General features: G+C 47.9%; 4 protein-coding genes across 9 annotated transcripts; 2 read left to right on the top strand and 2 right to left on the bottom strand.

Moving 5' to 3' along the window:
• The first annotated feature begins 176,795 nt into the window (after nt 1-176,795).
• Nucleotides 176,796-342,647, top strand: LOC119955839 (prostaglandin G/H synthase 1-like). The gene is made up of 12 exons (XM_038782441.1): nt 176,796-177,069; nt 177,201-177,263; nt 191,341-191,457; nt 194,375-194,518; nt 269,938-270,081; nt 290,135-290,316; nt 296,952-297,035; nt 302,604-302,850; nt 304,303-304,589; nt 311,627-311,774; nt 321,783-322,094; nt 342,539-342,647. Exons 1-12 carry the CDS (start codon nt 177,063-177,065, stop codon nt 342,592-342,594), a joined length of 1,791 nt encoding a protein of 596 aa, XP_038638369.1. The 5' UTR covers nt 176,796-177,062; the 3' UTR covers nt 342,595-342,647.
• LOC119955840 lies at nt 334,778-376,888 on the bottom strand. Its single transcript, XM_038782442.1, has 5 exons — nt 376,304-376,888; nt 344,823-344,980; nt 342,992-343,058; nt 340,179-340,392; nt 334,778-336,980 (listed from the first exon to the last, which is right to left on the bottom strand). Exons 1-5 carry the CDS (start codon nt 376,828-376,830, stop codon nt 336,366-336,368), a joined length of 1,581 nt encoding a protein of 526 aa, XP_038638370.1. The 5' UTR covers nt 376,831-376,888; the 3' UTR covers nt 334,778-336,365.
• Nucleotides 376,889-377,026: 138 nt separating this feature from the next.
• Nucleotides 377,027-444,005, bottom strand: LOC119955524. The gene is made up of 14 exons (XM_038781795.1): nt 443,891-444,005; nt 436,211-436,290; nt 431,826-431,979; nt 420,876-421,065; nt 417,218-417,312; nt 413,214-413,406; nt 411,933-412,030; nt 410,772-410,925; nt 409,211-409,329; nt 400,128-400,241; nt 399,567-399,770; nt 398,236-398,304; nt 378,050-379,223; nt 377,027-377,822 (listed from the first exon to the last, which is right to left on the bottom strand). The coding sequence occupies exons 1-14, from the start codon at nt 444,003-444,005 to the stop codon at nt 377,027-377,029; spliced, it is 3,555 nt and encodes a 1,184-aa protein (XP_038637723.1).
• Nucleotides 444,006-525,991: 81,986 nt separating this feature from the next.
• On the top strand, nt 525,992-545,884 carry pdcl (phosducin-like). Of its 6 annotated transcripts, none has more exons than XM_038782443.1 (4): nt 525,992-526,125; nt 538,303-538,504; nt 543,028-543,209; nt 543,779-545,884. In XM_038782443.1, the coding sequence occupies exons 2-4, from the start codon at nt 538,342-538,344 to the stop codon at nt 544,325-544,327; spliced, it is 894 nt and encodes a 297-aa protein (XP_038638371.1). In that variant the 5' UTR covers nt 525,992-526,125; nt 538,303-538,341; the 3' UTR covers nt 544,328-545,884. The 6 variants fall into 6 exon arrangements, with proteins under 6 accessions (XP_038638371.1, XP_038638376.1, XP_038638372.1 ...); XM_038782448.1 differs by having other exon boundaries at nt 526,058-526,078; XM_038782444.1 differs by lacking the exon at nt 525,992-526,125 and adding an exon at nt 526,126-526,260.
• The last annotated feature ends 30,832 nt before the right edge of the window (nt 545,885-576,716 follow it).

Below are 576,716 nucleotides of genomic sequence, written 5' to 3'. Positions count from 1 at the left end.
TCCAGCATTTGTTATTCATCCCTAATTGTCCTTGGCCTGGACATTTTCCCGGGTTATTTCAGAGAGCAACCACGTTATTATAGACCTGGGGCGGGATTCTCCAACCCCCCCCCCCCCCCCCCCTCCCCCGCAGGGTCGGAGAATCGCCGGGGCGCGGTGTGAATCCCGCCCCCGCCGGCTGCCGAATTCCCCGTTTTGGCGGGGGTGGAAATCGCGCCGCGCTGGCCGGGGAGCGTTGACAGTGCCCCCACCACCCCCCCGGCGCTACTTCGGCCCGTGATGGGCTGAGTGGCCACCCGTTTTCGGCCGGTCCCGCCGGCGTAAATCACAACAGGTCCTTACCGGCGGGACCTGGCTGCACGGGCGACCTGCAGTCCTCGGGGGGGGGGGGTGGGGGGGGGGGGGGGGGATCTGGCCATGGGGGGGTGCCCACACGGTTTCCTGGTCCGCGATCAGGGCCCACCAATCCACGGGCGGGCCTGTGCCGTCGGGACACTCTTTCCCTCTGCAACGACCGCTATCAACCTCCGCCATGGCCGATGCGGTGAAGAACCCTCCTGCGCATGCGCTGGGATGACGCCAGCACAGGCTGGTGCTCCTGCACATGCGCCAACTCGGAAGGGTGGAAGCCCTTCGGTGCAGGTTGGCATGGCGCCAAGCCCTTCCGCGCCAGCTGGCACGGCGCCAACACTCCGGCGCTGGCCTAGCCCCTGAAGGTGTGGACGATTCTGCACCCTTGGGGTGGAAGACGGCCGAGTGGTTCATGCCATCCCTCGGCGCCGGAGTGGCCCACCCCACCGGTTCGAGGAGAGTCCCGTCCCTGGAGTCACATTGAGGTTAGATCAGATAAGGATGGCAGATTTCCTTCCCTGAAGGATATTAGTGAACCAGACAGGTTTTTACGATAATTAATTATAGTTTCATGGTCACCATTGCTGAGACTATCTTTCAATTCCAGGTTTTATTAATGAAATTTAGGTTTTACCAGCTGCTGTGGTGGGACTTGAACTAGTGCCACCCCCCCCCCCCCCCCAAACCCCCCCGGGCCTCTCCCCCCCCCTCCCAAGCATTGGCGTGGGCATTTAAATGACCAGTGCAGTAATAATACCACTACGGCATCACGGTAGCACAGTGCTTAGCAGAGTTGCTTCAAAGCTTCAGCGTCCCAGGTTCGATTGCCGGCTTGGATCCCTGTCTGTGTGGAGTCTGCACGTCCTCCTCGTGTCTGCGTGGGTTTTATCCGGGTGCTCCGGTTTCATCTCACGTCCAAAGATGTGCAGGTTAAGTGATTTGGACATGCTAAATTGCCCTTGGTGTCCAAAATGGTTAGGTGGGGTTACTGGGTTATGGGGATGGGATGGAGGCGTGGGCTTGGATGGGGTGCTATTTCCAAGGGCCGGTACAGACTCGATGGGCTGAATGGCCTCCTTCTGCACTGTAAAATCTATCACACCCTCTCCCCCCTATACTGAGCATTGTTCTTTGAGCATTTGACATCGGAAAATATTTGAATCAGAGTGTCACATTTCTTGATAATTATTTAAGGATTGTATTATAAGTCCAGGGGTTGAAGAGAAAACTGACTGGTTATATCTCCCACTGTCAATATCCTGGGGGTTACCAGTGACCAAAACTGAACTGGACTAGCCACAGAAATACTGTGGCTACTAGAACAGGCCAGAGGCTTGGAATCCTATGGTGAGTAACTCACCTCCTGACTCCTCAAAGTCTGTCCATCTTCTACAAGACACAAGTTAGGAGTGTAATCGAATACTCCCCAATTGCTAGGATGAGGGCAGCTCCAACAACACTCAAGAAGCTCAACACCATCCAAGACAAAGCAGCCTTCTTGATTGGTAGCCTTCCACAAACATACACTCGCTCCACTACCACTGCTTACTGGCAGTATGCCCCACCTACAAGATGCACTGCAGGAACTCACCAAGGCTCCATAGGCAGCACCTTCCAAACCCACAACTGCTACCATCTAGAAGGACAAAGTCAGTAGATACTGGGGAACACCACCACCTGGAAGCCACTCAGCATCCTGACTTGGAAATATATCACCGTTCCTTCACTGTCGCTGGGTCAAAATGCTGGAACCACCTCCCTAAATGCACTGTAGGTGTACCTATACCACACAGATTACAGAGGTTCAAGAAGGGAGGTCACTACCACCATCTCAAGTGCAATTTGGGGAGGGGCAATAAATGCTGGCCCAGCCAGCGATGCCCACATCCTGTAAATTAATTTTTAAAAATGCCATCAAGAGATCTTCAGTTTAGGGAGAGGTCAATTAATAAACCTGTCTGACAGTTCATCAACAGTAGGCATATTATTAAGCAGTAGTAATGGCATCCTGTAGATTTACTGCAGCGACAGATTTAATGGTCCTTCTTGGGAAGATTGAAGATAGCAGGCATGACTGTTGTGCTAAGCTTCAGTGTTGTCACCAGACCAGTGGTATCCATATACTCACAGGCCTCATGATGTGCTGAACTGCACAACATGATGCTCAGTAGTTCTAGGTAACTGTTGTTTGCTCTCGAGCTCAAATCCTTACTTGTTGGTTGCCAAGTGACTAATTAGTATCTATCCTGCTTGGCTGGGTGATGAGTGGGTTTCAAGGTGGCACGCCTGTTAAATAGGAGATTGGAAGCAAGTCTTGCCCGTGGCAAACTTGGTGACCTGACACTGAAGGATAGGTAGACGTGCAGTCATCCAAGACACTGTTAATGCCAGGCAGGTGGCTGGAACCCAAGATGCTGGTAATCTTCTCAATCTATCACAAAGTGGAGTGCCTTGTGTCGGGAAGCTGTCGCGTTTCAGCCCATTAAACTGGGTTTGGAGGCGAGAAAGACCAGGCTCTTTTCATGAATGTCAAACATTTTGCCCGATGTAAAATAAATCATGTTCATATAGCCTTTCTTTCCACTCTATACTTTTTCAGAGGGCTTAACGCAAAGAATTACTTTTGAAAGTAAATGTATTTAAGAGGGACCACAAGTCAGGCTTGGAAAAATTACCGTCTTATTGGTACGACACGTGAAACTGATGAGCTGAACACCCCGGGGACAGTAAGTATGACTCATATTTGAGTGCACAACATGGCCAGATATTGACTGAAGCAAAAAGTTCTGAGGAAGTTCTGCCTGAAGTCAGACAAATAACCTGTATGAGATGCAAGTCCCCTCCTAGGTTATTCCATGCTACAGGTTGTGAAGCTGAATTCAGAGGGGTTAAAGAGCACTGATTCAACTCAAAGGATGTTGGGAGCCTAATTTAAAATAGCAGGGGACTGAAATCAGAAAATAAGGTTGAACGTAGGTAAGTGACCAATAATTTCCATCATAACAGCATTCCCCCCCCCCCCCCCCCCCCCCACCTTCCCCAACCCAGCCCCTCGATGGAGACCTCAGAGTGCCAGGTCTTTTCTGCAGAGTCTGAAATTTCTTTTGTGAGGGGAAAAAAGGAAACATTAATAGATTTTTCTAAATGGAGCCCTGCATAACTGTCCACTAAAAGCAATATTCTGACTGCTGTGCTCCTATTTTCTCCCTCTCCCTCGTCTGTATTACTTCCAGCCAGCATATTTTAAGAGATTTTCTTCAGAATCTATTCCTGGGCTCCAAGGTGCAAAGCACTTTCCGCACTTCCAGGAGAATACAATTTTTCCACAAAATTGTTTGACATTAGCATACCAGTGTTCTTGTAAAGCTGCATGCTTGAGTGACAGTAAGTTCGAAATGAATCAGTCTGTTATTAACTTCCTTCTGCAAGCACTGATGAGATGCAATTTGCAGTTGGATGCAGAGATAGTTATACAAAACTGAAGAGCTTTATTAATCACTTCAGTTGGCTGTAATTGGCTGTCAACGACTCTTATCTCCATCTGCTCTGTACATTACATTGTAATCTTCACCGAGATGAATAAAAAAGTGATTTCAGTACAAACTGATGCAATCAGTGGCTCTGTTTTGCATGGGCTCTGTCCTTTTATATCTGTAAGACTTAATCTGACCTGGGCACCTGGTTCTTTCAGTGGCGCAGTCATCAAAAAACAAATGTAATTTAGACCGACTCGCTATCAAACATACAGCGTGTTATGACTGTTTTAATGCAGCATTTAAAAGTATGAATTGAAACGACATCAATTAACGTATTTGAGGTCCACAGGATTTTTCAGACAAAAGAAAAGCAAAAGAAAAATAAGAGCAAGATCGAAGGGGGGGGGGGGGGGGGGGGGGGGGGGGTTGTTTTTTGACCATTTAAGAATTAAAATCACTTTTTTAAAAAATCAAAACGGGACATCTAGCAGGTCTGTAATTTTGTTTGCTTTATCCTGACATGCCAGCTGATGAGGGCTAGAACGAGAAATATGATCTACATTGTTTTCTTCATTACAGACAGCAGAATGACAGGTTTTATTAAATGTGCAAGGGTACAGGGTATTTGTGCCAGTGGAAAAGGAGCTTGCAGTCCGAGGGAAGCATTCAAGCTGAGGCAAGTGTTTTTCCAGTGCTTCCCCACAGGCGTCACAGCAGGCACCGGTGGCCACGTCTGATCGATACAGCTTCAACTCACACATTTAAACACTCCATTAAAGAAACCATAACGTAATGCATGCACGATGGCAAATCCTTCTGAAGACTCTTGCTTCGGAAGGGTGCAGTCGCCACACAAGTGTCACTCTGTTTGGGTTGCATTGAAATATAAATGGCTTGGGCTACAGAGAGCCAACAAAGTCATAGGTCTCTGAAGGTCAAGGTCTACGAATCTGCTATCTGCATCAAACTTGGCATATGGTCATACACCACTCCCCTCTCTCTCTCTCTCTGACATATTGGAATTCAGCAGGCCTACTAATAAAAATGGGGGAATAGTACCCACAGAACTCAAGACAGGAACAAAAAAAAGTGTTAAAGATGCATTAAAATGTACCTCAGTAAATGGTCAGTCTTACCAAAAGCTTTGTCAATAAGATATGTTTGAACCCTCATGGTATTTATATTTTTGACATGTTTGGATGCAGATTTCTATCAATTGTGTTCACACAAAAGACCAATATAACACGTTCATGATCTGCCCTATATTTTCCTTCTGTAGCTTTTTTAAAAATATACATATTTATTGAATTTCAAAAATGAACAACAATGACAAGAACAGAAAATATACTGAATCAGTAAAGTGGTATAAGTTGGTCTTTATAATTATAACAATCAAACTATCCCCATTATAAACTAACCCCCTTAACAGTCGACTGTGTCCAGTTCTTTAAAGAATGAGATAAATAGCCGCCACCTCTAGTAGAACCTCCCCACCGAACCCCGAATGTCATAGTTAATTTTCTCCAGATGTAGGAATGACAGCAAGTTATCCAACCAAGAGGATGCTTCAGGCGATGTGGGAGATGGCCGACTGAGCAATATTCGCCTCCTGAGACAAAGGTAAGAATGTCTGACCTCACCCCGTCCCCCCGGAGTGGAATGCCGCTGAGTCAGAAACTCCAAATATTGCTACCAGTGGGCAAGGTTCTAGGCTCACCCGTACAAATCTTAGATAGCGTATTAAAAATGGAAACCCAGTAGTTAGCAATCTAGGACAAGACCAAGATGTGTGAGCATGACTAGTTGGTGTAAGTGAACAGAGGTCACATTTTGAAAGAACCCACTCATTTTTGCCTCAGTCCAATGTGTTCTATCTCATACTTTGAACTGAATCAAATTCGGTCTGGCGCAAGGTGAAATGGAATTCACCCTGTAGGGGTTTCCCTCCAAACCTCATCAGTAAGTACAGAGCCTAGCTCCTTTACCCACTTCTCCTTTACTACCTGTAAAAGGGCAGGATCCGAAGAAAGAATAAGACCATACAAGTTTGGTCAGGCCACACCTGGAGCATTGTGTGCAGTTTTGGTGTCCTTATCTGAGGAAGGATATTCTTGCTATGGAGGGAGTGCAGCGAAGGTTTCCCAGACTGATTCCTGGGATGGCGGGACTGTCATATGAGGAGAGACTAAGTTGGTTAGGATTATATTCATTGGAGTTTAGAAAAGCGAGAGGGGATCTCATGGAAACTTACAAAATTCTAGCAGGATTAGACAGGGTAGGTTTAGAAAGAATGTTCCCGATGGTGGGGGAATCCAGAAATAGGGGGTCATAGTTTGAGAGGTCAGGAGAAATTTCTTCAAACAGAGAGTGGTGAATCTGTGGATTTCGCTGCCACAGAAAGTAGTTGAGGCCAAAAAGTTGTAAAATTTCACAAAGGCATTAGAGATAGCTCTTGGGGCTAAAGGGATCAAGAGATATAGGGGGAAAGCGGGATCAGGGTATTGAACTTGAGCATAATGAACAGCAGAGCAGGATTGATGGGCCAAATGGCCTCCTCCTGCTTCTATTTTCTATGTTTCTTTGAAATAGATACTCTGACTTGTTGCACCAAAGACAGGAGCCTCTCCAACGAAGAGGAGGATCGGGTCAGGGGAATGAAGAAAATAACTTACGTGGGAAATCTCGAATTTGAACAAAATGAAAAAATGTCGAGCCAGGCAAACAAAATGTGTCCGTGAGCTTCTCAAGGCTGGTTAATCTCTCTTCTAAAAACAAGTCCCCGAAAACCACAAGACCCCTGTCCTCCAAGACTTGAACGATGGGTCCAAGCCTGAAGGCAAAAAAAGGTGATTATCGCAAATCGGGGCCAATAAAGACAGAGAGAGGAAGGTTGAAATGCTGCCAAAACTGCAGGAGAAAAGGGCAGCGGTGAAGTACTTACGGCGCAAAGCGAGGAGGTGTGGTGCAAGACCATTTTGTCCCAAATCGAGCTAGGGTCACCAAGCGTTTGCAGGATTTTCTGTATGTTGGGAGCCCAATAATAAAGCAGAAGATTCGGGATGGTCAAACCCCCGATCCTCGGTCTCTCTGAAGCAGAGCGCTGCGGACTCTGGGACACTTACCTACTCAGATCAGAACTGAAATCAATTTGTTAGCCATAATAAAAATGATTTGGGTAAAACAATGGTGATACTTTGAAATAAAAATAGAAATCTTGGAAGCACACCCGACTTAATAGTTTGGATCCTACCTGCAAGAGATAAGGAGGATTGCTCCACCTCTGCAAGTCTGCTTTAACATTACAAACGAAGCTTGAATAGTTCAGTTTGTGAAGCAATGCCTAGTTATGGGCTACATGGATCCCCAGGTATCGGAAATTAGAGGGTGAGAGACGGACCGGCAATGAAAGAAAGAAAAAGGCCATACACGTCAAATGAGGAGAGACTAAGTAGGTTGAGTCTCTCTGGCAGGTGAATTCACTGGAAAACATTCACTTTTACTCACATTTGATTTGTAACCTGAGAAGATATCAAATATTGTGAGTATTCTCATTACGTTGTCTACTGAGGGGGCCGGGACTGTAATATACCGAAGTAGATCATCGGCGTAGAGTGATACTCAGTGGTCCATTCCACTCTGGCAGATATTCTTCCACCCAACAGGTGAACTCAATGCTATCGAGAGGACTCAGTAGCCAATGGAAAGAGTAATGGGGAAAGAGGACAGACCTGTCTCGTGCCTTTGCCTAATGGAAAAAATTCTGAAGATACCGTACTGGCCCGGATGTTGGCTTTAGGGGCATTGTACATCAGAGGAATCCAAGAGGTAAATCAAGGGCCAAAAACAAATCTCCCAAAATCTCAAAGAGTTAGTTCCATTCTACCCTGTCCAAAGATACTATGGCTACAAGTTCCAGAGCAATGGAGGGGGAGAGGACAATGTTTAGGAGGGGTCGAACGTTGGCTGATACCTATTGGCCCTTAACAAAACCTGTCTGATCCTCAGATACTATAACTGGAAAACAGGGCTCCAGGCGGGAAGCCTGGATCTTGGCCAATAGTTTAAGATCTGTGTCATGAAGTAAAATGAGGCAGCATGGTGGCGCAGTGGTTATCACTGCTGCCTCACAGCGACGAGGACCCGGGTTCGATCCCAGCTCCGGGTCACTGCCCGTGTGGAGTTTGCACACTCTCCCCTTGTCTGTGTGGGTCTCACCCCCACAACCCAAAGTGCAGGGTAGGTGAATTGGCCATGCTAAATTGCCCCTTAATTGGAAAAATAAAAATAATTGGGTACTCTAAATTTATATTAAAAAAAAGAATTGAAAGTTCCCTTCTTTGTTCCAAACCAAAGGGATTTCTCGAGAGGCAGTTTGCTTCTTGAGTTGATGTGGAAGAAGACGACCGCTTCTCCCTATGTTCATAGAAGGTTCCCCCAGAACGTCATAACTGATGCACAGCCTTATCCGTAGATATCAATTCAAATTGAAGCTGTACTTTTTTTCTGTTTCTTTCTGTAGTTTTAATCAAATATTATGAGCAACTCATTTGTTATATTAGGGTAGGATATTGCCGTTCTGGCCAAACCAATGACAAATAAACATTTTTGGAAGATCAAGATGTTTAATAGATTAGCTATTTAGCCTCCTGGACAACGATAGTCCCTCTAATTATTATTTACCAGGTGCAGCCCAAGATAACTCTCATGTTCTGAACAGGCTTGAGCGGCCGAGTGGCATACTCCTGCTCCTAATTTGCATGATCGTGTGTTTGTTTGATGAATAGTGTGGGGGCAACATCAGAATGTTCACCATCTGCGTTATCAAAAGCCCAGCAGAAGACATTTTTAATGAGCCTATACAATATGCGCAATAACAAGCTTCTCTGTGTTGTTCATTACAAAGTAACCACGTGCAGGTAATAACACTGAACAGTTTTTATTACAATAAAGTTACTTTTGACAGTTTAGTCACTGAAAGTGTGAATATAACTGCCGCAACTTCGCTGGTGATTGATGTCAGATGCAATATCATCTTGAAGCCTCATAATGCTTTGATTTCAACCATTGAGAAGCCATTTTAAGATCAAAGGTAGGGAGAAAAAGAACTTATGGCGCATTTTCACATCCTCAGAAAGTCCCAAAGCCATTTACAATCAAGGGATGTCTTTTGAAATGTAGTCACTGTGGTTGTGTAGGAAAAGATTAAAGATTAAAACTTGAAAAGTGCCTAGGTGGTTCAAATCTTAGCGTTAGTAAAAGGTCAAGAAGTGACTCGCCATTTGATTAAGTTAAGAAAAGCGTCAGCAGCATATCAGTGTTATCCAGGTTTTGCTAGGCATTAATAGTTGTACAGGAAGATCTATCTGCCTTCATCACAGAAAGACAGTTTGTGGTAGGGATTGGTTCAAGCTTGTATACACACGCGGAATGTGGCAATTCTAATCACATGAACGCAGCTAAGACCCTAAATTGGCCTCATCAATTAAAATAAAATAGGTAGGTTGCCATTGCTACTGGCATTGTCCATTGGCAGCTCACCTAGTGAGCATTTCATTGAATCATAGAATTTACAGTGCAGAAGGATGCCATTCAGCCCATCAAGTCTGCACCGGCCCTTGGAAAGAGCACCCCCCTTAAGCCCATGCCTCCACACAATCCCCATAAAGCAGTAACTCCACCCAACCTTTTTTGGACACTGAGGGCAATTTATCATGGCCAATCCACCTAAGCTGCACCTCTTTGGACTGTGGGAGGAAACCGGAGCACCCGGAGGAAGCCCACGCAGACACGAGAACATGCAGTCTCCGCACAGACAGTGCCCAATTTGTTGTTTGTACCTAACTGGTGGAGATAAGTTACTATATTTGGCGAGGAGGTGAAATGAAAAAGCAGCAAGCATGCTTGCAAGATCAGCAGCTCAGAACCTGGTCCATTCAAAGTCAAGCTTGCGAAGTAGAGGAGAACTGCAGAGATGCCTGTATTTGGTAGAGTAGATCCCTCCAAGTCTCTGCTTAAGACTGTGTGCTGTATGTTGAGTAATTCAAATTTTTCTTCAGAGCAAATGGAGTTGAGGAGGAAGCGAAGAAAAAGGTGATATTGTGACGCGCGTTTGGGACTCAAATCTATAATTTAATCCATATTTTTGCATCCCCAAACGCGCCCGATGCCAACTCCTTTATAGAGATCATGGATCAAGTACAAGGGCACTGCCACCCAAAGCCCTCTGTAATTTTGCCGTGATTTAAATTCAATTCCATGGGGAGAGCCCCAGGGGAGGCTGCTGCAACCTACATGGCAAAACCTGGGAAAATTGCAGAACACTGTGACTTTGGGACAACATTGAATGAGATGCTGAGAGATTGCTTGATCTATGGAGTCAGTGGGACCATACAGAGGACGTTGGTGGCAGAAACTGAGATTTATTTTTAAAAAGCTTTGGATATAGCAGTCCACATCTGCGGAGACTATAAATTATCAGGAAACCAAGCCGCAAAGCTGGACAGATATCCTATCCGAAAGATGATATTCATGTACGAAATTGGGTAGGAGACATGCATATCAACAATTGGAGTGGGTGATGCTTCCAGAGGATATGAGACGATTCAAACCCAGGCAGGATTATATCAGTATACACGCTTGCTTTCCGACATTGCATCAGCTTGTGCCATATTTCAAAGCACCATGAAATGCTTTCACAGGGCTTTCCGCGTGTCGTTATATATTTGGATGACGTACTGATGACAGGTAAAGCATTGAGAAGATTTCAGGAGGTGAGAGTTCGCTTAAAAAGCGGAAAATGTGCTTTCCAGGCCAGTGAAGCAGGTTACCTTGGTTACCATGCGGACGCCCAGGGACTGCTTCCTACGGAGGACAGAATAAGGACAAAAAAAGGAATGGCCCCGAGGAAAGCCTTGCAGTTTAATTCATTCTGGGGATGATTAATTATTACGGGCATTTCCTTCCAAATCTGTCAACACTATTAACCCCTTTACACATGTTACTGAAGAAAAACAAGAGATGGTTCTGGAAAGTACCACAGAGAGAAGCAACTATTGCATTCACCTTGCCTACTGGTATATAGAGACCTGTCCAAAAAGTTAATGCTAACTGGGAAGCTTCGCCAATATGGTGTTGGGGCATTTTTATCTCACAGAATGGACGATGGGTCTGAGAGGTTGACTGAATATGTGTCAAGAGCCCTTCCAGAAGGTGAGAAAGGTTATTTACAGATGGTAAATGAAGGACCATCTGTTGTGAATGGAGTGAGAAAATTCCACCAGTATGTCTATGGAAGGCAGCTGTAATAGACTACCAGCCAGACCACTAGCTACTGTTGAGTCTTTTCAAGGAGGAAAAGGCTATTCTGCCGAATGCATCGACCAGGATTCAGAACTGGGCGTTGATCTTATCAGCCTATGAATATACATTTGAACACCGCCCAGGGACACCGATAGCCAACACTGATGCCCTTAGTCACTGTCTACTGCCAGAGAGTACACCACCATCCCAGTACCACAAGAAATTATGATGTACTGAAATTTCTAGACACTTTGCCAGTGTCAGCACAGCAAGTTACACTGTGAACCAGCAGAGACCGGTTGTTACTAAAGATCTGGGGCGGAATTCTCCGACACCCCCACAGGGTTGGAGAATCGCCCGGGACCGGCGTAAATGCCGCCCCGCCATGGCTGGAATTCTCCGCCACTCCGCGGGGGCGGGAATCGCGCCGCGCCGATCGGCGAGGCCCCTGCGGCGATTCTCCGGCCCGCGATGGGCCAATCCCGCCGTGTGGTTTCAACCACCTCTGGTGGCGGTGGGATTGGCGGCGCGGGTGGGCCCCCAGGGTCCTGGGGGGGACGCAGGGCAATCGGACCCTGGGGGGTGCCCCCACGGTGGACTAGCCCACGATCGGGGCCCACCGATCGGCGGGCGGGCCAGTGCCGTGGGGCACTCTTTTTCTTCCGCCGCCGCCACGGCCTCCACCATGGCGGAGGCGGAAGAGAACCCCCATACCGCGCATGCGCCGGTGGTGACGTCAGCGGCAGCTGACGCACCGGCGCATGCGTGAACCGGTGAAGGTCTTTCGGCCAGCCCCGACGTGGGCCGGCAGGCGGCAAAGGCCATTGGCGCCGGTTTGGGCGCCAGTCGGCGTGGCGCCAACCACTCCAGCGTGGGTCTAGCCCCCAAAGGTGCGGAGAATTCTCAACCTTTGGGGAGGCCCGACGCCAGAGTGGTTGGCGCCACTCCGCTACGCCGGGACCCTCCGCCCCGCCGGGTAGGGGAGAATCCCGGCCCAGATGTAAAATATTATTAGGTAGGCAGAATGAGAGGATTTCTGAAGACATGAAGCAATACCACATTAGGAAAGATGGGCTAAGCTGTGAGGGCGGCACCATCCTATGGGGAGCGAGAGTAATTGTTTCTGTGCCAGGGAGGGGATTGCTCCTTGCAGAGGTGCATAGTGCCCAAACGGGCATGTCGGAAATGAAGATGCTTGCCTGAAGCTATGTTTGGTGGCTAGCAATCGAGAGATGAGTAAAGCACTGCGATCCGTGCCAGTTACAGCAAAAGCTACCCGATTCAGCCCCTTGCACCCTTGAGAATGGCCAGGTCGGCCAAGTCCACATAGATTGTGTAGGACCACTATTTGGCAAGATGTTTCTACTATTGGTTGACACCCACTGGAAATAGCTAGAGGTATTTGAGATGAGTTCCACAACTGCATATGCCACAATCGAGAAGCTTCCTGTAGCACTCGTATCAGACAACAGAATGGATTTTACAAGCGCCACCTTTCAAAGTTTCATGACTTCCAATGGGATAGTATGTCAGACCTGCACCCTATCATCCCTCATCCAAATGGACTGGCTAAGCGGGAGGTCCAAACTTTCAAGCATAAAGAAACAACCAGTTACATCTTTGGAAACAGAAATAACTTGGTTTTGGTTCCTCTTAATGTACAGGACTCCCCCCCCCCCCCCCCCCCCCCCCCCCCCCCACCCGCCTCCCCCAGCCCCGGTATTTGACCGCAGGTTTATCTCCAGCAGAACTATTGATGGGTTGATGTTTAAGGGCCCGGCTAAGCCTGCTTTTCCCAAATTTAGGGGGGAGGGTAAGCGGCAAGACAGTGCAACCAAAATAGGAACTATGATTGAACAAAAGATGAAAGATCATTCAAAATGGATAGCCCAATTTATATAAGAAATTTCAGGAGTGCCCAGGTGGGTCGCGGGAATTATTGTTGCCAAAACAGGACCTTTACCTCACCAAGTGAGTGTACAAGACAGGATTTTGAGGAAACACATGGACCATCTGCGTCGTCAAGAGTCATCCCAGGAGCCAGTGTTACAGCCCGATTTGTTGTTGCCAGCCGGAACCTGACCGAGAAGTTAACTTTCCAATCGGTCTGTGACAGCTGAGAGCATTGTTCCGACTGAAACCCAGGAGGTTGAAGCCTCAGTTCCAGAAGAGAGACCTAGCGTGACGGTGTCTACAGAAAGTACCGCAGTCAGTTCCTGTGAAAGAGGTCAGATGCAAGCGGGAGGAAGAGCTGGGGGCAGAATTCGGAGCCAGGGTGCGGAGGGAGGCCCTGCAGAGGGTGAATGCTTTCTCATCCAGTGTGAGGTCAAGCCTCATCCAATTTAACATGCTAAGGGGAGGACAAGGCATCCATGGCTGACAAGGGATGTCAAGGACAGCATAAAGGCTAAGGGTAAAGCATACAAAGTGGAGAGGTTAGTGGGAAACCAGAGGATTGGGAAGCCTTTAAAAGCGAGCAGAGGATAACTAAAAAAGTAATAAGGAGGAGAAGATGAAGTACGAGTGCAAGCTAGCTAGTAATATAGAGGAAGATAGGAAGAGATTTTTTCAATATATAAAAGGTAAGAGAGAGGCAAAAATAGACATGGGACCACTGGAAAATGTGGCTGGAGAAATAATAATAGGAAAAAAGAAATGGCAGATGAACTGAATAGTTACTTTGCATCAGTCTGCATGGTGGAAGACACCAGTGGGATGCCAGAGCTCCAGGAGAACCAGGGGGCAGAGGTGAGTGTAGTGACCATTACTAAGGAGAAGGTTCTGGGGAAACTGAAAGGTCTGAAGGTGGATAAGTCACCTGGACTGGATGGACTACACCCCAGGGTTCTAAATGAGATAGCTCAGGAGATTATGGAGGCATTGGTGATGATCTTTTAGGAATCACTGGAGGCAGGAGGTGTCCCAGAGGACTGGAAGGTGGCTAATGTAACACCATGGTTTAAGAAGGGAGGGAGGCAGAAGACGGGATATTATAGGCCGGTTAGCCTGACTTCAGTCATTGGTAAGATTTTAGAGTCTGTTATTAAAGATGAGATAGCGAAGCACTTGGAAGTGCATGGTAAAATAGGACTGAGTCAGCACGACTTTGTCAAAGGGGGGTTGTGTCTGACAAATTGTTAGAGTTTTTTGAGGAGGTAACAAGCAAGTTAGACAAAGGAGAATCAGTGGGCGTGATTTATTTAGATTTCTAGAAGGCCTTTGACAAAGTGCCGCATAGGAGACTGTTAAATAAGTTAAAAGCCCATGGTGTTAAGGGTAAGATCCTGGCATTGATAGAGGATTGGCTGACTGGCAGAAGGCAAAGAGTGGGGATAAAGGGGTCTTTTTCAGGATGGCAGCCGGTGACTAGTGGTGTGCCTCAGGGGTCTGTGCATGGACCACAAATTTTTACAATATACATTAATGATCTGGAAGAAGGTACTGAAGGCACCGTTGCTAAGTTTGCAGATGGTACAAAGATCTGTAGAGGGACAGGTAGCATTGAGGAAGCAAGGGGGCTGCAGAAGGACTTGGACAAGCTAGGAGAGTGGGTAATGAAGTGGCAACTGAAATACAATGATGAAAAGTGTGAGGTTATGCACTTTGGAAGAAGGAATCTAGGTATAGACTATTTTCTAAATGGGGAAATAAATCGGAATGCAGAAGCACAAAGGGACTTGGGAGACCTTGTTCACGATTCACTTAGGTTAATGTGCAGGTTCAGTCGGCAGTTAAGAAGGCTAATGCAATGTTAGCATTCATGTCAAAAGGGCTAGAATACAAGACCAGGGATGCACTTCTGAGGCTGTATAAGGCTCTGGTCAGACCCCATTTGGAGTATTGTGAGCAGTTTTGGGCCCCATATCTAAGGAAGGATGTGCTGGCCTTGGAAAGGGTCCAGAGGAGGTTCACAAGAATGATCCCTGGAATGAAGAACTTGTCGTATGAGGAACGTTTGAGGACTCCGGGTCTGTACTCGTTGGAGTTTAGAAGGATGAGAGGGGATCTTATGGAAAAGTACAAGATACTGCGAGGCCTGGATAGAGTGGACGTGGAGAGGATGTTTCCACTTGTAGGAAAAACTAGAACCAGAGGACACCATCTCAGATTAAAGGGACTATCCTTTAAAACAAAGATGAGGAGGATTTTTTTCAGCCAGAGGGTAGTGAATCTGGAACTCTTTGCCGCAGAAGGCTATGGAGGCGAATTCACTGAGTGTCTTTAAGACAGAGATAGATAGGTTTTTAATCAATAAGGGGACCAGGGGTTATGGGGAAAAGGCAGGAGAATGAGAATGAGAAAATATCATCTATGATTGAATGGCGGAGCAGACTCGATGGGCCAAGTGGCCTAATTCTGATCCTATGTCTTATGGTCTAATTTAAGGCGGTGCACAGAGCCCACATGACTCGAGGATGAGCCATTTTTTTGGGGGGTGGAGGATTGCTATGCGGGGGCGGGGTCCAGCGAACCATGTGTATATGTTCTGGGTGTGTCCGAGGCTGAGGCCGCTTTGGAAGGGGTTTTTGGATGTAATGTCCGAAATTGTGGGCGTAGAGGTGGCTCCAAGTCTGGAGGTGGCGATATTCGGAGTGTCAGAAGATTTGGGAGTTATAATAATAATCTTTATTACTGTCACAAATAGGCTTACATTAACACTGCAATGAAGTTACTGTGAAAAGTCACACTCTGGTGCCTGATTGGGTACCATTGTGATGGGGAGAGAGAGGCCAATGTCTTGGCCTTTGCCTCCCTGATAGCCTGGAGACGGATTTTGTTGAGTTGGCGGGACTCACATGAGGGTATGGGTGAGTGACCTGGCAGAATTTGTGCACCCAGAAAAAGTTAAGTTCACCAAATGTGGAGTGGAGGAGGGCTTTGATGTGTTGGGTACTCTGGATCTGTGGAGACTGCGTTTACCTTAGCAGTAGCACAGACAGCCTACCAACACTTGTAACAGTACACTATTTTATTAAGCTAAGAACTGTTGAACATACTTGCACTGTGGGTCGACACTATGAGAGATTAACTGAGGACCTATGCCTATCCTGACCAGTCTAAACTTTTAGCACATGGTGAAGGTTTGTGCTACTAGCTGCGAGCTCTGTCCTTCTCAGAGGCTGCATCCCGAATGAGCGAGAAAACTAGTGCCCTCTGGCTTTATAGTGAGCGTGCTCTAACTGGTGATTGGCTGCTGTGTTGTTTGTGTTGATTGGTCTTGCAGTGTGTCAGTCAGTGTGTGTCTCTGCACCATCATATACTGATGTGTATATTATGACAGGGTTCACCCTGAGGTGGAATCTGTTCATCAACTTCTTTAAAGTGAATTGAGGTGGGGGAAAGTTATGGATGTTTTGTTTTGTTTGGGGGTATGAGGGGAAGAGGAAAAAAGGACGTGTGCTTGTGGTGACAATGGGGTGGAGGGTTGGAGAGTGTGAGGGGGGAGATGGGAAGGATGGAGTGTGTAGTAATCCACGGGAGGCAGGAGTTCCGTCACCACACCAATATTTATTTACAATAACGATATTACAGGAGCAGCTACAAACAGTGCTGCTAGCAGCCCAGTCAACTTAAGACTGGCTGACAGAGCCTACACAGGTGATTATATGGGCCCCCTCAATGAGCTATCATTGAGGGAGCTCATACTCCAATTGGCCAACCAATAAAGCCAATTGGAGTTCATTACACCCCTCCCTCCCCCCCAAGGTCCAAGGAATTCCTGCCAGCTGGCATTCCTCTGAGCTTCTTCCTGCTCCTCATGTCTGGGTCTGTCACCTCTGTGTCGTCCGCCGGGTCGTTCTCCGAAGTGGGCGGGGTGTACCTTATAGGTGCCCGTCTTTTCCTTGACGACCTCCTTGGAAGCTGTTCTTCCTGCTCCTCGGGGAGAGGTGTCGCGGCGGCCTCGTCGAGTTTGTCCATCTCCGACTCTGATGACTGGATGACGGGGTCTGGAGAAATTGCTCGGGGCTGGGGTGTGGGTATCCTTTCCGTCCGGGCTATCCCAGCTTTAGGCGGTCCTGCTTCGCCTGCCTCCAGGTGTGGTTCCGCTGCCCTTATTTGGTCTAGGTGTTTCTTCAGCACCTTACCTCCTATTGAAACAGGATATGGGCCTGTTTGGGACTCTACCGTGCCTTTGACCCACGTTGGTCCATTCCCATAATTCTTGACCCAAACCGGTGCCCCCACCTGGAAATGTCTCTGCTGCCGACTATTATCATGCCCCCTGCGTTGGGCCTCCTGATGTTTCTCCACTTTCCCCGTTAAATTTGGGAAAAGGAGACTCAGCCTCGTTCGCAGTCGCCTTCCCATTAAGAGTTCAGCTGGCGGTATGCCCGTTATTGAATGCGGTGTGGTCCTGTAATCAAACAGCCAGCGGGAGAGCTTTGTGTCTATTGACGCTGCCAGCTGCTTCTTGAGTCCTGCTTTAAGTGTCTGGACCACTCTCTCTGCCAGGCCGTTGGTCGCTGGATGGTAAGGGGCCGTTTTGATGTGACGGACTTCGTTTTCCTTCAGGAATTTTCCAAATTCCCCACTTGTGAATGCCGTTCCGTTGTCCGACACCAATACCTCCGGAAGTACATGTGTTGCAAACGAGGCCCTGAGCTTTTCAATTGTCGATGCTGTGCTTGCCGTGTTTACCCGGTGAACATCCAACCATTTGGAGTGGGCGTCCACTATCACCAAAAACATTGAGCCCATGAAAGGGCCGGCGTGGTCAATATGCAGGCGGGTCCACGGTCTGCCTGGCCATTCCCACGGGTGCAATGGCGCCGCTGGTGGCACTCTTTGCCCCTGTTGGTACTGCTGGCACCGACGTACCAAGGCTGCTATGTCTGTGTCCAAACCTGGCCACCACTTTGTAGCTTCGAGTTAGCATCTTCATTTTAGACACCCCTGGGTGTCCGTGAAGTAACTCAGTTAAAATTGCCTGACGGCCCTGAGCTGGGACGATTACCCGGGCTCCCCATAATAGGATACCGTCTTCTACGGTTATTTGGTCCCTTCTGCTCCAGTTTGGGTGCATCTGGGGCTCCACGGGTCTTTCCAGTTCCCCTGTTAGCAGTAAATGCTTCATCTTGGCTAAAACTGGGTCTTTTTGCGTCCACAACCGGATATGTTGTGCGTCTACTGGTAGGGTGTCCAAAAAATTTAGAGTCATTACTGTCTCCTCTACTTTTGGTATTTGCGGCGGAGTGTCCGGGAGGGGAAGTCTGCTCGAAGCATCTGCATGTGCTACTCGCGTTCCTGGTCTGTGCTCCAGAACGTATCTATGCCAGTAGCAACGCCCAGCGTTGGATTCTAGTTGATGCAATCGGGGTTATTGACTTGTCTTCTTTTAATAACCCTAATAACGGCTTATGGTCCGTCACCATGGTGAATTTCCGCCCGTACAGATACTGGTGAAATTTTTTTACTGCGATCACCACCAGTCCTTCCTTCTCGATTTGGGCATACTTCCTCTCAGCCATCGCCAAGGTCCTCGAAGCATAGGCTATTGGCCGTTCTTCCCCATTCCTTCCTCTATGGGCTAAGACGGCTCCTACCCCGTAGGGGGATGCATCACAAGTGACCACCAACTCCTTCCTTGGGTCATAATGCTCTAGGACATTTTCGGATGACAGCTGTTCTTTAATGTCCCTAAATGCTCGGTTTTGGCGGGTGGACCATTTCCATTCTTGCCCCTTTTTTAGTAGCTAGTGGAGGGGTTCTAGGATGGACGCCCTATTTTCAATAAATTTTCCATAATAGGTTACCAACCCTAGAAATGATGGTAACTCCTGGACCGTGGTGGGAGCTGGGGCTTCTTTTATTGCCCTTACTCTGTCTTCTAATGGATGTAAGCCTGACTCGTCTACTTTATATCCCAGGTACGTCACTTGTGGGGCCAGAAAAACACATTTTTCCCTTTTTAGCCGTACGCCTGCCTTTGCGAAACGCCTGAGCACTTCCTCCAGGTTCCTTAAGTGTTCCCTGTTTGTCCTACCCGTGATTAAGACATCGTCCAAATAAATCGCCACCTGCGGTAGTCCCTGCAGAATATTTTTCATCGTACGCTGGAATATAGCGCAGGCTGATGACACTCCAAAAGGTAGCCTAGTATAACAAAAAGGTCCTTCAGGGTGTTGATCGTAGCGAACTTCTTGGAGCCCTTGTCCAGTTTTAACTGCAGGTAGGCGTGGCTCATGTCTAGTTTCGTGAACAAAAGCCCACCTGCCAATTTAGCATATAGGTCGTCTATTTTCGGGATTGGGTATTTGTCCAGCAGTGCGTATTTGTTTACTGTCTGTTTGAAATCTCAACAGAGACGTATCGAGCCGTCTGGCTTCAAAATTGGTACCACCGGCGCTGCCCATTCCGAGAATTGTACTGGTCTGATAATGCCGTTGCGCCGTAGCCTTTCTATTTCGTCATCTACGTTCTTCCTTCATGCAAAAGGTACCGGCCTGGCCTTACAAAATTTCGGAAGGGCTTCTGGGTCCACGTGCAAAGTTGCTTTGGCGCCTATGATTTCCCTCAAACCTTCCTGGAAGACCTCCGGGTATTTTTGGAGTACTCCACTCAACTGCCCGCTTCCACTCCGATGTTTTTGTTAGGGTTAGTGGCTGGAGTCCATCTTTGATTTTTCTAAATGCTGCCACTCCCATTACTGATACGGCCGCACCCGTGTCTATTTCCATTATTGTTGGCCGTCCGTTCACCCGTGGGGTAATCCTAATGGGTTCTGCTTTCTTCGTTGTAATATTATATAATTGTTCCCCTTCGGAGGAGGATGGGGCGTCTAGGTTGTGTACTTCCCTGCGTCCCCACCTGCTATTCCTCTTTTGCCACCTCCTTCTAAGGTTTCTGTCGTTGTTACCCCACTCTGTCTGGTGCCAGAAACGGTCCTTCTCTGTTGGGGGAGCCACAGCCGGTACTTCCCTCTGTCTCCAGTTAGTCCTGGCAGACTTGGGGGCAGTTCTGGGGTTTTCCTTTTTCCCTCTATTCCTCAGGTTTAGAGCAGCTATCTGGTAGCAGGACCCGTTGTGGTATTCCCTCTCACAGGTGTCTACCTCCATCGGCATGCCCTGTAATTCCTGCGCCCCACTTGCTGCCTTTTCTAGGGACAGTGCGAGCTGTAACGCCTGCCTGCAGTCTAGCTCCGTTTCCGCCAACAGGCGTTTCTGTATTGTGAGGTTGTTTATACCACACACTAACCGGTCCCGAAGCATTTCATTTAGCGTCGGGCCGAGCTCACATTTTTCCGCCAGCCTTCTCAGTCGGGTCAAGAAATTCGTGACTGACTCCCTGTCTTCCCGCTTCGCTGTGTAGAATCTTTACCTACGCAAAATGAGTGGTGGTTTTGGGTCGTAGTGCTCTTTAACCAATTCCGTTACTTCTTGGAAAGTTTTCGTGTCCAGCGCATCGGGATAAGTCAGACTACGTATAATGGCGAAAGCGGAGGGTCCGCATGCCGACAGCAGGATAAGCCGTCTCTTTTCGTCCGTCAGTATATCATTTGCCCGGAAGAAATAACACATTCTCTCCACATACTGGGACCAGTCCTCAATAGCCGGGTCGAATGCCTCTAACCGCCCAAAAAACGGCATTTTTAAAATGGCAAGGCTTACCCTCCGAGTGCGGCAGCTGGTCTCCGCAAAATTCGTAGTTTACCTCGTCACCACTGTAGTAATCCACGGGAGGCAGGAGTTCCGTCACCACACCAATATTTATTTACAATAACGATATTACAGGAGCAGCTACAAACAGTGCTGCTAGCAGTCCAAGACTGGCTGACAAAGCCTACACAGGTGATTATATGGGCCCCCTCAATGAGCTATCATTGAGGGAGCTCATACTCCAATTGGCCAACCAATAAAGCCAATTGGAGTTCATGACAGAGTGTTAGTTTTGTTACCTGTTGCCAAGGTTTGGCTTGTGTAGTTTTGTATTTTTATATATGTGAAAAATACCTTCGATAAAAATATTTCTAAAAAAAAAGTACCCCAGTCGGGGTACCCCAGTACGAAAAAGGGGAAGCCACCAGAAGGATTGAGTTTTTGATGGACTGATGAAAAATATTCATTGTTGTAAGTTATGGGGAACTGTATAAATTAACTATCATTCTGGGAATTAAGGATCTTAGAGGGGGAGGGATGCAGTAGCTGGTTCCTTTTAGGGGCGTTCTTTTGAAGGCTCACGTGACCTATTCACCCAATCAGTACCTAGTGTGTGGAATTGCCAAGCAGAGTGCATGCTTTTGGCAGTTCGATTCAGGAGGCATACTGGCAGCAACGAGGCCACACTCCTCTGTGAAATAGCACATTGTATAAATAAATGGTCATTGTTTGTACCTAACTGATGGAGTCAATTTGCTGCACTGGACAGGCACAGGAGAAGCTGCAAGGGCCCCTGCTACTCAAATGCTGTGTTGTAAACTCTCGACAGCAAGAAGTCAAGGCAGCTCCACGGCATGAATGTGAATAATGGGTTAATGTCGGCGGGATGGGTTCAATACAGGAAATAGTTCAATAACCTCACAGACTAGTTAAAGTGAGCCTCCTAACATATCTTTCATTACTCTCTACTTAGCTTTGCTGTATCTGTTACCCCTATATTGTCAAGCCTACCCTCCTCCCAGTATCACCACACTTCTTGATTCACTGCACACCTTTCACTCCACCTGCTCCTAATACCACACTCTGCATGTATTACACTCCTCATTATTATCTCCTTCACCCATCCACACACAAGTCACCTTTCACACACCTTCAGCATTATTCTACCTTAACACAAGTGTCCTCAAAATTTCTTGTTTCTCTTCCACCGATGTGCTCTCTTGCAGGGCGAATGTGCACTTAACAAAAGGGAACACCCCGTCATGTTTCAGCCCTGTGCCATTCCCACAGGTCATAGACATTGTGGGCAGGGGGCATGGCAGGGGCACAGCATCTAGCCGGGTTAGAGGACAATCCCTGCAAGGTTTTTAAACCATCCTCCCTCTTGTGCCCTTCTCATGTAAATTTCACCCTCACCATGTCTGACAAATTGCTACTGCTTTCAGAAGCTGCTCATCTGTCTCTGCTTAACCATGACACCGAATGCTAACCCTTGTCCCTTTCTTTGATTTTTAGGTCAAGAACGTCCAGTCAGCTCTCAGAGGAAAGAAGAGAGAAAAAAAGAGGGCGGCACTGGAGAACAGGAAGTGTCATGTGACCTTAGATTTACAGACACTGTCTCAGAGCCTGGCACCCTGTGTGAGCAAGTGGGATCTGTGCGTGCAGCTGTACCCAACACTAGTGCAGAGAAACGTGAGGCAGGGAGATGAGATGGCCGAGGGGCATGAGAGAGACAGGCAACATCCTGTCCCTGTTGCAAAGCATAAAGGTGAAGACATTGAGGGATACAATGCACATGAAGACTGATGGGAAATCCACTCCAATCTTCTCAACGCTCTGGCTGGCCTCTAAACGAGCTTGACCACAATGGCAGAGATTCAGTTCCAACTCTTCGTGGAGACTCGAGCCTTCCAAAATACTCTTGTGGCAAATGTGATTCTGAATCATCCTCACAGTGCAGAAGGAGGCCATTCAGCCCTTCGAATCGGCATAGACCTTCTGGAGGAGCACCCCACCTAGGCCCATCGCCCACCCAACCTGGACTGTCACTCGAGGCCGGAGTTGAACCCATGTCCCTGGCAGCAGTGCTAACCACTGTGCCACAATGCTGCCCTGTAAAAAAAAATCTTTACTAGTGTGATAAGTAGGCTTACATTAACACTGCAATGAAGTTACTGTGAAAATCCCCTAGTCGTCACACTCCGGCACCTGTTCGGGTACACAGAGGGAGAATTCAGAATGTCCAATTCACCTAACAATCTTTCGGGACTTAGAACATAGAACATAGAACAGTACAGCGCAGAACAGGCCCTTCGGCCCTCGATGTTGTGCCGAGCATTGTCCGAAACCAAGATCAAGCTATCCCACTCCCTGTCATTCTGGTGTGCTCCATGTGCCTATCAATAACCGCTTGAAAGTTCCTAAAGTGTCTGAGTCCACTATCACAGCAGGCAGTCCATTCCACACTAACCACTCTCTGAGTAAAGAACCTACCTCGGATATCCCTCCTATATCTCCCAACCTGAATCGTATAGCTATGCCCCCTTGTAACAGCTACATCCACCCGAGGAAATAGTCTCTGAACGTCCACTCTATCTATCCCCCTCATCATCTTATAAACCTCTATTAAGTTGCCTCTCATCCTCCTCCGCTCCAAAGAGAAAAGCCCTAGCTCCCTCAACCTTTCCTCATAAGGCCTACCCTCCAATCCAGGCAGCATCCTGGTAAATCTCCTTTGCACCCTTTCCAATGCTTCCACGTCCTTCCTATAATGAGGTGACCAGAACTGCACACAAAACTCCAAATGTGATCTCACCAGGGTCATGTATAGTTGTAGCATAACCCCACGGCTATTAAACTCAAGCCCCCTGTTAATAAATGCTAACACAATAAGCCTTCTTCATGGCTCTATCCACTTGAGTGGCAACCTTCAGAGATCTGTGGACATGAACCCCAAGATCTCTCTGTTCCTCCACATTCCTCAGAACCCTGCCCTTGACCCTGTAATCCGCATTCAAATTTTTTCTACCAAAATGAATCACCGCGCACTTATCAGGGTTAAACTCCATCTGCCATTTTTCAACCCAGCTCTGCATCCTATCAATGTCTCTTTGCAGCCTACAACAGCCCTCCACCTCATCCACTACTCCACCAATCTTGGTGTAATCAGCAAATTTACTGACCCACCCTTCAGCCCCCTCCTCCAAGTCATTGATGAAAATCACAAATAGCAGAGGACCCAGCACTGATTCTTGTGGTACACCGCTGGTAACTGGTCTCCAGTCTGAAAATTTTTCATCCACCACCATCCTCTGTCTTCTATGTGATAGCCAGTTACTTATCCAATTGGCCAAATTTCCCTCTATCCCACACCTCCTTACTTTCTTCATGAGCCGACCATGGGGAACCTTGTCAAACGCCTTACTAAACTCAACTGCTCTACCTTCATCTACACACTTAGTTACCTCCTCAAAGAATTCAATCAAATTTGTGAGACAAGATTTACCCTTCACGAATCTGTGTTGACTACCCCGGATTAAGCTGCATCTTTCCAAATGGTCATAAATCCTATCTTTCAGGACCTTTTCCTTTAACTTACCAACCACCAAAGTAAGACTAACTGGCCTATAATTACCAGGGTTATTTCTATTCCCTTTCTTAAACAGAGGAACAACATTCGCCACTCTCCAGTCCTCTGGCACTATCCTCGTGTAAAGTGAGGACCCAAAGATCAAAGTCAAAGGCTCTGCAATCCCATCCCTTGCCTCCCAAAGAATCCTTGGATATATCCCATCTGGCCCAGGGGACTTGTCAACCCTCAGGTTTTTCAAAATTGCTAATACATCCTTTCTCAGAACATCTACCTCCTCCAGCCTACCCACCAGTATCGCACTCTCGTCCTCAAAAACATGGCCCCTCTCCTTGATGAACACCGAAGAAAAGAATTCATTCAACGCCTCTCCTATTTCTTCTGACTCCATGCACAAGTTCCCACTATTGTCCTTGACCGGCCCTACCCTCACCCTAGTCATTCTTTTATTTCTCACATAAGAGTAGGGGCAGCAGGGTAGCAGGGGCAGCAGGGTAGCATGGTGGTTAGCATAAATGCTTCACAGCTCCAGGGTCCCAGGTTCGATTCCCGGCTGGGTCACTGTCTGTGTGGAGTCTGCACGTCCTCCCCCTGTGTGCGTGGGTTTCCTCCGGGTGCTCCGGTTTCCTCCCACAGTCCAAAGATGTGCGGGTTAGGTGGATTGGCCATGCTAAATTGCCCGTAGTGTCCTAATAAAAGTAAGGTTGGGGGGGGGGGGGTTGTTGGGTTGCGGGTGTGGGGTGGATACGTGGGTTTGAGTGGGGTGATCATGGCTCGGCACAACATTGAGGGCCGAAGGGCCTGTTCTGTACTGTACTGTTCTAAGTCTAAGTAAAAAGTCTTGGAGTTTTCCTTGATCTGACCCGCCAAGGACTTCTCATGGGGGGGAAACCAGAGCACCTGGAGGCAACTCACGCAGACACGGGGAGAACATGCAGACTCCGCACAGTGACCCCAGCCAGGAATTGAACCGGGGTCCCTGGCGCTGTGAAGCAACAGTGCTAACCACTGTGCTACCGTGCTTACCGCATTCAGAAAGTGACATTTGAGGTGAGACAATGTCACAAAACGATTGAAAATTCAGGCGCCGGCCTCTCATTAGCCTTTTGAAATAAAGTCTATATTTGTTCCATCACCCAATGAGTGACTGAAACAACACGTCGCTTTGTAGGAGTGCTGTCCGGGAGTGGGGGCACCACTGTGCTGCGGAATGCCACTTCATGTTCCTCCCCCCACCTATTGGGCCCGGAAGATGTTAATAACACACAGCAATTTGCATCTCTAAAATTGCATTTGCCACGCTCAAGATCACACCAGTGTACAACAAGTAGCGGTGCTCTAACTGCACAAAATACACATTTAGAGTCACGGGCCATTGAAGAAAAAGTACCCTTTGATTTACGTCATATCATTTTCACTTTCAAGGGCAGTGAAATCACACGCGTGAACCCCAATCGTTTAAAATAAATACACGCCTGCCAGTCATTTTGAGGCACAGTTGCAGCCTTTGGGGTTCAATTAGGAAATTTAACACATTCATCATTCTCAAAGAGTGCGATATTCATCAAGGCACTCAATTAAATTACTGGCTTATAATTCACCCGGACCCAGCTAATGACTATTATAACCCAAGGTTGTTTAGCCCAAAAGTAAAGGTCAAATTGACAATAAAAGCACAAGGTAGAGCTGATTATTTTAATCATTCTGAACCCCTGCCAGAACCCCTGGCATTGACATCAAAATCACTGCTTAGATAAATTCGGTCCGGGCTTTTTAAGAAATTACAGATTTTGCTATAGTCGTGCGATAAAGCCTGGCAATTGTACAGTATCAATTTCATTTCTCGTTCCTGGCACCTGGGCTGTATATCCTGGACCCGAGAGCGAATGTTTTGCCTGGAATCAATAAACTGTTAAAATGGGAAAGGATTTGGGGGGTGGCTTGGGCAAAGTTTCGTAGAAAAGACTGCAAAAAAAAAACCCTGAAAAATAATTAAGGTTTAAACAGACTTCGCCTAATCAAAAATTCAATAAACTATTAAATAAGCGTCGCAGCCAATTGCCTAGAAAGGACTGGCAGACTCATCATAATTAGGTTAACAAACTTTACACTTAATCTTATTTGATGGCGAATATGAACTATTTAATCCTGTCACACAAAAACATGGAAGTGAAGAGAAAGTGTTTAATTACTCGAAACAAAATTTGGACCCCCAAAAAAAAAATGTTGCATGTGTTTCCCTTCAGTCTACACATGGTTTAGTTTTGGAAACCAGATTTTTTTGTTGTGTGGCAGCTGTTAGCTCGCCGAACCATTCCGAAGCAATTTTTTATAAAGTAAACTCCTAAATCAGGTAACTGATCCCATAAGGTAAATTATTTCCTTCCATCAGTTTGTCTCTACAAACAACTGACCTAAAGAATTCAGCGTAGTTAGTCAAACATGCACCCAATTATAGGAAAACCCAACCCAAAATAGAGGGGGAGGGGGGGGGGGGGAAGCACGGGTTCTTCCATGGCACACACTGCGCTCCTTAGACAGAGCTTCTTTGAATTAAAGTGGTTAACATGTCATTTCAAATCTGCTGGAAATCGTGATTGCCTGATACAGGGAGATTGTATATTTAGCTTTGTGTCTGTGGTAATTTCCTGACCTACAGCCTTGATCCTTAGCGACTTAATGTTCAATATTGATAGTTCTATGAGTACAGTACCCACAACATGTTGCTCCAGGACTCTACGGAGCCTTAAACCATGCTATTGTTCAGGATTTTGATTTGCACATGCAATTAGGCTGAATTCTGAAAGTAAAAGCATATGCCTATCATGTTTTAGAATGGCATTACTGTGGAGGCATTGAGGCTGTAAATCAAACGCTCAAGAGGCTCTATGCGTGTTTTATTTATGTCTCAGAGACTGCATTATTTTCAGCATATTTACCGAATCAGTTTTGTACAGTTATTTTCTATTTTGGGTCTGCTCGATAGTCTGCCAATTCTTCAGAGCACCAATAATGCTCTGGCAATTATTTAGCGAGAGATATTCTTCCACAAGGCATGACAAAATTAAGATCGATCGCATCCTTGTAAGTCTATTTTTACTGGAACGAATAGCAGAAATGATAAATGTGACTATTCCTGTCTGCACAAGATGAAAGAGATAAAGCAACACAACAGAGCCATGGAAGAAGCACTGGCTGGTATTAAACTTCTGAGATAGAACACGTGGTCATTTGTTAAACTCTGTTACAAATGGTCATCTGCCCGCTATCAACTCTTGCTCCATCGACACATTGTGTCAGTCTTTTTAAGCTAGTCATCCCCAACAGAAAGAAATCAAATTGTAGCTATATTTGTTAATATTAATCCAAGTAATGCTTCATGGTAATGATTGACATTTCCATTTGTACATCTTTGGTTTTTTTTATTGGTTCATGGGATGGGATGTGGACGTCACAGGTTGGGCTAGCACTTATTGCCCATTCCTGAGGGCATTTAAAAATCAATCAAATTGGATCAGGAGTCACATGTTGGCAAGACCAGATAGGGTTGGCAGATTTCCTTCCCTAAAGGAATTAGTGAACCAGATGGGTTTATTTATGACAATTGTTTTATGGTCATTGACCTTTAATTCCAGATTTTTATTGAATTCAAATTTCACCATCTGCCCTGGTGGGATTCGAACCTGCATCCGCAGAGCATTCCCTTGGGTCACTGTATTATTAGTCCACTGACTACCACTGTGCCACTGCCTCCCCATGGTATGCCACTGTTAAAGAAGCCATGATGTGGAGATGCCGGCGTTGGACTGGGGTCTATATGCGCGATCTTCCTGGAGATCCTCTCCACTTTGAGCCGGCAGTTTGCGGTGTCAATGGTAGCCATGATGTGGAGATGCCGGCGTTGGACTGGGGTGCGCGATCTTCCTGGAGATCCTCTCCACTTTGAGCCGGCAGTTTGCGGTGTCAATGGTAGCCATGATGTGGAGATGCCGGCGTTGGACTGGGGTGCGCGATCTTCCTGGAGATCCTCTCCACTTTGAGCCGGCAGTTTGCGGTGTCAATGGTAGCCATGATGTGGAGATGCCGGCGTTGGACTGGGGTTTCACCTGAAGAAGGGGCCGTGCTCCGAAAGCTCGTGTTTGAAACAAACCTGTTGGACTTTAACCTGGTGTTGTAAGACTTCTTACTGTTAAAGAAGATTGTGGTATGAAGGAACAGCAAGGAGTGGGAGTTATGAGTGCACATCTGTAGTAGGTGGTAGGACAAGGATGTAGAATATGTGGAGCTGTTTAACAGAAGTTTATGCTCCTCAACCTTTATCTTTATTGTCAGAAGTAGGCATACATTAACACTGCATTGAAGTTACTGTGAAAAGCCCCGAGTCAACACATTCCGGCGCCTGTTCAGATACACAGAGGGAGAATTCAGAATGTCCAATTCACCTAACGCGCATGTCTTTCGGGACTTGTGGGAGGAAAGCGGAGCACCTGGAGGAAACCCACGCAGACACGGGGAGAACGTGCAGACTCCACACAGACAGTGACCCAAGCCAGGAATCAAACCTGGGACCCTGGAGCAGAGGAGCAACGGAGCTAACCACTGTGCTACCGTGCCGCCCGTATCCTCTATTATGGCAAATGGCACACACAGTAAAAGCAAACGGCTCTGAGGGTATTAGAAGCTTGCTGCCAATTGCTGAGAAAAGACTGGCACAGTCACCGTTATTAGGTTAACAAACTTTACACTTAATTTCATTTGACGGTGAATATGAACTATTTAATCCTGTCACAAAGAAGAATACAAAACAAGGCAGTAAACATCTTTTCTGGTCAGTAACATTCAGGTGTATCACTGTCTGATACTTGGGTCTTAACCTAATTGCTCTTCTGTCATTATTTTCATTTCAGCCATTTCTTGCAGCTGCAGCCTTCCGGTTCAAGCCTGTCAAGGACTAGGTTAGAAATCATTGCACAAAGGCAGTAGATTAACAGTGACTCCTAATCCCTGTGGGCAAAATAGATCAGGAACAAGATTGGTAGATTGTGGTGAGATTCACATATTTCATACGCGTCACTTAAATGCGAGTAGACAGCTCTATCCCTGATGTTTGTACCCCTTCCTCCCTCACAGCTGCAACTTGTAAAATTGGGAAGTTCAGTGAAGATTTTTTTAGAATGCTTGTGTGGTCCCAGAGCTGTGGGAGTAAAAATCGTGTTTCACACTGGCAATGGCAGTGACATCGCCACAGGAATGGCCTGGGCTTCCCGTGAGCTAGAACTGAGAGGGAAAACTGCACAGCAGCACAAATCCATGGAAAACTCAATTTGTACAAAGAGAGTTATTCGTGGGCAGCACGGTGGTGCAGTGGTTAGCACTGCTGTTTCACGCGCTGAGGACCCGGGTTTGATCCCGGCCCTGTGTCACTGTCCGTGTGGAGTTTGCACACTCCACACAACCCAAAAAAGATGTACAGGGGTAGGCGGATTCGCCACGTTAAATTGCCATTTAATTGGGGAAAGAAAAGAATTGGGTAGTCTAAATTTATTTTAAGAAACCCAGAATCATTCAGGCAATTTCATTTTTATGCACACTCATAAGCCTGCCCCTCAACGTATCAATTATGATTGAAGTGAGACGCATGACACGATGGGCCGAATGGCCTCACTCATCTCCTATGCCTTATGGTCTTCTGGTCTTAACCCGGAAGAGATCAATGGATGAGTGAGCTTTGGCTGCTGTGTAGGAAGAAAGGAGTCACTGAATCAAGCAGATTCCGTGGAGAGTGCGCACATTCACCTTTAAAGCCACTTGAGAATTCAGACTGTTTTCATTCAAAGCTGGAGACTGGATTTGTTTGATCACATCCAGAATGGATGCAAAACACAAACCTTTTCAGAATTGGAGGAGCAAGTCTTCTCCCATCAGCATTTTTATAATTAACAACTGTTCACTGGCATCAAATTCAAGCTACACCCATTAACACCTTCTTTCAATTTTGCAACATGGGCTTCCATTTATTGGAGAAAAAGTGGATGTTGTCAGAGGATAATCAATAGCCATCTGCATTTGTTGTCGAGCTTTCTTCATCAGATGATATGTTCTTGTATTTTCAGCATATTACTGTTAACATTCTTGCATTTGTGTCAGTACTGTATCATGAACTATAATATCCCATAGAGAGGCATTAGTTCTTATAAAAGCCGCACGTTTCTGTAAACTTCTACTTTATCCTCCCCAGGCATAGTTACTTCATACTAAATTGGCAGTGTGGTCTATTCTGACATACGCTGAATATTAGAAGTAAAACAGAGGGGGCCTGTCAGACACAGCAACATCAAACCAATGCCTTGTGCCCTCAGAGCACATCTTCTGAAGAGGCTCCAAAGTAATTTGTAGTACCGTAGAATAATAAATGTTTACCTCGGGCGTTTATCTGTTATTTAATCTAGTCATCAGTACATCATTTGCACACAGGCTCTTGCTACAGCTGTAAGCTGCAATGGTTTTAAACATTGGTTCAAATGTTACATATCTTTCAGTAGCTATATAAGATTGTGGACACATATTGGACTACAGGGAGGTAGACCTTTCTCTGCCTAATGGCCTCGCTGGGCTGGCTTCTGGGGCACAAGGCAGGAGGGAGATTTGAATGGATCCGTGTAGTGCTGGGCTGGGTATTTCCTGAAGCGTCCAGGAAACAGGTGGGAACACAAAAATTCAATGTAACCGACGTGGGGGTGAAGTCATAAGGGCCTCTGGCGCCGTTTTAGGCATTCAGCCTGGTGTCCGACAGAAAAGAAATCCACCCTTGGAAACTTGGCAAATGTTTGTTGGATAGTCCGCGTCACGCTGGAGATTCTGAGAAAGGATCTGCGAGCAGCCTTTTAGCACCTTGGATAAAATTTCTCCCTTGTGTTCAGCAGCGCTGCACCATAAGGCTGGAGGCCAATTGGCTATTGTAGCTGATGGAGCTGACTTTGGGACCTGGACTGGTGGAGGCCGTTTATTTAATGCAAATGAGCTGAACTAATCCGAAATTCAGTCAAATTATGCTTTGTGCAGTTTGGGCGAGTTTCAAACACACACCCTCCCAAAGCTGATTTTTGCTGGGGAGGGTGGGGGTTGCTGAATAATTGACCCCTACACATGCCACAGGCACAAAATATAGAAAAAAAAAAATCAATGTATAACTAACTATGCATCATGTATTTTTAACCACGTTAGGGCGAAAGGTTAGTTTTCTGTTATTCAATTTGTAAAAAAACAATTCATGGCAACTTTGTTAGAAGTAGTCAAAAAGATAATCGACAAATTGCTGCCTCTACAGGAAGGCAGATAATAGCAGCTCGACAAAGATGCAGAGAGACAATGTTAAATAATGGGGTATCAGCTTTCAGTTATTCCTAATTCATTCAAATTAATAAAGCTTAGAAAGAATATAAAGATCAAGATGAGTAACAAGTTGTCTCCTGGCTACGGCCAACCTCAAGTACAACATCCCTTCATGTGGAATTTATTCAAAGAATATTAAAAATGTGACACATTGTTACTGTTTATTGGACATGGCTGTTGTGTAAATTGGCTGACTTATTTCCCACTTTGCAACATTGATTACACATCAAAACAAAATATTTGGCTGTAAAGCAAACTGGAATCAAAAGAGAAAATGCTGGAAAATCTCAGCAGGTCTGGCAGCATCTGTAAGGAGAGACAAGAACAAAAGTTTTGAGTCCAGGTGGTCACACTCCCCCGCTATCCACCTTCACTGCTTTCCATTTCTCCCTTAGTGTTGGACAAGATATTTACCAAGACTCGCTTCCACAGCCATATTTCCTTCCTCAGTGACTGTCTTTGGCTCCAACTTACTCCACGGGGATTTCAACATTGAGTTCAACCGTTTCAGATCATAATCAATGCTTCCACCTCTTTGTAAGAAGTCTTACAACACCAGGTTAAAGTCCAACAGGTTTGTTTCAATGATTATTCTTTTATCATTATCTGCTACTCCAGGCAGATCTTTTGTTTCTTTAGTTGTTCTATTGCCACCCCTGCAGCCTTTGCCATTTAACCACCCCTGCATTCTAGCCTATCATAGACCTTCCCTTCCCTCCTCACATTCCCGACCCTGACATTTGCTTAAAACCCGTCGCATTGGCAACATCTGCCAGTTCTGATGAAAATTCATTGCCCTGAAACATTAACTCTGTTTCTCCCTTCGCAGATGCTGCTTGATCTCCTGAGCATGTTTCCGGCATTTTCTAAATGCTCCAGTATTTAACATTTCCACAGACACCCTTGCTTCCTCTTGTCACTTTGTCAAGCCAATATTTGCTTGACTTCCTGTGAAATAAGGTAGACTACAACAAAGTTGGCATAAATTGTTTTAAAAAAATATTCAACAACAAAAACACTAACTTTACAGCCTAACATGGATAATAAATACATGATCTATATTTAGTTATATATTGATTTATTTGCAGTTTTTATTAAGGGCACATATTATTTTGGCAATCACAGTAGTCTACTATGAAATGCTCCTGAATCTATAAAGAGAGATGAATGAATAAGGTTAGCTTATATTTCTATATGAATGAATTCTCGGGATAAACTTTCTTAGGGACTAAGATTGTACACTTTGGCCCATTGTTTGAGATCAGGCGGCATGGAGGCACAGCAGTTAGCCCGCTGCCTCACAGTTCAGGATCCTGGGTTCAATTCCGGCCTCGGGTGACTGTATGGAGTTTACACTTCCTCCCCGTGTCTGCGTGAGTTTCCTCTGGGTGCTTCGGTTTCCTTCCACAGTCCAAAGATGTGCACAAAAGCTGGCCGTTCAAAATTGCCCTTTCGTGTCCAAAAGATTAGGTGGGGTTACGGTGGAGGTGTAGGCTTAAAGGGTACCCTTTCCAAGGGCCGGTGCAGACTCAATGGGCCAAGTGGCCTCCCTCTGCACTATAAATTCTATGATCACAGTTGGGCCGTTTCCACAGTGCTCAGGCTTTTGCGCACAAATCTCTGCAGTCATTTTTAGAACAGAAACACTGCATGTCGATCCCATGGATTGAGGTAATTCAGTCCCAGTTCATTCCCCGAGATAGATCCAAAAATGTTATAGCTAACAAGATAGGATGGCACGGTGGCTCACAGCGCCAGAGACCTGGGTTCAATTCCGACCTTGGGTGACTGTGTGGAGTTTGCACGTTGTCCCCATGTCTGTGTGGGTTTCCTCCGGGTGCTCCGATTTCCTCCCACAGTCCAAGCATGTGCAGGTCAGCTGGATTGGCCTTGCTAAAACTTCCAAAGATGTGCAAGTTAGGTGGGGTTACAGGGATAGGGCTGGGGAGTGGGCCTAGGTAGGGTGCTCTTTCAGAGGGTCGGTGGCCTCCTTCTGCACTTAGGATTCTGTGGAATATTAGATACAATATATTTTCAAGGAAATACTTTGGGGTAGATTTTCCACTCCGGCCCACTGCATAAATTGTTTCGGTCGGGACTGAAAATTTGATGGGCCATTTCAAGCGGGTATTTCTGACCTCAGAGCTAGCACGACCAGAAAATCCCACTGTATGTTTTCACAGAAGAGGTTGCCTAGGCAATGCCCAGATTATCTTGCCAAAATTTTTTTTTTTAAAAAAGCATGCATTATTAAGATGATCCAAAATTGCAGAAGGAGACTCTTCCGAAATCTTACCAGTCCATCCTATTTTGTCCTGAGGTGCTATTCAGAGATTAATCAGTGCAAAGTATATACAGATTCTGCAGGGACAATGTTTACTTGTATTACGATGTGGACAATGCTCAATCAAGAATGGTTTCAGTGTGTCGCAGCCTCTCAGTCTATCTGCTGTGAATTGTATCATCACGCGCTGCCAGGTTTTCACCAGCAGTCCATGATGGTTTCTAAAAACAAATAATGGAAGGCCAAGAAGAACCATCAAATTGTTACAAAGAAGTATAGTTGACCCAAGTGCCAAGACTGTGAAGCAAATGCCAAACAAGAGGGGTATCCATGGCACGAACCCACACATCAGTGCCAGAAACTCCAAGGAGTGACTTGTTGAAGAGGCAATATCGTGCCAAGCATCCCGTGCACAAATTAATCCAAAAACAAACCCCCTCTGCCAGTCATCAAATCAGGCAACAGCTCCAGCTTCCAGAGTTTTAACTCGGCTTTGGAGGAACTTTTGTTTAATTGATGCCGTTTATTATTTTTAAAAAAAGGATAAACCAGGCCGTTAGGAAGACAGGGTGTTGTCATAATATCCACTCATGTATATAATGAGATGCAGACAGGCAGTGATTGACACATAGGATGACCAGTAAGCATACAACACAGTACAGCCAATCACCAGGCAGGACATACCACTATAAAGCCAGAGGGCACTAGGTTTCCCTGCTCTCTTGGGACCCAGCTACTGAGACAGTCAGAGTCCACGAGCTAGCAAGTACAAACACCATGCGGTACCTAGTAAGTCTGGTCAGGCTACTACAAGGTCACCAGTCAGTTCAGTATAGTGTCGACCCACAGCTGAATATGTACAGCAGTTCTATAGTTGAATAAAACAGTGTTGGATCTTCTCCAGTGTTAGACCTCTGTTTCTAACTTCCCGGCATCGAGTGCAGTCCACATTGAACTAACCTGCCTAGCACATCATGGTACCAGAGTGCTACTGATCTTGACGGACCCACTTTGAGTGAATCAGCATTGACCAGCAAGCAGCCATCCAGCGAAATGGAAAACATCCAGCCTCCTCCGCAACTCCGCATCCCCGGCAACCTCGGCGCCAACTGGAAAATCTTCAAGCAAAAGTTCCTCTTGTACATCGAGTCCTCCGACCTCGAGGCAGCATCGGATGCCAGGAAAATTGCGCTATTTCTCTCCACCGCGGGGGATCACGCCGCCCATATCTACAACTCCCTTACGTTCGCCAACGGTGAAGACAAAACAAAATTCAAAACAGTCCTCCTGAAGTTCGACAGCCACTGCGACATTGAGGTGAATGAAAGCTTTGAACGGTACATCTTCCAGCAGAGGCTTCAGGGTAAGGATGAACCTTTCCAGTCCTTCTTGACCCATCTCCGCATCCTAGCGCAGTCAAGTAACTGTGACTCAACAGCTGATTCCATGATCCGGGATCAGATCATTTTCGGGGTCCACTCCGACTCCCTGTGGCAGCAGCTCCTTAAAATCAAACAGTTGACCCTCTCTGTCGCTATTGAGACGTGCGTTGTCCATGAGCATGCGAAGAATCATTACTCCCACATCAGGGCAGCAGAAACTGCAAAGCTGGCCTCCCACGAGGCGGAAAGGGTGCAGGCTATGGCACAGATGCGGGGCCTGTGCAGCGAGGAGAGAGGCCGTTTCGCGCGCTTTTCCCGGATCCCTGCGCTTGCGCACCACGACTGAATGGAGAACAAGACCGATAACCTGACTGCGCAGGTGCGTTTGTCGACCGACCGCACTGTGCATGCGCGATGGCGCATGGAACGCGCTGACGTCAGCGTCATGATGTGTCCGAATTGTGGCTCCGCCCACTTAAAGCGGCAATGTCCGGCAAAAGGACGGCGATGTCTCCAGTGTGGCAAGCTTGGCCACTACGCAGTCCTTTGCAGATCTGCTCCACCGCTCAGCAGCCAGCGATCCCAGCTGCGGCGCAGAAGTGTCCGCTCAATACAGTAAGGCATGCCAGATTCCGATCCCGACAGCCCAATGGACCCTGATGCTGACTGGCTCAAGTCTCCATATCAGATGGGCATCATAGCCACACATGAGCTGGCTTCCACCACACCTGCGCTACGCCTCTCGATCCTCAGTGTGGATCCAGACGACGAGTGTGTGCTGTCCTCACAGTTAACAAGGCTCGCATCCGATTTAAACTGGACACCGGCGCCTCTGCAAACCTCATCTCACAATCCGACCTCGACACCATCCAGGCCTGACCAAGCATTCTTCCACAGGCCTGCCAGCTCCTTGACTACAATGGCAGTGCCATAGCTGCCAGTGGCTCGTGTCAACTTGGGGTATCCAACAAGGCGATCAAGGCAACATTATGGTTTGAAATCGTCAGGCCTGACAGGGCGTCACTGCTTGGTGCTCGCGCCTGCAAGCTCCTGAACCTGGTTCAGCGAGTCCACACCATGTCATCATCACCGGCGATGGCCTCGCCCAATGGAAATTTGCAAGCCGACATAGACGACATTATCACGCAGTACCTCAGCGTCTTCGATGGAATGGACACGCTCTCATACCGATATAAAATCCTGCTCAAGCCGAACGCCACCTCTGTAATTCATGCACCACGCCGGGTGCCGGCGCCCCTGAAGGATCATCTGAAAAAGCAACTACAGGACCTCCAAGACCAGGGCATCATCGCGAAGGTCACAGAACCAACAGACTGGGTCAGCTCCATGGTCTGCGTAAAGAAGCCATCAGGGGAGCTCCGCATTTGCATTGATTCGAAGGATCTAAACCGCATCATCATGCGGGAGCATTACCCAATCCCAAAACGTGAAGAGTTGACCAGTGAGATGGCTCATGCCAAATTCTTCACTAAGCTGGACGCCTCCCGGGCTTTTGGCAAATACAGCTGGATGCGTCCAGTCACAAGCTGTGCACGTTCAACATCCCATTCGGTCACTACTGCTACAGCCGCATGCCTTTCGGCATCATATCTGCCTCTGAAGTGTTTCACCGCATCATGGAGCAGATGATGGAGGGCATCGAGGGGGTGTGAGTATACGTGGATGACGTGATTATCTGGTCCACAGCGATCCAGGAACACATCGCTCGCCTCAAGCAGGTCTTCCAGCGAATTCATGAACATGGTCTCCAGCTCAACAGGGCCAAGTGCTCATTTGGTCAATCGGATATTAAGTTTCTAGATGACCACATTTCACAGCAGGGTATGCGGCCAGATGCCGACAAGGTCTTGGCGATCAACGCCATGAAGACCCCGGAGGACAAGAAGGCGATCCTCTGCTTCCTCGGGATAGTCAACTTTCTCGGGAAATTCATTCCCAATATGGCATTCCCCACCACAGCCCTCCGCCATCTCGTCAAGAAGTCAACGGAATTCCAGTGGCTGCCCACACATGAAGCGGAATGGCGTGAGCTGAAGCAAAGCTCACCACAGCCCCAGTTCTAGCGTTCTTTGACCCAACCAAGGAAACCAAGATATCAACTGATGCAAGCCAGGACGGCATTGGGGCCGTGCTCCTCCAGCGAGAAGACTCCTCGTCCTGGGCTCCAGTGGCATATGCCTCCAGGGCCATGACGCCCACTGAGCAACAGTATGCCCAGATCAAAAAGGAGTGTCTGGGTCTCCTGACAGGAATAGTCAAGTTTCATGACTACGTTTACGGCCTGCCAAAATTCACCGTGCAAACGGACCACAGGCCTCTAGTCCACATAATCCAGAAGGATTTAAATGACATGACACCTCGGTTACAGCGAATTCTTCTTCGACTCCACTGCTATGACTTCGAACTTGTCTACATGCCAGGCAAAGAGCTGATCATTGCAGATGCCCTTTCCTGGTCCACACCATGTGAACTAGGTGACTTCATCTGCCACATAGAAGCGCAAGTGCAATTGTGTGCCACCAACCTCCCAGTCTCTGACGAACGCATGGTCCAAATTTGTGAGGAAATGTCCAAGGATCCTCTACTGCAGCGTGTGATGCAGCACCTTACCCATGGCTGGCAGAAGGGACAATCTCCCCAATTATTTAACGTGAAAGACGACCTGACGGTTGTGGAGGGAATCCTTCTGAAACTCAACAGGATCGTTATTCCTCAGAGCATGCAGGCTATGATGCTGGGTCAACTCCATGAGGGTCACCTTGTTGTCGAGAAATGCCGATGCAGAGCTCGGGAGGCGGTTTATTGGCCGGGCATCAGCCAGGACATTGTCAACACGGTCCTCAACTGCGCCACCTGTCAGAAGTTTCAACCGGCTCAACCCAAGGAAACACTGCAACAGCACGATCTCGTGACCTCTCGGTGGTCCAAAGTAGGTGTAGACCTTTTCCACGCCAAGGGGTGTGACGTACTCCTGGTCGACTGCTCCTCCAGTTACCCAGAAGTGGTGAAACTGTCCGACCTCACCTCGAAGGTGGTCATCAAAGCCTGCAAAGAAACGTTCACCAGGCACGGGATATCGCTCACGGTAATGAGCGACAACGGTCCATGTTTTTACAGCCAGGAATGGTCTGATTTTGCACAGTGCTACAACTTCCGTCACATAACCTCCAGTCCCCACTACCCGCAGTCAAACGGGAAGGCCGAGAAAGGGTTCCATATTGCCAAGCGGTTGCTGTGCAAAGCTGCAGACTCAGGCTCCGACTTCAACCTGGCAATGCTGGCATACAGGGCAACCTCACTGTCCACTGGGTTGTCTCCAGCGTAGATGCTCATGAATCGCACTCTGAGGACCACAGTTCCAGCCATCCATGGTCCAGACCTTGACCACCTCACAGTTTTACAAAAAATGCAGCAGTCCCGGGCCCAACAGAAGGCCACATACGATGCTCATGCCACGGATCTACCCGAGCTGGCTCCAGCCAATTATGTTCGTGTCTAGTTAGAACATAGAACATAGAACAGTACAGCACAGAACAGGCCCTTCGGCCCTCGATGTTGTGCCGAGCAATGACCACCCTACTCAAATCCACGTATCCACCCTATACCCGTAACCCCCCCCCCCCCCCCCCCCCCCCCTCTCCCTTACTTTTAAGGACACTACGGGCAATTTAGCATGGCCAATCCACCTAACCTGCACATCTTTGGACTGTGGGAGGAAACCGGAGCACCCGGAGGAAACCCACGCACACACGGGGAGGACGTGCAGACTCCGCACAGACAGTGACCCAGCCGGGAACCAAACCTGGGACCCTGGAGCTGTGAAGCATTTATGCTAACCACCATGCTACCGTGCTGCCCCCTAAGGGCCTGAGGGCGGCTGGTCAGCCACAGCTGTTGTTGTCAAACAAGTTGCCCCAAGGTCTTTCCTTGTCCGCATGGCTAATGGCTCCCTGCTACGGCACAACAGACGGGCATTGTGAAGAGTTCCCTGCCCACCACCTGACCGCAGTGCTCTGTCGGCTATCATACTTCCTCTGGACGTACCCTGCCACGAGGCCACTGATCTGCCAGCGATCCTGCCGGCCCACGCGACCACGGCGATGGCAGCGATCCCACCTATCCACGTGCAGGCAGCTCCTGATCCACCTCTGCGGCAATCGACAAGAATCCGTCGCCCACCACAAAGACTGAATCTGTAGACTGAACTTTTCTAAATTTTGTGACTGAATTCATCGATTTAACCTTTGTAAATATTGCTTCGTTTGCCATGTATCTGCACTATCGACACCTTCCCATGTATATACGTTTGTTCAAGCACTGTTTGTATATAGTCAGGCATATTATATATATGTATACATACCCCAGCATTTATTTAACTAAAAAAAAAGGGGGAGATGTCATAATATCCACTCATGTATATAATGAGATGCAGACAGGCAGTGATTGACACATAGGATGACCAGGAATCATACAACACAGTACAGCCAATCACCAGACAGGACATACCACTATAAAGCCAGAGGGCACTAGGTTTCCCGCTCTCTCGGGATCCAGCTACTGAGACAGTCAGAGTCCACGAGCTAGCAAGTGCAAACACCATGCGGTAGCTAGTAAGTCTGGTCAGGCTAATCCAGGGTCACCAGTCAGATCAGTATAGTGTCGACCCACAGCTGAATATGTATAGCAGTTCTATAGTTGAATAAAACAGTGTTGGATCTTCTCCAGTGTTAGACCTCTGTTTCTAACTTCCCTGCATCGAGTGCAGTCCACATTGAACTAACCTGCCTAACACATCAGGTGTATCCTGGACGACGATGATCAGACACATGTGCAACTTCCTGTGATGCTGTCAAAAGATGCAATCGCTTGATCTGATAGAAAGTGATAGATTCACTAGTGATAGACAGCACAAGTGCCCTTCAGGTAACTTCCTCCCAAATACTGTGACAAGTGGCACAAAGGTGAATAAAAGAATTGCAACAGCACCCCACCACAGCCAACTTCAATCTAAGCATTTGTGATGAAGCCTTCGAGCAAATTGTCTGCCTGAATATTATAGAAACCAATTGAATTCTTTTTGAAATACGCCATTTGTATTAATGTCCATATCATAAAATCCTAGAATCACTACAGTGCAGAAGGAGGTCATTCGGCCGGTTGAGTCTGCACTGACCCTCTGAAAGAGCATTCCACCCAAGCCCACAGCATTGCTTTATCCCAATAACTCCTTAACCGCATTGTTGATTCACAGAGCCAGGGACCCCGGTTCGATTCCTGCTTGGGTCACTGTCTGTGCGGAGTCTGCACATTCTCCCCGTGTTTGCGTGGGTTTCCTCCAAGTGCTCCGGTTTCCTCCCACAAGTTCCGAAAGATGTTGGGTGAATTGGACATTCTGAATTCTCCCTCAGTGAACCCGACCAGGCACTGGAGTGTGGCGACTTGAAGATTTTCACAGTAACTTCATTGCAGTGTTGATGCAAGCCTACTTGTGTCACGAATAAAGATTATTTATAACCTATCCTACATTCATCTTTGGAAACTACAGGCAATTTAGCATGGCCAATCGACCTAACCTGCACATTTTTGGACTGTGGGAGGAAACAGGAGCAGCCGGAGGAAACCCACGGGGAGAACATGCAAACTCCACACAGACATTCACCCAAGGCCGGAATTGAACCCGGGGCCCTGGCTAACCACTGTGCCAGACCAAATGTTTATGTCCACCAACCCATCTGGAACGATGCTGCTGCATGGTGCCGAGGGAGAATGTGGCACAGTGCCTCTGGCTGCAGGGGATCCTATGGCATCAAGGGAGGGTCTTCAGGGCCCTTCTGTGGCCCAGAGGATGTTCCTTCTGAGGGAGGGGAAACATATGTAAGTCTCAAACCACATTACAAACTCAGGGTTTGTGCATTCCGGTTGCCTCCATGAATAGACATCTGGCTGAGCATAGACATCTGAACGGATGAGAAAGGGGATTTAAAAAAAAAAAGCATTTGTTGTTCATGGGTTGTGGGTTTCGATGGCTGGGCCAGCATTTATTGACCATGCCTGAGGGCATTTAAGAGTCAACCACATTGCTGTGGATCTGGAGTCACATGTGGGCCAGGTAAGAATGACAGATTTCCTTCCCTAGGCACATTAATGAACTAGAGTGTTTTTATGATGATGGTTTCAGAGTCATCAATAAGCTTTTAATTCTATATTTTTTTATTGAATTCAAATTTCAACATCTGCCATTGTAGGATTCAAACCCAGGTCCCAGAGTATTGCTCTGGCTCTCTGGGTTACTAGTCTGGTAACAATACCACTACACCACTGCCTCCCCTAGTTAGTGGACTCCACCCATCAATCTTACAAGCATAATCCGATACCTCTCACACCCTCCACCAGTCTCCTCCATGTGCATTGGATTCTTACCCTCCTCCGAGACCCATGCCTCTCCAAGACCAGTGGACCTGGATCCACGTTTTTTGGGAATCTCGAGGATCTGCTCCTCAGTTAGACAATATGAGCAGGTCGTAGACACCACCACCCGTCCATCCTCACTCTGGCACATTCTGATTCCTTTTCTCCTGTGACTACGATAGTGCTTTCATTAGTGCTTCATCCACATGCCAGAACATATCAACCTCCCTTCAAAAAGAGGCAGGTTCAGGTTCCCATCACACTGTGGCACACCAACCTTTACGTTCATGCCAGCCACCTGGTAAAGTCACACGCTATCTTTAAGGGGCACTGGAAGAGGTACAAATTTAAGCTTGGGATTTTATACCTGTGAGCACCGACAAGCGCTACCACCCACAAACACACCTCTCCACAGTTATATCTAGGTTCAGCAATCTCTCCGGCAAAGTGCAGAAGATTATTGAACCTTTTCCTGCACTGTAGCCAGGTCCTTTGTACAACATCATGGCTACTGGTCTGGCCTGCCACCTCCCTCCAGCCCTTCTTTGTGAATTGAGGTAACCTCCCCTTGCCAGGCTTGCAGTGGAAAATCTCCTGTCGGATCAGGCCTGGGGATGGCCAGCCTGTATGAGGTGGGGTGTGGGGGACTCCAGGACCCTATTTACGTGAGTTAGGGTATTGGAGGAGCTCGGGGGTCGCGTCAGGGTGGCGAGAGAGTAAGGCGATATTTAAAAATGGCACCCTGATCTCTTCCTGCACTGGCGAGCGGGAGCTCCTTAGTGCAATATACGCGACTGAGTGGGCCTCGGCCCCGCTGAGTCGCATTCGATGGCGGGGCCACTCCCAATGCTGAAATAGGACTCTTTTTATTCATTAGGTTGCGTCCAGAATCTTTGAATATTTTTAAGGCAGGAGTAGATAGATTATTCATAAGCAAGAGGCGATGGGTTATCGGGGTAGGCGGGAATTTGGAGTTGAAGTTACAATTGGATCAGCCATGATTTTATTAAATGACAGATCAGGCTCGAGGGGCCGAGTGGCCTCCTCCTGCTCCTAAATCATATGTTCGTATGCTGTACATACTGCAGGCTAACAGGCACACCTGCAGCTGAGTTAACACCAGCAGCAACAGGATGAAACCTATAATGGCCTCAATTAGCAGTGAGGCTCGGAGGGTGGATTACGAAAACTTATTTGGAACCCTGTGGGCATTTGGGTTTAGTACACTTGGATCCAGTTCTGTACGTTGTTGTATAGTGTTTCGGCATTAAGATTAGCGGGTCCCTGATGGGGCCCCTTCGTTTCGGGAGAGGAGTATATCAGGCTGCCCCTTTTCTGCCCAAATGTATTCCATCTGCATGGAGCCTTTTCTGCGCCTCTTTCAGAGGAGGTTGTCAGGATTGGTTCTGCGTGAGCCAGGAAATGGGGTGGTCCTTTCAGCCTATGGTGATGATGTTCACCTCATGTTCATGGACCCTGCTGACCTGTGGAGGATGTGCAAGTGCCAGGCTGTGTACTCTGCTGCGTCCTCTGCCAGTATCAACTGGGCCAAGTGTTCCAGAGTGGTCTGTACGTGATGATGGACGCCCTCCCAGGGGAGCTCAGCTGGAGCAGGACCAGTCTTCTCTACTTGGGAGCCCATCTTTGCCTGGCTGAGGAAACTTGGTTGGCAAATTGGCAGGGGATGGAGACTAAGATCACCGCTCACCTGAGGCGCCTGAACCGGGCTGTTCTGAGTGTTGTCTTGTAGGGGTCGAGTTCTGGTCATAAACCAGCTGATTGCCTCCATGTTTTGAAACTGGCTGGTCATTTTGAACCTCTCCCCCCCCTGGTTTTGTCACAAAAATCCACATAATGCTCATACAATTCTTCTGGCACAAAAGATTGCACTGGGCCGCTGCTCAGATTCTGAGTCTCCCGCTTAGGAAGGTCAGTCAGGCACTGGTATGCCATCATACCCAGATGGCGACCTTCCTCTTCAGACCCTGCAATGATACCACTACATCGAGCCCCCTCCTAGATGGTGTGCAGTGTATTTTTTCAGCCAGAAGCACAGACTGAACAATGATGTGCAGCTCCTCTTCATAGACCTGACAGGTCTTCATAACTCCTTACAGGCATTGCCCGCCTTTTACCAGGACCTACTCAAAGTCTGGAACATGGTCGTCTAGCACCGTAACTTTGCCCTATCTGGAGCAGTGGCTGTTGTCATGGGGCCGCTGCTCAGGAATCCACACCTCCACCAACACCATTTCAGGTGGCTGGCGGAGGGACAGGCTGTGGTAGCTACGGTGACTAGGGTTGGGGACATGCTGGTCGGCAGAGGAGTGGGCCGGATGACGCCCCATGAGTTTGCTCATCAAGTGGCAGTGGGTGCTCAGCTCACAGCCAATGCTATCCGTGACCTCAGAATGGTCTTGCTCGGACCTGATGGCAGTTGTGGTCTCGAGGCGGTGCAGGTGTGCAGTGAACTCCTGTTTGAGCGCACTCCTACTCGGACGGAGTTTCATATTGGCCCCAAGCCCTGAATCCTCCCCCCTCAGGAGCCAGAGTCCCAGAGCCCAAGCTGCCTTTCCAAAGTGCCCATCATGCCCTTTCGCACGGCATGGAGGGATTTCCTGTATGGGCTCCGGCTGCACATCCTTCACATAATTCGTGGCCGGGTGTTGCTGGCGAGGAAGCATGTGGTTTCCACTGTCACCATCGAGCCCTGCCATGCTCACTGAGCAACACAGGGACTGGGATGCTTTATCAACCCCTTTAATCACATTTTAGTTTGATGTTTTAATTTTCATTTGTGATTTGTTTTAGTTAAAGGCAGAATCCCTTTAAGGGGCTGTCCCTTTAACTTGTCTCTCAGTTTATTTGATTTAGTTTACTTGGTTTCAACGCAAAATAATTCGGCCTTCCCACCCAGAATTTAGTTCTGGTGGAGGTGGGAAAGGCATCAGGATTCAGAACCGGTCAGCTGAGGGCGGGCGGCCAGATCAGTAGCTGGCCCACGAGGAGAGACAGAGGGCAACCCGCCTGTGCATAATTAATGAGCTTCCAAATGCAGAATCTGACGCGGGATCCCACTGATGCACTATCTATTACGCAATTGTCCCAGAGCGGGGGTTGCGGTGGGGTGTGACAAAGTGTGGTTTACAGTCCGCGCAGACCTGGCAGTCTCTGGTGATCGCCCTGACTTCCTCGATGGAGTAGGGCAGGTTGCGGGCCTTGATGAAATGATAAAAACGTGTGACCCCTGGGTGACAGAGGTTGTCGTGCAGGGTCCGGAGTCGGTCCACTTGTGCGCTGGCACATGTATCTCGGGATAGGGCATCGGGGGGCTTGTTGAGCTTACCGGGGCGATACAAGATCTCGTAGTTATAGGTGGAGAGCTCAATCCTCCACCTCAAGATTTTATCGTTTTTGATCTTGCCCCGCTGTGTGTTATTAAATATGAAGGCAACCGACCGTTGGTCAGTGAGGAGAGTGAATCTCCTGCCAGCTAGGTAATGCCTCCAATGCCACACAGCTTCAATGTTGGCTTGAGCCTCTTTTTCGATGGAGGAGTGCCGAATTTCAGAGGCATGGGGGGTGTGGGAAAAGAATGCCACGGGCCTGCCTGCCTGGTTGAGGGTGGCAGCCAGAGTGACGTCTGATGCACCGCTCTCGACTTGGAATGGTAACGTCTCGTTGACCGCGTGCATCGCGGCCTTGGCGATGTCAGCCTTAATACGGTTGAAGGCCTGGTGAGCCTCGGCCGTCAGGGGAAAAACAGTGGATTGAATGAGCGGGCGGGCCTTGTCCGCATATTTTGGGACCCACTGGGCGTAACACGAAAAGAACCCCAGGCATCGTTTGAGGGCCTTGGAGCAGTGGGGGAGGGGGAGTTCCTTGAGGGGGCGCATGCAATTGGGGTCGGGCCCCAGAACTCCGTTCTGGACCACATGGCCGAGAATGGCTAAGTGGTTCGTGCTGAACCCGCACTTCTCCTTGTTATACATGAGGTTGAGGAGAGTGGCGGTGTGGAGAAATTTGGCAAGGTTGGCGTCATGGTCCTGCTGATCATGGCCGCAGATGGTGACATTGTCCAGGTACGGGAAAGTGGCCTTCAGACCGTACCGGTCAACCATTCGGTCCATCTCCCGTTGGAAGACCGAGACCCCGTTGGTGACGCCGAAGGGAACCCTAAGAAAGTGGTAAAGGCGGCCGTCTGCTTCGAACGCAGTGTATGGGCAGTCTGCCTTGCGAATGGGGAGCTGGTGGTAGGCAGATTTCAGGTCCACTGTCGAGACAACCCGGTACTGTGCAATCTGATTGACCATATCAGATATACGTGGGAGGGGGTACACGTCGAGCTGCATGTACCGATTGATGGTGTGACTGTGATCAACGACCATTCTGTTTTTCTCCCCTGTTTTGACCACTACCACTTGGGCTCTCCAGGGGCTGTTGCTGGCCTCGTGATACCTTCCCGAAGCAGCCACTGGACTTCAGACCTGATGAAGGTCCTGTCCTGGGCGCTGTACCGTCTGCTCCTGGTAGCGATGGGTTTACAATCCGGGGTAAGGTTTGCAAAAAGGGAAGGTGGGTCGACCTTAAGGGTCGCGAGGCCGCACATGGTAAGGGGTGGTAGGGGCCCGCCGAATTTTAGGGTTAGGCTCTGGAGGTTGCACTGGAAGGCCAGGCCGAGTAGCAAGACAGCGCAGTGGTGGGGAGGATGTTGGGGTGGAAGACGCTGAACTCCACACCCTGGGCAGTGAGAGTGGCGATGCAGTACCCCCGGATCGCCACGGAGTGGGATCCGGAGGCCAGGGAGATTCTCTTGTTAGCGGGGTGCAGTATTACCGTATCGGGGTGAATTAAGCTCTCAGTGCTCCTGGAGTCCAGTAGGCAGGAGATCTCGTGCCCGTTAACTTTCACTTTAGTTGAAGCAGTGCGCGAGGTTGTGTGGTCGATACTAGTCAATCGTGACCGAGGCGCGACGTGGCTGGTCGTTGGCGGTTGCAGGCGATGAGCGGCCGGATGAAGTGCACGACGGGCAAGGGTCCTGAGTCAGGTAAGATGGCGGCACCCACAGGCCGCACGTGTCGTGAGGAAGGCAAGATGGCGCCGCCCTGGGGCTGCATGTGTCGTGAGGAAGGCAAGACGGCGGCGCCCGTTGGTCCTGGGAGGAACAAGATGGCGGCGCCCACTGGCCACACGTGGGGGGTGCCGGGACAATAGCGGCGCTTGAGCGGGCCTGGCACACTGCAGCAAAATGTCCCTTCTTGCCACAGGTCTTGCAGAGTGCGCTCCGCGCCGGGCAGCGCTCTCGAGGGTGTTTTGACTGCCCACAGAAGTAGCATTTGGGCCCCCCGAGGTTGGTTGGCTGCCGCGTGGCACAGGCATGGGGTTGGCTGAGGGCGGTCGCTGATGGGGTCCCCGAGTGGCAACCGTCTGTGGAGTCTACGATGCACAGGGGGGATGGGCGGCCGGGGGCATAGGCCTGAATGTTGCATGGTGCGACCGTACGTGAGAGCGCTAGTTTTATAGCCGGCGCGAGGTCGAGTGGGGCCCCCTCTAAGAGGCGCTGGCGGATGTAGTCAGACCCTATGCCCGTAACAAATGTGTCTCTCATTAGCAAATTCGAGTGTTCCATGGCCGAAACAACCTGACAGTCACAGTCTCTAACTGGGCGAGCAGGGCGCGCCAGAAATCTTCCACCGACTCACCGGGAAGTTGGCGCCGTGTGGGGAGGAGGTGCCTGGCGTAGATTTTGTTAGTCCGCTCAGCGTAGTTTTCCTTCAGTAGCGCCATGGCCGCTGTGTAAGTCGGCGCATCCTGGACGAGGGGAAAGATGTTGGAGCTCAGCCGCGTGTAAAGGATCTGGAGCTTCTGTGCTTCTGGAATTGTGTCTGGCGCAGACCCGATGTACGCTTCAAAACAGGCTAGCCAATGTTAAAAGTCCTTTTTGCCGTTGTCTGCTTGAGGATGCAGCTACAGGCGATCCGGCTTGATGCGGAGGTCCATCTCTGAAAACTCAGTGTAATAAATTGATGCACTATCAATTACGACGAGACGAGAGTAGAATGTAATCGAGGCTTTATTACACTGAGATGTGTGGCCTCTTACAGCAGCTGACGAAATGGCTGCTGTGCGGGGAGCACACCTTTTTATACTCCGCCTACTGGGCGGAGCCAGCAGGCAGTGATCTACCCCCGTACCTGTAGTACAGGGTACTTACCATAAAGCACCTAGATCAACATCCTATATATACAATATATACATCAGTGGTGACTACCACGCCCACTGTTCTGGTTGTTTGAACAGGCCCAGCCGGAGCCATCCGCCATCGCATTTACGTCTCAAAATAGGAGAATTCCACCCATTGTTACTGCTCCCCAATCTCCATTCACGCTGATTTAAACTTCTTCAACCTCTTATTGAGAGATCCACACTCCCTTTCAATGCCATTCTTGTTAAGGCATTTTAAATTAGTATTTAGTTTGTTACCACCAGACGTTTAAAAAATATCTGACTCTTCCCTGAATTCTTTCATTTATTAATGTAATTCAAGTAGGAAATGCACGAATCAGTGTCATTATATATTCAAAATAAAATGTGGCACAAGATATCATTATTCTCCCCAAAAAGACGTGTGGCTTCACATTCCACACAATCTATCTGCTGAATTCTTCTACTTCATTCCTTTAGTGAATTGCATATTCCTTTTGACAGTCTAATGATATCCATCGAATCTACGTGGTACAGATTATCTCCATCAGTGATACCTGAGCTGTTATATTATATTTTGAATTGTTATGGCTAAATAAACAGATTGTTAATGCCTAATTAAGATTTGTTTGACAATTGGGAGTGTACATCAAGACCTTTTAAGACAGTAATAAATTGCAGACACATCCTTGTGGTATTTGACAAGAATGGCCTGTCTGTTTCTTAATTCCACAGAGGGGAAAGATTATAACAGATGTCAAGTATCTAAACTCAGTGCAGCTCATAAAAATACTTGGAGCCACAAAACAGCGCATTTTCCTATCATGTCTGATTAACAAAGCTCTGATTCGTTTTATGACAGGCAGATAGTATACAGATAATGTTGGTAAGTTGAATGGATTCAAGGTCTGTTACTGCACCAGCACTTCAGAGAATGTGAGTTGCAAACCCACCACAGCAGTTTGAGAAATTAAGTGCAGTTTAAACTGATAGGGGCTGGTTTCGCACACTGGGCTAAATCGCAGGCTTTTAAAGCAGACCAAGGCAGGCCAGTAGCACGGTTCAATTCCCGTACCAGCCTCCCCGAACAGGTGCCGGAATGTGGCGACTAGGGGCTTTTCACAGTAACTTCATTGAAGCCTACTCGTGACAATAAGCAATTTTCATTTCATTTAATTTCAAAATAAATAAATTGGAAGGAAAGAAAACGGCGGCAGTAAAACTGACCATGGAACTGTTGGATTGCCGTCTTCGACTAAAATGATGGGATGGGATTTTCCAGTCCCGCCTCATTCAGGCATTTCCCCAGGCTGGGCAGGACAATTTAGAGAGCCATTGGGTGGGATTTTCCACTCCAGCCTTCCCCGAGACTGGAAATTCCCCACCCCTCCCGAGGTAAATGGACCTTTCAATGGTCCGTCAGATTTTCCATTCCGCGCGCAACGATTCCCGCGATGGGCGGAACTGGACTTAACAGCCCTACCGATTTTCCCGTCTTGCCCACGACTATGGCTACCTTCCCATAGGAAACATAATCCACAATTAAGTAATGATAAAGGTAATAGAAGGGGAGTTGCTCGTCAATGAGGCAAGTATGAGACTACAAACGTTAAAGGAGAAATAGTAACAGGGATGGCAACCAAAAAAATAAGGCTGAGAAGTCAAGTCTTAAAGCTGGCTTTCAAATATTGGCTATTTGTGACTTAGGCAAATTGAAAATTTATGATCACCCACGAAATCTGAGCCGACAAGATAAATGAGGATAAATCAGCATTACTAGTAAAGTGATTATAAAATAATCCATCCTAATCATGCTTTTCCATTGAGTGAGTATCTAGGAATACTGGGCGGGATTCTCTGTTCCTGAGGCTAAGTCACGTTTCTCGACATCGTCAACTTGGTCTCAGGATCAGCAATTCTGGCCCCTACAGGGGGGCCAGCACGGCAGTGGAGCGACCCATGCGGGTCCAGCTGCTGATCCCGGCGTCAACTGGGCACCGCGGAGTCCGCGCAGTGGCACCGGCGCCAGCCCCGGCCCAACATGGCGCAGGGCTAAAGGAGCCGGTGCGGAAGAAATGAGGCCCCCCCTGCCCAAGAGGCCAACCCGCCGATCGGTGGAACCCCCCCCCCCCCCCCCCCCACGGGCCGAGGTCCTGCCGGGTAAGACCACAGGTGGACGGCGTCGGCAGGACTCGGGTTTTTTGCTACGGCTGCTCGGCCCATCACGGGCCGAAAGTCGCCAACTGGAGCTGCGCCGACCATGCTGGCGCCAATGCCGCCGATTCTCCGCAGAGCAGAGAATCATGTCCTGGCCCCGGGCTGAGAGAATCCCGCCAACTAATTCCCAATGAAAAGGAAAATATATTGCTTCAATTGTAAGGACCCTTCTTGTTGATTCCCTATTTTCCCATCTCTTTTACTTTGTGGTTATCATTTTGATCCATGGATGTTTAATGGATATTTACCTTTAAATCGAGCAGAGGTAGTGAGTAACGCAAAAGTTGCAAAATAGGACACTTTTGAACAGCAGAACTCAGACTTTTTGGCACTCGAGAGTTGGAAGGGATCTGGTTCGATTGGTTGGCTGGTAGGCAATGGATTGGCCAAAGGCCATATTCTGCCTTTTTCTGGCTGAAATTTCTCAGCCCTTCCTACTGGTGGAATCTTCTGGTCCTGCTGGAGACAACCTCCCCTCACCCTTCACCCCCCCCACCTCCCCCCCTCCCCCCCCCCCCCCCCCCCCACCTCCCCACCTCCCTCCATGGCGCATTCCCCAGCGGGCGACGGTGTGGGGCATGAAAAACCCCTTAGAAGGGACCAGAAGATTGTGGGGGAGGGGGATGGAGTCAAGTCCTCTGTCTACATGTTACCATTCTGAAGCTAGGTTGCCAATTTCTCCTCTGCCCACAGAATCTTGACTGATTGTAATTACACTGCCATTTCCTATTATGGTTTGTCGCTTTACACTTTGGCCTCAATCCCTCCAAATCTATGATAAATTAAATGCAACTTGCTGCAGGAAAACAGGTAGTTTTCACCCTGTAGTAATCCAAATACGGAATGAGATAGGAGAGCCAGAACCCGATTATCTGGATGTACTTAATAGATCAATACCTATTGGATGTTATTGAGGATGATTCGATGCATGTTTATTTATTGGGCACATTTATTGGGAGCTATGGTATGGGAAAATGTTTTTTTCAAATATTATCATTGCTGGATGCTCATCATTGCTATTAATTTAACCTTAGAACCCCCCACTGGTTTTTAAAACTTATTATGCATCTAAGCACTTTATCTAAAGAATCTAACATTACACAATGGGCCCAGAACATATTATCCATCAGTCATTTACAATTCCTCTTGTCTGAATCACAAGGGGTAAGTTTTATATTTTAAAATATCCTGAACATCCAACCTGTATTTATTTAATATGGAGTAAAATAGGATTTAAGATGTATTCTGACTAATACCTATTGTAGAATGGGTAATCATGTGCATATTGGCATGAGCTGTACACAGAAGGTGACATGTTGGTTTTGATGCATCACACTGAATCATCCTCACGACAATCGGCGCAACATCAATACGTTCCACCCCTCAATTATCCTGCTCCTGAAAGCAATAATGTTGCTGCCATTTAGTAAAAGAATTAGGAGTCACCAACAGAACTAGGCCCTTCCTCTTGACTTCCTCTCTGGGATTTTATAATTGTGTTGCTCGTTTTAGTGAAAATCAACCAGCAAGAGAGAAGAGTGTTGAGCATCTTCGAATTGCTTAAACGTCGCTCATAATTGGGATGAAAGTGACAGTGGCTGCACAGCCGTGTGGAACAAAGGCTACAGAATTAATAGCATTATGGGTGGATGTCAGTGGAGAAAAGCTCATTTGAATGACGCTGCTGTAGAAGGGGGAGGGCCTGAATATGAAGTCAGCGCTTCAATGCTGAATGGCTCTACGATGGAGGAGCCTTGTACATCCATATGAGTCATAATGACAGCTACTGTCCCTTTAACCGAGCAGTTCCTTTAGCTCCAGGAACACAAGCGCCTTACTTCCAGAACGAGAGTACTCCTTACTCAGTGATGATAGCACAATTAAAGGTCAGCAGTTCATCCAGGGGTGGTTTCAGTGGCTATGGTTGGAATTCCTGTCTTATCGGAGGACGGAGATTTCCAATGGAAAATGCTGAGCATATTGCAGTAGGCCCATGGAACAGAGTGACTGAGCACAGGTGGCAGCATGACCCCGAAGTCGAGAAATACAGACCAACTGGATAGAATATTGGAGGATGGGTTCTATCAGGTGTCCATTGCAGGGCCAATTTCTAAAAGCAGAGCACTAGCACAAAACTGCTCAGGTCTTCCACAAACAGCTGCTCTGGCTGTAGACTGTGAGTATGCAGGAACACGAGAATTAGAAGCAGGAGTCAGCCATTCGTCCCCTCGAGCCTGCCCTGCCATTCGCTAAGATCATGACTGATCTGACTGACCTCAACTCCACATTCCTATCTGTCCCACCCCCACCCCATAGCCCTTGACTCGTGTGTGTGATGTTCTCTGTTTTGTCTATCAGGATGTCTTGAGCACGTAGTTTTGAACAGAGAACATCAACACTAAGTAAATGAACAAAGCCGATTTATTTACACTTCAATAACATTCAAGCAAGTCCCAAGGTAAAAATTCTTAAATTAAACTGTACGATACCTCTAACTACAGAACTCTACACTATGCAACTAATCTCTCTCATGCCGAAATACCTTCTCCCAGAATCCCAGGAGTCACATGATATTTATATGACTGCTCCTCATCTCCATTTGGTGGTGAGAAGTATTAACGTCAAATTGTTAACCATTTGTATTCCTTACAATATACATATTGTTACACCGTGTTGATCAAAAAAATTGTCCAACTCAGCCTTGAACATATTCAATTGCCCAGCTCTCTGGGGAAGAGAATTCTGCAGATTAGTCATCCTCTGAGAGAAAATATTTCTCCGCATCTCAGTCTTAAATGGGAGTTCCTTCATTTCTAAACCGTATCCCCTACTTCCTACAAGGAGAAGCATCCTTTCAGTATCTACCCTGTCAAGGTCCCTCAGAATATGTGTCTCAGTAAGATCACCTCTCATTTTTCTAAATTCCAATGGATACAGTCCCAACCTGCTCAACATTTCCTCAGAAAACAATCCCTTCACCCCAGGAATCAGTCAAGTGGACATTCTCTGAACTGCGTCTAATGCAATGATATCCCTTCTAAAAAGCTCGAAAGGAGTTGGCTTTCACTCAGAGAGGGAGGAGTTACACCCTCAAACTGGATATGGTATTGGGAACGGATGGGTGTCTCCATAATTTGGGTACAGTTCTGTGGGTATCTGACCATGATGGACTCCCTTGCAGCTCTGGTGAAATGCCTGCACATCAATCATTATACTTTTCTTTGACTCAGAGCATTTTTCGAGAACACTTACTGCAGTATCATACGTGGACTTGACTCCTGTGAACTGATCAAATATTTGCTTGCTTTCTCCTCCAAGACAATGTACTAGTCTCCCCTTCTTGCAGATCGCTGCTCCCTCTAGATTGTCCATCCCCTTAGTGAGCAAGTAGCTGTTTTGTGCCTCAGAGATATGCAGAGATAATACACACACGCACACGCAAACACACACCAGGTTTGTGTGTGCAACAGGAGATTTATTTACAAGTGCTCTTCAAAATGTCCACTCTCATGCTTCCTGCTTCTTGCTTCAATTTATTTTCTCTTTCTCTGTAACCACACCCAGCTTTGACCAACAACACACAAAAACACGGAACAAGAGACGATGCGCAATCTTATTTGTTTTCACTACTTATCCAGAAATTGGAAAATTGGAATGCCTCAAAATAATAGTTTAATAGTTGGTATTTTTATCAGCAGGTTTTGCAGTATAATGATAAAGCACAATGCTGGGTGTGACTGTACCACTTGATTCATTCTTGGGATGTGAAAATGTTACTGGAAGGTCAACACTTATTGCCAATCCCTAACTGTCCAAGAACTGAGTGGCTTAGTAAACCATTTCAGTGGGACGTCCAGAGTCAGCCTCATTGCTGGACTCGAGGCCAGACTGGGTAAAGAGAGCTGATTTTCTCCCTTAAAGGAGATCTTTTCTTCAGATATTTTGCCGTTTAGAGTTTATTATTTAGGATAATTTTTAATCTTCATGATTCGTTGTTTGGCAGGATGCACTTTGGGTGGGTAAGCACTCAGACATCACATAGGGTGTAATTCTCCCAAAGGAAAACATTGTCCCCCAGTGAGCACGTTTAGCCACATGTTTCCCGGCACTTGCAGCTGACTCGCGTTGAATAAGGGACTGAATGAGGACATGCAGCCGAGGCTGCACATAGGCCTGTTTCTTACAGTGGGGATTTCCACTCACCGGAACTCCTCATTATATTAAGAGATCGGGACACCATTTCTAAATGGCACCCCGATCTCCAAGGCCCCCGAAAGAAACCCCGACCTCCCCCCATCCTGAACACAATATGAGAGGGACCCCAGCAATCCGCCCCAACACCCACACCAGACAGCCCTGGCAGTGCCATCCAGGCAGTGCCAGGCTGCCACCCAGGTGTTACTGCCAGGGAGCCCAGGTGGCACCTTAGCCGTGCCAGGACACCACACTGCCCAAAAGGCATGCAGCTGGGGGTCTCCGATCCCCTTAGAGACCCCAATAAATGCCATTCTGCCTGGTCCCTGTTTGTGGAGACCAGTACCAAATGGCACTCGGCTGATGTCCCCAAGGCAAAGGAGTTGAATCCCAAAGCCTCAGGTACCTCGGGAATCACACATTAGATAAGACTTATGGCCTCGCTCTAATATGCAGATTTGCTAAAAAGTGATTCCGCCCATTGGGGGTGGGATTCACATTGCAGCATCTCACGATATTGCATTGACTCTCACGAGGCGTTTCAAGCTGGGTAGATCCCGGAACGGGGTCTCCCGGCTTTCAACAGCTATGCTGTGCTGCAGCGAGTTGCTTTGTCGGTGCAGCGTGGCTGTAGGATCGCGCCCGTAATTTATAAAAGTTTGGAAGTTTATTGCAGAGTTACTTAAGATCAATACATTCAAAAATTTATTTTATGGAAAAGTTCAGAGTGCTGTTTTGAGGAATGCTGTTAAAGAACATTAAAGGACAGTAACGAACAAAGAACAGTACAGCACAGTAACAGGCCCTTCGGCCCTCCAAGCATGCACAGATCATGATGCCTGTCTGATCTTTATTATTACATTTTTCTTTTTGGAAATTTAGAGGTATTTGTCAAGATGCCTTCTTAAACGTCGCTATTGTATCTGCTTCCACCACATCCCTCGGCAACGCGTTCCAGGCACTCACCACCTGCTGTGTAAAAAAACCTATCTCACACATCTCCTCTAAACTTTCTACCTCTCACCTTAAACCTGTGTACCCCAGTAATTTATTTTTCCATCATGAGAAAAAGCATCCACCTATCCACTCTGCTTATGCCCCATAATTTTGGAATTACGTCATTACATTGAAAACCACCTGAGTTTATCCAACCTCTCCTCATAGCTAATACCCTCCAGACCAGGCAACATCCTCGGAAACCACTTCTGTGCCCTCTCCAAAGCCTCCACACCCTTTTGGTAGTGTGACGACCAGAATTGAACGCAATATTCTGAATGCAGCCTAACTAAGGTTCTGCACAGCTTCTGCATGACTTGCCAGATGGGTTTTTACAACAAACCAGGATGAGACTTGCATTTTATTCCAGATTTATTAATTAATTGAGTTTAAATTCCTCAGTTGCCATGGCAGCATTTGAGCTCATGTCTCCAGAGCATTCACACAAGTCTACAGATTACTGGCCCACTAACATTATCACTTTGCCAACACCCCCCACAATAAAGAACACAGATAACTGTGGGTTAAATCTAAACTTTCCTCCCAACATCAATTACATCGGAACTTATTTATTTTATGATAATGAATGCAGTTATTAGTCTCAACTTGTGATAACTTGATAAATACATTAATACATGGGCGAGATTCTCTGTTCCCCCAGTCGCGTGTATCTCAGCGGTCTGTCATTCACTGGTGGTGGGATTCTCTCTTCCTGCTGCTTGTCAATGGGATTTCCCATTGAAGCCGCCCACATCGTTGGGAAACCACGGGCGGGGGTGCGCTGCCAGCGGGAACAGAGAATCCCAATGGCCGGAGAATTCTAGCCCATTATTAATAGTTAAATACATTGAGATATTGCATGATCTTATTGCAGCAATGGAAGTCCTTGCTGACTGTATCCTGGTGTAGGTGCCAGGCAGTGGACACCTGAGGCCTTTGGGTATGACCCTGTCAATCTTTCATTTAAATATGAATGACTGGTACCCACATGGTTGTACATTGCAGCGCAGGACGATTAATTGCTGTAGGTTGTTGGCTATAAGTGTAATCCAGGTGGGATGAAGATGAAGATCCCCTTGTCTCCTTTTGAATGCACACTCCTTTCAAAATAAAAACTAAATTCTTCAACTAAATCCTCTGGAGTGTTGGCCACAATCTTCAGCCTGGACTCAAGAGGTGGAATCCTCACCTGTCATTTGATTCACAGGTACAAGGATTGCTTGCCTCCAAGAATCTGCCAGATCCGTACAAGGTTGGACATGGGAAGCACAATCCTCAGTCCCACTGCCTGCTGCAGCAGCAGCCTTGTGCGCGTCAGGCAGAAGGCCCGTCTCTTACACGGCATGATTGGTATTTTGGTACACTGGGCCTTCTACCAAACCCGTGCCATGGTGACGGTGGGAGTATGCTTGTAGGGTCATGGATTTTCAGTTCCTAGATGAGTTAATAATCCTTCTGAGTAAACTGGAACTCAGTTTATTAACAGAATGAAGGGTGCAATTAATGCATTGGGTAAATTGAAACGGTAATACAGTGAAAATGTTCAGAGTTAACAGCATTCCCCACATCGTTCCTCAAAGCAGAGAAATCTTATCTACACCGATAATAGTTAATTCATTTGATATTCCTCTGCTTCCTATTCTAAAATAGTGTTCATTTTAAATAGGTTAATAGCCGCATTAAAATGGCAAATCGAGGAATGTCATAAACTTATTGTGCATTTATTTGTTGCTATAGAAATGTCAAGCCTTAAAGTTCGAAAGCCAAAGAGTAGCTTTGAAACTTACACAGTATAAGTGCACCAATTCTTATTGAGTCCAAGGAGAAACGGTGGGACTGGGTAACAACTTGCATTCAACAAGCTTCTGTTCATGGAAGTTTGAGTCTATTTAAAAAGATATATACTTTAAAACAAAAATAAATTAGTTCTTGAAATACCATTTTGGTTTCTCACAGCACAGAGCCAAGTACACGTATCGGGTCTCCCCTCCGGGAGCATGGGATTAGCCAGTGACCTTAGCAGTGTTAGACATGTTCATTAAACCTCAAGGCTACTGTCTCCCCAGTGCATATGGTGAAAGAAACTGCCTCAAAACTAATCTGGATAAGTGCACGAGGGTTAGTAAATGTTAGGGTAGGAGAACCGTTCTTAGAAACTAGAATATTGTTTACTTTGAACTGACTCTACTGCATAGGAAATCCCTGTCACCCTTTTGAATAATAAACCTTGAGCTCTGAGCTAGACCAGACATGCGGCAGAAAGAACATCTTTCACTCTAAGCTCACTGGAGTAAGGAAGTGATGAAGGGGCAATGGGGAAATTAGGACAAATTACCCAAACAGCAGTATTTTGTCAAAAAAGAAAATGGTACTCCTGCAGGTCAAGAATGGTTGCATAATGTGAACAAAAAAACAATTCATTACTCAGATTGTTCTGCAATTTGAATGTTGCAGCTTCTCAATGAGTATTATCTATTAGAATTTATAATGCTGGATGTTATACAAAGTGCTTTGGACACTACAGAATACTCTTTGTTACTGTAGCACAGCAATTTATTTTTTTTGCTAAATAAAATGATTCAATTTCCACAACAATACTAAATTAATCTTGGACAATGATTTTCCAAAGATCTCCAAATAGCTTTTAATCTTGTACGATATCTGTCCAGCAATTCTGAGACAAGGGTTAACAATGTTTCCCAAATAGTGCCTCAAAGCAGCTTTCTGAATTTCCGTCAGAAAATACATTTTCAATTTAATACTTTAAGTCACTCACTGATAGACGCCAATATTGTAATAAACTATGGGTTGTGTGAGTGCTTACCCACCCTGGGTGGATCCTGCTGAGCTATGACTGCGCAAGTATATAGAAAAGGACTAAATAACAAATCCTAAATGGCAAAACAAAACCTGTGCAAGACTTTTAAATTTTAGCTTTTCACAAGATCAGGAGATAATTACAGATGAGGAAGGCCCATCTTAAGTCATACAGAGAAATCTTAAGGACTCCCATTATGGTATCTGATGGTAAACGATTCCCAGATTTTGGCCTCTGCTGCTCAATGTGGAAATTTATTCCGCACATTGATCATTTTTTTATGTGAAGAGGGTTTCCTGAAATCAATCTTGAAATTACCTTCTCGGGTTTAAAGTTGCCTCTCTTTGTACTTCTGTACGCTTTAAATATTTGGAAATTAACTTTCTGAATGTAACGTGATTTTACAAAGATCCCTCCGACGAGGCTGAAAAGGTCAAATTTCTCTCGCAGCCACATCGGAAAATATTTCAGAATTGCTCTGGATAAACAAACAAAGAAAACATGACCTTTAAGTCAATAGTGTGACCAATGATCAGGTGACCCAGGGAGCTTATCCTGCAAGTAACGGAGATCTGAATTGGCTTCATGACAATTAGCTTCAGAATCATTGGGGTAATGTGGGGCAAAATCACCCTGGATTGCTGCTCCTGACCATTGGTGAAAGTACCCTTTGGGAGTTAATATCAGATGATAAATAGGCCATGCTTTAATTATAATGTTTCCCGTGGAAAAATAACCTTTTAGCGCATGTGCTCAAGGTTCAGTATTAATGTGAAGCTGGTGAGGTGCTGATAGAGAAACTAGCACCTTCAAGGAAAGTTATTAGAGATGAAAAACGCTAAGGAGCCAAAAGCACTGACAGTATAATGCTGTGTGGGAGTGAAGAATGCACTGTGGGAGAGGGTACTCAGAGTGTAACATTGTGAGAGTATAGCGTTTACATTCAAATGAATAACACCTTGGTTCACTTAGCGGGATTCCTCTCAGTTCGAAGCAACCTCACCTCTGAGTCTGTAGGTTGTCATCTCAAGCCCCACTCCAGGACTTGATAATGTAGGCTCAGCTGTTGCTTCTGTGCTAATATATTGTATTGAAGGATGTCATCTTCTCAATGAAGCATTACATGCAAGTCCTTTTCTGCCATATGATGGACATAAATGCTCAATTGGTTCCATTTGAAATATATTGGTGCTTTTCTGCTGTTCAATTCAACCTTGCTGTCTCACTTAATGACACCGTTACTAGATTAAGTGATTATTCAATTGTGGGATCTTGCTACGTGAAAATTTCATTTCTCCAAACTATCATGACCGTCTTTCAAAAGTAGTTCATTACATGAAAGGAGACTTGGGACACCCTGAGGACAGGAGGACAAGGACAGCAGGCACATGGGAACGCCACCACCTGGAGGTTCCCCTCCAAGCCACGCACTACCCTGACTTGGAAATATCTCGTCGTTCTTTCACTGTCACTGGGTCAGAATCCTGGAACTCCCTCCCTAACGACACTGTGAGTGCACCTACAGCACAGGGACTGCAGCGGTTCGAGAAGGTGGCTCACCATCACCTTCTCAAGGGAAATTATCGATGGACAACAAATGCTGGCCTAGCCAGCGACACTCATATTACATGAAAGAATGATTTTTAAACAAAAAGATGCAAAGGTGCATACTTTTTCTACTAATAATCACTCTTATTAGTCAGTATCTTCATTGCAGTCAATATAAGCCTACTTGTGACACTAATAAAGATTATTATTATATAATGAGGGTGGCATGGTAGCATAGTGGTTAACACTGTTGCTTCACAGCTTCAGGGTCCCAGGTTCGATTCCCGGCTTGGGTTACTGGCTGTGCGGAATCTGCATGTTCTCTCCGTGTCTGCGTGGGTTTCCTCCGGGTGCTCCGGTTTCCTCCCACAGTCAAAAAGATGTGCAGGTTAGGTGGATTGGCCATGCTAAATTGCCCTTAGTGTCCAAAAAGGATAGGTGGTGTTATGGGGTTATGGGAACAGGGTGGAGGTGTGGGCTTAAGTAGGGTGCTCTTTCCAAGGGCCGGTGCAGACTCGATGGGCCGAATGGCCTTCTTCTGCACTGTAAATTCTGTGATTCTATGATAATACTTTATTCTGTAACACGGTAGTTAATTAAGTGTTTTCATTTTAGAAAGATAGTAAAAGATTATTGCTGCAATATGTTGATTATGTAAGACACAAGAAGTGAGGTCAGCAGGGTCCGTTCTTCCCATTCAATTGGGGAACATACTTTCTATCTACCATGTAAAAAAAGATACCTACAAGTCCAATAGCTGTGCACTGTAAGTAAGCGATCTTAGCTCGTTATTTTTTTAGCTAGATTGTTCATTTTTGAATTTATACTTTTGTTTTATGTTCCAGTTTTTCATAACTCATTAACTTAAGCTTGGCTTACTCGTATTATTTTTGTCTTGAACTTCATTCCATTTATTTCTCCTTTCAAAACTTATGCACATTTACATAAGGTTGTCTCCATAAACACCAGTGCATGCTTTATTCTCCATCTGTTGCCTGCACTCAATCTATCTCCTTCCTTCTTTGATTTTAAGGTTTTGCCTCGGTCTTTGACTTCTGTTTAGCCATTAACTTCCTGTTCGGATTTACCGAGAAACCGTGGGCTGGATTCTCCGATTTTGAGACTATGTCCGGAGGAAATGTCTAGTTTTACAATGGAAAAATCGGCAAGGCCCCAGCACCGATCCTCCGACCAGTGAGGGGCTAGCAGCTGCGCCACCTAAAATGCACGGCCTTCCCGATATAATTGCCGAGAGAATTGCCGGATCATGGCACATGTGCACGGCGACCGCTGTAGGTCGTCGCCGTGCACATGCGCGACCACAGACCCGGCAATTCCTTTTAATTGAAGGTGTATTTATTTGCTTTTCCCATCCTCAGGACTTTCCCAAAGTATTGCACGAACAACCAGCAAGTCCAACTGAAGTTACTGTTGGCCAAGTGGATGTGGCAGCCAATTTGTAGTTCCTCAAACAGCGATTAGATAGATGATCAGTCAGTAATGTTGACTACAAGGTAAAGCCTAGCTGGGACACTGGGGCAACCATTCTTCATCGAGTACACCCCGACAGACAGATAGGGCCTGAGTTTGCTGTCACCTCCAGTCCAGCATCCCTCAGTATTAAAGTAAATAGTCAGCTGTAACGTGTTCAAGTGTCCAGAGCAGGGCCCTGAACCTACACCAGTTATTCAGTGTCAAGAATATACCCTTGTCTTGTCAATAAGACTGTTTAAGGTCTACTCAGAAACTCCTACTGCATTAGTTACCTCATGTTCATGGCAATGTATGCTACTTGAGTATCTTCTCCATATTCATTCACTAGTCACATCAATGTTGTCAGTTATATTTGCCCTTTCATTGCTTAAGTCCGTAAAGTACATGATACCTATTGTACAAACATTTATGTCAAATTCTGTTCTTTTAATGGACACTTTAGCCACATTTAAAAATAGTAGACCAAGAAAAGGATTTGATAAAAATACATTAGAAACTCAAATGATAATATCATATGATGTTATTTCCAGGCTTATTGTTTTGAGAGGCCTTAGAGAATGCACAAGAAAACATCAGCACTCATGAACATTTTGCTGCCATCTCACATCCCTCTTGTCGTAAGTCTCTGTCCCATTTTTAACTGTAGAGTTGAGTTTTTCAATTTAAGCGTTCTCCTCCCTTTCTACAATGTTTTGTTTATTTGGTTCCAAATTAATCAAAATTCAGCCCATTACTTCTAACGGATAGGCCTCTCCATAAACATGACCCAAATACTAATAAAACCCATCCCTTCCTCTTCAACCTCTCATTATGGTTAATTTCCTGTTCAATCTCTCAACACTGAAAGGAGCACAGAACATTATATTTCCTTTGCCTCATCGTCTCGAAACATCTTTATCCTTTCTCTGTTCCTTCAGTTCCTCAGACTGCTTGTGGAAATACCGTTGATGCTCATATGTAACATGTCGACTGCTCCTTTTAACTTATTCGGCGATATTGGTTGTTGGGTTTATTGCCTTCTCTTGCACATTTATTTCTCCACTGGCGCCACAATCGAATTTCCCGCTGGAATCGTTTTTTGTGACTCCGTGAAATAACTCCTCTTGCCTGCAGCTTTACACAATTCTAACATCGTCCAGCCTCTTAGCTTTGTGGCCTCAGCACTTCCATAACAATTTGAAACACTTATCACGTTGCTCTTCATTCCTCACATCATAAAATTGACTTTACTCATGGCTTGCCGATTCTCTGACTATTTGGGCACATCGTCGCTGGACCCCATGATCCACGTCAAAGGACTGAGTTTCCCCTAGTTCATCAGTGAACGGGAGGCATATCTAGAAGTAAGTGGTCATTGTCTACCCCCCCTCCCCCCATGCCAGCCAATTAACGGCCACCCATCCTGGAGCCAGCCAACAGCTTCGGGAGATGGTGGGCAAGGCCGGATGTCCAGCAGTCGGGCACTGACCCGGAAGGAGGCCACTGCATTGGGACTGTGGCAGCTGCACCAGTTTCTAAGCATTCAATACTTTTGCCAGGGATTGGAACACAGCTGACCCAGTTCCCTGAGGAATATCCAGTGTTTTATTTTCTCAAGCCTGAGAAACCCCGCCATGTGATATCCAGTGTTTAGAGATAATGAAAACTAGGCCTTTCGGTCATAGTGTTTACAAACATTGTTGTTAGCATCAAAGCAGGGTCCTTGAGATGCATTCAAGCATGAAGGGAAAGATAGATCAACAATCCACCAAGCACCTGTCTTTGAAGTAATAACACTGTTAATCACTTGCTAATGTAATGTATTGCTCTGTGAAACTGGATGGGAGATTTGCACTTAAAATGCTGTCAAGGGATTTAATGATGTGGAGATGCCGGCGTTGGACTGGGGTGAGCACAGTAAGAAGTCTTACAACACCAGGTTAAAGTCCAACAGGTTTGTTTCAAACACGAGCTTTCGGAGCACGGCTCCTTCTTCAGGTGAGATGTGGAGATGCCGGCGTTGGACTGGGGTGAGCACAGTAAGAAGTCTTACAACACCAGGTTAAAGTCCAACAGGATGTGGAGATGCCGGCGTTGGACTGGGGTGAGCACAGTAAGAAGTCTTACAACACCAGTCACCTGAAGAAGGAGCCGTGCTCCGAAAGCTCGTGTTTGAAACAAACCTGTTGGACTTTAACCTGGTGTTGTAAGACTTCTTACTGTGCTCACCCCAGTCCAACGCCGGCATCTCCACATCTCACCTGAAGAAGGAGCCGTGCTCCGAAAGCTCGTGTTTGAAACAAACCTGTTGGACTTTAACCTGGTGTTGTAAGACTTCTTACTAAGGGATTTAATGGCCTTTGCAGTGGACTGGGCTTTCAAGGACGCCTCTTACACTTGTAACAGCTGCTGTGTTAAACACTTTTATCTGAGGCAGCAGCTGTTAGGGAAGGGTAAATGCAAATGGAGTGATTGTTCACTGTATTGCCTGGACTGCTGTTCAGCTATCAAGCAGGGGTCTCTGATGGAGGTCTCTGATGGGCAGATCTGATGGGACGCCTGCCCAATACCAGGATTCCAACGGAATCCGGCAAGCTCTCCTCCGTGTATAAATTAGCATGGTAAAGGAGACGGAATCGCATCTGGGCGCCACTCCTAACTCCAGTGGACACAACGAGCGAGCCCTCGCTAGCGAGAGCACCAAGTCTCAGGAATGGAGAATCCGGCCCCTGATATTTAATGGTGTGATAATTAGGAGGTTGGCAGCGTTACATTGACATTTTACAAAGCTTTAAGGCGTTTACTGCACGGATGGGGAGCTCCTGGCAACATTGCCCACTTCATAAGGGCCCACTTACTAGTTGCATGATTATTCATCTGGGGAAAGTTATGTTCTCTTTGGAGTAAAAGATCCACATTTCATCAGTCATTAAGTACCTGTCTCAGGTGACTAATTTAGCTCCAATCACTGTATTAATTAAATTAAAGTTGCTATAGTCCCGCATGACCATAGGCTGCTTTCCCCTTTGAGGGGGGGAAAGAGCTGACTGGTGGTGATCTAACCTGAGGATCACCACACCTCAGGCCAAGAGCAAGGTTGAGAAGGCAGGATCTACATGAATAACCTCAGCCAGTACGGGAATTGAACCCACGCTGTTAGCCTCGCTCTGCATCACTAACCAGCTGTCCAGCCAACTGAGCTAAACCAGCCACCCTGAATGAAATTAAGGCATCGCAATGAGAGATCGCATTCTCAACGCAATTCAGGACACCTGGCTCCCATTTTTCAAAGTTTTGTAAGACTGACACTCTTCCCCTCAGAAGATTTGTATAGCATTCCTCACATTAAACAAATGAATTCTCGCAGGTTGGGAAAGGTCCTGAAAGTTTGTGTATTCTTTTAAACAGCTCTCGCAAATAGAAACAGGTAAAGGATTCCATGGTCACACCTGGTGCAATTGTGAACTAAAAAGCCTGTCAAACGCTTGTGATATAATACCCATAACCGACTGTCACCAGTCAAGTAAATTGTACATCTATACTTTGAACCGTATTGGCACCAGGCAACACTTTTGTGTTTTAAAGTTTTCTTTAAATTGAAATCTTGAAAAATAATTTATAGTACTTTGAGCAAAATTATTGCAACACGATTGCATGAAGTATGGTTCCAGAATATTCTGAAGTATTAGATTTACCACAATGGGGATTATACCATGTTCTGTGGTGTAAAGCTTTTTTAACTCAGTGAAAATGAAAATACATATCAATAAATCTGTTCAGACTCCTGTCCCAACAACCCATACTGTATAACCAATTTATGATAGTTCAGGAGCTAATTTCCTGATATTTTCAGACAATGAAAGGAGTAATTCTCTCTCAATAGCCTAAAAATCTGAAGAGCGTTAAACTTTTCTCTATTCTTGACATCAAAAGTATTTACAACATCCATTGTGTGTGCTGGGGGATACTCCTATAATTTAAAAAATATATATATTTACAGAATGTGGACATCACTGGTTAGGCCATGTTTATTGCCCATCCCTAGTTGCCCTTCAGAAAGTGGCAGTGAGTTGCTTTCTTGAACCGCTGCAGTCCTTGAGGTGTACCCTCAGTGCTGTTAGGGAGGGAGTTCCAGGATTTTGACCCAGCGACAGTGAAGGAACGGTGATATATTTCCAAGTCAGGGTGGTGAGTGGCTTGGAGGGGAACCTCCTGGTGGTGGGTTTCCTGGGTATCTACTGCTCTTGTCCTTCTAGATGGACATGGTCGTGGGTTTGGAAGGTGTCGCCTAAGGAACCTTGGCGAGTTCCTGCAGCGAATCTTGTGGATGGCACACACGGCTACCGCTGTAATGCTCCCCTGCTAGGGGTCAAAGGTCTGCTCCCCCCTGATCAGCCCACTTTCTTTCTGAACCAGTGTCGGCTTCCATGGTCGGAATTTCCTGGCTGTGCATGTCAGTGGGATCTTCCGGCCTCGCCTACGGTGTACCTTCGCTGTGGGTTTCCCAACGGCGAGGGGTGCATTCGGTTGAGAAGGGTGGGACAAGAAGATCCTGCTGCTGGCCAATGGCGGGCCGCCTCCGCTGATGCGAAACACGTGGCGGAGGTAGCACGGAAAATCTTGCTTGTTAATCTTGATAATTAATCCGTTGATGAGCCCAGTCATTGTTTTGTTCTGTGTTCTTGTCTCTGCAATGAATTTACAGACCTGCTAGTGACTTAACTAGAATGATGATTTATTGACGTACACATGGTAAGGTAATGATCAGAATGCTGCACAGATTAAGTTATCATAGAGTTACATTCGACTCTCCTGGAACTACCCGTATGTGCGACTGTCCTCATATATGCCTCACAGCCTTTTGCTGGTAGCCGGATGTTGCCTGACTGATGTCTGACGCCACCTGCTGGTGGGAGGTCACACTACTGAGTCCATGTAATATTATCTACAGGCATATCACCACAGACATTGTAAAAGAAATCCAACTTGCCATCTGTTGCATCTTCTTGCTAGGCCTCTGAGGGGGTTAAGCCTCCTCCCTTCTCGGTCAGTTAATGTTTTGTTAGATTGAAAATGCTAGGTCAGTGATGTCAGTGTATCATTTAACCAAATGATCCAGCTTCGATGTGACTTTTTGTGACAAAGAGAGTCAAAATCTGAAGGAGGCTCGTTTAATGGGGAATGACTGCAACCAAGCGATAAGGAGGAGCCCGTTAACAAAACACATTTATTCAGAGGAAAAATGTTGGTCTGTGAACACACAAATATTACTAAGTAGAAGCTTCTTCAGTGTTGTACCTACAAGGAACACCTGGCAACTGAGAAAAAGAATATTTACACACACATATGATACAATTATTTTTTCTTGAGGGCTGGAGAGCCTAAACACTGGGTTACAGAACGGACAGAGATTGTGGTTTTGGTTTGAGACCTACTGCACATTGAATCACAATGACCTGCCAGATTGAAATTATGAGGTGCATCAAGTAGAAATTTGCAGTGGGTGTTATATTTAACCCACAGCTAAAACAAGTCTGTGGTACAGTAACTTATTTTTAGTTGACTGTTCCCTAGCCCAATGAAACTGTTGATAGCTACAAGGCTCCAGGTCAAGTACGATTCATTTTACAAACTTATGGAACCATTTTACCATTTGCAGTGTAAACAAACGATACCAACGGAGTTACCATCCTGAAACCAGTGAGTTATAGAAAATAATTCAAATAAAAAATTGGGGGGGAACCTAGTCATTTTGAGAATTATGCCTTTGCTGTTAGTGAAGCTAATTAATCAGTTGATTAATTAGTGCCACTGATTAATTACTTTCCATTACATACTGTTGATCATATTGAATGGCAGAGCAGGCTCGAAGGGCCAAATGGCCTATCCGTGCTCTATTCTCTATACTTCTCTGATGTCTGTTGGCAATTCTGTACAAACCAAATCACTTCACTCCTGTAATACTGGATAGGAACATAAGTAACAAACAGAAGACCTTCATCCATCTCTTAATGTCCTCTGGTTCTCTGCTGTTGCTTTATAAAATGCCTTACTACATAATTGTGATCATGTCCGGATGCCACTTTTGAAGACAGATTAACTGAGATATATGTATATCTTGGAAACTGTTTATTAATACCCAGGAACTGCATGAAACTGGTAAGATTAATTTCACTTGCAATCATTACGTCTTTGAGAAAGAGAGAGAACCTTCACAGAATAAACTTTCTTTTTTTTTAACAAACAATTTTATTGAGGTATTTTAGGTATATAGGAAAAGTGACATTGTACAGTACAAAAAAAAAGAAGTCAAGACACAAATTAAACATAGTGCAAACCACGGCTCTGTTAACGCATGGACCTGCCTCAATATCCCTGTACTCTACTCTACTCTACCCTAGCCCCCTCCCCTCCTGCTGATGCTTACTCCTCTGCGAAGAAGTCAATAAGTGGCTGCCAACTTCGGGCGAACCCTAGTAGGAAACCTCTCAAGGCAAACTTGACTTTCTCTACGCCAAGAAAGCTCGCCATGTCCGATAGCCTTACCGCAGCCCTCGGGGCTTTGAGGCCCTCCATGCTAACAATATTCGTCGCCGGGCTACCAGGGAAGCAAAGGCCAGAACGTCGGCCTCTCTCTCTTCCTGGACTCCCGGGTCCTCCGAAACCCCAAAGATTGCCACCTCCGGGATCATTACCACCCCAGTTTTCAATACCCGGGACATGACATCTACGAATCCCTGCCAATACCTCCTGAGTTTAGGGCACGACCAGAACATGTGTACATGGTTAGCCAGCCCTCTGGAGCATCCAGCACACTTGTCCTCCAGCCCGAAGAATTTGCTCATCCGGGCCACCGTCATGTGGGCCTGGTGCACGACCTTAAACTGGACCAGGCTGAGCCTGGCGCATGTTGCGGTCGTGTTTACTCTGCTCAGGGCTTCTGCACATACACCGTCCTCCATCTCCACCCCCCCCCCCCCCCCCCCCCCCCCCCCCGAGCTCCTCTTTCCACTTAAGCTTCAGGTCCTCGATCTGCGTATCCTCAGATCCAATTAGCTCCTTGTAGATGTATGAGACCCTCTCCCACATCTCCCCTAGAAACTACTCTGTCCTGCCTCCCCTTCGGCGTGAGATGTGGGAAGGACGACACCAGGTGCAAAATCCCGCACCTGTAAGTATCTAAAGTCATTCCCTCTCGCCAGCTCAAACTTCTCCTCCTCCAGCGCACTCATGCTCGGAAAGCTCCCTTCCAGGAACAGATCCGCCATCCTCGCAATTCCCGCCCACCTCCACAGTCGGTACCCCCCCCCCCCCCCCCCCCCCACCCACCCCACCCCGTCCATGTTCCCCGGGGCAAATCGGTGGTTGCCGCAGATTGGGGTCAACACCGATGCTCTTACCTCCCCTACATGCCTCCTCCACTGGCCCCAAATCCGAAGAGCCGCCGCCGCTATCAGGCTGGTGGAGTACCGTGCCGGCGGAAGCGGCAGAGGCCAGGGCTGCTAAGCTAGTGCCCCTGCATGAAGCAGTCTCCATCCGCTCCCAAACCGACCCCGCACCCTCCATCCATTTCCTTATCATTGCTATGTTGGCCGCCCAGTAATAGTTGCTGAAGTTCGGCAATGCCAGCCCCCTTCTCCTCTGTTCCTTTCAAGCATCACCCTCTTCACCCGCGGGGACTTCCCTGCCCATACAAATCACAGAATAATTTTATTCAGCCTCTTAAAGAAGGACCGCGGGATAAAGATGGGGAGACACTGAAAAACAAACAAGAACTGCGGGAGAATCGTCACCTTAACAGTCTGCACCCTCCCCGTCAATGACAGCGGGAGCGACAGAATAAACTTTCACTTAGTAATATTTGTGTGGTTGCAGTAACCGTTATTCTCCATTAAACAAGACCCCTTCAGATTTCGAATCACTTGTTGTCACAAAATATCACATTGAAACTGGATCACTTTGTTAAATGATGCACTGACATCATTGACTAGGCATTTTAAGTCTAGAAAAACATTAATTGACCAAGAAAGGAGAAAGTTTAAGCCCCTCTGCGGCCTAGTGAGGTGAACAAGATGGCAAGATGAATTGCTTTTACAATGTCTGGGCTCCTCACCTGACTAAATATCAGGCATACAGAAGGAGACACTGGTTCACGAAGAAAGTGGGGTACCCGGGGTGAGCAGCTCTATGACCCCTATCAGGAGAGCATTATAAGAGTAAACCCCCCCCCCCCCCCCCCCCCCCCCCCCCACCACCAAACCTATGGGCTAAATGCTGACAGGGTTGTCAATAAAGACTCTTCACTTCCAAAAATGTCAGCACAGGACAACAGCCAAACTTCACTCACTCCCCTGGACTCCTGCAGTCTTCGTCCGGAGCATGATTACGTGGAACTCTGTCCACAGGACAAAGGCATTACGTAAACACTTTTCAAATAGGCCTTTTGGGCCCCTCACTACCTCATGCGGAAGCTCAAATTCTTCAGCCTTTAATATGACCATCTGGACTAGTTTCATGAGAGGTTTGTTACTTCTGACTTTGGCTGCTCCGTGTCATACCTTGTGGAGCGCAGCAGCCCATCCTTAAACCTTCTGTTATTAGTGACTCGCCTAGTTCCTATCAATTGATTAGGAAGAATGTTTGGTTGGTCTTATTCTGGAATATAAGGTCCCAGGTGTAGAACAACTGGAAGAGCAGAGCAGATGATTTCTAAGTATTATCACAAAGCAGTAATCATTTTACACTGAGGTAATTCCCTCTGAGAGCAACACAGCTTTTGTTTGTTGTGTCTTTTGCCAAAAGGTGTAATAAAGCAGCGACTGTATGTTTTGGGAAAGTGAGGAGTGATTATAATAATCAATATGCTGCCATTAAAGTTGAGTAGCAACGGTTTGAGCAATAGCAATATTTCAACATTTGTTTTTTTTTGAAGAAAGCAATCATATGCTCTTCCTTCACATTGCAAATGCATTGTGCTGAGGCTCCGATTTAAATGCATTGGGATTAATTTTAACTTTGGGAAGCGATGTGAAATGGGTGACTGACGGTGAGCCAGCAGCCTGTAATACATCTCTCCTGATTTTTATTACTATTGAAGTCAAATGACTGACTTGTTCCCTGTCCTAGTCGGCCCAATATCAATAGCATCCTGCACAGTGAGCCTTGCTTGCATTTTCACCCAGAATTCTTATTTTCTTTTGAAAAACGTTTATGTCAAATATTGAATTAAAGATGCTGTCGTATTTAATTTTCGTATTCAGTTCATTTCGCAAATGTTTGATGGAATATCCATAGAGTTTCATGGTGTTTGGGAAGTGGGCAGGGGGTAGAAATGTGCATTCTCTTTTAATACCCGATTCTCCAGTGCAATTTTTATTGATTACATTTTTATGTGTTTTGATTGAACAACATTTTGATCTGTTTCTTAATTACAGAAGTGATTTAATAAAAGAAATGAAGGAAAATAAATATAAATTTTAAAGAATGCTGGACTTTCCTAAAAAAAAAGGCAATTTTTGGAGGGGGAGGACATCAGTGCGATTTCCGCCAGTCACGGTGGTGCGATGGGGATTGAAATCTTTAGGCACTTTGAAAAACACTTTTTCCCCACGAGAAAAACGCTGTTTCTGAGACGCAAAGCATCTGATTCGCCCGCCCCAGGGGTCACCTGAGCACTTCAATCAAGGGGACACTGAATTTAAATGGCTCCACAGCAGTTGCTCACAGTCAAGCCAAGAGGATGGAAGCCAAGAAGTCAGCTCCACGATTCACCGAGGGGCCCCTCCCAAGAATGTCGGATGTCATGAAGGAGAGAATGGCAATTATCTATCCTCAGACTGACAGGAAACTCTCCAGCTTGGTCACAAATCCGGCCTGGGAAGCGGTGGTCGGTGCCAGCAGCTTGACCAAGATAATGGGAGTGCAGTGTTGGAAGAAGATGAATGACCTACTACAATCAGCATGGGTAATGCCCTCTGTCTCCTCTTGACACTCCACCCTTCCGTCACCCCGGAATGTCACCTGGAACCCAAAATCCGTCATGTCGTAACTTCCCAGCACTCAACCTCCGGGAATCATCATCAACCCCCCGTCCGGCAGACCTCATCAGTCCACATCATATGTCCACACATACCAGTTGTCATCGACCTCTGACCTACCAGGTGTGTCTCCCCATTTGTGTCCCTGCAGGAGAAGATTGTCCACAACTGAAGAGAGAGAGAGAGAAAACGGGTGGTGGAATATTCAAGCTGACGTTGCAGAGGAGTTAGCATGATCTTAATGGGGGGGCTTCTTGAGCTGTTGGGCAACATGGTTTCCGACTGTGACACAGGAAGCGATGCGGGCAGCCCTGGTCCTCTGCCCATGCAAACCCTCATCCCCTCCTGTCCTGCATCCTCCGGCTCCTCTCTGGCCTCTCCCTCCACTCTCCCCTGGTCTTCCTCATGGGCAGGGTCAAGTGAATAGTTCTGTCCACCTTGAGGGCCAATGGGTCCTCAATGACAGTTGCTGAGGTCCCTCTCGGTCCTGTCCACAAAAGCCTTTTTCCTTGAACCAATTCTCACCCTTCTCCTTATAGAATCATATAACTCCTAAAGTGCAGAAGGAGGCCATTTGGCCCATTGAGTCTGCATGGACTGACTGAAAGAGTACCCTACCTAAGCCCACTCCCCTGCCCTATCCCTGTGACCCCACTAACCCCGCCTAACCTAACATGTATATCTTTGGACAATAAGGGGCAATTCTAGCATGGCCATTACACCTAACCTGCACATCCTTCATTCATTCAGGATTTCTGCAGCTTCAGAAATGCTGGGTGGCACGGTGGCACAGTGGTTAGCATTGCTGCTTCACAGCGCCAGAGACCCAGGTTCAATTCCAGCCTTGGGTGATTGCCTGTGCAGAGTTTACACTTTCTCCCCGTGTCTGTGAGGGTTTCCTCCGGATGCTCCGCTTTCCTCCCACAGTCCAAAGAAGTGCAGGCAAGGTGGCATTATGGGGATAGGACGAGGTGGGGTGCTCTTTCAGAGATACAATGCAGACCTGATGGGCCAAGTGGCTTTCTTCTGCACTGTAGGAATTCTATGGACTTCTTCTATGGAAATACAGCAGTTATACAGCTTTCCTGGAGAAAACATGAAGAGAGAACAAGTCCTTGTCTCTGTGTTTCTTGGACTCAACTGCTCTCTGAAGTCTCTAAGAACCATCCCACTGGGATACGGTCCCATCTCCACCTGTTACCAGGCAGAGTGCGACCTTTTGGCCAATTCATTGGCGACCAGACAATCAATTGAACCAAGTCCCACCTCATCTCTCTCTCTGATGTCATAAAGTCTTAGATCTCCTATTCAAAGTGGCAGAGTGGTTTCCCCTGTAACATCTGAATTCTTCACTCCTCGCTGCTACTTGACTTAAAGATACATGTTGATTAATCGTCCATGGATCAAACAGCAAAATAAAAGAAAGGGGAAATAAGGGAATAAACAGGAAGAACCCTGACAACACAATGCTCTCAAAAATGTTTAAACGACACAGGCAGCAGGCTTCAGTGTTACATGCACCAGCCCTCATCCGTAAGGCCCGGAATCCCGTCCTCCCCACGCCGAGCCCTCTGGGAACCATTGAACCTCATTCCCCCACCCCCCCCCCCCCCACCCCACCACTCTGGGGGCTCTGCCCCCTTGGACTCCCTAGTACTAGGTGGAGAACAATGCTCACCTCCTTCCTCCCTCTCAGAAGTCATGGTGCCTGATCCTCATTTTTAAAAAGCAGTAGTAATTCTCACCCATGTGACACCGCGCCTGTTGGGTGTGAAGAATCAATGAGGTCTGAAGATTCGACTTTAACCTCGCTAAGTATATTAGAATGCATTCAAATTGATCCAAATCAGGTTTGCGCCCTTCCTGGGCGTGAACCTGATCACATCACCGGGGAGGGTCCGGGAACATCACGATCGGAAATCTCACCGCTGCAAATCCCGCTTTTGGCCTCCCACGATATTTTGCGGCCATGGCAGGACTTGGACCCCGGCTAACGGGCCAGCTACATCCCGATCTAACACTATAAAACATAAAACTATCTGAAAATCTGCCACCATGGAAAACGGTGTGCAGTCTTCCCAAAGACTTAACAAATGTATTTATAGCAAGGAAATTAACAGATTCGCACATGGCACAGTTATAATCAACACAAATTACACATGTATGATTTCACTTTATGAATAAATCTGCTTCTCGCAGCAAGGACTCCTGCTTTAAGGAGGTGTGGGAAAGTGATAGGCCCAATCATTTTTGTACTGATTTAACAAGCTCTGCAAGCAATAAGTGCAATATTCTACCGGGTACTATCACTAAAAGGCAACAAATAAAAGCAAAATAATGTGGAAATTCGTCATCATCTCAAAGGGATAGGTTGATATATATTTGGGTTTACCGCACTCAAAACATAACCTATCTTTTCCCTTTTCATCCTAACGCTGCGCCCTTTCCAAGCTTGTTGGTTATTCCTTGCATTTTTACACTACTTCATCTGAGAAAATTGCCGCTGTTATTTTACTTTAAAAAAAATTAATTTAGAGTACCCAATTATTTTATTTTTTTCAATGAAGGGGCAATTTAGCGTGGCCAATCCACCTACCCGGCACATCTTCTTTGAGTTGTGGGGGTGAGACCCACGCAGGCATGGGGAGAATGTGAAAACTCCACACGGACAGTGACCCGGGGCTGGGATCGAACCTGGGACGTCGGCGCTGTGTGGCAGCAGTGCTAACCACTGCGCCTCCGTGCCGCGCTGCCATTGTTATTTTAGTGGCCAGGAGGAATGACATCATGCTATCGTTCCTCCCGGCCAGTAATTTCTTCAGCAATTTTTAAAAAACTAGTTCTATCAAGATTATCCTTTAAACTGCCTAACACGTGTAAGGCGACAGAATCAACTAAACTACAAAATTAAAGCCCGATCTTAACCGAACTGAAGTCAAATGCAGCGTAAAATGAGTCGGGGTGTTTCAAAGCAGCATCTGACCTGCTCCCAAGTCTGCTAGGTTATAATCCAGATTTAATACTGGCCACGTTTCAACGTCCCATTTCAAACCTTTGCTGAAAAAAATAATTCCTTTCAGCATTCACTTCACATTTTAACATTTTAATTCAATCTTCCGTTAGTTATGATTGTTTACAGTGTATTTTTTTGCCCCCAAGAAGTGATTGTTAGTGATACTGTAATCCACACTGATCAACAGCCAGCAGCATGGCTTTTTTTTTCTCCTTGGAAGGGCCCAGAACCACCCATGCTGACACCAAATTTGCTGTGCTTCATTTTCAAAGTTGAAATAAGAAACAAATATAGAGGTCGGTCAGGAAGTCTGTTAACCAGTAATCTAATACTAAGGAAGGAAGAACACAGGAAAAAGCTTTCAAAGCTTTCACCAGCCATATTCATCATACTTTACAGTCCAAACTCACTAGCAGCACGCTGCTTCACTCAACTAAACATCTTTCTTGAGAGAATAAATGCTTCCAGGTTCTTTCGAACAAGGGTCAAGGAAGCATCTGCTGCCAATTATCAGGGTGATGCTGTGCTGCTTCAGGCTGGTTACCACAGTGACCACAGTAACAAACAGGAAGTGCTCTGAAACCTAAAATGTATGATTGTGGTGATGTATTCCTTCAGACTGGGAGGGCACGTGAACTTGACTATGGAGCGCCACCAAAGAATGACTCATTAAGCAGGGCTTTATTCCTTCTAGAAGGAGCTGGATAATATTTTGCCAGCACAGCTATTTAGAAGCATAAAGAGAAAATCAAATAGTTACCTTTTTATTTGACTGCCAGCTGATGAGATAGTTCCCACACATCAAAGGTTAATAACGCAAGCCCGGGAAACTATTTGGCTTATGTCAACATACGTATGGAACAAGTCACAGCCTCCTCATGGCACCATCCCAGCTGAGGTATTCGATTCTGGGTTTCTCCCTTCATTGTCAAACCCTGAAGTCCATTGCACTATTTTGTTCACTCTCTGCACGCGCGAAAGGAGGAAGGTGACGGGACCAGGGCTGGGAAATGGTAGAGCGCGAGGAGGCTCACGCGGTTTATAAAAACCAGCCTTCGCCTATGGGGCCGAATGGCCTGGTTAGCTGCTCTAGATTCAGTGCAAAAATAGCCTCCTGGCCACATCAGGCATAAATTTGCCCCTGGTCAGTTTGAATCTTCGTCCCCCCCCCTTCCTCTAATCTTGCAGTTCAACTTGAATAACAATTGAATATACTACATGCGGGAGGTGGGGGGGGGGGGGGGGGAGCCAATCCCATCCCTTCAGTCTTTCCACGTGACTCAACCCCTGCCTTAGAGATTGGTTATGAGACTTTTTTCTGCATCATTTGGACGTTTCCAGTGTCTCTAAAACTGGACGCAGTCCTCAAACGGTGGTCAGTACTTCCAGCACCTTGAGCATCACATCTTCCACTGGCTGAGCAATATATTCCAGCACTGTCCTGTTGTCAGCTTCAAGAATTGCAGATATTCAGACCTCACATCGCTAATGAAATATGTAGTCATGTGCATTGACTGAGGGACAAATATTAGCCTCCCGAATACTAACTTAAGGGCAGACAGATAATATACGCACATGCCTAGTATAAACTCACAACTGCTTCCCTCCTCAGTACATGTGCTATGGATACACCTGATCCAACTCCATCTGCAAGTTTGCTGACGATACGTCCATAGTGGGCCGGATCTCGAATAACGACGAGTCAGAATGCAGGAGGGAGATTGAGAACCTAGTGGAGTGGTGCAGCGACAACAATCTCTCCCTCAATGCCAGCAAAACTAAAGAGCTGGTCATTGACTTCAGGAAGCAAAGTACTGTACACACCCCTGTCAGCATCAACGGGGCCGAGGTGGAGATGGTTAGCAGTTTCAAATTCCTCGGGGTGCACATCTCCAAAAATCTGTCCGCGTCCACCCACGTCGATGCTACCACCAAGAAAGCACAACAGCGCCTATACTTCCTCAGGACACTAAAGAAATTTGGCATGTCCACATTAACCCTTACCAACTTCGACAGATGCACCATAGAAAGCATCCTATCGGGCTGCATCACAGCCTGGTATGGCAACTGCCCGGCCCAGGACTGCAAGATACTTCAGAGAGTCATGAATACCGCCCAGTCTATCACACGAACCTGCCTCCCATCCATTGACTCCATCTACACCTCCCGTTGCCTGGGGAAAGCGGGCAGCATGATCAAACACCCCTCCCACCCGGCTCACTCACTCTTCCAACTTCTTCCATCGGGCAGGGGATACAGAAGTCTGAGAACAAGCACGAACAGACTCAAAAACAGCTTCTTCCCCGCTGTTACTAGACTCCTAAATGACCCTCTTATGGACTGACCTCATTAACAGTACACCCTGTATGCTTCATCCGATGCCAGTGCTTATGGAGTTACATTGTATACCTTGTGAATGAAATGAATGAAAATCGCTTATTGTCACGAGTAGACTTCAATGAAGTTACTGTGAAAAGCCCTTCGTCGCCACATTCCGGTGCCTGTTCGGGGAGGCTGGTATGGGAATTGAATTGAACCGTTCTGCTGGCCTGCCTTGGTCTGATTTAAAAGCCAGCGATTTAGCCCAGTGTGCTAAACCAGCCCCTGTGTTGCCCTATTATGTATTTTCCTTTATTCCCTTTTCTTCCCATGTACTTAATGATCTGTTGAGCTGCTTGCAGAAAAATACTTTTCACTGTACCTCGGTACACGTGACAATAAACAGATCCAATCGAATCCAATCCAATGCAGTGGACCAGATTTTGTGAAGGCTGATTGGGATGGTGGGTGTTGGCCGGCCTGCCAGTTTGTCACCTACACTCCCGAGCCATTTTCAGCGGCTCGAGGCAGAATGTCTCCTCACCACAAGTGCCCGGCAACCAATTGAGCATCCCACGCCAAGTGGACCTTTCCAATCGGCAGGCGGGTCCAACACAGCAGCCAAGAGACAGCCAGTGAATCAAGGCACAGCAGAAGAGGGGCAGATGCAGGGATGTGGCTCATCTCATGAGGAACCCTCCCCCTGAACTGTCATGGCTGCAATGCTATCCATTCAAGGCGTTGCCCCTCCACGATCACGGGCAGACAACTGTGATCATTCTTAAATTCAACTTGTTTGCCTTCCTTTCAGAGTGCGCTCCATTGTGAGGTGCCCTCTCTCTCTCTCTCTCTCCCTCTCTCCCTCTCTCCTCAGGCATCAGCAGCTTTCCCCTCCTGCCTGTGGGATTTCTGATGTGTAATCGTTGGAGTCTTTCTATTGAGGAGCCCACCCCACATCTTTAACTAGCTACTAATTATGCAATTCTGCAAAAGTCACCGTTGATATTGCTCCCTATACAACCTGAGTTTGCGATCTGCATTTAACTCAGATGATGAGCATCTGACCCATAACTGATAATCCTGTTGGGTATGGTTGCTCTCACACTATATATAAAATAAAGCTTTCCAAATCCCTGCTACATTTTCAGTTTGCAAGTATTTATTAGCCCTGTGCTTTGTCTGATCGGGAGACAATTGACAGGGCCTCAGCCTCTACTGTCCTCTAACTAATTCCACAATCCCTGCACTTGTATTCCAAGGTCCATTACAAGCATTGAAGCAGCCAGCTGTTTTCAGCACACACACCTGCCACCTAGCTTTTACTTCCCACGTTGCGACCTGTGGTCTGTCTCTTCCCTATTCGAGAGGAGAAACCACAAAACATTCATTTCTCCAACATGCGACGACTGTCACATGGACAACACACACATTTGGGCCTGGATTCTCTGGCCTCCCAGCCGCGAGTTTCTCGGCCGTGCGCTGTTCGCTGGCGGTGGGATTCTATCTTCCCGCCGCTTGTCAATGGGATTTCCCATTGAAACCACCCCACGGGACCCACGGGCGGGGATGTACTGCCAGCGGGGAAAGTGAATCCCGACGACCGGAAAAGTCCGGCCCCAATCTACCAAATGTCGCGCTTTGGAAAACAACTCGTTCCAATCAGAAGTAACCACCATGTTCCTGTGGTCTTGGAATATTTAAAGGAAATTTTATCTGCTGCTCAGAAGATAGTTGGTTCTGTTAAGTGGCAGGGATGTATCCAAATTTAAATTAAGCCTTAATTTATCGTACAAAAAATAAAGAGGCAGTACATGCCCCTACTTCATATGCTCGTATTGCTTTGGTTTGAAATGTCGGGAGCCTTTCATATTGAAATAAATGGAACCAACAAAAGTTAAGCTTTAAGATCACAAGTTCTGATAGGAAAATGTAGGCATTTTATCATGGATTTATAGGGGAAATGTGTCACTAGATACAGGAAAAACAAATGCAAGGTCCAGGAGAATGACCTTGTTCAACAGACCTTTAAAGAAGGTCTCCCTCGTTGTGATGCTCATTCAGCAGCAGGTAGAATAACCACTTGTTTGCGAACAGGGAGTATATTTTATGTAATCCTTGTGAACGGCAAAAAATGAATAGGAATGCTCTTTCACTCCAAAACTGGCAATCTGGGCAAATGTCTTTAACAGGGACATTGACCATTCGCTGATGGTGGAACAGAAGAACTCACAGGACTTAATGGGCGGGATTCTCCGCGAACCGGCGGGGCGAGCCACTCCGGCGCTGAGGAGTGGCGTGAACCACTCCGGCATCGGTCCGCCCCAAAGGTGCGGAATAGCCGGCGTGGAAGGGCTTGGCGCCACACCAACCGGCGCCGAATGGCCTCCGCCGGCCAGCGCGAGTTGGCGCATGCGCGGGAGCACCAGCATGTGCTGGTGTCATCCCAGCGCATGCGCAGGGGGCTCTTCTCCGCACCGGCTATGGCGGAGGTTGGCAGCGGCCGGTGCGGAGAGAAAGAGTGCCCTCACATCACAGGCCCGCCCGCGGATCGGTGGGCCCCGATCGCCGGCCAGGCCACTGTGGGGGCACCCCCCGGGGCCAGATCCCCCCTGCGCCCCTCCGAGGGCTCTGCAGGCCGCCCGTGGAGCCAGGTCCCGCTGGTAAGGACCTGTTGTGATTTACGCCGGCAGGACCCGCTGAAAACGGGCGGCCACTCAGCCCATCACGGGCCGAAGTAGCGCCGGGGGGGGCGCTGCCAACGGCCCCCGAACGGCGCGGCACGATTCCCGCCCCCGCCAAAACCCTGGCACCGGAGAATTCGGCCCCCGGCGATTCTCCGACCGGGCGGGGGGGGTCAGAGAATCCCGCCCAATATGTTCACTAATTTCAAAAAGAAACAAAACATAATAATAATCTTTATTATTGTCACAAGTAGGCTTTCGTTAACACTGCAACGAAGTTACTGTGAAAAGCCCCGAGTCGCCACATTCCAGCACCTGTTCGGGTACACTGCGGGAGAATTCAGAATGTCCAATTCACCTAACAACCACGTCTTTCGGGACTTGTGGGAGGAAACCGGAGCACCCGGAGGAAACCCATACAGACACGGGGCGCAGACAATTCTGTGCACTCAGCCAGCAATGCTGTTCAGAGCACCGAGCACTTGCAATCCAATCACACAGCCAACGAAGAAAGTTAGTTCAGTATGACCCAGTTAAAATCAGCATCACTATTTACAACTGTGATCACCTTTTACAGTATTTCCCCCTTAAAATCTGAATGATGTTGCATTCTACAAATTTAGCCTTAACTGTCATGCTTCTATCCTGGAAATTTGAACTTTGACTGTATCTTCTCTTGTGTACTTCATCAACCTAAAAACTTACTCAATGCTTTATACATCTCTCTTTCTAATCTCTTTGGACCAAGCAATTGAAAGATGCTGTCTTATGTGTGGTTTCAGTTTAATAGAATTAGGAGCCTCATGTTAGGACTCAAACCAATAATCTCTAACGATGTAAGGTTTTGAGTGAATACAATGATCTAATTTCCATTTTCACACTGGGGATATTGAGTAAATGTAACTCGAAAGTTTATACGGGATTCATTAGATATAAGTGAGTTCTTGGTGTTTTTCTGACATTGTTTCTGGTTGATTTTTTTGAAATTCTTCATGGGATGTGGGCGTTCGTGGCAAGTCGACTATTTGTTGCCCGTCTTTTGTAAGGGACTCGAAGAGTTCACCCTGGGTTTGTTGAAATGAAAACTTACTTTGTTTTACAACAACTATTATGTACAGGCCCAGTCGTTCCATAGAATCGTATAATTTACAATGCAGAAGGAGGTCATTCGGCCCATCGAGTCTGCACTGGCCACTGAAAAGAGCACCCCACCCAAGCCCACACCTCCACCCTATCCCCGTAACCCAGCAACCCAAGCTAACCTTTTTGGACACTATGGGCCATTTAGCATGGCCAAGCCACCTAACCTGCACATCTTTGGAGTGTTGGAGGAAACCAGAGCAACCGGAGGAAAGCCACACAGACACGGGGAGAACGTGCAGACTCCCACACAGACAGTGACCCGAGCTGCGAATCGAATCTGGGACCCTGGAGCTGTGAGGCAACTGTGCTAGCCGCTGTGCTAGTGCCATTCCCGACTGGGTTTTCTCTAGTCGATTCCTTTCTGGCTGCATCTATTCATACAAAGCCAGCAGTGTAACGGTCCCCCACCCCCTTATCGGGGGGAGCTGTTCTGCAAGATCCACAGGGTAATTAATCCGCCCTCGCCCATGAGACCCACACGGGTTATAACTCCATCCCTAATTGCCCTTGTATGCAGATCTGGATCTTACGATTGGCCCAGCGTCCGGCACGGAATCCGATTTGGGGCTCTCGCGGGATTCACCCATTGCACCCGAATCTGTGCCAGCTGCAACAAAGTCGCTGAATCATGCTCCACAAAGGGAAACATTTTCCCAGTATCCACCCTGTCATTGTTCCTCAGAATCTTTTACGTTTCAATAAGATCCTTCTAATTCCCAATGGATGCAGGTCCAATGTTTCCTCATTTCCAACATTTTCAAATTTTCAATCCAAAGTAGTGAGCAAACAACTTGCTCATCTTCACTGAACAACTGATCCAAATGGGATACAAAAATTATTGTCAGAACATCCCCTTCCCCTTCACTTTGGAAGCCTCCATCATCTAACCTGGGCCTTCAGGTTCTCAATTATAGTCAGCCTGCACAGCAATGAACAAACCACAATGTTGCAGCCAATGATGCAGCTTTGTTTTGATAAGTGTTATAGCTGATAAATGTTTTGCTGACTGTAAAGATCTGAGGGCAAAGGCTATAAAACAGATGGCCGCAGCAGTGTGTGCAGTGAGAAAGAATGAGCGAGAGAGAGAGAGTGGCAGAATGAGTGAGCGAATGAGAGCGAGAGAGAGAAAAAGCAGCACTAGACTGTAATTATCTTAAGCAGGTCATACAACATGTGTTGTAAAGGAGAATGTCAATGCATGTCACTATAATAAAGAGTGCTCTTCAGTTTGTGACTGTCAAATCCATAAGATTTAGATATTGATTGAAACTTAGGAACTGTTAAATATGATTTTTTACTTTTGGTATGTCTAATAATCGGAATCTATTTTATTCCTAATAAGAGTCTAAGAGTGCTTTTTGAGGACAGAAAATTATAGTTACATAGATGGAGACTTAAATATGAATGAAAAAGCAAAAGAGTGGATGCTGAAAATCAAAAATTAAAAGCAATGTTACCCTTCAGTTTCGAAGCAACGTCAGCTCTAAGCACAGTACCAAGAAGTACTATATCTGTTTGAATTTGTTGCAATTGGATTACACATTTTAAAAAGATTGTTTGGGACTTGGTTAAGGCCTAGCTCGAATGCAGAATTTGCGTCCATGAAATGTCGCTTTTGCTTTGCATCAAATAAAAATAAACCTGCAGCATAGCTAGAACATGTAGCAGCGTATCTTGGAGCAGATCAAATCCTGCAGATTAAACAGGGTCATTAAGGAACCAGCGAGCCCGCACAGCGAGATAAACATCAAATGAAGACACAGTTATTTCTCTCAGTAAGGTGCAGGTCACAAAAAGCCACATGTTTCGCATTGTTATGTATCATCCAGTAGGGAGACCCACACAGCGCCCTTACATTGCGGGACAATTCTACTCTATTGGTAAATGATGTGGGGGACCAGTTTTGCTGCACTCAAAGGAGGGAGACGCCTGTTTTGTTATGTCTACTGTAGAATAAGTGGCGATACAAATGGAGTCAAAAGGCTTCCAAAAATATTTTAGTGATAAGCCACGTATTTCTTGCAGATTCCCAAGCAAAACACTCTGAAACTCTTTTCAAATTGAGCAGTTGTATTCACGACCCGTTTCTCTTGCCATTTTGTTACATCCAGAGAAATATGATAGCTTATCAGATCAATTTTAGCAATGCTTCATTTCTATGGTCATGAGATTTGTGTTTATCGGTCACCATCGACATGACTTGGCCTCTCCCACATTAACTGGATCATTTAAAGATAACAGGAAAATAAATGACCTGTATCTTATCAGTTTCCCTGTAAATGTGGAACGATGGCAAAGAAATTGAATTTCTAGATAAACTACAAAAGGTTTTGCCATTAGTTAGTGTTATACCCAACAGTACTTTTAAGAAAACGAGATGGCTGAATAATCAGAGAGTCTACATAATAAGTCTTGGCGTAATGTTTCATTTAATGATTGGCTTGTATGTTAATTAAAGTTGAGTGATGACAGGATCAGTTGCGTTGCAGCTTGCACCAATCAGACATGCCCATTTTAAAGCCACAGGACAGGGATTGCTACAGCAATGAGCTGTCTAGAAATAATGGGCTGAATGGCCACCTCCTGAGTTGTAAATTTCTATGAGAGTAAAGAAGTCCAGTTGCAATTTTAGACTGTATGGTGAATTTGGGAATAATGAGCCATCCTCTAATGAGGAGGAGTGCGTGGAAATAATAATCTTTATTGTTAGTGTCACAAGGAGGCTTACATTACACTGCAATTTCCTGTGAAAATCCACGAGTCGCAACACTCCGGCGCCTCTTCGGGTACACTGAAGGAGATTTCAGAATATCCAGTTCGCCTAACAAGCACGTCTTTCTGGACACGTGGGAGGAAACCGGAGCACGCGGAGGAAACCCATGCAGACACAGGGAAAAAGTGCAGACTCGGCACAGACAGTGACCCTAGCCAGGAATCAAACCCGGGTCCCTGGTGCTGTAAAGCAACAGTGCTAACCACTGTGAATCAGAAGATGGGTGAGGATTTCTGGAGCTGAGTTGTGTACCCCTGAAACACGCAGCTATCAAAATGAGGAGGAACCACCATGTTAAAAAATGGTGCTGGAATGGATGTACAGCATGTTGTACTGCTGAAGCAAAGCAATGTGTAGCCCCTACAGCGTTAAGTGCTGGTAGCCCAACAATCCAGACACACCTTTACAATAAGATTTCACCACTGTCTGACTCATGTTACCGATCAGCATTCTTAACCTAATTGTAAAACAGCAGGAAATCCTTCTGCTGATTCAATACTCCAACACGAGCATGTGGACAAGCCCTTTATTTTTGTGCAGCTGCTAGTCTCTCACAGTCATGTAGCATTCGATGAACAGAAACAGATATAGGTCAAGAAAAGATAAAACATTTGTAGCACTCTGGAAGGGTCTCCAGAGTATTAGCATTCGCAGAACGCTAACTAACTCACAGCACATATGAACAACCAACATTCTGTGGAGGTTCAATAATTTTGCTCATGATTTGATAATAAGAATAATAATCTTTATTATTGTCGCATGTAGGTTTACATTAACACTGCAATGTAGTTACTGTGAAAAGCCCCTAGTCTCCACATTCCGGCGCCTGTTCGGGTATACAGAGGGAGAATTCAGAATGTCCAAATTACCTAACAGCATGTCTTTCGGGACTTGTGGAAGGAAACTGGAGCACCCGGAGGAAACCCACGCAGACACGGGGAGAATGTGCAGACTCCGCACAGACAGTGACCCAAGCCAGGATTCGAATCTGGGACTCTGGCGCTGTGAAACAACAGTGCTAACCATTGTGCTACTGTGCCACCTAATGATAATCAGACAATGCTTCATTCTCTGGATAAAAGCAAATTACTGCGGATGCTGGAATCTTTTCCCTTTCGTTAATGCTTCATTCTCGTTGAATAGTGAAGCCAGAGTGAAACTCAAATATCTATGGAGGAATTGCAGAAATACATATATTTTACTCAACAATACAATCGTACTGAATCTCTCATTGCCTTTAACAATTATTCTGAGCGTGCTTTCCTCCTCGACTCTTACATTGAAATTGGTTTGTCAGTGAGACTCTAAATCCACAGTGTTTGACGCAGCACTGGCTGGTGAAAGGGTGAGGTGTTAAAAGAAGGATCTTTCCTCTCTCCCAGGACAATGGAGCAGCAGTAGAGGGGAAGGAAGGGAGACAGGGAATGGGTGAATTCCAGAGAGTGTTGAACTCTCTACAGTAACCACTCACTAAGTGTAACAAAAGCAAACCTGCATAGTCGTACAGGCTTATGCACTGCCAGAGATATATGGGAAGACAAAACAATCACAGTTTCATTGTCGAATGTTACAGAATCATTAATAAGTAAGCAGCTCTCCTGGTGCTGCTACTTTTGGATTATGTCGTAGGCACTATGTAAGGATGAAAGAATCAATTAGAAAGTTGAGCGTTTTCTTTAGGTTCGATATCAGATGTTGAATCACATTCCGGGCCCATTCCGGCCTTTCTGGTCAAATTGATTGGGTAGGATTTTCCACCCGCCCCTGGGGGCGTGTTTCACGATGACATGCCATTGGCTGGCGCCAGGATCAATGGGGGTTTCTGTTCTGGACCCCCACCCCCACTCCCGTTGTTGCGACTGGATGATCACGCCAGTGACAATAGTCGGAAGATTCTGGCCATTGTTTCAACTCAAATGTGACCACTCAAAGGTGATTTAGCAACAATAAAACTGTGCACAAAATGAAAATAAAATACTTTGCCTGATTAAAAAGAGCCAACTGGGCTGAAATCAGGAAAATAGTTCAAGACTGGAATTCAGTTTTGAAACACTTTGAATTAACATTAACATGGGTGTCTCTCTCATGACCTGACGTGTGATGTGCTGGGGAGCTGGGTCTGTGTGGACTGCGTTTGATGCAGTGTAGAGAGAGACAGACTTCCAACACTTGATGAGATGCAACATGATTTTATTGAACATCTAACTATAATACATGCTTTAACTGTGGATTGACACTATGCTGACTTGACTGGAGACCTGAGGCTAGCCTGACCAGACTAACTGACTACCACATGGTATTTGTACTAGCTGCTGCTCACGAGCTCTGACTGTCTCAGAGGCTGGATCCCGAGAGAGTGGGAAAACTGGTGCCCTCTGGCTTTATAGTGGTTGTGTCCTGTCTGGTGATTGGCTGCTGTGTTCTGTGTGCTCACTGGTCATCCTGTGTGTCAATCACTGCCTGTCTGCACCACCATATACATGGATGTATATTATGACAACGTGCACCATATGAAGCTTCCCCAAGCCCAACGGACTTGATCTGCTGCATGTCTATCAGATAACACTAGATAGCAGAATGGCTTTTAAAAAATGTTTTTCCAATTAAGGGGCAATTTAGCATGGCCAATCCACCTATCCTGCACATCTTTGGGTTGCGGGGGTGAGACCCACGCAGACACAGGGAGAATGTGAAAGCTCCACATGGACAGTGACCCAGAGTTGGGATCGAACCCGGGTCCTCAGCATCGTGAGGCAGCAGTGCTAACCACTGTGCCACCCCGGATGGCAGAATTGTTGATGGCTTTGCAAGGAGCCCTGTCTTCGGTCTTTTTAATTCTTTCAACATGCTGCCATTCAATTAATATATTACATTAGGGAGCAGTCCATTGCAAATCATGGTACTATGTGATGTTAGGCAAATGCTTAAACCAAGTTTTATACGGATGTGTAAGTAAACAAAATATAAATGTTGAGCTTTTGTGGACTCATTGTAAATGTGACTTCCATTTTGGTAGGTTATTGTGTCATGTGAGAGTACCTTTAAGAAATGGGTGTTTATAAAAATATCTGTAGTTAAATGTACCTTTAAGAAATGGGAGCTTTTCAGTGATGTCAGAGTGTGGGTGGATGCTGGGCTGTCTGTCTGTTTTACTTTTGTTTTAGGCTGTTTGCTGCAGGGTGTGTTTTAGTTTCGTTCTGAGGGCTGGATAGCTGCAGGAAAAGCAAGCAGCTGTATAAGGATCTCTCTCTGCAAACTAAAGGCAGTCTCCAGATCAATTGGGTGATTTTAAAGTGCTGACTGCTCTCAGTAGTGAATGTAAACCTGATTTCTGTGTTTAAAAGGGTCTTTTTGTCTTCTGGATGTTAATAAGGAAACATTAAGGTTTAGATTAAGGTTCTTCGGGTTGGAGAATCGCTGGAGGTCGGCGTGAATCCCACCCCCACCGTCCTCCAAATTGTCCGGCCCCCCAAAAATCAGCCCGGCGTGAATCGCGCCGCCCGCCTCGGAGAATGGCGAGGACCGGCACGCCTCAATGGGCCCCGGGGCTGCCCGAATTCTCCGGCCCGCAATGGGCCGAAGTCCCGCCCGTTTTTGCCAGTCCCGCCAGCGTACATTGGAGTAGGTCCCTGGCGGGACCAGGCGGCACAGGCGGGCTCCGGGGTCTTGGGGGGGGGCGTGGGGGGTTCTGGCGCCGGGAGGTGCACCCACGGTGGCCTGGCCCGCGATCTGGGCTGACTGATCCGCCGGCGGGCCTGTGCCGTGGGGACACTCTATTGTTCTGCACCGGCGGCTATAGCAGTCTGCCATTGCCAGTGCAGAAACAAAGCCCTCTACACATGTACGGGGATGACGCCAGCACACACTGGTGCTTCCGCGCATGCGTAAACTTGCGCCGGTCGGCAGAGGCCCTTCGGTGCCAGTTGGCATGGCGCCAAGCCCCTTTCCCACTGGCCGGCGGGGTGCAAACCACTCCGGGGCGGGCCTAGCCCCTGAAGGTGCGGAGGATTCTGCACCTTTGGGGCGGCCCGACGCCGGAGTGGTTCACGCCACTCCGTCCCACCAGAGTTGCCCGCCCCGCTGATTACGGCAGAATCACGTCCATAGAGTTAGGTCACTGATCAGCCATGATCTTATTGACTGGCAGGACAGGCTTAAGGGGCTGAGTGGCCTACTCCTGTTCCTACATTGCTGTGACAGCCCAGGTAAAAATAGTTTGAGGCTTTGTCTTTGACAGTGGACACAAACCAAAATGGGTGGCACAGTAGCACAGTGGCTAGCACCGGGGCTTCACAGCGGCAGGGTCCCAGGTTCGATACCCAGCTTGGGTCACTGTCTGTGCGGAGTCTGCACATTCTCCCCGTGTCTGCGTGATTTCCTCCGGGTGCTCAGATTTCCTCCCACAAGTCCCGAAAGACGTGCTGGTAGGCAATTTGGACATTCTGAATTCTCCCTCTGTGAACCTGAACAGGCGCCGGAATGTGGCGATTAGGGGCTTTTCACAATAACTTCATTGCAGTGGTAATGTAAGTCTACTTGTGACAATAAAGGTTATTATTGTGAGAAGTTTCTGGATTGAGCCCTTTGGAAAGCTAACCTCAGAATCTGTGCAAAAGGAATGAGGAGCTCTACGAATGGGAGTGCTCCTGAGTCTCAAACCAAAACGGCCAGAAAGGAGTTAAGCAAAAAGGTAGTAGAGCCTTCCCCGTGGATCTTAGACAATAAATTTGATGGTGCGATTTTCTTTTCACTTGAAAGAAAAGATCTGAAAAGAAAACCATTAGCTGGAGCGTGTTGTCACACAGTGCAAAACAATTACAATTTCTGAGGAGTTTTTCCCTTTTTTTTTTGATTGTGTACGTTGTCATTTAATGTGCTGTGTGCACGAAACGCCTCAGTGGTACCTAATAACTTCTAAGGCCACTGAAAAGCAGCTGCTGATTGCAGAATACAAAAGGAAAACACAAACAGCAATCAGACTATGCAGTAGACACACCTGTACTGGCAGAGTGACTGCTTCCCTCGCTCAAAACATTAGTTACTCGATGCAAACTCCGCACAGAATCTCGCACAGCTGCAGCATGCAGCAGCAGGATTACATGACACCATTCTGATGTGGAAAATAGTTGAGTGTGGAGACGGTAGGATTGGGATTTGATTCAGTGTCCTTTGTTCCCTCGCTAGTAATTGCTGTAATTATTCATACGATCAGCTAGGCAATGAGGTCCGGTTTACACCTAGTGAGATAATTAAAATTAGAAGATCACTACCTGTTCTCCCCCTTGTGCTGAGGTTGGATTAAGTGACGAGATTAAAACCACCCCAAACTTGGCCTCTCGGTCCACCTCATCCCCCCCCCGCTCAGTTTGCTCACCCAAGATGTACTGTGGCTGAATTCAAACACGAGATCGAATTCATGACAGCAGAGCGACGACATTGATTGGCTGTTCTGGGGATTATTTGCATCGGGTGGTCAGTGATTCCAGAAAGTGGACCTCAGCGGGTTTGTGGAGGAGCTGTTGTCCCAGTTACATCCCAGTGTTTGCCTCTCTTCCTCTAACCAAACCAAAAGTCCAGTCACTGTGAGGACCACATGGAAGAGACAGAAAAACGGAGTGAGACCAACAGGTGTGTGATGCACGATCAATGACTTCCGAAGCGAGATTGTAGGACAATTGAAGGCTTTATTGAACTAGATGTTTCCCCCATTAGCGCAGGTACAGAATGCAGCAGCCAGGGAAACACAGACCCTTATACTCCGCCTTACTGGGCGGAACCAGCAGGCAGGCTTCACCAATGTTCATACAGTATCAGGTACCTCCCACACCAATGATCTTACAGCATCAGGTACCTCCAACCTAGGTACCGTAATAACCCTAAAACCGACTACTGACTATTAGAAAATTTGCAGCAGAGTGCTTGAGTGATGAGAATTTGGCGCAAGAGACTTCGGCGAGTGGCTTCTCCGTGGAGTACAGGTAATATCAGATAATGTCCTCTTAACTTTCGTCTTGGTGCAGTTGGGATGACAAAGGGGACAGTGATATGCTCCTCCTGCAGGATGTGGGAGCACAGGGAGAATTCTGTCGTCCCTGATGACTCCACTTGTGGGACGTGACCTGACTGCAGGACCTGGAAGACCGAGTTCGGGAGCTGGAGCTGGATGCACTCAGGAACATCCGGGATGCTGAGCACTTTATAGATAAGAGTTTTAGTGAGGCGCTCACACCTGAACTGCAGGCGAGAGTAGCTGGGTGACCATCAAGAAAGGTAAAGGGAGCAGACAAAGAGTGCAGGATTCCCTTGTTGCCATTATCCTCGTGAACAAGTAGACCATTTTGGATGTTGTTGAGGGGGGTGGGGGGGGGGGGGGGGGGGAATGGGTGGCCAGCCAGACGTTGTGCCCGTTGGCACAGATTACCTAAATAGAAATAAGGATGCGGTCCTGAGGAGTGATTATAGAGAGCTAGGAAAAAGGTTAAGAAGCAGGACCGCGGGAGTGGTAATCTCTGGATTACTTCCAGTGCCACGTGCTACTGAGGGTAAGAACAGCAGAATATGGCAGATGAATGCGTGGCTAAAGAATTAGTGCAGGGGGCAGGGATTCAGATTCTTAGATCATTGGGATCTTTTCTGTGGCCGAGGTGACCTGTTTAAAAGTGACGGGTTGCATCTGAACTGGAGGGGGACCAATATCCTGGGGGGCTGATTTGTTAGTGCTGCAAGGCAGGGTTTAAACTAGTTTGGCAGGGAGTGGGGGAGGGGGGAGGGAGCGGGGGGGCGGGGGGTAGAATCTCTGCAGCAGGGAAGCAAATGAGGGGCTGAACGGAGATGCAGTACTCAGCAACGGCAAGCTGCATAGACATGATAAGCAGGGGCATGGCAGGGAGCGGGGCGAAGTGGAACCGCAGGAGATGGGCGAGGTTCTCAATGAATATTTCTCCTCTGTGTTTTCCGTGGAGGAAGACATGAAGACTTGGGAACCTGGGAAGGTGAGTGGCGATATATTGGGGACAGTTCACATTAGATGAGATGAGGGATGGACGTATGAAAATGTATGGCCCTGACCAAGTATATCCAAGAGCACTGCGTGAGGCGAGAGAAGAAATTGTGACAGCCCTGGCTGAGATATTTGCATCATCGTTAGCCATGGGTGAGGTACCAGAAGACTGGAAGGTAGCAAATGTCGTGCCCTTATTTAAGAAGGGCTGGAAAGATAAACTAGGAATTATAGACCGGTAAGGCTAACATCTGTGGTGGGTAAATTACTGGAGAGGATTTTGAGGGATAAGATATACAGGCATTTGGAAATCAGTGTTTAATTAGGAGTAGTTAGTATGCTTTGTGCATGGGAGATCATGCCATGCAAATTTGTTAGAGTTCTTTGATGAAGTGACCAAGGAGGTTGGTGAGGGCAGGGCGGTAGACAAAGTCTGTATAGACTTCAGTAAGGCCTTTGATAAAGTTCTACATGATGGGCTGCTCTGGAAGATTAGATCACATGGAATCCAGGGAGAGCTGGCAAATTGGAAATGCAACTGGCTTGATGGTCGGAAGCAGAGGGTAATGGTGGAATGATGCTTGTCGGACTGGAGGCCTGTGACTAGTGGTGTGCCTCAGGGGTCAGTGCTGGGCCTATTGCTGTTTGTTATCTATTTCAATGATTTGGATGAGCATGTACATGGTATGATCAGTAAGGTTTGCAGATGACACTAAAATAGGTGGTATTGTAGACAGTGAGGAAGGTTATCAACAATTGCAGTAGGATTTTGATCAGCTGAGGAAGTGGTCGAGAAATGGCAAATGGAGTTCAATATAGATAAGTGTCTGGTGTTGCATTTTGGAAAGTCAAATTAAGGTAGGACTTTCAAGGTGAATGGTAGGGCCTTAGGGAGTATTGTGGAACCTGAGGTTTAGGTGCACATCTCTAAAGTTGGAGTCACAGGTAGATAGGGCAGTGAAGAAGTCTTTTAGCATGCTGGCCTTCATCAGTCAGGGCATTGAGTATAGAAGTTGGGAAGTTATGTTGCAGTTGTAAAAGACATTGGTGAAGCCACACCTGAAGTATTGTGTTCAGTTTTGGTCGCCTTGCTATAGGAAAGATGTTATTAAATTGGAGAGAGTATAGATTTACAAGGATGTTGCCAGGACTCAAAGGACTGAGTTACAGGGAGAGATTGGACAGGCTAGGATTTTTTTCTTTGGAGCGTAGGAGACCAAAGGGTGATCTTATAGAGGTGAATACGATCATGACATGCATGGATAGGGTGAATGCATTCAGTCTTTTCCCAGGGTGGGGGAATCGAGAACAAGAGGAGAAAGAATTAATGGGAATGTGAGGAGCAACATTTTTACCCAGAGGGTAGTAGGTATGTGGAATGAGCTGCCGGAGGAAGTGGTTGAGGCAGGGGCATTGACAACATTTAAAAGGCATTTGGACAGATACATGGGTAGGAAATGTTTAGAGGGATAGGGGCCAAATGCAGGCAAATGGGGTTAGCTCAGATGGGTTTTTTGGTTAACATGGGTCAGATGGGGCCAAAGGGCCTGTCTCCATGCCTTAGATTCTATGATAGTAACTGTCTAAAACATCCAATTCCAATTGGATTGAACTACAGCACTAATCAACTCGCTCTGCTCCAATAAAGCCCCTACTGCCACCCAATATTGCACCAATTCCTTGCAGATGACAGGACTGTTGGTCCCCTCTCTCGCATTGTCAACTATCCTTCCCAAGATTTTCACTATGTCTCACAAACACCACAAAAGATATGTCTCAAAGCAAAACTAAGATTTCTGCCAAAGATCCACGACACAAGACAATTTCCCGGTTACAATTAAAGTGTCAGCCTTTACTAACTTCACTATCCGAGCATCATTAAAGAATGAACCTTTACTAACTTCATTATCCGAGCTGGAATGGTTCTCATAACTATGGACAAAGGATGCATTGTACTTCAAAAGAGATAATAATAGAATTATATGGCATAGCTCTCAAAATGGAGGGAAGATTCATTGAAAAAGTGACAAGAGGCAATCAGGGTTCAAGGGTTTGGCTGTTCCAAAATCTAGACCTACTTGAGTACAAAAATGAAGATGAGTGGACAAATCCTACCTGATTATCATCCCAACTTTGAAAAGTATTCTCCATCCAACGTCTGTTGAAGCTATAGCAACAATTACTAAGTCGAAGTCCATGTGGTTTGTAGACTAACGGATTTAATTTTATATCAATATTGAATACCTTCACAGCGCAGGCTGGGAGGGCCGAAGGGCCTGTTCCTGTGCTGTAATTTTCTTTGTTCTTTATTGTTGTTCTCTTCCAAAGAATATTTGTGGTCCCTATATGATTGAAAGCTTAAATAAAAGCAAAATACTGTGAATGCTGGAAATCTGAAATAATGATTGAAAGCTTTGTGACTGTAGTTTCATTTTTGTTAAGAATTAATAAACACTCACTGAAATTGCTGTTTTATTGCAGTGTTTCTTACACTGCCGCAATTCTCTTGAAGGAACACTTCACTTCCTCCCCCCTTCTCCTTCAGCCATTTATTCCTCCTCCAACAAACGCAAAATAAATCTCGACTCATCCACCATAAAACCACGCAGTGCAGAAAGCAACATTTACACCTACAAGTTACCAGAGCAACCTTCCTAAGCACGTAGCCAGCAACTAATGCACCAGTTCTCGGCAAGGTGAAGAGAGCTTTGTGTGAGACCTTTATAAGTAGATTCCATTTTACAGTCAACTAGAATGCTGCCAGAATCAGTATCTCGCAAACAGCCTCCATTACCCCTGGTAGCAGGAGCAACCGTTCAGTGTGCCCATCAGTGAAGCAATAGGAGGCCTGCAGTGAATTGATTAACTGCGGTTGAGATCCTGAGCAAAGGGTACCCAGGCAATAGATTGCAAATTAGCAAGCTCTCTGCAGAGACTGGGGGAAGAAAAACACGTTAAAAAAAAAGCAGTCCTATTATGTAGGTCAGGTGATTCCTTCCTTCCTCCACCCTTTCTTAGCCAACCAGGAAGAAAGAGAATAACCTAGTGCAACAGATATGGAAACTTGGAAAGGTTCATCCCTTCAAGCAAGGGGAGGAGTTGTGTTCTGTGTTGTGAGGGGGAGGGGGTTGGCTAGAGGATGAGTTTCCATCTTTACCTCTGGAGACTTCCAGTCTGCAACTCAAATAACTAGAATTCTATGGAACAATGTGGAGAGAGGGACCAGAATTCTTGTGCAAGAATATAACATTAATTACCTGTCTAGTGTTGACCAAGGAATAATAATAATCTTTATTAGTGTCACAAGTAGGCTTACATTAACACTGCAATGAAGTTACTGTGAAAATCCCCCAGTCGCCACACTCTGGCGCCTGTTTGGGTACACTGAGGGAGAATTCAGAATGTCCAATTTGCCTAACAGGCACGTCTTTTGGCATGGTAGCATTGTGGTTAGCACAACTGCTTCACAGCTCCAGGGTCCCAGGTTCGATTCCAGCTTAGGTCACTGTCTGTGCGGAGTCTGCACGTTCTCCCCGTGTGTGTGTGGGTTTCCTCCGGGTGCTCCGGTTTCATCCCACAGTCCAAAGATGTGCAGGTTAGGTGGATTGGCCATGATAAATTGCCCTTCCTGTCCAAAATTGCCCTTAGTGTTGGGTGGGGTTACTGGGTTATGGGGATAGGGTGGAGGTGTTGACCTTGGGTAGGGTGCTCTTTCCAAGAGCCGGTGCAGACTCGATGGGCCGAATGGCCTCCTTCTGCACTGTAAATTCTATGAAACCGGAGCACCCGGAGGAAACCCAGGAAGGCACGGGGAGAATCCGCAGACTCCTCATGGACAGTGACGCAAGCCGGGAATCGAACCCGGGTCCCTGGCGCTGCGAAGCAACAGTGCTAACTACTGTGCTACCATGCTAAATGATGCAACCCAAGATGTTGCATCTCATTGCACATTAAGAGAATCCAGAAGTGCTACTTACATTGTACTGCCACCCCTCACTGATACTAACCATGTGCTCATCCAGAAAGTTTCTGCTATCATTTGTTTCTCGGTTGTGTTGGATTATTTAAATTGGATACCAATTTGAAAATCATTGACTGCTTTAGGTTGCCTCTTGTTTCTATTATTGCCGAACAAGCTCCCATTCCCCAGCAAGGTAATTCAAATCAGATTTGACATTGCCTCCTGTTCTATTTAAATGTCCTGCTTAGACCATGAAGATCCAATTTATAGAATCTACCTTCACATTGTGAAAAACCTTAAAACCTTGTCAGAATAAAACAAGCTCAATATTTTAAATCCATGACATTATGATTACAATACCGTCTAATGATAAACAGCTGTTCAACATTTCATACCCTCTCAGGAACTTTGTATTGAGCTGAAGCAAAGGGTTGATGATCAGAAATGACAACGTTTATGGGCGGAATCTTACCAGAATCTGGCAGTGTCGGGCTCAGACTGAAAATTATCCCGTTTCTCTCCAGATATTGAGCCTCTTCAATGAAATAGAATGTTTAGATGTAGTCACTCAGGCAGGGTGGGGCCCGATAGAGCCACAACCGGCTCCACAGGTATCAGGGCGCCATCTTTAAATGATGCCTGCATTTCCCACTCCCCAACAATCATTGCTGGCATCCAACCCCCCCCCCCCCCCCCCCCCCCCCCCCCCCCATCTCCACCACGACCGCAGAGGTATCGCTGGCAATCCCCTCTCCCCTCAGTGCTCGCTCATTCTCCCCCTTCTCCGGCACCAATAAATGAACCCCCCCTCCCTGCGCCATGAGGCTCCCACCAGGGCCAGTTCCAGCACTGTCCCCTGCTTCAGCCTGGTAGTGTGCCAACCTGGCAGTACCAACATGACAGTGCTACACTGCACCAGGGGGCAGTTCCGGAGCACTGTCCGGGCATGTTCCTCTCCCCTCAGTGGCTATACTTACCTCTGCAACATGGGAGGAACCCCTTCACTGATTCTCGTTTGGCCAAACCTGTTGTACACCTCGCTAATGTGATGTCACGTGAGCGAGATATGAATATTTAATGAGGGGGGATCAGGTGGCCCATTACTAACATTCAAATACATTAAAATCTATTCAAATGGTTGAGTCGCTGGCGAGCAGTGGGGAAATTCAGGAAGCGTGATCTCTCGGGAGAGATTCATGTTTCCCGATTCTCTCCGGATTTTCCACCCACATTGACGATTCCCCACAAGGCTAGTGCGGCTCAAACCCGCCCCCTATATCTGCGAGGAAGAAAGTATTGCACCCAAAAGCATGAACATTTATGAATTTTAACACAACCACATGGAATGCACGGCCTGGGCTGGTGAATGAAGTAGAAATCATGGGCGCGGTTCTCCGGTCCCTTTGCATTCTCACTCAAGCGTAACGAGGCCGGTGAATAGCGGGAGAGGTCGGTGAATAGCGGGAGAGGCCGGTGAATAGCGGGAGAGGCAGGGGAATAGCGGGAGAGGCCGGTGAATAGCGGGAGAGGCCAAGACTAAGATCCGCATCGGGCACCAAACAATAGGCGAAATCGGGATCTTGTCATAGCTGACCCTGCATCATCTGGCTCTGCCAGCTCTGTTTGTTCCCCATGGTCCGCACCATGGTGTCGAGGCCCTCGGCGATGCTCCTGAGTGACTGGGACAAGATCCACATTGCCTCGGCCATGCCTATCTGAGAGCGGGACATGTCCCACAGAACCTCATCAAGGTCGGTCTGGTACTGGGTGGCATCCCCCAGCAAGTCAGACATTCTGGGGAGACCCTCAGCCATGGCCGACACTGACTGCGCGATACCTTGGACACCTCCACTCATGGTACATAGGGTATATAGGGCAGCACGGTAGCATTGTGGATAGCACAATTGCTTCACAACTCCAGGGTCTCAGGTTCGATTCCCGACTTGAGTCACTGTCTGTGCGGAGTCTACACATTCTCCCCGTGTGTGCGTGGGTTTCCTCCGGGTGCTCCGGTTTCCTCCCACAGTCCAAAGATGTGCCGGTTAGGGGGATTGGCCATGCTAAATTGTCCATATTGTCCAAAATTGCCCTTAGTGTTGGCTGGGGTTACTGGGTTACGGGGATAGGGTGGAGGCGTGGGCTTAAGTAGAGTGCTCTTTCCAAGGGCCGTTGCATACTCGATGGACCGAATGGCCTCCTTCTGCACTGTAAATTCTATGATTCTATGGTGCCAATGTCATGCACCAGGCTCTCCACTGCGGTCACCACCCAAGCAGTGTTGGCCTTGGTGCCACGCATTGCCGGCACCAATTCATGGTCTCCTTGCCTCTGGGACTCTTCCAAGCCGCTATGGATCTGCTGGAGCGACACTGACATCCCCCTCTGAATGTCCCGGCTGCTCCCAATCATCTTGTTCAGCTCCGGGTAACCCACTTCCACAGACTTAGCATCAGACTGGGACCCAGCTGGGTCCTGGGATCCAGCAAACCCTCTGACTGCTCACTCACCAGGGAGTTCCTGCCTCCACCAGATGTGCATCAACAGCACTGTGATGCTCACCAGATTATACCCCAGAAGCCTATCCACTAATATTTCACACCGAGGTGTGTGTCTCTGCTCTGGTGGGAGGGGGTGGGGATGACAGCTGTTCCATGACTGTGGTGGCATCCTCGGAGCATTCTTCCGAAGTGTTCTCCTCAGAGTCGGCTGGAGGTCCTTGGGAGAATGGACAGGCGGTCAGTGGGAGGGATGGGTCAGTCAATTAGTAAGTCAATCACTGCTCCCGTTTGACATGCCTCCAAACGGAACCCAGTGGTTCCTCACCTCTGCAACATCTGCCAGCCTCCAGGTGGGTGAACTATCTATCCTTGGCCACCCCGTTACCTCCAGGGACTGCTCCTTGATGGAGGTGAGGATTCTTCTTTCCGGCACCCCGCCGCCAGTCTGGGCCCCCTCCCGCCGATTGTGGGAGAGATTTTCCTCCGGGCCACAGACAGGGCATTGTTAGCCATAGGCGTGGTTTACAGTGGTGGGAGGGGGGGGGGGGTGTGTGAAGGCAGAGTTGCGGGGGTTGAGTGGGGAGGGTGGAGCGAGGGCTAGGGGTCGCATGGGAGGTTGGGTGCTCCCTTGGGGCAGCTCCGTTGGTGCCTACTCATTCGTGCTGCCCGGTGTAGTCCGTTGACCTTCTTCCTGTACTGCTGGCCAGTCCTCCTGGTTATATTACTCGAGCGTACGGCCTCCACCACCTCATCCAGCTGGCTGCCTTGTGGCTCACCCTCTGTTCCTCTCGGGGAACAGGACATCCCTCCTGGCCTCCACCGCGTCCAGGAGCCTCCCCAGGTCAGCGGCCCGAACCTCGGGGCCAGTCTCCTGGGCGCCATTGTTGCGGGCTGGCTGGGGTTGGCTGAACAAGTGCAGTTTAAGTGCTGCCCGATCTTCTTAGCGGGGGGCTGGCGAGCACGGAGCCAATAAATTAGCTGGCGAGCTGTTATTTGCAGTGAGAAGCCCGTGAGGCCTTGTTGAAGTGGACCAATTAACGTTGAATTGCATTGCCTGCCTTGCTGGGCCGAGTGCCGGGAAGCTCGTGGCAATTCCCGCTCACTACCACACTTAGAAAGTTTCCAGAGAATTGGGCCCCATGGCTGAGAAATTTCTTGGAGTGAATCCGGAAGTACCATATTTCATGTGAGCAACTCCGAGGAATTTCCTGGCCAATGTTGATCATTAAAATTAAGTTTGATCAAAGGTTGAATAAGGAATAAAGGGACATGGGACCAGAGCAAGCATCTGAGGGTGAGGCTGTTGTGTTCACTTGGTGGATAAACACCGATATGAGGTGATTGTGACGTATGATCTGTTTGAGTTGTTGTATCTATGGCATTGTGATGATTTTATCACTTTTGTGCGCTGTCCCTACTCTAAGCTACTTGAACTAGCTTTAAGGCACTTTGTTATGACTATTGCCAAAACCCGGGTGTGGCGCTAACAATTGTACACAAGACTCGAGTGAAATACAAGAGAGGCTTTATTGCTGTGAGATGCTATTCCTCCGGCGGCAGCTGTAGAATAGTATCTCAGTGAAGCTAGCGCATATTTATAAACAAGCTCCCTGTGGGCGGAGCTAGCGAGCAGGGGCTTACCGGAGAAACCTGTATTACAGGTACGGCCATACATCCCCCTACTGCAAGCACACATATCTACAGTGGTTGCATCACCACACCGGGCTTCATTATTAAAGTTGCTCTTAACATAGAATCCTGACATGGAATCCCTACATTACATTCGGCCTATTGAATCTGCACCGATCGTCTGAAAGAGCACCCTATTGAGGCCCACTCCTCCACCTTATTATCCCCATAACCTTTGGACACGAAGGGGCAATTCAGCATGGCCAATCCACCTAACCTGCTCATTTCCTGTCCTCAAAACTTTTCACGTGGGAACAGATTTCCACATTAAGTTTGAGAGTCGGCTCTGAGAAAGAGTCCGAAATGTGAAGATTAAACATTGCGGCAAAACAAGGGATGATAGATGTAACAGAGCCCAGGTATCTGAAACAGGTATCTAAACATGAACACAGAAAATATAATGATGATCAGAAAGAGTGAAGGAGTCAAGAATGTACTTTCTCAACCCTGAAAATCAGATTTCAATGTTTCTTCAGCCACGAACACAACCAATTGTATTTGACGGAGGATTGAACAGTTCACAGAGAGGCCTGGCTCTGAACAGGTCTAGTCCATGTGAAGCAGTTCTGTTTTTTACTGTGTTCTAATGCAGCTAGTGTCATTGACAAATAGCTGTATATTTTCCATTAAAACCCTGGGAACCCGGGTTGTTTGCAAGATTCTTGATAAACGTATCGTTGTGAAGTTGAAAGCATCGAGATACACTATCATGGTTTGAACTCCTTTCTTGTGTAAAGCAGCTGGCTATTTGATTATTCCTTTGTGATTTTGTACTTTAAACATTGAAGATTTGTCTTTGAGGTTTGGTGCAGGGAAAGAGAGACTCCAACATCATTTGGGCAGCAGGGTAGCATGGTGGTTAGCATAAATGCTTCACAGCTCCAGGGTCCCAGGTTCGGTTCCCGGCTGGGTCACTGCCTGTGCGGAGTCTGCACGTCCTCCCCGTGTGTGCGTGGGTTTTCTCCGGGTGCTCCAGTTTCCTCCCACAGTCCAAAGATGTGTGGGTTAGGTGGATTGGCCATGCTAAATTGCCCGTAGTGTCCTAAAAAGTAAGGTTAAGGGGGGATTGTTGGGTTACGGGTATAGGGTGGATACGTTGGTTTGAGTAGGGTGATCATTGCTCGGCACAACATCGAGGGCTGAAGGGCCTGTTCTGTGCTGTACTGTTCTATGTCTATCACCTTTCAAGGGCAGTTAGGGACGGGAAATGAATGGTATCTTGAGTGACAACACCCACAACCTTATGGATGATTTAAAGCAGAAAGGTTGATGATGCAAGCAAAACATTTCTTTCTGGCATTGCGTATCTGTTTTGTCCAAGCTTTATAATATAACATCCCTTTAATATGAATTTAAGTGTAATTCGTTTTTAGGTTACTTCTAAGCAATTTCAAGTGAGAGTGGAAATTGGAGTGGCACTGGCCATAATCTTTCAGTCTTCCCTGGACTCAGGAGAGGTGCCAGAGGAGTGGACAATTGCACACATTACGCCCCTGTTCAAAGACAATGTTGCAAGGACATCCCCAGCAATTACGGGCCAGTCAATTTAACTTCACTGGTGGGGCAGTGGCTAGAAGCAATTATTCAGATAGAATTAGTAGTCACATGGAAAAATGTGGGTTGATTAGGAAGAGGCAGTACAGATTTTTGAAGGGGAAACCGGGTTAAACTAATATGGTGTAGTTTCATGAAGAGGTAACAGTAAGGGTCGATGTTAATAAAGCATACAGTTCCCTGGGCTTTATTAATAGGAGCATACAGTACAAGAGCAAGGAGGTTATGCTGAACGTATACAAGACCCTGGTTAGACCATATCTGGAGTATTGTGTACAGGGCGGCACGGTAGCACAGTGGTTAGCATTGTTGCTTCCCAGTGCCAGGGACCCAGATTTGATTCTTGGATTTGGTCACTGTCTACATGTTCTCCCCGTGCCTGCATGGGATTCCTCCGGATGCTCCTGACATTCTGAATTTTCAGTGTACCCAAACAGGCGCTGGCGTGTGGCATTGGGGGATTTTCACAGTAACTTTAATGCATTGTTAATGTAAGCCTACTTGTGACACTAGTAAAGATTATTATTATACAGTTCTGGATGCCAGCTGTTAATGTGGTGTACATGGACTTACAAAAGGCATTCAATACAGTGCTACACGACAGACTTGTGAAAAAGGTTGTAGCTCGTGGATTAAAAGCACAGTAGGAACATGGATATTGACTGAGTAATAGGAAACAGAGGGTAATGGTCAAATGGATATTTTTCAGGCTGGAAGAAGGTTTGTAGTGGAGTTCCCTGGGTCATTTTTAGGGCCCTTTCTTTTTCTGATACATATTAATGATCTAGATCTTGATGTACACGGAACAATTTCAAAGTTTGCAGATGGCATGAAACTTGGAACTATTGTAAAATGTGAAGAGGACAGTGTAGAACTTCAAAAGAACAAAAACAAGTTATGGAGTGGACAGATAGGTGGCGGATGCAATTCAATGTAGAGAAGTGTGAGGTGATGCATTTTAGTAGAAAGAACATGGAAATACAATATAAAATAAGGGGTAAAATTCTTAAGGGGGTACAGGAGGAGAGAGACCTGGGTGTATATATGCAAAGATCATTGAAGGTAGCAGGACAGGGTGGAGAGAGTTCTGGGTGTCCCACTAGAGGAAGGATTGGAGAGAGGGCAGGAGGTTTACAAGAATGGTTCCAGAGACGTGAAACTTTGATTATGATGATAGCCTGGAGAGGTGGCACTGCCAGGCTGGCATGGGCACTGCCAGGGTGCCCATGAGCCAGTTTGCCCATGCCAGGGATTGGGCCTGGGGGCGACCTGCCCTTATGAGGTGGGGCGTGGAGGGGGGGGGGGGGGGGGGGGGGGGGTTTCCAGACTCCCTAATTAGTAAGGAATAGTAAGGTGGGTTGTTGGGTGGGGGAGGGGCGGAGTCCGGAGGTCACAGTGGGAGGTCGAGATATTGGGGCACCATTGAAAAGTGGCCCCACGATCTCTTCCTGCACTGGCGCTCTGAGCTCATCAGTGCAGGAAATGAATCTAAGTGCGGCCTCGCCGGGACGTTCCTTGTAGAGGCCCCAAAAAGAAGCAGAGTCCTGTTTAATAGCGGGGTAGTTCTCGTGCTACAAGCTCCGGGAAACACCCTGCTAAATGCACCCAAAACGGGACATTATTTTTCCATTAAATCGGGCCCAATGTGCAGGGGTACAGGGAAAAGACAGAAGGATAGCACTAGAACATAGAACATAGAACATAGAACGATACAGCGCAGTACAGGCCCTTCGGCCCTCGATGTTGCACCGACATGGAAAAAAAAAACTAAAGGCCATCTAACTACACTATGCCCTTATCATCCATATGCTTATCCAATAAATTTTTAAATGCCCTCAATGTTGGCGAGTTCACTACTGTTGCAGGTAGGGCATTCCACGGCCTCACCACTCTTTGCGTAAAAAACCCACCTCTGACCTCTGTCCTATATCTATTACCCCTCAATTTAAGGCTATGTCCCCTCGTGCTAGCCACCTCCATCCGCGGGAGAAGGCTCTCGCTGTCCACCCTATCTAACCCTCTGATCATTTTGTATGCCTCTATTAAGTCACCTCTTAACCTTCTTCTCTCTAACGAAAACAACCTCAAGTCCATCAGCCTTTCCTCATAAGATTTTCCCTCCATACCAGGCAACATCCTGGTAAATCTCCTCTGCACCCGTTCCAAAGCTTCCACGTCCTTCCTATAATGAGGCGACCAGAACTGTACGCAATACTCCAAATGCGGCCGTACTAGAGTTTGGTACAGCTGCATCATGACCTCATGGCTCCGGAACTCAATCCCTCTACCAATAAAGGCCAACACACCATAGGCCTTCTTCACAACCCTATCAACCTGGGTGGCAACTTTCAGGGATCTATGTACATGGACACCGAGATCCCTCTGCTCATCCACACTACCAAGAATTTTACCATTAGCCAAATATTCCGCATTCCTGTTATTCTTTCCAAAGTGAATCACCTCACACTTCTCCACATTAAACTCCATTTGCCACCTCTCAGCCCAGCTCTGCAGCTTATCTATGTCCCTCTGTAACCTGCAACATCCTTCCGCACTGTCTACAACTCCACTAAGTCACAATACTCATTTGGAGAGCCAGTGCAGACACTGTGGGCCGAATGGCCTATTTCTGTGCTGTAACAGTTGTATGATTCTGTGATTACTGGTACACTCTTTCAATAATTACCATACACGGAGCTGCTTATAACAAGCTGTAAATCGCAGAATCAAAAATCAAATCTAAATAACACAACGCATCTCATGGATGTGCAGATGTTGAGTTTTATGCTAAAATACAACCTCTGAAAAATTCTAAACTCTCTCCTGAAAAGATTAAGAATTGCTCAGAGATTGTCACTGACTTGGTCTAAGGATTGTTGTATGCTGCACCCTCTGATCATGTGACCTATTCACATCAGAGCAGTGGAAGTTAGGAAAGAGTTATTTGCTCAATGCATTGCATCTCCCTACTGTCCCATCACAAATTACATAATCCTGCTAGTTTTACGTCTAATACCTTACTTGTTTATTTTTTCTTAATGTTTCATCAAGTTGAGGCATCTGTTTATGAAGTAGTTTTCCTAATTCATCATGGCATATATTGTTATGCTACTTTTGAGCATTAAAGAGCCCGATAGAGACACAGAAAATTCAATCCCTTCGCTCTATTGGATTTGGTGGGCATTTTCAGTAATTTTTCCAATGTTGGTCATCGCCAGTTGCACTACGCAAAGTGTAGGATGTTCGTATAGCTAAAGTCATTGCTTTGTGTTTATCATTTTAATCAGGTTCGATAGGGTGGATGTAGATAGACGACCGAGTGTGGGGAATCAAGAATGAGGGAGATATTAAAAAGAATAAAGCTGGGTCACGTGAAGCACCTTCTCATAGAAAAAGTGGTGAAAATCCCTCCTCCGATTCTGAGGTAACTGAAGATTTCCAGATCGAGATGGAGAGATTTTCATTGCCAGGCAGCAGTGTCGAGGAACCTGGAGCAAAGATGGGAACATGGAGTTGGGAGGAACAGATAGCTACGATCTCATTGAATGTTTTAGCAGAGCGAGGAGGCTGAATGACCTACTCCTATTCATATGCTCCTTCACTTGGTAGATGCAAGAGCAGCCATAATGAAGGCGCATCAGATTGCCAAAATCAAAATATTTTTTAAACAGGATTGAAAATCTGGGCAATCTGTGTTTTCACTGGATATCACAAAAGGAAAAACCTCCCTCTACAAATAAAGCCCTTGATGTTTTTTTTTCTAACATTTCAACACTGCAGTCATATTTGCTACTTTGTAAAGCAGAATGTTAATTGACCGTTGACTTACAAAAGGGAAGGGTGAATAGTCAATGTCAAATCAATTGGGGTCACAATACAGAAGCTTTGTTACAGTAAATTTAAAACATTTTATTCAGACTGGAACAAGATTTGAAAATAAGGCAGGCTTCACCAGGTGATGCATTCCTTCGAAAGAATCTATCATCTGGTAACTGGATGAATATAAGGGAGCATATTCACTGCAACAAAGCTTTGTATTCTGCCTCACCTGATGTCTACAACAGGGTTGAAAACTAACAGAAAGAATGTTAATAAATACCGTCAGTCCTTCAGTATTTCCTGTTTGTGTCAAATGAACTTTTTCAAATAAATAAAATAAGGTTCTGCTCTTGAATCCTGTTCCTAAAGCAGTTCCCGCACTTAATTGTCTCCTTTATTGCCCTTTTTGAGCAAACTTTGGATTACCCCTCATTGTATCTCCTTCTTTAGCTTGGTGGCAGCGTGTACCATCTCCATCTTGCATTGCAGCAACTCAGCCAGCCTCGTTCAATGGCACCTTCCAAATCCGTGGCTTCCACCACACGAGGAACAAGAGCGGCAGACGCAGGGGCTCACCACAATCTGCACGTTCCCCTCAAAGTCACACATCAGCCTGAACTGGAACCATCGGCTGGATTCTCCGTAGCCTGATAAAAATCGTGATCGGGCGGAGAATGGATTCCGACCCCAGAATCGGTGCTGGCGCCAGTTTGATGCCGGTCTGTCATGCTCCACCCTCCTCCAATCCGGTGTCATCATGATGCGCGCTGCATGCCGTTTCAACGCCGTTGGCGTGTCATCGGTCTGCATACCTGCTCCGCCCCCGATGGGCTGAGTTCTCGACACCGCAGACCACGTGTGGTCTCAGCGGTCAGGGATCCGGCGTGTTCGCTGCAGACTGTATCCAGCGCCGCCACACTCAGCCAGGAACTGGTCCGCTGGCCAGGTTGGGTTTTGCAAGGGCTTGGGGGAATGGTGGTGGGGGGGGGGGGGGGTGGACATGGGGGTGGGCTGTAGGGTCACGGTTGGCGGTTTAGGATTTGCACACAGCCGGCGCCAGGTTTTGGGGCGCGATTGGTGCAGGTCGTCAGCCCTGCGCATGCGCGGCCTGGCACCCGGCCATTCTCCAGCCGTTTTCGGCGCGAGCTGGGGGAGTTTCATGTGGCGCCTGTGCTCGCCCCTTCACCGGTATCAGATTTGGTGAGGAGTTCAAGCCGACTTTCCTGTTGTGAACCTCCCGCAGATTCTCCATTCGCGCCGGCGCAGCCTCAAAAACCGAGAATCCATCCCCGTACCTCCATTCCTTCACTGTTGGGGGGTCAAAATGCTGCAACTCACTGCCTACCAGCACTGTGGGTGTAACCACATCCCGTGACCTGCAGCGGTTCAACAAGATTCTGAAGGGCAATTGGGGATGGGTAACAAATGCACTGATGACAACACTGGGCAGCACGGTAGCATTGTGGATAGCACAATCGCTTCACAGCTCCAGGGTCCCAGGTTCAATTCTGGCTTGGGTCACTGTCTGTATGGAGTCTGCACATCCTCCCCGTGTGTGCGTGGGTTTCCTCCGGGTGCTCCGGTTTCCTCCCACAGTCCAAAGGTGTGCAGGTTAGGTGGATTGGCCATGATAAATTGCCCTTAGTGTTCAAAATTGCCCTTAGTGTTGGGTGGGTTTACTGGGTTATGGGGATAGGGTGGAGGTGTTGACCTTGGGTAGGGTGCTCTTTCCATGAGCCAGTGCAGACTCGATGGGCCGAATGGCCTCCTTCTGCACTGTAAATTCTATGACAACACTTCATGAATGAACAAAAAAAATGTATTCTCTTGATACCGAGTTTAACGGATATTTTTCTGTATTAAAGGCGCTGTGTAAATGCAAGTCATTGTTGACATACCTGACCTTCTGCATGAGTCTCTGCAACTTTTGCTTAACTCATTGATTGGTTTCTGCACTTTGTTCCTGTCAAGGAAAGAAAACTGGCTCTTTTCAAACCCGCAAACCACGGTTGCTTTGTACATCAGAAATGTGAAAACTTGGAATGTTTTGTGCGAGTCTTGGTTACCTAAAATGTTCTAGATTTGGAAGCAACCTGGTGTTTGGTCTGTAAGTGGTTTTAGGTAGAATCCTGAACTGGGGTTTCCTGGCTCGCCCCACCATGGTGGTGGGACCCGCTGTGGGGAAATGCGGCAGGCCAGACTAATGTCCATTGACCAGAAAATCCAAGTGTAGAACACAGTGTGTGTGGAGGCTATTTGGTCTTTTGTTCCGATGCTGGCTCTTTGAAAGCCAACAAATTGATCACACTCTTCAACTCTTTCCCCACAGCCCTCAAAATATTTCTCCTTTATGCCCAAACTGAATTTTTTTTTTAAAGAATGGCCTTTGGTATGAACTCACACTGATTCTAATGAACAATGCCATGATTTGTGAATGTGGAGGCAAAATCTGATTTGGCTTCCTCGAAATCGTAATGGGAACTAGATGTGCTCCCCCAGAATAGAGCACCATTATCTCGGTGTTAAGCATGGTTACAGCACATTTATCATGCTTGTGGCCATTAACTGCAGATAAGTGAATGTAGAATGTGTTTCGGGAGGGAAGAGAATCCACAATACTTTGAGAAAGCAGCCTGTTCCATTTCCTGTTCAGCCAGCAGTTAGATTATCAAGAGCCTGGGTTTCCAGGATTACTAAAAAGGCAGAACTTGGCAGTTTCCAACAGAGATTTAGAGATGTTTATTTACTTCGCCATTAATCCTTCCCTGGTCTGCATTGATCCTAATGTAATGCTTTCTAGGATGTTTAACATTGTGCTGTGTTCATCCGATGTGGTCAAACTCATTTGAAATGTGCTGTGTTGATAATTCAGCGTCCAGACTGAAAGATCCCAACCCACCAAGTCCTCTTAATTCTCACCCTTTAACCAAATATCTTTCAAGTCGCAAGTGCACTAACATGAGTTGCAAAGCCAAGTCTAGCTCTGTGTACACTGGCTCCAGGAAACGTACAGCAACTTCCTACATTCAATCCAATCGATTCTCTTCCTTCTGAACCAACTTCCTCTTCATTATGCATTCGAAACCTTCCTTTTGCTTTTCCCCTTCCAGTTGTAGAATGGCTGGCTGGCTAACTCCATTGTCATCTGAATTTTCCACCCTTTCTTTTCATTTTCGAGCAGAAATGTATAAAATAGCAATGACCTCTCCAATAGTGTCCCCTGCAATCATATAGCATGATCATGGATATGCTTGTGCAAGTGACTCTCCATTAAATTGGTCAAACCATCAAAGGCTTCAAATCACTGCAGTGAATTAGTGGGTAACTCACTGGAAAATACCTGAAGTCCTAATGTCTCAATTAATGGAACCACTATTTGTCTCCAGATACCATTCTCATTAACAACCATGGAACAGACCACATGCACAATATTCCCAAAGAGGATGCTTAGCTCTTTCTTCACTATTTATATTCTACAAGCCCAGTCTATCCCAATCACTTGTTATCACATGGTTCATATTGATAATACCAGCACTTCCCAAAGGCCATCAATACATATCTCCAGGTCACTTGTCCTTGCCATCACTATGACAGATATTTTCAGCCCATTTGGTTTCTCTTACCCCCAAAACGATTGAACTAAATGCCAATGACCACGTGTTCTAACCTGCAAACCCCCATACCAGGGAATAATGTTTAAACAAAAAACCTTAAATAGTACTGGGTGAGCAGCAGCTAGCCCACAGAATAAAACCAAGGTGTGTTGCAGATAAAGAGAAAAACTAAATAAAAACGAAAACTCCTTTATAAGTTACCCTCCATGAGAAAACAGGGGCTAATGTATAAACTTGGAATATAGCTTATACTGTTACACCATCCTTGGCCAAAGGAAATGTCTTTAACGACAGGGGATAAATCCAGATCTGAAATCAGCTGATTTCACGTTGAGGTCTGGGTTGGTCACTATTGATTAGGGGTGAAGACTTGTGAGCGGGTACTGAACCAAAATTTAGGGCAGCATGGTAGCATTGTGGATAGCACAATTGCTTCACAGCTCCAGGGTCCCAAGTTCGATTCCCAGCTTGGGTCACTGTCTGTGCGGAGTCTGCACATCCTCCCCGTGTGAGCGTGGGTTTCTTCCGGGTGCTCCGGTTTCCTCCCACAGTCCAAAGATGTGCAGATTAGGTGGATTGGCCATGATAAATTTCCCTTAGTGTTGAAAATTGCCCTTAGTGTTGGGTGGGGTTACTGGGTTATGGGGAGAGGGTGGAGGTGTGGACCATGGATAGGGTGCTCTTTCCAAGAGCCGGTGCAGACTCGATGGGCCGAATGGCTTCCTTCTGCACTGTGAATTCTAATTCTATGAAAAATGAAATATCCCATTGGAAGAGGTTTGGGAACCTTACTGAACCTTCTCAGCACAACTTGCTTTGTACTTATTTCCCATTTAAATTCCTTGGTAACATATAGTTTTACAAAGGTTCATCCACAACACTTCTAGTTTATGAACCTTTCTCGTCTTAGCTGATGAGGAGCAACAATGAGTCACACCCACACCAATAAAACCCATTTTATAGCACGTGGTCACGTGCTCATCAAAATGTCCTACTTAAAGCTCTATCTACATTCCTAATCAATGCTGCCACTCTTTTTAGGTCAATCAAATAGAATAAAGGAAACACACATCGGGATAAAGCAAAAAAGTGCCCTTGCTGACAGGGGCACTGCCCAAATGTAACAAGGATCAACGGAAACGTAAAAACATCAAATGAGAGTGCAATAAAAGAGGTCAATAATGCAACAACCCCTGCGGTGCCCACCAGGCACGGAAAGCCTTGATGGTGCCTGTGGACACCGCATGCTCCCTTTCTAGGGACTCCCGGCTGTGAATATAGCTGCAGAAGAGGGGATCAATACTGACCAATCCAAATTATCATGAGCTGTATCCTGATTACTAGTTTGCACAATTTAACAATGATAAGTGTCACAATATTATTAATAGAATTCATGGAAAATGATCTTACCATTTACTAAAAGTTACATTTTCTCAATCAACAGGGTGGACATGAATTTCATTAGGGACTTTAGAAGGGTATCACAGGACGGTGCAACATCGGGGGCCGAAGGGCCTGTACTGCGCTGTAATGTTCTATGTTCTATGTTCATCTGTCAGAAGTAGGCATTATCCCTGTGGAAGGGATAGATCCCCAAGGTATGTCAACTGAGAGCTCAGGGTTCACAAATTTAAGTTGCCCAGCAGTCCAATCAATTTGATGGATTTGGACGTTTATAAGTAGCTATTCTTTGAAAGTAGCGGATGGGGCTGGTTTAGCACAGGGCTAAATCGATGGCTTTTAAAGCAGACCAAGGCAGACGAGCAGCACGGTTCAATTCCTGTACCAGCCTCCCCAAACAGGCGCCGGAATGTGGCGACTAGGGGCTTTTCACAGTAACTGCATTTGAAGCCTACTCGTGACAATAAGCGATTTTCATTTCACTTTCATTAAAGTGTGTTGGAATGGGCTGGTTGTCTGGAGTGTTAGCGTTGTCTCATCCAAGACATAAGTTCAAAAGTATCACTTGTAGCAGATTTTGCACAATGTTTACGTCCCCCCACTGCCTTATTGTAGATTGCATAAAGTTCACACACGGCTGGAGGTCACATATCAATGGTACTGTGACCTCCAACATGTTAATACTGTGTTAGGTTAGCTTTTGATATGTACTGTATTAAATGACAATGCTGTTATAATGTAGGTACTGGTTTGTGGCCAGTACTTGCTGAGATAGGTGTGAGACTGGCGGGGCAGAGTTACACCATCGGTACTCAGTCCTGCGGCCAGGACAGAAGAAAGTGTTTATATAATTGTGTTTGTCATCACAAATATCTGTGGTTGGATCTGAATGCTAACAAAGGGGTTATTGGCCTGGAGACCTTTTGGTGGTCTCACGTCTTCATATCAGGTGACTTTCCCAGTGAGCTTGAATCAACGCTCAGCCCAAACTGCTTCACGTCAATCCAAACTGAACAGCGTAACTGAGCTAGTAATGAATTCTTAAATCTATTGCTGATGGGAATACCACGTGAAGCATTGTAGGTAGTCATAGTGTGGACCAACCAGCTGCATATGTTCAGAGAGTTGCACTGCCACCCCCCCCCCCCCCCCCCCCTGTGTGATTGGCAGTCAACCCGTCGCATTGAGCTTTGCTGCTTTTCTAGCGGCGCTGCAGATATCAGGTCAGTACTGTCATTGTGCACAGATTTCACTCACTTAGAGCTCACTATATAATTCAGCAACTAAAGCAGCCAGAGTAAAGTGAAGAAGGACATTTTGTGATATCTGAAATTGTGAACAGGCTTATTGTGAAATATTGCAGAATATATTTTTTTTAAAAGGCCATTTCATTCCTTGTATTCTCACAGACATGGAGAACTTCAAAAGAAGCCTTTACACATGCTAATACTTAGAAATGGGGCTTTAATCTAAACAGCAGATACTGATTTTATCAAACACATGGAAGCCTCAGCTGAAAGAGTTTTTTTCCTTTTTTTGGGGAGGGGGTGGGGTTGGGTGGGGGTGCCTACCATACTGACAAGATGCTTCTGAAAGAAGCAGATCTTAGTGATCGACAGGCAAAGTGCTTGACTACAAAGCAAGAGCCTCAACTGCTGGACTCTCCAACCCTCAGCTCATTCACCTCAGTTTCATGACAGTTCATGGCTTATCTTCTGCTTGTCTTGCAGAGGATGCAGTGACTTTGGGAATATGAGAACACACTCATCCTTTGGTCCAGGCCTCCCCTCCTTGCCAGCTACAGAATGGACTGGGCTGCGACTGGCACAATGACAGCAGAACAGTCCATTCTGAGGCACGGGTGACATTTCTTGGTAAACCTCAGCCATTCTTTCCATGGAAGTCAATCAGTCGGGGACCGTAGTTCCTTTTAGTAGCACTCAGCGTCGTATGAGGAGGCGAAGTCTGAGTGGGATTTTATGCAATGCGCTGTGCCAAGGACCATGGGCAGGTTTCTCCGTTCTGACACTAAGTGTTGACGCCGTCGCGCAGGATTCGTGGACTTTCACGACAGCAAAACTGGCGCCGAACCTGGATTCATTCAGTGACTGTGGAGGGGCTAGCACCGGCGCCACGTGGAAAACAATCAATTTCAATGAAAAACGGTGATGGGTCTGTGATTGACACTCGAGAGGCTGATAAGCTGCAGCTGCATATACACACTTCACACCCCGCACACATTCATTCCAGCCAACAAGATGGCACTGGTTGAGCTGGCGTGTGCCCATGCAGCTGATGGGTTGGCTGGGGCTAGAGGGCACCGTGGGGGGGGTGACATGGGGGACACCCAGATGACCCGTTCACAGTGGGCAGTCAACGGTGTGCGCAGCTGCACGGCTGCCTTGCCGGATGCAGCAATGGTGTTCATTCACCCGACCCCACAGCTGGCCACCCACTACGACTCTCCGCGTCCCGACAGAAGCCCCCTCGACAAGCAACCACAACTGTCAGCAAACAGACTATGGCGATGTTGGACACTTTCCGTGCCCCCTCTCCCTCCCTCAGCAGCCACGGCGCCTGTTTCACAATTTTTAAAAGCACAAGGGAACAGCGCTGTCGGGAACTCGGCCCATCGGAGGCGGAGCATCGCGGAGGCCCCGGAGAATACTGGGTCAGGCTCGCTAATGACATGCAAAGGGTGTTTACTGTATGTGCGTTCCGGACCGTATTGATGGCTCTGTTGAGGTGATGGAGAATCGCGATTTGGTGTCAAATTGGTGCCTGCACGATTTCGGCCTTGGAACCTATCCTACGCCCAATCACGTTTCCCGATTTCAGCTTCAGCAAACGGAGAATCCCGCCCCACATTTCAGATTACAAATCAGTCTGTCCCAAAAGGTTGCCTGGTTGCACTGATTAGAATTATGATTTTTAATACTGTTTATGAGAAATAAGTGTAAAAATTGGTTGTATACGTGATAAAAGTATGAAGTCATTTTTTATTTCAATGTGCATGTTTCATAAGAACATATCTGGCCCCTCGAGCCTGCTCCACCATTCAATGAGATCATGGCTGATCTTTTGTGGACTCAGCTCCACTTTCCGGCCCGAACACCATAACCCTTAATCCCTTTATTCTTCAAAAAACTATCTATCTTTACCTTTGGAGTTTGCTCCTGCATTTTGTCTATTGGACATTTAGCATCACTATGGTTACATTCTGAATGTCACGAGTCTCGATTTTAGCTGGCCTGCGCCATAAGGGGGTGGAGTTAAATTGGTAGTAGTGCCCACCCCTGGCTTCCCAATGGCTGTACGCTGCCGCCATTTTAACAGGCACGCTCTGGCCAGCTTGTGAGCTCCTCATCCGGCAGGCGATTGGCTCATTGAAATTCAAGCTCATCAGTAGCTGGTGATGCCCCTCAGACACTGATGAGTTCTTCTCGTGCCATCTGGCTTTGGGCACCTTGTGCCTGTCTTGCCAGTAACACAGGGCGCCATGGGGCAGCGGGCCCAGGAGAGGGCTGGGCAGGCCAGCAGTTCACATTTGTGGATGGTCTCGCTGTAGGCCAGGAGGGGCAGCAGTTCCATGAACAACCTCGTGCCCCATCCCACCCGCCCACCTCACGTCCATTCTCACCCAGTATGTGGGTGGTGGTCGGGCTTGGGCTATGTCAGTGAGGCCTGGAGGTTAAAATCTCTTTGACCTCCCGCAAGACAACTGAATTCTGCCGCTCATCCTAAGGTTAAAGTTGCTGCTAATTGTGTATCGAAGCTCCGGAGGCTCAGGAAGGTAAATCCAAACAAAGTTTAATTTGACAACAAAAGTAAAGGCTGCACTCCGAGTCCCAAGGTCCTAATCGGGACTACTGCTTCTGCCGGTCCCCGCCCAGGCCGGCTTTTACGAGGCGATCTTTAGCGGCCCTTACTGATGCAGTTTTGCCCATTGAGTGAGGGTTATTGCACTGTGTTGTATAAAAGTGAACCATGCAAATGAAAAAAAAATGAAAATCGCTTATTGTCACGAGTAGGCTTCAATGAAGTTACTGTGAAAAGCCCCTAGTCGCCACATTCCGGCGCTGTTCGGGGAGGCTGTTACGGGAATCGAACCGTGCTGCTGGCCTGCTTGATCTGCTTTCAAAGCCAGCGATTTAGCTCTGTGCTAAACAGCCCCTTAGGGCTGTGAGGAATCGCCAGTCAGTATTGAGCTAACTGATCTAGATTGAGACTGAGGTGCCTGGGAGGATAAAGCATGAGCTTTCCTACCCCCATACACTATATCCAGGTCCTGCTGGGTGGTGTGTGAACACGGACAAGCGCTGAGGCCAGGCCCGGGATGAGCTATAACAGGACCAGGGAACGCTGGGAAAAGCTCAGCAGATCTGGTCGCACCTGTCACAAGAGAAAGTAGAATTAACGTTTCAAATATTTTTGGCTATTTGTCAGAACTGAAGGGAGAATGTGTTAGGTTTTAAAGTGTAGCTGTGAGAGATTGCAACAAAATATAGTAACTTTAAAAACAAAAGACAGATGGTCTAGATTGCGTGTGTGTGTGTGTGTGTGTGGGGGGGGGGGGGGGTGGAGGGGCTTGCATTGAGACTATATATGCAAGGGATATTTTAAAAAAGGGGTTTAAAATGGAGGAGAAAGGTCACAATCTAAAGGCTGAACATTGCGTCCTGAGGGCTGCAACGTGTCCAGATGGACAATGAGATGCTACTCCTCCAGCTGGTGTCGGACTTCACTGGAGATCTGCAGCAGGCCAAGGATGCGTAGCCAAGGAAGAATTCCATTTCCATAGCGCCCTTCACTGCAACCCAAAACACTTCACAGCCAATGAACAGCAAACGCCTACGAACAGCACGAAATGCCAGCTACTTCCTTTTGGGTGACGTTGGTTCAAGAGATCAATATTCTCCAGGACACTGGGGATAATACCCCTGCTCTTCCGCCTTGATCTAGTGCCAAGGGATTTCCAAAATCCATCTGAGATATCGGATGAGCCTCAGTTTAACGTCCAATGGGAAAGGCAGAACCTCTGAGAGTGCAGCACTCCCTCGATGCTGCACTGAACTATCCGCCTACATCGTCATGGTGTGAGACTTGAAACCCTGACATTTCTGACTCCGTGTTGGAAGTGGTACCACTCGGCACAACAGGGAGCATTAATCAGATAAAGTGATTGGTTATCAGCTGCATATGTTGAAATACAAAATAATCATAAAATAGGAGAATAATAAACATGTTTTTTCCAAAAATATACTTTACTCGCAATATTTGCAAAAGTACATAACAGTTCAAATTTGACATTACATGAAGTCCAATTCAAATCTGTTTCTCCCCGTACTGTACCTGTGTCTAGCTACACTTGTCACTACAGGTTAAATTTCCAATGGGTAGTTACATTTCATGCCACGCATCCTCTGGTGCATACTGCTCGAGGGACTTTACACAGTTTCCAACCCTCCTGACTTCTATGGCAGGAGAGCCATAGACAGAGGTGTTCTCCCAAACTTTACTGTATCTTCAGCATTCAGTCCTGGATATTGGAATGCGCCAGTCTGCAACGACTTATTCATCGCCAGCTCTTTGCACAAAGAAGACTAGCGGGTTTTGGACAGCCCGAAGAAAGTCTTTTGCCAAGTTGATGGTCCTCCAGAGAACAGTGCAGAGAGCACAGATTCCTGCATCACAGAACAGCTCAGGATGAAGCTCGACAAAAACTACTGCATTTTTCCAGACTTTCCTGGCAAAGGTGCATTCCAGAAGGAGGTACGTGATGGCTTCTTCCCCACCGCAGCCACTATGAGGGCTGCGTGCGGTGGCACTGAAACCTCAGGGGAGCAGGAAGAATCTGATGCGGAGGTTCCTGTTCGCCAGCGTGGTGAATGTAACATGGTAATTCACACTGTATCTTTGTAAGCGCAGTAGCATTACCCGACCACTAGGGGGAGTAGCTCTGGGAATGCTCAGGAGCTTGTACAGGGCTCCACCCTTGGCTCCGCCCACAACTCCTCCCCCTTGTGCTGCTGTATAAATACCCTCGTCCAGAGTAAGCCTGCAGTTCACTGCGAGTTCATCAACGCGTAACAGGCTGGCTCTGTAGTAAGTAGATTAAAGCCTATATTCATATCGGAAACACGTGTCTGGTGAATTGATGGTTCCATCAGCCAGCAGCCAAGGTACGACTTGATGCTTGTTTGAACGTTCTGGCGATGAGGCATTCTGCCAAATGACTTTTGACGGTTTGCTCAGTGAACTATCCGACCGGATCCATGTTTTCTTTTTCCGCAGGGCCTCTAGGACGTTACGTGTGGACCACTGCCGTGATGGGCTTGTGGTCAACAGTGTTTTTCAGGATAAATCTTTCCAAGAGGGAAAGGTAGTGGTGCATCATGGTCCTGCAGAATTGAGCGTCCCGTGGCAACATGGCCAGGACCATTCTTCACAACCCAGGGAACCTCAGCACCAAGGGTAACAACATTGATGTTTAGTTCCTCATTTTGTTTGAAATAATCTTTGAAATTAATTCATTTTGTGAAAAAAAACCTTCCAAAATGTACTCTGTCCGCAAACATAATGACATCCTGTTTGACTGTGGTCTCTGTCTCACCTCATCATTCTTGACCTCTCTGTGACCTTTGACACCATTGACCCCTTTACCCTCTCCATCCTTTATCCTTTGCATGCACTTTCTGGGGAAATGATCTTTCCTGTTTCTTTCCTTTATCTGCTACGATGCAGAAACTACATTCTTCCTGGTTCTCTGCTCACACACTCACCCCTGGTTTTCCTACACATGCTTCCGTATCTCCCTCCTCTTCATCATTGATCTGCTGCTTCGTGGTGACATTATTCAGGAGCTGTTTCCTTCATTGGCCCAAAGGTATTTGCTACACTCTCAACTAAACAGTCCTAACCGGTGCGACTTGAAGACTTGAATTTTCCTCCCGCTAAATGCCAGCCAAGTTGAACTGACCTCTGACCCCTGTCACCATCTCTGCACCTCAGGTTTCACCTCTGCTGCTTCCATCCCAGGGTGAGTTAAGAGGCGCAAATCTTTGGTGACTGGACACTAAGGAGAATTGAGACATATGGGGATAGGGTGGAAAAGTTGAATTGAGATAGAAGATTAGTCACAAACCCTTTGAATGGCAGAGTAGGCACAAGAGACCACACAGCCTACATCTGCGGCTATCCCTTTTGTTATGAATTCAGCGCCTTAACTTACACCAAATCCCTTTCCCTTATCATTCCTTTACTGCTGATCTACACGGGCTCCCAGTCAAGTAACATCTTGATCTGAAAATTCTTCTCTTTGTGTTCAAATCCCTTCATCTTCATCCCTTTCTATCTCTGGAATCTCCAGCCTCACAACCCTTCAGGATATATGCAGTCCTCATAATTCTGGCCCCCTGAGCATCACTGACATTAACCACTCCACAATTAGCCGCTGTATCTTCAGTTGGCTTGGCCCTAAATTCCCTACCCATCTCCTCCACTCCACATGCACCCACCCCCCAACAGACTCTCTCCCTTCCTCCTTGCTCGCCGCTTTTAATATTCTCCTTAAAACCTACCCCTTGCACCAAAGGTTTGGTCGTCTGAATCCTTACATGGCCTGGTGTCATTTATTAGTAAAATAATGCCCCTCTGAAGCTCCATGCGATGTTTTATTCCATTACAGGTGCTATATAAATGTATGTTGTTATTGACTGCAAAATTGCCGACATCTGCTTCAACTCTCTCCTCCTCCTGATTCCACAAAGACACCCCTAGTTCACTCTCCTCCCATCTCAATCCTTAGTGAGTCTCCACACAGATAGTGACCCAGGGCCGGCTCGAACATGGGTGCTCAGCACCTTGAGGCAGCAGTGCTAACCCGCCATGCCACCATGCCTCAAATGGACGATCTCAATCCTTAGTGAGTCTCGGCTACCTCAAAATACTGCAAGGGGAGCAGCGCTGAGTCCTCCACTGCTATCATTGTCTGCCAGCTTCAGCTACTTCCTCAATTGGTAATCTCACGATCGTCCATTTGAGGCATGGTGGCATGGCGGGTTAGCACCGCTGCCTCAAGGTGCTGAGCACCCATGTTTGAGCCGGCCCTGGGTCACTATCTGTGTGGAATTTGCACATTCTCCCCGTGTCCGCGTGGGTATCACCACCACAATGCAATGATGCGCAGAGTAGGTAGATTGGCCACTCTAAATTGCCCCTTAATGGACAAAAAAAGAATTGGGTGCTGTAAATTTAAAAGAAAATGTTCACCCATTTGTTTTCAAATCACTCCACACACCCTCACCTCCTCCATCCCCCATAGTCTCCTCCTAACTTAAGAACTGACAAGGACTCTCCAATCTGTGAAGACTGGCTCCTTCTCGCCCCTCACTTCCCTTCACTGAACCACTCTGCTGGTTCCCTGCCAAAATTCTCTCCCCATTTCCCTCTATCAACCCCTGATTTAAGAAACCCTTTGGCTTTACCTGTGATTATCCCTCCATTTTTTGGAGGGGGGGGGGAAACAACTGGGCAACAAGAAAGATGCAAGTTACCACTGCGATTCACAATTATTTTCCCATTCTTTGCCCCCCCCCCCCCAAGGGATTCCAGATGAGAAATTCCATAAATCAATGTGATTTCCTTCATCGGGACGATACTGGGATAAGTTTAAAGGTTTATTTTGTAAGGGGGCAATGGAAGGTGTCCACACCGAGTTGCAGAGCGTAATGACTCCAATCTTCCAGACCAGCATCACACACATCCAAACGTCCGAAAAGAGAACGATGAATAAAAAATTCCAATCTGAATCTATGAGATAGGGGGAGGTGGCTCAGCAACGTCGATAGCGAACCGATCTTTATCCTCGTCGCCAGTTTTGCAAGGGGCAGCGAAAGGAGTCCACAGCAAGTTGTAGAGAAAAACAAAACTTATTTTATTTAACACGTTAACTATTGTGCACAGCTCCAATAGTTCCCTACTGGGTCTTCTCTAGTCGGTGTGTGACTGGCCGACTCTATTTATACAAAGGCGCATGAACTTATCGGGGGAGCTGTGTTGTGCAAGCTCCATGGGGTAGTGGATCAACCCTATCCCGTGAGACCCGTGTGCCCTTACCTGAATAGCAGAGATGTAACGGAACGGTCAGACTAATGATAAATGAACCTTTAGTAAAACACCAAATGGTGTCTGTCTCCCTCTCGTGGTCGTTTATAACATTACAGCCTGATAAATGAAAACTACCAAAAATAAACCTTTCTCTTTTATTTTTAGCTTTACCAAGTTAGCTATCTCCCAAGTTAACTACATCCTATTTTCTTTGGATCCTAAACATTTTATGCAGCCTTCCCCACCCCCACAGGAGAATCAATTTACTCGGATCGTGAAGCTCACGTTAGAAAACTTTCACTCGGATATTTGCTTTGTTTCCAGTTTTGGCTCCTACAGATTTTATTGGGTGTGGGAATTGTGCTGAATGCAATGTGCACAAAACTGTAAAGGGACAAAGTTGTCACGCGTGATGGCCAGAGAAAGTCTCTGGATTAGACAGAGGTACGATATGTCCACATCAGAGTGATAATTAAGGAACCCGAGGATGATTATGCCCCCATGGTATCGATGCTGTTGTCCTTCACTGAGGTAGAGATCGCAGGGCTGGGAGTTGATGTTGACGCCACCTTGGTTAAGATGCTGCAGTGCATCCTGTATGTAAACATTTTGCAGCTACAGTATGCTAGTGCTGGAGGGTGCGCAAATTGAGGGGTGCTGACCAATTAAACTGACCTCGGTGGCCTTCCCATGGGCGGCAAGTCCGGGCCTTGCCATTGATGCTCGCATCACATCAATGATTTTAAAAAAACATTCCCGCAAATTCCGCAGAGTGCTAATCTCCGTCGGATTGCATCCCCCCCCCCCTCGGCGGATTTACCCACGGTGCGATTCCGAAACCCCGTCTCACCTAGCTGTCCTCACTCAGGTGAGGCAGGGAGCAGTGAAGATTGCCCCCAGCAGGATCGCCGTGGATTAACTGCGGCACAGTGAGGTAAGGCGCGCCAACTTTTTACAGCAGTAGCTGCTGGGAAAGGGGGGGGGGGGGGGGGGGGGGGCAGTCTGGGAGGGGTAGTCAGTCCGGGAGGTAGGGGGCTCAATCCGGGGGTAAGGGGACGTGGTCAGAGAGGGTCGCAGTGGGAGAGCGTGTCAGGCCGGGGCGGGGCGGGGGGGGGGGGGTTCGGGTCGGTCGGTCGGGCCGGGGCGAAAGGGGGTTCGGGTGCGGGGATGGTATGGTGGGTCCCCTGGGGGGGGGGGGGGGGGGGGGGAGGTCATTTTTGTGCTGGGTGTCCCGTGCAAGGCCGGGTCTGGGTATTCAAATAGTTACTGTGAAGTCAGAAGGCTTTTTCCCCCGTCTATAACTCTTTCAGAGTAAATATCAGGGTAAAACTGGCAGAATGCTCTGGTTAACGATTTAAATTGCTTCTGTCGGACGTTCTCAGCCCAGCGCAATTGTGCAGAGGAAGTAAGCTCTTCTGGGCGATTGCCGATAAACCCTTAAGTGGAAACGTCCAAGATGGATTCTCAGCGCATCATCGGGGTGTCCATGGAAATTATGTTGGAAATGGCGGGAAGCTTTAATGGACCAAATGGTGAGCCTCTCATTTCAGAGTTTGCAGCCTCTGCCCCATTGTTAACATGGCTGGTCCAGTTAAGTTTCTTCGTCAATGGTGACCCTCATGCACAATGGAGGATTGATCTGCTGTTACTTCATTTTGGTGGTCAGGGGGGAGATGGATTCGCCTTTTGTTCTTGGAGGTGGCGCAGACCTGCTACTTGCCAGCTGAGACCCCGGGGTGCAGATGTGGACTGACACGGACTGCTTCATCACCGGGGGGGGGGGGGTGATGGATGAAGCCAAGCTCTGCGGAACAGAGCTGAGAATTGCGAATGCCTGGCTTCTGGAAATGTGTCCTTCCCATTGGATTTCACTGTGGAAACTGGTGAGAAAAGTTTTGATCAAGAATACATCTGCTGAATGGTGGGAGCTTTCTGGTCGATACATTGCACTCAGGGGTGAGCGCCGCCTACATGTGATTCTCACCAGGTGTTTGGAAATTGTATTCCATGCTTCTGGCAAGTTCATGGCAAAATGTGTCAACATGCAACCTTGGCTGTGATGCCCCTTTCCATAGGATCATGGGAAACACTGCCAATAAGGAAGTCTATAATAATGGGATGGCCAAGATAGAGGCAGCTTGGGATGGATTTCCTACAGCTCGGTGCATTTTAAAAATGTATTGTTAAAATAATGCTAATTTTTAATGAGAACTACCTGAAAAAGTCTGGTGACCAACGGCGAAAAGCTGCAAAGTATGTTTACTCGGCTCTGCCGGCTTAATGCCATCTTGCACAGAGGATGACATAATCCCTGCTTTCGCACGAGCTCCAATAGCTCTCAAATTCTTGTGGTCCGTAGACATGATAACAGAGTGTCTGTTCTGCTTGTGTCTGCTAACTATTGTACCGATCACCTGCTCTACAGGTCTTTGCCTATAGAGAGCTTGATTTCTTGGTGTGATAAGGTCGGCTTTCTTCACTTCTTTGTCCGTCACCACTTCCTGCCGCTCATTGACTCATTATCCACTGTGCGAGACACGGCATTAAAAACAAGAGGAAATATAACAGGTGTCAAAGACATGTACCTTTTTCAGAAGTCACGAAAACCCTTTTAGTTAAGACCAGGGCACGGAAACCATTGTAACTACAAAAGAAGCACAGTTGCGATAACAATCCTACTTAACTCTTTCATTCCCCAGTTCTGTATCGTTGTAAAGATCCAACTATGAGAGCTCAGCTACAGTGACTGAATTTGATCTCCGGAGCCCTGTGTGGACGCACACAGTTCACAGGGAAGATATCAGGATGAAGGGCTCAACCCAATCCAGTTCATCCACACAGGAATACCCACCATCCCTCCATCTAGCTGTTTGTTAAACACACCATTGACCTTTGTCTATTTGGTATTATCCGTTGATTCATCCGCTACCCCTCTGTAAGTTGTAGCAAACTCATCAAAGGACCAAAATGAACTGGACATGTTGGAACAGGACATTCCATTTTAAATGGGCAGATCAGGCAGACAACTGAATCAAGCCAAACAGGCCATGAGTCATGAAACAGCCTGATCTCATTCAAAGAGGGGCAGTTGAAATGCAAATCACTTGTGGCCCCGGCCAGACGGAAGCACAATACCTTAATGGGATAACAATTAAAGTTATCTCCAGTGACCATTGTCAAGAGACATGGGGCAGTTGAAATGCAAATCACTTATTGTCCTGGCCAGTAAGAAGTCTTACAACACCAGGTTAAAGTCCAACAGGTTTGTTTCAAACACGAGCTTTCGGAGCGCAGCTTCTTCCTCAGGTGAATGGAGAGGTATGTTCCAGAAACATTTATATAGACAAAGTCAGAGATGCTGGACAGTGCTTGGAATGCGAGCATTTTCGGGTAATCAATTCATTACAGATCCAGAGATAGGGGTAACCCCAGGTTAAAGAGGTGTGAATTGTCTCAAGCCAGGACAGTTTGTAGGATTTTGCAAGTCCAGGCCAGATGGTGGGGTGTGAATGTAATGCAACATGAATCCAAGATCCCGGTTGAGGCCGCACTCATGCGTGCAGAACTTAGCTATAAGGTTTTGCTCGGCAATTTTGCGTTGTCACGTGGCCTGAAGGCCGCCTTGGAGAACGCTTACCCGGAGATCAGAGGCTGAATGCCCTTGGCTGCTGAAGTGTTCCCTGACTGGAAGGGAACATTCCTGCCTGGCGATTGTCGCACGATGCCCGTTCATTCGTTGTCGCAGTGTCTGCATGGTCTCGGCAATGTACCACGCTTCGGGACACGGAAGCACAATACCTTAATGAGATAATGATTAAAGTTGTCTCCAGCGACCATTGTCAAGAGAGCAGCAGAAACCAGAAAGCTTTTTGTAAGGGCACTGATTAAAATCAAATTACATTATGACACCTTTTGATTGGGGAGCTTAATCACTTCCATCCTGTCAACAATCAGAAAGGCTTCCTTTGTCCTGGAACTCACCTGTGGGAGGGTCAGTGTTTGAGCCATTCAGGGTTTTGCTCTTAAAAAGTCAAGTCTGAGGAACTGAGAAAGAACTCTACTCTCCCGCATAGAACTCTACTCTCCTGCAAAGAACTCTACTCTCCTGCATAGAACTCTACTCTCCCGCATAGAACTCTACTCTCCAGCTTGGAAGAAGATCTAAAGAAATCTGTGTCAACGTTTATTTTAACTATCCTGTCCTTGGAGCGGTGAGTGTACTCCTCCAACTCACAGGGTAGCACGGTAGCATTGTGGATAGCACAATTGCTTCACAGCTCCAGGGTCCCAGGTTCGATTCTGGCTTGGGTCACTGTCTGTGTGGAGTCTGCACATCCTCCCCATGTGTGCGTCGGTTTGCTCCGGGTGCTCCGGTTTCCTCCCACAGTCCAAAGATGTGCAGGTTAGGTGGATTGGCCAGGCTAAATTGCCCTTCGTGTCGAAAATTGCCCTTAGTGTTGGGTGAGTTACTGGGTTATGGGGATAGGGTGGAGGTGTTGACCTTGGGTAGGGTGCTCTTTCCGGGAGCCGGTGCAGACTCGATGGGCCGAATGGCCTCCTTCTGCACTGTAAATTCTATGATAATCTATGAAAACTCCCAATTAGTATAGCTTGTTGAGATTTGGGGTGGGTGAGTGAATATATCTGTATATCTGTGTTTGCGTTGCTAAAATAAATCTGTAAGCTGTAAGAATTTTCGATGTGCCATTTAATCCCTTGTTTTACGCATAGTATTTCATAATCGGTGTGTGTGTGTGTGTGTGTGTATGTGGGTTAATCTGAGTTGCAGAAGACTTAATTTCTCTTGAATAAATCAATTATTTTAAAGCTACCATTATTGTGGTCTCACCTTCCTTTCACTGTCCGCTCTGGTCAAGTCACAATAATTGCCAGGACATAATCCCGTAGTCAAGGACCAGAAAAGGGAATCTGAGCGCTTCGAACACATTCACTCAAGAGAGGCTACTGGTCAGTAATACACAGTGGTCCCTCTTTCTCTCTCTCGTGTGAAGTTACGCTAGTGGGGCACTTCCGGGTGACAGTTCACCATCACAGGAGAGAGACTCATACAGGCGTAGGTGGCAGTCAAGGTAACTGGTGTGGCATAAGGACAGCCTCACTGGTTAGATATAAATAGTGAGACTTGTCCCCTCTCTCTTGCGAAGCTGTCCCAGTGCGACACTTCCGGGTCGTGGTTTCCACACCTGCAGGAGAGAGACACCCACAGTTATCTGTGACACCCAATACCGGCCTGTTGTGGAGTAAAGGAAACCCTTTTCATTACACCTCTGATATTGAAGCTGAAAGAGCCCGCATGGACCTATGGGGAGAGGGTGGGGTGGTGGTGGGAATGATTGTCTTCCCCATGGTCCTCACGGAGTATGAGCTCCTCCGCTAGGGGCAGATAAACTCTCCATTTTAGGTCGGCGTTTAAGGCCAGAGAGGAACCCAGTAGGGAGCTACCAGGCACTGTATATACCGTATTGTAAATACATAAGTCCAAAGATGTGCGGGTTAGGTGGATTGGCCATGCTAAATTGCCCGTAGTGTCCTAAAAAGTAAGGTTAAGGGGGGGGGGTTGTTGGGTTATGTGTATAGGGTGGATACGTGGGTTTGAGTAGGGTGATCATTGCTCGGCACAACATCGAGGGCCGAAGGGCCTGTTCTGTGCTGTACTGTTCTTTGTTCTATCTAGTTCTTTACTCGGTGTGGACTCCTCGTGTCCTTATTAAACTGGCGACGAGGAATAAACTGGTCAGCTGCCGACGATGCAACCTGCTTGGCTGAGCTACCTCCCCGATTTTCTGAACCCAGGTTGCAACAAATTATTTGCCAAGCCTCTGTTTTGACGGTAGATGCATTTGATGCCGGTGTTGAAGACTGGAGCCAGTACGCAGAAAGGATGCCTTACTTCTTCCAGGCCAACAACATCACGGGGAATGAGCGCCAGATGATCATACTATTGCCGGCCTGTGGAGCGCACACGTTTAGGGTGATCCAGAGTCGCACTTGCATTAATTTAATCAAATATGCATTTGATCGACCAACGTGTGGCAGAACACGTCAGATCATTCTGTCAGCGATCATTCAATGATATTGGTTTAATATGCCGGAGAGGTCTCCCGGTGAGTCTGTCACTGAATTCACATCAAGGCGACGGAAGATAGGCGTGCTTTGTGAGTACGGAACTGCTTTATCAGATATGCTCTGTGATCGTTTGGTCTGCGTTATAAATAATATGGAAACACTGAAAAAACTTTTGGGCGAAACCTCCCTGACTTTCAAAAGACGCTGCAGATCTTTGTCCCGAGAAAGTGTGGAACACAGGTCCAAGATATGGACTTGAATGTTTTGGGGTGTTGCCGCTCATGTGGTATCCCCACGGCCAGGACTGACTGCCATGGCGACTCTGGCCTCTGGGCGAAGAGCCAACTGTTGGGTCGTGGGACGTTCCCGGACTCAGCTGAAGTCGATTTCAGCCCGTGTGCGACGTGCGGGCGCCGGCCTAGGTGTAAACGTAGAAAGCAGGAAGTCCAGCGATCCAGGAACCCCGGTTGAGGTAAGCATCAGCCCAGGGGCCGGGCTTTGCATCTGGATGACCCAGAAGAGTCCGAGGCTGAGACGCAGCTGAACTGTTTGGCAGCACACCGCATAGCCCCTATTCATGTTCTGATACAGGTGAATAGCCATATGCTCCAAATGGAATTGTATACGGGAGCTACCATTTCTGTGGTAGCGTCGAGCACCTTTGATTTTATTAAGCGGGATGTGCATACATTGATTTTGGCTGCACGGTGGCTCGTTTTGCCACTTATACGAAGAAACGACAGAATATGGTGGGGTTCACCCTTACTCCGGTTGTTTCTGGGCTCAATCTGTTTGCCATCCGCTCATTGTCATGCCAGGAAGTGGCCCTAGCCTATTGTCATCGTCATGCCAGGAAGTGGCCCTAGCCTATTGTCATTGTCATGCCAGGAAGCGGCCCTAGCCTATTGTCATTGTCATGCCAGGAAGCGGCCCTAGCCTATTGTCATTGTCATGCCAGGAAGCGGCCCTAGCCTATTGTCATTGTCATGCCAGGAAGTGGCCCTAGCCTATTGTCATTGTCATGCCAGGAAGCGGCCCTAGCCTATTGTCATTGTCATGCCAGGAAGTGGCCCCAGCCTATTGTCATGCCAGGAAGTGGCCCTAGCCTATTGTCATTGTCATGCCAGGAAGCGGCCCTAGCCTATTGTCATTGTCATGCCAGGAAGTGGCCCTAGCCTATTGTCATTGTCATGCCAGGAAGCGGCCCTAGCCTATTGTCATTGTCATGCCAGGAAGCGGCCCTAGCCTATTGTCATTGTCATGCCAGGAAGCGGCCCTAGCCTATTGTCATTGTCATGCCAGGAAGCGGCCCTAGCCTATTGTCATTGTCATGCCAGGAAGCGGCCCTAGCCTATTGTCATTGTTATGCCAGGAAGTGGCCCTAGCCTATTGGGCTGCGATTGGCAGCACTGGCTGTGGTTGGATTGGCAGCCTTTCTGCCAAAGGGGATCTGGCGGTCTGTGTGTGGTACTGAGCACATAGTGTTCTAGCCTGGCTTGGGTACAATCAAAGGGGCCATGGCGAAGATCCATGTGGACCTGGAGGCCCAGCCCCGAGATCTTCATGCCCGCCCGGTTCCGTACACATTCGTGGAGAAAGTCGAGACCGAGTTCGTCGCTTGGCGTGTGAGCTTCACTGATTGGGCGGCGCTGGCAAAGCCGGATCAGACAGTCCGCCTCTGTGGAGACGATAAAGTGACGGTGAACACGACTGTGAGGTTAGACTGTTATCCTTTATCCTGCATTGAGGATCTTTGAGCTACATTGGCTGGTGGCTGGACGTTTATGAAATTGGACATGAGCAACACTTATCTACAGTGGAAGCTCGACAAAACACCTCGGAAATACGTCACGATTAATACACACAATGGATTCTATGAGTACACCTGGCTCCCGTTTGGAGTATCTGCAGCGTACGCAGTCTTTCAACGCATCATGGAGAACACCCTGTACGGTTTGCCATGAGTTGCGGTTTATTTAGACAACGTGTTAGTCACAGGGTGTGGTGAATGTGATTCACACTATATATAGTTGCCAATATCACTTCATGTATATATGTTCGTTATCTACCCGTTGTAAGATCAATGCTGTATATAGTTGCCAATATAACTCCGTGTATATATGTTCACTATCCACCATTGTAAGTGCAGTTGCACCATCCGACCACCAGGGGGAGTCGCTCGGGAGTACGCGAGAGTTTGTACTGGGCTCCTCCCTTGGCTCCGCCCAGGACACCTCCCCCTGGGACCGATGTATAAAGATCAGTGCCTTAGAAGCAGCCTGCAGTTCATCTGGAGTTCAACGACGAATAGGCTGGCTCTGTTGTAAGTGTATTAAAGCCTCTGTTCAGATCCAACTACACGTGTTCGCTGAATTGATGGTTCCATCACAGGGACCACAGACCAAGAACATTTGCAGAACCTTGAGGCGGTGAAGAAGTGCTTTTTGGAGTAACGGGTCCACCTGCGCCACGCAAAGTGCATGTTTCATGTGAAAGACATCATATACTTGGGTATTGGGTGGTCCGAGATGGCCTGCCCTTGGTTGCTGAGAAAGTGACAGCTATCGAAATGGCCCTCACCCTGCGTGATGCCACAGAACTTCGATCTTTTCTTGGAATAGTGAATTACTATGGCTGGTTTATCCCGAATTTGGCGACAATCCTGCTCCCCCCCCTCTCCGGCCCCCTTCACTTGCTCCTCAAGAAGCACCAGCCTTGGGTATGGAGCAAGGCCCCGGATGAGGCGTTTAAGAAGGTGGATCGGTGGTTCGGCTCTTTGGGGATGTTGACGCATTTCGACCCTTTGAAACCGTTAATCGTCACATGACATGGATCGGCGTATGGGATTTGGGCAGTCCTGTCTCATCGGATGAGTGGTGGCCATGGACGTCCGATCGCCTTCGCCTCCTGGAAACTGGCTGTGGCTGAGAGAAAATACTCTCAGATTGAGAAAGAAGGTCTAGCGGTCATATTTGGTGCAAAGCGGTTTTATCAATTTACCATAGTACTCCTATGGCCGCCACTTCTTTATCGTCACGGATCACAAATCGTTGCTGGGCCTCTTCCGTGCAGACAAGATGCTCCTGCCGATAACTTCTGCAAGGATTCAGCCCTGGGTCTTGTTGTTGGCTGCTTACGAATACTCTATCGAGCACCATCCAGGGACCCAGATTGTGCACGGTGATGCGTTGAACCATCTTACCTGCAAGCTGAGTCCACTTACCTCCCATGGCGGACGAAATGTTAATGGGTCGTAGACTTTGCACACGACTGAGTTTGATTATCCTGGATATCGGTGCGAAGTGCGCTGTAACCAAGAATTGCAAGGGCGTTGCCCAGTTCAACATTGACCTTTTCGACGCGTCGCATCTGACGCGCGGTTTTAGTTCGTATCTTCAACGCTAGTGTTCACTGACTCTCGGGGATTGCCTTCCATAAAACTGGACCAATCTCTTACAAGGTTTGGGTCCGGGGTCAACTAATGAGCCGACATTTGGGTCACATTCACTCACGGAAGTTGCTCCCTCGTGAGGTGCATCGGTAGAAATGTGTCCTGGGCCTTCCGGCTCCATTGCCGAACCAGTGGCTGTGAGGCCTCTGGTCTCTCTCCACGCCGACGTGCCCAATGTTGCATCTTCCAATTCGGAAAGGGAGACGCAGACATTTGAGACATCGGACACCGATTCACACCGTCCCCTGCCGATCGTCCATCATGGCGTTCCTGCCAAGGTTGGCGTTCAGCGGCGAGGTATACGCCGACAGATCGGCCCATCGGGTTAATGACAATTTGCTGGAGTCAAAGAAAGTCCTCCACCTGCTCCTCGTCCTCCTCCTCATCGGCCATCGGGCGGGGGTGGGGGGAGGAATGTAATATCCAGCATGGGACAAACGGGATGGGAATGATTGTCTTTCCCATGGTCCTCGTGGAGCATGAGCTCTCCGGCTAGGGGTTGAGGAACCCATTAATTAACCTATATATAAAAGGATGGACAATAAGGCAGTGGTGAGAGAGAAACCCAGTAGGGAGCTCCCGGACACTGTACATACCGTATTGTAAATAAATCTAGTTCTTTGCTAGGTGTGGACTCCCTGTCTCCTTATTAAATAAACATTCCGTGCCAGTCCAAATCTGGACCTGGGCGATATTAAAGTATTACCCAGAAGGCCATTCCACACCAGAGGAGGAATTTCCTGACAGCAGTCCTTTGTCTCTCACAAAGTTACATTTTCTCCTTCCAGTCCCCATCCCATTGTTTAATTTAAAGTGAAATAAATTGACACACAGAAAGAGTAGGCCATTCGGCCCCTCGAGCTGCTCTGCCATTCATCTATTTCATGGCTGATCTTTTACTTCAAAGCCATTTCCAGCATTATCCCTTGATATCTAGAAAACTATCGCTCTCAGTTTCGAACATACTCAATGACTGAGCTTCCGCAGCCCTGTGAGTCAGAGAATTCCAAACATTTACCACACTCTGAGTGAAGAAATTCCAACTCATCTCAATAATAAATAACCTGCCTCTTTTCTGAGATTATGTTGCTGAATGTTAGACACAACCGTCAGGAGAAACATCCTTTCTGCATCTACCCTGTTGAGCCCTGTAAGAAGTTTGTACACTTCATTGGACCGCCTCTCATTCTTCTAACAGCCTAGTCTCCTCAATAATTCCTCACAGGACAATCTCGCCACCCCCCGGGGATAAGTCTGGTCAACCTTTGTCGAACTTCCTTTATGTACATAGGGCGGAGTTCTCCGCTCCCCACGGGGCCTGGAATCGCGGGAGGGCCTCCCGACATTTTTTACGCCCCCCTGGCGACCCCAGCGGTTCTCCCCCCCCCCCCCCGCTCGGAAAAATCGGCGCTCGCCGTTTTTCACGGCGAACGGCGATTCTCCGAGCCCGATGGGCCGAGCGGCCGGCCCTTCACGCCTGCTTCACCATGGCAGCAACCACACCTGGTCGCTGCATTCGTGAAACGGGCGCCAGATGCCCGTTTGGGGCATCCAGGGGCCCGATTGGGACGGGAACACCGCGACTGTGCTCCGGAAGCGACAGACCCGTGATCGGTGACCATCGATCATCGGGCCAGCGTCCAAAACGGACGCACTCTTTCCCCTCCGCCGCCCGGCAAGATCAAGCCGCCATGTCTTGCCGGGTGGCGGTGGAGAAAGACGGCACCATGCATGCGCGGGTTCATGCCATCGGCCTGGTGACGTCTTCCGCGCATGCGCGGGTTGGAACCGGCAACCCGCGCGACATCATGAAAAGCGCCGTTCGCGCGTCATTTCTGGTGGCCGAAGTCGCGGCCGGGAACAACGGAGGCCCGCTCCTAGCCCCCCAGGTGGGGGTGAATTAGGTGCGGGGAGCGGGCCACGAGGCCGCCGTGAACCACGGCCGAGTTCACAACGGCTTCTGTGATTTTTGGCCTTAGCGGAGAATACCGCCCTATATCTTTCCTTAGATGAGATGATCAGAATTGTACTCCAGGTGCAGCCTCACCAAGGCTTCAAACAATTGCAGCAAGACATCTTTGCTCCTGTACTCAAATTATTTTGTGGTAAAGCCCATTCGCCTTCCTAATTGCGTGTTGCACCTGCATGTTAGTTTTCAGTGACTCATGAACAAGGTCATCCAGGCCCCTTCGGCTGTCAACACTTCCCGACATTTCACCATTTACGTATTCTTTGGTCGGGATTTTCCAGTCCCACCCATGGCGGGGGATCATTGCGGGAAGGACGGAAATGTTGTCGGATTAGCCAAGGTTCGTTGACTTCAGGTGAGAAACAAATCCAAACCGACCAAAGTGGATAACTTCACACTTTCCCAGATTATATTCCACTTAGTCTGTCTAAATCCCCTTGAAGCCTCTTTGGGACATTCTCTCTCCAACTTCGGTTCCCACCTAGCTTTGTACCATCCACAAGCTTGGAAATATGTGGCGGAATTTTCTCAAAATCAGACAAAGTATCAGTTTTGGTGCGAAAAACGGATCAAATCCCTACGGCCCTGCCGGTGCCACAATCGTTCGAGACATTGAAGAAAACAATTCCCCACGTGGTAAACGGCGCGCCCATGGCGTGAAGCCTCTGATTCACCAGAGGGGCGGGAGTCATCTGAGCAGCTGCATTTAAACAACTCCGCAGCAGATACTCACAGACAAGACAGGAGGACGGCAGCCTAGAAGCCGGCTTCACGAGGAGGAGGCCTTGTATATCTATTGGATGTCATGGAGGAGAGAAGGGAAACTATCTGCCCACAGGTGGCCAGGAGACTCTCCAATAAGGTCACTAACCCCACATGGGATACTGTGGAGTCTCTCCCCCTCCAATGCTGTGATCAAGGTTACTACAAACTCTGATGGCTCCATAGCTAAATCGGTACCAAGCCTGCCCGGAAATTGAGAGAGACCGGCTTGTGATCCGCCAATGGATCCTTACCATCCCCCGAAGCATTGCCCATCTTGATCTGGGAGCAGCCGGTCGGGGATCAGTGCCGATAGCGTTCAGGCATTCACCAATGTCAATTCCCGTCCCATCAGCAGAACACGGTGGCTCTCGAATTAGCCCTTTCCCACTCGAAGCCGAGGCTGGACACCAGTCTATTGCTGCCCACCTTTGCTCCTGGGACCGCTGAAGGATATTTCAGGACGGACTTGTGTTTAATCATTGCACCTGGATGTGGGCATCTGGACGGTAAGGTGTGTGTTGGTGGGGGGAGGGGGGGGGGGGGGGGGTTTGGAGCAGGGAAAGAGCACAAGGAACATGCAGGAGATGCAAGTGTCCTGGTCCTTGTTTCTGAGACACTAGCTGGCAGGTCTGACACCTAAAGCGGAATCTCAGCCTTGGATGCAACAATGTGGGGAGCTGCTGGTACAAAGGGTTAACTCTTGAAAGTCAATCAGTATAACAAGCAATAATGCAGCAATAAAGCTGCATGGCTCTGATCACAATGCACCCCCCCCCCCCCCGTACCAACCCAACGCTCCCTGCCCCACCCGCAAGTACCCCCGCAAACAGAGTCAAATACCAAGGATGGTGACAGGGGCTGTTTAGCACAGGGCTAAATCGCTGGCTTTGAAAGCAGACCGAGCAGGCCAGCAGCACGGTTCGATTCCCGTAACAGCCTCCCCGAACAGGCGCCGGAATGTGGCGACTGGGGGCTTTTCACAGTAACTTTGTTTGAAGCCTACTCGTGACAATAAGCGATTTTCATTTCATTTCATTCAAATGCCACAGAGAAGAGATTTACTGACTACCGAGGAGGGACTTACTGACACACACAAATTTAGTCAGGCATCTGACAGCTGCCCTCTTTGTGTTCAGCCGCCGCCTCCCAAACCATCCCTCTAATGAGCGCCCCAACCTCAGTGTCCAGAGACAGCCCCCCACCACCCCCCGCACAATGCAAATGCTGACAAGGGGAGCACCTCCAACCCCTAATCAAGGAGTGACATCCCCCCCCCCCCCCGCCACCATGGGAATAAGGGTCCACTCCCCCTCCCCCCTCCCCACACCATGCACGCATTAAGAAACTGCGACGAATTGCGACTGAAGATGACTGAAGTCACGTACTGACAGCGAAAGGAGTTGCCCCTGATCCTGAACGGAGAGAGCTGCAGCAGAAGTGCAGCAACCAACAGACGTGCAGGTGATGCAATGATTTGTTGCATTTGTGAATTATGTTGGCAAAGTCCTTTTCCAATTTCTCATTGGAGTGTGGACTTCTACACAAGGATGTTTGGTGGTGGTATTGGGGCACAGAACAAGAAGCAGGTTTTTATCACTCTCATCGAACAACTAATGATGGCAACAGCGCCACGATGTCAACGATGAAGTCACCCTGCAGTGTGATACCAGTGAGACGGGACTTGCAGCAAACCTCAGGCAGCAAAACAACCAGTTGTGTTTGCACCCAGAGCATTAAAGGCAAACTGAACAACACTGTACACAGATTGAGAAAGAGTTCCTGGCTATTGTCTTTGCTTGTGAGCATTATAACCAGTACCTGTTTGGGAGAGACAAAGGGATGATACAGCCCAACTATAAGCCACTTCAAAGAATCATTTTCAAATGACCCCTATCTGCTCCAAAGCACCTGCAGATGATGGTCCAGTTTCAGTGATATCCTTTGGAAGTGAAGGATGAGCAGGGGAAGCAGATTTATACCATCATCATGCTGTCATGGGCTGCAACTTCCTTTGGAAGTTTAGCTCCTGATGCTAGTACAAAGCATGAAATCTCCCAGACCCAATGAGAAGCGACAGCACAACATGCGCCGGAAGTCATCAACCCAACAGGAACACTTGCTGGGAATTTTCCAGTCCTGCCCATGGCGGGAACTATTGCAATTGGGACTGGAAAATGCTGATACGCATCCATGCACGACATCAAGGAATTGAGTCCAGTCTGAGGGAGGCAAGACTGGCCAAACATGAGCAATGAGATTAAGGATCACCTCAGTCAGTGCAGTGCTTATAATGGCCATCAAGCTTAGCAAGCTCAGGACTCATACCAGACAGACCATGGATGAAGCTTGGGGCAGATCTCTCCATTCTCGTTGGAACTGACTATCTCATCACCGTTTGACTATTACTCAGACAACAGGGAGTTAGACAAGTTGATGTCAACAACTGACAGTGAGATCGTGAAATACCTGATAATAATAATAATCTTTTTGCGGGTCACAAGTAGGCCTACATTAACACTGCAGTTAAGTTATTGTGAAAATCCCCTCGTCGCCACATTCCGGCGGCTGTTCGGGTACACAGAGGGCGAATTCATAATGTCCAATTCACCTAACAAGCAAGTCTTTCGGGACTTGTGGGAGGAAACTGGAGAACCTGGAGGAAACCCACAAAGACACGGGGAAAGCATGCAGACTCCACACTGACAGTGACTCAAGCCGGGAATCTAACCCAGGTCCCTGTCGCTGTGAAGCAACAGTGCTAACCACTGTGCTACCATGCCGCCCAAGTGTACTTCAGTCATACTGGCTTTACTGACATTGTGATGAGTGACAATGGCCCTCAGATCGCAAGTGAAGAATTCAGGTGCTCTGTAAATGATTGGGAAATTCAGAAATACATAGCATCTCTGCACTATTCCCAGTCAAATGGAATAGCTGATGCGGCAGTGAAAATTGTCAAAGAAATCAGCAAACAGAAAATGAAGTAAATCCAACAAGGATGTGTACAACGCAATCCTAACGTGGAAAAACATACCTCCTGAGGGAACGGAAAGTTTAGGGAGTGATGTCATATTGCAGCCAAACTACTCTTCTAATAGTTAAAACACGACTGAAGCCAGAAGTAGTTACCCGAATGAATGAAAACGCAAAGTAAAATGAAGTGACAGCCAAATCTCATTTGATAAAGCTGCCAAATTGTTGACTGGGGACAGAGTGCAAAGATTCAATGCTCCAGTCAAAGGTCAGCCCATTTAGCAACTTGGTCCTTGTGTAGCGAAGTTGTCCTTGTCCTGTCAAGCCTGTTGTGGCGGTGTCACTCTTACAACTGATTCACACCTTGGTCTGTCTCCTTCCTCCTCTGGTAGTTCCTCCTCCTTTTGAGAATCTCACCTATATCCCCCCTTTCACCTTTTTTTCAAAGCCACCCATCCAACTACCGTAACATTTGTTCTCGCTCAGATATCTTCACTGTTTTCTTCCCTTGGCCTCTGCACCAAATGAATTCTCATCCACCTGATTTCAATCTTTGTCTAAATTCATTATGCCCTGGCCAGAACTTTATGTTTTCATTTTTCTTTCAGTGAGTTTGGTGGCAATCTCGGGATTGTCCCCACTGCTCTCTACCAGTGATATAAAGGGATTCTCGACGTTCAACGTTTTGAACATCATTTTCATACATTAAGATTTCACTATCAGTCGCTATGCTGGAATCATACCCCTCCCGCCTCCAGTAAGAAGTCCATTCACGTTGACATAAGGACAGACAGCGTGAATCATGACTGGTCTCCCAGTGCATGCACTTGGTGAACTGATCTCACAGAGGAATCAGGTTATTGCATCGCTGGGGGTAGGAAAGGTTCATACCCAAGCAGTGCCAGGGGAAGTTCCCGGGCAGTGCTGGCTGTTGCTGGTTAATCCTTGTGCACTGAGGCGGTCTTTAGAAATGACACCATGATCTTCCAAGAGCCACGTTTCTGGCAGAGTGGGCTCAATCAGAAGCTGTCAATTACAGCCTACTAAAAGCTACTTCTCTTTGAAGTGAATAGATGCCTTTTAGATCAAATGATCTGAGGGGGTTTAAAGCCTTGCAACAGGAGGAAACAGTGTGAGTGCAACAGGAGGAAACAATGTGAGTGGATCAGGAGGAAACAGTGTGAGTGCAACAGGAGGAAACAGTGTGAGTGGATCAGGAGGAAACAGTGTGAGTGGATCAGGAGGAAACAGTGTGAGTGCAACAGGAGGAAACAGTGTGAGTGCAACAGGAGGAAACAGTGTGAGTGGATCAGGAGGAAACAGTGTGAGTGGATCAGGAGGAAACAGTGTGAGTGGATCAGGAGGAAACAGTGTGAGTGGATCAGGAGGAAACTGTGTGAGTGGATCAGGAGGAAACAGTGTGAGTGGATCAGGAGGAAACAGTGTGAGTGGATCAGGAGGTAACAGTGTGAGTGCAACAGTAAGAAACAGTCTGAGCGGATCAGGAGGAAACAGTGTGAATTTAACAGGAGAAAACAGTGTGAGTGCATCAGGAGGAAACTGATTGAGGGCAGCAGGAGGAAATGGTGTGAGTGCAACAGCAGGATGGTGAGAACGGCAAGTTTGACAGGAGAGAGAGAAGGCAAGTAAAGGAACAAGAAGCAGCAAAGCTGGCGATTTTAAGGGCAGCACAGTGGCACAGTGGTTAGCACTGCTGCCTCATGGCGCCGAGGTCCCAGGTTCAATCCCGACTCTGGGTTACTGTCCTGTGGAGTTTGCACATTCTCCCCGTGTTTGCGTGGGTTTCACCTCCAAAGATGTGCAGGCTAGGTGGATTGGCCACGCTAAATTGCCCCTTAATTGGAAAAAATAAATTGGGTACTCTAAATTTATTTTTTAAAAGATGGTGATTTTGGAGGAGGTTCTGTGTCGGGGAACACATTAGCGGATGCTGTAAAAATCCCCCCTACTTCACATTACTTTTTGAATGGAATCGGAGAATGCAATCTCTGATGTTCTGCTGGCAGTGAGACAAATCTTTTGTGTTCTATTTGTAAAGTGTGCGTAATATGATTACTGGTGCTGCAGAGGGGCTCAGAGTCAAAAGCAGGGGGCGGGATTCTCCCAGCCTGGGGCCGGGCCGGAGAATCTTCGGAACCGAGCCACGCTACCCCGCCACTGGCACGCGATTCTCCGCGGAGGGGCGTCGCTGTGTTTGGCACCGCGCCGGTCTCGGGCCATGACTGAGCCGCTGATTCTGTGGCCCGGATGGGCCGAGCGGCCGCACTAAAAAGGCAGAGTCCCGCCTGCGCCGTCCACACCTGGTCGCAGCTGGCGGGAACTCTGCGCGCAGGTTCGGGGGTTGGCCTGTGTTGGGGCGGGGCAGGGGGGCTCAGACCCCGGGGAGGGCTCCGATGGGGCCTGGCCCGCCATCGGGACCCACAGATCGATGGGCCGGCCTCTTGCTCCCCGGGCCTATTTTCATACGCGCCAGCTCCTGAACTCCCGCGCCATGTTGCGCTGGGGCCGGCACGTTGAGGGAGGCCACCGCGCATGCGCGGGTTGGCGCCGGCATCACTGCACATGCGCGGGTCCCAAGGCGCATAGTCCGCGCCAGGGTGGGAGTCTGGAGCGGCTTGAACCGCTCCAACGCTGTGCTGGCCCCCTATAGGGGCCAGATTCCGTGCTCCCAGCGGCCCGTTCACGTCGGCGTTTCCGACGGCGTGGACACTCTGCTGCCAAACGGCAGAATCCCGCCCAGGATGACTACCTGTGATCCCGATTGATGAAAAGGTGAATCTGTTACTGACTGATCACAATAACATCATGATCACATTACTGTTCATGGGGGGGCGGCTGGGTGCAAACTGACTGTCTTGTACCTCCTTTACAAGAGTGAATGCATGTCAAATCAATGTAACTGTCAGTAAAACTCTTTGTAGAAGCCCTGGGGGTATGGAAGATGGCATAGAAAAGTCTGCCTTGGTTTATTTGTAGCTGTATTGTGGGAAGGTGCACTTATGGTCCAAGGAATCTCATCGACTGCCGCTGTGGGATTTTCGGGTCTGAATTTTGGCAAGCCCTGAATCTGATTTCTCCGCTCCCCGTGTACAACTCAACGGTAGACAGAACACCCTCCCTCATCAGTAGGTTAAATATCACGGGGGTGCGTGCACCATTTTAAAGGTCGGCTCGTGCAGTTTACACCAGGGGTGCCGACATCAACGCAAACAGTTCCTGTATTTAATACATTCAGAGAGTGCCTTGTTATATTTTGCAGTGATCGGCAAACAAATGAATGTATTATTTATTTTAAACTTCATATCATCTGAAGATATAATTGGCACAACTTATTTGAGATAATACAAGCAGATAAAACATACCGTACTGGGCAGCACGACAACATAGCGGTTAGCACAATTGCTTCACAGCTCCAGGTTCCCAGGTTCACTTCCCGGCTTGGGTCACTGTCTGTGCAGAGTCTGCACGTTCTCCCTGTGTCTGTGTGGGTTTCATCCGGGTGCTCCGGTTTCCTTCCACAGTCCAAAGATGTGCAGGTTAGATGGACTGGCCATGCTAAATTGCCCTTAGTGTCCAAATTGCCTTGAGTGTTGGGTGGGGTTACTGGGTTATGGGGATAGGGTGGAGGTGTTGACCTTGGGTGGGGTGCTCTTTCCAAGAGCCGGTGCAGACCCGATGGGCCGAATGGCCTCCTTCTGCACTGTAAATTCTATGATTCTAATTCTATGACTTTACACCGGGGATTAAAACAATCTTGCAATTGGATGTTTGAAAGAAATCTTGGTTGATTCCACTTGAAGCACTGTGTCTAGTTTAACGAGTGATTTCTGAAGGCCATTGTTGTCTCTAATTGGCAGAGATTATTTGATAAAGCACAGACATGCTATATTTTTTTTCTTTCTATTGACCAATTCCTCGGCTCCAGTCCTTGTGACGCGGTCCAGAACAATCTGTGTACGTGTACAGAGAAGCAAACTGTGAAATGTAACACGAGCAGTCTGCTCAATCTCCACCTGATGGAGCCAAAGTGTTAGTTAAGGTGCAAGAGCAGGGGCTGGATGCTCCGACTTCCAGACTATATACTGATGCCCGCATGGGAACGTTTTACACCAGAAAAAACAGCTGCACCGATCCTGGGTCTGATGGGGAGCTAGCAGCCTCGGAGTGTAAAGCTTTACCTGTGGACACGGCCGGAGAATGGCCGGGTCCGTGGGCGCACATGCGCACAGCGGCAGCCGTGCCGTGCAACATGGCACCGCCGCACGCAGACCCGACCTGCCAAATAATGTCCCCCAATAACACCCCTCGCCAGCCCCAGATCACCCCCCCCCCCCCCCCCCCCCCCCCCCCCTATCCAATCCTCGCTGAAGACCCCCCAGCCAGCTGAACGGCACAGTCCGCAGCTGCCACGTGGGGTCCATGAAAAAAAAATACCATAAGTGACCCAAGCCGTCAAGAACTTGGCCCCCGACAGAGCATCGGGGGAGGGCCTGAGGTGATGTCCTGAGACTGTCCCGGCAGCGTACCATTTTTGAGGGGGTGGAGCATCTCAAAAGTGCCCCCCCGCCACCCCCCCCCCTCCCGATTTCACTGCAAACGGTCTCAGGAAGTCACCCTGAAATCCCTCCCCCGATGCTCTGACCCCAATGGGCGTGGACCACTGTGGTCTGAGGCTTCGTTAATCTCGCGTGGTGGATGCAGATTGTGTCCAGCGCTGCACAGTCGCATGGGGAGCCGTTTCCCTGGCTGGGGGGGTGGGGGGGGGGGGGGTGGGGCTTTGGCAGGGGTACTGGTGGGGGGTGATCCGGGGGTGGCGAGGGTGGGTTACAGGGGGGCACTATCTGGCAGTCCGGGTCCGCACGCGGCCGGCGCCATGTTGGACGGCGTGAATGCTGCAGGTCGGCGCCGTGTGCATGCGCGGCCAAGAACCCGCGGCCATGAATTCTCCGGCAGTTTCTGTCGGGAACGGCGGGGGATTTATGTGGCGCGGCTGCTAGTCCCCCACCGGGCGGAGCATCGCTGCGGGGGCAGCGCCGACATTTTCAGTGTAAGACTAGACACATGCTCCGGACATAGCCTCAAAATCGGAGAATCCAGAACAGTGCTTTGTCCTGCCCCCTCTCCACTCTCGTAATTTATTTTCTAATGACCTTCCTGCACTTTTTGTACTCCTCTAGGGTTTCCATTGTTTTGAGCCCCATGTGTCTGTGGGAGTCCCCCTTTCCTTATCCAACAATGTAAATATGTATTCTGCACCACGTTAATCCAGTGTTAATTGACAGCGTCGTTTGGAAATGGTTTCTGCCTAAACTGAGCATTGACTTGAAAGGTCTCCATTTCAGAACAGTTACAAACTGAACGGCCAGTATTAAACATTCTGTTCCCTCAATATGAGACTTGAAGATTAACAGAGGAATGAAAAGTCTTCTGATTTGTTATAAAATGTGGGTCGGAATTCTCTGCCTGGGAGAGTATTCCCACCAGGACTGAATAGCCTGCAATTCGCATTTATGTTGCAGGTGCTATTCAGGAAGTGAGTCAGGACATGAAAATACCCCCCCCTCCCCCAACACGGGAGTCTGAGGTGGACCCACAGCTCCATGCCAGTGAGGAGAGGAAGGGTATCCTCTTCTTCAGGATGGGGCACAGGGTGGGCCGCAGACTCAAGCCCATCTTCCTGAACAGCGCCTGGGAGGTGGTGGCAGAGGCAGTCAGCGCTGCCAGCCTCGCCAGGAGGCTGCAGATGGTGATCCTGATGGGTGGGGATCACTGGTGAGGGCACACAACCAGGGAGGGTTCGAAAGGCCAACGTGCAGGTGTCCTTTGGTTAGGGTGAGCTCTGCTGATGCCTTGCTTCCTCTGCAGTGGGGGAGTGCCAACATATGGTGGGCCGTTGGTTGAGTTTGACCTCGTCAATCCCCTTGATGAAACAGCTGGGGTATGACGGTGTCCAGAGGGGATGCTTGGGGGTTGCTCCCAGATGACCAGAGGCTTTCTGAGCATTCAAACAAGACAGTGAGCTGTCAGCAGTGTGAGCAACCCGGAGCCTGTAAGTACCAACAAAGGGGTACGTTTAGAAGACAGACTGCAGTAATAGCAGTCTGAGACAGGCCCAGCCCAATCCCGAGGGAAACACCCTGAGTCTATGGACTTGGCACCCAGTCATTGCCCGCTACTGCCCCCAGCCCGGGCACCCATCCCCCAGCAAGCCTGACAATGTTTTGAGGCTTCTTGGGAGGTTTGTACCTCCCACTCCATCTTCGCAGCCATGGCTCCTAGTTCCCACTTGTAAATGCTTGCACTAATTCACGCCTGCAAGACCTCTGTCTAAGAGGGACGGACTATCACGGAGGGATGGAGCATGAAGCGTCCAAGCCATTAATGATATTGAAATCCATGCAAATGACGGTTTTGCAGGGGACTGCCGGCGCAAGGCACAAATCTCAATATCGCTGATTTGTGGTTTTTCTCTTTTCCACAAAATAATCGGAGGAGTCTCAGGCACAGAATGATAATTTATTGACCAACGCATTGGGAGAGCTCAGCTTCAGAGAAGGTCCTTTGGAGCTGCTTCTGCCCTGATGCACAATGAATAACTCCAGAAGTGAGATTGTAGGACAATTGAAGGCTTTATTGAACTAGATGTTTCCCCCAGCAGCGCAGGTACAGAATGCAGCAGCTAGGGAAACACAGAATCTTATACTCCGCCTTACTGGGCGGAGCCAGCAGGCAGGCTTCACCAATGATCTTACAGCATCAGGTACCTCCAACCTAGGTACCGTAATACCCCTAATACCGACTACCACGTGCCCAATGTAAGAAACCAGGTGACATTTATACAGTGTCGGTCACATAGGCAAGAATATTCTATCTGCCCTTCATCTTACTATAAATTCCTCCCTAACCTCCCTACTTGGTGCCAGACCCAATAGATATGCCTGGTCCTTAGGTCGAGTTCGGAAAGCATGTTGTTAACCTTTATCCTGACTACTGGTAGATTGTGTCTTACGGACGAGCTGTTAAGGTTACTGAGAACCAGTTGAACTGGAAACTTGTTGTTTGAACCTTATTCTAATGGCTGTAGATGGTATCACATCAGCTGACATATTTTAAAAAATTATTGTCTACTGCTTTAGTATACTGTACACCATATAAATCCCAAAATCTAAGAATAATTGTTAATTGCCCTAATAAATTAATGTTAGTAAACCCTAATAATTTTCTTCCCACAGTAGCGAGGGACATGGCGTTGGAATCGGTGCTGGGCGCAAAACGGATTTTTCCCATTTCACGCGATTCTCCCTTCCGGCATCGTGAAGCGGAGAATGCGGCCCGGGATCTGTCATTGCAATGCCGATTGGCAGCTGAATTCCCCGAGCAAGGTCAAAAATCAACGTAAACCTATCAAACCTGGAATAACACTCACTGAACTGCAAAGGTGTGTTTGACTCTGAATTTGTTTTTGGTGAGTTGGGCACCAAACACGTTCACTACTTACAGGGACTTTAATGAACTACAATAAATTATCACCTCTTACCGAATTATACTGTGCAATATTTTTGAAATAAAAATAGGAAGTGCTGGAAAAACTCAGCCGGCCAGGCGATATCTGTGGACAGCGAAACTGAGTTAAAGTTTTTGAGTCCAATGTGAAAGATATTTCGAAACTTGCCTTTATCTCTTGTGTTTATCAAAGTGTGGGCTAACAGAGTTGAACATGTCTCGGTTCTGACAGCCAACGATAACTTCAGGTATTCACATTCCAGGTATAGTTTAACCCAACTCTAAATGTTTGTGCTCTGGCTCAACCTTAGAAGAGCAACCCCATACTGAATCAAGGAACCTTTCTTCCTTGTCTACATCAGTCATCCTATAGCCTTTGCAGCAATACTGGTTCACTCCAGATTAGAGCTAACTTTGTGTTTTGACAAGTTTCTTGCCACTAAAAACTAGAACAAAATAAAATTTTGTTTCGCTTACCACTGATCAACGGAGTGGGGACCTTCATTTCATTCATTTTGTACTGCACTTAAACACAGAATCATCGAAACCCTACAGTGCAGAAGGAGGCCATTTGGCCCATCGAGTCTGCACTGACCCTCTGAAAGAGCACCCTACCCAGGTACTTCGATCATGCAATGCCAGGTGAGGTGCACCATTGTTTGGGTCAGATTGAAGCTCCAACAAATGTGCCTCAGCCCTGACCACAAAGGACCACCAGTGAGAGATATTTCTACCTTGAATGAGATTGTCAGTTTCTACGAAATTACCCTCGCCCACCCAATCCCCGTAACCTAACCTGCACAACCCTGGACGTGAAGGGGCAATTTTTCATGGTCAACCCACCTAACCTGTACGGAGCTTTGGACCGTGGGAGGAAATCGGAGCACCGGAAGAAACCCACGCACACACGGGGAGAATGTGCAAACTCCACACAGACAGTCACTAGAGGCTGGAATTGAACCCGTGTCCCTGGGGCAGTGAGACAGCAGCGCTAACCACTGTGCCCCCCTCAAATAAACTATCCAATCCATTGTTTCACTCAATCCTTATAATAACAACATTGCTATGAGTATGGTCAAAAGGTAGCCAGCATTTTTTTCTAAAATCAGTGGTTAGATTGTCACAATGTAATTTAAAGGAAATGAGAGAGTGTATTACAACATTAGATGTTTTAATTTGTTAAAGATCTTGCAACATATAACTGGAAATGTTATTAAAACTGACAATTAGTGGATAAAACTAAATGTCCACACAGCACAAAGTAATTTCGTAGAAACTGACAATCTCATTCAAGGTAGAAATATCTCTCACTGGTGGTCCTTTGTGGTCAGGGCTGAGGCACATTTGTTGGAGCTTCAATCTGACCCAAACAATGGTGCACCTCACCTGGCATTGCATGATCGAAGTGCCTGAAATGCAATATGTTCCATTTCCCACTATTGACATCCCTCACTTTGAACGGCACAAAATTGCTTATAACGAAAGGTGCACAATTAAAGATAATACTCTGACTAAATATGCCCAGTTCATTGTAACTTAAGATACTGCCCTGCATTTGTGATAACAGAAACAAGCCAGTTAGCCCATCAAGTCTGCAGGAGGGGTGGCATGGTGGCGCAGTGGTTAGCACTGCTGCCTCATGGCGCCGAGGACCCAGGTTCGATTCCGGTCCAGGATCACTTGTCCGTGTGGAGTTTGCACATTGTCCCTGTGTACCCGTGGATCTCACCGTCACCCCCTCAAAAAAAGATGTGCAGGATAGGTGGATTTGGCACAGAATGTTGCCCCTTAATTGGAAATTTAAAAATAAAACAATCCTGCCATCATGGTGGCACAGTAGTTAGCACTGGTGCTTCACAGCACCAGGGACCCAGGTTCGATTCCCGGCTTGGGTCACTGCCTCAGCAGAGTCTGCATATTCTCCCTGTATCTGCGTGGGCTTCCTCCGGGTGCTCCAGTTCCCTCCCACAGTCCAAAGATGTGCGGGTTAGGTGGAATGGCCACGCTAAATTGCCCCATAGTGTCCAAAGGTTAGGCAAGGTTACGGGGTTACGGGGTTAGGGTGGAGATGTGGGCTTAAGTAGGGTGCTCTTTCAAAGGCCGACGTAGACTTGATGGGCTGAATGGCCTCCTTCTGCACTGTAAATTCAATGATCTGATGTTAACGGACACACATGCAGCAGATCAAATCCGTTGGGCTTAGTGTAGCTTCATATGGTCAAGAGAGATAGAGAGAGAGAGGGGGGGAGAAAGAGAGACCCATATTAATGTTAATTGTCCCTAAGATTTCAAAGTTTTTCAGCACTGAATTTCAGTCTTTCACTGTGTGGTAGTATGACTAGGGGTATTACGGTACCTTGGAAGTGAGCTGCTATTGGTGCACAGGACTCGCTGCCCATTGGCCCGGGTAAGTCATGTGCCTCTCAGCCGATTGGCTGAGACGTAGGTAGCTCCGCCTACAAGGCGGATATAAGAACCCGTGCTTCCCGGCAGTCGGCCATTCTTCTGTACGTCTGCTGCCGGGCACACATCTTGTGCATTATAGCCTATTGTTTGGATCTCATCTTCGTCTCGTGATGGTGCATCAATTTAATGCCCAAGTTTTTAAAGGATGGAGCTTCATATCAAGCCGGGGTGCCTTCGACTCAGGCCGCACGCAGCAAATGCTACAGCAGCATTTAAACACTGGCTGGCGTGTTTCAATAATTACTTGAGCACAGCCGAAAACCGCCCGACGAGGGAACAAAAACTGCATATCCTCCACTCGTGCATTGGCACCGCCGTGTACACGCTCAGAGAGGACACAACAGACTATGACGCAGCCATGGACTTGCTTAAGGGACATTTCATCCGGCCGGTGAACCAGGTCTACGCACGGAACTTACTGGCCATGAGACAGCAATTCCCTGGTGAATCATTAGACGAATTCTACCGGGCCCTCCTTGTTCTGGGGAGAAACTGCACCTGCCCACAAGTTTCTGCGGCTGAGCACACCGAACTTTTAATCAGAGACGCTTTCGTTGCGGGTATGCAATCTTCCCAGATCCGCCAGAGACTCTTAGAGAAAGAAACTTTAATCCTCGCCGAAGCACGAGGACACAACAGACTATGACTAAGTTTATTACAAACTTTAATCCTCTCTAGATGTCGCTAATCACAACGCCCGCGCGTACACTCCCGACCGCGCGGCAGCCCCCTGGGCAGCAAGGAACGCGATACCCCTCACCTCCGCAGACTCGGACCCCCCTCAGGTCTGCGGAGGTGTGGGGGTCACTGTCTGTGCGGAGTCTGCACATCCTCCCCGTGTGTGCGTGGGTTTCCTCCGGGTGCTCCGGTTTCCTCCCACAGTCCAAACATGTGCAGGTTAGGTGGATTGACCATGTTAACTTGCCCCCTTAGTGTCCAAAGATACACAGGTTACAGGGATAGGGCAGGGAAGTGACCTAGATATGGTGCTCTTTCAGGGAGGGGGTGGGGGGTAGGTGCAGACCCGATGGGCTGAATGATATGGTGCTCTTTCAGGGGGGGAGGTGCAGACCCGATGGGCTGAATGGCCTCCTTCTGCATTCAGTGGATTCTATGAACTAGGCTGGTATGTGGAAGGATCTATAGGTACACAGCAGGCTGTGAGCTTTGTGTAAGGTTAATGCAAAGCTGAGGCATACAAAGGGTTAAAAACATATTTAACTCGAGCTTAATTCAGAATCTGCTCAGAGCAAGAGAGGAGGAGACTTTAGCAATTTAGCTACACAAAGATTTAAAAAAAAATATTTTTTATTCTCCTTTTTCACATTTTCTCCCAAATGTACACCCACCAACAATAAACAATAATCAGTAACAAATATGACAATCCCCATATCAATAACAATGATCCCATTCTCCCACCAAACCCCAGATATTAGCCCGCATGTTCACACAAACAAATGACAAAAAGGAATCAGGAATCACCCATAGTCACCATGAACACGCATCGTCCCCCTCCCCCCAACCCTCCCACCCACCCCCCGCCAACTAATGTTCGATGTTATCTAGTTCTTGAAAGTGCATGATGAATAATGCCCATGAATTGTAGAACCCCTCCATCCTTCCCCTCAGTTCAAACTTAACCTTCTCAAGAGTCAAGAATTCCAACAGGTCCGCTAGCCACGCCAGGGCACAGGGTTGGGAGGTTGCTCTCCAACCCATCAGGATCCGCCTTCAGGCGATCAACGAGGCGAAGGCTACATCTGCCTCCGCACCCGTTTCCAACCCCGGCTGGTCTGACACCTCAAGTATGGTCTCCCGGGGGCCCGGGTCCAGTTTCGCGTGCACCACTTTAGAAATTACCCTAAAAACCTCCTTCCAGTAATCCTCTAGCTTTGGACAGGACCAAAACATATGAATGTGATTAGCACTCACACGCATCTTCTCCTTCAAAGAATCGGTTCATCCTCGCCCTCGTGAGGTGTGCTCTGTATACCACCTTCAGCTGTATCAGCCCCAACCTCGTGCACAAGGTGGAGGCATTCACTCTCTGAAGCACCTCACACCAGAACCCCTCCTCCATATCCTCTCCCAACTCTTCCTCCCATTTTGCTTTGATCCCTTCCAGTGGTGCTTTGTCCTCTTCCAAAATAGCTCCATAAACCGCTGACACTACCCCCTTCTCCAGTCTCCCTGTCGTCAGCACGTCCTCCAGCAATGTGGCCGGCTCCTCCGGGAAGTTCTGTATCTCCTTTCTGGCAAAATCTCGAACCTGCATGTATCTAAACATATCCCCCTGCTCCAGCCCATATTGCGTTTCCGGCTCCTTCAGCCCTGCAAACCGACCTCTAAGAAACAAATATTTTAGTGTCTTAATCCCCGTCTCCTCCCATTTCCAAAAATTTCCATCCCACCTCCCTGGCTCAAATCTGTGGTTAACCCGAATCGGCATTTTCCTTAACCCTGCCCCCAACCCGAAGTGTTGGCGAAACTCTCAATTCTCAATGAAGCTATTATTACCGGGCTCCCTGCGTATTTCCCTGGAGCTATCGGGAGCGGCGCTGTTGCTAGTGCTTTCAATCCCGACCCCCTGCACAAACTCTCCTCCATTCTGACCCACTGGGAATCAACCCCTCTGACCCAGCTATGCACCTTCTCCACATTCGCTGCCCAGTAGTAATACATCAGGTTCGGAAGATACACAAAGAGATTTAACCACTATAATATCTACAAAGTAGAAACTTCTTCAGCATTACAAAGAGATAATTGCTGTGAATGGCAACCTGTTGGCATTTACAAGAATCATGGTCTCTGTAATGAAGATGCAGCTGGAGGTTGACCAGGTTTGCAAAGGAAGTGTTTATTTCAACTGAAGACTGGTCTAGTCTCCTAATGAGTTTTCCATACTGTAGTTGGGTGGTACTGTTTCTTTCTGTTTTTAAAAAATATATAGAGTACCCAATTCATTTTTTCTAGTGAAGGGGCAATTTAGCTTGGCCAATACACCTAACCTGCACATCTTTGGATTGTGGGGGCAAAACCCATGCAAACATGGGGAGAATGTGCAATCTCCACACGGACAGTGACCCAGAGCCAGGATCGAACCTGAGACCATGATGCCATAAGGCAGCAGAGCTAACCACTGCGCCACCGTGCTGCCCACGACTGGTACTGTTTGTGGCCATGTGACTAACCGGACACCCGAGTAAAAAGCACAATTGTATAGTGTATAATTATCAAACTTTGTTAGTTAAACAGTCTCTCTTTCAAAGTGTATTCCCTTCTGCATGCCTTGTTTGGAACTTTTACTGTCTGTGTCGAGTGTCACTTGATGTACTACCACAGGTTGCAACAATTCGAACTTGAATGTGTGAAATGATTGACAGATGGGCTCAAAGAGCAGGCTAACATCAACAGAGGAAGGAAGAAAAGATGATTTCCAATTATATGGCAGGTTTCCTGACCAGTGGATGTCGCAAAGCACAAACAGCACTGAGGTACTCTTTGAAGTGTGATCGTTATGTAGGTAAAAGAGCAGCAATGTGTGCACAACAAACTCTACAAAACAGCAATTTGATAGCATTGATGTAATATGACAATAATCTGTTCATTTTAACACCAATGGGGAAAACATGCGATCATCCTTTCCAAGACGAGCGGAGCTCCTGTGCATCCAACAGCAAAGCGTACTTTATGTAACAAAAAAAAAGACAGGCCCTGTGTGGAGGGCGATTACAGATTGATGCTTATAAAGAAAGACTTGCATTTTACAGAGCTGTTCATAATATCCCAAAGCACTTTACAGCCAATTAAGTACTTCTTGTGCACAGCAACCTTCAATAAGGAGCAATGAGATAATGGGTGTCAACTCGGGTGGGAAAAGCAGTGTGTAGCTGCTGGTGGGAGGGGGGTTCTGTTGGGGGTCTCTGATGGTGGTCTCTGGTGGAGGGGGCTGGTGGGGGGTCTCTGGTGGATAGGGGGGTCAGGTCACTCTCATGCATTCATACTGTTGTGGGGGGAGGGAGGAGGATGACCCAGCAATTCCCATGGTGGGGTGGGCAGAAATTGCATTGCTGGGGGGTGGGGGGAGAGGCGGCCAGCCGTTGGACCTTGCTATCGGGTCAACTGCTCAAAATGGCAGCCCGATAGCGGGTTTCATGACCAAATGCCTTGTGACCCCTGCAATGTATTAATTTGCTTGGCAAGGGGCAGTAAATGGTTTCTGGGCGCCGCTTCCAGCACCAGCACGAACCAGAGGTGATCCAGCTCCGGTGGGAGTACATTATCTCCCTGACGGAGAATCCTGCCCAATATGCCCAATAGGGATTGAAATGGATCCATTTGCCAAGGTGCACCTACCTCTAACCTGAGGACAACATTTCGAACTCAAATCACCATGTACAACACCACAGAGATTTATGTCATTTCTCAATCGTCTTTCAGTGTTAAAATTGCCCCATCACAGTGAGAATCAGCACAGATAATCGATGTGTAAAGCAGGCCGCCAGATACCATTCTAATTAATTATTGTTTAAAAATATATTTTTATTCAAGGTATTTTCACATATATATACAAAATATCAGAAGAACAACAAAACAACTCAATAAACAAACACAACCCGTCTGCTCCCCTGCCATTGGGCTCGCGGAGTACCTGGCTGGCAAGAGCGGTGAAGGACCAACAACAAAGTCCTCAAACTCGTTGCCCTGCAAGACGCCGCCTCCACCCGCCCTCACACCGACCCCTTCTCCACCGGCCCATTTCCTCACCATTGCAATGTTCGGCGCCTAGTAATAATTAAGCATATTCGGCAACGCCAAGCTCCCCACCCCCCACGCCCCCACACACACACCCCTGCTCCAAAAAAGTCTATCGGACACAAGGGCTCTTTCCCGCCCAAACAAACCCAGAGATCAGCCCATTAATCTTCCTGAAGAATGACTTGGGGACAAAGATTGGGCTGGTCTGAAATACAAACAGAAACCTCGGCAGTACTGTGATTTGCACTGTCTGCATCCGCCTAGTCAGCGACAGTACAGCACACCCCACCACTTAAAATCCACATTTATCTGCTCCACCAATCGCGCCAAGTCCTGTTTTTGCAGCTGCGCCCAACTCTGGAGTCTGGAGACCCAAATACCAGAAACTAGCCCCCATAGCCTTAAATGGTAACTCCCCAGTCTCTTTTACTGCCCTCTGGCACTAATCAGGAACACCTCACTCTTTCCCATGTTCAATTTACATCCCGGAAACCGGCAAAATTCCCCCCAAATCTCCGCAATACCTCCAATGCTGCCGACTGGGTCAGAAATATACAAGACCCTATGCTTGGCACCCCTCCCCTCCACTCAATCCCTCTCCAATCCCTCAACGCCAATGGCACTATCGCCAAGGTGATAAACTAGGGGGAGAACGGTTACCCCTGCCTCATCCCCCAGCGTAACCCAAAGTAACCCAAACTCACTCGGTTCGTCCACACGCTCCAACCGACACCTTATACAGCAACCAGACTCAACCAGACTGGAAAAGGAGCCTGAGGAAAGAATACCTGTGACCTAGAGTCCAAGGACCGATCCCACTTTTTGGAAACTCCTGCCAAGAGAGTGATTGAAGATGCAGCTCTAGGATTGGGCCCTAGACAATCCTAGATGGACAATCTTACTTGTTAGCGAATGATCACCACATTCTATCCATTATAGTTCCTTTAATGGAATTAACATTGTCGTGACAAACAAAAGTTTAAAAAAATTTTTTTTTCTCATTCTGTGACTTCAAGCTCACTTTATATATATAGATACCGTATATACTCGCGTATCATGCGACTTTTGAAAACCAAAATTGTAACCTAAATTTGGGGGGTCGCATGATACGCGAGATACAAAATTTGCGGGTGTAAAGTGCTGGCCAATATTAGGCTGTTAGGCTGTTAAGCAGACCGTATCCATTTACGGTAAGTCAAATAGTACCCAGTAGTTAATGAAACTATTACATTTATTTTTGGACATAATGAAATATAAAACAGGAATATATATGTAACATTTAATAAAATAAAAACACTATTAAAACAAACTATTACAGGTAAACTAAAATCCTTCAAATTCGCTGTCATTGTTATCAGTGTCATCATCAAATAAAGCTTGGAATTCTTCTTCATCGAGGCAGTCGTCATACTGATCATCTTCCAGGTCTTCAATATTTTCATCCTCTTCTCCTGCATCTTTGAATAAAGCATCATCTTCACTTCCATCCAAAGCATTTGCTATTCCACATTTTTAAAATGCTTTAACAATCAAATCTCCATCTATCTCAGCCCATGCTTCTTTTACCCACAAACACAGTAGAGGCAAATCCGGAGCCTTCATATTCCCTCCCTTCGTAAATGATTTCTCTCCTTCCATCATCCAGTCATTCCATTTCTTTCTTATATTGTCTTTAAATGGCTTATTAATGGATATGTCAAGTGGCTGAACGATGCTAGTCAAGCCAGCTGGAACGATTGCTATATCGGTGTTCGATTCGCGAACAGCTTTCACAACAGAATCCACTTGATGTGACCTAAACATATCCCACACAAGTAAACTTTTTTGGCGTCGTAAACCACCTGCTCTTGATTCCCAAACTCTCTTCAGTCAAATCTTGCAGCCATTATCGTTCATCCATCCTTTTTCATGGACATGGACAATGATACCATTCAGAAGTTTTAGTTTGGGCATTAATTTCCGTTTAAAGATAACCATTGGAGGAAGTTTCACCCCATCTGCCATACACGTTAGTACAACCGTAAAATGTGTCTTTTCATGCCCTGTAGTTTTGATAAAAATACTTTTCTCGCTGACTTTATTAACGGTTGAGTTTGATGGCATATCAAAATTCACGGGTGTCTCATCCATGTTTCCAATGCACGATAAGTTATAGCTGTTAGCTTTGCGATGTTTGATTACAAATGTTTGAAAACTAGTCACTTTTTCTTCTAATTCTTTTGGGAGTTTCTGTGCAATTTTTGTTTTTCTTCTTAACATAAAGTCATGTCTTTTCATGACCGCGTACACCATCCGGGACTTGCAGTAAACACACGAATGCCCATTTCTCTTGCTTCTCGTAAAGCATAAAGTCTTATTTTAGATCGTGTTATACCATTTTCTTGATTTTCGGACACCCACTTTGATACTTTATCTTCTAACTGCGGCCAATGACATTTCGACCCGCGATTTGCGCATTTATACGAAGGAGTTTCCTTCAATTTTTCTTTTTGTTTTCTCCAGTTTCGGACACAGCTTTCTCCGACACCAAACAGCTTTAACGTTGTTGCTTTGTTCCGCTTCGGCAACAACTTGCAGCTTCAATTTGGCAGTATATTTCTTCACAGATCTTTTCTCCATAGTGGCTAAGGGTAGAATGTATTCGATCGTTGTTATGTGTTACGGTACTTGTTACGTGTTAGGTAACTGTTTATTATCGTGATTAGAAACAGCACACAACAGCTGTTTCTCATTCGGTTGTTTACGGCGGAAAGCCTAGCCTATTGTCATCTGGTATCTCAAAAAAGTGACTCGCATGATACATGAGGTATATGATAAAATCATGTTTTGGGGACGAAAATTTAGGGGTCGCATGATACGCGAGATCGCAGGATACGCGAGTATATACGGTACTTTCCTTTTCATGGAATTAACAGCCTTATGATAAACCAAAGTTTAAAAAATATACGTATATATCTTCCCATCATTTTATTTGCATTTAAACATATCTATAACGCTAGTAATATAAAATGTTAACGTCCCAAAAAATGTCTCCCGATGCCTCCTGCCTGTGCTGGACCGAAAAAATAAGTGCAAATAAAAAGGAGTGAAAGCTCACCTAAAATCCAGGCATGCAGCCCAGGGTAGCACTGTCCCTACACTTTTCATTCAGCACCTCCAACGCAGGGCTTCAAAATACGGCCGGGAGTTTGAATGCTGCGTGCTTCCAGTGCACCAGCCTTCACGCCCGCTTCTGGATCGTCAAGCGGCGCATGTGCGGCCCACCAGCGACAGAGGAAGTTACGGGCCATTGTTTTTAAAAAGGAAGTTGAGAAGTAAATTTGATTTTCTCTTACCACCTGACACTACTGCAATTGTAAAGCGACAACAGCAAAACTAAATTACTCCCCCTTAACCGACGCCGAAACGTACCATTTTTGAGCAAGGATAAAGAGTTTCAACAAGAAACCACTCTTCAAGTGAGAAGTGGACACCTGCCACAATACTCACAGAGGTGGGACCTCTTTCTTTTACGGTGAACACTGACGAGGTGAGTGTTTGGAGGAGACACGCAGATCAAATCCCCACTTCCAAAGAGAATTAGCAGAGTCGGTATCTGAAAGGCCAACATCTGACATTCAAGGTTTGGAAATCCCTGAACGTATAATCACGACTGAGTCAATTCCAGTTGAATCAGCACCTGTAGAAGATGGAGAAGAACAAACTTTATCAGGTGAGGCGCCTGAGCAAAGTGGTGAACAGACTACTGACAGCGTGAAAACAAAGACTCCCGACCAACGGATCTGCCTACGCGGAAACCAACGCCCACATAAAAGACTCTCGCACTGATGTATATATTAAATATATATAATTGTATGATAATAATACTTGGTTAAATAATCACTGCTTGCACTATAGGACTAAATGGTGAGGGATGTTATGTATTGTAACCAATGCATCTCTATATTGTATGTCACATGATTATGTGGTGACATCTTCAGGTGAATTTGGGAGATTTTCCCCCTCTATCATCTTAGACTGTGAGCAAGCAATTCCTCTGTAAATTAAATCTGACAACTGCTTAAGTAACCTAGGGGCGGCAACCTGGTTATTCTTTGCCTCTACTGTGAAGTACAAGCAAAACTTCTTAAAACAAAACAGATGGCGAGCAATTAGACTCCACAGCTCTCTGGAGTAGAGAATTCTAATGATTCACCGTCTTCTGACTGCAGAAAGTAGCAGGTAAAATTGTACGGCTATTCGGTTATAGTGTACTTCACCCTCACGTTCATGAAACGCCAGATGAAGACTCTTGGAGTAAAAAAACTAGTCCTTTATTACAAGCTATAGTAAGGGCAATTGGCATTTAAAATTGGGACACAGACAGTGCAAATTCAAGGGTATTACAGAGAGTTATACTTCGGAACTCGATTACAAGAAATTAGCATGTACCAATCATTTGTTACTAGCTATCTATGTCCAATCATGGCTATTGATTAAGGTTACATCATGCATAGTGTATGAGAATAATTAACCAATCACATCAAAGGTCCAATGCTTAAGTAAACTATCCAATCATTACTAAAGGCGCGTATGTTGTCTTGCAATTAGTGACATCAGTGGTCCGATATCTAGAGTGTAGCTATCAATCACCTTCCTCCCTGTTGTTTAACGACTCATCTCGAGGCATGGATGCTATCCATCAGCCCTCCCTGCTGCTATTGGTAGACATATTGGAGCCATAACAAATGGTACACCCTCCCATACCATAGAATAGACCTTGAGTTTTAACACCTAGAACCTGGCCCCATCTATCAGATTATGCTTGTGGAGTCTTTTACAATTAGCACTCCCACAGACAGAACTGAAGATTTTAACTTCCCCAATAAATAACGGGACTAGAGTGTTTAAACTGTTTGCAGTGTAATATCTAATATCTAAAGATGCCCAAATCGCCTTCATCAAGAAATTCCTCCTCATCTCAGTCCTGGATGGCCTACCTCGTATTCTAAGACTGTGGCCCCTGGATCCGGATCCCTTCCTGCATCCACCCTGTCGAGCTCTGTAAGATTTGTGCGCACTTCACTGAGATCTAAAACTCTGGAGAATACAGGCCCGGTTTCCTCAATCTCTCCCCATCATCTCTGGGATAAGGTTGGTGAACATTCAGGACGAATTTCCCCATGCTTCCCACGCCAAGTTTAATGGCAGATGGAGTGGGAGTTATGTGGCGCAAGGTCCAAAAGTTAAATTCATGCTGGCAGTAAATGACGGCGGCATCTTCCGTTTTCGCCCGCCATGGCAGGTTGTAATTCGTAGAGTCATAGAGGTCTTTGGCCCACCATGTCTGCACTGGTCGAAAACAACCACCTAAATATTCTAAACCCATTTCCAACTGTTATGGGCCAGGGCTTAGAGAACCCCAAAGTGTATCATGGAGTTCACCTGACCCACAACTTTTAATAGATTGTGGTATGGGGAGCACACGGCCCACTCTACAGGTGTGGTAGAGCAGAAATGGAAAAGTATTGTTTTAAAGCAAAACAATGTTTATTCTATGAACTCAAGTTAACCTTTTTAAAACATACAGTGTACATCTTAGCAACCATTAATTCAAATACAACCCCCAATGAATACAACACTAAGTAATCCTTTAAGCTTTCCTTTTAAGATCCATAAGACTTAAAACACCTTTTACCAGAAGCACATCAGGTTAAAGTCACTACTAAAATCACCAGGATTGATTTACAGTCTTTAGATTACAGAGAGAGATTCATACACCTTCTGGCTGTGACTATCACTATCCAGAGGCCAGTGAGAAACTAATTTGCATTCCGCTAATGGATGCAGATGGAGACCCGACTGGAATTCTTCCCCCCCTCTCCCCCGCCCCAACCTGATCTTCCACGACACCAGTGGTTAGCACTGCTGCCACACAGTTTCAGGGACCCAGGTTCCATTCCGGCCTTGGGTGACTGTATGGAGTTCGCACTTCTTCCCCGTGTCTGTGTGGATTTCCTCTGGGTGCTCCGGTTTCCTCCCACAATCCAAAGATGTGCAGGTCAGGTAGATTGGCCATGCTAAATTGCCCCTTAGAGTCCAAAAGGTTAGGCCAGGTTACCGAGATACGGGGATAGGGTGGAGGCGTGGGCTTAAGTAGGGTGCTATATCAGTGGGTGGGTGGAAACTCAATGGGCTGAATGGCCTCCTTCTGCACTGTAACTTCTATGATTCTTTGAGAACATGTCTGGACTTACCTGAAAAAGACCTCGACCAGGGGCCTCTTCCTCAAAAAAGGGATTTCCGTCGGGTAAGTCATTGCACCAATGTTGTTTCACTTTCCAAAGATAAAACAGAGGTGGCAAATGATTTTCTTTTTTAAAAACTTTTTCAAAATAACTTTAGAGTACCAAACATTTTTTTTTCCCCAACTAAAGGGCAATTTAGCATGGCCAATTCACCTAACCTGCACATCTTTTTTGGGTTGTGGGGGTGAGACCCACACGAACACTGGGAAAATGTGCAAACTCCACACGGGCAGTGATCCAGGGCCGGGATCGAACCCGGTTCCTCAGCGGCGTGAGGCAGCAGTGCTAACCACTGCGCCACCGTGCTGCCTGGCAAGAGATTTTCCACAAATACTCCTGAAGAATTAAGTGCTTCGCACGTGAAAAGCAACACTTAAAATGGAAAAAAAACACTAAGGAAGGAAAGAAACTGTTAAAATGACAGCAATTTATGTTCTTACGGGTCCATTCAAATGAATGTGCATGTGCAAAATAGCCCCGAGCTACCCTGGATGCCTATTTCATGCTTGTAAAGATTGTAAAGATACCTAAGCGCCAACACCAAATCCCCAGTTGAGCATTGTAACTGGGAGAATGGCTACGGTCCAGGTGCCAAATGAAACTTAAACCAAAGAATGAAACAGGGTCGCCAAATGAGGAGAGGCCTGTTGTAACCAATCTCTGGCCAGTCGCAGATCCAATTAGTTATATCCTTTCTGTGCCTGTTTATGAAGGGTAATCATTAGGAAAGTCCACCCATGATTCGTCTCGAGGTTTCATCTTGGTTTAAACATTCTCATCCTTCCATGGCCTTGCCCCTCCCTATTGCTGTGGCCTCCTCGAGTTCTACAACATGCTGAGACCTCTGTAATTTCATAGAATTTCATAGAATTTACTTCAGAAGGAGGCCATTCGGCCCATCGAGTCTGCACTGGCTCTTGGAAAGAGCATCCCACCCAAGCCCACACCTCCACCGTATTCCCATTAGCCAGTAACCACACCCAACACTAAGGGCAATTTTGGACACAAAGGACAATTTAGCATGACCAATCCACCTTTGGACTGTGGGAGGAAACCGGAGCACCCAGAGGAAACCCACGCAGACACGGGGAGAACGTGCAGACTCCGCACAGACAGTGACCCAAGCCGGGAATCGAACCTGGAACCCTGGAGCTGTGAAGCAATTGTGCTAACCACAATGCTACCGTGCTGCCCCCCTGGTTTCTCCAGGTTTGGCATTTTGCCACACCCCCTAAGTATAATTATTGACGTTTTACATTTTAACATACAACGCAACAAACCCACAGGAATGATACAGCTCCGCAAGAAAAAGAAGTCTCAACATACATGAATACAGAAATGGACAGGAGAACAGCAGTACCACTTGTTCATCACAATCTGTAAACATAACTTGATACCCTGCCAGAGAACAAAGGAGAAGCCGATAAAGCCATGAAAACATGGGAAAATGGTGCACACGGTGATTGCTCACAACTGTGAGAGTTCAGGACACTCAGGAAATGGTTTGTCCAGTTCAGTTTCTGGTCACTACTAACCCTCAGGATGTTGATAGTGAGGGATTCAGCAAAACGAATGCCATTGAACGTCAAGGGGTGATAGTTAGATTCTCTCTTGTTTGGAGATGGTCATTACCTAGTGTTTGTGTGGTGCGAATGTTACTTGCCACTTGTCACCCCAAACCTGGATATTGTCCAGGTCTTGCTGCATTTGGGCATGGACTGCTTCATTATCTGAAGATTTGCAACGGTGCTGAACATTGTACTATCATCAGTGAACATCCCCACTTCTGACCTTATGATGGAAGGACGGACATTGATCAAGCAGCTGAAGTTTGTGCCTTAGGATACTACCCTGCAGTGATGTCCTGGAACTGAAATGATTGACTTCCAACCACCACAACCATCTTCCTTTGCGCTAGGTGTGACTCCAACCAGTGGGGGGTTCCCCCTGATTCCCATTGTCTCCAGTTTCGCTCGGCCTCCTTGATATCACACTCAAACACATTCTGCCTTGATGTCAAGGGCGCACTCTCACCTCACCTCTAGAATTCAGCTCTGTTGCCCATCTTCGAAAGAAGGCTGTACAGACCTCTGAGAGCAAATCAGATAACACAAGATATGCAATTTTAAACTTAAATTTAAACCCTACTGTTCAGATACCTTGCCCTTCGATTGCTTCACAGAAAGATTAGAATAACATATGTTATAATCTTGTCTGAGAAACTGTCAAAGAAACAAAATTTACACAATTAACATTATGTGCATGCCGTTCTGTTCCAATATACGTGCACACGATTGACTTGGTATTGACTAAGTAGTGTTCTGCCACTATCTGCAGAGGTAGTTCCATTGGCTTACTTGTTGACCAAGACTTTTTTAAGTGGTTCGAAACCGAAGTTTTGTTTTGGTTTTAAGGTAACCACTCAACCGGGGCCATCCAGGGACACCCAATGCTGACCGAGACCTTGTTCGATCAGCTGAGACAGACACAATAAAATCACCTGAATTTAGTACAACTCTACTTTATTCAGATTCCTGAGAATATAGGTCAAATATGACTCAAACTCACGACTGAGATGTAGGTATTACCCTCAGTAGTGAACGAGGCAGCCCAGTCTACAATCACTCGGTGTGTATATCTTCTTCTCTCAGCTCCGAGCTCAGGGTACTCCTCTGTGATGGTTTCTCCCAGGGTTCCCAAGTTGTTGCTGATGATGTGTTCCAATGTCTCTTCTTTAATCCATGTGCTGTGACACAATACACACATTGGCTGATGTAATGTCATTGTGGTAGTCATCACTGATGTATATACATATATATATATATATATATGGGTTTTACAGTAAGGCCCCTGTACTACAGGTACAGGGGTAGATTCCTGCCTGCTGGCTCCGCCCAGTGGGCGGAGTATAAATATGTCTGCTCCCCATACAGCAGCCATTTTGTCAGCTGCTGTAGGAGGCCACACATCCCTGTGTAATAAAGCCTCGATTACATTCTACTCTTGTCTCGTCGTAATTGATAGTGCATCAGTCATGTGTTACGCAATCACGACATTTGAGCATTTTGGGGGCTTTACTGAAGTTTACCAGGGCACCCTGTTTGAGCAGCATCTTGTAAATAAACCCTTTGCACGATGCTATAGAATATGTGCCACCTCTGATTCTTTCTCTTTGCAGCTATGAAAAGAGAATACAACAGAAGAGAAACTGGCGATGAGATCTGGCCATAAACAAAAAAAGGAAGAAAATAATTCCGACAACGATTTTGAGAGCCAGAAGAAATAATAATCGACAGAGATCCAGGCCCATAGGCCATCGGAGTGAGGCTGGGAGCAATAGCGCTGACGTCCAAGGCGAAATCATCATTGTGGCTGTAAAAACAACTGTCAAGTAACTGTCAGCACACCTGCATACTGCACCTTTCTCAGCCAAGTTGCTAGGAAAACATTCATGTTGCTGCAGAATTTAGCACACCCAACTAAACCTGGAGATAGTCCATATCATGAGTTGCAAGAATACTGTACACTTTGCAGTGGGGCATTGACGAACCATCCGGTCGATCGCAACAGCTGCTATTGCAAGTCAAAGCGTTTTCAAGAAAAAGCTATTGGAAAACTGTGAGTTACTGTGGGCTTACTTCAAATGGAGGATCAAAGATTTCAGAACAGTTACCGCTGTAGTGGGTAAATCTGCGAAGACCACACAGGAAGCACTGAAACAGGCCGTGGGAAGGTGGACCTACGGGGCTGCTGACTCTGCGACCCACTGCCCGGCACCTGATAGCGAGGCACAGGAACAGCTCGTCTGCCTGTGTGCTGCGAGTTTGTCTCCTTTAAACAGAAAGAAAATAAATAACAGAGAAGACAGGCTGAGGGCTGAGTGGCACAGATTAGGGAGCTGCAATCCAAAAATGGAGGGGGGGGGAAGAAAAGGCGCCATGGATGCGTTTGATGAGGAGGACGAAACATGGAACTTTTGAGGAAAGGTTCCAGTAATTCCTGAAAGCCAGTCAGATGCAGCACACCTGCATACTGCACCTTTCTCAGCCAAGTTGCTAGGAAAACATTCATGTTGCTGCAGAATTTAGCACACCCAACTAAACCTGGAGATAGTCCATATTGTGTTGTTCCTCGTGTCTTAATAAAGCTCGCAGTCTCAAGTGTGGAGAAGATGCTTTATTGTGGGTTCGTTCAGTTTCCAGAGCTCGACCTAGAACTACCTTCCAGTGCTAACTCCCAGCTTTGCTTGTTCTGTGTGTCCTGCTTACCAGCCCCTGCTGTGAAGAGTGTGTCCTCACTTCCTGTCCTGATGTATTTATATGGCTCTCCCGTGCTCCCTCTAGTGGTCGCTCAGTTGTGTTGCATCTGGTTAACTTGTGATCACCACATCCCCCTTTTTCTCTTAACATATTTTCTGAACATCGTTAAAGAAAATTGTATATCCTGTCCCAGTGTATTTATAGCTCTCCCGCTCGTGTTTGCTCTGTTGTTTTTTTTTTTTTTCTGGTCAATCTACGATCACCACATCCCCCTCTTTCTCATTACATAGTTTCTGTACATCATTAAGGAAAATTATACAAAACAGTAACTTATGATATGCGTATCTATACAAGTGATGATGCTATTGCCTTAGTTAACAAAGCCAATGTATTTATATGTCCAAACTTAATAAACACATTTATGAGTCCAAACTTGATGAATTTGTTCAGAGCTTTTTTTTTTTTTCTTTTTGTTGTTGATGACGTGGTGATATTGATATTGCAAGTCCGCTGTGAATGTTGTTGGTGTTCCTTGTTATCTTAAGTACCCAATGCGTCATCCCGAGGTGTTTGCATGGTCACATCACTGATGTTGACTGGCATGGACTTTTTTCTGTGCTTGTGGTGTTGATTTATTGTCTCATCCGCCTTGGATGCTGGTGTGCTTTGGCATTGTGTACAAGTCGTTGTTTCATTGCTGTTGTTTCTGTCGTTCCTGTTTTTGTTGTTTCCGTTGCCGTACTTGTCGCTGTTTTTGTCGTTTCCGTCTTTGTTGTTGTCGCTATCTTTGCTCCTGACTTTGTTGTGTTTGTTGCCATTCTTGTTGTTTCTGTCTCTGTCGTTGTCGCTATCTTTGTTCCTGACTTTGTTGTGTTTGTTGCCATTCTTGTTGTTTCTGCCTCTGTCGTTGTCGCTATCTTTGTGCCTGACGTTGTTGTTTGTCTTGTTGCGCTTCATGTTGCTTTTATTCTTGCTGTTGTCGTTCTCGTTTCTGCTGTGCTTCTTGCTATTGTTGTTTGTCTTGTCGCGCTTCATGTTGCTATTCTTCTTGCTGTTGTCGTTCTCGTTTCTGCTGTGCTTCTTGCTATTGTTGTTGGTCTTGTCGCGCTTCATGTTGCTTTTCTTCTTGCTGTTGTCGTTCTCGTTTCTGCTGTGCTTCTTGCTATTGTTGTTGGTCTTGTCGCGCTTCATGTTGTTTTTGTTCTTGCTGTGTTTCTTTTGACTTTTGTTTTTCTTGTTATACTCTATGAGTGTCCCGAGTGGATAATTTGAGTCATTGAGCATTCCGTCTCGCGAGTGGTGCGAATGATCTGATGTGCAGGTGCAGGTGACATCAATCAGTTGTGGAGAATTGGATTCCGCATCTTTGCTTTCTTGGTGCTCGTCTTCTGGAGTCAAAGTCTTCTCGATTACATTTGACGCGGTGTCTGTGGACTCTCGGCGCTCCTCTTCTGGAGTCCAAATCTGCATGATTTCAGTTGACGTGGTTTCTCTAGACTCTTGGTGCTCCGCTTCTGGAGTTAAAATCTTCATGATTTCTGTTGATGTTATCTCACTGGACTCCAGGTGCTCCTCTTCTGGAGTCAAAATCTGCATGTTTTCTTTCTGTTTGATGTCTCTGGACTCCAGGTGCTCCTCTTCTGGAGTCAGAATCTGCATGGTTTCTTTCGGCATTGTCTCTGTGGACTCCAGGTGCTCCTCTTCTGGAGTCAAAATCTGCATGTTTTCTTTTGGCATTGTCTCTCTGGGCTCCAGGTGCTCCTCGTCTGGAGTCAAAATCTGCATGTTTTCTTTCGGCATCGTCTCTCTGGACTGTTGGGTGGCCCGACTCTGTGCTTCTGTACAGACAAGCTGAGAACTGTCAGTCTCACTGTGATCCTGTACGTCGAGTGCGAGCACCTTGTCACTGTTTTCGCTCTGTGCTTTGGTACAGACAAGCTGAGAACTGTCAGTCTCACTGTGATCCTGTACGTCGAGTGCGAGCACCTTGTCACTGTTTTCGCTCTGTGCTTCGGTACAGACAAGCTGAGAACTGTCAGTCTCACTGTGATCCTGTACGTTGAGTGTGATCACCTTGTCACTGTCTTCGCATGCAGTGGGCAGAGGTGCATTGTCTTCTTCTTGTTCCTGTGAGCGTGTTGGACTTTCATAGTCGGCTCTTTCTTCTTGTTCCTGTGAGCGTGTTGGACTTTCATAGTCCGCTCTTTCTTCTTGTTCCTGTGAGCTTGGTAGACTTTCATAGTCTGCTTGCGGTTGCTCAGGTACAGCGGGTTTACCTTCATGGTCTTGTTCATGCTTGGTGTCCGCCCGGGAGTGTTTGCTTGCATCCCTGTTGGCGTCTTTCATCACTCGCACTGTGGAGCCTGTCATCGCTCGCTCCGTGGAGTCTTCCTGTGCTCTCTGTGTGGCGTCGTCTTCGTCTTGGGTATTGCTGTCATCCAATGTATCGACGAGCTGCCATGGCACCATGGTGTTGGATTCATCCACCATGAGTAGAGTGGTGTTGAGCTTTGCAACGGTGTCGCTGATGCTGTGATCAGCATGTCCAAATAACTCCTCCATGTCTGAGTAGTATTCTTTGAAACCCATTTCATCTTCGTTGGCTTCTTCTACCACGAGTTGATTCGTGTTGAACTTTGCGACCGTGTCGCTGATGCTGTGATAAGCATATCCGACTGACCCAGTCAGGTCTGAGAGGTAATCGTCGAATAACAAATCATCTTTTGTTGTTTCGGAATTCTTTTTGTTCGCTTCACTGTGTGTGGTGAAGGCAGCTTTTTCCAAGGTTTTGTGCAAGTTGTTTTTCACTGTTGGTTTAAGTTCAGGCGTTTTTCTGTGTTCTGAGGCAAGAAAATTTGGTTTTACCACTTTAAGTGTCTTGTTTTCAATTTTCGGGCATTTCCCTTTTAAGTGGGCGTGGTCAGGATTCTCAGACGTCATGACGTCACGCGTTGGAACGACTTGCACATGCGCAAATCGGCTTTCTTTCCTTGTGCGGTTCGGTGTCCATTGCGCATGCGCGGCTTGCGCATGCGCATGACGGTCCGCGACGAAGACTTTTTTTGACTGCGCATGCGCGGCTTGCGCATGCGCATGACGGTCCGCGACGAAGACTTTTTTTGACTGCGCATGCGCAGCTTGCGCATGCGCATGACGGTCCGCGACGAAGACTTTTTTTGACTGCGCATGCGCGGCTTGCGCATGCGCATAACGATCGGCGCCGCGATCTTTTGTAAACTGCGCATGCGCGACTTCCGGTTCCGGCGCATGCGCGACTTCCGGTTCCGGCGCATGCGCGACTTCCGGTTCCGGCGCATGCGCAGACGCGATTTGTAGTTCTTTGTTTACCATAGACTGCAAAATGTGCTCCGACGCCATTTTATCGCGGATTTCAGCGTTTTTTTCTTTCTAAAAGTTGTAGGTTACCTTTTCTTTCCGATCTGGACTGGATTTCAGCGTTTTGGCTTTGTGAAAAATTCCTGTTATTTCTTCTTTTTGATCTGTACTGTGCATTCGCGATTTCCTGATCTTTTTGTGATTTTTTAAGTTTTGCATCACTCAGTCTCTGTGCAGGTTGGACTGTGAGCATGCCTTGCTGTTCAAATTTCTCACAGTACTCTTCAAATTTGTTTAGTAACGTTTGTAAGCTGTTCCTGTCTTCACCTTTTGAGTATTTAAATCCATTATACACTTTCCTATTGACAGGCCCTTCGATGAGAATTGCTATTTTAATTTTGTCTGAGGCTTCTGCAACATCATTAGCTATGAGATAAAAATCGAACATTTGTTTAAACCTTTTCCAGACATTTCTTACATTACCAGTCGTGTCCAGCTGAGGTGGGTATCCATGCCACATCCTCGAATTAGCGATGTCTTCCCCAGTCGAATGTCCAGCAGGAGATCTCCATGCCATTCTTGGTTGAGATTTCCATGCCATTTTGTGCTTTCTGTATCTGCAGCTGAGTTGTCCTGTCGTAGGCGTCTGAAATCACTCCTAGGTACCATGTGTTGTTCCTCGTGTCTTAATAAAGCTCGCAGTCTCAAGTGTGGAGAAGATGCTTTATTGTGGGTTCGTTCAGTTTCCAGAGCTCGACCTAGAACTACCTTCCAGTGCTAACTCCCAGCTTTGCTTGTTCTGTGTGTCCTGCTTACCAGCCCCTGCTGTGAAGAGTGTGTCCTCACTTCCTGTCCTGATGTATTTATATGGCTCTCCCGTGCTCCCTCTAGTGGTCGCTCAGTTGTGTTGCATCTGGTTAACTTGTGATCACCACACATATTATGAGTTTCAAGAATTGACTTGCAAGAACATTTCTCTCCCTGTCCAGTGTTAATAGCTGAAAGATTCTGCTTTCAACGTTGTGCACAGGATGAAGGCGAAAACATTTCACAATTTGCTGCATCAGTGCAAAAGCTAGCAAAGTCCTGCAAATTTGGCTAGGCTTTGGATAATACCACACACGACCGATTAGTTTGCGGCCTCGGGAATGAAGCCATCCAAAGGAAATTGTTGACTGAAGGTGCATTAACCCTAAAATCTGCTTCAGAAATCGCAACATCTATGGAACTTGCTGTGAGAGAAGTCTCACTAATTGGAGTTCAAGCTAAAGTCCATAAAATGGAGTCTGTGAGAAGCATGTCCAACAAGAACCTACCATGTCATCACTGCAACCAAGTGGAGATTGTTGGAGCAAGAAGAATAAATGCAGAAGTGTGGTAAAGTTGGTCACATAGCCAAGACAGTTTGGTCACGCCAACCTTCATCGGCACAAAAGAAGTATACAAAAAAAATACTAGAAAGCCTACAGGGTGAGTTTACCAGTTAACGGATCTAACTGAAGACTCGCTGAATATCAAAGTGTCACATCAGTTTAAAGAATGTGTGGTGAATGTATTATGCCAATAATCCACCAGTGTATTTGTATCTGTGCTGTTGCCCTTGTATTTGTATCTGTGCTATGCTGTTGCCCTTGTGGGCTTCTCCTATGGGCCACTGTGTGGCATTATCCATAGGGAAACATGTTGGGGCATGTATGGGCTCTGCCTATAGATTCTCTCCCTTGAAGGGAGGTATGAAGAGCAGTCAACCTGCAGGCAGTTCTCAGCATTGGTTCCGTCGCAGGCAGGCTCTGTTCTAAGTTGATTAAAGCCACGGTTCACTTCTACTCATGTCTCGAGTGAATTGATGGTCGCATCAGAATGTCAGCTCGGTGATCTAGCTGTAAAGGGAGACCGGCAACAATTTTGGGCCTGTCCAAAATTGAATGGAAACATTATTAATATGGAAATTGATACGTGCACTGAAGTATCACTTATAGCTGAATCAATATACCATAAGAAATTGAAGTATCCACCAGCACAACCATCTGACGGTCGTTGTGAGGACGTATGCCGAGGAGATCATATCACTGAAGGGCTTTGTCGAGTTGACTGTGGAGGTTAATGAGCAGAAAGTAGAGTTAGCTCCTCACATTGGTCAAGGAAATTTTCCAGCATTGTTCAGGAGATCTTGGATTAAAAAGATTAAGCTAAACTGGACCATCGTGAACCAACTTTTTGAATCTCTGATCGATCTGCAATCACTTCTGAGAAAGCATGCAAAGGTATTCAAGGAGTTACTTGGATCCATGACTGGGGTTCAAGTGAAACTCAAGATAATGGAATACAGCCTTAGTGTTTGAGAGCAAGCACCATGCCCTATGCTACTCGACCTAAAGTGAAAGAAGAACTCGAGAAGACGGAGTCTGTTAACACCAGTGATTGGACAACCTCAATCATCCCAGTCTTAAAAAAGGATAATTCAGTACGAATACGCGGGGTTTTCAAACGACTATCAACCCTGTATTATGTGCTAATCAGTACACTATCATTTATCAAAGATCCTTTTGCAGGCCTCTCAGGATCCAAAAAAGTTAGCAAAATTGATCTTTCCCAAGCCAATCTGGAAATGAACGTAGCTATTGGATCTCAATTATTACTGACCATAGAAACGCACAAGGGTTTGTTTCGGGATCGGGGGCTTTTGTTCGGGATAATGTCAGAAATGGCTGTCTTCCAACAATCTATGGATCAGATCTTGAGTGGGATATCAGGTGTGCAAGGCTACCTGGACAACATTTTGATTACATGTTTGAATAATGTAGAGCATGCAAAGAACCCTGAAACAAGTCTTGCAAGACGGCAACCACATAATCTTAGGGTCAAGAAAGAGAAGTGCGAATTTTAATATCTCCTATTCACTGCCTTGACCAAGATAGTCATCCCAAAGAACCTAAGACGATGTCGGACATCCTGGATGCTCCATAGCCTCAGAATGTGACTCAGTTAGGGTCGTTTTTAGGCTTATGAAATTACTATGGAAAGTTCGTACTGCAATTAGCAACAACGTTGAAGCTTTATGTATGTTGCTTTGTAACAAACAAGCTTGGTTCTGGACAAACGATTGTGAGGATGCTTATCAAAATGTCAAGAAAATATTACAAGAATTGGAATAATTGGTCCATTATAACCCAAAACTGAAGTTGGAGCTTGCTTGCGATGAATCACCCATGGGGTGGAAGCAATTGCATTCGCACACAATGCCTTCAGGTGAAGAGCGACCAATATCATTCCAAGACATTGACTAGCACTGAGCCTAACTATTCTCAACTTGAGAAAGAAGCTCTCAGTATTATTTTTGGTATTCAAGGTTTCTCCATTATTTGTTTGGATGTCAATTTACTCTATTGACCGACCATTGTCCCTTAACAACAATGTTTGAGCCTCATTAGAGGATCCCTTTGCGCGCTGCTAGTCAATTGCAATGTTGGGCGTTAATCTTGTCAGCATACCATTATGTCATTGAATATCGTAGGTCTGAACAACAGGTGATTGTGGCCGTTTTGTCAAGGCTGCCGTTACCACACCAAAACGATAATCTGACGAACACGTAAATGACAAATTATATCTGTCTCATGTGGAACATGTTCCAGTAATGTCGTCTCAGGTGCAAAAATGCATTTGAACAGATCCGGTGATGGGAAAGGCTTGATGAGGTATTTGCAAGATTTGGGTGATTTGAACAACTTCTGAGAGGCAATGGTACTGAGTTCACATGAGCCAAATTCGAGGACTACTGGAAGGGGTGTGGCATCCGCCATATCAAATCTGCCCCCTACTATCCACCTACCAATGGCTTAGTTGAACGATTTGTACAATCACACAAGCATGCAGTGAAGGTTTTGAGGGTAAAGACTTTTAAACCTTTCAACATCTTTCTAATGACATACTGTGCATTCAACAACAGAAAGCTCACCAGCTATACTGATGTTCGAAGGAAACTATGCACGCAGTTTGACCTTTTGACTCTTACGTCAACTTCAGCGTTGGTCAGGCAACAACATCGGACACCCATGGCTAGAAGTGAACATCATTCCAAAATCAGAGGGCGGGATTCTCCGTCCCGCCCGACCTGTTTTCTGGCATGGTGCACTCCCGCCAGCAGTGGGATTCTCTGCCCCGGCAGCTTGTCAATGGGATTCCCCATTGTGGCAGCCCCACGCCGTCGGGAAATCCCCGGGCGTGAGTGCAGTGCCGGCGAAGCAGAGGCTCCTGCCGACGGAGAATCCCACCCCGGGTCTTTGACCATGGAGAACTTACACCTCAGGTGAAAAATGGACTCAAGATATTCTATTAGTCAAAACTGATCTGATTTCATATTTTGTATAATCTTACGATTAATACATTTGGCGTCAGCATGCTGACCAATTATTGTCTGCATGGAGTGAGAGTACAGAATCTGTACCTAGGGTGGGATTCTCCGACACGGAATTGCTGAGGATAGGGCGGCGTGAATCCCGCCCCGCCGCCGGATGCAGAAATCTCCGGCACCGGGTTTTGGCGGGGGTGGGAATCGCGCCTCGCTGGTCGGAGGCCGTTGGCAGCGGCCGCCCTGGCGATTCTCTACTCTGCGATGTGCCGAGCGGACGGCTGTTTTCGGCCAGTCCCGCCGGCGTATATTACACCAGGTCCCTATTGGCGGGACCTGGCTCTGCGGGCAGCCTGCGGAGTCCTCGAGGGGTGTGCTGGGCTATCCGGCCCCGGGTGAGGCCACCATGGTGGCCTGGCCCACGATTGGGGCCCACCGATCATGGGCAGGCCCAGATGTTTTCACCACAGAGAGTATGGAGATTGACATGTCCAACTTGAGGATTACAACTGCCAAAATTACAGAATCTGTTAACGACAAAATTAACCACACAACCAAAAAAACTTCCTAAGTTGGTTTTGGCAGATATAACACTGATCAGTGTACAGGAATACACTCCTAGACCCCGAAGAGCAAGTTCCTGAACTATGAGTCCTGCTAATATGAGAGAGACATCCACCCAAGAGACTGTCTTTCTGTATCCGTGGTATATCTGGATTTCCAGAAAGCCTTTGACAAGGTGCCACACAAAAGGTTGCTGCATAAGATAAAGATGCATGGCATTAAGGGTACAGTAGTAGCATGGATAGAGGATTGGTTAATTAATAGAAAGCAAAGAGTTGGGATAAATAGGTGTTTCTCTGGTTGGCAATCAGTAGCTAGTGGTGTCCCTCAGGGATCCGTGTTGGGCCCACAATTGTTCACAATTTACATAGATGATTTGGAGTTGGGGACCAAGGGCAATGTGTCCAAGTTTGCAGATGACACTAAGATGAGTGGTAAAGCGAAAAGTGCAGAGGGTACTGGACGGCTGCAGAGGGATTTGGATAGGTTATGTGAATGGGCTAGGGTCTGGCAGATGGAATACAATGTTGACAAATGTGAAGTTATCCATTTTGGTATGAATAACAGCAAACGGGATTATTATTTAAACGATAAAATATTAAAGCATGCCGCTGTTCAGAGAGACTTGGGTGTGCTAGTGCATTAGTCACAGAAGGTTGGTTTACAAGTGCAACAGGTGATTAAGAAGGCAAATGGAATTTTGTCCTTCATTGCTAGAGGGATGGAGTTGAAGACTAGGGAGGTTATGTTGCAATTGTATAAGGTGTTAGTGCGGCCACACCTGGAGTATTGTGTTCAGTTTTGGTCTCCTTACTTGAGAAAGGACGTACTGGCGCTGGAGGGTGTGCAGAGGAGATTCACTAGGTTAATCCCAGATCTGAAGGGGTTGGATTATGAGGAGAGGTTTAGTAGACTGGGACTGTACTCGTTGGAATTTAGAAGGACGAGGGGGGATCTTATAGAAACATTTAAAATTATGAATGGAATAGATAGGATAGATGCGGGCAGGTTGTTTCCACTGGCGGGTGACAGCAGAACTAGGGGACATAGCCTCAAAATAAGGGGAAGTAGATTTAGGACTGAGTTTAGGAGGAACTTCTTCACCCAAAGGGTTGTGAATCTATGGAATTTCTTGCCCAGTGAAGCAGTTGAGGCTCCTTCATTACATGTTTTTAAGGTAAAGATAGATAGTTTTTTGAAGAATAAAGGGATTAAGGGTTATGGTGTTCGGGCCGGAAAGTGGAGCTGAGTCCACAAAAGATCATTCATGATCTCATTGAATGGCGGAGCAGGCTCGAGGGGCCAGATGGCCTACTCCTGCTCCTAGTTCTTATGTTCTTATGTTCTTATGTTCTTATAACACTGTTAGTTATCACATAAATATTGGATCTGTGTTGAAGTGTTTGAAAAAATGCCGGTACACTGAAGGAGTAAAGATGGAGGGGTGTTATGTTTCAGAGTAACACCATTGGCTGGTTTAATGCCATTTGTCACGCAATGGTGTCATCAGAGCATTTTGCGGGCCTTTGAGGTGTCCACCATTGTACCCTGTTTGAGTAGATTCTTGTAAATAAACCCCCTGCACTTTGTTATATGAACTCGATGTGTACCACCGCTGAATCTTTCTCTTTGTGGTTACAATAAAGCATATAACACACACACACGTGCACACCCTGAGTCACATTGGGTCCCATCAAGACTTAAACTGGTGAATAGAAATAAACAGGATATTTCTGTTTAACCAGGATGATTTAATCAAGATGCATTGTCGTCTGAAACACTCAGGTCTGACCAGCTAGCAGTCAATTATAGACTCTGATGGGCTCCTTGTTTATCATTCTTCCTGATGCAATGATGATCTCGATTGTCTTGAAGATCGTTACACATTCATAGCATGGTCTTTTTGTCCTTTTGTATTAACATTATTAACACTGTAATTGGGTGATCATAAAAGTTCCGTTTAGCAATAATGAGCTTCTGTGCTGACTTGAGTGGACTGGCAGATGGCCAATATTGATTCCGTCTAGGATCTTATTCGGTAGTTCCTGTTTTCAGTCTTTTTTGTCTTTTTCCCACTGTCAGCCTGCCCACATTTTGTACATGACTGACTTGGTATTAACTTAATAGAGTTCTGTCATCATCTACAGAGGTAGCTTTATTGACCACCTTAAACATAAATGTGTTATCAATGACTTAAATTGCAACCTCATGCATCCAGCATGCAGATGTGATCCGCCTTCCATGTATCAATGGCAATGAGATCATTGCCATGAGAACTCTACTTCACTGGGGTCATTGGCTCTTGTTAAATTGGGGTTGAATGTCTGGTTGGCACAATTTTCCACCCACTTTCAGCCTCATATTTAGTTTGGAGATATTCCATCTCATTCTTGTTTTATCTGGAATTTGTGTACTAGATCTGAAGATTTGAAGATCTTCAGCACAATGAATCCTTACAAGCACAAGGTCTGCTTGTTATAAATATGTTTATGGAGTTAGATGATAAAGCTGGGTTCTTGAGCAGTTTGCTATTAGACCCATTGAATTTCTACAGTGGAGAAGGAGGCCATTCAGCCCATCAATTCTGCATTGGCCCTCTGAGGAGTACTCTACCTAGGCCCATTCCCCTGCCCGACCCCCATAACCCCACTTAACCTGCATATCTTTGGACTGTGAGGGGGAACCGGAGCACCCGGAGGAAACCCACACAGACACGGAGGGAAAGTGCAAACTCCACACAGAGAGCCACCCAAGTTTAGAATTGAACCCTGGTCGATAGTGCTCTGAGGCAGCAGTACCACCCCACCCAGCAGCCTTTACTCGAATAATTGACCTATTTCTCCAAAGTATGATGGTAAAAGGCACCAGATTCTTTTCTCACAGTAAATCTGTGATATACCTTACTCTTACTTCTGCCTGTAAATTGCACTCTGAGCATGATCTCAGTATTGATTAGCACCATGTGCTCATTATCAGCCGGGCATCTGAAACCTCAAAACCCAGTCATAAAGTGAGTCTCCAATCTAAACTGCCGCAAAATGCACATAACTCAAGCTTTAGTTTTATTTATCTGGTGCATATGACCGCAATAACACAGCTAACATGGATGGTTCTAGGCCCAACCAGCTTTAGCTGCTTCATCAACGACCTCCCTTCCATCCTAAGGTCAGAAGTGGGGATGCTTGCGGATCAATGTTCAGCACTGCTTGTGACTCCTCAGATAATGAAGTACTCCATGTCCAAATGCAGCTAGGCCTGGACAATATTCAAGTTTGGGCTGACAAGTGGCAAGTTACATTCGTGCCACACAAGTGTCAAGCAATGACTATTTCCTACATGAGAGAATCTAACCACCGCCCCTGACGTTCAATGGCATTACCATCGCTGAATCCCCCACTATCAAATCCTGGAGGTTACCATTGATCAGAAACTGAACTAGACAGGGCAGCATGGTGCATGGTGGCTAGCACAATTGCTACACAGCTCCAGGGTCTCAGTTTCGATTCCCGGCTTGGTTCACTGTCAGTGCGTGTGATGTTGTACAAAGTAAATAATGGCATGATGGGAAAACTGGTCAACTACTGGGTACAATGTAAGAAAAGCTGACTTTGCGTGACCTAAAGCCTGAATAAGATCAGAGAAGGTCCAGTTGATCCGAAATGCCTGGGCTCCGCAAATTCTGATAAGACTAACTCGTCATAACCCAAAACAGTCTAAATACAACAAGATAGGGTCAGAGTAAGTCTCCTCTGACTCTTAAACATTCCATCAAAGGACAAAATAATGATCTGAGTGATGGGACAGAGTCCTGAAAGGTCAGCAAGGTGACGGCTGTTTTATGATATTGCTTATGTTTGTACTTCTGATCGAATTCCTGACCAAGCTGTAGTCACGTAATCCTGATTCTGATAATGTATAAATACTGAGCTGATTTTCTGTGAAAGCGCGGACTTGAGTAGGAATCAGCAGAGACACTCTCTGCTCTCTGACTTCAACTTTCAGCCATAAACTGCAGTCTGTTTGAAAATAAAATCTTGTTATGTTTTCTTAACGAGCGTTGTTGAATCTTTCTACCACAGTCCAGAAGTGGGAAAAATATTGACTTCTACAGTGCGGAGTCTGCGCATTCTCCCCGTGTGTGCATCGGTTTCCTCTGGGTGCTCCGGTTTCCTACCACAGTCCAACGATGTGCAGGTTAGGTGGATTGGCCGTGCTAAATTGCCCTTACTGTCCAAAATTGCTCTTCGTGTTGGGTGGGATTACTGGGTTATAGGGATATGGTAGAGGTGTGGGCTTGGGTAGGGTGCTCTTTCAAAGAGCCGGTGCAGACTCGATGGGCCAAATGGCCTTCTGCAGTGTAAAATCTATGATTCTCTGATTCCCAACAACACTCAAGAAGCTTGACACCATCTAGGACAAAGCAGCCCGCTTGATTGCTCCCCCTTCCACAAACATTCAAACCCCCCACCACCGACGAACAGTGGCAGCCGTGTGTGCCATCTACAGGATGCACTGCAGTAACTCACCAATGTTCCTTAGGCAGCACCTTCTAACCCCATGACCAGTGCAATCTCGAAGGACAAGAGCAGCAGATACCTAGGAACCCACCACCTGGAGATTCCTCTCCAAGTCACTCACCACTCTGACTTATATATCATTGTTCCTTCACTGTCTCTGGGCAAGATCCTGAAACTCTCTCCCTAACAGTATAGTGGGAGTACCTCAAGGACTGCAGCGGTTCAAGAAGGCAACTCAGCACCACCTTCTGAAGAGCAACTAGGAATGGGCAATAAATGCTGGCCTAACCAGAGACCCCCATATCCTGTAAATTAATTTTTAAGAAGTTAGTAAAGTTCAATCCCACGCAAGGATTTTAAAAAAAATGTATCTTTAGGATATGAACATAGATGGCAAGGACACTATTTATTGCCCATTTCTAGATGACCTTGCTGAGTGGCTTGCTAGGCCATTCTTGAAGGCAGTTAAGTGCCAACCACATTGCTGTGGGTCTGGAGTCACATATAGGGCAGGCCCGGTTAGGGCAACAGATGACTGGTGAACAAGATGGGGCTCTTAGTTTCCTGGATTCCCACGCTGGCCTTGGGGAGCGTTCCAAAGTTGCACTGGGTAGAGGTTTCAAGGTAAGGGTTTACCCAACAATTCTCCAGAAGCGCTATCTGCCCTTGGACAATTGCACTGGGCTGTCAACTATCTGACAAAGTGGCTTGATTTGTTAACTTCGGATGGTCTACCAATGTTATGCTAATAATTACCCAGAAAAGGGTAGAAAAAAATAAAACCTCTTCTAACTTCTGCGTAATTATATTTAACACGAAGACCGATCCCCTTATAGGACATCCCACCCCCCCTCCCCCCGCTGACCCCCAAGGGAACTACTCAACATCCCTGACTGATCAGCCCATCCACGGTATTTCTCATCCCTGATCCCTATCCATGTGGATCTCCCCCCACTGACCCAGAGGGCTGACCCTACCCAACCCAACCCCCAACCCGGCTGGAAGCCCCCCGACTCAAACCCCATCAGACTGACCCGACTCCGACACCCAACTCAAGTGGACCACTCCGATCCAGCCAGACCCACCCTGACCCAAAACCCTGACCTGACCCCAATCCCCAGATCCACCTCATCCCCAAATTCCCACAACCTTCGATCCCCACCCCGACCTCTGAGCCTTCCCCTAACCTCTGACCCCCCACTCACCCTCCCCCAAACCCATGACCTCCGATCTTTCCTGACCTTCATCTGACCCATCATCCTGAATTCCACCCCCACCCCAGACCTCAAACTCTGACCATAGGTTCTTAAGTAATAGGACCAGGAGTAGGCCATTCATCCCTTTAAGCTTGCTCTACCATTTAATAGGATCATGGATGATCTAACACTCACCAAATACACTTTCCTGCCACCTCTCCCTAATCCTTAATTCCCAGCTGATTAAAAACTATCGATCTCAGTGCTTGTAAATGTTCAAGGAATTAGACTCCATAACTTCCTGAGATAAATAATTCCAAAGAGTCGCCACTCTCCCATGAGTGGAAACATATCCCAATATTTACCCTGTCTAACCCTCTATGTTATATATTTCACTTCCGACCTCCACACCCTTCCCAATTCCAGTACGGCCCATCCTCCGACCTCTGATCCCCCCACCTACCCAACCTCTGATCTCTGATACCCCAACCCTGGACCTCCGACCACTGCACCCCCTTCAGAATCTTATCCATTACTTTATATTGTCTCTAAGTGTTCTTCCAGCCAATCTCACCCATCTTAGCATTGAACTGTACCTGCCACTTATCTGCCCACTCCACCAAGTTGTCTATGCCCTTTTGAAGTTCTACATTGTCCTCCTCACAGTTTACAATACTTTCAAGTTTTGTATCATTCTCAAACTCCAAAATTGTCCCTTGTACACCAAAATCTAGATTGTTAATATATATCAGGAAAACAAGGGTACAAGGGTTCCAATACCAACCCTTGGGGAACACCACTATAAATAACTGTCCAGCCCGAAAAATGTCCACTGACAATTACTGTTACTGTCAATTTTGTATCCACATTGCTACTATCTATTCAACACTTCCTCCTTATCAATCTTGAACCCTTCTAGGAACAAAGTTTTGTCTGTCACCATGGCCTGGGTAGCACCTACCTCCTTGGTAAAGATAGTAGCAATGCTACTATTGCTACTCCATGAGCTACAACATTTACCACAAGTCTGGAATGGAATGCCTTCATGTACACCACATCAACAGGAATTCCCTCTCTCTGATACCTCTTCAAAAAAACTCCACCAAGTTAGTTAAATGAGAATGGGTGAGAAAAATATCAGCCATGATCGAATGGCGGATTCGATGGGCCAAGTGGGCTAATTCTGCTCCTATGTCTTATATGGTCTTATGGTCTAACATTATTTCCCCTTTAGAAATCATGCTGGCTCTTCCTAATGGACCCACATTTCTCCATGTGGCTACCAATTCTATCCCAAATAATTGTTTTGAGAAGCTTGCTTCACCACTCATGGTAAACAGACTAGTCTGTAATTGCTGGACCTACCCTGCCAAACCTTTTTGAACAAAGGAATAACATTTGCAATTCTACAATCTTCTGGCACCTCCCCTGAGTCCAGAGAAGATTGGAAGATTACGGCCAGAGCCCCAGCAATTTCCATTCTCACTTCCTTCAATAACCTTGGATGCATCCCATCCGGTCCCGGCACCTTGTCGACTTTCAGTACCAACAGTCTATTCAACACTTCCTCCTTATCAATCTTGAACCCTTCTAGAAACAAAGTTTTGTCTGTCACCATGGCCTGGGTAGCACCTACCTCCTTGGTAAAGACAAATGCAAAAGTTCTTGTTAGGCAATGGAATTAAATATTATCGGGGCAGATGGGGATGTGGAATTTGAAACACAAATGGATCAGCTGTGACCTTATTGAATGGCGGGGCAGGCTTTGGGGGGGGGGGGGGTGGCTGAATGGTCAATTTCTGCTCCAATTTTGTATGTTCTGGTTCACTAACATTAACATTATGCCATTATCCCCCAGTATAACTCTGTTAAATTATATTGCTCAGAAGTACATCACACGAGGAAACCCCCCTTTGCTGCTTAGCCATTTAAGAACATGAGTGAAGGTATTCACTTGCAGCTGGTTAGAAAGAGTCTGAGTCACCAATATGAATCCATTTGCCAACAGTAAAGTACATTGACTGATCAGATATCGCCAAAAGCTCATAGCACATACAATACGTGTTGTACATTTGTGTGTCACAATAATGTGACATCGGTAAATGTGGAGATATTAATGTTGCTCTCAGTACTTTGGTTATAGAGTGATGGGAAGGCACTGATATTGCTTGAATGAGGTTTCCAGTGCCAGCAGCATGTAAAGGGCGGCTGGGGTACTTAGCATAAAGGGACCCCTTTCTGGAGGGAGGTGGTGGATGGCAACACCAGCTCTCAAAGGCAGAATGTGCAGCTCCAGGTAAATTAATCCACAGCATCAGCAGGTCAGAACCATCCTGGAAAAACATGCTGAGATCATCGCGAGGCCCACGCATGCAACATTTGAGTCGCAACATGTTTTGTGGCTGCAGAGTTTCTCAGCAGCTCCAACTGTGTTGTAAGTAGAATACTTCATTTTGTATTGGAAACTAAATCAGCCTTGTGAACATTTGCTCTGCAAGCCCTGTGTGTTGGCAATGGAACCGGACACAGAAGAGACCTCAGACCGTCTTGTAGGACCTGCGTGGGTTTAGGAAGTGCCTTTGTGTTTCAGGCAATGAAGGGTCATAAGACTGGGCATGTTCACCTTGGTTTCAAAATGCGAAAGGGGTTAAGCAATCGGTATCAGTTCACAAATCAGTATGGTGTATCCAGGACAAAATTCTCAATGGAAGAAGCTAGGCTGTGTAAAATTATATTGAGGTTGGCGCAGCTAATTTATTTTTGTATTTAAAATCTCCCCAACCTGGGTATATTTTTTTTTATAAATGTTTTTTATTCAGTTTTCATGTTTTATATTGAACAAATTACAAATTGTTAGAGAGAGAAAAAAAAACACGCAAAAATTAACATATATTTTTACAGGTGAGCATCTTCGTAGTAATAACTGTGGCCTCCCCCTCTTTGCCGGCATACATATTTTACATTCCCCAACATGTTTATTGGCATTTATTTAGTTTGGTTTTGGGCCTTAGCTAGCCATCAAACCCCCGTAACGAGCCCGTAGCCCCCCCCCCCCTCCCCGCCAGCTACCTTCCCCCGACTATTCTTCCTCTTGTACGTTGGCCACAAACAGGTCCCGGAACAATTGCATGAATGGCTCCCACGTTCTGTGGAAGCCGTCGTCCGACCCTCGGATGGCGAATTTGATTTTCTCCATTTGGAGAGAATCCGAGAGGTCGGACAGCCAGTCTGCAGCTCTGGGCGGTGCTGCTGACCGCCAGCCAAACAGGATTCTACGGCGGGCGACCAGGGAGGCAAAGGCAAGGGCGTCCGCCCTCCTCCCCAGGAATAGATCTGGCTGGTCTGAAACCCCGAAGACCGCCACTATCGGGCATGGCTCCACCCTCACCCCCACCACTTTGGACATAGCCTCGAAGAAGGCTGTCCAGTACTCCACAAGTCTGGGGCAAGACCAGAACATGTGGGCGTGGTTGGCCGGGCCTCTTTGGCACCGCTCACATCTGTCCTCCACCTCCGGGAAGAACCTACTCATACGGTTTCTCGTTAAGTGGGCTCTATGTACCACTTTTAGTTGCGTCAGGCTGAGCCTTGCGCACGTGGAGGTGGAGTTGACCCTATGCAGTGCTTCGCTCCAGAGTCCCCACCCTATCTCCATCCCCAGGTCGTCCTCCCATTTCCTTCTTGTTGCATCCAGTACGGTGTCGTCCCTATCTACCCAACCTGGGTAAATTATAGAATCATCGAATCCCTGCAGTGCAGAGGGAGGCCATTCGGCCCACTACGCTTGCACCAACCTTCTGAAAGAGCACCCTACCAAGGCCCACGCCCCCCCTACCCCTGTAACCCCACCTAACCTTTGAACACTAAGTGGCAATTTAGCATGGCCAATCCGCCCAACCTGCGCACCTTTGTGACTGAGGAAACGGGGGCATCGGGAGGAAAGCCACGCAGACGCGGGGAGAACATGCAAACGCCCGCACAGTGGCCAGGCTGGAATCGAACCTGGAACTCTGGCACTGTGAAGCGCCAGTGCTTAACCACTGTGCCAGCGTGCCACCCTCTGGGTGTCTGGCCTGTGATCCCAATCAACCACAAACTGCTGGAAGATGCATTTAATAAACTGCCAGAAATTGGGATTTTCCGATGTGGGTCGGGGGAGGTGGGGAGCAAGGTATCAGAACAACTTTCCAGATGCTCAAATCTCCCTTCAGAAAGCTAAACGCGGTGGAAACCAATCTGTTTTTTTTTCTCTCTCTCTCTCCTTTCTGCATTACAATAGCTGGGTTGTTGAGTGAACCCTCAAGGCAACTTATCACCTGGCAGCAGCTGCATTTTGCTTTCGTGGTCAGAGGCGTTTTAAAATCTATATTCAGGACTCTTGCGAGCTGTCAGCCATTGGGGTGTGTGGGGTGGGCTGTGCTGTGTGGGAGACTAAACAGGTCACTTGCCGGTCAGAATGCTCGAGAGGAACCTATTTGATATTGAGTCTGCACCAGTCTCCGCCCATCCAGAATTACGGTGGTACTTGGCAGAGAGACCCCAACTTGGAGCTGTGTTGCAGGAACACTTGTGGGTAGCAACACCAGCCACTCTGCTTGCAGTTCCATCTCTGCAGCAGTTTCGACAGACTGTAGCAACTTTTCAATCCCTCCCAGAAGGGTCATTTGACCATTGACGATTCGCTTGTGTAGCAGAGAACCTGCAATGGAAGGTAAAGTGAATGCTCTCTTATTTGCCCCCCTCCACTCTCGCCCCCCTCTCTCTCCCTGCTCCATGCATTCACAAGACATTTATTTTAATGCTAAACAGTTTATTTCGCATATCTCTGCTTTCGTCCCGCAGCTGTCAAGATTATCTTCCTTCTCGTCCCGCTCTGTTTCCTGGAGGTGGCGGATGCAACAGGCAGTAAGTGTTTTTTTTTAAATGTTCCAGTCTGTGTCGCCTTTCCCCAAACAAACCGGGGTCTCTGGTAAACCCGGGGCTTCTCGAGGGAGCCTGCAGCGTTGCGGTGCCCAATTCTGTGTGTGTGTTTTTTGTGGGAAGGTCTGTTTGATAATCTTCCAAACTAAGTGACAAAGAATTGAACGGTGGAGCCTTTGACCGTCAGACTTTGGGGCAGCAGAATTGGGCCACTCGGCCCACCCAGTCTGCCCCGCCACTCAATGACCTTGGCCAGAATTCTTTGGGGTTCTCTTCCCCCCCCCCCCCCCCCATCCAGCAATCCCCCTCCCTTTCCAGCAGCATGGGGTGGTTTCAATGGGAAATCTCATTGACAAGTGGCGGGAAGAGAGAATCTTGCCACCACAGGATGGCGAGCCGCTGAGGAACACGTAGCTGGGCGTCCCGCAGAATGTAGCCCCTGGTATAATCCTCAGCTCTACTTTCCCGCCTTAACCCTGCAACCGCTGATTCCCTTACTGATTAGAAACCTGTCCATCTCAGCCTTGAATAGATTTAACAATCCAGCCTCTACAACTCTGCGGTAAAGAATTCCACAGATTCACTACCCGCTGAGAGAAGAAATTCCTCCTCAGCTCTGTCTGAAATGGGCGACCCCCTTACTCTGAGATGATGTCCTCTGGTCCTCGACTCTCCCACAAGGGGAAACAACCTCCCAGCACCAACCCTGGCAAAACCCCTAAGGATCCTAAATGTATCAGTACGGTCACCTCTCATTCTTCTAAACTCCAGTGAGACAGGCTCAATCTACTCAACTTCTCCTCATAATAAAATCCCTCCATACCCTGGATCAACCTGACGGACCTTCCCTGGACTGCCTCCAATTCAGGCATATCTTACCTCAGAAACTGTTCACATCATGGCTTGTGGTGAATTGAATCGTAAGAGGGTGCGGGAGGAAACTTTGCAACCTGAGGGAAAGTTCTCCAACAACTGTCTTTTATTTTCCTCTGTATAGGGATTGTTGCCGTCAATTGAGACGGATGTTTAGTTCAAAAAATGCCGAAAGAATGAATCATAAAAAAAAATATATTTGCCCATGTGCTAAGCGTTTGGGCAAAAGATGTTCCCAGATCTTCCATATTAGAGAACATACACAGCGAGGAATCCCCCCCCCCCCCCCCCCCCCCCCATCCGACCTCTGTCTTTCTCTCTCTCGCCGACTTGCACTGGATCCTGGTTTAGCAGCAGATTTTAAAATTCTCAGTTCCCCCTCCGCCCACTACACCTCCTCTAGCCCCATCCATAACCCTCCAAGGTAGCTACAATCCTCTAATTCTGGACTGTTCAGCATCTCTGGTTTTAATCGCTGCTTCATGGATGGCTTATTGGGATTATCACTGGACTAGTAATCCAGAGAGCCAGGGTAGTGCTCTGGGGATTCGGCTTCGCACCTCACCATAGTCGATGGTGAAATTTGAATTCAATAAAAATCTGGATGACACTGTTGGGTGTGCCGGGACCGCGGCACAGTGGTTAGCACTGCTGCCTCCCAGCACCAGGGACCCGGGTTCAATTCCGGCTTTGGGTGACTGTGTGGAGTTTGTACTTTCTCCCCGTGTCTGTGTGGGTTTCCTCCGGGTGCTCTGGCTTCCTCCCAGAGTCCAAAGATGTGCAGGTTATGTGGGGTTATGCGGATAAGGCAGGGGAGTGGGCTTAGGTAGAGTGCTCTTTCAGAGAGTCCGTGCAGGCTCAATGGGCCGAATGGCCTCCTTCTGCAGTGTAGGAATTCTATGGTTCATATTCTAAACATCTAATGATGACCATGAAACCATTGTCAATTGTTGTACAACCTCAACTGCTTCATTAATGTCTGTTTCGGGAAGAAAATCTCCTGTCATTAGGAGCAGGCTGACTCTTAACTACCCCCTGAAATAGCCTAGCAAGCCATTCAGTTCAAGGGCGATTAGGGGTGGCGATTAAATGCCATCTTCACCAGCGACATCCACATCCTGTGAATGAATAAAGAAAAAAACATTGGAGGTGGTGCTGCCTGGACCTCAAGCTCTGGAATTCTCTCCCTGAAGCCATTTGCCTCCTTTTCATTCCGCCCTTTTTTTAAGAAGCCCCGTAGAAATTCCGGGCCATCTCCTTACCTGCTTCAGTGCCAAATTCGGGGATGATTTATTACCTTCAAGAAGTTATGTAAATTTAAGTTGTTGTTGTTCTCGTAGATTTCAATGACTGACTGCTACAATTATAACTGATGGATTTTATTTTATCTATATTCTGTGTTGCTTCTGAGACCTGTGGCTATCTGCTGCCTACTTTTTCCATTCTAAAAGTGCCCTTATTGAGGAAGTAGCCAATTTAAATCTCTGCACCCCCCCCCCCCCCCCCCACCCCCCTCCACTCCAATCAGTGCAACATCACAGGAAAGCGACCGGGGAAGTTCTAACCAAGTGTAGCTTTCAGGTGAAATGGAGTTAGGGGGTGGATGGCCTGGCAGTTAAATATATAATTCAGTCCCCGTCTTAAAGTTATATTTTCTTCTTGATCAATTTACATGATAAATTTATGGCCTGGTAGAACAGACCGTGAATGCTGCTGAAAAGAGAGCCATGTTGTTGAAACTTTTTATCTTGCACTCATCAGGGTAAACAGAAGAGTGCCAAATTTCAAACCATCACAATAATTCTCCTACTGGTGAATAGAGTGCTGGTTGGTTGGCAAGTGGACTCTGGTTGGCTGAGGCGTTGCCATGAAGAAAGCTTGCTAGAAATGCCATACATTCATTAGCCAGGACCCATCCTCTGCAGACAAAAGGAATATGTTCAAGCCTCATGTCTTTTTTGAATTACCCCGGAGCTTGGGGAACCAATAGCTCCCCTTTGCTTTCACCATGGCAATGCCTCAGCTAATCAGAGTCGACTGGCTAACCATACAGCCCCCTTTTCACACAAATTGTTGTGATAGTTTGAAATTTGGCATTCTTGTGTTTGTCCTGATGAGTGCAAGGTGAAAAGCTTCAGCAGCATGTTTCTGTTTTCAGCAATTAACTCATCACTGTAATTATGCCCTTCGGCCATCTCTGTCTCACTTGTGCCGGGCACGTGAACATTTACTTTTGACAATTTTCAATGAAGCATTGAACTAATTGGAAGTTCTGAGGAACAAAGGGACCTTGGCGTGTGTGTCCATAGATATCTGAAGGCAGAAGGGCAGGTTAATGGGGTGGTGAAAACGGCATTTGGGACATTTGCCTTTATCAAGCGAAGCAGAGATTACAAAAGCAGGCAGGTCATGTTGGAGTTGTGTAGAAATCTGGTGAGGCCGTAGCTGGAATATTGTGTGCAATTCTGCTTACACATTATAGGAAGGATGTGATTGCACCGGAGAAGGTGCAGAGGCGATTCACCAGGATGTTGCCTGGGATGGAACATTTAAGTTATGAAGAGAGGTCGGATAGGCTTGGGTTGTTTTTGCTGGAGCAGGGAAGACTGATGGGGCGACCTGATTGAGGTGCACAAGATTATGAAGGTTATGAACAGGGTGGAAAGGGAGCAGCTGTTAGTTGAAGGGTCAATCACAAGGGTGCGGGCACAATTTCAATGTGAGGGCAGGAGGGTTAGGGTTAGGGCCGATGCGAGAAAAAATCTTTTCACTCAGAGAGTGATAATGGTCTCAAATGCACTTCCTGGGTGGGTGGATAGAGGCGGGCTGCCTCACATCCTTTAAAAAATACCTGGATGAGTACTTGGCACGTTATAGCATTCAAGGCAAGTGCTGGCAAATTGGATTAGGCAGTCCAAAGATGTGCAGGTTAGGTGGATTGGCCATGCTAAATTGCGCTTTGGTTAGGTGGGGTTACTAGGTTACGGGGATAGGGTGGAGGTATAGGGTGCTCTTTCCAAGAGCCAGTGAAGACTCGATGGGCCGAATGGCCTCATTCTGCTCTGAAAATTCTATAATTCTCTGATTCTAGGTAGGTCAGGTGTTTTTCATTTGTCGGTGCAGACTCAAGGGGCGAAAGGGCCACTTCTGTATTTCTGTGATTCTGTAATATCATATTATCATAAGAGAAACACAGGATTAGATCTTGACCTGGGTCTTCTGATGTAAGTCTGGTGGTAGCAACCCTGAAATTAATTGCACTTCGTTTACGCTGGCGGTCTGGCCACTATGGCCAGTATAAATGTTAAACTATGCCATTCAGCATCTTGGGTACTGAAAATGAACCATTACATGTGTGAAGTCTCATTTAAAAAAAAATTCTTTCATGGGATGTGGGTGCTGCACGCAAGGTCAACATTTGATGGCAATCGGCAATGGTTTCATGGTGATCGTTAAACTTTTAATTCCAGATGTTTTATTGAATTCAGATTTCACCAGCTGCCGGGTGGGATTCGAACCCAGGTCCCCAGAGCATTGCCCTGGGTTGGCTTGATTACTAGTCCAGTGAAAATACCACTATGCCATTACCTCCCCTGTAATTCCTTCATGTTCAGTTGTTGGAGATTTTTATTACGTTAAATTTTTATTTTCTAACTTTTCCTGCAATTAATGTTCTCCTAACCACTCGTAGCTGAGTGTGCATTCAGCTGCACGAGGGCCCCCGGGAGTGGACATAAATAATTTCCAATGATCATAGAGTCCAGGACTGGGGGCCGTAACCTAAAATTTGTGGTCAGATCTTTTATGAGTGCAGTTAGGAAACACGTCTACATGCAAAGGACAGGAATTTTGGAATATCCTCTCTGCAAATGTCAGTGATGCGAGGTCAATTGTTAATTTTAAGTCTAATTTTAATACGCTCTTGTTAACCAATGATGATAAGTGTTCATTGCAAAGGTGAGTAAGGTAAAGGTAATAGTCCCAGATGACCACAGGCGGCTTTACCCTTTGATGGGGCAGGGCCGGTTTTAAGCCTATTTGACCAATTTTATCAAATTGGGCCCCGCACCTTAGTGGGTGGAACAGCTGATTCTGAATATATTGATTATTTTTCGTGTTCCATGGATACTTATATAGGGTAGTTTTTACTTTTGGGGAACGCACTGCATTACCGTCGACAAATCCTTCAGCCCTGCGCCGCCAAATCCTTCCGCCCGGGTAAGTAGATCCGCGACATGTGGCCTAAATTAATGCTATATTATGAAAAGTGCAATCGCTAGGTTAGGTTAGGTTTGGTTTCGTTTCGTTTCGTTAGATGACTCAAAATTCATCTAGCGGTAGGTTGTGGCTAGGAAGTTGGCGGAGGGATACAGGCGTTCCCCGAAAGTAAAAGTGCCCCCTTATATATTTATATGTATATTACTGAAAAAACTAAAGACGTTGATGGCTATCTGTTGGCTGAAGAACGTGAAGCTCTGAAAACTTTTCTTCCCTCCAGTATCATTAAGCCTCATGCTCTGTTTGAATACCTGGTAGTAAACAATCGATTTACAGCATTTCCTAATGTTTTTATTGCTTTGAGGATTTACTTAACAATGCCTGTAACAGTCGCATCAAATGAAAGAAGTTTTTCAAAACTAAAACTGATTAAAACATACTTACGGTCAACAATTTCACAAGAGATACTAAACAATTTGGCAATGCTATCTATAGAAAATGACATTGCTAAAACCATTGACCTTGAAAATATTTTGAGAGACTTTGCAAATAAAAAGTCTTTTTCTAAAAGACCTGTGTATAAGCAGTATGTCTGTAATTGCCTTACTTTGTATTAAAAAAAATAAAACTTTCATATTGTCTTTCAAAATTTTAGTATATCAAGCATTTAATGTTTTTTTTTGGTTAAAGACGAGCATACTACATGAAATATAAACATACATAAATTTTTACTTTTGTAGAGTAGGGGCCCCGCCATCACTTTTCTAATTGGGCCCGCAATTCCTAGCACCGGCCCTGGATGGGGAAAGCTGAATGGTGGTGATTTAACCTGAGGAGCACCACACCTCAGGCAAGGCTGAGAAGGCAGGGCCTTCATGAACCATCTCAGCCGGTGCAGGAATTGAACCCACGCTGCTGGCCTCGCTCCGCATCACAAACCAGCTGTCTGGCCAACTGAGCTAAAGTGAGGAAATGATGTCAAGGCTCAGATCAGTTGTGATCTCTTTAAGTGATGGAACAGGCTCGCGGGGTTAAATGGCCACCTCCTCTTCCTGTGTTCCTATGTATTTTTAAATTTTATTTTTATTTAGATCCTTATTTCAGACATCAGGAAGTTATGGGACTGAACAATCAGAAATGTTCGGAGGAAAAATGCTGGGATTAAATTGAGTGATTTTTCTGAGGGGAAATTTAATTTAGCATCAGAGATTCCACCGGCGATTCCATTGTAAAGGGTAACAACAGTATGCTATGTTTCATAGAGTAGAGGTTTATGTTGACACAAGGGGTGAACAGTTCAGCTACATGACGCTGCTGCTGGAGCCAGTGCTACAGTAGCCTGAGGCCTTAAAATGGCGGATGAAGAACTTACGGCACAGCCTGCATGGTGCCCCGTGCTTGGGAGAATACTGCCGTGGGTGTACCGTGCATGTGCCAGCAACTTGTACACTGAGCAGACTGTGATTTCAAGCAACCCCTCAGGTTGAATTGATGTACATTCTGTAAACTTGGGCAAGGAAAGTCAAGTTAATGTTCTCTCCTAATCACTCATAGCAGAACATGCATTCAGCTGCAGAAAGGACCCCTGGCACCACCCAACAGCTGGTGAGGTGCTTTTAACTCACTTTTCTGTGTTTGCAAAGTTTGTGGAAGTTCTGAGGCCTGCTCTTGACAGGGTCTTGGTGGCTTACTAGATTTGGAAGACAGTGTCAGTGCGTCCTGACAGGGAGGTGGGAGAGGTTTTGTGATCTGTTCGGAGGAAAGTTGTCACTGTTGCCGGGGCCATAGTTGCTGTGTCTCTGCGTCTGCAACATGACAGAAAAATGGAGCTGAGGCTGCAGAGAGGGAAAGCACTGCAGAGAGGGAGGAGGATGAAGAGACCACACTTCACAAGGCCTGATATCTACCATGGGATTTCAGGGGGCACATCTCCTGCCTCCTTGTTTATGCGGGGCTTGAGTGCGGGGCTCTGATGGCGGGTCTGGTGGGTAATCGGGGTGGGCAGGATTTGTATTGAGGGCAGGGGAACTCTCCGATGGACTTTGGGGGTACATAACTTTAGGACTTATCCACTTGGCCCACTGTGAGATTCACCGTACCAAGGCCAGGCTGACAAATACCTGCACCAATTCGCACCCATGTGAATCCTGGCCCAGAGAGCCGGAGCACCACTTCTTCTTCTTTTTCTCAGCAGAAAGCACTTAACTGCTTTTGAAGTGGTCTGGAGCTGTTAATCATAGCTAGATGTTTCTAAACAGCGCAGGCAGGTTCACAGCAGACTACTTGAGATGCATTCAAATATGAAAGGAAATGAAAATAAACAATTCAGACATCTGGCTTCCTAGATGCTGTCAATTACACTCTACAAAATGTTGTTCCTCTTTGGAGTGAATGGAAGCCTTGCAGATCAATGGATCTGAGTGTCTTTAAAGCCTTGTGACGTGGGTTTGGCTTTCTATGATGTAACAGGTGCTGTTGCTTTCTAAACACCTGTTTTTAAAAAAAAAAATGTATTCTCCTTTTTCACATTTTCTCCCAAATTTACACTCACCAACGAAGGGCTCGAGTTACCCTCCAGCTTCGCCGGATATACCATACCAAATCACACTCCCTTTCTGAACAGTGCCACCTTCACTCGCCCGAACGCTGCTCGTGTTTTTGCCAACTCCACTGTCAAGTCCTGGTAGATCTGAACTACCGCACCATCCCACTGCACCTCGCGCTTCTGCTTCGCCCAGCTTAACACCTTCTCCTTCATGCAGTACTGATGGAAGCAGATAATTACTGCTCTTGGTGGCTCGTTCACTTTGGGCTTCGGCCTCTATGACCGATGAGCTTGGCCTAGCTCGTCCCGGGAGGGGTTCTCACCCTCCCCCATCAGCTCCGCCAACCTCTTAGTGAAGTATTGTGTTGGCCTTGGGCCCTCTGTCCCTTCGGGCAAGCCCACAATTCTCAAATTGTGCCATCTCAAGCAGTCCCCATATCCATAACAACGATCCCATCCTCCCACCAACCCACAAACATTAGCCCGTATCTTCACATAAACAAATGACAAAGAGGAATCAAGAATCACCCATCGTCACCCTCAATACACACAGCCCCCCTCCCCCTCAATCCTCCCACCCACCCCCCCCCCCCAAAACTAATGTTCGATGTTATCCAGCTCTTAAAAGTGCATGATGAATAATGCCCATTAATTGTAGAACCCCGCCATCCCTTCCCTCAGTTCAAACTTAATCTTCTCAAGAGTCAAGAATTTCAACAGGTCCCCCTGATCTGCCACCACCTTCTCCATCTGGAAGCATACCCTATTTCCGACCATTACCGCTACCCCTCGAGCCCTTCCATCAAATCCAGACCTGACTTACCCAGCCCTTTTTAAGTCTCACCTGGTCCTTCACATTCAAGTGAGTCCTGCAGCATTGCCACATCGGCTTTCAAACATTTAAGATGCGCAAGCACCCTTGACCTCTTGACCGGACCTCCTAACCCTCTCACGTTCCACGTGACTATCCTAACTGGGGATCTCTCACCAACCCCCCCACCCTTCTTATCCACCAACATCATACCACCGGGCCCTGCCCCATAAGCTTGACCCGTTCCTATCCATTATTAACATCGAACCCCGTCCCCCTCTCCCAAGAACCCCCCCACATTTTCTCTTGAAAAAACATCTCCCAGCATCAATCCCCCCCTCCCCCCCCCCCCACCCGATCACCTCGTAGACCCAACGAAACCTGCTAACCAGTCTCTAACGTCCGCAGTCCTCCTCTCACTTCACCTCTGTTCACAAGCCAACTTTAGCTAGCTAGCATGGGTGGCTCCCCCCGCCAAGATATATCGTCCATTCACACCCAATCCCAGAGAAAGAAAAAACAAAAACAACAATCCAACCCATACAATTCACTAAAATAAGATATAACCGTCGCAACACAGAACGCCAATCAAACCAACCATTAACTTGAACTCTCTAACAATGTAAAGAGAAGTAAATTACAATACACATCAGTAAAAAGAAAGTTGTAGCATTTATACATTTTCCAGCTCCCCAATCACAGTCCACAGTCTCTCTTCCAGGTCTGCTCCTCACGTCTGTCCCAAGCCTTCTGCCCTCACAAACGCCTCAGCCGCCTCCGCTGTCTTGAAATAAAAGTCTTTGGCCTCATACGTTACCCTCCAGCTTCGCCGGGTATACCATACCAAATCACACTCCCTTTCTGAACAGTGCCACCTTCACTCGCCCGAACGCTGCTCGTGTTTTTGCCAACTCCACTGTCAAGTCCTGGTAGATCTGAACTACCGCACCATCCCACTGCACCTCGCACTTCTGCTTCGCCCAGCTTAACACCTTCTCCTTCATGCAGTACTGATGGAAGCAGATAATTACTGCTCTTGGTGGCTCGTTCACTTTGGGCTTCGGCCTCTATGACCGATGAGCTTGGCCTAGCTCGTCCCGGGAGGGGTTCTCACCCTCCCCCATCAGCTCCGCCAACCTCTTAGTGAAGTATTGTGTTGGCCTTGGGCCCTCTGTCCCTTCGGGCAAGCCCACAATTCTCAAATTGTGCCATCTCAAGCGGTTCTCCAAGTCCTCAAATTTTGCTTGGAGTCCTCTATTGACCTCCACCACCCTCCGCAGCTCGTCCCTCATCGAGGTGAGCTGGTCGCTGTGCTGTGTCACGGCCTCCTCCACTTCCTTTATCTTCTCGCCCTGCTCTCTCACCTCGGTCGATGTCTTTGCCACAGCTACCCTCACCGGGGCAATTGCCTCCTCCACCATTGGTTTCAATGCGGCCGCCGTCTCCTTCCTCAAGGCCTCCAAGTGCCTCGCTAACTGTCTTTCCAGCTCTACCACCATCACCTCGGTCATCTTCTCCACCGTAAGTAGCGCGGCCCCACCATGCGGTTTGGCATCCGCCATCTTGTCAGCGCTTTTGCTCGTCTTCTCATTCAGCGGCGAGCCAGTGTTCTGAACACCTGTTTAAGGCAGTAGGTATAAGGGATAGGTGAGTGAAAAGGCAGTGAATTTTGTTTCACTGTTTCTGCTTGGACTACTCTTTAGATTCCAGGCAGGGGTGACTAATGGGGGCTGGGTCTCTGAATATGAGTGGGTCTCTGATATGAAAATAGCTTTGAAGCCTTGCAGTAAAATAGGCAGTTTAAAAGCTTGAGTCCTAAATAAATGGCTGGGTGAGGCGAAGTGTTTTGGTGTGGATTTTTTAATGTATTAAATTTGGTATGTTCCCTGAATGACTGTGATTAAATTCCCCATTAGATAGTGACAGATTGACCAGAATTTCCTGTCAATGGCAAAGGTCCGCGGGTTTCCTGGTGGTGGGGAGTGAATAAACAGGAAGGCCCCATTCACAGTGACGGGATCAGAAGATTATGCCGCTGGCCAGTACCGGACTGCCTCTACCACCATGAAGTACGGCGGGGAGGGGGTGGGGGGGTGGGGGGGAGAGGGCGGTGGCATGGGTAATCCCGCCCATTATTTCCAACCTGTGTAACGGAGATACTTCTCTCCCTTGGAACATGATATTTTATGTTGGGCTCGGATAGGCAATTCCTGTTGTATTATTCACTGCTGGGAGCTATCCATGTTTGTGAACGCCTCCCATGGGCAGCACGCAAGCATAGTGGATAGCACAATCGCTTCACAGCTCCAGGGACCCAGGTTCGATTCCTGGCTTGGGTCACTGTCTGTGCGGAGTCTGCACGTTCTCCCCGTATGTGCGCGTGGGTTTCCTCCGGGTGCTCGGGTTTCCTCCCACAGTCCAAAGATGTGCAGGTTAGGTGGATTGGCACTGATAAATTGCCCTTTGTGCCCAAAAAGGTTAGGTGGGGTTATGGGGATAGGATGGAGGCATGGGGCTTGAGGAGAGTGTTCTTTCCAAGGGCCAGTGCAGACTCAATGGGCTGAATGGCCTCCTTCTGCACTGTAAATTCTATGGTTCTACGATATGATTTTCAATGACAGTTACTATTGCTGATTGATGGCTATTGCGACTATTGCACAGCGTATTTTTGGATTCTATGAACATAGCGTGTAGTATGTGTTCATCTGGTTTCCATGGCTGGTGGGTGGCCAATTTGAGTATAAATAGTTTTGGGGGGGGCGGGATGGAGGGATACTTGGACGGCCGTTCCTAAATTTTGTCATAGGATGTGAGATTTCTAAATTAAGAGTTTGTAATGTACCAATAATGCACTTCTCTATCTTCAAAGATGACATTCTGAAAGTTTTGAGGTTGTGTGCAAGAGTTGGTGGGGTACAGTTTCCTCTGAGAGCAAACGGGAACAACTTTTGCCCGTTTTGAAAATTGATTTTATTTTCTCTCCTGAGCTTATGCTCAAAACTATTTGCGTAAAGCCAAACACAAAATCTGCCACGAAAAAAAGCAATTGGGCAGTGTCTTAAACCTACATTTTTATAAGACTGATAACTTGATAAAGTTTGGATAATACAGCTGAGTGTGGGTTTTATCACAAAAAAAAATAAACATTTAAAATCTCCGTGTTAAATGGGCGGCAGGGTGGTACAGTGGACAGAGCTGCTGCCTCACAGCACCAGGGTACCGGCTTCAATTCCGGTCTCGGGTGACTGACTGTGTGTAGTTTGCACGTTCTCCCAGTGTCTTCAGGGGTTTCCACCTGGTGCTCTGGTTTCTTCCCACAGTCCAGATGTGTGGGTTAGGTGGATTGCCATGGTAAATTGCCCATAAGTGTTCAAAGATGTGCAGGTTAGGTGGGGTTACAGGGATAGGGCATGGGAGTTGGCCTAAGTAGGGTGCTCTTTCAGAGGACGGGTGGAGACATGATGGGCTGAATGGCCTCCTTCTGCACTGTAGGGATTCTATGTCAATTCCCTGCCTGTTAGTATGCTGATTTTTAATGACTGGAAGTGTCCAAAAATTTGACTTTGCTGAAAGCACTTTGCGCTTAAAATTCCGCCATCTTTTATTTCTTTGATGACGCTGCTATCAGGAAAATTGTGCCAAACAAAACTCAATTGTGTGGAAACATTAGATTGATATCTATTTTCACATCTTTGGAGCTATCCTCTCATCTAGATTTTCGAAGATATATGATCTTGGGGAGATTGCGATATTTACACTGCACATTTCAATTTGCTCCACTCAATGTTGGACCAAACAGCTGAAATCACCTTAGCCACCTTGTCCACATAGTTTTGATTCTGATTAGAATTGCTTGCTTGGGTTGAGCAACCATGAAAAATCGGCCACTTAGAAACGTGCCCCACCCCCCAAAGAAATCACCCACTTAGAAACGTGCCCCCCACCCTCGCTTCTTTCGAAGCTCATTCAGCTGTAGTCCACCTGGAAATATCGGTGCGATTATCAGGCTTCCAGTTAGAAGGTGTTCAGTTAATTGTGTTCATCGGCTTCTCACTTAACTTTGTGCATAGGCTGTAGGTTCTGCAACTTACCCTTTCAGAGTGAACATTGTCCTTTCCTTCCAGCTGCTGCTTTCTTTGCTTATTCTTATTTTTATTTTATCAACCTAAATTTGCCCCCTCTTCATTCTACCTGAAGTGATCACCTCTCCCTTAATTCTTTTTAATTTTCGTAAAGATGTCACATCTTTTTACACAGCTGTTGGAAGAAGCTCATTATTACAAAGTCCGGAAAGGATTCCACACCGAGTCGAACAGATTGAGTCAAAGGAAAAAAGGTTTAATGCAACAAGAGTACAGAGCAGTTATTCTAATACAGGAGCCAGCTCACAGTTCATGGCCCTCCGGTTTTATGCAGGATGTAGAAGGGGGCACCCATTATAAGTGTCCCATTGGCAGCACGGTGGCGCAGTGGTTAGCATTGCTGCCTCACGGCACCGAGGTCCCAGGTTCGATCCCGGCTCTGAGTCACAGTCCGTGTGGAGTTTGCACATTCTCCCCGTGTTTGCCTGGGTTTCGCCCCCACAATCCAAAGATGTGCAGGCTGGGTGGATTGGTCACCCTAAATTGCCCTTTAATTGGAAAAGATGAATTGGGTACTCTAAATTAATTTAAAAAAAAATAAATGTGCCATGACCTGCTTGAGGTTTCATTAGTGTCCCGTGACCTGCTGAACCCCAGGTTATGCCACCCACTTATTTGATATATCAGTTATTCTGCTGCTTCTCGGAGCTTTTGGAACATCTTGTTGGTTGTTGTCTGTGTTCCTTTACTTGATGTAATGTTTATGAAGCTCTGTAATAATCTAGTGTTTGACGATGATACACCACCTATGTGGTTTTAATGTTCTCACTCCCTGTATATGTTTATTCAAATTTTAACTTTCCAGGTCAAAATTATATATTCCTACATTGTTTGAAAACAATTATGGTCCTTTAATAGAACTTGCCTACAAGTCATTTTATTAAGCTTTTAAAGAAAGGAGTGATCGGTGAAATAATGCATAAAAATGCAGCAGGTTGATTGATCCACTCCATTTCTTGCTGGTCTTCAAGACCAGTGTACAAGCACAGCTCAGGGGTAGATGCCTTCTCTGTAGCTGGAAATACCCTCCATGAGATGAGTGTGGACAGTCGCAAGCTGACTTTGGTGATCATAGGTCAAATCTGCTTCCATATTGACATTTGAGTGCTTACCTGATGCTTTTGGCGAGAGCCTCTTTTCTGTTTGTCTCAAGCGTTGAGGTATTTGAAAACTACCCCCCCCGCCAAATACATTTCACAAGTTAGATGTAGGAATCAAACGATATGGGGTGGTGGTGGTGGGGAGGCTGGATTAGGCTATTGAGTTGATCAGCCATGTCCATAATGAATGATGGAGCAGGCTCGAGATGTCGATTGGCCTCCTCCTGCTCCCATTTTCGATGTTTCCATGTGTACAGCGTGGCCTCTTCAAGCACTGCAGGGGATTGTTGTGAACAGCGAAAATGCAGTCAAAACTTTCGCGAATGAAATATTTCTGGACATTAACTCTAAATTTGGTTCCTTCTTATTGCAGTAAATCCCTGCTGTCACTACCCATGCCAGAATAAAGGAATATGTGTCAACATTGGGAAGGAAGATTATGAATGTGACTGTACGCGCACTGGTTACTATGGTGTTAACTGCAGTTTGCGTAAGTGGTTTCAGTGCTCACTGTTTTTATCAGAGTTATGAGTGTAGATCGTATAGAACGTCTCAGTTGAATTACATCTTTATCATTGGCACCTGGTTACTTTCAACCAAATGAAATATTTATTTCAAAGCATTTCATTAATCCCTCAATGGCTGAACCCAAGCAAACTGCTTTGGCAAGTTGACTAAATTCAAGTTGTGATATTTTTTATTTTTTTATTTAAAAAAAAAATTTTTTTTATTGGAATTTTTTGAAAAATATACATCAACAGAACAATAATAACAATAACAATAATAATAAACACTCCCAGGCACCCGTAACCACGCATATAACAAATCCCCTCACACCCCCAAACCCAATGAACAACAAAATAAATTAAATTAACAATAAGCAAATTAACTTAAACACTATCCCCCTAAACCCCCCCACAACCCCCCCCCCCCACCCCCTACCCCCCCACCTCCCCCTCCCCCCGGGTTGCTGCTGCTGCTGACCTAGTACCTTATCGTTGAGCCAGAAAGTCGAGAAAAGGCTTCCACCTCCTAAAGAACCCTTGTACCAACCCCTCACGGCGAATTTGACCCTCTCCAGCTGAATGAATCCCGCCATGTCATTAATCCAGGTCTCGGAGGTCTCACATCTTTCCACTGCAGCAAGACCTCCGCCGGGCTACTAGGGACGCAAAGGCCAAAACATCGGCCTCTTTCGTCTCCTGCACTCCCGGCTCTACCCCAACCCCAAATATCGCGAGTCCCCAGCCTGGCTTGACCCTGGATCCCTCGACACCGTCCTCGCCACCCCCTTCCAGATTTCCTCCAGCGCCGGGCATGCCCAGAACATATGGACATGGTTCGCTGGACTCCCGAACACCTGACACACCTGTCTTCGCCCCCAAAGAACCTACTCATCCTAGATCCGGACATGTGGGCCCGGTGCAGAACCTTGAACTGGATGAGACTAAGCCTCGCACATGAAGAGGAGGAGTTCACCCTCTCCAGGGCGTTCGCCCATGTCCCCTCCTCAATCTGCTCCCCCAGCTCCACTTCCCACTTAGCCTTCAGCTCCTCTACCGATGCCTCCCCCACCTCCTGCATTACCTGGTAGATGTCAGACACCTTCCCATCTCCAACCCACACCCCGAAAGCACCCTATCCCTTACCCCCCACGGGGGCAGCAAAGGGAACCCCTCCACCTGTCGCCTAGCAAACGCCTTGACCTGAAGGTACCTGAACATATTCCCCGGGGGGAGCTCAAACTTCTCCTCCAGTTCACCAAGGCTCGCGAACCTCCCGTCAATGAACAGGTCTCCCAATTTCCTAATGCCCTGCTCTGTGCCACCCCAGGAACCCGCCATCCTCAAGTTCTGATATTGAACATGTATTTTGTTCTGAGTAATGTTTATTCTATCAATAAATGTTTTATTTTTTCGAACGTGCTTACTGTGGAATGGTGGACTCAAAAAGAACTCAAGACGTCCCTTAAATCTAAAGGTTATAAGGGAGCAATCTGTTCCCTGACTCCATCCAACTCTTTAAGGACTCAGTGTGGCTTCATATTGCTTTTTATTTGTTCTTGAGATGTGGGCAGCACGAGCAGTATTTATCGGCCATCTCTAGCTGGCATTGAGAATCAAATGGGTGATTTGGAACTGGGGTAGTATGTGGGCCAAATTAGGGGAGGGATAGGTTACCTTCTCTGAAGCACATCAGTAAACTAGTGGGGGTTTTCATTGTGGAAGAAACCCAGCTTTAAGATCATTTTCTTAATAGGGTTCCATGGCACTATTTCGATGAAGAGCCGGGGACTTCATGGGTGGCACGGTAGCACAGTGGTTAGCACAGCTGCTTCACGGCGCCAGGGTCCCAGGTTCGATTCCCGGCTTGGGTCATTGTTTGTGCGGAGTCTGCACGTTCTCCTCGTGTCTGCATGGCATTCATCCGGGTGCCCCGGTTTCCTCCCACAAAGTCCCGAAAGACGTACTTGTTGGGTGAATTTGACATTCTGAATTCTCCTTCAGTGTACCCGAACAGGCGCCGGAGTGTGGCGACGGGGGGATTGTCACAGTAACTTCATTGCAGTGTTAATGTAAGCCTTCTTGTGACCCGAATAAAGGTTATTATCCCTGGTGCCCTGGTCAATATTTATCCCTGAATTAACATCAGCACAAACATTGGTGTCTGTGGGAGTTTGCTCTGTGCAAATTGGCTGCTGAATTTCTACATTACAACTTCAAAGATACAGGGCTGGATTCTTCCGTCCCTTCCGCAGCAAGATGGCCCCGGGCGGGACGTGGACCTGTCAAGGTCCGTTCGCCTCGGGCGGGTATATCCGGTCGCCGAGCAGGCGCGGCCGGAGAATCCCACTCACCTAATTGGCTGTGAAGGGTTTTGAGACATCCAGTGACCGTGAAAAGCACTACCCAAACGCCAGTCTTTTTTAATACTTCAGCCATGCTAGGACTGGAAAGCACAATAAATGCTAGATCCATCAGAAGTGTAATCTTTCCTTCACGGCTGTTTGGCAAACATATTAAGAATTTGTTTACAATAAACTGCAATGATGCAAATACGCAAAACTCATCATGTCGCAGCATCTTTTGTGATTCATGTGAATGTTTTCAAGCACTATTTTTTCCGGGGCCCCATGGGCAGGGTGACCGTTTTCCATTATCTAATGGAAAAAGCATATTTTCCTAAATCCTAAATGTAGAAAGAAGCAGGTCCGCCTTACGACAGTCAGAAAAATGGCAAAAAAAACAACTTTTTAATGTCCAGTTAGGATTGTTGAAGTATCGGGGGCCACTAAATGTGTATGGGCGCAATAAATAAATCAGAAGAGTCAAGGGTGAAAGTTTGAATTTTATTAACAATGCTAGCAATGGCTGATTTGATCTAAGTGACATAATTTCTAATTGCAGCTTCTTTTTGGTCACAAATTCACACATTTCTGAAGCCAAGCCGCAGTTTTGTGCATCATATGCTGACGCATTATAAGTGGTTTTGGGATATCCTAAGTGGCATTTCATTTATCAGGGATTCAATCATGCGACATGTTTTGACAGGTAAGTTGCCTTTAATTAATCTTGCATCTAAGCAGTGGCAGTTATAAGACAACATTGCCTTTTGAATCATTTTACCTGTGCATCAAAACTGTATATATGAGCTGCAGGGTAAGAGGGGGAAGCGGATCAAGTCACCCAATTCAGTCCTCATTTTAAAGTTCATACTGTCACTCCTGATTTTATTGAGATCTTACATTCTTCGCGACCGGTAAATGGCAAAACATTCGGCAATTTGGGAAACAACGGGCATTATCGTACGGCCTAGTGGCACCCGACTGGGGACGCGAAGAGGCCCTTCACGAGATTTGCGATGCTCGGGATGCCTCGCGAGATCGCGTTAGATGTCGCGAGACGTCGCAATCTGAATCCTGTCCTCGCTGGGCGTGATCCAAATTTGCATATTTAAGTAAGCAGTTAGCCTGCTCGCACCCGGGAGTCTTCGCCACGGCGCCATTCAGCACTGGTCCACACAAACGTGGAGCAGGCACCATGGGGGTCTCCCAGCCCACCGGAGGCACCTGGCAACCTGGTGCTCCCGCTACCACCCGGGCATGTTGGCACTACCAGCCGGCACCCTGGCAGTGCAAAGGTGCCCAGGTGGCAGGTTGCCCGTGTCGGAGATCAGGCCCGGGGCTGCCCTGCCCTTACGATGTGGGGTGACGGGGACTCGAGGACCCCCTAACAACTAAGTTGGTGTTGGGAGCGGGGAGGTCCATCCAGAGGCTGCGTTGGGAGCTTGCAAAATTGGGGCAGCATTTAAAAATGGTGGCCGACCTCTTCCTGTACTGACAAGCTGTGCCTGTCAGTGCAGGAAATGAAGGTTAGTTGCCCAAAACCAGAAGGCGCCACTCCACCCCCCCCCCCCCCCCCTCCCCCAGGCCTAAACCCGATCATTTCCGGGCTTCCCGCAATCCTGGGAAATCCTCGCACCAGCCACAAATTGAGGCCGGGAGAGGAACAACTCTTAATTGGTCAATAATTGGCCTCAATTAGGGCAAAGTCAGGTGGCACATCCGAAACCTCACCCACCCCAGCAGGAAATCGCTGAGAGGTGGGGTGGGCAGAAACCCGGTGGGAGGTCCAGTTGTGCTATTTCATGCTTCCTGCTGGCAGAGGAGCTTGAAATTCAGGCTGTTGTCTGTTTCCATTGTCAATGTAATCACAGGGATTTACAAATGAGTACACCGAACTTACAACACGGAAACAGGGTCTTAGCACAATTAATCTATGTCAGCGTTTACACTCCACACGGGTGCACACATGCTATCTACTCCAGTCATTTCACGTAGCAGCAATAGCCACATATCCATTAGTGTCTGTGTAAAATAATTCATCCTTAATCCTTTATTTGGATTGTACAGTAGTTGCTACACTATTCATGTTCTTTGTTCAGTGCTTGTTTTTTTCATGTACAGTTTTGTGTTTTATTTGTACAGCCAATTTGCTTTGCACGTGCTAATATTTTTTAAAGGGTGCAGCAAGCAGACAACCTGTTCTTGGAGACAAAGTCCATACTTGATAGAATTGTTCACCCGGTACGTTTTTTTTTGCTTCTCCGAGGACAGGGCCAATGAGCAATTATCGAAAATCACTGTAGAATTGAAAGACAAATAGAAAATTCTGCAGCGGCACAGCATGTCCAAAGGTTGCATTTCAGAATGGAATCCCCAGCAGAACAACTCTACCCAAAGCTTGAAACTATCTTCTACGCACAGCCCACTGCCTAATTCTCTCGATCCTCTCGATCTCTCTGTTGAAAGGTGCACGCTGGCACGATTGAGGAGAGCCCCTCCAGTCACTGTCAGCAATGCTGCAGGATTCTTATCAGAGATTTAAGAACATAAGAACTAGGAGCAGGAGTAGGCCATCTGGCCCCTCGAGCCTGCTCCACCATTCGGTGAGATCATGGCTGATCTTTTGTGGCTGAATTCTCCATTTGGGAGATGATCCCTTGCTATTGGGCAGCCGTTTTGAGCGGCGGCACAATAGCGAGGTCCGCCAGCTGGTCCCCTCACTGTATAATGCAGTTCTTGCCCCCCCCCAACCCCCCACCCACTGGCAAGTAGGTGCATCCTCCCCTGCCTCACCCTTGGAATTGCTGAGTCACCCCCTGTCCTCCCACAGTACGCATGCATGAGGGTGATCCCACCCACTCCCCATAACAGAGACTCCCCCCCATTCCCCCATAACGGATCCCCCCCCCTTCCCCCCCCCAACCAATCCCCTATTCACCCATCAGTCGTCCCTGCCTGGAAAATAAAGGGCAGTTCATGAATCAATAAATCCCCCACAAAATATGTGGCATGAAATAGGACCACACTGGAATAAGGTCCGGGAAATAATGCTTGCCCGATTGCCAATTGGTGGGAAGGCAGCGCGCCATGAGGATGGACATGTTGGCGAGCAGTGCGGGGAGGGTGGGAGTGGACGTGCTGCTTTGCGGTCGGAGATCATGCTATTGAACCTCCTGGAATACGTCCAAACAGAGTTGACAACCCTGGTGCCCACAAGACTTGTATTTAACCATCAATGGATTGAAAATCCAGTGCTGAGTCCAAATAAAATCGAAAAATGCTGGAAGTACTCAGCAAGCATCGGGGCAATTTATCATGTCCAGTCATGTGTCTGCTGCCCTTGTTCTTCGGGATGGTAGCAGCCAAGAATGTAGAAAGTGCTGCATGAGGAGTGTTGGTGAGATCCTGCAGTGCATCTTGTAGATGGTACACATGGTTGGCACTGTTCATCGCGGTAGGAGTGATTATTTGAAGAAGGAGTGCCAATCAAGCGTGCTGCTTTCCCCTGGATGGTGTTGAGCTCCTTAAGTGTTGTTGGAACTGCACACATCCAGGCAAGTGGAGAATATTCATTACACTCCTGACTTGTTCCTTGTAGATGGTGGACAGGCTTTGGGGAGTCAGGAGGTCAGTTGCTCGCCGCAGGATTCCTCGCCTCTGACCTGCTTTTGTAGCCATAGTATTATTATCATAGAATCCCTACAGTGCAGAAGGAGGCTATTCGGCCCACCAAGTCAGCACCGACAGTCTCAAAGAGCACCCTATCTAGGCACACCCCCCCCCCCCCCCCCCCCCCCCCCCCCACACCCTATCCCGAAAACCCAATAATCCCACCTAACCTTTTGGACACCAAGGAATAATTTAGTATGGTCAATCCACCTAAACTGTACATCTTTGGATTATGGGAGGAAACCTGAGCAACCGTAGGAAACCCACACAGAAACAAGGAGAACGTACAAACTCCTCACAGACAGTGACCCAAGGCAGGAATTGTACAAGAACAAAGAACAATACAGCACAGGAACAGGTCCTTTGGCCCTCCAAGCCTGCACCGATCACGTGTCCTATCTAGACCAATCGCTGTATCCTTCAATTCCCAGTCTGTTCATGTGTCTATCCAGATAAGTCTTAAAGGTCGCTAACGTATCTGCCTCAACCACCTCACATTTATTTTATAGCTCCCGCCTGAATTGGATCTCCCAAAATGCATCACCTCGCATTTGCCAGGGTTAAATTCCATCTGCCATTTCGCCGCACAATTTTGCAGCCTATCTATATCCTGCTATATTCTCTGAGAATCTTTATCACTATCCCCAAACTTGCTAACCAGACCAACTGGGTCCCTGGTGCTGTGAGGCAGCAGTTTTAACCACAATGCCACCGTGCCGTCCGAGGCTGACCAGGCTGAGGCTCATCACCACATCCTGTTAACCATGTAGCACTGCCCTTCTTACACCCATCTCACCATTCATCAAAGGCTGTTTAGGCCCATAGTTTGCCCATAGTTTGACTGTATTTCCTATTTGCATATTTTTTGTGCCAGCCACTGTATTTTTGTGCCAGTCACCTGAGGATAGGGAATTGAAGTTCCGCCATGATCTTCTTAACCGCAGAGCAGGATCAATGTGGCCTACTCTTACCAGTGTGGCCTACTCTCTCCAACGTAGTCATCACATGACCAATCTGGATGCTGTGGGATGATGCTTAAATTAAGCCAGGCTTAAGAAAGCAAAATTCCTTTGTCGACATTCATAGTGCTGCAGATACAGTACACCAGTGGATTGGGCACGATATAGTGCGGTGCCTGAAGCTAAAACATTTTTTTAACACAGCAGCCAAGTTCTGAAGCACTTTGAAGCATTGTCCAATATCCCATTCTGTCTGGTAAATTGAAATTACAGCAGCATTCATTCAGACCTATTAGCTTTGTCCAGACAACACAACTTAAACCACATAGCAAGAGTTCCAAGACCTGGTAAATTTTTAACCCCGCAATGGTCTGAAGAAGCATTACATACTGAGAGCCGACAGGCTTGTCCAGACAGGGCATGTTTTGTTTTCTCCTCTAGGGTTTCAGGACATGTGGCATATTTCTCTGCTTCAGTAAGAAAGTCGAACCTGAATTGACCTTTTTCTTAGAGCTGTCTCCCTCTCTCTCCTCTGATGGTTCAGATCTTTGTCACTGTCTGTCACAATCCAGGAGCCACAAAGTTAAAGGTTAAACTAGTTTTATTTTAACTCAAAAGTTAAGTTGCATTCTCGGCATACAACAGCAGTGTCCCAGCCCGGGACTAACAGGAACGGACGGTTCGAATCTGAGAGGGCGTTCAAAGGGCATGATAGCGTGTCACAGCTGCACGGGCCTCCACACGTTACCTTGGGACCCCCATTCTCTACGAGCCGCATGGGGAGATCAATGAGAATTCCTCATGATCCTCATAAGTGTTATCACAGTCATGTTACAGCCTCAGATTCAATTCCTGGCTGAGGCTATTGTCAAAGGGGAGCGAGTTTGAGTTCCTTCAGTTGGACTCTGTGCCCCTGGATTAGGAAGAGAAAAGTCAGCCAGGACTCCTGCTCTTGATCTCTTTCCAATGGATCTTGCAGGCCATGAGCTTGTGTCAATATGAGGATCTGACTAGGCCACTGGTCTGAATAGTTTGACAACATTTATTTTGAAGTGCTGGGGTGAAGAGCAAGCTAACACTTTTCCGCTCTTGATGCAAATCCCAGTGGAAAGTCAACACATTTAGGAACAAGGAGAGACAACGTGAGGCGGTTACAAAAATGTATCTGTTTCAATGCCTTCTGGAAAATTAGGTCGCAGGAAACAGTGGGTTCAGTTTTGAATTTTAAATTGATACCATCCCCCAAACCTCAACTCTTACCAAAAGTTATGATACATAAGTAAGTCTTGAACTTTGCACGGGCCAGCAGTAAAGGGAAAAATTATACATATACTTTATAAAATATACTTTAGCAGTCTCCATGTATGGGAGAACTGAGTACCAACCCCTGTGTGATTTTCTTTTCTTAAGAGCTGATTACCTGGATTTGCAGACATTGTATACCAAGAGCGAGAGGGGTTCTCATAGAATTCCTACACTGCAGAAGGAGGCCATTTTGCTCATCGAGTCTGCATCGACCCTTCGAATGAGAACTTTTCCCATGTCCATCCTTCCCTGGACACTAAGGGGCAATTTATCATGTCCAGCAAATATCCCAGCAAAAGCCCACAGTCTTAACTGGCAACCCTTGTTCGCCTGAGCGCAGAGATTAGATAAACTAAATCTAAACTGTTTTGGAAAATCAGTGAATAGGCAGCACGGTGGTGAGCTGCCTCACAGCGGCTGGGACCTGTGTTCGATTCCGACCTTGGGTGATTGTCTGTGTGGAGTTTGCACTTTTCCCCTGTGTCTGCGTCGGTTTCCTCGGGTGCTCCAGTTTCCCCCCACTGTCCAAAGATATGCAGGCTAGGTGGATTGGCCATGCTAAATTGCCCCTCAGTGTCCAAAGACGTGCAGGTTAGGTGGATTGGCCATGATCAATGGGCGGGGTTTTCAGGGATAGGGCGGGGGAGTGGACCTAGGTAGAGTGCTCTTTTGGAGGGTCAGTGAAGACTCAGTGGGCTGAATGGCCTCCTTCTGCACTGTATGGGATGTTTAGCAATGGTGTGTGGCTAACTAAATGTACAGCAAAGAATGTTAACCTGTGTCAGATGTACTTTTCAATAGCCAGATCCAGCATCAGGGGCTGGTTACTTTGGGGGATGTTTTTTCAAAGCTACATTGTCAGTTAGATCTGAGTCACATTGGCATCAGGTGTGTTTGTCATATTACATGTATCATTGAGCCAGACTGAAGAGACTCAACTACATCGCTCCTGCCAAGGACTCTGCTCACCTCATGAAATTATCATGGTGATGTTTTCTCCAACGTGACTACTGGATTTGTGCATTGAAATGAAGGACGGCAGTTTTTAAATTCAGACAAACACACGGCGGTACAGTGATTGCAGTAGTTTGGGGTTCAACTCACTTTCACCCAATTTCACCAGACACGCAAGAGAGCAGGTTGTCCTTGGACTGCAGGCTGTGGTGCGGTACATTTTTCTCTGATTGAAATGATGCACCTGTTCTCAAATCTTGGAGACCGTCGAGCAATTTTAAATGTGTACATACTCAGTGGAACATTGTAATAGAACGGCAAGCTGTAGATTGGGTAGTTCGGAAGATAAGTGTGTATAGAGTGGTGGCACAAAGAATTGAAAGGGGAATGAAGAGAGAGAAAACAACAACAAAAAATCACAGTTTCTCTCAGCAGGTGAGCCACCAAAGTTCAGAAAGGGTCCCCTCATGGTTTAATGTCCGTTTTGTGCTCATTTAGCTCTCGTCAGCCAGGTTTGCTGTTGTTGCCAGCTCACTGTGGGTTAGGAAAGCAAATGTTTCGCCATTGTTCCCACTCCTGATTGCTATCGGCTGGGAACCGTTGAACGGCACCGACTACAGGATAAGGATTGATCCTGGTTGACCAGACGGAGATGGAAATATGTGTACGAGAGAAGAATGAGAGTGGCTGGGAGGGAAACTAACCTCACCGTGGACTTATCTTTCTCTTTGAGCTTTTCATACTCCTCTGGTCAGAACATTCTGTGCTCCTTTAAGAAGGGCCATTTGTGTTGCTCTGGCAATTCTTTTAATGCAGAGGTGTTGCAGAACTTCCCTTGCGCATTGCAGCTGAGTTTGAATCGCAGGAAATGAAGTGTTGGAAGGGAAGGATATTGCTTTTAACCATGTCCATGACCTGAACCATTGCCAACCATAATCCAGGATTGTGTTGTAAATTACTGTGTCTGAATTTTACTCTGTGAGGTTTAAATTGTGCATCCAAGCTGATATAACATTTTATCCACTTTCAAGTTCAGAAGGTTTAAATGAACAATGGCACATCACCCAAGCAGTGATATGTCGGGGACAAACTAAGTTTATTCCCAAAACGAGGAAACGCAGAGCATCAAAAGCTAGCGTTCCCTGGATGACAAAGCAAATAGAGGCTAAAATGAAACAGGAAGGTTATGGCAAAGGTCAGTTACAGAATACAGTCAACACCCTGGCAGAATGCAGAGAGCGAAAGTGAGAAGGGATATAAAAGTAAAGAGAATAGATATGAGGAAAAATACATAAGAACATAAGAACTAGGAGCAGGAGTAGGCCATCTGGCCCCTCGGGCCTGCTCCACCATTCAATGAGATCATGGCTGATCTTTTGTCGACTCAGCTCCACTTTCCGGCCCGAACACCATAATCCTTAATCCCTTTATTCTTCAAAAAGCTATCTATCTCTATCTTAAAAACATTTAATGAAGGAGCCTCAACTGCTTCACTGGGCAAGGAATTCTACAGATTCACAACCCTTTGGGTGAAGAAGTTCTTCCTAAACTCAGACCTAAATCTACTTCCCCTTATTTTGAGGCTATGCCCCCTAGTTCTGCTTTCACCCGCCAGTGGAAACAACCTGCCCGCATCTATCCTATCTATTCCCTTCATAATTTTATATGTTTCTATAAGATCCCCCCTCATCCTTCTAAATTCCAACGAGTACAATCCCCGTCTACTCAACCTCTCCTCTTAATCCAACCCCTTCAGCACTGGGATTAACCTAGTGAATCTCCTCTGCACACCCTCCAGCACCAGTACGTCCTTTCTCAGGTTAGGAGACCAAAACTCAACACAATACTCCAGGTGAGGCCTCACTAACACCGTATACAATTGCAGCATAACCTCCCTGGTTTTAAACTCCATCCCTCTAGCAATGAAGGACAAAATTCCATTTGCCTTCTTAATCACCTCTTGCACCTGTAAACCAACTTTTTGCGACTCATGCACTAGCACACCCAGGTCTCTCTGCACAGCAGCATGTTTTAATATTTTATCATTTAAATAATAATCCCTTTTGCTGTTATTCCTACCAAAATGGATAACCTCATATTTTTCAACATTGTATTCCATCTGCCAGACCCTAGCCCATTCACTTAACCTATCCAAATCCCTCTGCAGACTTCCGGTATCCTCTGCACTTTTTGCTTTACCACTCATCTTAGTGTCATCTGCAAACTTGGACACATTGCCCTTAGTCCCCAACTCCACATCATCTATGTAAATTGTGAACAATTGTGGGCCCAACACTGATCCCTGAGGGACACCACTAGCTACTGATTGCCAACCAGAGAAACACCCATTAATCCCCACATAAGAAAAGATTTGTGGGAAACACAGAAGAAGCTCAAAAATATTTCCAGCAGTCCCCTGTACACATGGACAGACTTTTCCCTCACAAATGAAATCTTTAAACATCTCTGTAACCTGTACATACCTTTGGGGAGGTTGTGAACACATTTTCACACCTTCAGCTAACACCTGTCCTTTATTTTTTCCATTTGCACAAAAACTATCAGCATGTCTTACCCCAAAGTCTCCCAACTCACAGCAAATTTCCCATTCCCTATTACTGCAGTAGGTTTTCCATGTAATCTCCAGCATGTTGACTTTGTGTGTCCAATCTTATTACAATGTTTTCACACATCGCTTCCACCCTCAGCATCATCCTTTTTGGTCTGAGGAGAAACATTTTGAAAAATTCCAGCTGTCCCCGTCTCTTCCTTTCACCTTTCCATTTTCTATCCTTCTCCAATTTGAAAAGATATTTTTCACGGAAGCTGAACTGCATGTGTATTATAAGTTATATGTTTTACAGTTGTAGTTCTACCATCCGACCAGCAGGTGGGGCGAGTCGGGAGTCCCAGGACCTGGGATGCACCATTTGCTGCTTCAGAAGGTGTTTGTCAGGAGTTGTTAGCAGTCACAGTTTAAAGTAGCACGAGTTTAAGTTAGTGATTGACGTTCATTTCCAACTGTATTCATCTTGGACATTTTAATTATTAGTTAATGTAATGTTAGTAATAAATAGCTTTGTTAATAAAACAAAGCCTAATGTTCTTTGTTCACGTCAGCCCAATCAAAAAACATTACAAAGCCTTTGTTCAAAAAGGGGGGGAAAAGTAAATATGGGGTGAATTTTATGTTTCCCCCAATGGCAAGATTAAAGGTGGGGAAGGAGGCAGGTTAAATCCAATCAGCGGCTTGCCCGCTATCTATCTGCTCACCACTGCCTGTCACCACAGTGACAGATTTGGCATCGGGCAGCCTGTCTGCCAGTGCGCCAATTGAAGCCCTTAAGCTTCAGCCACTGCCGAATTAAGGGCCTTGTCCTGCCGCCAGAATTTAACTAATTGCAGGCAAGGCCCACAACACTTGTCCAGTGCAGCATGTTTTCCCATGCTGGTTGGCAGGCCCCTACACCCATCGGAGGGCTCTCCACAAGGTGTTCCCCTACCAAGTTCCCCTCCACCAATGGCCTCTCAAACAATACTTCCCCAGCCCTCACCAGGCCCTGCGAATGTGGCTCTGGCAAGACCCCAAATTCTTACCTACTTCAATCAAAACACCTCCAACAAGCCCCAGGTGCAGCACTGTCAGTGACCACCACTTCCAGTGGTGTTGCTGGTGCTGGAGAACTGTCGGTCTCTGAGTGGATGGCAGTTTGCTGAGGTGAGCCTTCCTGGCCCTGAGAGATGGAATTAACACTTCCAGTCCCTCACCCTAACTTTGTATCCGGGTGAACAGGGAACCACTGTGATGCACTATCAATTACGACGAGACAAGAGTAGAATGTAATCGAGGCTTTATTACACAGAGATGTGTGGCCTCCTACAGCAGCTGACGAAATGGCTGCAGTTCGGAGAGCATTTATACTCCGCCTACTGGGCGGAGCCAGCAGGCAGGAATCTACCCCCATACCTGTAGTACAGGGGCCTTATCGTAATACCAGTATATACAAAATAATGCAACAGTGGTGACTACCACATTCACCCCCTGTTAAAAATGAGTCCAGTGGGAGTGGTGGAAACCTATTTACATACAGATTGGCTTTAAAATTACAGAGAAGGTTACAAATTCAGACGATCGGGCGCCTTGATCTGTCCTTGAGAGTGCCACAGTGCTGGTGGCGACTCAGGCGTCGGCTTGGTCTTCGGTGACTCCGGGAGCGTGTCGACATCCTCTTCATCCCCGGGTGGGTCCAAGGGGAGGATGGATTGTCCTGGAGCGGGGGCTGTGGTGGGCTGCGCTGGGGGGAGGGAGGGTGGTGCCAGGGAGAGGGGGGGGGTGTGGGGACCCAGCTGCTGCCAGGTCCCTGAGGGAGACTATGTCTTGGCGGCCATCGGGGTACGCTATGTAGGCGTACTGCGGGTTGGCGTGGAGTAGCTGTACCCTCTCAGCCAACGGGTCCGCCTTGTGGAGCCGCACATGCTTGCGGAGGAGAACGAGTCCTGGAGCTGCCAGCCACATTGGGAGCGAAACCCCGGAGGTGGACTCCCTGGGGAAGGCAAAGAGACGTTTATGGGGGGTTTCATTAGTCGCAGTGCACAGGAGCGACCGAATGGAGTGAAGTGCGTCGGGGAGGAGCTCCTGCCAACGGGAGGCCGGGAGATCTCTGGACCATAGGGAAAGCTGGATGGCCTTCCAGACCGTCCCATTCTCCCGCTCCACCTGCCCGTATCCCCAGGGGCTGTAGCTGGCCGTCCTGCTCGAGGCAATGCCCCTGCTGAGCAGGTACTGGCACAGCTCATAGCTTATAAATGAGGATCCCCGGTCATTGTGGACGTAGGCGGGGAAACCAAACAGAGCGAAGATGGTGTTGAGGGCTTTGATGACGGTGGCAGACGTCATATTGGGGCATGGGACAGCGGAGGGGAATAGGGGATACTCGTCGACCACATTGAGAAAATACGTGTTGCGGGCGGTGGAGGGGAGGGGCCCTTTGAAATCCATGCTGAGGCGTTCAAAGGGGCGGGAGGCCTTCACCAGGCACGCACGGTCTGGCCGGTAGAAGTGCGGTTTGCACACGGCGCAGACTTGAAAGTCTCTGGTGATAGCCCTGACTTCCTCGATGGAGTAGGGCAGATTGCGGGCCTTAATGAAGTGGTAAAAGCGGGTGACACCTGTCATAATATACACCAGTATATCATGGTACAGACACACACTGATGGACACACACAGGGATCAATCAACATGTACAAACACCGCAGCCAATCACCAGTTAGAATACATCCACTATAAAGGCAGAGGGCACCACGGTTCCCGCTCATTCTGGGTGCTGCCTCTGAGTGTAACAAGAACTCATCCAGCCCAGCACAGACGCACAACACGTGCTGAGAGAATCAACTGGTTCGGACAAGGCTTAGGTCTCTAGTTTAAGTTAGCATCATTTAGACCCACAGTCATCGTGTGTTAGTTAGTTAGAAGTAGTTAATAAAATTGAGTTGAACCTTCATCAGTGTTGGAAGTGTCTGTTCATCTCTCAAGTCTGCACTAGCCAACACTTCAACTCCTGGGTGACAGAGTTCGTCGTGGAGGGTCCGGAGTCGGTCTGCTTGTGAACTGGGACATATAGCTCGGGACAGGGCATCGGGGGGCTCGTTGAGCTTACCGGGGCGATACAAAATCTTGTAATTAAAGGTGGAGAGCTCGATCCTCCACCGCAAGATCTTATCATTTTTGATCTTGCCCCGCTGTGTGTTGTTAAACATGAAGGCAACCGACCGTTGGTCAGTGAGCAGAGTGAATCTCCTGCCGGCCAGGTAATGCCTTTAATGTCGCACAGCTTCTACGATGGCTTGGGCCTCCTTTTTGAGGGAGGAGTGACGAATTTCAGAGGCACGGAGGGTGCGGGAAAATAATGCCACCTGCCTGCCTGGTTGAGGGTGGCGGCCAGAGCGACGTCTGATGCATCGCTCTCGACTTGGAAGTAGAGCGTCTCGTCGACCCCGTGCATCGCGGCCGTGGCGATGTCGGCCTCGATACGGTTGAAGGCCTGGTGAGCCTCAATGGAAAAGTGGTGGAGTGGATAAGTGGGCGGGTCTTATCCACATAGTTAGGGACCCACTGGACGTAGTACGAAAAGAACCCCAGGCATCGTTTGAGGGCCTTGGGACAGTGGGGGAGGAGGAGTTCCATGAGGGGGCACATGTGATCGGGGTCGGGCCCTAGAACTCCGTTCTGAACCACATAGCCGAGGTTGGCTAATTGGTTGGTCCTGAACACGCACATCTCCTTGTTGTAAGTTAGGTTGAGGAATTTGGCGGTGTGGAGAAATTTGGAAAGGTTAGCGTCGTGGTCCTGCTGGTCATAGCTGCAGATGGTGACGTTGTGCGGGTACGGGAAAGTGGCCTGCAGTCCGTACCGGTCATCCATTCGGTCCATCTCCCGTTGGAAGACCGAGACTCCGTTGGTGACGCCGAAGGGAACCCTAAGGAAATGGTAAGGCGGCCGTCTGCTTCAAATGCAGTGCATGGGCTGTCCGCCTTGCGAATGGGGAGCTGGTGGTAGGCAGATTTCAGGTCCACTGTCGAAAAGACCCGGTACTGTGCAATCTGATTGACCATATCAGATATTCGAGGGAGCTGCATGTACCGATTGATGATCTGACTGTCATCAAAGACCATCCTGTTTTTCTCCCCGGTTTTCACCACTACCACTTGGGCTCTCCAGGGGCTGTTGCTGGCCTCAATGATGCCTTCCTGCAGCAGCCGCTGTTCCTCGGACCTGATGAAGGTCCTGTCCTGGGCGCTGTACCGTCTGCTCCTGGTGGCGACGGGTTTGCAATCCGGGGTGAGGTTTGCAACAGAGAAAGAGGGTCGACCTTAAGGGTCCTGAGGCCGCAAACAGTAAGGGGTGGTAGGGGCCCACCAAATTTCAGGGTCAGGCTCTGGAGGTTGCACTGGAAGTCCAGGCCGATAGCAAGGCAGCGCAGTGGTTGGGGAGGACGTAGAGCCGGAAGCCGCTGAACTCTACGTCCTGGATGGTGAGGGTGGACATGCAGTACCCCCGGATCGCCACGGAGTGGGATCCGGAGGCCAGGGAGATTCTTTGGTTAATGGGGTGCACCGCGAGGGAGCAGCGCCTTACCGTATCGGGGTGGATGAAGCCCTTGGTGCTCCCGGAGTCCAGGAGGCAGGATATCTCCTCCCCGTCGACTTTCACCTCTGTCGACGCAGTCGCGAGGTTGTGCGGTCGAGACTGGTCGATCATGACGGAGGCGAGACGGGCTGGTCATCGGCAGTTGTAGGCGATGAGCGGCCTGATGAGGTGCCCGACGGGCAGGGGTCCTGAGGCGGTAAGATAACGGCACCCACGGTCCGCACATGTCCTGGGGCAGGTAAGATGTCGGCGCCCTCGAGCGCACGTGTCCTGGGGCAGGCAAGGTGGCGCTACCCATTGGTTCTGAGGCAAGCAAGATGGCGGCGCCCACGGGCCGCACGTGGTCTGAGGAGAGGAAGGTGGCGGCGCCCACTGGCTGCATGTGGGGGTGCAGGGACAATAGCGGCAATTAAGCGGGCCTGGCACACTGCAGCGAAATGTCCTTTCTTGCCACAGGCCTTGCAGAGCGCGCTCCGTGAAGGGCAGCGTTGCCTGGAGTGTTGTGTCAGTCTGCAGAAGTAGCATTTGGGTCCCCCGGGGTTGGTTGGCTGCCGCGCGGCGAAGATGTGGGGTTGGCTGGGGGCGGTCGCTGATGGGGTCCACGACGGGGTGGCCGCTGGCAGGGTCCATAATGCACAGGAGGGGTGGGCCGCGCGGTCGGGGGCATAAGCCTGTACGTTGCGTGAGGCGACTGTGAGCGAGAGCGCTAGTTTCTTGGTCGCTGCGAGGTCAAGCGTGGCCCCTTCTAAGAGGCGCTATCAGATGTAGTTCGACCCTCTGTCTGTAACGAACTCGTCTCTCATCAGCAGGTTCGAATGTTCAGTGGCCGAAATGGCCTGGCAGTCACAGTCTCTCACCAGGGCGATCAGGGCACGCCAGAAATCTTCCACAGACTCACCAGGAAGTTGGTGCTGTGTGGACAGGAGGTGCCAGGCGTAGATCTTGTTGGTCTGCTGAGCGTAATTCTTCTTCAGTAGCGCCATGGCCTCTGCATAGGTCGGCGAGTCCCGGAGGGGAAAGACGTTGGAGCTCAGCCGCGTGTACAGAATCTGGAGCTTCTGTGCCTCTGAGATTGAGACTGACGCAGACACGATGTATGCTTCAAAGCAAGCTAGCCAATGTGTGAAGTCCTTTTTGGCGTTGTCTGCTTGAGGATGCGGATGCAGGTGATCCGGCTTGAAGTGGAGGTCCATCTTTGAAAATTCTCTGTGTAATAAATTGATGCACTATCAATTACGACGAGACAAGAGTAGAATGTAATTGAGGCTTTATTACACAGAGGTGTGTGGCCTCCTACAGCAGCTGGTGAAATGGCTGCTGTCCGGAGAGCACACACATTTATACTCAGCCTACTGGGCGGAGCCAGCAGGCAGGGATGTACCCTCATACCTGTAGTATAGGGGCCTTACCGTTATAACATTATATACAATATAATACAACACTGGTGACCACCACACACTGCATCATGTAAAATCCAGTCCCTGGTAATTAGGTCAATCAGTCAAAGATTAGTGATGGGAAAACTACTGGGAACCATTGTGAAGAACAATGTTAATTCTCACTTGGAGCAGCATGGCTTAGTAAGGAGCAGCCAGCATAGATGTGTTCAAGATAAATCATATTTGGCTTTCCTGATTGAGTCCTTTGATGAAGTAACAAAGAGCAGTATGTATATGTGGAACTTTCAAAATATATTTGATAAATTGCCACATTCGTATAAATAAACGCTGCTGGTAATTTGGAGAGATGGGAGACAGAGAATAGTGGTGAAGAGTTGTGTACATAAGAACAAAGAACAAAGAAAAGCACAGCACAGGAACAGGCCCTTTGGCCCTCCAAGCCCGTGCCCGTCTAAACTAAAATCTTCTACACTTCCTGGGTCCATATCCCTCTATTCCCATCCCATTCATGTATTTGTCAAGATGCCCCTTAAATGTCGCTATCGTCCCTGCTTCCACCACCTCCTCTGGCAGCGAGTTCCAGGAACCCACTACCCTGTGTGTAAAAAAAACTTGCCTTGTACATCTCCTCTAAACCTTGCCCCTCGCACCTTAAACCTATGCCCCCTAGTAATTGACCCCTCTAACCTGGGGAAAAGCCTCTGACTATCCACTCTGTCTATACCCCTCATAATTTTGTAGACCTCTATCAGGTCGCTCCTCAACCTCCGTTGTTCCAGTGAGAACAAACCGTGTTTATTCAACCTCTCCTCATAGTTAATGCCCTCCATACCAGGCAACATCCTGGTAAATCTCTTCTGCACCCTCTCTAAAGCCTCCACTCTAAAGCGACCAGAATTGAACACTATACTCCAAGTGTGGCCTAACTAAGGTTCTATACAGCTGCAACATGACTTGCCAATTCTTATACTCAATGCCCCGGCCAATAAAGGCAAGCATGCGTATGCCTTTTTGACTACCTTCTCCACCTGTGTTGCCCCTTTCAGTGACCTGTGGACTTGTACACTGAGATCTCTCTGATTTTCAATACTCTTGAGGGTTCTACCATTCACTGTATACATAGTGGCATTGAATACAGAACTTATTCTTTACAAATCATTGATTTGTTTTTAACTAGAGTTCTAGTTCTGGTTTTGGGCACAGTGCTTTATAATGATGCCAAGACCTTTGAGAAGGCAGAGTGGAGGCTGATCAGGGACAGAATCGCACAGCCAAATCGTGTGTGGTGGTGGTGGAGAGGGTTGGGGTGGGTGGGGGTGGGGGCGGGGCGGGGTGCTTGGCCAGAAAATGCAGCAAGCCAGTCAAAAGTTCATTGATTTAAGCAGGACTGGAAAATCCCACCAACGGAAGGGGCTGCAAAACCGCCACCCAGGATAATAACCAGGCAGGGATGAGGGAGGTGAGTGACCTGGAGAGATTGACAAAGCTGGGATTGTTCCCTTACCACAAAGAAAATTAAAAGGAGACTTACTGCTGTTCTCCCCTATTCTAAAGGGTTTTGGCAGTGTAAGTAGCCAGGAACTCAACACAGTTGCTTTTGAATGTTTGCACCTAGTCCACATTCACTGTACAAAGTGACAGAACATCTCTGCAAGAAAAAGAATTGCTGATAACTTACCTAAATCTAAATGTAAAGTAACTGAAATATTCCTTAGGTTTCCTAACCTTTCCAATTAACACCATCTATTCACATAGACACTATCCCATCCCTTCATTATTTCAACAGACTCAATCAAATCTCATTGAAGTCCTCATTTATGAAGAGGAAAACTCAAAGCCCACTGTGGCAATTAAGACCACTGCTCAACATGATTTAATTCAGAACTCTGAAAACTACATACTTGGTTCATATTCTCCTTTCCCAAATCCATAACACAACATTTATCTACCTCACATTGCACTTGACAGACACTGCCCATCCCATAAATGCATTTCTATCTGATTGCAATTGTTCCTTCTCATTCAGGGTTGCAATCCTCAGGGCGGCATGGTGGCACAGTATTTAGCACTGCTGCTCCATTGGCACCACAAACCTGGATTCGATCCCGGTCACTGTCCATGTGGAGTTTGCACATGCTGCCTGTGTCTGTGTGGGTCTCACCATAACCCAAAGATGCGATGGGTGGGTGGATTGGCCGCGCTATATTGCCTCTTAATTGAAAAAAAAGAGAAAAAAAAAAGATGCAACCCTCATGCAAGTCTTGGCATCATCTACATGTGAACAGATCCCCCCCCCTCCCCGCATGTCTTTATCCAGATTATTAATGAAGGTTTTAAAGAGTGATGGTCCTCATACTTTGGGACTAGTAAGCAGTCTTCACGGGGAACTGCTGCCATTGATAACAACGGTTTGCATGTTTGCCTGTTAGAGTGCAACAAATTCCTTATCTAACCCAAGATGCGGCCTCCAATCCACTATCTTGTAAAGTAACCAATGATCTGGTGCCTAGATGGAAGCTTTTTAAAATGCACACACATGGGGCTGGATTCTCCGCCGTGGGAAGCTCGATTCTGCCGGCAGCCTGGGTGTTTCCCAATGGCGTGGGTGGGGCTGCCCCACAGTGGGAAACCCCATTGACCAGCCGGCGTAACAGAGCATCCCGAAGGCGGGGTGAAATAGGAATGTGGGGCGGCGGGGCAAAGAATCCAGCCCATGATGTCACCCAAACTACGTTATTCACAAACATCATAACTTCCTCAAAACAAGATTAAATGAGATTGGGGCGGGATTCTCCCCTGCCCGGTGGGGCGGGGGGTCCCGGAATAGCGGAGTGGCGCCAACCACTCCGGCTTCGGGCCTCACCAAAGGTGCGGAATTCTCCACACCTTTAGGGGCTAGGCCCGCGCCGGAGTGGTTGTCGCCACGCCGACTGGCGCAAAAACCAGCACCAACGGCCTTTGACGCCCGCCGGCCGGCGTCGGGGCTGGCCAAAAGGCCTTCGCCAGTTCGCCCATGCGCCTGTGTGTCAGCTGCCGCTGACATCACCACCGGCGCATGCACGGTAGGGGGTTCTCTTCCGCCTCCGCCATGGTGGAGGCCGTGGTGGCGGCAGAAGAAAAAGAGTGCCCCCACGGCACTGGCCCGCCCGATCGCGGGCCAGGCCACTGTGGGGGCACCCCCCGGGGTCCCATCACCCTGCGTCCCTCCCAGGACACCGGGGGCCCGCTCACACCTCCAATCCCGCCGCCACCAGAGGTGGTTGAAACCACGGTGGCGAGAGAGGCCTCTCAGCAGCGGGACTTTGGCCCAGCGCGGGCCGGAGAATCGCCGCAGGGGGCTCGCCGATCAGCGTGGCACGATTCCCGCCCCTGCCAATTCCCGGGTGGCGGAGAATTCCGGCCACAGCGGAGGCGGGATTTTCGCCGGTCCCGGGCGATTCTCCGACCCTGCGGGGGGTCAGAGAATTTAGCCCCGGATCTTGTTTTCCAGAAGCCATACTGAGAATTTTTACCTCTTCTCTCTTCTGGTGGTCACATTGAGCATCTTGAATTACCCCTTCCAGCAATTTACCTGCAGCTACAGTCAAGTGAATGCATTTGCAGTTCCCCTGTTCTGTGTTTTTATCTTTTCTGAGGAGGACAAAATGAATCTCTCTCTGATCTAAGGAAACAAAACATGTCCCTAATAATAATAAACTTTATTGTCACAAGTAGGCTTACATCAACACTGCAGTGAAGTTACTGTGAAAAGCCCCTAGTCGCTATGTTCGGGTACACAGAGGGAGAATTCAGAATGTCCAAATTACCTATGAGCTGTTATGTAAATAAGCAACTGGCTCTCTCAGCATTGCTCTCATTTCTTTGAGTGTCCTCAGCTGAATTTGTCAGATTCCACAGCCCGATCTGCTTTGTGACCCCTTATATATCTGTATTACTTCAGACGGTTACAAGATGTGATGAAATAAGAAAATTGTTATAGATTACATTCTGTTGCAGTAATATCATTAGAAACCTTGGTTTAAAATGCATACAGGCAGTATCTTTGCTAAAACTGTGATTAAGGCATCGTAAAGGAATGGTAATCATTGATTATAACCATTTCCAGAGAGATGACTATTGGAATGTGATTGATAATTTTAGAGGTGCCCTGCGGTCTAGATAATTAATGAGGACTAGTGTTTAGTCCTAGCTAAGCAGGTCATGGGACAACTTAATTGGATACAGATGATGTGATTAATGGGAGGAGCCAGGTCCGTCTGTGGTTTTGGCAGTTTGGCTATAGGATTTGAGTCTAACAGGACATAAGGATTTTCAGGTTATTCCTGAAAGGGTCTCTCTCCAAAGGTCTGCGTAGAGAACAGCAAGTAGCCCTGAATGATAACTTTATTTATGAGTGGAGTTTGAACTGTATTGGGTAGCTTGGTTAGAATATGTATGGTGGAGGTGTGGGGCACAAATTAAAGTTTTTCCTTTTATATAAGAACTGTTTAACTGTTAATTGTAAAGCTTTTCTTCGATGTTTATGTGGTTAATTCTGTGTTTAAATTAAAGTTAGTTTCAACATAAAAGATATTTATTGGTCAAGGTCATCACTCCTGGGGTGAAGAATCCTTTTTCTCACAGTTTTACAAATTGCAAGTTGCTTGGGGTTTCTTATCCGGTTTCCTAACATATATTGGGGTCTGGCCCGATATCCAACCCCTCCCCACCCAAAACACACAATTGGGACCATTTTCTCCATATCTAGTCTCAAATACGTTTCATTATCTCAATGACCACCATAAGATTATCCCTCAGTTTTCTCTTCATTGGTTAAAGAAGGCCCAGCCTGCTAATTTAAACCTCTCAGCTCTCCTACCATGGGCGGGATTCTCTGAGCCTCCACGCCACAATCACGCTCAGTTCGGAGGCGGACAATGGCAGTCAGACCCCCAATCGGGTCTGACGTCGCTCCTGTGATTCTCAGGCCGACAATCGGGCACGGGTGGTCGGCGTTCTGGGAACATTGAAGGAGGCCCCCGCAGCGATTCTCCACATGCAGCTGGCCGAGTTCCCGCCGACGTGGTTCTCTCATGGTTCTACCCGGCGGATATTCGGTGTGGCGGCCGCGGACTGGTGGGGGCGCGGGCGAGTCATTCACGGGGGGGGCTTCCAGGATGGCCGGGCTACCGATCCGCGGGCGCGCGCGATCTGGAGGGGGCCCATTTCCCTGGTGCCGGTCTGCGGTGTGGGTTCTACCATGTCGTGCGGGGCAGCCGCCACAGTGTGCGTGCCCAAACCCCCGACCGGACGTGCCGAGCCCTGTTGCGGCAGCCGGAGTTGCGAGGACCACTCCGGGGCCCTGTGAGCCCCCTGCAAATCGCAGAATCACCCTGGACTTACACCAGGTAAGCCCAGAATGATTTGTTTGTTTTTGTCACGGGCGTGGGGACATAACCCCATTATTGGAGAATCCCGCCTCATCTTTGTGAATCTTTTCCACGTCTTCTCCAGTGCCGCTATTCTTGTGCTTTCTCGGCATTGCAGCTCAATAGGAGCAAGGCTAAAGCTAAAACCAAATGGCACAGATTTCCCTCACAAACCTAGGTTGTCCACAATTGCTGGAAATCTGAGGTACCCAAGGCTCAGCTGTGAAAGATCATATGGTTAACCGTCTTGCAGGCACTTCTTACTCAAAGTGCCTAATAGTATGGGATAGGTTTTGTGATTATTTTTCAGTTGTCTCATTTTTTTTGTGTTTACTGCTCGATAAATGTTGTTTTGAGTTGTAGACAATATTACTTCATTGAAAAGGAAATAATGTAAAATAACTATTTAGTAATTTCAGTGAACTCCTTTGTGGAAATTCCTGGTTCAGGACCAATAGTTTTGAACATTAAAAACTGAGGATTTTATCTATACATAGATAGCTTTCATCTGTAATGTCCAGGCTGTCTACTTCCTTCCTGCTTGGAGATAAAGAGTTTGTGCATCTACACATAGCTTCTTTCTGGAGAGTGAAGAGCTGCTTCACTTTGCTGTTAGCTTTTTCAAATGCACATGGGATCCCAGCAGCAAAAGTGGAAAGTAATTCATCATTAAGAACTCCTCCAAACTGAGGCGGCCCAGCCAAGAGTATAGTTGATAATTTCGATGTGAGTCGAAGAGTGTTTCTTTGAATAAAAAAGTATTATCTTTTTCTTGCTGTTTAGCTGTCATTGTCTTTTAGCTGAATATTAAACTTATTGAACACTGAAAGTTGATGTAGTGTATCAGAAATTACCAAACATCCCTGTACTTTTTCTAGGTAAATGTTACATTTTGACGTGCATAAACACACAAACGTACAAGAAGCTCTCTGTAAATTGCAAATATCCAAACATAGTCGCATCTTAGGATGCTTAGCTGTAATGTTTCACAATCCACCTCCCAAATGTACATTAACTGTTTTGTGAGGTTCGAAATATTCAGTACTTTCTGCTAATAAGGAAAATTGGCTTGGTCAGACTTATTTCTCTTATTCCCCAATCCTATTGAGGGTTTATAAAAAAGAGAATTATGTCTGAAACTACATTTGAATACCTACATACATCTTTCTTGGTTCACAATCTGCAAGGATTACATTTAATTTCATTAAATGCTTACCACCAGGTAAGCATGCAGGTGCAGCAGGTGGAAAAGAGGTTCAATGGTATGTTGGCCTTCATTGCGAGAGATTTTGAGTACTGGAGCAGGGATGTGTTGTTGGAATTGTACAGGGCCTTAGTGAGGCCACACCTAGAATATTGTGTGCCGTTTTGGTCTCCTTTTCTGAGGAAGGATGTTCTTGCTTTCGAGGGAGTGCAGTGAAGATTTACCAGACTGATTCCAGGGATGGCGGGACTGTCATATGAGGAGAGATTGACTAGGTTAGGATTGTTCTCGCTGGAGTTCAGAAGAATGAGGGGAGATCTCATACAGACGTATAAAATTCTAACAGGACTAGACAGGCTGGATGCAGGAAGGATATTCCCGTTGGTGGTGAGTCCAGAACCAGGGGTCACAGTCTGAGGATTCAGGGTAAACAATTTCGGACAGAGATGAGACTAAAGAGTGGTGAGCCTGTGGAATTCATTACCACAGGAAGTAGTTGATGCTAAAATATTGAATATATTCAAGAGGTGGCTGGATGTAGCACTTGGGGAGAATGAGATCAAATGTTATGGGGAGAAAGCAGGATTAGGCTATTGAGTTGGATGATCAGTCATGATAAATGATGGAGCAGGTTCGAAGGGCCAAAAGGCCGCCACCTGCTCCTATCTTCCATGTATCTATGTATCTATGTATGTATTAATAGAACAATAGAACATTAGAGCGCAGTACAGTAATCAGAAGAGCAATTAACACAGGCTTGAGTACTTGCAGTACGACCAAACGCTGAACCACTCCTTTTGAGCACCTTGTTCATTCATTCGCTTAAGTGATCTAAACTTCAGAAGTAAATTACATGAATGTTTCTCGCAAAGTGAGGACTATGAAAAGAACCAATATGTTTTAGGTGAGGATTCAATACTTTGTTGCGAGTTAGTGGTCCTTGAGTGTGGGCCTATTTTTCAATTAAAAATCCAGTTGTCAGCACTGTAGTAATCTGGGCATCGTAATCTGGGAGTTTGTCCTCGCAGTCAATGATATATGGATGGATTAAAGGCGGGATTCTCCGTTGGCCGACGGTGAAATCGGGAAAGGCGATTGGGCAGAAAATCGGTTCTGACTCCAACATTGTGGCAGGTGCCGATTTTATGCCAAATCGCAATCCTCCAGCATCTCAACAGCGGCTTCCATGCGTTCCGGAACACACACACACACATTAGATACCGTTTGCAAATCATTAGCGAGCCCGACCCGGTATTCTCCGGGGCCTCCGCGATTCTCCACCTCCGTGTGGACCGAGTTCCCGAAGGCGCGGTTCATTTATGCTTTTGAAAAAATTGGTAACCGACGTGGCGGCTGCTGAGGGAGAGACAGGGTGGACGGAAGGTGTCCAGCATCGCCAAAGTTTGCTGACAGTTTTGCCGCTGGCCGGAGAGCTTCTGCTATGGTTGGGGGGGGGGGGGGGGGGGGGGGGGGGGGGGGGGGGGGGGCAGGAGGTGAGCTGTGGGGTTGGGATGGATGTGCATGGAACACTATTGCCACAGCTGGCCAGGCCGCCATGCAGCTCCGCACACAGCTAACAGCCCACTTTGAACCTAATGCCACGGATTGTATAGGTGACCACCCCCCCACCACCCCCCCCCCCCCCCCCCCCCCCCCCCCCCTCCCCATAGGGCACCTCCCTGGGTGGCCTCTGGCTTCAGCCGACCCATCAGCTGTATGGGTGGACTCCAGCACAACCAGTGCCATCTTTTTGGCTGGGAATAGTGTGAGTAGGCAGTGTAATGTGTATATGAGGCACCAGCTTGTCAGCCTCCCGAGTGTGGATCACGGGCCCAGCAAATCCCGCACTGTTTTTCATTGGAATCGATTGTGTTCCACGCGGCACCGGTGCTAACCCCTCAACGGTAGCAGAATCAGCTGTGGGGCGACGCCGTTAAAGTCCACGGATTCCACGTTGGCGTCAACACTTAGTCTCAGAAACGGAGAGTCTTAAAGTGATCCATATACTATAAAAAAAATCTTATGTAGGGCATGGGCTTCTTAGTTATCAGCATTACTTCCTGTTATCACAGTTTCTAGTTCCACATTTCTATCAGCATTCACCATTATTTGTTGTGTGCCAGTGTTACTCACGCAATTTGCCTTTTATCTTCCTTTATCTGATCTGTGGGATGAGTTCCTGAAGCCTCCTTTCCAGTGAAATAGCAACTTTAGCAAATGTTACTAAAACCCCAACCTCGCCCAATGCCCTCTACGGTTCCTAATCTCACCAGTGCATGGGAGGGAGGATCCTGCCCAATCTGCACTTGTACATCTTGCGATAATATCGGCATTGTAAGAATGATTGGACATGGTTCCCACATTCTCAAGTGAAACTTTTAAATAAAACTAGTTTCGTTCTTATAATAGCAAAAAATTATAGTGACAAGTTGGTTAAACAAATTTGTTCACGTGACATTGTTTAATGGAAGTTTTTTTTTCTGGGCTTTGCAGTTAACTTACTTAAACATAAATGTTTGTACCAATTACAAGCACTGCATGGGAACAGAAATGTTTCTAATAATCACACACTTTATAAGCTCAAATTCTCATCTGTGCCCAAGCACAAAGGAAATCAGTGTTCCCCCACCCATTTACATATTACGAAATACCCCTGAGAACTCTGCCTAAGTAGACTGATTAGCTTTTCTTCGATTGTGCAAGACATGGAGGAAAACCCAATTTCTCACAATTTTTAGCCCCTATATACAATATTTTTCAGTACGGGGAATCATCATTCTCATTCTCGTTTTATCTGGGATTCTGAGTACTGGACTGGAGAAATGAAGGGCGCGATTCTCCCAAAGGGAGACAAAGTGCCGACGCCGGAGTGAAAACCAGAGTGTTTCACTCCGGCGTCGGAGGCCACTCCTCACCCCCTATTCTCCCACCCCCAGGGGGCTAGGTACGGCGGCGCGTCAATTACACACACCGGGCCTTGACGCCCGCGTCAAAGCAACGCTGCGTAAATGACGCGGCCGGCGGCGCCTAAATGACGTCACCCGCATACGCAGTTGCCGTCCTCCCCTCCGCCGCCCTGCAAGACATGGAGGAGTGATCTTGCGAGACAGCGGAGGGAAAAGAGTGTGTCTTTCAGAGATGCCGGCCCGACGATCGCGGGCCAGACCCCTCCTAAGCAACCCCCTGGTGCTCGATCTTCCCTCCCCCCCCCCCACAGGCCCCACACGCAGCGGTCGCACGCTGTTCACGCCGGCAGCGACCAGGTGTGGTTGGCGCCGGCGTGAACTGGTCGGATTAGGCAGGCCGCTCGGCCCATCCGGGCCAGAGAATCGCCGCTCGATTTTTCATTGGAATCGAGTGTGTTCCACGTGGCGCTGGTGCTAGCCCCTCCACAGTAACGGAATCGGTCCAGGTGTGGCGCCAGTTTTGCTGTCGGGAAGTCCGCAAATCCTGCCCCGGCGTCAACACTTAGGGTGCGGATCTCCGGCTCCACGGCGCTCAAGGGGGAGCCCAACATGGCAGGAGAATCTCTGGAAAGCCCTCCAGCGAGCTTCCCGAAAGGCTCTGTGCCTCGCGAGATTCTCCGGAATCCTGCGAGATGTCGGAGTCAGAGTCTCGTCCCAAATGCGTGGGACCGAATGACGCTCACGGAAGTAGCGAGGTTCCCCTGGGTGCCGTTCCTGTGGACTTGCACTGATCAGTGCCTGGCTGCAGCCTCCCTGGGGAGGCTGAAGAATCAAGGGAGGCCGCTGGATCCTGCGCAGGTAGATCGTAAGTAGGTTTACTCATGCACCCATGTGAAAGCACAGCGCGGCCCAAGATTCGCACGTAGAATTCTTTTTTAATACTGGGGAGCTGAACTGGGAGATCGTACCCCATTTTGAAAGGGTGTCCTAATCTCTAAGTGAGCTTGTGGGTCCCCTAAAACCCCCACCCATGGGAAATGTCACCCCCCCACACGCATGGACATGAGCCCACCCCCCCCAAGTGAGGACACCCCACTATGGGGTACCTGGGAGTCCCCCCCTCTTCAGGTTCCCCAAACCCCCTTACAGCACTCCCTTCTAGGACCCCAACCCACCACCCCCTTCACCAATGCCACCCTCATGAGCCTTTGCTGTCCAATTTGGCCCATTTTCACAAAGCATGCTGAATAAAGGCATTGGATTCCTGCCTCACAGTATATGATTATTAAGCCTCTTCAGATGTAGTTTTCTTAATTTTTCAGTTTGACCGGCGATGTCACAGTTGATAGATGCAAGTCATTTCAATAGTGCTGCCCAAAGCAAATGAACATGTTGAGCGCTTTTTTTTTGAAGTTTTTTATTTAACACAAATTTGTAACAGTTACAGAGAGAAAAATGGCCCTGTGCAAAGAGCCTTAACATAATGAAAACGAACAGTGGGAAAGAATAAACATGTTAATAAGTGTTGAAGCCAAAGATCCTTCCATTAGGGACTTTCCCTGCCAGCTCTGTTTGCCCATGCCACACGTGTTCAACTAAACTAACGTGGCCCTAACCCTCTTCCACCTCCCCGCCCCCCTCCGCCTGGTCTCCCCTGCTCCCCAAGGCCTGACCTGCTAGGTCAGCCCTGCGCTTGGCCCTAGCCCGCCCCGCCCCACCTCCGATCTCCCTGGTGCCCCCTGACCTACGCTGGCCACACTGACCCCTGCCCTTGGCGCTTACCTGTCTCCCGTCCCAGCGCTCAGGCCCCCCCCCCCCCCCCCCCCCCCCCCACGCCAGGGACCCATTAACCTAATTGTATCCCACCGTGCCCTTTCAAGTCCCGTGACTAGCCCCTAGCCCATCCCCCTATCAGAGGCCCCGATCTCGCGCCAAAAGGTACCAAGCACAGCCCCCCCCCACCAGTGCAATCCCCCCAAAAGACCCTAAACAGTGAGCCCTCCAGCCCCCACTCTCTGTCCAGGCTGAAAACAATCTTGGATAAAACATTACAGCACAGGATAGTTTAACAAACCGCCGCCACACAAAAGGTCTGAGAGCCCAAAGTCCTTTAGTTCCAGTCCAGCTTCTTCTTTTAGTAAAAGTCCTAATCAGAGCAATTTTGAGTTAACAGGCCGCCGCCACTGTACAGCACTGAAAGAACTAAGTGCCCATTAGTTCAAGTCCAGCTTCTTGTCTTTAATAAAGGTCCAAACCTGTTCTGGTGTCTCAAAATAGTAGTGGAGTTCCTCAAACGTAACCCAAAGCTTTGCAGGATATAGCATTCCAAACCTCACCTCCTTTTTGTAGAGGGCTGCCTTTACCTTGATGAATCCTGCACGCCTTTTGGCCAGCTCCGTTCCCAAGTCCTGGTAAATACGTACCTCGCAGTTCTCCCATCTGCTGCTCCCCTCCGCCTTGGCCCATTGCAGCACACGTTCCCTGTCAGCAAGCCGGTGAAAGCGGACCACCAAGGCCCTCGGTCGGTCGCCCGTCCTGGGCTTCCTTGCGGGGGCTCTATGTGCCCCATCCAACTCCAGGGGTTGAGGGAAGGCCTCCGGTCCCATCAGCGCCTCAAGCATACCCGTCACGTATGCGCCCACATCTGACCCCTCGCAGCCCTCGGGGAGACCAACGATTCATAAATTCTGCCTCCTGGCTCTGTTCCCCAGCTCTTCAAGCTGCTCCTGCATCCTCCTCTGACGGGCGTTCAGCTCCTCCACCTTGTGCTCCAGCTCCGTTACCGTGCCCGCCTGACTGGAGAGCTTCGCCTCGACCTCCCTGAGCGCCTTCCCTTGGGCGGCCTGTGTCTCGACCATTCGGTCCATCACCGCTCTCATCGGGTCCAGCGTGTCCCTCCTCAGCTCGGCGAAGCAGTTCTTGAAGAACTCCATCTGCTCCTCCCTTGGCCAGTGAGCCTCCGCTCCCCGGTCCCCGCCGTCCGCCATGCTTGGCCGCCCGGTCTGGGGTCCCCGCTGCTCCCGCTTCGATCCTTGCCGCTCCACTCGACCACTTCTAGTCCAGCTGCCCATACCCCGGAAAGGAAGCCTCTTCCCTATCGTCTCCTCCACCGATTCAGGCTGCCAGGTCCCAAAAATGTCCGTTAACAAAGGTCCATTTGCCCATCGCGGGCGGGAGCGATCCGACCTGCGACCTGCCTCCTCGAGGGCGCCACCGGAAGTGACATATTGAGCTTTTGGTTGCAGCTGACCACTGACTTGTGGACATGGCTAACTCCCAATGTCGTGTCTTTCAAGTTAGTCATTGACGTTTGCAGAGCTTACGCACCACACAGAGAATTCAGGTTCCAGGGTTGAATTATTCTGATCCTTAACAGACAGAGAACAGAACCATGTGTGTGAGAAGGTTTACCACATCTATATATCGTACTACGTACATATTGTTAGTCAAGCTGAGGGCAGTCAGAATTGGCTCTTCTCTAAGGAGAATGATTCCACCTTCTCTAGTCTCCCCACTCAACTGAAGTCCTTCATCCTTAATACCATTCGAATAAATCTCCTCTGCACCCTCTCCAAAGACATTTTATCATTCTAAAGTGTAACGCATAGACCTGGACATAGCTATTGACATCAAATTCAGATATATACAAAGTAATGGGTGTTTAGATTTAGACCTTTCGACCCATCATGATTCAGACCCATATGGCTCAGTAAGACAAAACGATTAACTTTTCAGAATAATTGCTATCCCTTAAACGTCTTTTATACACATATTTGTTGCTTCACAAACATGGCAAAATGTGCAATTCTTTCCACAGTTGTTCTGTTACAAATTATTTTGAGAAATGAAATATTCTAAATATTCCTCACTTTCTTATACTTAGGTAAAATGGTATTTTACTTATGAAAGCATCATTGCAGTCGCATTCAATGGGTGGAATTTTCCCGAATATCGGCCTTTCGGGAAAAGTGAGTTTGAAGCCATTGGCACCAGCTGAGGTGCAGCGCTGGGAACATTGAAAGAAAAGGGGGTAAGGGGAATGTTTCATGACATGACCCTAACGAGACCTGCCCCACCATCAACTTTCTTTTCTAAAGGTCAGGGCACCATTTCTAAAGGCCGCCCCAGTGGCTGGGAATTATTCAGGCGTATGAGCCTGATGACAATAAGTAAATATATGCAAATGTTATTCCCAACCGTTACGTCACTGGCGGGGATAATCGCGTCATGCTTTTACATCAGCGTGAAACGTGATTTGGTCATCTCGTGAGATTTTCCGCTACCGTCGCTGGTCCCACCCGATAGAAACGGGAGCAGAAAATCCCCCCCACAATGTATTTGCCCACTTGACCAATCAGTCTGGGTTAAATGGGCAAGTATATTGGGAGAGGATCTTCCTGAAGTCTCTTACTACCTGCTAGACAGTTTAATAATCTGGCCTGCAAAATTTGCAATTAGAGCCTGGAATCCCTGCAGTACAGAAGGAGGCCATTCGGCAAATCAAGTATGCACCGACCCTCTGAAAGAGCACCCTGCCTATTCCCGTAAGTCCACCTAACCTTTTTGGGCACTAAGGAGTCATTTAGCATGGCCAAGCCACCTAACCTGCACGCCTTTGGACTGTGGGAGGAAACCGGAGCACCCGGAGGAAACCCACGCACACACGGGGAGGACGTGCAGACTCCGCACAGACAGTGACCCAAGCCGGTAATCGAACCTGGGACCCTGGAGCTGTGAGGCAGCAGTGCTAACCACTGAGCCTTAAAAAGTGGTGATCAGCTGTGGTTGTATTGAATGACGGAGCAGGCCCTATGAGCCGTACGGCCTACCCTGCTCCTATTTCTGACGTTATCATGAATACCATTTGGTAATTTTTTGCTTTGCATTCTCCCTGGCTTTCTCCCTCCAAAGTTCCATAATTGTAATTGATTGTTCGCTATGCTGTTGCTTTCAACCAGGGCCGGCTCAAGGCACCGGCAACTCGGGCTGTTGCCCGGGGCGCCATGTGCTAGGGGGCGCCAGACTCGGGTCCCGCGCATGCGCAGTTGGGCCGGCGCCAACCAGCGCATGCGCGGTGGCCGCACTCCCCCAGTGTGGCCGCACTCCCCCAGTGTGGCCGCACTCCCCCAGTGTGGCCGCACTCCCCCAGGGCGGCCCCCCCCCCCGGTCCGTCCCCTCGGTCCGCCCCCCCGCTCGGTCCGCTCGCCCGCTCGGTCCGCTCCCCCCCCCCGCCTCGGGTACGTCCCCCCGCCCCCCCCTCGCGTCCGCCCCCCCCCCCCCACCCGCCCGCCCCGCTCCCCCCTCGGGTCCGTCCCCCCGGGTCCGCCCCCCCCCCCGGGTCCGCCCCCCCCTCGGCCCCGCCCCCCCTCTCGGCCCCCCCCCCCCCTCCCCCCCCCCCCCCCCCCCCCCCCAGGGCGCCGAAGTTCAGCTTGCCCGGGGCGCCAGCAACCCTAGGGCCGGCGCTGCTTTCAACTCTTCTGTTCTCATTGGAATAAACTAAACAGACCTGCTAAGAAAAGCAGACAGGTCTCCCAGCCCAGAAAAATCATGTGATCTGCTAATTCTGTCGAAAATCTTACTGATACCCCCAAGTGCTTTTCAACACAGTTCAAAGTGGAGAATGAATATAAACATTGTTGTTGGTGACGGCAGCAAGTTCCGTATCTGTGCCACTGACTCTCCCTGGTCGCCGTCTCAATTTTTGCATCATCAGAGTTGTGTTCAATGCTGAGGTGAGCTTCTGCCCATTTCTCCCCCACAACGACCACCTACCTCTATACTGTAATATCTTCACATTCAACCCCTGCCTCAGTCTATCTATCACCTGCTGAAACACTCACTCACTCACACCTTTGTCAACTCAGACTACAATGCCAGTGTTCCTTTTGCCTGCTTCATACTTTCCAGGGATCCGGGAGTCTTTGGCTTGGCCAGCATTTATTGTCCATCCCTAATTGCCCTTGAGGGTGTTGGGCTGCCGTCTCGAGCCGCTGCAGTCCAGGTGTTACAGCTACATCCGGGGTGCTGTTAGGGAGGGAGTTCCAGGATTCTCATCCAGTAACAGTGAAGGAACCGCCAAGGTTTGTGCTGCCCGTATCCCAATCCCTCTTAATTAGCCTTCTGCCCTATCACTCCAGGTCCCGTTGAACAATGTTGGAATCTGGCCCCTTAAGCCTCGCGTTTAAAATTTCTGTCTATATCCTTTCAGTGCCAAACTATGACAGCTGCATTTATTCTGTGGTAAGACCAAACTGCTATTTTACAATAGGCAGAGCCTCGTTGCCTCGAGCATAAAGGTTGTGACTATCCTTCACATGACCAAACTAGCACTAAAATTCCACCTCAGAAGTTGCTATTCGATACAGAAGGAGAGTATGTGAGAGGGAATCTTGTGACGTTTAAACGGCAACACTGTTGGCTGAGTTAACCACATAGAATCAGATAATCATCATGATATACCTCACATTGAGGACTGTGACCCATCAGGTTACACCAGCTCTTCGAGGAGTTATTTAGTTAGTCCCACTCCCTTGGTCCTTCCCCATAGCCCTGTATGTTTTTCTCCCTGTAACTATTTATCCCGTTCCCTTTTGAAAATTAAGTTGAAAAGTTGTTGACTATAAATTTTACAATGACTGTAAACTGCCCATGGAGCAATGTCAGTAAATCTAGAATTACAGTTACTAATGTTTGCATATTTTAACATAAGAACATAAAAGATGGGAGCCAGGCTATCCCTTTGCTCCCTTAAACCTGCCCCGATATTGAACAAGGCCTTGTCCAATCTACCTAAACTGCATCTTTCTGCACTATCCCCATATTCCTTGGTTGCTTTAGGATCCAAATATCCCATCAAACCTCTCTTGAATATGACTGAACCCTATAGCTCTCTGAGGTGGAGAATTCCAAAGACTCTCAACTACCTGAATGAAGATATATCGCCTCATCCCCATTCATGTATCATATTTTAAATGTCGGCATGGCAAGTCCGTTTTTCGCATCATTAGTGGTGAACCTTATATAATTTTCTTTTTTTTTAAAATAATTTTTATTGAAAGAGTTTTTCCATACAAACATTTACCCCTACTAATTTTTAAATTATTTACAACACAATCCCTCTAGGCAAATATCCCTCCCTCGCCCGCCCTCTCGCGCGCACCAGTCCTCCCCCCCCCCCCAAGCAACAACTTAACAAACAAGGCAGCCTACAGTTTCAGACATGAGCAGCGAGCAGACTTGCCCGCGTTACAGTCGTGCATGTCCCCCCACGACCATTGCTGCCCCCCCCCCCCCCCCGGGTTGCTGCTGCCACGACCCCGAACGCCTATCTCTGATCTAAAAAGTCAAGGAAAGGTTGCCACCGCCTGGAGAATCCCTGTACCGACCCTCTCAGGGCAAATTTGATCCTTTCTAGCTGAATATAGCTAGCCATATCGTTAATCCAAGTTTCAACGCTTGGAGGCCTCGCGTCCTTCCATTGAATTAATATCCTTCGTCGAGCCACTAGGGACGCAAAGGCCAGTATTCCGGCCTCCCTAGCCTCCTGTACTCCCGGTTCTACCCCGACCCCAAAGATCGCAAGCCCCCATCCTGGTTTGAACCTGGACCCCACCACCTTCGACACCGTCCTTGCCACCCCCTTCCAGAACCCTTCCAGCACCGGACATGCCCAGAACATATGCACATGGTTCGCAGGGCTTCCCAGACATCTGACACACCTGTCCTCACTCCCAAAGAACCGGCTCATCCTTGTCCCCGTCATGTGAGCTCTATGCAGCACCTTAAATTGAATGAGGCTCAGCCTCGCACACGAGGAGGAAGAATTGACCTTCTCCAGTGCATCCGCCCACGTCCCGTCTTCTATCTGCTCTCCCAGCTCCCCTTCCCACTTGGCTTTCAGCTCCTCCCCTGATGCTTCTTCCGCCTCCTGCATTATCTTGTAGATGTCTGATATCTTCCCCCCTCCGACCCAGACCCCCGAGAGCACCCTATCACTCGCCCCCTTACTGGGGAGCAGGGGGAACCCCTCCACCTGCCGCCTAGCAAATGCCTTCACTTGTAAATATCTGAACATGTTTCCCGGGGGGAGCTCAAACTTCTCCTCCAGCCCTCCCAGGCTCGCAAACCTCCCCTCTATAAATAGGTCCTTCAGCTGCCGTATGCCCACCCTGTGCCAGCTCTGAAATCCCCCGTCGATGTTCCCCGGGATGAATCTATGGTTCCCTCTTATTGGCGCCGCCAACAGACCTCCCATTTCCCCCCTGTGTCGCCTCCACTGCCCCCATATCTTGAGGGTGGCCGCCACCACCGGGCTCGTGGTGTACCTCGTGGGGGGGAGCGGCCATGGTGCCGTTACTAGGGCCCCCAGGCTTGTGTTGCCACAGGACGCCCTCTCCATTCGTTTCCAAGCTGCCCCCTCCCCTTCCATCATCCACTTGCGCACCATTGACACATTTGCCGCCCAGTAATACCCCGAGAGATTGGGTAGTGCCAGCCCTCCACTGTCCCTACTCCGCTCCAAAAAGACCCTCCTCACCCTTGGGGTGCCGTGCGCCCACACGTAGCTCATGATGCTACTCGTCACCTTTTTGAAGAAGGCCCTAGGGAGGAAGATGGGCAAGCACTGAAATAAAAACAAGAACCTTGGGAGGACCGTCATTTTGATTGACTGCACCCTCCCCGCCAGCGACAGCGGTACCATGTCCCACCTCTTAAATTCCTCCTCCATCTGTTCCACCAGCCTGGAAAAGTTCAACTTGTGGAGGGTCCCCCAGTTCCTTGCCACCTGCACCCCTAAGTACCTAAAGCTCTTTCCAGCTCACTTGAAGGGGAGTCTCCCAATACCCTCTCCCTGGTCCCCCGGGTGTATCACAAAAACCTCGCTTTTGCCCAAATTTAGTTTGTACCCCGAAAAGTCCCCAAACTCTGCTAATAGTTCCATTATCTCCGGCATTCCCCCTTCTGGGTCTGCCACGTACAGCAGTAGATCATCCGCATACAGCGATACTCGATGTTCCTCCCTCCCCTAGTCAGTCCTCTCCACCCCCCTGAACCCCTCAGTGCCATCGCCAACGGTTCAATCACCAGTGCGAAAAGTAGGGGGGATAGGGGACATCCCTGCCTGGTCCCTCGGTGGAGCCCGAAATACTCCGACCTCCTCCCGTTTGTCACTACACTCGCCGTCGGGGCCGAGTAGAGCAACTTCACCCACTTAATAAACCCTTCCCCAAACCCAAACCGTTCCAACGTCTCCCACAGGTACTCCCACTCCACCCTATCGAATGCCTTCTCCGCGTCCAGCGCTACCACTATCTCAGCCTCCCCCTCCACTGCCGGCATCATAATTACATTCAGCAATCTCCGCACGTTCGTGTTGAGCTGCCGCCCCTTCACGAACCCCGTCTGGTCCTCATGGATTACCCCTGGCACACAATCCTCTATTCTAGCTGCCAGGATCTTTGCCAGCAACTTGGCATCCACGTTTAGAAGCGAGATAGGCCTGTATGACCCGCACTGCACGGGGTCTTTATCCCGCTTCAATATCAGGGAGATCAGAGCCTGCGACATTGTCGGGGGCAGAACCCCCCCCTCTCGCGCCTCATTAAAGGCTCGTACCAGTACCGGTCCCACCAAGTCCACATTTTTCTTGTAGAATTCCACCGGGAACCCATCTGGCCCCGGCGCCTTCCCCGCTTGCATCTGACCTATTCCCTTGACTAGCTCCTCTAGCCCTATTGGCGCCCCCAGCCCTTCTACCAGCCCCTCCTGGACCCTTGGGAACCTCAATTTGTTTAGGAAGTCCTCCATTCCCCCTCTCCTCGTCGGCGGCTCAGACCGATACAACTCCTTGTAAAAATCCCTGAAGACCCCATTCACTTCTTGCCCCTTCTGCACTACCTTCCCGCCCCTCTCCTTCACTCCCCCAATCTCCCTAGCCGCATCTCGTTTGCGAAGCTGGTGTGCCAGCATCCTGCTCGCCTTTTCCCCATACTCATAGACCGCGCCCTGTGCCCTTCTCCACTGCGTCTCTGCCTTCCTGGTGGTCAGCAGGTCGAACTTGACCTGCAGGCTGCGCCGTTCTCCCAGCAGCCCCTCCTCTGGTGCCTCCGCATATCTCCTATCCACTTCCAATAGCTCCCCCACCAGCCTCTCCCTCTCCTGCCTCTCCTTTCTTTCTCTGTGCGCCCTTATGGAGATCAGCTCTCCCCTGATCACTGCCTTCAGGGCCTCCCAGACCATCCCCACCTGCACCTCACCCGTGTCATTCAAGTCCAGATAGCTCTCAATGCTCTTCCGGACCCTTTTACACACCTCGTCGTCCGCTAACAGCCCCACATCCAGCCGCCACAGCGGGCGCTGGTCCCGCGCCTCCCCCATTTCCACATCCACCCAATGTGGTGCATGATCAGAGATCGCAATGGCCGAGTACTCAGCTTCCCGTACCCTCGGGATCAGCCCCCTGCTCAACACGAAGAAATCGATTCTGGAGTACACTCTATGGACGTGGGAGAAAAAGGAATACTCCCTCGCCCTTGGCCTACCAAACCTCCATGGGTCTACTCCTCCCATCTGCTCCATGTACCCCCTCAGCACTTCTGCCGCTGCCGGCCTCCTATTGGTCCTTGAGCTCGATCTGTCTAGCCCGGGGTCCAGCACTGTGTTAAAGTCCCCCCCCATGATCAAGCCCCCTGCCTCCAGTCCCGGAATGAGGCCCAATAGGCGCCTCATAAAACCCGCGTCATCCCAGTTCGGGGCATATACGTTGACCATCACCACTTTCTCCCCCTGCAGCTTACCCTTCACCATCACATACCTACCCTCCTTATCCGCCACCACCTCCTCCGCCACGAACGACACCCTCTTTCCCACCAGAATCGCCACCCCCCGGTTCTTTGCGTCCAATCCAGAGTGGAACACCTGTCCCACCCACCCCCTTCTCAGGCGAACCTGGTCCACTACCTTCAAATGGGTCTCCTGTAACATTGCTACATCAGCCTTCAGTCCCTTCAGGTGTGAGAATACCCTTGATCTCTTGACCGGCCCATTCAGCCCCCTCACGTTCCAAGTGATCAGCCGGGTCGCGGGACGACCCGCCCCCTTCCCCTGCCGATTAGCCATGTCCTGTTCCCTGCTCGCCCCGGGTCGACCCTCCCCTTCTGACCCGCTCCCCATGGCGATGGCCCCCTCCCCCCATCTCTCCAGTCCTCCACTTCCCGTTTCTGGTCTTTCCAGCAGCAACCCGGTGTCCCTCCCTAACCCCCCCCCCCCCCACCCCCCCCCCCCCTCCCCCCCAGGCTAGGACCCCTCCTAGCCGCGATGTACCCTCCATCGTACTCCCGTAAGTCAGCTGGTTTACGCTGACCCGGCTGCTCCTGCCACACTCCGACTCCCCCCGGCTCGGGGGGGGGGCCTCCCCCCCCCTTGCCACTCCTCCCTGGCCCCGCTCCAACGCGGGAAAGGTCGCCATTGCTAGCCACGCCCCGCACTCCTCCCCTCCCCCTCCTCTGCCCGCGCGCGGGAAAACAGAGGAAAGCCCGCGCTTTCGCCCTGCCACACCCCACCCCGCCATCTTCAGTTCCACCCCGTCCCCGTCCATGCCTGTAAAGAACCCCCCCTAGGAGCCCACATCCCCGATCTGCTCTCCCCCCCGTCCCGCCTCCCCAACTTAACATTATAAATAACAGATAGATAACAAATAACAATGTACTTAACAGTCGCCCTCTACCAAACAGTATAAATAACCATAAATAACCATGAATAACCACAATAACAATAACTAAGGGAAGTTGGCAAAGGGGGGAAAAAACATCAGAAGAAAAACCCAAAGCAAGAGTTCAAGATCCCAACAAAGAAAGAAGAAAAAAAGGAAACCGTTCCAATAAGAGTTGCCCAGTTCCGAACCAGCCGAAAAAAAAGCCGCTTGTTCAGCTGAATGTACCCGAGCGGCTACGGCCGCCAAGTATCCCCTGGGTCTAATTCGAGTCCAGTTTCTCTTCCTGTACAAAGGCCCACGCCTCCTCTGGGGACTCAAAATAGTGGTGTTGGTTCCTGTAGGTGACCCACAAGCGCGCTGGCTGCAGCATTCCGAACCTGATCCGTTTTGCATGTAGCACCGCCTTCGTCCGGTTGTACCGGGCCCGCCGCTTTGCCACCTCCGCACTCCAGTCCTGGTAGACCCTCACCGTCGAATTCTCCCACTTGCTGCTCCTTTCCCTCTTGGCCCACTCCAGCACTCTCTCACGATCGCTGAGTCGCTGGAACCGCACCAGCACCGCCCTCGGGGGCTCATTTGCTCTTGGCTTCCTAGCCATGACCCTGTAGGCCTCTTCCAGCTCCAGGGACGAAGGGACGGCCCCTGCCCCCATCAGGGAGCTCAGCATTTCTGCTACGTATCCCGGGAGGTCTGACCCCTCCAGGCCTTCTGCCAGGCCCAAGATCCTCAGGTTCTTCCGCCTCATTCGGGTATCCAGCTCCTCAAAACGGCTCTGCCATTTCAGGTGGAGTGCCTCGTGCACCTCTACCTTTCCCACGAGGACCGTGGCCTCCTCCTCCCTCGCAGTCATCTCCTGCTGCAGCTCCCGAATCGACGCCTCTTGGGTCGCCTGGGCTCCCATCAGCCTGGTGGTCGTCGCATTCATTGACTCCAAGAGCTCCATTTTCAGCTCCGTAAAGAAGCGCAGGAGAGCGGCCTGCTGCTCCTCCGCCCATTTCCTCCATTCCTCGGGTGCGCCACCGGCCGCCATTTTGGTCTTCTTCCCCCGCTTTTTTTGGGGAGCTGCTGTTGCTTTCTTTACCACCCCACTCCGGGTACCGACCATAAAGTTGGTCTGGTTCTCCTCAGGGAGCCTTCCCCCACCGGGATTTGTCCTTACAGCGCCGTTGGGGCCCTCCAATCGGCCCGAAAACACCTTTGTAGCAGGAGCCGCCAAACGTGCGACTTAGCTGGTCATAGCCGCAACCGGAAGTTCCATAATTTTCTTTAAGTTTAAGTCGAGACAAACATTCCTTGAGATTTAACTCATAGATACCTCAGCTAACGGTCAACATTTGCAACTTGTTGACAAAGTTGAATTCAGCTGTTTTTATACTCTCCCAGATTATCTCGCACACGATTGAGTATATTTATTAGCCCTTCAGTGTTCTTACTCTTTCACGACCAACCTTAATTTTTACTCAATCGGAAGATTTGATAGCTACCGCTGTAGGAGTAATTTCAACTTCAGCCCCTCTGCCGGTGGCAAAGGGGGAAGGGGTTTTGCGGTTAAAATTCCAACACCCCCAATTTTGGTTTTTAATGGAGACAGATTGAGAGGAGACCTGCTCTCCAGAGGTGAGCCCCAAATCTAAGCATTTTAATGATGCTTCATGTCTTAAATTTCTGAAGGCTTTTAATATTTGCGGGTTGTGTTTCCCACGGCTCAGGGAGCCCTGTCGCTGAATTGTATTAAGAACAATAAGATCCATTAGCTCAGTATATTTTCAGCACTGCTTGCGGGCCAAGAGGAACTTTGCTGTTTCCCCCTCGCCACATATCCTGACCTTGATTCCAGCCCCCAACACACCCTCGAGTGATCGTCCACATTCCGTGCAATTGGACCCCGCGTTCTTTCCAGCCTTGAACCCACCTCTCTGCAGTTTGGTGCCACTGCCCAACAGCAGTGTCTCAATCTGGCTGGTTTAAATCTAGCCAAGCCTCTGGGGAACCCTCACTTCCAGTGTTTCCGGTCACAACACCCCCCCCCCCCCCCCTGTTCCACATCTCCTTCACTATCTCCTGTTAATAGAAGTCCCCCAAATTTCAAAACCAATCAGAATCCGTTTTCCCACCTTTAATAACTCACTAGTTTTCTCAGAAAAACTCCCCTCATTTCCAAATTCTGACACTTTTATTTCTTGTACTATATTTCCACTGGCCAGAATGTTGCTGCGAGGACTTTTCTAGTCTCCCGAGAATTCTGCAATGGCTGTGTGCGCATTGCAGGAATCAGCAAACGGAAGACTGACTTTTCACAGAATTAAATGTATGACCACAGTGTATAGATAATAGATATGTATTTCCTGTTAGGGTGATGCCCTTTGTTTCTGTTAGCAAATATGGGGAGGCCACCCTGAAAAATTGCAATAAATGACAAGTAACCTAGCAACCTGTGGCTTTACAAAGGAGAGGGCAGTGTAACTGACCCCCAAACAATGGCGGGGTGGGGGGAGTGGGTGGTGGGGGGGCCGGATATGTTGGAGTTTTTGGAGGGCTCAGAGTTTCCTGTGGTGGAGGAAGAAAGGTGCCAAGAATTGGAGGCGTCGTTGGTTCCGGAGGAGGCCTTGGTAGCGATAGGGCGATACAATGGGCAAGCCCTCAGGGGCAGATGGGTTCCGGTGGAGTTTTATAGGACTTTTGCTGGGTGGTTGGTAGAGATGTGTAAGGACAGTTCCATGCTCTTAATGTTTGGGCAGGCATTGATTTCCCTTCTCCTAAAAAGGATAAGGATTCCCCGGTGTGGGTCATACCATCCTATCTCATCGCTTAATGTGAACGCTACGTTATTGGCTAAGGTGTTGGTGCTGAACTCTCTTCCTGGGGTGATAGGCGAAGATCAGTCAGAATTTGTTAAGGGTCGGCAACTGTCTTTTAGTGGGTGACGACTGTTAAACCTAGTTCTTATCCTCCCCCAAAGGCATTCGACAGAGTAGAATGGAGGCATCTCTTTACGGCTTTGGAGAGGTTCAGGTTGGGCTCAAGGTTTGTGCTGTGGTTATGTTTGTGACCTGAGGCTCCCTCGGTTAGCGTTTGTACCAATACCATGAGATCAGGGTACTTTCAGTTAAACAGGGGAACGAGACAGGGGTGTCCGATGTCCCCCCTTCTGTTTGCATCAAGTCGATATGATAATACAATACGATAATATCATCCTTTATATGGACTGGCAAGACTCCGAGGAGTCGCAGGGTAGTTACTCAGAGATAGACAGCAGGGCGGTTGGGGGGGGGGGGGGTCCTTTCAGTCGCGGGCTCAGAGGAGGGTAGCACATCCTGCATTTATGGGTGGATTCCGGCAGGAGATTCAGCTTCAGTGGAAGGGGTAAAGGCTAGGTGAGAGGAGGAGCTGGGGCCCATAATAGATGATGAGATGTGGAGTGAGGCCTTTTGCAGGGTGAACTCCACGTCTTCATGTGCGAGGCTGGGTTTGATCCAGCTTGAAGTGGTGTTCAGGGCACACCTGACCAAGTCTAGGATGAATCGTATCTTCTCGTAGGTGGATGGAAGGCACGAGCTCTGTTCTTGGGGTCCTGCCAACCATGCGGACATGTTCTGGTCTTGCCCCAAGCTTGTGAGCTTTTGGGTCTCCTTCTTCAGGACAATGTCAGTGATGTTGAATATTGAACTGGAGCCTGATCCATTAGATGCCATACTCGGACTCTCCGGGGCTGAAGAATGGGTCCGGGGACGGAGGTTCTTGCCTTCAGCTCGTCGATTGCCCGTAGGCGGGTTCTGCTGGGGTGAAGGTTGGCATCTCCACCCAGCACCTCAGTATGGTTGGGAGAGATGATGGAGTTTTTGTACCTAGAGAAGGTCAAGTGCACCATGCAGGCCGAGGGATTCTACTGGAGGTAGCAACCTTTCATAGTTTATTTAAAGGAACTGGTTGTTCGGGGAGAAGGGGAGTGGGGTGTGTGTAGGTGGCTGCGTTAGTGTTACTTTTAATGTCTTTTCTCTGTAAATTGTACTTGGTTTGGTTGTATAGATTTGTCTATTTTGTAATTTATAAAACAAAAAACTCTAATAAAAACATGTTAAAACAAAGTCCTACTACAAGCCTTGTAAAATTCACATTGACACTCCAATGAAGTACTGAGGGGGTGCTGCACCGTCGCCATCTTTCACTTAAGATGCTCGGAGATGTGCAGATTTGGTGGGGTTATGGGGTTGCGGGAATAAGAACGAAGAGCAATATGAAATGAAATGAAAATCGCTTATTGTCACGAGTAGGCTTCAATGAAGTTACTGTGAAAAGCCCCTAGTCGCCACATTCCGGCGCCTGTCCGGGGAGGCTGATACGGGAATCGAACCGTGCTGCTGGCCTGCTTGGTCGGCTTTAAAAGCCAGCGATTTAGCCCAGTGAGCTAAATACAGCACAGGAACAGGCCCTTCGGCCCTCCAAGCTTGTACCGGTCATGGTACCACCCTTGGCCAAAACCCGCAGCACTTCCTTGTGCCGTATCCCTCTATACCAGGGGTGGGCAAACTTTTCCGTGCAAGGGCCACATTCAGAAATTCACAATTCACAAAGGGCCGCATAGTATATTAAGTAAAATAATTACTTCACCCGGTTATGATTCTGGGCGCCTCATATAGAACATAGAACAGTACAGCACAGAACAGGCCCTTCAGCCCTCGACGTTGTGCCGAGCAATGATCACCCTACTCAAGTCAACGTATCCACCCTATACCAGTAAGTAACCCAACAGCCGCCCCCCCCCCCATTAACCTTAAAAAAAAAAAAAAAAATTTAAAAACAAATTTTTTTTTTTTTGTTAATGACTTGGTGGGCCGCAGAAATATCTTTGGCGGCCCGCGGGCCGTAGTTTGCCCACCCCTGCTCTATACAGACCCTATCCATGTGTTTATCAAGATGTCTTTTGAATGCCGTTAGTGTATTTGCTTCCACAACCTCTCCAGGCACTCACCACCTTCTGCATAAAAAACCTGCCTTGCACACCTCCTCTAAACTTTGCCCCACGAACCTTAAACCTGTGCTCCCTGACCCCTCCACCCTGGGAAAGAGTGCTTGCCCATCCACACTATCCATGCCCCTCATAATCTTTTTCTTGTTGAACACCCCTCAACCTCCGTCTTTCTAATGGAAGCAGTCCGAGTCTATTCAGCCTCTCCACATAGCTAACACCCTGCAGACCAGGCAACATCCTGGCAAACCTCCTCTGTACACTCTCCAAACCCCCCACATCCTTCTGGTAGTGTGGCGACCAGAATTGTGTGCAATTTTCTAAGTTCAAGGTTCTATACAACTGTAGCGTGACTTGCCAGTTTTTATACTCAATGCCCCGTCCAATGAAGGCAAGCATTCCATATGCTTTCTTGACTACCTTGTCCACTTGTGTTGCCACCTTCAAAAGATCTGTGGACCTGCACGCCCAGATATCGCTGACTTTCTGTATTCCTCAGAGTTTTGCTATGTATGGCCTATTTCCCCTCTATGTTAGACCTACCAAAATGCATTACCTCATATTTATCTGGATTAAACTCCATTTGCCATTTCTCTGCCCAAGTCTCCAGCCTATCTATCCTGTTGTATGCTCTGACAATCCTCAACACTATCTGCCACTCCACCAACCTTGGTGTCATCCGCGAACTTACTAATCAGACAGGGCAGGGAAGAGAGCCTGGTTGGCTGGACTTTCAGAGGGTCAGTGCAGACTTGATGGGCCGAATGGTCTCCTTCTGCACTGTAGATGTTCTATGGTTCTCTGTTAAACCAAGGGCCTGCTCAGGCGAATGGAAAAAAAAACCCCACTGACACTATTTCAAAGAAGAGCAGGGGATTTATCCCCAGTGTCCTGACCAATTTCAATCTCTCAAACACCATCACAAAGGAAAAAAAACATCATGGGTGGGATTCTCCGTCGGCGGAATCCTCTACTTCACCAGCAGCGCTCTGGTTTCCCGATGGAATGGGGTGACCTCAATGGAAAAAAGTGGGCTGGATACTTCTACCCCGCCCACCGCAAGAACGCCATGGGCGAGACGCGGACAATGGTGAACACCGGACGCGGCCGGAGAATCTCGCCCAGGGAATCAGTATCCACCCTGCACTCCCAACGTCCAGGGCAGCTTTCTGAGACACACCAACGAGGAGGAGAGTCCACCACCAGTCAGCAAGGAGAGGGGACACTCACACCTATCCCAGGGCAAAAAAACAGCGTATCTAAGAAGGCGCTTGGCCCATCCCCAAGTATCCATGCACCTGGAGACCAAACCCAGCCTCCCCAGGCCTCCCCCCCCCCCCCCCCCCCACCCCACCACCCCACCCCACAGGCACCTGCCAAAGGGAGCACCTCCGATCCTTGAGGAACATCAGGATGTCACTCGTGGCCTGGCCTAGCACTGTCCAAAAAGAAAACTCGGGAAATATGTCCCCAGGACCACAACCCTGTTGAGTCTGGACCCACCCGACCTCACCCAGTACAATGCACCTTACCAAGGGCAGCCTCACAAAAAGTGGGAAAGAATGATCGCTCTAATCCTAGCCCGGAGGGGAATCCAGTCAGGGAAGAGAAGGAGGACCGCCAAGATACCCGTCATTGGGGTGTCCTGGGAGGGAGGGCAGGCCCTACCCCCCCCCCCCCCCCCCCCCCCCCTCCTCCCCCAACACCTGAGAACCCCCACCCACTCCCCCGGGCCAGACCAGACCAGGACCAGCACACCCAGATGGAAAAAAAGGAATAATGAAACCGCTCCCAGGGCGGGGACAGCCAACCCACTCATTGTAACTACTATCATATAAAGGGTATCCAGGGTCAGTCTCATCCCCAATCCTCAGCCACATATTCCAATCCCACTTCAGCCTACCTTAATAACAGAGAAGCTGAAATCTAAAAGAAAAACCCAAAACGGATTAGCTCTAACTGGGGAGGGGGACTATCCCCAATCACAACGAGGACGAACTAACCCTACTAACCCCAACCTTTCGCCCCTCTCCCCTCTCTAGCTCCGCTCATCTTACTTTTAAACAAGACAGGGGGTGATAATGAAGAATACACCCTTCTCCCAATCACAAGGATTATAAGACACTATAATTATAAGACCCATGCGAACGTGAAAATCGCACTGGACGAAATATTCACCACCACAAATAGCCTTGAAACGAAACATCCCGAGGGCTTGTTCATTGTAGCTGGGGACTTCAATCAGGCCAAGCTCAAGAGCATACTACCAAGTTACCACCAACACGTCACCTGTTCCACCAGAGGCCCAAACATCCTGGACCACTGCTACACAAATATAAACCATGCCTACCGCTCTATTGCCCCCCCACACTTCCACAAGGCTGTGCTCCTGTTCCCGGCTTATAAGCAAAAACTGAAGCGGGAGAATCCGTCAAAGAAAGTTGTATATTGTTGGTCTGAGGAATCGGATGATCTCCTACGGGACTGCTTAGAGTCAGTGGACTGGTCAGTATTTAAAAACTCTGCGACCAGCCTGAACGAGTACGCCAGTACAGTAACTGACTTCATTAGTAAGTGTGTAGAAGACTGTGTGCCAAAGAAGCAAATCCGTGTGTTCCCTAACCGGAAACCCTGGATGAACCGGGATATCCACTGCTTGCTGAAGTCTAGGTCTGAGGCATTCAAATCAGACCTCTACAAGAAAGCCAGATATGATCTAAAGAAATCTATCAAAGATGCCCAAAGACAGTACCGGACCAAGCTCGAGTCCCAGGCTAGCCACACGGATCCCCGCCGTCTATGGCAAGGTCTGCAAGACATAACGGACTACAAGATGAAGATATGTAAAATCATCGGCTCCAACGCACCCCTCCCTGATGAGCTCAACACATTCTATGCCTGCTTTGAGCAAGAGGTCAACGAGAGCGAGCCCTCCACCCCAGAAGCCTCGGATGAACTTGTATCTGAGATCACCACTGCAGATATCAGAGCAGCCTTCTCGAAGGTCAACCCACGGAAAGCCACTGACCCGGATGGGGTACTCGGACGAGCACTCAGGTCTTGCGTGGATCAGCTGGCAGGGGGTAGTCGCAGACATCTTCAACCTCTCTTTACAATAATCTGAGGTCCCTATCTGCTTCAAGAAGACGACTATGATCCCTGTACCAAAATAAAATCAAGCAATGTGCCTTAATGACTATCGTCCAGTGGCTCTTACATCCATCATCATGAAGTGCTTCGAAAGGTTAGTCATGGCACAAATCAACTCCAGCCTCCCGGATTGCCTTGATCCACTACAGTTCGCCTACCGCTGCAACAGATCCACAGCAGACGCCATCTCCATGGCCCTGCACTCTACCCTGGAACACCTAGATAACAAAGACACCTATGTCAGACTCCTATTTATCGACTACAGCTCAGCCTTCAACACCATCATTCCTACAAAACTCATCTCCAAACTCCGTGGCCTTGGCCTCAGCTCCTCCCTCTGCGACTGGATCCTGAACTTTCTAACCCACAGGCCACAATCAGTAAAGATAGGCAACAACACCTGCTCCACGATCATCCTCGACACCGGTGCCCCACAAGGCTGTGTCCTCAGCTCCCTACTCTACTCCTTATACACCTATGACTGTGTGGCCAAATTCCCCTCCAACTCAATTTTCAAATTTGCTGATGACACCACCGTGGATTTCAAACAATGACGGGACAGAGTATAGGAATGAGATAGAGAATCTGGTGAACTGGTGCGACAACAAGCATCCCTCCTTCAATGTCAACATAATGAAGGAGATTGTCATCGACTTCAGGAAGCGTAGTGGGGAACATGCCCCTGTCTATATCAATGGGAACTAAGTAGAAAGGGTCGAAAGCTTCAGGTTTTTAGGTGTACAGATCACCAACAGTCTGTCCTGGTCCCCCCCATGCCGACACTATAGTTAAGAAAGCTCACCAACTCTACTTTCTCAGAAGACTAAAGAAATTTGGCATGTCAGCTACGACCCTCACCAACTTCTACAGATAACCATAGAAAGCATTCTTTCTGGTTGTATCACAGCTTGGCATGGATCCTGCTCTGTCCAAGACTGCAGGAAACTACAAAAGGTTGTGAATGTAGCCCAGTCCATCACGCAGACCAGCCTCCCATCCATCGACTCTGTCTACAATTCCCGCTGCCTCGGAAATGCAGCCAGCATAATTAAGGACCCCAAGCACCCCGGACATACTCTCTTCCACCTTCTTCCGTCAGGAAAAAGATACCAAAGTTTGAGGTCACGTACCAACCGACTCAAGAACAGTAACATTATATTCTGTAATCTCTCCTTCCTTCCCTCTGTACGGTATGCATTGTTTGTACAGCATGCAAGAAACAATACTTTTCACTGTATACTAATACATGTGACAATAATAAATCCAATCAAATCAAACTCTAATTACAATTAACAGTGAAACTGTGCATAAATCCAATACCCCATTTACGAAATCAGGATAACCCATGGTGCAGGCCATCACACTCATATTTCAAACAGCATCAAGAAAACATCAACATGACCATCAAGGAGTAACGTTCAGGCTAACAGATGAGTTGCAGGGTAGTCCTCTGAGTTAGACATCTTCCCGGTCTCACGAAGAAAGCAGAAGTCGAGGATGAAGTCGGGTCACTCTTCAGCATCGCTCAAGGATTCCGATGATCGAAGCCTGAGACATCATTGCTTCAGCCATGCTGTGTCACCAACACCCAGGAGGCCTACAGCCAAGGCCCCCGCCCGGGGGGAGGGGGTGACTCGACCAGTTCGGCCACCTCCAAACCTCACGACAAGAATCAGGAACAAGACAATACTGGATCAGTGAACGGTGGGCTGGACTGATCCCTGATCTCAGACAAGTCACATTGTGCTCCATCGAATCTGATACATCCAGCCTCCAAATCAAGATCACCAAAAAATGACTGCCAATTTTCCAACTCGCACGGGAACTCTTTTACCACCTTTCAACAGGAGCTGGGCCCAGGAGTATATCACGCTGACTGGTCAAGTCATCCCCCCCCCCGCCCTGGCTGGGGCTTTAGCTGTAGGCCACCTGGGTTTTGGTGACAAAGCATGGCTGAAGCACTGGTGTCTCAGGCTTCGATTGTATATCCCGCTCAGTCTCCTCCTTCTCCTGAACCCTTCAGGATGGGTGACGAGCCATGCAACAGGAACTTTACAACATGGAGGAGGGCCCCTACCAGGGAAAGTGCTCTCTCAAGTACAAGAACCTGTTTGTGCACCTCCATCGCCTCCATATAAGTACCCTGCAATTCTTGGAATAGAGCCCTGGTGACCTGCACCGCAGAGCTGAAATTTTCAGCAAAGGCAGCATCTTGGTTAGCAGCCAAGATGGCTCCCGCCCAACAGCAACTGTGTCCCTGCGAGCAGGGCTGCACCCCAGCCCACTTCAGCTGCCACGGACAAACCAGGATTCCAGCATCTTATCTCTGCACTTTCTCGCAAAGGCACCAACCAACCGCTTCCCGGAGCCCAGCACAAGCCATGTCACCCAAGGAACGGCAAATACGAGCTGTGCACTAGGAATAAAATCGGATTAAAGGTGAGCAGAGTCGGAGCTCATGAAAACACTGCCGCTCCAGTGCTCACATCATGTGCCCCCCCCCCACCCCCTCCCGATTAATTTTTAAAAAACGTTACCCTCAACAAATACAGCATAATCCAAACGGGAAGGAAAAATATTCGGCCTTTGCAAAACGTAGTTTGAACATTTATTAGCCAGTCATTTTTTGACACAGTGTTTGCTGCCAGTGTCCTTACAGGGCTATTTATAGAAGATAATGTTAACATGAATCAATTATCTGTTAAGTTGCATAAGGAGAAGATTCTTGAAATTACTTTGCCAACTTCCTTTCGCAGCAGGCTGCCTTTATTGGAAGTGCTAATGAGTGTTTGTGTAACATTTCCGATCAAACGGCATCGAACATAATTGCATGCAAATGACGGTAATCTTTCACATGGCACTTACCCTTTCTTCATCAAGGCTAGGGTTACCTCTTCTGGCTGTGGATGGTGGAAAGAGAGGTGGGGCGGGGGGTGGAGATGGGCAGTCGGGGACAATGGAGTTCATACACAGAGGCCCTTTACCATACCCAACACTGACAGGCCTCCGCAGACCATTCTATGTTCTTCTACCCCCCCCCCCCCTCCAACTGCCGCCTCCTCTGTCTTCAACAGAGGACGTAGACACTACCTAAAAAATTAAATATGACCCCAGTCATGGGTTCATCCCTGTGGTGGACTGAAGACGCACTCAATTCTGAATTATCTGTCATTGGTTAAACAGACCCTTGGGCCTTTCACAGTAACTTCATTGCAGTGCTACGTGTGACAATAAAGATTATTATTATTATTACTTGATCAGCCCCTTTAGCTATTTTGTGGTCCAGTGGGTAATTGTTTCCAATTGATTGATTGATTGATTTGATTTATTGTCACATGTACCGAAGTATAGTGAAAAGTATTTTTCTGCAGCCAAGGGAACGTACACATTACATACATGGTAGACAAAAAGAACAATCAACAGAGAGCTTTGACAAATGGTACATTGACAAACAATGATTAGTTACAGCGCGGAACAAGGGGCCAAACAAAGCAAATACATGAGCAGCATAGGGGGTTGTGAATAGTGTTCTTACAGCGAACAGATCAGCCCGAGGGGGAGTCGTTGAGGAGTCCTGTAGCTGTGGAGAAGAAGCTGTTCCTTTGTCTGAATGTGCTGTTCTTCAGACTTCTGTACCTTCTGCCTGATGGAAGAGTCTGGAAGAAGGCAATGGCTGGGTGGGAGGGTTCTCTGATAATGCTATCTGCCTTCCTGAGGCAGCGGGAGGTGTATACAGAATCAATGTGAGGGTGTCAAGCTTGTGTGATGTGTTGGGGTGAGTTCACCACACTCTGCAGTTTCTTGCGATCTTGGACCGAGCAGTTGCCGTACCAAGCCGTGATGCAGCCGGATAGGATGCTCTCTATCACCTAGTGGTGCACTAAGGCAAACTTTAGTCTGTTTCCATAGCTAGTAATTTCCAAAACAGGTCGCTAGCCTGCCGATTTTGCAGGTTGATACTCAACGCACCTTCCCTTGGCCATCAGGTCCTGGGGTAGGACTTGATCCTGGAGCTTCTGGCTCAGAGCAGGGGCGCTACTCACTGAGCCACAAGATCTCCAGTTAATTATTTGCAGCATCCGAACTTGTGCAAAATATTGCCGGAAGTCTGAAATAATACTGGAAACGCTGGAAACACTCAGCAGGAGCCACCAGCTGATGCTGGTAATGCTTCGGCTGGACCCATCTTTTCCTATACTCCTTGCATGTTTTTGGACCCATCCTTCATTGCTTAAGTTGTCCCATTTCCATCCTCTTTGACCCTGCAGGTCATTCCTTTCGGCCTTTAATCATTCCTGCCCTCCACCGTATCAGAGACCTTCTTTTCCTTCTTTCCCCATCCCTCCCCATTTTACTTTTCCTGGCTCTGTATTTGCTCAAATATTTATTAATCATTAACTTCTCCTGGTTTGATGTAAGGTCATTGACCTGAATAACTGAGCTCCTGCAGACAGTGATTTAAGCTTGTGCTTGATTCCAAAAGCCCCGATCGTGCCTCAGTACTTCAGCCAAAAATGGCCTCGTTGTGTGTGAACCTCTGCAACTGTGTGAACAGTGGGTTATTTAGTGGAACCAATCAGTCCAGCCAGTCCCGACCTCACCTTCTATGTACTTTCCAAGGAGAGTCTACCTGGTGGAGATTTTCCCTCGTCCACAGCTCAGTGGTGCTTCTGGGTAATTACCATGTTCCCACTGTTTTCGATCTGGGTCAATTTTGCTATCTTCTAAGTGACCTATATTGCTGTGCTAACCTCCGACTTCGCTGTGACTCATCTTGTTTTCTTCACTTTACCATAAAACTGATGCTGAGATCAGTTCTGAGATTGTGTACAAGCGTAGTTAAGTGGTGCACTTGTCCCTAATTATGTTCTGCCATATTTGTCACGCTTTGCTATTTCTGCAGCTGAGCAGGTGGCTTAGTTCTGTGTGCCTATGGCCAGAGAAAGAAGATGGTGGCTATCCTGAGAGAAAGTGCCGCCTTTGTACTCATTGAAACCATGTCACTGCTGCCGAACAATATACTCAGCATACTTTTTTTAAAATTAAAGGACAATTTAGCGTGGCCAAGCTACCTAGCCTGCACATCTTTGGCTTGTGAGGGCGAGACCCACGCAGACACGGGGAGAATGTGCAAATTCCACACGGACAGTGACCCGGGGCCGGGATCGAACCCGGGTCCTCTGTGCCGTGAGACAGCAGTGTTAACCACTGCGCCGCCGCGCCGCCCAATATACTCAGCATACCTAATGACAATTGTAAGATCATTTTTTTTAAAGGCATGCTTTGTGCTCCTCTACAATCTATCTTCAAACCTTTCAAAGCCAAAAAAGAAAGCCTGTTCCAGTCTGGAAATATGGGCCTGTGGGTATTACTTTGAGCCTCTACGTAATTGCTGCTCTTATTACCCCTGATATGAAATTTGAAAAGTTATCATATGTGGCTGCACATATATTGCTGGTGAATTCGTACACGGGGGAACATTTGCACCACATTGCCATCCTTCCCAAAGCTTTAACCTACACTCATCACCCAGAAAGTTGCCACCCAGGGTGAGTGGGTTGTTAAGAAGGCGTACGGTGTGTTAGCTTTTATTGGTAGAGGGATTGAGTTTCGGAGCCATGAGGTCACGTTGCAGCTGTACAAAACTCTGGTGCGGCCGCATTTGGAGTATTGCGTGCAATTCTGGTCGCCGCATTATAGGAAGGACGTGGAAGCATTGGAAAGGGTGCAGAGGAGATTTACCAGAATGTTGCCTGGCATGGAGGGAAGGCTGAGGGACTTGAGGCTGTTTTCGTTAGAGAGAAGGTTAAGAGGTGACTTAATTGAGGCACACAAGATGATCAGAGGATTAGATAGGGTGGACAGTGAGAGCCTTTTTCCTCAGATGGTGATGTCTAGCACGAGGGGACATAGCTTTAAATTGAGGGGAGATAGATATAGGACAGATGTCAGAGGTAGGTTCTTTACTCAGAGAGTAGTAAGGGCGTGGAATGCCCTGCCTGCGACAGTAGTGGACTCGCCAACACTAAGGGCATTCAAATGGTCATTGGATAGACATATGGATGATAAGGGAATAGTGTAGATGGGCTTTAGAGTGGTTTCACAGATCGGCACAACATCGAGGGCCGAAGGACCTGTACTGCGCTATAATGTTCTATGTTCTATGTTCTATGAAAGCACTCAGAAAGCATACTTCTTTTAAATACAGGTCTTCAGAGCTTCCCCATCCTTGGACTTTTTTGGCTCAGATGGGACACAGTCAGTTTCTACTCCTCGCCTGCTGCCATCGCCAGTTCCTATTTGTGTACAGTGTTTCTCACAGAATGTACTTCCCTGTAATCTGCTTGCTAAATCCCACAGTAGAAGTCTTTGAATGGTTGGGTTGGAGGGATAGAGTGAATGCCAGTCTATACTGCGGAGTGTCCTTCCTGTAGATTACTTGGAGAACCAGAAAAGGTACAGGGGTCACTCTGGTACTTTGAAGTTGCTTTTACATACAGGAGGGGACCAAGATAAATTTTTGTTATGAGTAAGACCCCGAAGACAAGGAAAATAAATATTCGTCCCGCCAGAGAGGTGCACCACCATTCTCTCTTTTCCTATATTCCTTGCATGTTTTTGGCCAAATTTGCGGTTATATATTGCAAAATTGCCATGTCTATCGCTTTAGATTGCTGGATATATTGCTGCATCAGACTTAAATGAGCTTGCAGTCACACGCATCTTCTGTCTAGGAGCCCACCCACAGCACAGTAATGGGACTGACCTTGGAAATGGGCCTTCTAGAATAGGTTGGATGCTCTTTTGGCACTGACCATCCTCTTAGCCAAGTCTACGTCCCGACAGAGCAATTTTGGTTAATGAATTTGAATAAGCCATAGCTTCAGCGGTATAGAATTTACTTGTTAAACGTAGTGTAGAAATGAAACCATTTTGGATATGGTGCAAGTGGATGGAAGTAGGCCACAGGCCAACAGAGATGATCCTGCAACTGAAACATGCTGATGGATGAAGTTGCGGTGAAGTCGTGCGATGGTGTGCACTATCTGATTAGTAAAATCATAAATGTAAATGAAGCTGAATCAGTTGAAAGAAATACCACCAAACGATGATGTGGTGTGGTTGGTTCGCTCAGGAATTTTGAATTGCTATGGCAGCACGTGCCTTTACCTGCACGTTGTACGCTGGGGCTATGGATAGTGAGGTTGGAGGCTTTTTCCCATCATACGGCTGACCAGGAACCTCTCCCCCTCTGGTCCCACCTGCATTAGTGTGGGTTGGAAGGATTTGGAAGTTGACAAACAAATCTGTTTGCACCCAATGATAATGATCAGAAAATACTGATAAGAAATTGAATCAGATTATATCTGATGAGTCATTAACTACTGCGAAAGGCACAAATGATGAACAGTCACTGAGACACAATGCTAAATTGTACAAATGAAAACTGAAGAATTGGCTGGTACAGTCCTTTAAACAAGTAGGATTTCACTTAAGGAAGGAAGCTTTGCATTTATATCGTGATTTTCATGACCAATTGGGGCCTTGTGGCGCATTGGGTAATGTCCCTACCTCTGAGCCAGAAACTCCAGGTTTGAGGCCCACTTGATGACCAAGGAAGGTGTGTTCACAATGCGGTCAAACAGGTTGACTGTCCACCTGCAAATCCTTCCAACGTGCCATTGGCTGGCGGCAAGTGCGGGAGAGACTCCTTGTCATCTCCGCTTGATGCTGAGTGGTGCCCCTCAAGCTATAAGCTGCCGGCGACAGACCAGAGGCCTGTTCTAGGAATTACAAGCATTGGAAAGACGAAAGAAAGGTAAAATGCTTGACCATCAGACATCTTCACAACCCATGAAGTGTTTTTGTTTGAATCACTGTTAGAATGCAGGGAAGACAGCAGCAGTGTGATAATGACCACCTAATCTGTTTTAGTGATGTTGGTTTAGGGATGAATATTGGCCAGGACACTGGAGATAACTCCTCTGCTTTTCTTCAAAATTGTCATGGGATCTTTAAACACCGACTGCAGGCAGACGTTTTAACATCAGGGATAGGGTGGAGGTGTGGGCTTAGCTAGCGTGCTCTTTCCAAGGGCTAGTGCAGACTCGATGGACCGAATGGCCTCCTTCTGCACTGTAAATTCTATGATTCTATGGTACGATTCTTAAAGGTAGCTGAAACAGTGCAGCACTCTGCTACAGCCTTAAACTGATACAGACATTACAGTGAAGCAGTTCAGGCTCCTTCATTAAATGTTTTCAAGATAAATAGTTTTTTGAAGAATAAAGGGTTATGGTGTTCGGGTGGGAAAGTGGAGCTGAGTCCACAAAAGATCAGCCATGATCTCATTGAATGGCGGAGCAGGCTCGAAGGGCCAGATGGCCTACTCCTGCTCCTAGTTCTTATGTTCTTCTGTCAGCTCTCACCTTTGTGTTAAGCTAAGAACTTGTTGTAAGATCTGGGGTACTCTTTAACTTAATCGTAAGACTTGAGTCAATTATAATTGTTAGATGGAGTTTGACTAAGCTGATATAAAAGGAATTTCTCTTCCAACCTCACAGGTGTGCTGTCACAAGCTTCACAGAATTTATTAGGTTAATCAGAATAAGTACAAAAATCCAATACTTAGTAAAGGCAGTGGAAGGACAGAGTTTACTTTGGAACACTGGTTTGCAGCTGACTGCAGCATTTTCTCTTGTTGACTGAGGTTTGATTGTTATCTTCTTGCTGTGCAGCGCCTGGTTGCTAAGAGTTGTAGCTTATTAACCATTACTCGCCACTACCTCTGTGTTTGATCACAGGTGTTTCTGAACTCTGAACCCAGGCAACATGTGATCAATCCCACATTGGTTAAGCTTTGTGTGATTGGTGTCTGATTGGTTTCTTACTGATGTAATTTCCTGCTATCTCCTGACTAGTCCCCTTGTGTGACCATCCCTCTCATTATAGCCTCTTCTGTTATTTCATTACATTTGATGGCTTTCTGCAAAGATAATAGGACACCGGAAGATGTTTGTGATGTTGTGTAACTTTTGGGTTCATTGTCCCAGGTGCCTAATTGATGTGTAGGTGATCAATATTGTTCCTCCTTGTGATAACCCTCACGAGGACCATGAGGGATCACTCATTGATCTCTCTGTGGGGCTTGTGGATTTCGACTTTGTTTGGCAACCGGCAGAGACCCGTCCAGCTGCGTTCGTTATTGGGCCTATTAATTACCATCCCAGGCCCGGACTGGGAGTCCCTGTTAGTCCCGGGCTGGGACACCACTGCTGTACTCCACGAGTACGACTTTGCTTTAGAGTTCAAATAAATTTGCTTTAACCTTTATCCTCATGTCTCCTGGATTACTACAGTCCTGTATAACAGTGTTTTTCAAACCTTTTTTTTGCCCGGGACCCATTTTTACCAAATGGCCATCCTTCGCAACCCACACCAGCCGACCTTCGCGACCCACACCGCCTGAACTTGGTGGCCCACACTGGCTGACCTTCGCGACCCACCATTTTTGCTTACTTTAATGTAATAGGTGAGCCTGCTTGGTCCTCACGATCTCACTTGCTATGTCATTCTAGGTTACATTTCTGCTAAGGACTTCAATTGATGATTTAAGTTTTCACTGCATCCGTTTAAAAAAAATCAAGAGATTTGTCCTCAAACTCGCCATGTTTTGTCTTGGAATGCCTTTGAAGTTTTGAGGGTTTAAATGTTTCATTTGCCAGTACTTCCCTAAATATAACACACATAAACTTTGCATCCTGGCACAGTTAACACCTCGAGTAATCATCTTTATTATTGCTTTGTCCCTGTTGATGAACCATCAATTGAACATGAGACGAGTTGCTGAACAAAAGTATGGCTTTAATCTACTAGATGTTAGCCCTGCGGTCGATTACAGTAGAAGGACGACCGCCGGGAGTACTGGGTATTTATACCCCGCCCTGGAGGCGGGGTTAACTCAGCCTCTCGACCAATCGGGGAGCCGTCAGATGACTGGTCTCAACCAACCGGTCGAGAGGCACATGACCGACCAGGGCCAATGGTAAGCCGGTGTTCTGTACCAATGGCAGGCAGCTATGCTAGTACCACCACATTCACCCCTTGCGGAGAAAGAAGCCGGGGGGGGGGGGGGGGGGGGGGGGGGGGTGTCAACGAGAGCTGGGGGGGGGGAGAACTGGTGGTATGAGTAGTAAGGAGAGGAAAAAAAATGTATCCTTGGCTTCCCACTGGCCCAGACATTTAGCAACAGTGCATAGTGTCCATACAAGGTCTGTGGTGGTGTTGAAATTAAATGGACTCGATCAGCCTTTCTGTTGCCCGTGACGTCCTGGCAGACCGCCGCAGGGGAGTTGGTGACGTTGGTTCAGCCGATGGTGGTGGTTCAGCTGATGTCCTGGACTCCGGGAGCGATGGTCCTTGAACTGTCTCCGTACCCCGGGCTGGTGGTGGAGACGCCATGGATGGGGAAGGGGTGGCCTGGGTGGGGCACTGGGGGAAAAGGGGCAGGGGGGTCTGTGGTGAAGGGGGGGGGGGGGGAAGGCCGCACGCAGGCAGCTATGCTAATTATACCACCACACCTGTTTCCAGCTTCTTCTTCATGGGTTGTTCACAAGGGGCTGTAGAACTCTCATTAAGGCAGGCGTACATTTCGTTGCCCTCTGGTTTGGGCTATGATTTCACCCACCCCGCCGCCCCACAATTTGTTTCAGAACCCTTTCTCTTGTGGTTTCCCCACCTTTGGTTTAGCACAGTGGGCTAAATAGCTGGCTTTTAAAGCAGGCCAAGGCAGGCCAGCAGCGCAGGTTCAATTCCCGTACCAGTCTCCCCGAACAGGCGCTGGAATGTGGCGACTAGAGGCTTTTCACAGTAACTTCATTGAAGCCTAGTGTGACAAGAAGTGATTTTCATTTCATTTCCTTCCACCCCTCCCCCCCCCCCCCCCTCTGGGTTGTGCAGTCCTTTGGTTCCTCATCTATCCTTTCTATCTTAGCTTACTTCTCGTTGCTGGCCTCAATCAGGTTTTGGAACAGGCCGACGAACTGGCCCCAAGTATCCAGGAAGCCTTCCTCTGACCCTCGGATGGCGTACAATCTTCTGCAGATGGAGAAATTCCGAGAGGTCAGCGAGGCAGTCTGCAGCTGTGGGCGGTGCTGCTGAACACCAGCCGAACAGCATTCTCCGGCGTGCAATTAGGGAAGTGACAGCGAGGGCGCTGACCACCTTCCCCATGTGTAACTCTGGCTGCTACGATGCCCCGAAGATTGCCACTATTGGGCATGGCTTCACCCTCACCCCCACAACCTTGACCAAAACATGTGGGTGCGGTTGGCCGGGCCCCTAGTCGCCACATTCCAGCGCCTGTTTGGGAGACTGGTACAGGAATTGAGCCTGCGCTGCTGGCCTGCCTGGGTCCCTCTGGCACCGCTCACATTTGTCCTCCGCCCCACCGTTGAAGGTCTTTCCTTACTTCCTCCACCAGGCTGATCAGGTTCCACTTGTGGATCTGTGTCCAGTCTCTGGCTATCTGGATCACCAGGTAACGGAATCTGTTCTGGGCCGTTTTAAACGGTAGCCCCCCCAGCTCTGTCCCTCCCCGCTTTGGGTTCACTGGGAATTCCTCGCTTTTGCCCAGGTTAAGTTTGTGGCCCGAGAAGGTTCCAAACTCTTTCAGTGTTTGCAGTATCGCCTTCAGTCCCTCCTGTGGCTTCGAGACATAGAGGAGCAGGTCATCTGCATAGAGTGAAACACTGTGCTCTCTGTCTCCTCTCCGGATTCCCTTCCAGCTTTTCGCATCCCTCAGGCCAATCGGCAGGGGTTCGATCGCGAGCGCAAACAAGAGTGAGGACAGGGGGCAGCCCTCTCTTGTTCCTCTCTGTAGCTGGAAGTATTCAGAGCTGGTGGTGTTAGTTCGGACACTCGCATTGGGAGCGTTGTACAGGAGCCTCACCCAGACGGTGAATCCCGCTCCGAACCCAAACCGTTCCAGTACCTTGAGGAGGTAGTTCCATTCGACTCTGTCGAAGGCCTTTTCTGCGTCCAGAGAGACGATCACCTCCGGTTTCCTCTCCCCGGGGAGGATCGTTATCACATTCAGCAGGCGCCTGATGTTCACTGTGAGCTGCCTGCCCTTGACAAAGCCCGTTTGGTCCTCTGCAACCTCTTCTGGTACGCAGTCCTCCAGGCTTTTGGCCAGGACCTTTGCGAGTATTTTCGCATCCACGTTCAGCAGTGAAATAGGTCTGTATGATCCACATTCCGTCAGGTCTTTATCTTTTTTGGGTATCAGTGAAATTGTGGCCCGCGCTAGCGTGGGGGGCAGGGTGCCCCCTGCCAGTGAGTCCGCGAATATGTCCCTTAGGTCTGGGGCCAGGCATGTTTTGTAGAAGTCTGCCGGGAACCTGTCAGGCTGCATGGAGCTGATGCTCCCCATGATTTCTCTCAGGTCTATTGCTGCTCCCAGCTCCCCCCTGTCTATCTTCCCCACCACTAGTAGTTCCAGTCTGTCGAGGAACTGTTTCACTCCCACATCCCGGTGGGAAGGCTCAGAGGTGTACAGTCCCCGGTAGAAGGTCTCAAATGCTCGATTCACCTCCTTTGGCTCTGTTCCAGGTCTGCCTTTGCTATCCTTAACGTGCGCTATTTCCCTCGTGGCTGCCTGCTTTCCCAGCTGGTGAGCCAATAGGCAGCCAGCCTTGTCCCCGTCTTCGCAGAAGGTCCCCCATGTCTGGTGGAGTTGGTACACTGCTTTCCTAGTGGATAGCAGATTAAAGTCCATTTGCAGCTTTTTCCTCTCCGCCAGCAGCTCTACGGTGGGGGCCTCGGAGTATTTTCTGTCGACTTCCTAGAATGGAGCCCACCAGTTGTTGTCTGGTCACCCTCTCACCCCTATATCTGTTTGCCTTGTCGGCCATGATCCCTCCTCTGATCACGGCCTTCAGTGCTTCCCAAAACATGGAAGATGAGACCTCCCCGTTTTGGTTGTTACTAACGCAGTCACCTATGGCCCACAATATTTTTTGGCAGAAGGCCTTGTCAGTCAGGAGGTCCGTGTCCAGCCTCCACGTGGAGCGCTGGGCCTGGCTTGTCTCCAACCTCATAATAAGTGTCAACTGAGTTACATCGCGCTCACAGAACCAAAGCTGGTTATACATTGTGAAAGAATGTGAATCTTCATTTTAAGACATGGCAAGTTCAAACGCGAAATTAATGTGGGAAATAAAGCTGGACGTTTGAAGCCTCGCAACTCTTTTACATCATACAATAGAGCCTTCTCTTGTCAGCGAGTCTTAACTATTCTATACTTGCTCAACCTTGATTGATTTCACAGCACTTGCTGTGTAATAAAACCATAAAAATATAGCTTTGCACCAGCCTCAGGTTATGTGGAGTATTTCACTTATTAAGTAAGGATATTGCTACAGACAAAGAGCCAGTCACATGATACTCGTAGCCGACATTGATTACAATTAAGCAGAATATCATATTGGGTTAATTGAGTGAAATACTTGATCTTGACAGATTCTACAACTAATTATTAAACAGCACCCATCCTACAACTTCTCGCCTTGAGGATGTTTTGTCTCTTGCTTTGAAACATATCGTGGGATGCTCACCATGCTCAAATGACTTCCTGTAAGTTGTCACATGATAACTGTCTAAATGAAGATAAAGGTAGTGTGACTGATTTCTTCCCCTTGTCCTAGAAAATTCATATTGTACAGCAGTGATTCTGAATCCAGGTCATTAAGATCCTGAGGGGTACGGACAGGATGGATGTGGAAAGGATGTTTCCTCCTGTCGGAGTCTAGAACTAGGGGTCACTGATTAAAAATGAGGAGTCGCTCATTTAAAAGAGAGATGAGGAGAATTGTTTTCTCTAAGAGGGTCGTGAGTCTCTGGAACTCTCTTCCCCAAAAGACAGTGGAAGCAGAGTCTTTGAATATTTTTAAGGCAGAGCTGGATAGATTCTTGATTAACAAGGGGTGAAAGATTATCGGGGTGGGAAGGAATGTAGAGTTGAATTTATAATCAGATTAGGCATGGTTAGAGCAGGCTCAAGGGGCCTGTGGTGTTCTTTATGTTGCTAAATTCAGGATGGTTGGCGTAGTGTTCACAGAAGACCACAAAATAACTTGAACTTGAACAAAGCTATAAATTTATTAACACTACTAATTTGGATTCGACAGGTACTCTTAAACAATGCACAATTGATCATTAACATATAAAATAGACACATCTACAACAAATCTCTGTACTGTTATAAACTATGATCTGCTCTCACTCTCACTATCTTTACTTCAGTCTGCCTCTAACACCTTCACTACTCCCCCCGCCCCCCCAGCTCAAATGTCTTATATACTTGTAACTGTAGCTCCCTCTATTGGCTATGCTAGACATTTCATTAACCCTTGCAGTTCTTACATTTATGATAATACCACAGGGCCGAGTGGCCTCCTCCTGCCCTTAATTCGTATGTCCGTCAATCAAACGCGTTAAGTCAATCTGCTTGGTTGCTTACCATCCTATCTGCAGGTGTTGGGGCTGTCTCACAAACTCTACTATTTAATTAAGATTGGAGGAGCTGATGAAGAAGAGTTACTCCTCCACCCAACACCCATTATTCCTGTTTGCATTCCCGCTTCTCAGAGGCAACAGAGCTACCGACCGAGGCACAGTTGACAGACAGCTCAATAACTTGGGGAATCAGCTACAAACTCAGCCCAAACTCACAGGTGTCGCACCTGAGCTCCTCTATCACCAACTCTCATTTCTAACTGATGAATTCTGCTGCTGTAGGCACTTGGACAGAGAGGTTGGAGAAACCTTGGCCTGCACAACGGACAGCCTCTGGCATGTCTTCCAGTGCTGGAGGTGGAAACAGGGCGGGCGTAGGAATTCAAAAAATGCACCCAATAAAAACATTGTCCAAGAATTTAGGAGTGGAAACTTACAAAACGCATCCTCCGCGTCAAAATAATAGAATGTTTGACTTTTGTCTCCCTCACCCTGTTAACCAGGATAATTAATTGAAATGTAAGAAACAAACAGAGCCAGTGCAGCAGTTCATCTCAAACTAAATATACAAAATTACTGATTAGAAGTAATAATTTTGCTTTAAGTGGGTTAGATGTCGCTAAATGACGGCATCTGCTCAGCAATCAGTGGAAACCAAGGGTCCAGAATTGGATTAGTAGGTGTAGGTACCTCCTGTGTTAGAAAGATGCATTTATATAGGGTGCGATTCTCTGGCCTCCCTAACGACATGTTTCACAGTGACGGGAACCAGCCCGCCAATAGCCGGCGGCGGGATTTTCTGGTTCTGCCGCTGTCAGTGGGATTTCCCACTGCCAACCAACCCACACTGCCGGGAAACCCCTGGCGGGGGTGCACCGTCAGCAGGTCCCAAAGATCGGTGTGAACAGCTGGGAGATCTCGTCCCATAGTGTCCCAAAATGCTTTTCAACCAATGAATTACTGGAGAATTGCGGTTGCAGTTACGAAGTTAGCTTAAGCGCTGCGGCAACTTTGCAATGAGAGGAATACCGAGTTGGAATTTAGAATTGCTGGTATTGTCAGGACCCAATACTACTGTGATTTACAAATCTTGGCCCAGGTGGTTGTATTTAGATGGCAGTACATCCGGGGCAGTGTATAATTTTCAACGTGCTGACGGGTTGGGGAAGAAACGGGCTATCTACCGGGACTCTGGTTCTATTTGGGGCCTCTGCGGGAAGCGACCCGCCGAAGCCGCATTTAGTCCTGTTTCCTGCACTGTGCTCTGCTCGCCAGAACTCCTCAGTGCAGGAGGAGACGCCACTTTTAAACAGCAGCCCGATCTCTCGGACCCCCAGTCCAAAGCCCCAACTCACCTATAAGGGGGTCCTCGGGCCCCCTCGTAGAGTGTTAGACTAAGGAGAAACAGTGGATATGATGTATTTAGGTTTCCAGAAAGCTTTTGACAAGGTGCCGTATTGGAGGCTGTTAAATAGTTACGGGCCCACGGTGTTAAGAATACGATCCTGGCATGGATAGAGGATTGGTTGACGGACAGAGGGCAGAAAGTGGGGACAGAGGGGTCTTTTTCAGGATGGCAGCTGGTGACTCGTGGTGTCCTGCAGGGGTCAATGTTGGGACCACAACTTTTCACAATATACATTAATGATCTGGAAGAAGGAACTGAGGCCAATGTTGCTAAGTTTGCAGATGATACAAAGATATGCAGAGGGACAGGTAGTATTGAGGAAGCAGAGGGGCTGCAGAAGGACTTGGACAAGCTCGGAGAGTGGGCAAAGAAGTGGCAGATGGAATACAATGTGGAAAGGTGTGAGGTTATGTACTTGGAAGGAGAAATGGAGGCGTAGACTATTTTCTAAATGGGAAACGGCTTAGATAATCAAAAGCACAGAGGGACTTAGGAGTCCTTGTTCAAGATTCTCTTAAGGTTAGCGTGCAGCAACAACAGTCACAGTGAGCCTGAATTTATTTGCATTTCCAACTGTCCTGCAACGTGTTCAGAAGCAGCTAGAATGCCCTTCACTGATCGGCTTATCCGAGCTTTCCACCATAATGAAAGAGGAAGCAGACTGAAAGAGGCCAGAAGAAGGAGAGTGAGGTGCGATTGTAGATGACAGCAAAGCACATGCTATGACGACTAATGGCAGTGCTGTGTTTGTGCTGGTTTTATGCTTTTTTAAAATGGCCATCCCATATCCCATAAGAAACTGATTCATGAGGTGGCTCTTGGACTGGGCAACAACGATAGTGTGCGAGACAATACAAAGATGGTGAGCACACATTTCGCACCATCAATCTCACACCACGCAGAGATGTGGTCACACCGTCAGAAATGTTTGACAAGTTTCAGATCATCTGTCCCCTCAGATAGTTGGTAACTATTCACTGCTGACAAAAATAGACACAGTGCCAAGTAGCAACATCCTACATCTGAGAATTCTACACGACATGAGCCCACAGGAGTGGAAAGCCACCGCTAAACCTACCATTGTGAAACTTGCAGCATATAAACAACTTGGTGACTCCATGTCCAGGATCCATTGTGCTAGCGAGCAAGTGCAACCAATCATGCTGGGTGTCACAGATATGCTACACCAAGGAGCCAAAGGCCTGGAGCAGCATGGTGGCGCAGTGGTCAACACTGCTACCTCATGGCGCCGAGGACCCGGGTCACTGTCCTTGGTCACATTCTCCCCGTGTCTGCGTGGGTCTTCCCCCCCCCCCCCCCCCCCCCCCCCCCCCAAATGTGCAGGGTAGGTGGAATTGGCCACGACAAATTGCCCCTTAATTGAAAAAAAAATAATTGGGTACTCTGAATTTGAAGAAAGAAAGAAAAAAGGAGCCATAGGCCGAACGATTACAGGTCATGACCGCACATTGAATCAGCCAGATACCACAAGGCAGATCAGCATCAGAAGTTACACCTATCTTTCTGGTTTACGTTCTGACTTTCCATTTTCAAGGGTGTTTTCAGTGCTGGCAGTTTTCAGTGAGCTGCAGCGATACATTAGCAGGAAGGTGCAATTTCATGAAATGACCCACAATGCAAGTGCAGCCAAATTGAAGGTCAAAATGGACAAAATGGAAATGGATGGAATTATCAGGGAGGTGCAAGAGCACAGGGATTGGCACAGCTCAATCACACGTTGTAGAGAAAGATGGGTCACTGCAAGTATGCTTTGACCCGAGGGATTTGAATAGACCTTTGAAGTGTTGTCCACATAAAGCGCCGACTTCAGAGGAACTAAATTTGGAATTTGCAGGGGCAAAGTTCGGAAGGTGTGGTCCCTGTGAAATGCCGACGGAGGGAGTGAGGGAAAGATGTGTTCCACGGTAGCACCGTGCTGGAGTTGGTGGAAATGGCGGAGGATGATCCTTTGAATGAGGAGGCTGGCAAAGTGGAAATGAGGACAAGAGGGACCCCGTCATGTTTCTGCGAGGGAGGGGAAGGAGTGAAGGCAGAGGTGCGGGAAAAGGGTCTAACCCGGTTGAGTGCCCTGTCAACCACAGGCGGGGGGAATCCTCTGATAAGGCAAAAAGCAGACGTGTCAGATGCACCATTCTCAAAGATGACATCAGCAGAACAAATAGAGATTCATACTATGCAAACACTCCAAGGTGAGAAAGGTGTTTGAAGATGCTTCGGTCTCTTCAATTTCTTGTCTCCTTACATTCCTAATTTCAAACAAAAATCATCACCCATAAGGAAATTGTTGAGGAAAGAAGTGCCTTTTCTGCGACAACTATCATTCCTTTGAGTTCCTGCAACTCATCATCAGAAGCCTTGGTGTTGCAATTTTAAGATCTTCGGGAGATGACCACCCGGAAAGTAGATGGATCGTTAAGAGGTTCAGGGGCCATGCCTACTACAAAAATGTAAACTTATTCCATTTGCTTCAAGATAACCGGCTATGCTGCAGCCCAATTACTGCAACATCAAGTGGCAAGCATTAACCTTGGCGTTTGGAATTGTGCGTTTTCACACTTACGTATTTGTCAAATGTTTTGTGGTAGAAACTGAGCAGAAGTTGCTGGAGATGATTTGGAGGAAAATATTGACCGGTGCACTGCCGTGTTGCAATATCTCTTGATAAAGATCCATGGAAATGACTGCAGAATTAGGTACAATTCTGGTAACTTGATGAGCACATCAGATACGCTTAGTAGATGGCCTAATCCGGCAAAGATATATCCTAAGATCTCAAGATTGATTTGATCGACATTGAATTTGAAGATGTTCTACAAATTGACTTGATGCATTTCTGCAGAACTCAAATGTCAGTGACTACGCCACTTTTAAACGGCAGCCCGATCTCTCGGACCCCCAGTCCAAAGCCCCAACTCACCTATAAGTGGGTCCTCGGGCCCCCTCGTAGAGTGTTAGACTAAGGAGAAACAGTGGATATGATATATTTAGGTTTCCAGAAAGCTTTTGACAAGGTGCCGTATTGGAGGCTGTTAAATAGTTAAGGGCCCACGGTGTTAAGAATAAGATCCTGGCATGGATAGAGGATTGGTTGACGGACAGAGGGCAGAAAGTGGGGACAGAGGGGTCTTTTTCAGGATGGCAGCTGGTGACTCGTGGTGTCCTGCAGGGGTCAATGTTGGGACCACAACTTTTCACAATATACATTAATGATCTGGAAGAGGGAACTGAGGCCAATGTTGCTAAGTTTGCAGATGATACAAAGATATGCAGAGGGACAGGTAGTATTGAGGAAGCAGAGGGCTGCAGAAGGACTTGGACAAGCTCGGAGAGTGGGCAAAGAAGTGGCAGATAGAATACAATGTGGAAAGGTGTGAGGTTATGTACTTGGAAGGAGAAATGGAGGTGTAGACTATTTTCTAAATGGGAAACGGCTTAGATAATCAAAAGCACAGAGGGACTTAGGAGTCCTTGTTCAAGATTCTCTTAAGGTTAGCGTGCAGCAACAACAGTCACAGTGAGCCTGAATTTATTTACATTCCCAACTGTCCTGCAACGTGTTCAGAAGCAGCTAGAATGCCCTTCACTGATCGGCTTATCCGAGCTTTCCATGATAATGAAAGAGGAAGCAGACTGAAAGAGGCCAAAAGAAGGAAAGTGAGGTGCGATTGTAGATGACAGCAAAGCACATGCTATGACGCCTAATGGCAGTGCTGTGTTTGTGCTGGTTTTATGCTTTTTTAAAATGGCCATCCCATATCCCATAAGAAACTGATTCATGAGGTGGCTCTTGGACTGGGCAACAACGATAGTGTGCGAGACAATACAAAGATGGTGAGCACACATTTCGCACCATCAATCTCACACCACGCAGAGATGTGGTCACACCGTCAGAAATGTTTGACAAGTTTCGGATCATCTGTCCCCTCAGATAGTTGGTAACTATTCATTGTTGACAAAAATAGACACAGTGCCAAGTAGCAACATCCTACATCTGAGAATTCTACACGACATGAGCTCACAGGAGTGGAAAGCCACCGCTAAACCTACCATTGTGAAACTTGCAGCATATAAACAACTTGGTGACTCCATGTCCAGGATCCATTGTGCTAGAGAGCAAGTGCAACCAATTATGCTGGGTGTCACAGATATGCTACACCAAGGAGCCAAAGGCCTGGAGCAGCATGGTGGCGCAGTGGTCAACACTGCTACCTCATGGCGCCGAGGACTCGGGTCACTGTCCTTGGTCATATTCTCCCCGTGTCTGCGTGGGTCTTCCCCCACCCCCCCCACCCCCAAATGTGCAGGGTAGGTGGAATTGGCCACGACAAATTGCCCCTTAATTGAAAAAAAAATAATTGGGTACTCTAAATTTGAAGAAAGATAGAAAAAAGGAGCCATAGGCCGAACGATTACAGGTCATGACCGCACATTGAATCAGCCAGATACCACAAGGCAGATCAGCATCAGAAGTTACACCTATCTTTCTGGTTTACGTTCTGACTTTCCATTTTCAAGGGTGTTTTCAGTGCTGGCAGTTTTCAGTGAGCTGCAGCAATACATTAGCAGGAAGGTGCAATTTCATGAAATGACCCACAATGCAAGTGCAGCCAAATTAAAGGTCAAAATGGACAAAATGGAAATGGATGGAATTATCAGGGAGGTGCAAGAGCACAGGGATTGGCACAGCTCAATCACACGTTGTAGAGAAAGATGGGTCACTGCAAGTATGCTTTGACCCGAGGGATTTGAACAGACCTTTGAAGTGTTGTCCACATAAAGCGCCGACTTCAGAGGAACTAAATTCGGAATTTGCAGGGGCAAAGTTCGGAAGGTGTGGTCCCTGTGAAATGCCGACGGAGGGAGTGAGGGAAAGATGTGTTCCACGGTAGCATCGTGCTGGAGTTGGTGGAAATGGCGGAGGATGATCCTTTGAATGAGGAGGCTGGCAAAGTGGAAATGAGGACAAGAGGGACCCCGTCATGTTTCTGCGAGGGAGGGGAAGGAGTGAAGGCAGAGGTGCGGGAAATGGGTCTAACCCGGTTGAGTGCCCTGTCAACCACAGGCGGGGGGAATCCTCTGATAAGGCAAAAAGCAGACGTGTCAGATGCACCATTCTCAAAGATGACATCAGCAGAACAAATAGAGATTCATACTATGCAAACACTCCAAGGTGAGAAAGGTGTTTGAAGATGCTTCGGTCTCTTCAATTTCTTGTCTCCTTACATTCCTAATTTCAAACAAAAATCATCACCCATAAGGAAATTGTTGAGGAAAGAAGTGCCTTTTCTGCGACAACTATCATTCCTTTGAGTTCCTGCAACTCATCATCAGAAGCCTTGGTGTTGCAATTTTAAGATCTTCGGGAGATGACCACCCGGAAAGTAGATGGATCGTTAAGAGGTTAAGGGGCCATGCCTACTACAAAAATGTAAACTTATTCCATTTGCTTCAAGATAACCGGCTATGCTGCAGCCCAATTACTGCAACATCAAGTGGCAAGCATTAACTTTGGCGTTTGGAATTGTGCGTTTTCACACTTACGTATTTGTCAAATGTTTTGTGGTAGAAACTGAGCAGAAGTTGCTGGAGATGATTTGGAGGAAAATATTGACCGGTGCACTGCCGTGTTGCAATATCTCTTGATAAAGATCCATGGAAATGACTGCAGAATTAGGTACAATTCTGGTAACTTGATGAGCACATCAGATACGCTTAGTAGATGGCCTAATCCGGCAAAGATATATCCTAAGATCTCAAGATTGATTTGATCGACATTGAATTTGAAGATGTTCTACAAATTGACTTGATGCATTTCTGCAGAACTCAAATGTCAGTGACTACGCCACTTTTAAACGGCAGCCCGATCTCTCGGACCCCCAGTCCAAAGCCCCAACTCACCTATAAGTGGGTCCTCGGGCCCCCTCGTAGAGTGTTAGACTAAGGAGAAACAGTGGATATGATATATTTAGGTTTCCAGAAAGCTTTTGACAAGGTGCCGTATTGGAGGCTGTTAAATAGTTAAGGGCCCATGGTGTTAAGAATAAGATCCTGGCATGGATAGAGGATTGGTTGACGGACAGAGGGCAGAAAGTGGGGACAGAGGGGTCTTTTTCAGGATGGCAGCTGGTGACTCGTGGTGTCCTGCAGGGGTCAATGTTGGGACCACAACTTTTCACAATATACATTAATGATCTGGAAGAGGGAACTGAGGCCAATGTTGCTAAGTTTGCAGATGATACAAAGATATGCAGAGGGACAGGTAGTATTGAGGAAGCAGAGGGCTGCAGAAGGACTTGGACAAGCTCGGAGAGTGGGCAAAGAAGTGGCAGATAGAATACAATGTGGAAAGGTGTGAGGTTATGTACTTGGAAGGAGAAATGGAGGTGTAGACTATTTTCTAAATGGGAAACGGCTTAGATAATCAAAAGCACAGAGGGACTTAGGAGTCCTTGTTCAAGATTCTCTTAAGGTTAGCGTGCAGCAACAACAGTCACAGTGAGCCTGAATTTATTTACATTCCCAACTGTCCTGCAACGTGTTCAGAAGCAGCTAGAATGCCCTTCACTGATCGGCTTATCCGAGCTTTCCATGATAATGAAAGAGGAAGCAGACTGAAAGAGGCCAAAAGAAGGAAAGTGAGGTGCGATTGTAGATGACAGCAAAGCACATGCTATGACGCCTAATGGCAGTGCTGTGTTTGTGCTGGTTTTATGCTTTTTTTAAATGGCCATCCCATATCCCATAAGAAACTGATTCATGAGGTGGCTCTTGGACTGGGCAACAACGATAGTGTGCGAGACAATACAAAGATGGTGAGCACACATTTCGCACCATCAATCTCACACCACGCAGAGATGTGGTCACACCGTCAGAAATGTTTGACAAGTTTCGGATCATCTGTCCCCTCAGATAGTTGGTAACTATTCATTGTTGACAAAAATAGACACAGTGCCAAGTAGCAACATCCTACATCTGAGAATTCTACACGACATGAGCTCACAGGAGTGGAAAGCCACCGCTAAACCTACCATTGTGAAACTTGCAGCATATAAACAACTTGGTGACTCCATGTCCAGGATCCATTGTGCTAGAGAGCAAGTGCAACCAATCATGCTGGGTGTCACAGATATGCTACACCAAGGAGCCAAAGGCCTGGAACAGCATGGTGGCGCAGTGGTCAACACTGCTACCTCATGGCGCCGAGGACTCGGGTCACTGTCCTTGGTCATATTCTCCCCGTGTCTGCGTGGGTCTTCCCCCACCCCCCCCCCACCCCCAAATGTGCAGGGTAGGTGGAATTGGCCACGACAAATTGCCCCTTAATTGAAAAAAAAATAATTGGGTACTCTAAATTTGAAGAAAGATAGAAAAAAGGAGCCATAGGCCGAACGATTACAGGTCATGACCGCACATTGAATCAGCCAGATACCACAAGGCAGATCAGCATCAGAAGTTACACCTATCTTTCTGGTTTACGTTCTGACTTTCCATTTTCAAGGGTGTTTTCAGTGCTGGCAGTTTTCAGTGAGCTGCAGCAATACATTAGCAGGAAGGTGCAATTTCATGAAATGACCCACAATGCAAGTGCAGCCAAATTAAAGGTCAAAATGGACAAAATGGAAATGGATGGAATTATCAGGGAGGTGCAAGAGCACAGGGATTGGCACAGCTCAATCACACGTTGTAGAGAAAGATGGGTCACTGCAAGTATGCTTTGACCCGAGGGATTTGAACAGACCTTTGAAGTGTTGTCCACATAAAGCGCCGACTTCAGAGGAACTAAATTCGGAATTTGCAGGGGCAAAGTTCGGAAGGTGTGGTCCCTGTGAAATGCCGACGGAGGGAGTGAGGGAAAGATGTGTTCCACGGTAGCATCGTGCTGGAGTTGGTGGAAATGGCGGATGATGATCCTTTGAATGAGGAGGCTGGCAAAGTGGAAATGAGGACAAGAGGGACCCCGTCATGTTTCTGCGAGGGAGGGGAAGGAGTGAAGGCAGAGGTGCGGGAAATGGGTCTAACCCGGTTGAGTGCCCTGTCAACCACAGGCGGGGGGGATCCTCTGATAAGGCAAAAAGCAGACGTGTCAGATGCACCATTCTCAAAGATGACATCAGCAGAACAAATAGAGATTCATACTATGCAAACACTCCAAGGTGAGAAAGGTGTTTGAAGATGCTTAGGTCTCTTCAATTTCTTGTCTCCTTACATTCCTAATTTCAAACAAAAATCATCACCCATAAGGAAATTGTTGAGGAAAGAAGTGCCTTTTCTGCGACAACTATCATTCCTTCGAGTTCCTGCAACTCATCATCAGAAGCCTTGGTGTTGCAATTTTAAGATCTTCGGGAGATGACCACCCGGAAAGTAGATGGATCGTTAAGAGGTTCAGGGGCCATGCCTACTACAAAAATGTAAACTTATTCCATTTGCTTCAAGATAACCGGCTATGCTGCAGCCCAATTACTGCAACATCAAGTGGCAAGCATTAACTTTGGCTTTTGGAATTGTGCGTTTTCACACTTACGTATTTGTCAAATGTTTTGTGGTAGAAACTGAGCAGAAGTTGCTGGAGATGATTTGGAGGAAAATATTGACCGGTGCACTGCCGAGTTGCAATATCTCTTGATAAAGATCCATGGAAATGACTGCAGAATTAGGTACAATTCTGGTAACTTGATGAGCACATCAGATACGCTTAGTAGATGGCCTAATCCGACAAAGATATATCCTAAGATCTCAAGATTGATTTGATCGACATTGAATTTGAAGATGTTCTACAAATTGACTTGATGCATTTCTGCAGAACTCAAATGTCAGTGACTACAACAGTGGAAGATCCTACGCTATGCTCTCGGAATTCTGGAAAACCCCGTCAGCATGTCAACAAACTCGTGAGAACATCTTGGCCTTATCATGATGAACTGGGCATCTCCTGGGTAGTCAGGTCACCAGGCTGGAAACTTTGCGAAATGACAACAACATCATCACTCACACATGAACATAGATCAGGGCCGGGATTCTCCCCGACCCGGCAGTACGGGGAGGCCTGGCATAGTGGAGTGGCGCCAACCACTCCGGCGTTGGGCCTCCCCAAAGGTGCGGAATTCTCCGCACCTTTGGGGGCTAGGCCCGCGCCGCCGGAGTGGTTGGTACCACGCCGACTGGCGCAAAAACGGCGCCAACGGCCTTTGACGCCCGCCCCCCGGCATCGGGGCTGGCCGAAAGGCCTTCACCGGTTCGCGCATGCGCCGGTGCGTCAGCGGCCGCTGACGTCACCACCGGCGCATGCGTGGTAGAGGGGTTCTCTTCCGCCTCCACATGGTGGAGGCCGTGGTGGCGGCGGAAGAAAAAGAGTTCCCCCACAGCACTGGCCCGCCCACCGATCGGTGGGCCCCGATCGCGGGCCAGGCCACCGCGGGGGCACCCCGTGGGGTCTGATCACCCCGCGCCCCCCCCCCAGGACCCCGGGGGCCTGCTCGCGCCGCCAATCCCACGCCACCAGAGGTGGTTGAAACCACGTCGGCGGGATTGGTCTCTCAGCGGCGGGACTTCGGCCCATCGCGGGCCGGAGAATCGCCGCGGGGGCCACGCCGATCGGCGCGGCGTGATTCCTGCCCCCCGCCAATTCCCGGGTGGCGGAGAATTCCGGCCACGGCGGGGGTGGGATTTACGCCACCCCAGGCGATTCTCCGACCCTGCGGGGGGTCGGAGAGTTCCGCCCCAGATGAGAAGACTTGCAAGAAAGACAGTCTACTGGCCAGCTATGAACAATGTGTTAAAACGTGCATGAGGCATGATTAGAGAATATGCAATTCAGCACAAAGAACCACATGAAGTACCAATTCTCCGTGGTCCAAGTATCTTTAAAACAAATAAGATGGGGTGGGGGGGGGATGGGGAGTATCTTTACATAGACATCTGCAAACAGAACCGGAAGGCTTTGCAACAATGTAAGACTGCTAGCATCTGTATGATCCAAAATAATTGACCCTGGGTCAAAATTCTGGAACTTCCCTCCTAGTAACACTGTGGGCTACATGGACTGCAGTAGCTCAAGAAGGGGCTTACCATCATTTCTGAAGGGTAATTAGGGTTGGGCACCAAATGCTGGTCGAGGAAGTGACGCCCACATTCTGTGAACAATTTTTTAAAAACTGAACCTACATGTAATGTGTTAGCCAATCCCTTGCGTGTGGTTGGTGCCTCGATGTTTATATAGTAAATAAGCTCAAGGACTTATTTTATAAGAGCACGGCAGTGAGAGGAAGTGTTCCTCCGAGGGCAGCCCGGTGGTGCAGTGGGTTAGCCCTGCTGCCTCACGGCGCCGAGGTCCCAGGTTCGATCCCGGCTCTGGATCACTGTCCATGTGGAGTTTGCACATTCTCCCCGTGTTTGTGTGGGTTTCGCCCCCACAACCCAAAGATGTGCAGGCTAGGTGGATTGGCCAAGCTAAATTACCCCTTAATTGGAAAAAAACGAATTGGGTACTCTAAATTTGAAAAAAAAGAAGTGCTCCTCCGAACACCATAAGCAAATTTTACCCAGGCTTTCCAGCCCCTCCCCCACCTTCCACAAACTCTATCCTTCCTTACCACTTGCCAAGACTGATTCCCTTCCCAAAGCCCCTCAGATCCATTTATCTTTGAACGTTCTACCTAGTCTGGGATACCGACATCCAAGCAATTTGATTTTAACAGCTGCTCATGTGGGTTGGAGAGGCTGGGGGGGGGGGGGGGGGGGGGGGGGGATGGATGTCAACCATTTGCTCAGCCTCACCCCTACCCCCAAATTAAAAATCAGCTTCAAAACCCAATTCACCAGGTACAGAGCTGAGGAAAATATACTGTGGTGCATCCTTAAGCATTCACTGCCCGATTGCACCTACCTCTTGTTAGGTACTGTGCAGGTTTAACACATGGTTTTGGACCAATAATTGGAAAGTTACAATAATCAGGTTTGGTGCAGTTAATGCTCTAATGAAAGATCACCAGAAGCTTTCAGTCAAGCCCACAGTGTATAGAATAAGAAATGGGCAGCCGGAGGCATAGTGGTATTATTGCTAGACTAGTAATCCAGAGATCCAAGATAATGATCTGGGGACCCGGGTTCAAATCCCACCATGGCAGGTGATGGAATTAAAAAACTCAAGAAAATATCTGGAATTAAACGTCGAATGATGACCATGAAACCATTGTTGATTGTTGTAAAAGCCCATCTGGTTCACTAATGTCCTTACGGGAAGGAAATCCGCCGTACTTACCTGGTCTGGCCTATATGTGACTCCAGATCCACAGCAATGTGGTTGACTCTGAAATGCCCTCTAAAATGATCCAGCAAGCCAGTCAGTTATAGTCAACCGTGGCGAAAGCACAAAAAAGGAATGAAATCGGACGGACCACACGGCATCGAACCAGGCACCGGAAACGACAACGGCAAACCCAGCATTGTCAACCCTGCTAAGTCCTCCTTACTAACATCTGAGGGCTTGTGCCAAAGTTGGGAGAGCTGTCTCACAGACTAGTCAAACAACAGCCTGACATAGTCATACTCACAGAATCATACTTTACAGACAATGTCCTAGACACACTATCACCACTCCAGGGTATGTCCTGTCTCACCGGCGGACACAGCAGAGGTGGTGGCACAGTGGTATACAGTCTGGAGGCAGTTGCCCTGGGAGTCCTGATCATTAACTCTGGACCTCATGAAATCTCATGGTTTCGGGTTAAACATGGGCAAGGAAACCTCCTGCTGATTACCATGTTCCGGCCACTATCAGCTGATGAATCAGTACTCCTCCATGTTGAACACCACTTGGAGGAAGCACTGATGGTGACAAGGGAGCAGAATTTGCTTTGAGTAGGGGATTTCAATGTCCATCACCAAGAGTGGCTCAGCAGCACCACCACAGACCAAGCTGGCTGGGTCCTAAAGGACTTAGCTGCTAGAGTGGGACTGTAGCAGGTGGTGAGGGAACCGACAAGAGGGAAAAACATACTTGACCTCATCCTCATCAATCTGCCTGCTGCAGTTTCATGACAGTGTCGGTAAAAGTGACCACCTCACACTCCTTTTGGAGACAAAGACCCGTCTTCACATTGAGGATACCCTCCATCGTGTTGTGTGGCACTACTACCGTGCTTAATAGGATAGACTTTGAACAGATCCAGCAACTCGAGACTGGGCATGCATGAGGCGGTGTGGGCCATCAGCAGCAGCAGGAATCTATTCAACCACAATCTGCAACCTCATGGCCGACATATCCCCCACTCTACCATCACCACCAAGCCAGAGGATCAACCATGGTTCAATGAGGAGTGCAGGAGAGCATGCCAGGAGCAACACCAGGCCTACCTAAAATGAGGTGTCGACCTGGTGAAGCTCAGCACAGGAGTATTTGTGTGCCAAACAGCATAAGTAGCAAGTGATAGACAGAGTGAGAGCTAAGCGATTCCACAATGAACGCATCTGATCTAAACTCTGTAGACCTGCCACATCCAGCCATGAATGGTGGTGGACAATTAAACAAATCACTGGAGGAGGAGGCTCCACAAATATCTCCATCCTCAAAGATGGAGGGCCCCAGCACATATGTGCAAAAGACAAGGCTGAGGCATTCACAACAATCTTCAGCCAGGTGCCGAGTGGATAATCCAGCTCAGTCTCCTCAAGAGGTCCCCATCATCACAGATGTCAGTCTTCAGTCAATACATTTCACTCCAGGTGATATCAAGAAATGGCTGAAGGCACTGGATACTGCAAAGGCTATGGGCCCTGACAATATCCCGGCAATAGTACTGAAGAGTTGTGCTCCAGAACTTGCCACACCCCTAACCAAGCTTTTCCAGTAACAGCTACAATACTGGCATACACCTGGCAATGTGGAAAATTGCCCAGGAGTGTCCAGTACACAAGAAACAGACCAAATGCAACCCAACCAATTACTGCCCTATCAGTCTACTCTCCATCGTCAGCAAAGTGATGGAAGGAGTCATCAACGGTGCTATCAAGTATCAATCAGGCGGAAACGTTAGGCCTGGCGCTCTGTGGCTCCCAGTTTCTTTTCATTTACTGTACACAGGGCATTTGTTGCATTTGTCCCTCTCCAACCCAGATGCCACAAGAAGAGGCAGTCACCCATCAGATGCAGGTCTCACCAGTGCTACCTCAGTTGTCACCAAGCCCGACAATACAATGGTGCAAGTGCCAGTTTGCCAGGACCCTGTCACGACTGTTTCTAAAGTGAGGGCAATTTCTCCTCTCCTGCAGTTTCCTAGCTGGTGCTATGGCAGAATGCTGCAGCGGCATTCCTGCTGACTAAGCACCCCAGCAACACTGAAAACACCATAACTGCCCACCTCCTATGTGAATGACCCTGGCCCTAGGGTTTAGAATGGGGTCGGTGTTGTGTCCTTACAACGATATAAAGCCACCAATCACTACCACCTGGTGGTGCCCTGAGGCAGTCTTTCACCTGTTTCCATAGCGATGGGCAGCACGGTATCACAGTGGTTAGCACTGTTGCTTCACAGCGCCAGGGACCCGGTTTTGATGCCCGGCTTGAGTCTGTGCGGAGTCTGCACGTTCTCCCCCAGTCTGAGTGGGATTCCTCCGGGTGCTCCGGTTTCCTCCCAGAAGTCCCTTAAAATGTACTTGTTGGGTGAATTGGACATTCTGATTGCTCCCTCGGTGTACCCGAACAAGCGCCGGAGTGTGGCGACTAGGGGATTTTCACAGTAACTTCATTGCAATATTAATGTAAGCCTACTTGTGACACTAATAAAGATCATCATTATTATTAATTCCTCGAACAGGTTTCCAGGCTCCGGTTTCCTCCCACAGTCCAAAGGGTTAGGTGATTGGCCATGCTAAATTGCCCTTAGTGTCCAAAAAATGTGAAGTGGGTGTTACTGGGTTACGGGGATAGGGTAGATACGTGGGCTTGAGTAGGGTGCTCTTTGTAAGGGCCGGTGCAGACTTGATAGGCCGAATGGCCTCCCTTTGCACTGTAAATTCTATGATTCTATGAACAGGTCATTAGTCTATCGGCATAGGCTTATAGTTTGAGGGGTGCCACTCAGCATCAGGCGTGGCTGAACAGGACTCTCTCTCGCTCTTGTGACCAGTCATTGATGTGATTGAAGGATTTGAGGGTTGATACACTCAACCTGTTTGACCGCTTTATAGAACATAGAACATAGAACAGTACAGCACAGAACAGGCCCTTCGGCCCTCGATGTTGTGCCGAACAATGATCACCCCACTTAAACCCACGTAACCCGTATACCCATAAACCAACAATCCCCCCATTAACCTTACACTACGGGCAATTTAGCATGGCCAATCCACCTAACCCGCACATCTTTGGACTGTGGGAGGAAACCATGAATGAACCTTCCTTGGCCATCACGTCCTTGGGTGCGACTGAAACCTGGAGCTTCTGGCTCAAAGGCAGGGATGCTACCCACTGCGCTACATGATCTCCCAATCGCTCATAAGGGATATCAACACGTTTTGGCTTCCTTTATTTAAACTAGGTACATAAGAACATTATATACATGGATAGAAAGCTTGTAGACATCAGCAGCAGGGTTGTGTGTGTTGTGTTCCACACCGGACTGAAGTGAAACTGAGGCTGAAATACACAACACACTTCCCTTCTGCGATGGCAGGCTGCCAGCCCTTGAAGGTATATTTCTACTGCCAAATGTACAGGAGACTGGTGCTCAGAAGCCCCACTCTGTCGCATTTCCAGTGGAAGGGCAAGTCTGGGGGAATCTTTGGCCCAATGCAAATATATTTGGATGTTGCAGAGTCATTTCACCAAAAGGAAAAAAAGCCCAGTTACTACTACTTTTTAAAGAGATGAACGATGGCCCTGGGACTTCCAGGGAGCTGGATTGGAAGGAGAGTGGGTGACTGATGGGAAGAGATGAAGAAGAGTCATCAACCAGTTGTACGGCGATGACCCCCCCCAAGTAAAATGGGAAAAGCTGAAAGAAAACGATTAATATTATTTTTGAGAAAATGCTGATGTTGAGGAATTGATGTACAAAATAATGATATTAATGCATTTGGCCAACAGGGCTGGTTTAGCTCACAAGGCTAAATCGCTGGCTTTTAAAGCAGGCCAGCAGCACGGTTCGATTCCCGTACCAGCCTCCCCGGACAGGCGCCGAAATGTGGCGACTAGGGGCTTTTCACAGTAACTTCATTGAAGCCTACTCGTGACAATAAGCGATTTTCATTTCAAAAGCCTAACTTTCTTTCTCTGGTAACCAAATGCAAAATTATTGACTTGCTAGCATCAAAACTAACAGATGTTGGATGAAATACAATTGAAAACATTAACTATCTCTTGCCAAAATAACTAATTGTCATGTATCTTCCCTCAACAGAACGGTCCAATTTGATCCCAAGCCCACCAACCTACAACTCTGACTATAATTACCTGTCTTGGGAGGGATATGCCAATGTAAGTTACTTTACACGACTTCTTCCACCTGTACCAAAGGACTGCCCAACGCACGCTGGAACAGTAGGTAAGAACAGTGATGTAAGTTGAAGTGCTACTTCACCCATTTAATCTTCACTCTGCCAAACAAACATTGCTACCCCGGGCCAACAAAGTTAGCTTCATTACCCCTCCTACATCACATTGCTCCCAACTGCTACATTTCTTTCGAAAGCTTCCCATTTTCTGACTGTTTCCCTTCTCATTGAGCCCAGCACTTATTACTATCACCATTCTTTTATTAATTTACCTAGAAATGTGGGGGGGGGGGGGGGCGGGGGGGTTTCTCAAAAAAGCGGATCAGGATGAAACGTGGGCGATAAATGCACGGTCGATATGCAGAGATCCAACATACCATATTGTACAGTACCAAAACAGAGTTGGACTCGGGATCTCCCAGATTCCCTGGTGGCATAGGGGGGTCACGGAACAATGGGAAAACCCTTTGACCAGAAGATCCCACCAGCAGCTAATGGTGGTCAAACCTCCACCACCACAAAACATGCCGCGTGGAGGATGGTGGTGGTGTGCGCTGGGGAGAAGTGTAAAATGCAGCCCATTAACTCCCTGACCTGTGCTGTTTCTCCAGCAATTTCTGTTATTAGCGTTAGATGTGAGTACCAAATTGCTCAATCCCCACTTACTTTCACAACTCGTGCGTTGCCTCGGCAATGCCTGACACGGTCTTTACTTAAGTGTCTATCTTTGCATTGAAAAATTGCCAATCCGCACCTTATTCTATTAACTGGAACTTTTGCCTTGACTGAAAGCTTCTGATAATAATATCTCTTTAATTAGAGCGTTACCTGCACCGAGCCTGATTATTGTAACTTGCTTATTATTGGCCCAAAACCAAAATGCTAAAACATTTCTTCCAAGAGATTAAGGGAGAGCTAAAATCAGAACAATCTTTTTGATCCTGCTCCATGTTTTTCTAAAACAGTTAAGGAAAGGCAATGAAGGTGCCGGGCATTGGCTAGGGATGGTACCAATTCGAATGAATCCCAGAGAATAGGTGGAGAGAACATTATAAATTATTTTTCAGAGTTCAGTTTGAGGGAGAGAGTGCCACTCCCTTTGTGAAAATTGCATCCTGATTTCACTCTCGAGTGGCTGGACACTATTTGTGAGATTGTGGCGCACAGAATCACAGATTTTTCACAGGGCAGCAGGAGGCCATTTTGCCCAATGTGTCTGCACTGACTCTGAATGAAAAATAGTGCGCCATCTTCCCATAACCCTGCATCCTGTTCCTCTTCAAATAACAGCGTTCTTCCCTTTTGAATGCCTTGATTGGACCTGCCTTCAGCACACTCAGGCTTTATGCATCTTAACCACTCGCTGTATGGAAAAGCTTTTTCTCCTGTCACTTTTGCTTCTCTTGCCAATTATTTAAATCTGTGCCACCTTCCCACTTGATTCTCACATGAGTAGAAACAGTTTCTCCCCATCTATCCTGTCCAGGCCCCTCATGTTTCTGAATACCTCTATCAAATCTTCTCTCAGCCTTCTCTTCTCCAAGAAAAACAGTTCCAACTTCTCCAATCTACATTTGCAACTGAAGGTCCTCTTCCCGGCAACCATTCTCATGAATCTTTTCTTCACTTTCTTCAAAGCCTTTGCATCTTCCTTTAAATTGCAGCGCCCCGAACTGGACGTAATACTCCAGCTGAGGCCCAGCTAGTAGAATCCCTACAGTGCAGAAGGAGGCCATTTGGCCCATCGAGGCTGCTCTGAAAGAGCATCCTAGGTCCAATGCCCCATGCTGTCCCCGTAATCCCACCAAACTGTTGGACACCAAGGGGCAACTTAGCATGGCCAACCCACCTAAACTACACACCTTTGGACTGTGGCAGGAAACCGGAGCACCCGGAGAAAGAATGTGCAAACTTCACAGACAGCCACCCAAGGCCCGGAATCATACTGGAGTCCCTGGTACTGTGAGGTAGCAGTGCTAACCACTGTGCCCCCCCCCCCCCCCAAACCGGCCACAGACTAAGCAGTACTATGGCCAGCGGGAATCTCAAATAGCTATTGACTTCGGAGGGACCGAAATGGCGCCCTTCCTCCACTGTGGGAAAACCTGCAGCGGAGGAGGGGCAGTGATTCCCGGCTAGTGTCTTATACAAGTTCAACTTAACCCCTTTGCTCTTGTACTCTAGGGGCGCGATTCTACGCTCCCCACGCGGCGTGGGAGAATCACGGGAGGGGCCCCCGACAAAATTCACGTCCTCCTCGTGCCCCCCGCGATTCTCTCCCCCCCCCCCCCCCCCCGCTGCTCGGAAGAATCGGCGCTCGCCGTTTTTCATGGCGAATGGCGATTCTCAGACCCGGATGGGCCGAGCGGCCTGCTGTCCGCGGCCGTTTCACGACGGCGGCAAACACACCTGGTCGCTGCCGTCGTGAAACGGGAGTGAGAAGCCCGATTGGGGCTTGTAGGTGGCCTAGAAAGGAAAGAGCACCACGACTGTGCTCGGGAGGGGACAGATCGTCCAATCGGACGCACTGTTTCCCCTCCGCCGCCCCGCAAGATCAAGCCGCAACGTCTTGCGGGGCGGCTGAGGGGAAAGACGGCCACCGCGCATGCGTGGGTTCGTGCCGTCAGCGTCATGACGTCAGCCGCGCATGCGCGGGTTGGAGCCGGCCAAACTGCGCATGTGCGGCTGACGTCATTAGGCGCACCGGCCACGTCATTCTCGGCGCGGCATCCCCGCGGCCGAGATTTACGGAGCGCCGCTTCTAGCCCCGCCGGAAGAGGAGAATAGGGGGCGAGGAGTGGCCTCCGAGGTCGTCATGAAACTTGGCCGAGTTCACGAAGGCCCTCCCGATTTTTCCCGGGAGCAGAGAATTCCGCCCTAGGTTCTTTGTAATAAAGCCTCGGAGTTAATCTGTCTTGCCACCTTCAATTACTCATGCAAACATACACCCAGGCCCTTGTTCTGGATCACCCCATCACAACAAATTGTTTCTTTGTGTCTACATTAGTAGTCAGCAGGACACGAGGACAACGATTTAAATCAGTAAAAAGCGAATATGCAACTGATCTTGGGGAAAAGACTGATTATAATATAATAATCTTTATTCTCGCAAATAGGCTTACATTAACACTGCAATGAAGGTTACTGTGAAAATCCCCATGTCGCCATGTTCCAGCACCTGTTGAGGTACACAGAGGGAGAATTCAGAATGTCCAAATTACCTAACAGCACATCTTTTGGGATTTGTGGGAGGAAACAGGAGCACCCGGAGGAAATCCACGTAGACACAGGGAGAAAGTGCAGACTCCACACCGACAGTGACCCAAGCCGGGAATCGAACCTGGGACCCTGGCGCTGTGAAGCAACAGTGCTAACCATGGTGCTACCGTGCTGCCCCTTAAATGCACCTTAAGATGCAGCTGAACACAAGGTTTAGACTGTCATATTAGAGGAACTTGCAGCTTTGCTGGACGGAGATAACAGGCGAGGCAAGATTGGCTACCTGGCGCCATGTGATCCATAGGTGGTGGAGTACAAGGACACCTCACAGAGAACTTAAAATCCTTCCTCACAAAACATCAGGAACTAAGTGCAGAAGATGGCATTATCCTGTGGGCAGTGCAAGTGACCGACCCGTGTCCAGGTCAGCGCCCGATATTACAGTAGCTACATAGCGGCCACCCAGGTGTCTCAAAAATGAAGATGCTTGGAAGCAACGAAATCTGGTGGCCCAGACTCGTGCGGACATTGAGAAGATAGTGAAATAGTGCCCGTCCTGCCAAGAGAATCAGAAGATCCCTCCGTCGGCCTCGCTGCACCCATGGTGGTGGCCAGGGAGACTTTGGGTACGGGTGTACGCAGACTTTGCCGGACTATTCATGGATTCTATGTTTCTAATCTTAATTGATGCCCATTCCCAGGGGCTGGTTTAGCACAGTGGGATAAACAGCTGGCTTGTAGTGCAGAACAATGCCAGCAACGCGGGTTCAATTCTCGTACCGACCTCCCCGAACAGGCGCCGGAAGCTAGGGGCTTTTCACAGTAACTTCCTTGAAGACTACTTGTGACAATAGCAGTTATTATTATTATTATTATTCCAAATGGATGGATGTGCATCGGATGGGCTCCACTACATCCAGCGCCATCGTAGACAGATATTTAGCAGCAATACCGAAGGTCCTCCTAATGGACAACGCGACCCTGTTCATCAGTTCGGAATTTCAGCCGTTTATGAAGACGAAAGGAGTAAAGTAAAGTCGCCATAGTCCCAGGTATGACTAGCGATGATTTAACCTGAGGATCACCACACCTCGGGTGCGGGGCACGGTTGCGGAGGCAAGCTGAGTAACCTCAGCCGGTACAGGAATTGAACCCGTGCTTTTGGCCTTGCTCTGCATCACAAATTAGCTGTCCAACTAACTGAGCTAAACTGGGAGAAGCACATCCATAAGGCACCAAATCACCCATCCAAACATTCAAGATCGGCCAAAAAAAGCAACCCACAGACCAGCTCGAGACAAAACTAGCACGGTTTCTGTTTAGTTATAGGACCATACCACAACAGGAGTGACGCCAGCGGAACTATTAATGGGTCAGCACCTCCGGACCAGACTCAGCTTAAAGTTCCCTAAGCGTAAGGTGGAGTCCAAGCAAGAGGCTCTGAAGCAGGGGCGGACTTAAACTTTTGGGGGCTCTTCCTCTTTGCAGGGCTCCCCATCATGCCCCGCCCCCTGGTAACATGACACCCCACCTCCAATGATGTTGATCCCCACCCCCAATGATGTCAAGCCCCACCCCAAAGGAAGCCAATGTCCTCCTGACTCCGCCCACCCGCAGCTCACATAATCCACGGCACAGAAACCCAAAATCATTGCTTGATAGACTGCTCTAGTGCTCTTGAACATATGACAACAGCAAACCTATACTAATTACCCGAGGAGGTCAATGGCTACGAATCCGATGGCATGTAGCTCACCTCCTGTCCACCATCTACAAGGCAGAAGTCAGGAGTGTGATGGAATACTCTCTACTTGCCTGGATGAGCGCAGCTCCGACAACATCAAGAAGCTCGATATCATCCAGGACAAAGCAGCCCTGCTTGATTGCTCCCCCTTCCACAAACATTCAATCTCTCCACTGACGAACAGCGGCAGCCGTGTATACCATCTACAAGATGCACTGGAGGAACTCAACAAGGTTCCTCAGGCAGCATCTTACAAACCCACGACCACTGCCATCCATAAGGACAAGAGCAGCAGATATCTGGCAACCCCACCACCTGGAGGTTCGCCTCCAAGTCACTCACCACTCCTACTTGGAAATATATCACTGTTCTTTCAGTGTCACTGAGTCAGGATCCTGGAACTCCCTCCTAAACAGCACGATGGGTGTACCTACACCTCAGGGAATGCAGTGGTCAAGTAGGCAACTCATCACCGCCTTCTGAAGGGCAGCTCGGGATGGGCAATAAATGCTGGTCTAATTATTCATCGGTTTTAACTGTCTGCGTGTGATCACCTTCCATTATATCAGGCCAGTATATGTTCTCTCTTAAAGAACAAAACTTAGACTGGAGAACTTGGTAGAGGGACAGATTGATTAGATTTTCTTACTTTATCAGTTGTTTACAATTCACGACAACTTGGAAAGCTTTCCTTCTGCACTTTCTCTTAAGTTCATCAATCGTGGGTAAAATCAAAAGGATGCATTTTCAATTGTCAGTATTGTTGAACTTGTCAACTGTTCCTGACTCACCGTACTTCGCAGAGCATTTTTCATTCTTTTCAATACAGAGAAAGAACATTCACATTTGTGACAGATATTGTAAAGAAGATCTTCAGAATGGCTTCCACGTTTGGAAAAGTTGCCTGCAAACCATCACAAGTCTGAACAAATCAATTGGTGATCTCAAAGCACAGAGCTCATTATTATCGATGAAATTAATGCTTTTGCTTACTTCAAACTGATTTATGACATGTTCTTCCGGTACAATTTAATTAACATCTTTCTCAGCGGTTGCTAGCATTCTCATCCGAACTTTTGTTAAAAAGCATGCAAAATAATTCAACAATCTTCTTTGGAGATACACTTCAATCTGAAATTACACAATTATTGTGTCACAAATAACATTGACAGTCCCAACGATGGACTTCTCTTTCCCTTTTAAATTTTGTTGTCTCTGGTTTCTCAAAAAATAACCAGCTGTGTCCTGTATGCTTCTGATCATCAGAGGGACCTGTATTCTTTTTTAGTGCCTCTGCTTCCACTGAGATATAATCCTTTCGAACTTCCATGACAAAACTTCGAACTGAGGCTAACAATTATGAAACATTCAAAAAAGTTGTATCAACATCTTGCGGCAATTTGCTGATAACATTAATGCTTTGAAGCAAACACTTCCACAAAGTAGTAAAAACTGCAATTTCGTACTTTTCACACTTCTCTCCTAAGGATGTTGTTTCAGCTTTCACATGTGGTTTCTCTGAATGTGGTGTGGCCATGTGAAATGAAAATGAAAATCGCTTATTGTCACAAGTAGGCTTCAATGAAGTTACTGTGAAAAGCCCCTAGTCGCCACATTCCGGCGCCTGTCCGGGGAGGCTGGTACGGGTCTGAGGAGCATTCCTTTAAATCAACAAAGTTTAGTCTCAAATCCAAAACAGCATCTGCATGACCGGACCACCTGGTGTTCCAATTTCTTTGACCATCAAATGTGTTCCATGTACCTTCTCCAAGCGAGATTGCAGCACATTTCACCGATACGTGGAAACCGAAAAGAAGGCATACAGATTTTGAACAAAGTCAAACAAATGTACTGCTGCCTCACACGATTCAGCTGCTGTGTTGCAGATTAAATTCATGGAGTGGCTGGAACATGAGATAAATAATGCTCAGGGGCTTGCATTGTTCAGTCTTGCTTGTAGACCTGAATACTTTCTTGCTATATTTGCGCCATTATCGAAGCTCTGCCCTTACAATGTTTGATGTCCAAACCTAAATTTGCAATGATTTCCAAAACCGTTATCTCCAGGCACTCTAAAATGTGGGATTGTAGCTGGAGAAAGCACAAGCCCTCTCTGTCTTTGGTTCTAAAATACTGAGCCTGGGCCTTCATATCAGTCCTTGACTTTTGTCCCAGTTGGGCCATCGTTAAATGTGTTACTTTTGAGTCACACTGTTTTAATTCAACAACCTCTTTGGATTGAATACCTTTGCCTTGTTCTCTGTGTCTGTCTCATTATCATACCGCTGGCTAAAATCGTTCTAGAGAATGTGATCTCACGGGCCTCACCCTGGGCTCACAACTCGTCCCTCTTTTGTCTTAGTTGATGAGCCTCTGATTGCCTCCAGGGAGGTCTGTTTGTCATTTTTCTGTGCAGGGATGCTCTATGTGTTGTTTGACTACAGTAGACCATCACCACAATCTGGGATCCTGCGATATCATTCCTGAGAATGAATTGAATGCCTTCAATGGCACACCCACCACTACTTACCCTGTCTTCAAGCTACTCTGTAAGCTCGTTTTTACGAAAGGAATTTCTTTCCTCTCTCCGAGAATGCTGTTGATCAGAACCGTTTCTTTTAACATGCCTTCTGGAGAACAAATGTCTTTATCAACATAAGGGATTGACTTGCGCCTGTATATCGTAACATTTTAATACATTTTTCCCTTTGGTCCACATGGAATAATGTTACTCTGGCACACAAATTGTTAGAACACATCTGCCAGCTAATGGTCTCTCTGTCCTGTGCCTATTGTGCAGATATGTTCCCTCCAATTGTCTGTTCCTGGTGTACAAATCCCACATGCTTCCCCTGTTCTCCAGCCTCTAATTTCATATTTCTAGTTTTAAGACTTGCAACACTGTTTAATCTAACAAAATAACACGGGCAGCACGGTAGCATTGTGGATAGCACAATCGCTTCACAGCTCCAGGGTCCCAGGTTCGATTCCGGCTTGGGTCACTGTCTGTGCGGAGTCTGCACATCCTCTCCGTGTGTGCGTGGGTTTCCTCCGGGTACTCCGGTTTCCTCCCACAGTCCAAAGATGTGCAGGTTAGGTGGATTGGCCATGCTAAATTGCCCTTAGTATCCAAAATTTCCCTTAGTGTTGGATGGGGTTACTGGGTTATGAGGATAGGGTGGAGGTGTTGACCTTGGGTAGGATGCTCTTTCCAAGAGCCGGTGCAGACTCGATGGGCCGAATGGCCTCCTTCTGCACTGTAAATTCTATGTAAAATGGTGTGGCCAATTTTATTACAATGAAAACACCCTGACCTTTTTAATATCTCTCACCCCCTTCAACAGGCCCTCATGTATTGTGAGGTGAAATATCCTTGGAGTTTCTGACCGCTCCTTCTCTGGCTGACCTGCCATCTCTTGCCCCTTCCCACTTTCTAACTTTCTCTGATTTCAAACTGGGCCTAAAGAAGGGCCTAAACTGGGCTTTGGTCTATGAACCAGCTCATAGTCATCTGCAAACTCCGCAGCTTGTCTGGTCGTTCTAACTTTCTGCCCCACAGCATGAGTTCTGATCCTGATAAGCAATCAATCTTTAAATTCCTCCAACATAATTATCTCGCTAAGGGCTTTGTAGGTTTCTCCTGTTTTCAACGCCCTTACCCACTGATCAATATGACTTTGTTTAACTCTTAAATACAAGTAAGTCTGTTCAGCCTGTTTTCTTACAGCTCTAATTTACAGCTCTTGCATAACTTTAAAAATCAATTTAGAGTACCCAATTATTTTGTTTTCCAATTAAGGGGCAATATAGCGTGACCAATCCACCTAGCCTGCACATCTTTGGGTTGTGGGGGTGAGACCCATGCAAACACGGGGAGAATGTGCAAACTCCACATGGGCAGTGACCTGGGGCCGGGATAGAACCCGGGTCCTCAATGCCGTGCTAACCACTGTGCCGCCCCGCCCCCTTATACATTTAATTGTGTTGCTAGGCATTCAATTATTTCAGCCATCTTAGCTCCTGTAGATAAGACTACTTCCAGTTTATCTGCCAATTCCCTTATTTTTATTTTAGGCGCGCTTGTCATAGTTGCTATGGTTACACTGTCTACGTCCAGATAAGATCGAGCCAGATCAATGACCATTTTCTGCAGCCTTCTTACTTAATATAACATGTTCTAACTTGGTTCCACTTGTTTCTCACTCTTGTTATGTTCAAAGGGTAAAAATCCCCAGCAATCAAGGAATTAAACTTTTTTTAAGATCCTGGATGACTCCCCAATTTTCTGTCACGAAGCACGGCGATGGTATCTGCCAGGGTATCCTAACTTGGAACAACAGTTCGTGGGGGTGTATAGTTTTATTTTGTTTTGGTTTGAGAAGATAAGTGAAGCCCCAGTGAGAATAAATAGCCCAGTCATCATGCAACAATTATTAAAGACTATTTATTAAAGTGAAGACAATACAAATACACACAAACCAAACTATTCTACTTGCACGCAATTAAGATGTATGAATTAAAACATAGAACATACAGTGCAGAAGGAGGCCATTTGGCCCATCGAGTCTGCACTGACCGACTCACTTCCACCCTACCCCCGTAACTCAATAACCCCTCCTGACCTTTTTGGTCACTAAGGGCAATTTAGCATGGCCAATCTACCTAACCTGCACATCTTTGGACTGTGGGAGGAAACCGGAGCACCCAGAGGAAACCCACGCAGACACAGGGAAAATGAGCACACTCCACACAGACAGTGACCCAGTGGGGAATAGAACCTGGGACCCTGGCGCTGTCAAGCCACAGTGCTATCCACTTGTGCTACCGTGCTGCCCTGCTGTAAACATACAGTTTCTATAGAACTTACCCTTTTTAATGAAATATATCTATAATAACTGAACTCTGTGTGACTTATCCTGTTCCCCAAACAACCTCCAAACTGAATAACCCAGCTATAGTTGCCACACAATACAGGGATGATACTGAAATCTGGGAATCGTCTTTTTGTTGGTCCAGCAAGGATATTTTAAAACTGGTGTTACAAAGGTTTTCTGCACTGCCTTGGCTCTAAGGCTTAGAAGTCTGTTTGCTGTAAACTTGACCTTCAGACTTGGTGGCTGGAAACTGGCCTATCTGCTTTCTGAGACTGCTGGATGTTAACTGCCTCTCTGGCTTTTCAGCGATTGGACAATTATACCTTTGTTGTTCTTTGATTATGCCTTGTGTGGACCTCCGGTTGCGGTTATGAAATGAAAAAATGAAAATCGCTTATTGTCACGAGTAGGCTTCAATGAAGTTACTGTGAAAAGCCCCTAGTCGCCACATTCCGGCGCCTGTCCGGGGAGGCTGGTACGCGGAGCTAAGCCGCACGTTCGGCAGCTCCCACCAGGAACGGACTTTTGGGCTCTTTTAAGGGCCCCCAGCGGTACTTGCTCGACGGTTCCCGACGTGGGAAGGTGTCTGTAGCGGATCCCCAGTGGTCTATGGTCTTGACCAGGAGCGGGGCCAGCAAAATAGCGGTGGCAGCGCCTAAGAAAAAGCGGGGGAAGAGAATCAAGATGGCGGACGGCGGAGGCCTCGAGGAATGGAGGCAGTGGGCGCAGCTGCAGCAGGAGACTCTCCAGCGCTGTTTTCGGGAGCTAAAAGTGGAGCTGCTAGACTCGCTGAAGGCGAATACGGACAAGCTGCTGGCGACGCAGACAGCCCAGGGGGTGGAGATCCAGGAGCTCCAACAACAAGCCTCCAAAAGAGAGGATGAGGCCGCGGCCTTCGCAGTAAAGGTGGAGATGCACGAGGCGCTCCACAAGAAGTGGCAGGAGCGGTTCGAGGAGATGGAGAACCGGTCGCGGCGGAAAAATTTGAGGATCCTGGGCCTCACGGAGGGGCTGGAGGGGTCAGACCTGGGGGGTCTATGTGGTCATTTTGCTGAACTCGCTGATGGGAGCTGGGTCCTTCCAGGGTCCCCTGGAGCTGGAGGGGGCCCACAGAATACTGGCCAGGAGGCCCAAGCCGAATGAGCCGCCACGGGTGGTGCTGGTGCGGTTCCACCGGTTCGTTGACCGAGAGTGCGTGCATCGATGGGCCAAGAAGGAGCGGAGTAGCAAGTGGGAGAACACGGTATTGCGGATCTACCAGGATTGGAGTGCAGAGGTGGCTAAGTGGAGGGCCGGGTACAACCGGACGAAGGAGGTGCTCCACAGAAAGAGTGTGAAGTTTGGCATGTTACAGCCGGCGCATCTGTGGGACACCTACAATGACCAGCACTTTTATTTTGAGTTCCCGGAGGAAGCGTGGGCCTTTGTGCAGGCCGAGAAGTTGGACTCTGACTGAGGGTCAGGGGTTTGTAAATACTGTGTTAACTTTTTGTGGGAAGGATCTCTGTTTTATGGTGTGTCATGCTGTTTTAAGCTGGTTGTGTGTTGTTTCTAGGGCGGGTGTGGTGCTGTCTTTTTTGCGTGAGCGGGGTCAGGCAGGGGGAAAGCGTGGGCTTTTCTTCTGTTTCCCGCGCTGAGGGTGGATGGGGGCGGGGTCAGAGCTGAGAAGCGCGGGCTTTTTTCCCGCGCGAGAGCGGGAGGGGGGGGAGGAGGGTCTGCTGATGGGTCTGGGGGAGGAGAAGTAGCCCATGTTGGGAGGGGGAGGAGGTGTGGCGGGAGCTGCCGGGGTCAGCAGAAGTTAGCTGGCTCATGGGAGTGCTATGGAGGGGGTAACGCGGCTGGGAGGGGTCCTAGCCTGGGGGGAGGGGGTACCGGGTTGCTGCTGAAATGGCCAGGAAGGAGCTGGAGGATGCAGGGGAGGCCGGGGTGGGGGTTTGCCGCCGTGGGGAACGGGCCGAGCGGGGGGCGCTAGCCTGGGGCGGGGAGGGGATGGGTTATGGCTAGTCGGCAGGGGAGGGGGGTAGGGAGCCCTCTGATCCGGCTGATAACTTGGAATGTGAGGGGGCTGAATGGGCCGGTCAAACGGGCCCGGGTGTTTACGCACCTGAAGGGGCTGAAGGCGGACTTGGCTATGCTCCAGGAGACGCACCTGAAGGTGGCGGACCAGGTTCGACTGAGGAAGGGCTGGGTAGGCCAGGTGTTTCATTCGGGGCTGGATGCAAAAAATCGGGGGATTCTGGTGGGAAAAAGGGTGTCATTTGTGGCGTCAAAGATGGTGGCTGACAGTGGAGGGAGGTATGTGAAGGTGAGCGGCAAGTTGCAAGGTAAGCGGGTGGTGCTGGTGAATGTCTATGCCCCAAACTGGGACGATCCGGGTTTTATGCGGCACATGTTGGGCCGTATTCCGGATCTAGAGACGGGGGGCCTGATACTGAGGGGAGGGGCGGGTACTTTAACACTGTGCTGGATCCCCCATTGGATCGATCCATGTCCAGGACGGGCAGGAGGCCCGTGGCGGCTAAGGTGTTGAGGGGGTTTATGACCAGATGGGAGGGGTGGATCCTTGGAGGTTCGCGAGGCCGAGGGCCAGGGAGTATTCATTTTTCTCCCACGTGCATAAAGCCTATTCCCGGATCGATTTTTTTGTTCTGGGCAGGGGGCTGATTTCGAGGGTGGAGGATGCCGAGTATTAGGGTTAGGGTTAGGGTTAGGGTTAGGGGGTACGGGACAGGGTGCTCTCGGGGGTGTGGGTTAGAGGGGGGAGGATTTTGGACGTGTACCACGTCATGCAGGAGATGGATGAGGCCTTGGTGGAGGAGCTGAAAGGTGAATGGGAAGAGGAGCTGGGTGAGGAGATTGAGGAGGGGACGTGGGCAGATGCCCTGGAAAGAGTGAATTCCTCCTCTTCCTGTGCGAGGCTTAGCCTCATACAGTTCAAAGTGCTGCATAGGGCTCACAGGACTGGGACGAGGATGAGTATGTTTTTCGGGGGCGAAGACAGGTGTACTAGGTGCTCGGGGAGCCCAGCGAACCATGCCCATATGTTTTGGGCATGCCCAGCACTGGGGGAGTTTTGGAAGGGGGTAGCAAGCACGGTGTCGAGGGTGGTAGGATCCAGGTTCAAGCCAGGCTGGGGACTCGCAATTTCTGGGGTTGCAGCAGAGCCGGGAGTGCAGGAGGTGAAAGAGGCCGGTGTTCTGGCCTTTGCGTCCCTAGTAGCCCGGCGGAAGATCTTGCTTCAATGGAAGGATGCAAGGCCCCCAAGCGTGGAGGCCTGGATCAAGGATATGGCGGGGTTCATCAAATTGGAGAGGGTGAAATTTGCCCTGAGGGGATCAGTACAGGGGTTCTTTAGGCGGTGGCAGCCTTTCCTTGACTTCCTGGCTGAACGGTAGGAAAATAGGCCGGCAGCAGCAGCAACCCTGGCGGGGTTTGAGGGGGGGGGGGGGGGGTCTGTGTCGGGGAAAGTGAGAAATGTATATATGTGTTTATTGAATATGCCGGGTGCTTATCTTCTTTTTGTAGTTACTGGGGGGGGGGGGGGGGGGGGGGGGGAGCATCAAGTGTCATTAGACGCAGATGACTTGCTGCTATATGTGGCGGACCCAGTGGGGGGAATTCGGGAGGTGATGAAGATTCTTAGGGAATTTTGGGGCTTTTCTGGATACAAGCTCAACCTGGGTAAGAGTGAGCTGTTCGTCGTGCACCTGGGGGATCAAGAGGAGGGGATTGGTAGGCTCCCACTGAAAAGGGCAGGGAGGAGCTTTCGGTACCTGGGAGTCCAGGTGGCTAGGAGCTGGGGGGCCCTTCACAAACTTAACCTCACTAGGCTGGTGGAGCAAATGGAGGAGGAGTTTAAAAGATGGGACATGATGCCGCTGTCGCTGGCGGGCAGGGTACAGTCCGTCAAGATGACGGTGCTCCCGAGGTTTTTGTTCCTGTTCCACTGCCTCCCCATCCTATCCCAAAGGCCTTTTTTAGGAGGGTCAACAGGAGGATTATGGGATTTGTATGGGCGCATGGAACTCCGAGGGTGAGAAGGGTGTTTTTGGAGCGGGGCAGGGATAGGGGGGCTGGCATTGCCCAACCTCTGTGGGTACTATTGGGCTACCAATGCAGCGATGGTGTGTAAGTGGATAATGGACGGGGCAGGGGCAGCATGGAAGAGGATGGAGACGGCGTCCTGCGTGGACATGAGCCTGGAGGCGCTGGTAACGGTGCCGTTGCTGCTCCCTCCAACGAGGTATACCACGAGCCCGGTGGTGGCGGCTACCCTCAAAATTTGGGGGCAATGGAGACGGCATAGGGGGGAGGTGGGGGGCTCGATGGAGTCCCCGATATGGGGGAACCACCGATTTGTACCAGGGAGCATCGATGGCGGGTTTCTTGGCTGGCACAGGGTAGGTATTAGGAGGTTGAGGGACCTGTTTGTGGATGGGAGGTTTGCGAGCCTGGATGAGTTAGAGGGGAAGTTTGGGCTCCCCCCGGGGAACATGTTTAGGTACATGCAGGTTAGGGCGTTTGCCAGGCGGCAGGTGGAGGGGTTCCCTCTGCTGCCCTCACGTGGGGTACGGGACAGGGTGCTCTCGGGGGTGTGGGTTAGAGGGGAGAGGATTTTGGACGTGTATCACGTCATGCAGGAGATGGATGAGGCCTTGGTGGAGGAGCTGAAAGGTGAATGGGAAGAGGAGCTGGGTGAGGAGATTGAGGAGGGGACGTGGGCAGATGCCCTGGAAAGAGTGAATTCCTCCTCTTCCTGTGCGAGGCTTAGCCTCATACAGTTCAAAGTGCTGCATAGGGCCCACATGACTGGGACGAGGATGAGTATGTTTTTCGGGGCGAAGACAGGTGTACTAGGTGCTCGGGGAGCCCAGCGAACCATGCCCATATGTTTTGGGCATGCCCAGCGCTGGGGGAGTTTTGGAAGGGGGTAGCAAGCACGGTGTCGAGGGTGGTAGGATCCAGGGTCAAGTCAGGCTGGGGACTCGCAATTTCTGGGGTTGCAGCAGAGCCGGGAGTGCAGGAGAAGAAAGAGGCCGGTGTTCTGGCCTTTGCGTCCCTAGTAGCCCGGCGGAAGATCTTGCTTCAATGGAAGGATGCAAGGCCCCCAAGCGTGGAGGCCTGGATCAATGACATGGCGGGGTTTATCAAATTGGAGAGGGTGAAATTTGCCCTGAGGGGATCAGTACAGGGGTTCTTTAGGCGGTGGCAGCCTTTCCTTGACTTCCTGGCAGAAAGGTAGGAAAATAGGCCGGCAGCAGCAGCAACCCTGGCGGGGTTTGGGGGGGGGTCTGTGTCGGGGGAAGGGAGAAATGTATATATGTGTTTATTGAATATGCCGGGTGCTTATCTTCTTTTTGTAGTTACTGGGGGGGGGGGTGTTTGGTTTTGGGGGTTATTGTGTTTTTCCTTTTGTTGTTGCTAATACTGTGTTCTTGTTGTTATTTTTTGTTTTTGATATTTTTTTGAAAAACTCAATAAAAATTATTTAAAAGAAAAGATTATGCCTTGTGTGTATTTGGTCTGCCCCATCAACGTCTTTGTCTGTACATTCGTATATGTTTATCTCAGGGACCTTCCTAATCATCTATAATCTGTTTCTCCTCTGTAAAACCATTCATGGTTGATTATTATCTAAACCGTCATTCTAAACTCGCCGCCAGCAGAGACGCGTACCAGTCTTTGCCTCCAGGCAGATTGCTGGCAATGACAGTCTCAGATAGAGAGTGAGAAATAGCAAAATTAAAGCCACCCAAAAGGACAGAAGCCAGTTCGAGCACTTCAGAAGTCTAGTCTGTAGAGGGGATTTGTAATGGAATAGCTGAATGAATGTGACTCCATTTTAAAAACTCAAATTGAGACTTTCTAATTTGTTAATGGTCACCAATAACGGTGCAAATCCTTAGCCCCCTCCTCCCCGTACACCGCCGCGGTGGATTAGCGGGAGTGGAGGCGGCCCGTCATTGGCCAGCAGTGGGATCAGCCGGTCCTGCCGAGGTTTATGGCGTTGTGTGCGGCTCGCCCGCCTCGCTGTCAGGGGACCTGTCGCGGGGGGGTTGGTGACTTTTGGTGGGACCGGAACATCTCGCCGGCGGGAAAGGCCACAGGACTCCACACAGTTCTGCCAGTTACACGTGGTTATCCACACAGTTTGGTCCTGTGTGTTGTTGTCCTTGAGAGAACAGTGAAATGTGAGGCAAACCTCATTAAACAAATCAATATTCCAGAAAACATTAGCTCCCTATTCCCTTTTTCCTTGTTTCTGTTCATTCTCCAACTCAGAGACAAACCGTGGCCGCGCATGCGCACGGCGGAGGCCTGCAAAATCATGCCCCCCCCCCCCCCTTTGGCCGGCTCGCGTGCCCCGGACCACCCCCCCCTAATAAGGTCCCCCTTCTGCCCACGGATCGGGCCTCTCCCTACTGTGGCGGCGCTGGACTGAGAAGCAGACGCCACGCCGAGTTCCCGACGGATGAGACCACACCCGACCAATGCCGTCGGGAACCCGGCTGGTCAGGTCGGAGCATCGGGGGGGGGGGGGGGGGGGGGGGGGGGGGGCGGCGGCGGCGGGCCTCAGGCAATATCCTGCAGCTGTCGATACGCCGCTTTGGAGGGTGCGGCGCATCGCGAAAGTGGCGCCACCCCAGATTTGGTCGGGAACTGTGATTCTCCGGCCAATCGCCGAAAGTGATTTTGCCGACGGCGACCGGAGAATCCAACCCCATATATTCATATATCCCTTGAGGTGCAGTTATCACTGCAAAGCACCTCTAAATTGAGGGAAATAATGCACCTCAAATATGTTCAGACACAAAGGGCGAAATTCTCCGCCCCCCACGACGGGTGGGAGAATAGCGGGAGGGCCTTCCCGACATTTTTGCCGCCCTCCCGCTATTCTCCCCCCCCCCCCCCCCCCCGCCGAAGTCCCGACCCGAATCGCTTCCGCCGTTTTTTTATGGCCGGCAGCGATTCTCAGCTGTTAGATGGGCCGAAGTCCCAGCCCTTTACGCCGTTTTTACGAACGGCAAACACACCTGGTCTTGCCGTTCGTAAAAACGGCGTGACTAACTCGCTATTAATAACCATGGCACCGATTGGCACGGCCGTGCCAAGGGTGCCATGGGCCCGCGATCAGTGGGCACTGATCGCGGGCAGCGGGCCCGATGCCCGCGCACTACTTGTCCTTCCGCCGCCCCGCAGTATCCATTCGCGGGGCGGCTGAGGGGCAACCCGGCCCGCGCATGCGCGGGTTTCGTGCAAAAACGCGATGACGTCACCCGCGCATGCGCGGGTTGGAGTCTTCCAAACTGCGCATGCGCGGCTGACGTCATATGACGCGTCAGCCGGCGCTAACTCCGGCAAGCGGGCTTAACGATTTTCGTTAAGCCCGTCTTGCCGGAGCCTACGGCGTCGGGCTGCTAGCCCCGACCGGGGACCAGAATCGGTCCCCGGTCGGGAAGGGGCGCGCTGCCGTAAATCCCGCTCGGGTTTTACGCCAGCTTTACGATTTCTCCCGTTTTGGGAGAATCGCGCCCAAAGTTTTAAGCTTCACTGTCCATGACCGTCTATTCAGTTAACATTTGTGTTCCCACTGCACTGCCAGAAGTCTCAAGCAGAGGCTTAGCACTTTGTTATGAAGACTGTGGGAACGTTCATAGAACAGACTTATCTTTCTGCACCATCTGGTAGATCTGTATTCTGAGAGGCTTGGTATGTGATTCTGTCGCCTTGCCTTGACATGGTGTGAGCCGCACTCAGTTTATGAATTCCACAATGAAGTTATGACTTGCTGAAAATAATGCATTTCCAACAAGGAGCATACAATGTCAAATAAATCACATGACCAGCTCCATGGGGAAAACACTGGATGCCTACTGATTGCAAGGTCACAAATTAATGAAAAGTGTTTGAAACATGGGGTAGAGCATTGATACTTTAGAACCGATTTATGAATCAGTACAAAAGATCATTCTATTCCATTCATGAAGCATAATCTGCTACATAATAATCTATACTCTCCATGCTCTGGAGCCCCTTTGTCCCGTGTCCATGACATCATTGTCCATCTTTGCTTAACTCCGCTATCTGGGGATCCAGATTGCCCACGACGATCCGGATCCACAAGTGGAACCTGGCCAGCCTGGCGAAGGAAGCAAAAAAGAGAAGGGACACACTCCCGCTCTCCCTAGCGGGGAAGGTGCAGACGATCAAGATGAATGTGCTGCCCAGGTTCCTCTTCCTGTTCAGGTCCATACCGATCTGCATCCCCAAGGCTGCCTTCAACGCAGTTGACAAAATGATTCTTCCGCTTGTGTAGGGTGTGTGTGTGTGTGCGTTGGGGGGGGGGGGGGGGGGGGGGGGGGGTGCAGGAAGAACCCAGGATCCCCAAACAGTTCCAACAAAGAAGAAGAAACATGAGCGAAATAACCAAAAATAGAATGGGTAAGGACGGAGGAGAGCTCCCATCACTGCCAGCCAAACACTCACAAGCTCAGTAGTGGTAGCCACACTCTGAACCTGGAACCAAATGAGATAGCACTTTGGCCTAACTTAAATGTCCACTATGGCCCCCATCTGTAGCAACCACAAATTTGCACCAGCCATGCTAGATGCCAACTTTCAGGATACTTTAGGTGGTAGAGACAGGACGGAGGGACACTCATCATTAGGGACCTCTGCACAGAGGACAGGCTAGTGACCTTAGAGGAAAAGACAGACACTACAGCGACCCAATGGGAACAAACTCCGACACCTACAGGTTAAGAACTTCCTCCGTAAGGAGATGACAACATACCCACGGACTCCGAGATGCATAATGTTGGAGAAACTACTGGACGCCAGTGACCTGGGAGGAGGGAACTGGGGGGACACGACTATTAGAAAGGACACGCTCCCCACTGGACTAAATACAGGAAAAAAGGAGGAAGAACTAGTGATAGAAATAGGGCGGGAGGCACTGAACAGGACCTCCTCCAGCTCCACTTACGCAAGGTTAAGCCTCATGCAACAGAAAGTGGTGCACAGAGAACACCTAACAAGAAACCTAATGAGCAGGTTCTTTCCGGAGGTGGAGGACAAATGTAAACAGTGCCAGGGCGGACCGGCCAACCACACCCACATGTTCTGGGCATGCCCCAGACTTGTCGGGTTCTAGACAGCCTTCTTTGAGGCAATGTCCAAGGTTGTGGGGGTGAGGGTGAAGCTGTGCCCAAGAGTGGCAGTCTTCGGGCTATCAAACCAGCCAGAGCTATTTATGGGGAAGAGGGCTGAGGCCCTTGCTTTGCCTCCCTAATCACCTGCTGAAGAATCCTGCTTGGCTGGCGATCAGCAGCACCACCCAAAGCTTCAGACTGGCTGGCAGATCTGTTGGAATTTCGGCCAAGGAGGGGGGGGGGGGCCTCGGGGGATGGGGGGAGGGGGGGGGGGGGGGGGGGATTGCAATGCTAATGAAAAGCTCTTGTAAATTGTACCCGATCCACATCCCATTGTTTATTGTACAGTGTATAAATTGAAAATGTTCAATAGAAAACATTTCTATCCCCTTTTAGTTTTTAAAAGAGTCATAGGGACTCAAAACATTAACTGTGTGTGTCCCCCCCCCCCCCCCCCCCCCCCCCCCCACCCCCACCAATGCTGCCAGACCCACTGAGCTTATCCAGCATTTGTGTCTTTATCTCAGGTTTCCAACATCTGCAGTATTTTGCTTTTATCCCTTGAAGATGCATTGGTTTTGTCTGTTCACATGTGGCTAATGATGACCTGTATGTTTCATGTCTCTGATTTGTGTTGTCATTGAAGATATAGTAATCGTGATCTCAGTACTGAAAGCTTATCCAGAAGAGAAGGGGAGAGACAGTGGCGCAGTGATAATCTCAGCAGCTGGTGGAATTTAGAGACAATGACTGAAATCTGGAATTGAAAAGCTAGTCTCAGTAATGGCGACTATGAAACCATTGGCAATTGTAAAAACCCATCCAGCTCACTAATGCTCCCGAGGGAAGGCAATCTGCCATCCTTACCTGGTCAGACCTACACGTGTGACTCTAGATTCACAGTAACATGGTTGACTCTAAATGGACTAGCATGTCATTCAATTCTAGCGCAGTTAAGAAGGGGCAGCAAATGATGCCTTTGCCAGCGACACCCCCCAGAGCCGCAACTCTGCAAAGGGTGACAGAGAGATTCAAACCAGTGCATATTGTAAGATAGAAATGGACAGTTTTTCCAGGCTGTATGAATCACCAACTTTACTGTTAAACTTTACAGGATACAAGGACCTACCCGATGCAAAACAGTTCGCCGAGGAATTTCTGTTGAGGAGGAAGTTCATTCCAGATCCTCAGGGCACGAACGTGATGTTTGCTTTCTTTGCTCAGCATTTCACTCACCAGTTCTTTAGGACAGATTTCGACAGGGGTCCAGGGTTTACAAAAGCCCTTGGCCACGGGGTAAGCAGAGATTCTCAAAGGTATTAACACCCATAATGCTCTGATGATAGGGGACATCTATTTGTAGAACTGAAATTTCCGTTTCTCCGTTAGCTCCCTCACATTTGCCATCTGGAAGATTTTTCTTTCATGTCACAACTTGGGGGATTTCTGGTTTTTCCAAAGTATTAATTCATATACTTTTAAGAAAGTTGGTGGGACTTTCAGGATTCTTTATGTGGCAAGTGCCTTGTTTGCCGTTTTCTAATCGGCAACATATTATGGGAGTACGTTGTTTAAGGCAGACAGTTAACACAAACCATCTTGCTATTATGTGGAGATGCACCCTGGGGTGGGCACAGTAAGAAGTCTGGTTCAAGTCCAGCAGGTTTGTTTCGAATCACTAGCTTTCGGAGCGCAGCTCCTTCCTCAGGTGAATGAAGAGGTGGATTCCAGAAACACATATATAGACAAAATCAATGATGCAAGATGATATTTTGAATGTGAGTCTTTGCAGGTAATTAAGTCTTAGCAGGTCCAGACAGTGTGACTGGAGAGAGGGATAATCACAGGTTAAAGAGGTGTGAATTGTCTCAAACCAGGACAGTTGGTAGGATTTCACAACCCCAGGGCAGATGTGGGAGGGGGAATGTAATGCCACATGTAATGCCAAGGTCCCAGTTGAGGCCGTACTCATGTGTGCGGAACTTCTTGCTATTATATAGGATGTCCATATAAATGAAGTAGATAGGCTGGGGAGCAGGGAGGCAAGCTGGTGGTGGAAATCAAGGAGAAATGTGAAGCGGAATTGGGACGGGAGATCAGTTGGGGAGTATGGAGTGAGGCACAGCCTCATACAGTTTAAGATGATGCTCAGGGTGCATATGACTCGGGCGAGAATGAGTGGGTTCTTTCACGGGGTAGCAGATGAGGGTGAGAGGTGTGGGCGGGGGCAAGCAAATCACACGCATAGGGTTGCGAAAAATTGGGAAGATTCTGGGCGGGAGTGTTCGCGGTCTTAGCCAGGATAGTGGAGGAGGGAGTGGACCCGGACCCTTTGGTGGCGTTATTTGGGGTTTCAGAGAAGCCGGAGATCATGGAAAGGAGGAAGGCCGATATCTTGGCCTTCGCCTCTCTGTTCGCACGGCGGCAAGTTTTGCTGGAGTATAGGTAGGCATCGCCACCGGGGGTAGCGGCTTGGTTGGGTGACCTGTATGACTTCCTGCGGTTAGAAAAGATAAAGTATGAGTTAAGGGGCTCTTCACGGGAGTTTGAGGAAAGGCGGGGGATGTTTGTGACCGTGTTTGAGGAGCTGTTCATCGTGTGTGTGTGTGGGGGGGGGGGGGGGGGGGGGGGGGGGAGTATGTTTCCCGGGGTGTTTATTCGCTGTAACCTGTTTTGATCCATGTTTGTAATAAAATACATTTAAAAAAAAACAAATGAAGTAGATAAGTGGAGTAGGATTCAGAATTGAGCTAGACCTCATGCAACTGAAAGTAGTGCACAGAGAATCAATTCAGACTAAAAGCACAATGGAATATTTGCATAGAATAACTAACTAACATGTTTTTTGGAACTTATTTGTTTAATCTGAAGCGCTTACTCAGAGTACAACTTCCTTGGCGCCTAAGGGCCAGGATTTTGCCTGTCCTGCCAGAGGTGGGCATCGTTACAGGAAAAGTCAGTTGAACATAGAACATAGAACAACATAGCACAGTACAGCCCACGATGTTGTGCCGACCATTTATCCTAATCTAAGATCAGCCTAACCCACACTCCTCCAATTTACTGCTGTCCATATGCCTGTCTAAGAGTCGCTTAAATGTCTCTAATGACTCTGACTCCACCACCTCTGCTGGCAGTGCATTCCACACACCCACCACTCTCAGTGTAAAGAACCTACTCTGACATCTCCCCTGTACCTTCCTCCAATCACCTTAAATTTATGCCCCTTCGTGACAGCCATTTCTGCCCTGGGGAAATGTATCTGGCTATCCACTCTATCCATGCCACTCATCAACTTGTACACTTCTATCAAGTCACCTCTCTGCCTTCGCTCCAGTGAGAAAAGCCCTAGCTCCCTCAACCTTTCTTCATAAGACATGCCCTCCAGTCCAGGCAGCATCCTTGTAAATCTACTCTGTACCCTCTCCAAAGCATCCACATCCTTCCTATTATGAGGCGACCAGAACTGGACACAATATTCCAAGTGTGGTCTAACCAGGGTTTTATAAAGCTGCAGTAAAACCTCGCGGCTCTCAAACTCAATCCGCCTGTTAATGAAAGCCAACACAGCTTACGCCTTCTTAACAATCCTATCAACGTGGGTGGCAGCTTTGAGAGATCTATGTACCTGAACCCCAAGATCCCTCTGTTCCTCCACACTTCCAGGAATCCTGGGCGAGATTCTCCGATTCTCACTTCCGGGGCCGATTCTCTCCCCCGGGCGGGGCCCCGTGCGTTACGGCGGCGCGGCCTTGACGACGGTCGTCAAGGCTGCACGTCAAGCGTCACGCCGGCTGACGCGGCCGATGATGTCGGCCGCGCATGCGCAGGTTGGACAACGCCAACCCGCGCATGTGCAGTTGGCGTCTTTTCCCTCAGCTGCCCTGCAAGACGTGGCGGCTTGATCTTGCGGGGCGGCACAGGGAAAAGAGTGCGTCCGTTACGGATCAGTGGGCACCGATAGCGGGCCTATGCCCCCCTTGGCACGGCCGTGGTACTGCCGTGCCAATCGCGCCCCCAGATGGCCCAAACGGGCATCTGCCGCCCGTTTCACGATGGCAGCGAGCAGGTGTGTTTGCTGCCGTGTTGAAACGGATGTGAAGGCCTGGGCGCTCGGCCCATTGGCCTCGGAGAATCGCCGCTTGCCATAAAAAACACGAGCGGCGATTCGTGGTGTGGATCGGGCGTGGGGGGGGGGGGGGGGGGAATAGTGGGAGGGCGTGAAAAATGTCGGGAGGCCCTCCCGCTATTCTCCCACCCGGCGTGGGGGGCGGAGATTCGCGCCCCCTGTCTTTAGCCCTGTATTCAGCATTCAAATTCGTACTTCCAAAATCAATCACTTCACATTTATCTAGGTTGAACTCCATCTGCCACTTCTCAGCCCAGCTCCGCATCCTGTCAATGTCCTGTTGCAAACTGCAACAGCCCTCGACACTATCTACAACTCCCCCAACCTTTGTGTCAGCGGCAAATTTACTAACCCACCCTTCCACTTCCTCATCCAAGTAATTTATAAAAAGAGCAGAGATCCCAGAACAGATCCCTGCGGGACGCCACTGGTCACCAACCTCCAGGCGGAATACTTTCCATCCACTACCACTCGCTGTATCCTTTCGGTCAGCCAATTCTGTATATTGACAGCCAAATTTCCCTGTATCCCATGCGTCATAACTTTCTGAAAGAACCTGCCATGGGGAACCTTGCCAAATGCCTTACTGGAATCCATATACACCACACCCACTGCCCGACCTTCATCAAAGAGTTCAATAAGGCTTGTGAGGCAGGCCCTGCCCCTCACAAAGCCATGCTGACATCTTTAATCAAATATTTTTACATAGAATTTACAGTGCAGAAGGAGGCCATTCGGCCCATCGAGTCTGCACCAGCTCCTGGAAAGAGCACCCTACCCAAGGTTAACAACTCCACCCTATCCCCATAACCCAGTAACCCCACCCAACACTAAGGGCAATTTGGAACACTAAGGGCAATTTATCACGGCCAATTCACCTAACCGGCACATCTTTGGACTGTGGGAGGAAACCGGAGCACCCGGAGGAAACCCACGCACACACGGGGAGGACGGGCAGACTCCGCACAGACAGTGACCCAGACGGGAATCAAACCTGGGACCCTGGAGCTGTGAAGCATTTATGCTAACCACCATGCTACCGTGCTGCCAGGCGAAATTCTCCGCAACGGCCAACGCCGGAGTGAAACCCGGAGTATTTCACTCCGGCGTCGGAGGCCACTCCTGTAAACGAGTGCGTCGTTTACAGATGCCTGCCCGACGATCAGTGGGCACCGATCGCGGGCTAGTCACCTCCTGAGCACGCCCGTGGTGCTCGATCCTCTCTCTGCCCCCCCCCCCCACAGGCCCCACACTTACCTGTCACGCGCTGTTCACGCCGGCAGTGACCAGGTGTGGTTGCCGCCGGCGTGAACCCATCGGGTACTTCAGGCTGCTTGGCCCATCCGGGCCGGAGAATCGCCGGTCGCCGGGAAAAACAGGGCGAGCAGTGACTCTCTGAGCGGCGTGTCGCTAAACGCGACACACCATTTTGGGGGGGGGGGGGGGGGGGGGAGAGGAGGTGGGAGAATCGCGGGGGGTGCCAGAGCGGCCCTCCCGCGATTCTCCCACCCAGCGTGGGGAGCGGAGAATTGCGCCCTATGTTTTTCTAAATAATCATAAATCCTTTCTCTCAGAATCCTTCCAATATTTTGCTCACCACAGACGTAAGACTGACTAGTCTGTAATTCCCAGGGATTTCCCTATTCCCTTTCTTGAACAGGGGAACAACATTCGCTTCCCTCCAATCATTCGTTGTGTTAAAGCCTCGGTGTCCTGACTAATTTACAAATCAAACAACCTTACCAGTGTGTCAAGGGCAACTGAACTTCAGTAGCCATCCTGTCATTTTTGAGCAACGCTTCTTATTTTTGAAATAGTTCAGCCCCGCACCGATACCGTGAGATGACTGGTTCCATCCCGAACCCCACCTCTCCCAACGGAAGCAGCCAGGTGAAAATTTACCCCAGTATTTTTTTTCTTACGTTTTGATTCTAGATGAGCGCAGAGATCATTAATACCATCTCTCATATTCCTCTCCTTAGACATTGTGCTCTGTTACAAACAGCACGGTAGCACAAGTGGATAGCACTGTGGCTTCACAGCTCCAGGGCCCCAGGTTCGATTCCCCGCTGGGTCACTGTCTGTGCGGAGTCTGCCCGTTCTCCCCGTGTCTGCGTGGGTTTCCTCCTGGTGCTCACGGTATTCTCCCACAGTCCAAAGATGTGCAGGTTAGGTGGACTGGCCATGATAAAATGCACCTAAGTGTCCAAAGGTTAGGTGGGATTACGGAGATAGGGTGGGGGATTGGACGTCTCGATTGGAGGGTCGGTGCGAACTCGATGGGCTGAATAGCCTCCTTCTACACTGCAGGGATACTACGATTCTTCGATTTGTATGAATCTAATTTGTTGATCAGTTTCACGGAACCTGGCGCATTCCCAGAGCATGGTTCTGTCATGTGATGCTGTCCATTCTGCTCTGAGCCAATTTGTTTTTTCATCAGATATATTTAACATTAGATTTTGTTTTGCCTAGAAATGCAAGCAAGTCCCTTCTTGCATCGTACATGTCAGGTTAGCAAATGTAAAAGTATAGAAGCAATTATACAATGCACGTTGTGTCATTTTACCGGAAAGAGCCATCAGTCAGATCTCCCAATTGCTGCGGCATCGTCAGGTCTGTTGGAGGCAATTTGCTCTCAGGCTCGAATGAGGTTTATTTAAGGTCAGAAGGAACCAACAGGAAATGTCTGGCTTCTCTTATTTTTCAATTAAAACAAAGTGTGGCACCAAAATTAAAATGCACATCACAGTAAGGCATCTGATTTAATTATGGATTATGTTATATCAAATTTATAACCATAATTAATGATTGATAATTAATTCAAAACTTGAATATAACTTGTGCTATGTTTACAACTTTCCAATCATAAATTTGGTTGTCCGAAATGAGGGTTTTGTATGGGCTGCGAATTGTTGTAAACCTGAAGTTAAAACCACTGCTGGACAATAATAACTCATTTTTGGTTCAATGATGTTCTCAGTGGTTTACGCTGTGGGATGGTTTGGGAGACTGCTGACAACATCAGAACAATGGCACCTGTACTGAAGGGGAATGGCACAGTGGCTCAAATGTTCAAAGCATGGGGTTGACACGGCCATGTCTAACCCTGCCCTGAGGTCCTAGCAGGAGAGTTACAAGGCCCTTGATTTATTTTTCCACAATCCCACACGACTAGGTGGGCTGAGGTTCATTTTAGTACTCGCTAGCATTGTCTAACTCAGACTGGGCTTGTGACCCTGAAAACCTCTGACTTTTTGGTTCAACGCTGCAAATGCACAGGTCATTCAGCCACCAAACAGTCCTCGCGCTAATTATAATCCAGGAGCAAGACTGACCTCATTGCGAGTCTGTAAGCCTATTGCTTGCTGAAGCTTGCAACCTCATCTCCTGTCAGAACAATCCTGAAAGAGATAAATCATATGAATAATCCACCCCTTTATCATAATTACCTAATTAAACTTTGCTTTGGTAGCTAACAGTGGGGAAATGCAACCATTAACTGCGGTTGAAGACGACAATTTGTGGTCAAGTTGCCCTTTGGGAACAAGACAAGTTCAATGTGAAAACGTTGTTCTTGAGCCTCAGTTTATTCGGGAGGTGGGATTTTCCACCCGCCCCCGTGGCGTGTTTCGCGGCAGCGGAAGTGACCCGCTATTGTCAGCGGGGTTTCCCATTCTATTCCCCCCCCCCGCGGAAGATCCCAAGAGCGAGAACAGCCAGGAAATTCCAGCCATTGTGTTTGAACGGTATTAGTGGGAAAACATTTGCCTAAAAGTTAAAATGCTTCAATATTACCCAGGTGGATTTGACCCATATTTATGGATACTCTCTGGAACGTCAACATCAGCTTCGGCTCTTCAAGGACGGGAAACTCAAATATCAGGTAACTTACCAGAATCCCTCTTTTAAAAAAAGAAATGATCAGAGTCGCGATTATTGGGACTGCTTGCTAAGGTTCACCAGATAAGATTTTCAATTAGGTGCAATTTGGTGGCCTAAAGTATTGGATCACCAATTTGTGGAGTGGTGGTCAGCTAAAAGCAGCCTCAATCTCCGGTGTCGCTGGACTGCCAATTTTGGAAGCACTTGAGGGGATAGGGAAAACAGTAAACAATTTTTCTCCCAGGGCACTTCTGCAGGCAGCTGATGGCTGCTTGATGGAATTTCATGATTCACAAACAAAACACATGAATTGATTCATTTCAGATTAAGACATGTTTCTTCTACTAAAAACAGCACTATATAAATTTCCATCCTGCATCTTTCTTAGTTGGAAACAGTTTCTCGTCACCTTCATTCAAGAATAAAGACTTGAATTTATGTAGCGCCTGTCACGTACACTGCTCGCATCAATTTTGACATTTACGGCCAAGTGACAGTGGAGGACTTTCGCCCTCTGTGACTGGGAAGAACATGGCAGCCCTAAACTTCAATGCCACAGTCGATTTCCCCCCTGCACCTATGGCAGACCAGCTATGTGCCCAAAGCCCATAGCCCTCTCGTCCTACCAGGCCTAATCCAGGTCAAAATATATGTAGTACAGAGCCATAGCTCTGTACATCCGTCACCTCATGGATTCAGTATGGGTCGATGCCTGTGATATTCCACAAAGGTTCCTTGCAGAATCCTGGAAGGACACTGTGGCATTGATGTTTAGGGCTGCCATGACCTTCCTGGCCACAGAGAGCGGGTGTCCTCCACTGTCACTTGGCGCCAAGTCTGCAAGGACATGGCACAGGTGCCGCACAGGCTCCCTCATTGAGGCCTTTATTCTCCCTCCTGGTTCTCCCCTCCCTTAGGCTAACAGGGTTATGACAGGAGGCTTATCTGCTCATTCATCCCAAATGGCCAGGGTCAACTGGATGGTTATATCTTGGGGGCTCATGGATCCTGACTGGCAGGCGCTGGGGTCTGACAGAGAGCTACCCCGTTGCCTTTTGATTCCGTGCAGCCAGGCGTTGAGTCCTGAACCCTGAGGATTCATCCAATTCCTTGATTTTAGGCAGCTGATATTTTTAAGGGTTAACACTTGATGGCCAATTAGTTTAACCACCACCCCCTCACCATCACCCCCACCACCTCCCTCTCACAACCACACCCTCACCACCATCACATCACCACCAACCCCTCACCACCAACCCCTCACCACCAACCCCTCACCACCACTCCCCACCTCACCACCACTCTCCACCACCACCCTCCCACAACCACCCCCTCACCAGCACCCTATCACTACCACCCCCTCACCACCACTCTCCCACAACCACCTCTTCACCACCCCCTCACCACCACCCCATCACCACCACCCCATCACCACCGCCCCCCCACAACCACCCTCCCACAACCGCCTCATCACCACCCCTTCACCACCACCCCATCATCACCACCCCATCATTTGCCATGTGCCTGCCCACCCCATTGGCTTTTCCATGTCTTTGAAGTCCATCACGATCCCCTCACTCTTCACGACACTTCCAAGCTTTGTGTCACCTGCAAATTTTGAAATTATCCCTTTTCCACCCTGCTCTTAAGTCACTAATATATATCAACTGAAGCAGCTTTCCTCCTACTCACCCCTGAGGAAAGAAAAGAAACAGTTTACACTGGCTGATGGGTCGAGTCAAAGAAAACAGATTTAAAGTGATTGCTCGTGGGATCAAAGGCCACCGAAAGGTGTTTTTACGCAGCGGATGGTGTTGCCAATTTGCACCAGAGACGCCAATAATGTTGCTCTTTTTAATGGGTGGAATTCTATCCCACCAATCGTCACCAATAATGTTGCCAAATTAATTAGATATGGCAGCTATTAATGATAATATTGATTTTCAGAGTGGCCAGGTATCAAATGATACCACCACAAGACTTTACCGGGTATCGATCAAAGACCAAACAACCAGTTAGTCAGTTCAAGTTCAAAGATAGTTTATTTACACACAAGGATTACTTCGACATGCAACATAAAACACTGCAAGTTAAACTACAGCTAACAACTACAATAACCTATACTTAACTTCAGGGCAACCGGCTCTTTGCAGATGAACAAGGCCTTTGTTCGGATCTTGCGTGGCTGGGTAGAAGAAGTGGCTTTGTTTCTGCTGGGCTCATCTGTCTGGTAGCGATTGTTGGTCTTGAACTTGTCTTCTGGTCGTAATGCTACACTTGGTTTTAGGCGTAGGCCGGGGCCAAGAGAGACCGAACACATGGCTGTGTCTCTTTTTATCCCTCTGGGATTTTGCACTCTTTGGGCGGTCCTTAGCTTTGGACCCAATAATTCGACAGGCTTCAATCACTGCCTTCGATTTTGGCCAATAAAGGGGCGGCCAATATATAATAAAAATTAACAGCTTTGATGGCTGGGCATGTCCTGAGCAGTCATTGACCTTGGCTGTTTGGGTTTACTTAGCAAAGGGAGTGGCGCCAGTTAGTCTGCATCTGTATCGGTTACCTGAGTAGAGTCCTTTTGTTCTGTGGAAATGAGCCATTAGAATGCAAATGATTTGGGGTTTCGATCACGTCTAGCTATCTGGGTTGCAAATACACACACAAGCTCTGAGTGTGTCTGAGTCCTGGGTTGGCCATAATTCCCATGGTCCTTTGCAGGTGGCCATCTGAGATGGCTACACACAGCGGATTGGTTAGGAGGTGGAATGCACTGCCTGAGAGTGTGGCGGAGGCAGGTTCAACTGTGGCTTTGAGAAGAGAGTCAGACTTGGGGAAACTGGCAGGGGAGGTGGCGCTAACGAAACTGCTGTTACAGAGAACCAGCATGGGCTCATTGAGTCGAATGGTCTCCTTCTGTGGCTGCTCCTTTAGCAAAAATTGCGGGACAGGGAAGGAGGGTTAAAGTGACAGACGACAGGTAGCAGCTGCACTGGAGATTGAGTCAACCAGGCTGGTTCTCAGAGGAAGCAGCAGCTTTCGGCATGTATAGCTTCTGTAAACAAGCTGGCGTAATTGAGATGGATTAACAAAAGAGCCAGGATTTGCCCTGCAGGGTAACTATAGCAACCCCAGCACTGTACATGCTCTATGCCAAAAAAAACGATTTCCTTTCCCGATATCGATGTTAAGTAGGCGCACAAACATGTCATTTAAAAAAAAAATTAGCAGCATTACTGGGGTCAACTTTCCGCTTTGCTTTCCTGCACGAATTAACAAACTGCTGGCGTGATCACAGGAATGTTTGGCCTCGTACCACGGGATTTCTGAGAATGAGGTCTCTTCAAGCAGCAACAGGAAATTAAGCACCTGATCCGCTACCACAACTTAAAATAATAAAATACATTTACGTTTGCTGTCTGCCATGACAATAAAAACATTTTCTGCACGAGCCGAACACAATGATTTCTGAGAATTCCACTGCGATGCCTGAGCATAAGTTTATCATCTTTTCCGTGTCCCTCCTGATCTTTGCGACCCAGGTTGTTAGGCCTGACGGCCTTCATGCACAGCTGCTCCACTGCATTCCAGCAGGGGCTGCAGCGGTTCACACAAAGGAAGCTCAACATCACCTTCTCAAGGGCAATCAGGGATGGGCAAAAGATGCTGGACGAGCCACATCCAGAGGCCCACATCCCTAGAAATTAATTTTTGAAAGATGTTTAGGTAGGCAAATCTGTCCCAAGGCCCTACCGAGGTGTGAGCTGTGTAACGTGTGGCCCTTCGTGCATTGTGGTCACGCTCGCCTTCCCTTTCACCGTAATCTGCCACCAGAGGCTGCTACACCACAGCAGTTTGTCCGAAAAGCTCCTCATTATGCGACTCCTTTCACTGCTGGGGTGATACTTCAAAATCATTCCCTGTGGCAAACGTGCTAGCTCCTGGAGCAAAATTAGTACATGTGGCTAATTTCTAATGAACAGCGTGGATGTAGATGATGTAACAGAGCAGGTAAACTTTACTGAAGTTGTTATCTAAAGCAGTGCTTCTCAAAGTGTGGTACGCGTACCGGTGCCGGTACGCGAGCCATCGTCTGCCGGTACTTGGAGTGTTTCCAGAAAAGAAAGAGACAGTAATCCTGGATTGGCTTGTTTCGCTCACCGGTCCCTGGCACATTGAAAAAAAAAACTGCCGGTCCGCCACATCAGATAGTTTGAGAAGCACTGATCTAAAGGATCTAATGCTGTGCGGAGTTTGTATCTTCTCCGGTTTCCTCCCTCAGTCCAAAGATGTTCAGCTAAGGTGGATGGGCCATGCAAAATTTCCCCTTCGAGTCCAACAGGTGGGGTTATAGGGTTACGGGGATAGAGCGGGGGAGTGGGCCTCGGGTGGGTGGTCTTTCAGAGGGTTTGAGCAAACCCGATGGGCTGAATGGCCTCCTGATTCTATCGGAGCAACATTAGAAACAGAAAAGGTTCTGGGTTTTAGTTTATTGGGACTATTTATAATGCACATAGTAGCCTGGATTTTCATCCATAGTGTGAGCTGGAAAAATTCCAAGCTTGGTGCCCGGCCTCAAAAGAAAGTGTCCGCAAAGGCAGGATCTTCATTGCCGGGGATCGGTGCGGGCTGGCCTGGAGATACAATAATAATAAACTTTATTGTCACAAGTAAAGACTGCAACAAAGTTTCTGTGAAAAGCCCCTAGTCATCACATTACGGCGCCTATTCGGGTACACGGGGAGAATTCAGAATGTACAAATTACCCAACAGCACGTCTTTCGGGACTTGTGGGAGGAAACCGGAGCACCCGGAGGAAACCCGCGCAGACACGGGGAGACTCCACGCAGACAGTGACCCAAGCTGAGAATCGAACCAGGGACCCTGGTGCTGTGAAGCGATAGTGCTAACCACTGTGCTACCAGGCCTTGATCGCGGGCCTGGCCACCGTGGAGGCCCCTCCCCCGAGTCAGTTTCCCCTTCCCCACCCCCCGCACCCTCCCTCCCCCCCTCAGGACGGGTGGGACCATACGTAACCCACGCCAGCGGGTCTCGGTTGGCACTCGGCCTGTCGAGCACGGAGAATCGCCGGGGGAAGCCGCTTTCAACGGCTCCCGTCCGGCGTGGCGCCGATTTTCCGGCAAACAGAGAATCGGTGGCCCGGCGTCGGAGCGGCGTGGCCCGATTCTCGCACCCCCTGGCGATTCTCTAACCCGGCGAGCAAATATCTCTTCAACATAGCACAATACTTGAACTCGCACTCCAGAATGTGCAACAAGCGATGTCATTGTATCTGCCCATGCAGCCTTCAAAAATTCCAGGTATTCTGACCGTGGGTTATGAGCTTTGAATTTTTTTTGCTATTTTCGTCTCATTCAGCAGTGGGCACAGCTGCTTCAGAATACCTCAAACGCCTTATTTTCTTGCTTTTTGCTTTTCATTAAAAAGCTGGAAAATAATTCAAGTACATAGGAAGAAATGAATTCAAAGCAGGAGTGGACCTCGTGAGCCTGCTCTGCGAAGTGAAGGACTAAACCGAGAAGTGTTTAATTCACATTTGATTTGCATTAAGGTAGTGAATGGAGAAGTCGTTCCCCCGTCTGTGAAGGATGCGCCCATCAAAATGAAATATCCAAAAAGTTTACCGGAGGAAAAACGTTTGGCCTTTGGCCACGATTTATTTGGCTTGGTGCCTGGGCTGATGTTGTACGCCACCGTCTGGCTTCGCGAACATAATCGAGTCTGTGATATCCTGAAAAAAGAGCACCCAACATGGAGCGATGAACAGCTTTTCCAAACCACCAGGCTCATACTTACAGGTAGCGAGCTTCGTTGTGTTTTCAAAAAGATTTTCTGCCTTTTGACGAGTGTTTCTTTGCCCATTTTTGCTCACTGGATGTATCTGATCTCGTCATCCATGTTGGTCTTCTGAAAATGAAATGGCGCAGTGGAATGGCGCATTGCGAAATAAACCGAGAAATGTGTAATTCATTTTTGGTTTGCATTGAGGTAGTGGGTGGAGAAGTTGTTCCCACCATCTATGAAGGACGTACTCAAAATTCTAGGTACATACGGTGGCACGGTGGTTAGCACTGCTGCCTCACAACGCCAGGGACCCGGGTTCAATTCTGGCCTTGGGTGACTGTGCGGAGTCTGCACGTTCTCCCCGTGTCTGCATGATTTTTCTCCAGGTGCTCTGCTTTCCTCCCACAGTCCAAAGATGTGCAGGTTAGGTGGATTGGTCATGCTAAATTACCCTTTGGTGTCCAAAAGGTTAGGTGGGGTTACAGGGATTTGGTGGGGGAGTGGGCCTCGGTAGGGTGCTCTTTTGGCCGGTGGGAGCCGACTTGATGGGCCAAATGGCCTCCTTCTGCACTGTAGGGATTCCATGAATCTGTGATTGTACTTTCATAACTCAAACCTTCTCCCAAGAGGAAAACCTCAAGATTCAATTCGATTATGGATCATAGTCCTGTTCCTATTTCATGAAAAAGAGTAAAAACATGCTCAGTGAAGGTATGAATGATAAGTGTTTGGAAATAATGTAATGAGCAGGGTAAACATTATTACGCCGATAATAACAAATTGCATTTAAATTGTCCCCTTTAACATAGGAAAACATCCTAAAGTGTTTCTCTGAGCTGTAGTCAAAAGACAGACACCAACCAAAGAAGGACACCATAGGAGGAATGACTAAAAGCTTGGTGAAAGAAAAGATCCCAAAGGACAAGGAGGGGCGGAGTGGGGGGGGGGGGGGGGGGGGGAGTTTAGGGAGAGAACTCCAGAGTATGGGATGAGCTAGGGAAGGCACAGGTGGGGTGAAAGGAGGGTGGGAGAATCCGCAATACGCCACGGTCATAGGATCAGAGAATATGCAGGACCTTGTAGGGCTGGAGGGAGCTATAGAGGTAGAGAAGGTCAGGGTCATGGTGGACCTCAACGTGCGGATGAGAATTTTAGATCAGAGTTGTGGACTATAATGTGCTGAACACTGGAACAAGAGAGCTAGGCCTGTGCGTCCACAATGGGCCAAATGGCCTCCTTCTGCGACCTAACAATTCTGTGATAACAGTTCTGTGAAGTTTCTATGTCACTGCAAAAGTAAAATTCAAAATCGCTTATATGTCGAATTAAAAAACTAACTGAGCTCGATGCTATTGAATTGTAATTAATCGTTTACTTAATAAATGAGAAGTCATAGACTGAACTACTTGGAGACTGACAAAGTAAAATTATGATTTTAATTTTGTGCATTTGTCTCGGTTTCTCAGGGGAAACAATCAAAATAGTCATTGAGGACTACGTGCAGCACCTGAGTGGCTATCATTTCAAGTTGACTTTTAACCCTGAACTCCTGTTCAGTGAGCACTTTCAATACCGAAACCGGATTGCAGTGGAGTTCGACCACCTCTATCATTGGCATCCACTAATGCCCGACAGCTTCATTGTAAAAGGCCAAGAGTTTCCTTACGAAGAATTTCTTTTCAACACCGATATCCTCTTGAATTTCGGAGTGGAAGCTTTAGTCGAATCATTTTCAAAACAGAGATCAGGACGGGTAAAAATGTATTTTTATTTATAACGATTAAAAACCTGAAGGCACTTGAAGGTTCATAGTAACGGAGAAACTTGCTTTGGGCTGGAAGAGTATGTGGATTTCAGGTAGCATTAGTGTTAGTGTTACTGCCTGACATTCAGATATACTGTCTGGGATCATGCAGTCGAATCAAAGTATTTAACAGAGGCTGAAACATTACTAATGATATTGTCCATTGTTCTCCATTTAATGCTCTAAAGGTGGGACTATACCTTTATAGGTATTATTTAATGCTCTAAAGGTGGGACTATGCTCTATACAGGTGAGACCCAGTACATCGCCACTGATGTTACTTGGATATTGGGCTGCCATTGACAATGATATTGGGCAACTAAATAGAAATCAAACATTAAAATTGTAGGCTTGAGGACTTCTGGTGGCGACCATGGAGGAGTAGGTCGCACATTCGATAGCTCCCGCTTGAAACGGACTTTCGGACCTTTTTTCCCGACTTTTCTTGGACTTTAGGGGATAGATCGGGGTAGTGGACGATATTAAGAAGGATTCCCCCTCCGATGTATGGCTAATTGGACTAGGAGTGGCCGTGTGAAAAGACTCAGCCCGGATAGAGTGAAGCAGTCGGAGCTGGTACCACGGCGCAGCATGGCGGAGGGTCAGGACCAGGGAGCGGCGGCTCAGTGGTCTAAGGAGCAGCAGATAACTTCTTTAAGGACGGTTTCACTGAGCTGAAAAAGGAAACACTGGACCTGATCAAGGCTGTGATCGATCAAGTGGTTTTGAATCAGGCGGCCCAAGGGAAGGCGATACAAGAAATTGAGCAGAAGTTGTCCAGCCAGGAGGACTATCTAACCGTGCTAAGGTGGAGGTGTTGGATGAGCGCCGTAAGAGAATGTAGGAGAAGTTGGAGGACCTGGAGAACAGGTCCAGGAGGCAGAACTTAAGGATCGTTGACGTCCCCGAAGGAATTGAGGGGTCGAATGCGGGAGCATACGTGGCGAGCATGCTGGAGACGCTGATGGGGGCCGGGGCGTTTTCTTGCCCCGTGGAAGTGGACGGAGCGCATCGAGCCCTTGCAAGGAAACCTAAGGCAAATGACCCACCGAGGGCCATGGTGGTGTGTTTCCACCATTTTACGGACAAAGAACTCGTCTTGCGGTGGGCCAAGAAGGAGCGGAGCAGCAGATGGGAGAACAGCGAGGTGCTGGGAGCGGAGCTGGCTAAGAGACGTGCTGAGTTTAACCCGGTGAAGGCGATCCTCTTCAAGAAGGGGGTGAAATTCGGGTTGCTGTATCCAGCATGGTTGTGGGTTACGCACGCAGACCGGCACTTTTACTTTGAGGCACCGGACGATGTATGGTCATTTATCAAAGAAAAGAAGTTGGAAACGTCTTAAAGGACACTTAAATCTTGAAGGAGTTATTTGGCGGCGGTTTGTATCGGTTCAAATAAGAATGTATGTAGTTCAGGGTTAAGTATTGGGCTGGGGTGGTGGTTTGAGGTGCTTTGTTTTTGCAGAGATAGGATGCGGAGGCGGGGAAGGGGAGCCCCAAAGTTGGTGCTATTCTTAGGGAGGTTGGGTTTGGTTCCAAGCGATTGTTTCTCCATTGGTTTATGTTACTTTCTTTTACTTGAGGTTGTTTAATTAGTGGGGACTGCGATGTTGCTAAATGGTTTATGCATGTTGGGAGAGGGGTTCGAACAATAGGGAGCCAGACTGTTTGGCACCTAGGGAGGGGGCTGTCGGGGTCAGCGTGGTTCAGCTGATTCTCGGAAGCGAGGTGGGGGCTGAACATGTGCTAAGATGGTGCTTGAGCTGGGGAATCAGGGTTCGGAAGGGGGAGGGGGAGGCTGCTTCGTTAACAGGGGAGGAACTATTATCGGGGAACAAAAGGGAAGTTGGGGACGGTCGCTACTTGTGGGGGAGCTTAGGGAAGCGGGGGGCGCGGGCTCTGGGCTGGCCCATAAAAGGTTATGGCTAGTCGGTGGTGGGGGGGGGGGGGGGGGGGGGGGGGGTTGGCAGCCCCCCCGTCCAGGCTGATTACGTGGAATGTGAGGGGTATGAACGGGCTGGTCAAAAGGGCTTGCCTTTCCGCACATTTAAAGGGGCTGAAGGCAAACGTAGCAATGCTTCAGGAGACACATCTAAAGATTATTGATCAGACGAGATTGAGAAAGGGGTGGGTTGGTCAGGTGTTTCACGCTGGACTCAAAGACCAGGGGGGGGGGGGGGGGGGGGGGGGTAGCGATATTAGTCAGCGAGATATATTATGGTGAGTGGGAAGCTGGAGTGTGTACGGGTGGTGCTTGTAAACGTCTATGCTCCGAACTGGGACGATGTGAGATTTATGAGACGGGTATTAGGCAAGATCCCGGACCTAGAGTCTCATGGCGTGATCATGGGGGGGGGGGGGGGGGGGGGGGGGGGGGGACCTTTAACACGGTCATGAATCCCGATCTGGACTGGAAGGAGGCCTGCCGCGCGCAGCGAAGGAGCTGAGGGGTTTCATGGAGCAGATGGGGGGGGGGGGAGTTAGACCCGTGGAGATTCGAATGGCCCAGGGCAAAGGAGTTTTTGTTTTCCTCTCATGTCCATAAAGTTTACTCCCGCATTGATATTTTTTGTTCTAAGCAGGGCGCTAATTCCAAAGGTGGCAGAGACGGAATATTCGGCGATTGCAGTCTCTGATCATGCCCGGCATTAGGTGGATTTGCAGCTGAGTGAGAAGAGAGGGCAGCGCCCGCTGTGGAGGCTGGATGTGGGGTTGTTAGCGGACGAAGTGGTCTGCGGGCGGGTGAATAAGTCCGTTCAGAATTACCTGGATACAAACGATACGGGTGTGGTATCAGCAGTGGTGGTTTGGGAGGCTCTGAAAGCAGTTGTAAGAGGAGAACTAACTTTGATTCGGTCCCACAGAGAAAAGGTGGAACGAGCAGAAAGGGAGAGATTAGTGTGGGAGATGCTTCGAGTGGATACGGGATATCCGGAGGCCCCGGACGCGGGGCTCCTGAGGGATCGTCGGAAACTACACGCAGAGTTTGAGTTGTTGACCACGGGGAGGGTGGTGAAGCAGTTGAGGAGGGCAAGGGGGGCGGTCTACGAATATGGGGAAAGGGTGAGCAGGATGTTGGCGGACCAGCTTAGGAAGGGAGAAGCAGCTAGGGAGATTGGGAGAGTAAGAAATAGGGAGGGCAACATGATCTTGGACCCAGGGGGATGAACGACGTTTTTAAAGAATTTTATAGCAAATTATATGAGTCGGAACCCCCGTCTGGTGTAGAAGGGATGAGGCAGTTCCTTGATCAGTTGAGGTTTACGAGGGTGGAGGAGGACCTGGTCAAGGGGCTGGGGGCCCCGATTGAAGCAGAGGAAATTGTTAAAGGACTGGAGGGCATGCAGTCGGGCAAGGCTCCGGTTACCCGGTAGAATTCTATAAGAAGTTCTCAGAGGTGTTGTGCCCACTGCTGATGAGGACCTTTAATGAGGCTAAAGAGAGGGGAATCCTCCCCTAACGATGTCACAGGCCTTGATTTCACTCATCCTTAAACGAGAGAAGGACCCGGAGCAATGTGGGTCATATAGGCCGATCTCACTTTGGAACGTTGATGCCAAGGTGCTGGCTAATATTTTGGCCACTAGGATAGAAGATTATGTCCCAGGGGTGATAGGGAAGGACCAAACCGGATTTGTTACGGGTAGACAGCTCAATGCTAACGTTCGGAGACTCTTGAATGTAATTATGATGCCCTCAGAAGGAGAGGAGGCGGAGGTGGTGGTTGCGATGGATGCGGAGAAGGCTTTTGATTGGGTGGAGTGGGAGTATCTTTGGGAGACGCTGGGAAGGTTTGGGGAGGGCTTCATCGACTGGGTGCAATTTGTCTACCAGGCGCCAGTAGCGAGTGTGTGCATGAACTGTCTGAGATCGGGTACTTTAGGCTACACCGAGGGACGAGGCAGGGGTGCCCACTCTCCCCGTTGCTGTTCGCTCTGGCTATAGAGCTGTTGGCCATGGCGCTGAGAGCGTCAGGGAAGTGGCAGGGGCTGGTTGTGGGGGGGGGGGGGGGGGGGGGGGGGGCTCCGGGTTTCGCTGTATGCGGACGATCTGCTCTTGTACATCTCAGACCTGGTGGAGGGGATGGGGAGCTAATGCAGATCTTGGGGAAATTGAACATGGAAAAAAGTGAATTGTTCGTGATCCAGGCAAGGGGGCAGGAGAGGAGACTGAAGGAACAGCAGCTCCGGATGGTAGAGAGGAGCTTTCGCTACCTGGGAATACAGGTGGCTCAGAAATGGGAGGCATTACACAGGCTCAACCTAACCCGGCTGGTGGAGCAAATAGAGGGGGACTTTAAAAGATGGGATATGCTCCCGTTATCGTTGTTGGGGAGGGTGCAGACCGTGAAAACGATGGTCCTCCCCAGATTTCTGTTTGTCTTTCAGTGCCTCCCCATCTTCCTCCCTAAGGCCTTTTTCAAGCAGGTAAACAAGATTATTTTGGGCTTTGTGTGGGTGAATAAAACATGAAGAATATGATGTTGGAGCGCAGTCGGAGGGAGGGTGGGTTGGGGCTGCCGAAGTTCCGCAACCACTACTGGGTGGCGAATATGGCGATGATTAAGAAGAGGGTAATGGGGTAGGGGTCGACATAGGAGCGGATGGATGCGGCGTCATGCAAAGGCACCAGTTTGGGAGCATTGGTAACGGTACCTCTGCCATTCTCGCCTGCCTGTTACTTCACTAGACCGGTGATGGTGGCGGCACAGGATATGGGGTCAATGGAGGAGGTATAAGAAGGTGGAGGGTGTGTCGGTCTGGACCCCGATTTGCAATAACCACAGGTTCGCGCTGGGCAGGATAGATGGCGGGTTCCGAAGTTGGCAGAGAGCAGGAATTAGACGGATGGGAGATCTATTCATAGACGGGAGTTTTCCCAGTCTGAAGGCGCTAGAGGACAAGTTCAAGCTGCAGCCGGGGAATGGTTTCAGATATTTACAAGTCCGGGACTTTCTGAGGAAACAGGTGTTGGCTTTCCCGCTGATCCCGCTATGTGGGATACAGGACAGTGTAATGTCTGGTACCTGGATGGGGGAGGGGAAAGTGCCAGATATCTATCAGGAGTTGTTGGAGGCGGAGGAGACCCCGGTGGAGGAACTGAAGGGCAAGTGGGAGGAGGACCTAGGTGGGAAGTTAGAGGCGGGTCTGTGGGCGGACGCCCTAAGCAGGTCCTCATCATGTGCTAGGCTCAGTCTAATACAGTTTAAGGTGGTACACCGGGCACACATGACGGCGGTGAGGATGAGCGTTTTTCGGGGTAGAAGGTAGATGTGCGAGGTGTGCAGGAAGCCCAGCAAACCATGTCCACATGTTCTGGGCATGCCCGAAGCTTGGAGGATTCTGGCAGGGGTTTGCCAAGGCAATGTCCAAGGTGTTAGATACGGGTGGTGCCAAGTCCAGAGATGGTGATCTTCGGAGTGTCAGAAGACCCGGGAGTTCAGGGAGTGAAAGAGGCCGACGTTCTGGCCTTTGCTTCCCTGACGGGGTCAATGTTGGGGTTCTCTCGGAGGTGGCAGCCGTTCGTCGACTTTCTCGGGGAAAATTAAAATGGCAGCAGAAGCAGCATTCTGAAGGGGGAGGTGCAATATGGTTAAGGGATGTACAGAAGGGGTTGGGTGGGAAATGTCTAGTTTACCATGTTGATGTTTATGTTATTATTGGTTTTTTTTTGTTATTATAAAAATGTTGCAAATGCTTCAATAAAAATATATTTTTTTTAAAATTTGTCGGCTTGAAAGGGTTAGATGTGTGGAGATAAACAACACTATGAGAGGGTAAATATGTGTTCCTAGGAGCTGTACACAACTTTGTCGTAAAGTTGCAGAATTCTGAGCACACCCTTGACAGGACATCCCAGTGTTTCTATCCAGACCAGCACAACATTTTCAACAATCGCACTCAATGCTAAAATTAAGGCAGGTTGGATTCTGAAAACAAAGCTAATGGACAACTGTAGTTTATCGCTTCCAATGTTGAGAGAACAATCTTGTACATTTTTCAGTATGTTTATCGACCTGTTAACAAGGCTCATCGTATCCAAGAAACTCCATGTGACCAGATTCAAACACACACCCATCTGCTTCCATTAGTTCATTTTATCTGCATTATCATAGAGCTTTACATAAATTTATGTCCCCTGGTTATTAATCCCTCTACTAAGGAAAACCGATGGGTCACTGTCTGTGCGGAGTTTGCACGTTCTCCCCGTGTCTGCGTGGGTTTCCTCCGGGTGCTCCGGTTTCCTCCCACAGTCCAAAGACATGCAGGTTAGGTGGATTGGCCATGATAAATTGCCCTTAGTGACCAAAGAAGGTAAGGAGGGGTTATTGGGTTACGGGAATAAGGTGGAAGTGAGGGCTTAAATGGGTTGGTGCAGACACGATGGGCCGAATGGCCTCCTTCTGCACTGTATGTTCTATGTGATCTGTATGTTCCTTCCCATCTATGTCCCTCATAATTTTGTACACCTTGATCACATCGCCCCTCAGCCTTCTCTGCTCTAAGGAAAACAACCCAGCCTCTCTTCATAGCTGAAACCTGCCCACCAGGTGATCCTGGTGAACCTCCTCAGCACCCTCTCTAGTGCAATCACATCCCTCCTCTAATGTGGCGACGAGAACTGTACACAGTACTCCAGCTGTGCTGACTGAGCAATTATACAGTTCCATAATAACCTCCCTGCGCTTACCTTCTCTGCCTCAGCTAATAAGGGCAACTATCCCTCATGCCTTCCTAACAAGTACATTGTGGTAGCCATTGAAACATGTCAGCCGGTTTGTTTACCATTCACACGTTTTAATTTTGGAAACTTGGCAGGCTGCGTGGCTTCACCCAAGTTTAATTTTATTTCCTTCCTGGTCGGAACAAGGTGTCAAGGTACAATTGTTCAATACTAAATTGTCAGTGTTCAAGAATTAAATAAGGATTTTGTAATGCCAAAAGCAAGCATGGATCTGTTTACAAATGGCTAATATTGTTATTACAGATCGGCGGAGGGAAGAATATCCACAAAAACATTCTTCACGTGGCAATTGGCGTCATTGAACATGGGAGACAGTTAAGGCTTCAGCCATTTAATCAGTACCGGAAATGGTTTGGTCTAACCCCCTACAAATCGTTCCAGGAGCTAACGGGTAAGGTTCTATCAAATAGGTTGCTGAATTCATAAGAACCATATTTTCCCATCTCCCCGGCAGTGCGGTTGGGATGGTGGGAGCCTACAGGGGATTTCCCAGGGGCAGACTGGGGAGTGCATCAACTGCCTGTTCAATGGAGGTGAGAAGCCAATTCATCCAATAAAGGCCCCTCGTGACGGCCATTTTGAGGCCATCAGAGTGGTCCCTCTCGTCGTGCGCAGAGGCTGCCAGCTCAGTCAAGGCGGCCTCCTAGCAGCAATACAGGGGTGCTGATTGGACGCTCCGCGCCCACGGAGATGAAAGGCTGCAAGCACGTCCATCAGTAAAGGTTTTCCTTCCACCCTGACGATCCGACAAGCTTTGGGCCTCTTTACCTGTTGGCTTTTTACACAGGCAACTGAGGGTGACTCCATGTTGAGATGCCCTCACGCTCGTCTGTCTATCTCGGCAGCACCCACCTCTCCCAGTGGGGCTTTCAGCCTTAAAACACTGCGGGCCTTCTAATTGGGTCTCCAGCCTCAGGGACCAAATGGCAAACATGGATGCCGCCATTTAGGAGGCTCCCAACAAGAAAACATAATTGGGACCCTCGGATGGACCTGACATCGGAAAATCCAGCCCATCATTTAGAGGTGTGTTGTGGAAATTTAGCCAATAAATGTAATGGGGGAAGTTTTATCTCTCTAGATTGGATCAAGTGAGAAGTAAAGGACGGGATTCTCTCAGCCCGGGCCGGAGAATTGCCGGGACTGGCGCAAATCGTGCAACGCCGCCCCGACGCCGGTCCACTGATTCTCCGGAGAGATGAGAATCGCCACCATTGGCGCCGGCGTGGTCGGCGCGGCGCCGGTTGGGGGCCACGCTACGCAGCTCCTCCGGCGATTCTTGACCCGGGATGGGCCGAACGGCGTACAAAAAAACCCGAGTCCCGCCAGCGCCGTTCTAACCCGGTCTTACCCGGCGGGATCTCGGCGTGAATGGATCTGGGGGTGGCCTGGTTTGGGTGGGTGGAGGAGGGGGAGGGTCTGACCCGGGGGGGGGGGGGGGCTCGGCTGTGGCCTGGCCCGCGATCGGGGCCTACCGATCATAAGGCCGGCCTCTTGTGCTGGGGGCCTCTTTTGTTCTGCGCTGGCCTCTGTAGCCCTATGCCATGTTGCGTCGGTGCCGGCGCAGAGAAGGGAGCCACTGCGCATGTGCAGCAATCGCGCCGGTCCCACTCCGCATGCGCAGACCCACAGCGCCCATCTGACGCCGGGATCGGCAGCTGGAGCGGCGTGGGTCGCTCCAGTGCCGTGCTCACCCCATGTAGGGGTCAGAATCGCTGCTCCTGAGGGCATGCTGACGCGTCGAGAAACGCGACGGTGTTTACGATGACATCAACACTTAGCCTCAGAATCAGAGAATCCCGCCCAAAGTATTTCAAACCCACTGCCAACTCGCCTACTTCCGGTTTCAGAGGGGAGTCAGAATTGGGGTTGAGGTGAGGTTGGGAGACAGGTAACTTAGTAATCCACTCACAGGTAGGCGAGTTGGTGCCTGCCTGCCTCGCAATTTAGCAGGTTTTCAAATTTTTATCTGAAGTCAGCCAGGGGATAAAAGGGACACATGAGGAGCGGGAAACATGCACTGCCTGTGGATCAGGAGATGCAGAAATGTTTCCTCCAGGCTCAACAAACTAACCCCTAGCTGGACCTGGCGTGATTTCCCATTGCCCATCCTCTGTCTTCAACAGCTGCCCTAGTCACCACCTGCTCCCCTGCAGTCTTCCAATCGTCCGCTCCCCCACAACCTCCCAGCCCCTTGACCTCCCCTACGATCGCCTGTGCAATCTCAAACCATCCCGAAATCCACCAATCTTCACTATAATCCAGTATCTGTTTTTTGCCTGCTGTAGGGTGCCTCACAAACCTTATTGAGTTCTTTGAGAAGCTGAACAAACAGGTGGACGAGGGTAAAGCAGTTGATGTGGTGTATATGGATTTCAGTAAAGCATTTGATAAGGTTCCCCACGGTAGGCTATTGCAGAAAATACGGAGGCATGGATTGAGGGTGATTTAGCGGTTTGGATCAGAAATTGGCTAGCTGTAAGAAGACACAGAGGGTGGTGGTTGATGGGAAATGTTCAGTTACTAGTCATGTACCACAAGGATCTGTTTTGGGGCCACTGCTGTTTGTCATTTTTATAAATGACCTGGAGGAGGGCATAGAAGGATGGGTGAGTAAATTTGCGGATGACACTAAAGTCGGTGGAATTGTGGACAATGCGGAAGGATGTTGCAGGTTACAGAGGGCCATAGATAAGCTGCAGAGCTGGGCTGAGAGGTGGCAAATGGCGTTTAATGCAGAAAAGTGTGAGGTGATTCATTTTGGAAGGAGTAACAGGAATACAGAGTACTGGGCTAATGGTAAGATTCTTGGTAGTGTGGATGAGCAGAGAGATCTCGGTGTCCATGTACATAGATCCCTGAAAGTTGCCACAGGGTTGTTAAGAAGGCGTACGGTGTGTTAGTTTTTATTGATAGAGGGATTGTGTTTCGGAGCAATGAGGTCATGTTGCAGTTGTACAAAACTCTGGTGCGGCCGCATTTTGAGTATTGCGTGCAGTTCTGGTCGTCGCATTATAGGAAGGATGCGGAAGCATTGGAAAGGGTGCAGAGGAGATTTACCAGAATGTTGCCTGGTATGGAGGGAAGGCTGAGGGACTTGAGGCTGTTTTCATTAGAGAGAAGAAGGTTAAGAGGGGACTTAATAGAGGCATACAAGATGATCAGAGGATTAGATAGGGTGGACAGTGAGAGCCTTTTTCCTCGGATGGTGATGGCTAGCACGAGGGGACATAGCTTTAAATTGAGGGGTGATAGATATAGGACAGATGTCAGAGGTAGGTTCTTTACTCAGAGAGTAGTAAGGGCGTGGAATGCCCTGCCTGCGACAGTAGTGGACTCGCCAACATTAAGGGCATTTAAATGGTCATTGGATAAACATATGGATGATAAGGGAATAGTGTAGATGGGCTTTAGATTGGTTTCACAGGCCGGTGCAACATCGAGGGCCGTACGGCCTGTACTGAGCTGTAATGTTCTATGTTCCACCCAGGCAGGAAACCTACTGAAAAAAATGTGAAAGACAAATTAAATCCTGCAGAGCATCTGGTAAACTCTGACCTATGGGGTTTGCCATGAGTAAACATTGAAGTCCCCTGGTGAATATCAGAGCCAGTCTTGTTTCTAACCCTTTACCAGCATCGTCACATTGTACTTCTGGTTTCCTTGTTTAACGGTGTCTATACTGCAGTCTTTAGGACGAAGAGCTAATGTAGCTTACTCTGTTCTTTGTTGTACCCGGTTTTCTATCCATACTTGGAAGATAATCTTGATCACAATCTTTAAAGAGGTACTGATAGTCCACCGCAAAACACGCTGCCGGGGGGGGGGGGTTAGAAAATGCCACCCATAAATATTTAATATTGCTGTTGGTTTAATTTTGGTGACCATTTTTGTAAAAGTTAACATGATGAACAGCAATATTTGGCAGATCAAGGCAGTGACAATTAAACAGAAACTTGATGTGCATCAATATTGACCTCCACATTTTCTGTCTTGCATAGATTCATGGGGTTAGCAAAGGTTGGATTTCATTCAGAAGTGGAAGCTCATTGTTTTAATTCTCCACTTTGCTCCCACTCTGACCTTTCTGTCCTTGACCAGGTACAGTGTTCCAACATAGCTCAATGTAAGCTTGAGGAACAGAACCTCTTCTTCCAAATCTACAGCCTCTTAGTCTCAACACTGGAGTGTTTTAGATTTTAGATCATAAACTCTGCCTCCATTTTGTTTTGGGTTTTCTGTTCTGGTGCTGTTTTTTCTTAATTCTTTATTCCGTCACTTAGCACTCTGACCACTCACCCCTCATCGAGGCACATCTTTTCTTTCTTTACCCTTTGGCGCCATGACACCTTGTGCCACTTTATAGTCTACTGGCCTCCACCCTCTCTCTTCCTTCTCCCTCCCTTTCACGGGCTCAGAATCTACCGCATTTCTATCCTTCCTCCGTTCCGACGAAGGGTCACCAACCTGAAACGTTCGGCCGGGATTCTCCGAGCCCGCGACAGGTCAGAGAATCGCTGGGGGCGCGGGAAATTCCCACCGCACCGACACTGCCCGCAGATTCGGCAGGCACCGGTTGGGGGCCGCTGAAATAGGCCGCCGCAGCGATTCTCCGCGGGTGACGGGCCGAACTCTCGCCGAGTTCAGCCGTCCCGCCGGCGTGGTTCAAACCTGGTACCACCCGGCGGGTGCTCAGACCCACGACCGCTGTGGACGGCCTGGTGGGGGGTGTGGGTGGGGGGGGGTGGGAGGAGCTGACTCCCGGGGAACCTCCACGGGGTCCAGACCCACGATCGGGGGCTTTCGATCGGCGGGCGGCCGCGATCTGGAGGGGGCCACCCTCCTTCCGCACGGGCACGCTGTTGGGTCCCCGACATGTTGCTCTGAGCAGGCACAGAGACGGCAACACGCGCATGTGCAGGCGCGGAAACAGCCTTTCAGCGCCGGAGCAGTACGCAGCACTCCGGCACCATGCTAGCCCCCTAAAACCGGTGAATTGCTGGGCCAGGAGGCCCGTTGAGGCCGGTGTACGCCACTCCGGTGTTTACGCTGGCTTCAACATTTGGCCGGGATTTCAGAGAATCCCAACCATGATCTCTGTTTCTCTCCACAGATGCTGCCTGACCTGCTGAGTATTTCCAGTATTTTCCTTTAGATTTGCAGCCCCTGCGGTATTTTGTGTTTGGAACTCATTGCCTGAAAGGGTGGTGGAGGCAGAGACCCTCATAACATTTAAGAAGTATTTAGATGAACACTTGCGATCCCAAGGCATACAAGGCTACGGAACAAGTGCCATAAAATGGGATTAGAATGGTTAGGTTGCTGTTATGCAGCCTTGATAGGCTGAAGGGCCTTTTCTGTGCTATATGACTCTATGACTAATCCCCACCAGAGACTTCCCTTGTCCAGAGACCTCCCACACCAGAGAACCCCCAGCAGAGACCCTCACCCCACCACAAGAGGACAGCTCTCACACAGATCCCCCCCCCCCAAACAGGAGACCCCCTCCTCAAGAGAACCCCCAACAGGCCCCCTACCAGACTCCCATCAGACCCCACCCACCAGACAACTACCTTCTCATATGAGGGAATGCCTCATAGTAGGGAACACCACACAACAGGGAGCCCCCATAATAGGGAAATCTACACAAGAGGAACTCCCCCATATCAGAGGTCCCCCATAGTAGATAGCTTCCCATAGGAGAAAACCTCCTAAAGCAGAAAACGTCCCACAGAAGGGAACCCCCACATTGCAGAGAACCCTCCCCTCCCCCATTGCAGAGAACCCCCCATAATCAGCGAACTCCCCCATAGCAGAGACTCCCCTATAATCACAGACCCCCACCAAATAACAGAGAGACCCCTCCCTCCCATTAGTCACTCCTGCCTGGAAGCTAAACAGCACTCCAGGCAGAAAAATGAAAAAAAAAATCATTGCTTTTTCACTCACCTGTCCCTTAGAAGGCAGCAGCTGTTGATTAATAGAAAGCTGAAGCCACATTACAAGGCTTTAATCCCCCTCAAATCCCTTGATCTGAAAGGCTTCTATTCACTTCAAAGAGAAATAACTTTTAGTGGAGTATAATAGACAGCTTCCATTCAGCCAGATGTGGGGAGCACGGTAGCATGGTGGTTAGCATAAATGCTTCACAGCTCCAGGGTCCCAGGTTCGATTCCCGGCTGGGTCACTGTCTGTGTGGAGTCTGCACGTCCTCCCTGTGTGTGCGTGGGTTTCCTCCGGGTGCTCCGGTTTCCTCCCACAGTCCAAAGATGTGCGGGTTAGGTGGATTGGCCATGCTAAATTGCCCATAGTGTCCTAAAAAGTAAGGTTAAGGGGGGGAGGGTTGTTGGGTTACGGGTATAGAGTGGATACGTGGGTTTGAGTAGGGTGATCATGGCTCGGCACAACACCGAGGGCCGAAGGGCCTGTTCTGTGCTGTACTGTTCTATGTTCTATGTCTGGATTGTTTAATTTAGTTTCCCTTTACACCTGAATGCATCTCAAGTACCCTGCTGTGAAACTAGCCAGGATGTTTATACACATCTAGGAGCTAAGTGTTTTCACTTCCTTTTTATCTCAGCATAAAGCATTTAAAAGGTTTTGATGTGGTCATGAGCTGTCAATCATAGCAAGATGTTTATAAACATTTAACTGAACAGTTAGGCTAACTTAAATATGTCTGCACCGGATTCTCCAAATGGCCAGGAACTAACGGCCATGTCTGGGAGACCTCACCATGGCGCCGTTTAGCACTGGTGCACACAAATGCGGACCAGGCATAATGATACCTGGTTGTGTCTCCCAGGCCATCGGATACCCCCGGGTCGTCAGGCTCTGGGCAGGGTGGTATGCTGGTACCCAAGTTCCCAGGCAATGCCACCCGGGCACTGTGCTAGTGCTAGTGTGGCACTGCCAGGGTCCCCAGGTGGCACTGCCATGCTAAGGTGTCCAGGTGCCAGGTTGCCTGTGCCAGGGATTGGGCCCGAGGTGCCCTACTACCCTTATGAGGTGGGGTGAGCAGGGGCTCGAGGATTCCCTAACAGTTAAGTTGGGGCATTGGGAGGGGGGTCAGGTAGCCACTCTGGCGGGTTGAGAGATCGGGGCAGCATTTAGAAATGGAGGTAAGTACGGCCTCAGCGAGGCGTTCCTTATCGAGGCGGCAAAAACACGAGTCCATTCGTGAGCGGGGTCATTCTCGGTGCTGCAGGGTAAAGCTACCCTGAACAGGACAATTTTTTTTCCCCCGTTAAATCGCGCCCGTGATGTAAACAGCGCAAAAGATAAAACGAGCAAGCCTGTTGCCATACATAGTGAAAGGCTCATACTCAGGGAAGAAGTTCCTTCAGCCAAAACTCATGGATTTCTCAGAGAATAGAGGGGATTATCCGTGCTCTCCGTGGCATGTTACTGCCTTTGGCCAGTGGGATCTTCTGGTCCAGCCACTGTCGATGGGATTTCCCATTGGATCCACGCCTCCCCCCCTCGTCGCTGGCAAAGCGGGGGTTCGCTTTCGGCAGAACCAGATGATCCCGCTGGCGAGGTCGGCCGGAAAATCCCCCCCAACAGTTTTGTGGAACATGTTGCACAAGTGCTTTGGATTCCCCTGAGTATCACCTCACCTTATTACTTTTTCTGAGTTACAAAGCCAGGGCTCAGAGCGTGGACTGGGGCAAACCCCTAATCCAGCTTCTTTCCTGCTCCAAAAAACATTCAAATTCAAATTGAATCCAATTCATGGTCCCCACAAGAGAGACACACCAAATCTTAGCCAAAAGGCAGAACAGATACGACACTGGAGTTGGACGTCTCTGACGTAGGGTCTACATAATTGGAAGTTGGTTGGGTCACTGCTGAACAGGTGCAACCTCCGCCGGCTCAGCGGCCAGAGATCTGGCTGTTGCTCCGCCTCTGGCTCAGTGCCTCTCCCGGGAGTTGTTTGTTCCCTTCCCCCCCCCCCCCCCCCCCCCCGTAATGAGAAAGTGCAGGAATTTAGGGTGGCGTGAAAGTGACCCTGTTAAGCTGACAGTGGAGGGGAGAGGCTTGAGGAAGACAACTGTGAGGAAAAGGAGCATGAGAGCAATAAGATCTGCTGAAATGGAGATTTAAGGGGGAGGGTGTAATCAGGAATGTGTGTGACAGGATGGCATGTCCATTAAAGGAGAGCTACGAAGGAGAAGGCTCGGGAGATGAGAGAGTGATGGCTACCTATTAGTGCCAGGAAACTCAACAAACTGTGAGTGCCAGGCAAGAGCCAGCATGGCTCGACGGGAAAATCTAGGCTCTCATGCACAGCCACGTTTGAAGTCAGTTTCATTTGATGTTTGTCTTGGAGTTTTTCATTTTTTTTTATTTCAGTCATTAGACAAGTAGCTGATACTTATTGAGCTGATTGGTTGTTGTTTCGGTAGATGACAAGGCAGCAATTTACTCTTTGCACAAGTCTTTGCAAGCCTTCAAAATTCTGTGAGTAATGCTTATTGAAGCCAATGATAATTTACTTAGGGGTTAAAAAAATTGCAAACTTCCCACCAAAGAGCTTAGAATGGAATTGTTATCAAATGGGTGCTTTTATTCAGAATAGGGAAACCAATCACATTCCATAAGCCTGTTTAGAGCATAAATGATCAAAATCCATTTGGACACGAAGTCTGAACAAGGGGAAGGCAACAGGAAGGGGATTACTGGGACAATTGCACTATAATTGCCGTATTACTCAACTCAAACAGTTGCTTACTCTCTCCCTGCTGTGTGCTGTACATAATTCTCAAAATGGCTTACCCTCTTTAAACAGAAATCTGAAAACTATGAAGTAACAGCCATTCTGTCCCGACAGGGGAATAAGAAAGCAGATAGGGCTGCGTCAGCTATAACCGGGTACGGTATTTGCATTTCAGTCAACATTAAATGAATAGGCTGATGCATCACCAATCAGCTTTGGGCACGTATGGTGGCGAGGCGTCTGGGGCAACGTTCATGTGAGTGAGCTAGCTGGAATGGACACGTTATATTTTCAAAGGAACACATCTATCATGATTTTCTGACAACCGACAGATAATTTGTCATCAATCTTTAATTCACTTGTGAGACAGTTGCCACATCTGAATTGAACTCCATGCAACGTATCAGATGACAGTCAGAGTTAAAATGCAAATTCAGGCACGCCGCTCTATGGGCAACTTGGAGGCTGATCGGATGTTTAGCTGATAAAGATCATTCTTATTGTGTTTTAATGAATTTTCCATTCTCTGTTGGAATTAATGCAAAATACTGCAGAAATGAAAACAGAAAGTATTGGAAAGTATTGGAAAAACTCAGCCGGCTTTAGGTGTAAAAACCCACCACATTTCTGCCCTCTTCAGTTATTGTTTTAAAAATGTTTTAAATTAGTTTTTCCTTTATATGCACAATGAAAAAAATCAAAATAAACATAAGCAAATCTATACACATTACTTGCAGTTTACAATTTACAGGTGCCCAGCTTTTGAGTTAGCCTCCTAACCCCAACTCCCCCTACTTCCTCGAGACCCTTGTTCCCCATCTTGCTGTCTGGCGTGTTTTCTTTGCTTGCTTGTTCATCAGTCCTCTACATACCTGGGTAGCATATTGATGCATGTGTCTGAAGAGGAATCCTATCGTATTCCCAGCACTTTCTGTTTTTATTCTTTATTAAAATAATTATTTGCACCCAGAAAAGGTCGCTGAAAAAGTAGAAACGGTGTTTTTCTTTCCATTCTCTGGTAATCTTTTGCTAACTTTCTCCACCTCATTGATTCAGCGTTCTCTCACTCTAGCCAAGCTCTCATCTTCGCGCGGTGTCTATTTTTGTTCCTTGCTCTCCCTTGTGCGGCACCTTGGGGTGTTTTTTGTTTCTATGTTAGAAGTTCTGCATAAATGCTGGGTTTTTTTCTCAATTCATTCAGGGGATGTGGGCGTCACTGGCTGAGCGAGCATTTATTGCCCATCCATAGTTGCCCTTTAAGTGGCTTGCTGGGCCATTTCGGAGGGCAGTTAACAGTCAACCACATTGCTGTGTGTCTGGAGCCACATGTAGGCCAGACCAGGTAAAGATGGCAGATTTCCTTCCCTAAAGGGCGTAAGTGAGCGAGATGGGTTTTTGCAACATTCGATAATGGTTTTGTGGTCACCATTAGACTTTTAGTTTCAGATGTTTATTGAAGTCGGATTTCACCATTTGCCATGGTGGGATTCGAACACGGGTCCCCCAGAGAATTACCCTGGGCCTCTGGATTACTGGTCCAGAGACAATACCACTACGTCAATGCCTCTCCAAAATGCTTAGTTTGGCCTTAAAAACATGCAACATTTTCTTTTGTCATTTATAGAACATTTAGGGCATCTTGCTGAGTAAATTCAATCTGATTGTTTCCTTTCATTGTAGGTGAAACTGAAATAGCTGCTCAACTGGAGAAATTATACGGACACATTGATGCCGTGGAGTTTTACCCCGCGCTAATGCTGGAAAGACCGTACCAAGATGCCACTTTTGGGGAAAGTATGGTGGAAATGGGTGCTCCCTTTTCCCTCAAAGGACTCCTGGGGAACCCAATCTGTTCTCCAGATTATTGGAAGCCAAGCACATTTGGCGGGAAAACAGGCTTCGATATAGTCAACACAGCGACGCTTGAAAAGTTGGTTTGCCTCAACGTTAAGAAGTGTCCATATGTGGCTTTCCGTGTCCCATATGACATAGGTAATGACCGTGAGAGCGAAAAGAGAGAGCCACCCACTGAGTTGTAATCTGCCTGGGGAAATATTGGGCCATAGCAGTGGAGGTATTGGGCACATTAGAACATGCATCAAGGAATTATGCTCCTAATAACTCGGAGCTATTAGATTTGTTTAGTTTTGAGGGGCATATTGATCAAGTGACCAATAGTAAATAATCCTTTCCACCAAATTCTGCTTTAGGTCTTAACAAGTAGACAATATCCAACAGTAAAGTGCATAATATATAGGTTTTGATAGAAATACACTTTTTACCCAGGTAAAAATATCTTTTTATTCTCCAGGTAGCTTATTTTATACAGAACTGTGCTTCATTTTTTTGATGCACTAATTGGAATAGAAATTTGTTTGCGTCATGGGGGTTGATTTCTGTCAGTTCTTCAGAAGTATCAGCCCCACTGTGAAATATGAGCCCGATTTTTTAAGGCGTTTTGGATGGGCACCTAAATCAGGCATTTAGGCCCCATGAATAAGCAATTAGGGACATAGGGCGAGATTCTCCAGGACCAGTCCGCCACTCTTAACGCTGCTGCTAAGGGTGGACAATTTGGTGCTCAGCCGAGTCTCCCATTCCCAGCAGTGGGATCGGAGAATCCCACTGCCATGAACGGATGGGGAATACTGCCCACAACGGCTGTTGTGGACCCCTTTGAGAAAGTCATGCCTGTCGAGTGGGTCTGTCCCACCTCAGGATTCTCCAGAGGGCCCCGCAATCACCATTGAGAGATGGATGTTTTAAATTTTGTTCCTTTTGACAAGGACACCCCCTTCTGTGGAACCAGGAAACGGCAGCGGTAATTCCCCAATTCTGCAGGAATTAGGTCTGCTGCCCTTGCCCCCCCACCCCCGCCCACATCTTTTAAAGGATCTTGGTTTGAAATCAAACAGCGTTCCAATAAATGACATTTTGATTAACATTGATGTTTTAAGCGTGAGAAGACCTTGTTGATGAAAGATACAAAGGAAATTAATGTGTTTCTTCAGTGAAAATAGAATCACAAGGGCATGAATCAGTCATGTTACTCTTTTGATAAATTGGGGTGGGTTAGGGCGATTTTCCAGCAAATCCTGTTATGGTTGCTAACTCTCACGAGAGGGCCATAATGATGTTTGCGCCGGGGAGGTCTCACTTTGAATCTTCCCCGCCTCCCATTGGCGGGTGATCAGGTCCACACCCAATGAGGGCCTGAACCTGATCACCAGGCATTTGAATGCATTTTAATATATGAAAATAGCTTTGCACCATTGATTCCAGATTCGCTGTATGTCCACCCCCCCCCCCCCCCCCACCCCCCACCCCCCCCCCCCCGCTCTGAAAACGGAAACCAGTTGTGATGTCCACGCACGGGCTCGGAGTTGAGTATCGCTTCTGGGTGGTCAGGAACATGGCAGGGCATTGACCCCCCCTGACACTGACCCCTGGCGCTAACAGGTGGGAAGGGATTCCCCCAGTGGGGGGGGGGGGGGGGGGGGGAGAAGGGGGAGGTTCACATTAAGTGAGGTTGGGGGATGCCTGCATTAGTGGCGGTGAAGGGATAGATGCATATATTGCTGGTGTGAGCAGGGTGACACCTGCATTATAGCGGGGGGTGGGGGAGGGGGGAGGCCTGCATTGGTGGGAGTGAGGGAATGGGGATGTCTGCATTGCGGGGTGAGGGGAGGATTTTTTGCATTGTTGGGGATGGGGGGGGGGGGGGGGATGCCTGCATTAGTGAGGGGGGGGGGCTCGAATGCCCCGATGCCAGCGATGATGGGGGAGGGGTCATTAACTTCAGTTTGGGATTGGGGCACCCTTTAAAATAGTGCCCTGATCTCCGTGGAGCCAACACAAAACACACACCCTTGCTTTTTTCTGACAAAGTGTCAGAAGATCTGGAGCGAAAACATGCCAGGTGTTCAGTCAGAAGTTGAGACTTTGCTATTCTTTGGGAAAATTGCGCTCCAGTGTTTTCCACATTGGAAAATGCGCTGGGTTGGAGTATGTGACCAAGACAGATTTTATATTAGCCATGAAGAATGCCTGGTCCTGCTAATTATCTGGACTAAAATTTCAAACCACATTTTACTAACTACAGCAGTTAACATGTCACTGTTCATTGGTGTCCAAGATGGAAATCAAGATTGAACAGACAACTGGTCTTAGATGCAAATGAGCAGATATCTCTTGGTTTTCCACCACCATGCGGCAATGGGTTTTGTTAAGTTTTAAATTGTATTTTAAAACACAGGCCAGTTTCTTTGCTAATCTGGGGAACATCCTGGATTACTCCTAAACACGCCGACATTTCTCCTTGTAGTTTCTGCATTTGGCCAGGCCTTTCTGAGCTCCCCCCCCCCAATGCTGGCCCTCTTTTATCTGGCCAATATGTGTTTGTTCCGCCGTTGGCTTGCTCGGTTCCTGGCTGCTGTTCACAGCTTCAATTCCAAAGTGTGACTTCTTTTGGGAATTGTTATTGAGTTGCCCCTTTGTACTGGGTGCATGTGATTCACAGGATTGATGCCTAAGCTAATCCTCTGCCTTTCAAAGTGCTGATGTGGAGATGCCGGCGTTGGACTGGGGTGGATACAGTAAGAAGTTTGACAATACCAGGTTAAAGTCCAATAGGTTTTTTTGGAATCATCAACTTTTGGAGAGTAGCTCCTTTATCAAGTGAGCTGAGCTCCATAGGCCACTGATTCCAACAAACCTGTTGGACTTTAACCTGGTGTTGTAAGACTTCTGACTGTTTCCAAGTCCTCAATAGGCTATACTTTGGGGATGATTTCAATTTGTCTGAGGGACGCGGGGTAATAACTCTTAGCTTTTTAGAGCCACTGAAAAAAGTTTTTGTAAAGGATGCTCCTCACTGAGAACATGACCAAAAATGAGGTAATTAAGTCGTGCTCAGATGTTGCTGTGCTTGACCTGGGGAGATTTAGCAAGAAAAGACTTTAAAGGCAGTGAGCTATTGAGCGTTGCACCGTGCCGATCCGTGTGCTTTTAAAAATGTTTAATTTCTTATCAAAATAGCAAATGCTGAAAATACTCAGGTCAGGCATTGTCTTTGAAGAGAGAGAGAGACAGACAGAAACAATATTCCAGTTTGTGACCATGGAGGCCCATTGACCTGAAAGATTAACTTTGTTTCTCTCTCCGTGGACGGGGCCGGATTTTCCGGCGTTTCGCCAACAACAGGATCTTCCGGTCCCACCGAAGGTGATTCCCCTTGTGGTGGGCTACTCTGCGGCGGCGTGGGAAAACCACTCAATACCCATAGTCTTCAGCAGGACCTGAAGATCCTGCGTGGGGGGGGGGCTAATCCTGGCCATGTCATCTGACCTGCTGAGTATTTCAATAACAACATGTATTTAAATAGCAACTTTAACACAGAAGAATGTCGCAGTTGGCATTTGACAAGAGTGTCGTTGGTAAAACGTACTTTTGTGCCAAAGAAGATGCGATACCCAGTTGTTTGTCCAGCGAGGTTTTACAGAGCATCTTAATGCAAGAGGGAGAGCTAGAGGGGCTCAGGGAGGAAATTCCAGCATTTTCTAAACTTACTTCAGATTTCCAGCTTCTCAGATCGCAGAATGGTTACAACACAGAACGTGGCCATTTAGCCTCCGTGCCTGTGCCAGCTCTCTTAAGGAGCAATTCACCTCATGCCACGCCCCCTGCATTCCACCTGTAGCCCTGGCTGCATGCTCTTCCTTTTCAGGGAATAATCCAATTCCCTGTTGAAAACTACCTCCACAGGTCGGAGTTTGTGGAGCGGCTCTCTCAATGACAAAACTTTAACACACGATCAGGGAGGCTCCTGAAGTTATGGACGGCTTCTCAAGAAGATAATATATCAGCAGGAAACAGCCGCAGTGCTCCTCAGTGAGGAGATTGGAAAGGAATCAGATTCTTGTTTACTCTTTATTCCAGCGTAAAGCTGCCTCCTGGAATGGGTGGGTGCTTCACCCCGAATCTGTTCAGCGTCAGAATTCAATATTCAAAACTAGATTTTACAAGCACTGACAATGTAAAAGGAATATAAGATTAGCAATGACAGGCTAACCTTTTTAAAATAAATTTAGGGTACCCAATTAATTTTTTTCAATTAAGTGGTAATTTAACATGTCCAATCCACCTAAGCCTGCTCATCTTTGGGTTGTGGGGGTGAAACCCACGCAGACATGAGGAGAATGTGCAAACTCCACACGGACAGTGACCCAGGGCCGGGATCAAACCTGGGACCTCGGCGCCGTAGGCAGCAATGCGCCACCATGCTGCCCTATGGCAGGCTAACTTAAATACAACTAGGAGTGATGTTTCCAGACTTTTCTGTCAAACTCCCTCTTTTCCGACCTCCCTAAAACGGTGAAATGCCGTAAGTAAACAAATTTCTTGTGAGTTTAGCGTTGTGATGACCTTGATGTAAATTTGGCAAAGCATTTCAAACATGTGAAATGTCTAAATGGGTGATGCTCTATATCAATATTTAAATGTATGCTTGACAAAATAACTTATTTATACATTTGCTTTAATATTATGGTCAGAGTGTCTGGATATAATGAGTGCAGCTTTATTAGAATCAATGGGCAAATTCAAGTGTATTGGAATATATTAGGCATTCCCATCAGGGAATCGTGGTTAGTTGCGTTGGGTTGAGAACACGAGATGGATTCTTTATCATGGGCCTGTTAAAACCCATCATTACAATATGCTCACAAAGACATTTACTATGCACTACCATAAGCACTGAAGCCAATGTGTCATTTACTAATGCACCATAAAGCACTGGGGCCAATGTATAAGTTATACAGTTTTATTTATTGTTAATGTTGAGGCCTTTTTCTCGTGTCTTTCAGTAAATTGCACTAAAACAAAACACTCCAGTCAATTTACTGGCCTGGAATTATTTTCAGGCACAGTGGATGAATAATTCCCTTCTGTTCTGTAAGGTTTAATGGTCCCTGTGAGTAAATTGGCAGTTTACCCAGTATATACTGGAACTCTCATTAAGGAAACCCACTTTATTTCCATGCTTGGATTAATGCAATATTGTCCGAGAAAGACGCAGCAACAAGGGAAAGGAACTGGGTGTGTTGGCACTGTGAACACTAGAGCAGCATCCTGTGCCTCTTAGTCCATGTCAAGACATGGCCCACAAATGACTCTGAGAATGTCATTACAAAAATTGGAGTCGTAGCTATAATGGTGAGAGTATCTCGAGAAAACCCCATGATCACATTCACAGAATAAATGCTGTGTTGCAGGGACACACAATTGTATTTTGTGCGCATCTTTAATTAATTGGAGAATAATTACTGAACTGTGTCCGTGAGAGGTTTGCCATCCATCCAGGATGAGGTTATGATCATTGTGACTACATCATTCTCGGAGTCACTGTATTAACATTTATGGAAAAAATGTGATTCAGACTAAAACAAAACGCAAGTAGTTATTGCCAGAAAGGGGGATAACGTGAACAACATTGTACCCATTTTATGAGTGTGAACTCAATATTGGAAGGTCCAATTTCAGGTGCTGAACTGCCACACCCAAATACCTCTGAAATGTGCCAGCTGCTACTCTGAAAGTGTGTGACACTTAAGTGTGCAGAGCGCCCATCGTGGATTAAGTATTTGGGATCATGCATGTGGCAATTGTGTTTCTAGTATAAGGACATACAAGTTAGGGGCAGGAGCCGACTCCTTATGCAGCACCTTCCAAACTTGCAATCACTGTCAGATAGTAGGACAAGGGCAACAGATACACGGGACATTCCCCTCCAAGCCACTCACCATCCTGAATTGGAAATAGATCACCGTTCCTTCACTGTGCCTGGTCAAAATAATGGATATCCCTCCCTAGCAGCACAGTGGGTGTACCTACAGCTCAGGGACTGCAGCGGTTCAAGAAGGCAGCTCAGCACCACCTTTTTAAGGGCAGTTAGGGATGGGCAATAAATGCTGGCTGAGCAAACGGTGCCCTTGACTGAATGAAATAAAATATGACCCAAGTGCAGTAATACCATAGTTGAATTCTACATTAACTCCACATTAATTCAGTGCCCAAAAGACTATCAATCACAGTCTTGAATAAACCTATCGACTGGAAATCCACAGACCTCTGGGGTAGAGAATTCCAAAAATTTACAACCTCTTGAGGGAAGAGATTTCTCCTCAATCCGAAATCGCCGCCCACTTATCCTGAGTCTATGACTCCAGGTTTTAGCTTCTGCCACAAGGGGAAGTACCCCATCACGCTCACTTAGAATTTGGTATGTTTATATTGTAAGAATTCTCAATTGAAATGGATCTTGATATATTCCGGATTTTGAGGTGTAAACACAGCTCATTGGCAGGCGAGAAATCATTTTCTGAGAACTGCACCCCATAGCCAAGGGGTGCAATTGTCCCTCTTCACCGAAATATTGCAGCCCGCAGCCATCCCGGGTCCACTTCTCTCACTCCGTCCTCCTCCTACTCAGGATATGGCCAGCATTGGAGCCGGCTGCGATTGGTCATGCCTCTACCAGAAGGTTACCTTGGGACTAATTAGCGCTCACAACTTGGTGGGCAAATTCAATCGTCTTCAGGCCTATGTTCTGGTAGAGTCGGGCTTCTCTTGCAAAAGCGTCAATTTAATCCATCATGAGAAGCCTCGTGGCCCTAAATTTAGGAAAAGCTTCAGCATTAGATGTGATAGGCAGGTATAGAGAGTACAGAATAAACATACACAATGGGGGATTTCAGGAGAAATCAAGTCCGTGAGGTTGTTGGATTGTGGAACTATGCCATAGGACGTAGGAGCAGAAGCAGGCCACTCGGCCCATCGTGTCTGCTCCGCCATTCAATGAGATCATATCTGAAATAATAATCCTCAACTCCACTTACCGCTTTATCCCCATAACCATTGATTCCCTTACTGATGAAAAATCTATCTCAGCCTTGAACATACTTAACAACCCAGTCTCTAGAGCTCTCATAAGGATTGGCTGAGACTAATCGAATAGATGCATAGAAGCGATATGAGCTTGAGGGGGGCAGGATTAGAATGATATATTGATAGGAGTAGGAGGAAGCTTATATCGAGCATATCCATCAGCATAGAGAAGTTTTGTTGAATGTCCTATTTTTGTACTGTAATTTCTCTGCAATTCTAATATTACTGCTATCAAGAAACCTTTTTAACTAACAAGAATGGCCTTCATGCTAACGTTATGAAAATTGAGGGCTGACGACCCTGTTGCTTTTGATTTGACCAAATTAATGCAAAAGATGAATATTTAATTATTTTTTGGAGATTTTCTCCAGAAGCTTATAACTTAACTGGTGTGTTTGACTAGGGACCTTCTGTGTTCCTTCTTTACAATTTATTCATTTGTTACTTTAAAAAAAAATAAATCATGCTTTCTCAAAAAAAAACACTGGTGGAAATCAAGTTTATTTATTTTTCAAACAACCTGAAAAAGGAAGAGGTAATAAGAATCAGCCACAGACGGTGAATCGACCAAAGTAAAATCAGATTCCTTTTACAGACAAGAGTGTGCACATTTTCAACAACCCGATAAAACAGTTTACAAAATAACAGTCTTAAATTAAAATCAATGGCAGCTTCGGGGAGCAAGGTAAATTTCCTGCAGAGGTTGCGAATAATTGCCCACAATGTCTAACACCAGCGATTTCCTGCATTTAAACTGCAGTTATACCTGCAGTGCAATAAGTAAACCTTTGACATTATCTGCATCAATTGAACCGGGCTGCATTAATCATGGGCCAAATGGCCATGACAATTCTGTGATGTTTAACTAAAGAGTTGATTCGCAACAGATTCAATTTTAGATTTAACAGGACTCTATTTCTCCTGCACCATGACCGTACGAATCTGCTTGGTTAATAAATACGTATTTTTTAAAGCCCAGATTCATTTTCACTCATTTTGGCCCAATATAGGCTGTTTTTTTAAAAATCTGTATTTTCAATAGTTCTGTGTAAGCACTTCACTCTTCCACAGATTAGAACCGATCATGGATGTGGCTTAACATGGGCTGGTGACAGTATCGCTCCAACCAATCCTACTAACTGATTCAAATCACAGCAATTGCTGTCAGCACATGTACGCAGCTGCTCGATATCAGCTTCGGAGTAATTGGGAACCCAAAATAATTAAAGTCAGCAGATTAGCGACCTCCTTCCCTCTGGTTATAGAATAAACACAAACAAGTGAAACACCTACTCAACATTAATAGCACCACAATAGCAATGTGTCAATAACCAGTCAATAGGATGTCTCAGTCATTTCCTGAAAAGGAGATATGGGATTGTCTTTTTGCAAATGCCTCATCTGTGTATCTTTATCGCAGACAGTCGCAGTGGAGATTGGAACATGCTATTTACATTCAGTAGATAATCACAAATGAAACATCCATTACTCCAGGTGAAAGTGAGGTGGAATAGCTGCATTCAACATCAAGGGTTTTAGTGCACCAAAGCACCTCTGCTTAATATCTAGTGTGTATTTGTGTCACTACTGCTGCAGTGACTGAATTTAAAACACTCTGTGTTGAACATTTCAGTACACAGAAGCTGTATCACCATTCCTACCATCTCACAACACCAGCTAACAAAACTGCTCAGTAGATACTAATACATTTTTTTCCAGAACAGACTATTCGGCACTACGATCACAAAAATTGTTGATTTATTGTGAGCTTACATAGAATTTGTATAAAATCCATAGGAAGTCTGTTAGCACACAAATGAAATCTTTTAGAATTACATCTTTCATCACTTCAATGTTGATCATTTAGTCAAATGCAAGTTCATATATTGTGTATGGGTTGATTCAGTTATAGCTCTTCCACAGATTCTGTGATGACATATGTAGAATAAATTGGTCTTCACGTTGACTGACATGGGTTGGCATTGTGATTCAAAACAGTGCAGCGACTTCACAAATTGCAGCACTCTCCTGAAAATCTCTTCAGGGAGGCTGTTAGGGGAGCTGCAGACAATGCAGCATTATTGTAATGATCTAAAGGATAGCACGGTGACACAGTGGTTAGCACTGCTGCCAACGGCGCCGAGGACCCGGGTTCGATCCCGGCCATGGGTCACTGTCCGTGTGGAGTTTGCACAATCTCCCTGTGTCTGCTTGGGGTTTCACCCACGCAACCCAAAGATGTGCAGGTAGATTGGCCTGCTAAATTGTCCCTTAATTGTAAAAAAAATAATTGGGTACTCTAAATTTATTTTAAAGAAATATTATTGTAATGAACCTAATATATATTTGTTGGAATGAATATCAAGGGTTTATGCTGAATGATTCAATCAGCATTATTCATTGTCAAGAGGTTAATTGACCTGAAAAATGAATCTGGATAGACTGACACTCCCAAACGTACAACATTACCACCAGATTTATGGATGGATGGATGAGATGTTGAGCTGTGGCGATGCTACACTGCTAGTGGAGGACTTCCTTCTGTGTAACCGTCAAGGACATCTCTTCTGGGGTCAGGGAGCTACAATTGAGGAGACTGCTCTGTCCTTTTTTTTCCCTGTTTTATTCATCGCTGTCTCTTGTTTCGGTAAGTTTATGATCAAGGGGAACGCGGGGATGTCACTTGGGTTCATTGAAATATTTTCTGATCATGTTTGATGTGTTGGGACGGATGTCATGCGGTCATTATTGAAAGTGTTCTTACTGCGGATGGGGAGTATTTTTAAATGAATAAAAATGTTATTCTTGGTGGGAGAAAATTACATTTTTGATCAATGACCTTAAAGTTTCTAGATGGCTCCACGTGGTCCTCTGATTTGAGGTTATAGCAGGAACTATCGAATCTCCTAAACATCTGGGGCGGGATTCTCCGTGCCCCCGCCGGGTCGGAGAATCGCCCGGGGGGGTGGCATGAATCCCGCCCCTGCCGGCTGCCGACTTCTCCGGCACCGGAGATTTGGCGGGGGCGGGAATTGCGCTGCGCCGGTTGGCGCCCCCCCCCCCCCCCCCCCTCCCGGCGATTCTCCGGCCCACAATGGGCCGAAGTCCCGCCTGTTCTACGCAGGTCCTGCCGGCGTAAATTGGAGTTGGTCCCTTACCGGCGCCCCCCCCCCCCCCCCCCCCCCCGGCGCATGCGTGGACCCACGCCGGCCGGCGGAGTCCCTTCAGCCCCGGCTGGCACGGCGCTAAGGGCCTTCCACACTGGCCAGTGGGGCACAAACCACTCCGGCCTAGCCCCTGAAGGTGCGGAGGATTCCACACCTTTGGGGCGGCCCGCACCACAGTGGTTCCCGCCACTCCACTCACCGTTTCTGTCCGCCCCGCCGATTCCCGGAGAATCCCGCCCCCGGCTACCGTGTTATCAGGGTTAAGGCAGACCTGCTTTCCATTATTTGCTTCAGGATTGTTCAGCTCTCAGCCACTCACAAGCAAATCAGTGGGGTTGCTGGTTAAAAAAAACATTCACTCTATCCCAGGAAAAGGACAGAAACATTGATTGTTCTTCCAGCCACTCGGAACAAAACAAGAAGCTGGAAGTGGAACCCATGTATTAAAAACAAAATCGAGCTGCATTCAAAATCAAATTAAGGAAAGGGGTTAAGAACTATGGAAACTAATAACACCCCCCCTCAAATAAAAAAGATCAAAAATTAACGTCTCAAAATATAACGTAGGAACATGCCAAAGATGAAATGCAATCTGAGCTTTGAAGCAATGTTCTTTGTGTCCTTGTAGGTGGAAGATTAATGTGTTATACAAGCAGGGCCTACAGGGTTTTGGAAGAATCAGAGAAGAGTTTCAAAAGTAGAAATTGTGGTGATATGCCTATGGGCTATATCATAGATGGATGGTGTGCGACTCCAACCAGCAGGTGACGGTGCAGACACACAATGCGGTCTCTAAACCAAGGTCACGTGACCAGTCACTCCCATATGAGGGGATACACATCCGGCCATCGTCAGAAGATTGAGAGGGTATTCATAAATTCATAGAATTTACAGTGGAGTAGGAGGCCATTTGGCACATCGAGTCTGAACCGGCCCTTGGCCACACATCCACCCTGTCCCCACAACCCCACCCAACCTTTTTTGGACACTAAGAGTAATTTAGCAAGTCCAATCCACCTAACCTGCACATCTTTGGACTGGGAGGAAACCGGAGCACCCGCAGGAAATGCACACACACACACACATGGGGAGAACGTGCAGATTCCGGAAAGACAGTGACCCAAGCCTGGAGCTGTGAAGCAACTGTGCCAACCACTATGCTACCGTGCTGCCCCAGCTACCTGTATTGAGACATCCAAGTGAACATAGAACATAGAACAGTACAGCACAGAACAGGCCCTTCGGCCCTCGATGTTGTGCCGAGCAATGATCACCCTACTTAAACCCACGTAACCCGTATCCCAACAATCCCCCCCATTAACCTTACACTACGGGCAATTTAGCATGGCCAATCCACCTAACCCGCACATCTTTGGACTGTGGGAGGAAACCGGAGCACCCGGAGGAAACCCACGCACACACGGGGAGGACGTGCAGACTCCACACAGACAGTGACCCAGCCGGGAATCGAACCTGGGACGTTCGATGGTCTGGTCGGTGCAGATTCCAGAGGAGTAATAAGCAGACTCCACGATAACACGGCCTGTATCAGGTTGCTATATTACCACATGAGACTCAATAAAAGATTTTGGTTTGGGCAAGTCGAAATGTTTGGTGAATTCCTTCGTACTGTACAAAGGACCAAACACAACAGAAATGAGCAGGATCTTCACCGAAGCTAGACGGAAGCTCACTTAAAACTGACCACTGGAATGTGAACCAGTAGTTGAGCTTGATTCCAGAACAATACAACTTAAATATTGGGTGGAAGGAAGGTTAAGGATGTGGGTCTGAGCAACAATATATCATTTTGTTGATTTGATGAGGACAAATATTTCTTCGAGTGCGTAATCATAGTTATGGTATCTTTGTTGGGTTGGGCACATCTACGAAGTCCAGAAGATAAATCATGGGCGGGATTCTCTGATCCTGAGGCTAAGTGTTAACGCCGTCAGAAACGCCGTTGCGTTTCCCGACGGCGTCAACACGGCCCCAGGATCAGCAATTCTGGCCCCTACAGGGGGCCAGTAGGGCGCTGGAGTGGTTCATGCAGCTCCAGCTGCTGATTCGGCTGTGGAATGGGCGCCGAGGGATGCGGGCAGGCGCAGTGGGTCTGGCGCGAACCCGCGCATGCGCCCACCGGCACGATTTCCGCGCATGCGCGGTGTCTCACTTGTCCGCACCGGCCTCGACCCAACATGACGCAGGAGTGCAGGTGCCGGCGTAGAAGAAAGGAGGCTGGGAGACAGGGAGGCCCACCCGCCGATTGGTGGGTCCCAATTGCGGGCCAGGCCACATCGGAGCCCCCCCTCCCCCCCCCCCCCCCCGCACCCCCCTCCCACCCTTCAGGCCACCCCCGGACCCTTCAACGCCGAGGTCCCGCCGGCTCAGAGCAGGTTAGAACGGCTCCGGCAGCACTTGGTTCTTTTTTTACGGCCGCCCGGCCCATCCGGGCTGGAGAATCACACGTGGCTCCCGACTGGGGCACAGGATAGTGAGCTTTACTCTGTATGTGACAGGGCATATTAATAGACACTTGTTGTTCCTAGTGCCCCAGACCCTGCCATCAATATCCCTCAAATAAATGCACAGAAACCTCCGTTGGTGCATTAAATAATATGAACATAGGAGCATCAGGAATAGGCCATTTTAGACCTTTGAGCCCACTCCACCATTCAATGCGAGCATGGCAGCTCCACCATAGAACCCAGCCCATGCAGTCGAGTTCATGGGAAGGATGCATTAATGCTCCTCTTGGCTTTTTCTGCTTTACTGAGCTGCAAATAGTAGTCCCATTAAAGCTACTGGCCATTCAACCTCAAGGACCAATGGATGCACCTGTTTGGCACAAACTCCATTAATGAGTGCTTCAGAATTGCATCAGGGGTCCTTTTGATGTTATAAGACCACGATTTACATGGACTAATAAGGCTCGAGCTTAGTTTTTCATTTCGACCTGGATCTCGGGTGGAATCAGTTGCTAGCTAATTGCTGTGTTGCTATTTTGAAGATGGAAATCTCCATTCTCCCAGTTCGGAAAGAATGAAAATTGGCCAGGGTATAATTTTAAAATAATCTGTGACCTTCAGCTGTGTGTTGTAACATTTGGCACTTAGCTCTGAGTGAATAGCCAGACTTCGAGTTCAGCACATTACTCTGAGAAAGGTCCATATGGTCAGATTAGGTTTCCTTATGAAGAAACAGTGTCTGTGCTGTGAAATGTCATTATATGAAGTGCTTAGAGCCATTTCAATATAATAGGTTGCTATGTGAATCCATAATTTATTCCAGATTAGAGGCGAATACAAACAACATTCATTCACTTATATTGTTAGCAGTATTTTAGGGACAGCTTTAAGCCAGTGATTTATTCTTCAAAATGGATATTAGGATTCAGCAGTGCTTTTCACCTGTGATGCGGTTATTTAATAAACTGTCTTCCAGAGGAAGAAAGAGAAAGGGGAATGAATGAACTGAATTGGAAAGATTTAGAGGGATGAACAAAAGAGAGAGGGAGACATGATTGCCGTCACATTCTCCTTATACTCAATTATTAATGGCCGGAGTTTTTCCAGCCATTCCCGCCAGCGCCATCTTCCAGTCCCGTCAACGGCGAACCAGAAGATCCCATCAATGGTTGGTTGCTTCCGCCGCGACGAAACAGGTAGGGGGGGGGGTTAATCCAGCCCATTGTCTCATAGGTTCCAGCATTGAAGACTGTGAGGAAGTATGGGGATGGGAAGAGAGTACGAGCCCACCTTACATCTCACACAGTCCCTCCTTTTTCACATACTGAACCTCAATCGTAGATAGCCCTTCCAAGACTTAGCATTTCTATGTTGTCATTATGTTCGCCTGTGCATACAATATATTTTTAATGCTGTGCCTTCCTCATTAATTCTCCATCAGGATCTCATTACTTTTTGAATGTAATAAAAAATAGCAAAAACCTTCTTTATCTGTACAGAAAACTGTGCCGTTAGTTATCAATAACAGTACCGGCTAATGTAAAGTGTTTGGACTGGCTAAAGGAAATGAAATATTTGGAATGATTCTTCTCAGCCATGTCATTGATATTGGCACAATACTCTAGTCCAACTGCACTGCCTAATTGGAATATAAACATGTGAAGGAATAGTTTTGCCTGTAGAGACTACAGTGTTAGTTCTGTGTTGTTATCTGCTGATTGTCCATGGGGTGCACAGGGGTTTCTGCACTCGCCCTCAGGAAATGTTACCTGTTTATGCGAAGTAGATGCAAACAGCACTGCTGCAGTGTTGGGAACTGGGGTTGGAAGGGACGGTACAGCTGGGATTTGGGAATACACAGGAACATCTGCAGCCACGGATGTGATCTCCGTGCTTTTACTTTCAGTGCTAGGAAGGCTCTTCGACAAGTTGCTTGAAGTGGGCTCGGTGTGAGGCTGCGCCTCTCCACGATTCGCAGGCTGCTTTTCAACGGTCTGCAGACTGAAATATGAAGCTCCTTGCATTTCACTGTCAGAATGTATGCTAACATGCAAAAGAGCTTGTTCCTCTCTCCGCGAAGCCTTTTTGGTGCAGCAGGGGATGGAGTTTGACCGAGTTAGCTTCTCTACTTTTTGACCTTCTCCTGTGAAAGAACTCCTGTTCTGTTCCACCATTAGCACAGAAGCCAATGGCCTTGCTTGAAGGAAATCACTTTGTGTCCAAGTGTTTGGGTTTGGTACTATGTCTTCTTGATGTGAAAGAGATGATCTACTCCTGCTGAGAATGGGGATTTTGACCTCCTTATGTAAAGAGAACATGAGAATTATTAAAGCGACAGTGTGCAGTTTTAATCCTATTGTACATTAAACTGTGGACATTAAATGGTGTCGGACAGAAAACATTTTTTTCAACCACAATTTAAGAGACTTATTTGAAAAAACACTATTTTAAAGATGTACAGTAAAACCCAGGAGGGAAGAGGCCTTGGAATTACCAATGTTTTCCAGAGATCTGTGTGCAATGGCAAAGAGTGATGGGGTCTGGTAGCACTGGACAAGAAGGTTCTTGGGTGTGGGAATATGGAGAAGGGGTTCCGGAGTCTGAATATCAAAGTAGTGGAGGAGGGAGTTGATGGAGTGTGGCAATGATGGGAGGATGATCTGGGGTTGGGGGTGGGGAGCAGTGAGAAGGGTACTCTAGGATAGGAAGACCAGAAAGCGTTAGTAATGCCTGGAAACACTTGAGCTAGTAGATTAGAAGTGCGGTAGCAATGGAAGATGGATTATGGGCCCTGCAAGCACCAGGAGTTGCTGGACTCTGAGAATATTGGGAATAGCAATGTTTGCATGTGAGACAATGAAGAGGAGGAAGCAGTGGTTCCACGTTATTGATAGAGAGGTCGACTGAATCTGGCAGTTAGTTAGAGTGGATGTTCTGAGGAGAGGTGTTGTAAGGGGGTTTGAGATAATAGGCAGAGAGCCCTTGACTCAGGGTGATTGGAGGTTCGGGTAACATTTGGTATGCTTGTGTTGTGATGAAGTTTACAGAGTCAAATATTATTATGGAAGGAAGGAGGTCAGGAAACATTAATTGACCCCTTCAGATGTTTTACAAGATTGTTTTCCAAGATTGAAATAGTAAAGCTGTTGCAGTTATATAATTAATCAATTAACAGCTTAAGCACACTAGGGTGCTTCAAAGAACAAAAATATCGCTCAGTCTCATTTACGGAAATCCACTCCCAAGAACAAACGTAATCTCACTCTTGCCCTCGGGACCAGTGTTTGTGTTTACTACCACTGCCTCAGCCAAAGTTGCAGCAAGCACTTTAAATAACAGTCAATTCACTAAGGAAATCGTATTTTTGTGAGGAGGACCTACATTCAGAGAGTCTCAGAACAAGTTAACTATGGCTCTTTTTCCAGTTGATAAATATTGTAGAACAATGGAACATGGTCACTAATCAGTTATAAGATAGTGACTAATCCGTTATAACATGGTGACTATTATAATAATAATCTTCATTGTCACAACAGTGAAGTTACTGTGAAAGCCCCTAGTCACCACACTCCGGTGTCTGTTCGGGTACATAGAGGGAGAATCCAGAATGTCCAATTCACCTAACAAGCACGTCTTTCGGGACTTGTGGGAGGAAACTGGAGCACCCAGAGGAAACCCACACAGACACAGGGAGAAGGTGCAGATTCCGCACAGACTCCCAAGCCAGGAATTGAACCTGGGACCTTGGCACTGTGAAACAACAGTGCTATCTACTGTGCTACCATGCTGACTAATAGGCTATAACATGGTCACTAATCGACATTAACATGGTGACTAATAGGTTATAACATGGTGATTAATTGGTTGTAACATTGTCACTAACCAGTATTAAGATCAGTAAGAAGTCTTACAACACCAGGTTAAAGTCTAACAGGTTTGTTTCAAATCACTAGCTTTTGGAGCACTGCTCCTTCCTCAGATGAATGAATCGGTACGTTCCAGAAACATATATACAGACAAAGTCAAAGATGCAAGACAATACTTTGAATGCGAGCATTTGCAGGTAATTAAGTCTTTACAGATCCAGAGAGAGGGGTAATCCCAGGTTAAAGAGGTGTGAATTGTCTCAAGCCAGGACAGTTGGTAGGATTTCGCAAACCCAGGCCAGATGGTGGGGGATGAATGTAATGCAACATGAATCCAAGGTCCCACAAGAGTTTTTCAGGCGGTGGCAGCCTTTCCTGGACTTCCTGGCGGAATGGTAGGGAAATAGGCCAACAGCAGCAGCAACCCGGGGGGGGGGGGGGGGGGGCAGGCAGGGGGGGGGGGGCAGGGGGAGGGAGGGGGGGGTCTGGAATGGGGGGAGGAAGAACTGTGTATATGGGTCTGTGGGATGTGGCGGGTGCTATCTCTTTCCCTTTTGTTGTTTGGGTGTTTTTATGTTTTCTTTTTCCTTTTTCCTTTTGTTTGAAGTTGCTCTTGAAGTTGGGGGTGGGGGGGTATTGTTCTTGGGGTGTTACTGCGGTTGTTTGTTAATAGAGTTAAGATGTTTATATTTTGTAAAAATTTCAATAAAAATTATTTAAAAAAAAAAAATGAATCCAAGGTCCCAGTTGAGGCCGTACTCATGTGTGCGGAACTTGGCTATAAGTTTCTGCTCGGCGATTCTGCGTTGTCGCGCGTCCTGAAGGCCACCTTGGAGAACGCTTACCCGGAGATCAGAGGCTGAATGCCCTTGACTGCTGAAGTGTTCCCCAACTGGAAGGGAACATTCCTGCCTGGCAATTGTCGCACGATGTCCGTTCATCCGTTGTCCCAGCGTCTGCATGGTCTCGCCAATGTAACATGCTTTGGGACATCCTTTCCTGCAGCGTATGAGGTAGACAACATTGCCAAGTCGCACATTGGCGAGACATCGTGCGACAGTCGCCAGGCAGGAATGTTCCCTTCCAGAACTTTATAGCCAAGTTCTGCACACATGAGTACAGCCTCAACCGGGACCTGGGGTTCATGTCGCACTACATTCACCCCTCACCATCTAGCCTGGCTTGAGACATTAACCTGGGATTACCCTTCTCTCTGGATCTGTAAAGACTTAATGACCTGCAAATGCTCGCATTCAAAGTATTGTCTTGCCTCTTTGACTTCATCTGTATTTATGTTTCTGGAACCTAACGATTCATTCATCTGAGGAAGGAGCAGTGCTCCAAAAGCTAGTGATTTGAAACAAACCTGTTGGACTTTAACCTGTGCTTCTTACTGTGCTCACCCCAGTCCAAGGACGGCATCTCCACATCACAGTTATAGGATGATTCACTAATTGGTTCTGAGATGAACTGTTGCTTTTTAAAACTTCAATCATGGTCCCAGTTGCACTCAGTGAAACCCAGTTCCTGGCTGTTTTACTTCCCCGGTCCTTATTGGATTTGCCAATGCCTTGTTCTTGCCACAAATTGTTACTACCTTCATCAGAGGAATAACTGAAGGGCATCCCTGACCTGTTGCTCTACTTTAAAAGACTCCTGGTGTGAAGCCTGGAGGTTGTTGTTTCCACTGATGGAGAAGAGGCTCTCGCTTTGACTGGCCAATGGAAACTCCGCTGTCACTGTAATGGCTTTGACTGACGGCTGCTTCGGCGAGGGACCTATCGCACTCTGCCTCTCGTGAGGTGTCTGTTCAACAGCATCACTGGGGCTGTCCTCCTCAAATGCTCTGTGTTCAAGAAATGTATGATCCATCATAAAGTCCTTATTCCTTTATTTCAATACATCTTACAAGGCAATGTATTGAGCAACAATGCTTCATATTTACAATGACACATTGCATCACTTAAAGATATTGGTTAGGGAGAGGATTATTTTGATCTTTTCAATGCCTCCATTATCTTGCACAGGCGTAACACAAACAGAGAGCCTGAAACTTCACACCCAGTTCCAGGACAACAAGAGGAAGTAACGTCTAAAACAAGTTTTATTACATTTGTAAAAGGAACCTGGATTCCAGCCGCACGCTATTTCCTGATATTCCTGAATGCAAGATGTTGAATGATCTTCACACCCATAAACAAAACCCATCCAAAGTTGCTCGGAAGTTAACTATATGCAGACTTAAATTTGAGGCCTAGTCAGAAGGCAAATTTGTTCATTACGTCTCATGACTATTTTTCGGTTACTATTTATGTTTCCAGGATCCTCTGTGGCACCCATTGTGTGCCTATCAAAGGTACCTTTACACCCACCTTTACAGACCGAGGTGTGGTTACCTCTTTCTCAGAGGATTAGGGCACACAAAGATTCCAATTCACATTGACTTAAGGATATCAGTAAAATATGTGAAGGTCTGACAAAGTAGTCCAATCGCCATATGTTACACCTTAAGCTGTATTACATGAAAGGTATGTCAGAGTGATGGACAGCCTCCAGAATCTGGCTTGGCTGGATTGACCACAGGTGCAGTCACTAGCCCACACTAGCTGGCAACCCAGGTTAAACACTGAGTTAGCTGACCCCTTCTCTTGTCTCCAAATTCCATTTCATCCCCTCACACTCAGTTTGCTTTCACCCGATTTTTCCTGTCCCTTCCTACAGGCTGCCATTGACTTTTCCAGAAGGTGTTGAGAATCTTTGCCTCCTGCACTATTTTAAGTGGCACCGATGCAATTTTCCAGCATCCTCACTGGGCTAATTCACCACAAAAGCTCCGACTTGCACTTATAAGATAAGGGGCAGGATTCTCTGATCCTGAAGCTAAGTGTTGACACCATCGTAAACGCTGTTGCGTTTTACGACGGCGTCAACAGGCCCCCAGGAGCAGCGATTCCGAGCCCTTCAGGGGGCCAGCACGGCACTGGAGCGACCCACGCCACTCCAGCTGCTGATACCGGCCTCAAATGTGCGCAGTGAGTCTGATCATGCGCGCTGCGACTGGTGTGATTGCGCGCATGCGCGGTGGCTTCCTTCTCCGTTCCGTCCCCGACGCAACATGGCGTAGGGCTACAGACGCCACGCAGAGCAAAAGAGGCGCCCAGCCTGAGAGGCCGGCCCGCCGATCGGTAAGCCCCGATTGCGGGCCAGGCCACAGTGGAGGCCCCACTCCACTGAGCCTCCTGTATCTGTGTCAGGTATTTCAAAGAGCACTCATGCTTAATCCCACACCCCTGTGTTTTTCGATTCTGACTGAACTGATCGATATTGGGGTCTGAACTTGGAAGAGGCTAGAAAAATCTTGGACCTGTCTGGTTTACATTGCAGTGGGGTCTATGAACCCTGCTCCTGTATCAGAGGAACCGTAGAACCATAGAAAACTATGGGTGAGGCCATTCAGTCCATCATGTCTGGGCCGACCAAAGAAGAGAAAAAATAAACTAGCCATTCGTTTTCATCCCAACATCCAACATCTGATCCGTAGCCTTGAAATTTACAGCACTTCAGATGCAGATCCAGGTACCTTTTTAAATAAGTTGAGCGATTTAGCCTCAACCACCAAATTAAGCTGTGGCCACAAGTCAGCGAAAACCCTCTGGGTTTAAAGGTTGTTCCTCATGTTTTCACCCCCCCCCCCCCCCCCCTCTCCTAATCCTTCTACCAATCACCTTAAATCTGTGCCCCCTGATAATTGACCCCCTCATCCTTGGAAAACAAGTCTTTCCTTCTCTACCCTGTCTAGGCCCATCATAATTTTGTGCACCACAATTAGGTCACCCCCTTAGCCTCCTCTGTTCTTAGGGAAACAACAGGAGCCTATCCACTCCAAGAATTTGTTGTCTTACTAGATTTCATATCTCATATTGCTTTTACAGACAGTGGATGTTTTTTGTTCATAGTTGCTGATTTATCGTTTTTTTTCCTTCACTTTGTAGAGAGCAAAGATCACACGAAGATTTACCCAGGACAAGTCAGAGACTGCTTTGTTTGAGCAATGTGAATGTTACTCCCTGTCACACACAACATGTTCTGCGGCTAAACTAGACAAGTCAGAGACTGCTTTGTTTGAGCAATGTGAATGTTACTCCCTGTCACACACAACATGTTCTGCGGCTAAACTAGAGCTATGTTTAGGGCAAGCTCGTCCCTTTAAGGCTGCTAATCTTGGGGTCAGTTAGAGTTTAACCCACGTTGGTGAGGGAAGTTCACAGATTGGTCAGTGTTGTTTTTTAAAACACATTTCCAACACTTCATTGTGTGAAATGTGATACATCGACACCAGCAGGTCTTTAGCCTCAAATTCAACCCTTTTCTGGTCTGCAGAATGACTCAACTTAGTCTCAGAAGCTAAACCTAGCTCTGAGACGTTACTAGAATTACTGCTGTACCTGTTGTCATGCGTTTGCATCTCAAAGTGACCTCTGTTCTGACTTGACGTTCTGGAGGTGCGCGGCACTGAAAGGAAGCAAAAGGACCCAGTTGTCACAACAGGAGTTACACAAACGTATGAGGTGATTTCTGGACCTGCCTCAAATCTATCCTGTCCCTATGTACTGCAAACGAACTCCTCTACAAATCACTACTCTGGCTCACGAAGCAGTCAATGTGATGGTGCAACAATCACAAATTGAGGTAAGAACTTTGAATCAAACACGCAAACCACATATGAATTGTTTGACGAGCCTTCCAATCAGGTTTGGCAATGGGCACCCTCTGCTCCAATAGTGAGGGCACTCCATTAGCTGTGAAGCCTCTAAGGAATGCCCTGAGGTGAGAAAAAAAAATGTTAGGCGGGATTCAACGGAAAACAAATGTATGTCCGGTTTTGCACACATTTAACAGGGTGTTTTTTGGCACAGCTACAGCACCGAGAAATACCCCGCTTTTCAACAACACTTTTCCTTTTATCTGGCCTGAGAGTTGCCCTCCGCCGAGGCCGCACTTGAGTCATTTCCTATCGGTGATCCCGGCAGCAAAGGCTCCTTGCAGATCGGGCGTCATTTTGTCTGGCTGCGCCAATCTTTTCCCCTCACTGCCCCCCCCCCCCCCCCCGCCCTCCCTCACCACAACGTCAGGGAGGCAACCGAGAACACCTCACTCCTCCTCCATCTGGTAAGGCACCCTAGGCCCGATCCCTGGCAATGCCAACCCGGGCACCCTAGCACTGCCAGCCTGTGCCAAGGTGGCACTGCCTCTGTGCTGGTGCCAGGACGCCAGAGGGAGTGCCAGGGTGCCACCTTTCCCAGGGGTCTCTAATGGCTTGGTAGATCCCCCAGGTTATGACTGGTCCACGCTTGTGAAAACCAGTATTAAACTGCACCTTGGCGGGGTTTCCCAGGCTCCGGGAGAATCCTGCAAATGCATATTTAAATTAGTCTCATGGCTCATTTAAGTACACATATTTGGATCACGCTCAGTGAGGGCGAGATACAGATTGCGCCGTCTCGCGCAATTTCGTTGAATCACACGAGGCATTTCGAGCATCGCAAATCACATGGTGCCCCGTCCTGACACCAAGTCGGACGTGACGGGGTTGCTAGATCGCACCCCTTATGTGAACGTGAGCCTTTTATTTTTCTGTTTCGAAATCTGTTGTCACACATATGTCACCAGTTTTAAAGTAGAAACATAGATTTGCAGGAATCCTTGAAAAAAATTAAAGCCTTTCAAGCATTGACCCTGCCAAGGAAACACTGACATTTATGTCGCTCCTCGCCTGGTCAATCTCAGTAATAATGACTATTGTTACTTAGGTGCAGAAAGCTCTCCATTTGCACACAAGCAGTGACCAGTTACCCATTCTCTCTGTCCCACCCTCTGGCAGCCATCTTGAGAATCTATGCTCATTGAATCCCAATTACATAGTCGCCCCCGATTTAATTTTCTTGTCTACAGGGAGAAGGCTGTTGGCTGAATAGTGGATAGAGTCAAAGTACTCTTACACCCCTGAAAGAAATATAGTTTAGGCTAGTTCCACCTGCCAAATTTCACCTGGTGTTTTACCTGATACAGCGCACGCCCAAAGCAGGTGATCAAAGGTGATCAATGGATGCCTGCTTGGTGGGCCGCTTGCCAGTTCCAAACAGCCTGTTCCATCATCAATGTACCACGCCCCCCCTCCAGATAATCTACATGTGTGCATTCTACCAGCTGACTGCTCAAGGGTTTAAATTCCCCAAGAGAGTCCTGTTGCTTTTAGGAAAACATCTCAGCACTTACAGCGTCCTTCTGCCTCCTTGTTCTCGCTTTTCTTCTGCCTTACGGAATAGACACACATTGTGGTGAAAATCATTGCAAGGGAAATTGTGACGCCAACTACAATGGGAATATCGTGCTTTTCCAGAGCAAAATATGAAGGGGACTCTTTTGCTTTCCCCCTGCCAAAAGGAAGAGAATCAATTTAGCGACATGACCAAGTTTATTCAGGATCATTATTAAAAGTTAACCCATATTAGAAGCCGCAACAATCAAACAAGGGCAGGTACATCACGCAGAGCTATGACATTCAAATTAAAGCAGTCCGCCATAGGGCCGGTCCAGTGGTTGCACTCACATCTCTGAATCAAAAGGTTTTGAAGCCACTCCGAAACCTGAGCACTAAGTCTAGGCTGGAACTCCAGTGCAGCACTGAGGGAGTGCTACCACGTCAGGGCTGTCGTCTTTCAACCTGAGAATGTGTAACTGAGGTCCTGTCTGGCTGTCTCAGGTAGGCATAAAGGTTTCCAAGGCAGCATTCATAGAGCAGGAGAGCTCTCCTGGCATCCTGACCAACATTTATCACTCACCCAAAATCGGTGAAATTGGCCAGCTGGGCGTGGCCATGATCACACTGCAGTTTATGGGATTTGCGATGAAGAAATTGGCCACCATGTTTCCTACATTACAACAGTGATTGCATTTCCTGAGCCGGCAATCACTGAGGCACACTGAAGATGTGAAATGCATTTTGCAAACGTAAATCTTTCGGCAAAATGCTGTGAAATTTAATCTGCAATGAATGCTCCAAAATATCCAGTTTATTGACCGCTTGCTTTCACACGCCAAGATATATCGTTCAAAAATATTAATTTAGAATTGCAGGTTTTCATTTGCCGGAAAATGGAGATTATTTCGATAAATTTGGAAATGGAACTTGAAAGTCCTTGGGATCCAGAAAACTAAGTGTAACTGAATAGGACCCTCAGGGGAGTGTAACTAGAGTAAAGAGACCAGTGGATTTAGTGGGTGTTCCTCTCTCACTAAAGATCAGCAATATACTTTCATTTCAGACTGATGGATTATTTATCCATCGAATAGATTCATAGAATCCCTACAGTTCAGAAGGAGGCCATTCGGCCAATCAAGTTTGCACCGACCCTCTGAAAGTGCACAATACCTAGGCCCACTCCTGCACCCTATCCCTATCCCCGTGGCACCACCTAACCTGGACATCTCTGGACACTAAGGGGCAACTTATAGCATGACCAAGACACCTAGCCTGTACATCTTTGGACTGTGGGAGAACACCGGGGCAGCCGGAGGAAACCCACACAGACACGGGTGAATGTGTAAACTCCACACAGACAGTTACCTGAGGCTAGAATTGAACCTGGGCCCCTGGTGTTGTGAGGCAGCAGTGCTAACCACTGTGCTGCCATGCTGCCCGCATCCTTATGTGCATTCCTGCTGGAGAAGGCTGATTGGGCAATTGCACATTACAGTTCCTATTTGTAATTAAAAAAGGATGTGGTTGATCCAATTTAAGTCATTCTTTCCAATGTGTAGAATATCAATAACGTCTTTTTGCAAACCTTAATTGATATTTCCAGACTGTACGTTTAGATGTAACTTGTCTATGCTGACCAGGTTTCATTTTCCTAACTCTAGGAAGAATTGTCATGACCTGGACTCAGGACTGTAGTCAGCAATCTTTCCGAAATCTAACTCTCTCTTCCAGAGTTATTTACGAAGATTATCGGAAAAGGGCAAAACAATGTTGGAGGTAGCCCTCCCAGTGGTTGGGAAGTTGTACAAATAAGTGATCAAAAGAATTCATCACTTGTACCTGCATATTCACACTGGTGTTTGATTGCTCCTAGTGCGAAAATGTTTGCAACAGAACCATAGGTAAGGCCCAGTAAACTGCAGGTTGGTTCCGGGGCTAAAAGGGATAAAACATCAACATCTGTTGCAATCCTATTTTTATTAAGCAAGGTGATCATGTGATCATGGAATATTAATGAAGGTCACGAGGAAGGAGCCTGAGGAAGGAGCAGTGCTCCGAAAGCTAGTGTTTGAAACAATCATGTTGGACTTTAACCTGGTGTTGTAAGACTTCCTATTAATGAAGGGATAGGGTTGGATGGGGGGAGCTCGAGAAGCTGAAAGATCTTTTTGGCCATTGTGATGACAGAAAGCCCTGACCTGGGTTCGCTACCCAACACCACCCTGCCCCCTCCGCTCTCCCCCCCCCCCCCATCCACCTCCGCCCACCACCCACCATCATCAAATTCTCTCTACCAAATTCCTGCCACTTCCCACTATGGCTTGAGGCTCAGATGGAACTTTTCCCCCTTAGTGTCACATCAGAAAGAGACAATGCAGGCAGAGTTTGGAGAGAACAGTCGGTACCCCTGCCGCCATCTTGGGAAGGTCAAGGGACCCTAGAAACAGGCCTTTCAACCCAATTGAACCATCTCATTCTGTTTATTTTCCACAAGAGCCTCCTCGCGCCCTAATTGGTGGGGGTCCAAACCTAGGGTTCTGAAATATAGGTTAGTCACAAATACATGCAATAAGCAATTTGAGGTTTTTCTTCACTTGATTTGTGACAATGTAGTTCTGATTACAACAATAAGTAGTTGAGGCGAATGGCATAGATGCATTCGAGGAAGCTAGTAAAGCCCATGAGGAAAAATTGAATACAGAGAGGAAAAACAGCCTGCAGAATGATGTAACACAGTATTTTTCAAACCATTTTTCCCGGTATACAACACAAGCCAACCTTTGTGACAAACGCCACTTTCACTTATCTTTAATGCAACAGGTGAGCCTGATTCATCCTCATGATCTCACTCCAATCAGGTTCACAGAAGAAGAGAAAAATGTCCATTTCAGATGCAGAGTTCAGCCGGTTCCTTCGTGCTGTCTTTATCATTGTGAGAACAGAAAATTCAACCTCGGACATGTAGGTCGTCGTGAAGGACTATAGCAACAAAATGCTCATTTTACTCAGCACTGGATACTGCTCAGAGATACTACTCCAGAATACTGACAGCCTCTTGGACTTATGACATTTGTTTAATGTGCTGTCACAGGTCAGGCATAGAAGTTCAGTCTCCTCATTTGGAGTCAGCTGTAAGTTGATAATTGACTCTGGGGTCTCAAACTCACCTCTTTTTCAAAATCTGAAATTTCAGCGCAGCCGGATGTGACTGAATATGGCTTGCCAGTCTACTGACAGTTCCCTTACTAACACTGTTTTCTTTGCTGTGTTGCAACAGTGTGGGGAATATGTAGTAGTCTTGGCTTTGTACTCGCACTCGCCAAACTTTCACTGACTTCTGGAAAGCATCTATTTTTTCACAGTGCTAAAAGCAATAATCATCCTTCCCTTGCAATTTGAGGTTCAGTGCATTTAGAATTGAAAAAAATAGTCTGCAAATTATGACATAGTTAGCATCCAAATTTCATCACCAAACAAATCAACCAGAGGGGACGATTTCTCAAGGAGAAAGTGCGGAATTCATGCCTCAGTTTGTAACTCTGGAAAGCACCCAACCCCATGACAGCCAACGTGCCTCTGTGTGGAACAACAAATATGTGTGCTCCATATCGGAACACAATGCCTCAAAAAGCCTGGTATTGAGGACTGCATTTAATAAAATTTACAGCTTTCATAATTCCTTTCAACGCCACTTCAAGATCAGATGGAATTCCTTTAGATGCCAATACCTCATGGTGAATAAAGCAATGTCTGAACCAGCTGCCTTCCTAATCCTTATTATAACTCCGCTGATTTTCCCAGTTATGTTGGCTGCCCCATTGCTTACCATTCCTCTGCAATGAACCCAGTCGAACACGCACTTTCCAACCATGTAACAATTCAATGCTTTAGAAATGTGCACCAGTTGTGCTGGTTGGTAATGTAAGGCAGCACAGCAAATCCTCGACAAATTCATTGTGCCAAATTTATCGAACGTAAACTAGCAAGGTTTACACAATCTGAAACATCTGTACTTTCATCCAGTTGTATTGAGAGCTGCTATGCTGACTTTAAATGAGAAATAAGCTGGGCCTCTAAATTCTCGGCAAGATCACAAATTCATAGAACATAGAACATAGAACAGTACAGCACAGAACAGGCCCTTCGGCCCTCAATGTTGTGCCGAGCCATGATCACCCTACTCAAACCCACGTATCCACCCTATAGCCGTAACCCAACAACCCCCCCCTTACCCTTACTTTTATTAGGACACTACGGGCAATTTAGCATGGCCAATCCACCTAACCCGCACATCTTTGGACTGTGGGAGGAAACCGGAGCACCCGGAGGAAACCCACGCACACAGGGGGAGGACGTGCAGACTCCACACAGACAGTGACCCAGCCGGGAATCGAACCTGGGACCCTGGAGCTGTGAAGCATTTATGCTACCCACCATGCTACCCTGCTGCCCCGTTCAGCGTTATCACAACCTGGGATGCATTTCAGTTTCTGAGCTGACCGTTTATCTAGGACTGTACGAGCTATGTGTAATGCTGCAGGAAGAATTACTGTCTCTGCTACAGTGTGGGACATTTTCTCTTTAGCTGCACGGAAGCTACCACGTAAGAGGCTAATTGTGCTTTGTCATTCAATGCTACATTTCTGCTAAGAACTTCAGCTGATGACTTACGTTCTTGCTGCATCCTTTGAAAAAAATCAAGAGGGTTGTCCTCAAACTCGCCATGCCTTCTAATGCCTTTGAAGCATTGAGGGTTTTAACTCTCATTCGCCAGTACTTCCCTGCATATAACAAGCATGGGCTTGGCATCCTGATTAGCATTGGCACAATTAACAAAGCGATACCTCAAGAAATCATCTTTATACAACTTTGTTCCCGACTTAAGTATTTTATTTGTGGGGAATGCAGGCTGTTCACCAGAGACCTTGGAGCTCTGTACGGAGCTAACACTAGCACTGCTTTGTCCTGCCGTGGACTGTCCTGACCTGCTCTCTCCAGCAGATTCAGATGTGAGATACTGGCCAGTAGGTACACTGCCAGTTTGCAACTCTGGCTATCTCTTCCCTGTAACAAAATGATGCATCTTCACAGTCCGCTTGCCTTGCTTGCCAGCAGCTAGAAAATGGAAGAAGCTCTCCTCTGTGATCTTGTGCCAAAAGCACAGGTCGCTTAAAGTCCAGTATTTGTGCAGGCCGCATAATCTGCTGGAAGACTGCATCATTCTCAGGTAAAGGCCGGTAGCGGTCGGCCATCATTCTCAATTTCAAAGCTGGTAGGGCTGTTGGGCGCTTCTCGTGTAATCAGGACCACCGCTGGAATGGCGCGACCAATCGCTTCACTACCCACCCACGGGTCGAGTCCTGTGTTTTGAACAACCCTGATGTAAAGTACAGGCAGCATCAGACCAGGCTCCAGCAGCCACTATCACTTATCCTGAGAAATGCAAATCCCATCATAAAGTTATCTTAATTTATCCATTTTCTTTATTCTAATTTATCCGGGCGACCGGAACAGTAGCGGTCTAGGCCAGAAATAGGCAGCCTTTTGCGGGCGGCGGGATTCTCCAATCCCACCGGCAGCATACCTCCACCCAGTGGGTTTCCTGGCAGCGTGGGGTGGGGTCAATGGGAATTTCCCTTGACAGCAGAGGGACAGAGAATGCTGCTGCCGTGAGTGGCCCGCCGCCTCCCGCACGTGGCTGGGAGGCCGGGGAATCCCGCCCTGGTTGTTGTCAGGGTATGTTCAATGGGTTAAGGTTTGGAATCCTGACTGGCCAGCTGTGGCACAGCTGCATTATTAAACTCCAGCATTTTCTGCAGATACTGTAAACAATGTGAAATCATAACTTTTCTTTAAGCCACAAAGCACTTTATGTAAACAAAAAACGTGTTAATCCTCCAACTCTTTTTCACAGTATAGTTTACATCAATGGGTTATTAAGCCGTGAACCCCACCCCCTTCCAAAAAAGACAGTCAAGGACCTAGAAACTCAGTAGCATTGATTTTTGGATCCCTTACCCGCAGAGTGCTAACAGACCACACACAAAGGAATCATCCAAGGAACCCAGGATATACTCACTAACTGAACATCTACGGCCCCTGCAGTGGAGAATCCCAAAAAACCCGAAAGGACTTGGAAGAAGCTTTCATAAAAGCAAATGACAGCGGATGCCGGGGTCCGAAACAAAACCAAAAAATGCTGGAAAATCTCAGCGGGTTTGACGGAGAGTCACCCGGACTGGAAACATTAGCTCTCTTCTCTCTTCGCAGATGCTGTCAGAGCCGCTGAAATTTTCCAGCATTTTCTATTCTTGGTTGAGGAAGACAATTTCCTTCATCTCAGACCGAAATTGGTGACCACTTATTCTGAGGCTGTGACCCCAAGTTGCAGACTTCCTATATATATCAAGGAGTTCACATCTCATTGATCCAAAACTGTGGTCAAATCAATCTCCATATAGAACAATCCACTCATCTCAGAATTCAGGCTACTTAGCCTTTGCCCCCCCCCCCCCCCCCCCCCCAACCTCCCCTCCCTCCCACACCCCTCACCCTCAGCCGCTATGGTAAATATATCCTTCCTTCTTAAGAAGACCACAGCAATCCAGGTGTGGTCTCACCAAGGTTCAAGGTTCAATGATGTAGAGAACTTATTAAAATGGATTAGCATACAACATACAATTTCCTTACCTAATTCCTTGCTGTACCTGCATGTTAACCTTCTGTGATTCATGTACAAGGCCGCTGAGGACCCTCTGAATAGCATTTCCCAATCTTTCACCGTTTACAACATATTTCTACTTTTCGACAAGGTGAACAGCTTCATCTTTCTTCACATTTTATTCCTTTTGCCAAGTTCTTGCTTCCTCACTTAACCTGTCTGTATCTCTTTGCAGGTCCTTTACGGCTTACTTTCCCATACAACTTCAACAAACCTGGAAAAATTGGGCGGGATTTTCTGCACAACCTTCTGCGTGTTAGCCTTGGTAGAGGTGCCCCGCCTTTGGCCTGTGGCGGGATTGTCCGGTCCTACTGTTGTCAACGGAGTTTCATGTCGAATGCACCCCGCCACCTGAAAATCCACAGTGGGATGCGCCATCCCAATCCCACCACAGGCCAAAGGCCTTCCAGTGAAAGGCTGGAAGAATCCGGCAATTCTACTCAGTCTAAGACCTCAATGTCGATTTATAGATCTTTGTGGATGCCTTCCAACACAAAAATGACTTGTTTGTTCCTCTATATGTTCTGACCATTAACCAGTCCTCAATCCATGCCCTCTAATCCCATAAACCCTAACATTTTGCAATAATAGCACATGTTTTGAAGCCTTAAATCATGCCTACTCCTGTTTAAACACTGAGTTCTGAAGATCTTCTCGGGTCAGTAGATGCACGAGGTGTGTCAACGACTCCAATAACGTAGAGTACCAGGATGACCATTGAGAGAACAACAATAATGGCACAAGGTGCATCCACGGTGTGTAACCGTGAATGTTGCTTCAGCTCATGTTTCAATTGCTGTTCGAATGACAAATCTCAGAAATGGGAGCACTGCAAAGTGATGGACCATTAAAATTTTTTCGGTTCCTTTTTTCTAACCTTCTTCTTCTCCGAGTCATTTCCCCTCTCGTTTGTTGGACAGCGTCATGAGAGAGTCCCGACTCTCCAAACATTCAACAGTGCCTGTCCTTGAGATCTCGGTAATGTTTCAGTCACAAAAAATAAACAGCGAGGCTTATTTAACAAGTATTTTTAGTTACTGTAATTATCACATGCCTCCTCCATGTCTAACTCCAGGCTTCAAAACTGGTGGAGCCTAACATCAAATAATGCTTTAGCATCTTAAATAATGAAGAAGCAAATAATCAAATGGTAATATGATACAATGACAGTGAAAACTTTGTTAAGCACAAAATAGAAACAGCATAACTTAGTTTACCATTCATAAATAACTTAAATAATAATATTTATTTTCCTTGAATGGCCTACTACTGTGGGAGCCTTGTTAATCTAAACAATTTCTTGGAAATTCTGACTGACTATTTTTCTTCTTCCAATGCTGATGTTTTCAAAACCAAAGACCCTAATTGAGATAGAATCCATCTTTCATCCCTCAGAAAATAATCATCACCATTAGCAGGATTTTCAATATCCTGCTGATCATTTTTAAAAAAAAAGGGACTGTCACAGTCCGATACAAACAAAACCAATCGTGTAACACTGTTTGAAGTTTGAATTAACCAGGGTCACGTTCTTGTGCTCACATAGAGGGTAGAATCTAGCTTGGATACAGGGAAGGTATTTAATTCAGTGGGTGACACTCTCTCCCGCTGACCCTCTAGCCTCCGCCAGAATTAAGTTCTGGACGGAACTAGGCCCATGGCTGACCTTCCTGCCCACCTCCAATTCATGTCTACTTAAGGGCCTCACCCCACCGCTGCTGTTATTAACTTGCAGGTGGGCCTGTTCACATGAAACATGCATGTCACCTATAACTGTGAGTCAGCTTGTCATCTTTGGGGATGGTGGCCAGTGAACAAAGGAATTCGGCACCTGATCGAGGGACTGGACATTGGGAATGGGGAGGGCTACAGCCGTTGCAGCCAATCCCCTGCAACCCTCAGTGCACTCCTTAGAAGCGTTGCCCCACTGCAGCGGTTGCAAGGGATCAACAGACCTCACCCCAAACAAAGGACACGTGCGCAGGCATCGCTGAAACACTCCCTGGCACACAGCCCCTCTCAGCGTAAAAGCCTCACCAGCGGCATTATCAGCTAGCCCACTCCTGAGGATCACGAGGTATCTCCAAGCCCTGCTTGCCCACCACACCCCTGGTCCCATCTAACCCATCCCCGGCCAGGAAATGCGACCTACTCTCTGTCGAACACAGGCTCCACATCACACTGCAGCTAAGGTCACAGCAAACTCACACGTCCCTCGCTCATCCCCATCTGTAGGGCCGGCCCGCAAGCCCGTCTCTTACCATGGAGACAATTGGCTGCACAGTATGAACACACAACCAGATGCCAAGTTCTGGTGGGAAAGCCCAAGGCTCACCCAGTGAGGAGACCCACAATGGACCTCACTGGGAGACACAAGACAGGGGCCACAGAGCCTCTCACGCGATTGTGGCAGCCACTGTTACCACAGTCAGCAGGGATGGGTAGGATAGAGACTCCCCACATCACAGGCTGTGTGTTGGCCACCGGTGGGGACAAGGAGGAACTGTGGGCTACTTCAACGCAAAGGGAATGTTGGGGGGGGGGGGGGGGGGGGGGGGGTGTTGAAACACATGAGGCGGGATTCCCCGGTCTCCAACGCTGAAATTGCATTCGGCAAAGAGCCGGAGAATCCTCGTTTGCGACGAAATCGGGGCGGCGCTGCTTTCGCGATCCACTACCCCATCCAAAACGACATACTCTCGGTCTACTCTGAACGCCGTATGGATGGCCTCAGGACGTTACCTGAGGCCCTCCCCCCGATATGCTCCGCCGCCGACCGGCCATGTACCTGACGGCGTGGATCTCTCAGGCTGTTTCCTTCGGGAGCTGGACGTGGCGGCTACGGACTCAGTCCAGCACCACCACAGTTGCGGGAGAGCCAAACTGCGGGCAGGGGGGACCTTTTTATAGGGGCTGAGGTCACTGGTGAGGGGTGGTCTGGAGATGGCGAGCCTGGCCAAAGGGGGGGGCGCTATTTGGCAGGCCGGATCCGCTACAGGCCACCGCCATGCACATATGGGGCCACAGAACCGGCAATTCTCCCGTTGTATCGGCAGCTGGAGCCGGGTGCTCTACGCTGGGTGCCTGCTGGCCCTCAACCAACCGGAGGATCGGTGACCGTTTTGCGCTGATTTTCTGGTCGTAAAAACACCACCGTTCCCACGCGTCGTCAGGACATAGTCTCCAAATCGGAGAATCTAGCCCATGGTGAGGGTGGCGCAGCAGGACAACCCAGTGTGACGCTGTAACCTTGTGGCATTGAATGGTGAAGGGAATCCTCACCTTGCTGACTTTCCCGATCTCTCCCTCCTCCTCCTGCAGAGACATGGGGCGGGATTCTCCGCCGGTGGGGTTCTCCGTTTTGCCGGCACCCGGGGGGTTCCCGACGGCGTGGGGCTGCCCCACTTTGGGAAACCCCACTGATCGGCCGGCATAACGGAGAATCCCGCCGGCGGGTCGGGGCAGAAATGTGGCTTGGTGGAGAATCCAGCCCCTGGATTTTGGACTACAGCCAGCTATGCTTGTCATCTAGCTGGCTGCTGGTGCCGTTATGGTAGCACGGCGCAGTGAAGGCCAGAGCCAGCCAGAGAAGACCCTGCATGACAGGAGCCTCCAGAAAAGCACGGTGATGTGTTGGGTGCTCTGGATCATGAAACACATACAGGCCACCAACACTTAAAATAGTACAACACTATTTTATTAAACTATAAACTGTTGAACATACTCTTACTGTGGGTTAACACAATGTTAGATTAACTAAAGACCTGTGCCTATCCTAACCAGTCTAATCACTCAGCACATGGTGAGGATCTGTGCTGTAAGCTGTAAGCTCTGTACTTCTGAGAGGCTGCATCCCGAATGAGCGGGAAAACTGATGCCCTCTGTCTTTATAGTGAGTGTGCTCTAACTGCTGATTGGCTGCTGTGTTATGCATGTTGATTGGTCCTACTGTATGTCCATCAATGTGTGTGTCTGCACCATGATATACTGGTGTATATTATGACACACGGGCCAGCTGATGAGTGCTGACCATCCATCAGGCCGAGGAGAAGGAATGAAGGAAGTGCCACATCAGGCCACATGTATACCGTCGCATCAAATGTGGACTTGGCAAATGCCACAGGAGGAAGTGTTCACCAGGGTAAAAAGGCAACTGCTGTCGACTAAAATACTGGCATGCTTTGAAATCAAGACCACTCATCCCCACCTGCGATGCCTTGCCTTATGGAATTAGAGCAGTATTATCCCACTGGTAGGATGATGGCACTGAACAACCGATAGAGACTGTATCCAGGACCCTGGCTTCTGTGGAAAGATGATACGGCCCGATCAAGAAAGAGGGATTGGCTCTGGTATATTCAGTAAAGAAATTCCGTCAATATGTCTGCGGTTGCCATTTCACCATTATCACGGACCATAAACTCGACTGGGCCTCTTCAAGGAGGGCAAGTCAATTCTCTCAATAGCCTTGGCTTGGATCCAACGCCGGGTGCTGATATTAGAAATCGGCGAGTATACATTCGAGCATTGCCCAGGAGCACAGATAGAGAATGCAGATGCCCAAAGTGAACTATTGCTGCCTGCAAGCCCCGCCTCCCTCTCCACTAGTAAGTTGTAATGACCTTAATCTTCGTGGATACCCTACCCATGACAGCCAAGTAGATGGGCACATGGACTCGTAAGAACCTTGCACTGACGAGGTTAAGCCACATTGTCCTGAGTGTGGATTACAGGAAGCCCCATGGAAGACTTACATCCCTTCCTCGCGAAGTGACAGGAGCTCAGTGTGAAGGATGGTATAATTCTACGGGGACCTCATGTGGTCGTCCTCCGACCGGGTTGACGCATGATATTAACCCATATCCTGGCATCTCGAAAATGAAGTTCCTCATGAGGAGCTACGTGTGGTGGCCTGGACTCGGCGGGGACGTCGAGCACATGGTGAAACGGTGCTGAGCTTCCCAAGAGTACCAAAAGCTCCCACTGTCGGCCTCGCCCTTCCCCTGGGAATGCTCAGGACGGCCCTGACCACCCCGAACCTGGACCGGGACTTTCGTTAGTTCCCGACTGGCACCCTATGCACAGCCTTAATCTTAAACCACCTTGCGACAGCCTTCAAATATATAATAAACTTATGTGAACCTTCTTCCTGGGTCTCCTGGTTTATATAACATGGCAAACATTGGGATCTAGCATTATATAAAATGGAGCTGAGTGTTTGCCATGGTAACGGGATGTCAGAGGCATGTAAGTAATTTGTGTCATTCCCAGCCAGCATTCCCACAGCATTGCCAAACCACCAGGGAGTCTGCTACTTAGCTATAAACAAACCTTTGACCGAGCTCTACGTTTTTATGACCATCATTATTAAAATTATGATACAGGCAGTGAATCATTTCCTCTGGCATGGATTGACTGTACTAAGAAGGAGGTCAGTACCAAAGAACAATAAATCTGTATTGCAGGACTCCCAATGTCCCATCACGACTGTGTTGAGAATTCTGACTTCTGAATCACCAAAGCTATGGGATAGTTCAGCTAAAGAATATCCTTCAGCCCATTTGATTGCATCCTTCACAATGCCAGTTCGACCTTATCTCCCCATCACTGCATTTCATTATATCTCACGTAAGGGCATTGGCTCGACCAATAACAAACAGATGATCTACTCCATTAGTTTGCCACCCAAAATAACCGCCGTTTGACTTACACCAAGGCAGCCATCTTGCTACGCACCCCAGTGACCACCCACCTTGGCCCCTGGTTCTGCAGTGACACCGGTCGTATGGGTACGCCTGCACCACCATACCCCACCCTCCGCCATATACCTCCTCGCCACCCGGCCGCCACCCGCCAGCAGCCCACTCACGGCAACGCCCACAGTAGCCCCAATGGGGGTGCTGGGTGAGGTCTATGGAGCGTACCCCTGGCAAGGGCGGTGCCAGCCAATGGTACCCCTGGCATCAAGGACTGCGCCAGGGCCGGAGGCCCCTATGGTGCTGGCCACCAATGGGGTCAAAACTGCGGAGGTGGCTGGGGAGAGGGGGTCATGCGGGACAGAGTCTGCAGTGCCAAAGGGGGCTACAATGTTCGGCACGGGGGTATGCACCATGCTAACATGTTGGACTTTCACCCCCTGCAGACAATGGATATTGGAATACAATCAGCAATGGTGGCCTTCCTGCTAGTCACTGCAACCCTGGGGAATGCCCTGCATCTGTCCGAGCGGGAGCTACTGTTCGATGTGGACTGCACTCGATGCAGGGAAGTTAGAAACAGACGTCTAACACTGGAGAAGATCCAACACTGTTTTATTCAACTATAGAACTGCGATACATATTCAGCTGTGGGTCGACACTATACTGATCTGACTGGTGACCTTGTAGTAGCCTGACCAGACTTACTGCATGGTGTTTGCACTTGCTAGCTCGTGGGCTCTGACTGTCTCAGTAGCTGGGTCCCGAGAGAGCGGGAAACCTAGTGCCCTCTGGCTTTATAGTGGTAGTGTTCTGTCTGGTGATTGGCTGTACTGTGTTGTATGTTTACTGATCATCCTATGTGTCAATCACTGCCTGTCTGCATCTCATTATATACATGAGTGGATATTATGATATCTCCCCTTTTTCTTTAGTTAAATAAATACTGAGGTATGTATACGTATATATATATATATATGCCTGACTATATTAAAACGGTGCTAGAAACAAACGTATATACTTTTTTTTTTTAAATAATTTTTATTGAAAGAGTTTTTCCATACAGACATTTACCCCTACTAATTTTTAAATTATTTACAACACAATCCCTCTAGGCAAATATCCCTCCCTCGCCCGCCCTCTCGCGCGCACCAGTCCCCCCCCCCCCCAAGCAACAACTTAACAAACAAGGCAGCCTACAGTTTCAGACATGAGCAGCGAGCAGACTTGCCCGCGTTACAGTCGTGCGTGTCCCCCCACGACCATTGCTGCCCCCCCTTCCCCTCCCCTCCCCCCCCTCCCCCCCCCTTCCCCCCCCCCCCCGGGTTGCTGCTGCCACGACCCCGTACGCCTATCTCTGATCTAAAAAGTCAAGGAAAGGTTGCCACCGCCTGGAGAATCCCTGTACCGACCCTCTCAGGGCAAATTTGATCCTTTCTAGCTGAATATATCCAGCCATATTGTTAATCCAAGTTTCAACGCTTGGAGGCCTCGCGTCCTTCCATTGAATTAATATCCTTCGTCGAGCCACTAGGGACGCAAAGGCCAGTATTCCGGCCTCCCTGGCCTCCTGTACCCCCGGTTCTACCCTGACCCCAAAGATCGCAAGCCCCCATCCTGGTTTGACCCTGGACCCCACCACCTTCGACACCGTCCTTGCCACCCCCTTCCAGAACCCTTCCAGCACCGGACATGCCCAGAACATATGCACATGGTTCGCTGGGCCTCCCAGACATCTGACACACCTGTCCTCACCCCCAAAGAACCGGCTCATCCTTGTCCCCGTCATGTGAGCTCTATGCAGCACCTTAAATTGAATGAGGCTCAGCCTCGCACACGAGGAGGAAGAATTGACCTTCTCCAGTGCATCCGCCCACGTCCCGTCTTCTATCTGCTCTCCCAGCTCCACTTCCCACTTGGCTTTCAGCTCCTCCCCTGATGCTTCTTCCGCCTCCTGCATTATCTTGTAGATGTCTGATATCTTCCCCCCTCCGACCCAGACCCCCGAGAGCACCCTATCACTCGCCCCCTTACTGGGGAGCAGGGGGAACCCCTCCACCTGCCGCCTAGCAAATGCCTTCACTTGTAAATATCTGAACATGTTTCCCGGGGGGAGCTCAAACTTCTCCTCCAGCCCTCCCAGGCTCGCAAACCTCCCCTCTATAAACAAGTCCTTCAGCTGCCGTATGCCCACCCTGTACCAGCTCTGAAATCCCCCGTCGATGTTCCCCGGGATGAATCTATGGTTCCCTCTTATTGGCGCCGCCGACAGACCTCCCATTTCCCCCCTGTGTCGCCTCCACTGCCCCCATATCTTGAGGGTGGCCGCCACCACCGGGCTCGTGGTGTACCTCGTGGGGGGGAGCGGCCATGGTGCCGTTACTAGGGCCCCCAGGCTTGTGTTGCCACAGGACGCCCTCTCCATTCGTTTCCAAGCTGCCCCCTCCCCTTCCATCATCCACTTGCGCACCATTGACACATTTGCCGCCCAGTAATACCCCGAGAGATTGGGTAGTGCCAGCCCTCCACTGTCCCTACTCCGCTCCAAAAAGACCCTTCTCACCCTTGGGGTGCCATGCGCCCACACGTAGCTCATGATGCTACTCGTCACCTTTTTGAAGAAGGCCCTAGGGAGGAAGATGGGCAAGCACTGAAATAAAAACAAGAACCTTGGGAGGACCGTCATTTTGATTGACTGCACCCTCCCCGCCAGCGACAACGGTACCATGTCCCACCTCTTAAATTCCTCCTCCATCTGTTCCACCAGCCTGGAAAAGTTCAACTTGTGGAGGGTCCCCCAGTTCCTTGCCACCTGCACCCCTAAGTACCTAAAGCTCTTTCCTGCTCGCTTGAAGGGGAGTCTCCCAATACCCTCTCCCTGATCCCCCGGGTGTATCACAAAAACCTCGCTTTTGCCCAAATTTAGTTTGTACCCCGAAAAGTCCCCAAACTCTGCTAATAGTTCCATTATCTCCGGCATTCCCCCTTCTGGGTCTGCCACGTACAGCAGTAGATCATCCGCATACAGCGATACTCGATGTTCCTCCCCTCCCCTAGTCAGTCCTCTCCACCCCCCTGAACCCCTCAGTGCCATCGCCAACGGTTCAATCGCCAGTGCGAAAAGTAGGGGGGATAGGGGACATCCCTGCCTGGTCCCTCGGTGGAGCCCGAAATACTCCGACCTCCTCCCGTTTGTCACTACACTCGCCGTCGGGGCCGAGTAGAGCAACTTCACCCACTTAATAAACCCTTCCCCAAACCCAAACCGTTCCAACGTCTCCCACAGGTACTCCCACTCCACCCTATCGAATGCCTTCTCCGCGTCCAGCGCTACCACTATCTCAGCCTCCCCCTCCACTGCCGGCATCATAATTACATTCAGCAATCTCCGCACGTTCGTGTTGAGCTGCCGCCCCTTCACGAACCCTGTCTGGTCCTCATGGATTACCCCTGGCACACAATCCTCTATTCTAGCTGCCAGGATCTTTGCCAGCAACTTGGCATCCACGTTCAGAAGCGAGATAGGCCTGTAGGACCCGCACTGCACGGGGTCTTTATCCCGCTTCAATATCAGGGAGATCAGAGCCTGCGACATTGTCGGGGGCAGAACCCCCCCCTCTCGCGCCTCATTAAAGGCTCGTACCAGTACCGGTCCCACCAAGTCCACATTTTTCTTGTAGAATTCCACCGGGAACCCATCTGGCCCCGGCGCCTTCCCCGCTTGCATCTGACCTATTCCCTTGACTAGCTCCTCTAGCCCTATTGGCGCCCCCAGCCCTTCTACCAGCCCCTCCTGGACCCTTGGGAACCTCAATTTGTTTAGGAAGTCCTCCATTCCCCCTCTCCTCGTCGGCGGCTCAGACCGATACAACTCCTTGTAAAAATCCCTGAAGACCCCATTCACTTCTTGCCCCTCCTGCACTACCTTCCCGCCCCTCTCCTTCACTCCCCCAATCTCCCTAGCCGCATCTCGTTTGCGAAGCTGGTGTGCCAGCATCCTGCTCGCCTTTTCCCCATACTCATAGACCGCGCCCTGTGCCCTTCTCCACTGCGTCTCTGCCTTCCTGGTGGTCAGCAGGTCGAACTTGACCTGCAGGCTGCGCCGTTCTCCCAGCAGCCCCTCCTCTGGTGCCTCCGCATATCTCCTATCCACTTCCAATAGCTCCCCCACCAGCCTCTCCCTCTCCTGCCTCTCCTTTCTTTCTCTGTGCGCCCTTATGGAGATCAGCTCTCCCCTGATCACTGCCTTCAGGGCCTCCCAGACCATCCCCACCTGCACCTCACCCGTGTCATTCAAGTCCAGATAGCTCTCAATGCCCTTCCGGACCCTTTTACACACCTCGTCGTCCGCTAACAGCCCCACATCCAGCCGCCACAGCGGGCGCTGGTCCCGCGCCTCCCCCATTTCCACATCCACCCAATGTGGTGCATGATCAGAGATCGCAATGGCCGAGTACTCAGCTTCCCGTACCCTCGGGATCAGCCCCCTGCTCAACACGAAGAAATCGATTCTGGAGTACACTCTATGGACGTGGGAGAAAAAGGAATACTCCCTCGCCCTCGGCCTACCAAACCTCCATGGGTCTACTCCTCCCATCTGCTCCATGTACCCCCTCAACACTTCTGCCGCTGCCGGCCTCCTATTGGTCCTTAAGCTCGATCTGTCTAGCCCGGGGTCCAGCACTGTGTTAAAGTCCCCCCCCATGATCAAGCCCCCTGCCTCCAGTCCCGGAATGAGGCCCAATAGGCGCCTCATAAAACCCGCGTCATCCCAGTTCGGGGCATATACGTTGACCATCACCACTTTCTCCCCCTGCAGCTTACCCTTCACCATCACATACCTACCCTCCTTATCCGCCACCACCTCCTCCGCCACGAACGACACCCTCTTTCCCACCAGAATCGCCACCCCCCGGTTCTTTGCGTCCAATCCAGAGTGGAACACCTGTCCCACCCACCCCCTTCTCAGGCGAACCTGGTCCACTACCTTCAAATGGGTCTCCTGTAACATTGCTACATCAGCCTTCAGTCCCTTCAGGTGTGAGAATACCCTTGATCTCTTGACCGGCCCATTCAGCCCCCTCACGTTCCAAGTGATCAGCCGGGTCGCGGGACGACCCGCCCCCTTCCCCTGCCGATTAGCCATGTCCTGTTCCCTGCTCACCCCGGGTCGACCCTCCCCTTCTGACCCGCTCCCCATGGCGATGTCCCCCTCCCCCCACCTCCCCAGTCCTCCACTTCCCGTTTCTGGTCTTTTCAGCAGCAACCCGGTGTCCCTCCCTAACCCCCCCCCCCCCCCCCCCCCCCCCCAGGCTAGGACCCCTCCTAGCCGCGATGTACCCTCCATCGTACTCCCGTAAGTCAGCTGGTTCACGCTGACCCGGCTGTTCCTGCCACACTCCGACTCCCCCCGGCTCGGGGGGGGGGCCTCCCCCCCTTGCCACTCCTCCCTGGCCCCGCTCCAGCGCGGGAAAGGTCGCCATTGCTAGCCACGCCCCGCACTCCTCCCCTCCCCCCTCCTCTGCCCCGCGCGCGGAAAACAGAGGAAAGCCCGCGCTTTCGCCCTGCCACACCCCACCCCGCCATCTTCAGTTCCACCCCCGTCCCCGTCCATGCCTGTAAAGAACCCCCCCTAGGAGCCCATATCCCCGATCTGCTCTCCCCCCCGTCCCGCCTCCCCAACTTAACATTATAAATAACAGATAGATAACAAATAACAATGTACTTAACAGTCGCCCTCTACCAAACAGCATAAATAACCATAAATAACCATGAATAACCACAATAACAATAACTAAGGGAAGTTGGCAAAGGGGGGGAAAAAACATCAGAAGAAAAACCACAGCAAGAGTTCAAAATCCAAACAAAGAATTCAGCTGAAAGTACCCTAGCGGCTACGGCCGCCAAGTATCCCCTGGGTCTAATTCGAGTCCAGTTTCTCTTCCTGTACAAAGGCCCACGCCTCCTCTGGGGACTCAAAATAGTGGTGTTGGTTCCTGTAGGTGACCCACAAGCGCGCTGGCTGCAGCATTCCGAACCTGATCCGTTTTGCATGTAGCACCGCCTTCGTCCGGTTGTACCGGGCCCGCCGCTTTGCCACCTCCGCACTCCAGTCCTGGTAGACCCTCACCGTCGAATTCTCCCACTTGCTGCTCCTTTCCCTCTTGGCCCACTCCAGCACTCTCTCACGGTCGCTGAGTCGCTGGAACCGCACCAGCACCGCCCTCGGGGGCTCATTTGCTCTTGGCCTCCTAGCCATGACCCTGTAGGCCTCTTCCAGCTCCAGGGGCGAAGGGACGGCCCCTGCCCCCATCAGGGAGCTCAGCATTTCTGCTACATATCCCGGGAGGTCTGACCCCTCCAGGCCTTCTGCCAGGCCCAAGATCCTCAGGTTCTTCCGCCTCATTCGGGTATCCAGCTCCTCAAAACGGCTCTGCCATTTCAGGTGGAGTGCCTCGTGCACCTCCACCTTTCCCACGAGGACCGTGGCCTCCTCCTCCCTTGCAGTCATCTCCTGCTGCAGCTCCCGAATCGACGCCTCTTGGGTCGCCTGGGCTCCCATCAGCCTGGTGGTCGTTGCATTCATTGACTCCAAGAGCTCCATTTTCAGCTCCGTAAAGAAGCGCAGGAGAGCGGCCTGCTGCTCCTCCGCCCATTTCCTCCATTCCTCGGGTGCACCACCGGCCGCCATTTTGGTCTTCTTCCCCCGCTTTTTTTTGGGAGCTGCTGTTGCTTTCTTTACCACCCCACTCCGGGTACCGACCATAAAGTTGGTCTGGTTCTCTTCAGGGAGCCTTCCCCCACCGGGATTTGTCCTTACAGCGCCGTTGGGGCCCTCCAATCGGCCCGAAAACACCTTTGTAGCAGGAGCCGCCAAACGTGCGACTTAGCTAGTCATAGCCGCAACCGGAAGTCGAACAAATGTATATACATGGGAAGGTGTCGATAGTGCAGATACACGGCAAACAAAGCAATATTTACAAAGGTTAAATCGATTAATTCAGTCACAAAATTTACAAAAGTTCAGTCTACAGATTCAGTCTTTGTAGTGGGCGACGCATTCTTGTCGATTGCTGCAGAAGTGGATCAGGGGCCGCCTGCACGTGGATAGGTGGGATCGCTGCCATCGCCGTGGTCGCGGGGGCCGGCAGGATCGCTGGCAGATCGATGGCCTCGTGGCAGGGTACATCCGGAGGAAGTATGATGGCCGGCGGAGCATTGTGGTCAGGTGGTGGGCGTGGAACTCTTCACAATGCCCGTCTGTTGCGCCGTAGCAGGGAGCCATCAGCCATGCGGACAAGGAAAGACCTTGGGGCAACTTGTTTGACAACAACAGCTGTGGCTGACCAGCCGCCCTCAGGCAACTGGACACGAACATGATCGGCTGGAGCCAGCTCGGGTAGATCCGTGGCATGAGCATCGTATGCGGCCTTCTGTTGGGCCCGGGACTGCTGCATTTTTTGTAAAACTGTGAGGTGGTCAAGGTCTGGCATATGGATGGCTGGAACTGTGGTCCTCAGAGTGCGATTCATGAGCATCTGCGCTGGAGACAACCCAGTGGACAGTGGGGTTGCCCTGTATGCCAGCATTGCCAGGTTGAAGTCGGAGCCTGAGTCTGCAGCTTTGCACAGCAACCGCTTGGCAATATGGACCCCTTTCCCGGCCTTCCCGTTTGATTGCGGGTAGTGGGGACTATAGGTAACGTGCCGGAAGTTGTAGCACTGTGCAAAATCAGACCATTCCCAGCTGTAAAAGCATGGACCGTTGTCGTTCATTATCGTGAGTGGTATCCCGTGTCTGGCGAACGTTTCTTTGCAGGCTTTGATGACCGCCTTCAACGTGAGGTCGGACAGTTTCACCACTTCTGGGTAACTGGAGGAGCAGTCGACCAGGAGTACGTCACACCCCTTGGCGTGGAAAAGGTCTACACCTACTTTGGACCACCGAGAGGTCACGAGATCGTGCTGTTGCAGTGTTTCCTTGGGTTGAGCCGGTTGAAACTTCTGACAGGTGGCGCAGTTGAGGACCGTGTTGACAATGTCCTGGCTGATGCCCGGCCAATAAACCGCCTCCCGAGCTCTGCGCTGGCATTTCTCGACTCTAAGGTGACCCTCATGGAGTTGACCCAGCATCATAGCCTGCATGCTCTGAGGAATAACAATCCTGTCGAGTTTCAGAAGGATTCCCTCCACAACCGTCAGGTCGTCTTTCACATTAAATAATTGGGGACATTGTCCCTTCTGCCAGCCATGGCTAAGGTGCTGCATCACACGCTGCAGTAGAGGATCCTTGGCCGTTTCCTGTATTTGGACCACCTGTTCATCAGAGGCTGGGAGGTTGGTGGCACACAATTGCACTTGCGCTTCTATGTGGCAGATGAAGCCACATTGTTCAAACGGTGTGGACCGGGATAGGGCATCTGCAATGATCAGCTCTTTGCCTGGTGTGTAGACAGGTTCGAAGTCATAGCGGTGGAGTTGAAGAAGAATTTGCTGTAACCGAGGTGTCATGTCATTTAAATCCTTCTGGATTATGTGGACTAGAGGCCTGTGGCCCGTTTCCACTGTGAATTTCGGCAGGCCGTAAACGTAGTCATGAAACTTGACTATTCCTGTCAGGAGACCCAGACACTCCTTTTCGATCTGGGAATACCGTTGCTCAGTGGGCATCATGGCCCTGGAGGCATATGCCACTGGAGCCCAGGACGAGGAGTCATCTCGCTGGAGGAGCACCGCCCCAATGCCGTCATGGCTTTCATCAGTTGATATCTTGGTTTCCTTGGTTGGGTTGAAGAACGCTAGAACCAGGGCTGTGGTGAGCTTTGCCTTCAGCTCACGCCATTCCGCTTCATGTGTGGGCAGCCACTGGAAATCCGTTGACTTCTTGACGAGATGGCGGAGGGCTGTGGTGGGGGATGCCATATTGGGAATGAATTTCCCGAGAAAGTTGACCATCCCGAGGAAGCAGAGGATCGCCTTCTTGTCCTCCGGGGTCTTCATGGCGTTGATCGCCAAGACCTTGTCGGCGTCTGGCCGCACACCCTGCTGCGAGATGTGGTCACCTAGAAACTTAATATCCGATTGACCAAATGAGCACTTGGCCCTGTTGAGCTGGAGACCATGTTCATGAATTCGCTGAAAGACCTGCTTGAGGCGAGCGATGTGTTCCTGGATCGCTGTGGACCAGATAATCACATCGTCCACGTATACTCGCACCCCCTCGATGCCCTCCATCATCTGTTCCATGATGCGGTGAAACACTTCAGAGGCAGATATGATGCCGAAAGGCATGCGGTTGTAGCAATAGTGACTGAAAGGGGTGTTGAACGTGCACAGCTTGTGACTGGACGCATCCAGCTGTATTTGCCAAAAGCCCCGGGGGGGCGTCCAGCTTAGTGAAGAATTTGGCATGAGCCATCTCACTGGTCAACTCTTCACGTTTCGGGATTGGGTAATAATCCCGCATGATGATGCGGTTTAGATCCTTCGAATCAATGCAAATGCGGAGCTCCCCTGATGGCTTCTTTACGCAGACCATGGAGCTGACCCAGTCTGTTAGCTCTGTGACCTTTGAGATGATGCCCTGGCCTTGGAGGTCCTGTAGTTGCTTTTTCAGATGATCCTTGAGGGGCGCCGGCACCCGGCGTGGTGCATGAATTACAGGGGTGGCGTTCGGCTTGAGCAGGATTTTATATCGGTACGGGAGCGTGTCCATTCCATCGAATATGCTGTGGTACTGTGTGATAATGTCGTCTACGTCTGCTTGCAAATTTCCATTGGGCGAGGCCGTCGCCGGTGACGATGACATGGTGTGGACTCGCTGAACCACGTTCAGGAGCTTGCAGGCGCGAGCACCGAGCAGGGACGCCCTGTCAGGCCTGACGATTTCAAACCGTAATGTTGCCTTGATCGCCTTGTTGGATACCACTAGTTGGCACGAGCCACTGGCAGCTATGGCATTGCCATTGTAGTCAAGGAGCTGGCAGGTCGGTGGAAGAATGCTTGGTCGGGCCTGGATGGTGTCGAGGTCAGATTGTGAGATGAGGTTCGCAGACGTGCCAGTGTCCAGTTTAAATCGGATGCGAGCCTTGTTAACTGTGAGGACAGCACACACTCGTCGTCTGGATCCACACTGAGGATTGCGTAGGTGTGGTGGAGGCCAGCTCATGTGTGGTTATGATGCCCACCCGATATGGAGACTTGAGGCAGTCAGCATCAGGGTCCGTTGGGTTGTCGGGATCGGAATCTGGCATGCCTTGCTGTATTGAGCGGACACTTCTGCGCCGCAGCTGGGATCGCTGGCTGCTGAGCGGTGGAGCAGATCTGCAATGGGCTGCGTAGTGGCCAAGCTTGCCACACTGGAGACACCGGCGTCCTTTTGCCGGACATTGCTGCTTTAAGCGGGCGGAGCCACAATTCGGACACGTCATGACGCTGACGTCAGCGCGTTCCGTGCACCATCGCGCATGCGCAGTGCGGTCGGTCAAAGTACGCACCTGCGCAGTCGGGTTGTCGGTCTCGTAGTCCACTCGGTCATGACGTGCATGCGCAGGGATCCGGGAAACATGCGCGAAACAGCCACTCTCCTCGATGCACAGGCCCTGCATGTGTGCGATGGCCTGCACCCTTTCCGCCTCGTGGGAGGCCAGCTTTGCAGTTTCTGCCGCCCTGATGTGGGAGTAACGATTCTTGGCATGCTCATGGACTACGCACATCTCAATAGCGACAGAGAGGGTCAACTGTTTGATTTTAAGGAGCTGCTGCCGCAGGGATTCGGAGTGGACCTCGAAAACGATCTGATCCCGGATCATGGAATCAGCTGTTGAGTCACAGTTACATGACTGCGCGAGGATGCGGAGATGGGTCAAGAAGGAGTGAAAAGGTTCATCCTTACCCTGAAGCCTCTGCTGGAAGATGTACCGTTCAAAGCTCTCATTCACCTCAATGTCGCAGTGGCTGCGAACTTCAGCAGGACTGTTTTGAATTTCATTTTGTCTTTGCCGTCGGCGAACGTAAGGGAGTTGTAGATATGGACGGCGTGATCCCCCGCAGTGGAGAGAAATAGTGCGATTTTCCTGGCATCCGATGCTGCCTCGAGGTCGGAGGACTCGATGTACAAGAGGAACTTTTGCTTGAAGATTTTCCAGTTGGCGCCGAGGTTGCCGGAGATGCAGAGTTGCAGAGGAGGCTGGATGTTTTCCATTTCGCTGGATGGCTGCTTGCTGGTCAATGCTGATTCACTTGAGGTTGGTCCGTCAAGATCAGTAACACTCTGGTACCATGATGTGTTCGGCAGGTTGGTTCGATGTGGACTGCACTCAATGCAGGGAAGTCAGAAACAGGGACATTAATCCTCCCCCCCGCCGTGTCCCGAAATCTCCGCTCCCCGAGATTCCGCGGGAATTGTGCCACGCCAGTCGGCGGGCCCCCACGTGGCGATTCTCCGGCCTGCGATGGGCCGAAGTTCCGCCGCTGACAGTCTTCTCCCACCGGCGTGGTTGAAACCACCTCTCTTACCGGCGGGATTGGCGGCGCGGCGGGCCCCGGGTCCTGGGGGGGGGGCACGGAGCGATCTGACCCCGGGGGGGTGTCTTCACGGTGGCCTGGCCCGCGATCGGGGCCCACCGATCGGCCGGCGGGCCTGTGCCATGGGCGCCATCTTTTTCTTCCGCCCCCGCCATGGTTCACGCCACTCCGACACGCCAGGACCCCCCGCCCCGCCGGGTAGGGGAGAATCCCGGCTCAGACGTCTAACACTGGAGAAGATCCAACACTGTTTTATTCAACTATCGAACTGCTATACATATTCAGCTGTGGGTCAACACTATACTGATCTGACTGGTGACCCTGTAGTAGCCTGACCAGACTTACTAGCTACCGCATGGTGTTTGCACTTGCTAGCTCGTGGACTCTGACTGTCTCAGTAGCTGGGTCCCGAGAGAGCGGGAAACCTAGTGCCCTCTGGCTTTATAGTGGTAGTGTCCTGTGTGGTGATTGGCTGTACTGTGTTGTATGTTTACTGGTCATCCTATGTGTCAATCACTGCCTGTCTGCATCTCATTATATACATGAGTGGATATTATGACAGGAGGCAGCCGTCAGGATCGAGCACGCGCTGCCCAACAGGCCGAGAAGGAGGAGGTGCAAAGGAGGCCTCTCCGAGGCCTCGTGTGTACCAACAGCACCTGTCATTCGAGGACCTGCCAGACCAGGCATGCCGACAAAAACTGGCTGAGCAGGGAGGCAGTGCGACATATCTGCCAGATCATGGCACAACCTGGCACCGTGGGGGTATGGGGGAGGACACCCGCTCCCGGTTGCTGTCAAGGTGACGGTCGCCCTGAGCCTCTATGCCATGGGTACTTCCAGGCGCCGAGTGGGGACCTGCCTGGGAACTCACAGACCTCAACGCCCAGATGCATCCACGCTGTCACGGAGGCCCTATATGCCCAGGCGGCTCAATTCATCCACTTCAAAATGGACCAAGCCCACCGGGATGCCCGGGCAACGGGATTCGCCGCCATCGACATGATGCCCCGGGTACAGGGGTCGATAAATGGGATGCATGTCCCCCTATGAGCGGGTTGTCATCATCCTCCATCCCATGGACCAGCCTCGGTGTTATTGCCAACCCAGGGCCTGCACCCTGTAGTGCGGCAGGTATGTATCACGGAGAGGATTGTAGGCGAGGGGGTGACTGAGCTATGAGGGGGTGGGGTGCGGTGTCCGTGCCCCTGGCCAGTACCACCCCCCCCATCGCTACTTGGTCAACCTGGAGGCGGTCAGAGCGTCCCGTACGCGGTGACCCTGGCGCACACGTTGTGCGGCTTCCCGTGTTTGCCTGGGCTCCAGGTCCTGCCCATCCTCCCCTTTCCCCACATCCTCCTCATCGCCTGGGAATGGCCTGCTGTGACTGGGAGTGTCGCTTCCATTTCCAAGTGGCTCTGACATACGGTTGCCTGTGAGACAGCAACCCTGTTCTGGGCCTCAGCCAGCACCTGCACATAATGTCCCAGGCCTTGGACATGCTGATCCATGGCTGAAACCGTTATGCCACCCAGACCTACACCACACGGGTGAATCAGGTGCCGAGAAGCCAGGAATTTCTTGCGTTTCATGTGGGCAGTGCCAACATGGCACCCTGGCTGTGCCCATGCCAGCTTGAAGTGCCACCTGCACACCTTAGCAGCACTGCCACAGTGTCCAGTTGGCACCAGAATGCCAGGGCACCACCTTGCCCAAAGTGCATGCAGCTGGTGGCCTCTGATTCCCTGGGAGCCTCCCACAAACGCCGTTCCATCTGGTCCCGATTTGTGGGGACCAGCACCAAACGGCACTTGTCCGAGGTCCCCAAGGAGAAGGGGTCAGATCCCAAAGTCTCAGGTACTTTGGGAATCTGCGCATTAAATGGAGATTAGCTGCCTCGCTTTAATATGCACATTTGACACAAAGTGATCCCCCACAATGGGCGGGATTCACATTGCAGTGTCTCGCGAGATCGCAGTGGATTTTGTTAGGCGTTGTGAGTCTGGTAGATCCTGGGAGCGGGGTTTCCCAGCTGTTATTGGCCCCGCTGCGTCGCGGCCAGCTGACTTTCAGCTGCAGCGTGGCAATTGGATCGCTCCCATCGTCCCCCAAACAGAAAATCCAGCCCTTGATTTCCCCTCATTTCAAGGCATTTCTCAAATCTTCACACATGCTTCTGCATCCTTGCTGGTGCTTCTGCCCCAAAATCAATGCAATTTTATGTCTAATTAAAGCTTTGTTAAAAGAAATCTTCAGTTGTAAACAAGACAATAGATCAGGAAAAGGTGACTCTGCGATTCATAGAATTTACAGTGCAGAAGGAGGCCATTCAGCCCATCGAGTCTGCACCGGCTCTTTGAAAGAGCACCCTTTCCCAGCCCAAACCTCCACCCTATCCCCATAACCCAGTAACCCCACCCAACACTAAGGGGAATTTTGGACGCTAAGGGCAATTTAGCATGGCCAATCCACCTAACCTGCACATCTTTGGACTGTGGGAGGAAACCAGAGCACACACAGGGAGAACGTGCAGACTCTGCACAGTGACCCAAGCCGGGAATCGAACTTAGGACCCTGGAGCTGTGAAGCAATTGTGCTAACCACCATGCTACTTGTGCTTGCAACCTGTAGTGATCTCTGTATGTGCATGTACATAAGGGGTGAATGTGTAATCAGCAGCACCAGGTGATCACTAGAGGGCCGGACCAACAGGGGTATAAAAGCAACCACATTGTGTGTGTCTCTCTCTCTCTTTTGGATGGACTGTGACCAGGACAGGAGTATCAGATTAGGTCAGATGGTTAATGTACTTACGCATAGTTACTGTAGTTAGATCTTGTTAACCTTATCACTAGTATTGATGTTAAAGTAAAGAACTCATGCAATTATTGTTATAGTTGCTCAATAAAATTTTTGTTACTACTGGATGAGTTTGAGTCTTCGGCATCGAGATTCAGAAGACCTCATCAGTAACCAAGGTTTGAGTAACACCATATTACACTCCGTAGTATATCAAAACACACAAAGAAGTGGAATAAAAGATGGTACCAGGCCTGTTGGTTTTAAAAGAACTAGTTAGATTAGGTTAGACAAAAAGAAAAAAAACAAAGTACCGACTGCTCGACTGTGGAAGACTTTGCAGCAGATGGATCCTCAATGACCAAATGATTCGATGGACCACGTTCAAGGCTCATGGCAGCTGAAAACTGACGGTAACAAGTAATAGCTGGAAAATGTTCATACAAAAGTTCCAAGTATATATGGCAGCTAATGATTTAAGCATGGTTTCTGAAAAACAGAAAATAGCACTGCTACTCGGAATAGCAGGACATGAAGCTATAACTCCTTTAATTTCTTGGAAGGTGAAGACAAAACTAAATTTAAAGTGATTATCGCTAAATTTGAAGAACACTGTAAAAGTCAGTCTGGTGACAGGTGCCAGAGAAACGGAGAGCCCATCACTGATTTTATTACCGACCTCAAATTAATAGCACAAGTCTGTAATTATGCTGATTTCAGAAGCGCTATGATAATGGATCAATTAATTTATGGACTATCTGATAAAAATTTGAGGAAAGAACTCTCATAAAAAACTATTTAACATTAGAAACCGCGGGCGGGATTCACCCTTACCTGGCGGGGTGTGGGGTCCCAGTGGGACGGAGTGGCATGAACCACTCCGCGTCGGGCCGCCCCAAAGGTGCGGTTTCTCGCGCATGCACAATTGCGAAAAGAGCGCATGGCAAAAGAAAATTGAATTGCGCATGCGCAATGGATTCCTACGCATGACGTCACGAGCGTTGTGACGTCAGAAGACCCGGACCACGCCCACTTAAAGGGGAAAATGCCCGAAAATTGAAAAAGTGAGTTTAAAGCTACAGAATCCAATTTTTTTACCTTGAAAGACAGAACAATGCCTGAACTTCAACCAGTAGTTGAAAATAACCTCCGCAGCACCCTGGAAGAATCAGTTCGCACCACGCAAAGTGAAGAGCACAATGATAAATCCCAAACCAAAGAAGATGATTTGTTCATTGAACATGAAGAGCACAAGAACGAATGCAAAACGAAAAGAGATGATTTGTATATTGAAGAATACTACTCAGACATGGCTGAGTTCATCGGACATGATGATCATAGCATTAGCAGCACAGTTGAAAAGCTCAATACGACTCTACTTATGGTAGATGAATCCAATACCATGATGGAATGGCAGATCGTTGATACATTGGATGTCAGCAACCTGTCAATCAGCCAAGAAGAAAACGATGCCACGCAGAGAGTACTGACCGGCTCTTTTGAAAGAGCACAGATCGACTCCAAAGAGAGAAAACTGCACGACCACACAGAGAGCAATGAAAGACTCCGCACAGAGAGCGACGCAAGCCCCCACAGACAGCTCGTTGACAGACTCCAGAATAGAAGCAGTTAGAGACTCCAGAGTGCCAATCATGCCCGACCAAGATCACGAAGATCTATCCAACTTATCTGAGCAAACGGAAGCAGACTATGAAAGTCTACCAAGCTCACGTGAACAACAAAAAGACTATGAAAGTCCACACAGCACACATGAACGACAAGAAGACGATGAACATCTACCCACTGTATGTGAGAATAGTGATACAGTGATCACAATCGACATACAAGGTGTGCAAGATCACAGCGTGACTGACAGATCTCAGCTCGTATGCACAGAAGCACTCAACAATCAAAGTGAAACTACTCTTGAGTCCAGTGAGACCACGTCAATTAAAACCTCATCCACTCTAAACTACCCGCAAGAAAATGAAATCTTGAAGATTTTGACTTCAGAAGAGGAGCACCAAGAAACCAAGATGATTCAAATGAACCAGAAATGACTCCAGAAGAGGAGCACCAAGGAATCAAGGAGGAATCACATCAACTACAAATGACTGATGTCACCAAGATCAATGCAACATCAGATCATTCTCACAATCCTCAAGAAGAAATGCTCAATGAAACACCAGAGACTGATAACTTTGAAAATGGCTCAAATCATCCACACGAAACAGTCATTGAGCACAACAAGAACAACAACAAAAACCAGAAGCACAACAGAAACAAGAAGAACAAGAAACACAACAAAAACAACAAGAAGCACAACAAAAATAACAAGAAGTACAACAAAAACAACAACAAAAACTACAAGAACAACAACAAGAAGCATAACAAAGAAAACAACAGCAATAAAAAGCAGGACAAAAACACGAACAACAACAAAAACAGAAACAACAAGCACGACAAAAACAACAACAAGAACAACAACAAAAACAACAAAGATAGAAACGACAGAAACAACAACAATGAAACAATGACCTGTAGAACATGGTACAACTCTGCACAAGAAGGACAATGAAACAGCACACTCCAAAACAATGGCAAGAGTACAAATATACCATGGCATGACAACTAATCTCACAAATTCATATCTGCCCCACAATAAACAAGCAAATGAGCTTTCAAGGCAGATGACATACAGAATCAATACCGCAAACACAGGAAAAAGTCCAGATCAGACAACAAAGATGACATACAGAATCAATACCGCTAGCACAGGAAAAAGTCTAGGTCAGGCAACAAAGATGTAGCACAGAATCGCTACCACAAGCATAGAAAGAAAAGTCAATATCAGACAACAAAGTGATTCAACCATTTAAACGCCTCATGATGACTTGTTGGTTACTTAAACACAAGAACACTGACAACATTCTCACATAAATGACGACAGCAACATCACCACTTCAACAACAGAAGAAGAAAGCAACTCAACCGAATAAATTCATAAAGTTTGGACTCATAATTTTTTAATTAACATTGGACTCATAAATATTAATTGGCTTTGTATAATCATCCATATCACCACAATTTGTACATAACATCATGTATCTACCTGTTTTAAGCAAACAAAAACAAAACTAAAACATTTAACTGATAAACTCATTGATGTAATGTATTTGCAAACTGCACCCATTATGTTTATTCAATTTTCTTAACAACATACAAAAAATATGTAACACAAGAAAAAAGGGGGATGTAGTGATCTCTGTATGTGCATGTACATAAGGGGTTAATGTGTAATCAGTAGTACCAGGTGATCACTAGAGGGCCGGACCAACAGGGGTATATAAGAAACCACATTGGCTCTCTCTCTCTCTCTCTCTCTCTTTTGGATGGACGATGACCAGGACAGGAGTATCAGATTAGCTCAGATGGTTAGTGTAGTTACGCATAGTTACTGTAGTTAGATCTTGTTAACTTTATCACTAATATCAATGTTAAAGTAAAGAGCTCACGCAATTATTGTTATAGTTGCTCAATAAACCTTTTGTTACTACTGGACGAGTTCGAGTCTTCTTCATCGAGATTCAGACCTCATCAGTAACCAAGATTTGAGTAACACATATTACACTCGTAGTTTATCAAAACACACAAGAAGTTTAATAAAAGATAATACAGGAGCGTAATAAAATACAACCATCAACATTCATTCATTTAGTTTTCATAATCTATAATCCATTCCAAACTTGCAACGTCTATATCTATATCACTATATATACACTTCCCACTTAGAGAAAGCCTCTACAAGCTGAATTCCTGAACTTGTCTTCGCTTTTCTTATAATGCAATAATGGGGGGTTGGGGGTCACAATTCTCCTGCTGTGTTGCACACAGCACTAATCCTGTGATGTTGGGAGAATTCCAGGAGAGTTCCAAAATGGGATTTACGCCGGGCATTAAACAGTTTCCAATGCTCCCAGCCCAGTCCAGCTGGCATGATCAGGATCTCGCCCAACCTGACCAGAGCTCATTCGCATTTATTTAAACTCATTGGTGAGATTAAAGTCAAATTAACTCAACTCCCGGTATGCCCCCCCCCCTCCCCCGGCACTAGGCGGAGGGGGGCGCAGGGGGGGGCGGGGGTTCACCCAGGCGCAAGTCACTACAGGTCCATGAAAGTGGGGACCAGGCGCTACGGACTCCGAGGGGGAGCAAGGAGGTGAGTGCCATCTTCACACTTACCTCCAGGGTGCCCATGGGCAAAGCAGCTACACCTTTGTTGGAATCTCTCCCAGCTCCCTGTTCCACCCTCGTATATAGAATCACATTTTCCCCCTCTCATTAATCCTGAAGAAAGGTCATGCGGACTCGAAGCATTCACTTTGCTTCCTTCCCCTCTGGGCGCTGCCAGACCCGCTGAGTTTTTTTATTTCCGGCTTTCTGTTTTTGTTTCAGATTCCAGCATCTGCAGTATTTTGCTGTTTTAAATGGTGGTGTTTGGTAAATGTTGGCCAGGATGCCAGGAGAATGGCCCTGCCCTTCTTGGAATAATCATTTACATCCATCCGAGAGGCTGGACGGGGCTCCAGCCTCCAGCTGTACAGCACCTCCCACTGAAAAGTTAGCTCAATCGTGTTCTCAATTCTCTGGAGTACAGCTTGAAACCTTCTGACTCAGAGGCGAGAGTGCAACTCTTTCCAATTATATAAATAGATGTTTCATTCCTTATTCTATTTAGAATTAAAATAACAGACCTTATGATGGTTCCACTGGTTCCAACTGATGAATGTAATGGTTGTCTTGTTGTGCAATTGGAGCTGCATGCTGTTGATTCTGAAGAATACTTTGTTTCCTCTTTGCTCAAGTAGTGCAGGTACGACTCCAGTGGCGGCAGAGTGGAATTCCTCGTAAACACCCTGAGCTGCTCTGGTGTAGAAGTATTTTTTTCCTCTGAAGTTGTGGACAGATATTTCTTCAGTGAAGTAGCATTGCTTGTTTCTGTTGTCCCACTCACTATTGGGGAAACTCTCGAGGGATTTAGAACCACCTCCATTGGAGGAGAATGTTGTTCGGGGAGAGTTGTGTTCAGGGATGGGGAATTCAGAGCTGTGGGGGTTGGTAAGGTTGGGAAAATGTTTGTTTTAGATATTATTGAAATTGGAAAGAGTCTCATTGTGGACATTACTGGAGATTGAAAGGGTCTCATTGGGGAAATTGTCTGGGGTCGAAAAGGTCTTACTGTAAATATCACTGGAGATTGAAAGGGTCTCATTGTGAACATTGTCTGGGATCGAAAGGATTTTATTGTTGATATTACTGGAAATTGAAAGGGTCTCACTGAAGACATTACTGGAGATTGAAAGGGTCTCATTGTGGAAATTGCCTGGGATCGAAAGAGTCTTATTGCAGATATCACTGGAGATTGAAAGGGTCTCATTGTGAACATTGCTTGGGATGGAAATGGTCTTACCGTAGACCTAGCCTGGGATGGAAAGAGTCTCACTGTAGACATTACTGGAGATGGAAGGGGTCTCATTGTGGATATTATAGGAGATGGGAAGGGTCTCATTGTAGAAATGGCCTGGGATGGAAAGGGTTTCATTGTAGAAATGGCCTGGGATGGAAAGAGTTTCATTGTAGAAATGGCCTGGGGTGGAAAGAATTTCATTGTAGACCTTGCCTGGGATGGAAAGAGTTTCATTGTAGAAATGGGCTGGGATGGAAAGAGTTTCATTGTAGAAATGGCCTGGGATGGAAAGAGTTTCATTGTAGAAATGGCTTGGGATGGAAAGAGTTTCATTGTAGACCTTGCCTGGGTTGGAAAGAGTTTCATTGTAGAAATGGCTTGGGATGGAAAGAGTTTCATTGTAGACCTTGCCTGTGATGGAAAGAGTTTCATTGTAGAAATGGCCTGGGATGGAAAGAGTTTCATTGTAGAAATGGCCTGGAATGGAAACAGTTTCATTGTAGAAATGGCCTGGGATGGAAAGAGTTTCATTGTAGACCTTGCCTGGGATGGAAAGAGTTTCATTGTAGACGGTGCCTGGGATGGAAAGAGTTTCATTGTAGACCTTGCCTGGGATGGAAAGGGCCTCATTGTGGATATCACTGGAGATGGAAAGGGTCTCATTGTAGACGGTGCCTGGGACGGAAAGTGTCCCATTGTAGACGGTGCCTGGGGTAGAAAGGGTCTCATTGTAGACAGTGCCTGGGATGGAAAGTGTCCCATTGTAGACGGTGCCTGGGATGGAAAGGGCCTCATTGTGGATATCACTGGAGATGGAAAGGGTCTCATTGTAGACGGTGCCTGGGATGGAAAGTGTCCCATTGTAGACGGTGCCTGGGACGGAATGTGTCCCATTGTAGATGGTGCCTGCGATTGAAAGTGTCCCATTGTAGACGGTGCCTGGGATGCAAAGTGTCCCATTTTAGACAGTGCCTGGGATGCAAAGTGTCCCATTGTAGATGGTGCCTGGGATGGAAAGTGTCCCATTGTGGACCTTGCCTGGGGTAGAAAGTGTCCCATTGTAGATGGTGCCTGGGATGGAAAGTGTCCCATTGTAGACATTGCCTGGGATTGAAAGTGTCCCATTGTAGACGGTGCCTGGGGTGCAAAGTGTCCCATTGTAGATAGTGCGTGGGATGCAAAGTGTCCCATTGTAGACGGTGCCTGGGATGGAAAGTGTCCCATTGTGGACCTTGCCTGGGGTAGAAAGTGTCCCATTGTAGACGGTGCCTGGGATGCAAAGTGTCCCATTGTGGACCTTGCCTGGGGTAGAAAGTGTCCCATTGTGGACCTTGCCTGGGGTAGAAAGTGTCCCATTGTAGACGGTGCCTGGGGTAGAAAGTGTCCCATTGTAGACGGTGCCTGGGATGGTAAGTGTCCCATTGTGGACCTTGCCTGGGGTAGAAAGTGTCCCATTGTAGACGGTGCCTGGGGTAGAAAGTGTCCCATTGTAGACGGTGCCTGGGATGGAATGTGTCCCATTGTGGACCTTGCCTGGGGTAGAAAGTGTCCCATTGTAGACGGTGCCTGGGGTAGAAAGTGTCCCATTGTAGACAGTGCCTGGGATGGTAAGTGTCCCATTGTAGACGGTGCCTGGGATGGTAAGTGTCCCATTGTAGACGGTGCCTGGGGTAGAAAGTGTCCCATTGTAGACGGTGCCTGGGATGGTAAGTGTCCCTTTGTGGACATTGCCTGGGAGAGAAAGGGTCTTTCTAGAGCTAATGCAGAAGATGAAAAGGATTTCACAGCAGGTGTTGACCAAGATGGGAAGAGTTTAACTATAGACATTTCTGAAGATGGTAATGGCTTCACTGCAGTTGCTGTTGAAAATGGAGAGGGTCTCACTATAGACACAGTTGGTGATGAAAATAGTTTCATTGTAGATGATACTACAATATCTAAAGTTACAAATAATGCTGGAACTGGAAACTGCAAGCTAATTGATTCTGCTAAGCCAGGTGTTAAAGACAGTGGGCTTGGTGCTGTCGAGGAAGGAGAATGGGAATAATCTAGACGGTCAGGTTTCATTGCACCTGAAATAGATGCAATAGCTATCATAATATGAGAAGGTACGATGGTGGGATGTTCCTTGCGTGCTAAGATTGTTGGAGCAGAGACATAGAGTGATGCTGTGGAAGGTTCATCTGTCAGTTGTTTTGACCCTGGAGCTGAAACATTCAATTTCAGTAAAACAGACATTATATTCCTGGGTGGGATGGGAAGAATATCATTAGCAATTTCCAAATCAGAATCTTACAGCAAGCAAACATACAATGGCCCAGCAAATACTTACAAATAATCTTTTTTTTTAAATTTAGAGTACCCAATTATTTTTTCCAATTAAGGGGCAATTTAGCGAGGCCAATCCACCTATCCTGCACATCTTTTGGGTTGTGGGGGTGAAACCCACGCAGACACGGGGAGAATGTGCAAACTCCACACGGACAGTGACCCAGGGCTGGGATTCGAACCCGGGTCCTCAGCGCCGTAGGCAGCAATGCTAACCATTGTGCCACCGTGCTGCCCCACTTACAAATAATCTTAAATGCAGTTGCAGTCTCGTTTGTAAAATACTATAGTTCTAACATAGATTTTCAGTACGATTTGCCCGAACGTTTGTGCAGGGTTGTGAACAAAGAATACTTACATTTTATTAGGTCCTTAGATCCACAGTGCAGAGGGAGACCATTCGGCCCCTTGAGTTTTCACTAGCCCTCCGAAAGAGTACCCTACCCAGGCCCACTCCCACTCTCCAGCCCCTTAGCCCCGCGCATTGATCATGGCCAATCAACCTAACCTTCACATCTTTAGACTGTGGGAGGAAGCAGAAGCACCTGAAGGAAACCCATGCAGACACGGGGAGAACATGCAAACTCCACACAGGCAGCCACCCAAGGCCAGAATTCAACCCAGGTCCCTGGCACTGTGGGGTTGTGGTGCTAATCACTGTGCCACCATGCCACTGTACTACTGTTGACTGATTCAGATTGATTAGCTCTGAGCACCAATGTTTGATTACAAATAAACAATGCTTCTCAATGCATTCTCTCATTTTTATAGCTGTGACTTCTATAATCTTAATTAACTAGGTAACTAGTTTCTAGGAATGTAAATATAGAATAAATAAGCAGTAAAGCCTGAAAGGCACCAAGGCACCATGGAATGAATTAAATGAAGACAATATTATGAAACAAAGAGACAAAATTCAACACGATGGCACAACCATGCAACTTTCAGCACACCCACCAACACTGGGATATCAAGATACCCAAGCTTTCTCCTGTACAAAAAATGCAAAATATACCACAGCATCAAGGAAAACATGCCCCAGTGGATGGGAGCATTTGGTTTTAAATTGCCTGTGATTTGCTGAGACATAAACGCGTACCAAATCCAGCCCCTGAAGAGAAAATATTTTTGATAATACAAATTGAACTGTTTGAGACAGCCCTGCTTCCTATTTACAAATACAGACTTTCCAACCATTTCCGCCAGCGGGATCTTCCGGCGGAGGGGTTGGTTCAATGGGAAATCCCATTGACAGCGGCAGAACCAGAAAATCCCACTGCCACGTTACATGCAGTGGGGGGGGGGGGGGGGGGGGGGGGGCATGAAAAATCCCCCATGTTGCATTACCACCTCATTTACACCGAATAATGTATATATTTGGGCCTACTGTGGGCATAACTATGGAGCAGCTCCCAGTCCCTTTTTTCTCTGATTTACAGCTCCCTCCGATACGAAGCACAGAAAAAAAATATTCGCCTGCCGCTTAAAATTACGGGCGCGATTCTCCGCACCCGCGAAAAATCGCGAAGTTGGCCGTTAAAACGGGCGCGTTTTACGACGGTCGGGAAGGGTCCATTTCCCGACGTATTCACGTCCGGGAAATGGGTTAGGAACGCGGCCGCGTCAACCACGTGCGCGATGACGACGGAACGCGACGACGATACGACCACGCCCACGTGACGCCGCCCGACGCCGTAAAAATGCGCGGGCGAGCACAGAATCTGTCGGCCATGATGTCGGAGCTCAGGAGAGCTGCCCCTCGGTTTGTTGAGGCCGATGTCGAGACGCTGCTCGATGCCGTCGAGCAGTGGAGGGGCATCATCTTCCCGCGTAGAGGGCATCGCCAACCTGCCAGCGCGGTGCGCCAGGCCTGGCGTGAGGTGGCTGCTGCCGTTAGTGCTGTGGGGCAGACCCCTCGCTCAGCAGAGCAATGCAGAAAAAAAGATGCACGACCTCACCAGGGCTGCCAGGGTAAGTGCCAAGAGGGTGCCCCCTGGTCACAACCATCCCTCCCCTCTTAACGTAATCACCCACCTCCCCCCCTGGCACGGGGGGTGGAGGGGGATGGGGCAGAGTTAGTTGAGGGTGGTTCACAAAGTTGTCACAGACCCAGCGCTCTGGCCCCCGTGGAGAGATGCAATGGTCTTATGACAACTTGACTCCCAAACTGTGCCAGTATCTGAACAGACTGCTGATACCTGCCGTATTGTAATGATCTACCTATGTCCCCTCCCCCAACAGGCCAAGACCGCTCACAACACCCATGAGCGGCACCAGACTGGAGGGGGTTCGCCCAACCTGCATCCCCTCACCACGTTTGAGCAGAGGGCACTGGACCTTATTGGGGGGTCTGGCACCCGGGAGGTCGTGCCATGCGAGGTTGGCGGAGCTGCAACAAGTGAGACAACCCTCCATGACAAACACCCCCCCCCCTCCCACATCCTCTGTCCCTTCACACACCCTGCCCACGTGGACACCTCCCCCATCCTCTGTCCCTTCACACACCCTGCCCACTTGGACACCTCCCCCATCCTCTGTCCCTTCACACACCCTGCCCACTTGGACACCTCCCCCATCCTCTGTCCCTTCACACACCCTGCCCACTTGGACACCTCCCCCATCCTCTGTCCCTTCACACCCTGCCCACTGGGACCGTCCAGCGCCCGGCCGAGCGAATCTAAATAAGCCGTTTCATTCTCTTCCCTAGGACGTGATGCCGAACGACCAGGGCCGTCTGCCTCCAGGCGGAGACACGCATCTGGCCCCACCTCACCCAGGGCTGCACAACATTCGGTGCCCGATCAGCAGAGAGTCCCATCCTCCCCAACAGAATCTGTGGAGCAGGACGCCCAGAGGGCGGCGACACAGCAGGAAACAGAAATGGCCCGCCAACGCCCTGCGGCCTCTCACCTGGACGATGACACAGAGGAGGCGTCAACCCAAGGTGACCTCGAGCTTGCGGCACTGCTATCTCCCACACCATCCACCATCCCAGAGACACTCACCCCGGCTGGCCTATTTAGTGATGAGGCTCCTGGGTCACAGTCTGGTTCGCACATCACAGCTGAGCAGGTACAGCAGGTGGAGGTCGGAGCAGACGCGGGCCCGGACTGGCAGAGGCCAGGCCAGGCCCAGCATGCAGCTGGCTCCCAGACATTTTCTGAGTTCCTGGAGTTTCTCAACCCACCTGAACCCACTCACAGCCGATGCCTCAAGAAACCCAGGGAAACAATGACGGGATGAGGGCTGTCTTCCTGGCTCTGCAGACGCTGTTAGAGGTGTCGAACCGCGACCACGAGCAGGGAGTGGTGCCGCTCATGGCAGCGACCCAGTCCGACACCGCACTGATGGCATCCGCGGTGGAGGCAATGGGTCAGGTTATGCAAGGCGTTGGGCTTAATGTGCACGCGTCATCCTCGGCCCTGGACAGGGTTGCCCTCTCACAGGCAGCACTGTGCCAGAGCCAAAAGGACATTGCCGGCGCCCTGCGGGCCTTGGCCCAGTCTCACCAGGTCATGGCCCAGTCGCAGCAGTCAGTCGCCGAGAGCATCAACCGCCTGACACATGTGCTGGATGGCGTCGTGCACTCACAGGTTGAGGTCGCACAGTCCCTGGCGGGAATGTCTAACTCCCTGGACTCCGTCTCTGCAAACCTTCGGATCCTGGTGGATACCGTTGCAGGCCTCCAGGACTGGCAGCGCCAGATGTCGGTGGCGCGACGGGGCACCTCCCCGCTCGCACCTCTGTCCCAAAGTGAGGCCCGGGGGTCACCGGGCTCCCCGAGGGAGGAGGAGGTTTCGGGGCCCGTCCCATTAAGTCCATCACGGGACGTCCCGGAATTCTCGGCCTCCCCCCGTCCCATCCCTGGTGCATCGGGTGGGCAGCAGGCAGAGCAGGGTGGCACAACGTCACCCGAGACGCCCGCAGAGCAGCCTGGTCCATCAAGGCCGGGTCGCCCCAGGAAACGCTTGGCCAAGGAGAAACGAGTCGAAGGGGGCGATTCGCAGCAGTCCTCCTCCACTCCTGCTGTATCATCTGGGGACTCACGTAGACGTAGTGGTAGGGCCGTAAGGCAACAAAGTGAGTCACAGAGTAAGTTGGCACGGGTGAAGGGCACAGTTTAGTTGTAGGGGCTAGGGCACCTGTAAATTATTGTTAACATTAAACGCACTGTTCCACCTTACTTGTAAAACCGTGTGATTGTTCCACAGACACAGGAATTGTGATGGTGACCGAGAGTCGCTGGGGTAGACTCTCTCTAGCGATTCTGAGCTCACAGCTCTTCGCAGAGTGGGCTGTCATCATTCCACATGGCACTGATCACACCCGCTGACACAGCCATCAATGTTGTGCCATACCGTCTGGACCCAGTGGTAAGGGTGATGTCGAAGTGGAGCAGTGTACACTGAGAGGGGGTGGGGGGGGGGGTTTGTGGTGGTGGCAGTTGTGTGTTGACCCTCTGCACGACTAGCGATGCTGATGGTGTTTTGGTGTTCAGTGTGGACGTCATATGCGATGCATGAACTGTGCTGCCACCAAGGCGTCGCGTGCCCGCCGTCCTCGCCGGGTCCGTCGTGCCGCCTCCTGAACATCACCAGCACCTGGGTCGTGTCTGCGTGCTGCGCCCGCCACTCCACTGCTGACACGCCACTCCACCAGTCTCCTCCTCCTCCTCCTCCTCCTGCTCCTCCTCCCTCTCCTCCTCCTCCTCCTCCCTCTCCTCCTCCTCCGTGCTGGCACCACTGCCACTGGCTTCTCCCTCCGCCTCCTGCAGCAGGTCATCTCCCCTCTGCATCGCGATGTTGTGCAGCGCACAGCAGACCACAACAATGCGAGCGACCCTGTCGGGCTGGTATTGCAGGGCCCCTCCGGAGCGGTCCAGGCACCTGAATCTCATCTTCAGGAGGCCAAGGCAGTGCTCCACTACACCCCTGGTTGCTGCATGGGCCTCGTTGTATCGGGTTTCCGCATTGGTCTGAGGCCTCCGTATAGGCGTCATCAGCCAAGACCTCAGCGGATAACCCCTGTCGCCTAGCAACCAGCCCCTCAGCCGGGGGGGACGTCCCTCAAACATCGCAGGGATGAACGACTGCGCCAGTATGTAGGAGTCATGCACACTCCCTGGGAACCTTGCACAGACATTCATGATCCTCATGTGGGGGTCGCATACCACCTGGATATTCATGGAGTATGTCCCCCTCCTGTTTGTGAACACGTCCCTGTCCCCTGCAGGCGGGCGCATGGGGACGTGAACACAATCGATTGCCCCCTGCACCATCGGTATCCCGGCCACTCTGGCAAATCCACGAGCTCGTGAGTCTTGAGTTGCTCGGTCCTCGGGAAAGGTGATGTGGAGGTCCGCGATGGCATAGAGGGCGTCGGTCACATCCCGGATGCACCTGTGGACCGATGACTGGGAGATCCCGAAGTAGTCCCCGCTCGGAGACTGGAAGGAGCCGGTCGCATAGAAGTTAAGAGCGACCGTCACCTTGATGGCAACTGGGATCGCGTGTCCTCCCCCGTTCCACGTGGGGCGAGGTGCGCCACGAGGTGACAGATATGTATCACCGTCCGCCTACTCAGCCGGAGTCTCCTCCTGCAGGTGATGTCCGTCATTGTTAGGAATGAGACCCGGATACGGTACCCCCTCGGCCTTGGTCATCGCCTCTGGCGCCGTGGCTGCACCCTCACTCTCTCCTCTTCCTCCTCCCCCCATGCTGCTCGACGACTGGCAACTCCTCGGCCCTTCCCTCTGCTGCTGCAGCTGCCCCTGCATCCACTGTGGGTTGTGGGTGTGGATGCTGCTGCATCGCCAAATGCAGTGCAGCGGCCCCAACCACTGCGCAGAACATAGCTGTTCTGTTCACAGACATTGTGCTAACCTACAGAAGGGTGGTGGGGGGGCAGAGAAACGACATGTTAGACGGAGGTTAATCGACACCTCGGCAGCTGCCTGCCACGGGATACCTGTGGGTACCGGTGGCCTGGTTGCGCTGCTGACACGCGGGCAGCCTAACCCCTGGTCACTTTCTGCATCCAACGGGCAGTTAACTATGTCCTCCTCACCGGTGCGTCAGTGGCCTGTGGCCGTAAGCCACAGGGGAACCAGCGGCCGTGTCCTTGTGACCGGCACACCATGGCATGGTGGCAGACATTTTGTTACGGGGTTGGACGGGTCACTCGCTCACTCTCTCCCTAACACCCCCCCCACTCCCACTCCCCCCTCCATCTCCCCCCTCCGTCTCCCCCACTCCCCCCTCCATCTCCCCCACTCCCCACTCCATCTCCCCCACTCCCCCCTCCATCTCCCCCAATCCCCCCTCCGTCTCCCCCACTCCCCCCCTCCGTTTCCCCCACTCCCCCCTCCGTCTCCCCCACCTCCCCCCCTCCGTCTCCCCCACTCCCCCCCTCCGTCTCCCCCCCTCCCCCCCTCCGTCTCCCCCACTCCCCCCCTCCGTCTCCCCCACTCCCCCCCTCCGTCTCCCCCACTCCCCCCCTCCGTCTCCCCCACTCCCCCCGCTCTGGGCCCCCCTCCCGTTCTCAGGGATGCCTTCCCCGTTGTGGCCAGACTCCAGCAGTGCGCTGAGCTGTGCGCTGAGCGGTGCGCTCACCTCCTCGAAGCTGTCGTCAGCCAGCACGACTGGTTGACGAACTTGAAAAGCAGGTGTGTTGGACGCCGTGTAAACAGTGCGTGATGACGTCGGGACTTCGGCCCATCCGGGCCGGAGAATAGCGGGGGGCCAAAAACTAGCGATTCTGGTCGTGTCGGGGCGCGTTTGAGGCGTTTGACGGGAATGGCGACTTGGAGTTTGTGCGGGGTTCGGAGAATAGCGGGAGGGCGTCGGACCAGCGTCGCCGTGAAAATTTGCGCCGCCCGCTATTCTCCCACCCGTCGTGAGTGCGGAGAATCGCGCCCTGCATGTTTCCAGGATGGAACAGTGATAGGCACTATAACAAATCTCACAAAAATCTCTTTTGACTTTGAAGGTGCAATACAGGTAATTCTTTATTTTTATATTAATTTTGTTGTAGAAATTGCGTGGGACTCAAGTTGTGCCGGTGGATTTTGTAATAATTATAAGGCATGTTATCTCAGAAGTGTATTGGTTGCTAGTTTCCTGCTGGAGGACTTTTCTCTGTCCTTCTCTTTTGGCTATTCTGACTGCAGTAACATTTTGTCAAACAACATGGAACAGTATCAGAATTCAAACAAGAACAGGGCCAATTCCTGTACTTACAAACCGAAGCCCTCTACTTTGACATAATTCAGTACATGCTGCAGATCCAATCCAACATCCCACAGTGCGTGCTAAGTATGACTAAGTCATTTTGACTAACATGAGCTTTCAACCAATAAATTAACAAACAAGAGAATACCATTTAAGCTCATATAAACTGAGGCCAAGCTTACATGAACTGTACAAGCAATAAAGTTAATATAAACATTTCTGCAAAGGCTCATGGTTGTGTTTTTGTTCTATTTGCAATCAGTTGATACAACTGGTCCATTGCAAAAATATTTAAGTTATCTTTTAAAAAATGTAATTTCAATGCGATGCATTCTATTTGACAAGAGATCAATTAAGTTGAAGAAATTATTTACAATATCATAATTAGGAAGCACCCTCATTATTAGGCACCAGGTAATTACTTGGCTAATCCGTTTCACCCCATTGACACATCTTTGGCCAGCAGCTCACTAACGATATCAGAAAAGTAACCTACAAAGAATAAACGGATTCTAGAGCTTAGATTTGCCTATTCAAATGTAGCTTTGAATTTGGCACCATCTGTGGAGCCCAGGAGCAATGCAGGCAGCAAGCAAGTTAATGAATCAACCAGAGTGAAGAATTCTCCCAGGAAGCAAAGCAGGAAGTATAAAACATAATGGGCGCGATTCTCCCAAAACGGGAGAAATCGTAAGGCTGGCGTCAAACCCGGGCGGGTTTGACGCCAGCGCGCCCCTTCCCGACCGGGAACCGATTCTGGTCCCCGGTCGGGGCTAGCAGCCCGACGTCGCAAGCTCCGGCATCACGGGCTTAACGAATTTCGTTAAGCCCGCTTGCCGGAGTTAGCGCCGGCTGACACGTCATATGACGTCAGCCGCGCATGCGCGGATTGGAAGACTCCAACCCGCGCATGCGCGGATGACGTCATCGCGTATTTGCGCGAAACCCGCGCATGCGCGGGCCGGGATGCCCCTCAGCCGCCCCGCGAATGGATACTGCGGGGCGGCGGAAGGACAAATAGTGCACGGGCATCGGGCACCGATCGCGGGCCCATGGCACCCTTGGCACGGCTGTGGTACTGCCGTGCCAATCGGTGCCATGGTTATAAAAAGCGAGTTGTTCCCGCCGTTTTTACGAACGGCCAGACCAGGTCTGGTATGGGAGATGAGATTTTAGGAGTGAATTACTTTCATTGGTGGCAGACCAATACTGGCATGGGAGATGAGATTTTAGGAGTGAATTACTTTCATTGGTGGCAACCCAGCGACAAAATGTGGCTATAACAACTGGTTATCGACAACTCCTTCAATTCTAATGTGTCAAAGTGCCTGGGAAGAGCAGTGTGAATTTTTCCGTTACAGATATTACTCAGAGCCTTGTTGTATTTACATAGCACCATATTAGGTCACAGAGATAATCCTAAGTGTTTCACACAAGAATGAGTAGCAATTATTGTTCCATTGGTAAAAATGTATATAAAACATAAAAACTAGGAGCAGGATTAGGCAATTCATCCCCTCGAGCCTCCTCCGCCATCCAATTCAATCATGGCTGATCTCATCTCAGCCTCAACTCCACTTTCCTGCCCCTTCAGCCCATTACTAATTAAAAATCTGCCTATCTCCTCTTTAAATTTGCTCAATGTCCCGGCAACCACCGCAATCTGGAGTAGCGAATTCCACAGATTCACGGCCTCTTGAGAGAAGTAATTTCTTCTCATCTCTGTTTTAAATCTGCCACCTCTTATCCTAAAACTATGACCTCTCATTCTAGATTGCCCCACAAGGGGAAGGATCCACTCTATGCCTACTTTGTCAATACCTTTTATCAACTTATACACCTCAATAAGATCTCATCTCATTCTTCTAAAGTGTAGGAAGCATAGGCCTAAACTTCCTAATCTCTCTTCATAAGGCAAACCCCTCATCTCTGAAATTAACCGTAAACCTCCTCTGAGCTGCCTCTAATGCAACTACATCCCTCCTCAAATAAAGGGACCAAAACGGTAATAGTACTCCAGGAACGGTCTCACCAATGCCTCATACAGTTGCAGCAACACATCCCTACTTTCATACTCTATTCCTTTAGCTATAAATGCCAAAATTCCATTTGTTTTCCTCATTACCTGCTGTACCTGCATGCTAGTTTTCCATGATTCATGCACAAGGACTCCCAGATCCCTCTGCACTGAAGCACTCTGAAGTATCGCTCAATTTAGAGAATCAGTTGCCTTTCCATTTTTATGACCAAAATGGATAACCTCACACTTACCCACGTTAAACTCCATCTGCCAGATTGTGGCCCACTCACCTAACCTATCCATATCCATTTGTAAATTCCTCATTTCCTCATTGCAACTTACTATCCCACCTATTTTAGTGCAATCTGCAAATTTGGCAATAGCATCTTCTATCCCTGCATCCAAGTGATTAACATATTTGGAAATAGTTAGTGCCCAAGAACTGAACCCTGTGGCACCCCAGTAGTTACATCTGGTCAACCATACAAAAAAAATTTATCCCAACTCTGCCTTCTGCTGTTAGCCAGTCCTCTATCCAAGATAATAAATTATCCCTAACGCCACGTGATCTTGCCTTGTGTATTAACCTTTTGTGCAGCACCTTATCAAATGTCCAGATATACTATGTCTACAGGATTCCCATTATCCACTTGGCTTGTAACATCTTTGAAGAACTCTAGCAAATTAGTCAAACACAATTTACCCTTCATACAACCATGCTGATTCTGATGGATTGCGTTTTGACTTTCCAAATGTGAAGTTATTATTTCTTTAATAATGGATTCTAACAATTTCCCAATGACAGATGTTAAACTAACTGGTCTATAGTTTCCTACTTTCTGCCTCCCTCCCTTTTTCATTAAGGGCGTTACATGAGCACTTTTCCAATTGACTGGAACCTTTTCTACATCCAGGGAGTTTTGGAATATTATAACCAATGGATCCCTATCTCCACTGCCATTCCTTTAAGACCCTAGGATGTCGGCCATCAGGCCCTGGGGACTTGTCTGCCCTTAATCCTAATAGTTTGTTCAGTACTTTTTCCCTATTGATGATAGAACATAGAACATAGAACAGTACAGCACAGAACAGGCCCTTCGGCCCTCAATGTTGTGCCGAGCCATGATCACCCTACTCAAACCCACGTATCCACCCTATACCCGTAACCCAACAACCCCCCCTTAACCTTACTTTTATTAGGACACTACGGGCAATTTAGCATGGCCAATCCACCTAACCCGCACATCTTTGGACTGTGGGAGGAAACCGGAGCACCCGGAGGAAACCCACGCACACAGGGGGAGGACGTGCAGACTCCACACAGACAGTGACCCAGCCGGGAATCGAACCTGGGACCCTGGAGCTGTGAAGCATTTATGCTAACCACCATGCTACCCTGCTGCCCCAAATGATGATTGTTCGAAGTTCCTCCCTTTCTGATACCTCTGAATTACCTGTTACAATTGGGATGTCACTCGTGTCCTCCTCCATGAAAACTGAGGCAAAATATTGATGTCGCTTTTCTGTCATTTCTGTGTTCCTCACTATTAATTTCCTGGTCTGATCCTCCAAGGGACCATAATTCACTTAAGCTACTCTCTTCCCGTTTATATACTTCTAGAAGCTTTTGCTATCCTTTTTTATATTTTGCCATGAGTAAGAGAGGGACTGGGAGCGGGGTACTAGTTTGGAGCCCCTGAGGTGAAATCAGGATTCAAAAGTGACGCACGGCAAGTGGAAGCAGCCGATGATTGGGTATGTACGGTAAGGTAAGTATTTACTACATTTATCACTTATAGTTTGCAAGGTCTATATTTTGTGATATATTATATTAGCTCTGACAAAGTGGAATCTGTATGCGTACAGCTGAGAAACACCTAGGGGCAAAAAACTTTAGTAGGGGTTGTATATAGACACCCAAACTGTAATGGTGATGTTGGAATTGCATTAAACAGGAAATTAGAGACGCATGCGATAAAACAACATCTGTAATTATAGGTGATTTTAATCTTCATATAGAAATCAAATTACTAACAATACTGTAGAGGAAGTATTTCTAGAGTGTATACAGGATGGTTTTCTGGGCCAATACGTTGAGGAACCAATTAGAGAGCAGCCGATCCTAGACTGCATATAAAAATCATTTACAGGATGAGGGCTCCGCTGGTTAGGCCAGATTTATTGCCCATCCCAAGTTACCCATCAGAAAGTGGTGGTGAGTTGCCTTCTTGAACCGCTGCAGTTCTTGAGGTGTAGGTACACCCACTGTGCTATCAGGGAGGGAGTTCCAGGATGTTGTCCCAGCAACAGTGAAGGAGCGGTGATATATTTTCAAGTCAGGATGGTGAGTGACTTGGAGGGGAACCTCCAGGTGGTGGGGTACCCAGGTATCAGCTGCCCTTGTCCTTCTCGATGGTAGTGGTCGTGAGTTTGGAAGGTGTCGCCTGAGGAACCTTGGTGAGTTACTACAGTGTATCTTGTCAATGGTGCACATGGCTACCACTGCTCGTTGGTGATTTAGGGTTTGAATGTTTGTGGAAGGGGGATCAATCAAGCAGGCTGCTTTGTCCTGGATGTCGAGCTTATTGAGTTGTTAGAGCTGTTCTCATCTAGGCAAGTGGAGAGTATTCCATTATTGAGAGGAGTTATAGGGAGGTAGTCACACCTCAGGTAAAAGAAGAAAGTAGATGGGTTACCGTCAGGGGAGGGAGAGGGAACCGGCAGGCAGTGCAGGGATCCCCTGTGGTCGTTCCCCTCTATAACAAGTATACCGTTTTGGATACTGTTGCGGGGGACGACTTACCGGGGTAAGCAATAGGGCACAGGTCTCTGGCACAGAGTCTGTCCCTGTTGCTCAGAAGGGAAGGGAGAAGAGGAACAGAGCACTTGTCATTGGGGACTCCATAGTTAGAGGAACAGACAGGAGGTTCTGTGGAAACGAAAGAGACTCACGGTTGGTGTGTTGCCTCCCAGGTGCCAGGGTTCGTGATGTCTCTGATCGTGTTTTTGGGATCCTTAAGGGGGAGGGGGAGCAGCCCCAAGTCGTGGTCCACATAGGTACCAACGACATAGGTAGGAAGAGAGATGGGGATTTGAGACAGAAATTCAGGGAGCTAGGGTGGAAGCTGAGAGCTAGAACAAACAGAGTTGTTATCTCTGGGTTGTTACCCGTGCCACGTGCTAGCGAAGTGAGAAATAAGGAGAGAGAGGAGTTGAACACGTGACTACAGGGATGGTGCAGGAGGGAGGGTTTTGGTTTCCTGGATAATTGGGGCTCATTCTGGGGTAGGTGGGACCTCTACAAACAGGATGGTCTTCACCTGAACCAGAGGGGTACCAATATCCTGGGGGGGGAGATTTGCTAGTGCTCTTCGGGGGGGTTTAAACTAATTCAGCAGGGGGATGGGAACCTAAATTGTAGTCCCAGTGTACAGGATGTTGAGAGTAGTGAGGTCAGGGATAGGGTTAAAAGTTCGAAAGAGGGCACCGGCAAGCAGGACGCTGGTTTGAAGTGTGTCTACTTCAACGCCAGGAGCATCCGGTATAAGGTGGGTGAGCATAGGTTGGTACCTGGGATCTCGATGTTGTGGCGATTTCGGAGACATGGGTGGAGCAGGGACAGGAATGGTTGTTGCAGGTTCCAGGATTTAGATGTTTCTGTAAGAACAGAGAAGATGGTAAAAGAGGGGGGGGTGTGGCATTGTTAATCAAGGAAAGTATTACGGCGGTAGAAAGGACACTTGAGGACTCGTCTACTGAGACAGTATGGGCCGAGGTTAGGAACAGTAGAGGAGAGGTCACCCTGTTGGGAGTTGTCTATAGACCTCCGAATAGTTCCAGAGATGTAGAGGAAAGGATTGCAAAGATGATTCTTGACAGGAGCGAGAGTAACAGGGTAGTTGTTATGGGGGACTTTAACTTTCCAAATATTGACTGGAAATACTATAGTTCGAGTACTATAGATGGGTCAGTTTTTGTGCAGTGTGTGCAGGAGGGTTTTCTGACACAGTATGTAGACAGGCCAACAAGGGGCGAGGCCACATTGGATTTGGTACTGGGTAATGAACCCGGCCAGGTGTTAGATTTAGATGTAGGTGAGCACTTTGGTGATAGTGATCACAACTCGGTTATGTTTACTTTAGCAATGGGCAGGGATAGGTATTTACCGCAAGGCAAGAATTATAGCTGGGGGAAAGGCAATTATGATGCTATTCGGCAAGATTTAGGATGTATAGGATGGGGAAGGAAACTGCAGGGGATGGGTACAATCGAAATTTGGAGCTTTTTCAAGGAACAGCTACTGCGTGTCCTTGATAAGTATGTACCTGTCAGGCAGGGAGGAAGTTGTCGAGCAAGGGAACCGTGATTTACTAAGGAAGTTGAAGCACTTGTCAAGAGGAAGAAGGCGGCTTATGTTATGATGAGACATGAAGGCTCAGTTAGGGCACTTGAGAGTTACAAGTTAGCCAGGAAGGACCTAAAGGGAGAGTTAAGAAGAGCGAGGAGATGACACGAAAAGTCGTTGGCGGATAGGATCAAGGAAAACCCTAAGGCTTTCTATAGGTATATCAGGAACAAAAGAATGACTAGAGTAAGATTAGGGCCAATCAAGGATAGTAGTGGAAAGTTGTGTGTGGAATCAGAGGAGATAGGGGAAGCATTAAATGGATATTTTTCGTCAGTGTTTACACTGGAGAAAGACAATGTTGTCGAGGAGAACACTCAGGTTCAGTCGACCAGGCTAGATGGAATTGAGGTTGAAAAGGAGGTGTTAGCAATTTTAGAAAATGTCAAAATAGATAAGTCCCCTGGGCCAGATGGGATTTATCCTAGGATTCTCTGGGAAGCCAGGGAGGAGATTGCAGAGCCTTTGTCCTTGATCTTTATGTCGTCTTTGTCGACAGGAATAGTGCCGGAAGCCTGGAGGATAGCAAATGTTGTCCCCTTGTTCAAGAAGGGGAGTAGAGACAACCCTGGTAATTATAGACCTGTGAGCCTTACTTCGGTTGTGGGTAAAATGTTGGAAAAGGTTATAAGAGATAGGGTTTATAATCATCTTGAAAAGAACAAGTTGATTAGCGATACTCAACACGGTTTTGTGAAGGATAGGTCATGTCTCATAAACCTTATTGAGTTTTTTGAGAAGGTGACCAAACAGGTGGATCAGGGTAAAGCTGTTGATGTGGTGTATATGGATTTCAGTAAGGCGTTTGATAAGGTTCCCCACGGTAGGCTATTGCAGAAAATAAGGAAGTATGGAATTGAAGGTGATTTAGCGGTTTGGATCAGTAATTGGCTAGCTGAAAGAAGACAGAGGGTGGTGGTTGATGGCAAATGTTCATCCTGGAGTTCAGTTACTAGTGGTGTACCGCAAGGAACTGTTTTGGGGCCACTGCTGTTTGTCATTTTTATAAATGACCTGGAAGAGGGTGTAGAAGGATGGGTTAGTAAATTTGCAGATGACACGAAGGTCGGTGGAGTTGTGGATAGTGCTGAAGGATGTTATAGGATACAGAGGGACATAGATAAGCTGCAGAGCTGGGCTGAGAGGTGGCAGATGGAGTTTAATGCGGAAAAGTGTGAGGTGGTTCACTTTGGAAGGAGTAACAGGAATGCAGAGTACTGGGCTAATGGCAAGATTCTTGGTAGTGTAGATGAACAGAGAGATCTCGGCATCCAGGTACATAAATCCCTGAAAGTTGCCACTCAGGTTAATAGGGCTGTTAAGAAGGCATATGGTGTGCTAGCCTTTATAAGCAGGGGGATTGAGTTTCGGAACCACAAGGTCATGCTGCAGCTGTACATAACTCTGGTGCGGCCACACCTGGAGTACTGCGTGCAGTTCTGGTCACCACATTATAGGAAGGATGTGGACGCTTTGGAAAGGGTTCAGAGGAGATTTACTCGGATGTTGCCTGGTATGGAGGGAAGGTCTTACGAGGAAAGGCTCAGGGAATTGAGGTTGTTTTCGTTAGAGAGGAGAAGGCTGAGAGGTGACTTAATAGAGACATATAAGATAGTCAGAGGGTTAGATAGGGTGGACAGTGAGAGTCTTTTTCCTCGGATGGTGATGACCAACACGAGGGGACATAGCTTTAAATTGAGGGGTGATAGATATAGGACAGATGTCAGAGGCAGTTTCTTTACTCAGAGAGTAGTAGGGGTGTGGAACGCCCTGCCTGCAATAGTAGTAGACTCGCCAACTTTAAGGGCATTTAAGTGGTCACTGGATAGACATATGGATGAAAATGGAATAGTGTAGGTCAGATAGGCTTCAGATGGTTTCACAGGTCGGCGCAACATCGAGGGCCGAAGGGCCCGTACTGCGCTGTAGTGTTCTATGTTCTATATTCTACTGCTGATTTGTGCCTTGTAGAGGGTGGACAAGCTTTGGGGGTCAGGAGGTGAGTTACTCGCCGAAGCATTCCTACCTTTGACTTGCTCTGGTAGCCACAGTATTAATGTGGCTAGTCCAGTTCAGTTTCTGATCAATGGTAACCCCCAGGATGTTGATTGTGGGGGATTCAGCGATGGTAATGATATTGAATGTCAAAGGGCAATGGTTAGATCCTCTCTTGTAGGAGATGGTGTCATGTGTTCCCGTACCAGCCTCCCCGAACAGGCGCCGGAATGTGGCGGCTAGGGGCTTTTCACAGTAACTTAATTGAAGCCTACTCGTGACAATAAGCGATTTTCATTTTCATTTAATTTTTATGTGTGAGTATTTTTAAGAAATGGGGGTTTATTAAATAGCTGTAGTGGATGTACCTTTAAGAAATGAGTGTTTATCAGTGATATGTGGGTGGAGCTGGGCTGTCTGTCTGCTTTTACTTTTGCTTTGGGCTCGCAGCTACAGGGTGTGTTTAGTTTTGTTTTACATTTGGAGAAGCTGCAGTTACAGTAAGATGTGTATGAATCTCTGCAAGCTCACAAATGTTAATTTGGTGATTTGGTAACTGCTCTCAGTAGAGAAGTTAAACCTGATGCTTTCTGTAAAAAGGATTCTTTTTTGTCTTATGGATGGTGCAAGGAAATATTAAGAGTTACTTATAGAGTATTGTATTCTTTGGGGCATTCATTGGCATTCATAATTGTTAAGATGTTTACTGTGGGTTTATAAAGTGTTAATTGGTTTCATAAATAAACATTGTTCTAATTTAAAAGTATGTTAATGCTCTGTTGCACCACACCTGTAAGGTAGGCCCATGTGCTCCCCATAACCACAATCTATTAAAAGTTGTGGGTCAGGTGAACTCCATGATACACTTTGGGGTTCTCTAAACTCTGGCCCATAACAATGGTCATTGCCAGGCACTTGTGCGGTGTGAATGCAACTTGCCACTGGTCAGCCCAAGCCTGGATATTGTTCAGGTCTTGCTGCGGTTGGACTGAGTAGAGTTTGTAAAGCTCTGCTCCTAGTGTGGGACCACGATAAACTGAAGCTTGGCCATAGGGCTGAAACTTTTCAGTTCAAATCTATATCCAGAACTGCTTATTCTTACGAATCTCCATGTCAGGGGCACATCCCCATCAAATTACACCTATCAAGCAAAGCTGAAACCTGATGCAGATTCCGGAAATAACAGAGGAGTCGGGCCAATTGACTAACTCTATCAAAGAGTTAGCAGAAGCTTACAGGGCCAAATGGCCTCATTCTCTGCTGTATCTTTCTATGATCGATGATCCTAAGATCTGTGGAGGCATTGTGTTAAAAAATCTAATCTTTCCCATGCACTGTTCCACAGCCACGCACCGTCATGCATTGGGAAACTCTTCCCCTTTTACCCTCAATTTTACTAACCATTGTGCTTTGTTCAAATTTTCAGCAAGAATAACAAAATAGGGTAGGATATTGTGCTTGAGGTTGGAAATTGAGGTTCTGGTTTCCCCTTGTTACGGGAAAATGTTAAAATTCCTTTCAGACAACTTTCACCGACAGCAGAAATGACAAATGATGAAAGGTCAGCCAGAATGGAAAGTCCATTCTCGAGTAAAGCAACAACTTTATGTGAAAGTGATCACGGTCCATCTGTTGATTGAGGATTTGACATTGGGAACTCAATTTTGGTGCTTCCGTGCAATCTAAAATGATTGTAAGTGTTTCTATTTCCTTCCATAAACCACTGATGCTTCTTGTAGTTTTGGAAATGGGAAATATTGAATAACAAATTGAGAATAGCAGCACAATACATGCTCTCCATGAAGGCAGAAAGGGGAAATTCAAGTATACTGGCCAATTTCAATACTCCACTGACACAATGAAATCAATCCAGAATTGGTAAGACCCGAATCAAGCTATGAGCTTTGTCTTGGCTCAATGGTAGCATTCTTAACCCATAGCTAGAAGATTGTAGGTTCAAGGTAGAATTTGAGGACATAGCAGCACATAATCTAATTGGTCAATTTCACATTCCACCTGCCCAATGTTACTTTTCATTGAAGTCAAAAGGAATGAAACTCGGGCAGGCTGTAAAGCAAGAAGCCAATCCCATCCTAACTATTTCCTGATCAGGGGTTTAGTTAACTCGACCCTTGGTACAAATAGAACATAGAACATAGAACAGTACAGCACAGAACAGGCCCTTCGGCCCTCAATGTTGTGCCGAGCCATGATCACCCTACTCAAACCCCCGTATCCACCCTATACCTGTAACCCAACAACCTCCCCCTTAACCTTACTTTTATTAGGACACTACGGGCAATTTAGCATGGCCAATCCACCTAACCCGCACATCTTTGGACTGTGGGAGGAAACCGGAGCACCCGGAGGAAACCCACGCACACAGGGGGAGGACGTGCAGACTCCACACAGACAGTGACCCAGCCAGGAATCGAACCTGGGACCCTGGAGCTGTGAAGCATTTATGCTAACCACCATGCTACCCTGCTGCCCCTAAATAAATATCACTAGAGATTTCAGTCACATTCCCACATACTCTGGGGCCTTTTAAAAAGAGAAATAACAAAAGGCTTTGGACCGAGCCCTGATTGACAACACTTTGCATTTTAGTGGTAAGAACCTCTTGGGACACCTACTGTTTGGCCATGATCTTGTGGAACAATGGATAGCTTCCTGCCTCTGAGCCAGAGCTCCAGGTTCGAGTCAGGTTCCAGGACATGATGGCCAAGAATGGTGCATTCATAACGCGGTCAAACATCTACCTACGAACATTCCAGTGCTTGGCACCAAAAGTGGAAGAGACTCGGGTCAGCCAGGCTGGATATGGAGTGGTGCCCCTCAAGCTATCACCCCCTGGCAACAAACAAGCAACTTGTTCCAGAATTACTAGCTATGGAAACGGAGGAAAGTCTGCCCTAGTGCACCACGAGGTGCGGGAAGAGAATTGAAACCCTTTAGCCATGATACAGAAAGCAGACTGTCATCTTGCGGTACATATAGCATGATCTATTCAGGCCAAGCCACCTCTCACTGCTAGATCCATCATGACTCTAAACACCAAAAGCTAGCAAGTTCCCATCCTTGCCTCACCTCTCTTTACTAAAATCTAGTGGTGGAACACATCTCCCACGTTATTGATCAACTGTTGATGAAATATGTTGGATTAGTGAGATAGGGATAATGTGGATAGATAGACCTGACCGACATTTTTCCAATGTAGGTGGCACTTAAGGAAAACTTACCATTGATATGCACAGTTACAGACCTTTTTGCTGACCCTGCTTCATTCACAGCTTCACATTCATAAATACCTGAAATAAAATAACCAGGTTCGATTGAAACAACTGGTGTTGGCCATAAATTCAATGAAAGCAAAAAACTGTGACTTGTCCAAATCAAATACCTCACCGGGTTCATTTATTCTCAGTAATCTCCTTTTAAAATGTTAAAATGTTTCACTTAACCTATTTGAAGTAATATAATACTAGATTGCAGCAACCCAAGTCCGACACCTTCCACAACGTTGACATTGTGGAAACATGAGATCAGAGGGATTCGGAGCAGGAGTCAGCAATTCAGCCCCTCGGAGCCTGCTTCACCATTCAATATAATCATGGCTAATCTCATCTCCGCCTCATCTCCACCTTCCTGTCCGTTCACTATAATCCTTCACCCCACTACTAATTAGAAACCTATCTATCGCTTCAAATGTGTTTAGTGTTCCGGCGTCCACTGCACTCTGGGGTAGAGAATTCCACACTCACCACCCTTTGAGTGAAGTAGTTTCTCCTCATCTCTGTTTAAAATCTGCCATCCCTTAGCCCAAAACTGGGGCCTCTCATTCGAGAATGTCCAAAAAGGGGAAATAATTCCACATTTCACCCATTGTTCACTTACCCAAGGTGAACCTGGGGGCCCAGATTTGCGGGGAGTTGGGCTGCCTCCAGAGGCATTTGAAAATGGCAAGTGGGACCGATTCCGGGATTCACGCCCCCATTCTTGACACCAGCAATTTTAACAAGGGAGTGAGTAGTGAGGCTGCACTCTGCACGCCCAAACTGGCCAGCTCCATTGTCACGTCAGCACTTCATTACCCCTGCAACTTACATGGAGTCGGCCAGCTTCTGAAAACCCTCTGCTTAAGGCCCCTCCCAAGAACATGGAACATGGAACATTACAGCGCAGTATAGGCCCTTCGGCCCTCAATGTTGCGCCGACCTGTGAAACCAATCTAAAGCCCATCTACACTATTCCATTATCATCCATATGTTTATCCAATGACCATTTAAATGCCCTCATGAACCATAGCCTGGTTTCAGGAACCTTTTGAAAAATAAGTTGATGGGGGGGGAGGCAGGATTAGGGTATTGAACTTGATGATCGCCATGATCATAATGAATGGCGGAGCAGGCTCGAAGGGCCGAACGTCCTCCACCTGCTTCTATTTCCTATGCATGTATGTATCTCCATAAACACATTTCACTAGGTGCTAGCTCAGTTAGAATGCAAATAGTTCTTAGGATTGGCAGAACAGCATTCTATTTACCTTTAGAAATACCAGATTGGCACAAACCTTCAACACTTTGCATTGCTTTCCTTATTGTCAGCATCCCATCCTCTGTGAGAAAACGTTGCCAATCACTGGGAGTTATAGGCCTATTCCTGAAAGACCAGATGATGCTTGGCTTTGGGATTCCGGAGGCATCACAGAACAGTGTCAATTTCACACCATGACGGACCTGCATTGAAGTATTGAGGAACCGAATACTAGGGGGGGCTGTGGCCAGAGCGACAGATGGAGCAAAACCAGAATAAAGAGCACATGAGGCAGAGGGGGGACGGGAGACAACAGATGACGGCGACAGATAAGTGAAGAAGATAATACAAGGTGAGTGTTTACATTGGGCAAAAACAACGAGAGATGGAAAGCAAGAAAATATAAAGGGGTTTTTAAAAAGATGGAGTAAGATTGCAGCATACCATGTGGGGACCGTAAGGAATAGAGAACAAGAAGAAATAAGAGAATTTGAGCTACAATTCGAAATATAAAAAAATACATGAGCACAGCATGAATAAATACAATAGTGAAAATGTGTCAGGAATCAACAGATTATAAAGTTGCAGTTGGCGGTACCGTGAACTCTTAATCTTCCAGTCCTTTCATCTCTCCCCAGTGTGCTAGCAGCCACACAGCGATATGTGCCTTCATCAGTCAGATTAACCCTGGGAATCAGCAGCATCTCTTGTCCTACTTGGCAAAGTACAGCACAGATATTGTCAGTCAGCAGGTGGTGAAACCCTCCATATCTTTGTTTAAATCTACACTATCTCTGTCTTTATTACCGAGACTTCCCTTTAGGTGGGCAGCAGTCCTGCAAAATATGACACTGTGGAACATTAGACTTGGAAACGCAGCCAAACTCCCACACCCTCCACTGCCACACACCTCCGGATCACCGTCAAAAAAGTTCAAAAAACGTACAATGGTTCTTCTCTCCAGGGCTACCGTTGTTCACCCGGTCTCAGCCAGCTCGAGAGGGAATACCGTCAGGGCCAAGGTACCAGGGAACGGGGGGAACGGGGCCAAGGTACCAGGGCCATGGTACAAGGTACCTGCCCTCTGAATCTGAAAATGGTGAATGGTACTCGAGGATTTAAAAATTGAGCAGAAATTTTGAGAAAATATTTTTAACGTAAGTATTCTTTTTGGGGTATATTTCCCCCCCCAATCGTTAATATGGAAAGCCACCTTATGCCTAAACTGGGACTGACATCCCTCAGCCTCTCTGCCAATTGTACCAGCTTGGAATCTGGTGGAAGGGCTCAGAAACATACATAGAAAATAGACGCTGGAGGAGGCCATTCGGCCCTTTGAGCCTGCTCCGCTACTTATTATGATCATGGATGATCATCAGGTTCCATACCCTGATCCTGCCTTCCCCCCATATCCCTTTAACCCCCAGGGCTATATCTAATTCCTGCTTGAAATTACACGTTTTGGCCTCAACTATTTTCTGTAGTAGTAAATTCCATAGATTCACCACTCTCTGGGTGAAAAGATTTCTCCTGACCTCAGTCTAAAAACAGTCCTCAAACTATGACCCCTAGTTCTCGACTCCCCCACCATCGGGAACATTCTTTCATAGTCTACCCAGTCTAATCCTGTTATAATTTTATAAGTTTCTGTGAGACCCCCCCCCCCCCCCCCACTCGCTCTTCTAAACTCAATGAATATAACCCTAACTGATTTAGTCTCTCCTCATATGACAATCCCGCCATCCCAGGAATCGGCCGGGTAAACCTTCGCTACACTCCCTCCATTGCAGGAACACCCTGCCTCAGATAAGGACACCAAAACTGCGCACAATGCTCCAGGTATACTCCAGAATATAGCTGGGATGCAAATAAGCTGTGTCCTGATCTCAGCTGGGGAATTCCCATCAGAATTGTAAGGTTCACGACTTCTGCCGGAATCTTACAAGGTCAGTCATGTCAGAATGGGTGGGTCAATGGCAGAAACTCCCCATAGTGGCAGTTCCCGCTTCTCAGGCCATTAAGCGGCCTGGTGCACGATGGAGGCTGCAACACCTAGTGACTGAACAGGATGAAAGGATCAGATTAAGTGACTCCCATGAAGAGAAACATTGGCACAGACTTAATGAACCTATCTCTATGTTGCAATATTCCATCAATGAAAATTTAAAAAAAATAAACATTTCAATTTCCAGTTTCCTGCGTTCCATTTATATTTGAAGCAGTAACATCTCCCTCTATGATTAAGGTGGTGAGCAGTTGACCAGCAATATACAAAGTTCCATCACGGGGCTAGGCTAAATTAGCTGATCTCAACAAGGGTTAAGAAACACCCAAAGACCAGAGAGAACAAATATTCCCACCTCTGTTTATACCCAGTGACTGATACTAGGAATGTTTGTGAGCGGCTATCGCGGCGGAACAGGATCGGGTTAGGTTAGGCAGCTTGCTAATGCGAGCTATCTAGACGCATCAGACTGGCAAACAGGATGGGGTGCCAAAGCGTGAAGAGAAACCAAAGCACTGCAGTGTAACCAGGAGTCAACACCTTCAGGAAAGGAGAGAAATAGGAGGAATTTGCACAAGTTACACCATGAATTAATTAAACCCACCCAGAGTGTAACTCACGTTTCTGCATGCTTAGTATCTTATTGCTCATAAATGGCACATCTGGCAACCAACAAAATCAATGGTTCTTTTCCAAATTCCTGGCTTTCCTGCTGCTTCATCAGTCAAGTCACCTCTTTTTAAACTCCATTTCAATCTTTTCCCTATCACATCTCGCATTCACTATCGTAAGTTTTTATAATGACCACTTGTGGCAAACACTATTCTTATTATTAGTCACAGGAATGTATGAGTTAGGAGCAGGAGTCCACTCGGCCCCTCGGGCCTGTTCCACCATTTGATAAGACCATGCTCTGTTTTGACTGTAACTTCCCGTCCATCCCCTGTCACCTTGCACCCCCTTGTTTTATCAAGAATCCATCTACCTCTGCCCTGAAAACATTCAAAGATTCTGCTTCCACTCAGGAAGAGAGTTTCAAAGACTCACCGCCCTCGGAGACTCTGTCTCATCTCTCTCTCCTCTTCCCCTCATCTCTGTCTCAAATAGGAAACACCTTTTTTTTTACAGCAGTGACAACTAACTCTCAATTATCCCACAGGGGAAACATTCCATCCACATCCACCCTGTCGAGACCCCTCAGGATTTTATGTTTCTCTCAAGTCACCTTTTACTCTTTTAAACTCCAGGGGATACAAGCCTAACCTGTCCAACCTTTCGTCGGAAGACAACCCGCCCAGTCCTGTTATTAGTCTGGTAAACTTTCTCTACGCTAATTCTAATGCACTTAGATCCTTTCTTAAATTAGGAGACCAATACTATACACAATACTCCAGATGGGCGGCACGGTAGCACAGTAGTTAGCACTGTTGCTTCACAGCTCCAGGGACCCAGGTTTGATTCCCGGCTTGGCTCACTGTCTGCGGAGTCTGCACGTTCTCCCTGTGTCTGCGTGGGTTTCCTCCGGCAGCTCCACAAGTCCCGAAAGACTTGCTTGTTAGGTGAATTGGACATTCTGAATTCTCCCTCAATGTACCCGAACAGGCGCCGTAGTGTGGCGACCAGGGGATTTTCACAGTAACTTCATTGCAGTGTTAACGTAAGCCTACCTGTGACACTAATAAAGATTATTATTATTATGTAGTCTGACCCATGACCTATACAACTGAAGCATTAACCTCCCTGCCGTTACTTCCCCTCACAATAAACAGTAATATTCTATTAATTTTCCTAATTAGCAGATAGTGCTCCTTGATTAAGAGAATGGATTCATCCCCTTAGGGTTTCATTCATATAAGTGTATATGCATATTGCTTAAATTATCATTAACATTTGTATCTCATAACTACGTGACAATTAGTAGCTGTGCAAACACTTAACTGTCCAAATGCCAAGACAGGTTACAATAAAGTGAATACGTTGAAATGTGGGTTTACCCTTGTTCCAGTATTTTGGTTCAGAGTTTTTAATTAAATGCCCATTCTTATACCATGAATAAACAATAGCGCCATCTCCTATCGCTGAGCAGGTTAGAGCAGCAGAGGAACCGTTCGCTACGGTGAGGTCTTTTGTGAAGGAGACAATAATGGGAGTCACTGAAAAGTAAGAAGAGCAGCTGTGATTTCGGTCTTCAGACGCAAGGAGCAGCCTGCCCTCGAAATAACGCTCCTAAAATGTGACGCAAAGCGACAAACACAAGGGGCGAGATTCTCCCAAACCGGGAGAAATCGTGAGGCTGGCGTCAAAAACGGGCGGGTTTGATGCCAGCCTCCACCCCCCCGACAGGGAACCGATTCTGGTCCCCGGTCGGGGCTAGCATGCCGCGGCCGTGAACTCCGGCCTCGCGGGCTTAACAAATTTCGTTAAGCCCGCTTGCCAGAGTTTGCGACGGCTGACGCGTCACATGACGTCAGCCGCGCATGCGAGGATTGGAAGACTCCAACCCGCGCATGCGCGGATGACGTCATCGCGCATTTGCGTGAAACCCGCGCATGCGCGGGCCGGGATGCCCCTCAGCCGCCCCGCGAATGGATACAGCGGGGCGGCGGAAGGACAAAGAGTGCGCGGGGTAAGCACCCGCTGCCCGCGATCGGTGCCCACCGATCGCGGGCCCATGGCACCCTTGGCACGGCCGTGGTACTGCCGTGCCAATCGGTGCCATGGTTCCCAAGATCCGAACTTTACGGCCGTTTTTACGAACGGTCAGACCAGGTGTGTTTGACGTTCCTAAAAACGGTCGTAAAGGGCTTGGACTTCGGCCCATCGGCCAGCTGAGAATCGCTGCTTGCCGTAAAAAAACGGCGGGCAGCGATTCGTGTCGGGAGGCGGGCGTGGGGGGGGGGGGGGAGAATAGCGGGAGGGCGTCAGACTAGCGTGGCCGTAAAAATTTACGACCCCCGCTATTCTCCGCACCGTCGTGAGTGCGGAGAATCGCCCCCAAGGTCACCGGATGATGACATTTCCAAGTGATACCATTTCCTGGACCAGCCAGAGACACCCTGTATTCAGTCTCCTTTGGTTGGCGATTGGAACCTATTAATGTTGCAGGGGGGATTGTTGTTGGAGTACAAATCTTCATATTTTACTAGTTTACATCCCAAGGTATTACACAGAGAGAGGTAAATCTTGCCTTTGTGCGTGTGGTGGTATCAAATTGCCGACTCCCACTCGCTCATCTTACCCATCACACAAAGCCAAGATGGCCAAGGGGGCAATTCTCTGGCTGTGTTGCACCCGGCTCACATCCTGCTGTGCCAGGAGAATAGTGGGTGAGCCCCTCTACAGGGCCCGCTGCAGCTGACACTATCTGGTTAATGTACTCACTGGATGTTAGCCAGATCAGCATATTTAAACCAGGATTTAAATGGTGAGTTTTCAGCCAGATTCTCCAGGCTCCAGGTATTCTCTCTCTCCCTGCCGGCACAGCGTGAGGCCGACGGAAATCACTGCTGGCCTCCACTACCGGAGACCAGATACGATGACCATGCCGTGGGGCTCAAAGGCCATTGGAGCCCCTAGGTGGTCAGGAACATAGCAGGGAACATAGCCCTGGTATTGCCCCTTGACACCATGGCAGTGGCAATCTGGAACGGTCAGATTGGCACTGCCTGGATGCCAGTTTGGCACTGCCAAGGGGTGGGACTGAAGGGGGCAGGGGCAACATGGGGGCCATGAAGGGAGAAGTGGTAGGTCATTCGAGCCATGAAAAGGGCACAAGTCATTCGGCCCATCGCATCTGCTCCGCCATTCAATAAGATCATGACTGATCTGATGTGAAAACCCTCAACTCCACTTTCCCGCTTTACTCCCATAACCTTGACTCCTGTACTAATTAGAAATATGTCGATATCAGCCTTGAACGTACGTAACGACCCAGGGTCGCCCTCTGCAGTAAAGAATTCCACTGATTCACTACCGTCTGAGAGAAGAAATTCCGCCCCATCTCTGTCTTACTCTGAGATTATGTCCATGAATGCACGTAGAAGGATATTAAAGAGGAGCTCTGCAAATGCCAAGAGTCATGTTTAACATGAACAAGTTAATCGGTGATTAAGTCTGCATTAAGAAAGGAAATATCACCTGTCCAGCTTACCCTGTCTCACTTTTCTAGTGCCACGATGACCTACTGCTGAAAGTATTACTTACTGCAAACATACATTCAATCACTTACTCATTTATTATCTGTTTACGTGCCTTCTTTATCGCTTTGCTGCAACCTGAGCCATGAGTGATCTCCAGAGAAGAGGAAGGTGAATGACCTGTTCAATGCCTCGAACCCCGGGGAGAGCAACATTGTTGCTGTTCTGCAGCTGACCATTAGGGGGTGGGCTCGAGCCTCTCACATTTTCTGTCCTCAAAACCCTTTATTCTCTGACAGCTGCACTGGACTTTGATGCTCCGTCCCTTCACGCCAACGGGATTCTCCGTCCCTTCACAGCGGCGGGATTCTCTGGTCCTGCTGCAGTGATGGAGATTTGGCTGAGCGCCAAATTCCCGTTCCTCGCTGACAGTGGTAGCGAGGCGGACTCGCAAGGGAGAATCCCGGCCCAGATCCTGGTAGCTTATTGCGGAGAATCAGATATAAGGCACTTTTGAAATGTTTAATAACGTTATTTATGCTTTAATTCTGTGACAACTGTTATTAGTCTGCAGCTGATAAACTGTCTGTTATCCTAGGCATTTCCTGTTCTTGGTGCACTGTTTCTGTTCTTAATTTTAAAATAAAATACCTTTTCCTCTTCATTTTAGTGAGAGGTGTAACCTGTACTCAGTCCAGAGTTTGATATTACATTGTAATATTGTCACTCTGCTGAAAATTCCTTGTGACAAGTGCAGAGTTTATACGATTGTTACGTTCTGGGACTTTCAGCTCAGTTTAGGATAAAATTGGGGAATTAAATCGGTTATGAAACCTGTTCTTAATTATTCCTGGCAACAAGCTAGGGTAGCTTATTTGTTAAAGGAGATCCCAGGTTGTTTTACTGGGAAGAAGGTGCAAGGTGTTCACACAGGTAGGCAACAGCAAGAGCATCTGTGCTGACTGTGGATAGACTGTCTCCAAGTCCCACCAGGAGATGTTAGGAATGTCAGGTTGTATAATCAGTTATTCTTTGAACTGTCTATTTAATTCTGAAATAGAATGGAGTTGGGGGTCTAGAGCACAGGTAATTATCATTCCTACTTGGATGCAAGGCCCATGTAATTCACTTTACTATGGACATGTACTTAGAGAGGGGAGGCGTACATAGCAAACTATTGTAAATTGAGTTTCAGGATTTTTCAGAGGCAAAGGCATCTGCAAACATCCGGGAGAAAGAAAGAACAGAGTATTAGAGACAACCAGTCTTCCATCTGAAGCATAGAAAATGCTATCTTTAATATTTATCACGCAGAAGGCGTGTGAGAACTCATGATCTGATTGAAGAGATCAAGTTCGTGAGGATTTAAATGAGGCTGGAGGATTTTCCTAGCTTTTGCTAGAGGGAGAATTATCCAGGGTAACCCTCATCATGAAAGATAGTTCGGGAAGCCGGGAAAGTAAAAAGGAAATAAAACATTGGGAGTGTAAAATAGCTTTGAACTAGCTCTGGGAGAATTAAGTATCTGTTCAAGGAATAGAGTGAAGTATAACCGCGGCAGTAGATTTTTGGTCATGTTAAAAACCACATGGTTTTCTGTTGTTTTCTGTAGTTTAAAGTATAAGTGGTTACCAAGTAGTGGTAACTCAATAAAAGCAAAATACTGCAGATGCTGGAAACCTGAAATAAAAACAGGAAATGTTGGAAAATCTAGCAGGTCTGACAGCATCAGTGGAAAGAGAAACAGAGTTAATGTTTAAAGTCCGTTATGATTGTTTTTCAGACTAGTTGTCAATATTGCTTTTAGTTTGTTTTGTTTGTTACAGTAAAAGCCTTAAAATTTGAAATCATGTGTGAATCTTCCATTCAGTCACTAGAAAATAAAATATGTTTTTCAAGTTACTGCTCTCTACAGGGATCACAACACCCATCATGCACACGTTTAGAACTTAGAACATAGAACAGTACAGCACAGAACAGGCCCTTTGGCCCTTGATGTTGTGCCGAGCAATGATCACCCTACTCAAACCCACGTATCCACCCTATACCCGTAACCCAACAATCCTCCCCCCCCTTAACCTTACTTTTAAGGACACTACGCGCAATTTAGCATGGCCAATCCACCTAACCCGCACATCTTTGGACTGTGGGAGGAAACTGGAGCGCCCGGAGGAAACCCACGCACACACGGGGAGGACGTGCAGACTCCGCACAGACAGTGACCCAAGCCGGAATTGAACCTGGGACCCTGGAGCTGTGAAGCATTTATGCTAACCACCATGCTACCCTGCTGCCCAACATCGCTTACATCGCTTGTGACAGAAAATGGAACATGTGCAGCTGGATTCTCCACGGGCGTGGGTTGTCCAACAATAGAAAACCCCATTGGCTGGCTGCCGGGACAGAGAATCCTGCTGCCGGCGGGGACCCACCGTACCGGAAAACGGGTGTGGCGGGACAGGAAATCCCACCCATGATTATAGTCTGAAAGCAAAGTCAAATATTTATTATACGCTAATAAAATCTAAGATAGCTCATGGCCCCTTCTGGCCAGAACTATGCAATAAATTTTGTATTTTTAACATATTTTTCTTACTCATTTGTTGTCTTATGTTCTTTGTTAGGAGGCAGAAAGGGTTGTTGGATATTTCATTTCTTTAGTAAAGTTTGTATAAGTTAGAAAAAGCTTCTTGGGCAGGATTTTCCGCTGGCGGGATGCTCCGTTTTGCCAGCGTCTGGGGGTTTCCAGACAGCGTGGGGCTGCCCCACAATGGGAAACCTGATTGACCAGCCGGCAAAACGGAGCATCCCACCGGCGTGGTGAAACAGAAATGTAGCGGGGCGGAGCATCCTGCCGCTTATTTTTCCTTTTCCCCATTTCTCCTTATGAACTGAAATGCATGTGTCCTTGTACCCTGTGTCACTTATACTGAGAACCTTCAATTTCACCCTTAACCTGATGTTCAATGTATGTCAACCATATCAAACCGCTATATCACTGTCAAAATGTATCCTGTGGGAACAGCAAAGTATGTTGACACTTTGTACAATTAGTTAACACTTTAAATTTGCTAATTTGCTAATATTTTGACAGCCATCAATTTTTCCACAATGTGAATCATCAGAGTCAACGTGCTTCTGTTCAACGGCGCCATGGAAACAGCCTCAGCAACACAAAATCCGACAATGAGCCGTTCTCCTCCATCGTTTAACTCTTTGCAGTTCTGACATTTCAGGTTAGATCATATTTATTATTTCTTTATTTTAGCTGATTTCAGATTCCGGCGGGAGCAGACAGTTGGATTTTTCTACCTGCAACTCCGCAGGACTGAAGCAAGAATCATACGATCATGGGGGGGTGCTACCCAAGGAAAGACGTGCCTTTTCAAATCTATAATCTGATCGCTCTCGTCCTACTTATCATCGCCGTGTAGAAAACACGCTGCCTCAATAGCCCAAACGGCTTAGCCATCAGGCATTGTTTCTGCGGATTATTTAGTTTACATATTTTTACAAGGTGAGCGAATGAGATAATCATACCTGCCACGCTCAGAACAGTAGATTGGTTGCTACATCCTACTAAATTTGTCGCTTCGCAAACGTAAAGATCCTCGTCACTTTTGACCACAGGGGAAATGCGCAGTGTTCGATTTTGGAATCTGAGTGCAGAAGATTAATAATAGAAAAGAGACATAGCAAATCTGAATAGGACAAAACATTACTAACATCTCGTAGAATTTACATTCAGACTTAGAAATATAAAGACAACTTGGCGAAGAAATACATTAATATAATCAGTTGATTTAAATGGCAAAGCGTCCTGTTTCAACTAACTTCCTTCAACTCCAAGGACTGCAAAAGAGAACCAATGGAAATAGATTCTGAAGCAAATTTTCAGCTGAAAGCTTAGTATTTGAATATGCTGTACTCAGCAATATATGACGAACACCTCACCCTGAGACTTATCAGAACCAATTATGACAATAAGGTTTGTGATCTGTTTGTTTAATGTCACTTCTTTCAATTCTTGGCTGCGCATGCGGACCCAATGTTACTGGAGCCAAACATATTGCGACATGCACCATTCCTTACAAAATTCAAATTGTATTCACGAGTAATTTGCTGGGAGTGTGAGCCAACAACGGTGTATTGAGCATTGGGGACCTCAGTGAAAACAAAACTAACAATCTGTCTGGTTCATGAATAAGATTTGCGGGAACAGAGGAATGGCAAAGGAAGAAATCGGGTAAATTAGAGTCAAATCACGTGCAGAAAGAATTACTGAGAGGGATAGGAAGCTTAGATTAAGAAAGAAAAGAGATAGAAACGGAAAGTAAGAAGAAAATTAAAACTAAAAATTAAAAATCTCAAGGAACAATTTGCTGCCTACAGAAGTAAAACTCCACGGTTTCAATTCTGGGCTGGAGAGGTTGACTGACATTGGAGGAATATAAGTCTCACGATTAAAAGAGACACACACCCCCCCCCCCCCCCCCCCCCCCCCCCCCCCCCCCCGCCTCCCCCCCAGACCAGTCCTAACTTTCTGTGGTTCGTTTCTGAGTTTGGTACATTTTAACAGCATAAAAGCAACAATTTCTTGTCGGAGAAAAGCAAACGCTGGACAACCTCAGCAGGTCTGATAGCGTCTGTGGGAGAGAGAAGTGCCAATGTTTCAAGTCCGAATGACTCTCAAAACTAGAGGGAACTGGAAGTAGGGCGAGATTTATACTGTTGTGGGGGGGGGGAGGGGGGGCAGTGGGGCAGGAAAGAGGACCAGCGATAGGAGGAGATTGACAAAGATGTCGTGGACAAAAAGACAAAGGAAATATAAATGGTGGCGATAATGATGAAGAAGGGTCCTGATAGTGGCACATTAAGAGATTTATTGCAGGAGATCCTGCGCTTGAGTGATCAATGACAGAAATTGGCCAGAGGTTTTTCTGCAATTTGTTGATTTTTAAAAAAAACATATGAGTTATGTTAATAATAATAATCGCTTATTCAATGAAGTTACTGTGAAAAGCCCCGGCATGCGTGTTTAGAATTGCTGTTATTTCCCATTGTTTCCGATTCAGACATTAAGGAGCATAGCCAAACTCACCCTAAAAATATCCTCCTTCCGACTATAATTGGCAGGTCTCCCTTGTACCAGACCACAGATGGAGCTGGATTCCCTTCAGCCTGGCAGTACAATGTGACTCCAGAGCCCAGAAGTACATTGTTCACTTTTGGATACACAGTCACACTGGGCAAAACTTCAGAAAAAGCAACAAAAGCATTTTACCAAATGTGTCAGAAATGGCTGAGAACTAACAACGTAAACAGCAGATTTTTCTTTATATTGTTTGTTGCGCTGAGGCAGACTTCAAATAAATCATTTAAATTGCAGATAGATATGACTATAGATGTGAGCATTAGCAGGTGAAGGCTCAATGTGATAATCCACTGCCTGCCGTTTTGCTAGATTTCCAGACATTCATTTTAAGTTTTGGCGGGCAGAGGAATATTATATTAAACATCAGCTCACTAACTCAGTAGTATCAATCGACAACAGACACTCCTAGGCTGGTGGGCCGTGACGAGGTGCCCCTCCATAACAGCTCCGTGGGTGCACAGGCTCAAGAAGGCAGCTAGCCCACCACCACCTTCTCAAGGGTGGACAATATAAATGCTGGCCTAGCCAGTGATGCTCACTCCCCTTGAAAGAATTTTTAAAAAACGTTCCGGAGCAGAAGTTCAGCTACTGAGCGAAGACTGAATTCCGGAAAGGAAAAATAAAAATGAACTGAACTATTCAGAAACATTCTCGATTATACAAAGCTGCCATTTTTCACTCGTAAAATGATCTGTTGAGACTATTGTTCTTTGTGAACAATTCTCCAAGATGACATCTCCTGATCATTAAACCCATCCAACAAGGGCAGCACAGTGGCTCAGTGGGTTAGCACTGCAGTCTCACGGCGCTGAGGTCCCAGGTTCGATCCCAGCTCCGGGTCACTGTCTGTGTGGAGTTTGCACATGCTCCCTGTGTTTGCATGGGTTTCACCCCCACAGCACAAAGATGTGCAGGGTAGGTGGATTGAACACGCTAAATTGCTCCTTAAATTGGAAAAAATTAATTGGGTACACTAAATTTATTTTTAAAAATAAATACATTTTTAAAAAACCATCCAACGGATAGAATGCCAAAAGGAACAGGTAAGAAAATCTAATTATTTTTGCCACATCTACCACCCGTGAATCTGGTGAGGTATTTACTCACCTAACACGTTGAGACTGATGTGCCGAGAGGTCACAGTACGAGAGAGGTACGGATTCGAAGCTCGACAAAAATAATCCCCATCATCAGATTCCTGAACACTGTACAGAAAAGGAATGAAGCGGTTCATGACAAGTCACTGGGATGATCTCAGGAAAATAATTAGCTCGTTGAAAAACACTTAATTGAGCACATCTGCCTGAAACACAGGAATGATAAGACAAACACACAACTTTATAGACAGAGAAATCTAGTTTCTCCCAAAACACTTTATAGCTCTGTAATCACACATCGAGGTAATTCTTCTGAGTCTGCACCTATGAGGATCCACCTCAGCCCCAACACCAGTCTGTACCAGAAGACTGAGGTGCATGACCAGCGACTTAATTTCCTTATAACTCTGCTTCAGAAATGTTAAATAGCCCTTTAGTTAAAAGTAGAGAGTTGTGATCAAGAGGGCATTATTCTGCAACAGTAACATCACATTAAAACTTTACAAAGCTCTCTCATTCAATATTTCCACTCCGAGCCAGATGGTCATATGTTCAAGCTGCGCACAAGGAGTCGGACCTGTAATCTAGGCTGACACTGCAGCACAATACTGAGGGAGTGCTGCGTTTCTGCGGCTGTTGTCTTTAAGATGGTACTGTTCGGGCAGCACGGTGGCCTAGTGGTTAGCACAACCGTCTCACGGCGCTGAGGTCCCAGGTTCGATCCCGGCTCTGAGTCACTGTTCGTGTGGAGTTTGCACATTCTCCCCGTGTCTGCGTGGGTTTCGCCCCCACAACCCAAAAATGTGCAGAGTAGGTGGATTGGCCACGCTAAATTGCCCCTTAATTAGAAAAAATAATTGGCTAATCTAAATTTATAAAAAAAAAAAGATGGTACTGTTTAGGGGGGAAAGGATTCCTTGCCGCCATTGAAGTCAGTGGAGCTGATTAGGGGTTTGGTACACAAGCAGCTGACACTATCCCACCTGGTTTCCGCCCAAGACGAAGTTCTACATCCCAGAGTCATTGCATTGTCAAATAATGGCCATGATTGTCGATTACTGTAAAAAAAAACATCTTGCTCACTAATGTCGTTTTGGGAAAGAAATCTGCCATTCTTACCCGGTCTGGCCTACATGTGACTCCAGATGTGCAGCAATGAGTTTGACTCCTAATTACCCTCTGAAATGGCCCAGCAAACCATTCAGTTCAAGGGCAATTAGGGAATGGGCAACGAATGATGGACCAGCGATTTCCCCATCCCATGAATGAATTTTTAAAAACTGTACATCACCTGCTGAAAGTGAGGTCGCCATTCTCCTTTGGGAGCAGGTGTGAGTTTGCCTGGCTGATCAGAAGGTGGTTATTTTTGAACCAGCTGACTCTGGCTGGAGGACTGCTGAAGGGTGGCCTGCAGTGCAGAGTGGTGGCATCTCCTCTCCTGACAGTGACATTGCACGGTTCTCGTATAAATTCCCAACCCATCGCTAGAAAGGCAAAAGAAAGAAGTAGCTAAGGCATTGTGCAGGCTGACTGTTGCCAACTAAAGGCAAAGTACTCTTGCCACTGAAAAAAATTGTGTTTTTTGTAACAGATTGAATGACAAGCTGCAAAAGTTAACAGTTAGCAGTGTAACTTAATCAGATGGTTTGCAAATTGGACTCGGTGGCTATCCTCCCCACATCTTACAAATTGGTTTCTGTTCTGCAAAGATCTTTACCATGATCAATAAAATTTACTCTACTTTATGAAGCATTCACTACTCACTGCATACAAGCATAGAAAATAGATGCAGGAGTAGGCTATTCAACCCTTCGAGCACGCACCGCCATTCAATATGATCATGGCTGATCATGCAAATTCAGTATCCCACTCCCGTTTTCTCTCTATACCCCTTGATCCCTTTAGCTGCAAGGGCCACATCCATCTCCCCCTTGGCTATATCCTATGACTGGCCCCAACAGCTTTCTGTGGTAGAGAATTCCACAAGTTCACAAGTCTCTGAGAGAAGATGTTCTTCTCCATCTCAGTCCTGAATGGGTTATCCCTTATTCTTAGGCTGTGACCCCTAGTTCTGGACATCCCCAACATCGGGAATGTTCTTCCCACATTAGCCTGTCTAGTCCAATCAGGATTTTATATGTTTTTATGAGATCCCCTCTCATTCTCCTGAACTCCAGTGAGTACAAGCCCAATCGATCCAGTCTTTCTTCATATGTCAGCCCTGCCATCCCAGGAATTAGGCTGTTTAGCACACTGGGCTAAATCGCTGGCTTTGAAAGCAGACCAAGGCAGGCCAGCAGCACGGTTCGATTCCTGTAACAGCCTCCCCGAACAGGCGCCGGAATGTGGCGACTAGGGGCTTTTCACAGTAACTTAATTGAAGCCTACTCGTGACAATAAGCGATTTTCATTTCATTTTCATTTTCAACCTTCGCTGGACACCCTCAGTGTGCTTCCTCAAATTAGAAGGCCAAAACTGCGCACAATACTCAAGGTGTGGCCTCATCAAGGCCCTGTATAACTGCAGCAAGCCATCCCTACTCCTGTATGCAAATCCTCTTGCTATGATGGCCAGCAAGCCATTAGCTTTCCTCACCGCCTGCTGTACCTGCATGCCAACCTTCGGTGACTGTTCCACCATGACACCCAGGTCTCGTTACATTTCCCCTTTCCCTAAACTGCCACCATTCCTGTTTTTGCCACCAAAAGTGGATAACCTTAAATTCACCCACATTATATTGCATTTGCCAAGTGTTTGCCCACTCAAGCAGCCTGCCCAAGTCATCCTGCAGCCTCTTTGCATCCTCCTCACAGCACACACTGCCACCCAGCTTAGTGTTTGAAAATTTGGAGATATTAAATGCAATTCCGTCATCCAAATCATTGTATGGGTTCCAGCAGTGAACCCTGCTGTAACCCACTAGTCACTGCCTGCCACTTTGAAAAGGGCCCATTTATTCTCACTTACTGCTTCCTATCTGCCAACCAGTTCGCTATCCATGTCAATATATTACCCCCGATACCAGGAGCTTTAATTTTGCTCACTAACCTCTTGTGTGGGACCTTGTCAAAAGCCTTTTGAAAGTCCAGATACACAACATCCACTGGTTCACCCTTGTTCACTCTATTGATCACATGCTGAAAAAATTCCAGAAGATTTGTCAAGCATGATTTCCCTTCAGTGAATCCATGCTGACTTGGACCAATCCTGTCCCCACTTTCCAAAAGCTCAGTTATTTCATCCTTAATAAATGACTCCAGCATTTTCCCCACCATCGATGTCAGGCAGCACACCTACCTGGTGTCTGGTTTATGGCTGCAGAAACACCTATCTATTCCTCTTACATTTGAATCCCCTATCACTATAGCTCTACAGCTCTTTTTTCTCCTCTCCTGTGTAGCAGACCCAGCCATGGTTCACGAACCTGGCTCCTGCCGCCTTCCGCTGGTCAGCCATCTCCGTCAACAATATCCAAAATGGTATATCTGTTTTGGAGGGAGATGACCACTGCACTGCCTTCCTACTCTTCCTCTGTCTGGTGGTCACCCATCCCCTACCTTCCTCAGTAATTTTTATCTGCGGTGTGACCAACTTACTGAACGTGCTATCAATGATTTCCTCAGCATCGCAGATGCTGCACCTGCAGCTCCAGTGCCATCAAGCGGTCTGACAGGAGCTGCAGTTGGAAGTATTTCCTGCACGTGAAGGAGACAGGGACACCGGAAGGGTCCCTAAATTCCCACATTGCACAGGAGGAGCATGACAAGGGTCTGGGATTTCCGGCCATGACTCAGCCCTTAAGTTAACTTTACAACAATGCCAGGAGAGAATAAGAGAAAATAAAATAGAATAGAAAATAAAAATAAAAACTGTTTACCAGTCACCAGCCAATCACTAACCTGCTGGCCAATATCCTTATTTACCCTTCCTTGTCCACCTCACAGTGCGTTTATTTTGGTTAGAGGAGGAGGGAGGGAAGGGTGCACTAATGTAGTGTTTTGGTCTTAACCGCTCCTTGATACCAGTTCTTCGGCTACCAGTACAGTTGAGGTGACTGAGTTGACTTCTCCCAGAATCCTCTTCTGCCGCCTCCACTGGATGAACTTCCTCCTGTTTGTCACTGGAGGGGTTCTTCAGCTACCCACCACTTTTCCCACTTTACTTCTCTCCGGCTTCCTGCATCGCTTCCCATCTCTCTGCCATATTAGTTTAATCCCACCCAACAGCACTAGCAAACACTCCCCAAGGACATTGGTTCCGGTGCAGACCCTCCAGTTTGTATCGGTCTCACCTTCCCCAGACCCGGTTCCAATGTCCCAGGAATTTGAATTCCTCCCTCTTGCACCATCCGAGGTGACTGATCCCATGCAGACACGGGGAGAACGTGCAGACTCCGCACAGACAGTGACCCAAGCCGGGAATCGAACCCGGAACCCTGGAGCTGTGAAGCAACAGTGCCAACCGCTCCGCCCACCATTATAGCGATGTGGGTAAAGACAGAGTGGGACAGAGAATTTAACCAAAAAATGTACATCACCGAATAGGGTGGCACAGTGGTTAGCACTGCTGCCTCACAGCACCAGGGACCTGCATTCGATTCTGACCTTGGGTAACTGTGTGGAGTTTGCATATTCTCCCAGTGTCATTGTGGGTTTCCTTCGGGTGCTCCGGTTTCCTCCCACAAGTCTGAAGGTGTGCAGGTTAAGTGGTAAATTGCCCCTTAAGGTGGAATTTCAGAAATAGGATGGGAGATTGGGCCTAGGTAGGGAGGTCTTTCAAAGGGTCGGTGCAGACCCGATGGGCCAAATGGACCCCTTCTGCACTGTTGGGACACTATGAGGTCATTGCTGGGAACAGAAGCAAAAAAAAAAATGAAATGAAAGAGTCTTTATCTGAATGCACAAAGGACCTGGAATGAGACAAGTGAACCAGTGGCACAAATAGAGGAGTTGGAGCTAATCACCAACACAGAGACATGGTTACAAGATGATAATGGTTGGGAGATAAATATTCCAGCGTACACAATATTGGGTCGAATGGCCTCCTTCTGTACTGGAGGGATTCTATGATGATCTTCTATGATGAATATTCTGGAAAGACAGACAGAACGAAGGCGCAGTAGCCCTGATGGTAAAGGAATGAAGCACGCTACACATGCCAGATGAATCAGCCAGAGGACCAGCACAGCGTCACACTTTTAAATGATCAAATTATTCTAAATTACTGTATCTTAAAGGTCCAGTTATTAACTTTTGCTTCATAGTCTAAAATCTGTTGCACTGAGTTGGATTTACCAGCCGGCAGTAGGTGGGCTGCCTGCGATATTACTATTTCATTCCCATTGCTTCCTTCACAGTGATAGAAGCCTTCATCTTCTAAGGACACGTTCCTGTAAAAGACAACATCAGAAGTAGTCCATGAGGGTTTAATTTCAGAACCAACAAGAAGCAACCTATCTGCAGAAGGATTTCACTTCTTGGACAAGAGTTGCAATGCCAGAGTGCCCAAATCATATCGGTACAAAGACAAAATTCACCGTTGTTATTGGTCTCTATTGGCACCAAACACTGAGCAATATCAGCATTCAACCGTGACATATAGCGTCACACTACCATTAATTCGGGGACTGGTTCAGCTCACTTGGCTAAACAGCTGGTTTGTGATGCAGAGCACGGCCAGCAGCGCGGGTTCAATTCCTGTAACAGCCGAGGTTATTCCTGAAGGCCCCGCCTTCTCAACCTTGCCCCTTGCCTGGGGTGTGGTGATCCTCAGGTTAAATCGCCACCAGTCAGCTCTGCCCCTCAAAGGAGAAAGCAGCCGATGGTCATCTGGGACTTTACCTTTAACTCTGTCATTCTAGTTTGTCAAGGTCCATTTTCTGCAGTGCCCTTTAACATTTCAAATATTGAACCTTATTGGCAATATCGTGGTGAATTAATTGTTTTTTTCCAATCAAGAGGTAATTTAGTGCGGCCAATCCACCTACCATGCACAACCTTTGGCTGCTGGGGGTGAGACACACGCAAACACGGGGAAATTGTGGTGAATGAGTGTCACTGGAATCGCACCAGGTCAAAACGCGAAAAAGGTCTCTGTGCTGAGTAATGTCTTGCGTGAGCAGGGACATGGCTCCAGATTATTTCTTACTTCAGGCTTTTTTGCTCAATCGCAGGAGTCCAGTTTCTAATCAATTCTGATAAAGCAGTTCCTTAACATCGGGAGCACAGTTCTCAGTCGGCTATTCTGGTTGAAAAAACAACTCGTCACAACCACATAGATTGGATGGTTTTGGCCAGTTTAACGGCGGTTTTGTGGAACTTGATCAACAGAGCTAATCCACAGCCCTGATCAGATCTCAGCTTTGGGTCATCCAGAACCTTTAACACGTTTCACTTTTGTCTGGTTTCTAGTGGAGCAAAATGACAGCAGGTTCCTTCGGGATTCAAAGGTTAAATATTTTCACAACCATATACACATTCAGATGTCCCAAAACAAACTCTAGCGCCCACTAGACATTATCTGAAAACTAGTGTATGCTTCAAATGTTGGCTTATCCTTTCTGTTCTGTTTCCTCTCTAAAATCATCACATTGTAACTACACACATCCCATTGTGCCATCTTTTTAATGTCAATTATTTGCCAAGCATACAAAAACTCAGAATATGAGCTCAAATCTTGGTTGCCTGACCGACTGTCAGTCATTCCGCAGGATGCCTCATCACCTGACCTTTCTGACAAGCATCAAGGCCTAGCTTGGCTGGTAGTGAGATCCTCCATCAGATCCTTCCTACATGCCTGCAGTCTCACTCCCATCCGCATGCTGCCCTCGAGGTGACTGTGGTGGGGAAGAGACTGTTGTCCACCTTGAGGAATGTACCTTTGCAAAGATGGTCTGGAGAGAGATGAGGTCCAACCTGACCAGCTCAGTGACACAGAACTCAGCGCTCGAGGGGCTGTTCCCAGGGATGCACACCAAGGCAAACATCACCTGCTGCTGGCGGATTATTGACTCGGCGAAAGACCTCTTCAGTCTTCTCGGAACTAGTTGGCCTTATAGTGCAAAGGGTTTTCTCTGACCGAATGCTGCAGATCGGCACACTCGAAAGCCCAGGACTACAAGGGATGCACTAAGACTTGGGGTAGTCGCTGCAGAGGTGCAATGGGGGAAAGTGATTGTCTAAAGCCTTTCAGCCATAGCGATCTGAGGGGGGGGAGGGGTGGAATTGTGTAGAGCCTCGTGATCTGTTTACTCACATTGAATGTATACAGTGAATATTATGGGCTGGATTCTCCGTTCCTGACTCTTTCTTTCTAAAAATTTAGAGTACGCTACTATCTTTTTCCAATTAAAGGTCAATTTAGCTTGGCCAATCCACCTACCTTGCACATCTGGGGGTGAGACCCACGCAGACACAGGGAGAATGTGCAAACTCCACACGGACAGTGACCCAGGGCTGGGATCAAACCCCGGTCCTCAGCGCCATAGGCAGCGGTGCTAACCACTGCGCCATTGTGCCACCCGAATTCCGGACTCTTTAAGTGCTCTTTAAGTGTTCTTGCCAGCGCAGCATCGGGATTGGTCCCTCTAGTGCTAGGAGCGTTGCCTAGGTGCGAGTCACAGTGCTTTGGCATGAAAATATATGCAGAGCGGCAAGTGCATCAGATTCCCATCACTCTTCGGCTCAGGCCGCCATTTGGCACCGATCTCAAAGTCCAGTCCCTCCTCCACCCTGCGGTGCAAATTTCGACACCCCCACAGATAAGGGGAGCTCGCCCAACCCCTCATCAAGAAGGGTCATCCTCTCCCCACTACAGGGATAATGGGTAATCCCTCCCCCACCCACCACGCACTGATGAGGGAGACCCTCCCCCAACCCCCCCACCCAACCCCCATTCTCCCCCCTCCTTCAGTCTCCCCTTCAATTCCCACCCCCTGGCATTGCCAACCACAGACAGCACTTAGCATTCAGCTATCAGGCAGTGCAGTTCAGGGTGAGGAGGCCACCTCAGAGTCTAAAAAGTGTAAGCAGGATGATGCTGTTGAACAGAGGACTGCCGGGGATCACCAGGCCAAGGGTAATCTTCAGGTTGTCCAGAGCTGGAAGGGGCAGTCCAAACATGGGACCATACATCCTGGTGGAGGGTCCTGGGGTCAAGCCTTCATCTACAGCCCAACCCCACCCAACCGGCAGAACTCTTGGGGCACCCCCCCCCCCTCCCCCCTCCCCCCTCCCCCTCCCCCCGTCTGCGTGCGACCTGGCACTGGCAGAGGGGCACATTAGCAATGGGATGACCCCCCTTGAATCCCCTCGGGGTCCACCCCACCAGGGTTGTGTTTGGCCATACTTACACCAAAGCCCGCCCAATGGATTTTCCGCTATGCAGGGAACAACACGTCGGGGTGGGGGGGGGGGGGGGGGGGGGGGGCATCTGGTTTCCAGCCGGTTAATTGCATGCTAATTCATGCAAATCAGCACTTTGCATGTTCCCAGTGGCACGGGACGGCTAGCCTGAGAAAGGAATAGCATTTTCTAAAAACCTATCTGTTCATTAAGTGAGTTCATTCCACAAGAAACAAATGAACAATGCAAGGTATCTGTTAACTCTAGAATTGCATGGAACCCCTCAGGCTTTATGACTCACATTCAAGGTATGAGTGAATATTACACCTGTCATAATTGTATTGAAGCACCTCAGGGTGCAACATGATCAATGCAGAAAACCTGAATATTATTGCACTTCCTATGATGGCCACTTTCAAATGTTTGTAATGTTCTTTCAGATATTTTACAGATAAAGTATACTTTTGCAAACAAAAAAAATCAGCACTATTATTGAGTAAATCCGCCCCACAGCAAACAAATGAACAACGCAGGATATTTCTGTTCATTTTGTAGCTTCTGCATCATGCAACTACTGTCATTTAAAAGAAGTGTAGAATGGTTATCTTACCGTAACATTAAAATGCCTCTGTTACCATCATGTTTGACTGCCCTGATGTTGTTCAAAAGCTTATTGTTTTTGTACCATGTGATGTCCGGCTGAGGGAATCCCTGAATTGTGCAGTGCATGGAGGCTGTTCGTCCCACTGCCACAGTGATGTTCTCGGGGTCCTTAGTGATGAAGAGTTTAGACGTTAAGGCTAAATAGAGAGCACAAACAGACACAGTCGTCAAACCTTCCCCTTATACTTTAAAGATTATTGTTAAGGGAGGCAGTGGCATAGTGTAAACGTCACTGGATTAGTAATCCTAAAGCCTATGGAATAATACTTTGGGTGGGGGGGGGATCTAAATCCAATGAACAAATTTGGAATATAAAGTTAGTCTCAGTAATGGTGACCATGGCGACTCTCCGTGACCTACCTGATTCAGGGCAGGAAATCTGCCATCTTTACCTGCTCTCACCACTCCAGACCCACTGCAATGTGGTTGATTCTTAGCAGCCCTCTTAATTGGCCCAGGAAGCCACTCTGTTCAAGGGCAGTTAGGGATGGGCAGCAAATGCTGCCGAGCCAGCGACACACACACATCCCATGAAAGAGAATGAAAAAGCCTTTGGTTAATTGCCTGAATGCCTGATGCAGCCGCGCCGCTCGCTGTCCTCGCAAGTTTTTGACTGATTCTAAATTATACGTTCTCTACATCTTATCGTGTTTTAGCAGCTCGTAACACAAAACATGGAAAGGTGCAGGAACTTACAATTGACAATCGGCCAACGTTTTTCAAGGGCGGTAAGCAGCAAAGGGGTGTAATGAGATGGCTACCAACATTTCTTTTTAAAATCTGAATGAGACATTCCTATAAGTCATGAGTGGGCTGGAAAATATCAAGGAATTGAATGTTTGTTGGGGATTTGTCTCGGGTTCCTAACTTAAATTACTTTAGCTAATACATCAAGCTGCAAAACAAAGCCAGTGGTCGAGCAGTGATCCTGTTATGAAGTTTGTTTTTAGACTTCCGAGAATGGTTTTGCTGAAAATGCCACTTAACTAATAAACTCGATTTCACATGTAACTTTAAGGCAACTTCAAACAGTAAATAACCAGCGATGAGCAAAACGTCTACTTGAGTGATATTTTAATACTCAACCTCAATTTGTTATGAGTCTTACAACACCAGGTTAAAGTCCAACAGGTTTGTTTCAAATCACTAGCTTTCAGAACACTGCTTCTTCCTCAGGTGAACCTGAGGAACGGATAATCTCACGATGCTCCACTTCTCCAGCTTCCACCCTAAACACATTAAAGAAGCCATCCCCTATGGAAAAGCCCTCCGTATATGCAGGATCTGCTCAGATGAGGAGATGCGTAACAGACATCTACAGACGCTGAAAGATGCCCTCGTACGAACGGGATATGGAGCTCAACATCGATCGACAGTTCCAACGCACCACAGCAAAAAACCGCACCGACCTCCTCAGACGACAAACACAGGACACAACCGACAGAGTACCCTTCATCGTCCAGTACTTCCCCGGAGCGGAGAAACTGCGACATCTTCTTCGCAGCCTTCAACACGTCATCGATGAAGATGAACATCTTGCCAAAGTCACCCCCACAACCCCACTACTTGCCTTCAAACAACCGCGCAACCTCAAACAAACCATTGTTTGCAGCAAACAACCCAGCCTTCAGAACAGCGACCACGACACCACACAACTCTACCATGGCAATCTCTGCAAGACGTGCCAGAGCATCAACATGGGTACCACCATTACACGTGAAAACACCACCCACCAGGTACGCGGTACATACTCGTGCGACTCGGCCAATGTTGTCTAACTCATACGCTGCAGGAAAGGATGTCCCGAAGCGTGGTACATTGGCGAGACCATGCAGACGCTGCGACAACGGATGAACGGACATCGTGCGACAACCATCAGGCAGAAATGTTCCCTTCCAGTCGGGGAACACTTCAGCAGTCAAGGACATTCAGCCTCTGATCTCGAGTAATCGTTCTCCAAGGCAGCCTTCAGGACGCACGACAACGCAAAATTGTGGAGCAGAACCTTCTCGCCAAGTTCCGCACACGAATACGGCCTCAACCGGGACCTGGGATTCATGTCGCATTACATTCATCTCCCACTATCTGGCCTGGGCTTTTGAAATCCTACCACCTGTTCTGTCTTGAGACAATTCACACCTCTTTAACCTGGGGTTACCCCTAACTCTGGATCTGTAAAGATTTAATTACCTGCAAATGCTCGCATTCAAAGCATTGTCTTGCATCTTTGACTTTGTCTATAAATATGTTTCTGAAACATACCTCGCCATTCACCTGAGGAAGGAGCTGTGCTCCGAAAGCTAGTGATTTGAAACAAACCTGTTGGACTTTAACCTGGTGTTGTAAGACTTCTTACTGTGCTCACCCCAGTCCAACGCCGCACATCAATTTGTTATATTGGAGAACAGGATTGACTTACAAAACCATTTGTTATAAAAGTACCTCAGTTCATGTCATGAGGCGTGCAGGTAATGTTGTGGCTCTGAAAAGGTCATAATTAACCTCATCTGAAGTCTGACTCCCAGCAACTCAAGAAAGTCTGCCAACACTTTAATTCATGTAAGGAACATAAAAAAGGAGGGCCTGACAAGGATCCCATTAAAAACCTGGGGCGGGATTCTCCGTTGGCTGACGCTGAAATCGGGAAACGCGATTGGGCGGAGAATAGGTTCCGACGCCAAAATCGCTGCGGGTGCCATTTGATGCCAAATCGCAGATCTCCGTCGCCTCGACAGGGGCGTCAATGTGGTCCGGGAGGCATATGGTAAACACCAATTGCATATCATCAGTGGGCCTGACCTGGTATTCTCCGTAACCTCTGCGATTCTCCGCTGGGCCGAGTTCCCGATGGCGCGGTTCACTTGTGCTTTTTAAAATCGTGAAGCCGGCATCGTGGCTGCTGAGGGAGAGAGAGGGGTTACAGAAAGTGTCTAACATCGCTATAGTTTGCTGACACTTGTGCCGTTGGCTGGAGGGCTTCTGCCAGGGTCGCGGGATGTAGCGGGGGGGGGGGGGCGCAGGAGGTGGGCTGTGGGGTCGGGGTGGACGGAACGGAGCACCAGTGCCACGGCCTGCAATGCAGCTACCTACACCGCTGACAGCCAACTGTGAACCTAAGGTCATGTAGGTTTCCCTCCCATGCCAACCCCCTAGGTGCCCACTGGCCCCAGCCGACCCATCAGCTGTGTGGGTGCGCTCCAGCACAACCAGTGCCATCTTGTTGGCTGGGATGAGTGTGTTTGGGGACTATAACGTGTACATCCAGCTGCAGCTTGTCAGCCTCCTGGGTGTCAATCACGCACTCGGCTAATTCCGCATCGCTTTTAATTGCAATCGATTGTGTTCCACGTGGCGCTGGTGCTAGCCCCTCCACACTGAATTGGTCCAGGTTCGGCGCCAGTTTTGCTGTCGTGAAAGTCCACAAAACCTGCCCCAGTGTCAACACTAAGTCTCAGGAACGGAGAATCCAGCCCCTGTATTTTCTAAACTCAGATATCAATGAAACCACTGAGGGCTTTCATTAGTTTCTGTTTCAGGTTTCCAATGTTTTTCTTGCAGAAAGATGAACAACATCTCCATCTGTTGACGTAGAATAGTAGGGCAAGAACTGTTGCCAGATTTTCTTCCTTCAGATTTCTAAAACCATCACACCATAACTATACATATCTAACTGTGCTGTGACCCAACCAATCCATAGTCCCCTCAACACCCTGCAGATCCCCTTCTCTTCCCTAGAAAGACATCTAATTTTCATGTTCAATTCTCTGTTACCTTTCTCCATTAGCTTCTAAATTAATCATACCTTTGTAAGTTTTGACCTAGTTTCTGGTCCCCAGTATAACCTTCACAATGACAGCTTCACTGTTAACTCTGGAATCATAGATTTCCGACACTGCAGAAGGAGGCCATTCAGCCCATCGAGTCTGCATCGACCATGTTATGTATCTCTGAGTCACCTGTCATTGTGTTAAGGCTTATGGCCTCTTATCATTACTTATGTGCAATGGGTTCCTCCCAAATTGCTCAAAATGTTTTGTGATTAATGACACTCTTCTGGCTGTTTTCCACAAATTTGATATTTCTCAAGGATTCCATGTCTTACTCCTCTTTTACATTTCGCTATTTCACCTATAATTTCTGTCCAACTCCATCCAATCGTTTGCAGCTGATTCCATTCTATTTTATACCTTCTACAAATCACATGTCCTTCTGCCCACAACCTCCAGCCCTCCAGTCCTCTTGCTGTGCGATGATTCAATCACAGCAGTTCTGGACTCCTTGATAAAGATATTATTGGCCTCTGGTTTCCAGGTCTCAGGGATGTCTATCCAACAGGATCTCCATTCCTTATCACTGATGATTTTGCCCTTAGTTTCCTTCATCCAATGACATTTTTGGTCTCACTCACTACTCCCTCCATCCCATATGCAACTCCCCATTAACAAAACAAATTCAAGAAATGCACTTTCCTTTATTTTGTCTAACATCCATCCTCCTCAGCTCTGAATGTGGCATTTTGCGCAAGCCATCTTCCGACATTGCCACTATGTTTAAAAATTTCTAATCAATTCTTATCTCAAAGCTGTGGAACCTCTTACCTCCCTTACTCCTTGCTTCCTCCTGAGATCTTTACTATAGAGCCACAGAAAGGTAATGGTGCAGAAAGAGGCCATTCAGCCCATCATATGTAGAAACATGCATAGGAAATTGAGCAGGGGAGAGGCCATTCGGCCCTTTGAGCCTGCTCTGCCATTCATCATGATCATGGCTGATCATCCAATTCAATACCCTGTTCCCGCCTTCCCCCCATCATGTCTACGCTGGCCAAAAAAATAAATAAACTAGCCGCTCGTTTTAATCCCACTTTCCAGCACCCGGCTCGTAGCTCTGCAAGTTACAGAGGCAGATCCAAGCAGGTTTTAAATGAATGGAACATTTCAGCCTTCTGGTCTGTTTTTTTCCCCCTCACTTGTCATTGCCCCTTCCCTTTTTTTCATCTTATCCTCCTTTGTAAATCCCTCCATGGCCTCATATACCTCTGTAAAATTTACATTTTATATTTTTGAAATCCAAATGGCGGCGCCTAAGCATTATTTCTTTGTTTATGTTGTCTTTCTCTCCAGCCCAGGTAGCGAGATGCACTATAGGCCCCAGCTTTCACTTCAACCCTTGATTGACTTCTTTGGGAACCTCATTTTGTGCCTCTTATTTTTGGGTCATGGGTTCTGACTAATTTCTCTTCTTCCTGCTAAATTATTCACTCACATTTTTTATTTATTTATTTATTTTAAATTAATTTTTCCAATGAAGGGGCAGTTTAGTATGGGGAATCTACCTACCCTGCACATCTTTGGGTTGTGGGGGTAAGACCCATGCAGACAAGGGGAAAATGTGCAAACTCCACATGGACAGTGACCCGGGTCGGGGATCGAACCCAGGTCCTCGGCGTCGGGAATTCTTTACTCACATGTCCTAATATTTGTGAACGTTTCCCTTAAATTAATTCTCTAAATTTCCTTCACAAATAATTAGATCACCTCATAATTTATTTTCTGAGTAAAAACAAGCCCAAAATCCTATCCACTTTTCCCCTTGACTTAAGTACCAGAAAGCCCAGATCGTCACCATGGCTACCAAATCAAATTTCAAGGCAATGCTATAAAAGGGAATATTTAGCTACGCGGAATATTTGATCTACATGCCCACTGCCACAGCAGACCCTCCACCCCACAGTTCCTCCCGGCAATTACTTTTAGAAGTCAGGCACTCAAAGTCTTTGAAATGGACAGCAACTGGACTCAATCACCAGGTCTCAATGAAGAGATAGGTTTCATTGCTTACAAGGGAAATCATGGCTTAGAAGGGAAATCAGAGATAGTGTTAGATTCAAAAAAGATGCACATAAATTGGCAAGAAAAAGTAATAGACCTGAGGATCGGGAGCAGTTTAAAATTCAACAGACATACCAAAGGATTGATTAAGAAGTGGAAAATGCAATATGAAAGTAAGCTAGTGAGGAACATAAAAACTGACTTTAAAAGTTTCTATAGGTTTGTAAAGGGAAAAAGATTGACAAAAACAAATGCAGGCCCCTTACTGTCAGAAATAATGTCATTCTTAGTGGGTTACAAAGGAATGGCTGAGGAACTAAATTCATACTTTGCTTCTGTCTTCACAAAGGGAGACATGAATAATGTTCCAGAAGTTCTTTTAGTGAGGAACTGAAGGGAATCAGTATTCAAGAGAAATGGTTTGGGGGAAATTATTGGGACTCAAGGCGGACAAATCTCCAGGGCTGACAATCTTCACCCTAGAATACTTGAGGAAGTGGCCCGAGAAATAGTAGATCCATTTATGGTAATTTTCTAAAATTCTTTGGACTCTGGAATGGTTCCAAAAGATTACAGGATAGCTAATGTAAGCCTGCTATTCAAAAGGAAGATGGAGAGAAAACAGGAAACTATAGACCAGTGAGCCTAAAATCTGCAGTAGGGAAGTTGCTGGAGTCCATTATCAAGAATTTTGTACCACAGTATTTGGAAGACAGTGGTGAAATCAGACAAAGTCAGCATGGATTTATGAAAGAGAAATCTATTGACAAATCTATTGGAATTCCTTGAAGATGTAACTAGTACAGTTGACCAGGGAGAACTGGTGGATGTGGTTTATTTAGACTTTCAGAAAGCTTTCGACAAAATCTCACATAGAATATTACTATGTAAAGTTAAAGCGCATGGGATTGCGGGTTATATAGAAACATAGAAAATAGACCAGGAGGAGGCCATTCAGCCCTTCAAGTCTATTCTGTCATTCATTATGATCATGGCTGATCATACAATTCAATAGCCTAATCTCGCCTTTCCCTTATATCCCTGATCCCCTTCGCCTGAAGTGCTATATTTAACTGCTTCTTGAAAACATAACAATATTTTGACTTCAACTACTTCCTGTGGTAACAAATTCCATTGGCTCACCACTCTCTGGATGAAGATATTTCTCCTCTCTTCTGTCCTAAATGATCTACCCCGTATGCTCAAACTGATGCCTGGTTCTGGACATCCCCACCATCGGGAACATCCTTATTGCATTTATCTTGTCTAGTCCTGTTATAATTTTAAAGGTTTCTATGAGCTACCTCCTCATTCTTCTGAACTCCAGCGAATACAATCTTAACTGACTCAATCTCTCCTCATTGGTCCGTCCTGCCAAACCAAGAATCAATCTGGTAACCTCTGCTGCACTCATTCTATAGCCAGAACATCCTTCCTCACATAAGGAGACCAGAACTGCACACAATATTCCAGGTGTGGCCTCCCCAAGGCCCTGTATAATTGCAGCAAGACATCCCTGCTCCTGTACTCAAATCCTCTTGCTTTGAATGTTAACGGACCATTTGCCCCTTTACTGCATCTGCATGCTTACCTTCAGCAACAAGTGTATGAGAATGCCCAGATATTGTTGCACATTCCCCTCTCCTAATTTATTGCCATTCAGATAATAGTCTGCCTCCCCTTTTTGCTACCAAAGCGGATAACCTCACATTTATCCAAATTATACTGCATCTGCCATTCATTTGCCCATTCACTCAACTTGTCCAAATCACACTGAAGGATCTCTGCACCCTCCTCACAGATCACCCATCCAACCAATTTTCTGCAAATTTGGAGATATTAGATTTTGTTCCCTCATCTAAATCATTAATATATATTGTGAATAGCTGGGGTCCCAGCAGCAATCCCTGCAGTACCCCAGTAGTCACTGGCTGCCATTTGGAAAAAGACCCGTTAATTATTTTTCTTTGTTTCCTGTCTGCCAACCAGTCTTCTATCCATCCCAAAACCCTACCCTTAATCCCATGGGCTTTAATTTTGCTCAACAATCTCTTATGTGGGACTCTGTCGAAAGCCTTGTGAAAGTCCAAATAAACCACATCAACTGGCTCCCTCTCATCAAATTTACTAATTACATCCTCGAAGAATTTCAGTAGATTAGTCAAGCATAATTTCCCCTTTATAATCCATGCTGACCATGTCCGATCCTGCCACTGTTTCCTAAGTGCAATTAAATCTTTGATAATGGATTGCAGAATTTTTCCCACCACTGATGTCATGTTTACTGGTCTATAATTCCATTTCTCTCTACCTCCCTTTGTAAATCGTGGAGTTACATTAGCTATTCTCCAATCTGCAGGAACTGTTCTAGTCTCTAGAGAATCTTGAAAGATGACCACCACTGCATCCACTATTTCTAGAGCCACTTCCTTAAGTAATCTTGGACGTAGATTAGCAGGCACTGGGAATTTATCAGCCTTCAATCTCATCAATTTCCCCAACGCCATTTCTCTACTAATCTTGATCTCCTTCAATTCCTCCCACCCACTGAACCCTTCAATCCACAACATTTCTGGGATCTTATTTGTATCCTCATTTGTGAAGACAGAACCAAAGTATGTATTTAGTTGCTCAGCCCATCATGAATTCACCTGGATCTGACGGTTCCTGACATTTGTCTTCACCAATCTTTTTCCCTTCACATATCTGTAGAAATTTGTATAATCAGTTTTTATGTTCCCTGCAAGCTTACTCTCGTACTCTATTTTCCCCTTCTTAATCAATCCCTTAGTCCTCTTTTGCTGAATTCTAAATTGCTTCCAATCCTCAGACCTGTTGTTTTTCTTGGTCGATTTGCATGCTACTTCCTTGGAACTAACACTATCTCTAATTTACCTTGTAATTCATGGATTGGTCACCTTTCCCATTTTACTTTTGTGCCAGAAAGGAATAAACAATTGTTGCAGTTCCCTCATGCAATCCTTGAATGTTAGCCATTGCCTATTCACAGTCAACCCTTTATGTAACGTTTTGGAATCGTTCATAGCAACTCGCTATGATCATCATAGTTTCCTTTATAACGATTCAGGGTCCATCTTGAGATGGATAGAAAGCTGGTTAGCAGACAGGAAGCAAAGGGTTGGAATAAATTGGTCTTTTTCCGATTGGGAGGTTGTGACCAGTAGAATATCGCTCGGACCCCAACTGTTCACATTAGATATTAATGACTTGGACAAGGGAACTATCTCCAAATTTGCAGACAATACAAAGTTGGGTGGAGGGTGAGCTGTGAAGAGGATACTGAGATGCTGCAGACAGGCTGAATGATTGGGCATATGCATGGCAGCGGCAGGATAATGTGGATAAATGTGAGGTTCTCCACGTCAGTAGGAAAAATAGGAAGGCAGATTATTATTTAAGTGGGTGTAAATTGAGAGAGGTGGATACTCAGCGAGACCTTGGTCTCCTTGTTGGATCAGTTGCTGAAAGTAATCGCACAGGTACAGCAGGCAGTAAAGAAGGCAAATGGTATTTTGGCCTTCATAGTAAGAGGATTTAAGCATAGGAATAGGAATGTTTTACTGCAATTGAATAGGGTATTGGTGAGACCACACCTGGACTAGTGTATGCAGTTTTGGTGTCATTATCTGAGGAAGGGTGTTCTTGCTATGGAGGGAATGCAGCAAAGGTTTACCAGACCGATTCCTGGGATGGTGGGACTGTCATATGAGGAGAGACTAAATTGGTTAGGATTATATTCATTGAAGTTCAGAAGAGTGAGAGGGATCTCAAAGAAACTTATAAAATTCTAACAGGATTAGACAGGGTAGATTCAGAAAGAACGTTCCCAATGGCGAGTCCAAAACTGGGGGCGTAGTGTGAGGATATAGGATAACGCTTTTAGGACTGAAATGAGGAGAAATTTCTTCAGCCAAAGAGTGGTGTATCTGTGGAATTCATTGCCACAGAAATAGTTGAGGCCAAAACGTTTTGTGATTTCAAGAAGGAATTAGATGTAACTCTTGGGGCTAAAGGGATCAAAGGATATGGGCGGGAAGGCAGGATCAGTATATAAAATTTAATGAACCGTGATCAAAATAAATGTCAGAGCAGACTCAAAGGGCCGAATGGCCTCTTCCTACTGCTATTTTCAATGTATGGCAGATGGGAAAATTTGAATGAAATAAAAATCTGGAATTAAAAATAACCATGAAACGTTGGTCGTAAAAACCCACCTGGTTCACTAATGTCCCTTATTATCATAGATTATCATACAGTGCAGAAGGAGGCCATTCGGCCCATCGAGTCTGCACCGGCCCCCGGAAAGAGCACCCTACCCAAGGTCAACACCTCCACCCTATCCCCATAACCAGTAACCCCACCCAACACTAAGGGCAATTTTGGACCCTAAGGGCAATTTATCATGGCCAATCCACCTAACCTGCACATCTTTGGACTGTGGGAGGAAACCGGAGCACCCGGAGGAAACCCATGCACACACGGGGAGGATGTGCAGACTCCGCACAGACGGTGACCCAAGCCAGAATCGAACCTGGCGCCCTGGAGATGTGAAGCAATTGTGCTATCCACAATGCTACCATGCTGCCCCAAAAAGATATGGAAAGATATCTGCCACCATTACCTGGACTGGCCTACATGTCACTCCAGATCGATGGTTGCCCTTTGAAATGCCCTCTGAAATGATCGAGCAAGCCACTCAGTTTAAGGGCAATCAGGGAATGGTCAATAAATGCCAGCAAATACTGTCCTACATTTTATTTCATTTACTAGAGCAGATGGACCAATTGTATATATCCAGCCTTTATGGTTTTATTTCAGATTTCTAGCATTTGTTTTTATTAACCTAGGAATGATGTTCTTTTGCATTTTACTAACAATTCCATTTCCATATAAAATCATTTTTAACTTTGCGACTCAAGTTTTAAAATTTATTCGCCAATACAGTTACAGTGAATAAAATAAATAAATGTTGGCTGAACCTCTCTTATGAGTAACAATCTTTGCCCTAAATAGTGTGTTAGTAGAGACTAAAGAGTCGCACTGACCTTTAACCTTCAAAGTAGCTGTTGTGCTATATACGCTGACATCAAGTAGAGAGTTATGAGTCACGCAGATGTAATTTCCTTCATCTTCCTTTGAAACATTAACAATATGTAGAGTTCCAGATACTTTGAGAGAGTTTTTGCCACCATATTGACCCTAAAGTGTACAGAAATACACATAAATCTGAAAATAGTCCTTGCTTAAGTTTCTACTTGTTACAACCCTTTACAACCATGTGATGTAAACGGTGGGTTATGCTAAGAATGACAAATGACAAAGGGTGTGATCTACCTGCCGCATGGCTCTCTGGCCAGTAGATCCTGGCAGCCTTTACCCCAGGCGGGATTTACCCAAGTCCCGCGAAGCATTGGAATCAGAATCCCACACAAAAGGGACGTGACCAAATGGGGCGCCTACGTAGGTTTTAAACCTACCTAGGCGAGCGTACCTGGGATCAACGGTCCTCCCGGGATCCACCAGCCTCCCCAGCGAGGCTGTAGGCGGGTGCCACACAAATGTGAACCAGGTGGAACGGCACCTGGGGGGTCTCCCAGGCCAACGGAGGGTGGCCCCCTGGCCTTCCCCTGGAACACAGGCACCTTGATACTGCTCAGATGGCACCTTGCCACTACCACCCTGACACTGTTAAGCTGTCTAGGTGGCACTACCAAGCTGGCAGGAGCAGGCTAGGGTGACAGGGTGGCAGTACCAAGGGTCAGGGCCCAAGTGTGGCCTTGCCCATGAAAGGAGGGTTGAGGGAGGTATGAAGGGTGGGGTGCGTGGGGATCCCATAGCAGGGTGTCCTCACTTGGAGAGGGGGTGGTAGTGCGTATGTGTGTTGGGGGTGCCATTTAGCATGAGTGGGGGAGGTGAAGGGCACCACAAGCTCACATAGAGATTGGGGCACCCTTTCAAAATGGCGGCCCGATCTCTGTGTTCAGCTCCCCAGTCCTAAAAGAAAGTCTCAGTGTGGGCTGCCGGGGTGGCACGGTGAACCTTAGTTAGCACTGCTGCCTCACAGCGCCAAAGACCCGGGTTCAATACCAGCCTCAGGTGACATTCTGCATGGAGTTTGCACATTCTCCCCGTGTCTCTGTGGGTTTCCTCCAGGTCCTCCATTTCCTCCCACAGTCCAAAGATGTGCAGGTTAGGTGGATTGGCCATGCTAAATTGACCCTAAGTGTCTAATGGTTAGGTTAGGTTGGGGTTATTAGGTTATGGAGATCGGTCGGGAGTGGGGGCCTAGGTAGGGTACTTTCTCAGAGAGTCAGTGCAGACTAGATGGGCCAAATGGCCTCCTTCTGCACTGTAGGGATTCTATGATAAACTGGTGAGTAACTCCCAAGGCCCAGAAAAGTGGCGAAGCACTCGATGTTTTGCCCGTACCCGCCGCAAGATCATCACAGATGGGACGGGGACCACGTGAAGGTACGTTGACCTCGAGCGGGAATTTCCGGTCGACGGGCGGGCACAGACGAAAAATGCCGTTGTTTGATAGCAGTGGGGAACTCTCCAGCAGAGCCGGTCGAAAACTCCCTGCAAAACCCGCTACAAATTAACTTAGAAATTCCTCCGTTAAATTCCGCCCAGTATATTTGTTTTGCACCATAATTCTTTAACACTATTGTTTTTCAGAACTCTAAACATGCATGAATTTGCAATATTGTTTATCACAGAATATTTGTTGGTGCAAAACAGTTATTCCCAGCTCGTGGAGGATTAGAAATACGTTCCCCAATGGCTTTTACAGAATGATCCAGTGAATCACTGAGCTCTGCACATCAGTGACATCCCAGGATTTGATTTCATGGCAGTGCTGGTTTAATTGGTCTCACAGAATCCCGACAGTGCAGAAGGAGGCCATTCGATCCATCGAGTCTGCACCAAGCCTTCGAAACAACACCTTCCCTTGTCCACTCCCCCGTCCACCTCGCCCTATCCCCGTAACCTAACCTGCACATCCCTGGACACCAAGAGACAATTTCGCGTGACCAATCCACCTAACCTGCGCGTCTTTGGACTGTGGGAGGAAACCGGAGCACCCGGAGGAAACCCACGCAGACACGGGGAAAATGTGCAAACTCCACACAATCGCCCAAGGCCAGAATTGAACCCGGGTCCCTGAAGCTGCGAGGCAGCAGTGCTAACCACTGTGCCATCGTGCCACTCAGCTCAATACCGACTGTACAATTGACCTCAATTGGTTTCTCGATTGTGATGGAGTTAAAGTGTGCAAGGTATCAGGGCCCAGTTTGGTTGCTGTGCATCACATGGGGGATTTAGCCTGCCAGCTCACACACTCATGTCTCATTGGTGATCAATGTCCATTTTAGCAAAGTACTGGAAGGTGATCCATGTCCATTGAAACATATCCGGGCAAAGGAGTCAACACAAAGAAAAATGAAAGAAATGCTCCCCTCTGAAACATAACAGATCTTAAACTTAAATGCATCAGGGGATATATAATTGGTAACGAAGAGAGTCCACCACCGCTTACAAAATAATATCAATACACAACTCCAAAGAGATAGAGATAAGCAGTTTGATTACTGCATTATGGATTATTAATCTGTTCATACCTGGAACTGAAACCCTTCACTGACAATCCTTCTGTCTTTAATCCATCTGATATCAACCAAGGGGCGACTGTCTCCAGAAACGCAATGGAAGAAAACACTCTCTCCTGCGTTTACTGACTGAGAGATTGGACCGTAAAACACGGGCTCAGTGTCTGCAAGGGAAGACAGGGATGTCAGATGCTTTGTGCAATGTACTGCAAAATCAAATCAGGTCATAGATGGCCTTTTAATATTAATTTAACAATATTTCAAGGATGTTTAAATGTTTTATAACACACAGAGGCCCATCACCCTGGAGTGATGTTACATAAACTCTTGGAAGGGTGGTCGGGAGGGGACTGTGTGCTGGGCCAGATCGGAGGTGCGGTGCTGAGTGGACGAAAATAGTCTTGTCCGATGAGAATCTGGAGTCGATGAGGGCCTCCCTGGTCCTCCTGGACTGTCGGAACCTTGCTGCCACCTTCCCTCCATCCTCCTCCTCCTCGGGCTCATCCTCCAACCCCTCCTGGTCTGCCTCCTCCTACTCCTCTTCAGGTGAGGCCGCATGTCCCTCTGCCTCCTCTTGCTCCTCCTCCAGCATGTCCCACCGCAGCTGTGGAGGGCACAGCAGACCACTACAAAGCGGGAGACCCTCTGGGGGTGTACTGTAGGGCACTGCCAAAGCGGTCCAGGCATTGGAACTGCATCTAGCGCAGTTCAATGCACCGCTCAATGACAGCACAGGTAGCAGCGTCGGCCTCATTATAACAAGTCTTCACCTCAGCCTCAGGCATCCACACTGGAGACATCATCCATATCCTCAGCGGGTATCCATTGCCCCCCCCCATGAGCCAACCCATCATCCTGGGGTGATCCTCAAAACCACCAGGTATCACTGAGTGCCCCAGGATGTAGCTGCCATGCATGCTCCCAGGGTACCGTGCACACACAGGTGATGGCTACACACAATCTGAACATTCAGGGAGTGGAGCCCCTTCCTGTAAATTTAGGGCACTCTCTGAGGCCCTGGTGCCAGTGCTTGCAGGGCGTCATGCGTGCCAATGATGGCCCCCCTGGGCCTGCGGTATCCCAGCAATAGTGGCAAATCCGCAGCCCAAACATCTTGGTGGGCCTGGCCTAGCTCAATATAGTCTGATGCCCAGGCACACAGAGCATCCGTCACCTCCCAATGCAGCTGTGGGCAGAAGATTGGAATATGCCACACAGGACCCCGCTCGAGCCCGTTGACCCAGTGGCCCATTGACCCAGTGGCGTAATGGTTTAGGGCTGCAGTGACCTTCACGACCACTGAGAGTGAGTGTCCTCCTCCTTCGTGGGGTGCCATTTCCACGAGGATGTGACGCAGGTGCCGCACTGTCTCTCTGCTGAGACGGGGTCTCTGGGATATGTTGTCTGTCAGCTCATGGAAGGACCAACGACTCCTGTCGACCTTGACACATCGTAGGCATCCCCTTCTAGCCCCCTCCTCAACCTGATGGGTGGCCGGGTCTTCAGGGTGTCGGGCGGCCCCATGCACATGTGGTAATGCCTCCAGCCTGAGATGGCCTTGCTGCATTCTTTGGTCTGCCTGCCTCAGTTGCTGGTCTACACCAGCAAGCATTATAAGGAATTGGAGAAGGAGAGCAACAAATAATCAGTTGGAGCTTCCATCCCGGTACCCTCAAATCCCACATGTCCCCCGCACCCTTACCATGACTATCCCTCCTTTTCCCAGAGTGTCACCCAGCGAGCCAGTTGTGCTAGACCTCAGTCTGCAACATTAATGGAGGCTGTGCCCAGCTGTCCTCCTCTGATGCCCAGATACTTACCGTTTGGCTGTGAGAGGATCTGGTGAAGCTCTGCTCTTTAGTGTTTGATTGTTGACGCTGCCTCTTTAGTGCTGATGCTCCTAGAGTACAAGCACACTGTTCAGGCATCAAAGGCTGCAGGGCATCCAACCCACTGATCATCCTCTCAGACACAGTACCTGTTCCTTCGAGGAGGAAGTAGAAAGTCCAGGAGCGTGAAGTGCTCTCACAACTAACAAGGCTAATCCCTCCTTTGGAATAGCCTTCAGCTGTGAAGCCAGAGGCTAGTCACTGTTAAAGGGGGTGAAATTGGCTTTCATGAGAGAAGCTGCGGCAGGAGTTTGGTAGGCTGCAGCTAGCTGTGATTGGTCTGTTGTGGGTCTCTATAGTATTTAAAGGCCTCCTAAATGCAAAACCTCCCACCAACTCCCCCCCCCCCCCCCCCCCCCGAGCCCAGGTGGCAGCCCTGACCTGGACCATCTCGTCTCCAGCACCCCCCGAGCAGCCCTAACCCTCTGAGGCCCACCCCCCACATCCGAGCATCCAGTGCCCTTGAGCTGCACTTCCTCACTTCCCCCGGTAGCCATGGCACTAGCTTCACATTTTCGTACTAAACGCCGTCCGCATGACTCCTCGCTGGGACGTCGGGTAACTCTCAGGAGGCCGCTGCATTTTACTTCAATCTCGCTAATGAGATTGAAATGAATGGGCTTATGGCTAAGGGCTATGGGGAGAATGCTGGGAGGTGGAGTTGAAATGCCCATCAGCCATGATTGAATGGCGGAGTGGACTCGATGGGCTGAATGGCCTCACTTCCACTCCTATGTCTTATGGTCTTATGGTCTTATGGAATGCAAATTAGACTTAATGACCTTCTTGCCATTTTAGGGCGCGATCCAGAACTCGCCAATTGAGGTGAATTGCAAAATGGTCTGTGCCCGGCGCAAATCTCAATTTTGACTTTTGCCACTAATCACCCGATGTGCCTGGATCAGCAGTGGGCGCAATATGGTGGCTGAATTGCGCTCTACGCTTATGACTCTGAGTTAGTTTAATGTGCTGAGTGCTGTGGGGACCATATTAAAAATCTATAACACCATTAAAATCATAAACGCAGACTATTTGGACAAAAGATACAATCTCCTGTACAAAGTAGAACAGGGGCCTGGAGTAAAGCGACCTTGGAGACAGTTCTCGACCTTGTGTTAACCATGTTGCTCAAAAAATGTCCCAAAAGACTATTCTTCCAGTACCACTGTCAAATTCCTATTCCAAATAGCAACCTACAACCAGTCAATTGATGATATTTCCATGTTGTCACCTCCTGCCCTCAGGCAGAACATTAACACTGATCTCCTGGGCCAGAAGAACAGGTAGTTCTTCAGCTCACTTCTCGAAACATATCTCTTCCATTCCAAAGTGCCAAGAATCTATTTAAGTGACTCACTAAAGGGAAATCATTTAATTTTCCTGTGAATCATCCACCCAATCTAACACATAAAGGGAAATTACTCCTAATCTTTGACTAGGTAAACATGAGGATTGTGCTTGTCAAGTGCTGTGTGACACATCGTTTGTACGCATTAGATCATCTGACAGAGCACGGATCATCCTATTTATAACACTGACACTCACAGCAAGGATTCCCAGGTTGAAAAAGAAGAGCTTGTGGCTTATGCAAACAGCAGGAAGCCCTGTTCATGGGCCAAGCACACCAGGCTATCACAGGTGCCATGCGATTATTTTCCATTCATTAGCGATAGAAAATAATCCATAATTTCCTGAGATTTGTAGCATGCAGGCGAGGCTTCCTGGAATAGGGAAATTGGTCCATATTGCAATAAAAGTGACGACTGTAGTGCCTGTTCTGTTTGACTACTGACGAGAGTTAAATTCCCTGTAGTTATATGTCCGCAAAGTGCTATTCCGTGGATCAGCTTCATTCAGTTAATATCACAAGACGATCCAGATGAAGAAAGCCAAATGTCCAGCTTGACTCATCTGGAAAGGGGAAGACGTTCCATCGTGGCATCGTACCATACCCCAGAAATCTATTCTATTAATTTATCACTCTTTCTCTGAAGAACCATTGACAGTCCTAGATTTGCCATTTTATTTGTTTCAACTCATGTCCCCTTATGGTTCACTCTGAAGTGTTGGTGTTGTCACGACGGTGTGTTGTGCGCAGTGGAATATTCATCTTTAATTTCATAGGCGGGTCAGATATATATTGAACTTCTTCAAAAGGACTTTTTCCAAACAAAGACACTGGTCGCAACTTTCCCGCATTCCTGTAGCGGGGTTTCCAGGGGTGGAAGAGGCTCGCTATTGGCCATAGTGTGACCTTTCGGTTCCACAAAAGGCAATGGCCATTTGCGTTACTTGCCTGCCTTGCTGCTGGGGAACTCACCAGCCAATGGCAATCCGTCTTCACTGCTGGAAAATCTGCCACGGGGTGGGGGATTGGCCGGGTGGATTTTGGGGGGGGGGGGGGGGGGGGGGGGGGGGGGGGGGGGTAATCCTGGCCACTAACTTTAAAATGGCTGACAATTTGCATCTACAAAAGCCACATTCCCTGTTATGGAGTCATCAAGTCTTTGCAAGCTTCGGATGGTAACAGAGGTGGAAAAGCTCACCTCTACATTATCCAGCGGGAATTGAACCAGTCAAGGCGTTAGTTGCTGAGACATTAATATTCAATCACCTTTAGCCATCAGAGTGGCTGAGAGGAGACAAGGAATTCATCGCCTGCCTGTTGGTCACTATTGATCTATAGAGCTTCTAAGGAAATGTGAGAGGAAATCCCACTGCCAGAGTGGACAATGAGTGCTGTTTGAAGGTCACTCGCATGGCACAGCAGCCATCTTGCCTGCAAGCTGTCAAAGATACAGAAAAGTGGAAGTCTGCAGAAAGTTACAGCACGGGAGCAGCCTGGAGAAGAAATGGCTGAAGGCAACAACAAGACTGCATGCCTCTCTCTCTCTCTCTCTCTCTCACTTTTAACCGAGGTGAACTCTGCCTGCTTACCCATACTGGGGAACAACAGACATTCTGAAAAAGACTTAAAATTCCAAAACAGGGCTTCCAGGAGAAAAAAAACAATGACTGTCATTGAAAGAAATGCCTCAGCCACGAACAACAGCGAAGCATTCTCAATCAGTGGTCTATTTATTTGCCTTCTATCATTGTATCTTAATTTGGCCAAAAGTTAACTTCCTCTATCATTTGGACTTTTGCATGCTTGCGTGTCTTGCAATGGTCAGGAAGTGTGTTTACCATTTTACAACAGCTACTTGGGCAGCACGTTGGCACAGTGGTTGGCACTGCTGCCTCACAGCACCAGGGACCCGGGTTCGATTTCGGCTTGGCGTCTGTCTGTGCGGAGTTTTCACGCTCCTCCCCATGTCTGTATGGGGTTACAACAGGTGCTCTGGTTTCCTCCCACAGTCTAAAGATGTGCTGGTTAGGTGGATTGGCTATGGTAAATTGCACCTTAGTTTGCCTGTGTGTGAGTGTGGCTATGGAATGCCCCTCAAGCTATAAGCCCCTGGTGACAGAATCGTGACCTGTTCCAGGAATAATTAGCTATAGAAACAGACAAAAGTCTGCCGTACACACTGTCAGGGTGCAGTGAGGTTAAGATAGAGAAAGAGAGAAATCTTAACTTGCCTTTAGCACAACTTGCGGTTAAACTCAAGGAAGCCTGTCGGACTGAGTTCTTTGCAATCGGCATGTAAACAGTAAAGTACAGAAAATGAATTGGCACGTTCGTTCTGTCAAGATTTCAAAAATCGCATTTTGCGATTTCTTCATCCTGTTGCTGGCCATATGTCAATTGGCTTCTTTTCGAATTGCCTCCAGGGTTCAAAACCAGATACATACTGAGAAATAGAAGCAGGAGGAGGCCATTCGGCTTTTCGAGCTTGCTCCGCTGTTCATTGTGATCAGGGCTAATCAAATTCAATAGCTTGAACCCACCTTCCCTCCCCCCCCTCCTCCCCTTCTCCTCCCCCCCCCCCCCCCCCCCCCCCCCCCCCACCCATGTCTCACAATATTTTCGCCTCAACTACTTTCTGTGGTAGTGAATTCCACAGATTCACCACTCTCTGGGTGAACAAATTTCTCCTCACCTCAGTCCTAAAAGGTCCACCCCTTATCCTAAATGCCAATGAATATAATCCTAACCAATTTAGACTCTGCTCATGTGACAGTCCCGCTACCCTAGGAATCAGCCTGGTAAATCTTCAATACGCTCCCTCCATAACAAGAACATCCTTCCTCAGATAAGGATACCAAAACTGCACACAATACTCCAGGTGTGGCCTCACTAATGTTTTGCACAATTGCAGTAAAACATCCCTGCTCCTGAACTCAAATCCTCTTGCTATGAAGTCCAACATGCCATTCTTTCTGCCAGCTGCACCTGCGTAATTACTACCAGCGACTGATGCACAAGGACACCAAGGTCACGCTGAGTATCCACCTCTCTCAATTTACACCCATTCAAACAATAATCTGTCTTCCTATTTTTGCTACCTCACATTTATCCACATTATATTGCATCTTCCATGCATATGCCCACTCACTCAGCCTGTCCAAATCCCTCTGAAGCATCTCTGCATCCTCCTCACAGCTCACCCTCCCACCCAACTTTGTATCACCTGCAAATTTGGAGACAATACATTTAGTTCCCTGGTCCAAATCATTAACATATAATGTGAACAGTTTGGGTGCTAGCACAGAGCTCTGCGGTACCCCACTAGTCACTGACTGCCAATCAGAAAAAAGCTCACTTATTCCAACTCTTTGTTCCTGACTGCTAACCAGCTTTCTATCCATCAAGATGGATCCTGAATGGCCAGGTTTAGGAGAGTGCTTCTGCAGAGAAGGAGGGTTAGGCCTCCTAAACTTGCTGTACTATTACTGGGTGGCGAATGTGAAGAAGGTGCTGGGCTGGAGTGAGGAGGTGGGTAACGGTAGAGGCGGGCTCGTGCAGGGGGTCGGGGTTGCGGGTGCTGGCAATGGTGCCGCTTCCGATGGCTCCAGGAAAGTATTTGGTGAGTCCGGTGGTGGTGGTCACATTGAAGATTTGGAGGCAGTTTAGGCAGCATTTTCACCTGAGGGCCGGGTCAGGGGAGATGCCGATTAGTGGGAATCGTGGGTTTGAGCCGGGTAGAATGGATTCGATGGTTTGGAGATGGGATGAGAAGGGGATGAAGGATATGAAGGATATGTTCCTTGGGGGGATGATTTGCGAGCCGAGAGGAGTTGAGAGAGAAGTATGTGTTGGCGCAGTGGGAAGGGTTTAGGTACCTGCAGGTTTGGGACTTCACAAGAAAGGTTTTCCAGACCTGCCCGATAGCACTGGCCTCTTTGTTGCTGGAGGCTGCTTCCTGAGTTTGAGTGGAATTGTTTTTTATATTTTTGGGTTGTTCATTTTTTTTCTTTTGCATGGTGAAAATTTGTTGAATAAAAATATTTTTTAAAAGATGGATCCTGAATCTTAATAAAGGAAAGTATGATGATATGTGGCATGAGTTGGCTATGGTCGTTTGGGAAACGGAACTTAAAGGGATGACTGCGGATAGGCAATGGCAAACTTTCACGGAGCATACGGGGGAACCGCAACAATTGTTTATTCCTGGCTGACCAAAAGTAAAATGGGAAAGGGGCCAATCCATGGCTTACAAGGTAAATTAGAGATAGTTTTTGATCCAAGAAACATACAAATTGGCCAAGATAAACAACAGGTCTGAGAATTCAGCAAAGGAGGTCTAAGGGATTGATAATAGAACATAGAACATAGAACAGTACAGCACAGAACAGGCCCTTCGGCCCTCGATGTTGTGCCGAGCCATGATCACCCTACTTAAACCCACGTAACCCGTATACCCGTAACCCAACAATCCCCCCATTAACCTTACACTACGGGCAATTTAGCATGGCCAATCTACCTAACCCGCACATCTTTGGACTGTGGGAGGAAACCGGAGCACCCGGAGGAAACCCACGCACACACGGGACGTGCAGACTCCACACAGACAGTGACCCAGCCGGGAATCGAACCTGGGACCCTGGAGCTGTGAAGCATTGATGCTAACCACCATGCTACCATGCTACCGTGAGGCCCCATAAAGAAAGGGAAAATAGTGTACAAGAGTAAGCTTGCATGGACATAAAAACTAAAGTTTTCTATAGGTATGTAAAGAGAAAAAGATTGATGAAGGCAAATGTCGGTCCCTTACAGTCAGAAACTGGGGAATGTATTATAGGAGCAAAGAAATGGCTGAGCAACTAAATCCATACTTTGGTTCTGTCTTCACAGATGAGGACACAAATAAGAGACCAGAAATGTTGGAGAATGCAGTGTTTAGTGAGAGGGAGGAACTGAAGGATATCAATATTCATAGAGAAATGGTGTTGGGGAAAGTGATGGGATCAAAAGCTGACAAATCCCTAGGGCCTAGTAATCTACATCCCGGTGTACGTAAGGAAGTGGCTCTAGAAATAATAGATGCATTGGTGGTCATCTTCCAAGATTCGATAGACTCTGGAATAGTTCCTACAGATTGGAGGATAACTAATGTAACCTATGAAGGGGAAAACATGCTCGACAAATCTACCAGAATTCTTCGAGGATGTAACTAATAGAGTTGATGAGAGGCAGCCAGTGGATGTGGTTTATTTGGACTTTCACAAGGCCCACATAAGAGGTGCGTGTGTAAAATTAAAGCGCATGGGATTGGGGACATTGAGATGGATAGAAAACCGGTTGGCAGACAGGAAACAAAGAGTAGGAATTAATGGGTCTTTTTAATAGTGGGGCACTGCGGGGACCCCAGCTATTCAGAATATATATTGATGATTTAGATGAAGGAACAAAACATAATGGGCGGAATTCTCCGACCCCCCACCATGGCCGGGTCGGAGAATTGGCGCTGCGCCGCGCAAATCGCGCCACGCTGCTCCGACGCTGGGACGCAATTCTCTGCAATGCGGAGAATCAACGCCATTGGCACCGACATGGTCGGCACGGCGCCGGTCGGGGTATGCGGCAACTCTCCGGCCCGGGCCGGCACGGGCCGACGCGCCAATTCTCCGTCCCGAATGGACCGAGCAGCCATCAACAAATAGTTCTGCCGGTGCCGTTCTAACCTACTCTGGGCCAGCGGGACCTCGCTGTTGAAGGGTCCGGGTGCAGCCTGTGGGAGGGGGAGGGGGGGGGCATATACTCTCAGGCTGGCAGAAGGTGACAATTCCCACCTGGGACACAGTGGCAGCACTGGTCAGTGCCAACAGCTTGACCAAGAGGATGGGGTGCAATGCAGAAAAAAGATGTGGCCCACTCCGATCAGCCAGGATAAGGTCCCTGTCGCCTCTTGACATTCCATCCTTCCGTCACCCCTCGGAATGTCACCTGGAACCCACAGGCCGCCATCTCGCAAGGCCCCAGCACCCAACCTCCCACCAGGATCCTCAAACCCCCACCGGCATTCCTCATCTGAACCCCTCCCTCCTTCGGCGCAGTGCCCATACATGCCAGGTGTCATCGGCCTCAGATCCACCAGATGCCAGCTGATTTAATTCCCATTTGTGCTGAGAGTCCCACCCACAACCTCCACAAAAGAGAGAAAATGGACAGACTCCATACGAGGAAAGAGCGAGGTTGGCCTGCGACAGACCAGTGAGGAGGCACTGTACCTTCATCCAGATAATCAGTCTCAAGTGAGTTCTGTAGTCTAAATCCTTGACCAGGCCATGTACTAAAAACAAGTCCCTTGCCTTGCAGGAACATCAACTGAAGAGCCTGGTCCATCGCGCAGCAGTGTCCCACTGCCCACTCTCCACAGCACCTCGGAGATCTTGGAGGAGGAAACACATGAGGCATTACAGCTATCAAACGCACCATCTACCATCACAGAGACACATACCTCGGTGAGTGAACTTAGCAGGCAGGCTTCATGCTATCTGGTGAGCACCGCACAGCTTCTGATACCCATCAGGCGGAGGCAGGAGCATCTCAGAGATCGGACAGTTGGAGGATTGCAGGATCCCAGGACTCAGCTTTGCGCTGGACATGTGCCGCATCTCTGGACATGTTCATCCCTCAGCTGCTGGAGATGCAAAGATAGAGCCACATACACCAGGAGGGGTTGTCAGCAACTTTCCTGAGATTGCAAGGCCGAATAGAGGAGTCTCAAAGGCTCCTGTCTCAGGAGATGGTGCCAGCAATGAGTAACACCTAGGCCAGCACTGCTAGGCCAACACTGCAAAGGGTGGCGTCTGCCGTGGAAAGCCTGAGGCAAGAGGTCAGATCCATGACAGGAAAAGTCTGAACCATAGCTTAGCTCAGCCCTTGAGGACCGTGGCTGAGGGCTTCAATTGCCTGGTTCAGACAATGGTGGGCCTGTAGGACTGGCAGTGCCAGATGCCCCTCCATCCCATAGAATAACCCGGGGCTCACGAGCACCTGGAGGGAGGAGGATCAACCAGAGCATATCCTGGGGCCTTTCAACCAGGAGACCCTGGGAGTGACCAGCCCATCTGAATGCCCCCTTTCTGATACCTGCGCAACTCATGGGCAGCAGGCAGAATAGGTTCTGTTGATTCTGCAACACCAGTGCCACCCAAACGTAGGTCATAGCCCTACAGGTCTCGACCCTTCAGGCGCCCCTCCCCCCTTGCCATGGGCATCTCTGGCAACAGGGCATGGATGGCAGCAGGCTATCTCTGCCAATGATGTTCATCCTGGGAAAACACCGAGATGTAATTGGAGGATGTGCAAGTGTAAAGAATTGGAGGGGCAGAGCGTGGGCATGGGTGAAGTTAGGCACAGGTTTAGAATTTAGAATTTAGAACAGTACAGCACAGAACAGGCCCTTCAGCCCTCGATGCTGTGCCGAGCAATGATCACCCTACTCAAACTCACGTATCCACCCTATACCCGTAACCCAACAACTCCCCCTTAACCCCACTTTTTTAGGACACTACGGGCAATTTAGCATGGCCAATCCACCTAACCCCGCACATCTTTGGATTGTGGGAGGAAACCGGAGCACCCGGAGGAAACCCACGCACACACGGGGAGGACGTGCAGACTCCGCACAGACAGTTGTTGGGGCTTGTAACATCTACAGATGTCACAGTTTTAAATTCTATAGGTCTTCACAATCTTAAGGTCTTACTACCTCCTCCCAATGACATAGCGCTTCTCCCCATTTGGAGAAAGATCTTCTCACAGACCCTCAGGTAGACGGTGAGGCACTCTCATAGCTAATATTTCATTACTTGTGAAAGGACTCAGGCATGAATCAGTGAACCTAGACCCTCACCCCAATACTCTCGTGCCAAGGGACAAAGGGATCTCGGGCCGAACCTCACTCGCTCATAAGCTGGGGAGTCAGCGTCCTGGCAGCAGACGAATTAGTCCGATATAAGGGGGCCTCACGGTAGCATGGTGGTTAGCATCAATGCTTCACAGCTCCAGGGTCCCAGGTTCGATTCCCGGCTGGGTCACTGTCTGTGTGGAGTCTGCACGTCCTCCCCGTGTGTGCGTGGGTTTCCTCCGGGTGCTCCGGTTTCCTCCCACAGTCCAAAGATGTGCGGGTTAGGTGGATTGGCCATGCTAAATTGCCCGTAGTGTAAGGTTAATGGGGGGATTGTTGGGTTACGGGTATACGGGTTACGTGGGTTTAAGTAGGGTGATCATTGCTCGGCACAACATCGAGGGCCGAAGGGCCTGTTCTGTGCTGTACTGTTCTATGTTCTATGTTCTATAAGCATTATTCCTCGCCCCTGCCTGGCCTCCATCCTCTGGCACCTCATCGGCCTCTACTTCCTCCAGGACTTCCTTCTCATCCGAAGAATCATGAAGCATCTCCAGTTCTTCATCAGTAAGGTCATCACAGACCATTCCTCACTGCGAGTCGTCATCACCCTCTTGCATTGACTGGTCAGCCAGCACTCAAGGACTCGCAGCCCCAGCATCCTAATGGCGAAGGTAGCTGCAACCCTTATCCCGTGGCTGCCGGGGGGGGGGGGGGGGGGGTTCACAATGGACTGGGGGAGGGGGAAGGTTATTGAACTTTTGGACAAAATGCTGGTCCTACTGGATGAAGCAGCAAGTGATGCTGGTGTTCTTAGCCTTCCTGTCCATGCGAACCCTCGCCCCTGCCTGGCCTCCATCCTTACACTCCTCAACAGCCTTTCCCTCTACTCCCTCGTGGACTTCCTCCTAACCTGAGGAAACATGATGCTCAAGGTTTTCGTCAGTAAGGTCATTGCCTCGGGCTGAGTCAAGTTATGTAGAGCACAGAAGACCACCATGATGTGGGAGACCCTCTGGGGACTGTACCGTCGGGTACCAGTGGACCTGTTGAGGCAACGGAAGCGCATCTTGAGGAAGCCAGTGCATTGCTCTATCACAGATCATATAGCACTGTGAGCCTCACTGTAGCAGGCCTCTGCTGCAGACTTTGGCCTTCACACTGGCATCATCAGCCAAGACCTCAGCGGTTATACTGCAGGTTGGCGTGAACCTAGAAAATTCCAGGGATTTGAGTTTGCCTGAGGATGTGGTTGTCATGCACGCTCCCTGGAAAATGGGCATACACGTGCATGAACCTCACCTGATGCGCGCCCATCAGCTGGTCATTGAGGGAGTGGAAACCTTTCCTGTTGGTGAATGGGACTGCCTGATGCCACGGGGCGCAAAAAGAGACATGCGTGCAGTCAATCATCCCCTACACCTGTGGCAGACCAGCTATGGTGACAAGTCCCGCATTCTTTACCCCCGTCTGAGCCTGGTCCAGGTGGAAATGGGTGAAGTCCAAAGCCCTTTCCGAGGTGCTCACGGATGTACTCTTGGGAAAATTGCCACACAGGTTACCCTTTGAGCCCTGGAATGACCCTCCATGAACATTGAGGGCTGCCACGATCTTCACAGCCACAGTGAGAGTGGGTCCTCCACCTACACATGGCACCGATGGAAAGAATGTGGCACAGGTACCGCACTGTCTCCCTGGTGAGGTGGTGTCTCCTATGTTGCCCAACAGCTCCATGAAGGACACTCAGGTCATGTATAACCTCAGTCTCCTTCTATACCTTCGTGTCCGGCACATAAACAAATTCAGTCCCTCTAGATCATGTGTATCCAAGTGTTTATCCTTGAACCCTGATTATGGATCCCATTCCTTGACTTTGAACATTTTGGGGAGCTGACTTTGCTAAGGGTTAATTCTTGATGGCCAATTAGTGTGACGAGCAAAAGTCTCAGAAATGTTAGAGGGCAAAATTGCTTTCTGCTTCAGGGATAGGCAAAGCTAATAGGCACCCTTCTTACTCAGGCTGCATAATTCTGTGACCTCATTACTATCGGGCCTTTACATTTACGATTCCTGGGCAGCGACTCCAGAGTTTTCTGCCCCCAGCAGGCCAGAAATTATGTTGACTTTTCTTTCAGGGTCTCATCCACCCAGCCCATTAGGCCCACCTCCTTCACTCTCATCACTGCCTCCTCCCACCCTCCCCTTCATCCCATGTTACCACCACCCACAACTGGCTCATACCCCCACACCACAGGCAGCAGATTCACACAGGCCTGTGAGAACTTTTTATACAACACAGACAGCAGGCTTCTGGATCACATACATCTGCTGAAACCCCCATCCTCACAACCCCCAACACCCATGAGGCACCCCCCCCCCCCTCCACCCTCCAAAGCCGGACAGCCGCCTCTGTCCCCTTAGACTCCCTGGTGCTAGATGGAGATATGGGTGCTCACCTCCTTCCTCCCTCTCAGAGATCATGGCAAATGGTTTCTGTTTTCTGAAAGCAGCCAGAGTGAAGTCACGCCTGGTAGGTGGGAAGATTTAATGAGGTCTGAACGTTATCCTTGCTCAGTACATTATTATGGATTCAAATCTTCCTGGACATTAACCTGATCACGCCATCAGGGAAGGCCTGGGAAGATCGCGTTTCGAAATCTCGCCAGTGCAAATCCTGTTTTCAGCCTCTTGCGGCATTTGGCGGCGATGACAGGAAATGCGCAAGCCGCTAAGAGACCATTAAATCCCGCCCATTATAGTACACTCACTACTATTATGGTTTTATCCATACAATTTAACTGACAGCATCACTAATATTTAATTCAGGGACAACGCTGCCAGCACATACAGTATGATTTCATGCATTTGTTTTAATTGAGGTGTATCACATACAGGCCTTATAAATATTGAATGTCGTTTTGATACTGGACAATCCCAATGTCGCTTTGCAGGTGTATTTTCCAAGATCTTCCTCCCTCAGACTGGGAAAGAATAGAAATCCAGCGTGCGACTGGTAAACCCAGACATTCAATCCAGGGATGGGGTCCTCCAAGTTCAGGAACCAGGTGATAAAAGCAGAGGTGCGATGGTCTTTCTCAACTGCCACACAAGAAACGTTCAGGGATCTCTTTGTTAATGCCACCATGTCAGAAGGCGAGGACGTGAAGGCTGGAAGAAACAGGAAAGTTAATCAGAAGCAGTCATGCTCCTTTATCAATACCATGCCTGAGTACCGCAGCAACACAGCATATAGCTAGTTTCCCATGGCTACTTAGCTCCCATTCATGACCCCCTGCTTTCATGAAATTATCTTTACATTTTCAGTGTCAAGCTTAAGTTCTATGCTTCAAACGGAGGAAAACATTTTCTTTGTTAGATTGACGACATTGTACACGTTTTTGCGAAGACTTCCTTCAGTCAGTACGTCTAATGAAATGCATCTGCAATTTTTCTATCTATACCAAACAAAGCAAACCCTCATTGAATCATTTATGATGTGCTATACACGGTGACCAGGCATTCGTGATGCATTGATGCATCACTCGATTAAAGGTATACAAAATAAAGGACTGGCGGACGTTGCCCCAGTTACCAGAATACACGTTGCTGGAGCAACTGCAGCTCCCTGATAATTTGGGAGGGGGTAGGATGGGGGACATATACGGGTAGGTGGGGGAGCATTGGCAAGGCACAGGCGGTGAGGATAAAGCATAAGTGGGAGGAGGAGTTGGGGAGGGAGATAGGATGGGGACTCTGGTGTGAGCCAATGCAGCGAGTGAACTCAACCTCTTCCTGCACGAGGATGAGCTTGATTCGGTTCAAGGTGATGCGCAAGGTACACATGACACTGGCGAGGATGAGTGGGTTCTTTCAGGGTGTGAGAAGTGTGGGTAGGGGCCGGCGAATCATGCTCACATGTTCTGGAGTTTCGAGAAGCTGAAGAACTTTTGGGAGGTGATGCTCGGAACGTTATCCAGGATAATGGGGGTGGAGGTTAGGATAGTCTCAGTGGTGGTGATCTTTGGGGTCTCAGAGGAGCCGGAGTTGCTGGAGGGTAAGGGGGCCAATGTTGTGGCCTTTGCCTCTCTGATTGCCCAGGGAAGGATCTTGTTGAATTGGAGGTCAGATGCACCGCCGGGGATGGCGGCCTGGCTGGGGGACTTGTACGACTTTCTCCAGCTGGAGAAGATTAAGTTCGAGTTGAGGGCGTCAGCAGAGGGTTTTTAGGTGTGGTGGAAGCTGCTCATGATTCTATTTGAGGAGCTGTTCATCGTGGGAGGAGGGGGGGGGGGGAGGATTAAAAGGGGGAAAACTGTACAAACTGTCAACTATGCTTTGATGGCCTGTGTACTTGGTTGATGTTGTGTATGTTTGGAATAAAGTATCTTTATAAAAGGTACAAAATGCATGTTATTTTCATACCTGTTCCTTAAATTATTTTATTTGTTCATGCGATTCGAGTATCACTGGCAAGGCAAGCATTTATTGCCCCTCCCTAATTGCAATAGTGGTGAGATGGCTTCTTCAACCAATGCAGTCCATTAGTGTTAGGTGAGGTTACTGGTGTATGGGGATAGGGTGGAGGTGTGGGCTTGGGAAGGGCGCACTTTCCAAGAGCCGGTGCAGACTCGATGGGCCGAATGGCGTCCTGCACTGTAAATTCTATGATTCATGATTCTATGATCCTAAGGGACATGGACAGGGTAAATACTGAGAAACTGTCCCCACTCAAGAGAGCATCAAGAACTGGAGGGCACAGCTTTTAAATGATTGGCAAAAGGAGTAAAAGTGATGACAGATTTCTTTTTCACCCAGAGGTGGTTGAAATCTGGGACAAACTTCCTGATAATGAGGGTCAGTGCAGACTTTATGGGCCGAATGGCCTCCTTCTGCACTGTCAGGATTCTGTAATGTGGTGGAGGCTGGTGCGATCAAGACATCAGAAAGGGAATTGAATTGTTATCTGAAAAGAAAGAATGTGTTATGAGGATAAGGCAGGGGAGTGAGGTTGGGTAGAATGATCTTTCAGAGAGCCAGTGGAGAGTCGCTGGGTAAAAGACCTCCTTCTGCACTGGAAAGATTCTCTGAATCTACCACTGTCATATCAGTCTACGCTGCCCCTTCTGAGATCATCCTTTGCTGAAATCCTCACTCATGTCTTTGTTACTTTTAGACCTAATTATTCAAACATACTTCCACTCGGCCTCCTCAATTCTATCCTCCATAAATTTGAGGTCATCCAAAACTCAACTACATAAATGCACGTTGTTGTTGGTGTTGACAGCAAACCAAACTGGAGTCATCATTGTGCCCATTCACCTCAGTAATTAATAAGCCAATTTATCATTCACATCACTGTAAAGGGCAGATCATACGATCAATAACCTCCAATAATAGTATGGTCCATTTTTTCCATCAATGGGTATATGTTAGAGAGTGGTGCTCTTTCTATACCACCATTGCATGTGTGGTCTCAGTTTCATACGTCAGAGCTATTGTTTGATGCCGGCTAGTTCAAACTTGTGGATCTTTAATAGCAAAAGATTTTCATGATTTTTAAAAGTCGTTTGTGTATCAGAAAGCGGTAGCCAATGAATATTAATGAAAGAAGCATTGTAAACATCAACAGCTTTTGATAGTTTCAAGGTTATTTCATTATTGAAAAGCTACCATACAATCAGTATTTCAATACCATTTGTGCCTTTAGATGAGAATTTGTTAGTGCGTGTATAAGTATGGGTGGGTGCAGTTTACTGGGATAGTTTGGTACCATTCTGTAAAGCTAGGTGGAAACTGCCCAGTTTACCTGCTAAATTGATAGCATCCACAATCTTTTGATTGTGTGCACATTAATTATATCAAGTTTCCCTGCAGGTGAAGAGTTTTCTTATATATTGAAATAACTTTCTTTTGTAATATGTGCAATATATGCAATATATTCACAATTCCTATTTTTGCTTCTATGCATTCATTGCATATTTTTGTGAAATATTGTGACACTACGGGACATAGTGAACGTCAATTGTTCACAGCTGTCAGGCTGGCAAGGTGAACTTTTCCCTAACACTGGTAAAATTCTCAGGGCTGTAAGGTTCAAGAGAGATTGGCCAACCGGCCAACCCAGATTGACGGTAGGTGGAGCATTCTTCAGGAATATTCGGAACCACTTTAACTACTATTAAACAAATAGTTTCCTCTCTTCTATTCATAAGAACTAGGAGCAGGAGTAGGCCATCTGGCCCCTCGAGCCTGCTCCGCCATTCAATGAGATCATGGCTGATCTTTTGTGGACTCAGCTCCACTTTCCGGCCCGAACACCATAACCCTTAATCCCTTTATTCTTCAAAAAACTATCTATCTTTACCTTAAAAACATTTAATGAAGGAGCCTCTACTGCTTCACTGGGCAAGGAATTCCATAGATTCACAACCCTTTGGGTGAAGAAGTTCCTCCTAAACTCAGACCTAAATCTACTTCCCCTTATTTTGAGTCTATGCCCTCTAGTTCTGCTTTCACCCGCCAGTGGAAACAACCTATCCGCATCTATCCTATCTATTCCCTTCATAATTTTATATGTTTCTATAAGATCCCCCCTCATCCTTCTAAATTCCAACGAGTACAGTCCCAATCTATTCAACCTCTCCTCGTAATCCAACCCCTTCAGCTCTGGGATTAACCTAGTGAATCTCCTCTGCACACCCTCCAGCGCCAGTACGTCCTTTCTCAGTAAGGAGACCAAAACTGAACACAATACTCCAGGTGTGGCCGCACTAACACCTTATACAATTGCAGCATAACCTCCCTAGTCTGAAACTCATCCCTCTATTCTACCTGCATAACGTCTCAAAATGCTCCAAAATTAATTGCACGGTCAGTTAGTCACAATACTGACAGAAGAAGTGATTTGGGCATTTCATACAGAATGATTGCATAATACAAAATGATTAATTTACTACCATGACTAATAATTGAAGGATATTGGAGTAGGGTGGAAAATAGACTAGACGGGCTGAATGCCCAATGTTTGTGCTGCAAATTCTGTACAAAACGATTTGCCATCTCTGCTTGCATCAATAACAGTCCGTCATGAACACCAGGCTTCACAAGATGGTTATGTTTTAAAATGTCCTCTTTAACTTAATGTGAAACAGAACATTCTGAACCGAGAACGATGGTGTGATGCTAAACACCTGTTCAGAAACATGCCAATGTGATCTGGTCATCATGGGGGAGAAACTCAAACAGGAACCTATTAAAATGCCAAGTGACAGTTTTAACCCCATTGCAAAGTGACTCACAGAAGAAAGGGATAGCTGATTTTGAGAACCAGATTGACAAGAAGGATACTGTTAATAATAATAACCTTTTATTGTCACAAGTATGAAGTTACTGTGAAAAGCCCCGAGTTGTCACATTCCGGCGCCTGTTTGGGTAAGCTGGTATGGGAGTTGAACCCGTGCTGCTGGCCTTGTTCTGCATCACAAACCAGCTGCCTAGCCCACTGAGCTAAACTAGTCCCTTGGTTGTGGGAAGCAGAGGAGGATTGTTTTGAGTTGATATAGAAATATAGAAACTAGGAGCAGGAGTAGGCTATTCAGCTCTTTGACCCTGCTCCTTAATTCATTATGATCAGGACAGATCATCAGGTAACCTTTCCCCCCCCCCCCCCCCCCCCCATACCCTTTGGTTCCCTTACCCCCAGGAGCTATATCTGACTTCTTCTTGAAAACATCCTTCTTATTGAAAATTCCACAGGCTAACCACTCTCTGGATGGAGAAATTTTTCTTCATCTCAGTCCTAAATAGTTTAGCCTCTATCCTTAGACTATGACCCCTGGCTCTGGACTCCCTCACCATCGAGAACATCCTTCTTGCATCTACCCTAACCGGTCCTGTTTAAATTTTATAGGTTTCTATGAGATCCCTCTTCATTCTTCTAAACTCCAGCGAATGTAATCCTAACTGACTCAATCTCTCCTCATAGGTCAGTCCAGTCATCCCAGGAATTAGTCTGGTAAACCTTTGCTGCACTCCCTATAGCAAGAACATCTTTGCTCAGATCTTTCAGGCAGAATGCTGGTGAGAGTCATTTTCTGACTGAGAGGAAGGGAACAAAATAGGACATTTAAAGAACACAGGGTCGCCAACATGGGTCTTTGAGGCTGAAAACTGGATCGAGGAAACCTGGACTCAGTGGAACAGTTTTAGAAGGACACTGGAAGTTTTGATCCAGCATGGCGGGGAGAAGTGAGAAAGCTTGAGAGCGGGAGTAACTTTCAAACTATTACTGTAATGCTACATTTCAGCCAGAAGTAGGTGCACAGAAATATGTAAGACATATCTCAATTGCATTAGGTAATTAATGCAAAAGTATATTTTCATTAATTTGATGGATAGTTGCCTTTTAAGTAATATTTGATCTATGTTGACTTTAGTTTGTTTCTTACAGTAAAAGTCTTTTAAAAAAGTGAAACATTGCCCTTTGGTTATTTCTGTTCATCGTTTGAGAAGTTGATCTAATTTCAAATGTTATTAGCCGCTACGGAGTTCTTAAAAAGACTATGTGGTTTAGCAATGAAGATGGATGTGTGTTTGTGTTTTTTCTACAAACCTGCAATCTGTGCAATGATAAAAAGGCTCTTCATCCTGTTGCTACACTGAAGTGGTGATAGAGGAGCTTGTTGATCTACTCTTAGAATCTTCTGAAAATGATGGGAGAATGGGTACGAGGAATGATGCATTTTCCTGTTCTTGTGTTTTCATGTTTGCAAATGGAAATATGTAAAAGGCCTTTTACATTGAAAGCTACATAACTATTGTGGCTAATTGGCTGGCCTGGCTCTGGATACATTTCTAAACCCCTCAGGGAGACATTAATTGAGAGCCTTGTTTGTTCCTATATGCACTGGATGCTGTTCTAATTCACGATTGATTGCACTCTGTGGTCCTTCAAAACAAATTGTTGCTTTAAGTTTTCAGGGGGATGTACAGGTGGATACACTTAAAAGCATTTTGTGTAGGGGTGCAATATCTGAATTGGTGTCTATGGGTCTGGCATTAATTGACAACATCTTATAGGTCATTCTATCACATTTGATTTAATTTCTCTTCCATGCGATCTGAATATATATGTCGGTACCACTTTTGAAACAGTATATATGAGATGTACCTTGAAGATGTAGGCTCGGGCAGCACGGTGGCACAGTGGTTAGCATTGCTGCCTACGGCGCTGAGGACCTGGGTTCGAATCCCGGCCCTGGGTCACTGTCCGTGTGGAGTTTGCACGTTCTCCCCGTGTCTGCGTGGGTTTCACCCCCACAACCCAAAGATGTGCAGGCTAGGTGGATTGGCCACGCTAAATTGCCCCTTAATTGAAAAAAATAATTGGGTACTCTAAATTAAAAAAAAAAGAAGATGTAGGCTCATTCAACCTGATTTTAGTTCTGGGGGGTTTCTCCTCCCCATGTGTTGCCTGTTCTGCCGATATGTGCAGGGAAATCATTGTTTCTATTGCAGTTGAAATTGTGCATGTTGTGGTTTCTCACATTGAAATACCTCCTCCCTCTCTGAAATAACATTGCACTATCTACTCAGGAGCACGTATTTGTTTCAATTGGCTTGTTTGTCTACAATTAGCCCAGACATGGATTGCTTGAAATTTAAGATTCTCACTCCTGCAGGTGATAAATTGCTCCTCGAGGTTTATGTAAATTAAAATTTAGCATTTTTCTTACTTTGCCTTACTGTCTCTTTTCCCACACTCTTAACTCATGCTCTCTTTCTCTCTCTTTATTTTTCTTTCTGTAACTGCTTTGATTCTCGCAGCCCTTGCTCTGCCATAATCAGTTCACACTCTCAGGAATTTGTGGAGCAAACATTTAACAAGCTTCAAGCTGATCTAACAACTGGGGCATCCTGCAAATATGACCTGCTCCCATTAACCTATCAGGTAGAGGCACAGGACATCACGGGCGCGATTCTCCGCTGCCCACGACGGGTCGGAGAATAGTGGGAGGGAACCCCCGACATTTTTCATGTCCTCCCGCTATTCTACCCCCCCCACGGCCGCCCCACAACACGAATCGCTGCTCGCCGTTTTTTAAGGCAAACAGCGATTCTTCCCAGGCCGATGGGCTGAGTTCCCAGGCCTTTACGGCCGTTTTTACGGCAGCAAACACACCTGCTTGCTGCCGTCATAAAAACGGCCGCAACATGCCCGTTCTGGGCTTCCAGGGCCCCGATTGGCACGGCAGTACCACGGCCGTGCCAAGGGGGGCATGGGCCTGTGATCGGTGCCCACATAACGGACGCACTCTTTCTCTCTCCGCCGCCCCGCAGGATCAGTCCGCGGGGCGGCCGAGGGATATGACGGCCCTGCGCATGCATGGGTTGGAGCCGTCCAATCCGCGCATGCGCAGCTGACGTCATCGTGCGCGTCAGCCGGCGTGACGCTTGGCACGCGGACTTAGCGACGGTCGCTAAGACCGCGATGCCATGCTTCACGGGGCCCCGCTGCTAGCCCCACCCGGGGGGGGGGAGAATCGGGTCCCGGGAGGGGGCGCGGAGGCTGCCGTGAAACACAGCATTTGCGGAGAATCGCGCCCCACATTCTTCATTCTGAAGAAGTAAACTGTACCTGGGGCACAATGACAGAAACACCATCTCTACTGTGTTACAATCCCTGGAGATACTGAAAGCTTTTAAAGAGAAGTGATTATGGGTGACTTTAATCAGCATATAGATTGGTTGACTCAAATTAGTCACAGTACAGGAGTGGAGGAATTTCTGGAGTGTATACAGGAATGTTTTCTGGACCAGTGTGTTGGGGAACCAACAAGGGAACCAACCATCTTGGATAGGGTGTTGTGCAATGAGAAAGGCAATCAAGTTGTGAGAGAACCCTTGAGGATGAGTAACCATAGTATGATAGAATTGTTTATCAAGGTGAATAGTTAGGTAATTGATTCTGAGACCAGGGTCCTGAACCTCAATAAAGGTACCTATGATGGTATGAGGCATGAGCTGGCAATGACAGACTGGGAAACATTACTGAAAGGAAGGACAGCGGACAGGCAATGAGGAACGAATAGGTGAACTCCAAAAGTTGTTTATTCCTATTTGGCACAAGAGTAGAAAGGGAACTGTGGCGAGACCATGGCTAACAAACGAAATTAGAGTCAGTATTAGATTCAAAGAAAAGGCATACAAATTAGCAAGAAAAAGCAATAGACCTGAGTTTAAAATTCAGCAAAGGCAGACCAAGGGATTGATTAAGAAGGGGAAAATACAATTCGAAAATAAACTAGCGGGAACATTAAAACTGACTGTAAAAGTTTCTACAGGTATGTAAAGAGAAAAAGATTAATAAAAACTAAAGTAGGTCAGAAACAGGAAAATCAATAACAGGGAACAAAGAAATAACTGAGGAACTAAATTCATACTTTGCTTCAGTCTTCACAAAGAAACACATGAATAATGCACTGGAAGTTCTGAGAAACACAAGTTTTAGTGAGGATCTGAAGGAAATTAGTATTCGTAAAGAAATGGTTTGGGGATGGAAGGGTTTTACAACTCATGGGCCTCGTTCATCACACATATTCATGAATTTTCATTGAACATTGGGGAGTGTTGGGAATGTATAAGTTATCGATGATTCTTTTTCATTGGTGTCTTGTATTCAAACGGTTGGGAGCTGTTTGAGGGTGGGTGGGATAAGGGGATCGTTGGCTGGGAGATTGCCATTGTATTTGTTGTTATTGTTGATTATCTGTTGTAGATTTTGATGAAATGTGAAAAAGGAGAATAAAAATAATTTTAATAAAAGAAATGGTTTGGGTAAATTAATGGGATTGAAGGCAGACAAATCTCCAAGGCCTGATAATCCTCATCCGAAAGTACTTCAGGAAGTGGCCCTAGAAATAGCAGATCATTTGGTGGACATTTTCCAAAATTCTTCGTCCTCTGGAATGGTTCCGACAGACTGGAGGGTAGCGAATGTAACCCCGCTATTCAAAAAGGGAGGTAGAGCGAAAACAGGAAACTATAGACCAGTGAGCCTAATGTTGGTATTAGAAAAGTTGCTGGAGCCCATTATCAAGGATTTCACAGCACAGCATTTGGAAAGCAGTGGTGTAATCATTCAAAGGCAGCATGGATTTACAGAAAATCATGCTTGACAAATCTACTAGATGTAACTAGTAGAGTTGACCAGGGAGAACCAGTAGATGTGGTTTATTTATACTTTCAGAAGACTTTCGTCAAGGTCTCACATAGCAGATTAATATGTAAAGTTACAGCGAATGAGATTAAGAGTAGTGTCTTGAGATGGATGAAATGTTGGTTAGCAGACAGGAAGCAAAAAGTTGGAATAAATGGGTGGTTTCTGATTGGCAGGCAGTGACTAGTAGGGTACCGCAGGGCTCTGTGCTAGCATCCCAACTGTTCACATTATATATTATTGATTTGGATGAGGGAACTAAATGTATGAATTCCAAATTTGCAGATAATACAAAGTTGGGTGGGGGAGTGATGTGTGAGGAGGATGCAGAGATGCTTCAGTGGGATTTGGACAGGCTGAGTGAGTGGGCACATGCATGGCAGATGCAGTTTAATGTGGATAAAGGTGACGTTATCCGCTTCGGTAGCAAAAATAGGAAAGCGGATCATTGTTTGAATGGGTGTAAATTGGGCGAGTTGGATACTCAGCAAGACCTTGGTGTCCTCGTGTATCAGTTGCTGAAAATAATCACGCAGGTACAGCAGGCAGTAAAGAAGGCAAATGGTATGTTGGCCTTCATAGCGAGTGGATTTGAGTATAGGAAGAGAGATGTTTCACTGCAATTGTATGGGGCATTGGTGAGGCCACACATAGAGTATTGTGAGCAGTTTTGGTGTCCTTATCTGAAGAAGGATGTTCTTGCTATGGAGGGAGTGCAGCGAAGGTTTACCAGGCTGATTCCTGGGATGGCAGGACTGTCAAGTTAGGAGAGACTAAATCGGTTACAATTATATTCATTAGAGTTTAGAAGAATGAGAGGGAATCTCATAGAAACTTTAAAAATTCTAACAGGATTAGACAGGGTAGATTCAGAAACCATGTTCCCTATGGCAGGGATGGCCAGAATTAGGGTTCATAGCTTGAGGATAAGGAGTGAACCTTTTAGGACTGAGATGAGGAGAAATCTCTTTACTCAGAGAGTGGTGCACCTGTGGACTTCGCTACCACAGAAAGTAGTTGAGGCCAAACATTATATAATTTAAAGAAGTAATTAGATACAGCTCGTGGGGCAAAAGGGATCAAGGGATATTGGGGAAGGCAGGATCAGGGTATTGAACTTGACAATCAGCCATGATCATAATGAATGGCAGAGCAGGCTCGAGGAGCCGACTGGCCTCCTCCCTCTTCTATTTTCTATGTTTATATGTTTCTATTTATTTAGGAGAAACATGATAGCTTGTCAAGACATTTTCCTCTTCGATTAGAAATGGAGGAGAAAATGGTGATCCTTAACTAAATTTGTTCCAATTTTTTGAGGTATTTGGGAAATATTTACAATAATCATGAAGAGAAATAATTTTTTTTTCCAAATTTTGTCTTTTGCTTGGTTGCGGAAAAATGGCAGGTTGCAAAGCTTTGTGTTTCCAGGCAACTGATAGAGCGACGTGATTCAACCTTTTTTCAGAAAACACCTTTTGTCACTTGCAACAAAAGCTGAGAAAATTAACGTGAGATGAAGTCTGTGAACCAACTACCCTTCCTCTGATCAATCTGTTTTGATATTTTATTTTCCTAAGTCGTGACTGTGGCCAAGAAGATAAGTGGTTTCTTCAATGCAAGAGTGGTTTTCATCCTTTTTGCAAATGACAGGATGGAATGAGAGCATGAGCAGCTACAAGATGCACTGCAGCAACTCACCAAGGCCCCTTCAACAGTATTTTTCAAACCTGTGACCTCTACCACCAACAAAGAGAAAGGCAGTAAATGCACCTCCACCCTCACGCAACCCCCATCTGCAAGTCCGTCTCCAAGCCACACACCATCCTGACTTAGATCTATATCAATTTCCCTTCAATGTCACTGGGCTAAAGTCCCTTCCCAACAGCACTCTGGGTGTACCACACAAATTGAGCCGTTCATATACACATCTATATATATTGCCACGCTACCAATTTAGGCATTAATAAGCATTGCTTGGCATTAGGCGGTACTTTCGCCCTCACCTGAGGGAATGCCCCACCTTGGAAAGCTGCTGGTCAATCAGATTGGCTATCCCCTAGCCACTCGCTTAGCGACAGTGCTGCGGTGGTCGGAATAGGAACTGCACAGAGCTGCCAGAGACTCAGTCCCAGTACTGGAGACCCAGGTAAGTGCAAAGGGATCTGGAGAGGAGGGGGGAGAGGAGAGTAAGGAAGCCCCAGGGTGTTGTCAGGGAGACAATCAGGGTCTCGGGGACAGGCCAGGGGGTGGGGGAGGAGGTCAGTAGGTCATCGGGCCTTAATTAAAAAGACACCCCCGTTCAGAAGGAGGCTTTTGATGGTGGTGCCACCACCCCACATGCCCCGCCCGAGATCTAACTTTCTTTATTTTGGGGTTTCCCCCACACGGAGTTTCAACCTGCCGGACTAAAAATTGAGCCCGGGTGGGAAAAGACCCTGAAGTGCCCATTAATTGGCCACTTAAGAGCCTGAACTGGGGCAAAGGAAGGCTTCCTGTCTGAGGACTTATTCATCCCAACATAAAATCACTGCGAGGCTGGGGTGGGCGGGAATCCAGAGGGAATCCCATCCCTGCAATTTCATGCTGCCTCCATCCCCTTTCCCCGGCCTAAAAAAAACACTGGGGTGGAAGGAGCATAAAATTCTAGTCATAAAGGTTATTATCATGACTTATTTTTTAAGAGATAATAAATAGATATGCTTAAGTAATGTGAAATCATTTTATATATTCAAAAGTCTGATAAATTGACACTCTGACCAGTTTCTATCTGAAACACCATTTTATCTTTCCTTCACCAGCGGTTTCCAGGGAGAAGCAGCTGTTGGTGACCTGACTTACCAAGCTCTGTAGCATGAATACTGTTCCGTGTACAGCAGTCGCGGATCATACTCCAGAGCAGGAGATGCAGAACTGCACAGCTTGCCTTCTCCATCACCTGGGCTGACGAGCAGCACCGTCCCATGCTGCAAAATAATTAAATTCACAAGTTCACTTTAAATGTTTTTAAATGTTTTAAATGGATTTTAAATGTTTTTAATGGATTTTCGAACACCGGATCTTTATAGGTGTACACAAAAAAGAAAGAAAAATCTGAGAAGATATTATACAAGGTAAAAACAACAACGCTATGCAGTTAGCAAAATTATGTGATTAACAAGTGAAGAGAAACATGTAGTGGGGGGGCAAACTAGGGAGGTATATATATATCGAGGTACTGGAGAGGCAATTACAGTACATCTGTACGCCGGTCTTATGCATTCTTTTATTTTTATACATTTTTTTTTTGTCCAGTACAGAGAGAGTGAATACAATCCCGGCAATACCAAAGTAGATCTGGGTTTGGGGGGAGGCCGATGTTGTTGCTTGCATCCCCGGTCGGCCTTTGCTGCCGTAGTTGTTGCGCGTTCGCTCCTGCTTCGGTCGTTCGTTATTTCTTCCTCGTGAACTTTCTTACTCTCTGCTACTGTGTTTGCCGTGGTTGTTGTCGTTTCCTGTGCTCTCCTTCCAGTTTGCGTTCCCTCATCTTCCCCCCTCCCTCTGGTTCACCTCTATTGATCTATGCCTCCTCTCTTTCCTTCTTCCCCCCCCCCCCCCCCTCCCCCGGCTTTGTCAGAGATACCGCCGTCCTTTTATCCGACATTGAGGGTGGATGCTTATCAATAAATACCAAAGGCTAAGCACTGAGAACCATCAGATTTATCCAGTTAACTTCCTCAAACCACAGCACGAGCACATGCAATGTAACAATGGCCCAGCCCTGACCATGCAACCAGCAAAAAACAGACAAAAAAAACACTGACGTCCGAAGGCAATCAATGAGTCTGCTGTAGTCCATAATTCCTCATAGTTAACTGTATAAGTAACTAGAATGTTATCTTCCATAACTGGTAAGGCTGAGGAACTAATAGTTTCCTTTTAAAGGACATCCAGTCCCATCAATCTGTTCCAGAAAGCACTGACTCTCAAAAAATAGAAAATCTTCCCAATATTTGACCTAACTGTGGTGATATGCATCACTGTAAATACACAAGGGGTTAATGTGAACACACTACAGTAGACACTAGAGGGAGCAGCAGACATATCATAACAGCACAGTAGCACGGTAGCATGGTGGTTAGCATAAATGCTTCACAAATCCAGGGTCCCAGGTTCGATTCCCGGCTGGGTCACTGTCTGTGCAGAGTCTGCACGTCCTCCCCGTGTGTGCGTGGGTTTCCTCCGGGTGCTCCGGTTTCCTCCCACAGTCCAAAGATGTGTGGGTTAGGTGGATTGGCCATGCTAAATTGCCCGTAGTGTCCTAATAAAGTAAGGTTAAGGGGGGGGGTTTATTGGGTTACGGGTATAGGGTGGATACGTGGGTTTGAGTAGGGTGATCATGGCTCGGCACAACATCGAGGGCCGAAGGGCCTGTTCTGCGCTGTACTGTTAAAAAAAAACCACACAGTCAACCAATAGGCCAGTAAGATAGGACACGACCAAGGGGCATGCAAGACACACACAGAGGTGACACTACCACAGGAGGGCATTACACCAACCCATATATAAGGACACAGCACACATGATCTTCCTCTTTCCAGTGGAGACACTTAGTGAGTACACAGGGTTGATTGAAACACATCGCACCTACCACGTGGATTGTAGCAGACTGGTTAGTTTGTCTGAGTAGCTGTAGCAGGATTAACAGGAGAGTCAAATCCAAGTAGGAGAATCGTTAACAGATTAATAAATGTGTTAAAGCTGATGGAACCATCAATTCAGCGAACATGTGTAGTTGGATCTGAACAGAGGCTTTAATACACTTACAACAGAGCCAGCCTATTCGTTGTTGAACTCCAGATGAACTGCAGGCTGGCTCTAAGGCATTGATCTTTATACATCGGTCCCAGGAGGAGGAGTCCTGGGCGGAGCCAAGGGAGGAGCCCAGTACAAACTCTCGCATACTCCCAGAGTGACTCCCCCTGGTGGTCGGATAATGCAACTGCACTTACAATGGTGGATAGTGAACATATATACACGGAGTTATATTGGCAACTATATACAGCATTGATCTTACAACGGGTAGATAACAAACATATATACATGGAGTGATATTGGCAACTATATATAGTGTGAATCACATTCACCACAAAAGCTATCTCCAAGTCTGAACCTTCCTTCGTCAGAGTGCACATCAATGAAGCAGCTTATGCTACGTCAAGAGCATAACAAAACACTAACTCTTTACCTAAAGATTTTAAAGGCATTCCCTCTAGTCTTCCCATTCTACCATTCCCTAACAACCTATCCATCCCATCAACATTTTTTTTTTTTTTTTTTTATAAATTTAGATTACCCAATTATTTTTTCCAATTAAGGGGCAATTTAGCGTGGCCAATCCACCTACTCTGCACATTTTTGGGTTGTGGGGGCGAAACCCACGCAGACACGGGGAGAATGTGCAAACTCCACACAGACAGTGACCCAGAGCCGGGATCGAACCTGGGACCTCAGCGCCGTGAGGCGGTTATGCTAACCACTTGGCCACCGTGCTGCCCTTATCCCATCAACATTTAAAAATCTTGATCATATCTCCCTACGTCTGTATTTCTCTAAATCAAATATTCCAATTCTTGAAGCCAATCTTCAATAAGAACTCACAAGTTGAGTGACATTCTGACCCTCCTACCCACAAGTACCATTCCTGTGGTGATATGCATAAGCAATCTTGTGTATAATAATGTACACGACCTTCGACCAGCAGGTGTCAGTGTAAACCTACCATGTGACTGTGCTTCAGAGAGTTGGGAGTAAGTCGTGTTGGTGGATGGATGTATTTTGCAGTAGCTCAAGAATAATTAGTTAGTGCTAGTAGTTTATAATGTATTTATTCCAGTTATTTTTACCATGTATTTGTTTTATAATAAATTATTTTAACTAGTCAAGAACTAGATGTTCTGTAGTGAATCATTCCTATCGGCCAGCACACAAGAACATGACACCTCCCACCACCTTGCACCCCTTCTTCAGAGCTACGTTATCCTTGTCAGTGAGCAGGATATAAACCCAGGAACTATAATCCAAATGTAAGCATATCGAAGCTCTACTTTGCCCAAGCATAGTATTCCAGCTGTTATGTGCAGTGACTTCCGCAATAACCTATTCTCCTTCCTGACAGTCACTCTTGGAGCTTGTACTCTTTTCATGTTATTGACTATTATCTCAGTACCTCTATGATGTAAATATGTTGAGAATAAACAAACCAGTGCAAAGATTTGTACTTGTTCACATTGAAGGACATCTGTCACAAATGGGCTCATTCCCATAATGCATCTGCATCAACCTGCTGCCTATTGACTTGGCCCAAATTATTCGCCCCATGCACATTTTTGCGCTTTGTGGATGGTTTCATTGACACCCTCATCTAAAATGTTAATAGAAATGATAAGCAGTCACGAAAGAGCCTTCAAGAAACTCCACTCATGATCTTGCCCCATTCAGATCCATTTCAATTTGTGACAATCCTCTATCTGCAAACTCTCCACCAATTGCAGGATAGTATCTGTCTTATTATGTCATGAAATAAAATCTTTGCCATTAGCTTTTGATTCAATTGATTTGCCCTCAGTGTTAACACTGGGCCCATTATTTACTTGGAGTAATTAACAGAAGCATGTATTTCATCTGTTAAATGCCAGACACTATTAAGGTTTTATTGGCAATCTTTATAGGTCTTTATTGTGAGCCTAATTATTTTCAAATCCTATATCCTCACTTATTTTTGCTTAGTTGTGTGAGCTCCTGCGAAGTCCAAGAGAGAGGTTAACAAATAATCGCCACCGCAATCATCAGGACAAATTCTTTCTCCTGGGAAGAGAGCTAATCTACCAAAAAGAACATGGTGAAAATGTCATCCTCGGCTGTATTTCTAAGCTCAGAAACGTAATCATGATTATTTTCTGTAAAGTTCCATAGAGACGTCTCATTATCTGGAACCTGCATGACTCCTGCAGCCCAAAACTTTCAGTGTTTCCATTGGTGCTACCAAGGCGTCATCGGGGTAGATAGAAACTGTTTATGGGCAATTGGAGAAGGTCCATTTTATTTTATTGAGTTAATATTTTGTCTACTCTAGGATGTTTTAAAATAAGGCACAAGTAGAATTCTGATTGTGTTTTATCAATGCTAAACTTTAAAGATGAAATAACGATCAATCATACAGTTCTGCCTGTCATGTATGTAAAAACTAGAAACAGAGCAATTACATTCAAGAGTCTGATGCTGTTGGTCCTGTGGCACAGTGGGTGTGCCCCTGCCACTGAACTAGCAGCTTCAGCTTCCGGTCCTGCTCCAGGACTTGATGGTCAAGGAGAGTGTGTCCTAATGTGCCATACAGGTTGAGATTAAACATATATATCTGTGGTGGTATGAATATGAGCACTGCCATTGGTGCAGAGCATTGGTTTCCCATTGGCTCTGGCTGGTCATGTGCCTCTCGTCCGATTGGCTGGGACTAGTCATGTGACTGCTCACCAATTGGTCGAGAGGCAAGTAGACCCCGCCTCTGAGGTGGGGTATAAGTACCCAGAGTTCCCGGCGGTCGGCCTTTCTCTGTAGTCGACCACCAGGCTAACAACTAGCTGATTAAAGCCACAGTTTGGATCTTCATCGTGTCTCGAGTCCAATTGATGGTACATCAATATCCTTCCATGATGGCAGGTGGTAAGAGTGGGAGATGTTCCTGGTCAGCCATGGAAAGAATTTGGAGCCACTGCCATCACTATCCATAACTCCAGGCTATATCATGCTTGTGAACGTGCATGCCAATGAGCAGTCTGGACCAGTGCAGTGCCTACACCATGAGGTTCATTCCCTGTTCCAACTGGGGTGAATTTGGGACCTGCCTCCATACCCCATCCGTAAGACCATAAGACAGAGGAGCATAATTAGATCACTCGGCCCATCGAGTCTGTTCCCCCATTCAATCATGGTTGATATTTTTCTCCTCACATTCTCCCGCCTTCTCCCCATAACTCCTGATCCCCTTATTCATCAAGAACCTATCTATCTCAGTCTTAAAGACACTCAGTGATTTGGCCTCCACAGCCTGCTGCGGCAAAGAGTTCCACAGATTCACCACCCTCTGGCTGAAGAAATTCCTCCTCATCTCAGTTTTAAAGGATCATCCCATTAGTCTGAGATTGTGCCCTCTGGTTCTAGTTTTTCTTACAAGTGGAAACATCCTCTCCACATCCACTCTATCCAGGCCTCGCAGTATCATGTATGTTTCAATAAGATCCCCCCTCATCCTTCTGAACTCCAACAAGTACAGACCCAGAGTCCTCAACTGTTCCTCATACGACAAGCTCTTCATTCCAGGGATCATTCTTGTGAATCTCCTCTGGACCCTTTCCAAGGCCAGTACATCCTTCCTTAGGGCCCAAAACTGCCCACAATACTCCATAGTGGAGATCATAATGCTGCAGGTCAGACCTGCCTTTGGTAGAGAACTCAAGGAGAATATTCTGCTGATAGGGTTTGATGCAGTAGGATGGATGAGGCTGTTATGAAGCATAGGCCCTGCTATAAGCTCTTTTTTAGTGCTGTACATTCTATATAATGAAAATGAAATGAAAATTAAAATCGCTTATTGTCACGAGTGGGCTTCAATGAAGTTACTGTGAAAAGCCCCTAGTCGCCACATTCCGGCACCTGTTTGGGGAGGCTGGTACAGGATTCGGTGTAATGCATCCCTGTATTATGTCCGAAAGCAGGGTGTGATTCACAATGTAATTGTGCTTCTGTGTACTTACAATAAACTATGACTAACTGCTTTTGTCGCATTCCTGGTAGAAGAATATTAGTAAAATATAGAAAAGCAAAGTTGGTAAAGGAGAATTGTACCGTGGGAGTAAGTAACAGAAGCTGCAAGAACTTACCCTTTATAACTGTTCAATTATTTACCGCAATTGCTTACATTCTTTTCAGAGAGCAGTTCTTTTGTTAACTTTTATCCCTTTCTATCTGTCAAAAGATTGAAATTTGTGTGTGGCACTTGCAAAGTAATAATGCCACTTGTTCCAAAAGCTCTGCCTGGCAGAGCTGGGGTGGGACTCCCCCTCCCCCCCCCCCGGCCGGGTCGGAGAATCGCCGGGGGGGTGGCTTGAATCCCGTCCCCACCGGCTTCTGAATTCACTGACCCCCCAAAGGTCGCTGAGGCATGAATCGCGCCTCCCGCCTCGGAGAATGGCGGGAATCGGCGCAATGCTATAGACCCCGGGGCTGCCCAAATTCTCCCTTCCGGATGGGCCGAACTCCCGGCGACATGACCACGGGTCACGCCGGCGTAAATCGAACCACCTTATATAACGGTGTCAACCAGTGCTGATGGTTGACGCTGGACAGCGTGGAGGTAGGTCACGGCGTGGGGTGGCCGCAGGAGGTGACCCGGTGATGTGTGGGGGGGGAGGGGGGGTTGTTGGTTGGGGGGGGGGGTGGAGGGGGTGGGGAATGGGGGAGAGGGGGGAGGGGGGAAGGGGGGAGAGGGCGAGTGCCAGGGTGAGGGGGCGAGTGCTGGGGTGAGGGGGCGAGTGCCGGGGTGAGGGGTGCGTGCCGGCGAGGGTTCCGAGTGCCGGGGGAGGGCAGAGAGTGCCGGGGTGAGGGGGTGAGTGCCAGGGAGGGGGGAGAGTGCCGGGGTGAGGGGGCGAGTGCCGGGGTGAGGGGGCAAATACCGGGGAGGGGGGAGTGCCGGAGAGGGGGGGAGAGTGCCGGGGTGAGGGGTGTGTGCCGGCGAGGGTTCCGAGTGCCGGGGAGGGCAGAGAGTGCCGGGGTGAGGGGGCGAGTGCCGGGGAGGGGAGAGAGTGCCGGGATGAGGGGGCAAGTGCCGGGGAGGGGGGAGAGTGCCGGGGTGAGGGGGCCGTGCCGGCAAGGGTTCTGAGTGCCGGGGAGGGCGGAGCGTGCCGGGGTGAGGGGGCAAATACCGGGGAGGGGGGAGTGCCGGAGAGGGGGGAGAGTGCCGGGGTGAGGGGTGTGTGCCGGCGAGGGTTCCGAGTGCCGGGGAGGGCAGAGAGTGCCGGGGTGAGGGGGCGAGTGCCGGGGAGGGGAGAGAGTGCCGGGATGAGGGGGCAAGTGCCGGGGAGGGGGGAGAGTGCCGGGGTGAGGGGGCCGTGCCGGCAAGGGTTCTGAGTGCCGGGGAGGGCGGAGCGTGCCGGGGTGAGGGGGCGAGTGCCGGGGAGGGGGGAGAGTGCCGGGATGAGGGGGCGAGTGCCGGGGAGGGGGGAGAGTGCCGGGGTGAGGGGGCGGGTGCCAGGGAGGGGGGAGAATGCCGGAGTGAGGGGGCGAGTGCCGGGGTGAGGGGGCGAGTGCCGGGGAGGGGGGAGAGTGCCGGGGTGAGGGCAGAGGGCGAGGGAGGTCGTCCGCCTGGCCAGGTGCCAGCTTCCAACAGACACGACCATGCAGCCCACGGCCCCTGTCCGCATGGGGGGTGGGGGGAGGGGGGGGTGGTACGGCCAATGCTGACATGTTGTCGTTCATCTCCCCCCCACCCCCACCCCCTGCAGGCCATTATGTTTGCTGATTAGCCAGCGATGTTGCCCGCCGTTGCGCAGCCGCACCTCTGCATGTTGCCCTGGGGGAGGAGGAGGAGGAACAGGAGCATGCCAGGGAGGCGGCGGAGGCTGCCACAGAGGTGCGTGCTGCAGAGGGCAGGTGGCAGCCGCCCAGGCTGGAGGGCCGCCTGCCCGACAGGACGAGGAGGAGGAGGAGGAGGGGGAGGAGGAGGAGGTGACACTCAAGGAGGCCGCGTGTGTACCGTCCCCGCTCATTGTACCAGGACCTCACGGATCGGGCATGCAGGAGGAGACTCCGGATGAGCCGGGAAACCGTGGCACACATCTGCCACCTGATGGCACACCTGGCACCGCGTGGCACTGGGGGAGGACACCCACTCCCCGTGTCCGTCAAGGTTACGGTGGCCCTGAACTTTTATGTCACGGGGTCACGGGGCCATTCTAGGCGCCGAGTTGGGACCTGTTCGGCATCTCACAGCCATCGGTGCACCGGCGCATCCGTGCAGTGACAGACGCCCTATATGCCATTGCTGACCGCTACATCCAGTTCCCTGTGGACCGGGCCAGCCAGGATGCCCGGGCAGAGGGTTTCCCATGGTCCAGGGCGCGATCGATGGGATGCACGTCGCCGTGCGGCCACCTGCAGATAACAGGGCCGTGTTCACCAATAGGAAGGGAACCTAGTCCATGAACATTCAGGTGGTCTACGACCACTGCATGATGATCTTGCACGTCTGCGCCCGGTACCAGGCAGTGTACATGACTTATTCGTATTGGCGCAGTCTTACATCCCCAGCATGTTCGAGGGATGCCCCCTCTGGCTGAGGGGCTCGTTGCTGGTCGTCAGGGGTTACCCGTTGCGATCGTGGCTGATGACACCCATACGGAGGCCACAGAGTGACGCGGAGAACAGCTACAACGATGCCCATGCAGCGACCAGGGGTGTGATAGAGAGGTGCTTTGAGCTGCTAAAAATGCATTTCAGGTGCCTGGACTGGTCTGGAGGGGACCTCCAGTACCCGCCAGATAGGGTCGGCCGCACCGTTGTGGTGTACTGGGTCATGCACAACATAGCCCAGCAGAGGGGCGATGTGCTGCAGGCAGAGGAAGGGGAAGTGGAAGAGCAGCAGGATGAGGCGCAGTCCTCCCCAGATGAGGGGGATGGGGGCAGTGGTCAGGGCAGACGGGCTGGACATGTGCAGGAGGCTGGCCACCGTTACTGAAGTGTTGGCTAGTGTAGAGCTGAGAGATGAACAGACACTTCCAACACTGATAAAGATTCAACTCAATTTTATTAACTACGTCTAACTAACTAACACACGATGACTGTGGGTCTAAATGATGCTAACTTAAACTAGAGACCTAAGCCTTGTCCGAACCAGTTGATTCTCTCAGCACGTGGTGTGAGTCTGCGCTGGGCTGGATGAGTTCTTGTTACACTCAGAGGCAGCACCCAGAATGAGCGGGAACCGTGGTGCCCTCTGCATTTATAGTGTATGTATTCTAACTGGTGATTGGCTGCGGTGTTTGTACATGTTGATTGGTCCCTGTGTGTGTCCATCAGTGTGTGTCTGCACCATGATATACTGGTGTATATTATGACATCCCCCCTTTTATAAAAAATGCTGATATAGGCATGTGTTAATAAATAGTGTGGGTGTGTGGAGAATGTACCTAGCTACGTGTGAGGTGCGAAGACATATGTACAAAGCTATATACAGGGTACAAGACTATTTACAGAGGAAGGTGCCTGGTGCAGATGACTACCGTGAACTGGAATAACCAGCAAATCTATTTACAAATCAGTGGATAACGAATGCAGCAATAAAGGATATAGGGAAAAAAACATTTCAGAAAGTCCACATGTGTACAGAGTTCATAAGTTCAGTCTCTGAGGTGGGCGATGAACTCTGGTTGACCGCCTCAAGGGTGGGGCAATGGCTGGCGCCTCAGGAGCCGGGAGGGCTGCAGCACTGTCAGGGGCAGGCAGAGTGACCGGAAGCGCCACACAGTCCAGGGCGGGATCAGTAGGAGAGATGGTCGGAGGATCCCGTGACGACCCTGGAATCAGGTGAAGAGCACGCCTGTTGCGGCGCCGAATGGATCCATCCGGTAAGCGAACCAGGAAGGAGCGGGGGGCCATCTGCCTTAGAACGACAGCAGGCGCAGACCAGCCACCGTCCGGGAGGTGAATGAAAACCTTGTCGCGTGGATGGATGTCCCATTTGAAACCAATTCCTAAATGGCCTTCATGGAGTTGCTCCAACACTAGCTGGCGCATGCTTTTTGGAATGACGATGCGATCCAATTTCAAGAGCACCCCGTCGCCAACCGCCAGGTCATCGCGGATGTTGTAAAATTGGGGGCATTGGCCCTTGAGCCACCCATCTGACATTAGGCGCATCACACGCTGCAGAAGTGGATCAGCCGCTGTCTCGCGGCGAATTTGCATCAGTCGTGCATCCGAAGTTGGCAAATGGGAGGCTGCAAGCTGAACTTAAGCATCTATGTTGCAAATGAAGCCGTCATGATCACACGGAGTTGTGATCGACCTTGAGAGGGCATCGACAACGGCAAGGTCCTTGCCAGGGGTATAGATCAGCTGAAAGTCGTACCTGCGCAGTTTGAGTAGGATACACTGGAGGCGAGGCGTCATGTCATTCAGGTCCTTTTTGATATTTACAAGGGGGCGGTGGTCGGTTTCAACCGTGAACTGCGGCAGTCCATAGACGTAGTCGTGGAACTTCACGACTCCAGTGAGAAGGCCGAGACACTCTTTCTCAATTTGCACATAGCGCTGCTCTGTGGGAGTCATCGCCCGCGACGCATACGCAACGGGGGACAATGAGGAGGCCTCGTCTCGTTGCTGGAGCACGGCACCAATCCCCGACTGACTGGCATCAGTAGAGATTTTGATCTCTTTAGTCGGGTCAAAAAAGGCCAACACTGGGGCCGTGGAAAGCGTGGCCTTCAGCTCCTGCCATTCACGCTCGTGAGCAGGGAGCAATCGGAAATCTGTGGTTTTGCGAATCAGGTCTCTGAGGGCCGTGGTGTGTGAGGCGAGATTCGGGATGAACTTCCCGAGGAAATTCACCTTACCCAGGAACTGGAGGACCGCTTTCTTGTCCTCGGGCGTCTTCATGGACGTGATTGCTGCAATCTTGTCCTTGTCCGGACGCACCCCCGGGTGGGAGATGTGATCCCCCAGAAACATGATACTCGACTGGCTGAAGGATCATTTGGCCCTATTGAGACGGAGGCCGTGTTCGTGGATGCACCTGAAAACACGCTTAAGGCGGGCGATGTGTTCCTGCGTGGTGGTTGACCAGATAATAATGTCGTCAACATATACCCGGACGCTGTCGATTCCCTCCATCATCTGCTCCATGATCCGTGGAAAACTTCGGACGCAGAAATGATGCCGCATGGCATCCGGTTGTAGCAGAACCTGCCAAAGGGTGTGTTGAACGTACACAGCTTCCTGCTTGACTCATCTAGTTGGATCTGCCAGAAGCCCTTCGAGGCATCCAGTTTTGAGAAGAGTTTGGCGTGGGCCATCTCGGACGTGAGCTCCTCACGTTTCGGAATCGGGTAGTGCTCCCGCATGATATTCTGATTCAGATCTTTAGGATCAATACAGATCCACAGCTCGTCGGACGGCTTCTTGACGCAGACCATGGAGCTTACCCAGTCTGTGGGTTCCGTGACCCTAGAAATGACTCCTTGGTCCTGGAGGTCCTGGAGCTGTTGCTTGAGGTGATCCTTGAGGGGCGCTGGGACTCTGCGAGGTGCGTGAACGACAGGCGTGGCGTTGGACTTGAGTAAGATTTTATACGTGTACGGGAACGTGCCCATGCCTTTGAAAACATCATGGTATTGCTGGATGATGAAGTTGAGCTGCGCCCTGAAGTCTGTGTCAGAGGATGCAGACACATCGCTTGACGAGAGAGAGAGTACTCTCTGCACTAAGTGGAGCAGCTTGCATGCCTGCGCACCAAGCAAGGAGGCTTTTGAGGCAGCAACAATCTCGAACGGGAGAACGACTGTGTGAGCACGATGTGTCACCTCAAGGTGGCAGGAGCCGCTGGCGGCGATGGCATTGCCGTTGTAGTCCAGCAATTTATAGGCAGATGGCAGGACAGCAGGCTGTACGCAGAGCTTGCGAAAATCGGACGACGCGATGAGATTGGCAGAAGCGCCAGTGTCTATGCGGAACCTGACAAGGGATCGGTTGACCGTAAGGGTGGCACACCACTCATCATCCTGGCTGACGCTGTGGACGTGGACGGGTTCGGTGCCACGCTTGGGGGACATCCTGTTGGTAGTAATGACGCCGATTTGGAACGGGACCTGTGGGTCATTGCAGGCACAGCCGGAAGCCAGGTCTGGAGCAGGTTAATTGATGGCAGGCTGGATAGCCCTGATGTCTCTGTGGGGCTGGGTGGACCGTGGAAAAACAGAAGGCAGAGAGGATCTGCACATTGCAGCGTAGTGGCCTCGTTTGCCACACTGCAGGCAGTGTCGGGACTTCGCGGGACATTGCCGCTTTAAGTGGGCGGAGCTGCAGTTGCCGCACGCTGGAGCGTCGGGACGTTCGTCGCGCCACCACGCATGCGCAGGGCGATCCAGCGTAGCGGCACATGCGCGAAGCGGTCCGTGACATCAGCACGCTCGCTGCGTGTAAGCGCGGCACTCCGCGAAAAGCGTGCGAAATAGCCGCCATCATTCAGATCCAGAGCCTGAAGAGATTTTATCATCTGGACCCGTTCTGCCTCGTAGGGGGCTAGCAGCCTGGATGCATGAGTAGCGCGTGGAGGCCTGTTCATGAAGTACACAGGTCTCAATGGCCGTGGAGAGAGTGAGCTGCTTTACTTTTAGTAGCTGCTGGCGCAGGGGCTCAGATTGAACACCAAAAACAATCTGGTCACGGAGCATGGAGTCGGAGGTGGACCCGTAGTTGCAGGACTGTGCAAGGACGCGGAGGTGGGTAATAAAGGACTGGAAAGGCTCGTCCTTACCCTGAATTCGCTGCTGAAACATGTATCTCTTGAAGCTCTCGTTGACCTCGGCCGCACAGTGGCTGTCGAACTTTAGAATTACGGTCTTGAACCTCGATTTGTCCTCCCCCCTCATTGAAGGTGAGCGAGTTGTAAATGTACAGAGCATGGTCACCGGCTGTGAAGAGGAAGAGAGCAATCTTCCGTACGTCCGAGGCAGCTTCCAGGTCCCTGGCCTCGAGGTACAGCTGGAAGCGCTGTTTGAAAAGTTTCCAGTTTGAGCCCAGATTAACTGCAATGCGGAGAGGCGGCGGCGGGCAAACTGAGTCCATTCTGTAGGATGGCGCGAGACTGGTGGAAGGCAGATCAATGAAAGGAAGGTCTCAGAAGTGCGAGCATCCCTCAACTTCTGGTACCATGAAGTGTTGGCTAGTGTAGACTTGAGAGACGAACAGACACTTCCAACACTGTTGAAGGTTCAACTCAATTTTATTAACTACTTCTAACTAACTAACACACGATGACTGTGGGTCTAAATGATGCTAACTTAAACTAGAGACCTAAGCCTTGCCCGAACCAGTTGATTCTCTCAGCACGTGTTGTGAGTCTGTGCTGGGCTGGACAATCAAAACTAACGTTAGAAGATGCTATTAGTATGTGTCGCGCAAACAAACTTGCTAAAAATCAATATTCTGAAATGTTGGTCCGTGAAAGTGGCGCAAAAACGAACAATGTGGCTGACGCCATTGATGCTGTGGCGCAGTTGAAAATACAGCACTCTCCAGACGGCGGCCATTTTGCGCATGACGTAACGAGCGTCATGACATGCAAATGTTGTCGCCACGCCCACCAAGTAAAAAAATGCCCAGCCTTTGGTAAAACCTGTGTGAAGTGTCACAAACTCAATCATTTGCTTCGCTGTGCCGAACAGGAACAACAGCGCATCAATATAAGAAGAGGAGTACAGTTACTAAAGACAGAGCTGTACAGGAAATAAAATTTAAACAAATCTGAAAATAAAGCGAGTAAACCCGACACTGTCCAAGATGAATACGACTTAGAAGGCACTTTCTTTGTCAGCATTGTTGAGAAAATAAATAAAATTCCACAGGCAATTTCTGAAGCGGACAACTTAAAATAATCTCGATTGTTCCCAATCAAGATGAGTGGGCAATTCCAGTAAAGATTAATGGAACCACCATTCACATCAAACTGGATACCGGTGCTCATGCTAATTTGATTAATCAATTGGACTTAGCCATATTGAAACCAAAGCCTCAAATATATGATAATGATTGTCAGTTAGGAGACAATAGTGGCAATGTCATTACTAAGATGTAAACATGCTATTCCTCAGTCCAAGTTAAAGACATGAAGATGCCTATCAAGTTTGAGAGTGTGGGACTGAAGTGTTCTTCATCGCTCGGTGTACAGGCATGCGAGCTGCTGCAAGTGGTGAAACGAATTCACAGCACAGACAAAACCTCAGGCAATGCAAAAGACCAAATAGATGGCATAATTGACAAGTTTCCACATGTGTTTCATGGAATGGGTGGCGGCACAGTAACACAGTAGTTAGCACTGTTGCTTCACAGCGGCAGGTCCAGGGTTTGATTCCTGGCTTAGGTCTGTGCGGAGTCTTCACGTCCTTTCTGTGTATCTACGTAGGTTTCCTCCGGGTGCTCCGGTTTCCTCCCACGAGTCCCGAAAGACCTGCTTGTTAGGTGAATTGGACATTCTGAATTCTCCCTGTGTACCCGAACAGGCGCCGGAGTGTGACTTCTGAGGGACTTCATTGCAGTGTTAATGTAAGCCTACTTGTGACAATAATAAAGATTGATTGATTACCATTCACATACAAAATACAGCTTAAGGAGAGTGCCAAGCAGGTTATTCCTCCACCAAGAAGGGAACAGCTCCCTTGAGGGAACGCTTGAAACTGGAACTTAACCTCATGCAGCAGCTGGGGTTCAACATAAAAGTGACAGAAGCCACTGACTGGGTTAGTTCAATGGTATGCGTCAAGAACCATAAAAGCAGCCAAAGAGGTGTTTGCAAGATATGGAATCCCGTTTACTGTCATGACTGACAACGGTCCATGTTTTGACAGCTGCGATTGGACAGAATTCTTACAAAGTTACAATTTTCACCATATTACTTCCAGCCCATTACATCCACAATTGAATGGTAAACCTGAAAAAGGTGTGCACATAGCAAAGAAATCGTTAAAGAAAGCTTTGGATTCAAGAAGCGATTCATTCTTAGCCCTACTCAGCAACAGAGCTGCACCATTAGCTATGGGTTTGTCACCAGTTCAACTGCTGATGAATCGACAGCTACGCACAACATTACTAACTTTACTGACAGCAGATCCTGATAATGATGATGCTGTGCAGAAGTTGAAGCAAAGTAAGCAAACTCAACAGCATTACTACAACAGGACAGCTAAGGATCTAGCAATGCTAGAGCCAGGAGATAATGTGCAGGTACAGATTCCAACTAGAGGATAGTTCTGCATGGCATGTGTGATTCGCCAAGCAGCTCCACACTCATATGTCGTTCTGACAAATAAAAGTTCTATCCTACGAAGGGATCGTAGAGTGCTTCTCAAAGTGAAGACAGCACAACCTATATTTCCACACATAGAGCTTGACACAGACCTACTCAAGATAATTTTTACAAGACAACAAGATATTGTTAGACCAGAAAAGACAACAATATCTATTGAACCACCACAATTGAGAAAATCCACTTGCATCAAAAATAAGCTGGACAGGCTCAATCTGTGAACTGTTAAAAGTAAAAAACTGTGAGGCAGCACAGTGGCAAAGTAGTTAGCACTGCTGTCTCACAGCACCGAGGTCCCAGGTTCGATCCCGGCTCTGGGCCACTGTCCGTGTGGAGTTTGCACATTCTCCCCGTGTTTGTGTGGGTTTCGTCCCCACAACCCAAAGATGTGCAGGTGAGGTGGATTGGCCACGCTAATGCCCTTTAATTGGAAAAATGAATTGGGTACTCTAAATTTAAAAAAAAGTTAAACATTGTTAACTGCTGCACAATAACAGTAACCGTTCAAAGATGTATAGAATATACAATGCTCATACCATGTATATATGTTTGTAACATAAGAACATAAGAACGAGGAGCAGGAGTAGGCCATCTGGCCCCTCGGGTCTGCTCAATGATATCATGGCTGATCTTTTATGGACTCAGTTCCACTTTCCGGCCCGAACACCATAAGCCTTAATCCCTTTATTCTTCAAAAGACTATCTATCTTTATCTTAAAAACATTTAACTGCTTCACTGGGCAAGGAATTCCATAGATTCACAACCCTTTGGGTGAAGAAGTTCCTCCTAAACTCAGTCCTAAATCTACTTCCCCCTTATTTTGAGGCTATGCCCTCTAGTTCTGCTTTCACCCTCCAGTGGAAACAACCTGCCCACATCTACCCTATCTATTCCCTTCATAATTTTATATGTTTCTATAAGATCCCCCCCCCCCCCGCATCCTTCTAAATTCCAACGAGTACAGTCCCAGTATACTCAACCTCTCCTCGTAATCCAACCCCTTCAACTCTGGGATTAACCTAGTGAATCTCCTCTGCAAGCCCTCCAGTGCCAGTACGTCCTTTCTCAGGTAAGGAGACCAAAACTGAACACAATACTCCAGGTGTGGCCTCACTAACACATTATACAATTGCAGCATAACCTCCCTAGTCTTAAACTCCATCCCTCTAGCAATGAAGGACAAAACTCCATTTGCCTTCTTAATCACCTCTTGCACATGCAAACCAACTTTTTGCGACTCATGCACTAACACACCCAGGTCTCTCTGCACATAGCATGTTTTAATATTTTATCATTTAAATAATGATCCCTTTTGCTGTTATTCCGATCAAAGTGGATAACCTCACATTTGTCAACATTCTATTCCATCTGCCAGACCCTAGCCCATTCACTTAACCTATCCCAATCCCTCTGCAGACTTCCGGTATCCTCTGCACTTTTTGCTTTACCACTCATCTTAATGTCGTCTGCAAACTTGGACACATTGCACTTGGTCCCTAACTCCAAATCATCTATGTAAATTGTGAACAATTGTGGGCCCAACACTGATCCCTGAGGGACACCACTAGCTACTGATTGCCAACCAGAGAAACACCTATTAATCCCCACTCTTTGCTTTCTATTAATTAACCAATCTTCTATCTACTTTACCCTTAATGCCATGCATCTTTATCTTATGCAGCAACCTTTTGTGTGGCACCTGGTCAAAAGCTTTCTGGAAATCCAGATATACCACATCCATTGGCTCCCCGTTATCTACCGTACTGGTTACCGTCTCCAAACATCTGCAAAGGAGATAGTTATACCATAGTTTATTTTAGCAAGCTTGTACTTAGGAATATGTTCAAATCTAGTTTAAGTAGTGATAATAAATCAGATTTGTTAATTTACGTAGTTTGATGTTCTTTGTTGATCACTACGCATTCAGGACATCTAGACAAAGAAAACAGAACATCACAGGTTGTTTATTTAATTGCTACTTGAGGGAGCTTGCTGTGCAGAAAATGGCTGTCCTAATGTATAGTAAGGCAATTTTCTTGCTCTGGTTTGTTGAGATCTCAAACAGAAAATCAGTCATCGATTTCAAATGTGCAAAATCTATTTATTGCTACAGTGGTGCAAAGGTTTGATATTGCACACAAGTTACAAATGTATTTATGATTCTACAACATCTATCACAGAGAAGAATCCTTCCCCATGCACTTGTTAACTACACAAGAGGTCAGTTTTTATTCCTGGGCAGAGAGCTCAAATACTTCTCATTAATATACTGGACCTGTCTTTTATCATTGTAGTGAGCAGCCCAAGACAGCATTGCAATGGCCAGATCATCCTATTGGATAGGGAATGTTGCACAACCCAAGATGTGTAAGTGCAAAGAAAGACAAGTTCCTTTCTTCTTAAGACTGATGTTCATGGCAATCTTTAATTCTCATCATGCAATAAAAAAAACACACTGAATTTGTGAACTGCTTTTCAGTCTGGGTGCGGCAAAAGTATTTTGCTGCCATGGCAACTAGCGTGTACAAAAGGAGAAATGTTCTGAAAATGCTGTTCATCACATGTATCAACCTTGTATGAACCTTTCGTTTTGTACAGAACCCAGTTTTGAATTTGTATGACAAAGGAGCTTTTAATAGAAACAGATGAGTCCTTGGTCCCGATATCATTAGGGGAAAATAATCTGAAGTGAAAATAAAATAAAGTCGCAGCAGTTTTATAATTTACGGTATCTAGATTTATGACTACTTTCAATTTTAATCATTATGCACAATGTATTCTCTTCTACCTTATGAATGGTGGCCACACAGCTTTGTGTAAGTTAGAAACAAGAAAGGCAGCAACCTCTTCAACTGCTCTATAAAAGCAGTATTAACATTTACAAGACATTATGCAGCCAGGCATTAATTTTAATTGTCCAGCCTTCTTGTAGTTTTGTTTGAAATTATCTGCAAAAATTTAAAGATGTTTACAATCAGATACAAGTTAAAATGGAGCATTTTAAAATAAGTTCAATTCCACTAATAAGTAATTTGGTGCAATGATTATCCAAGGACTATTGCACAGATGATCCCCACTAATTCTTATTCTGCTGATTTCAATTTCTTTTGATACAGTGATTTTTCTAATGAAAGTCTGAAAATGTGTCTGACAGTCTTCAGAGCTCCTCCTGCAGTCTCAACTGAACTAAAAAAAAAACTCTTTGATCACTTAGATCAAAGAAGATTGGTTTTCTGAGTTCCTGGTGAGACCCTGTTCTGCACAGAACAATTTTCCGCCTCCTGTGCACCCAGTTTGCGGAATTCATCAGATTACACAAGAGCTGATTTCCCAGTTCCAGTCTGAAGCAGCGGACCAAAATTTTTTTTTAAAAGAGTGTTTGACACTTACATCCATCGTCCCATGATAATTGGGGGCTTTCTCACTTGTCTTGCCTAAGGAGGTGAGGATTGGCGATGGAGTGCATGGATGGGTGCGATCCTACCATAACGGCTTGGCTTGTGTTTATGGACAACTCAGGGGTTTGTGGGGTAAATGAAGTTCCCACCTCTTTCATTGCGACATGCCTATTGTCATGCCCAATAGGAGCATGTCACATTCATATCTTTAAGTATGGGCTGTCTCCGGTATATCATTTTCGGGAACAGCCATTTATTTTAAAAATGGACATTAAAGGACTGCCAATATAGATGACGTAACTTCTTCACTGTGCACAGCCTCAGAATTATCTCAAACCTCCCAAATGTACAGAATTGTATGATCATGGATAGAATGCTTCCCTTGAATAAACATAACAAGACAAAACCATTTGTGGCCTTCACGCCTTCTATTGTTTGTGGACTTACACATGGCTAAAATCTAAGGACTCCTGGACCCACTGTCTCCAAGCTCACTTGTTAACAGGAGAGAGCTACAGAAACCAGTTAGTTATAAGACGGTGTAAATGGCCACCATACATCGCCCACTGTGTAGCAATGGCTTGAAACTTAAAGGAACTCTGGGTGAGCATGAGAAGTATTGATCATGTTGTCACCTGATCAAAGCTGGCATCAGATAACAATTTTTATTACCTCAGTAACCATAGGGAAATCAGTCAGTTTACAAACCACACAGCAAAGATAAGCAACACAAAAGGCAGCCTTATAACTGAAGGCTGTAACACCTTAAGCTTTCCCAGCCTGTTCATTTTCAAATTGCCGATACAGGATCTTAATCCCCTGGTGAGAAGACAACACGCAACTAACTTTATAACAGCTGAAAATACATATTTTCAACGGAATCCTGCAATAATCCTGACATATGACTCCAACTATTGAATTTACATTGACTACTCTGCAGGATTGAAATCACCTTCTACACATACAACTTGCAAGAGTACATTATTATCTTCAATTGTATTTTGTTCTTGAGTGTGTGTGTGTGTATGTATATATGTGTTTGTGTGTATATATGTGTGAGTGCTGAGTGAGTGACAACAGTGTTAGAGCTTTGGGGTAAATGCATGAATATATAATCTCCTATAGTTAAACACATGAAAGCTTGCTGCTCATTATTCAAAATGACCACATACACAGGGGTTAAGAAAAAGGACATATCTTCCTTTTCAAAACCACACTGATTACAGGCGACAAGGGGAGAGAATTGGGGTTTAAATTTAATCGCATCTCTGACCATAACACCATGTTGGGTAAATAATGTTACTTGTATGCTCTGATGGTGTGCAGTATATTATTTTATTTTTTCCAAGAACCCTAGCTTTGCTGTCAGGCCAAAAGATGAATGATAATTCGATGATGAGCGCGATGTAATTTATGCTATGGCAGTAAACGATCACTTAAACTGGTGTTTCAGTTGGCAGAATACTAGCTACATAGGTGGGAGGAATGCAATTACATTCAAGATCCTATTATTTACTATTCAACATTGAGATACTGTGGGTGGTTATTGCTCTCAGACCAACACAGGTTAGGACAAGCAAATGAAATGCAGCATTATTGAAAATGGAATATTAATTTGCGTTCCTCTCAAGCAGAATTGTAACAAATGTAAAATTCAATGGCATTTGCCACATTAACGAAGGATCTTTACAATGGCATTTGATAAAACAAATGAATCAACCAGTTCCAGGAAAAAAAAACGGGATCAACCTGGACAGTGCTTTGAATTTGATTTTGTTTTTAAATTATGTGAGCATTAAGACGGTGATTACGAAGTGGCTTGGTAAACATAATTACCTGCACCAGCCGAGTTTTTATACAACTAGCCAAAATGTAATGAATGATGGCGCAAACTGATACTAATTCAAACATATTTCTGATCAGAAGAGGTTATATCCCGAAAGTCAATATTTAAAAAAAACTTCATTCCATTCATGGGGTATCGCTCGATGTGGTGGTGCAGGAATGAGTCCACAGCCGCCATGCCAAGTTCCTGACGGATGCAGATGCACCCCATGCCGTACTCGCAGCACTTTGGAAGGGGCAGAGTATTGTGAAAGCGCTGCCGCCTTCGATTTGGTCGGAAATGGGTATTCTCCGGCCAATCACGTAACGCAATTTCGGCATCGGCGACCGGAGAATCCCGCCCTTTATTTGCCATAGTTGAGGAATCCACAACCAGAGGGCATAAACCTTGAGTAAGGGATAAGAAGGTTTAGAGAGGATTTGAGAGGGAATGTTGACAGGGTGATGGGAACTCACTGCCTGAAAGGATGGTAGAGGCCGAACCTTCGGACATTTAAAAAAAATACTTGTATGTGTATGTGGTGAATTATAAATACTAATAATCCACACTGTATTGTACAACATGTGTTGAGCCTGTATATTGTATTGGATCATGTGTAGTTGCGCGGCTCTACCCATAGGGGGAGATGAGGAGCTTGTACTGGGCTCCACCCTTGGCTCTGCCCATGGCTTCACCCATGGCTCCTCCCCCTAACTGGAAGCATAAAGGTTAATGCTGAGAGCATGCCTGCCAGTTCATCTGGAGTTCATCTCGTCACAGGCAGGCTCTGTTGTAAGACGATTAAAACCACTGTTCACTTCTAACCACGTGTCGCGTGAATTGATGGTCTCATCAGTGTACTTGAAGTATTGCAGCCTACAAAGCTACAAGACCTGGAAAACAGGATTAGACTGGATGGCTACTTGTCGGCTGCTTCAGACATGATGGCCAGAATGGCCTCATTCTGCGCTGTAAACGTCTCTGATTCTATGATAATTAACATTGAAAGACTTGGCACAGCAAAGCTTTAATACAGCAATTGGAACAATACATTTCAGGCAAAGTATTAAGGAAGAAATCTTATTTCTGGGATATAAACAACGAAATTGTATATCAATTTTTAAAGAACGAGTTTATGACTTTGTTACAAATAGCATGCAGAGGAAATCTCCATAAATGATTAATTACCTGTGTTTTTGCAATTTCTGAAATAAACAGAAATAACGGTTGCCGATAATTCCTATTTTAACAGAGGTACCAACCTATTTAACCTCCAGCAAGGTGATGTCTCTCTTATAATGCTTGATAAAGCATATGGGAAGGTGAGTGACGCTCTGGGAAGAACTCAGGTGGCCATGGGGGCACAGAGGAATTTGGTAGAACAAATAACTCCGGAAGATAAGCAGAACTAACTCCATCAGCTCTGTACCAACAGGCGGCGTTGTGATCCTCAAACACTGCTAAGCAGAAGGAAACTGGTGATTGCCTTTGATCCTGCCACTCTGCACCGTCACCGCCAATTCCATCTTCCCGACTGCCCGTTATTCAGGTCGAAGCTGATTGTTCGCAACCTCACCATACTATTGGACCTCGAGCTGAGCTTCTAACCACAGTCTCTCCATCACAGAGGCTACCTTCTTCCAATTGTACAACATCACCCATCTTCACCCCTGTTTCATCACATCGTGCGGAAACCTTCACCGATGCCCCTTCCCCTCGCAACTATTCTAAAGCACCCCCGGCCAGACTTCCATCCTTCACACCCCCATAAACTTCAGTTCACCTGCTGTCCATTCTCTTGTGCACCAAGTCCCACTCCCCTATCACGCCTCTGCTCACTGGCCCACAGTGGTGCCTTGGCTCCAACACCTCTAAATTCATATTTTGTTCAAATTGTTTCATGGTCTCACCTCCTCCTGCCTCTGTACGCTCCCCAGTCCTACACAATCAGAGAACTCTGCACTCCTTCAAATCCAGCCTCGTATAGCCCCAATCCCTTCAACCCATCATTCATAGACTCGTCTTCAACTTGCGTATAAAAAAAGATGAAGGTTTTTCATACGCTTCAGAAGCTGAAAACAAACAAATGCCAGAGCAGTAATGCACTGATCCCAAGTGGTGAGCAAGATGAGAGTTGAGATTTATATTGGCCGCGATCTAACGGCCACGTAGCGCCTGGCGCGGATCCGAGCGAGCCGGTTAGATCACGGGAGAGACTTAAATAGGGGATGGGAGGAGGTGAGTAGCCATCTTGGAAATTGGGCAGTCAGCCCAGGGGCTCTAGGGCTGCTGCTCCAGTGCTTGGAGCAGGTGGGGGAGACCCCGGGAGGGGGGTGTAGTGTTGGGCACTGTGGATTCGTGAAGCAGACATATTCCACCAACACTGAAGACGGTTCGACACTATTTTATTAACTCTTATAAAATGCTAGACGCCAGCAGTCAGCGCCAGCAGGTCCAACATCACCCATCCCCTCAGATGATGTATACCCATACCAGGGGTGACATTAGCTGTTGCCTGTCCGTCCCACTGAAGATCCCCATGACAGAGTTGGACAGGTCACGTTAACTCTTTCTGACCAGGGCTGCACAGTTGAAGGCTATCAGTAATAGGGAATAGGCATTGATAGTTACATGAGCACCTCCCAGCTCCCAAGTGTATTCCCATGGGTAGGTGTGTCATATCACAGGCAGGTGGTACTGCCTGGCTTCCCGATCAGACTGACAGGCCTGGACACTTTGCCTGAACACTGGAGGCATCAACACCACAGAAGCAGCAGCCAATAATCAAACACCCAAAAGCTGGATCTCAGCATTGGGGACATACCTGCGACCAGAGGGTGGGTGGCTGGCTCTGGAAGGGAACCTGCACCCAGTCCTCCCAATGTTCCTGGCAGGGATCTTGTACCACGGGTCTCTGCTATGGCCAGGGCTGCGCGTGCAAGATGGGTTCTCCCTGCACAACTGGCTCATTGGATGGCACTCTGAGAGGCGGCAGGGAATGTAAGGGTGGAGGAGGCTCAGGGAACTCGAGGGTACCGAGTTGGAAGCCATAACTGACTATCAGTCTCTCACCCGCTCCAGTTCCTTACAGATATCACAATATGGATGATAATCTGGATACCGCAGCAGCTGCTTTCGTGGATGTCGTGGCAGGCCAGGTGGTCCGATGTCAGAGAAGGCAGCAGCGTCGACGCAGAAGCGAGGTGGCAGCCCATATGCAGGGGCCTGGCCTGCACCCTGAGGACCTAACCACTCAGCAGGCCAGGGAGGGGCCCAGAGGGGGAGGCCGGCGATGGCCCAAGGTGTACAGACGTCACTGTCATTCAAGGAGATGTCGGACAGCTTGTGTCGCAGGAGATTCCACCTCAACAAGGGGACTGTGCGGGACCTGTGCCATGTCCTTACGGACTTGGCACTATGTGGAGGAGCGGGATATCTTCTCCCGGTAGCCTTGAAGGTCACCAAAGCCCTGAACCTTTACGCCTCAATTTCAATCCAGGGCTGGAGTGGGCACTTCTGAGGCATATCCCAACCAACAGCCCACAAGTGCATGCATGAAGTTACAAATGCCTTGCTTGCCTAGGCCGCTGACAAATAAACTTTGACCTGGACCAAGCTCATCAAGATGCCCAGCAGCAGGGATCTCCGCCATCGCCAGGATGTCCCAGATCCAGGGATAATAGATGGCACGCATGTCACCTTGTGTGCACTGGGCAGTCTGAGAGTGCCCTTGATCAACAAGAAGGGATTCCACTCCCTGAACCTTCAACTTGTGTGGAACCACACAAACTAAAGAACATGCACGTGTGTGCCTGCTTTCCGGGGAGTGTGCACGACAGCTACATACTGGGGCAGTCGGAGATACCTGGTGTTTTTGAGGGACACCCCAGCAAGATTGGTTGGCTCTTGGGGGATAAGACGTACCCGCTTAGATACTGGCTAATGAGGCCAGTACGGAGGTTGGAGACCAATGGGGAGACCCGATATTACGAGGCATGTGGCCACCCAGGCTGTCATTGACCGGTACATCGGAATGTTGCAATGCAGTTCTCAATGCCTCAACCACTCAGGTGGTACACTACAGTACACCACCCAGAGAGGCGCCTGCTTTGTGTCTACTATGCCCTCCGCAACCTGGGTAGCATGGTAGCCTAGCACTGTAGCTTCACAGCTCTAGGGTCCCAGGTTCGATTCCCGGCTTGGGTCACTGTCTGTGTGGCGTCTGCACGTTCTCCCTGTGTTCTCCCCGTGTCTGCGTGGGCTTCCTCCGGGTGCTCCGGTTTCCTCCCACAAGATCCGAAAGACGTGCTGTTAGGTGAATTGGACATTCTGCATTCCCCCTCAATGTACCTGAACAGGCTCCAGAACATGGTGACTAGGGGATTTTCACAGTAACTTAATTGCAGTGTTAATCTAAGCCGACTTGTGACAATAAAGATTCTAATATTATTACCTGGCACAACAGCGAGGCGGAGTGCTGGAAGTGTTGGAAGAGAAGTATGTGGCCCCGTCTGAGAAGAATTAGGAGGAGCCAGACCAGGAGGGGCTTGAAGATGAGCCAAGGTAGGACCCGTGGGAGGATAGAGGACAGGCGGTGACGAGGGTCCGGCATGCACGGAGGGTCAGGGAGGTCCTCGTCCTTGCCTGCCTCTCATAGGACATGTCTTCATCCATCATCACACCACTCCGCCCTTCCCACCCATTGTTCCCGCCCACCCATTCCCGCCCATCCCGATCCGCCTCTGCCTCCCCGCACCCCCACCAATCGCGCACCCACTCAACCCCATCCATCCCACATGCTTCGCCATGCTACCCAGTTGCACTCGCTGACCCCAATGCACATGCTGACCCCAAGATGTGCCGTATCATGGGGTGGGGGGTGGGGACGCTGAGAGAGGGGGGGGCGACGCCAGGAGAGCTGGAGACTGCCATTGTCTCCCCGGAAGGAGGCTCCGGGTCAGCCTCTGGTGCTCCCTTCCCCCAGTTGGTGCCCATGGGGTGCTGGGGGAATCACCTTGGGTTGAAGGGGCAGCTGGAGTGAGCTGCGGAGGCCCCTGATTCATCTGTCTCTGCCAGCCCTGAGCCTCACCATTGTCTGCACATTGGTGTCAATGTCATCAGCGATGCCGCTCTGTGACCAGGCCATGCTCTGCAGTGCCTCGCTAATGTCCACCTGCATCATGACACGGTCCTAAGCGATTGGGGCATGCTCTGGAGCACCTCGGCACTGCCCACCTGGGACTCAAACATGCTCCACAGCACCTTGGCAATGTCCACCTGGGTCTGGGACACGGTCCCCAGCCATGGCCATCACTGACTGAGCAATGCTTTGGACACTACCACTCATGGTACTGACATTGTGCTCCACGCTTTCCACTACAATCGCCACTCTAACAGTGTTGGCCTTGGTGCCACGCATTGACAGTGCCAACTCCTGCACATTAGGGCTCCTCAATCAACTATGGACCAGCTGGAGTGTCGCTGACATGCCCCTCTGAATCTCACGGATGCAATCCTCGCATTTGCATCAGCTCCAAGATCACCTTGTTCAGGGGGCCGGCATTGGACCCAGCTGTGTCCTGGGATCCAGCAGACCTCCAACTGCTGTCCCCTCTGGATGTTGCTGCCTACACCTGATGTGCATCAGCAACTGCGTGATGTGCTCACCAGTTTGTGCCCCAGAAGCCAGTCCACAAAACTTCACCCTCCGAAGTGTGTGTCTCTGCGCTGGTGGAATTCCAGATTCAAGTTGCATTTACATTTTACTGCAGTCAATCTCGTTCACAAGGATGGTATAATTACAGTGTAAACATTCACATAGACATCTTTAAATGTAAATAATCTACATATAAAATTTCAACATTGGGACATACATTTTCGTAATTGGCAAATCTCTATTTTGAGTTCTTATTTCCCTTAGGAAACCTTAGAATTCTTGATGGCGAGTCACTTCAGAGTTCTTCATGTTAAGAACTTAGGATCAGGATTGGGGCATTCAGCCCATCGAGCCTGCTCCACCATTTAATACGATTGTGGATGACCGAACATTCCAAGGCCTTTTACACCCACCATCTCCAATAACCATTTACGTTATTGTTATCTATCAATCTCTGCTTTAAACATACTCAATGACTGAGCTTCCATAGCCCTCTGGGGTAGAGAATTCCTAAGATTTTTAAAATATCTATCCACATCTCAGTCCTTAGTAGCCCTTATTTTGCAATTGTGCCCCCTGTTTCTAGGCCCCCCCAAAAAAAGAAAACATCTTCGGCATCTCCCCTGTCTATTCCTTTAAAAACTCTGGAGAATACAGGCCCAGTTTTCCCAATCCCTCTTTGTAAGACAGTCCCACCGGAACAAGTCTAGTGAACCTTCAATACGCTCCCTCTGTCCTTTCTGAGGTAAGGGAACCAAATCTGCACACAGCACTCCCAGTACGGTCTAACCAAGTTGCAATACAATTGAAACCAAGACCTCCCTACTCCTGTACTTGAAATCCTCCTGATAAAAAGGTTTATGCTGCATTGTACAAAAGAGAAATGCCGGTCTTTTCACCTCCTGAGGACGACACAAAGTGCGTGATGTCCCATGTCCCTAAATGTACAATTCATAGTTCACCCCATTGTGGTTTCCCCAGGGTCTGAAGACTCTTTAAGGAACTTAGTTCCCACTGCAGCTCAAAGTTTTGGTTTCTCCTGTTCCTGTATATCTCGTGTTGCCCTATTATGTATTGTCTTGTATTTTCTTGAATTGTGTTTAATTCCCTTTTCTTCCCATGTACCGAATGATCTGTTGAGCTGCTTGCAGAAAAATACTTTTCACTGTACCTCGGTACACGTGACAATAAACAAATCCAATCCAATCCAATCCAATTTTTTTCTTTGCAGCAAGATTAAGATTTGCAGTCGATTTTCTAGCCCCCTCCCCTCCCCCTCCCCCAAACGGTAGCTTCAGTGACTGGGATTGCCAAACCCCATGGAGTGAGTGAATGCACTGAGCTCTTTAAACTGTTCCAACTGGAATTCTGACAGTAATGGGCAGAAGCCCCCCCCCCCCCCCCCCCCCACACACACACACACACACACAGGGAACATATTAAATAACCTGCCTGGCTAACTGGACATTCGTTTGGCTCAAGCAAGTCTATCATATTGGCAAAAGTCTGTGCATCTCAGTTAGCTGCATCGTCTTATCGACAGATATATATACTTGATCATTTGTTTAAAAAAAAATGAACTCCCAGCTGGTCTGGTACTTCAAAGAAACGGGGTCCAGTCTTCGGTCCTTACCTTTTATTTGGTGCAAACTTTGTACCTGCAATGCCAAGTGAATGAGTCCCTTAACTTCTGTGCTCCGGAGGAGAGGAGAAGCGGTTCGCAGTTCAGTGGTGACCGGGTGAGCCGATCAGGGGCTGTCCAAAAAAAACACCCATTTCAGTGAAATGAGACCAGGCTATCTTCACACTGCCTGGTCCGCGATAACTGTGCATCTTCCTACCTGGCCAGATATTCAGCCTTCACCACGCGGGGCGCTCATTGCAGCGGCTCAGACTCAAGAGATGCTGTTTGCCGTCTCTGTGCTGGAGGGGTATCGAAGCCCTTTGCAAACTTTCCCCTTTTGGCAAGAAACGACTGCGATTGGAAAAGTAACGCCCACGACGCGCTTGCCTGAACATACTGCTCATTTCAATAAAATGATAGATTCACCAAAGCTCCGAAAAATGAGTTTTCTGCATTCTGTTTGATTACAATGTGGCAACAACCAAAGGTCACCCCCCTCAGCCAAGGCACAGATTTGGGACCTTACCTGTATGCCAGCTTGGGTCTAAGGGGAAGCCGCCTCTTCTAAACTGTCTTGAAGCACAATCCTCCACAACAGTGCAGCAGGAGAGGTGGGTGATGTGACCTAGCCCCAAGCCCACATCGTCAACTAATCCACAACATGGAGACTGGGAAATTATTCACTGCATTTGGAGCTGTTCGTGTTCCAGGGAATACAGTGCCCGAGCCCTGCACACTGGTCTGGAAATAGCTTGCAGAGAACTCCATGGGAGTCAGGGCAGAGGCGGATTTACACTCTGAACCCTGGCAGTCAGAGTAAGGGACGCGACAAAAGTAGAATATATCCTCCAGACCTCTCACAAATCAAAAATCACCAGCACAGGTCCCTGCCAATAGTTTTGATGCCTTAAGCTTGAGCCGCTGGCCAGCTTTGGTGCAATGAACTTGATGCTTGATGCCATAAAGTCACATCAGCTGGCTGGCAAATTATGACCAGGGTTCAATGGCATGTCAAATTCTTGTTTTGGCTAACCTGTTTAAAATGTGATCAGATGCATGTGGTTTGCGCGGGAGCCTGTACTTAATGGCATGGCTCGTATTAATAAGCAAAAACCTGCATGTATGCACATCTTTTAGTTCGCTATTTGAATCTGTTGCTTAATTTCCCCCATTGATTTCCCGAATTACCTCTGAGCAACATCAATAATCTAATACATGTGATGAAATTGTTTAAGAAATTGTCCTATTTTATATTTTTTGCAATAATGTTATTAAAACGTGGGTTAAGATGCATACAGATGATGGCCGCTAGAGCGGTGATTAAGGTGGCACAAAAGTGTGCTAATCACTGATTTGCAGATGTTGTGTTCTCCTAATAGATCTTGACAGCCATTTACTTGTTTACAGAAAGCTAGCTAATGGAATATTGTTTAGATTTGAAGGAACCCTGGGGTCTGGGTAATTTATAAGGGCATTGTGCATGGTCCAGATAACCAAGTCAAGGAGCATCTTGTCAGAAGAGACAAAGAAATGCATTATGCTTTGGGTACAGATGATATAGTTTTTAAAAAATAAATTTAGAGTACCCAATTAAGGGACAATTTAGCGTGGCCAATCCACCTAACTTGCACATCTTTGGGTTGTGGGGGTGAAACCCACGCAGACACGGGGAGAATGTGCAAACTCCACACAGACAGTGACCCAGGGCCGGGATTCGATCCCGAGTCCTCAGCGCCGTAAGCAGCAATGTTAACCACTGTGCCGCCGTGCTGCTCTCCAGATGATATAGTTAATGGGAGGTGCCAGGTCTGTCTGAAGAATCAGTAGGTCCCAGAATTCTAATCTGAACACAGGTGTCAGGGGCGTGTAGGGTTGAACTTGGAGGCGCTTGTGACAACATCTCTGCCATTCGCTCCGGCAAAATATTCTTCGAACCCCGTGGTTGTCTCCACTTTGAAAATTTGGCAGCAACTCTGTCAGCATTTTAAGCTGGGGGCAGTGTCAGGACGGGCTTCTATCTGTAGGATTCATGGGCAGGCAACACTGCTCCGACGACAGTCCATCAATTCTCTGTTGACCAGAGAACCGGGACCATTGGCGCCAGCATGGTCGGCGCGGCGCCGGTCGGGGGCCGCTCTACATGGCCCCCCCCACAGATTCTTTGAGTGGGATGGGTCGAGTGGCCGCCAAGATACGCCGAGTCCTGCCAGCACCGTTCACATGTGGTCCAACCCGGCGGGACCGCGGCGTCCATCCTGCTATGTGGGGGGGGGGGAACGGCCTGTTGGGGGGAGGGGGGTCTGACCCTGGGGTGGGCCTCCACCATGGCCTGGCCTGCGATCGGGGCCTACCAATCGGTGGGCCGGCTTTGCCTGATGGGGGCCTCTTTTGCTTCGCGCCTGGCCCCTGTAGCTCTATGCCATGTTGCGTCGGGGCCGGCTGATACGACCATCAATTCACTCGAGACAAGAGTAGAAGTAAACCATTGCTTTAATCAACTTAGAACATTGCCTGCCTGTGACTGATCCAATACTGAGAACCATCTGCAGGTCGACTGCTCTTTATACCTCCCTTCAAGGGGAGGAGCCATGGGCGGAGCCCATACATGTCCCAACATGTTCCCCTATGGATAATGTCATACAATGGCCCATAGGAGATGCCCACAAGGGCAACTGCATAGCATAGATACGAATACAAGGGCAACAGCTCAGATACAAATACAATGGTGTATTATTGGCATAATACATTCACCACACCGGCGCGGGGGTTGAAGGAAACTAGCACGCATGCGCGAGTTCGCGCCAGTCGCAGCGTGCATGCACATGCCGGCGCCGCCCGTTTGACGCCAGTATCGGCACCTAGAGCTTCGTGCTTCCCTCCAGTGCCATGCTGGCTCCCTGTAGGGCTCAGGATCGCTGCTCCTGGGGGCTTGTTGACGCCGTCGTAAAACAGAACAACATTTACGACAGCGTCAACACTTAGCCTCAGGATCAGAGAATCCTGCCCCATTTGTTGAGACGGCGAAACTGGATGTTACAATTGGGGGGGGGGGGGTGGGTGGAAAGATAACGGGCTGGAGAGGGTGAGGGATTTGTTTCTGGAGGGGCGGTTTTCTAGCTTGGAGGAGTTGAAGGAAAAAGCAGGACTTGCGGGGGGTGGGGGTGGGGGGGGGGATACATTCAGGTATTTTCAGTTACAGGACTTTGTACAATTGACATTTCCGACATTCCCGGTAACACCGCCGCCCACTTTATTGGAGAGGACACTTTCCTGTGTCGGAAGAGGGCAATACATCAGGGATATATGTACCAATCTTGGGGGAAGAGCAGGTTTTGGTGGAAGAGGTGAAGGCCAGGTGGGAGGAGGAGCTGGGACCTATTTTGGAGGAGGTGGTGTGGAGTAAGTCCATCCGCAGGGTGATTGCTACATCATCCTGTGCGAGTTGGAACTTCATTCAGCTCAAGTTGGTGTTTGGGGCACACTTCACCAGGACCAGAATGAGTCGATTTTTTTGCAGGAGTCAAAAATAGGTGCGAGTGGAGTTCGAGAGGGTCTGCGGACCATAGGCACATGTTGTGGTCCTGTCCCAAATTGGTGGACTTTTGCTGGTCTTTCTTCAGCACCATGTCGGCAATCCTAAATGCTGATTTAGAACCTTGTCCGTTAGTAGCTATATTTGGGATGTCGGACCATCTGGAGTTAACAATGGGGGCAGGGGGGGATGCCCTGGCATTAACCTCATTCGTTGCTCAGTGGCAGATTCTGCTAAGTTGGAGGCAGGCAACGCCACCCAGTGCCTCAGCGTGGCTCAGTGAATGGATGGAATCTTTGTATCTCGAGAAGGTCAAGTTCACTGTGAGGGGATCGATTGATGGGTTCTACCACAGATGGCAGCCGTTCATACTGTACTTTAAGGAATTGGTCACTGTTAGCTGTTAGTGGGGTGTGGGTTGTTTGAGTGTATTTCTGTTAAGGGGGGGATAACGTTGCTGTTGTTGTTTGGAATTTTTTCCTTTGTTAATAGGTGTGTTCGTTTTGTTTTGCTTTGTAACTTTTTGATATAAAATGTTAAAAGTCCCAAAAATATATTTTTTAAGAAAAGGAAATTCATGAGAGTGGAAGAGAGTTAAGAACACTTAAATGTTTTCATTGTAATAAAGTTGGACACACCAAGTCACAATGATCGTGGCTTAAGAAAAGTACTGGGAAGACTGACTCTTTAAAACAGGAGAAGCCAGTGGGGTTTATTAAAGTGACAAAAGAAAATATGAAAAAAAAAAGAAAATGAAAATCACTTATTGTCACGAGTTGGCTTCAATGAAGTTATTGTGAAAAGCCCCTAGTCGCAACATTCTGGCGCCTGTTCGGGGAGGACGGTACGGGAATTGAACCGTGCTGCTAGCCTGCCTTGGTCTGCCTTAAAAGCCAGCGATTTAGCCCAGTGTGCTAAACCAAATCTGGTTGCAGCTGAAGAAGTGCTGAAGTATGTACAGCCTGTTCGGAGGTTGTTCGATAAAAAATTTATTTGTTAGGGTGAGGTTTACTCATATGTACAAGGTGGAATAGGGAAGGATGTTAAAATCTTAAGGGATACAGGAGCAAGTCAATCATTAATGGTGAGGGATAAGGAGATTGGATTGGATTTGTTTATTGTCACATGTACCAAGGTACAGTGAAAAATATTTTTTTGCAAGCAGCTCAAACAGATCATTTAGTACATGAAAATAAAAGAAAATAAAAAGAAAATACATAATAGGGCAACACAAGGTACACAATGTAAATACATAAGACACCAGCATCGGGTGAAGCATACAGGAGTGTAGTTTTAATCAAAGAGGGTCGTTTATAAGATATGTAGTTCAGTAGGAGCATTGCCAGAAAAAGTGGTAATATGTGGGATTAATGGTGAAGTGAGTAGCAATCCATTATGTAAGGTCAGGTTAGAGAGTCCAGTGAAATGGTGAAGTGGTGGTAGGAGTAGTAGAGAAATTACTTTTTTGGAGGTACAGTTTATTCTGGCTAACAGTATAGTTGGATCACAGATGGGAGTGATGTCTACTGTGGTTGAAAAGTCAATGGAAAGTCAAACAACTGAGGAAACAACTGAGCAAGAAGAAAATCATGAGGTGTTTCCAGATTATGTGGGAACAAAATCACAAAGCCTCAGGTTGAGACAGGGGGTAAATCAAGGAGTAAAGAGAGGGAGGATGAGTTTCAGTTACCAGAATAAATCTTTGGCCAGATTGTTGATCAAGAGCAGGTGGAGGATGAAGCTGATTTCTTTAGTTCAGGAGGGTTAATAGAATTTCAACAGAAGGATTCAGAGATAAAGCAATTGTATCAGAAAGCATATACAGAAATAGAATCTGAGTGTAGTTATCTGAGTGTTATTATGTTAGAAATAATGCATTAATGAGAAAATGGAGACCTTTACCTATTCAGGCAGATGAGGAATGGACAGAAGTTCATCAAGATATGTAACCACTGGGTTACAGAAAGAAGGTTTTGTGGGTAGCAGATGAGGTTCTAGTAGGAGGATATTCGGGAGTAAGGAAAACTCAAGTAAAAATGCCAAAACATTTTTATTGGTCTAGATTGCATAAGAATATGGTTGAATTTTGTTGTACATATCGCACATGTCAGGTGAAAGGAAAAGCTCAACTGGTAATCGAACTAGCACTTTTAATATCCATTCTATCATTTTTTTTCCAATTAAGAGGCAATTTAGCCAATCCACCTATCCTGCACATCTTTTGGTTCTGGGGTGACACCCACACAGGCACGGGGAGAATGTGCAAACTCCATCAGGACAGTGACCCAGGGCCAGGATTGAACCATGGTCCTTGGTGCCTTGAGGCAACAGTGCTAACCACTGCACCACCATGCCGCCCCTCCATTCCATAATTTGAGGAACCTTTTACTAGGGCCCTAATTGATTGTGTGGGACCACTTCCTAAGACAAAAAGTGTGAGTCAGTACTTTTTTTTAATAAACATTTTATTGAGATATTTTTTGGTATTATAACAACACAATAAACAATGTACATGAAACTATAAACATAGTGCAAAAGCCGGCTCCCTCCCTTACAGGACCCACCTTTATTAACCCCCTACTCTGAACTAAACTAAGGCCCCCCCTTCTGCTGATGATTAATTTTCCGCGAAGAAGTCGACAAATGGTTGCCACCTCGGGGCGAACCCTAACAGTGACCTTCTCAAGGTGAACTTCATTTTCTCCAAACAGAGAAAGCTAGCCATGTCTGATAGCCAGGCCTCCGACTTCGGGGGCTTTGAGTCCCTCCAAGCTAATAGTATCCGTCTCCGGGCTATCAGGGAAGCAAAGGCCAGAACGTCTGCCTCTTTCTCCTTCTCAATTCCCGGGTCTTCCGACACCCCGAAAATTGCCACCTCTGGACTCGATGCCACACTTGTTTTTAACACCATGGACATGAGATCTGCAAAACCCTGCCAAAATCCCAAAGCTTTGGGCATGCCCAGAACATGTGGACATGGTTCGCTGGTCCTCCCGCACATTTTGCACACCCAAAGAATCTGCTCATCCGGGCCACGGTCATGTGAGCCCGGTGAACAACCTTAAATTGTATCAGGCTGAGCCTGGCACATGTTGTGGACGTTGACTCTACTCAATGCGTCCGCCGGTAGACCATCCTCTATCTCTCCTCCGAGCTCCTCCTCCCACTTGTGCTTCAGCTCCTCGGTCTGCGTCTCCTCTGACCCCATAGGTTCCTTGTAAATGTCCGAGACGCTCCCTTCTCCTACCCACCCTCTGGAATCTACCCTGTCCTGAATCCCCCTTAGCAGTAGGAGCGGGAAGGTTGACACCTGTTTACGTAGGAAGTCCCGCACCTGCAGATACCTGAATTTGTTTCCGCGCGCCAACGCAAACTTCTCCTCCAGCACCCTCATACTCGGAAAGCTCCCCTCCATAAACATATCCCCCGTCCTCTCAATCCCTGCTCTCCGTCATATCCGGAATCCCCCATCCATACTTCCCGGGGCAAACCGGTGATTATTACAAATTGGGGACCAGACCGATTCTCCCTCTGTTCCCACATGTCTCCTCCATTCCCCCCAGACTCTCAGGGCCGCCACCGCCACGGAGCTGATGGAGTACTGTGCCGGCGGGAACGGCAGAGGCGCAGTTACCAACGCCCCAAACTGGTGCCGTTGCATGAAGCCACCTCCATACGCTCCCATGCCGACCCCTCCCCCACCACCCACTTCCTGATCATGGCTATATTCGCCGCCCAGTAATAGTTACTAAAATTTGGCAGCGCCAACCCGCCCTCTCCCCGACTCCACTCAAGCATTACCTTCCTTACCCGCTGGGTCTTGCCCGCCCAAACAAAGCCAGAGATCACTTTGTTGACCCGTTTAAAAAAGGACCGCGGAATAAAGATGGGTAGACATTGCAACACGAACAGGAATCTTGGGAGGAACGTCATCTTTACCGTCTGCACCCTCCCATCTAATGATAACGTGAGTACGTCCCATCTCCGAAAATCGTCCTTCATTTGGTCTACTAACTGGGTCAGATTTAATTTATGCAGCCAGTCCCATTCCCGCGCCACTTGAATGCCTAGTTACCTAAAGCTTCCCCCTACTAATCTAAACGGCAGCTCCCCCAATCGCCTCTCCTGTCCCCTCGCCTGGACCGCAAACATCTCACTTTTCCCCATATTTAGCTTATACCCCGAAAACAAGCCAAATCCTCATGATTTCCCCTCGAATCCTCATGATTTCTTCCATCCCCTCTAATAGGTCCGATACATACAGAAGCAGGTCGTCTGCATAGAGCGAGACTCTGTGCTCTACCACCACCCCCCCCCCCCCCACCCCCACCCCCACCACCCCCCCCCCAATTGCCAATGGCTCTATAGCTAGCGCGAACAACAGTGGGGAGAGGGGGCATCCCTGTCTCGTCCCCCGGTGCAGTCTAAAATAGTCCAATGTTGTCCTATTCATCCGTACACTTTCCACAGGAGCCTGATACAGCAACCTGACCCCGCACAAATCTGAATCGTCCCAGTACCTCCCACAGATAATCCCATTCTACCCGATCAAAAGCCTTTTCTGCATCTATTGCGATCACTATCTCCGGGGGCATCATGATCACATTTAACAACCTTCTTACATTGGCCACTGACTGCCTACCCTTAACAAACCCCGTCTGGTCCTCCCGAATAACGTCCGGAACACAATCCTCAATCCTGGAGGACAAAATTTTGGCCAGCATTTTGGCGTCCACATTCAAAAGCGATAACGGCCTGTTGGACACACACAGCTCCAGGTTCTTGTCCTACTTCAGAATCAGCGAAATCGTGACCTGTGACATCATCGAGGGCAGCATCCCTCTTTGCCTTGCCTCATTGAACATCCTCATCAACACCGGCCCCAATATCCCAGAGAACTTTTTATAAAACTCCACTGGGTACCCATCCGACCCCGGGGCTTTACCCGTCTGCATGGCCTTCAGACATCCACTATCTCTTCCAACCCGATCGGGGCCCCCAGCCCTTCTACCAGCTCCCTGTCCACCTTTGGGAAATTCAGCCCCCCCCCCATGAAGTGCCTCAGCCCCTCCGGCCCCATAGAGGGTTCCGACCTATGCAGACTACTGTAGAAATCCCTAAACACCTTATTCACCCCTGCTGAATCTCCAACCAGGTTCCCATCTCCGTCATTTACTTTCCCTAGCTAGCTGGCTGCCTCCCTCTTTCTAAGCTGCTGTGCAAGTATTCTGCTGGCCTTCTCTCCATACTCATAGATCACCCCCTCGCCTTTCTCAGCTGCTCTACCACCCTCCCTGTGGTTAACAAGCCAAACTCCGCCTGCAGCCTCTGCCGTTCCCTTAAAAGCCCTGCCTGTGGGGTCTCCGCATACCCCACGGTCCGTCTCTGCCCTGTCCACCTTCTCCCTATGGGCCCATATCGCGATCAGCTCCCCTCTGACCACCGCCTTCAATGCTTCCCAGACTATCGCTGCTGAAATTTCACCCGTGTCGTTGACTTGCAGGTAGTTCTGAATACATTTCCTCAGCTATCTTTATAAACTCCAAATCATCCCAATTTAGCGCATACACATTTACTAATACAACATGCACCCACTCCAGTTTCCCACTGACCATAATGTACCGACCTCCCACATCCGAAACTATTCTACCCACCTCAAACACCACCCGCTTATTGATCAGGATAGCGACCCCTCTAGTCTTTGAATCCAGTTCCAAGTGAAAGACCTGACTGACCCAGCCTTTCCTCAATCTAATCTGGTCAGCTACTCTAATGTGCGTCACCTGCAACATTACCACGTCCGCCTTCAGTCCCCTAAAATGCTCGAACACATGTGCCCTCTTGACCATTTAACCCTCGAACATTCCAGGTGATCAGCCTAGTTGGGGAGCTCATGCCACCCCCCCCCCCCCCTACCTTCGCTGATCAGCCATCCCTCTTTTTGGGCTCGGTTCCAGCCCATGCCCCATGCCTCCACTGGCCCGCCCCCAGGCAGCCTCCTCTCCCAACCTCTCTGTCCCCTGGCACAAGTCCCTCCCTCGTCAGTAGAACATTTTCCTCCCTCCCCCCATCGTAACAACACTCTGTAACCCAACCCCTTTGATAAACCAAACATATGCACAATCCCTACTGCGCTTCTGTGAGTTAGCCCGCCCAGCTACCTTAGTGGCCCCCAACCCTGGTGCCGGATAGTCTCCCACCTATTGTTCCCTCCCCCCTCCCCCCCGCTCATACAAACATATTTCAACATCAAACAATCCCCACACAATTGCCCGACAGAAAAACCAAAATCTAAGCAAGCACACCTCCATCCCCCAACAGTGCAAATGAAAACCTTAACTCACTCAGTTTTGCCACTGGTCCAAATCAATACAGAAGGCATCACAAACAGCTTCCACAAAACAAAAAACGAGAAACTTTTTTTTAAAGAAGAAAGAAACAAAAAGAAAAAACAACATGAACGTTGCAGCAAAGTTCAAAAGTTCTCAGTCCACCACCAGCCCTTTCCTTTTCACGAAGTCCAGCGCGTCCTCAGGCGATTCAAAATAAAAGTGCTGTTCCTCGTACGTGACCCAGAGACAGGCCGGATACAACAGTCCAAATTTCACCTTTTTCTTAAAAAGGATCGACCTAATCTGGTTGAATCCTGTTCTTCTCCTGGCCATCTCCACACTCAGGTCTTGGTAGATCCGCAGGATACTGTTGTCCCATTTACAGCTCCTTGTCTGCTTGGCCCACTGTAGAATGTGCTCCTTATCCAAGTACCTGTGGAATCTCACCACCATTGCCCTCGGGGGGGTCTCCCGTTCACGGCTTCCTCGCTGAGTGCTCTGTGAACCCTGTCCACCTCCAAGGGTCGGAGGAATGCCCCATCCTCCAGCAGCTTCTCAAACATGTCTGCGATGTACGTCCCAGCGTCCACTCCTTCGGACCCCTCCGGGAGCCCAACGATTCTCAAGTTCTGCCAGCGGGACCTATTCTCTAGGTCCACCACCTTCTCCAGGAGCTTCTTCTGCTGGTCTCTCAGCATCCCCACCTCCAACTCCACCGCAGTTTGACATTCCTCCTGCTCAGCTAGCGCCTTCTCCACCTTCTGGATCGCCCGATCTTGGGCGTCCAATCTAAGCTCCAGCCGCTCAATTGACTCTTTATCGGGTCCAAGCAGTCCCGTTTCTGCTTAGCAAAGCCTTCCTGAATAACTTGCAACAGCTGCTCCGTTGACCGCTGTGTCGACAAACCAGAGTTCCAGTCCTCCGCCATGCTGTCTCCCGCTGCAGCTTCAGCGCAAGCCTTCTCTGTCTTTCTGTTTCTGCCTTTACGAGCACTTCTAGTCCTTCTCTCCATGCACCGATGTGGGAATTCAGTACACAATTACCTGTCTTCAGTTTTACAGTTCAAGTCTGTAAGAAAATCAGGGGAAAAGGTCCAAAAGTCCGACCCGAGCGGGAGCCACCAAATGTGCGCCTTACTCCTTCATAGCCGCCACCAGAAGTCGAATCTACTTTTGGACTATAATGGATGTGTCGACTGGATTTCCAGAGGCCATTGCATTACGAAATGTTACAGATAAGGGGGTTGTAGAGGAGTTACCTAAACTTTCTATCAGATACAGACTACCAAAAGAAATTTAATCAGATCAAGGATAACATTTTATGTCAAGGTTATTAAGGGAAATTATGGATCGCTTAGGGGTAAAGCAACTTAAATCAACCGCATATCATCCAGAATCGCAGGGAGCATTAGAAAGGTGGCACCAAACATTAAAGGCCTTGTTGAAGGCCTATGGACAGGATTATCCAGAGAATTGTGAAATAAAGGAATTCCATTTGTACTGTTTGCAATTAGGGATGCAGCTAATGCTGGAAAAGCTCAGCAGGTCTGACAGCAGCGATGGAGTGCGGATCAGATTTAATGGGCTGATTTCTCCGCCTTCGGGATTCTCCGTTTTGCCGGAAGTCCGGGAGTTTCCCAACAGTGTGGGGCTTCCCCACAATGGGAAACCCCATTGACCCAGCCTGCGGAACGGAGAATCCCGACGACGTTCCACACCTGCGATCTGGTGCGGCGGGATGGAGAGCTCAATGAATGACTCTTCTTCAGAGCCTCTTCTTCATCTTCGAGGTAATCATACTGGTCAGTCAGGTTAATCTTGGCGGTGGAATGTTTTTAGAAGTGGTAATCCAGAGCAAAATGAACAGTCACTTGGATTAATGTGGATTAATTAAGAAATACAGCATAGATTTGACAAGGGCAAATTGTGATGAACTAATTTGGTTGAGTTTCTTGACGAAAAATCTGATAGATGAATGATGGTATTCCAGTTGAAGTGCTGCACATGGATTTCCAAAAGATATTTTACAAAGTGCTAGACAACTGGCTTGTCAGCAAAGTTGATGTCCATGGTATTAAAGAACACTGATAGCATGGATACGAAGTTGACTGAGTGACAGGAAACATAGTAGTGGTAAACAGTTGTTTTTGGGACTGGAGGAATGTGTAATCCTCCAGTCCAGGTATATTCACAATACCTCAGTGTATTGTAAACAGTGAACAGGTTTGTGATAGACTTCAAGAGAACACAGACAGGATGGCTGAATGAGCGGACACGGAGCAGATGAAACTTAGTGCAGAGAAGTGATGTGATACAATTTGGTACGAAGACCACATTATGGTATTAAAGGATGCAATTTCAAATGGAATGCAAAGGGAGCTAGGAGTACATGTGCGCAAACCGGTGGAGGTGGCAGAGAAAGCTGAGAAAGTAAGGCATGGTGGCACAGTGGTTAGCATTGCTGCCTCACAGCATCAATTCCGTCTTTGCGTGACTGTCTGTGCGGAGTTTGCACTTTCTCCCTGTGTCTGCGTGGGTTTCCTTCAGATGTTCCAGTTTCCACCCACAGTCCAGAGTTGTGAAGATTAGGTGGATTGGCCATGGAAAATTGTCCTTTAGTGTCCAAAGATGTGTAGATTAGGTGGGGTTATGGGGTTACAGGGATAGGGTGGGAGAAAGGGCATAGGTGGGGTGCTCTTTCAGACGATCGGTGCAGACTCGATGGGCCGAATGGCCTCCTTCTGCCCTGTAGGAATTCAATGATTCTATGAATCCTGGGCTTCACAATTAGAGGTATAGAGCACAGAAGCAAACAATTTATGATGAATATTTATAGAACATTGCATTGACCTCAACTGGAGTATTCTGTCCAATCCTGAGCACCGCGCTTTAGGGAGTATGCAAATTCAATAGAGAGGATGAATAAAAGATTTCCGAGAATGAATCCGGGCACGAGAGTCTTCAGTTATGTGGAAAGATTGGAGAAGTTGAGGCTGTTCCCATTGGAAAAGAGAAGGGTGAGAGGAGATTTGACGAGGAGTCTGGACAGAGTAGATACAGAGAAGCTGTTCCCATCGATGGAAGTGTTGAGCACCAGGGGTGATTTAAGGTGATTGGCAAAAGGAATAATGATAACACAAGGAAAGACATTTTTACAGGTTGAGTGGTTAGAATCTGAAATGCACTGCCTGAGAATGTGGTGGAGAAAGGTTCAATTATGCCTTTCAAAAGGGAATTGGATAATTATCTGAAAAAAACAGGTTTTGCAAGGCTGTGGGAGAAAAGCACTAGCTGAGTTGGTCTTGCGAAGCCAGCATAGACATGGTGGCTGAATAGCTTCCTTCTGCAATTCTTTTATGATTCTATGATTTAAATACAATCAAATCGGCCTTTCAAAACTATTTGTAATCTTGTGCTCTTTTTGAGAGTAATTTACATTTAGATTTATTGCCATATGTACCGAGATACAGTGAAAAGTATTGTTCTGCGTAAGTCCAGGCAGATCAATCCATTCATGCCAAACATAGGACATACGATAAATGCACCATATAAGTACATAGACACAGACATCGGGTGAAGCATACGGTAAATAGTGCTTCAACAGTAGAGAAGATGTGTAGAGAGGTCAGTTCAGTCCATAGAGGGTCATTCAGGAGCCTGGTAACAGCAGGGAAGAAGCTGTTTTTCAATCTGTTGGTTCGTGTTCTCGGACTTTTGTATCTTCTGCCTGATGGAAGAGGTTGGAAGAGAGAATAACCTGGGTGGGAGGGGTCTTTGATTATGCTGCCCACTTTTCCAAGGCAGCAAGAGGTGCAGAGAGAGCCAATGGGAGACGGGTTTGCGTGATGGACTGGGCTGTATCACAACTCTCTGTAGTTTCTTAGGGTCTTGAACAGAGCAATTGCCAAACCAGGCTGTGATGAAATGAAATGAAAATCGCTTATTGTCACGAGTAGACTACAACGAAGTTACTGTGAAAAGCCCCTAGTCGCCACATTCCGGCGCCTGTCCGGGGAGGCTGGTACGGGAATCGAACCGTGCTGCTGGCCTGCTTGGTCTGCTTTAAAAGCCAGCGATTTAGCCGAGTGAGCTAAACCAGCTCACATGCTTTCTATGGTGCATCTGGTAAGAGTCAATGTGGACATGACAAATTTCCTTTGTTTCCCGAGGAAGTATAGGTGCTGTTGTGCTTTCTTGGTCGTCGTGTCAACGTGGGTGGACCAGGACAGGTTGAGGGTGATGTTTACACCTAGGAATTTGAAGCTGTCAACCATCTCCAATGCTAAATGTTTAGCATTTTGTGCTAAACTCATGGATACGGATTTATGGCAACAGGGTTTTAATACAACGGCAGTTTTCGTGGACCTGGCATTTGATTAAAGCACACTTTAGTGAGACGATGCTTTGTCTTCCAGTAATTCACTTTTCGCTGGTGATTGAGTTCAATGAAAACATAAATGTGAGTATAGAGCAGTTTTCCTTGCTTTGTACAGTACTGACATAATTTTGTTTATTAAAATGAACAATTGGGACTTCCGGTGTGCATCATGGAGTGAGTGATCACACAGAGGCAGCTCCTGCCTAAGGTTGCAGAAAAGAGCTCTTTTTTGGGCACCACGGGTTGGAATTTCGATGAAAAGGCGTGGGTGAATGTTCAAGGAGTATTTTCCCCCAGGAATAGGATGTTTCTTGGTTATCAGACCCTCAGAAACAGCGCAAGATTTGTCTGAAGCAGCAGCAAACAAAAGCCTCTGCAAGCATGCAAGCGGGGGAAGGGCCAGCTTATAGGTCTCAAGCTGACCTGAGGGCCTTTATGAAAGCTGAATTCTAGCAGCAGAGGGAAGAACGGTGAAAAGATCTCACCAAGGCCATTGAAGAAGCGGAGATGGACTTCCGGTAGCGGTGATGCAGAGCTAAGCCGCACGTTCAGTGGCTCCCACTATTTTCGGACTTTGGGGCTCTTTTAAGGGCTTGTAGTGGTGCTGTTTGGACTTTTCCCCGTGTGGGAACACTCCTTCTCAGATTCTCCACCGGTGGATGGCCTGGACTAGGAGTGGAGCGGTCAGAAAATCGGCTTTGCAGGTGCGGCTACCGCAGCTCCCGCTACTTAAGGACCTTTGGGCCGATTCGAGGGCCCCAAACGGCGCTGTCTCGATGAATCCCGGTGGGGGAAGGTGTCTAGAGGAGCATTCCCCATAATTTATGGTGCTCACCCGGAGTGGGGCAAAGGAAAAAGCTGCAGCAGCTCCCCAAGAAAAGCGGGGGAAGAAGGACAAAATGGCGGCCGGCAGAACACCCGAGGACTGGTGGAAGTGGGCGCAGGAGCAGCAGGCCTCTCTTCTGCGCTGTTTTGCGGAGCTGAAGGCTGAGTTGCTGGACTCCCTGAATGCGACTACCAACAAGCTGCTTGGGGCTCAGGCAGCCCAGGAGGTGTCCATTAGGGAGTTGCAGCAGCAGGCCGCTGAGCGGGAGGAGGAGGCCGTGGTCCTCGTGGGGAAAGTGGAGTTGCACGAGGCACTTCACAAAAAGTGGCAAGACCGCTTGGAGGAGCTGGACGTTCGCACGAGGCGAAAGAAATTGAGGATCCTGGGCCTGGCGGAGGGGCTGGAGGGGTCGGATCTCCCGTCGTACGTGACTACGATGTTGAGCTCGTTGATGGGAGCGGGGTCCTTCCATTTGCCCCTGGAGCTTGAGGGAGCTCACAGAGTGCTGGCCAGGAGGCAAATGAACCCCCGCGGGCGGTGCTGGTGCGGTTCCATCGATTTAGTGACCGGGAGTGTGTGCTGCGCTGGGCCAAGAAAGAGAGTGGCAGCAAGTGGCGGAATTCAGTAGTGCGGATCTACCAGGACTGGAGTGCGGAGGTGGCAAAGCGGCGGGCCGGGTTCAACCGGACGAAGGCGGTGCTGCATGCCAAGCAGGTCAGATTTGGAATGCTGCAGCCTGCGCGTCTGTGGGTGACATATAAGGACCGGCACCACTACTTCGAGTCCCCTGGGCCTTTGTACAGGCGGAGAAGCTGGACTCGAACTAGGGTCTGGGGACACACTATGGCCGTTGCTGTTTTCACTGTTGCTATTTTGTCAATTTTGACACGTTTTTTTTAATGCTGGTTTTCTTTTTGCTCTGTTTCCGGGTGGGTTTGTCTGTTGGGTATGGGTGTGGGGTATGTGGGGAACGTTGGGGGTATGTGCTTTATATGTTCTCTTCTGTACGGGGCTGGAGGTTGGGGTGAAACTGGATTTTGAGGAGCTGCGTCAGAAGGGTGGGGTGTGGCAGTGTGAAAGCGCGGGCTTTCCTCTGGTTGTCCGCGCTGCGGGGCGGGGGGGGCGGAGCTGGAGGTGGGGGCGTGGCCTCTACTGGTTTTCTTTCATGCGCTGAAGCGGTGCCAAGGAGGTGTGGCAAGAGGGGGATGACCCAATGCCGGGAGTAGATGGGTTTTGGCAGGAGCTGCCGGTTCAGCAGAAGTCAGCTGACTCACGGAAGTACCATGGAGGGTGCGTCGTGGCTAGGAGGGGTCCTAGCCTGGGGGGGTGGGGGGGGATACCGGGTTGCTGCTGGAATGGCCAGGAAGGAGCTGGCGTGGGCCGGGGTGGTGGAGGAGAGGCGTTATCGCCATGGGGAACGGGTCAGGCGGGGCGAGCTGGCCTGGGGCGAGCAGTTGATAAGCTATAGCTAGCCAGCGGGGGAAAGGGGAAGGTTGCCCTCTGATCCGGCTGATTACCTGGAACGTGAGGGGGCTGAATGGGCCGGTTAAGAGAACTAGGGTATTTTCTCATCTGAAGGGGCTGAAGGTGGACGTGGCTATGCTCCAGGAGACCCACTTGAAGGTGGCGGACCAGGTTCGTCTGAGGAAGGGGTGGGTGGGGCAGGTTTATCACTCAGGATTGGACGCGAAGAACCGGGGGGTGGCGATTCTGGTGGGGAAAAGGGTGGCGTTCGAGGCGGCTGAGGCGGTCGGACAAGGAGGGCAGATATATTATGGTGAAGGGTAGGCTGCAGGGAGAGAAGGTGGTGCTGGTTAATGTATATGCCCCGAATTGGGATGATGCCGGCTTCATGAGGCGCTTGTTGGGCCGCATTCCGGACCTGGAGGCAGGGGGCCTGATCATGGGGGGAGACTTTAACACAGTGCTGGATCCCACACTGGACCGGTCCAGTTCAAGGACGGGTAGGAGACCGGCGGCGGCCAAAGTGCTGAGGGGGTTTATGGACCAGATGGGAGGGGTGGATCCCTGGGGGTTTGGGAGGCCAAGAGCGCGGGAGTATTCCTTTTTCCCCCATGTCCATAGGGTCTATTCCTGAATAGATTTTTTTCATCCTGAGCAGGGGATTGATCCTGAAGGTGCAGGATGCAGAGTATTCGGCCATAGCAATTTCAGACCATGCTCCGCACTGGGTTGATCTGGATATGGGGGAGGCGCGGGACCAGCGCCCGCTCTGGCGCCTGGATGTGGGGCTGATGAGGAGGTGTGTAGGAGGGTCCGGGGAAGTATTGAGGGGTATCTTGATACCAACGACACGGGGGAGGTCCGGGTGGGGATGGTCTGGGAGGCTCTGAAAGCAGTGATCCGGGGGGAGCTGATCTCCATCCGGGCCCATAGGGAAAGGAGGGAGAGGAAGGAGAGGGAGAGACTGGTGGGGGAGCTCCTGGATGTGGACAGGAGATACGCGGAGGCACCGGAGGAGGGGTTGCTGGGGGAACGGCGTAGTTTGCAGGCCAAATTTGACTTGTTGACCACCAGAAAGGCAGAGACACAGTGGAGGAGGTCGCAGGGCATGGTATATGAGTATGGGGAGAAGGCGAGCAGGATGTTGGCGCATCAGCTCCGCAGGCGAGATGCGGCTAGGGAAATTGTGGCGTGACGGATAGGGGTGGGAATGTAGTGCAGAAGGGGACAGAAGTAAATGGGGTCTTTAGGGACTTCTACGAGGAACTGTACCGGTCAGAACCTCCGATGGGGAGAGGGGGAATGGAGAGCTTCATGAACAGGCTACGGTTCCCAAGGGTTCAAGAGAAGCTGGTAGAGGGGCTGGGGGCGCTGATAGAGTTGGAGGAGCTAGTCAGGGGGATTGGACAAATGCAGTCAGGTAAGGCGCCGAGGCCGGACGGGTTCCCGGTGGAATTTTATAAAAAGTATGCGGATCTGGTGGGCCCCCTGTTGGTGCGAGCCTTCAATGAGGCATGGGAGGGGGGGGGGGGCTTTGCCCCCGACGATGTCGCGGGCACTGATCTCTCTGATCCTGAAGCGGGATAAGGACCCCTTGCAGTGTGGATCATACAGGCCTATCTCGGTCTTCAATGTTGACGCTAAGTTGCTGGCGAAGATCCTGGCCACCAGGATAGAGGACTGTGTGCCAGGGGTGATACACGAGGATCAGACAGGATTTGTCAAGGGACGGCAGCTCAACACGAATGTGCGGAGACTGCTAAATGTTATTATGATGCCGGCAGTGGAGGGGAAGGCATGAGATAGTGGTGGCGCTGGATGCGGAGAAAGCGTTTGATAGAATTGAGTGGGGGTACCTGTGGGAGGTGCTGGAGCGGTTCGGATTCGGGGAGGGATTCATCAAATGGGTGAGGCTGCTCTACGCGGCTCCGATGGCAAGTGTAGTTACCAATGGAAGGAGATCGGAGTACTTTAGGCTCTACCGTGGGACCAGGCAGGGGTGCCCCCTGTCCCCCTTGCTCTTTGCACTGGCAATTGAACCTTTGGCTATGGCGTTGAGGGAGTCAGGGAGATGGAGGGGTCTGGTGCGGGGTGGGGAGGAACATCGTGTATCGCTGTATGCGGACGACCTGCATGTATGTGGCGGATCCAGAAGGGGGAATGCCGGGGGTGATGGAGCTGTTAGCAGAATTTGGGGGCTTCTCGGGCTATAAGTTATATTTAGGCAAGAGTGAGGTATTTGTAGTACACCCGGGTGATCAGGAGGAGGGAATTGGGAGACTCCCATTTAAGAGGGAAGTGAAGAGTTTCAGATACCTGGGGGTGCAGGTGGCCAGGAGTTGGGGGACTCTCCATAAGCTTAATTTTACCAGGCTGGTGGAACAGATGGAGGAGGAATTTAAAAGGTGGGACATGGTGCCGCTATTGTTGGCGGGAAGAGTGCAGTCTGTCAAAATGACAGTTCTCCCGAGGTTCTTGTTCCTTTTTCAGTGTTTGCCCATCTTTATCCCTAGGGCCTTTTTTAGAAGGATGACTAGCAGCATCATGAGCTTTGTTTGGGCGCATGGGACAACGAGGGTGAAGAGGGTCTTCTTGGAGCGGAGTAGAGATGGAGGGGGGCTGGCGTTACCCAATCTCTCGGGGTATTATTGGGCGGCCAATGTGTCGATGGTGCGCAAGTGGGTAATGGAGGGGGAGGGGGCAGCATGGAAATGGATGGAGAGGGCGTCCTGTGGAGATACAAGCCTGGGGGCCCTGGTAACGGCGCCGTGGCCGCTCCCTCCTACAAGGTATACCACGAGTTCGGTGGTGGCGGCTACCCTCAAGATTTGGGGGCAGTGGAGGCGACATAGGGGAGAAGTGGGGGGCTTGATGGAGGCTCCGTTAAGGGGGAACCATAGGTTCGTCCTGGGGAACATTGATGGGGGATTTCAGGGTTGGCACAGAGCGGGCATTAGACAGCTGAGGGACCTGTTTATTGATGGGAGGTTTGCGAGCCTGGGGGAGTTGGAGGAGAAATTTGGGCTCCCCCGGGGAACATGTTCAGGTATCTGCAGGTAAAGGCATTTGCTATGCGGCAGGTGGAGGGATTCTCTTCGCTTCCCGCGAAGGGGGTGAGTGACAGGGTGCTTTCGGGGGTCTGGGTCGGAGAGGGGAAGATATCTGATATCTACAAGGTTATGCAGGAGGCGGAGGAGGCGTCAGTAGAGGAGCTGAAAGCTAAGTGGGAGGGGGAACTGGGGCAACAGATCAAAGACGGAACATGGGCTGATGCCCTGGAGAGGGTTAATTCTTCCTCCTCGTGTGCGCGGCTTAGCCTCATCCAATTCAAGGTGCTGCACCGGGCCCACATGACTGGGACGAGGATGAGTAGGTTCTTTGGGGGTGAAGACAGGTGTGTCAGGTGCTCGGGGAGTCCAGCGAACCATGCCCATATGTTCTGGGCATGCCCAGCACTGGAGGAGTTCTGGAAGGGGGTGGCGAGGACGGTGTCGTGGGTGGTGGGATCCAGGGCCAAGCCAGGATGGGGACTCGCGATTTTTGGGGTTGGGGTGGAGCCGGGAGTGCAGGAGGTGAAAGAGGCCGATGTGCTGGCCTTTGCGTCCCTAGTAGCCTGGCGAAGGATCTTGTTACAATGGAAGGATGCGAGGCCCCCAAGCGTGGAGACCTGGATCAATGACATGGCGGGTTTCATTAAGCTAGAGAAGGTCAAATACGCCCTGAGAGGGTCGGTACAAGGGTTCTTTAGGCGGTGGCAACCTTTTCTCGACTTTCTGGCTCAACGATAGGGTACGGGGACAGTAGCAGCAGCAACCCGGGGGGGGGAGGGGGGGAAGGGGGAGGGAAAAGGTGAGGGGGGGGGGGGGGCGGACGATGACTATGTTTGTTTATTTAATTTAAATTTATTTTTAAGTTCTTTTGTTGTTCATTGGGGTTGGGGGGGGTGGGGGATGGGATACATGCGTTGATACGGTCTGGGGGTGTTACAGTTATTATGGGTTATTTTGTTGCATTTCAGTGTTTGTCGTTATGTTTTATATTTTCTGTAAAAAATTCCAATAAACATTATATTTTTTTTAAAATGAACAATTGAAGGAAACTACAGGTTTTCTCCTCACTGTTTATGCCGATTTAGAATGAAATATGTTTTCTTGGCTGGCTTGCATGTTTATATCATAAGACCATAAGATATTAGAGCAGAATTAGGCAACTCGGCCCATCGAGTCTGCTCTGCCACAGCCTTCTGCAGCAAAGTTCCACAAATCACCACCCTCTGACTGAAGAAATACCTCCTCATCTCTGCTTTATAGGATCGTCCCTTTAGGCTGAGATTGTGCCCTCTACTTCTAGTTTTTCCTACAAGTGGAAACATCCCCTCCACGTCCACTCTATTCAGGCCTCGTAGTATCTTGTAAGTTTCAATAAGATCCCCCCTCATCCTTCTAAATTCCAACAACTGCAGACCAGAGTCCTCAACTTTTCCTCATTTGACAAGCTCTTCATTCCAGGGATCATTCTTGTGAACCTCCTCTGGACCCTTTCAAAAGGGCAGCACGTCCTTCCTTAGATACGGGGCTGAAAACTACTCAAATACTCCAAATGGAGTCTGATCAGAGCCTTATATAGCCTCAAGTACATCACTGGTCTTGTATTCTAGCCCTCTCGACATGAATGCTAACATTGCATTTACCTTCCTAATTGCCGACTGAACCTGCATGTTAACCTTAAGAGAATCGCGAACAAGGACTCCCAAGTCCCTTTGTGCTTCTGATTTCCTAAACATCTTCCCATTTAGAAAATATGCCTCCATTACTCCTTCCAAAATAACCTCACACTTTTCCACATTGCATTCCATCTGCCCCTTCTTTACCCACTCTCCTATCCTGTCCAAGTCCTTCTTCAGTCCGCCTGCTTCCTCAATACTGCCTGCCCCTCTACAGATCTTTGTAACATCTGCAAACTTAGCAACAGTGCTTTCAGTTCCTTCTTCTAGATCATTAATGTATATTGTGAAAAGTTGTGGTCCCAGCATCGATCCCTGAGGCGCAAGACTAGTCACCAGCTGCCATCCTGAAAAAGACCCTTTCATCCCCACTCTCTGCCTGCTGCCAGTCAGCCAATCCTCTATCCATGCCAGAGCCCACACCATGGGCTCATCAAGTTGCTTCAATATTAGAAGGAAGTGAACCGCATTGTTTAAGATTTCTTACTTTGGGTAACCAAAACTTTTATCTTCCACACTTGCTGAAAATGTAACAGCGCACACACAAGCTTAAAGATGTCGAGCTTTGGAGGACAAGATATTTAAGCATTGTCAATCCATCTTGCTACCTCAACAGTTGTGTTGGGAACAGTTTACTTGCAAGTTACAGGAAATAAAATCTGCATTAAATAACCTTATCACTCATGCCTCTTCTGAAGTTAATGGATTTAATTTTCTTCACCAACAAAACAAGTGCGGTAGCATAGCGCTTAGCACAGTTGCTTCACCGCTCCAGGGTCCCAGGTTCGATTCCCGGCTGGGTCACTGTCTGTGCGGAGTCTGCACGTCCTCCCCGTGTGTGCGTGGGTTTCCTCCGGGTGCTCCGGTTTCCTCCCACAGTCCAAAGATGTACGGGTTAGGTGGAGTGGCCATGATAAATTGCCCTTGTTAAGTGGGGGTTTCAGGGATAGGGTAGATAGCTGGGCTTCAGTAGGGTGCTCTTTGTAAGGGCTGGTGCAGACTCGATGGGCTCAATGGCCTCCTTCTGCACTGTAAATTCTATGATTCTATGAAAACAAGTGATAATGTTGAAAACATAACATTGGAAGCTATAGAGCAAATTCTTCTCATTACCAATCTGTCTCGTGGATTTAATGAAATGCGTGCAACTATAAGTAATTGGAAACTGAGGGGAGGGCCTCCTACTTTCATCTAAACACTAATCAAGCACGGTAAAAAAAACACAGGGACAGAAAGAAAAAGATGTTTGTGATTGGTTATTTTTTCACCTAGGCAACTGAAAGCTCAGTGTAAAATCTGTTAGTAGCTATTGTATGGCTTCATACAAAGTGATGGTAATTGTTAGCATGCGCTCTTTGTGGAATTAATTAAGTTAACATCTAAACAGAATTGACATGTACATCTCGATGAAAAAACATTGCATGTGTTGCATCAGATAGCATGCATAGTTAATACTAATGTAAGGCCTCTGTGAAATACTTAGAAGACATTACCAGAGCATGTGCCTTCATATGTTTAGATTCTGGGGTTTCTGTATGTACTACTATAATTGAAATTCTGCTTGTTTGAAATTACCTCAAAAAGATACTATCAATACCAGAACCGTTAAGAAAACTAGCTTCAGGGAGCTATCCGAGCTCAACAGTGTCAAAAACGAAACAGAAAATGCGGCAAGTACGCAGTAGGGCAGGCAACATCAAAGGAGAGAGAGTCAGGTTTATTTTTCCAAGCTCTCACCAACCGTCTTGCCAGTGGAAATGGTTTCTCCCTATCCACTCTATCAATGGGATTCTCCAGTCTTGTCTGTGGCGGGATCTGGTGCAAGCCAGAATGGAAATTTGTCATTCCAGCCAAAACCCCACTCACTCTCAGCGTCACAGAAAATCACAGCCTCGAACGAGGATGGAGGATTTCGACCAATATCACTATTAAATTTCCCCTTGACTGAATCTCCCCTTAATCTTCCTATTCTAAGAAGAACAATCCCAGTTCCCTGGTCTCTCACCCCTGGTATTAATCTAAAGTTTCCTCTATACCTTTTCTTTACCACCTTCCTAAAGTGTGGTGCTCAGAGTTAGCTAACCAGTGATTTATAAATGTTAAAGTAACTTCATTGCTTTTGTACTACTCCAACCTCTACTTGAAAAAAATGATCCCGTGTATTTTTTGTTAACAGCCTTCTCAACCTGTCCTTTCACCTGCAACGATTTGTGAACACACCTCCTCAGGTCTCTCAATTTCCAATCAGACTGACAGGCCTGGACACTTTGCTTGAACTGCGGACGCATCAACACCACGGAGGCAGCAGCCAATATTCCAACACCCAGGAGCTAGGCCACAGCACTGGGGACACCTCCGCGACCAGAGGGTGGATGTTTGGACCGGGGAGTGAACCAGGGCCCAGTCCAGGTAATGTTCTCTGTGGGTGGCTGGAGTCCAGGGTCTGGGGTCTGGTACCCAAGGGACTCTGCTGCGGCCTGGGGTGTGTGAGCAGCATGGGTTTGATGGCGCTCTGTGGGTTGTGAGGGTGGGTCACCTGGATCCGAGGGTCCCGATGTTGAAGCCATAGCTATTCATTGGGCTCTCACCCTACCCAATTCATTACAGATATCACATTATGGATGATGCACCTGGCAGAAGCTGCCCTTGCAATGTTGGTGGCAGGCCAGGCGGCCAGATGCCAAAGAAGGCAGCAGCAGCAGCATCGATGGCGGCTTAAGGCTCCGTCCTATACCCTGAGGACCCGGCTGCCCATCAGGCTGCGGAGGAACCCAAAGGGAGAGTCCGGCAATGGCCAAAGGTCTACAGGCGTCGCTGGTCTTTTGAACAGATGACAGACAGCATGTGCCTCAGGAGGCTCCGCTTCAGAAAGGGGATGGTGCGGCACCTGTGCCATGTCCTTGCAGACCTGGCAACATGTGGAGGAGGAGGGTACATGTTCCCGTTGGCCATCAAAGTCCTGCAGCCCTGAACTTTTATGCCTCGGGATCATTCCAGGGCTCAAGCGGCAACATGTGTGAAATCTCCTAACTGACAGCCCACGGGTGCATCCGCGAAGTCACGGATGCCCTGTTTTCCCAGGCAGCCGGCTACATAAACTTTGATCTGGACTAAGCACAACAAGATGTCCGGGCAGCAGGATTCTCTGCCACTACCGGGCAGCACGGTAGAATGGTGGTTAGCATAAATGCTTCACAGCTCCAGGGTCCCAGGTTCGATTCCCGGCTGGGTCACTGTCTGTGTGGAGTCTGCACGTCCTCCCCGTGTATGCGTGGGTTTCCTCCAGGTAATCCGGTTTCCTCCCACAGTCCAAAGATGTGCGGGTTAGGTGGATTGGCCATGCTAAATTGCCCGTAGTGTCCTAAAAAGTAAGGTTAAGGGGGGGGGGGGGGGGGGGGGGGGGGGGGGGTTGTTGGGTTACGGGTATAGGGTGGATACGTGGGTTTGAGTAGGGTGATAATTGCTCGGCACAACATCGAGGGCCGAAGGGCCTGTTCTGTGCTGTACTGTTCTGTGTTCTGTGTTCTGTACCGGGATGCCCCAGGTCCAGGAGGTAATAGATGGCTCGCATATCGCCTTCCATGCACTGGGCGGTCCGGGAGTGCCCTGCATTAACAGGAAGCGGTTCCACTCCCTGGAATGTCCAATTTCTGTGCAACCACCACATGAAGATCATGCACGTATGTGCACGCTTCCCAGGAAGTGTGCACGGCAGCTACATCCTGGGGCAGTCGAAGGTCTCCGGCATCTTTGAAGGACAGCCCAGGATGACTGGTAGGCTCTTGGGAGATAACGATCTTGGTTGATGACCGCAGTACGGCGGCTGGTGGCCGATTTGGAGACCTGCTATAACAATGATGACCCACTAGGGGAAGACCCTGGCGGCCAGATCTCTGGCACTGAGCCTGGCTCTGTAGCTCAGAAGGGAAGGGGGGAGAATAGAAAAGCAATAGTGATAGGAGACTCAATGGTTAGGGGAATGGATAGGAGATTCTGCGTCGTGAACGAGACTCCCAGAAGGTATGTTGCTTCCCGGGTGCCAGGGTCAGGAATGTCTCGGATCGAGTCTACAGGATTCTTAAGGAGGAGGGTGAGCAACCAGAAGTCGTGGTGCACATAGGCACCAACAACTTGGCTAAGAAAAGGGATGAGTATCTAAAAGGTGATTTTAGGGAGTTAGATTGGAAGCTAAAGAGCAGGACAAGCAGAGTAATAATCTCAGGATTGCCACCGGTGCCACGTGCAAGTGAGGCAAGGAACAAAGAGCAAGTGCAGCTGAACACGTGGCTACAGGGCTGGTGCAGGAGGGAAGGCTTCAGATATGTGGATCATTGGGATATCCTCTGGGGAAGGTGGGACCTGAACATGAAGGACGGATTGCACCTAAACTGGAGGGGCACCAATATCCTGGGTGGGAGGTTTTCTAGAGCTCTTCAGGAGGGTTTGGCAGGGGGATGGGAACCAGAGCTATGGATCAGAGGATAGGGAAGCTGTTGAACAGGCAGAAATAGTATGCAGCAAGTCTGTGAGAAAGGATCTATTGATAGGGCAAAGTTGCAATCAGTGGAATGGGCTAAAGTGTGTCTGTTTCAATGAAAGGAGTGTCAGGAATAAGGAAGATGAACTTAGAGCATGGATGAGTACTTGGAACTACGATGTTGTGGCCATTACGGAGACATGGATTTCACAGGGGCAGGAATGGTTGTTAGATGTTCTGGGGGTTTAGATGTTTTAAGAATAAGGAGGGAGGTAAAAGAGGAGGGGGAGTAGCACTGTTAATTTGGGAGTGCATCACAGTTGCAGAAAAGGGGATAGCCGAGGAGGGTTTGTCTACTGAGTCAGGATGGGTGGAAGTCAGAAACACGAAAGGAGCAGTCACTTTATTGGGACCCCCCAATTGCAGCAGAAAGATGGAGGAACAGATTGGGCGGCAGATCTTGGAAAGGTGCGGAAGTAACAGAGTTGTTGTCATGGGTGACTTCAACTTCCCTAATATTGACTGGAACCTCCTTAATGCAAATGGTTTGGATGGAGCAGATTTTGTCAGGTGTGTACAGGAAGGATTCCTGACTCAATATGTAGACAGGCCGATTAGTGGGGAGGCCATATTAGATTTGGTGCTTGGCAACAAACCAGGCCAGGTGTAAGATGTCTCGGTGGGAGAGCATTTCGGTGACAGTGACCACAACTCCTTGACCTTTAGCATAGTCATGGAGAGGGATAGGAACAGGCAGCATGGGAAGGTATTTAATTGGGGGAGGGGAAATTATACTGGTATTGGACAGGAGCTGAGGAGCATAAAGTGGGAACAGTTGTTCTTGGGGAAATGCACAACAGTAATGTGGGGGTTGTTTAAGAGGCACTTGCTGTGAGTGCTGGGTAGTTTTGCCCCACTGAGATGAGGAAGGAATGGTAAGGTGGAGGAGTCTTGGATGACAAGAGAAGTGGAGCTTCTAGTCAAGAGGAAGAAGGAAGCTTACGTAAGGTTGATGAAGCAAGGATCTGCACGGCTCTAGAGGGTTGCAAGGTAGCCAGGAAGGAACTCAAAAATGGACTTCGGAAAGCTAGAAGGGGGCATGAAAAACCTCTGGTGGGAAGGATTAGGGAAAACCCCAAGCTGTTTTACACTTATGTGAGAAATAAGAGGATGATCAGAGTGAGAGTAGGGCCATTCAGGGAGAGTGGAGGGAACTTGTGCCTAGTCTGAGGAGATAGGGGAGGCCCTAAATGAATATTTTGCTTCAGTATTCACTAGAGAGAGGGACCTTGTTGCTCATGAGAATAGCGTGAACCAAGTTAATAGAAACAAACAGGTTGATATTAAGAAGGAGGATGTGCTGGAAATTTTGAAAAACATCAGGATAGACAAGACTCCTAGGCCTGACGGGATATACCCAGGGTTACTGCGGGAAGCAAGGGAGGAGATTGCTGCGCCGTTGGTGATGAACTTTGCGTCCTCACTCTCCACGGAAGTAGTACCGGATGATTGGAGGGAGGCAAATCTTGTTCCCCTGTTCAAGAAAGGGAATAGGGAAATCCCTGGGAATTACCAGTCAGTCTTACGTCTGTGGTGAGCAAAATATTGGAAAGGATTCTGAGAGATGGGATTTATGATTATTTAGAAAAACCTAGTTTGATTAAAAATAGTCTGCATGGCTTTGTGAGGGGCCAGTCATGGCTCACAAACCTCATTGAATTGTTTGAGGATGTGACAAAACACATTGATGAAGGTTGGGCAGTGTATGTGGTGAAAGAAGACAGCGAGTGGTAGTGGATGGAAAGTATTCCGCCTGGAGGTCAGTGACCAGTGGTGTCCTGCAGGGATCTGTTCTGGGACCTCTGCTCTTTGTGGTTTTTATAAATGACTTAGATGAGGAAATGGAAGGGTGGGTTAGTAAGTTTGCCGATGACATGAAGGTTGGTGGAGTTGTAGATAGTGTTGAGGGCTGTTGCAGGTTATAGCAGGACATTGACAGGATGCAGAGCTGGGCTGAGAAGTGGCAGATGGAGTTCAACCTAGTGAAATGTGAAGTGATTCATTTTGGAAGGTCGAATTTGAATGCTGAATATAGGATTAAAGACAGGATTCTTGGAAGTACGGAGGAACAGAGGGATCTTGGGGTCTACGTTCATAGATCCCTCAAAGTTGCCACCCAGGTTGATAGGGTTGTTAAGGCGTTTGGGGTGCGGGCTTTCATGAACAGGGGGATTGATTTTAAGAGCCGCAAGGTTTTGCTGCAACTTTCTAAAACCCTGGTTCGACCACACTTGGAATATTGTGTCCAGTTCTGGTCGCCTCATTATAGGAAGGATGTGGATGCTTTGGAGAGGGTGCAGAGGAGGTTTACCGGGATTTACCAGGATGCTGCCTTGACTGGAGGGCATGAGGCACATGCCTTGCCTTGCCACCCTGTTCTGCACGCCGAGATGTGCTGTTGACAGGGGAGGAGGGGATGGCATGGACTTGGGAGGGCTAGTGGCTGCCGCCGTCTCCTTGTAGGGAGGCTCTGGGCTGGCCTCCAGTGCTCCCTCCTACCGATTGGTGCCCGTAGGGCACTGGGGCCACCTTAGGATGGAGGGGCAGCTGGATTGAGCTCTGGCGGCCACTGCGTCATCTGGCACTGCCCAATGTCTGCACCATGATGTCAATGCGCTCAGCGAGTGGCCCATGCTCTGCAGAGCTTCATCAATAACAACCTGTGAGTGGGCCATACCTCGCAGCACCTCGGAAAGATCCAGCTGCATTTAGGACAAGTCCCCCAGCGACTGGCACATGCAGTCAAGGCGTTCAGCGATGGCTGTCACTGGCTGGGCAATGCCTTGGACACCACCACTCATGCTGTTGACATTGTACCCAAGGCTCTCCACTGACGTCACTACCCAAGCAGTATTGTCCTTGATGCCACGCATTGCCGGTGCTATCTCCTGCGCCCGTAGCCTTTGGGACTCCTCCAATTGGCTAAGGACCTGCTGGAGTATTGATAAATCTCTCGACTGCATCCGCTATGGGATAGTCTGGTCCAGAGGCTGAGCTTGTGACTGGGACTCAGCTGGGTCCTGGGATCCAGCAGACCTCCGACTGATGCTTCCCCTGGACGTTCCTGCCTCCACCTGATGTGCATCTGTAACTGTGTGGCGCTCACCAGAATGTGCCCCAGAAGCCTGTCCATAACTTTCGCCCACCGAGGTGTGTGACTCTGCGGTGGTGCAGGATGGGGATGTCAGCCGTGACGCATTGATGGTGGCACCCTCGGAGTTCTCCTCCGAGGTGTTCTATTGGGAAGCGGGGGGGCGGGGGGGGGGGGGGGGGGGGGGGGGGGACCAGCCCGGATGGGCCGGCAACGCCGAGTTGCGATCCTGCGGGAAAATGACATGTGGGAAAATGACAAGTGAGAGGGAAGGATCTTCATTCTGGCATGAACAACTCATCTGTGACAGGTCATCTGGGTGGGGGCCGGTGGATCCTCACCGCAGCGGCGCAGGCGAATCTCAACGTCGGTTACCGATCTGTCCTCAACTAACCCCGCAATCTCCAATGCTCATTCCTCATAGGGGGTTGAGGACCCTGACGTCCGGCACCCCGCCACCCGTCTGCGGCCTCTCCCGTCAAGTTGTGAGCCAACTTCTCCTGCAGGGACACCGAGGGGGGGCCATCGTGTGCCGCATGTTTCAGGCCTCAGTGGGGGTGGGGGGAGGGGGGGGGGGGCGGTGGCATGGCAGTGGACAGGCGTGTGTATCGACATTGGGCATGGGTGGGGTGTGCTGGTTGATGACATGGCGGTGTTGTACTGGGGTCGTTGGGGGTGCCCCTGGGGTTGGCAGGTGCAACAGGTGCCAAGGGGCTGATGCTAACTCAGCCGTGCGGCTTGGTGGAGGTCGTTGAGCTTCTTGCGGCACTAGGTGGCGGTCCTTCTTGCCACACTCCCCGAGCTGACAGCCCCTGCGTCTGCCTCGCAGGCGTCACTGACGGCCCTGTGGCTCACCCTCCAGCCCCTTCAGGGGAACAGGATGTCTCTCCTTGACTCCACCGCGTCCTTTAGTCAGGCCAGGTCAGCACCCCCAAACCGTGGAGCTGGTCTGCGCGATGGCATGGCTGCGTGCTGACTAGGGTTTGCTCTGCGGGACCGGTTTAAGCGCTGCTCCCCCTCGTTAGCAGCGAGCTGCCGATGCTGTCCCGGCAAATCACCCGGCGAGACAGTCATTTGCAGCGTGAAGTCCATGGGGCTCCAAGAAGTGGCCTAACTGACGTTAGATAGCGGTGATGGCCTCACCGGTAAGCTGTCGGGAAACCCCCGGCATTTCCTGCTCGCTGCCACACTTAAAACAAATTTGGTTAGATCGCACCCATACATCATTTTCCAAAGCACTTCACAAACAAAACAAAGAAGGGATTAGGAAAAGTGACCAAAAATCTGGTCAAAGGGGTGACTTGTGACATGACCTTGAAGCAGGAGAGGGAGGTTCAGAGACAGTGAGGTTCAAGGGTGCATTTCCAAAGGTTGAAAACACAGCCACCTATAGGATGAAGAAGGAAATACATAAGTTCGTTGCCAGAATGTTCAGAGTGTTATATCTTGTGGTTCCCAGAAGTTCAAAATAATCACACTTTTAGATACAAATGCTGGAATTTTGATGTACTTTTTAGATGACACATGCATTGCAGACTGATACATTATTGCTCAGTACACAGACTGTAATGTAATAGTAAATGAAGTGACATTCTGAATATATATGTAACCATACACAGGAACATATAGTTCCAAAATCACTTTTACATGTCTCCTTCTGAACCTTATGCATTCCCTCGGGTCCAATCCTGACCTTGTGATCAAACTTGCTAACAAGGGTGGTGCCGTTGTTATCTCTCATACTGACTTCCTCGCAGACTCCCTAGCGCCACCTGGACCACACCCCCACCACCGAACACCAAGCCATTGTTTCCAGGACTGTCACTGACTTCATCGCCTTTGGAAATCTTTCCGCCACAGCCACCAACCTCTTGGCCCTCCTTTCCCAGCAAAGCTCATATGCAAACTCCAAAGCTAGGACTCGGCTCCTCCCTCTGCAACTGGTTCCTCGACTTCCTGACCCATAGACCACAATCAGTAATAAACAACAACACCTCCTCCATGATAGTCCTCAATACCAGGGCCTTGCAAGCTGCGTACTTAGCCCCTTACTATACTCCCTATACACACACAATTTTGTGGCAAAATTTGGCTCCAACTCCATCTACAAGTTTGCTGACGACACGACCGTAGTGGGTTGAATTTCGAACAACGATGAGTCAGAATACAGGAGGGAGATAGAGAACCTAGTGGTGTAATGACAACAATCTCTCCCTCAATGTCAGCAAAACTAAAGAGCTAGTGAGAGATTTCAGGAAGCAAATTACGGTACACACCCCTGTCTGCATCAACGGGGCCAAGGTGGAGATGGTTGACAGCTTCAAATTCCTATGTGTGCATATCACCAAAAATCCGTCCTGGTCCACCCACGTCCAATCTACAACCCTAGGAAACTAAGGAAATTTGGAATGTTCACATTGACTCTTACCAACTCTTAGAGGTGCACCATAGAAAGCATCCTATCGGGCTGCATCACAGCCAGATATGGCAACTGCTCGACCCAAGACCGGAAGAAACTACAGAGAGTCGTGAACACCACCCAGTCCATCACACAAACCTGCCTCCCATCCATTTGCTCTGTCTACACCTCCCGCTGCTTGGGAAAGTGGGCAGCATAATCAAAGATCCCTCTCACCCAGCTTACTCATTCTTCCAACTTCTTCCATTGGTCAGGAGATACAAAAGTCTGAGAACACACATAAACAGATTCAAAAACAGCTTATTTCCCGCTGTTACCAGACTCCTAAGTGACCCTCTTCTGGACTGGTGGGCTTATGTACTGATCTGATCTCTTCACACATCTTCACCTGATGCCTATGTCTATTTATTTACATTGTGTATTTTATGTTTGCCCTATTACGTACTTTCTTTTCATGTACTAAATGATCTGTTTGAGCCGCACACAGAACAATACTTTCTACTTTACCTCGGTACTGTTATGGGCCAGGGTTTAGAGAACCCCAAAGTGTACCTGACCCAAACTTTTAATAGATTGTGGTATGGGGAGCACACGGCCCACTCTACAGGTGTGGTACAGCAGAAATGGAAAAGTATTTTTTAAAGCAACCTTTTTAAAACATACAGTGGACATCTTAGCAACCATCAAATACAACCCCCAAAGAATACAACACTAAGTAATCCTTAATAACTTCCCAAACAACATCCAGAAGACAAAAGAAACACCTTTTAACAGAAGCACATTAGGTTTAGATTCACTACTGAAAAAATTTATAATTTTGAATTCACCAAATGATCAAGAGATAGTCTTTTAGGGCAGAAAGATCAACAGTATACCTGCTCTGTCTGGCTTCAGCTCTAACACTGAAAATGAAACTAAAACACACCCTGCAGCAAACTGCCTAAAATGAAAGTAAAAAGCTGACAGACAGTGCAGCTCCGCCCACACTCTGACATCACTGCAGTAGTAAACACCCATTTCTTAAAGATACTCTCACTACAGATATTTATATACACATCCATTTATAAACACCCATTTTTTTAAAGATACTCTCACATGACAATACACATGACAATAGACCAAATCAATCTAATCCAATCCAATCCAAAATCCACGAAGGGGACCACTCTGGTAGACCCATCATGTTCGCCTGTTCCTGCTGCATGGAACTCATTTCTTCCTTTTTTTTTTGATAAATGTTTTTATTCTCCATTTTCACATTTTCCTTCAAAATCTACCAGTAAACGGTAACAAATACAAAATAGATCTCCTTAACAATAATAACGATCCCATCCTCCCACCACCCCAAACAATGGCACACCTGTCAATATGCATTCAATAAAACAAACCCTCCCACGGTGGAAACAAAAAACAAAGGTGAAAAAGAAAAAAGGAGTCCGGGACCGCCCATGGTCACCACAGAGTCCACCCCCCCCCCCCCCCCCACACACACACACACACACACTCAACTCCGTCCAACCTCTGAAAGAGTGCCGTACATGATACCCAAGAGTTGTAAACCCCCCCCCCCCCCCCACTCCTCCCGTCCACTGCCTCTTGTAAAACTCCTTCCCCCAACCTCGGTTCCTTCCCCCCAACTTTACACATTTGGACCCTGTTCTGCCAGGCTCCGATGGCCACAGCCCCTCCCCCCACCTCACTCCCGTTCACTGGCCGGCTTAGACCGGCCAGCGTGGAGGCCCCCGCCCGGGTCCCTTTCCCCCTTGCCCGGTCCTAGGACAGCCCAAAAATCCCCCTTTAGCGCACAAACCCCGCATATCCACCTACACCCCAAAGAGCCCTCACTTCGAGTGAAAGTCCCATCACTTCCCTTGTCCAAATATATACAACACCGGCTCCTTTAGCCCATACACCCGCACGCAGTGAAACAAACAAACAAAAAGAAAAAGAAAATACAGTCAGGAGGTTACATCGGCACATGGCCATGTCTCAATTTCTCAGTTCTGCCACAGTCCTTCTGCCTTCGCAAGCTCCTCCGCTGCCTTCGCCGTTCCAAAATAAAAGTTCTTGAGCTTGTAAGTCACCCTCAGCTTCGCTGGATATACAATGCCGCACTGCACCTTGCTAATGTACAGTTCCCTCTTCACCTGGTTGAAAGCATCCTGCCTCCTCGCCAGCTCCACCTTAAAGTCCTTGTATACATGTACACCAGCTCCAGCCCACTGCACCACCCGCTTCTGCTTGGCCCAGCACAGGACCTTCTCCTTCACACTGTACCTACGGAAGCACAGAGTCACTACCCTTGGTGGCTCACTCTGCCTTTGGTACAGGCCTCCACGACTGATGAGCCCGATCCAGTTCATATCGGGAGGGATCCTCCCCCTCCCCCAATAATTTTGCCAGCATCGCAGCAAAATACTCAGTCGGTCTCGACCCTTCAACTCCTTCGGGAAGCCCCACAATCCTCAAATTCTGTCACCTGGATCTGTTTTCCAGGTCTTCAATTTTTCCTCGCAGATCTTTATTAATCTCCAGCACCTTCCGCATCTCCTTCCCCATCGACGTAAGTTGATCACCATGCTGCAATAATGTCTCCTCCACTTCCTTCAGCACCTCCCCTTGCTCCCGCACCTCCACCACTGCACTCACCACCGCCATCGTCACCGAGGAAATCGGTCCCTCCACCAGCACACTCAAAACCTCCCTCATCTCCTTCCTCATTGTCTCCATGTATTTTGTAAACTGCCTTTCGAATTCCACAGCCATCACCTTAGTTATTTCTTCAGCCGTAAGCAATGCGGCCTCCCCTGGTGTTCCAGCCTCCATTTTCCTTGGTGACCCCGCGGTGACCTTTCTACTCCCGACGTACTTTCAGCTGTTTTCACAGCCGTTTTCTTACTGGACCTCGACACATCCCTTCTCTGTTCTTTCACCCGGCCTTCACCGCCTTCCCTGCCCCTAGGACCAGGGGTCAATCCCCGACAATGCCGTTCCCGAATGGGAGCCCTCCAACGCGCGGCTGCCTCCCGCCCGCCGTCACCGGAAGTCAGCCGTCACCGCTTCTTCAATGGCCTTGGTGAGATCTTTTCACAGTTGTTCCCTCTGCTGCTATAATTCAGCTTTAATAAAGGCCCTCAAGTCAGCTTGAGGCCTTTAAGCTCGCCCTTCCCCCGTCTGCATGCTGGAAGAGGCTTTTCTCTTTGCTGCAGCTTCAGCCAAATCTTTCACTGTTTCTGCCGAGTCTGATAACCAATAGACATACCATTCCTGGAGAAGTACTCCTCCAACATTCACCTACGTCTTTTCATCAAAATTCCACCCCGTATAGATTAAAAAAGAGCTCTTTTCAGTAACCTTGGGCAGGAGCTGCCTTGTGTGTGACCACTTGCTCCATGGTCCACACCGGAAGGCCTCATTTATTCCTATCTTGACTCCATCCTCACTCCCCTTGGCCAGTCTCTCCTCTGATGCCCTACGTCATATGTACAATTTCCAGTTCCCTCGTCCTAATTGTCTCTTTTTCACTTTGGATGTCCAAGCCCTCTACACCTCCATCCCCCCCCGCAGGAGAGTCTGAGGGCTCTCCTGCTTCTTCCTTGAAAGAGACCTGAACAATCCTCGTCCACCAATACCCTCCTCCATCTGACTGAACTTGGTCTGTCACTCAATAATTTCTAATTTCACAGCCAGCTTTTTCCCAGGGTGGAAGACTCAATTAAAAGGGGGCTCAGGTTCAAAGGGGAAAGTTTAGGGGAGATGTACAAGGAAAGCTTTTCACGCAGAGCGTGGTGGGTGCCTGGAACGTGTTGCCATTGGAGGTGGTGGAGACAGGCAGCAACGTTTAAGATGTATTTGATAGACACATGAATGGCGGGGAATAGAGGGATGCACATCATTTGGGCAATAAAAATTAGGAATCTGCACCTTAGTGTTGAAAAGGTTATGTGGGGATAGGGCATTTGCCTGGGTGGGGTGCCCATTTGGAGGGTCAGTGAAGGTTAGATGGGCCGAATGGTCTCCTCCTGAATTGTAGGGATTCTGTGACTTCTTCCAACAATAATATAAACAGTCCCCCCCCCCCCCCCCCACTCCCTCTCAGTTCTGATGAAGAGCCACACTGGAAACGTTTACTATTCCTCTCTCCCTCCAGATGCTGCCAGACCTGCTGAGTTTTTTTCCAGCATTCCCTGTTGTTTCAGAATCCAGGACCCGCAATCATTTGCTTATTTTAGTTCCAAAATCATATTGTATAGGAATAATATAACACAGAGGAACAAAGAGGAGCGGCTAGAGGGGGCGGGGGGGGGAGGTTACTGGCGAGGCTTTGCCGGTCTGGAGGGGATTACTGAAATAGTGTTTCAACAAAAGGATGTGAAATCCCATCCAGAATTAGCAAGAAAATGTGCTGTGGCTTGCTTTTAAAAATTTGGATGGATTTGAATAGTCAAACTACACTTTAAAGAGGGGCTGTTTAGCACAGGGCTAAATCGCTGGCTTTGAAAGCAGACCAAGCAGGCCAGCAGCACGGTAACAGCCTTCCTGAACAGGTGCCGGAATGTGGCGACTAGGGGCTTTTCACAGTAACTTCATTTGAAGCCTACTCGTGACGATAAGAGATTTTCATTTCCTAAATAAAATATTTAAGTTTAAAAATGTAAAGTTAGCCTTTGAAAGAAGGCTGTACATCTGTTTATGTGGAATTGTCCCACTGTACATTACTGCTTCAAATTGTTCCTGTGCATTGTAACAGCACGGTAGCATTGTGGATAGCACAATCACTTCACAGCTCCAGGGTCCCAAGTTCGATTCCGGCTTGGGTCACTGTCTGTGCGGAGTCTGCACATCCTCCCCGTGTGTGCGTGGGTTTCCTCCGGTTTCCTCCCACAGTCCAAAGATGTGCAGGTTAGGTGGATTGGCCATCATAAATTGTCCTTAGTATCCAAAATTGCCCTTAGTGTTGGGTGGGGATACTGGGTTATGGGGATTGGATGGAGTTGTTGACCTTGGGTAGGGTGCTCTTCCCAAGAGCCGGTGCAGACTCGATGGGCTGAATGGCCGCCTTCTGCACTGTAAATTCTATGATGAACGATCTCAGGATCTTATCACAGATTATGTCTCTTTAGACGTTACATCAGGGCTTGGATGCAAACTTCATCGTCTTCATAATTGAATATGTAGGAAAACACTAGCAAGGCAATGGGGAAATCTGTTGTCAATTGAAATAGCAGCAATTACTTCTGAACGCATCGCATTGTAGCCACCTTGTTTGTACTGAACTATAGTATCAGAATTAAACAGTTGTATCAAACATGTGGTTTAAAATAGAAAAGTTGTTGTTTTCAGGTTCCAACTGGCACAAGGAGATGGATAAACAGAGCTCAAGATGAAGCAAACCCTTTGAATGCCAAAGATTTGGAACCATGACTGTAATTTATTTTTAAGTGTTTTGCTACGTACAACTGATATTCACAATTTAATTAAAAAGAGAAATGAAAAATTTAAGTTTAAAAATCAGCTAATATTTTGCACACAAAATCAATGTGGGTGCCCATTCATTTTTTTCCAATTAAGGGGCAATGTAACGTTCCCAATCCACCTACCCTTTGTGTTGTGGGGGTGAGACCGACGCAGACACAGGTAGAATGTGCAAACTCCACACGGACAGTGACCTGGGGCCAGGATCAAAACTGGATCCTCTGTGCCATGAGGCATCAGGGTGATACATTGGGTGCCTACCCATGGCAATAAGGTTCACAGTGGAGTAACTGTTGCAAGCCCAGTCTGTCCACTGCCTCACAGCACCAGGGACCCAGGTTTGATTCCAACCTCGGATGACTGTGTGGAGTTTGCACATTCTCCCCATGTCTGCGTGGGTTTCCTCCCAGTCCAAAAATGTACAGGTTAGGTGGATTGGCCGTGCTAAGTTGCCCCTAGGTGGGGGTTATGGATATAGGGTGGGGGATTTGGGTCTCAGTAGGGTGCCCTTTCAGAGTCTGTACAGTCTCGATGGGCCGAATGTAGAGATTTTGTTTTATAAATTTAGGGTATCCAGTCATTTTTCTTCCAATTAAAGGCCAATTTAACGTGGCTAATCCTTCGGGTTAGTGGGGGGAAAACCCACACAGACACAATGTGCAAACTCCAAACAGTGACCCAGGGCTGGGATTGGAACCCGAATCCTCAGCGTCGCAGTCCACTAACCACTGCCCATGTAGAGATTGTAGGACTCAATTCCTCTCAATCAGCCCTGGAGTAAGCTGTGGCCCCTCCCACTCCGCGGATGCGCGCGTGAAGCGTCAGGGACACGCGCGCGCGCGCAAGAGAGAGAGAGAGTCCGCCCCGCAGCTCAGCGCTGACTGGTTGGAGGCGGTGCTGTTCTGTGAGTGGCTGCCCAGGGAGGTCAGGCAGTGGACGTCACAATAGGCGGCGGGGGTAATCGGCGAGCGGGTGTCGCGCGCAGTTTGGCGCTGGCGGGGCCGGTAAGGCGGCGGTTAAAATCGGGATTGGGGAAGGTCGGTTGGGTCAGCCATCTTCGGGCGCTCGGAGAGCGAGGTTACGCGGTTGAAGTGAACGCGTTGTGCGGGGGGCCTTTTTGAACAAGGCCACTGAACTGGGTAAGAGGGGATCTCTCGGCTCCGGCCGCTGCCGCCAGCAGGCCTCTTGCCGGGGTGAGTGCGCCCCCGCGCCGGATTTGGGGCTCTGGGACAGGGCTGGAGACGGGGACGTGCGGGAACAACTTTTTATTCTGCATGTTTATTCCCGAGAAAGATGACCGGGGTCGTCTACCCTCTTCCCCCCCCCCCCCCCCCCCCTTCATTGTTTTGAGATAGTGGGAAACAGAACCTGTAATGAGAATGTCGATTTGCATCAGAAAGAAGTTGCTTTTTTTTAAACGTGGACCATCTGGAAATGTCAGTAATTTAAAACAGGCACCCAGAGACTGGGATGGAGGCTCCTTTACCTCGTCCTTGGTTTTTGAGTCTTTTGAAATGAAGTCACATTACTGGCTTTTCCAACAAACTATAGCCATTGAGGCATAAATACCCACCTAGTCAGGCAGCATGGTTTTGTGAAGGGGAGGTTGTGTCTCACTAACTTGGTAGAGTTTTTTTGAAGAGGTCACAAAGATGATTGATGCAGGTAGGGCAGTGAATGTTGTTTGTATGGGCTTCAGTAAGGCCTTTGGCAAGGTCCCTCATGGTAGACTGGTCTAAAAGGAGAAGTCACACGGGATCAGGGGTGAGCTGGCAAGATGGATACACATCTGGCTTGGTCATAGAAGGCAGAGAGTAGCAATGGAAGGGTGCTTTTCTGATTGGAGGGATGTGACTAGTGGTATTCTGCAGGGATCAGTGCTGGTACCTTTGCTGTTCGTAGTATATATCAATGATTTGGAGGAAAATGTAACTGGTCTGATTAGTCAGTTTGCGGATGACACAAAGTTGGTGGAATTGCGGATAGCGATCAGGACTGTCAGAGGATACAGCAGGATTTAGATTGTTTGGAGACTTGGGTGGAGAAATGGCAGATGGAATTTAATCCGGACAAATGTGAGGTAATGCATTTTGGAAGGTGTAATGCAAGTAGGGAATATACAATGAATGGTAGAACCCTCAAGAGTATTGACAGTCAGGGAGATCTATGTGTACAGGTCCACAGGTCACTGAAAGTGGCAACACAGGTGGAGAAAGTAGTCAAGGTATACAGCATGTTTGGCTGGGGCACCGAGTATAAAAATTGGCAAGTCATGTTGCAGCTGTATAGAACCTTAGTTAGGCCACACTTGGGAGTGTCGTGTTTAATTCTGGTCGCCGCACTATCAGAAGGATGTGGAGGCTTTAGAGAGGGTGCAGAAGAGATTTACCAGGATGTTGCCTGGTGTGGAGGGCATTAGCTATGAGGAGAGGTTGAATAAACTTGGTTTGTTCTCACTCGAACGACGGAGGTTGAGGGGCTACCCGATAGACGTCTACAAAATTATGAGGGGCATAGACAGAGTGGATAGTCAGGCTTTTTGCCAGGGTAGAGGTGTCAATTACTAGGAGGCATAGGTTTAAGGGGCAAGGTTTAGAGGAGATGTAAGAGGCAAGTCTTTTTACAGAGGGTAGTGGGTGCCTGGAACTCTGTCGGAGGAGGTGGTGGAAGCGGGGACAATAGTGACGTTTAAGGGACATCATGATAAATACATGAATAGGATGGGAATAGAGGGATTATGGACCCCGGAAGTGTAGAAGATTTTAGTTTAGACGGCAGCATAGTTGGCACAGGCTTGGAGGACCGAAGGGCCTGTTCCTGTGCTGTACTTTTCTTCTAGTCCACAGATGGGTGGCACAGTGGTTAGTACTGCTGCCTCAGCACCAGGGAGCCATGGTCGATTTTGGCCTTGGGTGACTGGAGTTCACACTTTCTCTCCGTGTCTGCCTGGGTTTGCTCCGGGTGTTTCAGTTTCCTCCTACAGTCTAAAGGTGTGCAGGTTAGGGGGATTGGCTATGAAATAAAAATCTCTTATTGTCATAAGTAGGCTTCAAATTAAGTTACTGTGAAAAGTCCTTAGTCGTCACAGTCCGGTGCCTGTTCGGGGGCGCTGGTATGGTAATTTGCCCCTTAATGTCCAACGGTTAGGTGGGATTAAGGGATTTCAGGGGAGTGGGTCTAGGTAAGGTACTCTTTCAGAGAGTCAGTGCGGGCTATGGTTAAATGACCTGCACTGTAGGGATTCTATGATTTGACCCACCTAGTCCTTGCTAGCTCGCTGTACAATGATGATGGTTGGGGGGGGTGTTGGTTCGCTCAGTTGGCTGTTTTATGATGTGGAGCGATACCAACAGCATACGTTCAATTCCCATACCGGCTGAGGCCTTATCAACCTTGCCCCTTGCCTGAGATATTGTGACCACCAGTCAGCTCTTTTTCTCTCAAACTGGAGGAGAGAGCAGCTTATTGTCCTCTGGGACTGTGGTGCAGTTTCTGAAATGGCAGTCAGTCTCATTCCCTCTGTAGGCCTGCAAGTTTATTTCCCACGAGTGCCAGTCCAATTTCCTTTTCAGAACTGTTGACCGTGGCAGCAAGTTCCAGGTCATCACCTCTTGCTGTGTAAAGAAAGATCTTCCTCCCATCATTCCACCACTGAGTCACACCCAGTATCTCATACCCAAAAGCTCCTCTAGTCTTTATGCCATCAGCTCAGTGAAACCAAATTTCTTTGTCTACCTTATCTTAAACCTGTCATCTGTATCAAATCAGCCCTCAACCTCCTTTGCTCCAAGGAAAACTTATCTGCAAATGTTGCTATTTATGCTATGACAGACTTGTAAAAGTGTTCAGCTCTGTCATTTTTAAATAGACTGTTAACGGAAACCAGCATGGGGCATGGTGGGAAAGAATAATAGGGAGGAAAGGTATCAGAAGAAGAGAATCAGAATAGCAGAGATCAAAGGGAAAACTTATTCGGACAGTGCCATTCATAATCTCAGGACATCTACAGCCAGCTAATTCACAAGTCCAAACGTGATCTGACTTCTCTTTCCCTAATCACCTTGTTCCCACATTTGTTTTTGGACTTGAGTGATGGGCAGTAACCTTAACTATATCACCAGAATAAAAATAGTTTAAAAAAATTATATCACCAGAAAGGCTGACCTTGCTGTAGAAATTAATATAAATTCTGTTACGATAATATATGCATTCTCTGGAAACAAGATTGCGTTTTGTTTTTGTTGTTTATTGAATTAGTCCAAACACCAGCTAACAACATTGAACCTTGTTGAAGCTGGAATCAACCCACCCCGATAATCACCAGCTGTTACTCCCAACCTGTTTTTTTTAATATAGTGTCGTGAGCAAATAATCTATTGTCATCCAGTAAAGCATAGGAGCAAAAGTCAAATACATCAACAGCCTATCAATGCACTTTCTTTGAGTGTCCATTGTCATTATGACATAGAGGGAGGCCATTTGGGTCATCACCGGCTCTCTAGAGCAATGTAGTGAGTCCCTCTCCCCACCCAATCCCTGTAGTCCTGCAAGTTTGTTTCCCTCAAGCGTCCATCCAAGTCCTTTTGAAATAATTGATCGTCGTTGCTTTTGCCCTTCTCATAGGCAGCGAGTTCCAGGTCATAACCGTTGTATAAGTGGGTCAGTTATACTGTAGATTTTGCATTGAATCAATACTTGTGTTGCATCAAAGCAAAATATGCAGTAGGATTGCAATTTATAACAAATTTTTGCACACTTTATTTATCAAAAGTGTAATATTGTACTGTATTTGCTTTACAGAGCAAAATGCAAATGATACCGGGTGGAGGATTTTTCCACTCGTGTGGGAGAAAAGATCTAGGGTACACAATTTAAGGATAAGAGAGAGGCCTTTTTATTTGAGGTGGTGTTCTCTCCCTTGGAGCGTAGTGGGTCATTGAATTTATTCAAGGATGACTTAGACAGATTTTCCAGCAGATGGAAAAGTGGAGTTGAGACCACAGCCAAATCAGCCATGATCCTATTGAATGGCCTCCGCCTGCTCCTATGTTCTTAAAGCATTCGTCGATGGTTTGATCTTGAATTTTTAATAATCTTCTGATTTATTGAGTACCTTTTTCAAAACTGACTGTTTCATTGGCACTTCACTAATAAAAGAAAATCACTTGGCAATGGAATGTTGCTAAATGACACTCTAAATGCTTGAAGTACACATGCAAATAACTGAATAAGGGTATTGCATTTTGGCCAAGGCAGCATACTCATGTAATTCAGAATTGCTTGCTTTATAATATCTGATCATTCGATCGTTTTAGACTGAAGTTCCACTTTTCTGCAGCATGTGGTGTTTCAATTCAAAGAATTGGGCATTTTTAAAACTACAAAATGACTGATCAAGAGTAGTCTGCATAACACCTTCCCACTCTCAATGCTGCCAAAGTAGGTACTGGTGTCAAATAGCTCCAAGTGGGTAAGTACAGTCATTTGGATTGACTTTATGATTAAGCTATTATTCATGAAGGGCCATCTTCTTGATCTTGCCCCTTGCCTGAGGTGTGGTGATCCTCGGGTTAAATCAGTCAGTTCTCCCCCTCAAAAGGGAAAGCAGCCTATATCCATCTGGGACTAGGGCGACTTTACTATTTACTTTATTATTGATGATTGAATAGCTTGGTCACTCCATTAAATTGGGAAATGCTTCCCAATTTGAGGAAGCATTTACACTACAAATGTGTCAGGTGCGACGTGCTTCCTCCAGGGAAACTTGCTTCACTCTTTGGTGCGAAATGAAATTGCTTGTAAATGTAACTCCTATGTCGTCGTAGCAATAGTTTGCAGCAATTAAATTTATCTGTTTCGGATTTTCTTTTATTCGTTCATGGGATGTGGGTGTCGCAGGCTGTGCCAGCATTTATTGCCCTTGGGGCAGTTAAGAGTCAACCACATTGCTGTGGGTCTGGAGTCACATGTAGGCCAGACCAGGTAAGGACGACAGATTCCCTTCCCTAAAGGACATAGTGAACCAGATGGGTTTTGTATGACAATCGACAATGGTTTCATGGTCATCATTAGACTTTTAATTCCAGATTTTTATTGAATTAAAATTTCGCCATCTGCAGTGGCGGGATTTGAATTTGGGTCTCTGGTTTACTCGTCCAGTGAAAATATCACTATGCCGTCACCTCCCCGATTGCAAGGAGCAGAATAGAGAATGTGTTTACGTTTCAAGGTAAATGGAATATGTCTCGTATGTCTTTTTTTTAAAAAAACAACTTGATGAAAGGTTAGAATTTTCCCTTTAGCATGATAAGTTCTATGATTACAAATTAATTGAATAATCAAAAATGAAAGTACACTCCACAGGGAAGGAATTCAATATGTTTGAATATTTTTAAAAAATGAAGTTGCAGCATGTGTCTACGAAACAATAAACAAGTATCATCATTAAGTTTTTCTTAATTGCATAGAGAATAACATTCAACATGTCACAAGATTGCAAGACACTTGGGGCTTGGATAAACCCTGAGAGTGTTCCACACCCTCAACAACATTCCCAGAGAGATTTTGTGTTTTGATTTTTTTGTGTGTATTCCTATTAAGTTCTATAATTGGAGATTTTTGTTACTTAACCTCCATATATTTTTTTAGATAATTGGAATGTCTATTTATCATTTTAGTATTGTTTTTATTTAAAGTGGCACAAGATTAGTGTTATAATTGTCAACTGGGAGGAAATTCTTATTTTCATTACAAGTTTATTTCCCTAGGTTCTCCTGTGTGTATGTCATTGTCGGTCAAGGGTTACAGTTAACATTCAAACCCAGAATTGCTGAGTTGTCCTAACTAAAATACCGTGCTAATTGTCAGCATAAAAGTATTTCTAAATGTTTACATTTAGTTTCGTCATTCTGTTTGAGGAACTTTAGTTCATAAATGTGAGGATTTCAAGGTAGATTTTGTTTTGACTGTTTAGAATTGAGCTCACTCTGGTTATTAAAATCTTCTAGGCTGTTTTTAATCCTGCACATCCGTCTAAGGATATGGTTTATTTGCTGGAAGGGTTTAATCTGCAGTTCTCTAATCTCATTCTGCCAAATTTAAACTATAATCTCACTCCAAGTACATCCCATGCGGATGCATTTTGAAATTGCTGTCATTTTGGATATTTTCAGAGTTCCTGCTGTTTTTTATTTGTTGAACCATGCCAATGACTTCGTGGGTTTGGAGAAAATATTTTATGGACAGCGAAGAGAGGAAACCAGATTTCTTGAAACGTGTGAAAATTAGTGTAATGCCTATGGTATCTTAATGTTGATCATTAAAATAAATTTGTTAGTGCCACTGTTGAAATAATAGACAGAGGAATTTAATATGTTTGCTATCTTTCATTATAATTTCAAGTTTAAGAAATGTAATTAAGAATTTTCCTTGTCTTTTTTGGTGCTCCCGTCTTAGAGGTTTGTAGAGCATGCTTTTTAAAAAGTTGTTCTGAGATAGATGTTAGGGCTACAAACCATTTGTCTGAACAGCTGTTCTCACAACCCCACCTGGGTATAATTACAATCAGGTTGTTTCTCAGTAAATGGAAAATCTAGAATATTCTGGTTTTAGGATAATCAGTCTGCTGTCAGAAATATATCTGCCAAATTGTAGTCCCAATAATGGTAAAAGCGACTGCACCAGCTGTTGTATACAGCTTGAATTTAACCCTGTGGTGAATTAAATGCATGTTTAATGTATTGCAAATCATTGTTTCATTCTATGCATATCAGATGCCAACCTATCTGTTTTCATGCAAGGAGATGAAACTTGCCAATGCTGGAAAAATGATTAAATTCAGGAACATTTGTTTCATTTTTGACATCCTCCTTGGCATTTCCTTGACATGCAGTAGGTCGATAAAGATGGACATAGGATGGCTGTGTCCATATTTCTATATTCCTGAAGTTAAAGGCTTGTGTGTACACCAGGAATTTCTGCTGTGTGCATCTAGATGTGGAATTGACTCCTATAAAGATATCTTCTAGGATTACGATACACAAAGGGAGTCGATGAAGTTTTCTGCTTGCTGCTTGTTTGCCTAGTTATCTTCTGTTTTAGTGCTTGGAACAAGACTTGCATTATTGCCAAGATTTATTTTTTTGTATAGTTCACCTTCATTATAGTCCCAACAAAAGTTTGTAGATGCATTGTGTAAAAGAGATTTTTATTTTAAGCAAACATTTGTTTATGACTGTATTTAAGCATTGAGTGTTTGAAATCAAGCTCTAGTCCATTGATTTGCATCGTGTTACTCATGGACCAGTTCCTTGCATCTGTTACAGATGTGTGCACACATGTATTTAAATATTTTCCATCAAAACAAAAGCTGGAAATGTTTTATTTATAGGATGTGAGCAGTCATTGGTGCTCCAATTAGAGTCCTGTAGATTTGAGAAAAAAATGGTTAGATAATGTCTCATGTGGTTGTTCAGTTGACTCTTCACCAGGTTGTTTTGTGATTGAATGTCAGGGGGTTATTTCAGTCTTGCTTTGCTTCTGATTTCACTGAGCCACCACAGCAACTGCAGTGGCAGTTGAGGACTGGTAAGGGATGGCTTTTATTGTTTTTTGACCAGGTACTACAGAACAGATTTTAAAATGTTTGCTGTTTGTGGACTATTTTTTTAAAGATTACTTTTTGACCAGTATTCTACTATCATTAGATGGCTAGTTGCAAAATACAGTTTAAGATCAATAGTGCACTTGTTATGCTTGTTACAGAATAAAGCTCTTTTGGTGGTTTTGTGTTTGGATGGGTTGGATTGTTAGGTTTGTGTATGGTCATCTGAGTGAGTAAAAGATACACATCCTTCCTTTTGATGCCATATGCTGTGCAGCTTTTTCCAACAAAGGTACTGTTATACATTGAGCAGATATTGCTGGACATTCTGAAAACGGTGGTTATTCAAGTGGCAGCGATGTTGTGCTGTGAGCTATACATTCTAACATCTTTGTAATTTTCAAAGGCTAGCTAACAGGATATAACAAATGGTGTGCAGCAGGGATCCATGCTGGGGCGTCAACTTTTTCACAATTTTTATAAATGGCTTGGATGACGGGACAGATGTTGTTAACTTTCCTGACGACGCATATAGGTAGAAAAGTAAATTGTGAAGAAGACGTAAAGTCTGTAAAGTGACATAGATAGGTTAAGTGAGTGGGCAAAGATCTTGCAAATGGAGTATAATGTGGGCAAATTTTGAGTGGTCTATTTTGGCAGGGAGGATAGAAAAGAAGCAAATCATGTAACTGGTGAGAGATTAACTGGTGAGAGATTAAGAGGGACCCGATTGTCCTAGTGCATGAATCACAAATGCAGATGCGCCACTAAATTTAAAAAGGTATTAGAATGTTGTTTATTGTGAGTTCAATTTTGCAGGTGTACAGTGCACATTATTGGTCTCCTTATTTAAGGAAATATGTAAATCTGTTGGAAGCAGTTCAGCGAAGGTTTACTGGACTACTTCCAGGAATGAGTGAGGGTTGGAGAGGTTAGGTTTGTATCCACTGGAGTTTAGAAGAGTAAGAGGTGACTTGATTGGAACCTTTAAGACCCTAAGAGATATTGACTGACAGGATGAACGTGGAAAGGATGTTTCCTCTTGTGAGAGAACCTGGAACAGGAGGTCACTGTTTTAAAAATAAGATGAGGAAAAAAAAAATTATTTTGAGGCTAGTGTGTCTTTTGAACTCTTCCTCAAAAAGCCGTGGAAGCAGAGTCTTTGAATATTTTAAAGGTAGAACTAGAACTTTTAAGGTAACAAGGGAGGGAGTGAAAGGTTATTGTGGGGGGAGGCGGGAATGTGGTTACAGCCAGATAGGTCAGGTCTACTCGTACATTGATGCAGACAGAACAATAGTCACAAGTTAATCGGGGTCTTTCATTTGAAACGCAACTCCTCTATTAGAAGATGAACAACTGTAGAAAAGGGTTTAGAATAAAATCCAAAATATTTTATTCCCTTATTTTATAGTTTGTATTCTGTATGTTTCAAAGTGGTTGGTTTAGGCATCATGCATGTTTTAGCCATTCAATAGCCTCGAGTTCAGCATTGTCCAGAGGACTCTTTGTGAGTCACCAGCCATCATGATTTGCCTCACAGCTTCTCACCCCACATCTAAAATAGTTGATCTTGCACTGCAAGAAATTAATTACTCTTAAAGCCTAATCACTGGGAAATATGGTAGCTTGTGCACAACACAGGCCTACAAACAGTAGTGACAAAAGTGACCAATGATCTAAGTTAATTATGTTTTAGTTGAAGCATAAAATTGGATAGGCTAGCAGAACGACTCTGCTTTTCAGCGAATGCTGCCAAAGGATCTCGAGAGAGAGAGAGAGAGAGCAGAGGGGATCTCTGATTGATTAATGTCTCATCCAAATTATATTTCTGACAGTGCATGTAGTGAGTTTAATCCCATGATCTCCTGACTCGGTTGCAAATGTGCTACCATTGAATCAACTAAGGGTGTTGCTATGAATTGGGAGGCTGGGGAATAATTGGGCTAGGGAGCAGAGATATAATTCAATATCAATTCTGAAGTCATTACTATATTTCCATAATGAATTGTGAATATGCAATTCTAGATGTAGTAGTAAAAACTGAATTTTACAAATATAGACATATGTTAATCAAGTGTAATAGCTTTTGGATGTCTGAAACCACAAATGGTGTCTGTATTGTGGAGAGCTGTGACTGCTGTAATGGACTCTGCGCATGTACTAGAGTACCTGAACTGGTCAGAATAAATACATCATATAGCCTGGTGCAAATTATTAAGTGGCAGATGGTTCTGGATTTGAGTCTGTTCATCTACAGGACGTGAACTGCTGGCAGAGGGGAAAATGATGACAAAATCTTGTTTGTGTATTAATTTTTGCATAACTCCCATCAGTCACCATAAATGGTCACATGTTGCTGGCATAATTTATTCTTGCCTAAATGCATTACCCTTTGTCTGAAAACTTGGATGAATTGCATTGCAAAAATATGAAACTGAAATGTGCGATTGATTTTCTCATGAGTTGGGAGGCAGGCCAGTTGATAGTCAATGAAGTAGGTTATCCACTTTAGGTTCAATTGGGATTTTTTGGGGGTTCCTGTTAAAACTCAGTTGCATATTACCACGTGTAAAATCTGCCATGAACTGATGCAGTTCGGCATTCATTTAAAAAAAAAAAATTTTGCTTCAAAAAAGTATTCCTTACTATATTTAAGTGTGGCAACATGATACAATTGAAATGGGTTTATCGTGGAAAATAAACATTTTTAATCCGCGCCAATCCACCAGCTGTGGATTGTGAGTAACCTTGTTTTCAATTAGTGAAAATGGCTTTATAAAACAATGGAGCAATTTGCTAGTTACATTGTGATGCAAGTCAGTTTCTCAGTAAATTTAAATACTTGTGGAATTTGGAGCATGTCCAAAAGGAAGCTGAATTTTTAGAGGCTCCTACCTGTATTAGCAGGAATTTGCAACAGTGATTGAGTCATCCTGGGCATGCTCTGTTTAGTGGGTGATGCCAGCATCTTAACATATTCTTCTGAACGAGTGCAAAAGATCTCAAATCAGTTTGAACTGAATAGAACCTGCACTTAAAATTCTTTGCATGAGTTATGCTGATCTTGAACAAATTGCATTTAATAAAAAGCACAGTCGATCAGGAGCTCGACCCTGTGGCACCTTATTTAAATGGACCCAACTACAAGTTTAAGTGGCAGGTATCCTGCCTCCAGTTTGTGTTTTGAATTAATAAGTGTTGCACCAAGTGGTAAAATGGATAAGCATTCTTAGTGCTTGAAGTTAAAAATATCTGAAAGAACAGGTCGATTGACTGGCATTGGTAAGGGAGATCCCAGTTTTGATTAGATCGGGCGAAAACAGATGGGCGTGGGAAGGTAGGTGAGTCCACAACCAGGCGTATTCCTTAATTGCCATCATTGTATTTACCTTCACCTCGGTCTTTTAGGTGAATAGGTTTGTAATTTCCTTTGGGAATCTTGGAAAGCATAACAATCAAATGCAAAATTTGGTTGCACAGCGCCTCTTCTAACAGTAGTAACTATTAACCTGCATCCAATTTATGCTTGGCCAATATACCGTTGCGTTTCTACTTTCTGTAGCAATCACCATTGTGTTTGATTCGACTTAATAATGTGTTTGCTAAAGAAGGAATATTGTATTTGAAGCATGTGTGTGTGTTATTTAGCTATACACGTGATTTATGCCATATTATTTACTAGGATTTTGCCAGGACCGAAGATTTAAGCTATGAAAAATATTAGATAGGCTGGCGTGGTTTTCCTTGGACCAGAGGAGGCTGAACGCTGACTTAATTGAAGTGCATTAAGTTATGAAGGAAGTAAATAGAGCTAACCTTGTTTTCCTTAGCAGAGAGGTCAAAAACCAGATCTAAAGTAATTGGTAGAAGGATGATTGTGGAGATGAGGAAATCTTTCTTCGCCCAAAGTGTGGTAGAGACTGAATTTGACGAGAGAGGCAGAAACTTCCACTATGTTTTAAAAAGTACATAGATATCTACTTAAGCAATGAATTACAGTGCTGCGGACTTCATGCAGGAACATGGGATTAAACTGGGTGGCTCCTTGATAACATAGAGCCTTGTGATTTCCATGTGTGTTTATAGTACCTTCTGACCACTCGGAACAGAAACTTAACTGGATCTTTTACGGAGGGCATTCTGCAATAACTTTGTGAAAATTAGCATGTTTACAGTAGCTTCATTGTTTTCCAAGTTTCCTTAGAGGATTCAACTGGGTGTAATTTACATTAATTTTCATATGAAAATGTTATCGCTGCTATTCATTTTTAATGTAAAATATTACTGCTGGCTGCTAATAGCAGCCACTTTCTAACCTGACAAAATTGGAACTATTGAGTTCATAGAGAACAGGTTTAATACTAAAAAATGACAAGAATTCAATTTTTTTAATGAGCAAGCAATGAATTTCCATTTAGATAAATAAAGTGGAATCGACTTGAAATTACTTTATTATAAATGCCTTTTAAGAATGTTGAAACAAGTTATCAGGCAGGTGTTAGAAGACTATTAATTTTTTAACACTTGCACCTAAATTATATTAATTTGATGGTTAATTTCTTCGTTTCTCTTCTAGATAATTTTTTGACTTTGTTGGTCTGAATCACTGGTTACAATGACTACGTTGGACGACAAGATTCTTGGAGAAAAGCTCCAGTACTATTACAGCAGCAGTGAGGATGAAGACAGTGATCGTGATGAGAATGAACGAAAGCCTGTCAGAAATCCTGGAATTTCGGTGGAGCCAGAAGTCCGAGAGCGTAGTGCCATCAACACAGGTATTCGATAGGAAATTACGGTGGCGAGCAGGAAATGTTTGCCAGCAACATATTTTGGACTTTTTGGTTGAAGGACTCTTATTTTTAAATATTTCAAATATTGTTTTCCCCTAAAACAAGAATAAACACCAAAAATTGACGATACCAGGTTTGATACCATTATATTCAGTAAAGTACTTAAACATGATTGTCACTCTTTCTGTTAAATTTCCAGGCTAAGGATTCCTCCATTCACTAATTGTATTAAAGTGGTAAACATGAATGGGAGGCCAACTAGAAGAGTAATTGGACTTCGAGATTACAAAGTTAGTTGTTAGGATTTTAGACAGGGGGGGATGCAGGCAGTGTGGTGTGAAAGTAAGCCAGGAAGGGGCTCTAGTCTTAGTGAACTTGTTTAATTTGAGACTATGCTAGAGAGCACAAGTTGTCTGTGGCCAGGGCATTCATTAATTGCAGGATGATGGCCTTGGTCTTGCTAGTTTAAAAAAAATATTCATTCAGGGGATGCGGGCATAACTGTCCGGGCTAGCATTTATTGCCCATCCCTAATTGCACTTGAACTGAGTGGCTTGCCATTTCAGAGGGCATTTAAGAGTCAACCACATTGCTGTGGATCTGGAGTCACATGTAGGCAGATTTCCTTCCCTAAAGAACATCAGCGAAACAGATGGGTTTTTATGACAATTGACAATGGTTTCATAGTCATCCAGATTTTTACTGCCGTGGTGATATTTAAACCCGAGTCCCCCAGAATATTACCCTGAGTTTCTGGATTACTAATCCATGATAATACTACTATGCTGCCGCCTCCCCACTATCTCTAATAATTTAATTAGAAGAATTTGCTCATCTAAAACCAAATTTTGAACAACTAATCTTGGCAGTAGGCATTGGAGAGTTTATGGGGAAGTAGATGTTATCTGTTTACAAATAGAACCTGCGACCCAATCTGCAAATGATGTCACCAAGGGCCAGACTGCGGATTAGAACATAGAACAGTACAGCACAGAACAGGCCCTTCGGCCCTCAATGTTGTGCCGAGCAATGATCACCCTACTCAAACCCACGTATCCACCCTATACCCGTAACCCAACAACCCCCCCTTAACCTTACTTTTTAGGACACTACGGGCAATTTAACATGGCCAATCCACCTAACCCGCACATCTTTGGACTGTGGGAGGAAACCGGAGCACCCGGAGGAAACCCACGCACACACGGGGAGAACGTGCAGACTCCACACAGACAGTGACCCAGCTGGGAATCGAACCTGGGACCCTGGAGCTGTGAAGCATTTATGCTAACCACCATGCTACCGTGCTGCCCACGGGGGTTGGGGTTTATGGCAAGGATCAATCTTCCTGGGATTCTGGAGGTGACAGTGCAGGTATGGGAATAGAAGCAATTGGTAGAAAACCTCTGGTGGTGATTCAGTAGTCAATACTGGAACCAGCAAAGGCTCCACAGAGCTGAATAACAGAGGTGAGGTGTTGGAGGAGGACGCTGGGGTGAAAAGTGCCAAAAGCCACTGGAAGGTTGAGGAAAGATAACATGCCATAGGTGGTGTTAAAGGATATCATTCTGACTTTGGTTTGTGATTGAACATGGAGGGAAATACAGGAACCTACTTGTGTGCATTCAAATGTGGGGCCTCTTGACACTTTCTCTTTAAGCTCTGTATCATCCTCTGCTTCAAACATTTATCTGTTCCTTCAAAAGATGCAATGGTCTCCGTTGCAATTTCTGTAGCTTTAAAGCTTTAAACATTTGCTTTGGCTGGTTGCAGTTAACACTGCAGCAAATGTAAAGTTACTTAGGAGAGTACCTCCTTGAGCAGGTTTCTGCCTCTGATAAATAGAATAACATTAAAGACTGAATTGAACTACACCCAATGAGACTTAACATCACTTTAAAAAAAATAAAATTCTTCAGTTATACTGCAGATTCCACCTTGATCAATCTTTAAATTGACTTACATTGCTGTGGAAGTCATCCACAAGTTTTATTGTAAATCATTTTGAGTTTCATGATATTGCAAAGTCCAAAAGGTTGGTGCTCATAGAGTTGAAACTCCGATCCTTCTGTGGCATCATTTATTATTATATTTTTTTAAATATAATTTTTACTGGAATTTTTTACAGAAAATATAAAACATAATGACAAACAATGAAATGCAACAAATTAACCCATAATAACTGTAACACCCCCCAGACGTATCGACGCATGTATCACACCACCCCCCCCCCCCCCCAACCCCAATGAACAACAAAAGAACTTAAAATTAAATAAACAAACATAGTCGTCCGTCCCCCCCCCCCTCCGTTGCTGCTGCTACTGTCCCCGTACCCTATCGTTGAGCCAGAAAGTCGAGGAAAGGTTGCCACCGCCTAAAGAACCCTTGTACCGACCCTCTCAGGGCGAATTTGACCTTCTCTAGCTTAATGAAACCCGCCATGTCATTGATCCAGGTCTCCACGCTTGGGGGCCTCTCATCCTTCCATTGTAGCAAGATCCTTCGCCGGGCTACTAGGGACGCAAGGCCAGCACACCGGCCTCTTTCGCCTCCTACACTCCCTGCTCCACCCCAACCCCAAAAAATCGCGAGTCCCCATCCTGGCTTGACCCTGGATCCCACCACCCTCGACACCGTCCTCGCCACCCTCTTCCAGAACTCCTTCAGTGCCGGGCGTCATTTATTATTGATGTAGAATTTGTTAAATGCAATATACCAGCTGAACAACTTCAGTCCATGGTCAAAACAAATTTTGCATTTTTTTTTTTTTTGACAGACAATTTTAATGAGGTATTTTTGGCATTGGAAACAGTAACAATATGCATTAGTGTGCAGATACCAATTACAAAAAACATAGTGCAAATAACAGTACCACTCTCGCAGATAGACCCGCCTATTCTTCCCCCCTACTCTACATTATTCTAACCCCCCCCCTCCCCCTGCTGACGATTAGTTCCCCGCGAAGAAGTCGATGAATGGTTGCCACCTCCGGGCGAACCCCGATAGTGATCCTCGTCAGGCAAACTTGATTTTTTTCCAAGCCGAGAAAGCTTGCCATGTCCGACAGCCATACTTCAGTTTTGGGGGGCTTTGAGTCCCTCCAGGCCAACAGTATTCGTCACCGGGCTATCAGGGAAGCAAAGGCCACAACGTCGGCCTCTATCCCCTCCTGTACTCCCGGGTCTTCCAACACCCCAAAAATCGCCACCTCTGGGCTCGTCGCCACCCTTGTTTTCAGTACCCGGGATATGACGTCCGCAAATCCCTGCCAGTATCCCCTGAGTTTTTGACGCGCCCAGAACATGTGGACATGGTTCGCTGGTCCTCCCCCACATCTGGCACACTTGTCCTCCAGCCCAAAGAATTTGCTCATCCGGGCCACCGTCATGTGGGCCCGGTGAACCACCTTGAACTGAATCAGACCGAGCCTGGCACATGTTGCGGTTCCATTTACCCTCCTCAGAGCGTCTGCCCATACGCCTCCCTCCAACTCCCCACCAAGCTCCTCCTCCCACTTAAGTTTCAGTTCCTCGGTTCTTGTGTCCTCCGCTCCCATAAGCTCCTTATAAATATCTGAGACTCTCCCCTCTCCTACCTCACCCCTGGAAATTATCCTGTCCTGGATCCCCCTTGGTGGAAGGCGTGGAAAGGACGGGACCTGTCTACGTACGAAATCCCGCACCTGCAAGTACCGAAAGTCATTCCCCCTTGCCAACCCGAACTTCTCCTCCAGAGCCCTCATGTTCGCGAAGCTCCCTTCCAGGAACAAGTCGCCCATCCTTCCCACCTCCGCCATGCTCGAAACCCGCCATCCATCTTCCCCGGGACAAATCAGTGGTTGTCACATATTGGGGACCAGACCGACGCTCCCACTTTCCCCACATGCTTCCTCCATTGGCCCCAAATCCGCAAAGCCGCCACCACTACAGGGCTGGTGGAGTACCTGGCCGGAGGGAACGGCAGGGGAGCCGTGTCCAGGGCTGCCAGGCTGGTGCCCCTGCACGAAGCAGCCGAAATCTCGCATTATTAACAGAAAACGTTGTATATAGCATATTTTAAAATACAGATTCCATTAATTCTGAGTGTCCCTGTGTACCACTTGAGTCTATAGTCAAATAATAAATAGGTATCAACAAAAACATGTCATTACTGGATCCCACAGTAGTTCATTGTTTCCCACTAGTGCATCAGGCTGAATTTATTTTGAAAAGAGAGAATACATTTACAAATTAATGAAATGGACAGCTCAGGAGTTCTTTGAAACATGCTTGTATTATAATTTGTAATGGACTTCAATTAGATATTAGGCTAGAATGAATTTTGGAAGCTACTTGTGAAAAGGATTCATTAACCTCCTGTAATAACGAAGAAGCATTGAATGCACATTAGACTTTTTTCCGTGCAGTTAGTAAATTCTGAAGGTTATGCCCTCTGGTGTTTGCCTCATACGTGCTGTCCAGCAAATGCTTTTATTTTGTTGATCGCCATTGTGTTTGTTCCTCTTTTTGCAGGCCCTAAAGGAGTAATAAATGACTGGCGCCGGTTCAAGCAGCTCGAAACAGAGCAGCGTGCAGAGCAGCGTCGGGAGGTGCGGAAACTCATCAAGAAACTCTCAATGAGTTGTCGGTCTCATTTGGATGAAGAGAAAGACCAGCAGAAGCGGAGAGCAATCCAGGACAAGATCAATGGAAAGGTTAATGTTGTGATTTGTGATGTGTAACTTGTCAATGAGGGAACAGAGGGTTGTGGAAATACCAAACACAATGAAGAGAATTGGATTGAGGCTCTGAAGCATAAATTGCAGAAAGTTTGCCAAAATGAAATTGTTTTTTTTTTAGAAAGGAAATTGATTAAAATAGGCTTTACTAATCATTCCATTTTTTATTTTAGATTAACTTGACTAAAGTAAAAATCCAGTAACGAGAAATTTTCAGTTTGTGAAATATTTTTTAATTTTAAAGTTCCTTGTGTGTGTGTGTGTGTGTGTATTGTAGGTATTAGTTCTGACCATCAATGCTAATGTTGTTGGATCCGGATAAAGTAACTAAGGCTGCGATTTCCCCAACCTGGGTTCACCCCGCTCGGCCAGCGAGAACGGAGAATTTGGTGCTCAGCCAAAAACTCCATTCACTGCAGCGGGACTGAAGAAACCTGCCTGTGTGAACGGACAAAGAATTCCAGCCTAAAATTAGTGAGAAACATGTATTTGCACTCGCAGTGTGCACGTTCAAATCTAATCTTTTGTGGATTTTTATACTGTAGATGACTATGAAAGAGTGCAATATGTTGCATGAAAAGGATGATGAAGAGTTTTTGGAGCAGTACAGGAAGCAGCGGATGGAGGAAATGAGGGAACATCTGTACAGTGGAAAGCGCTTTGAAGAGATTTATGAACTAGGCAGCTCGCAAGCGTTCCTGGACACAATCGACAAAGAGGAAAAGAATACCCTCATAATGGTGCATATCTATGAAGATGACCATCCTGGATGTGAAGCCATGAATGGGTGTCTGATCTGTCTAGCTACAGAATATCCGGTTGTGAAATTCTGCAAAATCCGCAGTTCTGTTATTGGAGCCAGTGCAAGATTCACTAGTAATGCCTTGCCTGCTCTGCTAGTCTACAAATGCGGAGATTTGATTGGCAACTTTGTGCGCATCACTGACCAACTTGGATATGACTTCTTTGCAGTAGATTTGGAGGCGTTTTTGCGAGAGTATGGTGTGCTGCCAGAGAAAGATGTGGTGTCACCCACATCCATTCAGAGTGCTTCGGTGTCTCGTAGTGATGATAGTGATCTGGAAGTTGACTAATGACAAAAGAGCTACTACCATAGAAGTTAGTTGTTCAGGGCGGGCATTATTGAGGCTTAGTTTATTTCTCGAGCAAATTCAAAGCAAATAACTTTTTTTTTTAGAAAGTGGACAGCTACCGGCACCTAAATTATATCATGGACCACTGATTTGAGGTGGTGCCTGTTTTTTCAATTTTACACAAGCTCTCCCGTAGCAATGTATGTTAATCAGGCCACCATATGTTTTGTTCTTGCCCCGGTTAGCCTCTGACGGGTAGCGCAGTAGTTAGCACTGCTGCTTCACAGTGCTGCGGACCCGGGTTTAATCCCGGCTCCAGGTCACTGTCCGTGTGGAGTTTGCACATTCTCCCTGTGTCTGTGTGGGTCTCGCCCCCACAATCCATCAAAGATGTGCAGGGTAGGTGGATTGGTCATGCTAAATGGCCCCTTAATTGGTAAAAATAATCAATTGTGTGCTTTCAATTTATAAAAGAAAATCGTTAGCCTCTGACCATGGTCCTGTAATTTTACTCAATTCCATTTTCTTCCTGCAGCCCCGTCAGCATCAGAGCTGTTACTAATACGAGAACAACATGAAACATTCCAATGTGTTTACTGTAGAAAATATTTGCTTTGGAGTGGTTCTAAGTGGTTATTGGAAATGTTCTTTGCAACAAAACTCTTAAGTCAAGCTATGCATTTGTGGAAGCTATGCTAAATATACAATTAGATTCATACTGATGATTGCAAATAATGAAAATCTGACGGCATGTTTAGTTTCTGGACATCTGGGTATATCTTAACTGAAGGAGATGTACTGTAGCACTGTATATAATTTTCTTTGTATTTTTGTTTTTCCAAATTTGGCATTTCTGATAAACTTTCTGACAAAATCTGCTTTCCTGCTACTCTGTGAGGGTTTCAGTTCTTTGTAATCAAAGCAGAATGTTACAAACTTTTTCTGACATTCTTAGATAGTGATCCAATCTCTCCATAACTGTTAGTTACCTCCACTGCTAAGACCTCCTTTCTACCACTTTGTTTCCTTTTATTTGTGTTGTTTCCAGAATCTTTCATGCAATGCAGTGATTTGTAATGAATTTACTTTGAGGACCTCTTCGTATAAAAGCAAATAGTTTACATCTTCCTAAACTTCACATTTCTGTTTCCTTAATTATATCTACATACAAAAGGTGATTAATTTCTGTTAATTATACTGTGAGGCATGATTGTTCATCTTAAGTTACATTATTTGCATGAAGTTTAAATAAACACCAAATTTCCAATAAATGTAGCACTTGTGTTGAGGTGTTCAATCGCATGGTAACTATCAGATTTTATAGGCGTTTTTAAACAGTTATTATTTGTGTACCTAGCATTTGTAATTCTGAAAGTATATTTAGTTTTAAATGTCCCCAAATGATGGGTAGCGATTGTGTAATGTCCAACTGTGCAACTTTTGTAATATTGCTTCCTGTGAACGCATTGTATTTTTAATAGTTCCAATTACAAAGGAAAAGAAATGTGCTTCTTTTACCATTCTCTCTTAATCTAATAAAAAAAATAAGTGACATCAGATTGTCTGTTCATTTACGGTAATTTTAGCCCTCCTTAACATAGGTTTTTAAGCATATGTCCCACGTTTTCTCTGGTCAGCTGCACTGACTTTGTTTTAGGGCAACACGATAGCACTGTTGCTTCACAGTTCCAAGGTCCCAGGTTCGATTCCCGGCTTGGGTTACTGCCTGTGTGGAGTCTGCACGTTCTCTCCATGTCTGGGTGGGTTTCGTCCAGGTACTCCGGTTTCCCCCCTCAAGAAAAACGTGCTGCTAGGTAATTTGGACATTCTGAATTCTCACTCTGTACCCGAACAGGTGCCAGAATGTGGCGACTAGGGGAATTTCACAGTAACTTCATTGCAGTGTGAATGTAAGCCTACTTGTGACAAAGATGATTATTAAATGATTCTTGTACACTGAAATGAAAAGTAGTTCGTGGTTTTGTATTTTCACCCCTCTCCCCCGTGGCCAACTTTTCTTTTTCCTTTTGGTCGCTTTTGAAAGCATTTAACTTCACTGGGGTGTAATTGCAATGGCTCTTGGGTGCCTTGTCTAGCTGTGGATTGAGATGTGGTCTTTGATGGTGAATGTTAGCAGACTGACCATCACTAAACAAGAGTGCAGGAGTACCCGTGTGTTTACGCACCTGAAGGCGGACGTGGCCATGCTTCAGGAGACGCACCTGAAGGTGGCGGACCAGGTTAGACTGAGGCAGGGATGGGTAGGCCGTGTTTCATTCGGGGCTGGATGCAAAAAATCACGGGGTGGCGATCCTGGTGGGAAAGAAGGTGTCGTTTGAGGCGTCAAATGTGGTGACGGACAGCGGCGGGAGGTATGTGATGGTGAGCGGGAAGCTGCAGGGGGAGCGGGTGGTGCTGGTGAACGTATACGCCCCGAACTGGGATGATGCGGGTTTTATGCGGCGCATGTTGGGCTGCATTCCAGATCTGGAGATGGGGGGGGGACTTCAATACAGTGCTGGATCCCCCATTGGATCAATCCAGGTCCAGGACGGGTAGGAGGCCAGCGTCCATAAACCCCCTCAACACCAAGGGACATCCCTGTCTCGTAAGGTGTTGAGGGGGTTTATGGACCAGATGGGAGGGGTGTGGATCCTTGGAGGTTTGCGAGGGCCAGGGAGTTTTCATTCTTCTCCCATGTGCATAAGGCCTATTCCCAGATCGATTTTTAAATTATGAGCAGGGGGCTGGTTTCGAAGGTGGAGGATGCCGAATATTCGGCGATAGTCATTTCGGATCATGCCCCGCACTGGGTAGACCTCGAGCTGGGGGAGGAGAGAGACAAGTGTCCACTCTGGCGCTTGGAGGTGGGGCTGCTGGCAGATGAGGAGGTGGGTGGGCGGGCGGGTTCGAGGATGTATCAAGAGGTACCTGGAGGCCAATGATAATGGGGAGGTTTGAGTGGGGAATGGGGCGTTTCTTGGACCGGCTGAGATTCCCGAAGGTGGAGGAGGGGCAGGTGGGGGGACTGGGGGCGCCGATTGAGCTGGAGGAGCTGGTCAAAGGGATAGGGAGCATGCAGTCTGGGAAGGTTGCGGGGCCGGATGGGTTCCCGGTCGAATTCTATAAAATGTATGCAGACCTGCTGGGTCCCCTGTTGGTTAGGACCTTTAACGAGGCAAGGGAGGGGGGGGGGGGGCTGATTTCCTTGATCCTTAAGCGGGACAAGGACCCCTTGCAATGTGGATCATAGAGGCCGATCTCGCTGTTAAATATAGACGCCAAGTTGTTGGCGAAGATCTTGGCCACAAGGATAGAGGACCGTGTGCCGTGGGTCATCCACAAGGACCAGACGGGGTTCGGTTCGTGAAGGGAAGGCAGCTGAACACAAACATACGGAGGCTCTTGAATGTTATGATGCCGGCGGTAGCGGGGGAAGCGGAGATAGTGGTGGCGCTGGACGCGGCAAATGCCTTTGATAGGGTTGAGTGGGGGTACTTGTGCAAGGTGCTGAAAAGGTATGGGTTTGGGGAGGGGTTTGTCAGATGGGTGAAGTTATATGAGGCCCCGATGGCGAGCGTGGCCACGAATAGGAGGAGATTGGAGTACTTTCGGTTATACCGAGGGACGAGACAGGGATGTCCCTTGTCCCCCTTGCTCTTTGCGTTGGCGATCGAACCCCTGGCCATGGCGTTGAGGGAGTCGAGGAACTGGAGGGGACTGGTGCGGGGTGGGGAGGAGCACCGAGTGTCGCTTTATGCAGATGACTTATTGCAAGATGTGGCGGACCCAGTGGGGGGAATGCGGAGGTGATGAAGATTCTCAGGGACTTTGGGGACTTCTCAGGGTATAAGCTCAACCTGGGTAAGAGCGAGCTGTTCATCGTGCACCCGGGGGACCAGGAGGAGGGGATTGGTAGGCTCCCACTAAAAAGGGCAGAGAGGAGCTTTAGGTACCTGGGAGTCCAGGTGGCCAGGAACTGGGGGGCCCTACACAAACTTAACCTTACAAGGCTGGTGGAGCAAATGGAGGAGGAGTTTAAAAGATAGGACATCTTGCCGCTGTCGCTGGCGGGCAGGGTGCAGTCAGTCAAGATGACGGTGCTCCCGAGGTTTTTGTTCCTGTTCCAGTGCCTCCCCATCCTTATCCCGAAGGCCTTTTTTAGTAGGGTCAACAGGAGTATTACGGGATTTGTATGGACGCACGGGACCCCGAGGGTGAGAAGAGTGTTTTTGGAATGGGGCAGGGATGGGGGGGGGGGGGGGGGGGGGGGGGGCTGACGCTGCCCAACCTCTGTGGGTACTATTGGGCTGCCAACGCAGCGATGGTGCGTAAGTGGGTAAAGGACGGGGTAGGGGCAGCATGGAAGAGGATGGAGATGGCGTCCTGTGTGGACACGAGCTTGGAGGTGCTTGTAACGGCGCCGTTGCCGCTCCCTCCAACGAGGTATACCACGAGCCCGGTGGTGGCGGCTACCCTCAAAATTTGGGGGCAATGGAGACGGCAAAGGGGGGATGCGGGGGTGTCGATGGGGTTCCCGATATGGGGGAACCACCGGTTTGTTCCAGGGAGAATCGATGGCGGGTTCCTGAGTTGGCACAGGGCAGGTGTTAGGAGGTTGAGGGACCTGTTTGTAGATGGGAAATTTGCGAGCCTAGGTGAGTTAGAGGGCTCCCCCCGGGGAACATTTTTAGGTATATGCAGGTAAGGGCGTTTGCCAGGCGGCAGGTGGTGGGGTTCCCTCTGTTGCCCCCACGTGGGGTCCAGGACAGGGTGCTTTCGGGGGTGTGGGTTGGAGGGGGGAGGATTTCGGACATATACCAAGTGATGCAGGAGGTAGACGAGGCCTCGGTGGAGGAGCTGAAGGGTAAATGGGAAGAGGAGTTGGGTGAGGAGATTGAGGAGGGGATGTGGGCGGATGCTCTGGAAAGTGACCTCCTCCTCTTCATGTGCGAGGCTTAGCCTCATACAGTTCAAGGTTCTACAGAGAGCTCATATGACCGGGACGAGGATGAGTAGGTTCTTTGGGGGCAAAGGTGCTTGGGGAGCCCAGCGAACCATGCCCATATGTTCTGGGCATGCCCAGCGCTGGGGGAATTTTGGAAGGGGGTAGCAAGCACGGTGTCGAGGGTGGTAGGATCCAGGGTCAAGCCAGGCTGGGGACTCGCAATATTTGGGGTTGCAGTGGAGCCGGGAGTGCAGGAGGCGAAAGAGGCCGGTGTTCTGGCCTTTGCGTCCCTAGTAGCCCGGAAGAGGATTCTTCTTCAGTGGAACAATGCGAGGCCCCCAAGTGGGGAGGCCTGGATCAACGATATGGCGGGGTTCATCAAATTGGACAGGGTGAAATTTGCCCTGAGGGGATCAGTACAAGGGTTTTTCAGCTGGTGGCAGCCTTTCCTGGATATCCTGGCTAAACGGTAGGGGAAAAAAAGGGAGGGGGGGAGGAGGAGGGGGGGGGGGGGGAGAGGAGGAGGGGGGGGGGAGGAGGAGGGAGGGGGAGAGGAGGAGCGGGGGAGAGGAGGAGGGGGGAGGAGGAGGGGGGAGAGGAGGGGGGGGAGGAGGAGGGGGGGGAGGAGGAGGGGGGGGGGGAGAGGAGGAGGAGGGGGGAGAGGAGGAGGAGGGGGGGGAGAGGAGGAGGAGGGGGGGGAGAGGAGGAGGAGGGGGGGGAGAGGAGGAGGAGGGGGGGGGAGAGGAGGAGGGGGGGGGAGAGGAGGAGGGGGGGGGAGAGGAGGAGGAGGGGGGAGAGGAGGAGGGGGGGGAGAGGAGGAGGAGGGGGGGGAGAGGAGGAGGAGGGGGGGAGAGGAGGAGGAGGGGGGGGAGAGGGAGGAGGGGGGGGAGAGGAGGAGGAGGAGGGGGGGAGGAGGAGGAGGAGGGGGGAGAGGAGGAGGAGGGGGGGGAGAGGAGGAGGAGGGGGGGGAGAGGAGGAGGAGGAGGGGGAGAGGAGGAGGAGGGGGGGAGAGGAGGAGGAGGGGGGGGAGAGGAGGAGGAGGGGGGGGAGAGGAGGAGGAGGGGGGAGAGGAGGGGGGGGAGAGGAGGAGGAGGGGGGGGAGAGGAGGAGGAGGGGGGAGAGAGGAGGAGGAGGGGGGGAGAGAGGAGGAGGAGGGGGGGAGAGAGGAGGAGGAGGGGGGGAGAGGAGGAGGAGGGGGGGGAGAGGAGGAGGAGGAGGGGGGGAGAGGAGGAGGAGGAGGGGGGGGAGAGGAGGAGGAGGGGGGGGAGAGGAGGAGGAGGAGGGGGGGAGAGGAGGAGGAGGGGGGGAGAGGAGGAGGAGGGGGGGAGAGGAGGAGGAGGGGGGGGAGAGGAGGAGGAGGGGGGGGAGAGGAGGAGGAGGGGGGGGAGAGGAGGAGGAGGGGGGAGAGGAGGAGGAGGGGGGGGAGAGGAGGAGGAGGAGGGGGGGAGAGGAGAGGAGGGGGGGGGAGAGGAGGAGGAGGGGGGGGAGAGGAGGAGGAGGGGGGGGAGAGGAGGAGGAGGGGGGGAGAGGAGGAGGAGGAGGGGGGGGGAGAGGAGGAGGAGGGGGGGAGAGGAGGAGGAGGGGGGGAGAGGAGGAGGAGGGGGGGAGGAGGAGGAGGAGGGGGGAGAGGAGGAGGAGGGGGGGAGAGGAGGAGGAGGAGGGGGGGGAGAGGAGGAGGGGGGGAGAGGAGGAGGAGGAGGGGGGAGAGGAGGGGGAGAGGAGGAGGAGGGGGGGAGAGGAGGAGGAGGAGGGGGGGAGAGGAGGAGGGGGGGAGAGGAGGAGGAGGGGGGGGAGAGGAGGAGGAGGAGGGGGGGGGGAGAGGAGGAGGGGGGGAGAGGAGGAGGAGGGGGGGAGAGGAGGGAGGGGGGGAGAGGAGGAGGAGGGGGGGGGAGAGGAGGAGGAGGGGGGGAGGAGGGGAGGAGGGGGGGGGGAGAGGAGGAGGAGGGGGAGAGGAGGAGGAGGGGGGGAGAGGAGGAGGAGGGGGGGAGAGGAGGAGGAGGAGGGGGGAGAGGAGGAGGAGGAGGGGGGGGAGAGGAGGAGGAGGGGGGGAGAGGAGGAGGAGGAGGGGGGGGGAGAGGAGGAGGAGGGGGGGAGAGGAGGAGGAGGAGGGGGGGAGAGGAGGAGGAGGGGGGGGAGAGGAGGAGGAGGGGGGGAGAGGAGGAGGATGAGGGGGGGAGAGGAGGAGGGGGGGAGAGGAGGAGGAGGGGGGGAGAGGAGGAGGGAGGGAGGAGGAGGAGGGGGGGGAGAGGAGGAGGGGGGGAGAGGAGGAGGAGGGGGGGAGAGGAGGAGGAGGGGGGAGAGGAGGAGGAGGGGGGGAGAGGAGGAGGAGGGGGGGAGAGGAGGAGGAGGGGGGGGAGGAGGAGGAGGAGGGGGGGGGAGAGGAGGAGGAGGGGGGGGAGAGGAGGAGGAGGGGGGGGAGGGAGAGGAGGAGGGGGGGGGGAGAGGAGGAGGAGGGGGGGGGAGAGGAGGAGGAGGGGGGGGAGAGGAGGAGGAGGAGGGGGGGAGAGGAGGAGGAGGGGGGGAGAGGAGGAGGAGGGGGGGGGGAGGAGGAGGAGGGGGGAGAGGAGGAGGGGGGGAGGGGAGGAGGAGGGGGGGAGAGGAGGAGGAGGGGGGGAGAGGAGGAGGAGGGGGGGAGAGAGGAGGAGGAGGGGGGGAGAGGAGGAGGAGGGGGGGAGAGGAGGAGGGGGGGGGAGAGGAGGAGGAGGAGGGGGGGGAGAGGAGGAGGAGGGGGGGAGAGGAGGAGGAGGGGGGGAGAGGAGGAGGAGGGGGGGGAGAGGAGGAGGAGGGGGGGGAGAGGAGGAGGAGGGGGGGGAGAGGAGGAGGAGGGGGGGGGAGAGGAGGAGGAGGGGGGGGAGAGGAGGAGGAGGGGGGGGAGAGGAGGAGGAGGGGGGGAGAGGAGGAGGAGGGGGGGAGAGGAGGAGGAGGGGGGGGAGAGGAGGAGGAGGGGGGGAGAGGAGGAGGAGGGGGGGAGAGGAGGAGGAGGGGGGGGAGAGGAGGAGGAGGGGGGGAGAGGAGGAGGAGGGGGGGAGAGGAGGAGGGGGGGGAGAGGAGGAGGAGGGGGGGGAGAGGAGGAGGAGGGGGGGGGAGAGGAGGAGGAGGGGGGGGGAGGAGGAGGAGGGGGGAGAGGAGGAGGAGGGGGAGAGAGGAGGAGGAGGGGGGGGAGAGGAGGAGGAGGGGGGGAGAGGAGGAGGAGGGGGGGAGAGGAGGAGGAGGGGGGGGGAGAGGAGGAGGAGGGGGGGGGAGAGGAGGAGGGGGGGAGAGGAGGAGGAGGGGGGGAGAGGAGGAGGAGGGGGGGAGAGGAGGAGGAGGGGGGGAGAGGAGGAGGAGGGGGGGAGAGGAGGAGGGGGGGGAGAGGAGGAGGAGGGGGGGAGAGGAGGAGGAGGGGGGAGAGGAGGAGGAGGGGGGGGGAGAGGAGAGGAGGGGGGGAGAGGAGGAGGAGGGGGGGAGAGGAGGAGGAGGGGGGGGAGAGGAGAGGAGAGGAGGGGGGGAGAGGAGAGGAGGGGGGGGAGAGGAGGAGGGGGGGGAGAGGAGGAGGGGGGGAGAGGAGGAGGAGGGGGGGGAGAGGAGGAGGAGGGGGGGAGAGGAGGAGGAGGGGGAGAGAGGAGGAGGAGGGGGGGAGAGGAGAGGAGGGAGGGGAGAGGAGAGGAGGGGGGGAGAGGAGAGGAGGGGGGGGGAGAGGAGAGGAGGGGGGAGAGGAGAGGAGGGGGGGGAGAGGAGAGGAGGGGGGAGAGGAGAGGAGGGGGGGGAGAGGAGGAGGGGGGGGGAGAGGAGGAGGGGGGGAGAGGAGGAGGGGGGGGAGAGGAGGAGGAGGGGGGGAGAGGAGGAGGGGGGGAGAGGAGGAGGGGGGGAGAGGAGGAGGGGGGAGAGAGGAGGAGGGGGGGGGAGAGGAGGAGGGGGGGAGAGGGGGAGAGGGGGGGGAGAGGGGGGGGAGAGGAGGAGGGGGGGGAGAGGAGGAGGGGGGGGAGAGGAGGAGGGGGGGAGAGGAGGAGGGGGGGAGAGGAGGAGGGGGGGAGAGGAGGAGGGGGGGAGAGGAGGAGGGGGGGAGAGGAGGAGGGGGGGGAGAGGAGGAGGGGGGAGAGGAGGAGGGGGGAGAGGAGGAGGGGGGGAGAGGAGGAGGGGGGAGAGGAGGAGGGGGGAGAGGAGGAGGGGGGAGAGGAGGAGGGGGGAGAGGAGGAGGGGGGGAGAGGAGGAGGGGGGAGAGGAGGAGGGGGGGAGGGGGGGGGGAGAGGAGGGGGGGGAGAGGAGGGGGGGAGAGGAGGGGGGGAGAGGAGGGGGGGAGAGGAGGGGAGGGGGGGGAGAGGAGGGGGGGAGAGGAGGGGGGGGGGAGAGGAGGGGGGGGAGAGGAGGAGGGGGGAGAGGAGGAGGGAGAGGAGGGGGAGAGGAGTTGGGAGAGAGGGGGACAGGAGTTGGGAGAGAGGGGGAGAGGAGAGAGGGGGAGAGGAGTTGGGAGAGAGGGGGAGAGGAGAGGGGGGAGGGGAGGGGAGGGGGGGTTTGTTTCGGTGGGTTGTGTTGAAGGGGCGTGTACATGTGTTCTTTGGTTACGACGGGTGTTTCTTTCTTCTTTTTGTCTTTAACGGGGGGGGGTTTGTTCTTTTTTGTTTTTCTTAATTGTTAATATTTTTGTTTTTCGTTAATATTTTCTGTTATTGATATTTTGTGAAAATCTAAATAAAATTCGTTTTAAAAAAAAGAGTGCAGGAGTAGTTGTCTAATCACTGCAGCTCATAGAGCACTCTAGAGGTAGATAACATTTTGATGTATTGGTTCAATACATAGTTAATATAGCAGGATTCTGCTGTCAAACAAAAAAAAGTTCTGCCACAGCAATTGAGTAATGTGGTATATGAATTTCAGAGCCAATGTGGTGATAGGTATGCAGTCCGTACCGCCCAAGGTCTGGTGGATCGTATCAAACAGAATGTGCCAGCCACTGTTTGCAAGGGGCAAGGTACAGACTATCCAACCAGCCCATGCTCTGAAAACTGTCCAGCATTAGATGCGACTCTGCAATTGGCCAACATTTGCTAAATCCTCAGTCTGCTAAGAATTAAGCTGACAACCAGTTTAAGGTAGTCAGTCGGGCTCGGTGTGTTGAATGTGTGCGTGCTGGAAGAAGTATTTATTCAAAGAAACTGCCAATACTTAATCTCATGTAAATAGCAATTGAACTGCCAATGAAGCAGAAGCAAATCATCCTTGCAAACAGGAAAATTAATCTCAATCTGTTTAATCAGGTGTGGTTTGTTATGCTCTGCCATATTTTTCAGTTGCCCATTCTTGCCAATATAGCAATGGAAGAATGAATGTTGGTTGGCTATTAGAGCAAGAGGGGTTTTGAAGCTTTGAGCTCAATCTTGTTCTTAAACTGAAATGAATAAAGACTTTCTAACAACACTTGTTGGATACAATTGGAGCAGGAATCCTGGCTGATTTATAGATTCCCCCACCCCACGGTCTAGTTTAGCCACCAATGTCTCCTTTGGTTAAGGCCAACTAATTCAGCACAACCCTTTTATATAGTACTTTTAACACAGTAAACGATTCTGAAGAACTATGACACAAATCCACATTGTAGACAGATGACCGAAAGCTTAGTCAAAGAGATTGGGTTTAAGGGGTATCTTAAAGGGGAAAGAAAAAGAGCTGGAGAGGTTAGGGAGAGAATTCCAGAGCTTGGGACATCCTTCTAAAGGCATAGCCGCCAATGGTAAACTGATTAAAATAATGGGTCTTCCAGAGGCTGGAATTAGATGAATATAGATATCAGAGGTTTATGTGGCTTACAGCGATAACCGTGAAAGGTGAGACCATGGAGGGATTTGAAAACAATGGTGAGAATTTTAAAATCAAGACTTTGATTGGCCAGAGGCTAACACAAGTCAGTGCACATGGTGATAGATGAAGGAAACCTGATATGAGTAAGGACACAAGCAGCAGTTTATATGGCCTCAAGCTTACTGGGGAGGTGGGATGAGTGAAAGCCATTTTGGAGGGATTTTCACAACCGGTTCTGAGGAAGGTGGGCCTGGATTTGGACAACAACACACCAAAGGATTTTCAAGAGGAAAGGAAGGTTGACTGTGGGGTGATAATTTGCAAGGACTGGGATCGAACATTGTTTTATTGAGGAGAAGGGTGATGACAGATTTAAAGGGAATAGGGACAGGGCCTAAAGAGAGAACAGTGCATCAGGAGATTTAAGCTGCAAGTGCTGGTGTTCAAAAGGGAGGTGAGGCTGATGGTTTTGGACAGCGGACAATCAAGCTCACAACAATAATTTAGTAACTTTTCTGAACAACACTGCCAAGTGCCCTCAATTTCTGGGAACAGATGTTTCAGAACATTCATCTCAAGTCTGTTCTGTTCAGCAGACAATAAATATTTTGTTCAGATCGTGGCTATGCCACTTTTATCTAACTAACCTTGACTTGGCCAGAACTACAAAACCATGTTATTACATTGTCCCCTATCCCTCTATATTTCTAAGTATTTGACATTCCATTTCTAGACAACTGAAATAATGAGCCTGAATATTTTGCAACACTGGGCTAAATCTCTGGCTTTGAAAGCAGACCAAGGCAGGTCAGCAGCACGGTTCGATTCCCGTAACAGCCTCCCCGAATAGGCGCCGGAATGTGGTGACTAGGAGCTTTTCACAGTAACTTCATTGAAACCTACTCGTGACAATAAGCGATTTTCATTTCATTTTCATTTCATTTATCAAAGCTACCAATTCACTTTTATGTAATGGATTTACTGGTAAAAATAACTATTCTGGACAAAACAATGTCTCGCAGTTCAACAACATGCTGATCAGCTTCACAGATTTCACTGGTCTACTGTCATTTTCAAGTATAATGATATGTTACCATGGGTTGAAAGATTTTATAATACACCATAGCCCAAGATTTATGGAATGCACATCAATCATATACACCACTCTGCCAAAGTGCCTAAGCTACATGACCTTCTAACTTGTAACAATTTAGTTCTGTTCGGCAAAGGTATTAAGATTTGCAAAACTGGCAGCTAGATGGGGTTAACATGGGGAACAATCATAATTTTATTAAACGATGAAGACTCAGGGGCTGAATTTCCCACTTCTCTTCTGATGTTCCTATGATTTACAGCTGTAATTTGTCAAGTAGACCATTGTGAAAGTAGAATCTACAATTTTCACTCTTCAATATTTCACAATCCCCACAGAGATCAGTAATTTAAGAGAAATTAATTTCCAAGCACAGGTCAAAAAAAGTCATGTTTTAAGATGTGTACTGTAACAAGAACTAAAATCAATGCTGACTAAATATTACTTAACAAGCAACAAATACATCAAACTACAGAAAAGATCCTTCCCCAGAATCCAACCAAAATACTTTACAGCACATTTTTCTTGATACCATTCTCCTAGCATGTAGCCTTGACATTCAAGTCCCAAACTACGCATATATTTTCATTAGGCTCCCTGACATACAGAGTCCTTTAGAAGTCACTCCACTCAGTCTTTTGAGTGTCCCCGAATCGAGTTTCAGCAAGAAGGACCAGTCTGGCGACTCCTTGGTCCCTAAACCTCCATAAGTCCCATCTCTTCGAACAGAGAATCAGAGCTCACTAGCATCCTGCTTTTGGAGGCCACCCTTTCCTCTGCTTTAAACAGTGGAATCTGTTTCTGTCTCCCACGATATATATGAGACTGTCCTCCCTTTTTCTCAAAAAACAGCCGCCTCTCTTTTCTGTTAAGGTGTAAAGAGGGACACCTGATTTTCTATAGCTTTTGGTTGCAGATCACATGGACTTGCCCCTGGGCAGAATTAAGATGATCATGGCTGCCCCAGGACCTTAAGTTAGAAGGTGCATGTTACAGCATAACTGGCTCGTAAATCTTTGAAACAAAAATGATCATATAAATAGTAGCAGGATTACCACAAAATAAAAGACCTCTAAAGACAGTTCAGGTGCCTGGTTTTGGTGATTCTTGAATATGTCTCTCTCACATTTCTTTCCCAAAGAAAACATTTTAAATATATTTTAAAGAAAGGTATACGCACACAATTTTAAAGAAATACATTGTAACAATAAGTGAATAAAATGCTAATATATTTTACATTGGTGTTGTTCCTCTATATATTGACAACAGTAAATAAGTGTGCCAGAGTGCTTGTAATGAGATTCACTCACTATGGTATTAGCTTGCGAATTCCAGGACCTAGTGACAACAAAGGAATTCACCTCTTAAGTCTGGAATTCACTGCCTAAGTTGGTGGCTGAGGCTGAAATGCTCAACTCATGTAAAAGGTGCAGCTCTACATCTGAAGTGCTAAAACCTGCAATGCTATGGACCAAGTACTGTAAAATGAGATTAAAATGAGCGGCTGGTTTATTTTCTTTTTTTTTGACCGGCGCAGAGCAGCCATGATGGGCTGAATGGCCCCTTTCTGCACCATAACATTTCTGTAGTTCTATGGGGATCTATGTTCATGCGTTCCATTTTTTTACGTTCTTATCCTTTTTGGCTATCACAAGGTCTGGAGATGCTGTTGAAGCTATCTTGTTAATTGCTGCAGTGCTTCTTCTGGATCGTACAGTTTCCAGTTGAGGTTGCTAGTGATGGAGGGGTTGGTATTCAGCAGCAGGAGCATTGATCAAATAATCTGCCTTGTCCCAGATGTTGATTTTTTAAAAAGGTTTAGGAGCATGCATCCAGCTTGGCATTCTTGACATGAGTTTTGTAGCTAGGTTCTGAGGGATTAAAAGATGAAGTTGCCTGTTACCATGTATCCGGCCTTATGCCTGCTCTAGTCACTGCCACATGCTGTTGATGGCTGGTCTGGTTCAGCTTCTAATCAACGGTGGCCTGCTGATAGTGGGAGAACGTGCCAATAATGGAGAGATGGTCGGCCTCTCTATTCTCCCAGTGTTACCCAGCAATTATCAGCCTAAGCCAATCTGTCATCCCAACCCTGCTGGAAGCTGATGGGGGCTGCTCCATTATGTGAAGAGTCATGAATGAAACACTGGAAATGTCAGTTCACAGACATGACCTTTTGACAGTGGAAAGGTCATCGATGAAGCAGCTGAAGACAATTGGATAAAAGATGTTTCCTGTTCTGATGTCCTGGGCCAGAGGTGACTGGCCTTCATTGCCACAACAAGCTCTCTTGGTGTATAACCACAGGCATTGGTGGGTTTTCCACTGATTCTCATTTTCCTTAGTTTTGAATGGCTCCCTGGTGCAATAGTTGGGAAAATGCTGCCTTGATTTTGCAGGTACCCACCCTTGCCTCTCTTCTGGAATTTATGCCCTTGCACCCATATCTAGATCAAGGCTTTGGTGAAACCTGGAATCAAATTGAGATAGCAAATGGCGACAATTCTCAATGAAGATATCGTGAGAGATTTAGAGGCCACAGTAAGGGCAAATAACGGAGTCCGGTGATAAGGTCCATTGTGCCCGGGAAGGAACCTGCCAACGAAGGGGATATGGAGCCAAAGCCAACAGAAGAAGAGCTCAGCACTGTGCCAGCTTTGAAATTCATTGAGGTGGGGCTGAAAGGGGATGAAGCTTTGCCATGTACAGATCATTCAGGGTCAGAGAATGGGAGATGAATCCACATCAAGGGGTGACGTTTGAAGAAGGGATGTGGTCAATGAAGCTCAATGTAAGCTCAAAGAACAGCAGCTCATCTTTCAACTGGGTACTTTACAGCCTTCTAGATTCAACACTGAGTTCAACAACTTTATACCATAACCTCCCCCCTAATCTTCATTCAGCTTCAATGCTGGTCTGTTTTGTTTTCTTTTGCTTCTCTTTTATTTTTTTCACTTTGCTTTCTTTGATCTTGCACGGTGAAACCTTTTGCCATTTCATCTCTCCTGCCCTCCACCCTATCACAAACTTTCCCTTTTGTTCTCTTTCCAAACCTCCCCGCATTTCACTTGCTCAAAACTCATCACATTTCGAACTTTTCGGATTTCTGAAAAGTCACAGACTGGAGACATTAACTCATGTGTACTCTCTCTCTAAAACAATGTGTTGGGTTTTGGTGAGTATGTGTTGCTTGATGATGCCACTAATGGTCCTTCCGTCACGTTACTGTTGTTTGTGAGGGGGTTGATAGGGCAATAACTGGTGGGTTTAAATTTGTTCTGATTTTCATGGATAGTGCATATTTGAACGGTCTTCAATGTTGTCTGCCAGATGCCCATGTCAGACTGATACTGGAATAGCTCTCCCAGAGGGGTGACTGGCACACATCCAATCTGAATATTATCCTAACACATGGCCTATGCTTTTCAAGTCTATTCAGCATTTACTGACTTGCAGAGTCGTCACTGGCATCTATTGTGGTGGGGACATTGTGAGCGGAGGTGGGGGTGACAAGTAGGCTCTTCCACTTTACACTTTTGGCTCATGATATTTGCAAACGTCTCAGCCTTATCTCTTGCACGATTATGGGGGTGAGGTAATGATCTCGAAGCCTGCATCTGCCAGTTACATAGTTGTCCAGCAACATTCTCAAAAAACGGTACGTTTGGGGATTTTCACAGTAACTTCATTGCAGTGTTGATGTAAGCCTACTTGTGACACTAATTTAGAGATTATTATTACTATCACAGAGCCATTGATTGCAGATCCATTTAACTTTTTACATTGTCAATCACTTTGCACAAGTGTGCAATACTTGACAAAAATACCTGTGCAAAATTTAAGCTCATAACATGCCCGCTTTCAATGAATACTTTGTCAAATATAAACAGTTAAATGAAAAACAAAAGCCAGCATTTATTTAAGCCACCGTGTATTTAATATAGGGAGCGGGATTGGTTTGAATCTTTAGCATCCCCAGCTGGTTACCTGATAGAACTACATTACAAACTGCTGGCTTTCCTAAAGCTACAAGGGATTCATCTGGAGAAGGTTATTGCCCATGGAATCAATGTTTAATGGAATAAAAAAAAACTTTAGACCAGGTGTGCTAAAATAATAGCACAAATGGGCTAATATAATTGTACAAATTGTGTCGATCAGAAAATATTGAAATGCAGAATAGATCCAGTTTGTTGGAACTTGGTCTCGCAATGTTAACTTTTGTAGCACAACTCAATTGTTGTAAGATGTGACAAGTTGGCCAAAAGGTTCCATTTAGTATGTTTGGGAGTTGACTGTACCTTGTTATCAAGGAATCAAGAGGTTGTGAAAAGAGCAGAGATTTTGACATTTCAAGGTTGCTCATGAATAGGTAACATTGAGCATTTTCGATATTTCTCTTATTGTGGTTTATTCATTGAATAAAACGCACAGCTCACATGGAAAACATGAACATAAGCAATGAATAACATTTCTCAGAATACAAGGTGCTTACTGTGCCCTTTCTCGTTTAAAAAATATTCAGTGTTACAGCTGGAGTAAAAGTCTGTGCATGTGCCCACTATTTACTTCATGTCACAACACCCTGGGCTGCTGCATGGTTAGTTCCAGCCCCACTTGGCTCGCAGTCGCAACACAGGTGAAATTAGATTTTATTTCAAACACTCAAGATCATTGGTTGATCCCAATAAACTAGTCACCAGGTTTGTAACTTTAGCACACAAGTACCATTTTATTATGTGCAGTATTATAATTAAATGGACAGAAAATGTGACTGACTATCTACTACCCTTTCCCAAGCCATCCTTCCTAACTACCCCTGCTCTCTACACACACAGACAAACAACACAGAGGGAATGGGATGGTTGAAAATATTAATGGAATAAAACGATAATGATATTTTATGCAGTGGGATGATTTCCGGTTATTGTCTCTTTGAAGTTCAGATTTTGTTTTGATACTTATTCCTCCTCGGCATTGGATAGTTTTCTCTGGCAATAGATATGTAGATACATAGAAGATAGGAGCAGGAGGAGGCCATCCGGCCCTTTGAGCCTGCTCCGCCATTTATCACGATAATAGCTGATCATCCAACTCAATAGCCTAGTCCCGCTTTCACCCTTTGATCCCATTCGCCCCAAGTGCGATATCCAGCTGCCTCTTGAATATATTCAATGTTTTAGCATCATCTACTTCCTGTGGTAAGGAATTCCACAGGCTCACCACTCTTTGGGTGAAGAAATGTCTCCTCATCTATCCGAAAGAAATCCTCAGACTGAATCCTGTGATCCCTGGTTCTGGATGTTTTGTTATGCTCTTGACGTAGCATAAGCTGCTTCCTTGATGTGCACTCTGACAAAGGAAGATTCAGACTTGGAAATAGCTTTAACACATTTATTAAACTGTTAACGATTCTCCTACTTGGATTCGACTCTCCTGTTAATCCTGCTATACCTACGCAGACTATCTAACCAGTCTGCTACAATCCACGTGGTGGGTGTGATGTTTAATCAACCCTGTGTACTCACTAAGTGTCTCCATTGGAAAGAGGAAGATCATGTGTGCTGTGTCCTATTATATGGGTTGGTGTAATGCCCTCCTGTGGTAGTGTCACCTCTGTGTGTGTCTTGAATGCCCATTGGTCGTGTCCTATCTTACTGACCTATTGGTTGAATGTCTGTGTGACATGTCTCTGGTGCTCCCTCTAGTGTCTATCTAGTCTACGTGTATTTATATTAATCCCTTGTGTATTTACAGTGATGCATATCACCACATCCCCCCTTTTTCATGTTACATATTTTCTGTACATGGTTAAAGAAAACTGAACAAAATAGGTAGATAAGTGATGCTATGTACAAGTTATGATGACTGTGATGACTATACAATAGTATACAAGACCAAATAATAGTTGTGATGACTTTGAGGATAAGACAATACAAAATAAAAGTTATGAATCCAAAGTTCATGAGTTTATATGGTCTGGTATAGAAGTGTCAATGGTGACATTGTCATTCCCTTGTGAATGCCGTCAGTGTCCTGGTGTTTGGTTATCAGGAGGTGTTCAAGTGTTCAAATCACTTCATTGACTGATTTGGAATCTGTTTCTTTTTTTTCCGATGCTTATGGTAGCAATTCTTGATGGCATCTGTCCTGAAAGCTGGGTTGCCTGTTGGTAATACAGCAAACGTGAATTGGTAAGATGCATCGTCCTGCCATGGTATGTCATTGTGCTGAGCTGAGCAGTAACAGTGTCCTACATTGGCAGAGTTGTACCATGTCGTACCAGTTGTAGTTCCATTGTTGATGTTGTTGTCGTGCTTGTTGTCGACGTTGTTGCCTTTGGCACGCTTCGTGTCGTTGTCTTTGATATGGTTTTCATAGGTTGTGTTGTTGTTTTGGTTGGTTTTGTTGCCGTGTTTGCTGCGCTCAAGGACCACACTGTAGATAATATGAGTCCTTTACACAGTTACTTGTGTCAGCGTGCTTTGTGGCATCTGTTGTTTCCTTAAGCATGCCATCGCTGAGTTTGCAGTGCTCCCCGTTTGGAGTCATGTCCGGCTTACGTGAATCAGCTTTGGCTTGTCGATGCTCCCCGCTTGGAGTCTGGTCTGTTTCACTGAGTCAGTTTTGGCTTGTCGATGCTCCCCGTCTGGAGCCCTTTCTGGTTCACCTGAATCAGCTTTGGTTTCTTGCTGCTCCCCGTCCGGAGTCATTGCAGGTTCACTTGAGTCAGCTGAGGTTTCTTGACGCTCCAAGTCCGGAGTCAAGTCCCTGAGACTCTGGTACTCCCTCTAGTGTCTATCTAGTCTACGTGTATTTACATTAATCCCTTGTGTATTTAGAGTGATGCATATCACCACACTGGACACACCCACCATTGGGAACATCTACACTGTCTAGTCCTGTTAGAATTTTATAAGTCTCTATGAGATCCCCCCTTATTCTTCTGAACTCTAGTGAGAACAATCCTAACCTAGTCAATCTCTCCTCATATGACAGTCCCGCCGTCCCTGGAATCAGTCTGGTAAACCTTCGCTGTACTCCCTCGAAAGCAAGAACATCCTTCCTCAGAAAAGGAGACCAAAACTGCACACAATATTCTAGTTGTGGCCTCACCAAGGCCATATATAATTTCAGCAACACATCCCTGCTTCTGCACTCGAAACCTCTCGCAATGAAGGCCAACATACCATAAGCCTTCTTTACCGCCTGCTGCACCTGCATGCTTACCTTCAGCGACTAGTGCACAAGGACACCCAGGTAACCCTGCACACTTCCCTCTCACAATTTACAACCATTCAGATAGTAATCTGCCTTCCTGTTTTTGCTTCCAAAGTGAATAACCTCACACAAATTATACTGCATCGGCCATTGATTTGCCCACTCGCCCAACCTGTCCAGATCATGCTGTAGGGTCTCTGCATCCTTGTCACAGTTCACCCTCCCACCCAATTTGGTATCACCTGCCAATTTTGAGATGTTACATTTTGTTCCCTCATCCAAATCACTAATATATATTGTGAATAGCTGGGGTCCCAGCACCGATCTCTGTGGCACCCCACTAGTTACTGCCTGCCAATTTGAAAAGGACGTATTAATTCCTACTCTTTGTTTCCTCTCTGCCAACCAGTTTTCTATCCACCTCAGTACACCCCCCCCAATCCCATGCCCTTTAATCTTACACAATAATCTCTTATGTGGGACTCTGTCAAAATCCTTCTGAAAGTCCAAATATACCACATTGACTGGCTCCCCCTTGTCAACTCTACTGGTTACATCTTCAAAGAATTCCAACAGATTAGTCAAGCATGATTTCCTCTTCATAACTCCATGCTGACTCTGACTGATCCTGCTACTGCTTGATAATGGATTCAAGAATTTTTCCCACTACCGATGTTAGGCTTACTGGTCTATAGTTTCCTGCTTTCTCTCAACCTCCCTTTTGGAATATTGGAGTGGCATTAGCTACCCTCCAATCTGCAAGACCTGTTCCAGAGTCTATAGAATCCGGGAAGATGACCACCAATGCATCTACTATTTCCAGAGCCACCTCCTTAAGAACTCTGGGATGCAGATTCTCAGGCCCTGGGGATTTATCCTCCTTCAATCCCTTTAATTTTCCCAGCACCATTCCTCTACTAATATTGATCTCCCTCAGTTCTTCCCTCTCACTAAATCTTTAATTCTCCAACATTTCTCCAATGTTATCTTCTCTGCAGATTCAGCATCATTCCACATTCACAGCAAAGGATGTGCCAGGCATTCACTGCTTTCAGAACAATAAAGCAGTTATTTTACTTCAGTAAGCAGGAGAGAAAGAGGAAGTTCCTTTCACTTCCAAGGTCTAAACACTTCTGCCCAGTTGTCAGAGAAAGCATCACCCAGGAAACAATCACTGACCATTGCCTGGCAGAACACTGTCCCCGGCTAATCCACCAGCTGCCAGTTAACCAATTGATCCAACTTCCTCCAAACCTGGCTCCTAACTTCCACTTGGTGCCGAGAGTCTGGTTTCTCCTTTCCAAAAAGGAAACCTGGGATCACAAAGTCCTGACAAGCAGGTTGTTTCAACTTTGAGTCTTCTGCTTAAAGATATATTGCAATTATGAGCGGGCGGCACAGTAGCACAGTGGTTAGCACTGTTGCTTCTCAGCGCCAGGGTCCGAGGTTCGATTCCCTAGCTTGGGTCACTGTCTGTGCGGAGTTTGCACTTTGTCCCCGTGTCTGCGTGGGTTTCCTCTGGGTGCTCCGGTTTCCTCCCACAGGTCCCAAAAGACGTGCTGTTAGGTAATTTGGACATGCAGAATTTTCCCTCGGTGTACCCGAACAGGCGCCGGAGTGTGGTGATTAGGGGATTTTCACAGTGATGTCATTGCAGTGTTAATGTAAGCCTATTTGTGACAATAATAAAGATTGTTATACAGACCAAAATAATAAAATAGCATAAAAGAAATGTGAACAAAGTATACAAAGTGTCGGCTGAAACAGAGAATTAGTGGGCATTCTACACACCAAAATCAGCGCCGAACACGCACAGATTCCGGGACCAGTGACGGTCAAGCAGCGGCGCCGGGTGAAACACACCGTGCTGATAAAAGCTGGGGAATGGCCGACTCCCTGACCGCGCATGTGCACGATGATGACCTGCAGCGGCTGCGCTGTACAACATGGTGCCAGCCGTGCGTGGACCCAACCTACCATCCACGCCCCCACGGGCCGCCAGCTGGTAACCCCCACCAGTCCCCCCAGCCCTTGCGGAAGCCCCCCTCCCCCGACCAGCAGCATGGATCCTGGCCGAGTGTGGCAGCGCTGGACTCAGCTCGCAGCCTCCACGCTGGCTTGCAGACTGCTGAGACCACACGTCAACAGCTCGGTCGGGAACTCGGCCCATCAGTGCCAAAGCATCGTGGGAGGTCCTGCAGATGACACACCAAGCTATTGCAATGGTGTGTGACGCGAAATGCGATTACACCACTTCCAAGAGGACTAAGCATGGCTGACCGGCATCAAACTGGTGCCGGCCCCTATTTGAGCATTGGATTCTCCGCCCGATCGCCAATTACGATATCAGCATCAGGCAATGGAGAATCCCTCCCCAGTAGTTTTCACTTGATCCTTCCTGACTGCACATGGCACATTGAACCAATAATCAGTCCCATATCGGTTTCACCTCTCCCTTGTGTTTTACTAAGTATACGTCGCACCTTTCCTCCAACTTATAGTACCTTGCATTTATTTGTGTTGAATTTCATCTAGAATAGTTTGATTCACTTTTGTAGCTCTCTGCTTCTCCGATTCAGCTGCCAAGCCTAATTCAAGATGATACGTGAATGTGTTTAATTTCCAAGTAGTTTATGTTGTGAATCTATGGAATTCCTTGCCCAGTGAAGCAGTTGAGGCTCCTTCATTAAATGTTTTTAAGGTAAAGATAGATGGTTTTTTGAAGAATAAAGGGATTAAGGGTTATGGTGTTCGGGCCGGAAAGTGGGGCTGAATCCACAAAAGATCAGTCATTGAATGGTGGAGGAGGCTCGAGGGGCCAGATGACCTACTCCTGATCCTAGTTCTTATGTGCTTATGTTCTTATGTAAATTAGATTGGACAGGCTCTCGCACTAACCTTGGAGCAGGTTACGCCGTACATTTCTTCTGGCTGCTTTTTTCCTTCGGCCTATTCCTCACAGACTCTTCAGGGTTTGTTTTATTTGCCCCCTTTATGGGCATGCATGGCACTGGCAAGGTCAACGTCTGTTGCCCATCCTGACTTCCCTTGAGCTGAGTGGTTTGCTCGGCCACTCAGAGGGCAGCTAAGAATCAACCACATTGCATGGATCAGGAGTCACATGAAGGGCAGACCAGCTAAGGATGGCAGATTTCCTTCCCCAAAGGGAAATAGTGTGCCAGAAGGGTTTTTATGACAGTCAATGATAGTTGTCACCGCTGCTATTACTACATTCCAGATTTATTTATTGAATTGAATGTAAATGCCACTGGTTGCTGTGATGGTATTGATGCCTATCTCTCCAGAGCATTAGCATGCCCCTCAGGATTATTAGTCCAGTGGCATTACCACCATGCCACCATTTCCCCTCACTGCCAGACCTTAGTTTGAAGTCGAAGGTTCAGAGTACTGGGCTAATGGCAAGATTCTTGGTAGTGTAGATGAACAGAGAGATCTCGGCATCCAGGTACATAAATCCCTGAAAGTTGCCACCCAGGTTAATAGGGCTGTTAAGAAGGCATATGGTGTGCTAGCCTTTATAAGCAGGGGGATTGAGTTTTGGAACCACAAGGTCATGCTGCAGCTGTACAAAACTCTGGTGCGGCCGCACCTGGAGTACTGCATGCAGTTCTGGTCACCACATTATAGGAAGGATGTGGAAGCTTTGGAAAGGGTTCAGAGGAGATTTACTAGGATGTTGCTTGGTATGGAGGGAAGGTCTTACGAGGAAAGGCTCAGGGAATTGAGGTTGTTTTCGTTAGAGAGGAGAAGGCTGAGAGGTGACTTAATAGAGACATATAAGATAGTCAGAGGGTTAGATAGGGTGGACAGTGAGAGTCTTTTTCCTCGGATGGTGATGACCAACACGAGGGGACATAGCTTTAAATTGAGGGGTGATAGATATAGGACAGATATCAGAGGCAGTTTCTTTACTCCGAGAGTAGGAGGGGTGTGGAACGCCCTGCCTGCAACAGTAGTAGACTCACCAAACTTAAGGGCATTTAAGTGGTCACTGGATAGACATATGGATGAAAATGGAATAGTGTAGGTCAGATAGGCTTCAGATGGTTTCACAGGTCGGCGCAACATCGAGGGCCGAAGGGCCCGTACTGCGCTGTAGTGTTCTATGTTCTATGTTCTATGTTCTATACTGAGTTAGTTAATCTCAGTCAGGGCATAGCGACACTACAATGGGTCTCAAGGGTGGCACATTGGCATGGTGGCTAGCACTGCTGCCTCGGAGCGCCATGGACCCCCGGTTCGATTCTGGCCTCGAGTGACTGTCTGTGTGGAGTTTGCACATTCTGTCCATGACTGCGTGGGTTTCCTCCGGGTGCTCCGGTTTCCTCCCACAGTCCAAAGCTGCACAGGTTAGGTGGATTGGCCATGATCAATGCCCAGGGTCATGGGGGTGGGGCCTGGGGAGTGGGCCCGGGGGAGTGGCCCTGGGTGGGGTGCTCTTTCAGGTGATTGGCACAGATTCGATGAGCCTAATGGCCTCCTTCCGCACTGAAGGGGTTCTACGGAACCCATGAGCTGGGAAATAAAAAAATTTTAAGATTTCTCATTCATTGCTGTTCTTCTATCTTGACTGACAAGTGGGTAACTGGATGCCAAGTAAGGACAGGATTAGATTCAACAGTGATATCCTCCATCACCACTCTCGGCAACTGCCTGGAATGAACAACTCAGAGGTTGTAGGTAGACCTCCAATTCTGGAAGACAAGTATTAGATGAGATCACTACTAAATCAAACAAAAGGTAACTTCTTCTAAAGCCCACGCATTAGTAGGTGCCTTGTAAATGTGACTCCGTTATCAGCATACTTCTCAATCAGATATTTTATTAAAGAATGAAGACAATTCTGCTGCATCACAGTACTACTTATAAGTACCAGTTTGCAACAAATATCACAATCTGGGAATACCAGCTCTTCAAAAACCTAACAAATACAGCTGCGGTTTGCAAGGTTTTGGAAAAAGTGTATAAATAAAGCTGTCACTTTTTGTTTGTTTATTAGACATCATGTGGATGTCCCTTTTAGAAAGTATGCTTTATCAAATGGCTGCAGTGATGTCATTGTGTGGGTAGAGCTGGGCTCTGCTCTGCTTTTTACTTTTGTTTTGTGCTGAAAGCTGTTTTGGCTCTGTGTTGAGCTTTGCTTTCAGCTGGAGAGCTGTATTCAAAGAAAGCAGATGGGTGTATTGATCTCTCTCTCTACAAGCTAAAGAATGTCTTCAGTTCACTTGATGATTTCAAAGTAATACCTGTTTCTGTAGAGAATGTAAACCTGCTGTCTTTGTTAAAAGGGTTTAACTTACGGATGTTGCTAGGTTAGGTATTAAGGGTTACCCATAGAGTATTGTATCTGTGGGGTTACGTGTGTTGGTAGTTGATAAGATGTTTACTGTGCATTTATAAAATGTTAACTGGGTTCATAGAATAAACATTGTTTTGTTTTTCAAATAATTAAGGTCTCTGTTGCATAACACCTGGAGAGTGGACACTTGTGCTCCCCATAACCAAAATCTATGAAAAGTCGTGGGTCAGCTGAACTCTATGATATACTATGGAGTTTTCTAAACCCTGGCCCATAACAGACTGAGCTGGCATTTTACTGTGCCTTTTTTAATGACCATTTTCTGAAGGGCTCCCAGAACCAAAGGATATTAATAAAAATTGAGTGTATGTGTGGAGTTTGCACATTCTGTCCATGACTGCGTGGGTTTCCTCCGGGTGCTCCGGTTTCCTCCCACAGTCCAAAGCATATTGTCTTCATTCTTTAATAAAATATCTGATTGAGAAGTATGCTGATAACGGAGTCACATTTACAAGGCACCTACTAATGCATGGGCTTTACCCCTTGTTACCCCTTGTCACAGATTTTGGGCATGTTCTTGTGTTGTGCATTTAATTTTGAACCTGTCTATGTAAACACTAACATTGAAGGTCCAGATTTTAGAAAGTTATCTATAATGGCATAATTGAAGGTTTTGGTGAGCGAGGGATTGTGTGAAGCAGGTTTCTGTATTCTCTCACCTGACTTTGCCATTTTTAAACTTGTGTTGCCCTACTTGCTGAAGGATTCAGCCATTGGATTGCGACTTATAAGTACCAGTTTCAGGTCTGGAATAAGGTCATTGGGAGGAGTTATTCAACACAGAGCATATTTCTTGTACCCCACAGGTTCTAATAATAATCTTTATTATTGTCACACGTAGGCATCCATTAACACTGCAATGAAGTTACTGTGAAAATCCCCTTGTCGCCGCACTCCGGCACCTGTTCAGGTACACTGAGAGAGAATTCCGAATGTCCAATTCACCTAACGTGCAGAAGGCTGCATTGGATGACAGGACAACATTTTTGGTCAAAGTCTGCAACACAGAAAGTTTTCAGAGATGACAAGCACAGGCCAAACTCACATATACATGAAGAACTAGGCTTCTCTTACAGGTGATGCACCTACTTTGTTTGTGGAGAGCACAATATGGTACATTTAAATACTCTGAAAGAGTATAGGTCCCAACTTTTGAGAAAAGTGAATACCTTAAGTAAGATCATCGGGACAACTTTCTATATTCCCAGCATTTGAAGTGTAGCAACAATGCAATCTTGCATCTAAAGCTGAATTAGGGAATAGCAAAAGCCTCCTGCTGGATCAGCGCCTAGGTCTGGCCATGAAGCTCATTGTACTGCACCTGAATCTTCCTGTGTGGGTTATACAAAGCATCATAAATAATTGGCACAATTCTCCGCCGTCGGGATTCTCCCCTTTTGCCGGCAGCCCAGGGGTTTCCTGATGGCGTGGGGCTGCCCCACAATGGGAAACCTCACTGACCAGCCCGCGAAACGGAATGTTCCGACGGTTTGCCGCACCTGTCTGGCGCGACAGGACAGAGAAACCCGCCCCATACCTCCCAACAGCTTTCCCTGGAAGCACTTGCTAAGTGCTTGAAAGGGTTAAATTATGAGGATAAGTTGCATGAGTGAAGTTTGCAGATTTCGAAGATTAAAACATAATCAAGGTCTTTAAAATAATGTAGTGTTTTCAGGTATGAGCGGTATGATTCCCCGCTGGAACGTAGGGGCATCGTTTTAAAATTAGAGCTAGGCAATTTTTGAAATGAAAATTGTTCAAACAAAAAAATAGTGTAGATCTGGTATGTGGGCGTCACTGGCTAGGCCAGCATTTATTGCCCACCCCTAATTACCCTTGAGAAGGTGGTGGTGAACAGCCTCTTGAACCATGGCAGTATTTGTGTTGTAGGTACACCCACAGTGCTGTTAGGGAGGGAGTTCCAGGATTTTAACCCGGCAACATTGAAGGAACAGCGATATATTCCCAAGTCAGGACGGTGTGTGGCTATTAGGAAATGGGTGGTGCTGGTGTGGGGAGGGTGGGGGGGGGGGGGGGGGGGGGTCGATGTGGGAGCGAGTAGAGACAGCATCTTGTAAGGGCACTAGTTTGGGGGCGTTGGTAACGGCGCCTCTGCCGTACCCGCTGGCACGCTACTCCACCAGCCCAATGGTGGTCGCTGCCCTGAGAGTCTGCAGGCAGTGGAGGAGACATGTGGGAGCAGAGGGAGTATCAGTCTGGTCTCCAATTTGCAATAATTGCCGGTTTTCCCCAGGGAGGTTAGATGGAGGGTTCCAGAGCTGGCGGAGAGCAGGGTTCGAGAGGATGGGCGATATGTTTATAGAGGGGAGCTTTCCCAGCTTGAGGGAACTGGAGATGGAATTTGAACTGACAGGAGGGAATGAATTTAGGTACGTGCAGGTACGCAGGTATGTGCAGGCAGGTCTCAACCTTCCCGCTCCTACCACCAAGGAGGATACAGGACAGGGTAGTTTCCAGAGGGTGGGTGGGAGAAGGAAGGGTTTCAGACATTTATAAGGAGCTTATGTGGTCAGAGGAAACACAGACCGAGGAGCTGAGACACAAATGGGAAGAGGAGTTAGGAGGAGAGATAGAGGATGGTTTCTGGGCGGATGCGTTGAGTAGCATCAATACGTCCACAACATGCGCCAGGCTCAGCCTGATACAGTTTAAGGTCGTTCACCGGGCTCACATGACAATGGCCCAGATGAGCAGGTTCTTTGGGGTGGAAGACAGGTGCGCAAGGACCAGCGAACCATGTTCATATGTTCTGGGCTTGTCCGAAGTTTAGGAGATTCTGGCTGGGGTTTGCGGACGTTATGTCCAAGGTGTTGAAAACAAGGGTCGCACTGAGTTCAGAGGTGGCAATTTTTGGGGTGTCGGAAGATCCAGGAATCCAGGAGGAGAAAGAGGCCGACGTTCTGGCCTTTGCCTCTCTGGTAGCCCGGAGACGGATATTATATGTGGCGACTAGGGGCTTTCACAGTAACTTCTTTGAAGCCTACTTATGACAATAAGCGATTTATTGTTATTATTATTAGCCTGGAGGACTCAAAGCCCCTGAAGTCGGAGACCTGCTAACTGACATGGCGAGCTTTCTCTGTTTGGAGAAAATCAAGTTTGCCTTGAGATGGTCAATGTTAGGGTTCACCCGGAGGTGGCAGCCGTTCGTCGACTTCTTTAGGGAAAACTAACCGTCAGCAGAATGGGGGGGGGGGGGGGGGGGGGGGGGGGGGCGCTGTGGGGTTAGTTTAGTTTAGAGTAGGGGCTTAGAAAAGGTGGGACCTGTGAGAGAGGAAGATGGTTTTTGCACTATGTTTATAATTGTACTGTTTCCTTTATTACTGTTATAAAACCATAAATACCTCAATAAAATGTTTATTAAAAAAAAGGATGGTGTGTGGCTCAGAGGAGAAATTCCAGGTGGTGGTGTTCCCATGTATCTGCTGCCCTCATCCGAGATGGCAGTGGTTGTGGGTTTGGAAGTTGCTGAGTTTGGAAGTTTGAAAGCCTTGGTGAGTTCCTGCAGTGCATCTTGTGGATGGTACACACTGCTGTTACTGTGCGTCAGTGGTGGAGGGAGTGAATGTATGTGGATAGGGTGCAGTGCATCTTGTGGATGGTACACACTGCTACTACTGTGCGTCAGTGGTGGAGGGAGTGAATGTATGTGGATGGGGTGCAGTGCATCTTGTAGAATGTACACACTGCTGCTACTGTGCGTCAGTGGTGGAGGGAGTGAATGTATGTGGATGGGGTGCAGTGCATCTTGTGGATGGTACACACTGCTGCTACTGTGCGTCAGTGGTGGAGGGAGTGAATGTATGTGGATGGGGTGCAGTGCATCTTGTAGAATGTACACACTGCTGCTACTGTGCGTCAGTGGTGGAGGGAGTGAATGTATGTGGATGGGGTGCCAGCAAGCAAGCTGCTTTGTCCGGGATAGTGTCAAGCTTCTCGAGTGTTGTTGGAGCTGCACTCATTTGGGCAAGTGAAATGTATTCCATCACACTCCTGACCTGTACATTGCAGATTGTGCACAAGCTTTGGAGAGTCAGGAGATGAGATATTCACTTCAGAATTCCTAACCTTTCATCTACTCTTGTAGCCACAGTATTTATTGGTCAGCCCTATTCAGTTTCTGGTCAATGGTAACCCCCCTCCAGGATTAGGTATGGCAATGTCAATGGGAGATTGTTAGATTCCCTCTTGGAGACAGTCGTTGATTGGGACTTGGATGTTACTTGTCTCTTGTCAGCTCAAGACTCATTATTGTCTAGGCCTTGCTGCATTTGCAGATGGACTGCTTCAATATCTGAGGAGTCATGAATGGCGCTCAACATCGTGCAGTCATCAGTGAACATCCTCACATCCGACCTTATGATGGACGGAAGGTCATTGATTAAGCAGCTGAAGATGGCTGAATCTCGGAGTCTACCCTGAGGAACTCCTGCAGTGATGTGCTGGGACTGAGATGATTGAACTCCAAAAACTATAAGCATCTTCCTTTGTGCTAGGTATGACTCCGACCAATGGAGAGCTTTCCCTTGATACCCACTGACTCCAGTTTTGCTTGGGCTCCTTGATGCTATACTCGGTCAAATGCTGCCTTGATGTCAAGGGCATGCACTCTGACCTCACTTATGGAGTTCGGCTTTTTTGTTCCATGTTTGAACAAATATCCATATTCGCTTAAATGCAAAGTAAAATCAGGCTGATGGAATAGATACTCATTGTGTGCACTCAACCAAATGTTACTCCTTTTGTCTCAACAAGACTCTCATCTCATAAAAACCACACGCACACTGGGCTAAATCGCTGGCTTTTAAAGCAGACCAAGGCAGGCCAGCAGCACGGTTCAATTCCTGGACCAGCCTCCCCGAACAGGCGGCGGAATGTGGCGACTAGGGGCTTTTCACAGTAACTTCATTGAAGCCTACTCGTGACAATAAGCGATTTTCATTTCATTTCACAAGGAGACAATACCGCATGCTTGAATATACACTGGGCAATTTATTTAACAAAGAACAAACAAGCCTGCACCGACAATGCTGCCTGTCTAACCTAAAGCCTTTTACACTTCCGGGCCCGTATCCCTCTACTCCCATCCTATTCATGTGCCCCATAGTTTGGTTTTACATTACAGAGAGGTTGTTAACCAACAGCAACACATTTTTTTAAATTGCACTTTTCACTGGGTTTCCATCGAAGAAATTAATGCTCTCGTTGTTGTAACAGCAGTAACAAGTCTGTGGAGATTTAATTGTTGCTGCAAGCAGAAAGTCCACCAATTCTGCAAAGCTATTAATACGTTTAATGGGATAGTTTTTGCATCCAGAAGATTGTCAACACTAAACATCCGAATATCAGGTCTTGCAATGGCCAGACAGTGGGTGCCGCACCTCGGTGTGGGTCACAGGAGCACAGAATGTGTTCTTGAATGTGATGAGAAGCAGAGCTCCCACCTAAAAAGGCATAATGAAATAATAAGAACACTTCAATGGTGCAACAGTATAAACACAAAATCATATTATAAAGCAGCCAGAGCCGTGCCATCAATCTAAAATATAGCGAAAGAGCAGCCCCACTTCTGGTCTGTCGGGTTGCATGCTCTGTGCCCCTCCTCAGCGTCCTATTCAAATTATAATCCCAGGCTCAGTTCTCCCTCATGCGTGCTACTGATTGGCTCAAATTTCACATGCCAAAATCAGCGGCAAATCACAACCAAGAGAGGAATTTACCAATCAGCAAGAATACCACCAATCCTTTTTTTTTTTAAATTTAGATTACCCAATTATTTTTTCCAATTCAGGGGCAATTTAGCATGGCCAATCCACCTACTCTGCACATCTTTGGGTTGTGGGGGCGAAACCCACACAGACACGGGGAGAATGTGCAAACTCCACACGGACAGTGACCCAGAGCCGGGATCGAACCTGGGACCTCAGCGCCGTGAGGCGGTTGTGCTAACCACTAGGCCACCGTGCTGCCCAGAATACCACCAATCCTAATGATTTGGGATTCAACAAAAATAAAAGGGGAACGAAAAAACAATCAAACCGCTCCAAATATATTTTGACACTTTTTTCCAGTTGCCACCCTGAGCTCACGTTACTGTGGAGCATGGTGTAAAATAAAGGTGTTGTTGCACAAACCTACATGGTGTTTCATTGGCACATTACAGAAATCACACATTTCCCAATCAGGTGATGTGCCGTAGTAGTGTCCCTTTAAGAAAGGTTTTTGGCTTATCACATGGCTTCAGTGATGTCATTTTGTGGGTGGAGCTGTGAGGTTTTAGTTTCTCGTTTGTTTAACTGCTCTAGACAGAAAAAATAAATGTTGTGGCCTGCCTCTTTCTATTTTTATTTTAAAGAATTGTTCCAGAAAAAAGAACTATTGATTATCGTTACCTGTTTTGGTAACTTAAAAGGTTTAGTTTGCTTTCCGGTAGGGTGTAAAGCTGATGGTGAGACGGGGTGTGAATCTCAGGGAAAGACAGTCCTATTCAAGTGAAAATGCAGAGTGCTGGGCCACGCCCTTGAAAATAAGTTTTGGTTTATGGGATTCTGTTTTTGAATTGGAACAGTTAAGGGAGAATTCATTAAGTGTTATACATAGATTACTGTAGCTGGGGGGGGAGGCGGGGTGGGGGGGGGTGTAGAGTTTTGTTTGCAATTGATTAAAAAAATCTTGACGTGTGTTTATATAAATGTTAACTAAGTTCTGAGAATAAAGCTTATTTTGATTAAAGTGTTGAATCACACCTGAAGGGAAGGCTCTTGTTACCTTGCCAAATTCAACATAAAGGTTGTAGGTCAGGTGGACTTCATAATATACTTGGAGTTTATAAGTCCTGGCCCATAACAGATTAAACATAAATCATCTTTCTTTTTTTTAGTACTTCAAGGTCTCTCAAAAGCCTTGGAGTGCAATCGATATTTTCCCCACACCTTCCTTTGTATTCCCTCCATTCTGCACTCTGAACACATGCGGAATGTGGGGATTCTATGTACCATGAGTATAATTTCAACGTATTTGCCTTATAAAGTATTTCTTTCCCCAAACTGTAAAATACAACAAAGTTCTTTATTTGGTAATTTAATTGAAAACTAGCTGAAGATTGACAATTTTACACATTATTAAGTTCTTAATTTCTAATCGGGGAGTGGGTGTCACACTTGTATAATTCACACTTTTATAGTGGGAACATCTGAAATAATTGTCATCCAGTTTTTGAAAGAGAAGCAAAAATTGATATATACCCTATGTGACTGCTAAATTGATGTTCCTTTTAGGACTTTTATCTGAGATAGATAATGAACATAAGAAAAAAATATGTTTGATAATAACATTGCCCTTCCAATAACAGAAGAAAGTTGGAGAATACATTTTCCTCCGGTCAATTTTCCAATGTAAGTTAATGTCAAATCCTTGGCTTTTCAAGATAGACACTTAAATGTAGATATAGATTTCCAGGAAATCTGAGTTCAGCTTTTTATTCTTTAAACTTATAAAATCACCATTAGTAAAAATCTGTCCTGGTCCACCTATGTCGATGCTATGACCAAGAAAGCACCTATACTTCTTCAGGAAACTAAGGAAATTTGGCATGTCCACATTGACTCTTACCAATTTTTACAGGTGCGCCATAGAAAGCATCCTATCTGGCTGCATCACAGCCTGGTATGGCAACTGCTCGGCCCAAGACCGCAAGAAACTTCAGAGAGTCGTGAACACCACCCAGTCCATCATATAAGCCCACCTCCCATCCAGTGACTCTATCTACACCTCCCGCTGCCTGGGGAAAGCGGGCAGCATAATCAAAGACTGTTCTCACCTGGCTTACTCACTCTTCCAACTTCTTCCATCAGGCAGGAGATACAAAAATCTGAGAACTCGCACAGACAGATTCAAAAGCAGCTTCTTCCTGCTGTTACCAGGCTCCTAAACGGACTTATCTGATTAATAC

This window comes from Scyliorhinus canicula, chromosome 21, assembly GCF_902713615.1.
Source record: "Scyliorhinus canicula chromosome 21, sScyCan1.1, whole genome shotgun sequence".
Taxonomy (NCBI): domain Eukaryota; kingdom Metazoa; phylum Chordata; class Chondrichthyes; order Carcharhiniformes; family Scyliorhinidae; genus Scyliorhinus; species Scyliorhinus canicula.
This window is presented reverse-complemented; position numbering and strand designations above follow the sequence as displayed.

Coding starts and splice junctions, on each gene's coding strand:
- LOC119955839 (XM_038782441.1), top strand. Junction 290,317..296,951: donor CAAAAGCCCTTGGCCACGGG/GTAAGCAGAGAT, acceptor AATATTACCCAG/GTGGATTTGACCCATATTTA. Junction 297,036..302,603: donor ACGGGAAACTCAAATATCAG/GTAACTTACCAG, acceptor ATTTGCATTAAG/GTAGTGAATGGAGAAGTCGT.
- LOC119955840 (XM_038782442.1), bottom strand. CDS start 376,830: ATGTTCACAATGAGACCCTTTCAATCTCCAGTGATATTTACAGTAAGA. Junction 340,393..342,991: donor ATGCAAACGCATGACAACAG/GTACAGCAGTAA, acceptor TCTTGAACACAG/AGCATTTGAGGAGGACAGCC. Junction 336,981..340,178: donor CTTTTAAAGTAGAGCAACAG/GTCAGGGATGCC, acceptor TCTTTACATAAG/GAGGTCAAAATCCCCATTCT.
- LOC119955524 (XM_038781795.1), bottom strand. CDS start 444,005: ATGGACCAGGCTCTTCAGTTGATGTTCCTGCAAGGCAAGGGACTTGTT. Junction 431,980..436,210: donor GATCCTCTCACAGCCAAACG/GTAAGTATCTGG, acceptor TGTACACTTTAG/GGTCAATATGGTGGCAAAAA. Junction 417,313..420,875: donor AGAGGCATTTTAATGTTACG/GTAAGATAACCA, acceptor TGTCTTTTACAG/GAACGTGTCCTTAGAAGATG.
- pdcl (XM_038782443.1), top strand. CDS start 538,342: ATGACTACGTTGGACGACAAGATTCTTGGAGAAAAGCTCCAGTACTAT. Junction 538,505..543,027: donor GCGTAGTGCCATCAACACAG/GTATTCGATAGG, acceptor CTCTTTTTGCAG/GCCCTAAAGGAGTAATAAAT. Junction 543,210..543,778: donor AGGACAAGATCAATGGAAAG/GTTAATGTTGTG, acceptor TTTATACTGTAG/ATGACTATGAAAGAGTGCAA.